Source organism: Macaca nemestrina, chromosome 14, assembly GCF_043159975.1.
Source record: "Macaca nemestrina isolate mMacNem1 chromosome 14, mMacNem.hap1, whole genome shotgun sequence".
NCBI classification, from domain to species: domain Eukaryota; kingdom Metazoa; phylum Chordata; class Mammalia; order Primates; family Cercopithecidae; genus Macaca; species Macaca nemestrina.
This window is the reverse complement of record NC_092138.1, coordinates 69,963,532-70,465,566: the sequence shown is the minus strand read 5'-3', so window position 1 is coordinate 70,465,566 and position 502,035 is coordinate 69,963,532. Positions and strand designations below refer to the sequence as shown.

Here is a 502,035-nt window from a genome sequence, read left to right as displayed (position 1 = left end):
TCCATCAACTTCCCCTGGGATTCACATTTTCTTGTGATGAGTGGTGGTGGGAATTTCACTTCTGAAGAGACTCCAACCTATGCACAGCAGTGCAGCCTCACCTTCTGGTTTCAACAAGACAGTTATATCATTGATGACCCAATATCAACTTCAAGATAATAATAATATCTAAAATTTATTAAGATATTACTATATATCAAGCACTGTGCTAAACTTTTTCCATACCCTTTTTAATCCTTAATCCTTTTAACAACCTCATAAAGTAAGAACTATCCTCCTTCCCATTTTAAAATAAAAACAGTGAGGCAACACACCCTGTAAGTGGTAGAGGGAAATTTGGATGGCAGCAGTGTATCTCCAGAGCCTGTGTTCTTTTTTTTTTTTCTCTTTTTTTTTTCCAGAGGTGGGGTCTTTCAATATTGTCAAGGCTGGTCTTGAACTCCTAGCCTCAAGTGATTCTTCTCCCTCAGTCTCTCAAAGCACTGGAATTACAGACTTTAGCCACCATGCCCAGCCAGAGCCCATGCTCTTAACCACATGTCTCATTTCTAGGACATTAAACAAAAGCATGCATTGAGCCAAGCCTAGTCATTTAAAAGACTATTGGGTAAGGTGAAGATCTTACTTAAATGTCTCTCCTGCCTTTCTCTTCCTCACAACTTCCCATTTCTGCACATAAGGGCATATACATCTGTAGATGCATAATTCTGGTTGCTAAAACCTAGCCAGGACAATTTATATTCTAGCACAGTCACTTTACTTTTAGGCTGAAATATCTGCATTTAGGTTGCATCACAGATCTTCCCAAGAACAATAGGTGAAGCTTGTTTTATATTTGTATGACTTAAAGGGCCAGTTCAGAGTATTGTCCCCCTGAAATAAAGGATAATCTGCCTCAAAGTGTCTTTTTATAGGACAGAAATGGCTTACTACTCTTTAATAACAGGATTTCGCACTGTTTTATTCAGCAATGTAACTGAGCTGTAGCTGACTTCCTGGGAACAGCCATAGTTCTAGCTCCAGGCCTACTATTGCGACTGCATTCAGCACTTTGACTTGTCTCCAGTATAAGTCCACCTCTTCCATGCATGATGAGAAGTGGATATTTTACTGAAGATTCCATGCAGCTAGTGGAAGAGGTTCTATATTACAATATCATATTTTAAAACGTAATAAAATTCCACATAAGTATGCTCTTTCCCCAGTTTTTCATTATGGATAGCAGCTTTCTTGTCTCTTCAAAAATTCTCCCTGTTCTGCCACAGTCATTCTCCAGACTCACATTTTTCTTCAGCCTCCCATCCCAAGTCGTCATCATTACCTCACCCCCATCTCATAGTTCTCTCTACAGTTTGCATTCTCAGACCCATCTCAGCACTCAGAAAAGGAGTCCCCTCTTTAGAAGAGGGAAGAGTGGTATGCATAAAACATACTTTTTTGTCATTCACAAATAATTTTGTTACACATGTCTCTATTGCGGGAGCTTCTAAACATCAACTTTTATGTTGGTCTTAAAATCTTCTTTTTAAATTATGAACTAAATTGTACATGCAAAACATAAACACAATCTATATGTATGAATGAATAAAAAATAGTAATGCACAAAACCAGTGTACCGTATAGTGCTGGGTCAACTTGGTTAAGCTGGGAACAATGTTTTCCAGTATTCCATTTACTCTGTGACTCAGGGTTAGGGTTGGCCCAAAAGAGAAACTTGCACATATGGAAGATGGAAGTGGGCAGCAGCCATTATTCTCTGAAGGTAACTGTAGTAAAATGTGGTAATGGATGGACACAGAGTTTCTAAATGGGTTCCTACTTGTCCTGCTTTCCTCCACTTTGTTAATATGTCGTCTTCCTGACTGCTTGCCCTGCTGCAATTCCAAATGTGGTTTCTTGGCTGAAGCAAAACAGCATACCCTCTGGCAGCTATCGATGTAGCAAATGCTTTTTTCTCAGTGCCCATTAGTAAAGACCACCAGAAGCAGTTGTCTGACCCAGCAGATCCAATAGTTCTTGGAGCATCTTGACAGAGATGCATTACAGAGCACGTGGCAAACCTTTGTGAGTGAATCATAGTTTAGACTTTTTGGAATTTTGAAGCAAAATTATGTTATCCTCTCCCAGTTGCTATTCTTCTTTTGAGAAACATCTTCTGACTTGCTACTGGGCCCTAGGAGAGACTAAATACTTCACCATGAACCAAGAAGTTAGCATACAACCTGAGCTGCCCATTGCAAAGTGGTTGATCTCTGACTCAAGAAACTATAATGTTGAGTGTGCACAGCAGCATTTCATCATTAAGTGGGAGTGACATGCACGAGATCAGGCTCAACCAGGTCCTGAAGACACAAGTCAGTTGCATCAACAAATGGCTCAGATTTCTATGAATCCTTCTTCTGCTACCTTGCCTCTCCTTTCTCAAGGAGAAGTCATTCTGCACAAATGACTTCATGGGGTGGTCCCTATGAACAGTTTGATTAAAGAAGAAAAACGGTGAATGTTTTACAAATATATCTACCAAAATTGAAGAAGCTCCATTGAATGCCCTTAGCACCATAGCCCTATTTGGGTGTGGCCATGAAGGACAGTGTTGAAAGGAAAGATTTCCAGTGGGTAGTGCACCTAATTGGTTAACTTGCCTGGAAGGAGAGATGGCTAAAAGGTATGGATCTATTAATTCATGAGCAGTGATTAATGGTTTGGTTGATTGGTCATGAACTTGGATGAAAGATGATTAGAAAAATGGAGGCAATGAGGTCTGGAAAACGGGTATGGGGATAGACCTCTCTAAATGACTACAGAATATGACAATATTTGTATCTGAGGTGAAGGCTCACCAAAATGCAGCCTTACAATAGAAGTATCTTACTAATAAGGTAGACAAGATGACTTGTTTTGTGGATGTCAGTCATCCTCTTTCCCCAGTCATTCCTGTCCTTGCCCAATAAATAAAAAGGCCGTGGCTGCAGGGACAGAGGTTATCCAGCAACATAGACTTTCTCTCACCAAAGCCAGTCTGGTTACCTTCAGGCTGAGTCTCCAACTACCATCAGCAAAGACCAACACCAACTGGAGATATGGCACTACTTTTCAGGCCAGCTAGTTCAGGCTGATTATTTTGGACCATTTCTACTTGGAAGGGGAAATGTGTTGTTCTTATTGAATGCCTTATTTGTCATCATGATATCCTATACAGCATTGCTTCTGCACTCATTTTACAGAGAATAAGCCCAGTACTAGTTTTTATGTAACCTGGAAGAATTGTCTTACCCCTACCTAGAGGAAGCTGACCTGATAGATTTGTTTTTCTTTTTTAGATATGGGGGAGGGGTCTCCCTTTGTTGCCCAGGTTGGAATCAAATCTGGACTCAAGCAATCCCCCGACTTCAGCGACACCTGGAATTACATGTGTACTCCAGTATACTCAGGTCTGATAGATTTTTGCAATGCCTTTAAAAGACTTAATTGAGTCCCAGATGAGTGACAAAACTCATTTATTGAATCAATTTATCTAGAGGCATGATTTTATAATTGTTTTTATTTGGAAATTAAATATGGTTAAAGAAGTGTATGTGGATACAAAATTGACAAGTGGTGGATTGTGCGGGATTGTGTTATGTCAACATGGATAAACTGAGAACTAAATTTCCTAGAATCCCATTTTTTGTATGATTGTCCAAGAGAGAAACTTGCGTTAGATTTGAAAGGCAGAAGTGAAGCCATTGTCATTACTGTCTTAAGGCTGCTGTAGTCAGATGTGGTGATGGACAGATTCAGAGGTGTCCAGTGGGTCTATCTTGTTGCTCCTCTCCCATTTACATTTAAACGTGTCTTTTCCATCTTTAAAAATCTCTCCTTTAACCTCATGTCTCCTTCCATACTACTTTCTTTTCTTTCATGCTAGCTGTGTCCGTTTTCATTTTGCTACTCCATCCTCTGCTACAGATCTCTGCTACCTGCTTCCCCCTAAAACTGTTCTCACCATTCTTCCCCCATACTCATTATTTCTAGATATCTATTACTATCATATGCTGATGGCTCTCAAGACTATATCTACTGGCAGGACGCAGTGTCTCATACATGTTATCTCAGCACTTTGGGAGACCAAGGCGGGCAGATGGCTTGAACTCAGAAATTCGAGACCAGCCTGGGCCACACAATGAAACCTCGTCTTTACAAAAAATTCAAAAATTAGCCAGGCGGTGGTGACATGCGCCTGTGGTCCCAGCTACTCAGAAGGCTGAGGCAGGAGGATTGCTTGAACCCAGGAGGTTGAGACTGCAGTGAGCTCTGATTGTGCCACTGCACTCCAGCCTGGGCAACAGAGTGAGACCCTGTCTTAAAAAGAGAGAGAGAGAGAGAGAGAGAGAGAGAGAGAGAGAGACTACATCTACCCAGATGTCTCCTCTGAGTTTCATACTTTGATATCTAATGAGCTCTACCTCTACCCGGGTGGCAGACAAGCACTTAAACTCAGAATGTTAATAATTAAGCTCATCATATTTCCCATCAAAACTGTACCTTCTTCATATCTCAGCGAATTGCACCATCATCCACTCAGGTTTCCAAACCAGAAATCAAGTTCGAAAACTCCCATGTGTCTCCCTCCCACTGTCACTTTCCTAGTTTAGGTTTCCTTTATCTCTGGCCTGGAAGAATGCAGTAGTCGTTCCTCCTGAAGTGAAGATCCAATTGTATAATACATTGTGAAGATACCATACAAACATTATGGTTTATCTTCATTATAGACCCATATTATATGGATTATTGCCTACTCTGAGAATGTGGGCAATAAATCAATTTTATGGGAGTAGTTGCAACCAATAATGGGCTAAGATGAACAAAAGGAAAATACATTTGCACAACAGTGGATATTTTCAGTGTGTTAGACCTGGTGGCAATGCTGTCCATTTCACAAATATTTATAATTTCCTACCGTGCGCTAGTAACTGTGCCTGCAGGAGAGGCTTTCAAGGCACTGATTCACTGTGTACTTTTTTCTGGACCCAGCACTATGTGACATGCAGAGGATACAAAACTGAAAAATTCGTGGTCTCTATTCCTAAGGGACACTCAAGTTCCTTCAGTCACTACCCATGTTGAATGATGTCCCAGATGTTCCCACCTAATGCTGAGGTCCTTCTACAGACAGTGTGGTAGTGAAGTTCCCTTTGTGGACTTAATTTTTGAGAGTAAATTAAGTTCTGAAGGGGAAAAAGGTTCCCATTTCAAAGTCAATCTAGAGACACGTGGAGACTGTTGTCTAGATGCGCGGATTCTTTTCCGGTGACACACAGGAACCACCTCCTTGAGACCTGAATTAAATTGCAAGCAATTTCAGTAATGAATTCAGCCTTGGGCTCAGCCCATTCCCAGAACCTCTGGCTTAATTATGAGAAGAAAACCTATTTATTCTGGGACATCACCACTTTGGGATAAATTCCTGGAAGCCCTGAGAAAAGCAAAGGGAAGATCTTTCTCAGAGTCTCTTCTCTGAATTTCTGAGAAAGAAGCGCTTCATGTTTGGTCTGTCAAGTTGCTTTTAGTTTCAGCCCATGGATTTGCCCCTTATTTAATTATCTCTGAACTTAGGTCTCTCTGTCCATCCAAAGGCCTAGGTCACCTGTGGGAGACTAAGTCAACCTTTCTTGGGCCTTCCTCAGAAACCATCTTCCCCTGAGCACATTCTTCATATCCTTAGTTACAAAATACAGTAAGAAAAATAATAATACGTATATAGTACTTTACATTTTACTAAACTCTTTTCGGGTGTTTTAGTTCACTTAATTCTAATAGCAACCAAGAGAGGTGCAGCTATGAGGAATCTGAGCCTCAGAGAAAAGTAACTTGTCCATTACATCATGCTACTGAGAATGAAAAAAGAAAGAAAGAATGAAAGAAGGAAAGAAAGAAAGAGAGAGAGAGAGAAAGAAAGAAAAGTAACCTGTTCATGATCACACAGCTATTGCATGACAGACCTCAGTAAGAACCCAGACAGTCTAACTCCTATCCTCTTTCCATCTTTTCTCATATATCTGTCCAGGGGCCAAAGTAATTTCTATATCTGATCTACTTCAAAATTATTATGAAAACTGAGTAAACTATGTTGATACTGGGAGTCAAGGAATACTGATGTCTGTCCTGGGACTAGCTCGGTTGTGGGGACCCATTGAAGACCCCTATAAGCCAGGGTCCCAAGGGGATCTATGAAGAGCAAGGAAAGGCAAGGAAAGCTCTCCTGAGACGGTGGTTTGCAAACTTGGTCACATGTTGAAAACATCCCAGGAGCTTTAAAAAAATACTAAAGCTTTGGTTTCAGCCCCAGAGATTCTGAATCAGTTCAAAAGTCTTGGGGGCAGCCTTTCCATTTAGATATTTTTAAATCTCCCCAGGTGATACTATAATAATATGCAGCCAAGATTCACTAACTTTGCCTGAGGGCACCCACAGTTTCTTTGTAGGGCTTGTGGACTCATTCTTTCTCTTTTCTATATGCTTATTATACCAGTTATATTTAGTCATTGAATAAAATCTAGAAAATACTGATTAATTTTTGGAGGGTAGTCATAATTATTCCACAGAGAAATAAATTTTGTTAACAATTGGCTGTATATCTTTCTGGGATTTGTCTACATACATACACACAAATAAATGATCCTATGCTGCTTCTTTAATCAAAAATGATATACATGCTGTGTATCTTTTATCTTTGACTTTTTTTTCCATGCCAACAAATTCAAATAAGCCTATTTTCAAAGATGTTATAGTATTCCATTGTGTGGCTGTACCTCACTGCACCTCTAATAACAAAGAGGAGTTTTCTTTTTATCCCCATATCTGTTTCCCTTCCAAGGAGATGCTTGAAATCCTAGAATCTAGTGGGGAGGATCAGATTTTGTCAATCCTCTTGGCTTCTGTGCCATTTCAAATTCATCTGAAAGATTTACGATTAATCAAACAATATACTAATTTGGGAAAACTGGTTTTTGGAGGAAAGTTTGGAAACTACTATTAAATCCCAAGCCCTAATAATCTTAGAGAATGAAAGAAACTGAGGGTTCTACAACTCTCAGAATTCCAACTTGTCTTCAGTTGCTTGAGGTCCTTTCTCAAAATTGTTTAAGTCTAGTCAGTTACCTGGGTAAGTTCATTAAGGGAGTCTATGACATAATGCTAAAGATAATAACAACAATTAGCACTTGCATAGCACTTTAAAGTGAATAATTCTAACATAAAAACAATACGAACTAACTACCATTCATTAAGTATTCTTCTAGAGAATCAGTGTGCTAGGCACTGAACTAGGCACTTGACATAGTCTTCTATTTGATATCTGTCGTAAAGTCTATACACGGTGGTATTAGTATCTCAGTTTTACAGATAAGACAGCTGAGGCTCAGTGAATTGCCTGAGCTCACTTAAAACTAGACTGTAAACATGGATTGTGTCATGGTTTTACTCAGCATTGTATCTCAGAATCTGGTTCAGTGCTTTGCACTGTGCCTAGGAGAAGGTAGGGACTCAATACATAATTGATGAATAAAGGAATAATTAAATCACTAGCTGTTTCTTTAATTCATATTGCCTCTGGGTGATGCAGAGATGCTCTACCCAGAGCAGTCTTGCTTCCTGTTTCCATCCTCCAGCAATAATTCACATAGTAATGATATGGGCCTTCATCCTCCAGCAATAATTCATATAGTAATGATTTGGTGGCTGATATAGTTTGGCTCTGTGTCCCCATGCAAATCACATCTTGAATTGTAATCCCTACATGTTGGGGGAGGAGCCTGGTGGGAGGTGATTGAATCATGGGATGAGCTTCCTCCTTGCTGTTCTCATGATAGTGAGTGAGTCCTCACGAGATCTGGTTGTTTGAAAGTGTGTGGCACTTACCCCTTTGCACGCTCTCTTCTTCTCTGCCATCGTAAAGATATGCTTGCTTCCCCTTTGCCTTCCGCCATGATTGTAAGTTTCCTGAGGCTTAACCATGGTTCCTGTGAAGCCTGCAGAACTGTAAGTCAATTAAACCTCCTTTTTTCATAAATTACCCAGTCTCAGTTCATTCTTTTTAGCAGTGTGAAAACAGACTAATACAGTGGTTTATGGAAATGTGCCTTCATTCTTTATATTCTCTAGGGTAATGGTTCTCCAAATGTGATCCCTTTCCCAACAAATTCATGGACCCCACTTCAGATCACCAAATCAGAATATCTGGTCTCGGATATCAAGAAACTGTTTTAATCAGCTTTTCATCTGTAATCCCAGCACTTTGGGAGACCAAGGTGGGCAGATCACGAGGTCAAGAGATCAAGACCATCCTGGCCAACATGGCGAAACCCCATCTCTACTAAAAATACAAAAATCAGCTGGACGTGGTGGCACATGCCTGTAGTCCCAGCTACTCAGGAGGCTGAGGCAGGAGAATTGCTTGAACCCAGGAGGTGTAGGTTGCAGTAGCTGATTGTGGCATTGCACCCCAACCTGGCAATGGAGCGAGACTCCGTCTCAAAATAATGATAATAATAACAAGCTTTTCAGATGAGTCCAGTGAACATTAAAGATAAACATTGAAGTTTGAGGACTTAATAAATAAATGGCCTTTCTGTCCTGAGACTCATAGTAGTAGTTTGGCCTGGATGATTGGATGGAGGTGCCATTTATAGAGATTGGGGAAACAAATGGTGAAGCAAGTTTGGAAGGAGGTCATGAATTTGGGTCTGGTGTGTTTTTGAAGTACCTTTGGAATATCCAGGTGAAGGTATCTGGAGGCATCTGGAGCCTGGAGGTCTGGAGCTCAGAAGACAGGACTGAGTTGGAGATACAGATTTGGGAGTGGTAATTGGAGTCATGAATAAGACTGCTTAGGAGAACGGGAAGCATTAGTTTACCCTAAGTAATAGCATTATTTTAAGAGAGTTGGGGAGGGGTACTGAGAGAATGAAGAATCTGAGGACAGTCATTCTTCCTTGTGAGTGACTTGCATTGGAATGTTTGTCTCATCTTCTCCTCTGGATTATAAGCTCCTTAAAGGCAGGGACTGTGTAAACTTTAATAAGTCCCTCAAACAAAAGTACATTGCTGCACAGGCTGTGAATAATCAGTGAATTCCTTCCAGGATTCTGCTTTGCAGAAATCCAATGTGATCAGAGCCACCAGCAAGATATTTTCCCAAAAATCACTTCTATCATTTCCCAGTGGACAGTATGGCAGATTAAAAATAAGTGAATAAATAAAGGGTATCATTGTAATCCACTGATATCTATGCTAATCACATTAATCAGAGTGAATTAATTACACCTGAAAACAGATGCAAAGTTAAATTCCTCAGATAATCAATTCATTAAACTCATATTGGAATGCACAGTCAACAACCCCCATGTTTAGAAACTATCAGCATGATTTGTGGCAACTTCTGATTTACTAACGAAACTGCTTAAAACATTTTTAAAGGCAATTACAATTACTGTCTGGCATTTGATGGAAAGAAATCTTGTCAGCATTGTCCCTTGTGTGTCAACTGTCACAATTTTCTAAAAATTTTGCGGCAAAAAATAGGCAGGCTCTACTATTTGCTAGCCTCGATTAGGGTTAATTCAATATGTGTCTGCAAATAATAGTGTTTAATGTAATCTCTCTAATTACAGATAAAACGCATTTTCAGTCATGCTCATCACTGACAGTATTTTGGGATAAGTTAAACTGACAGCTGCTTTCTGAAGGAAAGGAAAAAACAAACCTTCCTTGGGGTTGTGTTGATTTTCTCTCTCTCTCCGCCCCCCACCCCTTTCTTTTACATTAAAGTTGAGAAAAAGATGAAACTTGACACTTTGGCTCTGGATACCAATTTTGGAAATCATGACATCATCTATCTCTTAGGAATTTGACATGTTTTCCAGCTCCTACTCCCATCAATGGATATCTAACTTGAATTCACTCAACAAGCATTTTCTGAGGGTTTCCAGTGAACCAGGTATTGTGCTAGGCAGTAAGGAAATCAAGAAGGAATGATTCTACCAAACCTGCCCCCCTGCAATTGGCCCCATGAGTCAAGTCAAGCTTCCTACTATACCAGACTTTATAGTCATACAGCCCTTATATTCTCAGTCCCTCCAGAGTGAAACTATTCAAGTCACAATGTTTTCTGAAGGACCACAGATTACTGGATCAGGGACTACCCAAGGACACCTACTCCTCAGATTGTCCAGGCATCTGTAATGTGGCCTCACATGACAAGTTGAGCCAGATCAGTCAGATTTTCTTTCTCAGGAATAGAAATTGGAAAATACTAGATGAGGTCGTTAGGGATAAAGGTGAAATTAGAAGGCAGTAAGAGAAAAAACACAAGATAGAAAGAATTAAGACCTTGAGAGGGCAGGCATCATCGGGTCTATGAGACTATGAGGAAGCCGAAACACAGGGCCTAGTTCAAGGTTGAATGAATCAAAGGATGAATAAATAAACAAATAATTGTGACCTACGATGTCTTTGGCTTTTTTTTGGTAGCCTCAAAACATGAGTGATTCACGCTGAGTCACTATCCTTGATACTCCTGACTCTTTTTTCACCTATTCTGTAGATAAACCATGTTTCTTGCATCCTGTGTGTCTCAGTTGGAATATAATTCAGGTTTGAGGAATGGAAAAACTCAAAATAACAGTGGTTTAACAAGGAGTTTAATTTTTTTCTCATGAAAAGTCTACTTATATGCAATCCAGCTTGGATAGGGTTGCTCTGCTCCATAAAATCCTCAGGGCTGATTCCTTCCAACTTCCTTTGCTACAGTTCTTAGGAGATACCCTTATCTCCATAGTCTAAAGTGGTATCCATGTTCCAGATGAAAGGATGGAGAGACAGTTGAACAATAAGGGTCAGAAGTCACCAGCCATTGCTTAAGATAAGTTTCTAGAACCTGGGAAAGTCTTATTCATGATGTTTGGGTGGAAATTTTGGAAAAGATGTGAATTCTACTTCTAGAGCAACACGAGAAACAGAGATGATACCAGCGGTACAGCAAAAAAAAAAAAAAAAGAAATCATTAACAGAGCTAATATCAAACACACGTGGGAGCCTGAAGCCAGAGCTAACATAAAAGTTGGCAGAATTTACAGATATCTTGAGGAGGACTTTCAGGCTCCCTGTTTGTGGAACAAAGTGTTTAAAACAATCCCTTCTGGATCCTAAGGATAAGAGGCCCCAGCAACCTATGGGTTGCAATACAAATGAGACATATTCCAAGACTAAGCCTACACCTAAGCCATCCTAAAATATCACCTATCATGATACCACCCATGACTTTCTCCATGTTGAAATTTTCATACATAGAGCCACTCTCTGGAGCCAGACAGTACTGATGTTGTCACTAGAAGGCTACTGTCCATTGCCTTCTGGAAGACAGAGAAGCAGAGTGCCCAGATTTCTAGCCCTCAAGATGGTAGAAATTACACCATCTCAGAAGTGGGGGAGCTGGAAAAGGAAGGAAAGGATAGCTAGTTCTGAAAAGTAAGGATGTTGTTTTGAGTATATTGACTTTGTTCTGTAAAAAGTGAGATACAAAGCACAGTAAGATGCCATTTTATAACCACTGGATTCACAATAATAAAAAATCCTGGGCCAGGCATGGTGGCTCATGCCTGTAATCCCAGCACTTTGGGAGGCTGAGGTGGGTGGATCACCTGAGGTTGAGAGTTCAAGACCAGCCTGACCAACATAGTGAAACCCCATCTCTACTAAAAATACAAAATTAGCCGGACATGGTGTTGCATGCCTGTAATCCCAGCTACTTGGGAGGCTGAGGCAAGAGAATCACTTGACCCTGGGAGGTGGAAGTTGTGGTGAGCCGAGATTGTGCCATTGCACTCTAGCCTAGGCAACAATTGTGAAACTCCGTCTCAAAAAAAAAAAAAAAAAAAAAAAAAAAAAAAAAAAAAAAATTCTGATGAATCTAGGTCTTGGAGAAGAGGTAAAACAGTAGGAATTCTCATTGTTGGTGAGAATGTAAATTGGTGCACTGCTTTTGAAGAAAACTAATATATCTAGTAAAGGAAACAACATGTATGCCACATATCCTACCGACTCTACTTCTTGGTTGGCCTACAGCTGTGGGTCTCAAACTTTGGTATGCATTGTAATTACCTGGAGGGCTTCTAAAACACAGATTGCTGGGCCCTTCCTCAGAGTTTCTGATTCAGTAACTCTGGAGTGGGGCCTGAGAATCTGCATTTAGTAAGGTCCCAGGTGATGCTGATGCTGCTGATCCTAGGACTACACTTTGAAAACCCCCAGCCTAGAGAAATTATTTCCTGTGTTTATTAGGAGATGTGTACAAAAATTTCATAACATCATAGCTAGTAATAGCAAGAGCCTGGAAACAACTTAAATATCCCTTGACAGGAAAATGAATAGAGAAATTATCATGTATTAATTATCGTGTATTAATAGAGAGGTACTACAGAGCAGAGAAAATTAAATTAGAGCTATACAACATCATAGATAAAACAAGTTGCAAAATAATATATGCTTTATGATACTAAATACAAAACTCAAAGACATGTACATTTAAACAAGAAATTACTTAGGAATATATACATATATAATGATAAACCAAAATTCAGAATGGTGGAGGGAAGAGGGAAATGGGATTGGGGAGGCACAGGGATTCCAATAGTTCTTGAGTTGGGTGGTAAGCTCAAATATGTTTGTTCTATTATTCTTTCACATGTATAAAATATTTAACAATTATTTTGTGCTTTAAAATCAGTTTCATCAAGTGTGGTAGCTCATGCCTGTAATCTCAACACTTTTGGAGGCCAAGACAGGTGAATCACTTGAGCCCAGGAGTTTGAGACCAACCTGGGCAACATGGTAAAACCCCTTCTCTAAAATAAATAAATAAATAAATAAATAAATATACAAAAATGGGATGGGCATGGTTGCTTGTGCCTGTAGTCCTACCTGCTTGAGAGGTTGAGGTGTGAGGATTACTTGAGCTCAGAAGGTCAAGGCTGCAATGAGCCATGACTGCCCCATTGCTCTCTAGCCTGGGTGACAGACTGTGACCCTGTCTCAAAAATATAAAATAGAATCAATTTCACTTTTGTATGTATGAAATATTTCACTTTTTTCTTTTTAATCAGTTTTATATTTTCAACTTCATATTCTTTTAGTTTCCCATAGAATCTTGACAATGTGAAAAGCAAAAATAAAAATATAAAGATGTATCCTTTTTTTAAAATAAGGAAAAATCCCCTGAATATGTATATATGGACGAGGAAGCATGTAAGCAGCTATGTTAGGATAGTGTGTGTGTGTGCATGTGTGTGTATGTGTATTTATACTTAAAATACCTTTATGTAGTTCTGAGCAATTGATTAAAAACTGGCAGGAGAAAATGAGCAAGGGAAGAAAGGGCTGGGGGGAAGAAACTATGGTTTTAGGAACAAAAGGTAAAGTGTATTTGTGGACACGTAAATTCAAAGGGTAAGGTGGAGGCCAGGCTGCCAGGAAGGAAATGGCTCTGAGATGAGCAAGGATTGCCTGCTTCTCTGCGTTTGTTCTGGTATCTTTTCTCAGGGATAAAAAAGGCAGATCTGGCGGGTGATGGCTTTGTGGGGTTTATGAAAGTAACCGGAAGGGGACAGAGAGGTGGTTGCAGAGTCCAAAGGAGAACAACTTGGAAGATGTGGACTACAGAGCCTGAGTGGGAGTTTTAAATCACCTGGAAATTGGGAGGTTGGCTGGAAGCAGACAAGAGTCATGAGGGGTTGAATGACTGAAGCCCACTCTGAGGATAGGGAATGTTTGTGTTTAGAGATGAAAGGACTAGAAAGGGATTCCAAAAGTGGAGCAGGGCCTCGTTATTAAAGGCTCAGTGGGACTGAGGCTGGTGAGGGACAAGCTTTGAGTACTGTGGGGACAATGGTGGGGACCTGTTGAGGCAAGAAGTCTAAAGAATTCACAAGACAGTTGATACCTCTGACAGGCAGGAATGATGAAGTTGAGTCAGAGTATTGGATAGTAGCTGCGTTGCTCAGGTAGAGTTCTTACCATTGTTGATGAGCAAGGAACTGAGAATAGAGGACCCCTGTGTCCTGGGAAGGAACGGGGGTCTAATCACAGCTCCATGAATGCAGCCGGGGGCAGTAGAGTCATATTGACCTGTGTTCAAATTAACTTACTAGCTGTGAGGTCCTGCTGCTAGGTACTTAACCTCTCCTGGCCTCTTTCCTCATTTTCAGAGGATATCACCTCCTTCCTAGAAGTAGTAACCATTAAACTAGAGTATAGATGAAAGGGTTTACTAGAATATCTGGCACACACCATAGATTATTAATAAATGTTAGTGAGACAAAGCAGGGGTCCTTCTTAGGGGCCTAATGGGCCCCCCAAGAGTGGAAATAAAGGAAAAATTTTGAATCTCTTCAAGGGAAAGTCCAGGTACCCAGCTATCCCTGAGAAATAAAAAAGCAATCCCATAAGAAAAAAAAAAAAAAAAGGAATAGCATAAACAATAATCTTGAGCAAGTTAGAGTCACAAGGTGTTTTAGTTCCCTCTAGAAACTAAAATATAACACCTTAACATATGTTCTTGAGTTGTTTATTAGAAACCAAGACTCCCACTGATGAAAAATGCTGGCCATTGTCAGGGAAACCTTAGGTAAAGGGGACCTGAAGATTGAACACTGACCACCATCCTTTGTTCTAAGTTTCTTCCTGTGGGACCTGGATAAGAGTTACACCCACAGGCCAAACATTAACCTTCCTTTCTGCTGAACCCAAGTTTTTAGACAAAACCTTGTTTCCTTAACCAATTGCAAATCAAAAATTTTCTGAATCCACCTCATGACCTGTAAGCCCCCACTTTAAGATAGCTCATCTTTTCAGGCCAAACCAATGTATAATCTCCATGTTTGACTTACAATTTTACCTGTAACTTCTGCTGTCCTGAAATGTACCCCTCCCTTTAAAAACCTTTTTTTGTAAGCCATCAGGGAATTTGGGTCTTAAGTGTTAATTGCCCAATCCCCTTGCTTGGCACCCTGCAATAAATGCCTCACTTTCTATCACTGCAAATCCCAGTGTCAGTGTTTGGCTTTTTCTGTGCACTGAGTGAGCGGATCCGAGTTTGGTTTAGTAACATTAGGTCTGTCTTCTCTTCCCCTCAAATCAAGCACCCTTAGAGGCCCAGCATGGGGTATGGCCAGCACCACAGGAGGTAATCAGAGAAGGGGCTGATGATCCCTGGGCTCAGTGATGGAGCCATGAAATGAGTCAGACAGAGACAGAAAAACTAAAACAGGAAGGACAGCGCACTTGCAACGAAAGCCAAACAAAACAAGCGTTGCCCATGTCAGTGTCACAGTGCAACTCAGAGACAACTCTGAGGAAGACTTTGCTGATGCATTTCATGAAGAATTTTGTTCATGGTGAGGGATGGCAAATAATAGAAGGTGCAAAAACCTTCTTTGAAACTGATGGGATTTTCAACTGGTCGGGCAAAGGATGGGCCTTCTTAGAAGAGCGTTCAGAAAAGGTGATAAAGTACTTAAGCTTCTTAGATTTTAGTCCTTTCAGTTTTCAGCCTAGCCCTGGAACAAAGGTTTATAAACAGCTTTGTTCATGGAGCAACCTCAGATGCCTCCTGAGATAAAGAAATGGGGAGGCTCTGAAATCAGTGCCTAAGGCAAAAAAACCCCACATAAAACCAAGATTATTCTTGAAAAGCACTTACATCACACTTAAGCTCAAAAGTCAACAATCAAAATAATGGAAAGCAGGATTTGAAGAGATATTTGCACATCCATTTCACCGCAATATTATTCATAATAGTCTAGAGACGGAAGCAACCCAAATGCCCATTGATGGATTAATGGATAAACAAAATGTAGTATGTAAATACCATGGAATATTATTTAGCCTTAAAAAGGAAGGGAATTCTGGCACATGATACAACATGGATGGACCTGAGGACATTATGCTAAGTGAAATAAGCCAGTTATAAAAATGCAAATACTGTATGGTTTTACTTACATGAGTAGTCAAATGTATAGAGACAGAAGGTAGAATGGTGGTTGCCAGGGGCTGCAGAAGGAGGAATGGGGGGTTGTTTAATGGGTATAGAGTTTCAGTTTTACAAGACGAAAAAAGAGTTCTGGAAATTGCTTGCTCAACAATGTAGATGTACTTAACACTCCTGAACTGTACACTTAAAAACAGTTAGGATGGTAGATTTTATGTTATGTGTATTTTACCACAATTTAAAGTCAGAAATTAGTTGCTTGTGTTTCTCTTTGCATTTAACCTATAGGAATTCATCCACAGGCAAGTGCCCCTTTATTTAGCCCTGTTCTTCCTGGACCCTCCCCATTCAAACCACACCTTTGTCCTTATTGTCCCTAGAAGAGGGGCTTAACCCTCTCATTTATTTTTTATAACCAAGCACTTATATTTGTTTTGTTTTTTATTGATAAAAGCACCTACATTTGAATTTATGTCAGATGGCACTCCACTATAGCTGTCTTTCTTTTCTTACTAATCATAGTTTATGGTTGAGTAGTGAAGGTCCTGTTGAGAAGCAGGAGGAAGTGTTTGGCTCCTAAACCAAACACTTGCATAAGGTATTGTCTGTGACATCTAAGTACTGTGTCTGCACAGTACACAAATAATATATTTATAATTTAATGCTGAATAATATTCTGCTGTATTTATATACCACATTTTGTTTATCCATTCATCTGTACTTAGATGTCACAGACAATACTTTATGCATGAACTGATGAAGTAAGTCATGAGAACTCCCACACTTTTGAGTCGTCAACACACAAAAAGCACATTTGCACTAACTCAGAACACATGATGTTTTGGGTAGAGTTGAAGAAGTATTACCCACAAAGAAGGGGTTTCTAAGTAATGTAGTAGTGATGGCTCAAACAAAAAGGCAGAGAGCACTCATCCATCTTGGAGAACTATAACGCTGATTCTTGGGAACGTTGGTTCACAAACTGTATCATATTTTCTTGATATAAAAATGAATCTTTCTTACCTTTAAAGAACACTTTTAGCCAACAAATTTTAGCTCCATTTACATTATATACAGTTGAAAGAAAAATGGGAGTTTCACACACTGTGCATGTTTGTATCTCCTCAAAGCACTCAGCAGTGGTTTGCCCCTAGGAAGTAGTCAATAAATGGTTATTGAATTTAGAATGTCCTTCTTTTCAATCAGTAAGGTTTAATATATATCCAATTCAGAAATCCTATTAATTTTTCAGCATTACTAAGCCTTTAAAAATCAATTTTGGGGATGTGCTTAAGAGTTCACAGCAAATACTATTACATAATAATTTAGAGAAAACTGTTAAATGAATCATGCTTATTCAATACACCAGTAGCCATTGATAAAATGTAATTTAATTTAATCATTTAAATTTACATTGTTAATGTACAAGAGCATTTCTTTCAAACCACAGGTTAACACACACTAAAGAGCAATGCTGTTAGAGGAGCAGAGAAACTTTGGAAAACTCTGCTGTCTGAAATAAAAGCAAGGCACTCTCCATTAACAGCTGGTGGCTTCCTGATTTCCGCCCACAGAAGGCATGTTCACACTGAGAGAGCTCTCCCACAAGGGGAGGAATCACCTGCTTTAATACATGTTGTCCTCTTCTGTGCTAGTGTGGTCATCCACTCTGTATAAACTTATGTGCAACATTCAGACAAAAAAAAAGGGGGGGAGTTGAGTTGATAGATGACTTGGGAGGCTCTCATAGTTGTAATAACTATGGAAGACAGAAGAACATGCTATCATCTTTATTTTTAGCACTCATATCTGGACCTAGTACTAAAAAAGCTTCTTCATTCCTTCCAACCACTAGATTATAATGGCTAAAAAGTCTTTTCCTTAAATCTGATGGGTGTAAAAATAAAAAGTAACGGCATTTCTCTAGGGCTCTGTTTTTGTTTTGTTTTGTTCTTCCTTTATAGACATGACAAAAACAAGGATTAACTTTCCAAATATTCATGGTGCACAAGAAGGTTATGTATGGTACAGTATTTCTAATTTATTCAAATTCAATTTGAATTTGGTCTGAAGCTATCTTGTATGAAATGTTAGCTTTCCTGATACTTAATAATATTTATTATGTTTGCATATAAGCTCAAAAAATTAATGCAAAAGTATACTTTACTCATGGTTATCTTCTGGTAAATATTAGTGGTTATGTTTAAAAGCCTGATTTTATATAGATGGAGTAAGTTGAGAAAAAAAAAGACTATGGAAAGGTAAATTAGGTCTTAGTCTTGATTCTGTTACTAGCTGTTTGACTTTGATTAACTCTTCACCCTTCAATGGGCCCCAGTTTGCTCCTCTATGAATTTTAGGGGTTGGACTAGTTGACAGGCCAGGCCCCTTCCAAGTCTAACATTTCAAAATTCTAACATTCCAGGTTCTATCATCTTGATATATAAAAATAACAATCTTTCATAAAAGCACACATAAACATAACACATAATCAAATATTAGAATGACTCCTGGAAAAAAAACATATGATTTCCTATCTGGGTTATACTTTGCAGCAGTTAGGCAATTCATTTGGCATTTGTTTGATTGTATAATTTAATGACAATATAAACAGCATAGTTTTGTTATCTTTCCTTTAAAAAGACTAAAGCAAAAATGATTTAAAGCTAACAAAAACTACATCAGTTTGACATTCAAAGTTTGTTTCTTAGCAAAATGGCCAAAGATATTTTGACTTGATACAGAGTATATAATATAAAGATTTTTAGACCTAAAAATCTTCAAACATTATTCGAATTTAGCAAAACATAAGCAAAATTTTAATATCAAAGTGCTAAACAGTACTGCCTTAAAAGTCACTGCAAATGAACCATAAAATAACGGCATGGGAAGTGACATTTATTGTACAAATGGTTAATAAAAAGACACATTATAAATATATATATGTAACCTGCTATATTTATATATATATATATATATTTGCTTATTTAATTTCTAATTGGTGTATCCAAGTCACTGTGAACACCCCATTTAATTACTTTGTAACTCAGCTTCCAGGAGCTGGTGGTCTTGCAATAAATACAGGCAAAGCTATTACAATATAACGTGCATACAAATGTTTATACAAATAAGGACACTATGCAACAATTATCTCATAGTAATATGGCATTAACAGTAGAAACATACAAAAGGGAGTACGAACACGGAATGTTGAAACGCAGCCCACTAATCCTTCCTAGTACTCACACTCATACTATTTTTAAAATCTTTTCTAGTATTCACATTCATACTATTTTTTAAAAAGAAGATTTGCTTGCTCTCCAAAATTGTCTCCTTAACAAATAACAAAAATTAAATTATATCTATAAAAATCCTTATTGTCCCTGGTGCTTACCCTGTATGACCCAGTTCCTGCTGATTTGAATGTTCTTATCTAGGGATCAAATACTCGACTGACTTATGGAGCTTCTGAATGAATATACTAGTCAGTTGCTATAACTGAAACAAGTTTAGGGAACTCTGGTGGGGTTGATAGAACACAACCAAAACAGTTACATGTAATCCAGTTTATAATCTGATCCGCTTTCAGGATAGCTGGACAGTCAGGGCAGGGATCTGGTTCCATCAGGAATGGCCTAAAAATCTTGGATAGGCCATACCTCAGAAGGGATCTACAGGAAAGGTGAACCCAGCCTCTGCTAGGAATATTAGCATGCGTTATTTGCTAATGTGACTGCCTCCTTTTTATTTCCATATAGAATAAAGGAGAGTTAATAAACAAGACTTAGTAAGACAGCACTTTAAAAAATTGCACTTGTTTATGGAAGCAAACAGCCATTATTGTTTTGCTATGTCTGATTTGTAGGTAATCCTCCATCTTTCACCATTTGTTAAAATAAAGGAAGAAGGAAATTAAAAGGAAGTTTCTGCCTTGTTTGCACCACATACGTACCTTTGATACAGGAAGCGTATTTTCAAGGGACCAATCTTTAAGACACATCCTACCCTGGCAAACAACCCTTGGCTGTTCTTGTTTTTAAATACAAAGCAACTATAATTGTAGTCCCCAGAAAGAGTTTTAAAACAGTTATATTATCCTTTTTTTTTTTTTTCCTGCTGGGATAGCATTGTCCAAAAGTGCTTTGTTAGCAATTTCTTAGAAAACCCTCATGAACTATACCCCCCTCCCACCCTATCCCCCAATGCCTAAATATAAAACACAACCCCAACACAATACTCTGCAAGTTTTCTGGCTTTAGGTTGTAAGGAAAAGAGCCAGAAAAAAAAGTCTGCTTTCTACAGGAGCTGTTTTTCCTCTTAAGGAAGGACAGGAAATGATAGGTTTCCAGACCTATTCCTTTGCTGCGTAGCAAGCAGGTGCTAGGAGAAGAGGCGGCTCACTGCTCAGGCTGCTCCTGATTAGAAAGGTAGGGTGTCCAGGAAGAGCTTGTCGATGACGGAAGGTGGAGACACCAAGTCTTCCAGCTTCAGGTAGAAGATGCGCTGGAGGCCCAGGGTGCAGATCTTCCTCAGTTCTACCAGGGCACCCAGGACCTTGGACTCGGTGGGCTCCAGAGCCTGTCCCTTACTCTGATGGTCTTTTAAACTGCTTGTGATCTTGTTGCATAGCTCCTCGACTCTCTTTGGTTCTTTTAACCCATGTCTTTCTGCAGAGGGATAGAGAAAAGCAAGAAGTTTAGGAGGCAAATACATCTTAAGACACTTTGAATGCCTAATTGAGGTCTGTGTCTCATTCTGCCAGTTTAGGTGGCTTCTTAACAATCAAAGTGCCCTCCCTGTTAGAGGTAGCTCATGGCCTTTGGTATTAAACAACACCAAGGTTTGAATCCCAGTCCCAACACTTACTTGCTGTGCGCCCTAGAGTAAGTCTCTTTACTTCTGAGCACCCATTTCCTTATGAGATGAAGAAAATGATCATACCCAATTCGGGGTTTCTGGGATAGCCAGCTTAGGTAAGTAACACAAGGGAAGCACAGTTCCTGGCACACAGCCACATGGAATGAATGGCAGGGTGTTTATTATTTTTGCATACATTGTCCTACTAAGGACTCACAAAGCCCTGTCAGTAGGCAACTATTTTTCAGAGTGACACAGAAACACATCCAGGCAAATGAATTAATGTTTCTATCTTGACAGACTCACTTAAGGGAGGTGGGGAGGCTGTAACTTCCATTTGCTAATGCAAGGGCTGCTCGAAAAGACCCAACATAGCAAAGTGCATTCCTGTGTTTTCATGCTAACCAGCACTGAGAATAATTCAGCTTTTCTTTTCCTTGTTTTGTTCCCCCCAACTTGAAACCCCTATTGACATACACCTGGCACTCTGTACAAAATACACATGTCCTCCTGCTGTGGAGATGGAAAAGTCATAGAGAAGGGGAGGAAGCCCAGAAGGATGTGGTGCAGGCACTTTATAATGTATCAAGACACAAATACCAGTATCTTATATTTTACAAAACAATATATAAAATGATCTCCATGTTAAATACTATGATCTATTTTATGTATAAGGTTAAATGAATTTCCCAAAGTCACTCAGCTGCTAAAAGCTGGGATGAGAACCCAGTTTACTGAGGCAAATATTGGCCTCTTGTGCGATCTTGGCTCACTGCTCCCCTACTTCCCCCCACCCCCCTCCCCACAGTTCAAGCAATTCTCCTGCCTCACCCTCCTGAGTAGCTGGGACTACAGGTGGGCACCATCATGCCCAGCTAATTTTTTGTATTTTCCGTAGAGATCGGGTTTTGCCATATTGGCCAGGCTGGCCTCGAACTCCTGACCTCAAGTGAGCCTCCCAGCTTGGCCTCCCAAAGTGTTGGGATTACAGGAATGAGCCACTGTGCTTGGCCTCAGAGCCTCATTTCCAAGGGAAGAGCTTGTCCTCTGTTATCTCAAACTTTTCTTCTCTCAGTACATTTACATGTAAAATCATAATCCTTGAGATATCGAAGACATCCTTCTAATGGGAAATCAAGCAATAGTTTCTAATTTTTACGAAATTTTTTTTTTTTTTTGAGTCACGGTCTTGCTCTGTTGCCTGGGCTGCAGTGCAGTGGTGCAATCATGGTTCACTGTAGTCTGGAACTCCTGGGCTTAAGTGATCCTCCTGCCTCAGCCTCCCAAGTAGCTAGGACTATAGGCATGCACCACCATACCTGATTGATTTTTAAATTAATTTTTGTAGAGGTAGGGCCTCACTATATTGCCTAGGCTGGTCTTAAACTCCTGGACTCAAGTGATCCTCCTGCCTCAGCTTCCCAAAGTGCTGAAATTACAGGCATGAGCTACTGTGGCTAGCTCTAAATTAATTTTTTTAAGTTGGAGACATTTTTGTTAGAAAAGTTATTTCCTGCTGGGCGCGGTGGCTCACGCCTGTAATCCCAGCACTTTGGGAGGCCGAGGTGGGTGAATCACGAGGTCAGGAGAGTGAGACCATACTGGCTAACACGGTGAAACTCCGTCTCTATGAAAAATACAAAAAATTAGGTGGGCTGTGGTGGCGGGCGCCTGTAGTCCCAGCTACTCGGGAGGCTGAGGCAGGAGAATGGCATGAACCCAGGAGGCGGAGCTTGCAGTGAGCCAAGATCGCACCACTGCACTCCAGCCTGGGCGACAGAGCGAGACTCTGTCTCAAGAAAAAAAAAAAAAAAGAAAGAAAAGTTATTTCCTTGAAGCAAAAGTTGCAGTGAGCCGAGATCGCACCACTGCACTCCAGCCTGGGCGACAGAACAAGACTTGTCCCAAATAAGAGGCCTGGGAACCAGAAAATTTGCATTATCCTCAGTTTGGCTAGTTGTGTATGATTTGGGGAAGTTCCTCCCTCTTTGGGGCCCTGTAAAAGGAGAAGGTTGAACTTAATTATCTGTAAGGCCCCAAAGCTCTGAGTTCTGATGTGTGTCTGTCCTTCCTTCCTTCCTTCCTTCCTTCCTTCCTTCCTTCCTTCCTTCCTTCCTTCCTTCCTTCCTTCCTCCCTCCCTCCCTCCCTCCCTCCCTCCCTCCCTCCCTCCCTTCCTTCCTCCCTCCCTCCCTCCCTCCTTCCCTTCCTCCCCTCTCTCTCTTTCTTTCTTTACTTCTCAACAGAGTCTCACTCTGTCACTCAGACTGTAGTGCAGTGGTGAAATCTCAGCTCACTACAACATCCACCTTCTGGGTTCAAAAGATCCTCCTGCCTCAGCGTCCCAATTAGCTGGGATTACAAGTGTGTGCACCACACCTGGCTAATTTTTGTATTTTTAGTGGAGACAGGGTTTCACCATATCAGCCAGACTGGTCTCAAACTCCTGGCCTCAAGTGATCCACCCACCTCGGCCTCCCAAAGTGCTGGGATTACAGGCATGCACTCCTGCACCTGGCCTGATATGTTATAATATCAAAATTCAGGCACACACTCCTGCACCTGGCCTGATATGTTATAATATCAAAATACTACCATGAAGATTGCCAGCGGCATCTCCGTGGATTGTAAGTTGCAGGCATCTTGTCTCAATGCAATATGCTATAAAGAGAAGGGCACTGGCCCTGGAGTTAGACAGACCTGGGTTCTAGTTCTGGTTCTGTCACTTACTAGCTGGGTGACCTAATTTCTCTAAGGCTCAATGTCTTCACAGGAAAATCAGAATTATTGGGTGGCAGATACACAGTCTTTGCCGTATCCTTCCTGTGTGTCTTCAATGTTATGTAATAAATTAAAAGAAAAAGTAAAATGATAATAAAACCCAACTGCATGGACTGTTGTGGCTCAATTAAGATAATGTTATGGAAAAGTGGTCTGTCAACTGTAGAGAGCTATACACTGGAATAACTGGTTCTGGAATAATCAGAACCAAAGACAATGCTTGCCAGTGGGCAAGTGGCTGGCAACTACAAGGTCTAACAAAAGGCAATTAGTGGCCTAATTTCCAAGCTTTGCAGTGCATCATTTTGCTTTCCCTGAGAAACTATTAGCTAATCAGCCCAGGTGCAGACCTGTCTCCTACGGCTTATCTTTACTAAATACATAGGCTCCATGTTTCAGTCTCAGAAGAAGCACCTGAGAGTGAATTTTAAGAGAATCCTGCATGTAGTGCAGTGGTGTTCTGCCTAAAGTTTTATTTTTCTCCCCAAAACAAAAGAACACGCTGTAAATTTGGCAGTAAATTTCAAGAGCTATAAATCGTCCATAGCCTCTGACTATGTAATCCCACCCTTGGGAATTTATCCAAAGGAAACATTTAACAGAAGAATAAAACTGTATACATGCAGACATTTGATTCACTATTATCTATTACCAAGACAAAACAAAACAAAAGCAAACAAAAAAAAACTGGAAAAAGGCAAAGGGCTGAAGAATAGGGGAACTGTTAAGTAAATAATGGTATATAGAAGGGAAGATTCTGGAGACATCAAACAGAACAAATATGAAGGCTGTGAAGCAAAATAAAAAAATGTTTACAACATTAAATAAAGAGTAGAATATTAAATACTAAAGCTGATTCCATCTACGCAAATATTATTTCTTCATATAAAGAAGGGTGAAAGAAAATATAAACATGAAAATACCTATGGGGTTTGGGGATAACTTTTTTGTTTCTTTTAAAATGTCCAGGTTGTGCTCTTTGTGTAATAATGTTAAAACAGAACAAGATGGATTTCATCCTTTGTGAAGTCCTTGAGTAGTTATAACATGATCAAACATCACCTTGCTGATACTAAATTCAATTAATAGTGAGAAATATCCAATTAGATTCATAACCTAGGAAGAGTCGCCTTTCTCAGAATAAATACCAGTCCATTGACTTAAGCTTTCCCTTCCTTTCAGTGTCTCATGTCTTACATAACATTCAAGATCTCATATTCATCATCAGGATACAGGAACTGAGCAATATGTTGGCTAGATTTGGGGAGGGGCTAATTGTGGAACCTTGTAACCAGACTTTCTCATGGCCAGACTCCCAGAAGGTACTGCAGAGTTTTCCCTGCTCTCCAACCAGTTGCCACTGCTCAATAACTATGGCAACCATTATTTATTCAGTGAATTCAAGTGGAGATCGATACCTCCTGCCAGCTGGATCAACTCTAGGCCTGGAATTCCTTGAGGAATTCAGAGACACTCCTGTTAGAAGCCAAAGGCACCTCAACCCTTCTTTGTTGTTTTGAACAGCCACTGGATTTGTAGCTTCTTTACTTTTTCAAAAGGGCTGAGATAATATTCAGTCTCCATGCAAACTACTGCCAGCAGCCAAGAAGATTTTCAAATCACTAGGGAGTCACTAAGTGTCTGGGTCCTTCCCTAGTAATCTGAAATCCCTTAAAACCTAATCACTGACATTTTAGTTAAAGGGATCTCCTTTCTTCTTGTAGCTTGGTAAACATGGCTACGGAGCTGATATACAGAGTTCATAAATTCGGGGAGAAATAAGGCATTTGAACTATCCCCCTTCCTAGAGAATTATACACGGAAGATTTTAGTTTAAGGTCTTTGTCCACCATTAAACAAAACAAGCTTCTTAATATTTCTTGCATTTTGGTCTATATAATTTTCATAGAATGCTTCAGTATTTTAACTCTGGCATTATATATTCAAAACTTTAAAACATAACATACAGAAATGGTTAAGTAATTGACTTATATGTCATAATCATTGTATATATAGATTGGAAAGGGTTTGAGTTATTTAGTTCAAATTCCCATCTAAGACAAGAATCTCTACTACAAGTTACCATAAAGAGAGTGTCAGGTAGTGGCTGGACTGGGAGTTAACTATAATATTATGCCTTAACAATACAAATATATTTAATAGCACTTTATATAACACTCTTCTACTTAGATTATTTAGATTATTTTATCTCACTCTCACAACAATCCTGTGAATTAGGCAGGACAAAGATTATCTTTAACTAACAGGTATGGAGAGTAAGGCTCAATTAAGTAGCTTGCTCATAGTCAAAATTAGCGAGGGGCTATTTTCTTTCACTCCAAGTCCAGAGATATTTCTCTTATAACAGGATGCCTTCCATCTCTGGACGTCTCTAATTGTTAGAAAGTTTCTCCTCGTCCTGAGATGAGCTAGCCTTTCTATAACTCTCTCCTATTTTCTGTGCACCAAATTAACCAATTACTTCTTTCAACAACTATTTATTGAGCACCTATTCTGTGGCAAGGAATGTTATAACTACTGGGGTTAGAGATGCGACAGACAGATCACACTCCTAATCCTTGTGTGGTATGAACATCTAAAGACACTGTTGGATTCCTGTGCATTTTAGCTATCCAGGCATAGACATCTCTGCTTAGAGCAAGAGGGAGGGGTTGGGAGGTAGGGGGAACCAGGGAAGAAGGAGTCAGGGAGAGAAAGTGATGGAATGAAATAATAGAGCTACATTTAGGTCTGTGCTCATGTTTTCTCATCTTCACCTGGTTAAGATCTACTCATTCTTTGGATCTCAGATCAAATATTTCTTGAAGGAAGCTTCCCTTTTTACCCCCATTCTAGATCATGTTCTCCTCTGGCATTCTAATCTTTCCCTTTGCAGGACACAACAGTCTGAAATCAGATAGTTACATGATTTTTCTCCTCCCATTAATTGTAAGTACCATGGGGGCATGAACTGTATTTGCCTAACATTGTATCTCCAGCACCAAGCCTAGTACATAGGAGACACCCAATAAATATCTGTTAAATGGATACACAGAGGATCAAGGATCTGTGAAAAATGATTATATAAGTACTAAAAGGGTAAGCTGCTAAGAATAAATATACAGGTTGGGAGTTATTAAGAAGCTAACAACAGTAAAGAACTTTACAAAATCTAAAACCTACCATATCAAAGCTTTGGAATTATATTTCCTGGCTGTAAACCTGAGCTCTACCACTTATTTATTTATTTATTTATTTTTGAGATGGAGTCTCACTGTGTTGCCAGGCTGGAGTTCAGTGGTGCAATCTCAGCTCACTGCAACCTCTGCCTCCCGGGTTCAAGCGATTCTCCCGTTTAGCCTCCCAAGTAGCTGGGACTACAGGTGCATGCCAGCATGCCCAGCTAATTTTTGTACTTTTAGTAGCGATGGGGTTTCACCATGTTGGCCAGGATGGTCTCCATCTCTTGACCTTGTGATCCGCCCGCCTCAGCCTCCCAAAGTGCTGGGATTACAGGCGTAAGCCATCACGCTTGGCCTTGACCACTTATTAACTGGGTGACTTTGGGTCTGTTTCCACATTTGTAAAATGGTGCTAATAATGGTACCTGCCTTATGGGTTGTTATGAGAAGTAAACGAGTTAGTACATGTCAAGTATTTGGAACCATGCCTAGCATATAGTGAGCACTTAGTGAATTTTTGCAAGTATCCTCTCTATCTAAAACTCAAGTCATTACCTTCCCCTTCAAATCAGCCACTTCTTTAAGCTTGTCTATTATGATATTACAGCCTTTCACATCACTCTCATAATCATCTCTAACAATTCCTTCCCTCCGAGCCATCATATTTAATCCATTGCAAGAACTTCCGTTATTATCTCTGTGATGTTCCTTGCATTTATATCTCCCTCTCAATACTCATGGCCTCTGGACCAGGATCTTCAATATCTTTGCTATCTAGATCATTTTAATAGCTCTTGACTGATCTCCATGCTTCCTGTATCTGCTGTTAGCCATTCCAGGTACTTCCAAGTTTATTTATTAAGCAACATTAAACAAAATAACACATGTAAAGCCCTTGGCACAGTGCCTGGCACCGAGTATTTTAAAATGGTAGTTATTAATTTCATAGATTGCTAATTACCAATAGGTTCCCTTGTTCCTTGCTACTTAAGGTGTGGGCCCCAGACCAGCAGCATCAGCATCACCTGGGAGCTTGCTGGAAATGCAGAATCTGTTTAGGTAGGTCCTGCCCCAGACCTACCTAACCAGAATCTGCAATGCAACAAGATGCCCAGTGATGTGAACGCTGGAGAAGCTCTGCTCTAGTCAATCCTAGTACCCAGGATTGACTCAGTCCACACCTAGTGTTCATCTAGTCTCTGTAAACCTCATTCCCCAAAGTGGGAACTCACTCCTCAAGGCAGCTTATTCCAATTTCAAATGGTTCTTTCTATGAGAAAGTTTATCTTATATTGAGCTAAAATTTGCCATCCTATGTATCAGGGATCCCCAAATGGTATTGGTCCATGGCCTGTTAGGAACTGGGCCACACAACAGGAGGTGAGTGGCGGGCAAGCAAGTGAAGCTTCATCTGTATTTACAGCCACTCCCCATTATTTGCATTACCACCTGAGCTCCGCCTCCTGTCAGATGAGTGGCGGCATTAGATTCTCATAGGAGTGTGAACCCTATTGTGAACTGTGCATGTGAGGGATCTAGGTTGCACGCTCCTTATGAGAATCTAACGTGTGGTGATCTGTCACTGTCTCCCGTCACTCCCAGATGAGACCATCTAGTTGCAGGAAAATGAGCTCAGGGTTCCCACTGATTCTACATTATGGTGAGTTATAAAATTATTTAATTATATACTACAATGTAATGATAATAGAAATAAAGTGCCCAATAAATGTAATACACTTGAATCATCCCGAAACCATTCCCCAATCCCAGTCCAAGGAAAAATTGTCTTCCATGAAACCAGTCCCTAGTGCCAAAAAAGTTGGGGACTGCTGTTATATGTAGTTCCCAGTTCTGCCTCTTGGGCTTATATGAGAAATGTCAAATTCTCTTCCTCATGGCAGGGAGTAGGGGATAAAGAAAGGGATGATAGTAACCATCAGGAGCCCCACCAAGGGGAAAAGTAACTCCCCTTTCTGAGCAGGTGTTAGGGCAAAGGTTAACTTGGTGACAACAATGCAGTTCCAGCCAAAGGGGAAGGAAAGGTGGGCCCCTGGAGAGAGAGGTGTGTGTAGTTCAAACACCAACAAACAGGACTCCCCACTCTCAGCTCTACCCCTTTTTCTGGGAATTCACCTTATTGCTACCACTCATGCCATATACAACATCCTTTACTGATGGACAGTCCCAGAGACATTGAGCCCACGCTGGTCAGGAAGCCACAAGTCAGTCAGCAGTCTGTGGTGAGGCTGATTTAAATGGTACTTTTCAGTCTGACTGTCTTTGATTTGGTAGAGTATGTGTCTGTCTCTCTCTCCAGTGAGACCACAGACTCTTTAAGGGTAAGGGAATGTGTGTCTGGTGAACAGTAGATGCTCAATAAGTATTTACTGAATTAATCTGAATCAAAAGAAGGCAATTTTCAAGAATTCATAGTTTTCTCATGACTGTGGTAGGCTAAAAATTAATTCAGATTTTTCTAATTTGGGAGACTTCCTGATACTCACAATTGGCCCATTCATTCAATGAATATTTGTCATATGCCAGATACTTGTAAATGGTAAAGTAATTTTAAAGATACTAATAAGACTCTCCCTGTCCTTAGGAACCTCACAGTCTAGCTGGTAAAGAAAGACACAAAGAAATTCCTTAATACAATGTGTATATTCAATTGCAGGGATGCATGAACACTTTTATGGATTCCTAGAGAGCAAGACAGCTGGCTCTTCATAGAAGTGTGTAAAACAAATAATATAATCATAATAACAATGAAGGTTTGTCTAATTTTTTTTCTGCAAAGTACACATTAGTTCGTTCAATCTTTATAAGAAACCTGCAAGTAGACATCTTTATCCCTGTGAGAAAGAAGGAAACTGAGATTCAGAGAGGGTAACGAACTTGTCCAAGATTGCCAAGACAGCACATTTCAGGGTGAAGACCTGAACTCAGATCTCCGGTCTCTAAATCCTGTGGCCTCTCCCCTCTCCCACCTTTTTTAACTATTTTGCCCTGCTAAGTTTTACATTTAGTTTTCCTTGCAATGTAGCTGACGGCTTTATTTGATGCAAAAGCAGGGGTAACCAGGTAACCATATACAGTGAGCAGTGGAGCTCTGGAAAGACAGATGGTGGAGGGTGTGGCATGGTCAGCCACCTGTCTAGTCCTGCTGTGTCACTGTTTCACTACTTTCTGCCCTGGTTCTGCCCTCCTTCTACCTTCTCAGTCTTAGAGGTCATGTTTCAATAAGACCATGAAAAAGACTACAGTCAGAAGAGAAAGGAGTCATTTTCTCACCTGACAGATGACCTGAGTAGGGAAAAGAAAGTCATGGGGAACAACAAAATGGCATTTGAGCACTTGAGATTCCCTCTGCCATCTGCTTCAAAACTACCTTTCCAATCTTATTTCCCCTATTTCTCTACAGGAAAAGCATTGTGCTCTGAGGTTAGGTCATCACATCAGGCCAGAAGGTAAATAATCCATACAATGACTTTTATCCCTGAAAATCCTTTAACTTTCCCAAAAGCACAAGACATGCTCTCAGCACTCATCACCAGAGGCAGAGAAACCATGACTTCCAGTGGATTCATATCTTCTCTGTCATGCTCACTCCAGGACATACAGTCATCCAATGCAATAGCCTGCACTCTTAATTTTTCTCCTCTTTCTACTTGGATCATATATGTGATTTTAATATATGCACAATGCAACTCCACTGTAATTGTTTTAACCTTAAACTGTACTAAGGCATTCAACTGCCATGCCCTTGCGGTTCTCTTTCCTTCATCTGGAATGTTCTTTATGTCTTCTCATGTCTAGATACTACCTCTTTGGGAAGTCATTCATGACCAACACTTCTACCTTCCTTCACCTCAAAAAAGTTAGCAGTAATCTGGACTTACCCTGGACTGCCTCTGTGCCTTTTCAGGACCTGAGCACTAATCGCTATACATCAAGTTCATATATCATAATCTATGACTTCCTAGTAGACTACCCACTTCTTGACAGCAGAATGCATGCCTGGCTCATCTTTACATCCCTAGAGACTGTCACAATGCTTGGTACATAGTAGGCCCTTATGCTTATTTAATGAGTGGATATTTATAAAATGGTAATTCCACACTAACTTTGTTTGGCGGGGGGGCTTTCTATTTATGAAACATTATTAACTGCAACCAGATATCAACTCATTGGTATCCCATCAGATTCAAACCACTCGCATTACTTCAGAGATGCAGCACTGGCAAAGGGTAATGGTTGGGGTAGATAAACAGGGAACATGAAAAACGTTTGAAAACCAAACCACTGTGGGGAACCCCCTATTTACTGCAGGAAAGGAGAGTGATCTGAATGAAACCATTTCCTGCCCCACTTTACCGCCTAGTTTTTCATGAGGGGGTACAGAGAGAGGAGGAGGACAAAGAAAAAAAGAATCAGAAAAAAAAAAAAAAAGCCATGTTTGTGCAAACCACCAATACTGTCCAGATTCTTAATACTTTTCCTGGAAGCAAGCCTAGTTAAACTTCTAAGATGCCATTTCCTTTTCATGAGCTCTCCTCTGTGGTTTAAGAAAAGACAATTTTGGGATGAATTCTGTAATGTAAATAGCCCAGCTGTTACTCCACAATCACCCTTTATGATCAACGAAGCTTATTCAGAAGTCAAGATCCATGGCAGCTCATATTCAAATGAAAATTAATATCCACAGCAATGCACACTGTTTCCCAAGCATCGCCTTTTCTGCCATTTCCTGATATTTTCACACTTATCAAACCCACTTTCAACCAGTAAGTCACAAAGAGTGTTGTAAGGTACAGAAATGAGAGAAGAGGGCTTATTTTTGTTGTAGGCTAAAACCACAGCAGGAATGAGGCAGGAAAGGGAGCTACCCACTCGGGAAGGCCCAAAGACACCACTGTAGTTCACTTGGCTTATTGTAAGTGCTCATTATGTGCAGCTTAATTAGTTTAATATCACTGTCCTCCTTTAAGCCTCTCTCTCAAGCATCCAAGGAGACTGTCACCAAACATACTGCCTTCTAAAGCCACCACCTGTTTCCTCATGCCACTGAGTTTGATGCTTCCAAGGGGCAGGGGAAGGCATATGCCTAACTTGGACTCTGTCACTATCACTCCAAGGGGGACCATAGGTGAATTCAGAGTTGCCTATCCTGAATCCAGTTTGGTTACATCACCAACTGAATTTTCTATAATTCTCACTGCTGCCCTATGAAATAGGCATGGTTATCCCCATTTTACAAATGACAAAACTGAATTTCAGAGAACTGAAATGTGTTCCCCAAGAGCACCTATTTATTAAACACAGGACTGAAGATTAAAATCTGGGCGTGCTCAATTCCAAAGTCCAGGCTATTTCTGCCATGCCAAACTGCCTCCTCCCCCGGCCAATCTCCACATAAATGGGCAGCGGGCTGAGCAGCTGTAACTGCAGGGCACAGAACAAATGGAATGCAGAAAGAGGACCAGCACCACCCTTCTCCTAATTTCTACTCTATATTCTCTGTACTGAACTGCCCAGTCTCTCCAGGTTGGGTCTTCCTGGCACCCACACATCCTGGCCTCTTAGATATTTGTCAATTTCCATTTAAAAAGTGAAACAAAGATATGGCCTTTCAGGGATGGGCCATCCTCTTGAATCATGGCTTTCAGACCTGGACTGACCTTTTTCCTCTTAGATTCTTTCTCACTCTAATCTGTGCCCAAAATGCAGTGACAGGGTAAATCTTTCTAAAATGCACACCTGACCATCAGGCTCCTTTGGACAAAACCTGTGGATCCTTGTTGTGCTCAAGATAAACTCTGCTCCCCTCACCTAGGCGTGGAAGGTTCTTCATGTCCCGCCTCACCCCGACCTATCAGAACAGTCACATCTCCTGCCACTCCAATTTTCAGTTGTTTCCTTTCTGAAACTTAGCCATATTTTCAATGGCTTTTGGCAAATGTTTATTTATGCCTGGATTCTCACTTGTTCCATTTTAGCTTGGAGACATCCTCTCCATTTACAAAGGACCAGCTCCTGTGATCTCTTCTGAGAAGACCACCCGCACCTGCTATCTCTGGGCACTTGAAACTCACTCCCTTGTCTCCATAGTGGCACTCAACACCCTGCATCAACTGTAGTACTTTGCATGCCTATCTCCTCTAGGGATGTGTGTTATCATCTCTGAAAACCCAATGACATGCAGCACAGTGCCTAGGTCAGTGAATATTTGTTGATTAACTAGACTCAACACTTGTTCCCATAGAGATGAAGCAATGTACTGCTTTTACTTGTGGGAATCCAAAGCTGGATCTAGACTTTTGTTTTTGTCTTTTTAAAATGAACTAAACTCCATACTTTCTAGTTTTGAATGTTTAACTGACTTAGGAATTGCTGAATGGTTTTGAAATTGAACTAAAGAGCTTCAGTTCAAAGGCAGCCTTGAACCAGTTTCCTTCCAGTCCTGATGAAGTAATATACTTGTGCCTTAAATCTGTTTATTTTCTTCAGATGCTCCAGTATGCCATTTGAAAGCCCTCCAAATGGAATCCATACTCTTTGAGACTGCCTTGGTTTTTGTTTCGTTAATGGCTCTCTTGGAAGTCTAGCAGCCTCATTTAAAAAAAAAAAAAAAGTGAGTTTCTCATCCTGGACCAAAGACCAAGAGGAAGTCAGTTTCCATTTGGAATACTGAAGGAACGGCTAGTGTCTGAGTCCTCACTGCAGCCATACCATTTGCTTGTCTTTGCCTGCATGTCAACCATCAAATGACGAACCAGCCTAGCCTCTTAAGGCACAGATGCATCTAACTTTAGCTAATAGGAGATATCCCAAGAAATACAAGTGAACAATGCTTGGGCAAACCAATGTACATTTCCAGTGAAACAGAAAGAAGGGGCCATCTGTACCAGAGGATGCATTTGATGCTCTGGAAACTCACCACCTGCCTGAGAAACATGTTTTCTATAGCCAAGAGCATATTATTCTGAACTTGAACTCTCAGTTCAACAGCCAAGCCTGTGCTTGTGTCTGACCAAAAGGACAAGGATGAGCCCCTCATTTGGCCACTTCTGGAGCCCCCACCCTCTGTCACCACCTCTCCAGGCCCCAGTCTGACCGGAAAGAATGAGGTCTAACAGGAAACTCTCCCCCAGGGCAAAGGGAGCTGGGGCAAGGGCCTCCATGGCCACGGGGAGATGATATTCTTTCCCTTGCCCAACATGCGCCTTTCTCCATCCCACCCCACCTTGGGATCCTTTATCTCCCAAAAGATAGAAAGAGAGAGATCTATAGAGGGAGACAGGCATAAATCAAATGTGTTTTATGCTTGTGGTTAAAAAACTGCTCAGTTGGCCGGGTGTGGTGGCTCATGCCAGGAATCCCAGCACTTTGGGGGGCCAAGACGGGTGGATCATTTGAGGTCAGAAGTTCGAGACCAGCTTGGCCTGCATGATGAAACCCCATCTCTACTAAAGATACAAAAATTAGCCAGGTGTGGTGGCAGGTACCTGTAATCCCAGCTACTCAGGAGGGTGAGACAGGAGAATTGCGTGGACCCAGGAGGCAGAGGCTGCAGTAAACCAAGATCACATCATTGCACTCCAGCCTGGGCGACAGAGCTAAACTCCATCTCAAAAATAATGATAATAAAATTTTAAAAATAAAAATAAAAACTGCTGTGTTGAGCCATTTTTGCTTTCTCTCAGTCCTTTGCCAATCGAAGTTATTAAATCAAGTTGTATTTGATATGTCTATAGTGTTTTGGTTTTACTTTAGGTCACTAGCCAAGAATTGGGGACGCGGGAAACCTCATCACCTCTGCTCCACAGGAATGGGCTGGGTAAGGTAATCTTCCTGGGAAAGGCTTTGTAAAAAGAACTCTGAACCAGTCTGGGCAATAGGGTGAAACAGGGCTACAAAACAGCCAAATGTGTAGTGGCGTGTGCCTATGGTCCCAGCTACTCAGGAGGCTGAGGTGAGAGGATCACTTGAGCCCAGGAGCGAGGCTACACTAGGCCATGATCACACCACTGCTCTCCAGCCTGGGTGACAGAGCAAGACCCTGTCTCAAAACAAACAAACCCTGAAGCAGCTAGTCCCACTGTCCACAGATCTCTGGTAGGAAGTTAGATTTTCATATATTGGGCTTATTGACAATGACAATTCAATAGACTATGGATTCTCTTTCCTAGAAGTTTATGACAACAAATTATAGATGCATGTTTCTTTGCTTAAACTAGGTTAAACTTAACAGATTTCAGAAAAAATGGTAGTTATTTTCCCACTTTTCTGGTGTATGTGGTGGTCAAGGCCTACCATAACAAAGGGAAGGAGAGAAATGAGGATGTGGTTTTGGCAAGGTGGTGCTTACCTGTGATCATGCTCAGTGCTGACAGGCAGGCTAAGGCTTGGATATCAAGGTTCAGGCTCTGCAAATTTAAGGAAAAGTCTTTAATAGAGTCGAGCCACTCCCCAAATCCACGAAGGCACTGAAGTCGATGCAGGACAAGTCCATTGCAGAACACAAACTTATCTTCAGCAGTGTTTGACCTGGGAGGTGAGAGGAAGAGAAACATTAAACAGGTCTGTCCAGTCTGTCCAACATGATAACATTATGACACACAGGCACCCAGACAGCCATGGGGCAGCATTGGGACCCCAGTGTGGTGCTATGAAGCATGCCCAGATACTCAAAATGAATAAGACTATGTTCTCCGGGATAAACAACTAGCACCCCTTGTCTATGCTAATGTCTTTAGTGAACATCAGCCCAGGGGAAGATATGGGCTGTGGCACCTGCTGTCTTATTAGTAGACTCAATTACTGGCTTTCCTTGGAACAGGACATGGGGGAGCAGGCACTCATGGGTTACAGAGGTGAAGCCCAGTACACCCCTCTCTCAGCAATGAACATGAGACTGTTCCCTCCAGGGCTCCTGAGACAGGGCTTGTCCTTGATTTTCTTAAATGTTAAAAAACTGCCAAGGCCTGAGGCTAGACACTACAATTCCATTGTGTAAACTTTAAAAACACCAAGTCCCTGGCCAGGTGCGATGCCTCACACCTGTAATCCCAGCCCTTTGGGAGGCCAAGGTGGGTGGACCATCTGAGGTCAGGAGTTTGAGACCAGCCTGGGCAACATAGTGGCAACATTTTGTGTCTCTACTAAAAACACAAAAATTAGCCAGGCTTGGTGGCATGCACCTGTAGTCCCAGCTACTCGGGAGCCTGAGGCAGGAGGATCGCTTGAACCCGGGAGGTGGAGGTTGCAGTGAGCCAAGATCGTGCCACTGCACTCCAGCCTGGGTGACAGAGTGGGACTTTGTCTCAACACAAAACAAAACAAAACAAAACAAAAACCAAGTCCCTGTAAGTGCCAGAAGTCTATCACAAATTAAAGGGTGGCCTAACATAAAACAAGTCCTTATTTTGTATTACCTTCTCTGCTTTTAACATTGGGGCTGTGGAGGGCTATTTTTAAATCTGTCCTGATAGTTTACGTTATGTCCATCATCATCTCATTTTTCTTTCATGAAAGGTGCCTTGGAACTTTCCACGTGGACATTACAACTTAGGGGTGTGGCTTTGGGTGCTCCTTAAATCTCTCTGGACTTCTTTTTCCTTGTTTATAAAACAAAAATTCTAATTGCTACCTCCTAAGAATGTTGAGGGAATTAAATAAAAGAAAGGATTTGAAAGCCCATGCATGGTGCCCAGTACACAGGACGGTTCGACAAGTATTGGGTATAACAAGTAATGGGCTGAATTATATGTTGGTTCTTCCTTTAATTTTAGATTTCCTTTAACTTTCAAATCTCTTGCCACATATTTATCTATCTTGACCTGTTGTATTCACAAGTCAAATAATCTCGTGTTGCTTCTTGGATGAACAGCTTCATTCATTCCTTCACTCAGCCAAGTGTCTACTGAGCATGAAGCACATGTTATTCCTGGAGCCAGACACTGGGAGAAAACATGGTGAATAGGACATACATGGCACCTGCCTGCATGGAGTTTACAGTCTACTTAATCCTTTGTTGCATGTCTTATAGATGACAGCCACCTTGCTGGCTCAGCTCTGGTGTACACTAGATTGGCTACAAATTAAGCTATTACTGGCACTCTAGTTGTAACTCCACCCCATCTCTCCTACTGATCCCGTCACAGAAGGCATACACAGGACAGAATGATTCAGTCTCAGAATATAAAACATGGACCCTGATGACATCAGAATCTGATGACATCAGAATCTGATGGCATCAGAATCATTAAAGCATGAGTTAAAAATGCAGACTTCTGGACTTCTCCCACAGTCTACCAAACCAAAATAGATGGCAATGAGGCCTGGCAATTTGCACCGTAAAAATTAAACAGGAGTTTCTGGTAATGATATGAAATTGGGGAGGGGATGGCAGGAAAGAGAAAGAGGGGAAAGATGGATTTTTCTGATATTTGGTATAAAGTCGGTATCTCCTAAAAATATATAACTGAAAGGAAGCAAGGAAGATGGAGTTAAACAGGCTATTTGTGAATAAAAACAATAATAAAATAAAGTTTAAAAAATTTACACGTGGAACTTACTAGAGGAGCTTCCAAGGTTCTATGTTTTTGAAAAATCACTTTTCCTTTTTGTGTTTGGTGTCACTGACTATGATAGGATGGACTAAATCTTTCTATCTAAGAGTGTTCTCTTGGGATAAAACTGGGGGTTGAGAACGTGTGGGAACTCTTTAGGGCCCCATCAGGTGTGCTAGAATAGTAACTTGTTAAACAGAAACCCACGAGGTAAATACAATGTTCCAAAGCAAACACTTGCTCCCAGGAAATAGCTTACGCACCATGAGGATCTTTCCAGAATCACAGAGTGTTGGAGCTGCGAGGGACCTCAAGAGATCATCAAATCCAACCTCTTCCTTTTAAAAAGGAGGGATTTGAACTTCCGGTCAGGCAAGTGACCTGCTCAGGGTGTGACAGCAAGTTCACATTAGAACTGGGACCAGAACCCAGGGGTTCTGGCAGCAAGCCTAGTGCTCCCTCCATGACTTGTTGCTCAGTTTTTTTAGTGCCTGATCATATTTCACATTTGCTTCTTGAGAAAACGTTTCACCAATGATTCAGTTACAAACACAGAAGGTTTCAGGCTTCTTCTAAGGAAGTAGACTGAAGATAAAATAGTAGTAATTACCTGATGGAAAGTCTGAGGACAAACAGCTCCAAAAAGGCTGATTCAATAAGTAATGTCTGATCTTCTTTGGGGAGATCAGTAAATCCCGGAATCTTTTCTGCCCAGCTTCTGGATACATCAATGGAGGCTGTCAGGAGGTTGTAGAATTGTTGCACATGCTCAGCATCTGTGCCTGCAGCAGCCTGGTCAGTGGGACAGTACTAGAATGCAAACCAGAGAGAGCAGCATTATCTTGCTTCAGTGGGGATAATAGTATCATTTGCAACCAGGCCCTTCCAAGACCATCAATGCCTAAATTCTTACTTTTAGGTGTCACAGTTTATAAAACCCCTTCACATTCATAGTCTCATGTGATTTTCACAATGGCCCTCTGATACAAATACAGCAAATTTTATTGTTATCACTTAATAGACAAGGAAATTTGCTTAAGTCGAATTAGCAAAGTGGTTTTCACCCTTGACTGTGCAGTGCAATCACCTGGGGAGCTTGAAGGAAACAACTCTTGTCTGGGTCCTGCGCCTAGAGATTCTCATTTAATTGGTCTGGGGTGGAGCCTAGGGGTCAAGAATTTTTAAAGCTCCCCAGGTGACTCCAAAGTGGAGTAGCTCAGTTGAGAACTACTGCCCCAGCCAGGCGCGGTGGCTCAAGCCTGTAATCCCAGCACTTTGGGAGGCCGAGACGGGTGGATCACGAGGTCAGGAGATCGAGACCATCCTGGCTAACCCAGTGAAACCCCGTCTCTACTAAAAAAAAATACAAAAAACTAGCCGGGCGAGGTGGCGGGCGCCTGTAGTCCCAGCTACTGGGGAGGCTGAGGCAGGAGAATGGCGTGAACCCGGGAGGCGGAGCTTGCAGTGAGCTGAGATCGGGCCACTGCACTCCAGCCTGGGCGACAGAGTGAGACTCCGTCTCAAAAAAAAAAAAAAAAAAAACAAAAACAAACAAAAAAAAAAACTACTGCCCCAGGAGTTTGTGTCCAAGTAGATCTCCAGGGTCTGCTCATTTCACTATGGCACAGCTGTCTCCCCATGAGATACTAAGTTAACCCAGTGGTTCTCAAAGTGTGGTCTCCAGACTGGCAGCATCAGCAACACCCAGGAATGTGTTAGAAATGACAATTTCGGCCTGGTGCGGTGGCTCATGCCTGTAATTCTACCACTTTGGGAGGCTGGGGGGTGGCGGGGGGGGTGAATCACCTGAGGTCAGGAGTTCAAGACCAGCCTGGCCAACATGGTGAAACCCCATCTCCACTAAAAATATGAAAATTAGCTGGGTGTAGTGGCATGTCCCTGTAATCCCAGCTACTCAGGAGGCTGAGGCACGAGAATTGCTTGAACCTGGAAGGTGGAGGTTGCAGTGAGCCAAGATCATGCCATTGCACTCCAGCATGGGTGACAGGGCGAGACTCTGTCTCAAAACAAACAAACAAACAAAAAAGTGACAATCTCAGGCCCTACCACAGACCTACTGAATTAGAAACTCTGGGGGTAGACACAGCAAACATTAAAAAAATTTTTTTTTGTAGAAATGGTGGCGTGGGTTGGGGATGAGTATCACTGTGTTGCTCAGGTTGGTCTTGATTTCCTAGACTCAAGCAATTCTTCTGTCTCAGCCTCCCGAAGTACTGGGATTACAGGCATGAGGCACCATGCCTGGCCCACCAAACTGTCTAATCAAGATCTCCAGGTGATTCTCATATACAATGAAGTTTGGGAATTGCAGAAATAATCAACAAGACAAAGAATGATTTTTGCTTGCTGTTGATGGATTTCTGTGAGATAAAACCAACCAGGAAGTGGTGGAAGGAAAGGTCTCTTTGGCAGAACCCAGGCAGCTGTGTGCCATTAGACTCAGGACTGTGGCTATTTAAGTTAATACAAATTAAATGAAATTAAAAATTCAGTTCCTCAGTCATGTTAGCCATACTTCAAGTGTTCAGTGGCCAAATTTGGGATAGAACATTTCCATCACTGAGGGGAGGTCTATTGGACAGCATGGATCTAGAGAGTCCAAAGAGCAGAAAGATATAAGTAGGAATAAAGTCTTCACCCAGCTTTCAGAAATTCTGGTAGAACCAGAGTTTTTCTTGAATCACGGGAGGAAAGACTTTTCTGCTGCAGAGAGGAAGACTGATACAGCAAGATACTAATCAAGGGACAGCCAACAACACAGAGATTTAAGAGATACACAGAAACACGTAAATAGGCACATCATTTCCTACACATTAACATGGCTGTGCATCATTGTGCATTCCTTTTCTGAACTGATCTTCATGGGGTAAGGATTTTAATCTTTATTTTACAGATGAAAAAACTGAGGCTCAGAGAAGCTAAGAGATTTTCTCAAGTTACACAACCAACAGTGGTACAGCCAGGACTTATGCTGACCCTGTGATTTCAAGTTTTACCCCTCCTAGCTGTTAAGTATGTCTGATGTTACTAGATGGTGGGATCGTTTATGAAACCTTTTTTTTTTTTTTTTTTCCCCGAGATGGTATCTTGCTTTGTTGCCCAGGCTGGAGTACAGTGGTGCGATCTTGGCTCACTGAAACCTCCACCTCCTGGGTTCAAGCGATTCAGTGCCTCAGCCTCCCAAGTAGCTGGGACTATAGGCATGTCCTAACATGCCTGGCTAATTTTTGTATTTTTAGTAGAGACAGGGCTTCACCATGTTGGCCAAGCTGGTCTCAAACGCCTGACCTCAAGTGATCCACCTGCCTTGGCCTCCTGACATGTTGGGATTACAGGCATGAGCCACCGCATCTGGCCTATGAAATCTTTAAAAAGCATTTTGCTTTATTCTCACTGGAGCTCTCCAGGTACATATTCATTGGTCCTATGTTTCTGTCAACAGTACAGTGACTGGCACATAATTATACCTCAATAAATAATTGCTGAATGTTTTTCCAATGAAAGAATAGTCAGAAGAGTGCTTAGGTTTGCTGTAATACCCTAACCTGGTTGGAGAAGAAACAGCTAATAAGCAACTAGGTGCTTACTGTGGAGCTACCTAGGTGAGAGGAAATGAGACACTTATTTAATTGGGTCTTTTTTTCTTTGTGTTTTCCCAAGAAGCAGTATTAAATAACTAACTAAAAAAAAAAAAAAAAATCAGAGTCCACCTACTTTAATCTCAATTTTGTTCTGGCCCCTAATATGTGAAATAATGTAGCATCATTTAACTTTTTTGAACCTCAGTTTTCTACTCTGTAAAATGGGGATACCTTCCTCAAAAAAAATTTTTTTTTGAGACAGGGTCTTGCTCTGTTGCCCAGGCTGGAGTGCAGTGGTGTGATCGCGGCTCACTACAGCCTTGACTTCCCCAGCTCGAGCAATCCTCCCACCTCAGCCTCTTGAGTAGCTGGGACCACAGGCAGGAACCACCATGCCCATCTAACTTTTAAAAAACTTTTTGTAAAGGCAGTGTCTCACTATATTGCCTAAGCTGGTCTTGAACTCCTGGGCTTAAGCGATCCACCTGGCTGGGTTTCCCTACAATCTCTACTGGGATTACCAGGTATACCATGCCTGGCCTTCCTCAAAATTTTGTTGTGATGATTCAATGTGATAACATATGTGAAGAGCCTGATATATAGTACATGATTAACAAATGACAGTGATGATATTGATAGCAGTTATGATATCTGAAATAATCACCATCCCTCAGCTTCCATATTTATGAAATGGAATGGGTAGAAGTAGAAAGTTTTTGATTTTCAGCCCTGATGTTCTAAGATCCTATAACATCTGGTCCAGTTCAGAATCGTGGCGCCTCTGTTCCCAACAATCCTACACAGTGCCTGGGATTCCATGAAGTCCTGAATATTCTGTTGTGCTAGACCATGGGAGCAAAGTCCAGGAGAAGGAAGCATGGCGGCACGATCCTATGTCATAGACACTTCCCACTACCTCCTGGCACACAGACTCTTTTTTTTTTTTTTGAGAGAGAATCTTGCTCTGTTGCCAGGCTGGAGTACAGTGGCATGATTTTGGCTCCACGCAACCTCTACCTCCTGGGTTCAAGCGATTCTCCTGCCTCAGCCTCCCAAGTAGCTGAGACTACAGGTGCGCGCCACCACGCCCAGCTAAGTTTTGTATTTTTAGTAGAGACAGGGTTTCACCATGTTGGACAGGATGGTCTCGATCTCTTGACCTTGTGATCCACCTGCCTCGGCCTCCCAAAGTGCTGGGATTACAGGCGTGAGCCACCGTGCCCAGCCGGCACACAGACTCTTAACTGGAAGAGATTGGGGAAAAGGGAATTAACTTTTCTTTTTTATTTTCTCCTTATTTATAAATCTATTTAATAATTCCACAGGCTCTCCAAGAGCAGAATGAAATTCAGGGCAGATCCTCCCTTTCAAAAGCTGAGGGAGCTACTTGTGAAACTCCCAAATGAGTGGGAGTAAAGGAAAGTATGTTGGACTAAGCAGCATGTCATGGGGTCCTCGTCCAGGCTCTGCACTGACTTGCTGTGCAATTCTAGACAAGTCACTTAACTGCTCTGAGTCAGTTTCAGCCTCTGGAACAGGAATAAGTGGACTAGCTGATCCCTAAGATTCCGTCTGGCTCTTGCACTAAATGATTCTAAATATTGCTAAATCACACCAGGTATGATGTTATTGCCCAGAACGTGACACTGATTCAGCATTATTTTGTTTAAAAACAGTGGGTTAAATGGAGAGAAAAATACTAAAGAATGAATAGTTTCCCCTGAGAATGGATCTGACAGCTACCTCCTGCGCTGACTCCCCTGAATCCGTGGCTCACAACTCAACAATCTCTCTGCTTCCAATATTTGCTTAGAATCCACCAGAGCATGTAGCTTTCACCCAGGGTCCTCTGCAGGCTTCTGCCCCTGCTGGGCTCACACTTCATGTCTCCTGCACACAGGGAAGTGAAGTCCCTGCCCACCCTGTGTGTGTACTTTTCTCCGATGGAGCCCAGCAAGCAGGAAAGCCAGCCGGCCTGGCCTGCCAGACTCCAGCCAGATCCTCTGGGCTTCACCTGCAGTGGTTTTGATCCAAGCCTCAGAATTTTAGAGCCAAAGTGAATTCAGCCTGAGCCACCAGTAACTTGGGGCTGACTGGAGGGTCAGCATCCAATGCTGGAGGAAAAGAAAAATCTCCTCTGTTGGACATAAGGTTTAAAGGAATGGAACAAAACATTTTAGATTTTTTCTCTGCCTGGCCTACCAGTTTAGAAAAACCTCAACCAATGAATACTGGTCCTAGAGTTGGAAGGACTGGACCCCCAGCTCTGCATCTCTGCTGCCCTACATTGATTGCTCTGTCTCTGGGCTAAGTAGGTTTGGGGTTTGACAAAGAAAATCTAGAAATATTTGCTTACTGATCATGCCAATCGAACATAGGTCAAATGCAAAAAGATTTTTTGTAATGAACTTTTTTCCTGTTTATACTAATTTTTTTTTCATCTTATAGGTGTTATTTTGATCTGTCAGAACTCTGGCTTTCTCACTAGTTAAAGACACGGTATTACATTTACTGACAGCCAAGGCCTAAGGAAGGTTTCTCTGAAGCACCTAGAATGAGAGTCTAGAGCTGCAAACAACAGCAATGGATATTATTTAAGCTAAAATGGGTCTGCATGTTTCATATGGCAGTAATGCAGCTATACAAGCCAGACTTCAGCAATAGCCCAGGCCCCAAATGAGATATTTGTGTGGAAATTAAGTGAGACTCATGGAAAACACCACCCCTCAAAAATTAGTGATGTGAGGCTTTAACAGCAGAGTGGAATCTAATATTTACTCGATCTCAACTTTCAGCCCTGGCTAAGTATGTAGACTATGCTAAGGACACGTTTTTCTCCCCTTAAAATGCTGCTTTTCTCAACTATAGCTCTGAAAATTTTAGATATGATCATTGTATAAGTCAAACTATGTATACATATTCTTAGGTTCTTACACTTTAAAAAGTGACATTTTAAAAATTGGCAATGAAAACAATTGGCAATGAATATATTTCCCCCCAAATTTTTCTTTGCTGATCTAACTCTATGCCCCCCACTCCAAAAAGCAAAAAGCGAAAGACACCTCTCCTCCCACAATGACATCACTGCAATTGTATATTTGTTTACTCTTTTTCTCCTTTACTAGTATGTAAGGTTCATGTGGATAAGGGCTTTGCCTTACTCAGCAATGTGTCCATTGCCCTGGAACAGTGCCTACTACCTAGCAGCCATTCAATAAATATTTGTCAAATGAATTAATTGCTTTTAGGAAAATTTATATCTCTATTGCTCATCCCTTCTCAATCCCATGAAAAGCTGGAAAATTCAAGGTAAAATGGAGTTGTTATTATAAACTATATCGATGGTTCTCAAACCTTAGTGTGCCAAAGAATCATCCAATGGCACTTTTTAAAATACAGATTTTTGCCTGCCTCTCCTTCTTCCCAGTCCTAATTCAGTATGTCTGAGAGGGTGTGGCCTGGGAATCTGCATTTTAAAGCAAACACTCCAGCTCTTTCTGGTAGGAGCAGTCTGGGCACCATGTTTTAGGAAATGCAGACTTGTACTCATAGTGGAACTACAGCAGGTATTAATATTATGGTCAGAATATCAGGGAATGAGAAGGCTGGAGGAGATAATGGGAATGGATTTAGCTTAATCTCTTTACCATTTGGATCAGGTAACTATGGCCCACAGAGGAGCAGGAACTGGCCTGAAATCATCTAGTGAATTGGTAACAATTTGAGAGGGTCTTCTGAGATGCTTCATGAAACCACTCTTTTTGCAGCTTCATTCTGTTTACCCTGTAGATCTAATGTGTCTTAAGCCACATTGTTTCATAGGCTATCTTATGAACACATTTAAATGCCATTTGCTGGTGCCTGGTTTTATCTGAGCAGTATCTCTTGTATTTGCAAGTCTGTTACTCCATTAAGTGGCACTGATTACCAGAAAACCATCCTAGCATGCTGAAAAATACTTGAAATGATCAACTAATGAGGACACTAAGTATGTTTTCTCATTAGTAATTATGCAGGCTCTGAAGCCAAGCCCAGTATCTATACATACTTGTATGGCTAAATTAAAAGCAACTGTGGTGCAGAGAATAGCAACATTTTGAGGAAAGACAAATCAAACGTGACATGTTTTGACTGCACTGATGTACCATGATCTGAGCTCACTTTTGAGGGAGAGAAGTTTGGCCCAAAGGAGAACTGAAGGTCCCAGAGCCAGGAACGCTTCACAGAACTCAGGAGCTCTTTCTGGCCTCTAAAACATTCATTTCCTCTGTGACTTGGAACAAAACCCCTCCACCTCCCATTCCCACAAATGGAGAAAACTGCTCACTTACTACCTTAAAGGAACACATGCTAGTACATGAAGATTAAAACATACTGGGCTGGCAACACATTTCCTCCTTTCTCTATTGACCTGACTCATTGGGGGAATCTAGCATCTTTAATAAATTGTAGGGCTCAAATAAACTCTCAAAGTTGGCAGCGAAAATTCTTATTTATAATGTAATAAATTATGGATACACACTAAAATACTGCTAAGGAGTGGGATCAGGCAGCTATAAATGAAGCAGAGACTTTCGTTTTTCATTTTATCCACTTGTAAATGGTTTGCCTTTAAAAAAAAACCCTATGGAAATATATTACCATTATTGTAATTTTAAAATATTTAATAAAGTTTATATGTTCAAAAATATAATACATTGTCATTAAATAGAAGTGACAGTATGATAAAATAGAAACACACTACTCTGAATGATGAGATCTGGATTTGGTCTTCTACTCTGTCACCGACAATAGGCAAGCCAGTTAACCCCTTTAAGCCTTAATTTACTTTTCTGAAAATATGGGACTTGGATTAGATGATCCCAAGGTCACTCCAGTTCTATGAATTTGTATATGTAAAACTTTAAGAAGGAAGGTATTATGAAAATTGAATTTCAGTGAATGACAGTATTAAGAAAATTACTCAAGCCATAAATAATACCACACAGACCTAGAGCCTTAGTGAAATTATGTAAGAATATATGTGATGGTCAGCAAAGGAAACAATTTAAAAAGTGAAATACTACAGAACGGGAGAAAATATCTGCAAGCTATCCATCTGACAAGGGATTAATAACCAGAAGATATAAGGAATTCAACTCAATAGCAGAAAAAAATAATCTATTTAAAATATAGGTAAAAAACCTAAATAGACATTTTTCAAAACAAGACATAGAAATAGCCAACAGGCATGTTTAAAAATGCTCAACATCACAAATCAACAGGAAGATGCAAATCCAAACCACAAGGACATATCATCTCATCCCAGTTAGAATGATTATTATTAAAAAGACAAAAAATAAATGCTGGTGAGGATGTAGAGAAAGGGGAGCACTCATATACTGCTGATGAGAATGTAAATTAGTATAGCCATTATGGAAAACAGTATGGGGGTTCCCCAAAAAGCTAAAACTAAAACTACCTTAATTACTCCTTGTGTTGATGAACTCACACTTCCACAGCAGCTAGTATGGTCAATACTTGTTATTAGACAAGTGAGTGGGAAGAGGCCCCCCTCCTTCTCTCTCCAGATCTGTCTTTGGGAGAATAGTTCTTTTTGCCACAGGGCAAAAGAGTGACCCAATTTCACCAAATCTTTTCCCTTCCTGCCTACATATTTCCATTTCCCCCAGTCATTCATTACAAGTTCCCAGAAACAGTAAATCCCAGCTTAGAACTCAATCTGTGAAGTACAGTCTGACAGGACAGAGTCCATGCAACCATCATCAACTTGGGTCTGGTCCCATACTTCTACTACTGCAGCTGAAGGTAATGTGGCATCCCTCCCTTCTACCACACACGTTCTTTGTTGGTTCATTTTGAGTGTATATGGAATAAACTTCCCAGATCTTCTTAACATGAACCACTGACAAGCCAAGGCTCTCCCATTTGTTTAAATTCTAAATGCCGAGCTTCACATTTATTTTTGTTAACTTTCTTTGTGATGGTTTCAGCCCTTCCTGTTCCAACCTGTCGAGATCACTCTGAATGTTGATACTGACATCCATCATATTAGCGATCCCTCCCAGCTTTCTGTCATTTGCAAATGTGATCAGCATGCTCCTATGCTTTCATCCAAGTTTTTGATGAAAACTCACTGTATTTTTAAAAAGTCTTTTAATTTAGTTGATTTGGGTCCAATTTTTGATAATTGTGTAATGCTATCTAAAAGCAGGGGAATCCAAGTTATGAGGTTCAACCTGATTCCAAAATAATGCAATTAAAATAAATATGCTTTGCAAAATTGAGCCAGGCCCCAAAGGTAGTACCAATGTGACCTAGACTCTGGCATGGTCAATCTGCTATTTTGGACAAAGCTAACAATTAAATTGGATAAATGTTTGTTGATGAGGATGATGACTCTAGACTAACAGACTGAATGGTGCAGAGGCAAGCAAACATACTAGATTGATTTTTCAGTGTGGAGACAGTTCCCAGCTGGGACAACTCAAAGTGCTGGGAAAGGTTTGCCATTGAATGACTAATTATGCCATGTAGACTCATAATTGGATAATTGGGGGCCAAAAAATCACTTTTGAGGCCTAAATTATCTGAAGTGACCATCTATTGTGCTTTCAAATGCCCTGGAACAATGTCAGATTGCGTGCTATAGCCTTAGCCTAGGCAGTGCTAAGAAGCTTCACTAATTCAGATGAACTGCATATGGAGAGGCCAGGGTGCTTCTGGGAGGAGAACTCTTCATTTCTGCATACTTTTCTAGCACCTACTCTCACTGGAAGTAGAGAGGCAGTGAAGGCTGGTATTTAGGAGCACAGATTTTAGGTTCAATACACTTGGCTCCTAATATACTTGGCTCCTAATTCTGTCTTTGCTGCATGTTAGTTCAGTGACCTTGGGCAAGTCAGCGCTTTAGATTCTCCCAGTTTAAATTTCCTTATCTGTGAAATAGAGATCATAATACTTACCTCAAGAGTGTTCTGCCTGACACCTAATGTGTAGTGTTCGTGCTCATTAGGACATTCAACAAATGGCAGAGTAAGAAAGTTTGGCCAAGGAAATAACATACAGGGCACTGCGCTAAAGCTTTGACAAGTATAATTGTAATTAATCTTCACAAACAACCCCAGGAAGTAGATGTTGCTATTACCCCACAACACAGAAGAGAAAACTGAGCAATCAAAAGGTGTAATCAGTTGCTCAAGGTCACTTAGCTAGTAAATGACAGTGTTGGGATTTTCATCTAGGCCCGTGTGATTCCAAAGAAGCCTAAACTGTTAACTTAGTTTTATTATTCTGCTTTATTCTCTTACACTATTATTTGAGACTTGATTGTAGTCAAGAGCCACTACTTATAATCAGAGTAAGAGTCCTCAGCCTTTGATGCTAAGGATCTACCATGCTTCTCATATGATGTTTTGTGATCAGGTGCAGAGAGGAGGCTTTGCAGCCTATAATGAGGGTGGGGAAGAGGGAAAGAGGATCACAGCAGGTACACTAATCATTTCTATCAACACTGCAACCTAAGAGAAGGGCACATAGCAGGGACACACACTGTTTGCCAGCCATTCAGCCAGAAGCTTGAAACACTGATTAGACCTGGGGAGGGCAGTTTGGTAGTAGCTACCAAGACAGATCAACCGACTGGGGGCCTCTGGACTGGTATTTCTTTATCTGAGTGCAAGCTGTATTTCTAAGGTGTTGTTTTTTGTTTTGTTTTGTTTTTTCTTCAAGTAGGAGGGATAATGATGCCTACAGTTCATGGTGGTTTAAAGGATTAAATGAGATAATGTACCACAATGTCTAGCATATAGAAACTGCTCGATAATTGTGATATTTTTTTCCTTCCCTTCCCTAGTCATTGAGACCCTGTTTTGCTAGAAGTTTGCTTTTCTAAGTCCTTTAAAGAAATTGCCTTACAGAGCTGTTTATTCATTTGCTCAGAAAACCCTTTCTCATGGTTCTTCTCTGTGGTATCCAAATTTTGAGGAATTTGCAGGGTTCAGACTGATGGGATTTTACTATATCCCATAGGAAATAAAAATGTTGATATGTTTTGGTTGACTTAACTATAACAACACCAATCATTTATGGTCTTAAAAACGTTTTCACAACCATCATTCTTGTGCGACTGGTGTTCAGAACACCCCTCCGAGGTTAAATATTGTAATCATCTCCACCGTAGGCAGGAGAGAGCCAAAAGCAGGAACCAGGTGACACAGGCAGGAAGCAGCAGAGGTGGCTTTCCGTCCGAGTCCTCCTGACATCTGATGTCACAGCCAGAGCTCGCTCCTCTCCACCAATGGTCTAATCCCTCTGAATAAGCACCAGGTCAATCAATGCTGATGCAATTGGATAAACTGCTTAAGAATAACTTGAGGCTCACCCAGATGGTTTGAACACAATATGAAAAAAAACAGTAGTCACTTTGTCTAGATCATGAGAGAAATCTACAAATTGTAGTTCGCCTGTGCAGATTTTCATTGGCACAACCACCAGGAATCCTGCAACAATGTGTATGACAGGTGCAGCACTGTCAGGGTCATTTGTTAAGGCATTTAGAGATTCAATAAGGCAAAAATTATTTGGTGCAATGGATGCATTGAATTGCTAAATGAAGCGAGAAATATAGAAAAAGTATGGAAAGTGTCTAACATGATGCCAGACACAAAATCATTCAATCAACTCTTATTACTAGTAGCCATAAATAAGAGACCCTGATCATTCATTTGAAAGAAGGAAATCATAAAACTTACTCTGGAATAATCAAGATCTCTGGGTGTTGAGTCTGTTAAAGCTCGGACAAGGGCATTCATCATGCAGACTGGAGGAGAAGGTGGAGAGGGCTGAGAAGGTTCCTGTTGTAATGGGCTCTTTGGTTTGGAAGGCAGACGACCTCTCCTCCCTTTCAGACTATCTGTACGGACAACTGATGCCAAAAGAGACAAAGAAAACAATCTTCAAAGATTATGGACTGAATGACCATAAATCACAAAAAGGAATAAAAACACATTACAGTTGAGCAATCATTAATGAGACCAACCGTTTAAAAGTGGTAATAAGTTTGGAATAATATTCACACAATGATTTCATGAGAGTTGAAACAAGCAGCATAAAAGCCACCCATATTTACATTTGGTAATGAATTAGCCCTAAAAGTCTCCTTCTTAAATAGAGCAAAGATGTATGTATACAAGTCCTCTATTAATTTTGAGAAATTAGAATAAATAGTCCTAAGTTATTTTAAAATGTAGATATATATGATAAAAATAAAATGTTGAAAGGAAAAAGGAACTAGTAAAATTCACCATCCCAATGTAAATATTAACTTTTTTCAGTGATTTCTGAGAATACGTATAAGCAAACTGCGTAAAAAGCATTATATCCATACCTTCTTTTACCATTCCAACACTGAGACACTTCTGAAATCGACAGTACTGACATCGGTTTCGACGTCTCTTGTCTACTGGGCAGTTTTTATTTGCCAGGCAAACATATTTTGCATTTTTCTGTACTGTTCTCTGAGAAAATATAATACAAGATAGTCAACTGATAGTTTCTGGAAAGAGGTAGGACCTGACAATATGTATTTTAATTACAATGTGAAAAGCGACAGTGCAATTCGTATAATTCGATAAATTTAATTTCCTAACACGCTAGCCTGCAGGAAAAACAATTTTATTAGTGTTAGCCGCTGACAATGAAAATCATCTCAGATTGTTCTAAAGCAAGTCTCAGGAGACACCCAACTCTGAATGATAAAATCATATCTGAAATTACCAGGTCAACATATCATACCTTGGAGAATTAGATTATCTCCACTTTTAATATCCCTTTGGGAACAATTTTCTACTTGTTCCACTCCCCTGATTATTGCTGACCTTATTAAAATAAAATCAAAATTATCTGGGATACACTTTGTTTGCTATCACTATTGTAAGTCAAATATCACAGTAACTGGCTTTGTTACCCAACAGAGATGAAATCATAAAAAGCAAAATCAGGATTTTTCTAATTAAAACATATAGGAAATAATGTGTTAATGCAAAATAATTCACTTAATCAACCTGTATAGCTTATTTTATCTTTAAAGACCATATATGATAAACAGTCCATTCCTGATTTTTCAAAGCAAAATCTTAAAAGCAGTTATTACAAAGCATTATTATATCCAAGGAAGAAAACAAAAAACCTCAAGGGACAAAAGAAAAAGAGACAAAGAAAGAGATATGAGAGCCATATATTTTCAGTGAAAATTCCTATTAATAGGTCATTTCATAAATGTCTATTGACATAGACTCAATAACCATATTGTAAAAAACATAATAAAACTTAAGCTTGGATAGAAAAATGATGTTGGATTTTTCAGAATCCATATAATTTAGAAATGACACATGGAGAAATAAACATATTTCATCCTCCAAATTTAAACAAATGCTTGCTTTTTAAATTGAAAACATATGTGCAAATGAATGTATTTTTACCACTTAGGGTGAAACTATTCAGAAATTACCTGGATCTATACAACTCCAAATAGAGCAGAAAGTTGAAATTTATTTTGGAAGCCTGGGCTGCATTAAAAAAAAAAAAGAAAATAAATCCAGGTAACTTGGGCTTCGTGATCTATTTTGTGTTCAAATATCTAGATTCGTTTTCAACCTTTACTTTTAGTCATTCTCAACCCCCATGTTTCAGTTTTACCCTGTTACCTTTTAATTTCATTTTAGGGGATAGTTTCTAGATTGCTTATATAAAAATATAACAAAGCCAACCTATCTCAAGTCTAAGACATGTCTCCCCTGCCATAGTAGGTGACTTTAGTTTAAAATGCAAAATTCTGAAACACAGGCATACTTCTGAGGTTCCAGCATTTAAATTCTTAGCAGTCTGTAAGGGTAGGATACGTGTATTTCCTGAATAAAGCTTTCATTGAACATGCAGTAATTTCTAACACTCTATTTCTTGCCATCATCCTCAAGGCTGTATGCCAATTTGAGTGCTGATGGCATTTTGCTTCAGGTATACATTTTCCCAATAACCTGAAGCCTTTCATACATTTGTGTGTGTGCACAGTTTAAGGACAGGGAGAGATCGTTATGGTTCAATCACCGAATTCCTATCATTAACTGCACTTCATGTCACATTTTTAAAGAACTCAATTTAATGGTAGAAAGCCACTGGGTAAAACCTGCTCCGGTTCCCTTAATTAACAGATCTGTGGGGTGGTTCTCCCCCATCTTGCCCCCACCCTTTCAAGTATAGATTTGTTTTCAAGGGATTGCTGCAGAAAAGGGAAGCTGTTGGGGAACACTTAATTGACATTTCTAGACTCAGAATGTATTACCACTCTGGTATTTTGGTCAACTCTCAATTATTTAGGGATAATTATATTTGTAGATTATTCATAATTCTTGTTTTTTTCTTTTCCCCCTTCTGCTGCCAGTTTCACTGTCCTTCAGCATTTTCCACTGAAATCCTGTAAAAATCAAATCTGCTAAAGGAATGCAGTTACTTGAAAGTAGCTCTGATAAAGCTTGAGTAATTAAGACAAAAAATGGCTAAACTCAATGGCTAAAAAATAAAATAAAATAACCAAGATTCTGCATTTAAAACATCATAATCCCGAATATCTGTATGGCACTTAACATACTGCAGTTTTTCCACAAACATTTTCTTGTTTATCTGCAGAACTCAAGTAGTGATATGATTAGTATCTGAAGATCAAAAATAACTGTTGCTTGTTGCTATGTATATCCCTCCACAAATGTGTATTTTTACAAATACTTTATAGCTTTTGTTTAATAATGAACTATTTGTATAGCCCTTTAAAGATTATAAAGCGCTTTCATATATATTTCATCTCATTGAATACACAGCCCTTCTTTGAGTTTTATTCATTGATACGGAAACAGGCCTAGAATGAAGGGTCATGCCCAACATGATACAACTGGAAGGTGGAAGATTAAGGTCTTCTATTTGAATCTTCTCTCTCCAATTCTGGTGTGCTCACAGATATATCCTATTGGCCTCCCAAATCCAAGTTACCCAATCAGCATCCCGCTTCCTCTTTCTCTCTACCCTGTCCAGCACTAGAGGATAGGGAATAATTTGTGTGGGTTTGTAAATGACTGAAATAATGGCCAGTGGGGTGGGGAGTGAGAAGGATGGCACAGAAGTAAGTGTCTGATAAAGTCTGGGAGTCAATAGCAAAAGGTAGCACAGCAAAAGAGCAAGGTCTTTTCCCTAAGTGGCAGAAATAACACTGAACTCAGGAGTCAGGGGAAATCAGCTGGAAACATCTCATGGGCAGCTAAATCACTGCTTACAGCCTGCATAAGGCTTCACCGCTCCAGGCCTCAGCTTCCTCGTCGGTAAAATATGGGGCGGGCTGATGGCCCTCCCACTGGAAAATTTCTCCGTTAGGCCTGTGAGGGAATGAACTATGTCTACACCTGGCACCGTATATGGTACAGAGATAGGGAAAGGTTCCTAGAGGACACAAGACCCCAAGTTCTATCTTCTATGGAAAGAGCTGCCTCTTTCCACAGAAGAAGACAGTTGTCCCGTCTCCCAGAGCTGCAGAACTGTGAAAAGGGAGTGGACTTTGGGGTCACACAAACATGGGTTGGTACCCTGCCTCCATCTCCCTTCTCTGAAGGTGTGTCCTGAGGCAGCTGATTAACTTCTTCAAACCTCAACATCCTCATCTACAAAACAAGGATAATTAATATCTACCTTTAAAACAGTTACTAAAAATAGCTAGTGAGTGGCCAGAATTCAATCTTGGATGTGTCTGACTCTAGAGCCCCAGCTCTTACTGTAAGGATTAAATGAGACACAAATGTCCAGGGCTTGGTATGCACACCCTATCCCCTCAGACACCCTGGATGGACAGACAAAGCAATGAGGTTTTTGCATTTTCGAAGTCACAGGTCCTTTTAAGACTCTGCTGAAAGCTCTCCAGAAAAATGTTCATAGGGCAGTGTCCGGCCAGGAGGTTCACGGACCCCTCGGAGTCCGTCTCGGGTGGCCTGCTGTACCTGGACCTCAGTAGAAAGTCCCTGAGAAAATGGATGTGAAGGTGCTAGGAAGGGCTGCAATAAAGCACGATGCACCGATTACAGCTCTCAAACAGGGAAGAACAAGGATGCTCCTACACCCACTTAGAAGCTCCCTTCAGTGAGGGGTCTGGGTGCGGAGGGGAGGGGACGCCGAGCGCTCACCTTGAAGAAGCCCTTGCAGCCCTCGCAGGTGCGCACGCCGTAGTGCTGGCAGGCGGCATTGTCCCCGCACACTGCACACGTGCCCTCGCCGGACGACGAGCTCCTGTTGGGCGGCGACGGCAGGCTGGGACTCTCGCCCAGCAGGCTGGACGCGGTAGGAGAGGGCGTGAGGCCGAGAGGCGGGAAGGCCAGCGGGGCCGCCCTCTTGGCCAGCGGCAGCCCGTACGGGTGGCCCTCCAGCGCGGCGACCTGGCTGCCCGCGGCAGCTGCGGCTCCCAGAGGCAGGCTGAGCGCGGCAGCGGCCGTCGGGTCGTAGCCGAGGTGGTGGCCGCCGGCCGGGCTGGGCGCGGGGGGGTGCGGCGGCGAGGGCTTGAAGTGGAAGAGCGGGAAGCGCCCGCCGGCCACCGTAGGCACCGCCTTCATCGGCGGGTCCAGCAGCGAGCCGGGCGCAATGCAGCCGGGCGCCGAGGGCAGCGCGTCGTCCCATAGCGCCCCCGCCTGCGGGGGGAAGGCCGGCGTGGTGGGGGTGGACGGTGGGGACTGTTTGAAGTACATGGAGGTGCTGGGGAGCACCTCGTCCTCTGGGCTGGAGGCGGGAGGAATGGATGGCTGTTGATGCTGCTGCTGGTGATGGTGGTGGTGGTGGTGGTGGTGGTGGTGATGGTGGTGGTAGCTGGGCGCCCGCCCCTCCTCCACTTTGATCAAGGGCCGCTGCATTTGGTACACGCAGGAGGGCTTGAGTTCGTAGTTGCTCGAGTAGCCCTCGACGAAGGTACTGATGCTGGGCAGGGACGTGGTGGCTGTAGCCGTGATCTCAGTGCTGCCGAGGTCCATGGTCAGCTTGGTGTAGTCAGGGTTCATGATCTCCGTGGCGTATTCCGAGCTGTATGTCTGCGCAGCATAACTGGAACCTGGAGGCGAAGGGCTATATTGGGCTTGGACGCAGGGCATATCTGCAGGGACCGAGAAAAGGGTCTCTCAGAAGCAAGTTAACACTTGTTTTCTAGCCAACAGGCAGCACTGAGTTCACTGTTCTCTAATCTGGGAAATAGAGAGGAAGTGTCATCCTGTCCTCCTCCTGGTAGCACAGACACAAAGCCCCACACTTATTTACTTCATCCCTAGTAAGGAAGCTGAATTCTTGACAAAGGGGTGCCAAAACCTGACCTGTGGACCTCTGTGCCTATCTTCCCTCCCTTGCCCTGTCCTCCACCAGATTTGGGAAACTTGAAGTCTTTCCTCATAAGCTCACAGATGTTTTTAAAAAGAGGCGTTGAGTCCTGTAAACTAATTGGAGTGGCCTCCTCAGCTATAACCTAGGAGGACAAAGAGAAAGCCAGCGGTTTATTTGGGGGGAAAGAGGCCATTGGTCCCCCAAGGCACACACATTGATTTGTAAACCTGAGTTAGTCAAAAAAAAGCTACCCTGTGAGAGATTTAGTGGCCAAGGGAGAGAGTTGACATTCTAACATTTTATGAGTGCCAATTGAGGCTGCCCACACACGTTGTGGTTGCTTTCTCCCACCCCCTCCCCACTCCTCCAATAGGGCTAGCAGCCTGCACAAACTGGACCCCTGTTGATAACTTCAGTCAGCTAGGTGGGGACATAGGCCCAGGAAATGGACTCGGGGGAGTTTATACCATCTGCAAAGAAAAAGATCAGCAGCTGCAACAAAACACCCACCCATATATATATATATATATACACACACACACATATATATCCCAATTCTAACTAATAAAACAAATCAGTGGCTGTTTTGTGATAACAGTTTATAACTATTATAATAGGCAAGTTAGTATTGGTATTTCCTTATGACACTAGAATTAGTACCCCGATAAAGAAAAAAGCAGTTTCTGAATAGACTTGATTTCTCTGCCAGTTTGACTATGTTGCCCCCAAAGTGGCTGGTATCCAGGGTGCTTACTATTGTTCAGAGAGGCTGAACTGAGTGAGAAGGCTCTGAGAATTATTAGATGTTGTGGATGATTTATCTAATTGTTTTCCTTTCTTTATGGCTAAATATAAATGGTAAAAAAACGGTGGTTTCTGGTGGTTGGTTTTTCTGAGCCAAAGGAAAACCAGGTGCTTAACGCCTCTTTGGAGTCTATAGTGTAAAAGGTGTGACTAATAGAGAAGTGAATACTTCACATTTCCTTTGACATCTTTCTCTTACCCACATTTCCAAATCTGATTGAGTCATGCATGTATGGGATGAAATCTTGACTTGAAAAAAGGTGATGAGGGCCTGTTGGAAGAAGCAGTGATGAGGAGAGGCCAGTTCAAGCTTTTCTTTAACAAGCAGGGCCTTAAAAATACACTCACTAGTTTGAAGTCCAGTAACTTATCTTGCTGTCCAGTTGCTGGGATGAAATGAAAGGCTAATCATTTAAAAGAAAGAACACTGCCTGATCTTTCATCTATTCTCCTTCTCCCTTCAGCACCTCTAGGATTTCTCCCTTAGTCTTTTCTGTCATTCTTTCCGGCCAGTCCCTTCCTATTGCTCTTATTTGTGTCTTTCTGAGGTTTCTCTCTAGAAGATGAGCTTGCTGGGATTGTATTCTATTTATCTGCATTATCTATTGTGCCCACACAGGCTTGGCACCTAGTATTCCTTTAACAAATTTGTAAAGAGGTGGTACAAACCAAACGTGCAATCTGTTCTTTCGCCAAACTCAAATTTACTCTTTGGTTTTCAGCTCAAATGCTTTTCTCCTTCCCTCGCAGCTTCAATCATCCAAACTTCTGCACCCAAATGATTTGAGTTGTATATAAATGAAAATGCTCAGTATTGCTCTAAGTGATTCCATAACTCTTACATGTGTACACTGACTACAAAAGAAGAGCAAAAATGAAATAAAAATGTGTAATATACCCTAATCTATTGGTGTATTTGTATTTCTCTTAGGAAAATTAATTTTGAGCAATGCAAGCTTAATTTAATTTGGCTGCTCCACTCAGTAGCAACAGGGTGTGGTATACAGAGGAGCTTCCCATGAGGAAGCCACCTGTGTTGTGAAATTCGCGGCCAGCCGTCACTGTCCTGGCACTGGGCAGATCGACCACGCTGCCCGCTGAGTGTGTGGTTCCCCCACCCACTTCCCTCGGCCAGGGAGGAGAAAAGGGTCGTGCCTTCGTACCTACCTGGAGGGTATCTTGCGCGCTGAATGGTGGGGCTGGGGGTCTCTCCAGCGGAGGCTGAGAGTGTAGGAGCAGCGGACGTCCGGTGAGGCGAAGTGCCGGCAGTGCTCCCTGGCACCGCTGAGGGTCCAGGCTCAGGGCCCGGGCTTGCCGGGCTGCGCTCTTCCACAGTGGGCTCTACAGGCACGGGGAGAGAGGACATAGGTCACAGTGAGACCAGGATGGGTCACTACGACCCGGGCTGGGCGCATTGGGGACTGGGGGAATTGGTTGGCGACCTCTAGAAATGCTACATTAATTACAAAGAATTATCATAAAATTAAGGGTGATTAATGGTACAGGAGTCCCCTGGGCAAAAAGCATCACGCAGCCTTGGGGAAGCCGAGGAAAGGTTGTACGAACCCACTGCGCCTACCACTGTTTTGTGGCACTGGAACCGAGGCTAAAAAACGCGCAGCCTGTTATCGCCCAGAAATTGATCTCTCTGCCCCCACAATTGATTCCGAGCTTGCGAAGTCAGGAAAACCGAAGAAAGCAGAACACTTGAAGAACGAGCTCCGCCGGAATACGGGGGTCAGTGAGTGTTCACTAGCGGAAAAAAGCCATTTTCCAACTCCGCCCGCCCCCATCCCTCAAATACAAATTTTACACGTTGCATAGGAAATGCACAAGGTCCGGAACGAATGCATGAATGCCCCAAGGAATTAAGAAAGTCTGCGCTTTTCATTCTAAATGCTAATGGAGCTTCGCTTCTATTAGCCGCGAGTTTCAAGGGCCAGGGGTCAAGCAAACAAAAGAGCACAGCAAAGGAAGCCTGGCGCTGGAAGCAAGGGGACGAAGCGGACGGCGTTCGCGGCCGATGGGGCGGGCGAAGGCAGGTCCCCTGTACCCAGAGGGCGGTGTCTTCGAGGGTGGGCCGCTTAGAGACTCCCGGCCACCCAGCGGCCTAGAGGGGGCACATTCCTGAGGGCGCCCACCGCGGCTCCGGGACCAGCGTCTCAGCGCACAGCCTCAGCGAAACTTTGTAGCTGAAAGCGCAGCTCAGCAGGCCTCAGGGAAGGAACTGGGTGCCCCAAACTCTGGCCTATAGCGCCCCCTTTGCCCGGGGTGGGCACAGCTCGAAGAGTGGGAACATGCATCGAAAAACCCCCAAATCAAACCAAGCCAAAAACCTCTGAGGTGCGCGGGGCCACGAGGGTCGTCTGCTGGCGCCCCTGAGCCCGGGGCTTGCCTGCAGAAAGACAGAAAGGGACTCGGAGCCCCCAGGCCCAGGTAACCCTCAACGGTCAGGAAATGGGGGATTCCCTTGCCACCCCCAGCCCCAGCCAGAGCTGCTCCGACGGAAACCTTTCGCTCGCTGTAGAGCAGGTAGAAGCGGATCTTCCCATGGCTGTAGCGCGTGCTTCCCGTCTCCCCGCATCTTCAATGGGGGTCTCCAGCAATCCCCCACCCGCCCCTTCAGTGGGTGCCCGCAATCCCGTCCCGCATTCCCCGAGGGCCTTTCAAGCGGAGTCGTTCTCTGAGGGGAGGCCTCTGAACTCGGGTGGGCGGGGACCGCCTCTCCCCAACGAAGGAGTTCCCCTCGAGAGCCCAGCGTTCGCGGGAGGGACCCACACTACCTTTCCTCCAGCCCAGCCCAGCGCCCCGCCGCTCTCTCCGCCCCACAAACGACCGGTTACCTAGGCAAAGCCTCAGCGCCTGGAAACACGTTCTGCCGCTCCGGTTTGCGGCCGCCGGGGCCAGGAGCACAGAGCCTTGGGGTTGTAAATTAGTAAGAAATAACTACCTCTGTCAAAGCCCCTTTCTTTCTCGTGGGCAGACGAAAGGAACACCCCCGTGTTCCCCTCCCCGTGGTGAAGTGTGTGGAGGAAACCGTGAAACGCACCATTGTGACCGGGGCTCCTCTGCGGAGTTTCCAACCCTGGGGAGCGGGGGCGGAGGTTGGGCGGGGGCAAGAGCAGCGAAGGAGAGACTGACAGAAAGGGAAAGACTGAGATTCTCAGAAAGACCGAGGGAGACGAGACAAACCGCGGGGAAGAATTTCTGTGAGCGCACGGTCCCAGGGAACGGGGTGGGTGTGTGCCGGGCGTGGGGGCGGAGCGGGAGTGGAGGTTGCTGTGGCCTAAGGAGCCTTTGATACTAACTCTGCGAGCATCTTGTTCAGCGAAAATAACTCGAATAAAGTAACTTCATTCATTGTGCCCATTAGCCACGTTGGGCAGCTTTTTCTTTCCCCAGCTCGGTTCTATAAAATATTTCCCCGTCGTGGGAAAAGGAGATCCGGCATTGGACTCGTGATGGAATGACTGACGGCTCCCTGTACTTCTCTCCCGGCACTGCAAGGCCCTGGGATCACAGCCCGACATTTCTGATTACTAACTCCTCGCAGCTCTTCGCTCTGGAGAATCCGGACGCATAAATAAATAAAAGACAATCTCCAAGAACGTTTTTGGAAATTAAGGGACAAATGCGTTCTTCCTCGCCTCTGCCCCGAGGCTTCCAACAGTTTGGATAAGTGCCTTTGGAAGTGAGTCTCCGCAGACCGCGCTCGCATGACCGCTTTCGTCTCACCACCGAGAACTTTCCTTTCTACTAATAGTAAAACACTCGGAGCAACTTCTCCAAAAGCGCGAGTTCTGTCAGTGAAAAAGTAAAGCATGCCTTTCCCATACCGAACCAAGGTCCGGAGGAGAGGGACACCGTCCCCACACGTGTCAGCGCGCGGGAGTCGCCAATTACACCCGATTTACCTCCTAAGGGAAAAGTGTAAACCGGCATGTCAGCGACGCCAGGCAGACGTGCCTAGTGGAACCCCAGGCTCATTTCAATACAATAAGCCACATTCCTACAATTACGCCCTCTTTCCTGAGGTCCTCCGAGTGCCTCTGCAAACTCTGACCACGGCTGCCTAGGCCTTTCCCTCCCAAGCTTCCTTCCAGAGAACCAGCTCGGTGCCACCATTAGGAACATTTTCTTGGACCCACCAGAGCTCCTATGTTCAATCCTACTTAAAAGGCAGGAAAATTACTGCCGTTCATCACCGGAGCTGCAACTCCCTGCCGCTGCCGCCGCCGCCGCCGAGAGCATCATTACCATGACAACTAGAGCCGAAATACCCTGAATTACATCGCTGGAGCCGCTATAGCACAAATCCCGGTCCTCCTCTTTGTTAGAGGCTTTTCGCCTCTTCGAGTGGGGGAGGAATCCCACGAGCTCCAGAGATCCCCGCGGGCCCACTACAGGGGAAAAGTTTCAGATCAGAACCTATGGGCCGCTGGGCTAGCAAAGCCGGAGCCGGGCGGCAAGGTCGGGGAGGAAACCCCACACTCAAAGTTGTCAATTTCAGGAGCGACGCTTCCCAGCAAGCCAACTTTTTTAGCAAGTCCCCTTATTAACTGGGCGAATCTCATACGTACTTGAGTGCTGTGGCGGTTCCGTCTTTAGAGCGAGTTTCTAGAGAGCTGTCCCGAAATCTGCACTGGTGGGGAGTCACAGCTGCTGTCCCGGAAGGGCTGCGGTGTACAAGCCCAGCGGCTCCCGGAGGCGGTGAGCGGCTGGTAGGGGATGCTGCGATCCCGACTCATGGGAGAGCACAGCCGAGAGGTTCCGCGGGCGTCCTGGCTCGGGCTGTGACCAGGGGGGAGGATGCCGCCGCTGTTCCCACCTCCACGGCCACTGCCGGCACCGTCAGCGTTGCAAAGTGAGCCCGGGAGGGGCGTCCGGCTGCGGCGCCGCGCTGCACCAGCAAGGGCTCAGGTCAAGAGGGGTGTGAGCGCGCGGGAGAGCGAAGTGTGTGTGCGGAGCGTGTGTGCGCGCTTGTGTCTGTGTGTGCGAGTGAGGGAGCGGGTGTGAGCGCGTCTGTGTATGGGGAGCGGAGGAGGAGCAGGAGCTGGAGGGGTGGGGGGCGGGAGGCAGGAGACTCCGCTCTCCCGGCTGCGCGTTCGCTCGCTCTCTCGGCACGTCATTTATGCCACAGGAGCCCTAGCGGCCTCTCCATAGAGTGCCTGGAATGCGAGACGTCAATGTGACGCCATGGGACGCTACGTCACCCTCCTCCTCCCTCCCCTGGCCCAGCCGGTTCCGCGTGTGCGAGGGAGGGTGTGTGTGTTCGTGTGCGCGCGCGCGCGTTTCTCGGCCAGTCGCACGGCCGCACAATGGAAACTCCGCCGCACGGCCGACCGGGGGCTTCTCGGACCCGCGGTGCCAGCCCTTTTGCAGCGGAACCGCTCGCCAGGGCGTGCGTCTGCGGGAGGGTGCAGCGGCCTGCCCATGGGTCAGGCGGGACCGCCCAGCTGTCAGGCTCGGGTGGAGTAGAGTTGGAGGAGTGCTGCTGGCGCGCCTCCGAGGCTGCCCCGAGGCACGGAGCCAGGGCGAGGGGGGTAAGGGAGAGGACAGCTCTTCCGAAAGGGAAGGCTCCGCCAGCCAGCTTCTGACCAGCTTCAGTGACCTGGCAGCCGGTGCAGAAGGCGTCTGGCACCAGCCCGAAGACGCCCTGAGGTGCAGCTGCACTTTCCTTATGCAAAGGCTCTAAAGCTGTTTACGTCTCTCCGGTCCTCTGCGCCCAGGCTAATCCTCCCTCCCCGCATCATTTACTGGGTGCGTGTTTCACACAGGGATGCAGATAGTTCCGGGGATAAGATTTGATTTCTTTACACGTACGGCGTGGGTTTCTTAACTGGACACGTTATAACCCAGCGAAGTGCACATCCATCATCCACACGCGCGCTGCAGCAGAAACTACTCAATGTGTATAAAACAAACACACACGTGTTGAACAGCTGAGCGGGTCTGACTACTGCAAATCATTCCTCCTCCCCAGCACCGGGTCAGAAATGGAACTCTCAACTAGCACTTTCACTTTTTGATGGTTGTAGATGCCCTCCGCCCACATCTTCCAAATTAAACATTTCGAAATCAATCAACAGGATTTATTAGTCAGTCCCTCGCTAGGGGATTTGCTTTGGTCTCCTGGGACACATTTGTCATGAAATGGTGTGCCGATAGCCTGGGTGACTGTATGAGGGAAAGCAATTTCTTCCTGGAAATGATAGATTTTAAGTGTAAATTTCTTGATGAAAACAAAATTTATCAGAGTTACAGACCCCTAGTCCCAAAGGTTGCTGCTGAGTGAACGCAACCTCTTTCAGAAATGAATTTTTGGAGAGGAGAAAATATTTCAGTGAAACAATGCAGATAGAGTGGTCCCCATGTGGTCCGCTTGAATCACAAATACCATTTTATATATTTGACCTGTCCCAATTTGTGTGTGTGTGGCGGGGGCGGTGGCGGGGGGGGGGTGCGCCGAGGGGAGATAAAGGATTCCTTCGTAGACAGCGCACGTTTCAGAATCGAAGGTTCGAGCTAGGACCAGAAACTTGAAAACAAACTACATATAGGTAAATATGGCATGTATATCTTTCTCCGCCTCCACTTCCAATTCATACAGGGTGGTGCGGAGTGGATCGTGGGAGGATGCCCCGAAAGTTGACCCAGCCGAGAGCAACCGAGTTTCTGCACTGCCGCGGGTTCCAATCCAGCCTCGGAAGGAAGGAGGGCGCTGCTACATTGTATCCACTCAAAGGCTGGAGGGGGGAGCAGGACCTGGAGCCGCGCTGCGCTGACGCACGCGAGGCGCGTGATTGACGCAGGCGATGTTACTAAATTCGGCGGTTGGCCGGGACCCGCCGCCGGCGCGCGCCGCAGATAGCGGAGTAGGTTCCCCTCGGTCACCCCCGCCCCTTCTCCATTCAACGCCTCGCGGGGCGGGGCAGGGCGCGCGGGGCGGGGCGGGGCGGGGTGCGCGCGGCCGCGCCGGGATCCGGCCGAACCAAATATAGTCGGGCCTGGCTATTTTTAGCAGGGTCTCGGGCGCGAGCCCGCCGCGTGAGGGGGCGCCCTGACCCCGCCGGGAGTGCGGAGGGGGCGGGGGCGGAGTCGCCATGTTGGACTCGGTTCGACCCTGTGTGGTGACCGGCGACGCGGGGCCGGGCTCGGCGCCAGGGGTCGGGGTGAGTGGGTGCGAGCCGTGAGAGAGAGGACGCCGACGGCTCTCTGCGTCCAGCGCAGGCTGTGAGGAGTGAGCAGGGCCAGGCGCGGGCATGTGTGTGCGCGCGGAGGTGGGTAGACGGTGATCCCCGCCCGCCCTGCGGAAGGCCCGGCGGTCTTGCCACCCGGCAGCCCGGCCAGCCCCGAGTCGAGTGGGGGCGGAGCTGCCCGCGGCCACCACTTCCTGAGTGCCGGGGATACCCTTCCCGGACGTCACGGAGGAGCCGAGGCGGCGGTGGCGGCCCGGGGCTCATCCTGCACTTGCATCACGGGTGCAGCAGCAGCTGCTCTGCTCCTTTGTGGCTTTTTCCCCTGTTGAGTAACTGCTTTGTTAACTGAAAATACCATGACGGGCCAGTGTGATCACCAGCTCCAGATCTCAAAGAAAGTGAAGCTGTCAGGCAAGAAGAGGGAGACTCCCCCAGCCGGCTGCGATGGTATCTGGTGGGTGGATGTGTAGAGAAGCACTTGACAGTTTCCACGTATTACTTCTTGCCTAACTCTTCACCCCCAAGAAGATTTAAAAATACTTTTATTTCCATGCTGTAAAAATTTCATTTGTGTTCTGCACCTCCCTCACCCCCCTAATCCCCTTTCAATTAAAACTCTCATGCAGAACTGGAATCACTGTAAGCAGGAACCCTAAAATTAGGTACAGTTTTTAGGAAACATGGCATCTTTCAATGAATTTATTGAATAAACTACATTTTCTAAATGTTAATATAGATGAAAGGTCCTTGTCCACTCAGGGTTGTTATAAAGCTACTAAATTGTTCATAGGAGTTGGGCTCCAGTGACCGTTTCAAACCAGTATCCTTGTTTACTTAAATTAAAAAAAAAAAATCTCGTCTCTCTGGCTGAGAACCTCCAAGTAAAGTTTTCTCTCTTTGAGTGGGTGTGTCTTCTGGACCTCTGTCTTGGTTACTTACGTGGATCCTCCTCCCTTCTTCCCTCCACCTTCCTTTACATCCTTACTCCTTTACAGCCTTTTCTTCCTATCAAGTGGCCAATATCTGTTCTTGGACTGCTCTGTGAGACTGAGGGCTGTTGTCTGACCTCCCTGAGCCAATCCACTGTTCCTGGCTCAGTGCTTCTCTGGGTAGGATGCGGGACTGACTGCTGGAGAGGTCACTGAGTGGCAGCCTTTTAAAACTCAAATAGAAATTCATGGAAGCAGAGACACAGCTCTCTCACAGACGGAGACACCGTCCTCTGCTTAATCCTATGTCCCTAAACGTATGCTGTTCCTTAGATGACCCAAACAGAATTAGTTTTTCTCGAGTCTTTTTTTTTTTTTTTAGAATTAGTGTCTACTGCTCTATATCTTTTCAAAAGTCGGATTTATTAGAAACCAGGCATAATATTATGTAAGGCATATGTAATGTGACTATTTCAGTAATCTCAATTTCCTTTTTAAGATTTTTATTAACTTTTTTATCTCTTCTTTGGGGAAATCAAATAAGACTACCTTAATCTGTCAAACGTTGAAAACTTTTTTGGCTCAGTCCTTTTTCTATAACAGAAGAGAGACATTTATATGTCACCAGTTTACATACACAAAGTTAAGTTTCTGCTTTCATGATGCTTATAGCAGCCAGCCTGTTAAAGAACTCTCTAAATTAACCATTACAGATTCACTGGATAGTTACCTTTCATTTTGTTTTGGATTTGTAGGCCTAATCTGCCTGCAAGAAAGAACTATGTCTCTTAGAAAATAAAATATGAAATTTTGGGGAAACGTGTGGTATAAAGCAATTGTTTTAAATTGCTTTAAACGCTGTTCTGATGAAGTAATGATGTATAATCTTGTTGCTTTTGCTAATATATAAAGATGATGATTTCTTATTAATGCAAAGATTGGGTGAGGAATGGTGAAATAAAAATTCTGAGCCAGAAGTTATTACCTAGGGTGAAAACAGGAAAGAAAACTAAAAAATTGTAAGTTCAAGTTTTCTGGAATCAATGTAGAAGTTCTATACTATATTTAAGGTACATATATAAAATTTAATAACTTCAGCTGACATTGATGTATACACTTAAGATGTACCTGGCTCAGTAACCTGCAATCATTATAGTAAGTTTCTATCTCACCTACATGCTTATCATTCCTTATCAATTCCATCATTGCCAGATTCGTCTTCCTAAAATTTAGATTTTGTTATATAACTTTTGGCCTCAAAAGTCTTCAGCAGCTGGATATTTTCTCCAAAATCAAACCTAGAGCCTCTTTTATTTCCACAGAATTTCCCTGTCCTAGTCAAACTGGTGTTCTCACTGTTCTTCAAATGTCCTTTCAACCTCCCACATTTGTTCATAGTTTTCCTTTTTATGGCATCCCCTCCTTCCTCTTCTTCTCCACTAATTGAAATTTACCCTTCCTCTAAAACTAGCTCAAGAAGTGAACTCAGATTGTACTTTACAAAGTCTTTCACAGAGTCTTTCACAGAGTTCTTATTTTTCTGTCTTCTTTTTGTGCTCTTGTGTCCACGGTCTATTCCCTTGTCAAACTGTAAGCTTCAAAAACATGCCCCACACATCTTTGAAATCCCTGTGGCACCTAAGAATGTTCAATATAGGTAGTAAATGTCCATAAAATATTGCCTCATTTAATTTGGATATGAATAGAGAGAATAGCCGTATTGTAAGTAACAAATTATATGGATTAGGGTGTTTTTGTTTTGTTTGTTTTGAGATGGAGTCTTGCTCTGTCACACAGGCTGAAGTACAGTGGGATGATCTTTGCTCACTGCGACCTCCGCCTCCCTGGGTTAAGTGATTCTCCTACCTCAGCCTCTGGAGTAGCTGGGATTTCAGGCGCCCGCCACTGCACCTGGCTAATTTTTGCATTTTTAGAGACAGGGTTTTCGCCATCTTGGCCAGGCTGGTCTCCAGCTCCTGACCTCAAGTGATCTGCCCGCCTCTGCCTCCCAAAGTGCTGGGATTACAGGCATGTGCCACCATGCCTGGCTGGATTAGGGTATTTTTGGCATGAGTGGGCATGTATGTTTATTCATTAGTTGCTTTCTTTACTTCAACTTGATGCTCCAGATAGAACATACCTTACCAAGGTGCCTGCCACAAGCCCAGGCAGCTCCGTGGTGATAACAAGAAAATGGCAGTTTGGTTTGTATCTATTGTATCTGCATAGGAAGATTTGCTATGATTTTTTTGTTTCCCTGATAGACTTTTGGTTTGACTCTTATTCTAACCTCTTTCCCCTCTATTTGTGCTTTCTTTTATGCTGCTTTCTCTCCCTTACGGACTAGAAGCTATAGGCTAGGAAATGTTAATACCAGTTTCTTTTGGAAAAAAATTTTTAAGGTTTGGAAAATTGAGAACCGTGACATTTTTGTATAACCAATTAAATATGAAAATTCTTGAATCTCTTATCTTTTCCAAAATATATTGAAATAGGTTTGCATGCTACTATATGCAGAAGTAAAATGAGCAAAACAATTTTGGATTACGATTTTTTAGAATTTTAAGATAGAAGCTCAATAAGACTGAATATTAATATAAATGACTGAATATTAAAATTTACTTTAACAAGGAGAAAGTAATATAGTAGATCAGGAAAGACTTTCTAATTGTAGAAAATTTTAGGAAAAAGTAGAAACCTGAGATGGAAAGATTACTTAATAGTATAAGTGCCAATAATACTTTAAAATCTCATTAAATAATGTATTTTCACCCATTAGAAATAATAAGAGTCAGGACAGGCTTGCAGTCTGGTTAAAAAGATAGTTTATTTCTTAGTCATATTTTCCTCAATCATTGGTAAACTCTGGAAGACCTCAATAATTTGGGGGAGAAAAGTTATTACTCGTGTGATAAACCAATTCAGGATATTATTTTTGCCTATGAAATAAGATCTGCCTTTTAACTAGAGTTGATGGATGAAGTAAATACGTCTTTCCAAATATAACTGTATAACCCTTTCCCATCATTTCAACTCTGAAAAAAACAAAAAGATTTCCTCACATACAAGTTCAGTTCCTTCAGCATATTCTCCAACAGTGAGATGGTGTATGCCACAAAAAGCACTAGACTGCTTCTCAGAGGACTGGGTCTGGTTTTGCTGCAATGAAGGTGCCTAGCCTTGGGTAAGTTCATCTTTTCGGGGGGCCTAAATATTATTTGTAAAATGACAGTGTTGGGTTCACTTTATGATCTTTAAGGAAACTTCAAGTTCTAAAGTTGAATGCTTTTTTAGACACATTAAATATTGTGAATCATGAGTCAGCTGTGCCCTGGTCTCCTAAAGTGATTGCTATGGCCAGGAGACTTATGAACTGTCTTGTATACAACACGTGTGCTTTTAGTAGTAATGTTATATTAAACTGCTTTGGCCTGCATGGTAATGAACTATAGCCACTGAGTGGGATCTTGGTGGCCTGAGAGTTAATGCTGCCAGCATCACAGCCTTCTGTCCATGAAGTAGAAACGAACAGAAACCTGGATAGTCCAAAAGTCATTTTATATTTAGCTTTGGAATTTGTTTTTGTGCCTTCATTTGAATATGGATGAGTCACAAATTGACTTCATACAAATTAGCAAACTTTCATTGGAATGGATTCTGTTGTTTGCTCCTCTTCAGTTCCTTTCTGATCCTCACTGCATGCAAAGCACAAACCATTTCTTAAGTGTAGCAGTGGAGGCAGAACTGTCCTTTTTCTGCTTCTTCCTAGAAAAGGCTTGATGATGATGGAGTTTCAAGTCTACATCTCCCTTCAGAGTGTAAATAAATAGTGAATTAGTGAGAAGGCAGGTCACAAGGAAAGTACCAAGTAGGTGTTAAGTTGAAAAAAATATTGGCAAAACAACCAGGATGAATACAGTAGGCTGTATTTGCAAACTTGTTAAGTTTGTGGATGGATAGACCTTTATAGATAAGTAAGAGCTGACTTTGTAGGCATTGGGAAGTATCTGAATTTTAGCAGATTGCAGGTTGAGGTATCATTTTAGTTAGGTTTAGATAGTAAAAACATGGTTTATTCTTTAAATGCCTATTCTACATATTTAGGTATCTGGTTTCCTCCTTAGATCATGTAATTAGTAACCAATTCTGATTTTTTTTTTTTTACCATAATACATTTTCCAGTATTTATTCTGCATGTTTATAGTTCACTACTGGAAAAATTCCTCCCTGACATCTGTTCTGAATTAGTTCCCTTTTCCAGTTATGTTTTCCTGTTTTATCAATTGTGGTGAGGAGAATAGAAAGCCATATTTTAAAGATTTCTGCTACTTATGTTTAGTAAAATTGAAATAAACTACCTAACTTTTTCTAATTTCTAGAAATTTGCATGTTAAATTACTGGTTTCATTTTTTTAAAACAACAGCATAAACTGGACAAAATTTGAAACCCAATCACCGTAGTCTTTCATAGTTGTCAAATTGACTTTTCTATAGTTAAAAAAGTTTTTTGAGAACAGCTTCTGTTGTCTCAATGTCTTTAAAAACGTCTTTTTGTTTCAATTATCTTGGACTTGTGTATTCTTTGGGATGAATCTTCTTTGGGATGAACTTATCGAGTACTTAACAGTTCTTGGCATGCTAAGAGTAGGTGTTAAGAGGAAGAGTGGTGCTTCTTAAACATTTGATGAATGAATGAAAGCAATTTTCAGGAAGCTTTATTCAAAATATTCTATTTTCTTTATCTTAATGATCCTCACGGCCTTAGAACTTTTCTGGGATAGTTTCACTCAGGGGTTAGGCATAAGGGAGAAGCAGAGAAGGCATAAGAGAGGAGCATACATCACTGTGCTGCTGCTCCTGCTTCTACACTACCCTCTTCCACCATTGCACCGAGTCTACAGACACTTCTGGTTGCCCATATTGAGGGAGGTACCCCTGAGTTATAGCACTCTGGGACATCTGTGTTTGAACTGAGAACCAGTTCAGGTGTCCTAAGGAATTGTTATGCCTCACCTTTTGACCCCAGACACCCCCAGGAATTAATCTCTGGCTTCTCTCTTTATTTTGATATGCCACTTCTGCTGCAGTACTTTCACAAGATTGTGTTCTTTTCTCTTTTCTTCACTGTCTGTGCCTGGGTGGCATATATAACCTATTCATCAGTGAGTTCCTGAAGTCTAATTGATTTCCAACTGTAATCTTCACTTTGCTTTCCAGTTCTAGACATTACTATTCAAGGCCTCAAAGTGCATAGTTACTTGTCTACTATATCACCCATAGACTGAGGGACTCACATGTAGGGTATTAACTAGGAACTCATATCTACTTAACATATTTAAACATTTTAAGATTTCATTTTTGAAAAGATAATACATTTACATGATTCAAATGACAAAACATTTAGAAATGAGAAATTTACTTTCCACTCCTGTCCCCTACTAAATGACCCTCCTTCCAGAGTTGTTGTTGTTTTTGAGACAGAGTCCTTCTCTGTTGCCCAGGCTGGAGTGCAGTGGTGCAATCTTGGCTCACTGCAACCTCTGCCTCCTGAGTTCAAGAGATTCTCCTACCTCAGCCTCCTGAGTAGCTGGGAGCTGGGACTATAGGCGCACGCCACCAGACTCGGCTAATTTTTGTCTTTTTAGTGGAGACGGGGTCTTACCATGTTGGCCAGGGTGGTCTGAAACTCCTGACTTCAAGCAATCTGCCTGCCTCAGCCTGCCAGAGTGCCAAGATCCTTCCAGAGTGTTTTAATGCATTTCCAAGACAGTACAAATATAAATTCTGTTTCCCTTTCCTTTTTTATACACATGGAAGCTTACACGTATTGTTCTGCCTTTTTCACTTAACAGTGTATCTTGGAGTTCTTTCCATACAGTGGAAAAATATCTGGGATATATCTGAGATATATTTCATGTATAATGTACCTTGGAGATCTCTTCATGTCATTGTGTGAATATATCATTATTTAGCCAGCCCCATATTGATGGACATTTGGGAAGTTTTCAATCTTTTGCTGTTTCAAGTAATGCTACAATAAATACTTTTGTTATATAGATTACTTTGTACTTGTGCAAATATATTTGTAGGATAAATTCCTAGAAATTGAGGGATACAAATTACAAATAATGCTATAATAAATACTTTTGTTATATAGATTATTTTATACTTGTGCAAATATATTTGTAGGGTAAATTCCTAGAAATTGAATTACTGTGCCAAAGGGTATATATCATAGTAGTTTGATAGGTACTACCAAATTGCTCTCCATAGAGATTGCACAGTTAACACTCCACTAGAAATATAGGCAAGTGCCTGATTACCCATATTCTTGCCAACAGTGTATTATTTAACCTTAGGTTTTTTCCAGTCTGGTCGGTGAAAATGTTATCTTAGTGTAACTTTAATTTCTTTCTCTCATGAGTAAGTTTGAACATCTTTTCATATGCTTAACAGCCATTTATATTTCCTTTTGGTGAAGTGTCTCTTATATCCTTTGCCTATTTTGGGAGGCGGGGGTGGTTTAAAAATCACTGTGTAGTTGCTGTTTATAATATGGAGATTTGCCCTTTGTTATATGAGTTGCAGCATATTTCCCTGTAGTTTGTCATTTGTCTTTCAACTTTGCTTATGATGTTTTTGCTATGTAGATTTTTTTAAAAATGTACTTGAATTTGTCAGTCTTTTATGACTTCTGGATTTAGTCATAGTTAGAAAAACCTGTACTACTCCAAGGTTATGAAAGAATTCCCTCATGTTGGCTTTTACTACTTTCATGGTTTCTGTTTTACATTTAAATTTTTGATCCATTTTTCCTGATGTATGGTACGAGAGGTAGGTCCAACTTTATTTTTTTCCAAATGGCTATGCAGTTGTCTCAACACCATTTGTGAATAGTCTACCTCTACGCTGTTTTGCTTCTTACTCAAAACAAGACTGATTCATCTCCTTTTTTTTTCACACCTACTCTGCTGTGACTGAATATGAATACAATTCTCTGCTTTCCTTCCTGTAGAACACCTTCTTCAGTGGCAGAGATGTCTTTCTCCCTGCTGCCTCCCCGCTTTCATCAGAAACACCACATGCAGCCTGGCAGCCAGTTAATATTGGAATCAATACGGGGTACTCAGAAGGCTCTCCAGGATTTTTCATTGAGCAATGACTGGTTAAAAAGAAATTCTAACTGTGATCAGGTTCCTTAGAAGACTGTTCAAACTGGAGATGTCTTCGGGCTCTCTCTAGTCATGGTGATCAGTTATTCCGGAAGCTAAAGGTGTACTACCTGGGTCCTTTACTCTAGAGGCAGTCCAATTTGGGTTGCTTCCCTCCATGCAAATTACTCTCATCTGTTACCTCTGCTTTGTCTGACAGCATGGAATAGTACCTTCTGTAATTTGAAATGGGAACCATAAAATGCCAACAAGGTGGTGTTGGATTCTCCATGATGCAATGACCAACTGCAGAACCTCCTTTACTTGGAAAATGAGGCTGTGGATAAATGATTTTGGAAACATTCTTCCTCAGTTTGAGCCCCAAGCAGATGTTGTTTCATCTGTGGAACCTAGGGAAAACCCTAGCTTTGTTCTACTAGGTGAGAGTGTCCAAGCAGGCAGATGAAACTGAATTTACTTGATACCTTTCCTTACTATCATTCTCTAAGCTATGTGGGCTAGTTTTATAGCTACCTGATAAAAGACTTCCTTCCACTTTGAACCATTGCCCTAGGCTATCTTTCCTTTCTAAACTTGTTCAGGCCATCTTGCCTGTTCTTTATTATTGAGCCTTACCTTTTGATCCTGTTTCTTATCTCTGCCTTCCGACTTACCCCGTGATGCTGGTAGTACCCTCTTTGTCCAGTACCAATTTTACTTAAAAGTTATTTTGGCCAAAAGCAATTTGGTCAAGTACAATTTAGTTGAAAGCAAGCTGGTTAACTGATTTGTTGTAATCAGCTATTAATTGAAACAATGATTTGGTCAAAACAATTAGTTGGTCAAAATGAATATCCTGTTAATAGTTTTTGAGAAGTGGTAATTTCAGTGTAAAATGATTAGATAATTTTGGTCCATTTTCTAGGGACTTTTCCAGTATTTTTCTTTTACAGTTCAAGTTAGCTTTCAGCTATGGCAGCATTTTATTGCTTGTGATTTCAAAAAGTTAAAGCAACCTAGCTACCTAGTAATAGGAGAATAGTTGGACGAGTAATCTTAACTAAAAGGCAATAAGAGGTTAATTGGAACAAACACTCAGCGATAAGATAAAACCATGTTTCCTGTATTATTTTTCTTTTCCCCTCATAAAAAAGGCAGTGCATGTGCAGTACAGGACATTCAGAAAAATGTAGATAAAGAATAGAAGGAAAAAAGAAAATAGCTGTAAATTAATTCACCCAGGAATAACCGCTGTTGTCCTTCCCTATCCTTCTAAGTGCATTTTATACACATAAACTCTACCTACAGTTTGCAATTTGCCATAATGTATTTAAGCATTCTCCAGTTAGTCACTTTTGTTCAGAATCAGATTTTGGTTCCTTTTTGCAACTGTGGGCCAGGCTACCTTTAGTTGGGAATAGATTGCCTTTCTCTTTTCCCTTCTGTCCCTCAATCCTGCCTAGGCCTGCATCCAGCCTGGGCTCTCAAGGCCCCCCTGCCTGCTTTAAGTGAGACACTTTGTAAATGAAACCATTCTGCCAAGCCTTTCTATGGTTACTAAAGAGGCCTGGTTCCAGAATTCCTGTGGAAGTCTCTGGTTATATATAAAAATTTTTTTGGAGTTCATGCTTGATATATGTTATATGTATATGTATGCAAATTAGATAGGGAGAATGAAGAGATGGGAGGGATTATATTGGGTCTCCATTAAAATAAGAATAAAGAGGCATTGCAGCAGAGAACTCCATTATCAGTGGAGGGAAATTACTTAAGAGATTTTCTCTGAAACAGGGTTGGCAAATATGTGCTATATGTTGTTGTGCCTGAACCTGAGTCATGGTAGACTCACTAATCAGTCATGGCACCATTTCTCACTAGATTGAGACTCAGCTTTAAGTCTTTCTCAAGGTTGGGTTCTAGGTGGCTGTATCCACTGTAGCTGCTGTGGGAGACAAACATTACTACTCTTGCTTCTAAAATGTTACATTAAAGTTATTTTGTCTTACAGTGGATTGACCAAGAAAGTTTTTGTTTGTTTGTTCGTTTTTCTTTGAGACAAGGTCTCCATCTGTTGTTCAGGCTGGAGTGCAGTGTCTAGACCATGGCCCATTGCATCCTTGACCTCCCGGCTCAAGCGATCCTCCCTGCTTCAGGTAGCTGGGACTATAGGTATACACCATGCCACCACACCTGGCTTTTTTTTTTTTTTTTTTTGTAGAGATAGGGGTTTCCCTATGTTGTCCAGGCTGGTCTTGAACTCTTGGGCTCAAGGGATCCTCCCACCTCGGCCTCCCAAAGTGCTGGGTATTTATAGGTGTGAGCCACCATGCTTGGCCTGACTGAGAAAGTTTTAATAAAATGTTTTCTATCTGATAAATAAGTTCATGTTGAAAAATATGGGATGTGAGCAAAGAGTAATTATCTGGATCTCAGGCAAAGCACATGCCTCGTAGTTAAGATCATGGAAGCAGCATAATCACATTATGGATTTATTATGGAGTGAAAACAATGTCATAATAATACTCATCATTATAAATTGCCCATGGTGTGGTCATGGTGATTGACTCCTCAGTATTCATTCCACCACAGGTGATTAGTCTAAGCGGTCATGGTTAATCCCACTTCCCTTGCCAATGAAGAGTTAGGAATGGCCTGTAACCTATTCTGGCCAATGAAATACGAAGGAAAAGTCTGCAGAGGACTTGAGTGCTTCGGGAAAGGATTTATTGATCCTAAGCAGAGAGAAATGAAAGAGATGATGCCTTGTCTCCCTATAATTTTATGTTTGAGTATGGTGGCTAGAACTGCTCTATCCACCTTGGGACCATGAGGGAAACTAGCTTTGAGGGGTGCAGCTGATCTAGATGATGACAGAACAGAGATAGAAGAAACCTGAGCCCTCGATGACCTTCCTGAATTGCTGATTGTATTGTACTTGGTCTGCCTTACCTCTGAACTTCCAGTTCTGTGAGATAATACAGTTCCTCATTGTGTAAGTAGGCATGATCTGCGAATTTGTCATTTGCAGCCAGAAACATCCTGATGTTATACCCACTTTGTCCCAAGCAGATTCACGTCAGGTGGATTTGATATTATTTGGATAGGTTTCTTTTTGTTGGGGCTCTTCCCTCCCCATGTCTTCCGCCTTCATAAAGTCCATGCAGATTCTAACTGGCCAGGTCTTGTCTCCATCTTTTCTAAGGGGCTCTGCCTTAGACCAGGGATCTTCACAGGAAGCAGCAAGGAATCAAACAGCACTCATTATCTCTTCCAGAGTCTTTTGGGTTGTTCGAATATCTGATGGTGTGACTGCTACCATTTGTTCTTCATTCCTTCTTTTTCTGATTCTGATTTCTTGCTTAGATCTTGGTCCTCACTTTTGTATATTTTGTGTCTCATGCCTAACCTCAAGATTGTTTGATAGATTTATTTTCTTCTCTTCCTTCTCTCTGCAGCAACTCTTTCCCTTTATCTCCGTCATCCACTCCTTCCTCACCTTGTGACTTTACTTTGTGGCCAGTGGAGACTATTCTAAGCAGATGTAGTATTTATTGTTTGCCAGGAGCAATAGTGAGTTACATGAGTAATCATACATCTATTTGCTCTAGACTGGTAGGGTAAAAAGGAAGAGTAGTTCAGCCCTTGGTCTTCTCATCTAGTACCTTTCACTCATGGCATAGAATAATACAACTGGAAATGGTCTAGGAGTCAGAGCATTTGAGTCTTCATTATGGCTTAACCATTTGCTACCTGAAATTTTGGGCAAGTCTCTTAAGTATATTTTTTTCCTTTAAGTTTGTTACTAATGTCTGTCTAATTTTTAAAATAGTATTATAGTGATTCAAATGAAATAATGAACCTGGCAAATGAAAAAAATTAAAAAAAAAAAACTCAAACTTGGTTGGATTTTCTGATCATTTTCAGTGAACTAATGTCAAAGTCTCTAAATTGTGTAGCTTGTTCATCTCTTTGTAGAAAGGCAATGGAGTATGATATGGGGCATAATAATACAAGTAATTAGGGATTGAAATTTATATTTTAGTGTTAACTAAGGCCCGAAAAAAAGGAAAAGGCCACATGATATTAAAAATAAAGGTCAGGATGTTGATCTTGAGGCTTATTTCTAGTTCAACCAGAAATTCTGGTCAGCCGAATTAGGGGGAAAGAGAAACCAATAGAAGAAACACCCCCTCTAGTGGCGAGGGGCCAGATTCTGCACTTGGTTGCTAAGATGGATGAGGGGAATGGATGACTTCTTAGGATGTTTTTTAAGTTTCTTAAGAATTCTGAGGTTGTAGAGTTAGACTACTTAAGGAAGATCTTAGTTCAGGCTTTACTTGTCAGGAAACTTAACACATTTCTCAGGATAATTCATATCTTGTCAGTCTCATGTGAAATTGATTGAAAATGTAGAGGCTACTTGGAAGAGGTTCACAGCTTACTTTTATATAGGCCACGTGGAGATCATGAAAATTAGGAGACATTTGTTGCTAAACTTCTTATTGGTGTGAGATGATATAGTAGGTACCTTTATAATCCCGTTCACAGGGGGATAAATCTTTAAAGTTGTGGGTTATGCCATAGAGTAGTATTAATCTATGTTTATACAAAATAATGGCTGTGGATTTCCTCAGTTTTGATTTGAAATTTTTACTGGTGATCCTGAGAACGAAATGTTTAACTTGCATCTTGAGAATGATTTAATTGCTACCTATGGAAAGGCAGTGAAGTTAAATATATTAAAATAACATCACCCATACTTTAGTGACTCAGGAGGAGCACCTAATGCTTTTTTTTTTGAGACAAGGCCTCACTCTATTGCCCAGGTTGGAGTGACGTGGTGCAGTTTCGGTTCACTGCAGCCTTTACCTCCTGGGCCCAAGCAATCCTCCCACTTCAGCCTCCCAAGTAGCTGGGACTACAGGTGTGCACCACCACACCAGGCTAATTTTATTCACTTTTTGTAGAGATGAGGTCTCCCTGTATTGCCCAGGCTGGTCTTGAACTCCTGGGCTCAAGGGATCCTCCTACTTTGGACTCTCAAAGTGTTGGGATTACAGGCATTAGCCACTGCACCTGGTGCACCTAATGCATTCTTGAAGGACGTTTCATCTTAAGGCTAAATCGTTAATGATAATGATTGTAAGTGATTGTTACATTTGCAAATCTCAGAGTCCACTGAAGTTTTTACTGTTTCAACTTCTGTTTGGGAAAGATTCTTTTACGTTTGTGTAAAGATTTGTGAAGAGGCAGAATTTCAGAAAATAATATTTTTATGATACTCTGTTAGATGTAAGATTTGAATGCCATTCAAATTCATTATAGAAAAGAGTGGTTAAAAGGCATAAGAAAATAAATTCTCATATCAGACTGCATTATCAACATGTCATTTCTTTATTTTTAATGTCAAACTTCCTTGCCCTGAAGGAAAAAAATTGAAGCTTGCAGTTGACCAGCTATTCCATAACTTGGAGTATGTTTGGTGACCTTTCTTATGAAATGGTAATGGAAAAATTCTATAGAAAATATAAACTTCTGTGTGAATGAAGTGAGATTATAGAGTTACAAAATTAACTTTTGTGCATAACTTGTGGAGCTAATAGCCTTAATTTATTATTGTATTTCATAAATATACTTTATTTCAGGGAAGAAGAACTAGGTCTGGCATGGATCAGAATCTACCTGTTGGGGAAAACCAGAAATAGGAAAGAGAGTTATTAATGGTTCATTCTTAGCTGAGAAAAATTCAGTGTGGAATAATTAAGGTTAGTTAGAGAAATAATTATGATTATGTTAAGGAGTTCACAGATATTATTGAAAGTAAATTGGTTAAAACTGATTTGTTAATGTAAATGGGGCCAATAAACCAATTAGATAATCTCTCTACTAAATTGATGTGATAATAGATGATATCTGGAGGGAAGTAAAATAGATGACAAGGTTAGTGATAATGAGACTTCATTAAATCCTAGTACTAAAGAGATACTGTGTACATTAGTGACAGCTTAATTCTAGAAATAAAAGTTGATGTTAAGAATTGATATGGGGCCTGTGGTGACTCACACCTGTAATCCCAGAGACTTGGGAGTCTGAGGCGGGAGGATTATTTGAGGCCAGGAGTTCCAGACCAGTCTGGGCAACATAGTGAGACCCCATCTCATTCACTCATAAATAAATAAATACATAAATAGCAAGCCCAATGTGGTGGTGAGTGCCTGTATTCTCAGCTACTTAGAAGGCTGAGCCAGGAGGATCCCTGGAGCCCAGGAGTTCGAGGCTGCAGTGAGCTATGATTGCCCACTGTACTCTAGCCTGGGGGACAGAGCAAGACCCCATCTCTAAAATAATAATAACTGATATAATGTTGGCACTGCTGAAATTAGGCAGGTATTAATTTGTGTGAAGGGCTGTAACAAAGGACTTGAATAAAGAGCCCAGGTTGAAAACTGATTTGAAATTCCAGGTAAAGTGTAAGAATAATAATTCATATTTGTATGGGACTTTATAATACTCTGAATGTTTTCATATACAAGATCTCCTTTGATTCTTATAAGAACTCAGGGTAATAGTGCAGGTTTGGAGGTTCTGAGAGGCTAACAGACTTACTGAAGCAAATAGGGACTAAATGACAGGAGTGGTACTTGAACCCAGGGCTCCCTACCAAAATGTTTTTGCTTACTGCATTGCTTTTTTATGGTTGCTGTAACAAATTACTACAAACTAGGTGGCTTAAAGCAATAGAAATTTATTCTCTAACTCTTTTGGAGGCCAGAAGTCCAAAATCAAGATGTTGGCTGAGCCACATTCCCTCTGGAGGCTCTTTGGGAGAGAAATCTGTTCCTTGCCTCTTCCAGCTTCTGTTGTGTATGGGCATTCCTTGACTTGTGGCTGCCTCACTCCAGTCTCTGCCTCTGTGGTCGTTATAGCCTTCTTTTATATTCTGCGTCTTCTCTTCTGTGTGTCTCAAATCTCTCTCTCTGCCTTTTTCTTCTAAGGACTGACTTTAAGAGAATCTGCTTCTCACTGGATTTAGGGTACACCTGGATAATCCAAGATGATCTCACCTGAAAATCCTTAATTACATCTGCAAAGATCTTTTCTTCAAATAAAGTAATACTCACAGGTTCTGGGGATTGGGACATGGACGTGTCTTTTCAGGAGCCACCATTCAACCCACTAAATTTGTTATATGCCATTTAATGCTTTATCTTCCTTTTGGATCGAAGAGATACTCTTCTGTTTGAAGATGGGCAAGTGGGCTGGGGAATTTTTGGCTAGTAGGTAGAAAGAAATTTTAAAAATATTTCTGGTTGGTGCTGTTTAGTAAGTGCTTATTAAACTTTCAGAGGTCAAATATCTCGAACACAAACTGGAGGAGTAAATCAGTATAAAGTGAAAAATATGCGGCCGGGTGCAGTGGCTCAAGCCTGTAATCCCAGCACTCTGGGAGGCCGAGGCGGGCGGATCACGAGGTCAGGAGATCGAGACCATCCTGGCTAACATGGTGAAACCCTGTCTCTACTAAAAAAAAATACAAAAAATTAGCCGGGCGAGGTGGCGGGCGCCTGTAGTCCCAGCTACTCCCAGCTACTCGGGAGGCTGAGGCAGGAGAATGGTGTGAACCCGGGAGGCGGAGCTTGCAGTGAGCTGAGATCCGGCCACTGCACTCCAGCCTGGGCGACAGAGCGAGACTCCGTCTCAAAAAAAAAAAAAAAAAAAAAAAAAGTGAAAAATATGATATTTTCTCCAAAAGGCAGTCACTGACTACTTTGGCAGAAAGAAAAATTGAAGTGATTACTCAAGAGTTCCACCAAATTGTTGTGCTAGCTTTTACATTTGCAAACTATAGAAAACGGGACTAAATTAAGTAGCAACTGACTTTTCATTATTAACAATATTACAAGTTGACTTTTTCATTTCTTGTGTAATTGAGATAAAAGGGCGGTGGGTGTGTATGAGAGAGAGAGAGAGAGAGATTTTGTTAATGGTTTTAGTATGATTGATTTCTTATGTCATATGGGCATTCTAACTTGAATCATATTAATTAAGGTGATCTATGTATGTAAACTCTTTGAGGGAGGGACTTGGCATGTCTTATATACAGCTATATCCCCAATGTAGTTCCTCACATGTGGTAGATGTGCTCAGACAACATTAGCTGTATTAATGAAAGGACTTCTTATGATACCCAAATCTCACAGCCACAAGTCTCATTACAATTTACTTTATGGAGCGTCCCTGATGGTAATAAGGTCTATTAATTGTAGAATTGTCCCTGCTGACTTTAAGAAACTTCACTGTGTGTCCTTTTACCCTGACAGAGCCTACAACTTTTTTCATCTCCAATAATCTTCAGCTCCAGGCCAAAAAACTATTGTTCTTGCCCTGCTCACATTAATTGAAATAAGTCAATGAGATTCCTTCTGCCCACCAGTTCACTTCTCACTAGCATGGGGCTCAGCTACCATTAGAGATGTTAGGGTGGGGCCGTTGTGCAGTTCTTCAGACTATTAGTGCTGTACGCTATGTTCTGAGGAGTGTTCAGGCTTTTGTCTTCTCAAAAGTGTGTAAAATTTTGACTCACTGATACAGCTTTTGATGTTAACAGATAGAAGTATACTGACTGTATGTGCTAGGCTCTTCCATGTATTATATCAGATGTTGCTTCCAGCCAACCTGAAAAGCTAAGTAGTAATATTGTCCCTATTTTACAGAAGCATAAAGAAGTTAAGCAAACCAACCCAAGTTCACACCAAAATTTGAACCCAGGTAGCCTTACTTCAGCGCCTGTGTTCTTAACCATGTCCAATGACAGCCTCATGCTCATTTGTTCATAAGTAACCTGTTCTTTCCTTCTAAAAGCTTTTCTGTTTTGGTTTGAAGCTCAGAAATTAGAAATTTGACTAGGATATATACAGGCATATGCCCTTTTCCATTTATCCTGTCTGGCACTGAATGAGCCCTTTTGATTTCATAATTCTAGTCTCCTCCTGAGGGAAGTTTTCTTGTATTATCTTTTGATTATTACTTTTTCCGTTATGGTCCTTGTTCTCTCTCTGAACTTGCCTTTTATTTCCAATTAGACCTCCTGGACCTGCTGCTTAGTTCTCTTATCTTTTTATTCAAGAATTCCATTTCATTTCATTTTTTTTTTTTTCACTCCAAGTAATGTCATACACATTCACCTGCTTTTCCAGATAACAGATTTGTTCTTTGGAGGGTCTCCTATACTTTTTACTTCCTCAATTGAAATTTAAAATTTATAAATCATGTTTAAAGAATTACCTAATCTATTATTTTCTTCCAGTTATTCCCTTGCATTCAACAGCATATACAAAATAAAATATATAAGTAAACATGGTTTATTTTAGAAATATGAGACTATTTCAACATTAGGAAATATTAATGTAAGATATCACTCTAATAGATCTAAGGAAAAAAATTTAGAATCATTTTCACAGATATTGCAAAGGTATTTGATAAATCACTACTCATTCTTGATAAAAACCAAAGAAACAAAAAACAACTCTTATTAATCCAGGAAATGAAGGCTATTTTCTTAATGGCACACCAATATCATAGTTAACATTGAAAGTTAACTTTGAAATACTTGAGCAATATTCCCTAAGAGTATCTTCAGAACTGTAGATCTGATGTTTATATAAAAAAGGGTATCTTGGTGTATTAGGGTAAAGCAAGATGTTACAACAGACATCAACATTTCAGTGTCTTAGTAAAATAGAAATTTATTCTTCCCTCATGTAATAGTCCACTGCAGATGTTTCTGGTTGGCAGACAGTTGTTTTTTTCTGTGTGGTAACTCAGGGACTTAGGCTCCTTCCATCATAGGGATCCACCATTCCCTAGGGTCTTGAATTCTTCTGTTTCCAGTTGACAGAATTGCAGAGATAGGGTGGAGAATGCATACTTTCTTCTCAGTTACCTTGGCCTGGATACGACATTACATCAGTTCTGTTCACATTCCCACATTCCGTTGGCCAGAACTAGGCACGTTACCTCACCTGTCTGCAAGGTGTGTGTTCCAGGAGAGGGAAACGGAAAACATTATCTGACTGGGGAGCCACAGGTGTGGAAATAGTCTCGTTTGTAGTTGGAAGGAGTAGAAATTAGGAACGCCTTAATGGAGGGCACTGTGTGATATCTGTCAAATTTTAAGACATACATGTTCTTTGACCTCAAAATTCCACTTCTAGCAATTTTTCCTACAGATATATCCACAAACATATGCATGTTTACATTTGGAGGGTATACCTAGCAATATTGTAATAGTAAAAGATTGGAAGCATTCTGAATGTCCATCAAAGGGGACTGAGTTGGAAACATTCTGAATGTCCATCAAAGGAGACTGAGTAAATTATTGTATATCCATACATTGAAACACTGCTGCCACTGAGAGGCAGTGATATATGTACCGACTGGGGAGAGAAATGCAAGGTATAAAACTTTGTTCACAGCTACCATTTACTTAAAAAGAGAAATATATACATGTATGCTCATATATTCATAGAATATTTGTGGAGGGATCACAATAAACTGTGGAAGGATCACAAAAAATGTAACAGTGGCTGCTTCTGGTTAAAATTATAAGGTCATGGGGCATGGGATGAGAGAGTCAAGCTTTTACTGTGTACTCTTTAATACCTTTTGATGTGCGTCTATTTAAATATAAAAGTCAGTTGTAGAAGTATAATAAATAACATGGAAAGATGGCTATCATATATTGTTGCCTAAAAACCAGCTTACTGAAAATTAGGTACAATATGTTCTCACTTTTATAAATAAATAAATGGGATATACAGAAATGTATGGTTTGTGGGTTTTTTGTTTTGTTTTTTTGCTTATCTGTATTTTTGGATTTTTTGTAGTAAACATGTATTACCTTTACAATTAAAACAATTATAAAATGAAGAAACACAATAAAAACTTTATTTTCTTAGGAGTCCTTTTTGGCCCTGCCATGAAACCTGGGCTCAAGCTATCCTCATGCTTCTGCCTACCTAAGTGCTGGGATTACAGGTGTGAGCCACCGTGCCTGGCCAAATGAGTGAAGTTGTTGTGCACTTTTTGCCCTTGTGTTACGTAGCCTGTATTCAATACTATACCCCAAATATCACTGACTTGTTAGCAATGCCATTGGCTTATTAGGTGCAGTTCGAAATCCCATGGGCCAAAGGTTTCCTTTCTAAAATGATATTGGTTGCCTCCAGGAATCTGTCTTTGCATCCTAAGTTAGCATGGGTCTGTTATATATGTAGTCAGAAATGAAAAAGTTAAAAAAAGAAAGAATAATCAACCTGCTGATGACATGGTCTCTGCTCTTATACAGGTGAATACACTCCTATCTGCTTGGTATTATAATTTAGAATAGTTTCTTCCTATTTTTCTTTCTCTACTATTTTCCTTTCTTCATTTCTATCCTTTTGCTATGATCCTTCCTTGTACACACATAGTTGTAATTTTGCTGTAGGTTATCAAGGGTCATTTATGAATAAATGAGAAGAAATACAAATAAAAGAATTGGGAGCTGAACAAATTATTTGCAGCAGTAAGATTTTTAATTGGAAATTGCCTGAGAATAGATTCTCTGTACTTCCATTTTATTGCTACTATGTCCTTATCATTCATGTTTCTTCCCTGTGCTCTAGTCACAGGGGTCTGCTTATACCTCAGGAGTTTTTTCCCGGGGCTTTTTTATTTGGAGGTCCTTTTTTGTTGGAGGTCCTCTGCATGTATCCATTGATTCAAATTCTGTGATGGTAATTTTTTTTTTTTGAGATGGAGTTTTGCTCTGTTGCCAAGGCTGGAGTGCAGTGGCATGATCTCAGCTCACTGCAACCTCTGCCTCCCGAGTTCAAGCAATTATCCTGCCTCAGCCTTCCAAGTAGCTGGGATTACACGCACCTGCCACCACGCCTGGCTAATTTTTGTAATTTTATTAGAGATGGGGTTTCACCATATTGGCCAGGTTGGTCTCGAACTCCTGACCTTGTGATCGGCCCACATTGGCCTCCCAAAGTGCTGGGATTACAGGCATGAGCCACCATGCCTGGACTGTCATGGTAAATTTTATGTGTCAACTTGCCTGGGCCACAGGATGTTCAGATACCTGGTTAAACATTATTCCTGTGTGTGTCTGTGAGGGTGTTTCCAGAAGAGGTTTGAACCGGTAGATGGAGTAAAACACATTGCTGTCCCCAATGTGGATAGGCATTAGCCAATCGGTTGAGGGCCTGAATAGAACAAAAAGATGCAGAAAAGAAGAATTCCGCCTTTCTGCCTGAATGCTTAAGTCTTCTCCTGCCCATGGGTCTTCTCCTGCCCTTGGATTGGGACATATGCCTTATGCCTTTCAGTTCTGAGGTTTTTGAAGTTGAACTAGAACTTATGCTATCAGTTCTGGTTCTTATGCCTTTGGACTCAGACAAATTACACCACCACCACCTTTCCTGGGTCTTCAGCTTGCAGACGGCAGATTATGGGACTCCTTAACCTTCATAGCCATGTAAGACAGTTCCTCCTCATCAATCTGTATCTCTGTCTATCTCGATCTCTCTTCTATTGGTTCTGTTTCCCTAGAAAACAACGATCTTCCTATAAAAAACCAATTCAGATACTACCTTTGTCAAGTCATCATAGACATTCAATTTTTTTCTCTTCTCATTATTCCATTAAATTATACTTGCCTGGCATGTTGGCCCATGCCTGTAATCCCAGCACTTTGAGAGGCCGAGGCAGGAGGATAACTTGAGGCTAGGAGTTTACAATCAGCCTGGGCAACAAAGCGAGACCCTGTCTCTACAAAAAGAAAAGTTAGTAAATTAGCCAGATGCGGTGGTGTGCCTGTAGTCCCAGCTACTCAGGAGGCTGAGGTGGGAGGATTGCTTGAGCCCAGGAGTTTGAGGCTGCAGTGAGCTGTGATTGCACCACTGTACTCCAGCCTAGTCAACAGCAAGACCCTGCCTCTACAAAAAAAGAAAAAACAAAATTGTGTACTCTATTAGAGCACTAATTACAGTTTGTTCATCTGTTCTATACATTCATTGAGTGTCTACTGTACATACATTGTTCTGGGAGCTAGGATGAGACCACTAAGACAGTCTGCCATTGAGCAACTCAAGAGAGTAATGGAGGAGGCAGATAAGCAGTTTCAGTGTAATGTAATAAGGGCAACATATGTGCAGAGGATTATTTGGGAATACAGAGAAGGAACAGCTAATCTAGAAGGAGGTGAGGAATAATCTAGAAGGAAGTGAGGAATTCCGGAAAGAGTTGAGTTGAATACTGAAGGTGGAGAAATGGAGGTAGGGAAGGGAGTTTTTCAGATTGATGGAACAGCACATAGGACATGGAAATGTGAAATATATGGCATGTCTGAAGAATGGTAAGTCTCAAGCTGGACTGTGAACAAGGAAGTGGCAGGAGATGAAGCCAGAGAGTAAGAAAACTTGCAATTGTGTTGGGCCATTTGTGCCAACCTAGAGATGTGAGCTTTCTGAAAGCAATGTAGAACTGTTAGGATTTTGTGTAGTGGAGCAATGTAATCAAGCCTTGAATTCTGTGAGCTTCTTGAGGGCGGGAATCAAGTCTTACTACTGTATCACCTTAGCACCTAATAAAGTTGAATTGGATTTTCTGGGTTCTCCTCCAATATTTAAAAGAATTCATTTATCTGAAATAACAGTAATCGTGTTGCAGACTTTTTTCACTCCATCAAATCCATAAGCATTATCTTAAACATAGTTAAACAATCCTATGAGGTAGGTACTGTGGCTTAGAAGGTTTAAATGAGGGGACTGTGGTGTAGTAGTTAAGTCCGCTTAGATTTGAATTTCACTTTCCCCAATTCCCAGTTTTGGATCTGAAAGTTAGATATATGCCTCAATTCCCTCCTCTGTAAAATGATAAGGATAATAATGATACCTACCTCAAAGGGAGTTGAGAGGACTGATGATAACATGTTAAATGCATGTAAAGTGCTTGACCCCATCCTTGCTACATGATTACATGTTCAGTCAATGTAATTCTTAGTAATTATGAAGACACATGCCCCAAAGTCACATGAGCAATTTGTGGTAAAGTCCAGGGTGAACAAGGCAATCTGATTTCAGAATTCACACTAATTACTATACTATGCTATGCTTCTGCAGTTACAGTGAGATGATTACAGATTGATCGGTTCTGAAGCAGTGAAACAAAATGAAGAATTTCAGTCAACATGGGAAATACTATTTGGAGTAGGGAGTTCTTAAGGGCTCTTCAGATTATCCCCACTTAAAGAACTCTTTCCTTGCTACCCTGCTGCACACAGGGAGCTATGTGAGAAATATATCTCTGTAATTTACGCAAATGTCATTAATTTCAGATTCATAAGGCACATGACTGATGCACCAGGAGAATATCTGAAAAAGCTCCCCCTTTGGAAGTCAGTCTGTAGTGCTGACATCTGGCATACTGTGTCAAGTCTTGTTGCTCTGTTCCCCTTCTTTATACTCCCCAGATTTTTCCAACTTTAGGACCCAAGTGGGAGTCTTATGTTGGAGGATGTTGTGCAAACCACATGCGTAAAGAAAATAATTTACATTTTTCCTTTCTTAGCTTCTGGAACATCAGTGATTCCATCCTCCCACTTCTATTGGGCAGAAATTGAGGTATTCTCCTTATGCTCCCTCATCTTCTCCAAAACCTGCCACACACACACACAAACACAAACGCGCGCACACACGCGTGCACACACACACACACCCCACTCCCTGCCATTCATGTCAGCAGAGATCCAACATAACTACTTTTTTTTTTTTTTTCCTGATTCAAGGGTCCAAGAACATGCAGTCTTTGGTAATAAAGGAACTCACTAACAATTCAGGTTTTCTCCTCCATTCCCACCTTTTCCATTCACAACTGTCTTTAAGCTTTCTTTTCTCTGTTTCATTGCTTACCATTTAATCTTTTTATTCCTCGCACAATGCCTGGTACATAGTGGACATTCAGTAAATCGTTTTGAAAGGATAAAAGACAAGATGCATTGTATATTTGATACCTTAATATTCAGTTACAGAAAAATATCCAAAAATATTATCTTTCTTTTTTTTTTTTTTTTTTTTTTTGAGACGGAGTCTTGCTCTGTAGCCCGGGCTGGAGTGCAGTGGCCGGATCTCAGCTCACTGCAAGCTCCGCCTCCCGGGTTTGCGCCATTCTCCTGCCTCAGCCTCCTGAGTAGCTGGGACTACAGGCGCCCGCCACCTCGCCCGGCTAGTTTTTTGTATTTTTAGTAGAGACGGGGTTTCACCGTGTTAGCCAGGATGGTCTCGATCTCCTGACCTCGTGATCCGCCCGTCTCGGCCTCCCAAAGTGCTGGGATTACAGGCTTGAGCCACCGCGCCTGGCTACCTTTCTTTAAATGTCTTATGAGAGCAGATTGTTCTTAGCAAGCAGGCTTCACCTTCACCTTCATTGCTGCATTAGAACTCCCGCAACCTCTATGTTTGTTTGATTGTCCTGGTGAAGCTCTGAGTAGTAAAGAAACTGGAGGGAGGCCTCACAAATACTGAAAGAGATGTCTGGTTTGGAGGCAGGTCTGTCTCATGGTATGTTATTCCTCTAGATTCTTTTTCAATTTTCATGACTTCACAATGGATGAGTTTCCACAGATTTAAGGCCATAATGGAAATTAATAAACTGTAGAAGACATACTGCTGAAAGGAGATGTGGAGAAAATCTGAGGGAAATAGAAGATATTCAGAAAACCCAAGTTAACTGCTTTGGCTTACTTTCTAGGTTTAAAATCTCCTTGGAAATCATTGGCTTCTACAGACTTCCAACTAGGAGGGCAACAGACCTAATTCTTTAATTCTCCAATTTGTTTTTCGTTTTTTTTTTTTTTTTTTAAAGATGGGTTCTCACTGTGTTTCCCAGGTTGTCCTTGAAGTACTGGGCTCAGGTAGTCCTTCTGCCTCAGCCTTTTGAGTAGCTCTTACTTTCCAATTTTTGAACCCCTTGCTTACATCATCAGTTGTGTTTGAAATCATCAGTTGTGTTTGAAACTGTAGTAGTCTTCTTCCCTTATTTTCCTCCTGTCCCAACCTGCCCACACACCTTTTCTCCCACCAACTCAAATTTTAGAATTTTTAATTAGCTCAGATTGGTTGGCAGCACTTGTTGATCAGGATGCTAAAACCTAAAAAATTATAGCTATAGGTATCCATGGTTCATGGTCCAGAATAAGTAACCTTTATATCTAAAGAGCTCAAATTTATGTAGACAGTGATGCAGAGACAACCCTCTCCCTGCTGGTTTCCTAGGAAAGCCTTTAGAAATGTGAAAAAGAGATTTAAACTTTAGGACCTTATCTTTGCCTGAAAGTCCAGACTCATGTTTAGTCTGGGCCATGATGATGCATTAGTGGACTTTATCTAGACATGTTCAAAACAGTGAACCTGGTCCATCAGAACTTTGGCCCTGGGTCTTGTACAATGTACTGCAATATGCAGCAGAAACAGTCAACGTGGGAAAGATGAACATTTGCTCCTGAGCTCAGGCAAAGCGTGTGTGTGTGTGTGTGTGTGTGTGCGCGCGCGCGTGCGCGTGTGTCTACAACTTGGAGGTAGTAGTCTCCAAGACTTCCAGTGAAAGTGATACCAAAGCTTGAATTTGGGATGCTTCACATACAAATCTTGCTCTGTCTCTAAACTTCCTTAAGAAGTTAGAAAAAGAAGACCAAACTGAACCCAAAATAAGTAAAGGGCAGAAAGCAGCCAAATAGAGACAACAGAGAAAATTAACAAAGCCAAAAGTTTGTTCTTTGAAAAGTATAATGAACTTGATGAACCCCCAACAAAACTGATAAGGAAAATCATCCATTTGTCATGACTTTCAGATCCATTAATTAAAGATAAGTGTTATGTTCATATGCAATTTCTTATTTCCCTTGTATCTGTGGTTTCATGCCCATTTCCAGTCTTATTTTTGTGTCTGTTTTTCTTCTTTGATTTGCCTTATTTGATTTATCTCAACATACAAAATAGACTTATATTCCATTCTGTGTGTTTACCAATTCTGTAACTTACGCATTTAATTTTTTTAGTTTTCACATCCTACATTCTCAGTTATATTCACTGTTATATTTTTTTCTTTTTTTTTTCTTCAACTCTTAAGTTCCAGGCTACATGTGCCGGATATGCAGGTTTGTTACACAGGTGTACTGTGGTATTTTGCTGCACAGATCAACCCATCACCTAGGTATTAAGCCCAGCATCCATTAGCTATTCTTCCTGATGCTCTCCCTCCCCCGACCCCACCCCTGATAGGCTGCAGTGTGTGTTGTTCCCCACCATGTGTACATGTGTTCTCATCGTTCAGCTCCCACTTATAATTGAGAACATTCGGTGTTTCGTTTTCTGTTCCTGCTTTAGTTTGCTGAGGACAACGGCTTCCAGTGCTGTTCATGTCTCTGCAAAGGACATGATCTCATTCCTTTTTATGGCTGCATAGTATTCCATGGTGTATATATACCACATTGATCCTAATTTCTTTATTCATTCTTGTCATTTCTCATCTTTAATATCAAAATATGTTTAAGGCTACAAATATGCTCTGAATACTATTTTGGCCATACTTATAAGGTATTTTAATAGGCTTTCTTAGAATTGTATTTGTATTGATATATAATAGTTGTACATATTTTGGGAGTACCTGTGATATTTTTATACCAGTATAGCATGTGTGGTGATCAAATCAGGGTAATTGGGATATCAATCATTGCAAACATTTATTTTTTCTTTGTGTTGGGAACATTACAATTCTTTTCTTATTTTGAAATATACAAGTTGTTGTTAACTGTAGTAATCCTATTGCGCAATCAAACACCAGAACTTATTCCTCCTATCCAACTACATTTTTGCACCCCTTAACCAACTTCTCTTTATCTCCCTACCCCTCAGTCTCTGGTAATCACCATTCTACTCTCTACCTCAATGAACATACTCTTACATTTTTAGTAGTAATTTTCATGTCATTAATCTATACATTTTCTCTTGGCCCCAAAAAGTGATTTAGGAGAGTGTCTGTTAAAATATTCAAGAATTTATGTTTTTTTGCTCTTGTTTGTTAACCATTAATCATCAATTTCAAATTTTCATAACATTGTCAGAAACTGTGGCCTCTATATTTTCTGCTTTTGGAAATTACAGTTTTCTATCTGGACTACCATATAATCACATTTTGTAAATGTTTAAAGTGCACACTGGGAAAGAATGTATATTGTCTCTTTGTAGTTTAATATTTATCACTGATTTTTATATATCCTCATTTCTTTATATCCTTATTTTCTTTATATCTTCATTCTGTCAATTACCGAGAGTTGTGTCAGAAATTTCTTGCAGTTACTGTGGTCATTGCAAATCCCTCCTGTATTTATAATAGTTTTGTTTATATATTTCAGATATAAACATTTCTTATGAAGTATATCTTTATCAATACAAAATGCATTACCGTTTCATTTAATGTTTCATGTAATGCTTTTGCCTTGAAATCTACTATGTCTGATAATATTGCTACCCATCTGTTTGTTCTTTACTACAATTTTTGCCCAAATTTTATTTTTAACCTACCTAGGTCATTGTTATAATGGCATATATAAAGCTGTTAGTTTTTTTTTTTATAGAGGTAAAATCTACATACTATGAAATGCCCAATCTTGAGTATACAATTCAAGTTTTGATAAATGTATATACCCATGTAACCACTATCCTGATCAAGAAATCAAAAATATCCACCACTCCAAAGTTACCACATACTCCCATAGGCAACCACTGTTCTTACTTCTATCAACATAAATTTTGCCTGTTCTGGAAGTTTATATAAATACAATTGTTCAGTATGTACTCTTTTGTGTCTGGCTTCTTTCGCTCAATGTTTTCATGATTTGCTCTTGTTGTTTCACATATCAGTATTTCATACTTTTTTCTTCCTGAGTAGTAGTCTTTTTTATGAATTATACCACAATTTATCTTCCTGCTTACAGACACTTCTTCCAGTTTGAGGCTAGTATGAATAAAGTTGCAGTGAACATTCTTATACATGTCTTTTTGTGGGTATACATCTTCATTTCTTTTGGACAAATACCTAGAAGTAGAATTTCTGGGCCACAGCATAGGTATATGATTAATTTTAAGAGAAACTGCAAAAAATGCTTTCCAAAGTGAGGTACAATTTTATACCCTCATCACAAACTTCTCCAATTTTAGCCTTTCTAGTGGGTGTAAAATGGTATCTCATAATTTTAATTGGCATTTTCCCAAAGACTAATGGTATTGAGCAATTTCACAGATAGTGTATTTGCTATTTGTACATCTTCCTTGATGAGCTACATGCTCAAGCATTTTGCTCATTTTCTATTAAGTTGTTACTATTACTGATTTGTAGGAGTCTTTATTTATTCTGGACAAAAATCCTTTGTCTCTAATATATGTGTTGCAAATATTTTCTCCCACTCTCTTTTCCTTTTCCATTTATGGTAACTTTTGATGAGCAAAAGTTTGTAATTCCAACTCATCACTTTTTTCATTTGTTTAGTACTATTTATGCCCTAAGAAATCTTTGCCTAACACAAATTTGTGAAGATACCCTCTTGCATTTTCTTCTAGAAGCTTTATAGTTTTAATTTCACATTTGGGCCTATAATTCATCTCTAAGTACTTTGTGGGTTTTGGTGTTGTCTTATAGAATTGTGTTATTCATTCCATTTTCCAATTGCTTGCTGCTGATTTATAAAAATACACTTTTTATATTGACCCTGTATCCTTCAGTCTTTTTACATTCATTTATTAGTTCTAGTAGTTGTTTTGTAGATTCCTGAAGATTTTCTATGTAAAAAAATCATGTCTGTGAGAAAGAGGTGGTTGTACTTTCTTTCCAAGCTTTATAGCTTTTATTAGTTTAGTGCAAAGTAATTGTAGTTTTTGCTAATATTTATTTTTCTTGCCTCATTAGAACAGGTAGGACCTCCAGTACAATATAGAATAGAAGTAGTAAGAAAGGATATCCAAGCCTGTAATCCTACCACTTTGGGAGGCCGAGATGGACAGATCACGAGGTCAGGAGATCGAGACCATCCTGGTTAACACGGTGAAACCCCGTCTCTACTAAAAAAATACAAAAAACTAGCCCGGCGTGGTGGCAGGCGCCTGTAGTCCCAGCTACTTGGGAGGCTGAGGCGGGAGAATGACATAAACCCGGGAGGCGGAGCTTGCAGTGAGCGAGATCCGGCTGCTGCACTCCAGCCTGGGCGACAGAGTGAGACTCCGTCTCCAAAAAAAAAAAAAAAAAAAAAGGATATCCATGTTTTGCTCTCAGTCATGAGGGAAGGCTTTTAATATTTCAATGTTAAATATGATGCCACTATAGGTGTTTTATAGATGTTTTCATCAGGTTAAAAAATTTCATCCTTTTTTTTTTTCTGCCTAGAGACAGGATCTCACTCTGTCACCCATGCTTACAAGCAGTCAACCTGACTCAGCTTCCCGACTAGCTAAGACTACAGGCATGCACACCACCATGCCTAGCAAACTTTTGTTTGTCTGTAGAGACAGGGTATTGCTATGTTGCCTAGACTGGTCTCTAACTCCTGGCCTCAAGTGATCTTCCTGCCTTAGCCTCCCAAAGTACTAGGTGATATCGTTAGGTTTTGTGTCCCCATCCAAATCTCATCTTGAATTGCAATCTCCAGATGTTGAGGGAGAGACCTGGTGGGAGGTGGTTGGAGCTTGAGGGTGTTTCCCCCTCATGCTGTTCTCATGATAGTGAATTCTTATGAGATCTGATGGTTTTATGGGTGGTTGATAGTTCTTCTCTTGCTCACTCTTCTCACCTGCCACCATGTAAGACGTGCCTGCTTCCCCTCCACCATGACTGTAAGTTTCCTGAGGCCTCTCCAGTCATGCAGAACTGAGTCAATTAAACCTCCTTCCTTTATAAATTACCCAGTCTCAGATATTCGTTTATAGCAGCGTGAAAGCAGACTAATACACTAGGATGATAGGCATAAACCATGCACGTGGCCTCTTCGTGTTCTTCATTTGCTGGATCAGGAATATTTGAACTATTTCTGAACTTTTCTGAACTTATTAAGAGGACTATATCATTGTCCTCCTTTATTATGTTAATACATGAAATATATTAATTGATATTTGGATTAAACAATCTTATACTCCTGGGATAAACCCCACTTGGTCGTGATGTATTAACCTTTTTATATATTGCTGTATTCAATGTAATATTTCATTAAGGGTTTTTGTGTCTATGATCATAAGGAATATTGATTAGTTTTCTTTGCTTGAAATATTTTTGCTTTTTTTTAAAATTTATTATTATTATACTTTAAGTTCTAGGGTACATGTGCATAACGTGCAGGTTTGTTACATATGTATACTTGTGCCATGTTGGTGTGCTGCACCCATCAACTTTTGCTATATTTTGCTATATTTTGAAATATTTGCTTTACTTATTTTGGGTTCAGTTTGGTCTTCTTTTTCTAACTTCTTAAGGAAGTTTAGAGACAGAGCAAGATTTGTGTGTGAAGCATCCCAAATTCAAGCTTTGGTATCACTTTCACTGAAAATCTTGGAGACTACCTCCAGGTTGTAGACACACACACACACACACACACACACACACACACACACAGACAATCAAATTTCTAAAATTAATTAAAGAAGATCTGCTTACACCAGCAATTATACAAGAAATTGTAAAGATTGTTGAAGATCTATTCTACCCAGAAAAAGTTAGACTGATAATTTTTGTGGATAATTCCTAAAAATGTTCAAGGAGCAGATATCTCTTTTATTAAGTAGATATTTTGAATATTAGAAATATACAGAAATTTTCTCAATTCAGTTTTTTTTGAAGCAGGCATAATTCTGATATCCAAATCTGATCACACTAGCATGCCCACACAAACACACATATGCAACTGTATCAATCTCACCTATGAAAATAGATATAAATATTCCATAGAAATATAAAAGTTGATTTCTATACAATATTAAATATATTATATCATAACTGTACAATGTAGGGTTTAGTTCAGGATTTTTTGATAAACATGAAATTCATTAATGTAATTATCAACGTTTAATGAGCTAAAAGAGGAACAAACATGATGCCTGAAAGGCATTTAATAAAATACATTTTCTATTAATTAATTCAAACTGCCAGTAAGGTAGGACCAGAAGTAGATTTTTTTAAACATACTATTTATAGGAAACTAAGAATAAACATCTTGCTTAATGATGAAACCTTAGGAGCATTCCATTAGAGGTGCCAAATATCACTGAAAATATTTAACGCTATTATGGTGGTGGTTCCTAGCTATTATCTTAAACTAAGAATAAGTATAAATATTGGAAAGAAGGGATGCAATTATTATAACCTAGAAAATATTTAAAATATATAAGGTAATCAAATGAAGAGGTTTTAGGGCTAATATGAATTTTTGGTAGGCTATCTAGTTAGTTATGTATGTATGTACACACATATACATACATATGTACATATGCATATACACATGTACGTGTGTGTGCGCGTGCGCATAGTAGCATTGTTAGAAACAAACAAAAACCAGCTAGAGAATATAATGGAAAAAATATCCCTTTCACAATCGCAATTAAAAATACAGAAACCTGGGAATTAGCAGAAAATGTACTGAACTATACGAAAAAAGCAACAAAACTTTCTGAGGGATAAGAGAAGACTTGAATAAGTGGAGAGACCGTATTTCAGGATGAAAAGACTCAAAATTATGAAAGTGTAAATTTTCTCTAAATTCCTCTACAAATTAAATTGTAACCAAATTAATTGTAACCAATGACAGATGTTGAAAATTTGGCAACATGATTCTAAAGTTTAGATGGAGTTACAAACATTCAAAAAAATAAAATATATCTAACAAAAATATTTTAAAAAGTGATGAAAGGAGACTTGTCCTATAAGTTATTAAAATGTTATAAAGCTGTAATAATTTGTTCTACTTAGAACTGGTTTAGAAGTAGATAGGTAGATCACAGCAATAGAATTAAAAGTCTAAAAAGAGTCACAAGTGTATATAACATTAACATACAACAAGTTATGTTATAAATTCATTTTAAATCAGCAGGAAAAATGCTGCATTATAAAAACTTGAATTGAGTGAGCACTAGTTAACACTTACCTTAGAGAAAGCATTGTATAGCCAACAGATACATGAAAAAAATGCTCAGATCAGAGAAATGAAAATTAAAACCACAATGAGCTATTACATTACACTTGCTAAAGTGGCTGTTATCAAAAAGATGAAAGATAAGTGTTGGCAAAGATGTGGAGAAAAGGGAACCCCTGGGTGCTGTTGGAAGAAATGTAAATTAATATCACCATTATGGAAAATGTTATGGAGGTTCCTCAAAAAACTAAAAATAGAATTACTATGTGATCCAGCCGTCCTCTTCTGGATATATATCCAAAGGAACTGAAATCAGTATGCTGAAGAGATGTCTGCACTCCCCTTTTATTGCAGCATTATTCACAATAGCCAAGATATGAAAGCAACCTACACGTCCATCATCAGATGAGTGGATAATGAAAATAAGCTATTGTACATATGCAATGGAGTACTGTTCAGCCTTAAAAAAGAAAATTCTGTCATTTGTGGTAACATGGATGAAGCTGGAGGACATTATGCTAAGTGAAATAAGCCAGGTACAGAAAGGTAAACACTGTATTATCACATGTGGAATCTAAAAAAATTGAACTCATAGGAGTAGAATGCTGGTTACCAAGGGCCTGGGAGACAGAGGTGAATGGGGAAAGGGGAGATGTTGATCAAAGGGTACAAAGTTTTAGTTAGGAGGAATGAGCTTTAGTGATCTATAGCACAGAATAGTGACTATAATAATTAATAATGCCATGTGTATTTCAAAATTGCTAAAAGAGTAGATTTTAAATGTTCTCACCACAAAAATGGTAAATATATGAGTGATGGATTTATTAATTACCTTGATTTAATCCTGCCACAATGTATACATATATAGAAACATCACATTGTACCCCATGTATACAATTATCATTTGTTAATTAAGAATAAAATTAAAAAATTTTCAATCATGGAAATGCAATCAGATTCAAGCAATGATACAAAATATACTTCTTCATAAATTAATAAAGAAGAATTGATTTTGGGTGGATAAAAAAGAGGAGAAACATTTTGGAGCTTTCCTTATCCAACTGTATTTCACAATGTCAAATTCCTCTAACTCCCTGTATCTTTCCTGTTCTTTGCAGCTGCTTCTGATTCTCTCCATTACTTTTGTCAAAAATTTATATCAAATTCTTTCTTGGACCCAGCATTATCTTCTTCTTCTTCAACTTTCCATTTCCTGTGTCTGTTTTCTAGCTGCTAATTCTTTCCCTTTCTAGTGTAAGACCTCATAAAGTCTCTTTGGCTTCATGTCAAAAAGACTACCTAAAACACTTCTTATTACATTTTTTATTACTGGATTGGACAAAACAATCCCTTTTGAGGGATATTTGGGGTGAACTGGGTGAATGGAGTCATTTCTGATCAGACAACTGCAGGATTTCCTTCCAGAGCGGAAAATAAAGAAGAGGCTGTGAATACTCAAGATGTTGACATTTTTGTTACTCTCAGAGTTAAATTGTGGGTCACTCATGAACTGGAATCCAGTCATTAAAAATGAAAAATGAAACTGAGACGTGATTTTCAGACTACTTGGTACCATTATGATGGCTCAGAGACTGCCAGAGGAGGACAAAGAAGAGGATGAGCAGGAAGGCATGACTTCCTAAATATGTTCTCACTGGAGCAATATCTGTATGCTGGGGGCTCACATAAAATTTTGTTTCAGGAAAGATTTCTGCTGCTAGAAAGTTTGAGGATCACTTCTTATAAAATAATTAAATGATAATGATGTTAAATATAAAAGCTGATTTAGAAAGCAATATGATTTATAAAATTAAGAAACTAATGTAACTACAAAAATTAGTAGTTATATCTGAACAGTAGGAAGTGAATGATTTTATTCACTCCTTTTACTTATGTCTATCTAAAACATATTGATAACATATTGATGTTATTTGCTTTTGTTTTATGACTTTGGGGCACAATTTAGATACAGTAAAACACACAAATTGTAAGTGTACAATCTGATGACTTTTCACACATGTATAAGACCAATTGGCCACCACCCAGATACAAATATAGAATATTTTTTATCACTCCAGAAAGTTCCCTTATGTCCTATTCCAGTCATAAGCCCCACTCTCCACATCCTGCCAGAGTGAACCACTACTTTGATTAGTTTTGCCTGTTCTTAAATGGAATCACACAGTATGTACATTTTGAGTCTTATGTTTTTTGCTCAACATAATATTTCTGAGAGCCATTTATATTATTGTGTATATTCGTAAGTTTTTTTTTAAATGCTGGGTAATATTCTATTTTATAACTACACCACAGTTTGTTTATACATTCTTCTGTTGAATATTTGGGTTATTTAAAATTTTTGCTATTAAGAATAAAATGGCTATGAACAATCTTGTATTTATTTATTGTGACCATATCATTTATTTCTCTGGGGACATACACCTAGGAGTAGGATTACAGGATACATGCATCTTTAACTTCTCAAGATTTTGCTAAATTTCTCTTCAGAGTGGATGCATGCATTTACATTTCAATTAGCAGTACTTGAGAGTTTCCCATTCTCTTTTTCCTTTATCATTTTAAGTAAACAAACCAGGCTGACTTTCCCTTATGGGAGGACCAAAACTAAGCCTAGGGGAATGTGGCAAAACTAACTCTCATCTGGTTCAGTATCCAATCCAAGAGAAGCACACAGAGAGCAAAAAAGGGTCTTGGGTCAGCAGTGGTTCTAGGTGTCAATGTGTGTCTGGGTTGCCAGCCTGGGAGGAGTATGGGAGACAAAGTGAGAGGTGTGGAAAGTCAGTCTCAGGACAAGGCTACAGATACTAGACAAGAGGTCAGATTCCCCTGGCTGATAGGTTAGGTTTTCAGGGTTGGATTCTAGTTCCTTCAGGGAACTGGAGGATCTTGGGTAGCAGGGGTAGATCCATGAACCAGCCTAGATAATTCCATATTTACACTAGTAGCAGGGCTGCTGCTGGTGTAACACAGGGAGGGAAACATCACACACTGAGACCTGTTGGGGAGTTGGGGGCTAGGGGAGGGATAACATCAGGAGAAATACCTAATGTAGATGACAAGTTGATGGGTGCAGCAAACCACCACAGCATGTGTATACATATGTAACAAACCTGCACGTTCTGCACATATATCCCAGAACTTAAAGTATAAACACAGGGTAATAAGCTTTTAAAGTATAAACACAGGGTAATAAGCTTATAATGTGCAACTAAACCTGGGATGGCTTGAACTTGTGAGTAGATCTAACAGAAAGATAGGGCAGAGTGGATATAGACGGAGACGGGCAATACTCCAATGCCAAGTGCTCAATTGAGCCTAATCCTGGGGCACAGTATGTATGCCAATTTTTTAGGTAGGAAGCTGTCTAAGTGCATGGGAGAAGCTAAGTCTATAAATGTGTGAAAGAAGTAGGTGTTTTTTGCCAAGACAAGTGGAACAGTCTGAACTAAGCAGTGTTGGTGGGTCCTAATAATGACAATGACAATGAGGGTAAATTTTCTTACTCACCTTTGGTCTATTGCATGGTCATAGACTGAAAGTCATAGACTTTCCCGGAAGATTCAGAAATTCATAACTGATGATCCAGATGACAGAGTTGAGCTGATTTTGATTCTACTTCCAAAATATGTCTTGAATTCTTTTGCTTCTTTTCAATTGTATTGCCATCACTTGAGTTGAAGCCACCATGATATATATTCTTGGGTATATTTCAATAGTCTCTTTACCAGTCTCCTAACAATTTCTGCTCCACTCAAATTCATTGCACATGACATTGTGCATCTTATAGTGTTATTCCCTTTCTTAGCTGTCTTCAAATGTATGCTCTTGAAATCCAACAAAAATCATGTTAAAATTTCAGGAGTATGTATTTGAAGATAGATAATACGGATACTGTAACTGCCCAACAGGTTAATCTTGCCCACTGCCTAGACAGAGCTGATTTACCAAGATGGGAAAACTGCAATGGAGAAAGAGTAATTTATGCAGAGCTGGCTCTGCAGGAGACTGGAGTTTTATTATTACTCAAATCAGTCTCCCTGAGCATTCAGGGGATCAGAGGTTTTAAGGAGAACTTCGTGGCTAGGTGCTTGGGAAGTGGGTAGTGCTGATTGGTCAGGTTGGAGATGGAATCATAGGGGGTCGAAGTGACTCCTTGCTGTCTTCTGTTTCTAAGTGGGATTGCAGAACTGGATGAGCCAGATTACCATTCTGGGTGGTGTCAGCTGGTGCACTGAGTGCAGGGTCTGCAAAATACCTTAAGCACTGATCTTAGGTTTTACAATAGTGATGTTATTTCCAGGAGCAATTTGGAGAGGTTCAGACTTGCAGCTGGAGGCTGCATGACTCCTAAACCATAACTTTTAATCTTGTAGCTAATTTGTTAGTTCTATAATGGCAGGCTGATCCCCAGGCAAGAAGGGTTTTTTGGGGGAGGGGAAAGGGCTGTTATCAATTTTCCCAAGATTAGTTCGGCCTCTGCCCAGGAATGAACAAGGACAGCTTAAAGGTTAGAAGCAAGATGAAGTTGGTTAGATCTGATCTCTTCCATTGTCATAATTTCCTCAGTTATAATTTTTGCGAAGGCGGTTTCAATACTAAGAAATGTGCTAACTTGGGGATTAGAAGACTCAGGTTCTAATTCTAGAACAACCACTAGCTAGCTTATGACTAAGTGATTAGTGATCTCTCTACTCCCCGGATTTCAGTTTCCTCATCTGTAAATAAAAGGATTCAACCAAACTAGAAAGTCTCTAAGGGCGATTGTGGGTCTAACATTTTCTGATATTTTGTGGGGCTGATTCAGAGGATTTTTCTTGAATTCATGCCTGTGATGGAGAGAAATGAAGTCCTGAGATGGTATTTCAGTCTGCTGTCTCCTATCTCTCTTCTCTGAGATGGCTGGCCTCTTTGAAGTTTAAAGAGTTCCCATACACTGAGGAAAACCATATGAAAATATTTGAAGAGCATTTCCTCATTTGAGCAGGTGTGCCATGAGGACTGAGCTCCCAGCAGGGTAGGGGAAGTGTCTGTGGTGGTGGTTTCACAATTCTGGTGTAGGTTCTTGTCAAGTTCTCTGTGCTTTACTGTATACTTGACTACTTGACCTTAAGGTTGTGTCACTCCTTAAAAGTCACCCAATCTAGACCTCTTGGTAGGAGCTGAGTCCACAAGTTGAATGGAGTGTTGCTACCATCTTTGTAGGATTCTGACTGACTGCTGGATATCAGAACATACATTTGTCCAGTTATATTTTTAAAAATGTAAGTCTTATGGCCTAGAGTTATACACACATGTTGTGCAAATGTCAGTTTCCTAATTTTGAGATTGTACTTTAGTTATGTAGGATATAATCATTGGTGAACTGGGCAAAGGGCATGGGGGACCTTTCTGATCTATCTCTGTAACTCCCCTTTAAATCTTTATTTAGAAGTTTAAACTATTTGACCCAGCAATCCCATAACTGGGTAAATACCCAAAGGATTATAAATCATTCCACTATAAAGACACATGCACATGTATGTTTATTGCAGCACTATTCACAATAACAAAGACTTGGAACCGACCCAAATGCCCATCAGTGATAGACTGGATAAAGAAAATGTGGCACATACGTACCATGGAATACTACGCATCTATAAAAAAGGATGAGTTCATGTCCTTTGCAGGGACACGGATAAAACTGGAAACCATCATTCTCAGCAAACTAATATAGGAACAGAAAACTAAACACCACATGTTCTCACTCATAACTGGGAGTTGAACAATGAGAACACATGGACACAGGAAGGGAAACATCACACACCGAGATCTTTTGGGGAGTGGGGGGCTAGGGGAGGGATAGCATTAGGAGAAATACCTAATATAGATGACAGGTTGATGGGTGCAGCAAACCACCATGGCATGTGTATACCTATGTAACAAACCTGCATGTTCTGCACATGTATCCCAGAACTTAAAGTATAATAATAAAAAACAAGGAAGTCTTTCACGGTGGTGACTAGGACTCTCTAGGGCTGATTCCATAACATGTTTCACAGCTGTCTGAGTTGGGCTTTTTTTTTTTCCTAAAGCAAAATGTAGATGATCTGACAATGCAATTGATTTTTATAATTTTGCCTATGAAGGCTGTTCCTAAGGAATTTCCTGTTGAAGTCTCAACACACATGCTTAGTGGCCTGTGTGTTCATGTTGTATTTGATCACGACCAGGACCAGCCTCAGCAATAGCATTGTGTGTACTGGTCTTTCTGGGTCCTTGAATTTTACATCGTGTCCCAACTTCCTTTTATTTATTCTAGTGTCTTCTGTCCTACCAGTTTCTAGGAAGTTCAGGCAGATAGACCATGGGGTGGCCTGGCCGGTGGCCCTCCTAGACCTTTGAGGAGAGTAGGTGGGACAAGATGGGCCCCAGCGATCATTTGGGGATTCAGTCAATCCAGAATGCATTCTTCTCTAGATTAGGGATGGGGGGTATGTAGGGATGAGCAGAGTGTGCTGAAGGGAAGAGGAAAGATTGAGAAGTGACACTTGTGTAAACAGAATAACGGCTCCCCAAAAATATTCATTCCCTCATCTCCAGAGCCTGCAAATATATTAGTTTACATGGCAACGGGAATTAAGGTTGCTAATCAGCTGACCTTAAACTAAGGAGATTGTCATGGGTTATTCTGGGGGGCCTAGTGTAATCATAAGAGGCCTTAAAAGCAGAAGAGGGAGGAGAAGAAGACAGTCAAAGAGATGTGATAATAAAGCAGGGTTGGAGAGATGTTATGTTGCTGATTTTGAAGATGGAGAAAAAGAATGTGGGTGGCCGCTACAAGATGGACAAGGCAAGTCAGTGACTCTCTCCAAAGCTTCCAGAACGGAATGCAGCCCTACCAACACCTTGATTTTAGTCCAGTGAGACCCATGTTGGGTTTCTGAGCTACAGAACTCTAAAATAATAGATTTGTGTTGTTTTAAGCTACTGGATTTGTAGTAATTTATTACAGTACAATAGAATAGAAATACAACAAAAAGTGAATATAATACTGCAGTACACAAGGTTTCAGAATAAGTATTGATTGAAGGAGCTGGGGCTCAGGAATCAAGAGAATGGGATGCTGGGGTTGGGTGGAGTGAAATTCTAGACTGGGGTAGCAGTTAGGAAGGAGAAGAAACCCAAGCTTTAAGGGGAAGGGACTTAAACACTACCATCGCTACTATCAAAATAACGAACATTTCCATTCCTCTGAGTTTCCTGGTGCCCTTTGTAATCCATTTCTCCCTTCACTCCTTTCCACAGACACTGATATGCTTTCTATTACAATAGAGCAGTTTGCATTTTCTAGAATTTTATAGAAATTTAATCATACTAGCCGGGCGCGGTGGCTCAAGCCTGTAATCCCAGCACTTTGGGAGGCCGAGACGGGTGGATCACAAGGTCAGGAGATCGAGACCATCCTGGCTAACATGGTGAAACCCCGTCTCTACTAAAACATACAAAAAAAAAAAAAAAAAAAAAACTAGCCGGGCGCGGTGGCGGGCGCCTGTAGTCCCAGCTACTCGGGAGGCTGAGGTAGGAGAATGGCGTGAACCCGGGAGGCGGAGCTTGCAGTGAGCTGAGATCCAGCCACTGCACTCCAGCCTGGGCGACAGAGCGAGACTCCGTCTCAAAAAAAAAAAAAAAAAAAGAAATTTAATCATACTACTAAAAGTAGAACTACCATTTGATCCAGCAATCCCACTACTGGGTATCTACCCAGAGGAAAAAAAGTCATCATTTGAAAAAGATACTTGCACACGCATGTTTATAGCAGCACAATTCACAATTGCAAAATCGTGGAACCAGCCCAAATACCCATTAATTGATGAATGGATAAAGAAATTGTGAGATATATGTATATGTATGTGATGGAATACTACGCAGCCATAAAAGGAATGAATTAACAGCATTTGCAGTGACCTGGATGAGATTGGAGACTATAAGAGATGTAACTCAGGAATGAAAAACCAAACATTGTATGTTCTCGCTGATATGTGGGGGCTAAACTATGAAGACACAAAGGCATAAGAATGATACAATGGACTCTGAGGACTTGGGGAGAAGAGGGGGAGGAGGCGAGGGATAGAAGACTACAAATATGGTGCAGTGCATACTGCTCGGGTGGTGGGTGCACCAAAATCTCACAAATCACCACTAAAGAACTTACTCATGTAACCAAATACCACCTGTACCCCAATAACTTATGGAAAAATAAAAGAACTGAATCATTCAGCATGTACTATTTTTTAAAATCTGAGACTTTGATTTACCATAATGATTTTGAGATAAGTCCTTATAGTTGTATATATCAATAGGTAATTCCTTTTTTTAAATGTTGATAGCACTTTAGTGAAACTAATTAAACAAAACTATTGTTTTTGGTTGATTTTTTGCATAAAAGACACCTATTCATTTATTTATTTTACAAATATTAATTGAGTGCCAACCATATGCCAGGTACTTTTTTTAAGAGTCTATTTTTTCAGAGCAGTTTTAGGTTCACATAAAAATTAAGAGAAGGCAGTGCTGTGCCAGCAAGGATTGTGCTAGGAATTGGAAAAAGAGATTTTCATTCAGCTCAAGCAATCAGAGGCAGCTTTGATGATTTGAGGTATATGAGAGAGTAGTAGCACAGAGGTGAGACTTGGATGGGAAAAGTGTCTGTGAAAACAGTGGGTTTGTATTACACTAAGAAACAGAGAAAGGGGGTGAAGAGAGTGCAAGGCTAGGAATTTAAAAGTCTAGATTTTAGGTAATCTTGCTATCTGATTACTTGATGCAGGTAAATCTTTAAAATTCCTGGGCCTTAGTTTTCCCATATGTAAGATGAGGGGCTCAGAATATCAGGATTGCTTTTCAGCATGAAATAAAAATTACATGATTTGGTGAAGGACCTTAGTGAGTTCTTTAGGAATAATATGGCTATGGTCATGGCATTTCAGCGCGCTATGTCACTAAGCCACCTTGAGCACAGCTCGATCTATTATGCATGATGACAGTGGAATATGGCTTCCCCCTAGGCAGAATGACATCACTCTACTTATGAGTATTCACTGCACTGCTTAAATGTAGAATAATGACCATGGCAGATGCAAGCCTCCCAGTGACCAAAATTATTTAATATTTACAGAATTGTATGTATATGATGCTTTTCATGGGGCAAGTTCAAAGTCTTCACAAATTGCCATCTCTCATTCCTTTTGGGGTAACCAGGTAGTAACTATTTTGCAATCACCAAACACAGAAACATAGGGCTATGGATCCTCAAATCTTTCAATTCTTAAACATTAAGTATTCTAGAATCCCGAAATACAAAATTCAGTAAAAATGTCTCTGCATTCTGTTTGATTTTGTACACTTTTCAGTTTCTCACAAACCTTTTACTGACAGAGCATCGTAGCATCTGCCAGTGATAGGGCAACCAGAGGGTTTGGCAGCTTGTGGGTGGGAGTTTCAGGGTTTGGGGACTTGGCGGCAGTTAGATTGGGCTGTTGGTGTGGGAGGATGAAACTGTGTATTGATGATGGTCTTTGCTTTTCCTAAATCACAATTGCATCATATGAGATAGCTGAATTTATGTTGAGCTTTACAAAAGCCTCCTGGGAAAAGGGCAAAACTGGTTTTAGTGCGTAAGAAATTTATTTATGGCAATTATGGTATCAAACTGAGACTGGAGACTGTTGGGAATCTGGACCGTTTTCTGGTGGAGGAAAAAAATCCATTTTACTTTTATAAGTAGGAAACATAGTTGAATCACTTTGTAGTTACAGTAATTTTTGAAAGTTCTTATTGTCCTTTTCTTAGGATAGTAGGTAGGATATTCTTGTTATACTAATTCGTAATTCAAATAAGAATGAATCCTGGAAAGAAATATGAGGAAAAAAAAAAGAATAAGGATGAACAGAAAGAAAATGGCCAGCTTCATGGGAGGTGGTTTGAAGCTGTCAGGCATCCTTGGCCAGGTTTCTCATGACTCATCTGCACAGCAGAGTGATGGTTCTCCTGGAAACACCGGGTCACAGCTTTCTGTAGTTATTAAGATGACTCACAAGGAAGGGGGTTGTAGGTCCCATTTCAGGTTTATCTGCCATGCATAAATATGACTTATTTCTTTGATTTGATTTCAGACAGAATATCATAGAAGGGAAATTTTATTAACTAATTTATTTTTCAAACAAGGAGACGAGAAAACTAGAGTGCACCCCAGCCATCCTTGCACACTGTCCTCTAAATTGGGTTACTTTTGGTAAGGTCCTGAAATGAGCCCTTCCAGTAGAGTGTGTTAGAATGTAACCTATCTAATGACAATTTAGTTGGGATGTAGTAAGAACTTAATTTTTTCCCCCATCACTTCCTTCTGCTAAGCTCTGTAGACTCTCCTTTTCCCAGCATCTTAAGTAGGTACCCAAACATTCTGATCATTAAATTTTTAAACTTTTAATTGAGGTATAATTGACTTATAGTAAACGGCACATATTTAAAGGATACAATTTGATAGAGTTTGAATAGGTCTACATCTGTGAAACCAACACTACTGTCAAAATAATGAACATTTCCATTCCTGCGAGTTTCCTGGTGCCCTTTTGTAATCCATTTCTCCCTTCACGCCTTCCCACAGACACTGATATGCTTTCTATTACAATAGAACAGTTTGCCTTTTCTAGAATTTTATGGAAATGAAATCATACATTGTGTACTATTTTTTAAAATCTGAGAGAGACTTTGATTTACTAGAATGATTTTGAGGTCAGTCCTTATCGTTGTATATATCAACTGTTAATTCCTTTTTTTAAAGTCAATAATACTTTATTGACACTAACTAAAGAAAAGTATTGTTTTGGGTTAAATTTTGTGTAAAAAACATCCATTCATTGATTTATTATACAAATATTAATTGAGTGCCAACCACGTGCCAGGCACATTTTAAAAGACTTTATTTTTTTATTTTTTATTTTTATTTTTGAGACTAAGTCTTGCTCTATCACCCAGGCTGGGTGGCACAATCTCAGCTCACTGCAACCCCCGCCTCCAGGTTCAAGTGATTCTCGTGCCTCAGTCTCCCGAGTAGCTGGGATTACAGGTGCCCCCCACCATACCTGGCTAATTTTTGTGTCTTTAGTAGAGATAGGGTTTCACCGTGTTGGCTAGGCTGGTCTCAAACTCCTGACCTCAAGTAATCCGCCTGCCTTGGCCTCCCAAAGTGCTGGGATTACAGGTGTGAGCCACCGCGCCCGGCCAAGACTTTATTTTTTTAGAGCAGTTTTAGATTCACATTAAAACTGAGAGGCAGATACAGTGATTTCCCACATGCCTCCTGCCCTGACACACGTATAGCTTCCTCCTTATCAACATTTCCCACCAAAGTGGTACATTTGTTACAATCAGTGAACCTACATTGACACATCATCAACCAAAGTCCATAGTTTACATTAAGGTTTACTCTTGTTGTACATTCTATGGGTTTGGACAAATATAAAATGACATTTATCTACCAATATAGTATCATACAGAGTATTTTCACAGCCCCACACATCCTGCGTACTCTACCTGTTCATCCCTCCCTCCTCTGTAACTCCCAGCAACCACTGACATTCCAGTCATTTTTGATGAGCAAAGTTCCATCCAATACAGTTTAAAATTCTAAAATCATATCCAATTTAAAACTCTTCTCTTAACCTATTGCTCGAGGGACCCAAAGAGTGGATTGGAGGGGGTATGGAGAAAGAGAGGGGGAGAGAGACAGACTGCATCCAGGATATCTCTCCTCCCTGTCTCTCTGTACACATAGGTTGTCCAGGATTGGGGCAGGGTAGGGAGTGCTTAGAGGAGACAACAAACTCTTAGACACTTGGCCACCTGCCAGTTGTGGGAAAGTACCCTGGGTCCTACTCCAGTCACTCTGGTTCTCTCTGCTTCTGGTGGACTCTGCTGATATAATGGTCTTCTTATGATGGTTTCTTGTTCAGGTCAACCTGATCCCCTCTGTCAGTGAGGACTTTCTTAGAGCAGGGCAGCACTGCTGTGGTCCCTACCTTCAGTCCCCCCTTTGGTAGAATGCCACCTTGTTTGTCCTGTCTGTCTGGGTACTCCTTTTTGTCCCTCCTCTGCTCTGTAGTCCTTGCTGTAGTCTGATGGAAACCACTGAGATTTTCTTCCATACTTTCTGTCGTGAAGCCAGGGTAGAGATGCCACACACCCTTTTCTTCCCAGGATTAGTATGCTATACCTTTTCCTTGATGTGCTGCTGCAGGACTACTCCAATAAGCCTCTTGCCTTCAGGAATCTGCAGTGAAAGTAGGCACAAGTCTCTGTGTTCAAGTGTATGCCTCCATCTTCAGGCCAAGGCCTCCCTAGAACTCTCTCACTGGGCTTCACTCTGCCTACTCACTGGGGCAGTGAGATGCTGGTGGGCTTCCTGTCTTGTAGCCACCCCCAAATCTGCAGGGCATTCTCCTGGAGCAGGGCATTCCCATCCCCTGAACACACTTGGCTTTATGGGACAGGAGAAAGATTTCCTTATTGCCAACACTATACTCTACCCAAGGCTGGGGACTCTCACCACTCTCCTCTGCCTCCTCAGGTTTCTTACACAGACTGTGAGGGTAGGGTTAATGGCTGTCAGTAATAGGGTTGGTTTTGCCTACTAGTAATCCCTGTGGGAATACGACTGTCCCTTTGGATGTGGATACTCAGTGCCTGTAGACCTCATCTATAACTCCTGTGCCAGTTCTGGAGGCATAGAAAAAGCTTCACTCGACATGCAGGCATACTACAATCTGGTTTCATAGGTGACTATACTCTCCCACCGGTCGGTAGCCTTTCAGTATTATGGGATAATACAGCATTTTTTGTTTGTTTTTGTTTTAATCTGTTATTATTTTTAGAAAAGCCATAGAAAATAATAGGGTTTATAAAAAATAATGTAAGATTCTGTTTATTTCAGTACAGACGTGTTTTCCAGGAAATACTTGATTTCCCTACAGATAGATGCTGTAAATAGAGTAGGGCTTTATATGTACATTGTTTGCTGTAATAGAGATTTATTCTGTGACTTAAATTGTGGCCTTCAGCTATGTTCTATGTAGTAAAAGCCTCTGGTTCCCAGGAAGGCTGTAGGGAGCACTGTGAAGTCAAATGGATTTGGGTTGCAATCAGCAGCTGTATGAGACTGGGCAAGTCTCTTATCGTAGCCCTCATAGATAAAACAAAAATATTTGTACCTAATCATCTCAGAGGCTTATAAAAATTCAATTGAATAATGTATGTAAAGCATTTAACATGATGCCTGGGTCACAGAAAGTATACAATAGAGTTAGCTACTTTTATTATCGCTATGGTATAGATAATGCCATGCTACAATTTGAATAGGAACATATCAGGTTGGGCAGAGGAGGTCAAGACTGGGCATTCTACTAGATAGAAGGAGCATATATCACGTAAGCAGGAAAAGGAATCAAGTTCAGAACAGCCGGCAGAGGTTAGGACTCCATCGAAATGACTGGGAGATACTACGTCAGGTATTAAGGTCAAAGAGCATGGAAAACTAATTAGGCATAGCATGGATAAAGCTTGATGGTTATGGATTTGAAAGGCAAGGTCCAGAACATACTTCTGAGGGAAGGAGACCTAGGATTGTAGATGGAAACAAAATAGGACCTCTGACATCAGCACTGCTTAGAGTGTGAGAGAAGGCAGTTAATTCCCTGTGGTGTTTCTCCTTTTGCCAGAGGAGATCCGTAAATATGATCAGCATGTCTCATTTTCTCTGTTGGTTTCTTTTCTACTAATTCTAATAGGGGTGAAATAGAATTGAATATTCTTTTTAAAAATTATTGTTAATTGGGTAGGTAAAAAATAATCATTCAAATTTTTAGTTTTTGATAAGTGGGATTTAACATTTTTCAATGTGTTTGTTAGCTGTTTGCCTTTTTCCCTTTGTGAATTACCTACTTCTGTCACTTAAATTTTATTTATTGAAATTTTAGGGGTTTTCTTACTAATGTGTGTACTCTATGGATATATCAACTCCTTTTCAGTTATATTTGCTGTGTATTTTCCCACTTATATTTGCCTTTTATTTTTTGATTTTGCACTTTTAGGGAATATGGAAATTTAACAGTTTTACGGAGTTAAATGTATTAATATTTAAAAATTTCAAAAACTCTTCCAAGACTTTTAAGACTAGTTTCGCAACCTTTTCCCACGGCACATTTTTTACATATAATTCTTTATATATTCCTATAGGCATTATCAAGTTTGATTTCTACATATAACTATTATCCATCTGAAATCTATTTATGAGATACAGATATAGTGCACATTTATAACAGCATTGTTTATTGTGTACTACTTCTTTTCTGCACTAATTGGTGATCTTTATTTATCATATATTAAACTCATGTATAATAAGCACTGTTTATGTGTAACTTCTGTTGTTGATTAGCAATGGGATTTTTTTTTTTTTTTTTTTTTTTTTTTTTTGCCTCATAGTGTGGAGATGTGAACAGACAGCTGCTGGGTTGTATATTTACCTAAGGCATCTCTTTGGGTATCATGGTTATCCCACGTTAGCATAAACTCAGTTTTCAGAATGTAATTATCATGTGGTGCTACAGCTCATCCAACATTATTTATAAATATTAGTCTTTCCACATATGGCCAAAGCTCAACACCACGGGTGTTGACAAGAAATAATGCATATCATGTTCAGTTTCATTAGCAAGGAGAGGTGATTTAAAAAGGAAAATCTGTTTCTATAGCATTTGTAGAGCCAATAGTTGTGATTATGTCATATCTGTTCTTAATGAGTAATGTCCTTCTACACTACCCTCCCAACAGGCTGGTGGCTGCTAATTTAGATAATTTAATTTTTCAAGTGAGTAAAGTTGCTCTTGCATCAGGCTCATAATACAATGCTTGTTGGTGGATATAATTCTTCCATTATAAGCTCTATCCATCATGCCAAGGCAAGTGGCCAGAACTATGAGATTGGACATGGCAAAGACTGGTAATAATTTCACTAATAGATTTTATTTCTTCATTTTAACAATCACATGTATATCTACATATAGGACTATATTTAGATGGCATGAATTTTCAATTTTAAGCAATTTCAGACCTGTTTGAGAAGAAACACTTTAGTTGGCATCATTCTCTAGATATTATTTATCAACTGACCTTGTTCATTTGAGCACGCTAGTCTGTGGGCAAAGGTCCTGCTTGCCTAGTGATACTCAAGCAGAGTTTTCCAACTATTAGATCATGCCAGGGGTTCAGGCTTATAGAGGTGTGCTCTAAGACTATCATGACTTTCTTGAGATTTGACCATCCTATCCCATTTCTGCCTCCATTTGAATTCTTGGTCTCTCACATGTAAGGGATCCAAAGAAACATAGTCATTGTATTTATAGCTACAGAGTTGATTGTTTCTTAAATTTCTCTGAGCAAAGTGGTACTGAATTTTCTACAAGCTCCTTACCTTCCTGGTGTGACATGCACTAATTTTTCCAGACTTGACCAATTCACCAAACCATTGTGCCTCCTCTTTCATTCCACAGAAGCAGGAACACCAAATGGGTTAGGAAATCTGGCTGAGACTTGATTCATGGGCTCTGTGGATAAATGATATTTATTGAAGTCAGTGCCTGCAGATTTGGTGAGTTATGGTAACAGCAACAGAGTGCTTCTGTGCAAAACAGGCAAAATGAAATTTAGGAATCAGACAGAATTGGTAACTGAAGGGACAGAGCTGTTTAAACCTACAGGGATTTAAGGAAAAATAGGTACATATATTTGGAGATTTGGCATTTTATAGAATTCATAGGGAAGAGAGGTTTTTATACTCTTATCTATGTATCCGAGGTTTTTTCAGTGGGTTTAGAACAGAATGGAGGAAATGGATAGAACCCGTTTCAAAGCCTAGTAACGTGGGGGTTGTAGGCTGAGCAGTAGCAACCAAGCAACCCAAGAAGAAGGGTTCTCACCCCTTGGAGATGTAACTGTGATTGGGCTCCTAGGCCATGGTAACAAAGTGATCAGAAGGGAGGGTGAGTAAGAAGAGGGTGGGACACACCTGAAGCATCCCTTGGTAAATTCAAATCTTGCAATTACAGGTGATTCTGGTAAGGGAGAGTTTTGTTTTGTTTTATTGTGTTCCTTTGGTCTAAGGTAAGTGCTTACCTGCACTTTAGTCCATTGGAGGAGTGATCACATGAAGCTGAGCATATTAGGTCTTAATCACGTCAGGTCTCAAGAGAAAAGCCGTAGGGATGGGAACCCAGGATTAGAGCCTGAGGAATAGAGGGTTGAAGTAGTAAGAAATTTCAGTGTTTAGATTAGAGAGGAACAGCCAGATATTGGAATCAAGCAAGGTTGTGCCTAATAGGTATAGGGTACTAGCAATAAGCAGCCAGGATTTTGGGAAATGGTAGTTCCGTTTGATTTTCATTTTTTAGAATAAAAGAGTAGTATGTATCAAATAACATATAACCCCAAAGATTCTTCTACTAGATAATTTTAAATGAAATTTGGTCCCCAGAAAGTTTAAGTATTAGTAATACAGTTAAAAACTGGTCTGGCGCAGTGGCTCATGCCTGTAATCTCAACACTTTGGGAGGCCAAGGCGGGCAGATTGCTTGAGGTCAGGAGTTTGAAACCAGCCTGGCCAACGTAGTGAAACCCCTCTCTACTAAAAATACAAAAATTAGCCGGGCATGGTGGCACATGCCTGTAATCTCAGATACTTGGAGGCTGAGGCAGGAGAATCGCTTAAACCCAGGAGGCGGAGGTTGCAGTGAGCCAAGATCATGCCACTGCACTCCAGACTGGGAGCCTGGGTGACAGAGCGAGACTCCATCTCAGAAAAGAAACAAACAAACACACACAAACAAAAAAACCTAAATACATTATCACTGCATATTTATGAATATTCCCTATAAACTTTGCTCAAATTACACGTATGTATGCATTATATACTTAATATATGTATAAGTATATATATTAAGATTCTATGTATATATATAAAGAGAGGGAGAAAGAGAGTGACAGAGAATGGACTTCTGCTACTCTGGAAATAAGGAGTTTAGTGTGTGTGTGTGTGTGTGTGTGTATATATATATAACCAAATTAGCTTGATTCCTTTCCTGATTGTGTGCTTTTATTTTTGGCTTGCTATTTTCAATAAGTGACTCAGAATCGGAAGTGAAAAATCATTTTACAGTCGACTAGAGTTTTTTTTTCCTGTTAGGATAGTTGTAATCCTTACATAATATGAGTACAAACTCTGAATGTTTATTAAATATCTGGTGCTAGGTTTCTGGGTAAAACAGCAATACCAGCCCCCTAACTTCCATGTCTCTCTAATTATATGTAAACTTGTTTAAGATCATCAAGTACAATGATTCATCACTTCAAGGTGCTCTGCTAAAGGCTACATTGTTATAAGACTATTGTTCTCTTCTGAATATATTTATTTTGAGCTTTGCTTATTTTTTTATTTTTAAAATAAGCTCCAGATCTCTATCTGTACTTATTATGTAAGAAATAATAAACACTTGAATGTATTTATCTACTTTTACAAAGTTACTTATAAAAATAGAAGGCTCTTGCATTCTTAGAAATATCTGCTTAGATTTATTGCTGTCATTATCAGCATCATCATCATCATCATCATCACCATTCCTTAGGATTGATTAGTACTAGTTGCTAACCATTGAGTTCAGAGATTATTGTAAATTCCAGTAGCATTTATAAATAGTATATATTAAATAACAGACCCTTTGCCCTTAGAAAAAAGAGAGAAAGTTGAAGAATGGTCAAAATTATAGGCAGTTCCTAAATTTCAAATGAATTGGTTGCTAAAATTTAGTTTGTAAGGTAGTTTGTTTGAACTTGGAACCCCTTTTATTGATTGATTGGTAAACACTATTATATATGGTGTATATCTACCTAGATTTTCTATCAAAAGTCTGCTCAAGAGCTGAAACTGTGTGTGTGACTCTGTGGTAAGAGTATTTAAATTAGAGTCTATTGGTAAAAAATGTATCAAGGTTAAACATGGAGACTTCCACTAGAGTTACTGGAGAGCGATCTTTCTCTTTCTGCCATCCTCACCTGTACACTCAAGGAAGACATGAGGACATTTATACACACTGTTGTGGGTGGAATTGTGCACCGTCCCCCAAATATATGTAGAAATCCTAACCCTAGATACCTCTAAATGTGACCTTATTTGGAAATAGGGTCTCTGACCTGCAATCAATTTAAAATGAGGTCATATTTGATTGATTAAGGTGGGCCCTAGTTTAGTGACTGATGTCCTTATAAGAAGAGAGACATTAGACATAGAGATAAGAAGAATGCTATGTGACAACAGAGGCAGAGATGGGGTGATGCGTCTACAAGCCAAAGAATGCCAAGGATGGCTGGCAACAACCAGACGCTAGGAAGAGGCAAGGAAAGACCCTCCCCTAGAGCCTTCACAAAGGGCATCGTCCTGCTGATACCTTGATTTTAAGCCTCTAGCCTCTAGAACTGTGAGATAATAAATTTCTATTTCTCATGTGCCTGTCTGCTCTATGATTACTCCAGGAATGGACTTACTACTAAAACAAAACTTGACAAGTATACGTTTGATGTGGTTTAGTTTGCCATCTTATAACACAGTTGTGGTGGTAATAGTTAAACTACTTTATTACTAGTGTTTTTTTTTTTTTTTTTTTTTTTGAGACAGAGTCTTGCTTTGTCACTCAGACTGGAGTGAGGTGGCGCAATCTCGGCTCACTGCAACTGCTGCCATTTGGGTTCAAGCAATTCTCACGGTTCAGCCTTCCGAGTAGCTGGGATTACAGCCATGCACCACCATGCCCAGCTATGTTTTGCATTTTTAGTAGAGATGGAGTTTCGTCATGTTGGCCAGACTGGTCTCAAACTCCTGGGCTCAAGTGATCTGCCTGCCTTGAAAATGCTGGGATTATAGGTGTGAGCCACCACACCCAACCAACTAGTGTTTTTACTATAAATCCTTTAGTTCAATATGAATTTTAAGATATATGATAACACACAGTGAGTCCTACAATTTATAGAGTTATGATGACAAGATATGAATATGTAAAAAGTACTAAAGCTTGTATACAATAGAAACCTGTACATTAATCCTTACTTTAAGTAGAGAACACATACCAAATATAGAATCGCTATAGTTAAGTTTTAAAAAGAAGATCCCTCTGTTTACTATTCTTCTGGATTTTTTTTTCCAATTGAAACCTGGCTTAACTCCAAATTTCCGGAGTAGTAGGAGTCCATTGTATTTCTAGGATTCTCCTTCTCTCCAAGATGATCCAAGAATCCAGCTGTCTTCACAAAGCCAAAGAGGCCAGTTATCTTTCTAAACACCTCACAGAAAAAGAGAGAAAAAGAATTAGAACATTTGATCAGCCTTTTATTGGTTTCAATGCCATTGTTTCTATTGTCCACATGTTACTGGCAATATTACATGTCCTTTGGGTTTGATGCATCCTTTTTTACTCCAGTGATGCACTTTCTGATCAGTAACCTACTGCAGTGGTGGTGTGTCTCACACTTGGACCACAGTTCTTTAGTTCATCTTCATATAGGCTAAGAGGATGGGCTTTGAAGTCTGATAACCCTGAGTCCCACATCCGCCACTTAATGGCTTAAGCTCACTAAGCCTCTGTTTTCAGGACTGTAAATGGGTATACTATTATATTTTCCTCATAAACTAGTTGCAGGAATTAAATAAGAAAATGCACATAAAATACTTAGGAAAAGCCTGAAGTGATGACTTTGAAACAGAGGCTTTTATATGTATGTTTATGAAGAGATGGAATGGCATGGGGAAAAGCCTATGATATATCATATATAACACAATTTTAAGGGCAAAGAGAGGAATAAAATTGTATATTAGTGTGATTTTTAGTGTGATAAAGAGAGTGGTGCTCACAAATGTCGCATTTTAGCTCCTTGAGATTTTCTAACCTCCTCCCCCTTACAGTTGCCTGTAATTATGTAACTAGTTCTAGACAATGGACTGTGGTGAAAGTGATGTGTGTCATTTCTGGGCTGAAGCATAGAATAGCCATTGTGAGACTCTTAAGCTGTTGCCTTATCTCTTAAAGTGACTTTTTTAGGTCAAATGTTCCAGATGGAGCTACGAGGTGGTGGAGTTTCCATCAACCTACAGCTCGGGCTGGAGCACAGTGGTACGATCTAGACTCACTGCAACCTCCGCCTCCTGGGTTCAAGAGATTCTCTTGCCTCAGCCTCTCAAGTAGCTGGGACTACAGGCACGCGCCACCATGCCCAACTAATTTTCGTATTTTTAGTAGAGACAGGATTTCACCATGTTGGCCAGGCTGGTCTCGAACTCCTGACCTCAGGTGATCCACCTGCCTTCGCCTCCCAAAGTGCTGAGATTACAGGCGTGAACCACCGTGCCCTGGCAACAGCCTATTTTTATAATAAAGTTTTATTGAAACACATCATACTCTTTCATTTCAGTATTGTCTATGGTATTTTAGTGCTACAATAGCTATTAAAGAGTTGCAATGGAGACCACAAGGCCCACAAAGCCTAAAATATTTACTATCTGGCCTTTTTCAGAAGAACTTTTCCAACCCCTGTTGTAGATTATAAACTCTGAGCAGAGTTTGATTAAAAACCTGCCCTTTTCAGGAGTATTTTTTCCCACAATCATACTATCCAACAATAACCACTATTACAATTTTGGTAATAATAAATTCACCCCCAAATCCCAGTAGGATTAGACAAAAGTTTTTTTCTCTCTCATGCCACCTGTCCGTCATGGGTTAGCAGGGCGCTTGGTACATCAAGGACCCAGGCCAATGGAAACTCCACCATCTCATAGCTGCATCTGGAACATGTGACCTAAAGAAATCACTTTGAGACTAGGAATAGGAGAGTGGGCCACTTGTCTAGTATAGTAGTTAGGGTTCTCCAGAAAATAGAACCAACAGGATTTATTTATTTACTTACTATTTAAAGGACTTGACTCATGCAATTATGGAGGTTGAGGAGTCCCAAGATCTGCAGTCAGCAAGCTGGGGACCCAGGAGAGCCGATGGTAGACAGTTCCAGTCCAAGTCTGAAGGCTTAGGAAGCAGGAGTGCCCATGGTGTAGGTTTCAGTCCAAGCTCGAGTCTGAAGGCAGGAGACCAGTGCGCCAGCTTCAAGGCAGACAAAGAGAGAATTCTCCCTTACTTGGCGTTTTGTTTTATTCAGGCCCTCAGTGGATTAGATGAGGCCCATCCACATTAGGAAGGACAATTTGCTTTACTCAGTCTACCGATTTAAATGCTCATCTCTTCCAGAAACACCCTCTCACATACACCCAGAAATAATGTTTAAACAGGTATCTGGGCACCCCATGGCCCAGTTGAGTTGACACATAAACTTAACTGTCAAACCTAGAGTGTAAAATTTAAAGGGAAACTGAAAAACTCAGTAATCAAGGTTAAATAACATTTTAATGCAGTATTTAAAAAATCAATGCAAAGATGCATGATGAACAAAATTTTGACATTTTAAATAAAGATAGAATCAGTAATAGTACCTTGCCAAGCCATATTGGAGCCTGGGGCAATACTAATTTTGTCTTTACTTAGAATTTTGATATTTTGTTCATCATGTAAGGCACAAAAGTGCCCTAAGTTCACTAACCCAATGATTAACATATAGTGGACCTGTTAAAGTTTTAAGAAATCGATGATGGGCCGGGCGCAGTGGCTCACGCCTGTAATCTCATCACTTTGGGAGGCCGAGGCAGGCAGATCACGAGGTCAGGAGATCGAGACCATCCTGGCTAACACGGTGAAACCCCGTCTCTACTAAAAATACAAAAAATTAGCCGGGCGCCGCGGCGGGCGCCTGTAGTCCCAGCTACTCGGGAGGCTGAGGCAGGAGAGTGGCGTGGGCCCGGGAGGCGGAGCTTGCAGTGAGCCAAGATCACACCACTGCACTTCAGCCTGGGTGACAGAGCAAGACTCCGTCTCGGGAAAAAAAAAAAAAATTCGATTATGAATTGATTAGCCCATGATACTGCAAAAGAGGAATGGAAAATCTGTTAGTGGGAACAGTTTGATCTAGTTGTTCTGGTAGAAGGTAGAACTTTCTAATCCTAAATTTATGTACTAACTCTATTCAGCAGTTTGTCTCTTCACCGACAAATATTGGCTATGGGTTCTGCCTTAGTCCTAGACCCGTGGGCGCCATCCTAATTTATATGACTGTTTTAAGGTGGTATTTTGGGATTTATTATATTTCAAGCATAATTTCGAATATAATTTTTTGAAATTTAGATTTTCTGCAAAGGTTTGCTTGTACAATCTAAATACTTGCCGTATTACTTTTTAGCCAACTATTTCTGGCATCCTCTCCCATTTCTTAGTTGATGTATTCGTCAAATAGAATAATCTCATCCTCCTCTTCCAGGTTCTTCTTGTAATATCTCCATTATGACCAGAAGATGGAATGTCCATTCCAAAAGTCAGATTTGTTGGGATTCTAAATCACATTTTTCAGAGTTCAAAGTTTCATGTTATACAGGAACTTGAACTTTTCTCCATATAATATTTGGATGTAGCTGTTCCCAAGGACTGAACATAATGTTGTTTACTTCTTGGCACGGAGACCCATGTTGATCAGTACAGAGACTTGGATGAGAATAAGGAACATTCACCTTTCTCTTCCAAATGCCCATTATTTGGTAGAGAGAGAGAGAGATTTTGGTAAAGGCTGGTGAAAGAAGCATTATGTGAGTGGATGCTAAAGTAACATAATAGTCATTAGACAAAACATTTTAAAGGGAGTATAATAAATGTAGAAGTAGAAAACACAATTATACATTTAGTTTACCATTGAAAATAAAAATAAATGTACCCAAATGGTAGTTACTCAAAGGCAAAGATAAAAGTGTTCACGAAGTTCCAATAAACTTACACATAGTTTAGTCTGAGATATACTTAAAATGTCAGCTCGTTTTTTGTTAGATGCCTTCATTAGCAGACTTCTATTACCCAGAGGTAAAGTTTACAGTTATTCTTCATGTAGGGAAACAGAGGAAGAGCGAGAAACGTTCTCCTACCTCACCCACCTCAGTTCTTTGATGTGGATGGAGTGGGGGTGAGGTCGTAGGAGAGAAAGCGGGAAAACCCAGAAATGAGGTTTGAGGAAAGAAAGAAGTGGAAAATGAGAGGAAGATATTAAGGGGAAAATGTGGAGTGGTGAGGAGGAAAAGGACAGAAAGAGACTGTGAGGAAGGAACAAGAGACAGGAAGGAGTCTGGCTCTAAAAGCTACATTTTGTGTCCTACTTGGAGACAAGGTGAAGGAGACAAAAACAACAATTTTGGGTAGTGGAGACTCACCTGATTCATTATTTACTATACAGGTGCCCTCCAAGTTGTGGGGAATAATTTGGGTCTGGTGCCACTATGAGGATTTTTTTTCTGAAGGTACTGATATTCTGAGGTGTGATAGAATTTCTTCTCTTTTCCTGGGACAGGAATAAAGCGAACTAAGAAGAAATAAACATTTATCAAGTACAAATGGCAAGATCTGTGACAAAGTTGCCTGAGAATTAAGGTCTCTAAATCTTCATTTATTCCCACCATGCTAGTTTTCCTGTTATTTTTCCAATTTTTTATTTTGGTAAGGACTGCCTGTAGCATGTTCTCTAGTAGGTGAAAAAATGAAAGCGTTTTTCTGAAGAAAAATTTACTACTTTCTTAAACTTTGCTTTGAATAGCTGGTATGTTAACTTGCCTCTGTTTTTATATATTTTTAAGAGAAAACTTCAAGGTTTTCTGCATAGGCAATTTTTAAATATTACTTAGCTGAGCCATGTGGAGAGACTATTTCTACTGTTGATAATAATTGTTTTATCTCTGGAAAGCATAAAAAAATAGAATATTTATTTGTATCTCTCACAGCACCTAGGCACATGCTTTGTTTGCAGAGGATTCTTTGTAAAAATTCACAGAATTATCAATTCAAGATCTTTTAGGCATATATATATATTTTTCCTCCATAATTATGAGAATTGTGGGCACTTAAACTAATTTGTATATCTGCTATATTTTACATCTAAATGGTACTGATGGTTTTTATTTTTAATTTGATTTGTATCTTAATCAAACCAACATAAATGCATAGTTTAAAAAGTCAAAACGAATAAGACTTATAATGAATACAGCAGTGTCCTGTGCCATATTTTCCCACACCTGATTTCTGTTCACTATTCTACTTTATTAAGTTTTTCACCTCCTTATTTCTAAACAACAGATTTATACTAACTTTAAAACTCCTTCATTTTATGCACCAATGACTTTCTGCTATGGATAGTGGGGCTTTAGTTTTCTTACACTATCTATTTCTCCTTCCCACACTTCTTATTCTACTGTCAGGTCACAGTTTTGGTTAAATTGACATTTAGAAGTACTTTTTAAAAATTCTTTTAAATATTTGTACTCTGAGAATTTATTTTAAGAGAATAATCAGAGGTATGCATAAAAGATTTATATACAGGGATGGTCATTACAGTATTTCAGTAATAATGATAAAGAAGACAAAATCTGAAGTCTAGCATTAGGAATTTTTTGTTAAAATCTGTCATCACCTATTCATATAATAGATTACTATGCAACCATTAAAAACAATGTTTTTTTAAGACTGTTAATGGCATAGGCAAAGGTTCATGATATTCAGAGTTAACAGTATACCTAGTTTGATGCAAATTTTGTTAAAAAAAGAAAAAGAAGAAAAAATGTATATAATGTGAGACTATGGAATGCTGTGTACCAGAATGTTAAAAGTGGTTTTCTCTAGATGATCAAATTGGAAAGGAATTTTGTTTTCCTGTTTAGTTTTTTCTGTATTTTCCAAAATGAATCATGTTGGTAAATTGCTTTCTAAAAGTGTTCTACTATTTTGCAGTATCATCAGCCATACTGTATTCTCAATACTACTTGATATGGTGCTATTATTTTCAAGGTTCTTGATATTAGATGTGGTCATCTTCTTTTTATTTATATTTGGACATTTTTGTGGAATTTTGACATGAGTTAAATGCATTTACCTTTAGCTATATTTTATAGGAAGAAATAAAACTCTCATCATAATGTACATTAATCATTCTAAATTTATTTTTGCTATTTTAATTAACAATATCCCACATTATTTTTAGTTTTGTTTCTTTGTGCTCAAATAATTTTTTATAACTTTCTTTTCTGTTGTACATTGACTGTTTTCTGAATTACTTTTATATCCACTCATATCCTTTGGCTAGTACATTTTGAGATGATAAAACAGGGGTAGAAATTATTCAAAGCAGAGAGAACAGTGTGAGCAAAGGCATGGGATAATGAATTGTGGAATGGGTTTGGGAGATAGCAATTCCACTTCAAAAGGAGTGTGGTGTGCATGTAGGAGAATAGGCAGGAAATTGTAATGCCCTGGAGGTGTTGAACATTGCTTGCTCTTCCTCACCTCCTTCTCAAAGAATCTCTTCTGCTCACAGCCCTGCTTCCAATGAGTCTATTCTCTAAACCTGTTGTCCTGCCCATTCCCCATGTGATTGGATCACAGCTGATTGGAATAGAGCGGGCTTCTGATCCAAGTACCCATCATCCATAGGCTATTCTGTGACATTTCTATGGTCTAGCATGAAAAGATGGGCCATTTGGAATTGGTAAATTAAGAGACTGAACCAATTAGTGGGGGCAGAAACTACAAGGAAGTGCTGAGAGTTATCAAGGTTTAAAAGGTATTGGGAGTGACCACATTGTGCTGTGTTAGCCGAAACTATGAGAGAATGGAAACTGCATAAACAGAGGAAGCAGAGTAATAGAGAGAAGGGAAACCGAAAGGAGAAGAAGCAACACGGATGGAAAGAGAGTGGTTGAGTTTTAGAACTTTCTTGTTTTCTGACAGTTATCAGTTGAACAATGAGTATGCTTTAAAACATTTTCTTACCTGGCTGTGGTGGTGCACGCCTGTAGTTCCAGCTATTGGGGAGGCTAAGGCAGGCGAATCACTTGAGTACAAGAGTTTGAGGCTAATCTGGGCAACATAGCAAGACAATGTCTCTTAAAAATAAAATTCCAAGCATGGTGGCTCACACCTGTAATCCCCAGCACTTTGGGAGTCTGAGGTGTGTAGATCACCTGAGGTCAGGAGTTCAAGACCAGCCTGGCCAACATGGCAAAACCCCATCTCTACTAAAAATACAAAACTTAGCCAGGCATGGTGGTGCGTGCCTGTAGTCCCAGCTACTCGGGAGGCTGAGGCAAGAGAATTGCTTAACCCAGGAGGCAGATTTTGCTGTGAGCTGAAATTGTACTGCTGTGCTCCAGCCTGGGTGTCAGAGCAAGACTCCGTCTCAAAAAAAAAAAAAAAAACATTTTTTTTTTGAGGTAACTTGAGTAGATCTCTAGTCCTTCCAAGCATATAGGCATTTTGGGGGCAATATTATGAAGAACTTTGGATGCTAGGGAAAGACATTTGTAATTGCTAGGCAAGGGATATATATTAAGAATTTTTGAGATGTAGAGTAATATATGAGAAGTATATTACATGAAGATTAATCTAGTAGTAGTATGTAGGAGAGACGGAGGAACTGATTATGGAAGCTAGTACAAGAAAATATGTGGGAGGTAATTAAAGCTTTGAGGATATGATGTAAGGAAGGTAAGTGAGTGGATAGACGTAAAACATATAACAAAGGCAGGATCAACAACATATGATAATTTATTAGATACAAGAGACTGGGAAAAGAACAAGTCAAAGTTGAAGCTCAGATTTTAAATTCTGGAGATTAAAAGTTGGTAAGAGAAATAGGAAAGTCCTAGTAAGAGAAATAGAAAAGTCAGGAGGACCAGACCGCTGTTAATTTTGTGTTGGTTGAGTTTCATGTGCTGGTGGGAGGTACTGTTTTGTTCTGCTTAAATAATGTTTATTGAGTTCCTAAACCTTGTTTTAGGCTCTGGATGGTGGAGGTGAGAGGTTGAAGTACAAAAATGAATAAAATAAGGTTTATGCCTTTGAGGAAACTCTAGGGTTATGGGTGAAGTTATCTTTCAGGTAGAGATGTACGTGTTGAGCTTGGGAGAGAACTTTTGGACAGGAGATTCAGGTGTCAGTAGAGTCCCAAAGAAGTGGATTATAAATGGATAGACAGAGGGGGTGCAGAGAGGAGGACTAAGGCTAAAACCATAGTGAAGAGCTTGTGTCACATGGCAGGAAAGTCAAGAATAATCAGAGAAGGCATGGCCAGGACAGTCTCAGGAGAAGCAGGATAATACAGGGTCAAAAGAAAAACCATAGGAATGGAGGGTTTCAGGAGGCATAAGGCCATCAATAGTTTCAAATGTTGTAGGAAGCTTGAGAGAATGAAGTTGGTTTGGTGTGTAGGAGGTCATTTGTGATCCTAGATGGAATTTGTGAGTAAGGGGCAAGTGAAGAAATATAGAAAGCAAAGGTAGACCACTCTTCTAATAGTTTGAGTTTTGAAGGGATGATAAGAGGAGGAAACTTGTGGGAGGGGGCAGAGTCCAGAGAAGGTTTGGTTTGTTTGTTTATTTTTAAAGACTTCATCTACCTGAGGAGGCAGAAGAAGAGATCACTGGTCTGGAGAAATCAAAGATTCAAGAAGGAATGGAAGGAACAAGGAAGTAAGGATTTGGAAGGGTTCATGATCAAGAGTAAAGGTGAAGGATATGACCTTGCCAGAAGGAGAGACATTCATTTCATCCTGGAGCCAAAGATTGAAAGGTAAAATACAATATACAGTACGAAGGAATTCAGAGGGGAAGAGAAAGGAAGTACAAAGAAAAACACTTCAAATGGCTCCAGTTTTCTCAGAAAAGTGGCTAACTAGAAGTGGAGTCTTGTGATTGGGGATTTTAAGAACCTAGAGGAAGAGAAAGTTTTGAAAGGCCACTGAAGAGAATGGAAAAGGGAATTAACAAGGTAAATGAGAGGATTTTGAGTGTAATCAAGAGACAAATAGGGATGAAAAGTTGAGAGACAAATCAAGAAAATGAAAATGATTTCAAATTCTAGCAGTTCTCATAGAATTTTACAGAATTCCTCCCTCCCCCACCTACACGATTTTACAAATGAAGAAGTTAATTCCAGAGTGGCTAAGCAACTTACTTAGTTTTTTGGAGTTCTAACTTCTGCCCTCCTTCTTTCTGAATGAAAAGAGATGTGACAGTTGATTATAAAGTTAACTTAGGGAATTGATTAAATTTGAAATTTAGGAAATTGATTAAATTTGAAATCTGGCTAAACCTGGAAAACATGAAATTGACCCAAACAAAAGATCAGAGCTATAGATATTAAACAGATGTAATAGTTGGTCAGTGAGTCAGAAGAAATGATTCAGGAATATTCTCTTCAGTGTGTATTCTGGGTTAGAATATTTTGTCAAATGTTTACATAATTATGATTTTGCATATAAATATTTAAATGTCTGGTTGATACAAAATAACTGTCAATTCATTTACTGTCTAAAGAAAACTCAGTTGTCACAGTGCCATTCTATAATAAAAGTCCAGTTTCCAGCGTAAAAGTTACAGTTGTGGAAGATAATCTGGAAAATTATTACATATTCAGAAGTAGTCAATCATTTCTGATAATGGAATGAGAACACTATTTAAACTGTTTTTAAAAGTATTCAGTTTATTCCCAGATCTCAAGACTCTGTTCCTTAAATTTCTATAAATCATCTTACAGATGAGGCTTTGACTTTCTGAGGACTAGTTTTTTCAGCAGAGGTCCACGAAAGGCTGAATTTCCTCATAGGTGGTAGGAGTGAAATAATATTCTTATTTCCTTGTGGACAGGATCAAATAATAACTTCATATTGAATCTCAGGAGTGACCGTTAGGGAACAAATGATATAATCACAACTTTTCTGTGCCATTTCCATGTGCAATTTTAGTAGTTACAATGAATAGACACTTCTCAAAAGAAGACATATATGTGGCCACCAAGCATATGAAAAAATGCTCAACATCACTAATCATTAGAGAAATGCAAATCAAAACCACAATGAGATACCATCTCACACCAGTCAGAATGGCTATTATTAAAACATCAAAAAATAACAGATGTTGGTGAGGTTGTAGAGAAAAGGGAATGCTTACTGCTGGTGGGAATGTAAATTAGTTCAGCCATTGTGGAAAGCAGTTTGGAGTTTTTTCAAAGAACTTGAAACAGAATTACCATTTGATCCAGCAATCCCATTACTGGATCTATAACCAAAGAAATCATACACTCATATGTTCATCACAACACTATCCACAATAGCAAAGACATGGAATCAACCTAGATGCCCATCAACAGTGGGCTGGATAAAGAAAATGTGGTGCATATACACTATGGAATACTATGCAGCCATAAAAATGAAAGAAATCATGTCCTTTGCAGCAACAGGGATGCAGCTGGAGGCCATTATCCTAAAGAACTTAATGCGGGAACAGAAAACCAAATACAGCAAAAAAACAAAAAACAAAAAACAAAAAAAAACAAAACAAAACTTAATGCAGGAATAGAAAACCAAATCTCACTTATAAGTGGAAGCTAAACATTGAGTACACATGGACACAAAGAGGGGAACAATAGATACTGGGGCTTACCAGAAAGTGGAGAGTGGGAGAAGGATGAGGATAAAAAAACTACCTATCAGGTACTATGCTTACTACCTAGGTGATGAAATCATTTGTACACCAAACCCCAGTGACACACAATTTACCCGTGTAACAAACTGCACATGTACCTCCTGAGCCTAAACTAAAAGTAGGAAGAAAAAAATTTTTAGTAGTCGTAGAACAGACAATGGCCACAGTATTAGGAAGAATATTATTATTACCCTTAGCTATATATATAGAATGTGTGTGTATATATATATTTGTTTGTTGAAACTAAATAGAAAGTGATTCCAGAAAAAAAGAAGAAAATTTTATTAGATATTTTGTGTTTTCAAAGCACATTGTAATTTGTTGGTATTCTTTATCCCCTGTGACAGCAGATGGGAATGCCATCAGTGATATCCATAGGCTTCAGCATGAGTTGGGGGTCAGTGATTGTTCTGGCCTCTTGCCCTGGAGGTAAAATGGAATAACTCAGGTTTTTTGGGGGGCTGAATTCCAAGGAAGCCTCAGGAGAGTTCTTCGCACTGAACTGGTACTGAAATCTTTAACACTTTCCTGAATTGGTAGACTTTGTCCTCAGAGCGGAGACAATACTAGTGGTATACCCATCTCTGTTGGTGTGTGTATGTGGGCACACATAGTGTGTGTAAGTATAAATGTATGTATATCCACTGCTGCTGGCAGTCCAGACTTATAATTCCACCGGGAACAATGGGTCTCCCACTCTTACTATCTTTTAAGTCCCAGTTTAAGAATTGGTGTTCTGCATTTCAGAGGTATTCCTAGCCAAGGACTCTAGCTTCCGTGATGAAGTATTGGGCAGCTCTGTGGATGAAGCCTTGTTTTAGCAGGCCAGGCTCTCTATCTGACTCAAGAGCTCAGACATGGTTCATGGGTGTCCTTATTTGTGAGGCCACATTCTGAAGAGAAGGTCCTCCTTAACATGTATCTAAAGAGTTAGTCAAGAATGCTTGTGTCTACTTTTCACTGGATGTTCAAGCTACTTTAACTTCCCCCTGAGTATGCTCCAGACATGTTTTAAGTCACTTCACATTTCTGCCACCAACATTTGCTTGTTCCCAGCTATGTGCCATTCCATTTGCCTCCTCTCTGCCAGGAATTCCGAACAACTCTACTGCAAACGGTTGAGAATTCTCATGTGGGAAGTCGAAAGACTTGGCCTTCACTTTCTGTGCCCATCACTGCAATGGGATGTGATAGAGCTCGAGCCTTCCCTCCCCCTCCCCTCCCCTCCCCTCCCCTCCCCTCCCCTCCCCTCCCCTCCCCTCCCTCTCCTCTCCTCTCCTCTCCTCTCCTTTCCTTTCCTTTCCTTTTCTTTATCTCAAACAGAGTTTCAATCTTGTTGCCCAGACTGGAGTGCAATGGCATGATCTCGACTCACCACAACCTCCTGGGTTCAAGAGATTCTCCTGTCTCAGCCTCCTGTGTAGCTGGGATTACAGGCATGCGCCACCATGCCTGGCTAATTTTGTATTTTTTAGTAGAGACAGGGTTTCTTCATGTTGGTCAGTCTGGTCTCGAACTCCCGACCTCAGCTGATTTGCTCTCCTCGGCCTCCCAAAGTGCTGGGATTACAGGTGTGAGCCACTGCACCTGGCCAAGCCTGGCATTTCTGCTGCCACAGAACCAACACTGTTCTTTCTTTTCAACTTAAGACTGAAGTTGTTTTCAAGTATGACAACACTTACAGTGGAAGATTTATCATCTCCTGCGGGGCTATTTTGGTTCTCTTTTATAATAAAAAGAATGGTGGAATGGTGTTCACCATTTCTGGCAAGACAACTGTTACTTCAACATGCTCATCATATACAACACTTACTGGCTCTCAGTAGAACAGGCAATATATAATATAAAGTGAATAACACAGACATTGGAGCCAGGAGGATCAGGCTCTGATTTCTGACTCTACTACTTTCTAACTATGTGACCTTGTGGAAGTTGCTATAAGTCTTGTTTATCTACCACAGGGCTGTTGTGAAAATTAAATTAACTAATACATGCACAGTTCTCAGCACAGGGTTTGGCACATGATAGGTCCTCAATAAATGGTAGCTCTTATCATCATTATCACTATTTTCTCGAAAGTGGGGAGTAAGTATGAAATTTGACAACCAGGACAGTTTTATCATTGTTCCTAGAAAGGTGGCATGTAGATGCCATCTTTGCAGGTGTATTTTGATGAGTCCTAATACGTGGTAAGACTATTTGGCATATGAACTACACGGCCATCTTCTGACACCCAGTGAATTACATCTTGGATGAATGTTGAAGCATTATGGTCTTCTTGGGTAACATGGTCTACTTCTCTGACTTACTGTCACATAGATCCCAGCTTTGGATAGGTTTTATAAGCCTCCTGCAGTATGTCTGGATCAACTCTGAAAAATGTTTGTTTGAGAACCCAAGGGGGCAGGCTCATTTTTCCCTTCAGAGATTTGCCATGTCAGAGAAGTGTATCACGCTAGTAAAAGGTAGTTAGCTTCATGTCCATGCCCATGTTTCAATAATATAATTCTGCCTATCATTCAAGTCATTGTGAGCATGCTACAGAAAATTTTGAGATCCACCTTTCTTACTGGCTCATAAGAAACTCATGCCCCAACTTGCTGCTTTCTCATGGCATTTCATCCCATGGCAACTATTGTTTGCAGCCCTGCTACTTACCTTTAACTTAGTGCATCTCTTACATCATGGATGCCTTTCATGACCTGGACAAATGGCCCATAGGCCATTCAGAACTGCCTTCAGGACACTCTGTAGCTATCTAAGCATCAGTACAAAAAGTTCTGTGGTTAGCACTTGGCCTTCAGGGAGAATATGTATGTGAAAGATGCCATCTGTGTCTTCTCATATCCACTACCCACTTGAGCTGAGAGTAGAGGGTTTTCACTCAAGATCCTTTGAGGGGGTTGCGCTGTTGAACCCCATTCCAAGTGAATTAACCACACCTTCTATGTGTGTACTGTATTGTATTTTTCATGTAACAAATTATCCCTTTATGTCCTATGCTAATTTTTCAGTTGAAGTGCATTTTTTCATATTTTTAATTTTTATAAATAGGTACCTTATTGAGAAACAGGCTAAAGAAAAAACAAATTGGACATAATCAGGCCCCTGTCCTAGGGCATCTTCTTTTTAATTTCTTATGCTCCCCTAGATTGCCTCATGCAAATTCATAGCTTTAATTATCACCTTTCTGCTTGTAGTTCCAAATCTTTTTCTCTAACTCAGTTCTTTCTCTCAAATGATAGACACACAATTCCAACTGCCTCCTGGGCACATGATTCACATGGATGTATCCCAGGGAACATACTATGTCCTAATTGAGCTAATTACTGTCCTCTTGTAAACTTTCTCCTTCCCTATTCTTGATCTTGGATAGTGGCACCAACATAGGCTAGCTCCCAGACTAGAAGCTGGGAACTTCTAGTCTCTTCATCTCCCTCATTTCCAAGATTCAAATCCTATCATTTATTCTGACAAAATACTTCATAATCTCTCAATTTAGGCCTTTCATCATTTAACTCATAAATTAATATAATACTCACCTATAATTACTCTCCTGAACTTCTGGCCTAGAACTGTTCAATTTGTTTTCTCATGACTCAAAGTCAAAATTCAACATCCGGCATGATTTTTATAAAATGTGAAAACTGGCAAATACTATTTTTTCCTCTCTCTCACCTGCTCTCAGCTTAAACATCTTTAGAGGCTCCTCATCATTTTTAGAATGAAGATTTAATTTGTTAACATGACTTATAAAACCTTTTATGATTTGACCTCTGCCAATTTTTCTTAATGCATCTCTCACCACTCTCCCATTTGTCCTCTCCATTCTTATTATAGTGAACTAATTGGCATTTCCAAGCTTGTTCAGACCAGTGTTTTTGCACATAGTCTTTAGTTATCTACAAATTTTTTAACCACCTTTTTCCCTTAATGAACTCACGAAGCTTTTCTTGACCTCCTTCCTAAAGGAAGAGGTATGTTTTTCTTTCTTTCTGTTTCCATGGACCCTGCATCACTTATTTAACAAGCATCTACTGAGGATGTACCACACAGTAGAAATACTGCATTAAAAATCAAATATTAAACCATTATTGGATTCAGCACATAAATATATTTATTTTGGTTAAAAAATTAACCTAGTCACTTAGAGTGGGGTAAGTTATTGTTTTAGCCAACTGTCAGCCTAATTAATTAATTTCTGTTTGATTCAACTATTTCTGCATTTTCTTCTCCAGATCATTTAGGCTACATCAGTGTTGTTGAAAAATAAATTCAATCCACCTCAAAGGTGGTTATCTTTGTTTTAAGGAAATAGTGTGTCTTAAAGTTGTGACTGGCTTCCTTCGTTTTTGTTTGTTTACTTATAATTATGTCAGAAAGTGGAAGGTTGGGCTTATTGGGCTACATAAAATCTTATGTGGTATTTTGGCATATTAGTTGAGGAGAAACAGCAGAAAAATGGACTGGAGATGGTTGAATAAAGGGGGGTTAGGATTTTCCCTGTGTTACAGAGTGTTTTTGTTAGGTGTGGGGAGTGAGGAGATAGAACATTTTAGGACTATTATTACATATTTCTTAAAAGATCTTATCTAAAGGAAGCAACAGAGAGAGCTCTGTCTCCACAGAAATAGGCTTTTGCTCTTATCCTCCTACATTAAGCTTTTCCCTCAATCCTTCTCTACCTTTGTAGCTTCATTCTCCGTCATGTGCCTGAGTCATTTTGGGGCTCTGGTTATACTATCTGTAGCGAATCTCCATTATGTTGTCTGCTTCACGGGTTTGACTCTTCTTCCATTCCTTCTGGGAAATGCTCCTTCTAGCACTCCAGTCAGTTGGTTTGAATGTGACTACCATGTTTCCACAGACATTACACCTGGTTCCAGCTGATGGCTAAAAGGTGGTCAGAACTCATCATTTGGATTTTTAAACTAGGAACCAGTGAAAGAATGATCTGTTCTTCTTTGGAGGTAATGATGGCTCTAGGCAGCCATTTTCTTCATCATCTGCTTGCAGCTAATTTAAAAGAATAAAATAAACTTGCAGAGAAAAGCAATGATGAGACAGGGAAGTCCTGGCAGAATCCAGGTTTCTGGTTGTGAAGTAGCTTATATTCAAGTGTCTGTCTTGAGGTCCAGTTGTAGCCTTGCCCTTCTTGTAGCACTCAAACTAATACATTTCCCTTTTTGACTAATCTAATTCCATCTGGGTTTCTGTTATCTTGCAACTTAAAGCATCCCAACCATTCTACTTTACTCATCTCTTCTTCTGTATAACCTGTTCTGTGCATATTATTAATATTATTTTATTCATGTCCTTATAATATTAAGGATTTGCATTGACAACACTTTTGCTGAGTTATATACTGAGTGTCCAAAATGACCAATATTATTAGGAAGTCAGGTGGAACAAGTGAGGTGATTTACAAATACCTAAAAGATTAGTCAGGAGAACTAATTCACATATAAGGTCAGTCAAGACTTGTTCTTTAGAAGATGAGATCAGGGTCTTGTCTGGAAGAAAATGAAAAGATATGGAATTTTAACTCTGAAGTTCAGAGATCCTAGAAAACACAATAGATCATCAGAAGATTATAATCACTGATGTAGGATGGGAGGAAGTGATCTATCTATCTATATATAGAAATACATAGATACATATTCTTATAGAAATGTGTACATAGACCAGGAAGTTTAACATTTGCCTAGGAGTTCAATATCTATATATACCAGCTGTATATGCAGGTTCATCATAAGGAGGAGGCTTAAATGTATTTGTCTTAAAAAGAATTCAGTGAAAAATTGGGTTTGAATTTCTTTAATGAGAAATTAAAATTTGTATTAATATAGGTACTAATATAAAGACAAAATGTGACCTGGGGCAGCCCAGTTCATGTATTTTGCATTATGGACTTGAAAGCATTCTTTCACTTAGATCTTATAAAAGATATTATGATAATAAAAAGGAAAACAACCTAAAAATATGAGTAAAATATTTGAACAGACTTTTCACAAAGGAAGATATATGAATGGCCAATAATAAGGACATGAAAATGTGCTCAACCTCATCAGTCATCAGAGGAATGCAAGTTAAAACCACATGGGCCAACATTTAATATCCAATAGAATGGGCAAAATTTGAAAGTCTGGTATTACCTAATGTTGGATAGGATGTGGAGCAACCAGCACACTTAGTCATTGTTGGTGCATGTGTAAAATGGTTTAGCCACTCTGGAAAATGGTCGGAAAGTTCTTACATCGTTAGGCATACAACTTATTTGTGACCCAGAAATTCCACTCCTACGTATTTACCCAAGAGAAATGAAAAATATGTCCACAGAAAAAACACTTGTGCAAAAATGTTCATAACAGCTTTATTCATAATAAATAAAAACTGGAAACAACCCAGATGTCCATCTATCAGAGCATGAATAAAACAAGTATGGGATATTCAAACAACAAATATTGCCTAGCAATAAAAATGACAAATCACTCATACATGTAACAACATGAAAAAAAACATAAACCCCAAACTCAAAAGCTATAGTGAGTGAAAAAAGTGTACAAAAGAGTAAATATTTTATGATTCTACTTATATGAAGTTCTAGAACAAGCAAAGCTAATCTATGGTGAAAATAATCAGAACAGTGGTTGTCTCCGTGGTAGTGTGGGCTGGGATCAGCTGGGAAGGAACACAAAGGACCTTTCTGGGATGAATGTAATGTTCTATAAATTGATAGGGGTTGGGTCATACAGATGCACATTTGTCAGACTCATCAACTATTGCATTTCATATTTTTGCTTTTCACTAAACGTACATTTTGCCTTAAAAAGGAACTATAAACAAATGTTAAACTCTAGTTAATGATATGCATGTCAAGGCATTTGGAGAGAAATGTTCTGGTATTGCAAGTTACTTTGAAATGCATTAGAAAATAAGATGGATTGATGGATGGATAGAAGGATGAATAGATGGACAGGTACATGATAAAAGCAAATATGGCAAAATGTTAATTGCAAAAATCCACGTGGTAGGTGTATGGATGTTCGCTACAGAGTTCTTTCAACTTTTTCTCTATGTTTGAAAATTTTCATAATAAAATATTCTAAAAATAGCAAAAATGGAAAAAAGAACATTAAGTATAATGAGAATTGATTATATATTACTGAATGCATTTCATTAAACAACCAGCTTAAACATAACTATATTACCACCACATGATAAATTACAAATAATATGTAGGCACACTTCATTTAGGGCTGCCTCAGACAGTGCTGATTTGATATAGTGATGATTATCTCAGAAATGTTTTTATGTCAAAAATACATATGCATGAACATACATTACAGTGCTGAGGACAATGGTAATACAGAGACTTCTGAGGGTCCGTCAGTAAGTGCAGCAGATTGAGATCCATCAAATGCTTAGACAGCCAGAGGTGGCGAATGGGACTTGCCACCCATTTCTCTGGTTTGATCCATATAAGGGCTGATAAAGGTGTGCATGTGGGAGTGCCGGAGGAGCCACAGATGTACTAGGCTGGATGTGTAAAATGCTAATTTTCTGTAATGGGTGATCTGATCAAGGAAATAAATGAAAAAAAAAGCCATCAGCCCATTAAGGCTTGCTGGAAATCCTCTCAAAAGAGAGGCAGTGGAGAGTATAGTTCTGCAGGCCGACTCTCTGGTTCCAGTCTGGGCACTGTTGTGTGTCCTTTGGCAAGTTAAGTATCCTCTTTGCCTCACTTTCCCCATCCATAAAATGAGTGTGATCATAGGGTTATTGTGAGAATAAAATAATTTAGTACATGTAAAGCCCATAGCACAGCTTCTGATACTTAGTAAGAACTCAATATCTGTACCATCATAATCTTTTTTTTTTCTTTTCTTTCTTTTCTTTTTTTTTTTTTTTTTTTGAGACAGGGCCTCTCTCTGTTGCTCAGGCTGGAATGTAGTGGCACGATCATAGCCCACTTCAGCCTTGGCTTGTTGGGCTCAAACAATAGTCCTGCCTCAGCCTTCCAAGTAGCTGGGATTATAGGCATGCACCACCATGAATGGCTAATTAGCTAATTAAATTATATTATTATTATTTTTTGTAGCGACAAAGTCTCACTAGCTTGAAATCCTCAAGCGATCATCCTACCTTGACTTCCCAAGGTGCTGGGATTACAGGCCATGGCGCCTGGCTCCATCCTCATCACTGTGGTTTTTTTTTTTTTTTTTTTAGGTTCAATTTCTTTTTTTAAAATTATTATTATTTTTTTATTATAATTATACTTTAAGTTCTACGGTACATGTGCATAATGTGCAGGTTTGTTACATATGTATACTTGTGCCATGTTGGTGTGCTGCACCCATCAACTCGTCAGCACCCATCAACTCGTCCTTTACATCAGGTATAACTCCCAATGTAATCCCCCCTCCCCCCTCACCGTAATAGGCCCTGGTGTATGATGTTCCCCTTCCTGAGCCCAAGTGATCTCATTGTTCAGTTCCCACCTATGAGTGAGAACATGCGGTGTTTGGTTTTCTGTTCTTGCGATAGTTTGCTGAGAATGATGGTTTTCAGCTACATCCATGTCCCTACAAAGGACACGAACTCATCCTTTTTGATGGCTGCATAGTATTCCATGGTGTATATGTGCCACATTTTCTTAATCCAGTCTGTCACTAATGGACATTTGGGTTGATTCCAAGTCTTTGCTATTGTGAATAGTGCTGCAATGAACATACGTGTGCATGTGTCTTTATAGCAGCATGATTTATAATCCTTTGGGTATATACCCAGTAATGGGATGGCTGGGTCATATGGTACTTCTAGTTCTAGATCCTTGAGGAATCACCATACTGTTTTCCATAATGGTTGAACTAGTTTACAATCCCACCAACAGTGTAAAAGTGTTCCTATTTCTCCACATCCTCTCCAGCACCTGTTGTTTCTTGACTTTTTAATGATCGCCATTCTAACTGGTGTGAGATGGTATCTCATTGTGGTTTTGATTTGCATTTCTCTGATGGCCAGTGATGACGAGCATTTTTTCATGTGTCTGTTGGCTGTATGCATATCTTCTTTTAATAAATGTCTGTTCATATCCCTTGCCCACTTTTTGATGGGGTTGTTTGTTTTTTTCTTGTAAATTTGTTTGAGTTCTTTGTAGGTTCTGGATATTAGCCCTTTGTCAGATGAGTAGATTGCAAAAATTTTCTCTCATTCTGTAGGTTGCCTGTTCACTCTGATGGTAGTTTCTTTTGCTGTGCAGAAGCTCTTTAGTTTAATTAGATTCTATTTGTCACTTTTGGCTTTTGTTGCCATTGCTTTTGGTGTTTTAGACATGAGGTCCTTGCCCATGCCTATGTCCTGAATGGTATTACCTAGGTTTTCTTCTAGGGTTTTTATGGTATTAGGTGTAACATTTAAGTCTCTAATCCATCTTGAATTAATTTTCGTATAAGGAGTAAGGAAAGGATCCAGTTTCAGCTTTCTACTTATGGCTAGCCAATTTTCCCAGCACCATTTATTAAATAGGGAATCCTTTCCCCATTTCTTGTTTTTCTCAGGTTTGTCAAAGATCAGATGGCTGTAGATGTGTGGTATTATTTCTGAGGACTCTGTTCTTTTCCATTGGTCTATATCTCTGTTTTGGTACCAGTACCATGCTGTTTTGGTTACTGTAGCCTTGTAGTATAGTTTGAAGTCAGGTAGCGTGATGCCTCCAGCTTTGTTCTTTTGACTTAGGATTGTCTTGGAGATGCGGGCTCTTTTTTGGTTCCATATGAACTTTAAAGCAGTTTTTTCCAATTCTGTGAAGAAACTCATTGGTAGCTTGATGGGGATGGCATTGAATCTATAAATTACCTTGGGCAGCATGGCCATTTTCATGATATTGAATCTTCCTATCCATGAGCATGGTATGTTCTTCCATTTGTTTGTGTCCTCTTTTATTTCACTGAGCAGTGGTTTGTAGTTCTCCTTGAAGAGGTCCTTTACATCCCTTGTAAGTTGGATTCCTAGGTATTTCATTCTCTTTGAAGCAATTGTGAATGGAAGTTCATTCGTGGTTTGGCTCTCTGTTTGTCTCTTACTGGTGTATAAGAATGCTTGTGAGTTTTGCACATTAATTATGTATCCCGAGACTTTGCTGAAGTTGTTTATCAGCTTAAGGAGATTTTGGGCTGAGATGATGGGGTTTTCTAAATATACAATCATGTCATCTGCAAACAGGGACAATTTGACGACTTATTTTCCTAACTGAATACCCTATATTTCTTTCTCTTGCCTGATTGCCCTAGCCAGAACTTCCAACACTATGTTGAATAGGAGTGGTGAGAGAGGGCATCCCTATCTTGTGCCAGTTTTCAAAGGGAATGCTTCCAGTTTTTGCCCATTCAGTATGATATTGGCTGTGGGTTTGTCATAAATAGCCCTTATTATTTTGAGATACGTTCCATCAATACCGAATTTATTGAGAGTTTTTGCCATGAAGGGCTGTTGAATTTTGTCAAAAGCCTTTTCTGCATCTATGGAGATAATCATGTGGTTTTTGTCTTTGGTTCTGTTTATATACTGGATTACGTTTATTGATTTGCGTATGTTGAACCAGCCTTGCATCCCAGGGATGAAGCCCACTTGATCATAGTGGATAAGCTTTTTAATGTGCTGCTGGATTCGGTTTGCCAGTATTTTATTGAGGATTTTTGCATCGATGTTCATCAGGGATATTGGTCTAAAATTCTCTTTTTTTGTTGTGTCTCTGCCAGGCTTTGGTATCAGGATGATGTTGGCCTCATAAAAGGAGTTAGGGAGGATTCCCTCTTTTTCTATTGATTGGAATAGTTTCAGAAGGAATGGTACCAGCTCCTCCTTGTACTTCTGGTAGAATTCAGCTGTGAATCCATCTGGTCCTGGACTTTTTTTGGTTGGTAGGCTATTTAGTATTGCCTCAATTTCAGAGCCTGCTATTGGTCTATTCAGGGATTCAACTTCTTCCTGGTTTAGTCTTGGATGAGTGTAAGTGTCCAGGAAATTATCCATTTCTTCTAGATTTTCTAGTTTATTTGCATAGAGGTGTTTATAGTATTCTCTGATGGTAGTTTGTGTTTCTGTGGGGTAGGTGGTGATATCCCCTTTATCATTTTTTATTGCGTCTATTTGATTCTTCTCTCTTTTCTTCTTTATTAGTCTTGCTAGCAGTCTGTCAATTTTGTTGATCTTTTCAAAAAACCAACTCCTGGATTCATTGATTTTTTGGAGGGTTTTTTGTGTCTCTATCTCCTTCAGTTCTGCTCTGATCTTAGTTATTTCTTGCCTTCTGCTAGCTTTTGAATGTGTTTGCTCTTGCTTCTCTAGTTCTTTTAATTGTGATGTTAGAGTGTCAATTTTAGATCTTTCCAGCTTTCTCTTGTGGGCATTTAGTGCTATAAATTTCCCTCTACACACTGCTTTAAATGTGTCCCAGAGATTCTGGTATGTTGTATCTTTGTTCTCATTGGTTTCAAAGAACATCTTTATCTGCCTTCATTTCGTTATGTACCCAGTAGTCATTCAGGAGCAGGTTATTCAGTTTCCATGTAGTTGAGTGGTTTTGATTGAGTTTCTTAGTCCTGAGTTCTAGTTTGATTGCACTGTGGTCTGAGAGACAGTTTGTTATAATTTCTGTTCTTGTACATTTGCTGAGGAGTGCTTTACTTCCAATTATGTGGTCAATTTTGGAATAAGTGCGATGTGGTGCTGAGAAGAATGTATATTCTGTTGATTTGGGGTGGAGAGTTCTGTAGATGTCTATTAGGTCCGCTTGGTGCAGAGATGAGTTCAATTCCTGGATATCCTTGTTAACTTTCTGTCTCGTTGATCTGTCTAATGTTGACTGTGGGGTGTTGAAGTCTCCCATTATTATTGTATGGGAGTCTAAGTCTCTTTGTAAGTCTCTAAGGACTTGCTTTATGAATCTGGGTGCTCCTGTATTGGGTGCATATATATTTAGGATAGTTAGCTCTTCCTGTTGAATTGATCCCTTTACCATTATGTAATGGCTTTCTTTGTCTCTCTTGATCTTTGATGGTTTAAAGTCTGTTTTATCAGAGACTAGTATTGCAACCCCTGCTTTATTTTGCTCTCCATTTGCTTGGTAGATCTTCCTCCATCCCTTAATTTTGAGCCTATGTGTGTCTCTGCATGTGAGATGGGGTCTCCTGAATACAGCAAACTGATGGGTCTTGACTCTTTATCCAATTTGCCAGTCTGTGTCTTTTAATTGGACCTTTTAGTCCATTTAGATTTAAGGTTAATATTGCTATGTGTGAACTTGATCCTGTCATTTTGATATTAACTGGTTATTTTGCTCATTGGTTGATGCAGTTTCTTCCTAGCATCGACATTCTTTACATTTTGGCATGTTTTTGCAATGGCTGGTACCGGTTGTTCCTTTCCATGTTTAGTGCTTCCTTCAGGGTCTCTTGTAAGGCAGGCCTGGTGGTGCCAAAATCTCTAAGCATTTGCTTATCTGTAAAGGATTTTATTTCTCCTTCAATTATGAAACTTAGTTTGGCTGGATATGAAATTCTGGGTTGAAAATTCTTTGCTTTCAGATGTTGAATATTGGCCCCCACTCTCTTCTGGCTTGTAGAGTTTCTGCCGAGAGATCTGCTGTTAATCTGATGGGCTTCCCTTTGTGGGTAACCCGACCTTTCTCTCTGGCTGCCCTTAACAGTTTTTCCTTCATTTCAACTTTGGTGAATCTGACAATTATGTGTCTTGGAGTTGCATTTCTCGAGGAGTATCTTTGTGGTGTTCTCTGTATTTCCTGGATTTGAATGTTGGCCTGCCTTACTAGGTTGGGGAAGTTCTCCTGGATGATATCCTGAAGAGTGTTTTCCAACTTGGTTCCATTTTCCCCCTCACTTTCAGGCACCCCAATTAGACGTAGATTTTGTCTTTTCACACAATCCCATACTTCTTGAAGGCTTTGTTTATTTCTTTTTCCTCTTTTTTCTTTACACTTCTCTTCTTGCTTCATTTCATTCATTTGATCCTCAGTCACTGATACTCTTTCTTCCAGTTGATCGAGTTGGTTACTGAAGCTTGTGCATTTGTCACGTATTTCTTGTGTCATGGTTTTTATCTCTGTCAGTTCGTTTATGGCCTTCTCTGCATTGATTATTCTAGTTATCCATTCTTCCATTCTTTTTTCAAGATTTTTAGTTTCTCTGCGCTGGGTACGTAGTTCCTCCTTTAGCTCTGAGAAGTTTGATGGACTGAAGCCTTCTTCTCTCAACTCATCAAAGTCATTCTCCGTCCAGCTTTGATCCGTTGCTGGCAATGAGCTGCGTTCCTTTGGAGGGGGAGATGTGCTCTTATTTTTTGAATTTCCAGCTTTTCTGCCCTGCTTTTTCCCCATCTTTGTGGTTTTATCTGCCTCTGGTCTTTTATGATGGTGACGTACTGATGGGGTTTTGGTGTGGGTGTCTTTCCTGTTTGTTAGTTTTCCTTCCAACAGTCAGGACCCTCAGCTGTAGGTCTGTTGGAGATTGCTTGAGGTCCACTCCAGACCCTGTTTGCCTGGGAATCAGCGACAGAGGCTGCAGAAGATAGAATATTGCTGAACAGTGCGTGTACCTGTCTGATTCTTGCTTTGGAAGCTTTGTGTCAGGGGTGTACCCCGCTGTGTGAGGTGTGGGGTGTCAGTCTGCCCCTAGTGGGGGATGTCTCCCATTTAGGCTACTCAGGGGTCAGGGACCCACTTTAGCAGGCAGTCTGTCTGTTCTCAGATCTCAACCTCTGTGTTGGGAAATCCACTGCTCTCTTCAAAGCTGTCAGACAGGGTCGTTTGCATCTGCAGAGGTTTCTGCTGCTTTTTTTTTTTGTTTGTTTAGCTGTGCCCTGTCCCCAGAGGTGGAGTCTACAGAGACAGGCAGGCCTCCTTGAGCTACTGTTTGCTCCACCCAGTTCGAGCTTCCCAGTGGCTTTGTTTACCTACTTAAGCCTCAGCAATGGTGGGCACCCCTCTCCCAGCCTCACTGCTGCCTTGCTGTTAGATTGCAGATTGCTGTGCTAGCCATGAGGGAGGCTCCGTGTGTGTGGGACCCTCCTGGGCAGGTGTGGGATATAATCTCCTGGTGTGCCTTTGCTAAGACCCTTGGTAAAGCACAGTATTGGAGTGAGAGTTACCCGATTTTCCAGGTGTTGTGTGTCTCAGTTCCCCTGGCTAGGAAAAGGGATTCTCTTCCCCCTTGCGCTTCCTAGGTGAGGCGATGCCTCGCCCTGCTTCATCTTTTGCTGGTCTGGCTGCAGCAGCTGACCAGCACCGATTGTCTGGCACTACCTAGTGAGATGAACCTGGTACCTCAGTTGAAAATGCAGAAATCACCCGTATTCTGTGTCGCTGGCGCTGGGAGCTGGAGACTGGAGGTGTTCCTATTTGGCCATCTTGCTCCGCCCACCTCATCACTATTATGAAGGGCATTTGATGCATCAATTATTGCAGCCTGGGAGGAAGTAATTGATAAACCTCTTAACTGTGTGGTAAAAAATAATGTCCATAGGCGTGTCGTAACTTCAGGGCCTCTGAAGGGAATGAAACTATAATCGCCAATTTGCAATGTAGGAAATATACCTTCTTGGGACCCCTGTGGTAATCTCCTTCTACAGTACTGATTTGGTGCATCCTACCTTTTCCAGTAATGCATCCCTCCTGCTAAACAGACTAAATCTGGAGGTGTAGCTTCCCATACTAGATTTTTGGAGTCTTCCTTCACTGGGAGGCCAATCCTAATCTAGTTCTAGATCTTTTCCTTAGATCATGATTTTGTAATAAATACATATCTTTCTATTGTGGTCTCCTAGCATCTGCATTCACTTTCTATTTCTGGGGAATCTTGAATGCATCTTGGGGAGAAGCAGGGCCCACCTCATTACAGAGCAAAAAAAATCAGGTGTTTGTTCTCCCTCACAGCTTAAGTTTAGGTTTGCTAACCTCAGCCATAGATTCTCCTGCCCAAGAATTTAAATCCTCTGGGAGTTAACCTAAAGAAGCAGGGATGGTTCAGACTTTCTTAAGGTGATGGTGGTAGCTGTGGCATCCAGCATCCACAGGTGGTTGTGTCAGCAGTTTTAGCAGGATTCCCCAAGTCGCAAGTGGCGGCAGTGTCAGGGGTGGCACCCAAAGTTCAGTGGTGACAGCTCAGCACCTAACCGTGCATTCCTGGCATGTGGCCTTGGCATGTGGCCTTTCCAGGGGTTCTGGTTACCTGTATTTTCCTGCTTATATTTTGAGCCTGGTTCGTCAGCCTGTGTGTTGATTCTGAATTATCCAGTAGCTTTCAATGAATTCATTTTTCTCAGTAATTAGCCAGATTTGGTCACTATTATATGTCACATGGAACCCTCCTTAATACACTGGTTTTCTGTGATCCACTGATCCTGTTCTATACCTACTAGTACTACACTGGCCATTCCTTTATGTCACAGGAAATGTGTTGATTGTAGAAAATCTAACCTTTGTCTGTGGCAGTCCTTGAAATTCAATTTTTAAAGTACAGGCTCCGTGTATCCAGCCACAAGCAACTGTGTTCCTTTTCACAAGTTTACTGTGTTCTACAGTATGCATTGTATTTATTCAATTCATGTCTATTGAACGTTTGAACATTCACCTTGTGCTAGGGAATGGCTAGGCTTTGGGTACACAAAGTTGAATAAAACAGTCCCTCTTGCACATATTTAGAATTATAGTTGTTTAATTTGTTATATCATGGTAAGATGCAGACAAACCAATTTAGCCTCGCTCAAGGGATGGTGGGAAAGCAAAGAGTCCAATTAATGGGTAGGATTGAGGGTGGGGAAGGCAGTGTAACATGTATAAAATCTTTACCTAGAAGTTTTGTTAGCATTAAGTCATATTCAGGCTTTTAGTTGCTTTGTGAAATAGGACAAACTACTTAACCTATCTACAGCCGCAGTGTCTTTATCTGTAAAGGGGTGATAATAATACCTACATCCTCATATTATTTTAAAGTTTAAATGAGATAATGAATATAAAGTGATTAGCACAATGCTTGGTCCATGATTAAGTACTTAGTAAAATGGTAGCCATCTTCACATACTGAAATGGGCTGCCTAGAGGGATTGTGTAACTTCTAGCTCAAGCACAACTTTCAAGCACATAAACTGTGTCTTGAGTTCCATAATCTACTTGGCTATTTTAGGCCTTCCTTTTTTTTTCTCTTTTTCCCATGTCTAGTCCAGTTCTATTATATTATTCTTAACATCAGTAGTCAGAAGTGTATGTTTTCTTCCAGCATGGATCAACCACAGTTTTAAATAGAAGAAGGCAATATTTCTGCCTGTTTTTCAATATTCTACTTGATGCTACTTAGTAGCATTTTCGTTGATTTTTTTTTTTTTTTTTTTTTTTTGGCTGTAGTTTGTTGAGACAGTGTCCTTCACGGAATATCTATGTCCTTTCCTTGCATTGGCACAGTGTCTTAATATGAACTTGAGGATATTTTTTCCCTCAATTGCATAAATATGTGCTTTACACACATTAAAACCTCTTTGCCTCTTTCCTGCTTACTCATGGGCATTTACCATTACTTAATATAGAAGGCCTGACTTGTATGTTTCAAAAGAAACTCATGATGCATGAATCGCCCCTGTAGTAATTTTTTTCCCCATGAAGACCAACAGAAATTATTAATTTACCCAATTTGCTATCTGATCTCCCTGAACGTACCTCTTGTAGATCCTTATCATTTAATTGTTATTCAGATTCTTTGGCCCACTTTGTTTTTAAAAAATGTGTTATAAAAAGTGATTTATTGCTTTTGGGGTCCTTTTCAAAGTATTTCTCAAATGATATTTGGTCTAGTTTTCAATTTATGACTAACCTGCTATGTTTTGTGGACCTCATTGTTTTCCTTATATGGGCTAATTTTCTATTATTAAAAACTGATTTTTTTTCTCCTGTAATTGTTGTTTTGGGCATCAAACAGGTGAAGTTTTTGTTTATTCTTAGAAGAGTTTTTACTTAAAAAAATTTTTTTTGAGGTACTTGCTTCTCAATCTTATATACAACTTTTTTTTTGTTGTTATGTGATTTCTGATGGGTTGTTTGAAAACAGTCTCCAGGTTTCTATCCTATTTTCCCTTTTCATTCACTCCTCTTCCCACCCCAACACCTGCATTTGCTTATGTTGAAATCAGCAGAAATGACACCAAGTAAGAGATAGTAGACTGAAGTTCTAGTGCCAGGATGGCTACAAAGTCACTGCATGGCTTTGGTTAGGTCATTCTGTTACAGGAAAGGGGTCCCAATCCAGACCCCCAGAGAGGGTTCTTGGATCTTGCTCAAGAAAGAATTCAGGGCGAGTCCACAGAGTAAAGTGAAAGCAAGTTTATTAGGAAAGTAAAACAATAAAAGAATGGCTACTCCATAGAGAGAGCAGCCCCAAGGGCTGCTGGTGGCCCATTTTTATGGTTATTTCTTGATGATACGCTAAACAAGGGGTGGATTATTCATGCCTCCCCGTTTTAGATCATATAGGGTAACTTTCTGACATTGCTGTGGCATTTGTAAACTGTCATGGCGCTGGTGTGAATGTAGCAGTGAGGATGACTGTAGGTCACTCTCGTGGCCATATTGGTTTTGGTGTGTTTTGGCCGGGCTTCTTTACTGCAACCTGTTTCATCAGTAAGGTTTTTATGACGTGTATCTTGTGCTGACCTGTCTCATCCTGTGACTTAGAATGCCTTAACCATCTGGGAATGCAGCCCATTAGGTCTCAGACTTATTTTACCCAGTTCCTGTTCAAGATGGAGTTGTTCTGGTTTACACACCTCTGACAATTCAACTACTTTGGCTTGCAGTTTTTGCATCTGTGAAATTAGGGGAGTTTATTTATTTATTCAGCAAGAATTTATTAGGCACATATTGTATGCTAGAGACTGTGCCATGTGCTGGAAAATCTACAGTGAACAAAAGAGTGAAGGTGCTTCCCCCCATGAGATGTATATTCTAGTATTGTTAAATTATATAAACTCCAAGGCCCTTTTGAGTTTACAGTGCTATATGTATATTTCTACTTAATTCCAATTCTCTTTGGAACAAAATAGAAAACAAACAAACAAACAAAAAACAAGCAAACCCTGTAATATATCTAAAGTTTGGTTTTGGCTTTTTGGGTACTCCTTTGACTTAAAATAAAGATATTATATTTTGTCCTAAAGGGAATTCCGTGGAAACCAGTGTGAGATGCCCTATCTAGAAAGGATTCAGGTTGAAAGCTGCATCCCATATCCCCCTCTTAAAGTGAATCTTAAAATGCTTTTGGAAATATACTCCAGAACTCTGCTTTTTTGAAGCACATTTAAAAAAGAAAAGAATTACTGGAATAATCTGACCTTTATTTAGATGTGGGAGTCAGCATCAATGAAAGAGGAAATGAAAGCCTTTTTGGTTGAGGCCAATAAGACAATATTTATTGAGTTATAAGATTGTTTTCAGTTATAGAATATAAAGCTCTTTACCGGGATTACTAGTAATTCATAGATGATGAAGAGCAAAAAGTATATATTTTATTATTTGGTTGATAATATAATATGTAAACATATGCCTTGGAGAAATAATGCTGCTGTTACACATCTAAACACATGTGCCAGAGGGTTATTAATGTTACAGAAATTATCACAATAGGAGTCCTCAAAAGGATATTTAAGCCAAGTCTTCTTCTCTCCCTGTATTTTCCATTTAATATAAGGTGGGCTATTTGTGGGGATGGTATATGCCAGGTAGTAAAAAAGACTGGACTTATATCAAGGTAATTTTGGAACTATTATCAGAATGGAGCCATCTAAAAGGAATGTTTATAATAGATAATGGTTGTCAGGAAAAATAAAATAGAATGAAATACGTAAATAAAGTGACAGAAAATAACTGATGAACTAGTAGAAAACTCAGAAAGCATCGTGCATGGAAATCAACTTATAACAGGGTTTTGCTTGATTTTGTGGGAAAAATTTAAATAGTAAATGTTAGTTTTTATTGTTTCTCAGATTCTTTCTTATCAAGGATAATTCTTCAACTCTCAATTACACTTCTATTTTTTCTGTTCATGAGTTCATATTACATTTTCTTAATACGATGGCTCTAATTTTACTTTTCTTTTTAGAATAATTTTTTAAAAATTTCTAAAAATTCGAGAACAATAACCACTGTTACTGAGAGGAAATAGGATCCAGTATTCCAAAATTTTTCATAGATGTACATATGTGTACATATGTAAAAGTAGCTACAAAAATATAAAGTAGTGCCAAAAGAAAAATGGGGGCAAGAGCTATGAATATTTCAGAGGTGGGAAAGATTACTTCTAAATTGGAGGAAAAGGTAAAATTTTGTGCATTAGACTTGTACTGGTCTTAAAAGATAGTAAAATTAGGGCATTCAGAGATGAAGCAGGCACTTCCTAAGTGGGAGGAACAGTAGGGCTATACAGTAGAAAGTATATTGTCTTGAAGTTAACTGAACTTTGGTTCAGTTTTCTCTAAGTCTTAGTTTTATCTATGAAAATGGGAGCGGTAACATCAAAACGTTGCTGCAGGCTTGGTGTAAGACGAAAATGGTATACTCAAGTGGAATTGCTTAGCAAAATTCCTGGCAAAAAGTGGGGTGGGGGCTTTGACTAAGACCTCCTCTTCCTTTTTCATGTAAATATGGAGATCAGCCTCCTGCCCCCTCCTCCACCCCTGCCCCCACAAAGAGTTTGCTGGAGACTTAATCCTGGTTCCAGCATTTACTGCCTAAAGAACCTTAGACAACTTATTTAACCTCCTCCAGTTTCAGTTTTTTCATCTTTAAAATGGAGGCTGTGCAGGGTGGCTCACACCTGTAATCCCAGTACTTTGGGACGCTGAGAGAGGCAGGAAGATTGCTTGAGCCAGGAATTCAAGACCAGCTTGGCAACATGATGAAACCCCATCTCTATAAAAAATATAAAAATTAGCCAGGCATGGTGGCACGTGCCTGTAGTCCCAGCTACTTGAGAGGCTGAGGTGGGAGGATTGCATGAGCCTCAGAAGTCAAGGCTGCAGTGAGCTGGGATCATGACACTGCACTCCAGCCTGGGCAAGAAGGCAAGACCCTGTCTCCAATAAAATAAAATAAAAATAAAATGAAGATAATAATGGTACTAATTTCATAAGGTTGATGTGAGGAGTAAATGAGGTGCTTATAAAATATGTGGCATAAAGTATGTACTTGTTAACTATTATGATTTTTTTTTCCATAGGCACTGAGGAGCCAGTGGAGGGTTTTGAGATGGGTGTGAGGAGTGGGGTGGGTGGTGGGATGGGGTTGGGGGTTGCAGAGAGTGGCTTTATCTTTTCTTTCGAGGAATTGATCTGTTGGTGGTTTATAAATGGGAATTTTACGAATAGGAATTGGATGGTGAAGGATTGAGGAGAGAATAAAAGTGGGGCAGACTAGTTAGGGGATTAGTAAACACTTCTGTTCAGAGACATTGGGAGCCTGATGAATAATTGTGGCAGCAGCGATGGAGAGGGCTTAGACTAGAGATGTGCTTTTCAACCTTCCATGTACCCATAATCACCTAAGGATCTTGTGAAAATGCAGATTCAGGTTCAGTAGGTCCGGGTAGGGCCTGAGATGCTGGCTTTATAAGAAGATGCAGGCGATACCAATGATGCTGGACCACACATCACACTGGCAAGGGTTTTGAGGGTACGATTGATAGGATTTGACAATTGCTTGGTCATGAGGGGAGAAGACCGAGGGTTTGTAGGTTTTCAATAGAAGGAGCCAAATTGAGAAGGAAAATAGTGAACTCAGATTGACCTGCTAAGCTTGATTTCCTGAAACTGGAGTTGTAGGAGATAGAACAGTATAATGACAAAAAGATAGATTTATTGTAATGGATTAAATCTGGTCTCTAACAATTATTAGAAAGATGACTCTGGACTCTTGCTGTTCTTCCTCTGTAAAGGAGAGACTACAACAACTATTTAAAAGGACTGTTTATATTACAGATTAATGGAAATACATTGTGAAAACCTCTCACATGTTGGCCGGCACACAGGTGGCACTTCCTGAGTGAATACAAATCACATCTATAGACTTTATAGAATTTATAGATGAATCCAGCTCTTGGCAAAGCTGATCTGGGCTTTAACATATACATTTTTCCTACCACATGCATACTGATCCTTCAAATTGTACGATAATTTGACAGCCTTCTGAACTTTATGTTTTCTAAGTATTCATTAGCTGACATAATTTCAGGGGACTTGAATGCCTGGATTGGCAGCGGTTCCACCAGAGCTACATCCATCAGAAACCTGCAATTGTCAGATTCTTCCTTTTAAGGCACTTTTCCAGGAATAACTGTCTGAATCAAAGAGGAAAATATCTGGTCAAACTCATTTATAATCATAGTCCAATAATGGTAAATGGCAGGCTGCGGGATAAATCTATGGCCTTTCACTTACATTTCCAACCAGAGGCAGCATTATTGATGATTGAAGAATTAGCTCTTCGGAGCTTATCTACCTCCTTAAGTTGGACATTTTAGACTGGTTGAAAGTAAATATTTTCCCCTTAAACTTAATCTGAACTTTCAAAATGGTCCTTATGTCTGTCCCTATACATTACTCAATCAGTGAGATTTTAGAGATAAGGTTAAAGTGAAATGAACAAATAAATTTATGACATACAAAGAGCGTATTTAGCCTACTAACAGGATAAGAGTCAAAAAAAAAAAAAAAGGAACGTATAACACATATTTTACTTTGGAAGGCTGGCTAATAACTATTTGTAATATTAACAAATTGTAGTTACACTACTTTGTCATGGGACTATTCAAGAACTACCTCTTTTATTTCTTGTTCATAAAAGAGATCAGAAGTCAAAAAATAAAAAGTTAAAAAAATTACAGGCCGTATTATCAAGCTATCACCTCAAGTGTAATTGAGCTCAAGTCATCTAAAGTCTCATTAAGTTGTAATTGTTTAAAAACAGCATATCCTTTCCAAAAATTAAATTGTATCAAAAGATCCTGGTATGTTTTGGGCTCCACTGCAGGGACACTAACAGTGCAGATTTGGGGACTTATCTTCCTTGGTATCTGTTCAGTACATGGAAATTCAGAATCACATGTATGGATTGATTACTAAACAAATTATCTCAATTTCTACTCCTCTGCATTTTGTTGTTTCCAGTAGTCTCCATAGCTGGAACCCAATATTTTCATCAACTTCTCCCCCAAAAATCCAATCATTCAAGGCTGACAAGAGCTCCAGAAGAAAATCTCTGTTGCCAGAATATTTTAATTTTGCTTGAGTGGTTGGCTGAAGTCCTTGCCAACCTATTTACCTTAATTAATGCCACAGGTATGTTTCTCTCAAGATGAACTCTAAGTGTGGTTGACTCCAGATTCAAAAAGGGAAACCCTCCATCTCCTGAAATTATAGAACCATTAAGGCTCTTGGATACCCCCCTCAAAATAATACCAAATTTCTTCTTAAATTGAAAGGTGAAGTCTCAGTCTAATAGTTTGCTTGCATATGGAGCTCATTAGCTTTAAGTGTAAACAATTCCCTGCTGACAATTGCTATTAAAATGTTTGTTGAATGAGCGAATTCTCTTACCTATCTTATCTCCCCCGAAGAATAGCTAAGACCTTTGTGCACTGTTATCTAGATATGTTATGTTTTTTCCATACATCGCTTCCTGTATTAAGTAACTCCAACCATCATCTATCCAATAATCTGAGAGAGAAACCTGGGAGTTATCTTGCAATCCTCCCTGCCCTTCCCATAGCCAGGCAATTGCCAACACCTGCTGACTTTTACATGCTAAATATATATTGGCTTTGTTCTCTCCCTTGATCTCTTCTTGTACTATTTTAGCTTAGGCCCTCACATTTCTTTTGGGCTTTTATAACAGTATCCCAAGGGCTTTTTCTGCCTCCAGTCATGGCCTCCTCTGATGTGCCCTTCAGAGTACCGTCAGAGTGAAAATGTATCTTTAAAACCCAAATTTTATCATGTAATTTCCTTTCTGTGGCTCTTCATCATCCACAGTAAAAAAAAGTCCAAGCTTCTTGGTATAAAATCCAAGGCCTCCCATGATTTGGCTTTTACAAGCCTCCCAGGTTCATCAGGTTAGCTCCTATCTGCTGCTCACTGTTTCATGTTGCAGTGGGGTGCCTCAGCCTTGACACTATTGCCCTTTTGGGTCTGATAATTCTTTGTTGTGTGGACTGTCTTGTGCATCGTAGGATGTTTAGCAGCATCCTTGGCCTCTGCCCACCAGATACCAATGGTATTCTCTTCTTCCAGTTACGTCAACCAAAAGGACAAAACCCCCAAACAAAAAACTTCTGACACTTCAAAATGGCAATTGTTTTTGTTTGACATAACTGGAAGAAGAGAATACTATTAGTATGTAGTGGGCAGAGGCCAAGGATGCTGCTAAACATCCTACAGTGCACAGGACAGTCCACATAACAAAGAATTATCGGACCCAAAATGGCAATACCCTTATACACATAAGGGTAAAACCCACTCTTCAATTTTTTAAAAAAATTACCCAATTTATACATGAATCCATGCTTGTAAAAATCCAAATATAGAACATTTTAAGAGCATCACTTTTAATAAGAATTAAAAGTGAAAGCTTTCAAGAGTCAAAGCTTTACGATTAAAAAGTTTTTTTGATACATACTACTCCAACATTATCACCATCAGACATCCTCTTCCTTTGTGGCCATGGCCCCTTGGGTTTCCAGGGTTGTGTATAGAGGACTGAGGCTAGGTTGGTCAGCTCATTGAGACATAGGAGCTTATTGACTTCATGAGGCTTGCCAGGATTATTGGAACAGGTGATTTACGTTTCAGGCCTACCTAGCTCAAAAAATTTTCAACAAAGTTTATATAGGCCACTTGCTTCTTCCATGTTACTGTCCCTTCTCCAATCCTTTCCCCTTCCCTCCCTGTAAAAATCCACAACCCATACAAATCAGAGCTTTTATGAAGAAAGAGAGACCTCTGACATTTTGTGATGTACGATGGTTACCAAACATTAGTCTCTAGATGAACTCCAGAGATTCTGCTTCACAAGGCCAAGGATGGGTCCTGGGATCTGTGTTTTTTTAACCAGCTCCCCTCCAGAGGAGTCTGCTGTGCAGTCTGGTATGGAAGCCAGTGACTAAAGAAGTCCAAACTAAAATGTAAAATGATGCATCCAGGTACCCAACATTTTGACAGCTGAGCATGCCACTTCGCAATCATATGGATTCGGCATCTAGTATCCACACTTTGTAAATTCCAAGTTATACAAATCTTTTATAGCAGATGGAGGAAAAGATGTCTCTATATGCTTATGTCCTAAATACTAAGCAGGCCTTCAAAACAAACCAGGTAAAGTGGAAATACCTGCAAAGACTCTTTCTTAAGATAACAGAAACATGCCTGATGGTGGGGAAATTGACTATTTTCATAAAGGTTTCAGTTAGGGGAGCAAAGGGTGAGAGAAATCCTTCCCACACAAATTTAAATCTAGAGCCCCTGTCCCTTAAAGAGGGAATTTAAAAATAACCCTGCTTTCTAGTTATGTTGATTATTATTCTTTATAAACCTTCCTCACCACTTTGGATTCCATGGAAGGTCACTAAGGACGATGGGGTAAAGCGTGTAGAGTGTAAAAACGCTTTAAAAACTCTAATTGAGACAAACCTGAATACAAAATTGTATCTGTGCTATGATTGCAACTATAAAAATTCTGTCTGCATATGGACAGGGACTGAAAGGGAGCATGAAAAAATGTAAACAGTTTGGTTTGTAGGATGGCAGAATTTTGGGTGGATTTTCTTTATTTTATTTTGAATTTTGCTAATGTTTTTATAATGTTTTGTAATAAACAATACTATAAAAGGAGCAGCTGAACCTGCTGACTAATTATTGTTAGAGTAGCTTAGCATCAACTGTATCAGAGTAAAATTGCTGCTTTTGGCAAATGCTCTCCAACATTTAAGTTGATAATATCAGGTAACCTTAACCAAGAAGTCAACTCATTCTGGTCCATAGAAGCATTTTTTTTCGCCCCAGCTAACTCATTCTGACAGGCATACCGGGTATTACTTCAGCTGGGGTCATAATCAGGGTGGTTTTTTTTTTGAGACGGTTCTCATTTTGTTGCTCAGCCGGAGTACATTGATCATGGTTCACTGCAGCCTCGACCTCCTGGGCTTGAGTACTCCTACTTCATTCAGCCTCCCAAGTAGCTGGGGCTACAGGCATGTACCACCATGCCTGGCTACATTTAATTTTTTTTGTAGAGATGGGTCTCACCATGTTGCCCAGGCTGGTTGAGGGTGTTTTGTTTTGTTGTTTGTATTTTAAAAAATAATTGAAAATGTTGACTGGTATACCTGCCCTAAGAAAGGTCTCAGACCAAATCATCTTCTGTAATATAGCAAAAAATTCAGGATCCTCAAAAGAGCGTTTGTCTAAGTATGTGAGTGGATTCAAACTCCATTTTGGAGGAAATACTGAATCACCTGCAGGAACCCCTGCAGCTTATCTTTGTGCAGAAATAGAATGGCAAGAATACAAGTCAGGTTCTTAAAAATTTGACAACAGAATGTCAGCTTCACTTCCTGCACATCCGGTGTTTAAAGCATATGGATAATCAACAGCATAGACTATTGGCACTTCAGACCACTTGTCAGCGAATTCATTCCTGAAGTGACTCGTAACCATGTGCTTGACAAAGGCTCACCTAAGACATATAATATCAGAGAGAGACAATTTAATGGACTCTCTCTTTCCATTTTTCTTCTCTAATCTCTATTCAAGAAATTTGTGATTGTATCAGGAAGCAACATATCTGTACTGGATTACCTCTGTTCCTGATAAAAATGCTCTCACTGAGTTAAAAATTTAGTATTATGCTTTGAGCCTTTATCAGAATCAATACAGGAATTGTCCATTGGAACAATGATTTTGCATTTTTTGCAGATATTGTTGCTGAGGATGTTGTGCCTTACGTCACCTGAAATCTATTATGAAAAATTACATGATAAATTTCTTCTGGATTTAGTACATTAGCTTCTCTTTGCTTGTAACATAGACATACTGTGTGGTTTTCTTTGTGCCTTAGCTACTGGGAAACTTGTGCTTAACTCTCCCTGATACTCCTCTCTGGCAGTTTCATACATATCAGAGAAATTGACATGCTCAGATAGAGTTGGGCACAGGGAGAAAGATGCCATTTGGTGCCCATTCATTTGCTATGCCTGTTATGGCTATGTAGGTACAATGCTTCCAACTTTAATGATCTCATCAAAAATTTTTTCTCCAAGAATTTGTTGTTCCTAAAGTGCTAGATTTTCATAAAGGAAAAAAATGCATTTCATTTTCTATAAATATCAAAATTAATTACTCATCGTTATAACTATTCATTAAAATTCAAAATTAGATAAGAATGTTCTTCGTAGACTTTTTTTAAGCCTTGAAGAGATCCATTTTATTATAGCATCGACAGCTCCACTATTTAAGGAAATCATGACATAAGGTTCCTAATTGAATTAAGCCAATCCCTTTGCCCAAATCCTGAGAAGAAATTAGTGAAAGATGGTAGGTAAAATTATGGTGGTTTGTTAGGTGGAAAGAAAAGTGTGAGCAACTGATAGAATTGTTTTTGTAGATCTCACCCCTATAGACATATTGGGAACAGATTCGTTCACTAGTTGGGAACATATTTGTTCATTCACTCATTTATTCTCTCAGTCATTTAATATGTGAGCCTAATGTCTTCCAAGGACCACTTTAGATGTCAAGCATACATCAGTAAACAGAACAGACAGACTCTCTGCCCGTACAGAGTTTATGTCTAGTAGGGGAGACAGTCAATAATAAATAAATAAATAATACATGGTGTGACAGTTGGTGTTCAGTGCTATGGAGAAAAGTCAGGTAGGTAAGGGAGAGAGAGGTTGCACTGGGTGTGGGTGTGGAATTTGCTATTTTAAACAGTGTGATCAGGTGGCATCTGAGCAGAGATCGGAAGGAGGGAGCTATGTGAGTCTCTCCGGGAAGAGTTTCCATGCGGAGGGAACAGTTTGTGCAGAAACCCCAAAGCAGGTGTGTGCTTGGTGTGTTTGAGGAAAGCGAGGAGACAGGTGTGGCAGGAAGAGAGTATGAGAGCAGAGTAGTGGGAGGCCATGGAGGTAGCCAGATCACATAGGCCTTTGTAAAGGGCTTTCTAAACGAGATGGGGAATAATTAGAGAGTTGGAGCAGAGGAGTAATATGATCTGACTTACATTTTAAAAGCATCATTCTGGCTGCTTTGTGGAGAATAAGTGTGGTAAGAGAATGGAGGAAGAGTGGAAGCAGCAAACCTAGGCAGGAGGCTACTTTAATAATCCAGGCAAAAGGTGATGGCCATCTGGGTAGTGGTGGTAGTGATGAAGGTGGGAAGAAGTGGTAAGATTTCGGATGTAATCTGAAGGTACAGCCAGTAAGATACCTGATTGTTAGGACAGGAGATATGAAAGAAAGCTTTTGGTCTGAGCAAGAGCTTCAAAGAAAGCAAAAGGAGGAGTTACCATTTACTAGATGAGGAAGGCTGTGAGAGGAAGCTCAAGAGCTTGGTTTTGAACAGATTAAGTTAGAGATGTCTAAGTGGTGATATCTAGCAGGTAGTTTGATAAATATAGACATTAGCTCAAAATTAATTTACATTTAATATTAACATTATCATACATATATTACATTTTTAATGTATAGATAGTATATTAATAGTAATGTAGTTAGATATGAATAATATTTGTGGTACTACATTGTAAAAGGGTCACTGACAAGTTAAATGTATTCTAAAGAGGATGACTGAGATAGCAAGGGCTGGAAACTATATTGGACAAAGAATCATTGAAGGAACTGGAGATGTTTAGCATGGAGAAGAGAAATCCTAGGGTAGATGTATCTCTTTTTATGCTGAAAAGGCTAGTGAATTTCACCTGTACTTCTCTGGAATTAAAAGAGGTTACAGGAAGCCAGGTTTCAGGTCAATGTAAGACATCTAGAAATGCGCATGTATGTGTATATAAAAATATATATAGTGTGCACACACACATATGTTTACAAACAGAATTTTCATTTTCACCTATAGCAGGGAAGATTCTCTTCTAAAGTAGTGGATTTCTTATTGCTGAAAGTATTCGACTAGAGAGTTGCTGAGAATATTGTAGAGAGAATTGGATGGAATTTAGACTTGAAGACCTCTAAGTTTTGTTCTTTTTGTTTCTGTGTATTTTTCTTAGGGACCGAGACACTCCACGTACCAATACATCATCAGGAATATTCTTTCTTGTATTGTATTTTAAGATTTCGCGGTCTATGACTTCCTCCTAAATTAGACTATAAACCCCTTGAGGACTGGAACATGTTTTATCCTCTTTGTAATCCCTGAAGCACTTGGCACAAACTTTTCTGTAACAAGTACTCAGAAAAATATTTGCTGGTTGAATAATTTTGTTTCCAAGGCATCCCTCCTTCTCTAAAGCATAAACACTACTGGAATGAGAAACTTGTACCCAGCTTAACATTTTAGTGTGGCTGAAATAACAGAACCAGTTAAATCCTTGGAATTCTGAGGGTCTGGAGTTGGAGAGGTTGTTAAATGAGGAGGAGAAGAAAATTTACCGACATCACACCTTTGCTGATGGCTGAGTCTGCTTGTGTATAATGTCTCCCTGACAAGTATAAAGTCTACTTGTCAAATACTGTGGTACTGAAGTATTAAGAATATATTTTAGAATGCTAAATGTCTGAATGATACATTAGTGGCTTCAAAGAATTAGACAACATCCAAGATAGTTACTTTTTCTGCTTTTAGAGGGTACTTCCAATAGTGAGAGAATCTCATTAATTCAGGTCTATAGACTTCAGAGAAAATTGTTCAATGAGTTCCTTGTCACAGAAAGTGTTAAAACATTAACAATCAGTCTCCATACATCCACCCTCCTGCCCATCCATCCATGCATCCATCCATCCATGCATCCATCCATGCATCCATCCATCCATCCATCCATCCATCCATCCATCCATCCAACAAACATTTATTGAACACATACTATGGACTAAACACAGAATTTCAATGAAGGACTATGACCTTGAGAAGTTTAGTTAAATATCTAACATGGTACACTGTGCTACATTCTTTACAATTACAAAACAAAGTTCCATGAGATTAGAGAGGAAAGAGCAGTTAATTTCTTGGGAGAGCTGGGAAGGCTTTCTGAGGCAAGTGCCATTTGAACTGTTAAAGCTTTTTTTGTGATCCTCACCCCGACCCAGCTGGGCAGTTTATTTTCCTCTGCTGTTTTCCCATATCACTTGCTACCTGATTCTAATTACAGTAGTACTCTGTTTATTATAATTATCAATGCATTGTTTGCCCTCTCTGCTTTGACATAGACTTTTCCAGGGCAGAGATTGTGTTTTATGCATCTCCGTCCCTACATGGTATCCAACACCAGTTAAAAGGTGCTGGTTACAGACTCAAAATGAATGAATCTTGAAGAATAAGTTTAAATTTTCCAGGTCCTGGAGGAAGGAGAAAGGCATTTAAGACAGAGATATGAGCAAGAGAAATTATGGAGGCATGTAAGGGTGTAGTGTCTTAGGAAAATAGTGAATAGGCTTGGAAGACTGGCAAGGGGGGAACATTCAGGGAAGGGATGGGCAGTGACTTGGGAAGGAAGCAGAACATTTTGATGGGTCCACTGGATGCAGCCATATAAATGACTTAGTCCGAATGTAAAAGCACTTGAAAAACTACCAAACAATATGTGCTGCACCTGTTCCCTGATCCCGAGTCCATCCTCAGGACCTGGGCCTCACTCCACCCCTCACCCTGTCTCTGAGTCTTACTCCACCTTGAGTTTCACTCATCCCATTTGAGGTCATGCTTGCTGTCTTTTGAAGGGTCACAAAGCAAATATGAATTTTGGTTGTAGGTTTAACTACATTCTACTTATATCTTTCTTATTCCATGGGTGTGGTGATACCTTTGTTCCTTATTGAAAGAACATAATTTTATCTCCTTTGTAAATTATTCTATGGACAATTGAGCACTTTTTTTTTTTTCAATCACTCACTCTTCCTAGTGTTTGGTTTCATCACCATTCACCTAGTTTCTGGTGAGAAATCTGGACTTTATCCTAATTCCTTCTTCTCCCACAGAGCTGGCTTCTAATTGCTGCTAAGTCTTCCTGTGCTACTGCCCAAATGAATCATACACACACACTCACACACACATACACACACACACACTCAATATACAATGATGCACAAGGAAGGCATTGAGATTTATATTCCCCAGCCCTCAAACACCTGCAGGAGTTTTGGTATTTCCAGCACGATTTTAATCTTTCTCTCTTTTGGTAAGTAATGCTTACACCCTTCCTGCCTCTATTCTCCACCAATTCTCCCCACTCTTCTCCTGCTACTCTAAACTTGGAAATAAATTTGTATGTAAAATTATATATATATATATATATATATATATAATTTTAAAGTGTACAGTTTAGTAGCATTAAATACATTCCCATTGTTTTGCAACCATCACCACCATCCAGCTCCAGAACATTTTTCGTCATTCCAAACTGAAACTCTGAACCCATTAAATAACAAACCCCTATTTTACCCTCTCCTAGCCCCGGCAACCACCATTCAACTTTCTGCCTGTATGAATTTGACTGCCATAGGTACCTCATATAAGTGGAATCATACAGTATTTGTCCTTTTATGTCTGGCTTATTTCGCTTAGCATAACATCCTCAAGGTTCATCCATGTTGGAGCATGTGTCAGAATTTCCTTCTGTTTTAAGACGGAATAACATTCCACTGTATGTATGTATCACATTTTGTTTATCCATTCATACATCGATGGAACTACAGTGATATTTCTGAAATATTATCACTCTTAGAAATGTATAGTAACTTATCCCCATGATCAGAATAAACCTAAAAGTCTTTACCATGCTTTCCAAAGCTCCTACCTACCACTACAATTTTAATTTTATTTATTCTCCTCTTATACTCTCAGGCTACTTGATCTAGCCACACTCTTTTTCATATCTGGGTCTCAGCTCCAGCTTCTTCCTTGACTTACAAGGATAAGCCCAGCTTGTACCTCAGACTTGACTTGAGACATCACCTCCTCCAGGAAGCTGTCCCCCATCCCTTCCAGGATGGGTTAGGTATCCCCTTTTCTGTGCTTCTAGAACCCCCTGAAATTCTTTCTATCATACTCGTTACACTTAGAACAAAGATATCTTATTTACCATTTCATTCCCAGAGTCACATGTTTTGGGTGCTCAGTAAATTTTTGTTGAATGAATGAATGAATAATGCAGGAGGTGGACATTGAGGTGGTGGTCTGTATGAATGACTACCTCCGCCACAGCAAATGTGAAGAGTGATCCTTTGCAGCTCACTGGACACTAGACTCCCTTCACTCCCATGAAACAGCTGACTTAGGCACTTTTTGCACACGGCGGAATGGCACACAAGGAAGGCACTGAGATTTATATTCTCTAGCCCTCAAATGCCTGTAGGAGTTTTGGTACTTTCAGCGCAATTCTAATCTTTCTCTCTTTTGGTAAATAATGCTTACACCCTTCCTGCCTCTATTCTCCATCAATTCTCCCCACTCTCCTCCTGCTACTCTGAACTTGGAAATAAATTTGTACGTTTAGGTCACTTAAACAAAAATGGGACTCTGTTCTTTGAAGTAAGTGTTTAGTTTTTAAAAGGATCAATGGGCTATTTTAGATCAAATAACTGTGTTTTCTTTAGCCGTTTAAAATGGTCTATTTTCATTTTTTAAGCCATTGCCTTGTGAAGGGACCTAAGAATATCCCCGACTTAGTGTTAGATCCCGTAATTACATTTTCCCATTTTGAAAGCAGTTATGCCGTCCTTACAATAGAGTCAACGCAGCTAAAAATAAACTCCAGGCAGTTCATATTAACTGGTAATAATAACAGGCAACAAGGAGGCTCGGTGTCCAAGTATGATGAAAACAGGAAGTTCATTACACAAGCTGTTCTTTCCTGATAGATCTGAATTCTTAAAGCCTTAACTCAAAAATAATCCCTTCAGGTTATAAATAAAAGCAGAGAATTGTCTCTTCCATGCGGCTTAATGGAGATGATAAGATTGTAGCTAAATAAATCCACATCGTTAGGGATAGAATGTAATACCAGAACGTCTATTTTGGAGGAGGAAGGAGTAAGTCTGGAGACCCCTCTCCTCACAGACAGCCAGGGTGTATTCTCTTCTTACTCTGGGCACAAGTTGCCAGGGAGATGCTGCTTTACTAGGGTATGGTGGCAGGGAAAGAGAAAGCCTTCAGGTGTAAAAAGGATTTTCATTTTTCCCTGCGGAGAAAATGGATGGACAAAACAATCCCAACTCCAAGTGTCTGCCAAATATTGTAAATTTCAATCCCGCTTTTTCAGGGTCATGAGAATGAGGCCCAAAGAAAGAGGGTAAACCCCTTTCCTTATAGAACTTTTCTCTAATGAGTGTCACTGAATGTAAAGATTCAGATTATTGATTAAAACATGATGAGCATGACGGAAATTTTTAATTTAGGTAGGAGACCAGGGCTTGACTGTAGGACTGGGGTTGTGTATATAGGATGGGGGTAAAAAAAGAGGCATCAACTGCAGAGAGTAATGGGTACAACCTGATCTGGTTTGGTACGTACCGTTTTCTCTCCCTAGGCTGGATCAGCCTCATCTGCAGGCTTTGCCTTGAATAGTTAAGGTACGATTAAAGAGTGCTGGCCTTTTGAATTGCCCTCCCTATGCCCTCCACCAGTTATTCTTATTCTATTTGCATGTTGGGTGCACTTCCCCTTCACTACACAACTCTAATAATACGTTCAGGGAAGTTATTCTTGTTACCTTCCAAGTGATGGCAGATAGGCCAGTCACAATGGTCATCAGGACAGTGGCACTGGCAAGGTCTCACATTTGAGAACGGCCTCAAGTTTAGATATTTGATGTTATTTCTGAGTGAGGCTAAACATATAGCCACAGACATATCCTGCTCTGAAAAGAAAAGATGTTCATATGTGACCTAAAAAATTTTAAACATTTTAATATTGTGGGTACATAGTAGATACATATATATTTATGGGGTCTGGGGTATGGAGCCTGACACAAACCTCTCCCCCCAGTCACTGCACACACACTAGAATGAATACTGCCTGCAGGCCTCTTTGCTAACAGATGCACAGTGCAGACTGACTTTTAATGATGCTTTGCTTTAATTATTATTATTTTTTTTTGGTAAAAAATAAGGGAATATTAAGAGTATTTGGGATAGGCTCAGGTGATGTCCTAAGCTATGGGGTAAGGAGTGTTTTACTAGATTTTTGAGTTGTGATTTGAGCTGAGTGAAGTGTGACATTCCTTCCTGGATCAACCCCTGCCTCTCACGCCATCAGTACTTCTGTCACAAGGCTCAATTTTGTACATTAAAAAATTATAAGGTAGACATTAGTTTCATTTCCATGGTCCACTTATAACTCATAGTGCCACGAATCCAAAATTCTTCTGTTACTTTTTGTCCATTTCAAGAACCTACCACAAAACCCTTCCTGTGAGTAAAAAGGACTTTTTATCTAATTAAATAAGTGTTGGCCTTTCTTTGATTTTAAATATTGATAGTCTTTGTTACACAAGTTTTTCTTAACTTTAAATTTAATTTCTTTCATTTTCTCTAATGGTAGCAACTATGCCTTGTATTTTGGAGTTATCTGCCTAGCAACTTGACCATGAGCCATTTGAGCTAACAGTGCAATTCTCAAGCTTTCTGGATTGCAACGCTCTATTGTTTCTTGACTTCCACATATTATCCATATTTCTCTTTCTTTCTTTTTTAAAGGTTTTCATTAATAGATTACAGAAAAATGTTGTAAGAACTCAACTTCTGTTTTGCTTCTGTTGTCTCTGTCACAGGTAATTGTTCCCAAGCTATAAAAAAATATAATGAATATTGTTAACAGGACTTTGAAATCAAAGATAGTTGTTGGGTGTGTGTGTTTTTGGGGTTCATGTGTGGGAAGTCAAAAGAAAGTCTACTTAAATAATTCAACAAATATATTTAGTGCCTAATATATACCAGAAACTGTTGTAAGTTCTGGGAAAACAAGAGTGTACAAGGCAGTGCTCCTGTTTTCAGGGAACGTATACTCTCATGGTAGGATCATGAGCATGGAGGGAACAGGGTCATGAACAGAGAGACAGATCATGAAGAGGGAGTGATAGGATGTGAGACGTGTGTGCTGCTTTTTGCTAGAGTGGTTAGAGAAGGCTCTGTAATAAGTGACATTTGAACAAAGACTTGAAAAAAGTGAGGAAGCCTAGTGGCTATCTGGGGGAAGAGCTTTCTAGGTGGAGAACACTTGGGTACAGAGGCTTTGAGGCAGGAGTTTGCATAGCATTTTGAGGAATATCAAGGAGACCAATTAGAGTGGAGTGGCATAGAGGAAGGGGAGAGTGAAAGGAGATGAAGTTAAAAAGTTAGCTGGGGAAGAAATTGTAGGTTCTTTTAGGCCATGGCAAAGACTTTGGATTTTTTTTCCTTAGTGAGATGGGAAGCCAATGGGGAATTAGGAACAAAGGAATGATGTGAACATTTTGACAGGATCACGCTGGCTGCTGTAAGGAAAATGAATTAGGCTTAGTTCCTTAGAGGTCGAACCTAAGATGGGGATGTGCATGATTTCTGGAAGGAAAAGGGTAGAGGATGGGCAAGAATGTGATTTCAGGTAATGAATAGCTTCAGCCTGATTTTTTCTGGAGTATAAGTTATTCTGTGGAGTTTTTCCCACATTGAGACAAGCAAGAGGGGCTTTTACCCTCATCCTGCTTATTGGGTAAAGACTCTGGGGAAGGGGATAGACAATGTAAATCCCAAGCACCTGCAGGTGGGGTGGTTTCCATTGCCCAAGGGCAACAGTTCTCTTTGAGGTATTCACAGCAGCTGGGAAAGGGGCGCATCAACCAAATTAATAAAAGGGTGTCCAGGAAACCTGACTGAGGGTGCCAATAGCATCTCTACACAGAATAAGAGTGGAAGTAGAGATACCAATTAGGAGGCTACTGTAATAGTCCTCAAGAGAGACGAAGTTGGCTTGGACTAGAATGTAGCAGTGGAGGTGTTGAGAAGTGGTTGGATTCTGGATATATCTTGAAGGCAGAGCCCACAGGATTTTGCTAGTGGATTGCCTACAGAATGTAAGAGAGAAGAATCAAGAACAACTCCATTGGCTTAGTTGTCTATTGAGATTAGGAAGACTGTGGGAGGAGCAGGTTTTGGAATGGGGTAAAATTAGAAGCTCTGGTTAAGACATTTTAAATTGAAAATGCCTCATAGATATCTAAATGAAGATATCAAGCAGGCAATTGGATTTAAGTGTCTAAAGTTATGAAAATATGTTTCAGTTCCTAGGTTCAGATGATCAACCACCTATGGCACTGAAAGAATGTGCATGTGGGTTTAAGTAAGAAAGACCTATTAGTTCCAATAAACTTTAAAAAGGATTAAAGGTGAATATTGGACACTAAAGGTCAGTAAGCTTGATGGCAACTTCAGGCACCATTTCTAAAATGGATCATTAAACAAATGACTTTTGGGTAATTTAATACAAGTTGTAATAATTTGGAGGTAGCATAGATTTCCAAAGAACGAATCAGACCATACTAAATTTATTTCCATTTTTGAAAGGTATTCTAGGCACATAGGTTGGGTAAATCCTGCAGCCTTAGTATGTCCTGATTTTCATGCAGTGTTGAAGTTTCTTTATCATATCCTTCTGATAAAATGAAGAGTTATGGGCCAGACAAAACAGTTATGTAGGTTTTTAGTTGGCCAAACAAGAAGAGCAAAAAGGGGTCAACCCTTACACTATTGTTTGCTACCAATCAAGTTGTTATGTCACCAGGCCCTTTGTTAGTCATGTATATATATATATATTTTTTTTTGTCGACAACTTAAAGAGGAACAGCTAGAAAGCATATTATTAGCTTGGAAGATGATGCAGCCTGGAGAGAAATAGCCAATATATTGAAGTATAGAATATAAGTTTGAAAGGAGAAGGAGGAGAAACCCAAATGCAAATCTGAATAGGGATGCATGCAAAAGAAAGTAAAACACCTCCATTTACAGATCGTGAAAGATCTTCCTTCAGCCAGGAACAGAGTCAATAATTTTTTTAAAAAAAGAAGTTTATTTTTCATTAAGTCAGCTGTAGCATTAAATTCAGATTGTGGGCTTTGGGGCCATCGGCCTTGGTTGGAACCCTGGCTCTGCCATTTACAAGTTGTATGATCTTGGGTATGCTTCTTAAAATCTGTTTCACTTTCCTTACCTGTAAAATGAAGATGATAATATTAGTTGCAACTGATATTGTTGGATTTGTAAGAATTAAGTGAGTTAAGACATGTAAAGTACTTAGAGCAATACTTGGCACGTAGTAAGTGTTAGGTAGGTCATTATCACAGCAGGTTTAGCAGTATGATGTGGTTGCTAAAAAGGTAAAGCAATCTTTGGGTATAATGTTAGAAGTGAGGGGTCAAGATCAAGGGAAGCTCAGGGCCCACCGTATTTTTCATCGCCAAGATTTTGTGTTCAATTCCGGGTGTCTCTAATTTAAAAAGTGTCTATACTTTGTGGGAGAGGGTGCTGGAAGTGGTAAAGGCTGCAGACTCATGCCAAGTAAAGAAAATGGAAAGGACTGGGATGGAGAGTATGACTTCTCTTGGAGACACATTCAGAAGCTGAAATAAAGCTTTCTTGAAAAATCTGAAAGGCTGTCATGAGAAGAGGAATTAGACAAAGTTTCTGTTGCTCTGGAGACAGATCCCGGAGCAAAGGGAAGGAGTAAAAGATGAAATGGGGTTGCAAAAGTGTCGTAGCTTTCTGTTATGGGTGACAGAGGCCTGTTCTAGCTCTGCCTCTATGTTACTGTATGATTCAAGACTCTTAACTCTTCAGGCCTCAGTTTCATAATCTGAAATCAGGGTTTGGATTAGATGCATTCTAAACTGAAAATTACGGTTGGTCTATCAATGAACTGTCTTCATAGACAGTGAGTTTTCTATCATTGGAAATGTCTAAGTAAAGGACACAAGATATTTTAAGAGTAGATATTGAATTTGATTGTATTGAATTTGGCCTAAATGACACCAAAAGTCTTTTAATTCTAAGATTTTAGGGAATTTTTTGGTATATTTTCGATGCTTTTTCCATCCCCCATCCTTACCCCCAGCCCTGCTCTGTTGATGATGATATACACTCCCAAATGATTACTTAAGAACTCCTGACATTCCCCATTGGTTAGACTAAGGTGTGATTTCCACCCTATTCACCTTCTGTGGGGCATAAAACTCACAGATAATTGGATGACCTCCTGAGAGAACTCATGGTACTAATTCCCATAGTGCCTAACGTGGCACACAGAAACTCTAGTTCTAGCATGTTATCATTGCTCCTATTCTGTACTTCAAGTGAAAAAAGTGAAAAGTACCCAGAAGCTACTGACTCCATATTACATAGCTTCTAGACTCATGGCTGCATATTGAATATGTGGTGCCTGTGCAGGCCTGGAATCTGCAGACTGGGGGATGGGTACAGCAGGAAAAGGAGGCATTAAACACAGCAACGGCAGACTGGATGGCAGCCATGAGCAGCAGAGCTGTGGTCATCTGTTGTCTGCAGCTGCCAGGAAGTCATTCTTTACACAGAAAATATTTGCTGACCACTTATCATGTGTAGGACACTGTGCTAGGCACTCTGAGAGACACGTAGGGGTGTGACACACTGCCCCTTTCAGGCAAGGAGCTTCTAGTCTGATTGGAAGACAATTATGAACTAGCAGCAAACACTTTGTATAGTTCTGGTGTTAGGGTTCTCTGGAGAAACAGAACCAATAGGTCATAATTGGTTATGTTACATATATCATACTCATATGAGATTTATTATAAGGAATTGGCTTATGCAATTATGGAGTCCAAGACATCCCACAGTCTGTTGTGTGCAAACTGGAGACCCAGGTAAACTAGTGGTATAGTTCAAAGGCCTTACAGCAAGAGAGCTAAAGAGCTGTTAGTGTGGCTCCCAGTCTAAACCTGAAGGTCTGAGATCCAGGAACCCAAGGGCAGAAGATACATGGCCCAGCCCCAGCAGTCAGGGAGAGAGCAAATTGAACTTTCCTCAGCCTTTTCATTTTATTCAGGCCCTTAATGGATTGGATGTTGTCCACTAGCACTGGGGAGGCCATCTGCTTTACTCAGTTCACCAATTAAAATGCTAATATCTTCTGGAAACAACGTCACAGACACACCCCAAAATAAAGTTTAACCAGGTATCTGGGCATTCCATGGCTCAGTCAAGTTGACACATAAGATTAGCCATCACAGTGCTTCATTATTTGCAAAATGCCTGCAAGCAAATTATTCTTCTCTCAATAGGCTGTGGATTAAACCCTTTGAGTATCCTCACAACAACCTGTGAGGTACTGTTACTCCCACTTTCCAGTCAGGAAATGATGGCTCTGACAAGCTAAGCAGCTTACCGGAGATCACCCATTTGTGCTGTCTAAAGTGCGCTTGCTGCAACTGAAGTAGACCTAGGCCTGACTGCTGACTCCAATTCCAGTGTTCTTTCTACTACTGTACACTAAAATGCACAAGGAAAGTCAAAAAACAGTGTATATAGACTATAGTATATATAAAGAGAATGGCACAGGTTTGATGTGTTATAGGAATTCAGTAATGGAGATCACTGTTGTTGAAGGAAGGACTGTGGAGACAGGTTAAAGTTTGATGGATTGAGACCCAAGGAAGGCATTCCAGACACAGCAAAATTTTATCAAAGATGGGAAACAAGAAAGAACAAATTTAAGATGTTCACAGGGCTGCTAAGTTTGGTTGCATCATTTGTGCCTTGCATAACTGTGGGGGTGTAATTCACACAGGCACTGATACAAATGGCATCCCAGCGGCCGTTCACGGAATGGCATCATTCCGTGAACAGCCTGTACAGTGGTCTGGGGAAAGCCCTGAATGTGTACATCAATGAAAATGAGTTGGAGAATTTTGTAGAGAAGAGAGATAGAAACCTGGAAAGATGGTCCAGGAACTGATCAAGGAAAGATAGGAAGGTTAGGGTAAAGATTTTCGACTTCAATCTATAGGCAATGCATGATTCTTAATCAGAAAAGGGTCACAATATAAACGTTTTGAGATGATTGATCTAGAGATATGCAAATTAAATTTGAAAGGGGAGAGGTTGGCAACAGAAGACCAGATAGTACTTTGGTCTCCAAAACATGAGCTTAAAAAGGATCAGAGCAATGGTGGTGACAATGAGAAGACAAAAAAAGAGACAAATATAAAAATCTTCTTTCACTAATTCAAAGATGTTCTTTGAATGTTTAGTAAGTACAAGGCATTGTGCTATATATGATTTTTTTTTTTTTTTTTTTTTTTTGAGACGGAGTCTCGCTTTGTCGCCCAGGCTGGAGTGCAGTGGCCGGATCTCAGCTCACTGCAAGCTCCGCCTCCCGGGTTTACGCCATTCTCCTGCCTCAGCCTCCCGAGTAGCTGGGGCTACAGGCGCCCACCACCTCGCCCGGCTAGTTTTTTGTATTTTTAGTAGAGACGGGGTTTCACCATATTAGCCAGGATGGTCTCGATCTCCTGACCTCGTGATCCGCCCGTCTCGGCCTCCCAAAGTGCTGGGATTACAGGCTTGAGCCACCGCGCCCGGCCTATATGATTTAATAGTGAACCAAATAGGCATGATTCTTGCCATTTTAGAGTTCTTAGACCAGTAAGGGAGTCAGACATTCATCAGACAAATACATATGATGATGCTGTGAAGGAAAAGAACAAGAAGATATGAGAATGTATAACAGAATTGAATTTGATCTAGTTTGTGCAGATAAAGATCAGGGATGTCTTCTTTGGGGGAAAAAAACAACAACAGATGTTTGAATTGAGAATGGGAGGGTGAATAGGAGTAAACTATGCAAAGGGAGGTAAGGAAAGGGACAACAGCATTCCAGACAGTGGAAGCAGTGTGTGCAAAGGAACTGTGGCAGGAAGCATGGATTTAAAATGTGAAAGATGATCGGGAGATTTAGTATACGGCAAGAAAGGTAGAGAGTGCCTGACATGAGGCTGGAAAGAAAGGCAGGAGCCAGATAATATGGGGTTCTTTGTTTTCATTTCAGAAGCAACAAGAAGGTGTTGGACATTTAAATCAGGAGCTAATGTGTTCAATTTTGCATTTTGAAATGGATCTTCTTGATGCTATGTGGAGAATAGAGGGGAATTGACACTCAGGAAAACTGGTACAAGCTTGTTACAGTAGTCCAAGAGAGAGATCATGTCGGATTGGACAACAGAGATGGTGGTGAGGAGAGAACATTATGAAAGAGGACTTACCAGGACTTGATGACTGATAGGATGCACATAAAGAAAGGAGAAAAATGAATCAGCAAGTGAAGTTTTTCATTTGGGAGTCTTCCTACCCAGTGTTACTATTAGGGCAATATTATGGAAAATGGGAGGTGGTGCTGGTTTGATATGCAGATTTGGGGGCATGTGTTGGGTTATCCAAGTGAAAATGCATCTAGAAAGCAGTTGGATTGGGATTTATAAAAACAACAAAAGGATTGAAGTTGTAAGATTGAGAACTGTCAGTAAAGTTGGTGGTGGTTAAAATAATGTGATGGGAGGAATCTATAAGTAGAGGGGATAGTGAGGAAACCTACTAGTGGACTCAGAGCTGAATTGTGTAGAACAACTGGGTAAGGTGAACTGATGTAGTAGATGAACATGCCGAGAAGTGGCCGCAGAAGAAAAAAGGTATTAGTCCACCAAGAAAAATCAGAAAATTGGCCACTAAACATAGTTTAAAAAATTATAACCTCATATATACTTCCCTTAATTAAATAACAGTATATCTATCAGGATATATACTTTCAGAAAGGAGATTACTATGTGGACTGCAGTGTACCATAAGTGTACCAAAGTCATCATACCATGGTTGCTCTAAGAATATAAATTTGTTTAGGGATGGACAAAAATTAAGCTTATGGCCAATTCTAGCCAGAAGACTAGAAGATTCTTATCTCTGCATACACTAGCCTCAACTGGAGAAAGTATACTTAGCTTATAGCTTTTACTAGTGATCTAGTATTGTGGTCTAGAATCAGATTCTGTAAGACCCATCCATTTGTAAATAAATAGACCAAGGACCTAGTGTATCATCAAGATGCTTTTTTTTTTTCCTAAAAAATTAATAAGTAATTTGTTTCTAGGTCTGAGAAGTCACAGTGTGTTCCTGTGACCAAGTACACCAAACTTCCATTCTTATTCCAAATGTCTCTAAAATCCAGTAACACTTGTCTCAGCATTGAATATGCACATTAAAAAGGAAGTTATTGACTTCCTCTGCTGAAAGGTTTTTCTTCCCTTTACAGGTATGCCCAGAGACTTCAGTTCTAAGATGGTAGTGGCATGCTCAGTTTGTGCCAGCTGCTGTCAGGGATTATGGGCCAAATTGGTTCTTTTTGGATGTAAAACCAATTTGAGGTGGGCACCAATGACTTAATGCACTTGCAAAACAAGGCATTTAAGTGAAAGTCTTTGTGTTCCTCTCTTTGTAAAGTCTTTTGTGAAAGCAAAACTCAGGTGGCTTCATCCAGCCAGGATTAAATTCAAAGTTGACTACTGTAAAGACAAAACAAAAAAGTTCAAGTCAACGAATTGGGTAACTTGTTCAGTTTATGGTTAGTTGAAAACATAAGGCAAGACTTTTTCACTACCCCTCCACATCTCTGCACAGAGTGCGTGCATGTGAGGAATCATCCTCTGATAGCTGCCTTTTGTGGTTTCACACTTGGAGAGCTAGCTCTGAACCACAGTCCCATAGTAGGGTGGGTCTGTTCTTTTTGTAGTATTCCTGATTTATCCCACTGTTTTCACAGTTTCTTCTGACATGCTACTTCCCCCTGCCCCAAGTATTTGAGGTGAACATTTCAGATGGGTAGGATGACCACTCTTCCAACCTAAGCATAGATAGTTCGCTGAAATAAAAGGAGAGTTAAGTTTCATGTATGACAAAAGTAAGTGCAGATCCAGGACTTTAGGAAAAGTTTACATTTTTAGGAATTATATCTAGGGAAGTACTACTTGAAGTCTAATCCTTTAGCAACAACATTTATTAACCTTTAAAAAAATCAAAGTATAATTTATATACAGTGGATTGCTCAAATCTTCAAGTTTAATCACTTTTGATAACTGCATATCAAGACACAAAATATTTTTATCAGCCCAGAATGATGTCCCCTCATGCTTTTTCCCACTCAATTTCCAAACTCACCCCCAATCAACTGCTGATCTGCTTTCTATTGCATAGGTTAGTTTAGTTTATTCTAGAATTTCTTATGACTGGAATCATACAATGTATGTTCTTTTGTGTTTTGTTTCTTTCACCAGACATAATACTTTTGAGATTCATTCATGTTGTATATATCAGTAGTTCATTTCTTTCTATTGCTGAGTAATATTCTATTCTTTGAATATGCCACAGTTTTAAAAAAACACTTTTGCCTGTTGACGTACATCTGGGTTTTTTCTAGTTTTTGGCTATTATGAATAAAGCTGCTATGAACATTTTTATATAGGGCTTTATGTAAGCATAGGTTTTCATTTCTCTTGGGAAAATATCTAGCAGTAGAATTGCCTGGCCACAGGGTAGACATATGTTTAACTCTTTAAGAAACTACTAAACAGTTTTCCAAAGTTATCGCATCATTTTATACTCCCACCAGCAATACATGAAAATTTGGATTGCTCCACATTCTTTCCAACATTCGATGTTGTTAATCCTTTCTTTTAAAAAAAATTTCAGTCATGTATGTGTGTATGTGTGTATATGTGTGTGTTGTTTTACTTTGCATGAACCTGATAACTCATAATGTTGAGTGTCTTTATATGTGCTTGTTGGCCATTTGTATGTCTTCCTTTGTGAGCTGTCTGTTCAAGTCTTATTTAAAAAATTGATTTGTCTTTTTATTATTGATTTATGGAATTTCTTTGTATGTTCTGTATGCAATATATTCGTCAGAGAGATACATATTATATATTTATATATGTAATATTCACTATATATGGATATATATTTATATAATATATAAATATCTATATATAGTGAATATTTTATATAAAGATTATATATTTATATTTTATATACAAATTTTATATTTATATAATATAAATATAGTTTTTATATGAAATATATAAATTATATAAAATATAATTTTTATATAAAATATAAATATATAAATATATAATTTATGTATATTTTATATTTTTATATATAAAATATTCACTATATATAGATCTAGCTATCTATCTAATGAATCTTTTTCTCAACATGTGATTTGTGATTTATTTTCTTGATGGGTCTTGATGAGCAAATGTTTTACAGTTTGAGGTAGTACAGTTTATCAGTGTTTTTCTTTTATGGTTTATGCTTTGTATGTTCTTGAAAAATGTTTGCCCATTGCAAGGTTGCAAACATTTTCTTCCACTATTTTTTCCTTTGTAACTATATTATTTTATATTTGCATTTAACTCTAGAACCCATCTCATATGGATTTTTTTGGATGTGGTGTGAGGTAGGGGTCAAGGTTCTTTCTCACTCGTTTTTTGTTTCTGTTTTTGTTATGGATATCCAGTTATTCCAACCCAGTCATTGAAGATATTTTTCTTTTGCCATTGAATTGCTTTGGTGGCTTTGTCAAGAGTCACTTGACTGTATGTGTGTATATATATATATATGGTTGTATTTCTGTACTCTCTATTTTGTTTCTAGTCCTGTTTTGTTTTCTGTTAGTAATGATTTTGAAATAGGAATAGATTGGGATTCTTAGATATATAGAAGTTAATGAATTAGTATAGTCCCACAATAAGCATTTTTTTTTTAACCACTTGAAGACTTTTTCTTGTGTTCAATGAACACAAGATCACTTATTTGATCCTTATGTGAGTACTTGAGGGGAAGTGGTTACAAAGAGCCGGAGTGCTAGTGTGTTTTGGCTTTTACTCACTGTTTTAAGCAACATCTTCCAAGAATAAGCTGAAATCCAGCAAGAATTAGCTGGTTTGGGAGGAAAAACAGAGGAATAGAGAGAGTCTAGAAATGCAGGGGCTGATGGGGTTGGAAAAACCAGCCACTCCTGAACTGAAATAAGCTGCTGCCTTTCGATCCAAACCTATTATTTCAAATGGTTGCAGTGTAGTTGCCATGAGTTGAGAGAGGTAAAAGCTAGGTCACATTTGACCTTTTGCAATTAGTTAAATGTTTTTGCTGAATTCTTACCCACTTTTATTCCACCCAGTGTCTCTTCCTCTGGTGCTTTGGCTCAGGTAAACCAGAGGTCATGTCCTGGCTTTCCTTGGAGGGCCCATCTTTCCTTAGAATTCAGGTTACTTGTCCTATGATTGCAACTCTCTAATAGTTCAAGAAAAGCTCTGATTTGTACTCTATCCGGCTTTATTGTTGTGAATGTTGAACAGATGTTTTTCCAGCTTTTTACATCCCATGTGGAAATAGAACTCCCAAGAGAGTGATTTAGAAAGATATTATTCATCTCGTAAGATAACTTCCTGTAGTATTCCTTTGAATTGCAATATCCATTACCATTCCCTCCAATCTGTTTCTTTATGGGATCTTACTCACCTGCCTCTAAACTGCTAGACTACATCTCCTGGAATGTGCAGTTTGGCATGTATTTCTATTCTAAGTAACATGTACAGATCCTGGCAAAATCTAAAAGACCCTGTTTGTTGATTAATTGATGAATGGAATGCATTTACCAATCTTCTCACCTGACAAATGCTTATCTATCTTTCAAGACCAAAAGCAAATGTCACTTCTTCTGAGAAAACTCTATGAGTTCCTTTAGGAAGAGTTAGTTATTTTTTCTCTATGCCTTCATAATACTTTGTACATTCCTCCACTAGATGATTTTTATATCTTTTAGTTTAGATTGTGAATAAGATTGGAGCATGACCAATTCTTCTTATTTTGTATCTTTAGGTGCCTAGAACAATGTGTGGTACATATAATTATGACTCAGTTTGTCAAATGGATGCATAAAAATTGATTTTCTAAATGAGCTGCTGAATGTCTTTGTTGAATGATTATACACATTGGGTTTTGCATTTATGTAACTTTTATGTACATGAAGAAATGTACTTGTAAAGGTATGTGTATATGTGTGTGAATGTGTTTCATCTCCTAATGATGCAGGTAATTGCAGAATTTGCTTAGGACAAAGATATGGCACCTCTGCCACCATTTTCTCCTTGTATGCCAATGCCGTGAGATAAACCACCTCAGTTCTTTTTCCTATTGATCCCGGGCATGAATTCAGAATCTGATCTTTCAATAATAATTCCACCAATGAACCAGATAGTTCTCCTTCCCTAATCTAAGAGGCTCCTAACACAATAAGCCGGGGGGTCACCTTTGATTGATGCCCTTGCTGAATGGTACCTACAGGGAAGATTCTAATAAGCTGCAGACACTTTGCAATTCCTGTCTTTCAGAACTTAATCGCATTTGCATTTTGGCTATGATCAGATGGTGGAAACACAAACTCCAAACTGTCAATCAACTTAGGCTTCTTTTCCAACTTTTCATAAATAAATTTCTTTAAAAATCTTTGAACATTCTTTTAAACACCAAAATTTTGCAACTAGTTTTTAAACAATTACAATATATTCTACCTATATGTTACATTATAGTTGGTAACCTGGAATTGTTCATTACTGAAAATCTAACTTAGGAGGTATGCATCTAAATGTGTGTGTGTGCATATGTGTGTGAACTGAGGTATTCATGAGATTTGAGGGAGAAAAGAGGGAAAATATTTACTGAAAATATATTTTTTTATATTGTCCAGTTTTTACCTTTAAATATCAGTAGAAAAAATGGAAGCATATAGATTTCTGGCATGTAATTTATCTTCAAAACAGAAATTAAACCTAACCAGTTATAAATTTGAGTTTCTTTCTGAATTAACCATGTTGGCATTACCCCAGCTACCTCCTTATGTTCACATGGTTGCTTCCAGACTCTATGTAGAATTTTATGCCTCTGTAGTATCAAATTTGTTAAATGGCATATTTTTATATCAGTAATTTTTATAGCATATTGTTATTCCAGACTTTTACATGCCTCTAATTTATTCTTAACTTCAATATAGCAGTATTGATTTTTTTTTCTTCCAAGTTTGATGGTATGAACACTTCAGTTGTGATTTAAAGTCATTTCAACACCATCAATAATTTGCACTTCATTTTCTATTCTTTTGCAAACTTAAATATTTGGGCAGGTACAACTGGAAGTAATAATAATACTCCTCACTAATTTTTGTATCACTTTTAAAAACATTTAGATTATTTCTTAATGTGATTGAGATTTTGTGTCTCTAATGACTTTGAATTATCCATGACACTTAAATGCAGAATAGTAAGAACAGTTTTGGTTGCAAATCAGATAGAACCTGATACAGCTTCCTTAAGTTATATTTTCTCTCTTTGTCTGCTAGTAACAAAGAATAAATTGATCATAATCTTTCTCTTTTGTGGAACTACTATCAATGCCTCTTACAAAATGAGGTCATTGGATTGCAGATTTGGCCTTCAAGAAGATTTTGTGGCCTTTCTCAGCTGTCTAGGTGCTGTGTTTCTATGGCTGCAAGAATGATGGTTAAAGGTAACATGGATGAGGGAGGCTTATGAGGCATGTTTTGTTTGTTATATAAAACAAGGCTCACAAATGCAGCAATAAGGGCATTGATTTTTTTCCCTTGGCTACTTTGCAGTGGAGATAAATTGCCGCCAGGTGAATGGTGGTACCTTGGTTATTTGGCCCATAGTGTAAATAGCTTTAGTAGGAGACCTGTTTAGAGCATCAATTTTCTGTTTTAAATATATCGCTTTATTATTGGCACAGAATTATGATCACATTAATGGAGACAGAAATAAAGAAGAAAAAATAAAAATCATGTCTTTATTTTCCCTTGCTTCATGTCCATTTATAACTATAATTTATGTGTTGTTGTAATCATATTTTTGATACATAATTTTCTTTTCTAATTTTTAAATAACATAACATATCAAAAGCATGTTTCCATGCCACTACGTTGTATTATTTATAATGATCATTTCAACAGAATATCACGTATTTTTACGTGTCAGCAGATGTTCTTTTTAAAAAACTGTGTATTAAATGTTGAATATATATACAAAAATTTATAAAAGTTACACGAAATCACCATAAATCAACACCCATATGCCTATCATTCAATGTAAGTTAAAGAACATTGCTATTATCTTTGGAGGCCTCTGTGTTCTTTTTTCCCACCTCATCCTCTTCATTACCCCTCCAGAGGTCATGTGATCACCCTCCTAAATCTTGTGTTTATTGTATGTTAGTTCTCTTTATAATTTTACCATATTTGTTTGTATTCCTAAACAGCATACAATTTAGTGGATATTTTAATCTATATTTAAATGGACTAAAAAATATGAACACATTTATCTGTAAGTTGTTTTTTCACCCAATATTAAACTCCTATGTGTTTTCTATGTCATTGCGTTATATTGTATTCATTTACATGGTTGTCAAGTATTTCATTATATGAATGCACCACAACTTATTGTCCATGATAAACATTTGGGCAAATTCTAGTTTTTTTCCTACTGTAAATAGTAATGTAAAGAATATTTTAATAACACAATTTCTATTACAAATGTCTAAGAGTTTCTTTATAATGTATGAGTAATTCTGTCGGGTCGTTGGTGTGTATCTCTTCAAATATATAGGTAATGCCAAATTGTTTTCCAAAGTGGTTGTACCAAATTATACTTCTACTAGCAATGTGTAAGAATGCTGGTTGCATCATATCCTTGCCAGTGCTCACTTGATATTATCAGATATCCTTTTTGCTAATCTGGTGGGTTTGAGAATCTTTCTTATTTGGTTTTAATATAAATTTTTCCAACTAGTAATGAGGCAGAACATCTTTTCATATGGGTTCTTTTCTGTGATGTGCTTGTTCAAATCCTTTGCTCATAGTTCTCTTGGATTTTCTTTTCTTATTGGTTTGTGGGAGATTTTTAAATATATTCTGGATATCAATTTTCTGAGTTACGTGGGTTCAAATATCTTCTCCCATTCTGTTTTCCACTACCTTTATAGTGCCTAGTAGTAAATAGATAATTTTAATTTTGATATAGTCAACTTTATCAAACTTTTCTTTGAATAATTATGCCCTTTGAGTCTTGTTAAGAAAAATTTCTCTCCTCAAGGTGTTAAGGATGTTCTTCTACACTGTCTTCTTTAATGTTATAGTTCTCTCTTCCATTGTTATGTTTTTAACCCTCATAGAATTGATATTGTGTACACTGTGATGTAAAAGTACATTTTCTTTCTTTATCTCTCTCTTTTTTTAAGACAGGGTCTCACTCTTTCATGATCTATAGCTCACTGCAGCCTTGAACTCCTGGGCTCAAGCCATCCTCCCACCTCAGCCTTCTAAGTAGCAGGGACTATAGGCATGTGGCACCATGCCCAGCTAATTTTTCTGGTTTTTTTTTTTTTGAGAGATGGGATCTTGCTATGTTGCCCAGGTTGGTCTTGAACTCCTGGGCTCAGGGAATCCTCCTGCCTCAGCCTCCCAAAGTGCTGGGATTATAGGCATGAGCCACCATGCCTAGCCTCTCTCTCTCTTTTTTTTCTTTTCAATAAGTATATTCGTTCATTTTGCACTGCTGTAACAAAATACCACAGATTGGCTATTTTATAATAAATAGAAAATTATTGGCTCACAGTTCTGGAGGATGGGAAGTCAAGGATCTGGCAAAGACTGTCTTGCTCTGTCATCCCATGGCCAAAAGGCAAAGAGAGCGTGAGGGTGAAAGAGAGAGAGAGAGAGAGAGAGAGAGAGAGAGGCAAAAGGGAGCCGAGCTTGCCCTTTTATAAGGAACCCACTCCCATGATAATGCCATGAATCCATTCATGAGGGCAGAGCAGTCAGGGCCTAATCACCTATTAAAGGTCCTATCTCTTAATACTGTTACAATGGCAATTAAATTGTAACATGAGTCTAGGAGGGGACAAATATTCAAACCCTAACAATAAGGATAACCAATTATCCAAGAACAATTTGTTAAATATTTATTCTTTTCCCACTGATTTGCAATGCTAGCTGTGTCATAAACCAAGTTGCCATATATGTGTGGGTTGATTTCTGGGTTCTTAACTTTAAAAAAAATGCTGAGTCGGCTGGGCACAGTGGCTCACACCTGTAATTCCAGCACTTTGGGAGGCTGAAGTGGGCGGATTACCTGAGGTCAGGGGTTCAAGACCAGCCTGGCCAACATGGTGAAACCCCGTCTCTATTAAAAAGTACAAAAAATTAGCCAGGTGCAGTGGCACACACCTGTAATCCCAGCTACTCAGGAGGCTGAGGCAGGAGAATCGCTTGAACCCGGGAGGCAGAGGTTGCAGGTGAGCCGAGATTGTCCCGCTGCACTCCAGCCTGGGTGACAGAGTGAGACTTCATTTTGAAAAACAAACAAACAACAACAACAACAACAACTGCTGAGTCGGCCGGGCATGGTGGCTCACGCCTATAATCCCAGCACTTCAGGAGGCTGAGACAGGTGAATCACTTGAGGCCAGGAGTTCAAGACCGATTGGCCAACATAGTGAAACCCTGTCTCTACTAAATATACAAAAATTAGCGGGACGTGGTGGCACACTCCTGTAGTCTCAGCTACTTGGGAGGCTGAAGCAGGAGAACCTAGGAGGTGGAGGTTGCAGTGAGCTGAGATCATGCCACTGCACTCCAGTCTGGGCTACAGAGTGAGACTCTGTCTCAAAAACAAACACAAACTTATCAAATAATGTAAATTGTGGGTATAAACCCACATAAAGGCTGGCTGTCACTACCAGTTCTTTGAAGGTGGAGTCAGTTTGTTTCTGGTTAATTCTTACTGCAGGGGCATAGCCCTTTGAGATCTTAACTTTATGGGAGGAGTTGCCCATTGATTTATCACACTGGGACAATCTCCAGAAAATTTTGAAAACTTAAACTCAAATTGAGCTGATTTGGCAAGTATTCTAATGGAGACAGCCAGCTGCAGTGCTGTCTTTTCTAAAGTTTGGCTTCAGTATCTTTTATATTCTTGCTATAGCATTAATTTAAAATGTATAAACATTTTTACCTTTCGGTTTTAGTATTTTAGTTTTAGTTGTTTTTTATCTTAACAGAGATGGTAGTTGTTTTTTATCTTAACAGAGATGGTCACTTTTGGCACTTAGCCCATCATAAAAATGGAAATAAAAGTCTTTGTAAACTATTTTTCAACCTGATTTTAAATGACTGCATAATATAATAAAATACCACATAAATAAACTGACATTTATTTTTACAATTAATATTTTAACATTTTAAGAGAGTCCACTCATCAAATTGATATAAAACAAGTTACTTGACCATGTTTTCATTGTGCATTTATGTTGTTTTCAGTGTTTTTCTATTATCAAAATACTATCATGAAATTTTAAAAAGGCTTTATACATCTAAGGGACTTGTATAACATGATGAGACATTTCTGTTTTATCTTGTAGGCTATGGTGACACATCTAATTGTTTTGAGCTGGGAAGTGACGTGGTCAGATTTACATTTTAGAAAAAGTGAGCCATGAATTGCAGGTGGTTAAGGTTAAAGACAAAGAGACTGATAACAAAACCATTTTAATAGTCAAGGTAAGATTTGATGGGGGTATGAACAAGGCCAGAGGCAGAGGAGATTAAGAAGAGGGCCTATACAAAACCAAAACCAAAAAAAAGCTCCCCAACACCACCCCTCTCAACTAGAATACATCTAATCAAGGAAGTTAAAAAATGAGCAAAAGACATAAACAGACACTTTTCAAAAGAAGACATACAAGTGACCAAGGAACATGAAAAAATGCTCAACATCACTAATCATCAGAGAAATGCTAATCAAAACCACAGCGCAATACCGTCTCACACCAGTTAGAGTGGCTATTATTAAAAAGTCGAAAAATAAGAACCGATGCTGGTGAGGTTGCACAGAAAAGGAAATGCTTATATACTCTTGGAGGGAATGTAAATTAGTTCAACTACCATGAAAATCAGTTTGGAGATTTCTCAAAGAACTTAACACAGAACTACCATTTGACCCAGCAATCCCATTACTGGGTATATATCCAAAACAAAATAAATTGTTCTACCAAAAAGGCACATGCATTCATATGTTCATCATAGCACTATTCATAATAGCAAAGACATGGAATCAATCTAAGTGCCCATCAATCATGGATTAGATAAAGAAAATATAGTACATATACACCATGGAATACTATGCAGCCATAAAAAGAATGAAATCATGTTCTTTGTAGCAACATGGATGTAGGCAGAGGCCATTATCCTAAACAAATTAACACAGAAACAGAAAACCAAGTCCCTTAGATGTATAAAGCCTTTTTAAAATCTCACTTGTAAGTTAGAGATAAACAATGGGTACCCATGGACATAAAGTTGGCAAAAGTAGACATGATAGACACAGGACTACTTAGAGCGGGCAATATGGGAGGTAGGGGCGAGTATTGAATAACTATTGGGTACTATGCTCAGTACCTGGGTAACAGGATTAAACATATCCCAAACCTTAGCATCATGCAATCTCCCCAGGGTAACAAACTGCACATATGCACCCTGAATCTAAAATAAAAGTTGAAATTATTTAAATAATAATAATTTCACATAAAAAAGAAGAAGGCCTAGATTGGAAGACGCTTGCGTTTTAGAATTTATAGGATTTACAGAGTAGTTGGATGAAAGGAGGCAGGAAGAAATAACAGGAGGACTCCAGTGTTTCTGGTTTTAGCAATTTAGTGGATGGTAATGTCCTTCAACAAAATGAAAAATGTAGAGAAGGAGCAGCTTATGAGTACAAGTTCACATACATTGAGTTTGAAGTATCTTTTGAACTATTCACTGGATATATACCTTTGGATATTTGTATGTGAGGTGGTCTGGGCTGGAGATAAAATTTGGGAGTCATGAGGGAACATGTTGTAGCTTGGATAAGTCTGCCTGGAGAAATTGTGGGAAAAAAAAAAAAGGCTCAGGCAAAACCATGGAAAATACCAGTATTTAAGAGATCAGAGGCAGAGCTAATATAAATAAAATATGAAACCATTGTTCAAAGTGCAGGGAAAAAAAGCACTGTTAAAGGTGAATTGCAAAGTATTTTCATTTCTTCCATGATCTCTCTCTTGCCATCATGGTGGTTTTGCTTGCTACTTAATATCATTCCAAATAAGGAAAAACTGAAACTTTAAATTATTAGCTGAATTTTATCATTCATCTTTATATTGTGCAATGCCAATTTTAACAGCTTTATTGACATAAATTTACATACAATAAGTTCATCCATTTAAAATGCTTGGTTCAGTGGTTTTTAGTATGTTCACAGTGTTGTGCAACCATCACCACAATATAATTTTAGAACATTTTCATCATCTCAGAAAAAACACCCCTACACCCATTAGCAATCTCAATTATCCTCTTCCCCAGTCCTAGGCAACCATTAATCTACTTTCTGTCTCTGTAGTTTTGTCTATTCTGGACATGTAATGTAAATTGAATCATACAATATGTGGTCTTTGTGACTGGCTTCCTTTAGCAATGCCAAGTTTTAATGCAAATATCAGAATATTTATATTTCATGGCTCATCGCTGGAGGGTGCCTCGAGCTATACAGAAGAGACAAATTCAAGCCAGACTCAGGAAGGTTGGTGGAAAAAGGAAAGATCTCCTCCTATTCCTCCAACAATGGGGCTGGCCAAAGAAATGCTTGTGGGACAAGTGCAGACCCTCATAAGTACCTGGGAGCCCTGCGTGTTTGCTTGGGCCTGAAGGCTGCTACTTCTTCCCTTCTGTCATGCCCATACCCTGGCCAACAGTAAAGTTTGAGGAAATCAAGCTGGGCATCTCCTCTATCCATGATCTGCTGCCCTAACTTATGGCATATGGATGATCCCTAAGGATCTTTAAACCTCTGTGTCACAACATGCTCAGTACCTGCATGGGGATAGCTAAGAGGTTTATGTGCCAACACGCAGCCCCATCTCATTACCAGCCACATGTGCCAGAACGTTGCCAGTGTTATGCAGGAATAAAATGTGCACTCAACTCCTTGAACACTACGCAGGCCCTTTCCAGGGGCAGAGGGTGGCAGCACTCATGAGGTGGAAGGGGAGAGGGGAAGACCAGGCAGGACCAGGGATGCAAAGGGGGAATACCAGTAGGTACTGAGAACCCAGGGAAATGGTAGGAGACAGGAGGAACATGAGCTGAGGCTCCAAGCCCAGCACATGTTTTCATTGTCCCATTGGACTTCACTTATAAAACAGAAATTCAAAGATAAAATTAGGAATTTCAAGATAGTGACTACAAAACATTAAATGCCAGGCAGGTGCCCTTCTGAGCACTGGATCTTGTGCCACTGCACTGGTTTCACTTCTGTGAAGCTGGTCCTGGTCAGAGAAATGGAAAACTCCACAGCAGCAGAAAGAAAAGTATGCTGGGAGCTATGAGAAAGTCATGTCAAATAAGCCAACAGAGGAAACTGAAAAAGATGAGAGTGGTCAACATAGCCATTGCAAGAGAAAAGTGTAGGTAAGAAAAGGACTGAAAACTCTCATATGGTAGTACTGGTGACTGCTGAGAGCAATTTCAGTGGAATAGAAGGTGCACAAGCCAGATTATGGGGGTTGCAGAAAGAATGAGAAGTATAGAAGAGGAGACAATGAGCATTGACTTGTTCAAGAAACTTGGGCATAAAGGGAAGGGATGAGAGTAGAACTCTGAACAGCAAGGGTCTGGTGCAGAGTTTGGTAAATGACAGCCCACATGCTGGTCCATGGCCTATTTTTTTGTGACTAAAGTTTTATTGGAACACAGTGAATATCTACTCATGTATGTATTGTGTCTATCTGTTTTCACACGACAATGGCAGAGTTGAGTAGTTGCAACTGAGAATATATGGCCTTCAAAGTCTGAACTGTTTATTGTCTGGCCCTCTATAGAAGGTTTTTGACCTCTAATATAGAGTGGTGGTTCTTAGAGTGTGGCTCCTGGACTAGCAGCATCAGCATCACCTGCGAGCTTAGAAACACAAATTTTTGAGCCACATCCAAGACCTAGTGAATCAGCAATTTTGGAATGGTAACTCCTAATTTGTGTTTTATTAAGCTCTCCAGGCAATTCTGATACATCTTAAAGTATGAGAACCACTGGGATAGAGTGCACATGGAAAGAGGAACTTTTGATAGAGGGGAGACCCTCTTCCTCTGAGCCAGAGGGGAGGAAGAAAGGATGGGCGGGGACACATTAAAAGGACACTCACAGGATTCCATTCATTCTTTATACTGTCACACTCAGATTAGCAACATTACCTGGTCCAATATTAGATGGAAGCAACCAGGACAGATTTCCAAGTGATGTGTGCAATACCACCTAGGTCTAAAGTTAAACAGGGAAGAAGATTTCAAGTTAGTATATGACATGGAAGAAAGTTCTATTCAACAATTGTAAGGTGATGTACTCCCAGGAGAACTGCATGTTCATCCATTCATGCATTACATAGGCACTTTAGATGTTAGGTCTTCTCCTATCAAAAATTCTATGATTCCTGCCTAGAATGAACACTTCTTTCTAACCTGATTATTCTATCTAGAGTTGAAGTTTCTTCTTAGGATACATTCTGGTCTGTGGAGTTCTTTCCTTATTTCTAGGGGTCAGATCTCAGCTGCTTGGGGTTTAATTAAACCAACTAGTCAGAGAATCCACTGACCTGCTAAGACACCCATCAAAGGGCAGGGACAAATCTGTCTCTTCTCTCTGTTCTATTCTAAGAATTCTTGTCAGTATTTAGTGAATGATTCTTGTGTTCTGAAAAGCTGTGAAAGTGTGAAAGCCAGGGTGCTAGGTCAGTAGTATATTTTCTACACTCTTCAATGATTGTTGCTTACATTTTGTGAATTCATAATTCAAGTTCAATTGTATCCTTAGCAAACCAGTTCACATCATCCCAATTTCACACATTTGCTTTATGCTCTACAGTTAGAATTGCTTTTCTTTATGAAAAAGCAAATATATATTTTCAGGTATGAGGTACCTGATTTCCAGATTTGTTTTCCCTTTCCTGTGTTCCTTATGAAAAAATACCAGAGAAAGAGACAGGGGGCATTCAGAGAAGAAATGAAGCTGATATACCTGGTCTATCACATTGGGACCTATGGGCTCTGAGGGGCTCATGTGAACTCACACCTAGGGCTGGGGAAGGACTGGTGGTAAAAGAGGTAGTGGTCTAGGCCTAATTTAAAAATCATTAAAAACATTTTGTTAGGAAACCAAATAATAAGAGAAATGTACATTCTTTGAAATAAAATTTTTGATGGCCTCTCTGTGTGTGTATATTTTATAATAGTTGTATTTTCTCTTTGATTCATTGTCTTTTATGACTTTGTGCTTTTTTTCTAACCAATTAGTTTCTCAAACAACAAATATATGAACTGTTTCTCTTTCATATTTGCTGTAAATACTTTTTCTAGTTGGTTGTTTGCATTTTAATTTTGGCTATGATTTTATTTATGGCATCTAAAAATATGAAGTAGTCAAAGGTGTTAGTGTTTTTTAAAATGAGAATGTGGAGAAATGTCATGTTTACCTGCAGGCCAAAGAAATTTCCTGTATGGGAAAATGTTTTATGCTTTAGGAGTGCTGCAATGAGTGTACCTCATTTTGGCATGGATGGATTTGCTATTTCTGGCTGGGGAGACTGGAGTAGAAAGATGAGAGAGGATCACTATTAGCTGCTATTACTTGGATGATAGTGTCTTAGGTGCCTAGCTACTGGAGGGCTTTGTCAGATTCTTCTTAAATAAGCTAGCATGGGTGTGTGTCCAAGCTTTATTCCTGTGTACAGATACTAGCATGAAGGTAGCATGACTACTACTCACATCTGTCTATCAGACCTGCTGGGGCCTTGGCACAGTCTGTGCCCATATATGAGGAAGAATCTAGGCAGGTGAGATGTCCTTTCCTACTTGAATGACCAATGATGGGCAACTAGAGTGATGTTCTGTCTATGAAACAGTGGTCCTAAGCTTCTTGACCACTCACCCATAGTTGCTGGATGATTTCTTCTTTCAATTTATTCATTAACTTTTCTGTAGAGATGGGGCTCTCTCTTTGTCGCCCAGCCTGGAGTGCAGGGGTGCGATCATGGCCCACTTCAGCCTTGAACTCTTGAGCTCAAGCAATCCTCCTGCCTCAGCCTCCTGAGACGCTGGGACTATAGGCATGAGCCACCATGCCCAGCCGATGTTAGGTAATTTCTGAAATGTTTCCTAAAGTGTGAACAGACCTGGTCTAGTTTTGTGCCCCTACTTCCTTTATGGTCAACAATCTACTCTTGAGACTTTCATTGGCTTTGAAACTCTGAGATTGTGAAACTTGCTGGCTGAATATGGCTATGATGGGCTATAGGGTATTGGACAGATTTAAAAGATTAGATTCTGTTCTTATAAATGTAGCTTTGAACATGGCTGAAATATTACTGGGCTAAGTGAACTCATCAAAGGACAGCTACTACTTGGGGAGTAGAATTGAATTACAGCCTGAAGGGGTATACTTCTACTTAAAACCAGGGCCCAAGGCCTCTGAAAAAACACTGACAAAAAATTTGTGGCTAAGGTTCATTTGTCCTGCAATATCTCTGGGAGTTCTGTGGTACTATTTGTAATAAGAAGTATGATGAGTACAATTCTGCTGTGGCTAACATCCCTTGAATGTGGTAAACATTTAAGACTAGAATTCACTTCCACTCATCCTTCATTTTCTGGACTTAGCTGGGAAGATATGGGGTATAAATAAACCCAGACCCTCGTCCCCTGCTGTGAGTTGGAGTAGGGTGGATACAATTCCATGTCTATCCAGATACCTACAAGAGAGATGGATGAGAGACTGTCTTCAAATGATATCCAGACTATCTTGATATCTGGCTCAGGCTATTTGGTTTGTAGAAATTCCAGTTTTCGTGTTTTAACACATAATAAATGGCAGTTCGTACTTTGTTTCCTACATGGGCTCCTATATCAAGAGCAGCTCTTTAAGTGTCTATAGTTTATAATCACGTCTGACCAGAGGCCTCTTTTTCTCAGACTACACAAGACTTTCCTTCTACTCTTCTTTATGTGCCATGAATATCCCAATAGAAAAAATGGGTAAAGAATAAAACAATCACACATACAAAAAGTAAAAGTGTTTGGTAAGCATATACGAAAGTTTTTAACTCATTTATAAATAAAGAACTCCAAGTTAAACAGATATACCTATCAATTTGGCAAAAGTTAAGATGATTACACCAAGTATTAGTGGAAGCTATGGGAAATAGCGGGTCCAGATGAGGCTGGTAAAAGAGTGAGATGTACTTCTGGAGACAGTTTGGCAAAAGTCAATACAAGCCTTAAATATAGGCTGGCCAACAATTTCACTTCTAGGAATTCAGCCTGAAGAAATAATCAGGCAAGCTGTATGTACACAGATTTTTACCTCTCCACTGTTTATAACAGAAAAATAGTAACAAACGACATCTAATGCCAGGCAATTTGTTAAATAAATTATGATACAACCACATAAAAGGATGATATGGCTCTATATTGAAATGGAAAGATATTCACAGTATGTTTTTGGGACTAAATTGGTTATGAAATTGAAAGAAAAACATAAAGTTGTTTTGGAAAGATGTGCATTAAAATATTAGTGGTAATTATTTTTGACTGTTAGGAATAGGGGTGATTTTCCTTCTCTGCATCTTTATTTTTAATTCTTCCCCAGTAAACATTATTTGGAAATGAAATACATGTTAAAAGTTAAAAATATTTGCTAATTTGATAGGCAAACATACTTCTTGATTTGTCTTTTTGGTTACTGGTGAGTTTAAACAAATTTTCATATGTACTGATTACTTAATAAAACGTAGTTAAAGTCCTGCAGTTTTGGAAGAAATGTTATAGTTGGAAGGGAAGCCAGCACGTTCTCAGTTGAATAAGTTTAGAGCTTTCATTTTATAGATAAAGACCAGTAAGTCCAGGGAGGCTGTATAATTGACCAAACTTGAGATGCTATGAGAACTCACAATCCACGAGTCCTCTATGAGAACCGTGGTGCATGTCTGACCCCCTTGAGTTTTCTGTTAATTTGTTGTCTCCCTCAGATCAGGATGTTGGTACCTCGTATATGCTTCCTGGTAATATCAAGTTTTCTATTGCATCAATTCAGAGATTAATTTGTGATGCATGATTACTAGTGATTAATTTAGGTGGTAATTTTAAGATAGATGTGGATTTACACAAGTTTTTTGTGAGGGAAGTTTAAGAGGAACACTGATTGTATATTTGAGTCTGTACAAGGGAAGGAAGAACTTGGGGTTTGGATTGGAGGCCTTGGATGTGACTCCAGCTGCACCATCTAGTGACCTAGCTGTGAGTCCCTGGGGAGGTTACTGAAACCCTTTTGAACTTTGTATATAAATGGTCACGAATGTGTACTTTACAAAATTGTAAAGATAATGTATGAAAAAGGCCAGCAAAGTGCTAAGCTGAATTTTACATATTTATTTATCCTCGTTTGCTTTTTTACGTCTCAGTAAAAAAAGATATTTGAGAAGGCCATACGTCACGTGTTTGTTGTTGTGGTCAATGTGATTTCTACTATTATGCCAACTCTGGGGGAAGGTCGGTTATCATGGTGGACTGCAGAAAGAAGGCATAAGTATTTACATATAACCTGTTTCAGAGAATTGGGGCAAGGAAGACCCTCCTTGAGGAGGAAAGTTAGGTTTCTGCCAGCCTCCCAGGATGAAGAGTGAGGCTGTCAGTTATGATGGTGCAGAACAATCATCTGGATCAGGCTTATGATTTACTAAGAGCCAAACACTTCTTAGTCTGGGGTAAAATGTGTCTTTTAGTGAAGAGAGTCTCTGGGGGATACATGAAGCAGGTTGACCCACCATTAGCCTCTAGCTTTCTCAAAGTCAGGGATTGTGTCTTTCCTATGTGTTGTTGAACCACCAGTGCCTGGCCCCAGTCAATAAATATTGGTTGTATGAGTAACTCCATACTTCAACCAACCACTTGCGCTATGACTGCTGAAGGTGCTGTGTGTGTTGTGCTGAGCAATTATGGGCCATTTCAATCCAGAGTCTAATTTCCTTCAGTTCTAGAAAATTCCCCTGCTTTATTTCTTTGATAATGTCCTCTCTTCTGTTTTCTCTATTCTTTCATTTTGGAATTCCTATTATTAACTAAATGTTAGATCTTCTGTACTGATACTCTCACTTTTTCTTTTTATTCTATTTTCTAGATGACTTTCCCAACTTTATCTTCCCGGTTTTATATTTAATTTTTCGATTGTCATATTTTTAAATACTAATGTTTTTCATATTCTCTGAATATCTGAATGTCACTTTCCTCCATAGCATCCTACTAATTGTTTAATTAATCTAATAGGTATAAAAACTTTTCTCAGAAAATATTAGTTATAGCTTTTTGGTAATAGGAATATTTTTTTAAAATCCTCATATTGTTTCTAGTTATTTGGGCTGCTGCTTCTTTTTTTCATGTTTATATTGGTCTCTATTAAAAAATTGGAGGTTTTGCTGAAATGCCTGGTGATCCCTGGCTATCTGATCATGTTTAAAAATGAGGCACTAAAAAAGCTAATTGAAAGCTGTGTATTTACAGGCAGGGCTTGACAACTGATAGGATAAACTTCACTGTCCACCCCAAAAAGAGCTCAGCTTTTTAGCTGGGGATTTGTAAATGCCAGTATCTTTTTGTAAAGCCTGTTTTCCTAGGGTGGAATCCTTTAATCTCTTGCCCTGGTTAGGGGGATGGCAGGGGGTTGGTGCAGGTAGTAGATTTAAGTCTGCCTTTCAGAATTTTGAAAGCTGATTTGAAGAAAGGGGGTTGGAGGTTTCTCATTTTTTAGAATGCTAACTTTGATTTAATAAGATACTTCATCTTTACTCTCAGGAATCAGGATTTCTAGATGACCTCAAAATTAATATAAGCCAACAATGGGATGCAGCAAATAAAATAAAATGGGATCATATCCTTGAATGCACCTTTAAACTAAAAGTAAATTAATGTAAATACTCTTGTTACTTTAAAAGATAACCATCATGAGCTATAGCAATTGGCTTATAGTATCCTACTCATGGTATTCATAACACTATTGTATTTTATACTGATCCTGCCATCTTTAGGGCAGACCCTAAAGGTATGTATCTTTCCACTTTAGAAAGCCATTGTCAAACTGAATGAGGGTGGTGGAGACAGTGAAGCATCTAAAGCAGAGGTTGGCACACTATGGCCTGTGGGTCAAATGCAGCCAGTTGCCTGTTTTGATAAATAAAGTTTTATTGGAACACAGCCACAGCCATCTTTTACATATTCTCTATGGCTTCTTTCATGCTAGAAATACAGGATTGAGTAGTTGTGGCAGAAACCATATGACTTACAAAAGCTGAAGTATGTACCATCTGGCCCTTTAAAGAAAAAGTTTGCCAACCCCTGATCTAGAGGTCACATTCTATGTTGCATGCTTAAGCAAAGTGGAGATTTAGGTTGGACACGAAATGATGAAATAGCTATATAATAGTTAATGAGAATAATGTCTAGTATTTATTGAGTATTTACATGTGCCTGGCAATTATATGCATGTATTATCATATTTAATAGCAATTAAGGATCATCTTCCTGACTAGATTTTGTATTCTGCAATGTCAGGTTTATAGTTCCAAAATACAGAATGCAACCTAGCAAGTACAGGCTTTGCGTGAATATTTGTTGAATTAAATGTGCAGTACTATCACGTGGAAGAGAAGAAGGTGCCTTCTTGGAGGTCAGAATAAAAATTTCAGGGAAGCAGATTTCAGGTCATCAAGAAAAGCTGCTGCCGAGTCATATCAGCTCTCTCTGAGGCAGTGAGAGGTCCATCCCTGAGAGGGGTTTACAAGAGCCTAGCTGCCCACATAGTTGTTCATTGCTACTATTATTTTGGGGATTCTTGCTTAGGGTAGCAGATGGAACTAAATGAAGTCCTGGCTTCTAAGATTCTATCACTCAAACTAGGACGGAGAAGACTAGAACTCAAAAATTAAGGTTGAAATAGTTCTTGTTTTGGCTGTGTCGTGCTGCCTCCCTTAGAATTTTCATAAAAGGAGCAAGAAGAACATCAAAATGAGCAACAGGAGATTTTGAGTTGTAATTTCACTTCTGCAACTAATTTACCACGTGAGCCCAGCAAGCCTTTTAATCTCTCAGGGCCCAAGTGTCCTCAAGCAAGGGGGCTAGACTAGATAATCTCTAAATTCTCTTTTAGTTCTAAAATAATTTTATCCAAGGATTAGCAGAGCCCCTCCTATTGAAAGGGCAAAGCCGGCTAGTTCAGACAAGATGCTTCCCTGTTATGTGCTGCCAGAGTACTGAGGTTTTGCTATTAAAAACATTTTGCCCACCTCTTGATCCTATCCCAGTCTTACCCTCTTGATCCTATCCCAGTCTTAGTCACTTAGTTCCCATCCCCTTTTAGTATCCCTATCCTGCTTTATGATACATCTTATTTGGGAAAATAGGTTAAATCAGGCTGTAGTTTTAGCCATGTTGAAGGCAAGCTCTTTCTTGTTAAGTTTTTGCTCATTTGGCTGGAGAAGAACTTGGAGTTGTTAAACTCTCTTGGAAGGCTGAGGATATTAACATTGACCTCAGAAAGGTGACTGGACCTCCTTTATTTAGGGCTCTAAACATGGAGAGCTCATATTTCTCATGGGAGAACATTTTATTCTTGGTAGAAGCAGTTTCAGCTTCCAGAATGAGCTATCTACCCATTTCTCTACATTCTCGAACTAAAGAACTTAGACCTAAATCCTTTTCAAAAATAATGGCCAAATTCAGCCTTAAATGGACCCTCCTCTAGCAGTATTTTTCCTATTCTCCATCCAAATAGACATCAACTGTGATCTTCAGTTACCTCTGGGCTTTTATTTGAACTATTCCAAATTTTGAAGATTTCATTTGACTTAAGTACTTAGTATTCAACCATTTGATAGTCACCCATGTTCCACACTATATTTGACCATGTCTCTCATATTAATTCTGAGTAGCCCTAAAAACTGCAGTGTCATGTTAAGAACTCCTTTTAGTCCAAGGCATGTTAATATGTGTTGCCAACTTCCAACTGATTCTCATCCAGAAGATTAGCAAGGCTGCCACATGGTGTTCTTTTTTACAAAACGTTATTGCCTGCTTTATAGCTAGGACTCGATCTGGTGACATTAATCCCAAATCTGCAGAATGGTACTCTTAATTCTGCTTGGGTGGAGAGCAACTTGAGCTCTCTGCATAAGCCTTTTATTTTAGGAATACCATCCTTTGTCATCATTTCTATTAGGGACCTTAGTCAGTTGTTAGGCATTTTATTTCTCTCTTGAAAAATACTTTCTCTCTTTTCACATTTAGGTGGCCAGATTATACTTCTTTAGCAAATAATCTCTAGCATTGATTTAGTTGTTGCATATCCTCCCCAGACATGTTTTAATTATTCATTAAGAAGCTATAGGAGTTCCAGCTAAAAATGGAGCCTGCCTAGCAGCCCCTGGTGAAGTGTTTCTCAGTTTTCCTAATAAAATGCTTATGAAGATAAAGAAAAAAGATAATAATTGAAATACAATAATAAAAGCAATGACCAGCATAATTTCAACACTGGGGAAGAATCTATACTAATTATAAAAGGAAAAATTGAGACAAACCTACCCAGGTCTCTTTCTATGGCATAACAGACGACTTTACATGACATAGAAACCCTTTGAAATGAGGAGGGAGGGTATGTGGAGTCCTCTGTGTTGTCTGTCCATTATCAGACTCAGAGACTCAGGATTGGCTCCAATAAAAATGTGGGCAGGTGGGCTTTTACCCATGTGGATTGATTTGTGAATCTGAGAATGTTGTGATATAATTCTATATCCAGAGAAATTAAAATGCCCAGGAAACAACTTGGGTGGTACGTCAGTTTTGGTCACCAGTGGGAAGGCAGGTGGAAGCCTATTGCATTTCAGAAGAAAATTTCTTGCAGGTAAAGCTCTTATAGGTTGGGTTGGCAACCAAAACACTGCTACTACTACACCACCACCACCACAACAACAAAACAATAAACGCTGGTAACAGCATGCTTGGAATTGTAGATTCTTATGTACACTGCAAATCAGACTGTTTGTGGAGCCTGATGGAACCTCAGTGGTAGAGAGGTACATTAGATGAAGTCATGTAGACCAGGGGTCCTCAACCCCCTGGGCCATGGACCGGTGTCCATCTGTGACCTGTTATGAATTGGGCCGCACAGCAAGAGGTGAGCAGCTGGCAAGTGAGCATTACCACCTGAGCTCTGCCTCCTGCCAGATAAGTGGTAGCATTAGATTCTCATAGGAGCACAAACCCTATTGTGAACTGTGCATGCAAGGGATCTAGGTTGCGTGCTTCTTATGAGAATCTAAAGCCTGATGATCTGAGGTGGAACAGTTTCATCCTGAAGCCATCCTGCCACTGACCCCCATACCCCGCCCCATCCATGCAAAAACTGTCGTCCATAAAACTGGTCCCTGGTGCCAAAAAGTCTGGGGACCACTGATGTAGACCATTGAGGCTTGGACCAGATGCTGTGCACATCGGATAATAAAGTAGAGTGAAAGGTACTTCAACACTCCTGCCCTGATAAACACTGAATCAGAATAAATTTCACATCGTTCAAGTTACATAAGAAGGGGAGAAAGCCACATGAAGTCTTTGAAAAATACTTTACCACAGGGGAACAGAGTATTTAGAAGTCACAGAGGGAGAACACTTTTTCTCTGAAAGGATTTAGTGGAGGATCCATAAACTGGAGGACTTTAGGGAACTGTCTGGCTTTCTCCATAGAATACAAAAAATATGAATATCAAAGAGCCAAGAGTAAATATATGGATAATTGGCATTCCTGAAAAAATATTTAAATGAATAAAAGCAATAATTAAAGATATAACAGGAAAAAAAATCATGAGCAGAAGACCCAGATTGAAAAAAATCATTGTGTTCCAGACAAATCAATGAACAAAGGCACATACAATGATGTATCCTGGCAACAATTTTAATTCATAATGATAAGAAAAACTTTCATAAGCATCTAAGCAGAAGAAACAGACTACCTAAAAATATAACAAAAATCTGGCTATTCTCTGGCTTTTACTGTGAAAGCTTAAATTTAGAAGAAAATGGAGTATTGTATAGAGTTTTGAGAACCAAAGTTATAACTTACTGCTTTTATACCCAGCCTAGTCATCTGTAACTTGTGAAATAACAAAAAAATTTTAAATACACAAGTACTCAGAGATATATGCCCTCCTCGAAAACAATTGCTTGAAGAAATGGAGAACTTATGCTAGAAAAAGATTGGCCTTAGTCTGAAACCAATTAAAATAGGGATATGTCCAAATATGTGCTAGTCAAGTGTTTTTCAGTCACAGAATCTTTTATCTAGATGAAATCGTCTTTGAAAATAAAAATATAAATAGCTACAATTAAAAAAAGAACTAGTCCATCTAAAAACAAGCTACAAAACAAAGGGAACACTAAGAAAGTTTGAAAACAGAAAACAAGAGGAAAGAATAAAGATCTCCTATGCCAGTCTTAGCTGTAAAAAATGGACATAAATTACATATTAAAAGATCTGAATTATCAGATTATTTTTTAAAACGCTGTGAAATTCAACTAAGTTCTGTTTGTAGGAAATATACTTAAAGCAATGCAATACAAGGAACTTAAAAATATTTTATTTTAATAAGGGTACAGTTCCAAATGAAAATATATTTAAGCAGACCAAATAATATTCCTTTGAGATATGTAGTAGAAAATTTATTTGAAATATAAAGAAAAGTTAATTGTTGACAGATTACATTAAAAATATGAAAACCAATATTTTCTAATTTCATTTCTACTCTTACATCTTTCCATTTTCTATATCTATTATCTCTATTTGGATATTTCAGGCTTCCTTATTTTAAACTGATAATCGGATCTTTATGGAAATTTATTAGCTTTGGAAGAAAAATATTTATAGAGATCAAGAGCAGAAATTATGCAAATTACATTCTTGACCACTATACACTAAAACTAATAATTCACAATTACATGTAAACAAGATACTCTCCTAAATAATTCCTGTGGCAAACAAGAAATTAAAAATGTAACTTTAGATGGAAGACTGGTTAGAATAATTTTTCCAAATTTTCTAAACTCAGGCCTTTTCAGTTATAAAGATTTAGCTAAGTATTACTTGAAAAAATTTTTGTATTGAGGTAGGCTATACATGCAATACAACATTCAGATATTAAGTATAATTTGATAAACTTTGGTATATACTTTGACAGGTATATACTTTGACAATGTATATACCTGTGGTATATATTTAACTTTATAAAGAATGGACAAAGTCTTCAAAAGTTGTTGTTAAATTGCTATTTACTTAAAAAAAATTAATCCTAGTAAATGTGATATGGTATTCCATCATGGTTATAACTTACATTTTTCTTGATGACTAATGATGTTGAACACCTTTCCATGTGCTTATTGACTATTCATATACTTTTAAATTCCAATTTTTATTTACAGGCGCAAGCCAGAGACATTGTGAGTTTGGTTCTAGATCCCACAATAAAGTGAGATGCACACTCTTTTTGGATTTTTCAATGCATGTAAAAGTTGCAGTGATACTGTGGCCTATTAAATGTGCCAAAACATTATATCTAAAAATGTACATACATTAATTTAAAATACTTTATTGTTAAAAATGCTAACAATCATCTGAGCCTTCACTGAGTCATAATTTTTTTATTGATGGAGGATCTTGCCTTGATGTTAATCGTTGCTGACTGATCAGGGTGGTGGCTGCTGAAGCCTAGGTGGCTGCGACAATTTCTTAAAGTAAGACAATAAAGTTGGCTGCATTGATTGACTCTTCCTTTTACAAGATTTCTCTGTAGGATGTGGTACTATTTGATAGTATTTTACCCGCAGTAAAACTTCTTTCAAAACTGAAGTTAATCCTCCCAAAATCTGCTGCTGCTTTATCAACTAAGTTTATGTAACATTCTAAATCCTTTATTGTCATTTCAACAGCGTTCACAGTATCTTTATTTATTTATTTATTTTTTTTAGTATTATTGTTTATTTTATTTTTATTATCTAAACAGGGATAGCCCAAACCAGACAGTGCTATAATTCTGCTTTCTCCTGGTACGAGACTGGGAAAGAAGATATAATGATAACAAAGAAATGCAGCCAATTATTTTAGTAAATAACACTGCAGAAGTCATATATCATTTCTCATTTGCCAATTGCTCCAACTCTTATCAAGTTACTAGAGACAGCAAGTCAATGTGCCTGGTGCTGGAGAAAAACCATTCAGGTAAGCTGAGGCTGCTCCTACTGTTTCTCCATCTGCTAAGCTGTTAACACAAAGACATATTGACAAAAGCTCAAGGAAAACACGGAATATTTCATCAGTAAGATTATGCTGCCCTGGAGACAGATGTTAGAAGGTTGTAATATTTAAAAATAAAGAGATAAACACATGGTTGAGAGGAAAGAATAAAATAATTTAGCATGGAGATAGAAAATTAAAAAGAAAAAGGAAAAGATGGAAAGATAGACTGTATCATACTGTATTAGCACAAGAAATGGTAAATCCTTTCATGTAGGGAAAAACTTTTATATCTGCCTCAGGCAATCATTTACCATTAGGTAGACATTCTTAGAGTGCAGTGGGGGAGATCTGTAAGAAGTGCTTAGCAGGGCTAATGATGATTACACAGAAAAAACTTACCTCTTGTCACCAGATAAAGTCCAGGCTTTGACTTAAATCCATACACAACAGTTTTCATAAAAGTTTAAACATGAAAAATGTTATATACTTTGGTAATTCACATTCAGTGAACGTAAAAACAACATTAAGTAATGATAACTCTGGATTTATCTGGTGACTTTTATTGCAGAGGTCAAAGTACTTTGTCTTCACTTATTTTTACTAGAGAAAAATAATAAAAGTAGATTATAATTGTAGGTTATATATTCACAATTGACATACAGTAGGCATGTATTAAGCAAACACATTTTTAAACAGCAGATTCTCCATTTTTGCTAAAATTTTAACACATTTATAAATAAAATTCAAAGAGTAGGAACAGGAAAGTAGAAGGAACTTTGGCTTTGAATTCAAACAGAATTGGGTTCAGATCCTGGATATTTAATTCACTTCTCTGAGCTTCAGTTCCCTCATATGTAAAACAGGGATAATAATATCTACTTTACAGGGTTGCTGAGAGGGTTAAAGGGTTAAATATATTACTAATGAAGGCCCTGGCATTGTGTGTGAACACTGCAGGTACTCAATAAATGCCAAGTGACATCATCCCAAAAAAACTAACACAAACAAGCATATTAGAGATTCCAATTTAATTACCGTTTGTCCTTCTCTTAAAATCTCCAAGTTCTGATTGTACAGTAGAAGCCCCTAACTTAACACCTTTTCCCACTGGGAAAGTGATGCCCTCCTCAAAAAAAAAAAAAAAAAGGTTGTGGGGGAATAGTATAAAGGAGGAGTTCCCAGAGAAAGGAAAAAGAAACAGAATACTTCTTCCAGGAAAGAGGAGGAAGGGGGCATAAGGTCTGACTTCATGGTCCTGACTAGCTCACCTCCTCAAGGATGAAAACTCAGGTAAAATAATGGCAAAAAAATATGGATGAAAACCCAGGTAAATAATGGTTTAAAAAAAACAAAAACAAAAAACTGAAAGCTGGAAAGCTTTAAGAGTTTGCCCTGCTTCCTGTTCATCATTCTAAAAGGAGAAAAACTTGCAGGATAACCACACCCAACAGAGGACTACTACAAACAGAACAAAACGGCAGCACCGTGTGAGTAGGCCAAGAAAGGTTCTGTAATGGCAGGTCTCAAACTTCGTTGGCTGTTGTGCAGCAGCTCTTGTGTCCAGGTATTCCTTCATGATCCCAGCAGGATACGTGAAAGGTGGTTGTTTAGAGTTGAGAGTAAGAAGCCATTTTGGTCACTGTGAGATGATCCCCACAGCAGATGCTGCAGAGCAGACAGACTAAGCCAGGGTTCACAGGGTAGATGTGGTTGAGACATGAGGACCTGCAATGCTTAAGCATGCTCTAGGAGGTGGAATCCGAGCCTTCTGAGCTGTCTTGGACGTTGGTGCTCTCCACAGACTCCTTAGATTCTTTGCTGTCACTGCCACTTTCTTCGGTATCCGGGTTCTTTTGCTGACAGGCCTCTTCAGAACCACAAAGTGTGCTGCCCTGGGTCTCCTGGTTCTCCCTGGAGCCCAGGACCACATACCCGCCCTTCTTCAGGTCCACTTGTCCTCTCAGCTCATCTGCCATCTGCGAGAGATCCCGCTTCATAGCATAAGCATCTTCCCCATCTGCATAGTATTTAGGTTCCACCTCACTAATCTGAAAGTTGAGGGTGTTAGAATAGAGGTGCAAGGCTGCCCGGTTACTCTTCCTGACATGCAGAGACACGTATTTGGCGTTAAAGTTCTCTATCATGGCCCTAGAGGCCTGGTCCATCAGCTTCTGGGCCAGGCCGAGGCGCCGGTGTGAACGCTTCACGGCAAGTGAGGTGATATGGCCATGCGGGACATCATCTGGGTCCTCCTCCATCTTGGCTAGGACATAGCCCACAATCTTCCCGTCCTCATCCTCAGCGATGTAAGAAAGCTGGGGCCAGGAAAGGCCATGATATAAATAGTATTTCATCTGGTAGTTCTCAGGAAGGCAAAGGAGGTTGCAGTGCTGCATATTCATCAGGTCGTCTGGCCGAGCGTTGCGGATGTTCATAATGGCGGCGGGTAGGGAGCCGGTTGGACTGCAGTGAACCCAGAAGAGGCTGTTGCCGACCTTAAGGGACACTGTTTGCCTCAGGAATCAAGTCCAGGGGGCTAACACCACCGGGCTGAATCTCGTGGAGGCCAGATGGCGGGAAGGCAGACCCACAGTATCTTTATTAGGAGTAGCTTTAATCTCAAGAAACCACTTTGTATGTTCATCCATAAGATGCAACTCCTTATTTGTTAGTTTTATAATAAGATTGCTGCAATTCAGTCACATATTTGGGCTCCACTTCTAATTCTAATTGTCTTGCTACTTCCACCACATCTGCAGTGACTTCCTCCACTGAAGTTTTGAAGCCCTCCAGGTCATCCATAAAGGTTGGAATCAACTTCTTCCACATTCTTATGCATGTTTGACCTTCTCTCATGAATGACAAATATTCTTAATAATATTTGGACCTTCTCTCATGAATGACAAATATTCTTAATGACACCTAAATTGGTGATCCTTTCCAGAAAGTTTTCAATTTATGTTGCCCAGCTCCACTAGAGGAATAACTATCTATGGCCACTATAGCCTTATAGAATGTATTTCTTAATTAATAAGACTTGTAAGCCAAAATTACTGCTCGATCTATGGGCTGCAGAATGGATGTTGTGTTAGAAGTCATGAAGAAAACATTAATTATCAGAGCTCTTAAGTGAACAGGTGCATTGCCAATGAGCAGTAATATTTTGAAAGAATAATTTTTTTTTCCTAAGCAGTAGGTCTCAACAGTGGGCTTAAAATATTCAGTAAATCATACTGTAAACAGATGTGTTGTCATCCAGGCTCTGTTGTTCCATATATAGAGCACAGGCAGAGCAGATTTAGTACAAGTCTTAAGAGACCTAGGACTTTCAGAATGGTAAATGAGCATTGGCTACAGCTTAAATTCAGCAGTTGCACTGGCCCCTAACAATAGAGTCAAGCTGTCCTTTGAGGCTTTGGAGCCAGGCATTGACTTCTCTTCTCTAGCTATGGAAGTCCTAGATGTCATCTGCTTCCAATAGGAGGATGTTTTGTCTACAATGAAAATCTGTTGTTTAGTGTAGCCCGTTTCATCAATTATCTTGACTGAATCTTCCAGATAACTTGCTGCAGCTTCAATATCAGCACTTGCTGCTTCACCTTGCACTTCTGCATTATAGAGATGGCTTCTTTCCTTAAACCTCATGAACAAATCTCTAATAGCTTCAAACTTTTCTTCTGCCACTACTTTCCCTTTCTCAGCCTTCATAGAATTGAAGAGAATTAGGGCCTTGCCCTGGATTAGGCTTTGACTTAATGTTGTGGCTGGTTTAATCTTCTATCCAGACCACCAACACTTTCTCCATATCAGCAATAAGACTGTTTTGCTTTCCTATCATTTGAGTGTTCACTGGAATAGCACTTTAAATATACTTCAGTAACTTTTCCTTTGCTTTCACAACTTGGCTAACTGTTTGGATCAAGAAGCCTAGCTTTTGGCCTGTCTTGACTTTTGGCATCCTTTACTCATTAAGTTTAATGATTTCTAGTTTTTGATTTAAAGTGAGAGATCTGTGACTCTTTCTTTTACTTCAACACTTAGAGACCAGTGTAGGGTTTTTATTTGGCCTAATTTCAATACTGCTGTTTTGGGGAACAAGAAGGGAACAAGATGGGGTTGGTGGAGCACTGGTTGGTGGAGCAGTGAAAGTACACAAAACCTTTACTGATTAAGTTCACTGTCTTATATGGGTGTGGCTCATAGTGCTCTAAAACAATTACAATAGTAAAACCAAAAATCAATGGTCACATATCATCATAATAAATATAATAAGAATGAAAAAATTTGAAATACTGTGAGAATTCTCAAAATGTGACACAGAGATGAGCACATGCTGTTGGAAATATGGTGCTGATAGATGTGCTCCATGCAGGGTTGCCACAAATCTTCAATTTGTAAAAAATGCAATATCTGCAAAATGTAATAAGACAAAGTACAATACAATAAGGTATGCCTGTATTTATTTTATTACTGATTTACAAATGTTCTTTACACATTCTGTCTGTATCTACAATACTACAGTATATATGAAACATAATACATTTTGGATATATCTATACTATTAAAATACATGTGAAATAGAATACATTCTGAATATGTCTATAATATTATAACACATGAACAATATTTACAACCCACACATATGAATATATATAAAACATATTCTAAAATATATAATATATAAAAAATACATGTTGTAAATATATATAACATAAATATGTATATTATATAATATATAAATATTTATAAAATATAACATATATAATTATAACATGTTTATAAAATATATATTTAGATATTTATATATTTTAATGTATAATATATTTATATATTTATATATGTGTGTTATAAATATTTACAAGACACAATATTTGTAACACACATATATACGTGTGTGTGTGCTGTAAATATTTTCTCCCAGTCTACAGCTTACATTTTTATTTAATAGTGTCTTCTGATAAGCAGAAATTTTTGTTTTGATAAAGTTCAACTGAGTAATATTATATGATTAGTGCTTTTTGCGTACTGTATATTTGCCCATGCCAAAGTTGCAAACATATTGTATATTTTATTCTAGAAGCTTTATTTTGCTTTTCACTTCTAGATGTATTATCTAGTTCGTAATAATTTTTATATTTGGTGTGAGATAGGGATTGAAGTTCAATTTGTTCATTGTAGTCATCTAGTTATTTATTTATTTTTTTTACCACGTGTTGGAAAGGTTTTCTTTTACCCAGTTATTTACTTTGGCACCTTTGTTTAAAATCAACTGACCACACATATATACATCTATTTATGAATTGTCTTTCCTGTTTAATTGATCTTTTTTCCTATTCTTATACCAACACCACAAACAGTGTTGATTACTGTAGCTTTATAGTGAGTCTTGATATTAGTTATTATAACTTTTCTGTCTTGGTTCTCCCTTTTCAAGTTTTTTTTGGCTATTCTAGGTGTATTGTAATTCCATATAAATTTTAGAATCACCTTATTAATTTCCTGGGGGAAAAAACCTATGGGGTTTTGATTGGAAGTGCATTAAACCTATGTATCAATTTGGAGATAACTGACATCTTAAAATTGAGTCTTCTAAAGCATGATCATGATTTATTTTTTCATATATTTAACAATTTCAACATTTCTCTTTGATATATTTTTCAGTATACTGTGTAGCGAGAAGTCTTACACCTATTTTGTTAACATTATATGTTTTTGATCCTATAAATTTATTGTTTTATTTTTCCCAATTGCTAGTATGTAAAACTATAATTGATTTTGCATGTTTACTATGTGTCTTGTTTTTATAAAATACAATTTCCCAATCGTGAATGTATGGAAATGCAATCAATCTCTAGTAGGTTTTTTTTTTTTTGGTAAATTCCTTAGAACTTTCTATATACCACCATGTCATCTGCAAATAAATATACTGTGTTATATACTTATCAATGCAATTACATACTACTTTCTTCTTTTTGAATATTGCAATCAAATTTTTAGTTTCCGTCTCTTCGCATTCAAAGTCTGAAAACCTTTCTGCATGTCTTTTTGGAATCATCAATTTTGTGTTACATCGTCGTGACACACTGTTCTTCATTCCTGTTCTTCTGGCCATAACTACTATTCATCTTTAGAATTGACAGTTTAATTTGAAAGCATATTTAAAGAGGTTTAGTTGCTTTTTCTACTGGGTTGAACTAATAATTTTTTTCTTTAATTGAAGTACATATAGCTGGATTACAATTAGCATCTCTAGAAAGTCAGCCAGAATTGGTCATACCCCCATTCCTAGCTTTGGAAGCTCTATTATCTATGTGAGAAATCTGTTAACTTTGACCATCTTTAATTGTATTGCCTTGTATGAGATGGAAAATCATCTGCATAAACAAAAAATTTCATTTCAATGCAGCCACATGGTATGATATTTTAGGTCATTTTAAAAAATTAAATTGAAGAAATTATTTTAAAGCTAAAATTTAACCCCATGTTGGGCTATCAATGCAAATAAATCATCTGAGGTGTCAACTGAATGAACACATCTTCCATGCATAGCTACTATCACATGTATGTGTCAACTACAACTATGACTCAGTTCACATCTTTACATGTCCACTGACAAATTTCTTCAGCATTTATTGAAAGATACATTCAAATTTCAGAACAATCAAGATTTGACAATAGCACTAATAAATTATAAAATGGAAAAGTTGTAGAATTGCTTAATAAATTAAAGAGCTATCTGTTTAGAAACAATAAAGGCATGAACTTTTGGCAAGCGTATTCAAGGAAAAGAAAAAATTAGATATACAGATTATTAAAATAATTATTGAATAATATTATGTCAAGTTTTAAAAAAATCTGCATAAAAAGGAATGATTCTTAAGGAAAAACTCTATTACCAAAATTACCTAAAATGAGAAAATTTAAAATATCTAGTAACACTAAAAAAAATTACAAAAATTGTCAGATAACTAGCTCCCAGAAATGCCCTTGGCTAGATGGATTTATAGGTAATATTTTAATAACTTTTAATGAATGGTTAATTCCTGTGTGTAAACTGTTGTACAATAAATGGTAGTTAACTTTCCAACTAACTTGACCAAGCTAATAGAGCAATTATACCAAAACCTTAGAAATACTATAATGGATACAAAGTAATTTTATATTAAAAATTAAAGAAAATTAAAGCTGCTGGAGGCAGGCAGACAGTTATTTGTTTGTTTCTCTAAACAGAATAAGAATCATATTCCTTACAAGGTAGAATAAAGCTGAACACAAAATGGATTGGTAGTAGAATCAGACTTAGAACTTGCAACTTTTTAAAAATCTACATTTTTTCCATAGTTACATGTCAAGATCATGTGTAACTAGATCTCTACTATGTATGTATGTATGTATGTATGCATGTATGTATGTATTTATCTTAATGGTTAAGAACTACTGTATTTAAAAATATGAGTAAAAAATCCTTGAGAATTGTTCCTTTTAAAAGGGGTGAAACTTTACAAAGTTGGAGCCATTGTGTTGAGAGAGAGCTTATGGGCCATTGACTTCATTCTGTTGCAGATTAGACTCATTCCCTTCTTTTCTTTTTTTTTTTTTTTTCTGTTCTAGCACATACGGATCAGTCTTTTGCATTATTTATTTTTAAAACTTTTAGGGGCTGGACGTGGTGGTTCATGCCTGTAATCCTAGCACTTTGGGAGGCCGCAGCAGGCGGATCACTAAGGGTCACGAAGATCGAGACCAGTCTGACCAATATGGCAAAACCCCGTCTCTACTAAAAAGACAAAAATTAGCCAGGCATGGTGGTGTGCACCTGTAGTTCCAGCTACTCAGGAGGCTGAGACAGGAGAATTGATTGAACCTGGGAGGTAGAGGTTGCAGTGAGCCGAGATCGTGCCACTGCACTCCAGCCTGGGCAACAGAGTGAGACTCCATCTCAAAACAAACAAACAAACAAACAAACTTTTAGGTTCAGGGGTACACGTACAGGTTTGTTATATAGGTAAACTTATGTCACGGGGGTTTGATGCACAGATTATTTCATCGCTCAGGTACTCAGTTTCTTCTATGTCATTCTCTTACACGATTCCAACCTTGGCTCGACCATCTACAATGGTAAGGAATTAATTATTTTGAGTCTGCTCATGACATTTAAAGAGAGTGACAATTTTATTTATTCTTGGTCAGTGGCAATCCATGTTTTCGTGGTTTCAAAGTGTTTATAAACTTGGAGTCTTCCTTAAGAAAAACAATAAAAAATCATAAATACAAAATTAAGTTGAAAATTAAGTTGAACTTCTGGAGGATTTCATGCAATGGAAGGGTCTTGAAACTTCAGCTTCATCAGCTTCACAGAAATTTTGCCTCTGTTTTCAACTGTGTCCACAGTTTTCCAAACTTAGTCATTTTGAGGCTTCTTACTTCTTGTGAATCTTGCTAGGACTATAAACCCCCAAAGGGTGAGAAATCACTTGATTTAACTAATTTCCATAGTGCCTGCCTGTTGTTAAAAGGAAAATCCTTTTCTTCACCAAATCTCCATTTAAGATGCTATCTTCCGTTCATCTCACTTGCTGATAAAGAGGAGCTCCCAACATCATCCCCCATATCCCTTTCATTTCTTGATCCAATGTGGGATCTACACTTTGGATCCAGTCAGGCATCCACACTTACTGTTTCATTGAAACTACTCTTAGGAAGGCTGAGAATGGCTTTTAAATGTCAAATCCTGTGGCCTCTCCTCAGTCTTGATCCTACCTGATATATTGTTGGCATGCTGACAGTTTACTGTTCTCCCTGACAACTGCTCTTAGCTCATGTTAATGTCTCCACTTTTGTCTCTGCCTTACACTCAGGTGTTCCCTAAGATTCCTTACTCAGGCTTCTCTTCCATTTCTCCAGGTGTATTCTATCTACCCCATGACTTTGCTCGTCGTCATAGGCTTCCATGTCTGTACTCACAGTCCGGAACTGCTAACTACCTTCTGGATGTCTTCATACAGATTCCCTGAAAATATTACAACTTGAGTATTTATTTTACTTTTTATTCATATCACACCTTATTTCTAAGGGAATCACAGAGGATTCAAGTGACCATTTTCTTTTCTTGTTGAAGTCTTACTCCTCAAGGCCAAGCTGAGAGTTGCCTCCTCTAGGAAACCTCCCTGCAATCTATTCATCACTTGAGATCTTATGTCATTTTCATTACACTGTGGTCATAAATTTCTATGATATAAAGCTGTGTTTGTATCCCCAAAGATTTGAGAGCTACTTGAAGGGAAGGAGCAGCCTTTTAATTATTTTCCCTTCATCTGTCCAACTCTGAGCATTAAGATCTTGCAGATAGGGGAGCACTCAGAAGTTGTTCTAATTCTGACCTCTGAATTGAACTAGAATAGAAGGGCAAGGCTTGATGCATCAAATAGTTTTAAAACATATAAAAGGGAAGTCTTTGACAGAGCAGGGAATAGACTTGTTAGTTATCTAGGTAGAAAAATATAAAAGATGAAAATACACTTAGTTCCTGTAAGAAATGTAACCAAACTTAAACAAGTTTAGAGAGATGCATAATGTGTTTCCAAGGGAAAATGGAGACATGCCATACCTTTCAAGTGTAGGCCACGGTTGACAATGACCATGATTTCTCAGGATTGTCCTGGCTTACACAGGACATCTAGTCACCCACAGATTTGGCAACAGTTCAATTATTCTGTTCAGTTCAGATGACCAAGCTGGCTAATAGATGCTTTCCACTTCACTGCAGTCTCTGGAGACACAAACGCTTGTCCACACCCCAGAATGAATCCAAGCTGAGGTTCAGCACAATTAGTTATTTGTTTCCTCTAACATCTGAACCTTGTGAGATTCAGCCACCTCCTGGGAACCAGCCGTCTGCCAACGAGGCATGAATAAAACAGAGAAGGTTCCAGCTGGCATCACCTGCTGTGTTTTGCCTTATTTCTCTACACACATTTCTAGACTTCTGAAAACCAGGGGCCTCTCTCAAGAGGACGCATGCCACATGGGCTGGGTCTCTGAGATCATGATTCTGTTTTTGACTTTTTTATTTTTTGAGCCTCAGCCTTACTCAGGCATTAGACAATGGATGGGGGACCACAATCCTCAGATTCTTGCCTGGCTGTGACCCCTGGCCACCCTCACATTCAAACCCTTTCATGATCAGCCCATTACATGTTATTAATCTTCAGATCATAAAAATATCTCGTTTAAGAGCCCATTTTTTATGAGAACCTATACTCTGCCAAGGTTTCTCTCTCATCCTGTAATATGGCAGTTTGGGTTCATTTTCATTATACAGCTATAAGCTATGATATTGTTGAGGTTTCACTGTTTGCCTTTCCTTTATGATACCTCTCTGTAAATACATGGATGACCTTTTCTCCTCATTCCCACTGCCGCTGTCATAGCCCAGCCTATTGTCACAGCTTATTTGCTCTTTTTCTGCCTGTCAAGGTTGTAATGGTTAAGTGCCTGGATTCTGAAGTCATATAACAAGCTTAAATCCTGGGCTTGCAACTTACTAGCTGTGTGGCTTTGGATAAGTCACATAGTCTCCTTGTGCCTCAGTTTTTCCATCTGGGAAACTAAGGGTAACAAACATAACCATTTCCTAAGGTCATTGCAGTTAGTATGTTATGCTGCAACCTGTTAATATGTAACACATAAAGTGCCATATTATAGGACAGGAGAGAAGTTGCTTGCTTTTACAGGAGCTGAAAAAGTGTCGGTTGTTATTATGGTGTTATTATTATCCTTCATGTGATCCAAGATACTTTGCATAGAGCGTTAGTTCAATTTTTGAATGAAAATAAGGTTATTTTATAGCCATTCTTGATGGTGGGGAAAAAAGCAGCTTCTTGTAGGTAGAATGCGTTTGAGAAGAATTCAGTAAAGATGAGGTATTCTGAGTGCAGGTAATCCTCAGGGATGGCACTGGAGAAGCAGATAAAGGATAAACTGTGGCTGACTTTTAACACAGGGTGAAGAAGCTGGAGGTTATGAAGCAGGCAGGGGAGAATCCCTGAGAGTTTTGAGCCAAGAGTGACAGTGGACACTGAGAGGTTAATCTGAAGAAGATGTCTGTCTCATTTAAAGGGGAATGGGACTTGCTTGCAAAGCCAGCCTTATAGAGTCTGCAAATCATTCATTCATTAAAAAGTTTCAATGGATATTTACTATTACATCCAGGTACTTGCTAGGCGCAATAGTGAGTAGACCTGACACACTTTATATTTTCATGAAGTTTATGGTGTAGTGGGGAAGAGGCCATTTTAAAACAAGGCATGGTAAATGCTGCAGAGGCATTGAGCCCTCCTGCATCCATCCCACCCATTCCACTTCACCCCGGAGGAGTGCATGCAGAGTGAGTGGGATTGATCCCGCTCTCAACTCCAGGAATGTGATCTGATAAGTGTAAGCCAGTTGTTTCTAACTCTGATGCACATTCCAATTACTTGTGGAGTTTAACAAAATTATAAACACCAGGATGCCAGCTCTAGAGATGAAATGATCTGGGATGTGGCCTGGGAGTTGTTAGTGTACGTACAGATCACCAGGTGATGATAATACGCAGAACCACTGTTCTAGTCCAACCAGGTAATCTTACTCCTCTTGCTAGAATGTTTTGTTCAGGAACTATTCCAGAGATGGAGAACATAGTCCTAAGGCAGCCATAGCATATTACTGGTGTTGGCCATTGTGACTTGCTTGGAGTGGTCATCAGAGGGAACCCTAGTAGTTTTGTCAGATGGTTCTCTGAAGTGGGACTTTTTTTCCCTTTAACTATCTTCTGAAGGCAACTTAAGGAGTCAAGCATAGGCAGCAGAACAGCAGAGAAATGGGGCTGGAGCCCTGAGCAAAGCATGCTTAATGCTTTCCTACCTCTTAACTTTCTAGTTACTTGAACCAAATAAAGCTGCTTCAGTGTTGAAGCCAGTTTGAGATAGGTTTACTGCTACTTGGAACTGCAGAGTGACAGTAAAAGTCTCCTAATTGACTCAAGACATAATGTTATGGTGTAAGGTGCTTAACTCAGAAAAGATCAGGGAAAGAAGGAGTGGGTACTGAGGAGGAAGAGGACACTCTGTTCGTAATTAGAGGGGCAATGTGACTTATTGGAAAGGCAAAGTTTTAGAGTTGGATGTGCCTGGTTTTCAATTCTGGTTTGGCCACTTATTGGCTTTCTGACCTTGCTTCCTAAACTTTAAAATGGGGTATTATTAGAACTTGTAGGATTGTGATGAGGTTTGAGATTAATTATGAAATGAGATCAGCTCAGTGTCTGCTAGTATGTTGTAGATACTAAAAATAGGAGGACTATTGCTTTTCTAGTGGCAGCTGCTACCAGATAAATGGAGATGACAGGTACTAGGTTCTAGGGTTAGGGACTAAAAGGCACATGGTAGGATTCCATAGGCTGGAGCTCCTGAAATCTCAACAGGTTTAGATCTGATTGAGTGCAGACATGATTATGAGTAGCTGGAATAGAAAGTAAGAGGCAAAAATAGAACAAAATGTTGTATGCTTTTAAGGTCTCTTTCTGTTATGGAGAATTATCTGTATGGGTTGCCCTTTTTGGTGTAGGTATGCTTCTATGTAAGGAATCAATGTTTATCATATATAACAGAAACACCCTCTTTCTTGTATACTGTTGGATAAAAAATGATAAATGTTTGCTAGTGAATTCATTCTTTTATCAGTTAGCAGAAGTAACCTTGTGCCAGGTAAGTAACAATACAATTGGATCTTTACCTGTATTGCATTGTAGTTATGTCTCCCTAGAAGTGTATGCTAGTCACCTTGAATGAATTTGGGAAATATTCTGGCGTCTGATGGAAATTTGAGAACCACACTTTTTTTTTGTTTTGACTTTTGAGTTCAGGGGTACATGTACAGGTTTGTTACATAGGTAAACGTGTGTCGTGGGAGTTTGTTGGACAGATTATTTCATCACCCAGGTATTAAGCCTAGTACTCATAAGTTATTTTTCCTGATCCTCTCCTTCTGCCTCCTCCCACTTTCCACCCTCCAATAGGCCCCAGTGTGGGTTGTTTCCCTCTATGTGTCCATGTGTTCTCATCATTTAGCTCCCACTTATAAGTGAGAACAAGTGGTATTCGGTTTTCTGTTCCTGTGTTAGTTTGCTAAGGATAATGGCCTCCAGCTCCATCCATGTCCTTGCAAAGGACATGATCTCATCCTTTTTAATGGCTGCATAGTATTCCTTGGTGTATACGTACCACATTTTCTTTATTCAGTCCATCATTGTTGGGCATTTAGGTTGATTCCATGTCTTTGCTATTTTGAATAGTGCTGCAATAAACATATGCGTGCATGTGTCTTTATAATAGAATGATTTACATTCCTTTGGGTACATACCCAATAATGGGATTGCCAGGTCAAATGGTATTTCTGTCTTTAGGACTCTGAGGAATTGCCACACTGTCTTCCACAGTGGTTGAACAAATTTACACTCCTGAGAAACACATTGTTTTATTTAAAATCAGCAACATATTTATAAACTCTTTCTTATGAATTACTTCTTCAAAAGATTATATGTTCTATTATATACTAATTATTTAATAATCTCAAATTTAGAAGACTTTTTTTTCCTTTGTTCCTAGATGCTGGGGCAGTATAATGTGTACATTCAGTGGCTCCAACTTCTCACTTGGAATTAAGCACTACAGTCAGCAGATTATTATCAAAGGAGAGATAACAGGAGCCTACCCCAACCCCCTGGATCAGTCTCTTCTATACATGCTACTACTATGGCTTCAACTGCAATTAAAGCAAATTTAAAGAAATGTAAGTAACTAGATATAGATATCTTTTTCTTAACTAAACTGTAATTATAATCTTCCATTGCCTGATAATGTTCTGTCACTGCCTGATCTAACTTTTCTTTTTTCTTTTCTTCACTTTGCTCTAAGGATATTGTCTTATTTTTTCATAATGATATATCTCATTCTCCTTTTTTAAGTTTTTCTGAGACAGGGTCTCACTCTGTCACCGAGGTTGGAATGCAATGGCACCATCTTGGCTCACTGCAACCGCTGCCTCCCAGGCACAAGTGATTGTCCCACCTCAGCCTCCTCAGTAGCTGGTACCACAGGTGCGCACCACTACGCCTAGCTAACTTTTTGTTTCTTTTCTTTTTGGGGGAGTGAGGGGTAGAGATGAGGTTTTGCCATGTTGCCCAGGCTGGTCTTGAACTCCTGAGCTCAAGAAAGCCACCTGCCTTGGCCTCCCAAAGTGCTGGGACTACAGATGTGAGCCACTGCACCCAGCCATATCTCATTCTTACTATTAGAATTTTCCCTTCGACCTTTGGTATGGCAGCCTTACTATCTCTTAGTACTCTGGTAAAGTGTATTTTCTTTGCAATTTATTTTTCTTAGGGATTCAAAACTCTTCTTTCATGAAGGTTTTCTTAGCTCCAAGTTGACTTTTGTGTTGAAGGAATAAGATTACTAAGACAGGCATAAACCTCATGACTGTCATTTTCCAATCAGATAAAAGTATAAATGGCTAACCGTTTTATGTTACTTCACGTGTCTGATATGGGGGAAAAAGCATGAGCTATAGGTTCAAGACCCAGCTGTATAGTTTATCTTTGTGATCTAAGGCAGCTATTTAACCTCCTGGAAACTTAACTTTTTTTCATCTGTAAGATAACACAATCACTTAGATTGTAAGGTTTTTTTTTTGTTTTTTTTTTAACTTTTATTTAGGTTCAGGAATACATGTGCAGGTTTGTTACAGGTAAAACTTGTTCCACGGGGGTTTGTTGTACAGATTATTTTGTCACCCAGGTACTAAGCCTAGTACCCAATGGCTATTTTTTTTATCCTTATAGGATTATTACAAATGTGAAATTAGGTGTGTAAACCACCTAGTGTGGTACCCACACACAGTGAGTGCACAATGAATTTTAATTTCCTGAACTCTCTTACTTCTCTCTCTAGAGGCTTATATTTGGGATAAAATTATTTGCACAGAATACTAATTATTCTAGTTTAACCACTTGAACAGCTTGTAACATACTTTAAACCTTATTCTCAAAAGAATGATGCCTAATTTTTCTTGGGCTTAAATATAAAGTTCACTGCATTTCTTAATTGCTCCAGAATACTGAGAGAACTGACAGTTAATCATTCAAAGCTATTATCAGTGATCTTTAAATAAGACATGAAGGATAGGAGGAATTCCAGAATACTTGGAATGAGCAAATATCCCCGATTTCGAAAGAAAAAAACAAAATATGTATGCCGCCCTCCACAAACAGAGTGGATAGCTTTATATTAACTCCTGAATTTCTAGCTTGATATTAATCCCTGGAAAAATTCTAAAAATGGCAACTATACTTATAATTTGTAAACAATTAGAAAAGTAGTAATTGTCAGGAACTGGTATGGTTCTACTAGGACAAGGACATTTCCTTATTTTCCTTGTTCTTTTAAATAATTGAGACTGGGGAACATAGTGGGACCCCATCTCTACAAAAAATAAAAATAATTAACCAGATGTGGTGGTGAGTGCCTGTAGTCCTATAGTCCCAGCTACTCAGGAGGCTGAGGCAGGAGGATTGCTTGACCCTGGGAGATTGAGGCTGCAGCAAGCTGTGATTGCACCACTGCACTCCAGCTTGGGTGACCGGGTGAGACCCTGTTTCAAAAAGAAAAAAAAAAGTTAAATAAATAAATAATCATAAGTCCTGTGGATCATGTTAAAGCTATAAACATAGTGTATGTATTTTGATGCAGCAAACCTTCTAGCAAAATTCTCATGATATTGTTGTTGATAAAATCCTTAGAAAGATGTGGCCTGGATTGTTTATCTATCTTCTATTTTTATCTTTATTCTAAAAAGATTTTTGATGGCTTTAACAATACATAAAGTTTAATAAGATGATGCAAAAGAGTGAGAAAATTAGGGTAAAGGAAAAACAACATTAAAGGAAATAAGAGGGAACGGAGTGTGTTGTTGCTTCATAAAATGTGTGCCATGACATTCTGTTATTCCATACTTTGTACACTTCCTAGAGGTAGTTTACAAATGTTGCTGTGGGCTTCCTAACAGTCAAAGTAAAGAGGAAACATCATAAATACAAGTGTCTATAGGAAAGAGAAACAGCACTGAGAGCACTGAAGCTTCTGTTGGGTCCTTGCAAAGAGGACATATGTCATGTAGTAAACCATCTGCTCAATAAATCCTTACATGAAATGCAATGGTGAGTTTTGAGGGCTGCTTCTTATGAAGTACCTTTATGTAGGCCAAAATATTTTATTGGGTAAAAAAACTTCTATAGGCAATTGTGGTTTAGGGGTCTTGCGAATGTCATCAAGATATGTAACTCTCTGATAGTTGGGAAGTGTTTTTACCATTAGGCTCTAGTTCAGCAGCCTGCTTATAAAACTTCTCCAAACATCATTCATTACAGGGTTGATGTCTTTACTGCTTTGCTTTTTCCTTCGGTAGTAAGAATTATCATCAAATATAAAGTATTTGAAAACACTCCTCACGTTTTGGAATGATGAAAATTTGGAAGAGACAGTAAATAATAGTTAAGTGGTCTTGATATCTGGCATATTGGGTTAAAGCTTACAAGATAAAATTTAGTAGCTATAAATATATAAAATAGTGAATTTGAGTTAAAAAGTAAATCCTTGAGTGACAGAACCAGGGACACCCTGAAAGTAAGGCACACTATTTGAGAAGGACACCAGGAGCTTCCACACCTGCAAACTCAGATGAGACAATAATGTGGCATGGCTTCTAAGAAAGCCAGAGTTGCATGTGTGGAAGCATTGTGCTCACAGAGGCTCTACAGAGACCTGGCCCAGGCCAGGTCACATCATGAGCCTTCTGTTAAAATTTCCTGCCATTTCCCAAGAGAGCTATTCATTCAAAGGAGAGTGTCTGGGATGCTGAGGAGTCTAAAGGAAAATTTAGAGAAGCTATAGATTCTTATCCTAGAAATGAGAAGATAAAACAAACATAAAATCTGCCTTAGTTGAAGAGATACTATGTGATCAGGAAAATAATTTCCTCCCTTATATGGTTGGGTCTTTGTCCCTGACAAAATCTCATGTCAAATTTTAATCCCCAATGTTGGAGGTGTGGTCTGGTGGGAAGTGATTGGATCAAGGCAGCAAATTTCCCCTTTGGTGCTGTTCTCATGATAGTGAGTGAGTAATCATGAGATCTGGTGTTTAAAAGTGTGCAGCACCTTCCACCCTCTCTCTTCCTCTTGCTCTGGCCATGTAAGACATGTCTCCTTCCTCTTTGCCTTCTGTCATGATTGTAAGTTTCCTCAGGCCTGCCCAGCCATGCTTCCTTTATAGCCTGCAGAATCGTGAGCCAATTAAACCTCTTTTTTTTTTTTTTTTTTTAAATAAATTACCCAGTCTCAGGTAGTTCTTTATAGCAATGCAAGAATGGACTAATACAGAAAATTGGTGCTGGAAAGTGGGGCATTGCTATAAAAATACTTAAAAATGTGGAAGTGACTTTGGAAGTGAGTAATGGACACAGGTTGGAACAGTTTGGAGGACTCAAGAAGACAGGAAGATGAGGGAAAGTTTGAAACTTTCTAGAGACTTGTTGAATGGTTTTGACCAAAATGCTGATAGCGATATGGACAGAGATGGCCAGGCTGATGAGGTCTCAAATGGAGATGAGGAAATTACTGGGAATTGGAGCAAAGGTCACTTTTCTTATGCATTAGCGAAGACGTTGGAGGCATTGTGCCCTGCCCTAGAGATCTGTGGAAGTTTGGACTTGAGAGAGATGATTTAGAGTATCTGGTAGAAGAAATTGCTAAGCAGCAAGGTGTTGAAAGTGTGACCTGGCTGCTTCTAACAGCGTATGCTCATTTGCATAAGCAAAGAGATTATCTGAAACTGGAATTTACATTTAAAAGGAAAGCAGAGTGTAAAAATTTGGAAAATTTGCAGCCTGGCCATGTGGTAGAAAACAAAAACCCATTTTCTGTGGAAAAACTCAATCCTGCTGCAGAAATTTGCATAAGTAAAGAGAAGCCAAATATTAATAGCCAAGATAACGAGGCAAATGCCTCCAAGGCATTTCAAAGACATTCATGGCCTTTCCCATCATTGGCCTGGAGGCCTAGGTGGGAAGAATGGTTTTGTGAACTGGGTCCCCAGGGCCCCGGTGCCCTACACAACCTTGGGACACTGCTCCCTGTGTCCCAGCCACTCCAGGTCCAGCCATAGCTAAAAGGGCCCCCGATACATCTCAGGTCACTGCTCCAGAGTGAGCAAGCTCTAAGCCCTAGTGGCTTCCATGTTGTGTTAAGCCTGCAGGTGTGCAGAGTGCAAGAGTTGAGACTTGGGAGCCTCCACCTAGGTTTCAGAAGATGTAAAGCCTGGATGTCCAAGGAGAAGCCTGCTTTGAAATTGGGGCCCTCATTGAGAACCTCTACTAGGGAAGTGCAGAGGGGAAATGTGGGGCTGAAGCCCCCAAACAGAGTGCCCACTGGAGCACTACCCAGTGGAGCTGTGAGAAGAGAGCCACCATCCTCCAGACCCAAAAATGGTAGATTCACTGACAGCTTATACCATGCACCTGGAAAACTCACAGACACTCAATGCTAGGCTTTGAGAGCAGCTGTGTGGGATGGGCCCTGCAGAGCTACAGTGGAGAAGCTGCTCAAGGCCTTGGGAGCCCACCCTTTGCATTAGTGTGGCCTGGATGTGAGACATGGAGTCAAAGGAGATTATTTTAGAGCTTTAAGATTTAATGACTGCCCTGCTGGGTTTTGGATTTGCTTGGCACCTGTAGTCCCTTGCTTTTGGTGGATTTTTTGCTTTTGGAAATGGATTGTTTACCTAATGCCTATAGCCCCATATTATCTTGGAAGTAACTAACTTGTTTTTTATTTTACAGGCTTATAGGTGAAAGGGACTAGCCTTGTCTCAGACGAGACAATGGACTTTAGACTTTTTAGCTAATGCTGGCATGAGTTAAGACTTTGGCGTACTGTTGGAAAGACATGATTGTATTTGGAAATGTGAGAATGACATGAGATTTGGGAGGGGTTGGTGTGGAATAATATGGTTTGGGTCTTTATTCTTGCTCAAATCTCATGTCAAATTTTAATTCACACTGTTGGAAATGGGGTCAGGTTGGAAGTGATTGGATCAAGGGGGAAAATTTCCCCTTTGGTGCTGTTCTCATGATAGCGAGTGAGTAATCATGAGATCTGGTTGTTTAAAAGTATGTAGTATCTTCTCTATCTCTCTATTCCTCCTGCTCTGGCCATGTAAGATGTGCCTCTGTCGTCTTTGCTTTCTGTCATGATTGTGAGTTTCCTGAGGCCTCCCCAGCCATGCTTCCTGCACAGCCTGTGGAACCGTGGGCCAATTAAACCTCTTTTCATTATAAATTACCCAGTCCTGGGTTGTTCCTTATAGCAATGTGAGAACAGACTATTACACTCCTGGATAAAGCTAAAAGAAAAAATTTTAACAAACTACTGATTGATTACATAGGAATATATAAAAGAAAAACATAATAATTAGAGCTATCTGAAAAATCAAAATGGTCTTTCTTTTGAGTGGTGAACTTCTCATTGCTGGAAGAACTCAAAGTGAGTCTGCATAGCTTCCAGCAATGCTGTAGAAGATAGTTTGATGAGGATGAGAGATTGTTCTAGGTGACCTCCAAGTTCCCTTCTCACTGAAAGATTTTATGCATCTTTACCTGAAATGGCAGAAATTTCAAGAGTTAAAAAATCCACAAGTTATTTAAAGAAAAAAATCAATTTAGTCTCAGACTATTGTTAGTGTCTCAGAAGATCTGCCTCCAAATGACTAAGTTAAAGTAACACAAACAGAAGATGATGAATCATGCTGCTTTTCCTAATGGTCTCCAATATGCAAAGCCCAAGTTCACAGCTGCTACTCTGAGTGACTACATGGGGAGGGAGAAGTAAATTATGGTAGGTATAACACTGTAATGTTCCTAGTTGGTAGCTTGTGTGTATGTGATTACCTAGTATTCCTTACCAGCTGTTTTTTTTTTTTTTTTTTTTTTTAACATTAGTCATACTGATTTAAAACAACCATCCTTTTTTCATTTATTTCAATAAGCAGTGTTCTTTTTGGAAGAGTAAGACATTTGATTTAAAAGTGGAAGCTTTTCTTAGCTCTTGTATTAGTCCGTTCTCACACTGCTATGAAGAAATACCCGAGACTGGGTAATTTAAAAAGAAAGAGGTTTAATTAACTCATAGTTTTGCAAGGCTGGGGAGGCCTCAAGAAACTTACAATTGTGGTGGCAGCAAGGAGAAGTGTTGAGCAAAAGGGAGAAAAACCCCTTATAAAACCATCAGATCTCTTGAAAACTCACTCACTATCACAAGAACAGCATGGAGGTAACCACCCCTATGATTCAATTACCTCCCTCTGGGTCTCTCCCATGACACATGGGGATTATGGAAACTACAATTCAAGATGAGATTTGGGTGGGGACATGGCCAAACCATATCAGCTCTTAAGTGTATATGATGTGATTGTACATATATATGTATTTGACAGGGTGATTGTGAGTCTCAGGTGAGGTAATTATTCAGGCACTACTCTCTCTTCTTATTCTTGACCCAGGTCACTGAGGTGGAGACAGGGTCATGGGAGTGGGGAAAATCACTTACTCACTTCTCCGCCACCAGAATAAAGGAAGTCTTTAGTGGTGGGTGGATAGGATTTTGGAAAGGGTCTCTAGAGGGTGAGCAAGCAGGACAGATGGTCCCCAACTACATCTCCCAATTCCTAGTGCGAGGGCACTTAGTTGGCTGGGTTTTCTTTCTTGGTACTCTTGGGGCTTGAATGAGGGAAAATTCTGAGGTGTGCTAGACTGATAACAGAAAGGTGATTGAACCTAGTCTGGAATGGGGATTGGGTCACCAAAGATAAGGAAGTTCAGGGACTGGAAAGAACAGGAGGGGGCTCGAGCTATTTAATCAGGGGTAGAGTTGAGGAGAAGACTCTGAAAGTTCAAGTCCAAGGTCTAAAGCCAGAGTAGGAACCAATGAAGTGTCTAAATATTAGAAGAAAGAAAAGAATCAGATGAAGGCTGCCCATACAGATTCTGCTAAAAGCGCTGTGGTCTTCACAGGATAGCTTTTATTTTATCTCCCTCAGGGACAGCTCAGAGGCTTGTGACACTAGCTAAGGCCAGAGGTTCCCTAGAAGCTTGTCTTACCAATAAGCATGCAATTCCTTGATAAACAAAAGTCTACTGTTTCTCTCCAAGAAATCTCCAGGACAGATGGGCCAACTGATTAAAAGGATCTGGTTCCTTTAGGGCTAAGAAATGAATTTGGCAAATCATATTGCTAATCTCAGTGCAAATTCCTCAGCTGAGAGACCTATGGAAACTTTGGTCAGTCGTCTCTCTGGTTTCAATAAGTGAATTCCATTGCAAAACGGCCACGTAAGTTTGTCCCCTCCCCCTCCTTTCCTTGGCAGCTCTGTTTAGCATGCACCCAGGTGGCTTCTGGGTAAGGCATGCAGAGGTAGCTAAGGATGGTTTATTGCCTCTGGTGTGTCCTTGCACGGTTTTTGCCCTCAGATATAAACTGAGCCCTTAGCATATCTTTTCTATACTAGTAAAGTCTGTGTACCTTTATTATATCCTGTAAAATCTACATATCTTTCCTATACTTGAAAGCTATGCCATCAACTTAATCATAATATAATTCTGATTGGATACTGTCTTTTTTTTTATTTTTTTATTTTTATTTTTTATTTTTTTAAAATTTATTTATTATTATTATACTTTAAGTTGTAGGGTACATGTGCATAATGTGCAGGTTTGTTACATATGTATACTTGTGCCATGTTGGTGTGCTGCACCCATCAACTCGTCATTTACATCAGGTATAACTCCCAGTGCAATCCCTCCCCCCTCCCCCCTCCCCATGATAGGCCCCGGTGTGTGATGTTCCCCTTCCTGAGTCCAAGTGATCTCATTGTTCAGTTCCCACCTATGAGTGAGAACATGCGGTGTTTGGTTTTCTGTTCTTGTGATAGTTTGCTAAGAATGATGGTTTCCAGCTGCATCCATGTCCCTACAAAGGACACAAACTCATCCTTTTTGATGGCTGCATAGTATTCCATGGTGTATATGTGCCACATTTTCTTAATCCAATCTGTCACTGATGGACATTTGGGTTGATTCCAAGTCTTTGCTATTGTGAATAGTGCTGCAATAAACATACGTGTGCATGTGTCTTTATAGCAGCATAATTTATAATCCTTTGGGTATATACCCAGTAATGGGATGGCTGGGTCATATGGTACATCTAGTTCTAGATCCTTGAGGAATCGCCATACTGTTTTCCATAATGGTTGAACTAGTTTACAATCCCACCAACAGTGTAAAAGCGTTCCTATTTCTCCACATCCTCTCCAGCACCTGTTGTTTCCTGACTTTTTAATGATCGCCATTCTAACTGGTGTGAGATGGTATCTCATTGTGGTTTTGATTTGCATTTCTCTGATAGCCAGTGATGATGAGCATTTTTTCATGTGTCTGTTGGCTGTATGAATGTCTTCTTTTGAGAAATGTCTGTTCATATCCTTTGCCCACTTTTTGATGGGGTTGTTTGTTTTTTTCTTGTAAATTTGTTTGAGTTCTTTGTAGGTTCTGGATATTAGCCCTTTGTCAGATGAGTAGATTGCAAAAATTTTCTCCCATTCTGTAGGTTGCCTGTTCACTCTGATGGTAGTTTCTTTTGCTGTGCAGAAGCTCTTTAGTTTAATGAGATCCCATTTGTCAATTTTGGCTTTTGCTGCTGTTGCTTTTGGTGTTTTAGACATGAAGTCTTTGCCCATGCCTATGTCCTGAATGGTACTACCTAGGTTTTCCTCTAGGATTTTTATGGTATTAGGTCTAACATTTAAGTCTCTAATCCATCTTGAATTAATTTTCGTATAAGGAGTAAGGAAAGGATCCAGTTTCAGCTTTCTACTTATGGCTAGCCAATTTTCCCAGCACCATTTATTAAATAGGGAATCCTTTCCCCATTTCTTGTTTTTCTCAGGTTTGTCAAAGATCAGATGGCTGTAGATGTGTGGTATTATTTCTGAGGACTCTGTTCTTTTCCATTGGTCTGTATCTCTGTTTTGGTACCAGTACCATGCTGTTTTGGTTACTGTAGCCTTGTAGTATAGTTTGAAGTCAGGTAGCGTGATGCCTCCAGCTTTGTTCTTTTGACTTAGGATTGTCTTGGAGATGCGGGCTCTTTTTTGGTTCCATATGAACTTTAAAGCAGTTCTTTCCAATTCTGTGAAGAAACTCATTGGTAGCTTGATGGGGATGGCATTGAATCTATAAATTACCTTGGGCAGTATGGCAATTTTCACGATATTGATTCTTCCTATCCATGAGCATGGTATGTTCTTCCATTTGTTTGTGTCCTCTTTTATTTCACTGAGCAGTGGTTTGTAGTTCTCCTTGAAGAGGTCCTTTACATCCCTTGTAAGTTGGATTCCTAGGTATTTTATTCTCTTTGAAGCAATTGTGAATGGAAGTTCATTCCTGATTTGGCTCTCTGTTTGTCTGTTACTGGTGTATATGAATGCTTGTGATTTTTGCACATTAATTTTGTATCCTGAGACTTTGCTGAAGTTGCTTATCAGCTTAAGGAGATTTTGGGCTGAGACAATGGGGTTTTCTAAATATACAATCATGTCATCTGCAAACAGGGACAATTTGACTTCTTCTTTTCCTAACTGAATACCCTTGATTTCTTTCTCTTGCCTAATTGCCCTAGCCAGAACTTCCAACACTATGTTGAATAGGAGTGGTGAGAGAGGGCATCCCTGTCTTGTGCCAGTTTTCAAAGGGAATTTTTCCAGTTTTTGCCCATTCAGTATAATATTGGCTGTGGGTTTGTCATAAATAGCTCTTATTATTTTGAGGTACATTCCATCAATACCGAATTTATTGAGCGTTTTTAGCATGAAGGGCTGTTGAATTTTGTCAAAAGCCTTTTCTGCATCTATTGAGATAATCATGTGGTTCTTGTCTTTGGTTCTGTTTATATGCTGGATTATGTTTATTGATTTGCGAATGTTGAACCAGCCTTGCATCCCAGGGATGAAGCCCACTTGATCATGGTGGATAAGCTTTTTGATGTGTTGCTGAATCCGGTTTGCCAGTATTTTATTGAGGATTTTTGCATCGATGTTCATCAGGGATATTGGTCTAAAATTCTCTTTTTTTGTTGTGTCTCTGCCAGGCTTTGGTATCAGGATGATGTTGGCCTCATAAAATGAGTTAGGGAGGATTCCCTCTTTTTCTATTGATTGGAATAGTTTCAGAAGGGATGGTACCAACTCCTCCTTGTACCTCTGGTAGAATTCAGCTGTGAATCCATCTGGTCCTGGACTTTTTTTGGTTGGTAGGCTATTTAGTATTGCCTCAATTTCAGAGCCTGCTATTGGTCTATTCAGGGATTCAACTTCTTCCTTGTTTAGTCTTGGAAGAGTGTAAGTGTCCAGGAAATTATCCATTTCTTCTAGATTTTCCAGTTTATTTGCGTAGAGGTGTTTATAGTATTCTCTGATGGTAGTTTGTATTTCTGTGGGGTTGGTGGTGATATCCCCTTTATCATTTTTAATTGCGTCAATTTGATTCTTCTCTCTTTTCTTCTTTATTAGTCTTGCTAGTGGTCTGTCAATTTTGTTGATCTTTTCAAAAAACCAACTCCTGGATTCATTGATTTTTTGGAGGGTTTTTTGTGTCTCTATCTCCTTCAGTTCTGCTCTGATCTTAGTTATTTCTTGCCTTCTGCTAGCTTTCGAATGTGTTTGCTCTTGCTTCTCTAGTTCTTTTAATTGCGATGTTAGAGTGTCAATTTTAGATCTTTCCAGCTTTCTCTTGTGGGCATTTAGTGCTATAAATTTCCCTCTACACACTGCTTTAAATTTGTCCCAGAGATTCTGGTATGTTGTATCTTTGTTCTCATTGGTTTCAAAGAACATCTTTATTTCTGCCTTCATTTCGTTATGTACCCAGTAGTCATTCAGGAGCAGGTTGTTCAGTTTCCATGTAGTTGAGCGGTTTGGATTGAGTTTCTTAGTCCTGAGTTCTAGTTTGATTGCACTGTGGTCTGAGAGACAGTTTGTTATAATTTCTGTTCTTGTACATTTGCTGAGGAGTGATTTACTTCCAATTACGTGGTCAATTTTGGAGTAAGTACGATGTGGTGCTGAGAAGAATGTATATTCTGTTGATGTGGGGTGGAGAGTCTATAGATGTCTATTAGGTCTGCTTGCTGCAGAGATGAGTTCAATTCCTGGATATCCTTGTTAACTTTCTGTCTCGTTGATCTGTCTAATGTTGACAGTGGAGTGTTGAAGTCTCCCATTATTATTGTATGGGAGTCTAAGTCTGTTTGTAAGTCTCTAAGGACTTGCTTTATGAATCTGGGTGCTGCTGTATTGGGTGCATATATATTTAGGATAGTTAGCTCTTCCTGTTGAATTGATCCCTTTACCATTATGTAATGGCCTTCTTTGTCTCTTTTGATCTTTGATGGTTTAAAGTCTGTTTTATCAGAGACTAGTATTGCAACCCCCCCTTTTTTTTGTTCTCCATTTGCTTGGTAAATCTTCCTCCATCCCTTTATTTTGAGCCTATGTATGTCTCTGCGTGTGAGATGGGTATCCTGAATACAGCAGACTGATGGGTCTTGACTCTTTATCCAGTTTGCCAGTCTGTGTCTTTTAATTGGAGCATTTAGTCCATTTACATTTAAGGTTAAGATTGTTATGTGTGAACTTGATCCTGCCATTATGATATTAACTGGTTATTTTGCTCGTTAGTTGATGCAGTTTCTTCCTAGCATCGATGGTCTTTACATTTTGGCATGTTTTTGCAATGGCTGGTACCGGTTGTTCCTTTCCATGTTTAGTGCTTCCTTCAGGGTCTCTTGTAAGGCAGGCCTAGTGGTGACAAAATCTCTAAGCATTTGCTTATCTGTAAAGGATTTTATTTCTCCTTCACTTATGAAACTTAGTTTGGCTGGATATGAAATTCTGGGTTTAAAATTCTTTTCTTTAAGAATGCTGAATATTGGCCCCCACTCTCTTCTGGCTTATAGAGTTTCTGCCGAGAGATCTGCTGTTAGTCTGATGGGCTTCCCTTTGTGGGTAACCCGACCTTTCTCTCTGGCTGCCCTTAAGATTTTTTCCTTCATTTCAACTTTGGTGAATCTGGCAATTATGTGTCTTGGAGTTGCTCTTCTCGAGGAGTATCTTTGTGGCATTCTCTGTATTTCCTGATTTGAATGTTGGCCTCCCCTACTAGGTTGGGGAAGTTCTCCTGGATGATATCCTGAAGAGTGTTTTCCAACTTGGTTCCATTTTCCCCCTCACTTTCAGGCACCCCAATCAGACGGAGATTTGGTCTTTTTACATTATCCCATACTTCTTGCAGGCTTTGTTCATTTCTTTTTCTTCTTTTTTCTTTTGGTTTCTCTTCTCGCTTCATTTCATTCATTTGATCCTCAATCGCTGATACTCTTTCTTCCAGTTGATCGAGTCGGTTACTGAAACTTGTGCATTTGTCACGTATTTCTCGTGTCATGGTTTTCATCTCTTTCATTTCGTTTATGACCTTCTCTGCATTAATTACTCTAGCCATCAATTCTTCCACTTTTTTTCAAGATTTTTAGTTTCTTTACGCTGGGTATGTAATTCCTCCTTTAGCTCTGAGAAATTTGATGGACTGAAGCCTTCTTCTCTCATCTCATCAAAGTCATTCTCCGTCCAGCTTTGATCCGTTGCTGGCGATGAGCTGCGCTCCTTTGCCGGGGGAGATGCACTCTTATTTTTTGAATTTCCAGCTTTTCTGCCCTGCCTTTTCCCCATCTTTGTGGTTTTATCTGCCTCTGGTCTTTGATGATGGTGATGTACTGATGGGGTTTTGGTGTAGGTGTCCTTCCTGTTTGATAGTTTTCCTTCTAACAGTCAGGACCCTCAGCTGTAGGTCTGTTGGAGATTGCTTGAGGTCCACTCCAGACCCTGTTTGCCTGGGTATCAGCAGCAGAGGCTGCAGAAGATAGAATATTTCTGAACAGCAAGTTTACCTGTCTGATTCTTGCTTTGGAAGCTTCCTCTCAGGGGTGTACTCCACCCTGTGAGGTGTGGGGTGTCAGACTGCCCCTAGTTGGGGATGTCTCCCAGTTAGGCTACTCAGGGGTCAGGGACCCACTTGAGCAGGGAGTCTGTCCCTTCTCAGATCTCAACCTCCGTGTTGGGAGATCCACTGCTCTCTTCAAAGCTGTCAGACAGAGTCGTTTGCGTCTGCAGAGGCTTCTGCTGTGTTTGTTATTGTTTACTGTGCCCTGTCCCCAGAGGTGGAGTCTACAGAGACAGGCAGGTTTCCTTGAGCTGCTGTGAGCTCCACCCAGTTCGAGCTTCCCAGCAGCTTTGTTTACCTACTTAAGCCTCAGCAATGGCGGGCGCCCCTCCCCCAGCCTCGCTGCTGCCTTGCCGGTAGATCACAGACTGCTGTGCTAGCAATGAGGGAGGCTCCGTGGGCGTGGGACCCTCCCGGCCAGGTGTGGGATATGATCTCCTGGTGTGCCTGTTTGCTTAAAGCGCAGTATTGGGGTGGGAGTTACCCGATTTTCCAGGTGTTGTGTGTCTCAGTTCCCCTGGCTAGGAAAAGGGATTCCCTTCCCCCTTGCGCTTCCCAGGTGAGGCGATGCCTCGCCCTGCTTCAGCTCTCGCTGGTCGGGCTGCAGCAGCTGACCAGCACCGATCGTCCGGCACTCCCCAGTGAGATGAACCCAGTACCTCAGTTGAAAATGCAGAAATCACCAGTCTTCTGTGTCGCTCGCGCTGGGAGTTGGAGACTGGAGCTGTTCCTATTCGGCCATCTTGCTCCGCCCTCCTGGATACTGTCTTAAATTATACTTATGCATTAATTTCTAACAATTTACAGTTGCATTTTACTATTTTTATTAGTCCAGTGAATGCTCTTAATCTTGTATACCATCATAAATGAACTATTTGAATTCTTGAGGATTCCTTTAAAGGCTCCTTTATGTATGTGCACCTTTTTTAATAGATTGAGACTTCCTTGAGATTCTTTTTTGATTCCTTTGTCTATAAAGGGATAACACTCAAGACCTTAGGATGACCTCATGTGTATATATCTTATTTATTATATGCACATGCATATGCACATATAAAATAAATGTATTTTAAATAATATATATTAAATAATAAAGATATTTACAGTTGACCCTTGAGCAACATAAGTTTTAACTACACTAATCCACTTATATATGAATTTTTTTCAATAAGTGGATTGGAAAATTTTTTTGAGATTTGTGACAATTTGAAAAAAGTTACAAACAGCATAGCTTAGAAATATTAAATAAGTTAAGAAAAATTAGGTATGTCATGATGCATAAAATATATGTAGTACTAGTCTATTTTATCATTTACTACCATAAAATACACACAAGTCTATAATAAGAAGTTAAGATTTATCAAAACTTAGGCATACAGACTGTACATGTTACCATTCACAGTCCAGAGAAATGTAAACAAATGTGAAGATGCAGTATAAAATCATAACTGCATAAAATTCACTGCAGCACGTACTGTACTACTGTAATAATTTTGTAGATGCCTCCTGTTACTACTGTGGTGAGCTCAGATGTTATGAATATCCACTTAAAGCACTTTGTGACAATAATCATCTCTGTGAGGGCAGATTCTCTCTTCAGTAAATTGTGAATTGCAGCAAAAAGTGATCTCTTGCGGTTCTCATGTATTTTTCACCATGTTTAGAGCAATACTGAGAACCTGAAATAACACTGTGGGACCCATACTAAGAGCCACTAGTGATGCTGGAAGTGCTTTCAGGAAGCAGAGAAAAGTCATGGATTATAAGAAAAAAGTGGAATAGTTTGTTATGTACTCTAGATTGAGGTCTGCAACTGCAGTTGCTCACCATTTCAGACAGATGATTCATCTTATAAACAGATGACATAAACTTACGGTATGGATAAATACAGTACAGTATTGTAAATGTTTTTTCTCTTCCTTATGATTTTCCTAATTGCATTTTCTCTTTTCTAGGTTACTTTATTGTCAGAATACAGCATGTAATACATGTAACAAACCAAACATGATTTAATGAACTGCTTATGGTACTAGTAAGGTTTTGGTCAACAGAAAGCTGTTAGTAGTTAAGTTGTTGAGGAGTCAAAAGTTATATGGGATTTTAGACTGTACAAAGATCCTGTAACCCCTTTGTTGCTTAAGGGTCAACTGTATGCAAATTAAATACATACATACTGTTGCTCTTCTGAGCCTATTTTTCAATTAGACTGAAATTTTTTCTTCTCATAACTCCCCACATAGTAATACCCAATAATAAGTATTATATTGCTTTGATTTATAAGTGATCTACTCAGGTATGAAATTATTCCAATTTTTTCTTCAACAAAACTTGAGCATCTATATTATGTGCTGTCTGTCTAGGTCATCTGGCATATTATTTCATTTAATCTGTAAACCAACTTTGAAAGTAGGAATTATTACTCTAACTTAATGGATAATTAAACTTACACTGAGGCTTAGGGAAAGTTAGAACCTTGTATAAGTCCAACCGGTAAGCCAAAATTTGAACCCAGGTATTTTGATTTCAGACCAAATGCTGACTTTTTGTGGACATCACTGAGTTCATCAATAAGGAATGTATGTAAATTGCTCAGATTGTTATTGTGTAGAAATTGTATCTCTTTTTCCCCTAATCTTGTAAATTGTGTTAAAATACATGACTTAAAATTACCATCTTAACTGTATTAAGTCTTCCAAACCATGAGTATGTTTTTATTTATTTATGTCTTCTTGAATTTCTTTCACCAATGTTTTGTAGTTTTCACTGTACAAGTCTTTCCTTCCTTGCTTAAGTTAATTTATAAGGATTTTATACATTTTGATGCTATTGTAAATGGGGTTGTTTTTGTAATTTCCTTTTGAGATTGTTCATTGTCAGTATAAAAATGCAACTGATTTTTGTGTTTTCACTTTGTATCTTACCACGTTGCTTAATTTATTTACTAGTTGTAACAGATTTTTTTTTTTTTTTTTTTTTTGGTGTAGTCTTCAGGGTTTTCTGTATATAAAATCGTATCCTTCCACAAACAGAGTTAATTTTACTTCTTTCTTTCTAATTTCTATGCCTTTAATTTCTTTTTCTTACCTAATTGCTTTGGCTAGAACTTCTAATACCATGTTGAATAGAAGTGGTAAAAGTGGGCATCTTTGTCTTATTCCTGATCTTAAAGGAAGAGCTTTCAGCCTTTCACCACTGAGTATGATATTAGCTATGGGCTTTTCATATATGGCCTTTATTATGTTAAGGCAATTTCTTTCTATTTTTATTTTGTCAAGTGTTTTTATCATGAAAGGGTGTTGAATTTTGTGAGATCACTTTTTTCTGCATCAATTGAGATGATCACATGTTTTTCCCCCTTCATTTTGTTATTGTAATATATTACATTGATTGGTTTTCATATATCGAAATAACCTTACATTCCAGGAATAAATCCCACTTGTCATGGTGTGTAATCTTTTTAACTGCTGAATTTAGCTTGCTATATTTCATTGAAGATTTTTTGATCAGTGTTCATGGAATTGTCTCTTACTTAACTTTTTCTGCTTGATTATACAACTCAGATTTTTATGTCGTAAGTGCTAAGTAAGTTTGTGTTGAGTCTGTGGTGTCAATAGCATTGACAATCTTGAGCTTATATGAATCAGAAAGGTACTGTGGTGGTGAAAGAGTCCAAGTTGTCTTTTGACAAGAACATCTTCCACCAGATGCATATAATATCTGCGGCAGAAGGAAGAGGAACCAAATTTTATGTTTAACACTGACAGCAGTGTAGGATCCAAGATGCCAAATTGGGTAAAAGGCAGCACCAAACAATCAGAATTTAGATATAAATATTCCCCATCCAGAGAGCAAGTAATTCATCCTTCTTATTGGGAGTGGAATGCCCTGAGTATATTAATAAATTGTGGCTATTTTCTGGTTCTTGCATCAATCTGTAAACCAAAAGCAAAGTTCTAGGCCCCCCAACCAATTGGCCAAGAGGTCCTCCTCTTGGCCAATGGGCCCCCAAAGAAACCTGAAAAGCTAATTCAGGCCATGACAGGATGTAAGGGTCAGACGTGCCTCATTATACTTTCCTTCTTTTGGAGTTTAGACATAACTAGGCAGTGTTAACATTAAAACAGAGATGTTAAGACTGACAAAACAGACTCTTAGTTGCAATAAGATACTGAAAGGTGACAATGTGCTGGCGGCCCTCGCTCGCTCTCAGCGCCTCCTTGGCCTTGGCGTCCACTCTGGCCACACTTGAGGAGCCCTTCAGCCCACCACTGCACCCTGGGAGCCCTTCTCTGGGCTGGCTGAGGCCGGAGCCAGCACCCTCTGTTTGTGGGAAGGTGTGGAAGGAGAGGCGCAGGCAGGAACTGGGGCCGCGCTCAGGGCTCTCAAGGGCCAGCATGAGCTCCGGGTGGGCGCCAGCTCAGCAGGCCCCGCACTCGGAGTGGCCAGCCACTGGGCAGTGAGGAGCTTAGCACCTGGGCCAGCAGCTGCGGAGGGTGCGCCTGGTTCCCCAGCACTGCCGGGCTGCCCGCACAGAGCTTGAATTCTCGCCAGGCCTCAGCTGCCTCCCCATGGGGCAGGGCTCAGGACCTGCAGCACACCATGCCTGAGTCCCGACCCCACACGCCGCCTCTCCCCTCCCCCCTCCCCCTGTCTCTCCCCTCCCCCCTCACCTCCCCCCTCCCCCCACCTCGCCTCTCCCCTCCCCCTCCCGGCATCTCTCCCCTCCCTCTCCCCTCTTCTCCCCCCCCCCCCGCCTCCCCCCTCCCCTCCTCCCCCCACCCGCCTCTCCCCCACCCGTCTCCCACCCCGCCCACGGTGGGCTCCTGGGTGGCCCGAGCCTTCCCAATGGGCACCTGAGCCCTCCCTACGGGTGCTGCTGCCTGCTCCATGGCACCCAGTCCCATTGACCACCCAAGGACTGAGGAGTGCAGGTGCCTGTGGTGTGGGGCTGGCAGGCTCCTCTGCCCGTGGCCCTGGCACGGGATCCACTAGGCAAGTCAGCTGGGCTCCTGAGTCAGGTGGGGACTGGGAGAACTTATATGTGGAGCTAGAGGATTGTAAAAGCACCAATCAGTGCTCTGTGTCTAGCTAATCTAGTGGGGACTTGGAGAACTTTTATGTCTAGCTAGAGGATTGTAAATGCACCAATCAGCACTCTGTGTCTAGCTCAGGGATTGTAAACGCACCAATCAGCACCATGTCAAAACAGACCAATCAGCTCTCTGTAAAATGGACCAATCAGCAGGTTGTGGGTGGGGCTGAGCCAGCAGCTGCAACTCACTGGGGTCCCCTTCCACACTGTGTAAGTTTTGTTTTTTCGCTCTTTGCAATAAATCTTGCTGCTGCTCATTCCTTGGGTCCACACTGCCTTTGTCAGCTGTAACACTCACTGTGAAGGTCTGCAGCTTCACTCCTGAGGCCAGCGAGACCATGAACCCACTAGGAGGAATGAACAACTCCGGACAGGAGGAACAAACACCTCCAGATGCACCACCTTAAGGGCTGTAATGCTCACCGTGAAGGTCTGCAGCTTCGCTTCTGAAGCCAGTGAGATCACGAACCCACCAGAAGGAAGAAACTCCGAACATGTCCGAACATCAGAAGGAACAAACTCCAGACACACCATCTTTAAGAACTGTAACACTTACCGTGAGGGTCCGCGGCTTCATTCTTGAAGTCAGTGAGACCCAGAACCCACCAATTCCGGACACAATACCAAATTCCAACATTACTCTGGTGTAGCATCATATGAAAGATAACAGGCCCTGAAAGATATCAAAGTATTTTATCCTCAAATATGTTTATTTGACATATTCTAAAACAGCCCTGTAAACTGTCTCTTGTGGGAGAAATTTGCATTCTGTAGAAAATCTCCTTTCCTTATTAAGTTTTTTTTTCTGGAGAGTCTGACACCTTTTAAGGTCTGTTAAGAGACATTCACCATTTATACTCTCTGAAACCTGCTACCTGGAGTCTTCATCTACATAACAAGAGCCTGGGCTTCCACAACCCTGTTATCTAAACTCAAGCATTTCTTTATGCTGAATTCAACTCTTCAGGCAGGGCTTAACTCTTTCAATGAATCACCAATCAGGAAATCTCTGAATCCACCTATGAGCTGGAACCCCTGCCCCATCCCCTCCTATCCCTCTCCCCCACTTGGAGATGTCCTGCCTTTCTGAGCCAAACCAATGTATACCTTACATATATTGATTTATGTCTTTGCCTGTAACTTCTGTCTTGCTAAAATGTGTAAACCAAGCTATAACTCAAGCAACTTGGGCACATGTTCTCAAGACCTCCTGAAGCTTTGTGACAGGCCATGGCCCTTAACCTTGGCAAAATAAACCTTTAAATTGATTGAGACATGTTTCAGATACTTTTAGAAGTCTAATGAACTTCTACCCTACCTAAAATAAATTTCTGGCTGGGTGCGGTGGCTTAAGCCTGTAATCCCAACACTTTGGGAGGCCAAGGCGGGCATATCACGAGGTCAGGAGATTGAGACCACCCTGGCTAACACAGTGAAACCCTGTCTCTACTAAAAAAAAAAAAAAAAAAAACACAAAAAATTAGCCGAGTGTGATGGTGGGCACCTGTAGTCCCAGCTACTCGGAAGGCTAAGGCAGGAGAATGGTGTGAACCCGGGAGGCAGAGCTTGCAGTGAGCCTAGATTGCACCACTGCACTCTAGCCTGGGTGACAGAGCAAGACTCTGTCTCAAAAAAAATAAATAAAATAAAAAAATAAAAATAAATAAAATTTCTGAGAGGTAATGATTACAATGAAAAACAGTGCCATCATAATGGTATGGCAGAAAATTTGGGTGAATATTTATACAATGCTGGATGTGAGAAAGTCTTCTTAACCATGATGCCAAGAATAAAAATAGAAATCATAAAGGAAAAATTGGCTACACTCAACTAAATAAAAATTAGCAATCTCTATCCTACCCAAAGTGATGTTAACAAAATAAAAAAGCAAAAGGTAAAATGGGAAAAAAAATTGCAACGTATATGATAGTCAAAATGATAAAATCATTAATTTATAAAAAAATCTCATAAATCAAAATGGGCAAGTTATTAAAGAAGAAATATAAAGACCAATAATCATATGAAAAATAAAATCTAATTCAATAATTAAGAAATTCAAAGAGAAAGAAAGATGTGATTTTCTAACAATTACAAATGAAGAAAATAATCTAGTGTTGGAGACAGTGTGGAAAGACACTTATACCCCATGAATAGGAATGTAAATTGGTACTATCTTTATGAAGGCCAATCCAGAAATACATATTAGAAGCTTTTTAAAAAAGTGTACCACCTTTATTCTAGTAATTATACTTAACAAAATGTATTTAAAAGAAATAATAATATCTGCAAAGAAGTGGTTAGAAGAATGTTCATTAAAAATATTTAAAATAGCCAAGAGATTTAGAAACGTAAATGTCCAGAATTAGGAAGTTATTTAAATAAATTATTTAATACTCATATAATGGGATATAATGTGATGATTAAATCTAAATTATAGTTGAATATTGTTGGAAGTGGCTTTAGCTGGAATTAATGGTGGTGTTCTGAAGTCACTGTTACATGGCAAGGATCAAATCTGCTCTGGTTAATACTTCTGACCTTTCATTCTCCAGAATCAGACACTGTTATGGTCTTGTATCATCTTTCACATCCTAAGATCACCAAACTGCTGATGTTTACTTTCCTTTTTCTTAGAACTTTTGACTTCCACCTTTCCTGAAGTTTGCATAAAGATTTTATGCGTGTTAGTATTTGTTTGATGTTTTTTCATGCTTTCTGTTTTTTCCACATGGGCTCTGACGTCTAAATATTGACAGGCTTCCAAGTTCAGTTCTTGGACCTATTTGTTTTTTTTTAAATCTACACTTACTATCTGAGTTATCTCTTCTAGTCTACAGCTGTCAATACCATCTATATCAAGCTTGTCCAAGCCATAGCCCATGGGCTACATGTGGCCCAGGACATCTTTGAATGTGGCCCAACACAAATTAATAGACTCTCTAAAAACATTATGAGATTTTTGGCCGGGCGCAGTGGCTCACACCTGTAATCTCAGCACTTTCGGAGACTAAGGCAGGCTGATCACGAGGTCAAGAGATCGAGACCATCCTAGCCAACATGGCAAAACCCCATCTTGACTGAAAATACAAAAGTTAGCTGGGTGTGGTGGCGCGCACCTGTAGTCCCAGCTACTAAGGAGGCTGAGGCGGGAGAATTGCTTGAACGCAGGAGGCGGAGGTTGCAGTGAGCCAAGATCACACCATTAAACTCCAGCCTGGGCAACAGAGCGAGACTCCGTCTAAAAAAATATTAAATAAAAAAATGAAACACAAACATTATGGATTTTTTTTGGTGATTTTTTTGTTAGCTCAATTAGCTATCATTAGTGTTAGTGTATTTTATATGTGGCACAAGACAATTTTTCTTCTTCTAATGTGACCCAGGGAAGCTAAAAGATTGGACACTCCTGATCTATTTGCTGATAACTCTCAACTTTCTAACCTAAACACCCCAAGACTCAGACTAAACAGATCTATCTATTTATTCAACAGCTCCCGTTTGATGGCTAATCAACTCTAACGTCCAAAGCTGAATTCCTAATTTCCTCCACTGCAAACCTACTCTTTTCACAGTGCTCCCCTTTCAGTACATGATAACTCTATTCTTTCAGTTTCCAGGGCCAAACATTTTGGTAACATCCTTAACTCTTCTCTTTCTTACAACACATATCAAAACTGTCACCATATCCTGAGGCTGCTTTTTCGAAATCTATGTAGAATCTGGCTGCCTCTTACCCCCTACATGGCTCCAAGCCACCATTTCCTGGATTTTTCCAGCCTCCTAATTGGTCTTCATGCTTCTACTTTTGCCCTCTATGATCTACTCTCAACAAAGGGGTCCTTCAAAAACCCGTCATATGATGTCACTCTCATGCTGAATACTCACCAATAGTTTCCACCTCCCTCAGAGAAAAATTCAAGACTTTCAATGATATGCAAGGTCCTATGTGATCTTGCTTCCAGCTACCTTTATGACCTCATCTTCTATTACCCTTTTCTTTACTCTGTTCCACCCACATTGGCCTCCATACTGGATCAGCATGTCACTCCATACTGTGTCCGGAACATGCCCAAGTACTTTCCTGCCTTGGGGTTACTGCCTGGGATGCTCTTCCCTTAATACACATGAAACTCCCTCCTTCCCTACTTCAGGTCTTTGCTCTAAAGTCATCCTTTTTATTTAGGACATTCCTGACCATGCTATTTAAAATTAAAATCCCCTTTCCTCCTTTATGTCTTTACTTATACTCTTTTCTTACTTTCATTCCTGCCACAGCATCTATCACCATATAACCAACTTAGTTTTTATTGTCTGTGTCCTACAACAAGAATGAAGGCTTCATGAAGACAGATGTTTTTCATCTTTTGCTTACTACTTTATCCCAATTGTTGAGTATGGTGCCTGGCACATAGTAGATACTCAATAAGTATTTGTTGTTAAATGAATCTACAGATGCTACATCTAAGGACCTACTGAGATGTTCTCCTTGGTGCTAAGATGATGAATAAACCTGAGACACTTGGAAACTTCTAAGCTCTTACGGGATGAATGATGGTTATTATATCATAAGATGCCCAGGCATTACAAGGGAAAGGTAAGATGAGACCTCTGAGGCTCAATTAGGATAACAGATATTTCTTCACTCTCTTTTGATTATGTTCCTGTCACTTGACATGGGATGTAGCTTGTTATGATGATGGAGGGAAGACTGCTGAAACTGGGAGAGGACTGTGAAATATTATAATGGGAGACAGTTCAAATATCCCACTTAGAACTAGTGGGTGGCATTTGTGGAGTAACGATATTATCTCATTATCTAAATCTCCTAAGACTGTGAGTATCCTGCCAGTTTCTATTTTATTTATATAACTCATTACTTCAAGGCTGTTATAGGAAGTTTCTGACTCTAGCAAGAAATATAAATTGACAGGGGAATATATTCATTATATATTGAATTTTAAAAGAAGATTATAAAATACCATAAAGATGGAAATTTTGTTTAGTTAGGAAAAGACCCATGCTTTCTATCATGTGTCTAATGATACATCTGACAAGATAATGTAATAGAAGGGAACACACACACACACACACACACACACACACAAACGTACACACGTACTTAGGTCCTAATCATAACTATATCTGGATGTTGGGACTGTATTTTTATTTCTTTTCTTTTTGCTTACCTAATATCTCCAACTTCTGATCTTCTATGGCGATTTTACCGTGCTTGTATAATAAAAATAAAGAGTTTGTGGGGTTATTAAGCTGTTGAGGGCATGATGTACTCTAGGCAACGATCATGGAGTCTTAATGTTGGAAATGACTTTTAGGTTATAAGGCCAACCTTGTCCATGTCCTTGCCAAGTGGTTCTCTATTTGTGCACCTCCAGTCGCAGAAAGCTCACTGCCTCCTGAGGCGGCCCATTCCATATGTCTACTACCTATGACTTCTACACATGAATTTCTGTTCTTGGAAGTAATAGATTCTGGATTTTTGCAATAGCCTCCTAATTGGTCTTCCTGTTTCCATTCTTGCCCCTCTGTAATCTCTCTTCAACAAAGTTGTCCTCCAAAAAAAGATCATGAAGGTTGTAGTTTCTGATTTATACATATGTATATACAGTTTCAGTCTACTGTAAAGGGAAGGGAAAGAAAGAAAACAGAGGAGGTGAGTCTAGGGACTATGCTTTGGGAAAACATATAAAGGCTTTATTGGTGCTAGAAGCATCACCAGTATAAATAAAACATATTCTGCGCTTTGAATTTTTATAGATATATCTTTAATGTAATGAGATTAAATTATTTTCTGTGGAAGGAACATTATGGTAGGCACTGTTGATGAAGATAGAAAGCAAAAGATAGAAGAGGAATTCAAGGTATGAATTACTTTCTCTCATGACACACGCTGTCTAGTTAGGGAGAGCCTGAAACAGATTATATAAAACATCCTGAGAGCCGATGCAATGTACCATAAAATGAACCTTAGGCAAGGGGCATCAGATGACTGGTAAATTAAGGGAAGATGAGAGTACACTGGTGCTGCAATTCCATTCAACAATTTTTTTGAATATCTCTGTTCTGAAAATGACTGTGCTGATTTCTATGGAAATATACAAAAATAATAAAGCATTGAGCTTACCCTCAATGTCTATGGTTCAGTGGCATTCAAGGTTAGTGATAGGAGTTTTTAAAGACTTGGGCAAATGTTCTAGACAATGTTAAACTAAAAAATAGCATACAAAATTACACAGTCAGTATGATTTTAACTGTGTAAAAAGTTCCCAGAAGAACTTTAGGAGAAAATATGCTGAAATGTTAAAAATGTTTTAAAAAGTCAATCATGTCAGGGTGGAATCATGGTGATTTTACCTCCCCCCACCTTTAAACAATTAACTCTTGAACAACACAGTTCTGAATCACGTGGGTCCACTTATATGCGCATTTTTTCCCACTTCTGCCACCCATGAAACAGCAAGACTGACCTCTCTTCTTCCTCCTCCTTTTCAAACTACTTAACAAGAAGATGATGAGGATGAAGACCTTTATGAATATCCTCTTCCACTTAATGAATAGTACATATTAGTACATATATTCTTTCCCTTATGATTTTCTTCATAATGTGTTCTCTCTAGCTTACTTTATTACAATAATTCAGTATATAATACACACAAAATGAAAAATATATGTTAATTAACTTTTTATGTTATCAGTAAGGCTCTGGTCAACGTAGTTAACCTAGTTAAATTTTGGGGGAGTCCAAAGTTATATGTGGCTTTTTGACTAAATGGGGATGTCAGCACCCCTAACCCCCACATTGCTCAAGGGTATTTTTATGTGCTTCCCCATTTTCCATCATAAAATGAATTGTCATGTTTTATAATCATTAAAAAGTTAATTCCACCAATTTTACCGATATTCTGGTCTTGCAGGATAATAGAGACTTTATCCTAAAACCTGAGGTCAATTTTTAGCCTTTATTCTACTGACTATCATAGCTTTTGACCACCTGCTTTTCTTAAGACATCCTTGACTGCCATGGATTTGCACTTTTGTTGTTCTTTCACATCTCATATTTCTCTTTCTCCCTCTATATGTCCTAATTTTGTGTTTCTAAGGCTTCATCTTTACACTTTCCTCTCTTGGGGACTACTCTGTACATAGGCTAGGGGATCTCAAGTGTACCATCTGTGACCTTGGAGTAAGTCCAATCCCTGAATCATGACACACAAGTCCTGGCCTCTCTGAGGAGCATCAGGAGCCAAGGTGCTCCTCTATAACGCACGTGTGCTCTGGCCTTTCTGCATCAGAGTATTTTGATGTAGGGCCAAGTGAAGAGATGAGACTGGTCTTAACTTTTCTGAGCCTCTGTTTCCTCATCTGTAAAATTGTACGTAGGGTTAGGATGAAACTGCAAAGAGTTAAAATATGTAAAGTGCCCAATGTGGTACCCACATGCAACAGCTGCTCCAGGAATGTTTTTTCCCTTCCTTTTCCCCTTCCTCCATTTCTACCATCTGCCAGAATATGAGATTGATCATCTTCAGGGCATATTGTCTGTGCCTCTTATAATGTGCATCTATTAAAGATCCAGTTAATCTATTTTGGTTGCCATCAAAGCAAAGAATTGCCATCAAAATGTCTATTTACGCAAACAGAATGGAATACTTTATTGATCCGCCAATTAGTAGTGTTCTACTATTTCAGTCTAGTCTTCGCTTTTGGGAGTTTCTCCTGCAATTAGCAGAATGTCAGTGAATAAACAAATAAAATGAATGTATTGTATGGGATTAAAACAGTAGCAAAAGGGATTATTGAAATTACTCAGCCCCACTTTTATGGCTTTTCTAATGCTTGTTTTAGCTATTTTTATCTAAACAGCTGTTTTAGCTGTTTGAGGGCAGTGTGGTCCTGGAATCTCTCTGTCTCAACAATGTATACTAGAGTATGGAAAATAATTATGATTTATCTTGCCAGAAGATACTTTTCTTTTCCCACCTTGATAACCCTTGGTGTTAAAGTGAGAGACAATATGGTATAGTGGAGAGTGTATTAGACTCAGATTTGCATTTAGGCTTCATAAGCATGGGAAATCATTCCTATTTCATACAGCTAGTATGATAATTAAGTCAGTTAACATCTATGGTAGCTTTTTTTAAAGTACTAGCAATATAAGTCATTATTATTTCTTCGGCTGATGCAACAAATAATCCAGAAATATCTGACTCTAGTCTTTCTTGATGTAGTTAAATATTTATTTTGTTTTCCATGGTGTTTGTCCTTTAAGCAATAACAATAAAAGAAAAAGAGATAATTATCTTTAAGAAAAATTAGCATCCAAAGAGCCTCAGCTACTATATCTTTTGTCACGTAGCTAGTGCATGGCTTACAGTAGATGCTTAATACATGTTTGTTGAATGAGGAATGAATGGAATAGATTTATCCCACCATTAAGATAGAAGAATAGTCATGATGACTTTTTAGCAGAGAGAACCACAATTCACTGACCACTCTTAAAAAGGATCTGTGAAGCCATGATCAACTAGGGCTAGGGGTCTCCATACACTGTGTATGATATATGCTATTAGGTTTCAGATTGGCTTGCATTAGTTCTAACCAATCAGTACATTGTAATTAATGAAGTTTAACATTTGTTGAGTACTTTGTAGTTCATGAAGCTCTTTCATGTCAATATGTCCTAGAACATTATGGAGGCTTACTGATCTTATATAGCACAGATGAGGAAATAAAATTTAAAAAATTAAGTAACTTGTTTAAGGTAACATAGAAAGCGACAAGCAGAATCTTGCTGTGAACTCAGGCCATCTGGGTCCAAGCTCAGGGCACCATGACCTGAGACTCCTGCCCTGGCCGCTGCTACTGTGGTGCTTGAGCATTTTGCCTCTGAGTTTCTCCAGTGCCTAGGATCAGATACTGGGAGGCAATTTGGTTTTGGAGGTGCGGAGGGGGAAGCTGGCTGTTCCACAATTGCTTGCTGAGCCATCTGCTCTCTCTTCCTCTTCAGAAATGATGCATTTGTTACTGTGGGCTGCTTTTGCTGAATACTTGGATTATGTCACTTTCTCTGTTTGTCACATGTGGGGCATTTGGTGACATGCAACTCAGCCTACATTGGTTTTCCTACGTAATGTGATAGGTACAGGCACATTTGCTTTCATTTCAATGTCTGAACAATTTTAATGCCATTTAGACAAGAGTCACATGTCTGTGCAACAATAGAAGCCTTCACATTTTCAACTTCCTTTTTTTGGTATAATGCTTATAGAAATCGGGGGGAAAATCATATACACACATGTGCACACATATATGACACAAACAAACTAAAGGATCCTGTTGATTAAGTTGGACACTGGTCAACTGTGTCATGGAGTTTTGTACTAGTGGCAATACTTGTGTGTGCAGGTTTATCTGTTATTTTACAATTTAGTATCCAAATCTGTTCATGTTTAGTAATAATTATTAACAATTATCCTGGAATAATTTGTAAGTGAACCGGTGGTTGCAAGACTTATGTGTGGGTGGGAGAATTAATTTTTATCTCTGTAGGAATATTTGGTAAGATGATTAGGAAGCAACAGACTTAGGTTAGTGTGGCTGCTGCTGATTTGCTTTATGGCCTTGGGGAAGTGATTTCACCTGTTTAGGCCTGGTTATTCTGTCTATAAAATGATAAGTACAAAAGGTCTCTTATAATTCAGCTCTGTGGATCTATGATTAATTGACGTTGTAATATATAGGAATTAGAGAAGACATGCATGGGGTATATTCTCTGAGAGTAGAGAAATGGTTTCAAACATTCTGTTTTTTCTTTGGGAGAGGTGTCAGGTTGTGCAGATATCTCTGAGCGTGGTTAGAGTATGGAGTTTATTGTTTAGAGATAATGTCTATGTAAGCAACATTTTGTCAAACAAAAGACTGAAAAATTCTATTTTTTTTCATTCATGTTCATTTCTGAGAATGTTGAGTGCCTTCATGGTTTATTAGGGTATTTAGAATCCCCCTAAACTTGATGGGTGGTAACTTATCTCAAGTTGGATTTATTAAGTTCCTTGCTGTTCAAACATATAGTGAGTGCTTACTATGTACCAAAAATTGTGCCTGATGCTGGAAGTTCAAGGGTGGATTTAATTCATTATCTGACCTCAAGGGATTCCTAATTTGATGACAAAGGCAGGTCTGTAAACAGTATAAGTGCAATAACAAGAAGAATGTACAAATTAACATGGTTGACAAGGAAGAAAGAGAAAGCAATCTGCTGGGAAAGACTGATGAAGATAACACAAAGTAGATCTTAAATGATGGGAAGATTATTTCCAGGTGGAAGTAGTATATGAAGGACAGGCTACACCAAAGGAACAAGAGGTAGGAAGATATAGAGGTGTGAAATGCATGCAATATTGGGCAGTAATAAATAGTGTAGTGTAGTGTACTGGAGTATGCATGAGATGTAGGTTGATGAGGCTGGAGAGGGAGTTTAGAGTCCAAGTGTGAACAACTTTGATGCCAGTCTAAAGAGTCTGAGTTTTGTTCTATTCTGGCAAAGGGCTTTAAACAGTAGAGTGGCATGAGTGGCTTTTAATCTACCAGTACTGCTTCATTACATACAAGGTCTTGGCATGTTCACTGAAGAAGTCTAGGTCAAATGAATTACACCCAGAAGTTTGCTTTAGGTTCTGAATTTATTTTTTAATGGTCTCCTTTTAGGGAAACTGTCTAGCTGTTTTTGATATGCTCTTGCCAGTAAGCAGGGAGGGTCTTATTGGTGGTATCTGTCTGATGTGTCTGGGCAGGAAAGGGGAATATTGTTTTAACTAATGTAGTGAGAATAAAAGAAATATGGTGAGATAAAAAAGGTTCAAAGTCAAGGCAGATCCTGCAGGAATTTCCTAAGCCAAACAACAGGCAGGGAGATAACAGCTTAGAAGAGGGCTACTGTAAGTAGTAGGTTAAGGAATAATAATTTTAGCCTCATAGTGAATAGTATTTTGAATAGGATTCATTTGGAAGTCCAAAAAATATGGTTCTCTCCGGCTGGTCATAGGTGAGAGAATAGGGAATCAGTTCTCAGTACTTTCAAGAGTATTGGGAGGTCTTCTGATGACCTGTTCATTAGATCCATGGCAGTTGCGTATGCCTTCTGGGTTGTGATCTTTTCATAGATGGTATGTGCAATTCACCACTGGGAGGGTTGGCTTCTGCCTTGAGTGAGCATAATTACTGTCATAGAAAATGTGATAGGTATTTGTTGCTTCTGTCTACCCAGTACATCTTTCCCCTTCTAGTAAAGTTATCCCTTTTCCTTTGAGAAGTTGCCCCATATCTATTAAATAGTGAAGCTCAAAAGCATTGTTTCTCTGCTTTTCTGGTCAAGGGATGAACACAGAAATCAACATACGCCAATCAGACTCCTTATGGAGTTCTGAATCTTGAGAGAAGTCTTCCAAGGATGGAATGCTGTTGGAACTCAGTCAGCACATTTGCAATGAATGCCCTGCCAATGCGATGTTTGGAACTGTTTGGTTCTAATTCTCCCTGGTGGCCTGTGTGTTACTTGGTTCATTGAACCTATGATGCTTAACCAATTAATTACGTTTTCTTGCATGCCTAAGATGCTGGAAGTTGCTTTCTGAGCTTCTGACAAGAGTCCCAGCTATTGTAGAAGTTGGTACCAGGAGTCCTTCAAGTCTTATACATTTTCCTTATAATTTCTCCTACTCTTTTTAAAATAACTTTTGTAAGAAAACATAATAAAGGTATAAATTCAGCAGAAATTTTAATTCAGCAATGCACAAATCAGTCTCTCTCTCTTTTTTTAAATGAGCTCTTATCTCCATACTACATTAACAAAGAAATTTCCATCTTCCCTTCCTTTTCTTTCCCTCCTCTTCCTTTCCTTTCAGATAAACAGAAATTTGGGGGTTTCAAGTTTGGGGTCAAGAAAGTAGTTGTGGCTGAGAAGGCAGCCACAGCTGGTAGAACCTTTGGGGTTGGGATGAAAAAGGAGGTCAGCATTGAGGAGGTGGTCAAGACCCATGAGGCCCTTGTAGTCTGTGGAGCCTGTGGGGCACTGATCAGAGGTAATTGGGTGTAAGAAGGCCTTTTAGATTTTGTTGTTGTTGTTGTTGCTAACTATGTATTATTTTAAAGTAAATTTTCTATTTGGTGCTGGAATGCTATTATTTTCATAGGATGGTCCTGTTTCTGACAACCTTGCTGAGTACTATTTTTTGTTCTAATAGTTTATCTATTTCATTCTGTTGTGGTAAGAGAACATACTTCATATTATTTCAATAATTTTAAGTTTATTGAGACTTTTTTGTGGCCTTAAATATGGCCTGTTCTGGAGAATGTTCCATATGGACTTGAGAAGAATGTGTATTCTGCTATTGTTGGGTGGAGTATTCTGTTGATATCTGTTAGGTCTAGTTGTTTAATAGTGTTGTTCAAGGCTTTTTTCCTCCAATTTTTATAATTTTGGCAAAATACACATAAGGTAAAATTTACCATTATCCTCTCTTTCCTTTTCGTTCTTATGTCTAGATGTTGTATCCATTATTGAAAGTGAAATACTTAATTCTTCAACGAATAATGTTGAATTACCTATTTCTTCCTTCAATTTTCTCAGTTATTGCTTCATGTATTTCGTTGTTTGGTACATCTCTGTTTATAATTACTATATTTACCTGATGAATTGACCCTTTTCTCATTTAAAAACGTTTTATCTTGTCTCTATTATTTTGTACTTAAATCCTTTTTTTTTTGGGATTAGAATAGTCACTTCAGCTCCATTTTGGTTACTGTTTGTATGGCATATCATTTTCTATCCTTTTCCTTTTAATCTATCTGTGTCTTTGAATCTATTCTGTATCTCTTATGGAGAGCATATAGTTGGCTTCTTTTGTTAAACCATTTTAACAATCTCTGCCTTTTAATTGGACTATTTAATCTATTTACTATTAATGTAATTGCTCATAAAGTAGGAGTTACATCTGGTATTTTGTTATTTGTTTTCCATATAACTTGTCTTTTTGTTTCTCTGTTATTCTATTACTTCCTTCTTTTGTGTTAAATAGGTATTTTCTAGTATACTATTTTAATTCCCTTGTCGTGTCTTTTGCTATATATTTTTGAGTTATTTTCTTAGTCGTCTGAGAATTATAATTAACTTTTTTATTTAAAAATTTTTGATTAATGCATGATAACCATATGTATTTATGGGGCACAGTGGTATTCTGATACATGCATACAATATGTAATGATTAAATCAAGGTATTTAGGATATCCATCACCTCAACCTTTACCATTTCTTTGTGCTGGGGACATTTAAAATTTCCCCTTCTAGCTATTTTGAAATATATAATAAATTGTTGTTAACTGTAGTCACTTTACTATACATATATAACTTATTTTGTCTATCTAAGTGTATGTTTGCACCCATTAACCAACCTCTCTTCATCCCTCGCCTCTACACTTCTCAGCCTCTGGTAACTATAATTCTACTCTCTATCTCTACAAGATCAACTTTTTTAGCTTCCACATATTAGTGAGAACATGCAATATTTGTCTTTCTGTGCCTGGCTTATTCCACTAACATAATGGCCTCGAATTCCATCCATGTTGCACAAATGACACAATTTTATTCTTTTTATGACTGAATTATGTTCCATTGTGTATATATACCACATTTTCCTTTTCTGTTTATTCATTGATGGACATTTTATTTTGTTCTATAGCTTGGTTATTGTGAATAGCACTGCAATAAACATGGAGAAGAACATTTTAATTTATAACAATCTACTTTTGATTAATATCACTTTAATTTCAATTGCATACAATAATTTTTTGTTATATAGCTTTTTTCTCTCCTCCCTCCTTTGTACTATTATCATCATACAAATTACATCTTTATACTTCATAAGCCAGTCAACAGAGTTTTTAAATTACTACTTTATGTAATTTTCTTTTAAATTAGAAGAAACGAGTTACAAATGAAGTGCATTTATACTATCTTTTATACTTACCTGTGCTCTTATTTCTTCTTGCAGGTACAGTCTAGTGTCCTATTTAGTCTGAAGGACGGAATCCCTTTAGTATTTGTTGTAGGGTAATTCTGCTAGTGACAAGTTCTTTGTTTTTGTTTGTCTGGGAATGTCTTAATGTCTCCTTCACTTTTGAAAGATAGTTTTGCTGCATATAGAATTATCGAGTTACAGTATTTTTTCTTGTAAATAATTAGGACCTTCATAAGTATAAAATTAAACCTATGAGTCATTTAGGATAAGAATGTTAGTTCAAATGTGTTATTTTTTTCAGAATACTTAACAGAAACAAAGTCAAAATCAATTAGAGTCTAGAAAATAATTGTAATTAATGGGGTAAAAGGATAATTCATTTTACTTATTTATTTTTTAAAATTTATTTTAGTGAACTGTGTGCAGTTTTGAACCTATGTGCAGGGTTACATGTACAGGTTTGTAACATAGGTGCACTCATGTTACGGGGTTTTGTTGTACAGATTGTTTCATCACCCAGGTACAATGCCTAGTACCCAATAGATATTTTCCTCTTCTCCTTTCCCTTCTTCTGCCCTGCACCCTCTAGTAGGCCCCAGTGTCTGTTGTTCCCATCTTTGTATTCGTGTGTTCTCAAAATTTAGCTCCCACTTATAAATGAGAATATGTGGTATTTGGTTTTCTGTTCCTGCAGTAGTTTGCTAAGGATAATGGCCTCCAGCTCTATCCATGTTCCTGCAAGGGACATGTTTTTGTTCTTTTTTACAGCTGTAGTATTCCATGGTGTATATGTACCACATTTTCTTTATCCAGTCTACAACTGATGGGCATTTAGGTGGATTCTATGTCTTTGCTGTTGTGAATAGTGCTGTAAAGAACATACATGTGCATATGTATTTATGGTAGGATGATTTATAATTTTTTGGGTGTATAATCAGTAATGGGATTGCTGGGTTGAATGGTAGTTCTGTTTTTAGCTCCTTGAGAAATCACCGTACTGCTTTCAACAATGGTTGAACTTTCATTTCTACCAACAATGTATAAGAGTGCCCTTTTCTCCACAACCTCAACAACATCTGTTATTCTTTGACTTTTTAGTAATAGTCATTCTTACTGGTGTGAGATGGTATCTCATTGTGGTTTTGATTTTTAGCATTTTTTTCATATGCTCGTTGGCCACATTTATGTCTCCTTTTTGAAAAGTGTCTGTTCATGTCCTTTGCTCACTTTTTAATGGGATTGTTTTTTTTTCTCGTAAATTTGCTTAAGATTCTTGTAGATGCTGGATATTAGATCTCTGCCAGGTGCATAGTTTGCAAATATTTTCTCCCATTGAGTAGGTTGTCTGTTTACTTGGTTGATAGTTTCTTTTTGCTGTGCAGAAGCTCTTTAGTTTAATTATATCCCATTTGTCAATTTTTGCTTTCCTTATGATTGCTTTTAGCATCTTTGTCATTAAATCTTTGCCCGTTCTCCAGGGTTTTTATAGTTTTCAATTTTACATTTAATTCTTTAATCTATTTTGAGTTGATTTTTGTACATGGTTTATGGAAGGGATCTGGTTTTAGTCTTCTGTGTATGTCTAGCCAGTTATCCCAGCACCATATATTGAATGGGTAGTTCTTTCCTTATTGCTTGTTTTTGTCAGTTTTGCTGAGGATCAGAGACTGTAGGTGTATGACCTTATTTCTGGGCTCTCTATTCTGTTCCATTGGTCTATGTGTCTGTTTTTGTACCAGTACCACGCTGTGTTGGTTATTATAGCCCTGCAGTATAGTTTGAAGTCAGATAACATGATGCCTTCAGCTTTGTTCTTTTTGCTTAGGATTGCCTTGGCAGTTCAGTTTTGGAGCTCATTATTCGTCTGTTCAGGGATTTAATTTATTTCTGGCTCAATTTTGGGATGGTGTTTGTGTCTAGGAATTTATCCATCTCTTCTGTGTTTTGTAGTTTGTGTGCACAGAGGTGTTCATAGGAGTCTCTGATGGTTATTTGTATTTCTGTGGGGTCACTGGTAATATTCCCTTTGTCATTTCTAATTGTGTTTATTATCTGTATCTTCTCTCTTCTCTAATATATTCTAGGGAGTGGTCTACCTATCTTATCATTTGTTTCAAAAAACCAGCTCCTGGATTCATTGATCTTGTGAATGATTTTTTGTGTCTCAGTCTCTTTCACTTCAGCTCTGATTTTGGTTATTTCTTGCCTCTGTTAGCTTTGGGGTTGGTCTGCTGTTGCTTCTCTAGCTCTTTTAGTTGTGATGTTAGGTTGTTGATTTGACATCTTTCTAACTTTTCGGCATGAGCATTTAGTGCTATAAATTTCCCTCTTACCACTACCTTAGCTGTGTCCCAGAAATGATATATTGTATCTTTGTTTTCATTAGTTTCAAATAACTTCTTGATTTCTGTCTTAATTTCATTTATTTACCCCAAAGTCATTCCAGAGCCCATTGTTTAATTTCCATGTAATTGTACGGTTTTGAGTGACTTTTTTAGTCTTGATTTCTATTTTTATTGCACTGTGGTCTGAGAGAGTGGTATAATTTTAGTTCTTTTGCATTTGCTGAGGAGTGTTTTATGTCCCAGCGTGTGGTCAATTTTAGAGTATGTGCCATATGCAGATGAGAAAAATGTATATTCTGCTGTTTTGGGGTGGGGAGTTCTGTAAAGATCTATCAGATTCATTTGGTCCAATGTTGAGTTCAGGTCCTGAATGTCTTTGTTAATTTTCTGTCTCAATGATCTGTCTAATACTGTCAGTGGAGCAGTGGTCTCCCACTATCATTGTGTGGGAGTCTAGGTCTCTTAGAAGGTCTCTAAGGACTTGCTTTATGAATCTGAATGCTCCTGGGTTGGGTGCATGTATATTGAAATAGTTAAGGCTTCTCGTTGAATTGAACCCTTTACCATTATGTAATATCCTTCTTTGTCTTTTTTGATCTTTGTTGGTTTGAATTCTGTTTTGTCTGCAAAAGAAGAATTGCAAACCCTCCTTTTTCTGTTTTCCATTTGCTTGGTAGATTTTTCTCTGTCTATTTGTTTTGAGCCTATGGGTGTCATTGCATGTGAGATGGGTTTCTCAAAGACACATACCAATGGGCCTTGGTTCCTTATCCAGCTTGTTACTATGTGCCTTTTAACTGGGGCATTTAGCCTCTTTACACTCAAGGTTAGTATTGATATGTGTGGATTTGATCCTGCCATCATGATGTTAGCTAGTTATTATGCAGACTTGTTTGTGTGGTTGCTTTATAGTGTCACTAGTCTATGTACGTAAGTGTGTTTTTGTAGTGGCTGGTAACAATCTTTCCTTTCCATGTTTAGCACTTCCTTCAAAAGCTCTTGTAAGGCAGATCTGATGGTAATGAAATTCCTCAGCATTTGCTTGTCTGAAAAGGGTCTTATTTCTCCTTCATTTCTGAAGCTTAGTTTGGCCAGATATGAAATTCTGGCTTGGAATTTCTTTTCTTTAAGAATGTTGAATATTGGCTCCCAATCCCTTCTGGCTTGTAGGGTTTCTGCTGAGAAGTCTGCTGTTAGTCTGATGGGCTTCCCTTTGTATGTGACCTGACCTTTATCTCTAGCTGCCTTTAACATTTTGTCTTCATTTTAACCTTGGAGAATCTGATGCGTCTTGGGAATGATATTTTTGTGGAGTATCTTACTGGGGTTCTCTGGATTTCTTGAATTTGAATGTTGGCCTCTCTAGCTAAGTTGGGGAAGTTCTCCTGGGTAATATCCTGGAGTATGTTTTCCAGGTTGTTTACACTCTCTCCAGCTCTTTCAGGGACACCAATATGACCCCATATTTCTCAGAGGTTTTGTTTATTCCTTTTCATTCTTTTTTTTCTATTCTTGCCTGACTTTCTTATTTCAGAAAGCCTGTCTTAAAGCTCTGAGATTCTTTCCTCAACTTGGTCTAGTCTGCTGTTAATACTGTGGTTACATTATGAAATTCTTGTAGTGTGTTTTCAGCTCTATAAAGTCAGTTATCTTCTTTTCTATACTGGTTGTTTTGTATGTCAGCTCCTGTGTTGTTTTATTGTGATTCTTAACTTCCTTGGATTAAGCTTCAACATATTCCTGCATCTCAGTGATTTTCATCCCTATCCATATTTTGAATTCTATTTTTGTCATTTCAGTCATCTCAACCCAGTTCAGAGTCCTTGCTGGAGATGTAGTGCAGTCATTTTGAGGAAAGAAGATACTCTGACTTTTTGAGTTGTCAGAGTTCTTGCCTGGTTCTTTCTCACCTTTATGGGTTGATATTCCTTCAATCTTTGAAGTTGCTGTCCTTTGGATGGAGTGGTGTTTTTGTTTTTTTTTGTTTTTTTTGTTTTTTTTTTCCTTGAGACGGAGTCTCGCTCTGTCGCCCAGGCTGGAGTGCAGTGGCCGGATCTCAGCTCACTGCAAGCTCCGCCTCCCGGGTTCACGCCATTCTCCGGCCTCAGCCTCCCGAGTAGCTGGGACAACAGGCGCCCGCCACCGCGCCCGGCTAGTTTTTTTTTTTTTTGTATTTTTTGGTAGAGACGGGGTTTCACCGTGTTCGCCAGGATGGTCTCAATCTCCTGACCTCGTGATCCGCCCGTCTCGGCCTCCCAAAGTGCTGGGATTACAGGCTTGAGCCACCGCGCCCGGCCTTTTTTTTTTTTTTTTTTTTTTCTTTCTTGTATCCTATTTGATAACCTTGGGGTTTGATTGTGGTATAAGATGGGTTCAATTGACTGGCTTTGTTTCTGAAAGATTTTAGGGGGCCAAGGTTGAGCTCAAGACTTCTAGACTGCATGCTGTAACTCTTGGGGACTTGTATCTGACCCTGGCTTTGTTCTGTAGCTACTTGAGGTTAGGAACTACTGCACTGGGGAAGCGGAGGTACTCCTAGCCTGCTGCTCACAACACTCCCATAGGTGGTGCCAGCCAAGTGCTTTGTAGGGCAGCAGAAGCAGGATTCATCCTCCTTCACATGTGCTAGCAGTGGTGCAGCAGGGTGCATGCTTGTCAGCTGTGGCAGGGTGCTAGTAGGTGTCAGGGTGCCAGCTTCTACATAGGCATTTGTAGCAGTGGCAGTGGTAGTCTGGATTGAGCGGGAGAGGGACCCCACCAGTGACTGTGTGCGTGTTTGCACTGGTGGTGGTGATAGCTCCGGGACAGGGTGCTGGTGGGTTCAAGACTGTATGTGCCTTCTGTGCACATTCCCATGGGTGCTGGTGGCTGCTCAGGGTGGGAGCTGATCCATTGTTTTCTTTGCCTTGTTTCATGCTGGCAGCCAGTGCCAATGGCCAGGGGTGCTGGTGGAGGCGGGGCTGGTGGGCTCCATGCCTGCCAACACCCCGACAACCATGGTGGTATGGGGGCGGGGCACAAGATGAGGTGCACTCATGCTGGCAGCAATGGCATGGGGCAGGGTGCATGTGTACATGTTGTCTGGTGGGGCTGGTGCAGAAGGTAAGGCAAGGTCTGCCTGTGTACGTAGGTGCCAGCAAAGCGCTGTGGGGAGTGGCTGTAGGTGAGTGCGTGCAGGTCAAGAGGCAAGGAGGAGGCTACAGTGGGAGGAGGGCATGGGTGGGCTGGTAATATGTACATGCAGGGCTGCTCTGTTGGAGGTCTCTGCCCATCAGACCCAGTCTTCCAGTGCAGGAACTATGATGTGGGCCCCCAGGAGGTACCTGGAGGCTGTACTGCAAGAGGCATGGCTGGGCTGGGACCCCAGGAGAGGCCAGCAGACTGGGGGATTCACCAGTTGGATTGGTCCATCTCATTGGCAAGAGTGCCCTGCAGAGTTTAGGTCCAACAGCTCGCCTAGGGCTAAAGTCTCCTATGGGAGAAAGTCAAGCCTAGGGGGATGAGTGTCCCTTGCTGTGTTCCACTACAGACTCCTGCACCAAACCCTCTGAGCTCTGTACAGGCTGGAGTTCTGCCTTTGCCACTTCTCTAAGAAGTTCTTCTTGCCAACTCAAGTGTCTGCAATGGACAAGAGGTCCCCTCCTGCCAGGATTCCAGAGGCCTATGGTTAGAGAGTGTTGCTCCTTGCCTGTTCAACTCACACTTTCTGCAGTTGTGGAGGGACAGGAATGAGTTCCAGGGCATGTTAACCTTATGCAGGGTTCCCAGCTTCCTCTCGCTTTAGCCTAGTATCTGTGCCCTTTCTCCATTCTCTCTCAATGCCTTCGGTCTGAAGATCTGCTAGGAGTACATCAGTCTTCCTGATGTCACAGTCCTGCAGTGGAAGATGTTCCTCCTGGCTGCATCTAGTTAGCCATCTTGGACCAGCAATCAGTTTACAGTCTTTCTTTCAGCACTTTAAATATGTCATTTCATTGCCTTCTGTTCTCCTTAGTTTTTGAAGGTAAATCAATTGTTAATTTTATTGAGGATATCTTGAATGTGATAAATATCTTCCCTCTTGCTGTTTTAAAGATGCTCTCTTTGTCTTTGACTTTTGACAATTTGATTATGCTATGTCGGTGTGGATATCTTTGAGTGGATCATATTTGGAGTTTGCTGAGTTTCTTGGATGTTTAGATTGTTGTTTTTGACCATTATTTCTCCAAATATTCTTTCTACTTCTTTTTCTCTTTCTTTTTCTAAGACTAATTTTGTGTGTGTTGCTATGCTTGATGGTGTTCCACATGTCTCTGAAGATTTACTTATTTTTCTTCGTTCTTTTTTCTTTCATTTTCTTAGATTAGATAATCTCAGTTGATGAAACTTCAAATTCACTGATTATTTGTTCTGCTAACTCAAATGTATTGTTAAGACCCTTTAATGAAATTTTTGTAAGTTATTTTATTTTCCAATGCCAAAATTTCTTTTTTTTTTTAATGAAATTAACTTTTTAGAGTGGTTTTAGGTTCACAGAAAAATTGAGTTGAAGACTTGGAGATTACTCATATACCCCATATGCCACATCTATTTGTTTTTAAAAATAATTCATCATATTTCTTTATTGATATTCTGTCTTTGGGGAGACATTTTCTCATACTTTCCTTTAGTTCTTTAGACATGGCTTTAAATTCTTTAAACAGATTTACAACAAACAATGTAAAGTCTTCATCTAGAAAGTTCAGTCCCTGAGCTTCCTCAGGATAGTTTCTATTAACTGCTCTTTTATTCTGTCTTTGTGTAGGCCATACTTTCTTTGAATGTCTCATAATTTTTTCTTGAGAACAGTTCATGGATTTAAAATAATTTAACTCTGGGAATCAAATCCCACTCCCAAGTTTGTTGTTGCTCTCTGTTGTTATTTTTGCTGTTTGGTTGTTTATTGGCTTTCCTAAACTAGTTCTGTAAAGTCTTTATTCTGTCTTGTGTGTGGCTACTGAAGTCTCTGCTTAGATAGCTTAATAATTAGCTATTATTTGGACAGTACTTAAATAGCTTGTCAGTAATTTTTCCAGCCTTTGCTGAGGGACTCTGTGTGCTGTGCATCCCTATAACATTCAGCCAGGCAATTTACAGCTCCACCTTGGCCTTTACTTCCTGCTTATACAGAACCTCATGTTCAGGTCTGGAGGTGATAGGTCAGGTCATTTTTAGGTCTTTCCTGGGCATTGCTCTGTACATGCCTGTAGCTTTCTGGATTTTCAAGCATCCAGTTGGAGCTTTTCAAAGCCTTTATGGACATTTCATTCCTCAGATTTTACTTTTACGTTGTTTGGTCAGCTTTTTGTTTGCTCCGCTTTTTGTTTGCTCCAACTCTTCTCAATACTACAGGCAGCTGCAATGTTAAATGATGAATACTAAATGCTTCAGGAAAAGATTGTTCTCACTTACCAAATTCTGAATCATGTCAGATAAATATGAGTTCAGCAAATGAAGTTTACCAAGCAAAGTGCTAGACACATCAAATAACAATTCCCTGGAGTTGGGCTTTTGGGCAGCTCCAAACCTGTTGGCACCCTCCAGTGTTGCTAGGATACTGATTTTCAGTTACCATGATTGCCAGGCTATTGGTTTTCAAGACTACCATGGGAGAGGAAGATGTAAACAGGGCAAGGGAAACAGCACAAAGCATACTGTTCATATTGATGTTCAGCCATTTTTCTTTTCTTTCTTCTTTTCGAGACAGGATCTTGCTCTGTCTAGGAGGCTGGAGTGCAGTGGCACAATCATAGCTCACTGCAGCCTTGACCTCCCAGGCTCAAACAATTTTCCATACTCAGCCTCTTGAGTAGCTGGGACCACAGGTGAGGACCACCATGCCTGGTGAACTTTTTAATTTTAGGTAGAAACGGTGACTCTCTATGTTGCCCAGGCTTGTCTCGCACTCCTGGCTTCAAATGGTCCTCCTACCTCAGCCTCTCAAAGTGATGGGATTAGAGGTGTGAGCCACTGCACCCAGCCCAGCCATTTTTCTTGAATAAATGATCCTTGGATTGTTGTAAGTCTTTGGTTACTCTCCAAAGTTCTAAAAAGTTTGATTTTTCACATTTTTTTCTGTGTTTTTGTTGTTGTTGTTGTTGTTGTTATTGCCTTTTTGAAGGAGCAAATTTTCAGACATCTTTACTCAGTCATTCTTGAGGTCAGTCTCTTCCAAATGCTTTAAAAAAATTCATTGATAGATCCATATGATTTTTCTAATTGAGTTACTTGGTATGGTGAATTACAATGACAAATTTTATTTGAATTCCTGTGGAAAAATCCATATGATCATGATATAATTTTTAACTATATATTTTGAATTCAGTTAATATTTCATTTAGAATTTTGCATCTGTATTTTTAGAGGAAGCGGGACCAACAGTTTAATTTTTTGTTCTGATCTTATCCAGTTGTGAAAATTAGATTTATATTAGTTTTAGAAAATGATTTAGGACAGCTTTATCTCATTTTCTATATTTTTGAAACAACCTGTATAAGTTAGAAATTATCTACTCCTTGAAATTTTGGCAAAATGCACCCATAAAACCAACTGGGCCAGGCAACATTTGTGGGAAGGGGATATGGCAATTTCATAATTGTTTTGATAAGATCTAAATTTATCCCCCATTATTTTGTCATGTCTCCTTTTTCCCCCTCTTTTTTACAGCTCTCTGATCATCTTGTGTGGAAATCTAATTTTTGCACCTGAACAAAAATATCACACAAAATTTTCTAACAATGGCTTCTGTCTCTTGTGAAGATTATCTACAGAAAATTGTTGCTTCTTTTAATTTTTAGAATAACAAACTTCCTCACTTCTTCTGCATTCTTTTTTATAGGGCTTGCGTTGTGTATGTTTGTGTGTGTGTTTTATTTACTCATTTTCAAATAAGAGAGTTATCTATAAGAGAACTTACAAAATTGAAATGCATGGCTTCTCCCTCTTCTGTCTTCTATAACAAATCCCTTCTTACATCTACAATTGGTAGCATTCAATTCTGAGCCCAATTCTAGTGTTTTTCCAGCATCCATACATTATGATTCTGCTCACCCAGAGGTGCTATCTTCTGTTCCCTTTTTCTGGTTTTCTGGTACTCTGAACCAATGGAGTAAATGACAGACTCTATTCCTCCAAATGAATTTGCTGTACCAGGGCTTTTTCTTTTTTTTCCACTTGCCTACCATCCTTTTCTGAAGGAGAATTTCCATTCCAGCCACTTATGGGTTTTTTTTTTTTTTTTTTTTTTAAATTTGAGATAGAGTCTTGCTTTGTCACCCAGGCTGGAGTGCAGTGGTGTGATCTTGGCTCACTGCAACCTCCGTGTCCTGAGTTCAAGCGATTCTCCCACCTCAGCCTCCCTGGTAGTTGGGACAACAGGCGCATGCCACCGCGCCCAGCCGATTTTTGTATTTTTAGTAGAGATGGGGCTTCTCCATGTTGGCCAGGCTGGTCTTGAACTCCTGACCTCAAATGATCTGCCTGCCTTGGCTCCCCAAAGTGCTGGGATTACAGGTGTGAGCCACCGCACTCGGCCTAGTTTGCTTTTTTATTATAGTAAAACACCCTTCCCCTTTGTAACAATATTTTCCTAGAAGTGCCTTCTCTGAATGACTGTAGATAGAAGAGAAGGTTGAAAGAAAAGTCATAAAAAAGGAATATCATAATAACAAAAGGATGGCTACTCAACAATCTGGTTGGTTTTCTGAGCCAGGGATAATATTGTGAATGAGAGACAAGTGTCCTTATATTTTATTTTAATTGTTGTTTGGGCTTCTAAAAAATTTATTATTGTTGTTAAGCAGAAGGAAGCCACCAGTTGTATCTCTCAATTCAGCTCCATAGGACTTGTAGATAGCGAAAATTCCGTTTGGATTCTGGCAACCAGCTTGTCTACATGTCTCAGTCTTGTGAGTTGTTTTTAATTTTGGGCTTCTCCTCTTTCTTGATAATTTTGTTGGGCTTTTGGAAGTAACTGCATCAGGGATTGCTAATTTGATTCAATTTAAAAAAGAAGTTCCACTGCAAATGAATTTAAAAATAATTTTTTTCAAGTTATATAAGGAATAGTTAAGATTCACTTTTGAATTGCTTTAATTTATAGATTAACCTGTGAAGGATTTTTATCTTTATAATATTTATTCTTTCCTTTCCAGAATTTTTATTCACAGTTTAACATAAATTTTACATTCCTTTAAAACATCTCTATTTTACATTTTTCTTGTTGGTATAAATTGTTTTTATTTTAATTTCTGGCTACATTTAATGATATAGAAATGGAATGGAGAAATACTACGGATTTGTATAAGTATCTTATCACTGATTACTTTGTTGAACTCTTTTAATAGCTTTGATAATTTTATAGGTGATTTAAAATATTTTTCTAGGTATACAATAATATTGCCTGAAATTAACATTTTATTTTTCCTCCCTGATATCTAAAATTATTCAGATGTCATTGCATTTGTAAGTCTGAAATGCAGTATTAATTAGTAAACAGTGAAAACGGGCATTTAAATTTTGTTTCTGTTCTTAATGGGACACCTCTAGTGTTTTCTCAATTACTTAGAATGTTAGTTCAGGATTTTAAGTAGAAAACTCATTTGTATTGAGTATTCTTCCACATTGTAAGGATTTAATAACGTTTTTGTGAAGTTAAATGAAATGTCTTTCCATTTTTATATTTTCTGTTGAAAACTGTTAAATAAGTTCTGGTGTTTTCTTGGAAAACCTTTAGGTGCCTATTGAAATATTGTTTTTATTATTTGTACTATTAATGTGATATATTGTTTTGACAAATTTTCTTATGTTGAATATTCCTTAAATTCCTGTGACAAATTCCATTTGTCCATGGTGTGTGTTTTTTTTGTAAATATCTGAATTGCTTGCATTTTGTTTAACGTTTTGGCATGTATATTAATAAATAAAATTGGCCAGTAGCTTTTAAAATAGTGTGGTTATCAGGTTATTTAGATCCTAGATAATATTTTACTTATTGTTTTACCATTTTTTAAAATGTTCAAAGTGGTTTATATAATATTGATATCATTCCCTGATCATTTTAGATAACTTATCTATAAATGTATATAATCCCTCGGCTTTCTTTGATTTTCTAATTTGTTTTTCAGTTTTTATAATATTTTATAAAAAGAAATTATTCATCACATGAAATTCATTTTCATACAACTGTGTATTCACTCACTTTAGTTTCTATTTTGATTATGTATTTTTTCTCACCTTTATTTTATTTATTTGTATTTTACTTGATTAAATTTTTGGTGTTTATCTGTTTTTAGCAACTTAGATCTTGGTTTTATTTTTAAATTATATTCCTATTCCATTTTCTGATATCCTGATTTAATTTAATTTTTTCCTTTTCTTATTTTTGTTGAGGTTGTCTTTTTTTCTCATAGAAACGAATTAACTTCTGTAAAAATGTTTCCAATTGTCTCTCATATACCAGGCACTCTTCTACATCCTGGGGATATGAATAATGGTGACCAAAGTTCTTGTTCTTATGGGACTATATCTGTATCTATATCTATGTCCACACACATTCCATAAGTATATGTAATATCATATAAAAATAGTATATAATAAATTATATGTATATTATTGTGGCAAGAATACTTAACATGAGTCCTACCCTCTTAAATTTTAAGTGTATGGAACAATATTGTTAGCTATGGGCACAATGTTGTACAACAGATCTCTAGATATTAATATATTTGTACCTGCCTCTAGAAATTATTTATCTTGTGTAACTGAAAACTTATTCCCATTTAACAGGAACTTCCCATTTGCCCCCTCCCTCAGCTCCTGGCAATCACTATTCTACTTTCTACTTCTATGAGTTTGACTAATTTAGATACTGCATATATTAATAAGTGTCATCATGCAGTATTCGTCCTTCTGTGACTGGCTTATTTCACTTAACATAATATCCTTAAGGTTCATCCATGATGTTGCTTATGGCAGGATTTTCTTCTTTTATAAGGCTGAACAATATTCCATTGTGTGCATATACTACATTTTCTTTATTCATTCATCTGTCAATAGACATTTAGTTTGTTTTCACTTCTTGACTATTGTGAACAATACTGCAATGAACATGAGAATACAAATATCTTCTCAACATCATGATTTCAGTTTTTTTGGATAAATATTGGAAAGTAGGATTACTAGATCAAATGGCAGTTCTATTATATTTTTAATGTTTTGAGGAAACTCCAAAGTGTTTTCTATAATAGCTGCACAATTTTATCCTTGCTAACACTTGGTATCTTTTGTTTTTTGACAATAGCCATCCTAATGTCTATGAAGTAATCTCTCACTGTGGTTTTGATTTGCATTTTCCAGATGATTAAGTGATATTGAGCATGTTTTCATATGTCTGTTGGCCATTTATGTTTTCTTTGGAGAAATGTCTATTCAACTCCTTTGGCCATTTTCAAATTGAGTTATCTGGTTTTTTTTGTTTTGTTTTGTTTTGTTTTTGCTACTGAGTTGCATGAGTTTCTTATCAGATATATGATTTGCAAATATTTTCTTCCATCCTGTAGCTTGTCTTTTTGCTCTGTTGATTATTTTCTTTGCTGTGGAGAAGATTTTTAGTTTGATATAGTTTCACTTTTCTTTTTTTGCTTTTTTCTTTTTTTTTTTTTGAGACGAAGTCTCGCTCTGTCGCCCAGGCTGGAGTGCAGTGGCGTGATCTCGGCTCACTGCAAGCTCTGCCTTCCAGGTTCATGCCATTCTCCTGCCTCAGCCTCCTGAGCAACTGGGACTACAGGCTCCCACCACCATGTCCGGCTAATTTATTTTTGTATTTTTAGGAGAGATGGGGTTTCACTGTGTTAGCCAGGATCGTCTCTATCTCCTGACCTTGTGATCCGCCTGCCTCAGCCTCCCAAAATGCTGGGATTACAGGCATGAGCCACCGCGCTTATGTTCCCAATGCTTTTGGTGTTATACCAAGACCAATGTGATGAAGCTTTTCCCTGTTTTTTCTAAAAGTTTTGCCATTTCAGTTCTTACATTTAAATCTTTAATCCATTTTGAGTTGATTTTCGTGGATCATGCAACACAAAGGTCCAACCTCATTTTTTTCACATGTGGATATCCAGTTTTTCCAGGATCATTTGTTGAAAGACTATCTTTTCATTGTGTTTTCTTGGCTTCTTTGTCAAAGGTCAATTGGCCATAGATTCATGGAATTATTTCTGGGCTCTTTATTGGGTTCCATTGGCCTATGTCTTTAACTTTATGTCACTGCTATATTGTTTTGCTTACGTAGCTTTGGAATATATTTTGAATCAAAAAGTGTGATGCCTCTAGCTTTGTTCTTGTACCTCAAGATTGTTTTGGCTATTTGGAGTCCTTTGTGGTTCCAATGCCTCTCTGTCTTCCTCTCTTCCTTCTCTTTTCCCTTCTGCCATGTGACGATGCAGCATGAAGATAAGGCCCTTGCCAAATGCCAACACTTTGATATTGAACTTCCCAGACTCCGGAACTGTAAGCGTATGCATTTCTGTTTTTTATAAATTGCCCAGTCTCAAATACTCTGTTATAGCAGCACAAAAGAAACTAAGACAGGCTTTTTTTTTTTTTCAATCCCTTAAAATATTCAGCTATTTTTGGCTGGGTGTGGTGTGCCTGTAGTCCCAGCACTTTGGGAGGCCGAGGCAGGTGTGTCACAAGGTCAGGAGATCGAGACCATCCTGGCTAACATGGTGAAACCCTGTCTCTGCTAATATATATATATACAAAAAATTAGCTGGGTGTGGTGGCGGGTGTCTGTAGTCCCAGCTACTCAGGAGACTGAGGCAGGAGAATGGCATGAACCTAAGAGGTGGAGCTTGCAGTGAGCCGAAATCGTGCCGCTGCACTCCAGCCTGGGAGACAGAGCGAGGCTCCATCTCACAGAAAAAAAAAAAAAAAAAAAAAAAAATTCAGCAATTTTTTTCTCTAATTTTTTATGATGAAATGCATGACATTATGACTTTGCTTCTAAGGGTTACTTTTGCTGCATTTAACAAACACATTGAGTTTTCAAGGCCATTTTCTATATTGTCTGCTCTTGTATTCTTAATTATAGCCCTGTAAGTTGATTGTGTTTGAGGAATTTTTAACGTTGAAAATTTTTGTTCATATTCTTTTTATTACTATCTACTAATTTTATAGTTAGAGGATGAAACATTAATACTTTTTAATTTAGATTTTCTTTCTTCCTTAGTATATGAGCAATATTGGTGACTTTCTCTAAATATAGCTTTGTAAGAGCACCCAAAGTTTGTATGATTTGGGGAAGCTGAGCTCTCTTCAAAAACCATGGTGAGGAATAACATGAAAAGCATATTTGATTCTCCTTTATCTGGCTTATTATTAAGGTCAAGGTTATTATTATCTTATCATTAAGATAGTTGTATGAAAAACAGAATTACCAACATGTCTCCATGGGTTACACATACGGTAAAGAAACTGTGGAAAATAGCTGTATTATGAACTTGCATGTAAAGCTCATTTAAGAACATTTTCTTAATTCGTTATTTCTGTATCTCATATTATAGTTGACACAGCTCTTTTTTAGAGATTTTTTTTTTAAAACTTCAAGCCTCATGAGGACCTAATGAAATAAGCAATTAGGCATTTGGTGTTAATCTATTTTACACATGAGAAAATTAAGGCTCATGGAAGTAAATGCCTTATTCATGTCCCCAGTTTAGTTAGTAAAATATCTGGAAGTAGAACTCAAGTCTTTTGCCTCCTAGCCCTATGCTTTTAGCACAATGTCACAATACTCCAAATTAATCCTGAACTGAAACACTTCAGTGTGGAGTCTTTTCTAGTAGTTGGCTACAAATGATATATAATTTTAATAGCATATGCTTATTTCCAGAGAAAGGATTTTACCCCCACTCTATGCCAATGTTATTTTAATGTGTGACATTACATAGCAGGCTGCGTACTCTTACATGAAAAAAATTTAGGAAAAAACTGCTTGCATGTATCTATTTTTGCAGATACATTCTAATTTAAGGAATCATGATGATTGAAAACTCATATTTCAGAACAAATTAGAATAAAAATTTCTGTTACATCTTGAGTTTTACCTCCTTTGAAGCCAATATATTTCTAATGGGAAATCTAAGAAAATATTTTAAATTTCCATCATGAATTTCATGAATGAAGTACGTCATGGTACAGGTGGGTGTTGGAATCTTATATTTTTCCTTCCTTGCCTCACTGTACCAAAGAACTCATCACTGGAGCTGCTTCTTAATCATGAGACATGCTTAAGAAGAATGCTTAACAATTTTAGCCATAATAACAGCTATTCATTCCTCTACTTAGTACTTCAAAGTTTATAAAGCCCATTCTCAGATGCCCTTTCTAAACTCTTGTGAGAAAAACAGGTCAAGGGTTATTAACCCTATTTTACAGATAAGGAAATAGGCTCAGGGGTGTGACAGGTCTTGCCTAAATTTACAATTAGTAGAGTTCTGGCTTAAAATCACATTATTTGACTCATTGTTAGGACCCTTTCTTACCATGCCATCCTGCCTTGAATGTGGTCACTAGGAAGGTTGCTTTGAGAACCAGGAATGCTAAAGGTTCAAATTGTTCCACATGATAACAGCAAAACCCTTGACTACTTTGCAAGGCTGAAGAACAGAAGAAAACATTTTTTTTTTTGTAAGATGTAGTGATCTACCTTGGGATGAGAATATATGAGGTAATACCCACCACTAGAAATTATACAGTTCAATGTAGGAACTTAAATAACAAAAAAGAAAAACAAAATACATTCGTCTACTTAACCTTATTGGCATTATTTTGATAGTGAATTGTCCATTTTGATTTTTTTGTGCAATATTTTTAAGTATTTATTGAATGATATATATTAATATGCCTACACACATAAATACGTGTGCACACATAAGATAGTTATGGACATAAACTCAGATATGTGTATGCCTATATGTACTAACACTTCTTCTGTTGAGATTACCCAGCAGCACAAGAGAATTAGAGCTGCCTCTAAAACAGATTCAGAATGCTTGTCTCCCAGGCCATGTCCATAGGCAACATGAACACAAAGATTGCCCTCCAGGGTTTTAGAAAAAAATCTGGCCAGTTCCTTAGATAGGCAATAAATCAGGGCATACTTTGTATGGGGGCGAGACAATTTGCAAAGACATCTTTTTCTCTTCTGTATACAGTCCCAATGCTGCAACATTATTTCTTTTTTTCTTTTTAAACTCACTGTCATCCTTAACTGTTCAGTTGTGTGCTACTTTTTTTAAGTGTATACTTGGTAACACTACACTTTGGAATAATAAATGACAGGGAGGAGGCCCTTCATCCTTGAAGTTTTAGTTAAAACAGTGGATGAAGACTGGCTCAGGGATGTGCATGGGCTCTCCTTGTCATTACTCTACCATTTGATTAGGTGCTGTTGTGTTCCTCTGGTCTTTCTCCATGAGATCATTGTTTCAATTCTGACAGCTGTCCACTCAGTTGATATCGTTGACATCGTTGTTCACTCAGTTGATATCGTTCAGCTGTCCACTCAATCAGTTGATGTCATCATTCTCTTGAAGGTCAGTGATGATTCCATAATCACCAAATTTGATATTCTATTCTTGGTCTTCATCCTCTTGGCAGTCTCTTTCTCTAGATGAAGAAGACAGTCAATATCATGAAAGCATAGTTTGGGGAAGGCTGGAATCTGCAAGGGAAGGCAAATCAATGGAGCTAGCAAGTTGAGCCTTAAACATTATAGGGCAAAAATCAAGAAAATCAGACCATGTCCCAAGATGATGAAAGAAAAATGTGACAAATGTCCTGTTTAAGATCAGACAGCCAGTCAGAGAAATGTGAGTCCCAAAGGATAGGGCTCGTACATGGGGTGGTTTAACCCTCCGGTCTCATGTTAGGATTGATCTAGACTGGAGCACTGCTATCCAGATGAAAAGTATAATGTGAGCCACAGATGTCTGCTGCATATATAGTTTTAGATTTTCTAGTAACTAAATTTAAAGAAGTTTGGAACAAGTGAAATTATTTTTAATATATTTTATTTAATCCAGTATATACCAAACATTATCATTTCAACACATAATTAATAAAATCTTATTGATGAGGTATTTTACATTCTTTTTCTCTGACTGTCTTTTAAATCTGAGTTTTACACTTCCAGCACATCTCAATTTGGACTAGCCACATTAAGTGCTCAATAGCCACATGTGGCCAGTGGCTACCATATTCCACAGTGCAGGCCTAGAGCCAAAGGGATAAGGCAGAGCTTGTGGAGGGGAGCCCAGCAGCCTCTGCTGTGGGGAGAAATGACTTGGGTTATGGAAAATACAAGCAGTAAGCCTGCTATCTGCCATATTAGTTTGTAAAACATGCTGTTTAATACTTTAATTGCTAAGCATGCCAGTTGATATGCTCAAAACCTTTCCTATCAAATAACAAAAACAGCAACCTTTACTGTTTCCTTATTGCCTATTGCAATATTCACCTTCCTCACTGTGACACTTGAGGTCCTTCTCCATGTCGACTTAATGTATATTGACATGTATTCTTCCACTCTCCCACTTCTATGATCGCATTTTCTCTGATTTTTAAATATAACAGAAGCCCTGTTTTGTGACATGTTTGTTGATCAAGTTATTGAAAAAGTCATTGAAAGAAGGAAATTATTAAAATGTATAGAAATGATACATATATACACCTTAAACATTCATTAACTGAAAACATATGACTGCACATTCATATGCAGAAAGGATAAGGGTGACTTTTAAAACATGGATCATCTGATTGAAGTTCTTATAACACTTCTTGCATAAACTTAACCTATAATGCATAGTATACATGAAACATATTTGAGAGACAATCTGATTATAGAGCCTTTTAGATTTCTGTTTTCTCCAAAATCACTTTAGTTGTCTTGTCCACATCTAAATTGTCAGCAAAAATTTTTTGTACCTTACATTTAATGAGTCCTTCTAAACCATTCAATTTAATTTGCATGAAAACATTAATTCCTTTTTTCATAGTCCTACCAGTTTTTAGACTATTTAATTAAATTATGCATTACAGTAACAAATAAAATTAGCCTAAATAGGTTTAGCAAGAAACACAGCTGGCTCTTGGTAAGCATACAGTTCATCTGGCAGAAGTGAGTGTGAACAGGTATCCTAGAGTAGCCTACCAGCCCTGAGTATCCAGCACGCATCATAGTATGTCTTATGGAGAGAGCAGAAGGCACTGGCTAATCAGGTGAGCTAATAATAGTTAACAGTTTCTAGTTTGCCTTGCTCTTGGCCTGCACCTCCTGCTACAATCCCTTCCTTTTCATTTCCTACCCCTTGCTGTTGAAACTCTTTGGTGGGCAGAATAATGATCCCCAAAGATGTCTACATCCTAATCCCTGAAACCTTCACATGTTACCTTACATGGCAAAAGGAACTTTGCCTGTATGCTTAGGTTAGAGATCTTGAGATGGAAAGATTTTTTAAAATTATCTGGTGGGCCAATCACATGGGTTTTTAAAAGCAGAGAACCTTTGCTGGATGTGATCAGAGGGACATGTGTCTGGAGAAGAAAGGCACAAACAGATGGAAGGCTGCTGACATTAAAATTAGAGGGCACACCAACATGGCACGTGTATACATATGTAACCTGCACATTGTGCACATGTACCCTAGAACTTAAAGTACAATTAAAAAATAAATAAATACAGTTGGAGGAAGGGGGTCATAAGCCAAGGAATGTGGGTGGCCTCTAGAAACTGGAAAAGGTGAGGAAATGGATATTCCCCTAGAGCCTTCAGAAAGAAATACAGTCCTACTGGCACCTTGATTTTAGCCCATTGAGGCTCATGTTGGACTTCGAACATATAGAATTTTAAGAAAATAAATAATAAATATATGTGCTTTTAAATAATAAATGCATGCGCTTTTAAGCCACTAAGTGGATGGTAATTTGTTAATAGAAATAGAAAACTAATACAAAATCTATTTGATCTTCCAGATTCACCTCAAAATAAAAATCCTCTGCAAAGATTTTCTTGATTCCTGTGATTTGGCATGCACTTTCCCTCTTTTGGATTTGAATCCTTTGTATTGTACTTACCTTAATTTTCCCTGTACTATTTCGGGTAGTGCCTTTCCTTAACCCTCTAGTAGACTATCCACTCTTTCACTTGTTTTTATTTTTTTAAATTTATGGGGTACAAGTGTGATTTTGTTATCCAGATAGAATGCATAATAAAGTCAGGACTTTCAAAGTATCCATCACCTGAATAATGTATATTGTACCCATTAAGTAATTTCTCATCATCAAACTCCCTCTCTGACCTCCCGACCCTTCCTAGTCTCTTAGTCTCATTTCACACTCTATGTTCATGTGTACACAATGTTTAGCTCCCACTTATAAGAGAGAACATGCGGTGTCTGTATTTCTGTATCTGAGTTGTTACACTTAAAATTTTTGTACTATATATTCAGATAGTCTCTAGATTTTGTCCTTGGATTAATATAGACCTGCATTGTGCAGTAGGGTAGGCACTAGCCACATGTGGCTACTTAAATGTAAATGTAAATTAATCATAATTAAATAAAATTAAAAATTTAATTTCTTAATCCCACTATCATGTTTCAGGAGCTTAATAGCCACACATTGTTTATGGCTAATATATTGGGCAACACAGATATCCATTATCTCAGAAAGTTCTATTGAATAGTGCTGTCCTAGATGGCCAGTTTTTGTATACTTGGAAAATATTTTCTTGGCTCTTCTGGAGGTATTTTCATTGAGATACGTGTGAAGGCTATTGTTATGTTCTTTCCTTTCTTTTGAGAAGTAGGCTTTTAAAATATACTTTGCTGTGGGAACTCATGTGTATCAATCAGGGTCCTGGAAAGAAAACAAATTCACACCATTTATTCAAAAAAAGAGTTTTTAATGATGGCAGGTGTGAACAGAGTTATGAGAATCAACAAAAAATGTAGAGGCAGTTAGAGTTTAGTAAAGTGGTAAGGGATTACAATTTAGAGCTGAAGGGCTATTGGAGTCGTGGGAAGTGCCACCCCACATAGCTGTGGTCCTGAAGGAATGTAGCCTCTAACAGAAGTGGGGCCCAAAGCAGAGATGAAGCAAGGAAGGAATTCTCCAGCCTGCCTCTTGTCCTGACCTTCAGTCTCCAGCCAAACGCAACCTGAAGCCAACCAGCAAGGGAGCCTGGGAAAGCTGGTCTGCAGGATACGCCTCTTATGGCACAAAACGGAGAGAAAGACAGAGAGTAAAGTCAGGGTGGAGAAACAAACGGAAAATAACCACTACCATGGTTAAGGGAATTATACCACATTACCCAATCCCATTTTGAGATATTTATATTAGAGGTAAGTAATAAAGTTTTCCTTCCCCGGACAGATAACAGCATTTCAGCATCATGAATAATAACAAAGTGCTTTCCTTTTGCTGTGGCATTCTGGAAGATCAGATTGAACTCTGTAGTCCATAACTGTAAGAGGGCATTGGAGTTGCCTATTTGTGCTTATTTTCTTCCTGGCCTGTACTTCTCATTCTAATTTACATTTTACTTTGTCCTATCGTTTTACTTTCAACTTATATTTTTCAATTTTACTATAAGCATTTCTTTGTGCTTACATTGTGAAATGAGGCAAGAATAAAACAGACAAATAGATAAATGCCTGTTTTTAATTCTCAAAATCATTCTGCAGTGTGTCTTGCCCATAGTTGACTTGTTAAGTGCAAACAAATTCAACCATGCAGATAAATAATTTATATGGTAATTTCCATTTCTACCCATAGCTAATACTGATCATTCCATTCAATACATATTTCTTTTGCCTGAAATCACTGTATAGCTTCTAAGTTTCCATATCCTCAGAGGAGACAATAAAGGGAACTTAAACTGAAACTGATGCTGCAAGTGAAGTTACAACTGTATGAGTCACAAATTCAAAAAAGGAGTTCTTCCATTATGTCTGAGAGCATGGTGGGAATTAGGGACATTTATGATAGACACGGTGAGCACTGGGGACTTTTATGGAGCATTTCACAGAACTAGGCAAGATGAAAAATACCTGCCGAAAACAAATATGTGATTGGAGGCTAAAGATGTAATAATCTCAACTGTTTTCACCTTCATTTTTTCAATGAACTGGTCTCCTTACGTCATAGGGTCATAGGTTCTTTTTTTTTCCTTTTTTTTTTTTTTTTGAGATGGAGTCTCACTTTGTTGCCAAGCTGGAGTGCAGTGGTGCAATCTCGGCTCACTGCAACCTCCGCCTTCTGGGTTCAAGTGATTCTCCTGCCTGAGCCTCCCGAGTAGCTGGGACTACAGGTGCCTGCCACCACACTCGGCTAATTTTTGTATTTTTAGTAGAGACGGGGTTTCGCCGTGTTGGCCAGGATGGTCACAATCTCTTGGCCTCCTGATCCACCCGCCTTGGCCTCCCAAAGTGCTGCGATTACAGGTGTGAGCCACTGCGCCTGGCCATGTCATAGAGTCTTAGATATGAAGATGAGAAAAAACAGTAGAAACAGAATTCAAGCTTAGAGGAATTCTCATTGGTTTCTGTGTTCAGGATTTTTAAGTCTCTTGCTTCTAATGTTTATGTAAAATATTTTACTGTTTTAAAGCATGAAACTATGAAAATAGAGTACTCTAAGAAGAAAGTGGATATTCACTTACCTCCCTCTCGTCTTTTCACTCTTAGGTTTTCTACAGATTCATTAAATTGTGCTTTCATAATTTCTTTTCAATGTTTAGAAACCTAATGAAAACCATCCAATTCAGAAACTTAGTAAAAATTATCAAAATCTCCCTTTAGTCACTTTTCTTTTTGGCAACATGTTCTCAGTTCCCCTTTCCCATCTTTCTTACTGGTCATATATTATAAATAGGTTAGCATTTTGGATATTTATATGCTATTCCATCTGGTCACAATTCTTTCTTTTTTGAAGAAATTAAGGGCAAATTGTACTTGATATTTTTAATGGCAAGACACATTCTATAATTTTATAAACTATAATCAAGTGTTTTGGAAGTCTTTGTGGATTGTTAGGGATTATAATTTAGATTTGTGAGAGAATATTTATAATACCTTGAATCTAGACCTAAGATACATATATTTCTAAATTACAGAAATACTTTGAGAAAAAGAGCATTTTTAAGAAAATGGAACTAGATAAATAAAATAGTCTTTCCAAATTGTGAAGTTACTTTCGCTTGCAAATATGCAATATTTTATGCATAGTGTCACTTATATTATTTGATGTGTTCCATGTAACATTTTTATTAACAATTTAAAATGCAATCATTAATTTTACTTTTATATGTTTTCAGTTCTAAGAAAGAGACTATTTCTTTGTTTTACCCTGTTGATAGGAAGCCTTAAAGAAGGAAGGACAGAGAAAATCATCCACATTAGTGTACAGCACAGTACATTGTTGTTTGATGAAAGTAGTGACCTCAACAGTGTGAAACAGAAAGAATATCTTCATCTTAAGGGGTAGAACTGTGAAGTGAAGGAGAAAAATGTGCTTGAAGCTCATTGAACTTTGTCCAATTAATGTTTTTTCATAGCTAACATTATTAGTAATATCTACTTCAAATGCTTTTCTTTATTGCCTTCATAAACTTCTAGAAACTAATTATTTCCCTCAGATTGTGATGATTTCTAGTGAATTCCTAGCAGAAGACATTTGGATGTGGTTTTTTGTAGAACTGTAAAATTGCTAATGTGTGGCCTTTACCTTTTTAACTTACAAAAGTGATTCAAATTAATGTTACTGAGAATCTCTCATAAAGACCAGGAGGAAATGTGTATATTTATATGTATACACATACACACACACGTAGTGGTGCGATCTCAGCTCACTGCAGCCTCCGTCTCCCAGGTTCAAGCGATTCTCCTGCCTCAGCCTCCTGAGTAGCTGGAACCATAGGCACACACAACCACACCAGGCTAACTTTTGTACTTTTAGTAGAGATGAGGTTTCACCATACTTGGCCAGGCTGGTCTCAAACTCGTGACCTCAAGTGATCCACCCACCTCGGCCTCCCAAAGTGCTGGGATTATAGGTGTGAGCCACCGTGCCCGGCCTAGCTAAGAGGGATTTTAACTGAAGGTTGAAAGGGAGAGTCGATATGCTAATTGTAAAAACAACGTGGACTCCAGTAGGTAGGACCTTGAAGAAGACAGTGGGAAAGTACTCAGAAATTCCCAGGGGAACAGGCTAGGTGAACAAAGCACAGAAAATGTATACCTACCATAGTAACCTTGAAAGATAAGACATAATGATTCTGTCCCTGTCTTTCCATGTAGTATTCCATGTTAATACTATGTTTGTAAGGCCTGAGAGAGCCATTAGGAGTTGAAGCTAAACAATCTTTTACATCAATGGAGATCTCCTTCTAATTGACCTTGGTACTTTAAAGAAGACTTATTGGGCAACTACATAATCATCCAATCTATATTTCTCCTTCTGGTACATAAATATATTACAAGACACTTGGCCAGATATAATACTGAGTGAGGATACTTTACATCTGTGGCATTCTTCTGTATCAGAAAAGTCTATGAGATTTCTTCTGTCTTCTTGTTAGTGAAATTATGCATGTTTGTGTTCCATGGAGGGAACTCCATTCAAAAGTATGATTGCCATCTTCTGACTCCTTCCTGGCTATTAAAGGATTAAGTTGCAGTTTTTGTATTAAAATATTTGACCATTTTATTCTCCATTGGACCTGTTAGGTTGACTTTTGTTCTTTGAGCTTTGCAAGATCAAAAATATTTATAAAATAAATAAACCAAGGAAGATGTAGTACTTTCAATCAGAAGGTTGAGAAACGGTATATGAAGTAAAGATAAAGTCTCAGCAAGGTCTCAACAGAAGCGTAGACCTTCTTGAAGACTCCATCTTCCCTTCTTGTAGTACCACAAACACAGGACTGGTATCCAGAGTGTAGTTGAAAAAGGGTACCAGGATGGTGCTGTGCTTTGTTGATGAAGTAATTTGTGGATCTATACTTCCCAGTTCAGGAAGAGCCAGCAAATTTCTTTATGTCAGTGAGTTTTATAGTTTCTTCAGAACTGAAGGGTTGTCATTCCAAATGACTTGAAATACAATGGTTCCTTTTGTTGTTCGAAATGAAAAGCAAGGAGTACATGCAGCTGTAGATTGGCTTCACACAGCAGAAAAGGTGGCCACAAGCCACTGCCAATGCAAGGTTTGCTGGAGTCACACTAGGTGCAGAAAGTAAGAGGGAATAACAATTGTCAATGAATAAAAGGTTTAAGGAAGCAAGGCAGGCTTTTTCTTTTTTTCTGAGACTCCCTCTTCTCCACCTAATTACATGGTTTTTCTGGTTACAGAGGCCCATTTACTAGGGAAAAAGTCAGGGTGGACATGTCATCCCAGGCATTCAAAATGGCAAGTTGTCATGAGTGTATGTGTGTGTATGTGTGTGTGTGTGTGTGTGCGCGCGCATATAAGGTATGTATGTATGTGCTAACATTTTAAACATGTCTTCTGAATCTCTATGGAACTTATATTTGTTCTTGGTGATTACACCTTTCTTTTCTAGTACTTTCAAATGAAAATACATGTTGTTGTCCTTTGCTGGTCAGCTTTATTTGGTTTCTTTTTTTTTTTTTTTTTTTTTTTCACTTCAACCAGTTCATATGATAAAAGGGGCCTATTTTCCATCTCCATTTCCTTGCAGAAGGGTAGATGTCAATGCATGTAAACTTGTATGGTCTTGCATAGCCTTATTCAATGCTTTCCTCCAAACAAATTATCTGTTTTCTTGTCTACCCTTCTTCATTAGAGAAGTTGAATTAGTGGGACAGAGGCCAGAGAAAAGTCCTACGGGCTCAGGCCTGCCTTGCAGCCTCTAGGGAAGGGTAACTTGGACCACTCCTATTTAGCTGTGTTGATTTCAACAGGGATCACCAATATTTCCCAGGTAGAACCATTTCGTCAGAAATGGTCTGGTTGCTGAGTGGATATATAACTCTGTTTTTTTAGCAGCCAAGTCTATTTTACTGAAGGTGACTTATTTTTGTGAGACCTCTTGATCCGTATTTCTTATTAAGTTATGCTGCATTTTAGATATTCACCAAATTTACCCAAGTTCAAGATATTAGCTGTTTATTCTTAATTCTGACTCCAAATAAATGTTTTCTTTCCCTTTTGTGCTTACAGAGTTGCAAGAGGTGAAGAAAGGATCCAGTATCTTGCCAAAAAGAAGCTCCTTCTGCAAATAAAGAACATACAAAAAAGGCATCTTAACCAACCAAACAAAAAATGCCATTGCACAGTTGTGATTCTCCCAGGGAAGCTTGTATTTGTTAGGTGTATTCTCTTGAAAATGACATAAGGAGAGTTCACCCATCTCCAATACTTCAAGTGGGGCTCAGCTCTTGGCATGATTAGCAAAATGGGTTTCCCAACACATTTATTTTGGGGACTTTTTATCCCCTGTGAGTCTTTAATCTGGTTGCCAGACTCTTCCCTAATTTCATTGTTCTGTGTTTTTTCTCTTTTTGAGAATGCTATTGGGTGAAACTTACAGGCACACTAAGTTTAGCAAGAGTGGGGGGAAATGACTATTTTTTGATATTTGCTTTTTAAGGAGGGTTGCTTGTTTTCCTGTCTGATTGACTGTACTGACATTCCCCCTATGTGTGGCTACCTAGTATAAGATCTAAGAAAGACTTCATTCTAGAAGATAATGTTTCATCTAAACACTCTCTTAATGTAGCTACATAAATAAAACCATAAGGACTCTGCCATGGTGTTGCTCTTAATATATGAGCAAACCTTTTCCCCTCTTGCTCCCTTATGGTAACTGGCCCTCCACCCTTTATTTGGTAGCAACTTCCTCTTCTAGGTCGAAGATTAAAACCTATAAGTATCTTCCTCCTGAATCCAGGTCCGGTTGACTGTTGATAGACAGAAAAATGCTTGTGGGCTAGGGCAGAATCTATGCTGAGTATGACTAGAAACTGTTTCTTCTCTCTCTCTCTCGCTTTCTGTGTCTCTCCTGTGAATATGCAGATATCATGAATACGCTACCTTTCACTGGCTCTATTTTTCCCTCATATACTCCCTCAGACACTCTAGTCTGGTCTTCTCTGTCTTTTGGCCCAAGGAGTTGGCCATTTTTGCTCCTCTCCAAATCCACACATTCACCTTCTTATCTTTCCATGCCTAGCCGAAGTGCCATTTTGTCCACAAAATCTCTCATTAACTTCCTTTACCCCCATATGAAAGTAACCTTTTCCTTTTTAAATTCTTTAGCACTTTATATATACTTCTCTGTTACACCTCTGAGCACTTTCTCTCTTTTCCCATAGTTATTTTACTGCATGGTTTCCATATTAGAATGTAAAGTGCTGGAATAGGAACTGTGTCTAATTCCCCTTGAATCTACCCAATCTCTGGCATAGACTCTGACACACAGGAAGTGCTCTGAAATGTTGGCCACTGATGAAGACATGGATAAAGAGAGCAGATCAGACCCTCCCTGGAGCATAGCATGACTTGAGGGGTAGAGACTTTAGGGTTGATTCCTCATTAAGAGATGGATTGGCATCAGATATCTTATTGAAACCTTGTAAAGGGGGAATGAGCTCAAATCATGATGGAGGGATTCTGGATCAATAAAATTCAAGTTATGGAAGCCTCATTAATCAAGGTCTGAGACCCTTACTAGAAAGGCTTGGGATTTATTTTGTTAGTCTTTAGGTAGATGGAGCAGGGGTGAGAGGATTAGGGGAATTCGCCTCTGAATTTGCTGTTGTTTCCAGAAAAGCAGTCCAATCTAGAGCAGGGATTCCCACAAATCAGATATTATGGCCCAAAGAGTCCTAGGAGGCTCCCCAAAATGAATGTGAAGCTTTATTCTGCTTTGAAGAGACAGTTGCATGGTTGCATGGGGTGCTCTCTTAAACATTGAATAAAATGAATAGTAAAAATTATCAACAACACCTGAAGAGCAACCCAGTTATAGTAAAATGCTTAAGGCTCCAGCTCCTGAAACGTCCCAGAATATAACTTGAAAAATCACCTATCCAAGGAAATATATTTTGCTGGTAGGACACTCAACTCTGGGCTAGGTTCATAACATTTCTATTAATTATTGGCTCTCTGTTTTCAGGAATCTCATTTTCTACCAAGCCCACTGTCTTTTTCCTGAAACCTATTATGTTGGTGAAATTGCTGTTTTCCCCCAACAACAAGCCCAAATCCTGGGTTTCTTTGAGTCCTTCTCACACTTGCCTCCCAACCAAATGTTTCCAGGTCTTGGTCATGCTCCTCCACTACTTTCAATGAGGTCCTATATGCCAGGACTGCACATCTAAACACTGTATTTATAGCCTCCCTAGCTGGTTTCCCTCTCTCTTCTCACCATTTTCCAACCCACCATTCCTAAGTCTTATGTTCATGATTCCATTCCTGTGTTCAATAACTTTCAGTGATTTTCCGTTGCTTACAATATAAATTCTCAACTTGTTAGAACTCTACAATTTCTCCTTTTGATCTTGTCCTTTCCTATCAAAATTTTGTCTATTTTTATCTATAATAACATTTGTCAATATTTATGGGGCACATGTGATATTTTGTTGCATGCATAGACTGGTGTCATGATCAAGTCAGGGTATTTGTGGTGTCCATCACTTTGAGTATCATTTCTATGTCTTGGGAACATTTCAAGTCCTCTTTCTAGCTGTTTTAAAATATACAATGCATTGTTGTTCATTATAGTCACCTTTATCCATTCTTCAGGATCCCACATCTCTATGTAAATGTAAGTTTAATTGTTTATATGTTTACCTCCCTCATTAGGTAATATCTCCTTGAGGATAGGAATTGATCTGACTTATCTTTGCATTTGCAAAAAAGCTAAGATTGTGCCCAGCACAGATAAATTCTTGAACTCTAGCTTTATGAGGGGAAAGATGATATCTCATTCACCTTTGTTTTTCTGCACTTACACAGTGTCTAGCTCCGATGAACATGCATTAAAAGATAAATGAATAAAAACGATGTTTTTCCATGAATGAAGGTATAGCCCATTCTACTTCCAGTTCCTTTTTAAAAGAAGAGTCAGTATGGAACCAAACAGATGGTTAAAATGTTAATTCTTGTATTGTCTAGTTAGGTTTTGGGCCTATTACTATTCTCTGGATCTGTTTTTTGCCTGTATAAGAAGAGGAAGTTTAGGCTTAAATCTAACTGTGTGTGTGTGTGTGTGTGTGTGTGTGTGTGTCAGAGAGAGAGAGACAGAGAGAGAGAGAGAGAGAGATGAGAGAACGCCACTGGTATTTTCTTAAGGAACAGGGACACAGTCTTCATCACATTTAGGCTTTATTTATATCAATCAGCACTAGGTGATATCAAGGCCAAGAGAAGTTGAAGTTTAGAGTTCAAAGAGGTCTTTTATCTCCTGATGCTGGAAGATGCACTGATTTATGTTTACGGCCTTGACTTGGCTCTGTAGTCTTGGAACCTTGTAATGATAAATCATATGAACAACTAAAATCATCCTCTATAGTTACAGAGCACCTTTGTTTGCTAGCTTCTCTCTCTCGTTCTGGCTTTCTGTGTTTATTTCTTGTTTTAGCTGCAGATATTTTTCAAGCACTTTCAAATCTCTTATTTCAGTGGAGCTTCATAACACACCATGAAGTAGCTTGAGTAGATACGGTTATGATCGTTTTAAATTTTGATTTGACTTTAGAATTAAATAGTCTTTTAATTAAAAACATATTTTTATTATGAAAAATCCCAACCAGCCTTTGTTTGGAATCCTGGCTTATTTCTTACTAGCTGTATGACTTATGGTGGGTTACTTAATCTATCTGAAACTTTGTCCCTTTTCTATAAAATGGGGTTAACAGCAATACCTGCTACATGGGTTTCTTGTGAGAATTAAATAATACTTTTGGAGCACTTATTGTTCCTGGGTAACAGTAAATGCTGAAATAAAATGGCTATTAATATTTGGTGATTTCTTGACAAAGGAGGGGGGACTATAACCCCCATATGCTTTCCTAAACTCTTTTAAGTTGAAGAGCAATCAGCATAATTGGTTTGTTAACATTGGCGGTAAAAGTTTTCAAGTTTTCAGTTCTATGAACTTCAGTTTGATGATGTTGGTGTTGAGTTTGGAGGTTTTAACTCAACTGCCTGCCTACTATTGCTCCTGAAATTTTTTTCTTCTTATGTTGCTTTGTACTTGGAGTTGCTCTTAAGCAGAGACTTGGAGCCATGCCACTTGAAAGAGTTAAATTTCAAATGCCGTTTTCAAGATTCATGTGGGCACTGTCTTTGGCCATCTTTATATCACTGTACTCCAGGTTACTCCTGAAACATGAGGGAGTGCAGAGGGCTCCTTCTACTTTTTCTGGTAGACCATGACCTACTTGAAGACACAGAATGTTTCTTGCCTAACAGATATCTTTGTACTTGTCCAAGTACAGGCTTAGCAGATTCTTTACTATGTATGATTCTTAAAGAGTGTTGATTGAAAGAATTGTTTTAAAAGCTATTAGGGTTATGTGGAGCAAAGATAAGAGTAACAAAATGCATTTCCACTGTCGTCATCCTTGATTTATGACAAGATTCTGCCCTGTAATTCCTTGCTACTCAAAATGTAGCCCTTAGACGGGCAGCATCCACATCACCTGGGAGGTCATCGGAAATGCAGAATCTCCACCTGACATCCAACCTACCAAGTTAGAAGAATCAGATTCTACCCTTTAATGAGATCTCCAGGGGAATCTCTGACCAGTAAAGTTTGAGAAATGCTGCACTAAAAGACATGCCCTCAGCCCAGCAGGTGTTAAGCTATGTCTGAAGGACAGACTGGCTGTGCTCACCAGTTGAGTTCCCATATTGGTTTTTAACTCACCTGGTTCTAGATCTAGTCTCATTTCATTCTGTTTTGAGACCTGCGTATCCCTTTGGCTTTCCATTTATGCTATTATGGCAACCCACTGAAATTTAACTTTTGGGGTGCTTGACTCATCTGTTTTGCATCCCTTTAACAGAATCATTCCTCCTTTGGGCACAGTTTTCCTAAGGTTGCTAGTCTCGAACCCTCCATATCTATCTGTTCTCATAGGCTGCTCTCATTGGACAATCCTTCACTGCCTCCTTGCTCAGGCGTGAGTCAGCAAAAACTTTCAAAAGGCATATCTTAAGAATTGTGTATATGTGTGTGTGTGTGCATAGTGCAAATGCAGCCAGATACCCTGATCCCCAAAGGAAAAGTACAGATATTATTGAGACAATGTAATCATGTAGTGAAAACTCTTTTAAAAAATGGTGATTATACTGTACTGACTAGACTTGCTTCTTAAATGTGGGTGCTACATTTGCCATATATGATTTCTATTCAAGAGCAGTTATGTAGCTAATGCTCTCACACTAAATTTTTAATATTTGATTCTGTTTTCATTAAAACAAATCGAGCCACGGGGGGAAATGTATGATTTTAAAGATTTTTGTCTTTTGGGGAGAGGGGATCTTTTAAATCTCTGGTTCATTGAAAATTTTTTTGTGTGCACAGCAAAATACCAAAAGAAAATAAATTCAGTTCAACAAGATGAGGAGCAGAATGACCTTGGATGTTTTCATCATATTTTTTGAAATATTCTTCTTCCCTTTTGTAAGGGTGCCTGCTGAAATAACACCCTTGTCAAAATGTCTAAGCACTCCAATAATAGGTGATGAAGAACTGGTGACAGAAAGAAAACAGGTATTTTTTAGCTCACTAATATAGCAGCCAGGCAGTGATTTCCACTCTTACCTGCTCTGTGAGAGCAAATACTTCAGAACCACAGTTTTGATGAAACTAAATATGAGTGTAAACAATGTTGGCCACTTTTCCTAAAGGAGAATTTTAAACTTAATATTATTAAAAATAAGATTTTGGCCGGGTGCGGTGGCTCACGCTTGTAATCCCAGCACTTTTGGGAGGCCGAGGCGGGTGTATCACAAGGTTAGGAAATCGAGACCAGCCTGGCCAACATGGTGAAACCCCATCTTACTAAAAATACAAAAAAAAAAATTAGCTGGACATGGCGGCATGCACCTGTAATCCCAGCTACTCGGGAGGCTGAAGCAGGAGAATCACTTGAACCCAGGAGGCAGAGGTTGCAGTGAGCTGAGATCACGTCACTGCACTCCAGCCTGGCCACAGAACAAGACTCTGTCGCAAAAAAAAAAAAAAAAAAAAAAAAAGAGATTTTACCGATTTTTAACTTTCTCTTTGGTTACCAAAGCTGTTGTTTGAGCACTGGCAGGAAGGAATAACTATTAATGACTCTTCTATGTTAACACGCGCTAATGAGCTAACAAATGTTTTCCTCCCTCTAACTTAGAAACTTCAGTGTGTGTATGTGTGTGTGTGTGTGTATGGTCTATATTAATGAGAGTTCATATCTCAGTAATTTAATTAGTACTAAGTGATGGCAGATCATTTGGTGCACTCATTAAAACCTACTGATTTTTTGTCCCTTTCTCCAGTGCAATGATATGTAGTTATATTAGGATTAAGTAAGATAATGACAGAAAAATATGTGAAACTCTATATTGCCACACAATGCCGTTCCACTCTGTACTATCTAATGAAGAAAATTTAAACAAATGCGTTATTAGCTTATGATGGTTTAACATATAAACAGTATGGGTGAAAGTTACTTTTGACTGCTTCTTACAAGGTATTATCCTAAAAAAGGTGAGTAATGTGGAGTTTTATCTGCAGCAAGGCACTGTGTATAGGGGTCACTTTTTGCTCAGGGCAACCTGTCTTAATCCTAATCCCTGAAGTCAGGACTGCCATGGTTGCATGGCTCCGCCACATTAGTGGTGTCTCCTGTTGTTGTCCAGTGTGGTGGCACTGCCTGAAGCCACACCAGGTAGCAGGGAACTTTCTTTGCCCTGGTGGGAGGGTCCACCTTTTCCTATGAACCTGACCTTTTCTATGAACTGAGTCTTCCTATGAAGATTCCATTTTATATTTTTCTTGAAATGTTCTGCTACACCTGACATCTGTTGTTTTCTAGAATAGAAAAGTAAGTTACAGTTTAGAACTGGGCTGTCCAGTATGGTAGCCTCTAGCCACAGGTGGCTACGGAGCATTTGAGATGCAGCTTATCCCAACTGAGATGTGCTGTTAGTGTGATAAACACACTATATTTTGGCAACTTAGAAGTAAAAAAAGATTGCAACATATTTCATTAATAGTTTTTTATATTAATTAATGTTTAAATGATATTTTGGATATTTTGAGTTAAATAAAAATACTATTAAAATTAATTCCACTTTTTTAAACATGTGATTACTAGAAGACTTAAAATTATATATGGCTTGCATTATATTTCTATTGAGCTGTACTGGTTAAGAAATTTTTTAATATATAATAATATGGTATATATAATATATATATGAATATATAGTAAGTGGGATTAGTTAGGATTTACCAGAGAAACTGAACCAATAGGAGATTTTATAGATGCTAATTTCAAATATATTTTATATTATATATGTGTAATATATAACATATGTAATATGTATTACATAATTTTAAATATATATTTTTAAATTATGTGTTGTGAGAGTGTGTGTGTGTATATATATATGTGCAGAGAGAGAGAGATTTATTATAAGGAATTTGTTCATGTAATCATGGAGGCTGGCAAGTCTCAAAATCTGCAAGATAAATTGGCAAGCTAGAGACCCAGGAAAGGTGGTGGTGTAGTTTTAGTCTGAATCCGAAGGCCTAAGAACAAGAGGAGCTGAGGGTGACAGTTCTAGTCTAGAGCAGGAGAAGACCATGTCCCCACTTAAGCAGTCAGGCAGAGACAGACAGTGAATTCTCCCTTCCTCTGCCATTTTGTTCTATTCAGGTCATCAGTGGAGTGGGGGAAGCCCACCCACATTGGGGAGGGCAATATGCTTTGCTCAGGGTCCTGATTCAAGTGCTAATCTTATTCAGAAACACCCTCACAGACACACCTGCAAATAATGTTTAACCATTATTTGACTGGGCATCCCGTGGCCCAGTCACACTGACATGTAAAATTAACCATCATATATATCAGGGGTCCCCGACCCCCGGGCTGCAGATCAGTACCAGTCCGTGGCCTGTTAGGAGCCGGGCTGCACAGGAGGATGAGAGTGGCCAGTGTTGGAGCATTCTTGCCTGAGCTGCGCCTCCCGCCAGATCAGCATTAGATTTTCATAGCAGCCCTAACCCTGTTGCGAACTTTGCATGTGGGGGATCTAGGTTGAACATTCCTTATGAGAATCTAACTAATGCCTGATGATCTGAGGTGGAACAGTCTCATCCTGACACCATCTCCTGTCCCCCACCATCCATGGAAAAATTGTCTTCCACAAAACCGGTCCCTGGTGCCAAAAAGGTTGCGGACTGCTGCTATATATAACAGAGACGGCAAAAGCTGTAAGGAAGTGAAAGAACCTATAGGTTGAAAGATCATTATGCAGTTCTAACTCAGGCCAACAGGAATTATACCACCATATGGTTTTTTTTTTTTTTTTTTTTTTTTCCCCCTTTCTACCTTTCCAGGAGGTAAGCGAGGATGTAAGTCATGGCTGCAACATGGCAGAATGTTTCTGGTGGAAACAGGGTCCTTAGAGAGCAATTACACTGTTCCTTCCATAAGCATAGATTTGAAAATCCTTTAGCCAGAGAGAAGACACAGGCAACAAATGGAAGGTGCAATAATTTTTTTATGCGGAATTGTTTTTGAGTATCTAAACATACCAAACTCATCAGCAAATATTAGGAGACAAATCCCTTATCTCTACTTAAGAGACTCAGAGTGAGCTGGTGGACTTCGGCAGAAGGCAGGGGTAGGTGCCAGCATGAGCTTCCTTCCTAAGATTTGTTCTTTGTGAACTGACTGGTAAAGCCACTTTGTTTTCTCATGCTCATAGCTTTTTGTTTTTGGTCTGTAGTTTCCAGCATCCACATTTCCTCCACTTTTTGGAAAGGGTATATTTTCCATCTCCCACCTTTTCATATTCTTTGTGTGTGTTTCAGGCATGCTGACTGTATTTCTGCAGTCACACCTGTGTGTCCTTTTAGTCCCTCACATAGTTGCCTGGGTTAGATGACATGCATAGAAGTGAATATTGCTTCTCAAGAGCAACTTTCCTAGACACCCCCAACTTCACCTCTAATCTAAAGTGAGTCCTCAGTACAATCTCAGGTCATCTCTTCCTTTTTTCACTCCTCTTAACACAATTTGTGCTGATATAATCATGTGATTATTTGTAACGCCATGTCTCCCACTGAGCTACAACCTGCATGAAGATGGGACCTTGGCATTTTTGTTCTTGTTCTCTGTGGTGTTTGCAGTGCCTGGCACATATTAGGCACTAATATTTGTTGACTGAGTGAATGAATGCATTGATTTAATGTAACTAGAAACTCTTAATGTCACTTTACTTATCATGACATAAAGTCCATCTTTTTTTCCTTGTTTTAGTTGACACATAATAACTATACATACTTATGAGACAGTAATATTTTGATACATGTATACAATGTGTAATGATCAAAGGAGGATAAGATAATTAGCATATTAATCACCTTGAACATTTCTCATTTCTTTGTGTTATGAACATTCAAAATCCTCTCCAAGCTTTTTGAAAAGGTACACTAAATTATTTTAGCCATATTCACCCCACAGTGCTATAGAACACTAAAATGTATTCCTCCCATCTAGCTGTAACTTTGCCTACTGTGTTTGAGTGATGAGACTGTTTCCCTTGGTAGGTTCTCAGACACTCTCTAGGATGTTTGGGTTCTCAGGGTCACGTGCTCCTCGGCTGGGCACCATGGTCTTGGCTCACTGCCCAGTCTTCAGGGTTTAGGCAGCAGAGATACACCCTTAAGTAACCTGGTGGGGGATCCATCACACTACGTAGGGGAACACACCTTTTGTGGCGGTAGGGTAGGGGGATGTTTTGCAGTTTGCTTTTTTTAATGTACAAGACCAATATCTAATTGTACAGTATTGCTCCTGAGTTGTTTATTAATCAAAAATGAGTTCATGAGTGTATTGGTTTTCTATTGCTGCTGTAACAAGTTACTGCAAGCTTGGTGACTTAAAACCACATACACGCATTCTCTTATAGCTCTGGAGGTCAGAAATCTGAAAATCAGTTGCACTGGACCAACACCAAGGTGTCAGCAGGGCTCTGCTCCCTCTGAAGTGTCTTGGGGAGAATCTATTTCCTTGCCTTCTCCAGCTCCTAGTGTCAGATTGTATTCCTTGGCTTTTAACTTTTCCAAAGCCAAAAGCGTAATTTCAGCTTTGGTTGGGTCACATCTTGCTTCGGTTGACACATTGTTATATTGCCGTCTTCTGTGTCATCTTCTCTGTGTCATCATCTTAGAGGGACATCTTTGATCATACTTAGAGCCCATCTGGATAAGCCAAGATAGTCTTTCCATTATAACACCCTTAACTTAATCACATCTGCAAAGTCCCTTTTGCCATATAAACTAACATTCACAGTGTCCAGGGATTAGGGCCTTGATATCTTTGGGAACTATTATTCAACCTACTGCAATAAGAAAACTGAGTTTTAACTTTTATGTGGTAAGGAAGTTTAGGCAAGAGAATAATTATATAACATCGATAAATAAGGCTGGGCGTAGTGGCTCATGCCTGTAATCCTAGCACTTTGGGAGGCCGAGGCGAGTGGATCACCTGAGGTCAGGAGTTCAAGACCAGCCTGGCCAACATGGTGAAACTCTACTAAAAACACAAAAAATTAGCTGGGTGTGGTGGCATGTCTGAATCCCAGCTACTTGGGAGGCTGAGGCAGGAGAATCACTTGAACCCAGCAGGTGGAGTTTGTAGTGAGCCGAGATCGTGTCATTGCACTCCAGCCTGGGTGACAAGAGTGAGACTCTGTCTCATGCACACACACAAAAGATAAATAAACCAGATAAGTGGTTTATATATTTTAGAATATTAATAGTGGTTTTCTGTGGTTGGATAGTGATCTTTACTTGCTTCTCAATTCTTCTCACCTGTATTTTCTTTTTCCCCCCAGTCTTTAGAACCTGTGAATCTCATCTGTATTTTTCTAAAATTTATATGATAAACAGGTAGTTTTATTTATAATGCGAAAAAAAGGAAAACTTTTACTTTTTAAAACAGAGTCAGAGTCAAAAGATCAATCTCCCTTTAATTAAAATATGACCTAGAGCTAAGACAAAACTTAATCTATGTATGTTAGAGAAGGAAGGGATAGAGGTTATTTATGGAGTACATTTTTTTGTTTTTAAATGTAATTACACCACTTATAAGCACATTTTGTTTTCTTTTGTCTATTTAATTAGGAAAACACTTTGGAGGAGATAATTGTCTCTAATTATTATTATTTTTAATTTTTAAGGTTTTTTAGGAAGATAATGTCAACATTAGGAAATAATATTTTTTCCTTCCAATATTTATAACTCTTTTTTTCCTTTTCTTTACTTATTACATGGGGGAGCAGTTCCAGAATAATTTTGAATAATAGTGGCAATACTGGGAAGATTTATCTTACTTTTTTATTTACTGAGAATATTTCTAGTATTTCATCATAATATCTGAAATTGTATATATTAGAAAGATAAATAGTATTTTAAAGTTGAATAATTTTTTTAATTTACAAGAAATCTTTAAAATCAGGAATAAATATGTAATTTTATTAATTACTTATCATCATCTATTAAGCTGATCTTATGGGTATTTTTTTCTCTCTTGGCCTGTTGGTAGAATAAATTACCTTACTAGATTTCCTAGGTTAAATCTTACTTGGGCATAGATTATTGTTCTTTCTTTTTTTTTATTTACATAAATGTATAGAATACCAGTGTAAATTTGTTACATGGATATATTGCATAGTGGTGAAGTCAGGGCTTTTAGTGTATCCATCACTGGAATAATATACATTGTACACCTTAAGTAAATTCTCATCATCCACTCCCCTTTCATTCCCTACCCTTCTGAGTCTCCAGAGTCTTTTATTCCTTATTCTGTGTCCATATGTTCATGTCATTTAGCTCCAGCTTGTAGGTGAGAATATGCAGTACTTGTTTTTCTGTGTCTAAGTTGTTTCACTTATGATATTGGCCTCTAGCTACCTTCACGTTGCTACAAAAGACATTATTTCATTCTTTTTTATGACTGAATAGTATTCCATGTTCTATCTATCCATCTCACATTTTCTTTATCCAATCATCTGTTAAGGGACATTTAGGGTGACTCCATATCTTTGCTATTGTGAATAGTGCTGTGATAAACATATGAGTGCAGGTATCTTTTTGATATAATTATTCCTATAATATTGTATTTTGTTTATAAGTATGTTCTTTAGAATCTTTTAAATCCATGTTCATAAATACTTTTGTTCCACAGGCTTTTTAAAATGTATGCATCCTTCTGCTCCCTCTTGCATGGGGGCCAGTGATACACAGTCTTGACTTTTGCTGATTTGTGCCACTCAATTGTATTTAGGGGCTCCTGGAGATAACTTGTCACCTAGTTTTGTTGTAAATGTGTTTTATAAATTTTGGTTTTGCCATCTAGTTACTCTGTTTTTATGTGGCAATTCGGGAGTACCTAAAAACCATCTTACCACTGTTGTTTCCATCTTCCCAGAATTCCCCCCTCACTTACTTACACATTAGAAACTTGGACATTTAATCTTTTTATTCCTTTATCTTTACCATACTATTTTATATTTATTTATTTATTTATTAAAGTTTATTCTATTCTTTTTCTAGATTTTATTTTTATTTATTTATTTATTTATTTATTTTTGAAATGGCGTTTCATTCTTGTCACCCAGGCTGGAGTGCAGTGGTGCGATCTTGGCTAACTGCAACCTCCAATTCCTGGATTCAAGTGATTCTCTTACCTCTGCCTCCCGAGTAGCTGTGATTACAGGCATGCACCACTATGCCCAGCTAATTTTTGTATGTTTGGTAGAGATGGGTTTCACCATGTTGGCCAGGCTGGTCTCAGACTCCTGACCTGAGGTGATCCACCAAACTCGGCCTCCCAAAGTGCTGGGATTACAGGCGTGAGCCACTGTGCCAGGCCCTTTTCTAGATTTTAGATAACAGATTCATTCATTGATATCTTTCTTATTTAATATTGAAATATTTATGACTATACACTTTTCTGAAAATAGTTTGGGTATTTTTTATGTATTTTAATGTAGACATTAAAATTTTTTATTTAAAATTATTTGCAATTATAATTTAGAGCTCTGTAACAATTGTTTTTTAGAGTAATTTTTTAAAATTTCTAAGTGGTTGGACTTTTCTTTCTAACTTTGGTTATTAATTTATAATTTTGTTACATTACATTCAGGGATATAGCTTGTGAAACTTTGGTTTTAGGACTTTGAATTTTTCTCTGTATCCTACTCTATAATAAATTATTGTAAATAGCTTATAGGTCTTGGAAAAGAAGTATATTTTCTGATTGTTCATATTAAATTGTACAATTTTATGAGTTTGTACATTAAATCAATGTTAATAAATTAATCACCTTTATATCTTTCTTTCTCTTTCTTTCTTCTTTCTTCCTTCTTTCTTTCTTTCTTTTCTTCCTTCCTTCCTTTCTTTCTTTCTTTCTTTCTTTCTTTCTTTCTTTCTTTCTTTCTTTCTTTCTTTCTTTCTTTCTTTCTTTCTTTCTTTCTTCTTCTTCTTCTTCCTTCCTTCCTTCCTTCCTTCCTTCCTTCCTTCCTTCCTTCCTTCCTTCCTTCCTTCCTTCCTTTTTTTTTGATGGGGCCTCACTATGTTTCCCAGGCTGGAATACAGTGGCTGCTCAGAGGTGTGATCCTAGCTTACTGTGCTCTCCAACTCCTGGCCTCAAGCAATCCTCCTGCCTCAGCTTCCTGAGTAGCTGGGACTACAGGTGCATGCCACTGTATCCAGCTTCTTTAAAAAAAAATTTTAAATAAATTTTATATATTTAATGTATACAACAAGATGTTATGGAATACGTATAGATAGTAAAAAGGTTAGTACAGTGAAGCAAATGAACATATTTATCAATCATCTCACATAGCTACTCATTGTTATACGTTTTTGTGGCAAGAGCAGCTAAAATATACTCTTTTGGCATGAATCTGAAATACAGTACAATTTTGTTACCTATAGTCTTCATGTTGCATATTAGATTTCTAGACTTGTTCATCCTATGTATCTGCTACTTTGTATCCTCTGACCTACATCTTTCCATTTCCTCCTACCACCCCACCCCTTGTAACCACTGTTTTGTCTTCTATCTCTGTATATTTGATTTTTTTTTTAAGATTCCACATATAACTGAGATCTTGCAAATTATTTTTCTTTCTGTGTCTGGCTTATTTCACTTAGCATAATATCTTCCAGACTCATCTATCTTATGGCAAATGGCAAGATCTCATTATTTTTTTATGCCTGAATAATATTCAATTGTATATATACAGGTTGAATATCCCTCATCTGAAATGCTTGGGACAAGAAATGTTTTGGATTTCAGATTTTTTTCACATTTTGGAACATTTGCCTATACATGAACAAGATATCTTGAGTATGGGACTCAAGTCTAAATACACATTCATTTATGTTTCATATACACTGTATATACCTAGGTGTGTTAGTCCATTCTTGCATTGCTATAAAGAAATACCTGAGACTGAGTAACGTGTAAGAAAAGAGGTTTAATTGGCTCATGGTTCTGCAAGCTGTGTAATGACATCTGCTTCTGGGGAGGCCTCGAGAAGCTTCCAATTACAGTGAAAGGTGAAGCAGGAGCAGGCACTTCACATGGCAAAAGCAGGAATGACAGAGAGAGAGTGAGAGAGAGAATGAGATAGAGAGAGAGAGTGAGTGAGAGAGAGAGAGAGAGAGAGAACGTGCCACGCACTTTTAAATGACCAAATCTTGCGAGAACTCACTATCATGAAGACAGCACCAGGCTGTGAGGAATCTGCTCCCATGATCCAAACACCTCCTGCTAGGTCCCACCTCCAGCACTGGGGATTACAATTCAGCATGAGATTTGGGCAGGGACAAATATCCAAACTCTATCATTAGACTAAAAGTAATTTTATACAATATTTAAACTAATATATGTGATCCATCACATGAGGTCAGGTGTGGAATTTTCCACTTATGGTGTCAGGTCAGTGCTCAAAAAGTTTTGAATTTTGGAGCATTTTTTATTTCGGATTTTGAATTAGGGATGCTTAACCATATACTACAGTTTCTTTATTCATTTGTTCATTGTTGGACACTTAGGTTGTTTCTATATCTTGGCTACTGTGGATAATCCTACAATAAACATGGAGAAAGAAATTATATTTTCTGTTTGTTAATATCAAATGCATTTTATAAATTTGTTCATTAAATCAATTATTAATCAGCATCTTTACATCTTTGCTTACTTTTTTATCTGTCAAAGACAGATTTGTTAGCATTTTTGAATATGATCACATTTCTGTTATTTTTCTCTTTGTATTTCTGACAATTTTTGCTTTACATGTGTTAATGCAATATTGACATATAAATGTTCATTAAAATGATATTTTCATTGTAAATTACACCTTTTGCCAATATAAACGATGAACTTGTGCATTTGCCTGGTAATCGGTATTATCTGGAAATAATATTGATATTTTGCTTTACGTTTATATACACTTATTCTATGTTCTGTCACTTATGTATATTTTTGTGTTGATTTGTTTTAAGGTGTATGTATTTGGTAAACAAAGCAAAACAAAATAAAACAAACAAAAAAAAACCAAATAGAAGACAGTAAAACATTATCTTTCCTTCCCTTCCTGAAGTCAAGGAATTTCATACCCCCAAACCCATCTTTTATTTCTGGGTTCTATTCTTCAATCTTATTATGGATGTCACTTTTGGTTTTAATCCAGATTTTTATTATAAGATATTTTTATACTACATGAGTCTCCTAAATAATGATGAATAATAATTAATCAAATTACTGTTGATTAATTAATTAAACAACTACTCGGACACTGTATAAAGGACTGGGCAAGTATCTATGAAGTAGATACACACTGTCCCTGATCATATTCTGAACTTGATAATTCAGTAGGTGATAGAGACAAGTAAGCAGACAATGATAGTATTTCATCCAGTAGCCTGAGTGCTGTGATTGAGAGATGTTATGAAGGTGCTGTAGGGGGGACCTAGGAGGGATTCTACCCTGCTTTTGGTGAGTCAAAAAAGACATTTTTAATACTCATAACTTTTAATTAGAAGACAAGATGACTTCACATGTTTTTTCATTTCCTTTACTTAGAAACCAAGAAATCCTCTAGATTTCTTCTGAATTCTTTCTTCATGAGTAAATCTATAGAAACGGTGGAAGGTTTGGAACATTTTTATGAGGCCCTACTATTTTATAGCCATTGTGCCCAGTGTTTTACATTAGTCATTATCTTTCAAATCCCCTAACAGCCCTATCTGCCCATTTCACAGATGAAAAAATGGAGACTCAGAAAGGCTTGGTAATTTGCCTCTGGTTGCATGACTTGACAATGGTTCCCATCCAAGCCTGGCCAGCCTGAGTGCCCTTGATCTTTCCATCCTAAAATGCTCAGACTGAGAGTTTGAGTCTTGGGGGGTTCCCATTTTTGGAAGAGAGCACCCCCTACTTGGCTGCATCGATTATGGTATAGAAGGTCGTCTGTCTTCCTGGGAGGTGTATGCATGTGAAGGGGAATGGTAACAAGATTCTTCCTCTTTTCTTTTCTTTCTCTTTCTCTCTTTCTCTCTCCTTCCTTCCTTCCTTCCTTCTTTCTTTCTTTCTTTCTTTCTTTCTTTCTTTCTTTCTTTCTTTCTTTCTTTCTTTCTTTCTTTCTTCTCACTCTGTCACCCAGGCTACAGTGGAGTGTAGTGGCGCGATCTCGGCTCACTGCAACCTCTGCCTCCCGGGTTCAAGCCATTCTCCTGTGTCAGCCTCCCAAGTAGCTGGGACTACAGGCATGCACCACCATGCCCACCTAATTTTTGTATTTTTAGTAGAGACGGGGTTTCATCATCTTGGCTAGGCTGGTCTTGAACTGACCTCAAGTGATCCGCCCACCTCAGCCTCCCAAAGTGCTGGGATTATAGGCATGAACCACCGCACCCGGCCAGTTCTTCCTATTTTCTATTGCCTGGGTCTCACTGAATTCATTACAAGAAAAATAGATTGTTGCGTTTTTTAAAAACTGAATTTCCCATTATTCTGAGAATTGGTGGGAGAGTTTCATTCCTTTCTTCCCCACTTTTCAGACTACTGACATTGGTTTGAAGTCATTCCTCTTTGGAATAATTTTCTTATCTGTTTCATTCTCAGATGCATTTTTGAGTCTCAAGGAAAAAGTATTTTTTCACTGTGACTTCCGGGTGGGTTGGGGGAGACCCTTTACATCATGTACTATTGCTCCCCACCTCCAGTAGGAAGGAAAACAGGACCACAACAGAAATCTTCCCTTCTGGTTGCACAATGGCCTGGCTGACTTCTGTACATCTGCTCTCCTCCTCGGCCCCCACCACCCCACCAGAAATTTTCCTTTGTGTTGCCGCAGAAAATTTCCTGTTCGTTCATTTCTTTGTCTTAAGAAAAGCTGGTTTTTAACCCTGCCTGGATTCTACTCTTTCTTTTTCTTTCTTTCTTTCTTTTTCCTTTTGGAGACGGAGTCTCGCTCTGTCGCCCAGGCTGAGTGTAGTGGCACGATCTTGGCTCACTGCAAGCTCCGCCTCCTGGGTTCACGCCGTTCTCCTGCCTCAGCCTCCAGAATAGCTGGGACTACAGGCGCCCGCCACCACACCCAGCTAATTTTTTTTTTTTTTTTTTTTTAAGTGGAGATGAGATTTCACCGTGTTAACCAGGATGGTCCTGATCTCCTGACCTCGTGATCCATCCGCCTCAGCCTCCCAAAGTGCTGAGATTACAGGTGTGAGCCACCCCGCCCGGCCAGATACTACTCTTTCTTTGCTATTATTCATGTTAACCTAACCTGAGGGCTTACTAGTAATTATAATGAGTCCAACAGGGATTTCACCTTCCCTCCTTTGGTAAACATTACCCTGGGGATAAATATTGCACCTCTCTCTCTCCCTGTGTCTCTCTTTCTCTCTCCACTATAGACCAGTACCTTTGCCATGAGTTGATAGGCAGCGGTAGTGTCTTAGGAAGAATATGAGCATCCTCCTTCCCGGGGCCATTGTTCAAAAAGTCTTTCTAGGATAATTGACCTTTGAGTTCAGGTCAGAGTTGAAGGGTGAATTGTGAAGACAAAAGGGATAGGGAGTTGGGTGAGCAGCACAGGGCGGCAGGCAGGGAGCAATGGAGTGTATGTCAGACCAAGGCTGTTTTTGCCCCCACGGGGTTGTTGTTGGGACTTGTGAGGAATAGGGAACATTCATCTCCGCAATGAGTAACCCTGTGCCTGGCATCTTTGTGTCCATGGGATAATAGTAATTTGTGTGAAATTTTACTCCTAGAATTTCTGAAATGAAACACTCTCTTTTCAGAGGAATCGTCCATTCACTCGTTTAACAAACCTTCATCAGATCTCTGTCACAGACCCTCCAGAGTCAGGCTTGGCTATGACAGGAGGCCTGGCTTTTGTCGTCTGGGGCTGAGAGTCCACTGTGTAGCAATTTGCTCCTCATATACTGACAGCCTTGCCTACATGGCAGGGGAGGCTTGTTGATCAGAAGCAAGAATCTTCAATTCCTTTTACCAAAGACCCTGTGGTTGAAACAATCGCTGGGTCAGTCCCGAAGGAGTAGGCTGCCCAGCAGGATCATGCCTTGGCCTGGTTGGGTAGATTCCATTGCTGCCCCTGGAGGAGAGTGAACCCAAAGGGCTGTTTCTTCAGAGGCTGTACTCTCAGGCGGCGTGGGGAACAGGTGACAACTAACAAATGCACTAAAGGGTCGCAGGTGCTACAATGAAGGCTGTGGAGAGTGAGTGAGGCACAAAGAGAGGAGGGCAGGTCTGTCTGGAATGACCAGGAAGGTAGCACCTTTTAGGCACTTAAACTTTACCCCAATCTAATGTCATGTCACTATCATGTCTCTATTCACGTAGAGTAGAGATCGTATCTTTGTACATTAGTTCATCACGTGCAGGCACCTTTCGGATCCATTTTTCTCATTTGAATGTGCAGCAGACACTGAGATGTCAGGTAATGTGCTGAGATCTGCACAGCCAGAACACAGCAGAGATGGGACTGAAGTGCAAGGCTTCTGACTGCCAGCCTTATCTTTTTGACCACTTGAAGGATGAAGTGCTTTTGATTTGGGGGCTTGCTCTGCCTGTGATGGTTCTTTCATTTATCCCTGCCTTCTGCAATCTAGGCACCGTGCTTGGCTCTGCAGACACAGCTAGACTTCATTCATGTGGTTGGGGCCTCAAGGGGTTGGCACACTCATCAACAACCACCCCGTACAGAGGGTTCCATGCCGTGAGAAGGGTATGCAGGCTGCTGGAGGACTGCAGCAGGCAAGGAGCAAAGGGGACAGCTTCCAGCTATATGATGGCGGGGCTGAGCTCTTCCCCTGGGCTCCGTGAATCACTGGGCAGAAGCACAGTATCTTCTGGGTATCAGATCTCCCCTCAGCTTCAGTCCTTCCTCAAACCCATCCTATTCCCACTGGGCAGTAGGTGTCCGTGCTGCTCACAGCCACTCTCTGCCCAGGTCCTCTGAGGCTGCCCTTTGAGTCTCTATTCTGGTGGAAAACACTGTCTAAAGAGTATCTAAAATTTCAGAATCTGACCCTGGGCAAGGTACTCAACCACTCTACGCCTCTGTGTCCTCTCTATAAGGAAATATTACCAGCATCTCATGTGCCTAAATGCACGAAAACACATAAAAGGCATAGCCCAGAGGCTAGCATATAGCTATCCCCAGAAAGAAGATAAAGCGTTAATGAGAGGTCCCGAGAATCACTTAAGGAACCTGTTAAATATGCGAGTTTCCAGGCCCACTCTTAAGGACTCTAAGTTGTAATAGTTAATAATTACCTGGGTCTTACTACGTCCCTGGAGGGCATTGTTTCTAAGTAGTTTTCACAATTTAACTCAGTCACTCTTCCCAACAACCCTACAAGGTAGGTAGGATAATGAGGCTCATTTTACATGCCAGAAAACAGAGGCTCAACTAGATGAGGCAATCTGTCTGAGTCCACACAGCTAGAAAGAGGTGGTATCAGGATTTGAAGCCAGTTGGTCTGACTCTAGGGCCTATGTGCTGACCCTCCGCACTGCACTACTTATGAGGGCCCAGTGATCTGCGGCTGAGGGGTCTGCATTTGTCCCCACAAGTGCCTGACAACAGTTAACGCAGAGGCTTCTGGAGTGGAAGTTGAGAGCTCCATTTGGCCTTGCCTGGAGCTTGCAGACATCTTTTCTTCCTACACCCTTTCCTGTGCTTCTGCCCCATTTTGTGGTGTAGTCTTTGGGGTTTCTAGCTGATCACTTCCATCCTGGTATTTCCCTTTGGAGTGAAATCCTTTCTGTTTACCTGTGGAAGGATCCTACCTTGTACACCTGAGCGAGAAGTCAGGAGGGAGGGTGGAGGGCCCCCTAAAGTCTCTCCATCCCAGAGAACTGCTTCTTGATGGAAGAAGCTGGACTTTCTTCTGAGAGTGACTCTTGCAGGATTGTGACCAAAGTGTTATTTGTGGATTTATTTTCCTGGGATACACTAGGATACCCTTTGCTCTTGGGGCTTGGCTTATATACATATACAACCCAGGTAGGGAATGAAAGAGGGTTTCAGAGTGCTGCCAAGTCCCTTGGAAACCTGAATTTAGACACAACTGAGAAAGGTTGATCAAAGTCCTCTGTCTGATTATATCTCTGCCCCATTTAAAGTCTATTAATAGTTTCTGATTGCCTTGGGGGTAGAGTCCAAAAGTCTTAAGGAGACCTCTAGAGTTCTACATAAATTGGCTGTACCTACTTCTTCAGCTTCCATTTGTTCATTCTCTGCTTATTCAAGGTCCTCTGGTCACACTCACCTTCTTTCTAGTCCTGGGATGTGCTGGGCTCCTTCTTACTGCTGGGTCTTTGTGTACAAGCTTACTTCCCCTCTAGGTATTGGTGCAAACATCACTCAGGACAGTGTCTCCTAACCCTCCAGGACAGGGTGGTCCCCCTGTCACAGCATCCCACACTTTTGCTACACAGCACTTAGCACACTGTTATGTGGGTAATTATTTGTTTGACATCTGACTTTCCACATTAGATAGTCAGTTCTATGAAGGCATGACCTACATCTGCCTTGCAGAATTCTGTATTTCCAGTGCTTAGCTTGGTGCTGTGTACAGCATGGGTGCTCAGAGAATATCTGTGGAATGTATGAGTCACCAGGAGGTCAGGGGGCCTGGAGGTTCTACAGAGCTTGGTGAAAGGGACTGAGAGGGCAGCTGGAGGCATGTGATGTTCTGATGCTGCTGTGGAGGCTTGCATCCAGGGCTCTTCAATAATTTCCTCAAAAAGAACTACACAGAAGCATAACAGTGAGGGCAGGGGAAAACCTGGGAACTAGGAAGCCAGCCCCCTTCCAAGAATGTGTTTTTATAAGAAGGTTTCAGAACAGCAAATGTCTATCCCAAGAAAGAGAAATTTACTTCTCAGTAGAACTAGGTAGCCTGCTGGTACTTGTTATACTGTGATGGCCAGGGCTGCAAGAAAACTTAGACATGTCTAATTTCCATAGATGTTGAGCCCAAAATTCAGAGAGGCAAAGCAGTTTATCCAAGGGTACACAGCTAGCTGTGAACCACAATCAGATCTCCCAGACCAATTCTCATTTCATTACAACACGCTGCACTTTGATTTAGGGCCACTGTTGGAGATGAAAAGAAATCATTAGAAAATGAATGTTTCCTGAAATATCACCTGCAATTTATTGCACTCAGAATTTCACACTGATAAATAACCTCTTTCTCATTAACATGCAGGCTTCCTACAATTAGCACTCTCATTTGCACTATGTAAACAGCTTCTAACTGTGCCTTTTACCTCTTTGTTCAAACAAAGATTTCTGTTAGCAAAGAAACAAGAAGGAAATTAGTAGCAGGTGAGAGCTTATTTTTAATTATATTGAGATTGACTGTTGTTCTCCAAATCTTCTCTAATTCTCCCAAGATATTTATTTGCAGACCCGAGTTTTCAATCTATTAAAGCAGCAGTCATTTCTGATCTTTATTTACTAAATGAAAATACAAATGGCAGCAGTGGATTTCTGGCTTGGTGCCAAGGGAAGCGGTGTTGGGGGATGGTGCTGGATCAAGTGTGGATCTGAGAAGCCTAGTAATCAAGGTGAAGTATTAAACTTAGAAGATGTTGAAGAGCAACGATGTTGGCATATGATGAGCTTAGAGTCTCCAAATCAAAGCTTTCTCAGTGATAACTACCAACTTCTACCTGTAGTGAAGTTTAGGTTCTTTAGCAGAAAGATTTTAGTTTGTCTCCAAGGATGAGAAACTTTTTGCCTGTCAGTGGTGAAGGGACTGGCTTGGAGCATCTTTTGGTCAGAACATTTCTAAGATTATCTATTGCAACGTCTCACCAAGGGCAAGGATCCATTTCGAAAAATCTGACAACTGATATTCTAGCAGCTCACCGTTTTGCTTGTTAATGTCCTCCTTTCTGAAATTCCTGTACCCCTGAATTGACATCTTGTCTCCAGCAATGTTGGTTCACATACTGGGAAATGCACATTGAAGGAAACCTTTCCCCCTTTTACATGACAATCCTATGTCATTATCTGCATCGGAAGACAGGGCTATGTCCCTTGAGTCTGCTCTAGTCTATGTGTGCAAAGTTCCTTTAACTACTTTTAATGTGACATGGTTTCCAGGCCCCTATGACTCTACTTGGCTTCTTTTGGACACACTACAGGTCTGAAAGCCCTCCTGCAGTGAGCTGTCAAGAATCGAATACAATGCTTCAAGTACTGTCTGATCAGTACAAAATCAAGGTAAACCTAAACACTATCTTCTTCCCAGCTGGGGACCCCACCCTGCCCACTGTTTTCCTGTAAGATTTCCCCTATTTAGGGAACAAAATATAATACTCTAGACTCAGTAAAAAAAATCTACCTCTTTTCCCTAGGAACAGGAAAGCCAACTCACATGATGGATTGGTTATCACATTTGAATGTATTTTATTTAGTTTTTCTGAGCTATTTCCATTAGTTGTTAAACGATTTGCATTTTAGAAAATGTTTCATTCTACAAAGCACTTTCACAGTAACTGCAAAAGAAAGACAAGGTTAAGGTTGTCACTCTCATTTCACAAATGAGAAAACTAGACCTCAGAAGGTAATGACTTATCTAATGCCATAGAGAGTTAGGGTTCAAACCCTAGTTCTCTGGCTGAAGGTCCAGGCCTGTTTTCACTATACCAGAGAGATATACCATTATGTCTCTCCTTAACAGATAATTGAATTGAGAGGGAAACACTTCATTTCTGGGTTAGCTGAACAAGGCCCCAATTCTTCTACTCTGTCAAGTTTAGCATCCCTTCTGGGTTCTTCATCCTATGCCATTTGTCCAATGAGGCAGGTTGATGGGAGCCCCATCATTGGTGTGGAGCTGTGAAATGCAAGATTCAGCCACATTTGTAAGTTGAATAGAGAAGGTGATCTTCTGAGGTTTAAGGTAGAGCTTGAATTTGAATTATTCACATTGCACTAATTTGGAATTTGTGCTCTGGCTACTTCTAGTGACTTAATCAGAGGTTACATTTTTTTAAAATGCTTAATGAAAGGACCCAATAATAGAAAGAGAAACAAGTATACTTAGAAATCTAAGCCAGGAAAAGTTACTATTAGCTTTTGGTTTCCTGGTGTTCAAGGCAAGAATGGAAACATAATGGGTTACCTATCTCTCTTTTTCTTATAAAAGGAAGCAAACAATTAGTGAGAAGTGACACCAACACCAACTGGAATCTATCACTTTCATGATTATTTTGTTTTTCACTTTCATGATTATATAAACAATTCTGAACAGCATAATGATCCATGACTTCCATCACATTTTCCAAACTGTTGGATATTTCATTCAGAAGGTCTGGACTGTGTTCTGAGAACCTGCACTTTGAAACTGCTCCCTGGATGCTTTTAGTGATCAACCAGATGAGGGAACTACTGTGTTAGAACAACACCTAGGGACGCTTGTTAAAAATGCAGATTTCTGGCTCTTCCCCAGAGGTCCATGTGCCTGGGATTCTTAGCCTGGCTGGGAGTTTGATCAGAGCAGTGGCTTGTTAGCTAATAATTGGAGCTCTCAGGTAAGGGCTAGGAGGCAGTAGATGTTCTTCATAAAGGCAAGGAGCAGTAATGATATTTTCATCTGACATTTAGAGATGTGGATTTGTAATCTCACCAAGACAGAGGATCACTCCTCCTTTACATGGGCCAGCCAGGATTACCAATAGGCATGGCCCAAACATCCCTTATTTAGGTAAGAGTTTTGATTCTGATCAGTTGCTCAAGGCATTTGCAGCCCAAGGGTTTGACAGCACAAGGCAAAAAGAAACACTTTTGTCCAGGAAGATTTTGAAGGAGGGTCTTGTCAATCATCTGACTGCTGACAAAAAAAGTTGAACATGGCTTCAGTGCAGTGTCTGATTCTGTGTAATACTGCAGTTACAAGGTCCCTCTGTACAGCTCAATGTACCTCCACATAACTCAATAAATTCACTCTTTAAGAGTTATTTAATATTGTGCATCTGAATGCTGAAGAGTGTCTGCACATTAGAATTAATGTCAGTCTTAGACATGATAAATATGATTCTAGTGGCTCCTCTGAGAAGCTTCACTAGGGTACCATTTTATTGTCTGCTGTCTCAAAGGCTTAAATCTCTTTTTCTGCCTTCAGTTCATAGGATGAAAACATGTGAAATCACTAGCATTTATATAGGCAGATTTGGCAGCTCTTTCATTTTTTACTTGGACTGTCAGATATAAATCAACGTTACAGCACTCTTTCCAAGAATGTGTTAGAATGTGCATGTGTTTGGGGAGCAGACATGGTATTTCTATTATAATTTTGTTTGTTAGGTGTGATCTGAATTGTTTGGCTTTGTTTTATAACATTCACAATTTGTGGTTATTTAATTGGTTCTCCTCCGTTATCCCTACAAGTGACTGTCAGGTTCTTTTTTTGCCTCCATGACTTTACTCCTGCCCAGAATGTCACCCATCCCTCACTTGTCTTTAGAGACCTAACTCCAGTACCACTTTCTCGATAAAACCTTTGCTGATAGCTCTACTCCATATCCATCTTTCCTTAAACGACTTCAAAATTTGTTGCCAGGACTTTATACTTAACATTTTACTGTGGATTTTCTAGTTATTAACATCTGTACCATTCAATCTCTTTATTTTAAGAGTCAGATTGTTCTGTTGGCCAACAGTTTCCCATGTGTATCTTATTTTCCAATGAGATTTGTAACTAAAATTCCCATCTGTATCTTATTTTTCCAGTGAGATTTGCAGCTCAGAGTCCACATTTTATGTGTCTTGTTTACACCACTCCCTCCTGATAGTGGGTACCCAGGGCTTGGTGCATGTAAATGTTCAGTGTATTTTACTCCCTCGCTACATTTTATAGAGACATCTCTTTGCAAAATCAATTTAAGGAGCTACAAAGATCATTTGATTATAAACTCTATGAAGGCAAGAACCATGTCCTAGTTATCACTACATCTCCAGTGCCTTGAACAGTTGTCGAATTAACTTGCTGCATAACTTCTTTTACCTAAACCCAATCTTATTGGAACACATGTCACGTAAATCATATCTGTAGAGATGGAAAGCAAGGTATTTATTTCTGGAAAAGGAAAAGATTCTGGAGTTAGGGCTTATTCTTTCCACTCTTAAGCCCATCCCTCCTCCCTGTCACATCTCAAAATGAACACAACAAAAGAATCCAAAGGGAAAGCTCTGCTTCTGTACTTTTCTGGGGGCAGTATCTTCTTTCTTGAAGAAATTCTCAACAAGTTATTTGATTTTTAAGATATCTGCAATCATTCAGGCTTGCCTGAACCTCAAATAATTTTAAATCCTTTTATGTCCTCCCTATATCTAGAGCCCACATGAAACATTCCAACCTACATAGATTTCATTTACCAGAATCAAATCCCTGTTATGAATATCCTAAATATGGAGGAAGAATTATGTAAACATCTTGCCCTTCAACTTTTGGTGGGAGAGGGGGAGTAGGGACAAAAACTTAAAAACCTTCCACTCTTGAGTTTCCATATTAGACATGCAGGTTTATTATAAGAAATATTGGAATGTCCCTTCATCAAGCACTCAGTCACCCAGCTTCCATTTCTTCAATACACATTTCCTGTCCAGTCATAAGAAGCAGTTCAAGAGAACTGCTAAGGTCTGATGACCCCACTTATCTGTTTATTTGGCTCATTTTGTTTTCCAACAAAGATTTGGTTGGGTCAGCTTGCCAATTTCCCTCAGTAAAGAGCTGTCTGTTGGGTAGTTGGTCTTTATGAGTCCAGCTCATGGAAGATCCTTAGCAATAACTGGTTTTCATTCCAATCAACTGTGTGAGGGTAGAAGTATTGGTTTCACTTCAAGTGTATTGGGAGGGGAATAGCAAGAGAAAGCAGGAATAGGGTAGAAGTATTGGTTTCACTTCAAGTGTATTGGGAGGAGAATAGCAAGAGAAAGGTTGGGGTTGTTTTCCTTGGAAGGAGTTTGGCAGATGCTTAAAGCCTCATGGATTGTCATTACAACCATTCAGTCCAAGACCTACTGGAGAATTGAGGACAAAAGTGGCAGGGCTGAGATGGCAAGAGGCAGGCAGAGCAATGGCCAGTGTGCAGGTAGGAAGCCAGGGAAGACTTGCTCAGGGCTTTCTGCAATAGGCCTAGGAGTTACTCAGTGAAGGAATGAAGGATTCTCTTTATCAGTAAGCAACCCCATTCCACCTGTCCCACCATTTAGGGGTGATTCACAGATGATTTCATTCCAAATCAAAGGGCCAAAGTTTATTTGTTAGAATGTTATATTTCTGTTTGTTGACGTGTCATTGACCCACTCTCTGAGGTTTAAAACCAGTTGACGTTAATGACAAGGATGAATACAGAGCTGAAACCATGACCTGTGAGATACTGTTAAAAGTCCTCTTCATCTTAAAATATATGAAGGCCATTATGGAGAAGAGGAGTTGGATTTATTCCACAATAGTTAAGAACTGAGTGGTGGAAGATGCGGGGAGGCAGATTTGGATTCAATTAAAAAAAAAAAAAAACCCTGCAATTAAATTTGTTCAAAGATGACTTAGCTGCCCCAAGAAACAGAGAGTTCCTTTTTCCTAGAAGTGTTTGGACAAAGACTAGTGGCTGCTCATTAGGGACGCTGGGGAGGAAATTCTCTTTAAAAAGTAACAATATAGAAGACTGAAGCATTTAACTTTGTCTTTGGTTTGTACTGCAAAGGCTTAATGAATGATGATGACAAGAGCAGGGATAGACCTTTCCCCTTTCTTGGCCTCAATTTCCTTCCTTTCAAAACAAGAAGGCTGGGCCAGGAACTCTGGAAGGTCAGGTGGGCTCTGCCACTCTGTGCAATCACTAGCAATCCAGGTAATTTACCATTCCTAGTTTTATGCTCATGTTGCTAAGAGCATATCCAGGTGCTGTGTCAGGTACTTTGGGTACCTTAATTCGTGTCCTTAGGGAGAAGGGAGGGAGAAAGTTCAGCCTTGGTTCCCATGACCTCATATGCCATATATCAAAGGCTTTGGAGGTTTTCTTGGCTGCCTGACAATTTTCTTGGCCGTTTCACATCCCAGCCTTGTCTGTTTGCACGAGGGGCCTCAGCAAAGCCCCAAGAGACTTGGTTGCCCAGCACAAGGAAATTTAAGGCTTTCAAGAAGCAGTTGATGTTCTAATAGCACTGGGATTTTAGCTCTGATCATGTGAACATGTTCCTAAATTGGAACTTACAAGAACTCCCTTACCTAGTTCTAGAATCAAGAGTTAGGAATGGATGAAAAAGAAGATATAATCTCTTATCTTCAAATTTCAGAACTGGTGGATAACTAGAGCACATATACTTCTTCTTATTATTATTATTGCTATTATTATTATTATTTTAGTTTCTGTAGTAGGGATCCCAAAAAGTCAACTACAAAAATTGAAGATGAGGGAAAGATACGTTTCTTAATCATTCATTCATTTAATCAATATTTGAGTGCTGAACATGGAGTAGTCATTGAGATAATGTGTTAGTTTGCTAGGGCTGCCATAGAAAATAACAAAGATCAGATAGCTTAAACAATAGAAGTGTATTTTCTCACAGTTTTAGAGGCTAGAAGTCCAAGATCCAGATGTCAGTAGGTCTGGTTTCTTCTAAGCCTCTTCACTTGGCTTTGCAGATAATAACTTCTTTCTGTGTCCTCACAAGGTCACCCCAGTCTACATGTGTGTGTGCTGTAATCTCTTCTTCTTACAAAAACACCAGTCATATTGGATCAGGGCCAACTCTTGTGACCCTATTTTATCTTAATTACCTCTTTAAAGGCCATATCTCCAAATACAGTCATATTCTGAGGTGCTAGGGGTTAAGCACTTCAACATACATTTTGGGAGGCAGATAGTTCAACCCAAAACAAGTACTAAATTGTGACTTAGAGGTAGATATAATAATGATGAAATAATGTTTCAGCTGATAGGGAACTCAATATGATTTCACTGCCTAATGTTATGGCAGTCTCAAGTTGTGTGACCAGAAATATGGCACAGTATATGTTCCTTTAATCAGTTTCTATTTACTTGACTTATTAGATTGACATATATTCTTACTTATTTAAGTTATGCCAACCAATGCCCATGGCACGCTGAATGCTGGCAGCCAGTGGGTTTGGGGATCTGTGCCCACCCTGGTGAGTCCCTGCTCACCAAGAATCGCTTGTGTTCATTCACAAATATGGAAATGCCAATTATACTTGTTATCGTTAACTGTAGAATTTATATACTATCCAAATAAATGAAATACGAGTGCAAAAGAGAATCATTTCTATGAAAACTAAGTTGAATGTCTTAGAAACACTTGATAATGGTGAGTCACCAAAAGAATTGGTGTCAATTGGGTATGGAACAGACATGATCCAAATCCTGGCTCTGCTCCTTTCTAGGTGGTAACTTTGGGCACATTACTTTATCCCTACAGAACAGTAACATAATGACTGAAAGCAAGGACTCAGCCAACTATAAAAGACTAAAAGGATTCTGGACTTAGGCTGTTTCTCAAGTATAATATCTTTAAATTCTTATCTTAGGCTTAGTCCCTAAACCGTAAACTCTATGAGGGCAGCAACTAGGTCCATTTTTTCTCACCGTATCTAATGAATTACACAATGCTTGGTATATTGTAGGTGCTCAATAAATAATCAATTAGTGAAAGACCTATGTTAATATTGTGGTACATTTCCTCTAGTGTTTATTCTATGTGTCATATATATGTATACATGAATATATGTATACATATAGTATATATTGTATATTTATGTATATGCAGTCATGCATGGCTTAACAATAGGGACATGTTCTGAGAAATGTGTCCTTGGGCAATTCTGTCATTGTGTGACCATCATAGAGTATACTTACACAAGATGGTGTAGCCTATTACATACCTACCATTGCTCCTAGGCTACAAACCTGGATAGCATGTTACTGAACGGAATACTGTAGGCAACTGCAGCGCCATAGTAAGTATTTGTATTCTAAACATAGAAAAGGTATGGTAAAAATACTGTATAAAAGATAAAAAATGGTACACTTCTACAGGGCACTTACCATGAACGGAGCTTGCATGAATGGTGACTGAATGTGAAGGCCTAGGACATCACCATACACTAGTGTACACTTTATAAACACTGTACATTTAGGCTAAGTACGCTTACACTAAATTTATTTTTTTAAATAGTCTTTCTTCAATAATAAATTAACCTTAGCTTAGTGTAATTTTTTACTTTATAAGCTTTGTAATTTGCTTAAACTTGTGACTCTTTTGAAATAACAGCTTAAAACACAAACACATGTACAGTTGTACAAAAATTTCCTTTCTTTGTATCCTTATTCTGTAAGCTTTTTTATTTAAAATATTTTTTGGTTTTTATTTTTTATACTCTTTTGTTAAAAACGAAGACACAAGTACTCACATTAGCTTAGATCTACACAGGGTCAGGATAATTGAGACATGACTGGGCGATAGAAATTTTTAAGCTCCGCCGGGCGCAGTGGCTCAAGCCTGTAATCCCAGCACTTTGGGAGGCCGAGGCGGGTGGATCACGAGGTCAGGAGATCGAGACCATCCCTGGCTAACATGGTGAAACCCCGTCTCTACTAAAAATACAAAAAAAACTAGCCCGGCGAGGTGGCGGGTGCCTGTAGTCCCAGCTACTCAGAGGCTGAGGCAGGAGAATGGCGTGAACCCAGGAGGCAGAGCTTGCAGTGAGCCGAGATCGCGCCACTGCACTCCAGCCTGGATGACAGAGCGAGACTCCGTCTCAAAAAAAAAAAAAAAAAAAAAAAAAAGAAATTTTTAAGCTCCATTATAATCTTGTGGGACTACTGTTGTATATGCGATCCATTGTTGACCAAAACATTTTTATGCAATGCATGACTGTGTATTCATGTACGTATATGTTAACTTTTTTAGAAAACATTAATTTTTTCTCCTCTGCTTTTTTCACTTAACCTGACTACATCCCAAACATTTTCCCATCAGTAGAAACTTTTTTTTTTTTTCGAGATGGAGTTTCACTCTTGTTGCCCAGGCTGGAGTGCAATGGCGCGATCTCTACTCACTGCAACCTCCACCTCCCAGGTTCAAGCGATTCTCCTGCCTTAGCCTCCTGAATAGCTGGGATTACAGGCATGCGCTACCATGCCTGGCTAAATTTTTTTGTATTTTTAGTAGAGATGGGGTTTCACCATGTTGGCCAGGCTGGTCTTGAACTCCTGACCTCAGGTGATCCACCTCCCTCAGCCTCCCAGAGTGCTGGGATTACAGGCATGAGCCACTGCACCCGGCCAGAAATTCTTAAGAAAAGATTTTATTTTGGAATTATAGCTGGTACTCGGGGAAGTGTGCACAATTTACCACCTGTTTCCTTTAACTTGAAGATTCTAAGACATCTTGGTGTGGCTAAGGAGACGCTGTGCCTGTTAATGACATCTTTTGTATGTGTTGTTGCAGAACACAGGTTGTAACGGCTGCTTCATTAGCTAAAACAGCTTCCAAAGATCAGATTCATTTCTTCAACCCCGAAGGTTTCTTAGGAAGCCAGAAACTGGAAAGCTAAATAATTCCTACTAAATTCTTACTAGATTCTTACTAGGATATTAAATAATTCTTAATTCTTGTAATGTCTATCTTCTGGTTTTCTTCACTAAGAGGTTTACACGCGCCAGAAACTCAACATGACTAAAATTTCCTCTCCTGCCGTGTTACCCAAATCATTTAAGAGCATCGTCTTTGCCTTAATCACTCAAGTTAGAAACTTTGGGGTTTTCTTGGGCTTGTCCCTCTGCTGCACGTTGGATAAATCCTGCTAATGCCATCTCTAAAAATTGTCTTGAATACCCCTCACCCTCCATTATCAGTTTACTGTGACCCTTTTCTTACTCAGACCTTCCTCATGCCTCCTGGGACTATTGCAGCATCCTCCTAATAGGTTTCGTTATTTTCTGCCTCGCTCCATCTGATTTGTTCTGTACATTCTAGTTAGCTTTTTTCTCCTCAGTGCAGACTTAAACATATTGCATTTTGATTTCCTGCTGAAAATGCTTTTGAGGGCGTCCCTTGACATAGACTGAGTTCTCACTCATTACTATGGCATTTAGAGCACTTTACTCCAACCTACATTTCCAGTCTCTTTTTGCGGTATAAAATATTTTATAATAAATTTTTAGAAAGAGTATTGTCTTTATTACAGACAGACAGACAGACAGGGACCAAACCCTGGCTCTGCGCCTTTCAGCTGATAACTTCGAGCATGTTACTCTGCCTCAGCAGCAATAACATAATGGTTGAGAGCAAGGACCCAAGAGTCCCTCCACCTGATGTCACCTCCGATTGGTGATAAAACCCTGGGGAAATGACTTAAGCACTCTGGGCCTCAGGTTCCTCATCTTAAAAATGGTCTTTGCATCTGTATAGTGAACTGTTATGCAGATTAAATGAATCAATTCATGTAGAATGTTTACAACAGTGCCTAATATATAGTACATGCTAAATAGGTGTTTGCTCTTATTATATGAGAACTGCTTATGAGACCTGCTTTCCACATCTGTAAAATGGGGGTAATATTACCCACTTATCACATAGAGGTATTTTGTAGTTAAGTAAAATGATATGAGATCATCCACGTGAAAGCACCTAGAATAACTTCTGGTGCAGATTATATATTCAGTTCTTTCTGTTACCCAGATTTCAACTTAAAACTTATTTCTGCCTCTTGGGAGCTTCTGTAGCCATTTGTTTGTAGCATAAATATAGCATCAAGTCACTCTATATTATAATTATATATACACACACATTCTCTATATATAGAATGCATATGTACACGTGTGTACATATATATATATATATGTTTGTATATGCATGTACTTTTAAAAAATTGTTAGCTTCTTCTTGAGGGAGGGGGATATGAATTATTTACTTCCAGATCACTAACTCATGACTCAGTGACTTTGAGTGTGTTACTCTGCCCCAGTAGCAGTAACATAATGGTTGAGAGCATTCTGTTACTGCAACAGGTGCAGATGGGTGAGGCAGTAGGTAATTATTATGAATGCAGCCTCTTGAGACAGACAAACACAGGTCTAAACCTCAGCCGTGCCCCTTACTAGTCACAGGATCTTGGGCAGATTACTACCCTCCATATAGGGCTTGATGAGGAGTGAACAAGATACTCAAAACGTAAAGCACAGTGACTTGATCATAATAAAATCTCCATAAATGTTGCCTGGTAATAATACTTTACAGATATTTGTTAACCTTAATTGTTTTCTTGGGAATGCATAAGCTTCGATACCCTGACTCTGTTAAAAAAAATTTTACAGTTCTTTTATTCCTTTAGATTATGATATGGATGGATGATGGAAGGAAGGATCTATGAATTTAATATTTGAGTTTCAGTTACTGGACTTTACTTCTTCCAGAAAGTCAGGCCAAAAGGTAAGGACTGAAATGGGAAGCTCTATAATGAAGGGCAGGGTGAAGGGGAACCTTCCTTATTTTCACTAATAAATAAGACAGAGAGGCCACCCTGTGATAAGGGAACAACCTTTTCTATCATGTCTTCGTTGAAATTGAAGAAACGAAATGAGCACTGACGGAGAAGGGTGACATCACCCTGTCATCTGCTGTCCCTGAAATACCACTTCCTCTTGGTGGGAGCATGATGAGACAGCACAGAAACACAGTTTGGTCCCTCTCGGAGGGACTCTCAGCTCTTCAGATGCTCACATACAATGAAAGGGTGTCACTGACGAACCTAGCTACCTAATCCTAGAGGAAAAATGGAAGACATAACATACAGAAATACATAAAACAACAGAAGAGGGCTGTTATTTGCAGACAAATACTCTAAAAGGTATTTAATAGTATGCCCTCAACCCCATCACCAACACACACAGACACTACAATCCAATTTTACAAAAATAAACTTTGTGTGTCAGATTTGTGCTAGGCATTGTTTTAGATGCTGTAGGAAATCATGGTGGGGCAAAGGCAAAGATTTGTCTGACCTAGTAATGCCCTCAAGAAAGTTTATATTCTAGTGGGAAGATAGAATTGTTCTAAGGTCATTGATAATCTATGAAATGATGCATAATAAACACATGAAGAGTAAGCAAAGAGCCATAGGACCCTGAGGAGGAAGACGTCTCCCGGGTGAAGGGAATTAACTTTGTTAATTTATATATAAAGTCTACGAAATCAGTATGTTGAAGAGATATCTGCACTTCCATGTTCACTGCAGCACTCTTTACAATAGCCAAGCCATGGAGTCAACCTAAGTGTCCATCAACAGATGAATGGATAAAGAAAATGCGCTGTATATGCACAGTAGAATACTATTCAGCCTTTAAAAAGAAGGAAATGCTGTCATTTGTAAAATGAAATGAACCTGGAGGACATTATGTTGAGTGAAATAAGCCAGGCACAGGAAGACAAATACAATATGATCTCACTTATATGTGGAATCTACGAACGTTGAACTAAATAGAAACCAAGAGTAAAATGGTGGTTACCAGAGACTGGGGTTAGAGAGATTGAGGAGATGTTGGTCAAAGGGCACAAAATTTCAGTTAGACAGGAGGAATAAGTGTAAGAGATCTGTTGTGCATCATGGTGACTATATTGTATACTGGAACATTGCTAACAGAGTAGATTTTGAGTATTCTCACCATAAAAGTAGATGAGGCAATATGTACATTGATTAGTTTAATTTAGCCATTCCACAGTGTATACATATATCAAAACATGTTGTACACCATAAATATATGTATTTTTTACTTGTTAATTAAAAACTTCTTTAAAAACAGAAGCTACTATGTGGCACATGCTATGCTGGGAATTTTACCCATTTTTTTTTCAACAGAAAAATTGAATGAGGTCAGTATTATTAACTGTTTTACAATGGGTTATTTGGAACCTCAAAGAGTTTAAGTAACTTGCCTGCGTCATGCATTACCAGTAGTCAAGGTAGCACCCAGCTCCAAGGCTGTCTGATGTCAGAGTCTTGGCAGTTTCCTCTCCACTAGAGATAATAGAAGGCAGCTTTTGATTGGGGCTTGAAAAATTTCAACAGGTAGAAAAAAGGACTGTAAAGTGGACATGAAGAGAAGTCTTGACACTCCAAGGAAAAGATGGTGTGTCACAGGATAACCCAACACGGTCTCATCCATATCATCCATGTTGCCATTAAACAGATCACACACTCTTTCTACAAGACAGGCCCTGTACTTGTCCTTAAGAGATATGGGTGCATAGGACAAAAACCCATAACCTTGCACATATGAGTCAAAATATAACCAAGGAATCATGCAGAATATGTAGTATATTCAATGCCTAATGTGGCATTGATGTGTTATGAATCATGGTTATTTTATCTAAAAGAGAATGACTGAGAATGTGAAGAGGTATGAGAAGGCACTGGCCTGGAATTTAGAGGATCTCAGGCTGGCCTTGACTACTATATCCTGACTTTGTGACTCTGGGCAAGTCACATCCATTCTCTGGCCTGAGTTTCTTCATGGGGGCAGTGAAGGTTTAATTTACATGATTTTGAACATCTTCCTTCCAGCTCAAAGCAGACACTGAGGAGCTTTGTTAAATTAATTTTGTTCTAACAGGTCTTCTTTTGAGTATTCTCCCGCATTTCTCCTCCAAGATGGCTAATGCTGTTTCTTAGAAACATTGATTGCACACCTCCACCCTACTTCAGAGGGGAGGGGAGCCAAGCAAAAGGGTCTCTCTGAGGAGGAAGGTGGAGTTGCCCACCTGCCCAGGGCAGTAAACATTCCTCCCTGGCTGTCAGTTGACTGTGGTTGGGGAAACCCAGCCTGGAAGATCTCTAAGGCTGTGACTCTGTGCATGAAAATGACACTACAGCCCTGCATTATTCACTCAGCTACCAACTGTGTTTACAAAATAGGACTGGCAAGTTCTGGATAATTGGCCACTCCTGGCTAAAATTATAAAGTCACTACGTCATTGTGCTTCAGCACAGTGGAAACAACAAAAGGTAGAAAATGGATTCATTTGAGGCCAATTTTAAACATTTAGGTCACTTATTACCACTGAATCCCTAATTCTTTCTGTGTTCACAATAAATGTGGGCTTATTCTTGGATGGCTAAATACACAAACTAAATGATCTCTTCTGAGGTACTCCGTTGGAAGGCTGGCTACCTTGGGCTTTTATTGAGCATTTAAAAGCCTTGAGTTTCATTCTTACTTCTGAAACTAACTCTCTGTGTCATCTCAGATAAGCCACTAACCTCTTTGTGCCAATTTTTCTCATTGGTAAGATGAGGAACTTAGACAAGATCTTAGTGTTGTTCACTAGCTTTAAAGACTTTTTTTTTTTTTAACCATTGATCCCACATTTGGAAACATTCTCATTCTCAAAAATTTACATTTATTAAGTAATAATTAATACTAGGAAAAACACTGCTTAAGTAATAATTGACATTAGAAAAATGCGGCTTTTCCTAGTATTTTCATTGACCATAGATGTCTATAATTTCTAATCGGAAGTTCTGATCACAGTAAGGTACCCAGTATGACCACATTGAGATGATGTCATTCTAGACATAAGAGAAGACACGTGACATTTTTTCTCACCTGGGTTGGGAGGCTGACCACAGGAACACTTGTGATTTCTGGAAAGATGTGAAAGGTTGAGAAGAGCTGGAAGAACCAAATTGTCAAAAGCGCAGGCAGACCTGGGTTTACAGTCTCATTTTACCATTTGGTAGCTATGTGACTTTGGGAAAATGACTTAACTTCTCTGAACCTCATCATTCTAATTTTTAAAGTAGAGATAATCATGAAATTGTATCTACCCTGACTATCTCACAAGTTTTTTCTAACAGCTAAATTAAATAATGCATTTGGAAAGTTGTTCAAAACTGCAAAACCTGAAACAAATGAAAGTTGTTACCCCTAGTGTTATAAATATTCTCATTCCAAATATTATTAGAATATTAGATTGTAACTGACAACTTCTCAGACTCATATTCCACCATCCATCCTGTTAGATGTATGAAATAATTTGACTCTGCTTCTTTCCTTTATTCATAAAGTAATTTTTTTCTTATTATTATTACCATTGTGGTAAAATTCACGCTAAACTTACCATTTTAAGATGTAAAATGCAGGGCCATTAGTATAGTCACAGTGTTATGCAACCATTACCACTATCTAGTTCCAGAATATTTTCATCACCCCAAACAAAATCCCATACCTATTAAGCAATTGCTCCTCATTCTACCCTCTCCTCCCGCTCCAGGCTCTGGCAAACCACCAATCGACTTTGTGTGTCTATGGATTTTCCTTTTCTGAGCATTTCATATAAATGGAATCATACAGAATGTAGGCCTTTTGTGTCTGGCTTCTTTCCCTTAGCATAATGTTTCCAACCTTCATCCATGTTGTAGCGTGTATAGAACTTTATTTCTTTTTAGAGCTGAATAATATCCCATTGTATGAATATGCCACACAGAGTGGTTTTAACTTTTGTGGATTATTGCCTTGTTTGAAAATCTGATGACGCGCACAAATACATTCTTCTCCCCACAAAACTGCATGTAATTTCAAGGCATTAAAAGATACCCCCAAGTCCATTAATGTACCCCAGATTAAGATCTCCTGCTCAAGTAAGAGAACTTTTCCTGAATTCTCCTATTCATTCATTCACTCACTCATTCATCCATTCTAACTATTCATTTATAATTACTAATTGTATGTAAAGTGCTTTTCTATGGTGGAAGGCATGAGAATAAAAGTGAGAAAAAAGTGGACACTCATGGAGCTTACTTTCTAGTGGTGAGAGACAGGAAGCAAATAAATTCAATCTGATTATTATTCCAGAAGAGGAATAACACTAAATAATAATTATTAATTATAGTAATAATTATTATTATTCCAGAAGAGGAATAATCTAGCAAAGAGGTCTAGATAATGTTTCTTCTTCCTGTGATAGGGGCAATTCTATCTTTAAATTATGAAACAATTCAGGTGAACATATAGATTTTCTCAAATTTTTCTTTCAGAAAGTCTACAGTTTGCTACGTTTCATAGTAATCAAGAGCACAAGCTTGGGAGCCAGAGTCTACCTTTTTTATGAAATATCTGTTTCATCCCCACCCCAGAAAGTTAGTTACCCCTCTATATAGATTGTCACCTGTAAAATGGTAATAATAATCCTATATAATTTATCCTTCTTACAACAACCCTACTCAATGAAATAAAGTATGTAAAACACCTAAGACACCTGAAATACAGATTTTGCATAAATGAGGGATCATTTGTTTACCAAACAATTGCCAATTGCCATTCTCTCCTGAAGTAAAGCTCTTTTGCATGCTGCTTAACCATGGGGAAAAAGGAAGTGTTCTGTCACATGTGTTGTTTTAGTCAGAAAAAGAAGGAAGTGGGACGTGTCTTACAAGGCTGGAAGAGAAGGAGCTGGGCTGTTTCAGCCCCACCAATACTTACTGGTTGATGTTTCACCTCTCTGTCCCTATTTTGAGAATCATCTGGATTTTCCTGAGATTTGGGTTCATGATGTCGTGTTTCTGCCTTAAAGACAGAATCTCCCTTACCCAGCCTCTTCCTTCTGTTTTCTTTTGGGTCTCTGCTTTGGAGAGTCCTTCCCTGGCCTTGTTTTCTCCTCTCCCTCCTCAGCCCTGTCACTCAATTCCCCTTATCCTACTTTCTTTCTCTTCATAGCATTGAACACAATTTTTAATCTCTAGTGCATAGAACAGGGCTGGGCACTAGCAGACACTCAAGGAAATATTTATTGGACAGGTCAATTTATTGAAAATCTCAGTATTCATGAATTTTGGACTTCCTGCCCACTTGCTGTTAGGTGTGGCTCAATTACTCATTTTGACCAATGAGCTGTATTGAGTGGAAGTGACAGTGTATCACTCTTAGGCAGATCCTTAATGAGCCAGGGCAAGCTATTGCTTCTCTTTCCTTCTGTTGTGTAGCAAACCATGTGTGAGATTGTGGCTGCACTGTCATCCCAAGTCCCAGAGTGACTGCAGTGAGTGGAGCCTCCCCTAATTTCTCGTGATGGGCATGTTACATAAAAAAGAAATAAATCTTTACTGTTTTAAGCCACAGAGCCTTGTGAGTTATTTGTTACTGCAGCATAACCTAGATTTTCTTGACTGATACAAGTGCCAACCTTATAATTTAGTGTTCTTACTCTCTCTCCACCAAAGAGATCTGGTAACACTCAACCTCAAATAAAAAACCTATGATTAGAAAAAAATAGTTGTGGCATTACAGTACTATCTTAGGTCACATCTACATCTAATTTATTCACAAGACATCTATGGAATGATCAGTGGTCAGTTCCTACTTCATGTACCACACTTTAGCACTGGAGAATGAGATGAAGTTTTGGAAATCATTTCCTTCAGGTAGCAGAGGTTTCTCCACATGAGACCTCCCTACCCCACCCCCATCCCCAGGCCCTGTGCTATTCGTTCTTCCTCAGCTTCCGCTGCAATGACTAAATCTGCACAGTCTCTGACCAACTTTAGCTCTTTTATGTTCATAAGACAGACAATTATCTCAATGCTCAATTTCAGATTAATGGAAGTGTTGGTGTAGTAGAAAAAAAATAAAAGATTTTGCATCAGAGAACTTTGGTTCAATCCATGAACCAAAAACCTCCATGATCTTGAGTAAATTGTTTAGTTTTTCTGAACCAAAAGACCCCAATTACAAAATTGGGATGACAATGTGAGTCTAACCAAAACCCTTGCAGATAGATGGGTTTTGGAACTCAGAATTTTTTTTGATTTTAGAAAGGTAATATGTTGCATATGATGCATAAATTGAAACAAAGCAAGCAAGACCTGGAAAGCCCTCCAAAAGGAAACACATTACTGTTTCTGCAGCAAAATGTATCATATTCAAGTAAATGGGATAAAGATTATGAAGAGGCTTTGTCATTACATGAGTTTTCCCAGAACTTTTGGTTTTCAGAGTTTTAGAAAAAGATTATGAACAAGGTATTGCGGGCCTGTAGCTGTATTTTAGGTTGTTACTATTTCATTATTATGTTATTATTTCAAATAATATGATATTATCTCATTTTTGATGTATATAAAATGAAATAAAATAATGTACATAAAAATAAAATCATGTATATAAAAAGGATATTGTGTAGAATGTATATAAAAGGGACATTTGAACAATGTCACCATAAAAATGAGAATTGTTATATTCTCACAGCACAGAATTAGTAGTTCATTCAATAACATTCCACATAACATTCAAAAATAACAATAATATGCAGTCAGCATCTACAACATGTTAGTCATTTCTCTAGGTGCTGGCACTTACGTTACCAATAAATCAAGGCTGTATTTCTTCTCATCAATCTCTTTCCCAGAAGATGCATGTGCTTCTGTGTAATCCTTTTGTCTTAGTCTGCTTGAGCGCTGTAACAAAATACTTTAGACTGAGTAATTTGTAAGTAACAGAAATTTATTGCTCACAGTTCTAGAGGTTAGGAAGTCCAAAATCAAGGTGTCAGCAGATTTGGTAGTGGTGAGGGCTCAGATAGTGCCTTCTGGTTGCATCCTCACATGGTGGAAGGCATGAACAATCTCCCTCAAACGTCTTTTCTAAGAGCACCTATCCCATTCATGAGGACTCCATCCTCATGGCCTAATGACTTCCCAAAAGCCCCAGCTCTTAATACTATTGCATTGTGAATTAGGTTTCAACATATGAATTTGGAGAGAAACACAAACATTCAGACCACAGTAACTTTCCTACATGTGCGCACACGCAGAGCCAGACTTTTGATAGTTTCTTATGCTTATTAAGATACTTCATTATTTGGGGCTTTAAAAAATATGTCAGATAAATTAAATTCTCTACTTTTCAGAACAAAGTCCTAGAAGGTCTTCTGGTGAGTCACATTCTGAGCAGGAAATCTGGCATTGAGGCATAATTAACATTCAGGTTGCCCCCAGTTTCTATGGAGATGAGTCTAGCCCCTCAGGGGAGTAGTGATGGATGTGTAATCTCCAAGATAAGTAACTGACAGGTAAGAAATTTTTCTTTCTCAGATGCATTAATTATTCACATTCATTATTCATCAAACACTGCGAATTTCTATTTGGAAATTGGACCAAATAGAGATATTCTCCCTGGTCCACCTCCAGTAATCAAATTCTTCCAGGGACTGCTGAGAGTTTGAATAGGTCTGCTGTTTGGTCTAGTTTAGTGGCAGGTGTTTGTTTAATGTCACCAGATGATGGAATAAAGACTACAGAAGCAAAGACTTTCATGGGCTTCATCCTCTCCAGGCAATAAGTATTTCCTTCTTATTGTTTTCTCCCTCTAGCATGTAAGCTTAGTAAGAACTCATACCTTGCCTGTCTTGTTCACCAATGCATCTCCAAGCTCCTATAACAGAGTATAGACACGTGATAAATATTTTTTTGAATGAATGAATGAGATTTGGGTCAGGGGATGGCGAAGTCCATCAGAGTGAATGCATATATGAACTGTCATATGGGAGATCCAGCCCTGGTTCTTTAATGGGAATTGCTGTCCACACCCTTCCCTGGCTAAGAGAAAACATACGAGGAGGCATAGAGAGAAGTAAATGGGGCAAGACCCTTAGTCCTTTCCATGATAGGCACCTCTTGGCACATCCTTTAAGTCAATTCTTATTGCAAACACTGCCTTTTTATCAGTGTATCTGAACGTAGACCTGTACTTTGCCTGATATATATCCCGGGACCACGGTCAGTCAAGAACTACTGATGGCCTCAACAGGCCAGGCTGTGAAACCACACACAGTGCCTAGTCTCAATATAGTTCCATGGCCCAAGGTTAATTCTCTAAGAACTAATTTGAAGAACCAAATTCACTGAATGCCTATTTGCCTAATGACCAATTTTCCAAAAACATGCTTTCTATAATAGGATTGACTTAAAAAGTGGGCAGCCATTGGGGTTCTATGGGATGGTTTCAAGGGCCTTTGAGTTTTCCAATAGTGTCTTTTTTGCTCCATTAGTCTTAGCTTCATTAGAACCACCTCTTCATGGCAAGTCAAAGCTTCATGTTTTATAGGTTTTTGGATCTGCACCTTTTTGGCATGAAGATTTTTCTTTTTTTTTTTTTGTATTTCAAATAAGGTATTGTGTATGTCTTAAATGTTGAGAATATTATAAAAGATAGAGCAGATTTCTCTTGTCTAACACATTCTAAATCTATTTTACTACCTAAATACACGTTAACTGGTTCAAACAAATTAATATTTTGTTTTTGCTTTGAGCAAACCCAAAAGTATTTTAGGATCTAAATTATTAAATACAAAAGAAATGAATGTTCAGTCCCCCTGGACTAATAGGGCTAAGTGGCTAAAGTGATATAGTTGCAAGAAAGCTAAAAACTAATTGTGTTTCTTAATAACACATCCTTTCATTCATTAATTAATTCAACATGTTGAGTCTCTTTCTGTTGCCAGGCTGTATTCTAGGTACTCAAAATGAAAGAAAAATAGGATATGTTTCTTACTTTAGAGACCATAGAAACTATTCTCCTATATTGAACCTTCTTGGTAAGAGGTAGGATTTATTCTCTTGAATTCATTTACTTTTTTTGGTGCTCATTCTTTTATCCCATTCTACTTTCTACTTTACAAGTATAACTTAAATGTCTTAACCATACTGATTTTTACCTTCATGGCCTATCCTAATTCTCATGAAAATGTCCTTTCTCATCTTGCATATGCTCACGGTATCACTGGAGACCTCAGTTTTAGCCTCTCAGCCTCTTTCTGTCCATTCTTGCTCTGGCAGCCCCATCCCTTCAAAGGCCATATTAATCTGAAGGCCAATATTGAAGTTCTATGCTGTTACTTGTCAACTTGGATGCAGCGAGTCATCTGACCTGACCTGTGTACGCAGCCTCTGCATCTGTTGAAAGGACTAAAGAAGTCTAATTCACAGAGTTACTGCAAGGATAATAGAACTGAGAGGACTGTGTGAGCAATAGCACCAATGTAAGAGTTATCATAGATTTACACACTACTGGTTCTGATGCAGCACATAAGACAACTACCATGAGAATGCAGAAGAGAAAGCAATTAGGGAGATCAACAAGGTTTCACAAAGCAGCTATGGTGAACTTGGCCTTGAGAGTAGGGTTTTCCTGGTGAAGAAAAACATTCTAGGCAGAAGAAATAGCATACACAAAGACTCAGAGGCACCTAAGAGTCCTGTGTGTTTAGTGAATAATGAACAGAAATTGCCATAGATTAGGTGATAAGTCATTGGTGTTAATTGATAGGTTCGGTAGAAGCCAATTCTTGAAGGGTTTTGTATGCCATAGTAAAGGATTGAGCTTTATTTAAGGAGCCACTGAAAAGCTTCATTCATTCTACAGATAACTTTTTTGGTGAGCCAATGTGTGCCAAGCATGGTTGTAAGTACCTGTAATGCATCAGAATAATAATAAAAAAGAATATTCATGTACCCATCACCCAATTTAAAAACTAAGAAGTTTTCAATCCTTATGTAAGTCTCTGTGTTTCCCTTGTCAATGAAATCCTTCTCCTTGCTCCCCAAAAGTAACCCAAACGCTAAGTTTTGTGTTTGTCATTTTCTTGTTTTTCATTTCGGTTTTACTCATATGTGAGGAAAGGAGCTTAAGAAATATTTGCTCAGCTGATAAATAAAAATAAAAATATATGCCCCTGTGTGGGTGGTCTCCAGTGCCCTTTCTCACAGATATTGCTTCTACTTCTGTCGTCATTATAATTCCAGTGCTCTCAACCAGTCTTCCATCCTCAGTTTTCTTGACTTATATGCTGGTGTCTATTTGTATGAAATTGTTCTATCTACTGTTGAAGTAACTTTATACAAATTACTCTCAGAATCCCTATTCTTTGACATAGCACCTATTTATAATTTTTATCTCCTCTTTCTATCTTTATCCACACGTAAGTGGAATAATCACAGTTGTAGATATTTTATGTTTTGTGCTTCAGTTTTTCACTTTGTACTGTTCTGTAGTTTTTGTATTTCTAGATAGTCTTTGTATTAATTATTTTTATGACTGCACAGTATTCTATTAAGCAAACATATTATAATTTGTTTGATCATAATTAAACTACTGGATAGTCAGGCTGCTTCCCATTTTAAATGATTGTAAGTAACATTGCTGCAAAAACCTTTTCACTTACAAGATTTTTTTGCCTTTTATTTCCTTAGGATATATTTTCATGAATGAGATTATTCAGTCAAAGGCTTGTTGAATTTTGTGGCTCTTGTTACCTGAGGGGCTTGCTTTATTTTTAACATAATTGTTTCTTTTTCTGATTATAAAAGTAATTCATGCTCATTTCTGAAAGATACAGAAATGTGTAAGGAAACAAAGAAACTCCCATAATGTTTCCCTACAAAGGTAACCATCATTACCTTTTTAAGAAATTACCTTAAATTTTTATTTCATCATTAACATTCTCATATATTTATTTCAACATTTATAAAATTGGAATTATGTATTATTTTGTAACCTGTTTTTTAAACTTGATCATTAGCTTTTCCCATGCTATTAAATATTTTTCAAAGAAAGTATTTTTTAATGGCTACATAGTACTGGGTTGTGTGGCTGGGTATTAATCCCTTGTTATTTAACTTTTTAATGTTGTAAATGAAAATTCTTATATAAACCTTCATGAGAATTCTGATTGTTTTCTTAGTGCAAATGTTTGGAAGTAAAACACAAAATGAAGGATACGAAAACCGTCAGTTTTTGATCCATGCAGGAATCATGCTTCTTGAATCAGAGTAGTCCTTTGCTACCTTATACTTCGCTACTTCTATTGCTGCTGTAACAGATTACCACAAATTGAGTGGTTTACACCAGGAATCCCCAACCACCAGACCCCACAGCAGGAGGTGAGCAGTGGGCTGGTGAGCATTACAGTCTGAGCTCCACCTCCTGTCAGATCAGCAGTGGTATTAGATTCTCATGGGAGCGCAAACCTTGTTGTGAACTGCACATGCGAGGGATCTAGGTTGCGTCCTCCTTATAAGAATCTAATGTCTGATGATATGTCGCTGTCTCCCATCACCCTCAGATGGGACTGTCTAGTTGCAGGAAAACAAGCTCAGGGTTCCCACTGATTCTACATTATAATGAGTTGTGTAATTATTTCATTATATATTACAATGTAATAATAGAAATAGAGTGCACAATAAATGTAATGTGCTTGAATTATCCCCAAACCATCCCCTACACCCTGGTCTGTGGAAAAATCGTCTTCCATGAAACCGGTCCCTGGTGCCAAAAAGGTTGGGGACCACTGACTTAAGCAATACAATAATATCTTACAGTTGTGCAGGTCAGAAGTCCAAAATGGGTTCCACTGGGTTACAGTCTAAGTGCCTGCAGGGTGGTGTTCTTTCCGAAGGCAGTAGGACAAATCCATTTCCTTGCCTTTTCTAACTTTCTGGAGGCTGCCTGCATTCTTTGATTCATGGCTCCTTCCTCCAATTTCAAAACTAGCAATGATGAGCCAAGTCCTCCTCACACTGTGATCTCTCTGGCTCTCTCTTCCACCTACTTCTTCCACGGATCTTCATGATTACATGCAGCCCACCTGGACTTCCAGTGTTTTTTACATGCCCAGGCACAAAACAGGCACATGGTAAGCATTAGACCGATGTTGTGACAGCACATCAGGTAGGAATGAACACAGGGCTGTGAGTTCTGTTGCTGTGACTTTTGGGCTTGGGCAGGTCACTCAGTTCCATTCCATCCAATTCAGTTGGCATTTGTAGCATCCTGTGACAGGTCAGGCCCTAGGAAACAAGCTGAAGACACAACGAAAAGGGATACAAAATCTCTGCCCTCAAGTAACCTTCAAAATGTACCTCTCTTAAACATTAGGCTTTTATCTATAGAATAGCAACAACAATTGTATTGATCCTAGTGGGCTGTCGTGGAGGTAAGATCCAATTAAGTACATGCAAGCAAACTGTAAAGAGCAATTCAAATGTGGGGAGTTCTTACTATTTTAAATGTTTGACAGTTGTTTTCCTGAAAAGATAAGGCAGCTTAAGAAGACGATGCATCTTGATAAACTTTTTCTCCATCTTCTGTAAGTGTAATCCGTGATATGATAACCACATCATTGTCAGAGGACTCCTGCATTTCTTTTTCTAGATGTTTATTGAGAGGGCTGGGTTGTAACTCTACCTCTGTCTGTATCTGGAGTGATACAATTTCCAAAGCCTGTCTAAAGGATTTCTAGTCCTGTGAACTGGCCAATACGATTTCTTGAATCATCGCCCAGTGCGGACCCAATTTATATTTGGAATTTCATGCCATCTTGAAGCAATATCATCCAGTGCCAGGGTCTTCTCTGAACTAATTGGGCTTTGGCAGTGATGTCATTCCATGGTGGGCGTTTGTGGAGATTATGGCAGCAACAACTCAAATCTCATTTTCGGCAGTGTGTGCCCATGTGTGCAAAGAGGCTGCTCTCTTCCCTCACGTGCAGTCACTCCGCCTGCTGAAGTTTCACTTCTGTCCCGTTTTGAAGACAGGAGATCAGTTAGCTATTTATACTCCATGGCTAGAAGTATTCCTCTCTTTCCACGCTATGTACAATGATGTTTTCTGTTGTTAATGTGGCTTAAAATAATATTAGGCAAAGACATCATCAAACTTACCTAGCTTTTGATAAGTAGAAAGCAGTCATAGAATCATAGAGGGAAATACCTTCTAGGGTTAAAATTATAGGCTTTGGAAACAAGCAAACCTGTCTGAATGGCTGCCCAGCCATTCCAGCTGTGTGTGTTGGACAACAGACTTATCCAAGCCTTGATTTCCTTACCTGTAAAATTAAGGTAATATCTTTTGCCTCCTTGGGTTGTGAATTAAATGTCACCCAGATTTATGGTTGTCTCCTATGTCTGCTGACTTTGCTGACCTCAGATTTTCTTTCTATCTTGCCAACAAATCTTCATGTTCCCAAGAGAATTAGGGAATAAGAAAGAGTTTTCTGGTGATTTCCTAGGGGAGATGGAGAAGGTTTTGTCACATGTCCTTCAGTGGGACTTTCACAACCCCCAATATCCCTTCTGAACACTGTCCTCAGCCTCTCTTCTATTATTTATGAACAATTCAGTCCTGCTCCAAACTTTCACACCAATGCACAGCCCATGGTCATGTTGCTGCTCAGCAGTTCAGAAGCCCTGCCATTAAATGGGCATCCACTTGTCTATCAGAAAATTTTTTTTAGCAGTCATCTGATGTTACTTCACTATGATTTTTGGAGTCTCATCTCTCACTCCAAATTCTCTATCAAAATATTGCTTGCAATCACATTTGTTTTCTTCCCAAGAGGTATTCCAAGGGGGAATATAAAAACAGCTCCCCCCATTTTGCTACATTTGTTTTAAATTATACAATACATGCAAAACGTTTAGCACAATGCCTGCACCAACACAGCACATACTCACCAAACAAAGGCTTATTTAAAAACAAACAAACAAACAAAAGCAAAAGCAATACCGCAAGATACATAAGTTTGATATATCTGGAACAACCACACTACTTAGGATGGATGTCTTTGTTCCTTAATTATTAACATTCTATTAGAAAAAGTATTAGCATCCCTGAGCTAGAGATGCCCAAGGCACAAAAGTCCTCAAGGGTGTGTCATTTGAGGCTCAAACTTCTATCTGAAGACCTGGGCACATCTCTGCATAGACAGTTCAGTAAGACATCATCTACCTCTAACTTACAAAGATATGGGGTATAATATAATTTTATTAAAGAAAATAAATAATTGACCACCCTTCTGTCTTCTACAAGCAAGTTCCATTGACTCAAACCCCTACCTCCCACCCCCAAGGCCCCCTGGTCTCTCAGTGTCCCTCAGTGAGTAGTTACTGATATTCTTAGCTAGCTTAGTTGACAGGTGTCTTTTTCTGAGTCACAGTAAGTCTGTTCAGACTTCCTTCCACCACAGTGTCACTTGTCAGCTATTCTGCTGGCCTGGTGACTTTTTATCCATTTAACTACAGAGAATATATTCTGGGCCAGACACTCAGCCAAAGACTGGGGAGACAGAGGGAAGAAAACATGCTACTCAGAAGAACCCACCTTCCAGTCACACAGAGAAGTCAGCTGCACAACAACTTGATGAGCTGAGTGTTCAAAGTGGGGCAGATGGGAGGGATTTATTTTGCTAAGGTAGTAGGGAGTCAATGGAGGTTTCAAGAGCTCTGACATTTAATGTGGGCCCTAGGGAACAAGTAGAGATTTTGCTAGGCCATGAAGCAGATTATAGAAACCATTCCAGACTCTTCGGGTGTGCCAGAGGAATCCAAGTGGGAACTCTATGAGGAAAAGGAAACTCAAGGAGACAGAATTTAGGCCTTTTACTCTATCACACCTCTCCATCTGGAAACCCAGATATCTGAACAAAGTATGGAGGGCTTTGTCTTTTCCTTTAATGGGGAAGACCACTCCCTTATACATGAGGATTCTTTTCCTCCTTATACAGCAATGGTAAATGCGTTGCCCAAGTTTGCATACTTAGTAAGTAACAAACAGAACCTAAATCCAGTGCCTGTCATAGGACCTGGCCCCCACCATGCGGTCAGTAATCAATTTTGTTGCATGAATAATGATTGAATAAATTAATAAATGGATGAACAAACTCAGATCTCCAGACTCTTGTATGGCATAATCTCTGCTACTTGGCACTTGTTGTTGTTGTTTAATCATACTACTAGCAATCGTTGACTGTTATCACCATACTTTGCAGCATTACTCAGACCTTGGTAAATCCCTAAATTCATGAAATCCTCTATAACACATGCATTTCTCCCTAATATGAAAATTTTACACAGGAAAGGAAGTCTATCAAACAGCTTTAAATATTGCTTTCTATTCTTTCTGCCTCCAGTCTCAATTCCTTTCCATTTCTCTTGCCCATGGTTATTAGGGGCTGGGCAGAATCATACCCTGAACTGCACCCTTAATATGCTTTCCATGTGGCCACTCTATGGTCTGCAGGCCAGAGTTGCTTCTCTACCCCAGGGTTAGAGGCTCCACCTTGACTTTTCATCTTTATCTTTCATTTATTTTCATGTACATTCAATACATATTTTTTGAGCACCTCTTAAAAATCAGACCCTGTACTGGATACTGAAGATACAGGCATAAAGGGGACAGCCACACTGTCTCACCTCATGGAGCTCACTATCTAGTGGAAGAAACAGTGAGAAATGAAAGTTACGCATATGATTGTGTCATGTTCCTTTTGGTAAGTGCTATAAAAGGGAAGTAAAGACACTTCCCTAAGAGGAGTAGGCAATGGCCCAGTAAAGAGTGGGGGAAAGACATGCCTGCCAGAGGCACAGCATGGGTAAAAGCCCTGTAGTAGGACAGAACTTCAGTTTCCCAGGAGATTTAGAAACACTCACGTGGCTGTAATGTTTGGATCACCAACAGTGTTCCAGCAGCTTCCTACTGCACTGAGAGCACACTCCAAAGTTCTTACTCCAGTAAACAGGACCCCACATGCCCCAGAGCCCTACAGCAGCTTGGATCTCATTTCCTCACCACCTTTTCGCCACCCTCATTTGCTATTCCTCAAAAGCGAGAAACAGCGTTCATTTTCCAGGCATCTATACTTTTCTCTCTCTGCCTATGACAACTTCATACCAGATATCTTCATAGCTCACCCGCCATTCCATTCAGATATGTGCTAAAAGCTTACCTTATCAAAGAGCCTTCTCTGATAGCTCTACCTACAAAAGCAACCTTCCCCCAGTCTCTGTCCCATTACTCTGTATGTTGTCCTTCATTGCACTTACCACCACCTGACATATTTTTATTTTATTTAATGAACTACAAGTAGCCTTCCATTACCTTGGAAGGGCCATGAATGAGGGTAGCTTGTTGACTGCTGTATCCCTAGCACTCAAAACAGTGCCTGACTCCTAAGGGGCACGCAACAACTATGTATTTATTAACAGTTGAATGGAAAGGTTGATATAAGACCAGTTCAAAGAGAAAGCCAGGAGTCATACCCTGTGATGCTATGTAGCCATGTCACCATTTTCAAAACCTCATATCCTTCCTGAATATGCCATGCACTGTCATACCTCTGGGCTTGGCTCAGATCTTTCCACCTGCCTGCAATGCTCTTCCCACCCCTTTGCATTTCCATCTCTGTCAAGGCAAGTCCCATTGGCATAGACCATTGAACTTTCACACAGCATGTATTTAATTTCCCGTTGGATTCTAGTGAATGGGGTACATGTTTGACTCCTGTACCCAAATAGACAGCTCGTAATATAATGGGTGGGATAATGTGGATTCATGCCTGGTTCCTGTCCCAGCACAGAGTTTGACCCCAAGTAGCACTCAGGAAAATCTTTATTTAATTGGATGGCAGGAAGGCAATAATACAGGAGAGTGAATAATCCAAGTAAGGTCTGGGAGCTGAGTCAAAGTCTTGGTTGGATTTGAGGGAACATATAGTTAAAAGCACAAACTAGAGCCTGATTGCCTAGATTTTGAATCTGGCTCTGTCACTTACTAGTGATTTACTTAACCTCTAAAGGCCTCAGTTTTCTAATCTGTAAAATGGGCATAATAATAGTATCTCTCTCTTAAGATTATTATGAGGTTTACATGAATTACTACAAGGAAGTATTCAGAACAGTACAAGAAACACAATAAATATATAGAAGCATGTTGTTTAAATATATATTTATATAAAATCAAGGATGTCATCTATAGGTAGGAGAACTTAAAGTCCAGGAGAGGCCTGAACTTGGTAGAGGGGCAGTATCTGGAGATGTACTTGGGAACTTGAGCAGAACAACCAAAGGCAAGGAAATCTTGAGGGCCAAAGCTTGATCTAGGCTGGGGCTCCAGACATTATTTTGTGGAAGAGGAGACTGAGTCCACAGGTGGAGAGGAGTGCCATCATGGCAGAGGAGTGCTGACTACTCGAGTCTATGGCCCTTAGTCTAATGCGCCCCTGATAATTTCCTCACAGTTTACCACTGAAAGCCAATAATTCATTTCCTTGATGGTGGTTTATCATTTATTTTCTTGTTTCTTTCCTCCTCATTTCCCAGATCAGTTCAGGTAGCTTATAGGAAACATACATATTAGGTAAACTATAGATTAAAAACAAAATTAGGACCAGAAAATGTATTAAAAACAAAATTAGGACTAGAAAATGTATACATTAAAATAAGAGGCCAGAAGGGTGGCCAGGTGGGAGAGGGGGAGGCACTGATGACAAACAGAACCCAAGCATCTGCAGGATTGTTATTTCCGTGTGCAAGTTAAGTTCTGAGCTTTCTGATGGCCAGAGTGAAAAGAGACACATGTCAGTTGTATAGAAGAGAAAATAAGTGTTTTCCTAGTTCTTATCCCTAAAAAGTTTCTCATTTGTGCGAGGGTCATCAAGATGATGATGAAAGCAAAGCTCTTCTTCTTTTCTTTTGAGACAAGGTTTTGCTCTGTCACCCAGGCTGGAGTGCAGTGGCACGATCTCAGCTCACTGCAAACTTGAGCCTCCTGGGCTCAAGTGATCCTCCCCATCGGCCACCCTAGTAACTGGGACTACAGGTGCATTCCACCACACCTGGCTAATTTTTTGTAGAGACAGAGTTTTTCCATGTTGCCCAGGTTTGTCTTGAACTCATGTGCTCACAGGATCCGTCCACTTCGGCCTCCCAAAGTGCTGGGATTACAGGCTTGAGCCACTGCACCCAGCCAGAGCTTTTCTTCTGATGATCTCTATTCTCATGTCCTTGAGCCATCTTGGCTGATGGGTTATCCAGATTTTTTTCCCTGAGGTGGTTATAACTTCTGGATTTGCTTGAAGAATCTTAGATCCTCATTCTGATCTGCTGTAATTATGGGGTTTCCCTGATCAACCGAGAACTACCCTTCTGATTCAACCTCTTAGAATTTCATGGTTTTGGAAGCTCTTAAAGGTCATCAAGACCAACATCCCTATCCCACTCACCTTCTGATGTTTGAATATTCACTGCAACAACTCCATCAAGTGGCTGTCTAGCTTTTTCTTGCATGCCTTCAGTGACAAGGAACTCAGTATCTTCCAAGGCATCTAATTTCATATGTCCATGACGTTGCTTGTCTTATTTCATTGATATCTGAATCCTGGTCATACCTATCGAAAGAGGCATTTCATCACCAAGGAAAGAAATCAAGTCAAATTGGCCAGCAGGAAGAAACTCTTCGGGAATCCTTAGCTTCATTAGAAGTAGACTTTTGTTCAAATGAAGTGTTAAAATTAAAGCAGTATATATCTGAGTGGGGCCAATTGGCATTAACTCATCATAGCATATGGTGTGCTTCCTTTTATATGCATGTTTAGCAGCTAGTGGGTACCAAACCTCACACAGCTCTCAATTGCTAGCACTAATGAAGGATCTGTTTGCCTTTGGGGATAAAGATGGTATCACTGATTCACAGTTGTTTTTCCAGGAGTGAAGAACAGATTTTACTTCCTCATCCATACTCTCTTGCCTGGCCCTTTCTCATCCCTACTACCACTACCCTAATTCAGGCCTCATTGTTTCCTGCCAGGACAGTTCACCTGCCTCCAACTGGCCTCCTTGCTTTTGGTTCTGGCCCTGCCTGGTTCAAGATCACATTGCCAGAGGGATCTTCATAAGCACAGATTTGCTGTATCACTTCCAGCTTAAAATCCGTCAGTGACTCCTGTTAGTGCCAGTGTGGAATCCAAACTTCTTCGCATGTAAGAAAGGCAGGGCGGCATCACAGGGTCACTTGGGCCATGAAATGGGACAAAACTAACAGTCCTCATTAGGAATATTTGAGCCCCTAAAGGCATGCAAGTTCTTCTGGAACAATAGCTCACATTCATATAACTACAAATCTCTTAGTTTATTCGCCGAAAAAGTTAATTTAATCTCCACGTAGAAGAAAAAACAGAGCTCCTCTCAATACTGCTACTACTAGTGCAACTATTATTAAAAACAATAACAGATACTTTTATAGCACCTAAGCACTTTATATACAGTATTTTATTCAGTCTTCACAAGAAAGCAATGGCATTTGCACAACCCTGAGTGTGAGCACCTCCTTGAGTTTTGTACCCTGATGGCTCACTCCCTTCACCCTAGTCCCAGCCCTGGAAAGCCTTAGGTGACAGTGAAACGTGGATTAGGCTTTGCGGGCAGCTGGTGGGAAATCTTAAATGGAGAGTCTTGTCTGAGCAGAGCTCTAGACACATGGCTGGCAGTAGGATCAGAAGGGCCAGCCCAGAGTTCTGCAGTCAGCAACAGGGAGCCAGGGGGCCATCTCTGCTAGGGGCAGCATGGTGAAGACTGCAGGGCTGGGATCAGGGTTCCCATCTGTGTATATCACGGGTGGGGGCCATATGCAGTTTTCTGGGCCTCAGATTTGTACTCTGCACAATCAGAGTATTAATGACCCTCTCTGCCTCCTTTCCAGGTCCAGTTTGATGCCGTGTAGGGGTCTGATGCTCAGTAACGTGAGGTGAACCTGCAGCAAGAGGTGGTGGAGAGGGTATCTGAGAAGGTATGGGATCCTGGGGTCAGGCCCATGTTCACTTGCTCAGGAGCTTGGAGCACAACTTCCCCATTTCTGGGGGAAGGCTTTATATATCATTAAGATGGATGAAACCTCTCAGCTGGACAAACACAGCTGCACATTATGTTCACAATGAAGAGACTTGGTGTGAGATGGCTCCTGAACAGCTCACCTCCCACCATCCCAGCCATGGGCAGACCACAGCCAGAAGTAGCACGGCCTTCAAATTCCAGCCCATCTCTCTCCTCTTGATGAATACCTCTTCCAGCTCAGTGCAATGAAATGTCTCCTTCTTCCATATAAACCCAGGGCTGTGCCCAAGCCTGCTTATCCCATCACCCACACTTCCCCCAAGTCTTAAAACATGTCACTTCCTTGAGAGTAGGAGGCCCACCTTAGGAAGTATAAGATTAATGTTGATAACTAGCTAGGAGGCTCATTGAAAATATTTTGGGGTTTGCATGTTAGCTCTGTCAAATCAAGTAAAAAATCATTCTTATCTGCCATAACCAGCAGTTATGCAAATCTGCCAATGGCACTAATTAAGTGACTTCTAAAAGCATTTATCATAAACAAGGAACAGAAACATTCAGGGGCTTATTTTATTCTCTCCAGCAACCATAGCCCCATCTGATTAATGCCATATGGGGACAGTCTATTCTGGAGGGCAGGCTGGAGTTTGGTTCATTATTGGCAGATATTTGAGTTATGTGTTTTGCAACACTGTATGCTTACCAGGTAGCAGCTACGGTGAGATAGGCCATCTTCACACTTACCCCATCATCACTTGAGATTTCAAGCCTCAACTTGACCTCATGTGGCAAGAAGAGTGTATGCCATGTACAGAAAAACTTTACATCTGTTATCATTTATGATCTTCCCAACAGCTCTGTGCTGTTTGTTATTATCCCTGCATTGCAGATAAAGAAACCTATACTTCCTTGCTATAACATTGAGTTGACCAAAATTTTTGCAAAGAGCCAGAGAGTAAATATTTCTGGCTTTGCAACCTATAATGTAAGATCTCCATCATGACTGTTCAACTCTGCCATTGTAGTATACAAAATCAGAGATGCATGCTGAATAAATGAATGTGCATGGCTGTGTTCAAGTCAAGCTTTATTTACAAAAACAGGTGATGGGCCATAACTTTCTGACCTCTACTGTAAAGCACTGAAATTGTTGGAGGCAGCGGGGTGAAGTTCCTTTGGTAAATAGAAAGCCTTAATGAAGGGATTTGTTATAGACTCAATAAATATTTTTGAGCATCCACTCTGTGTCCGGCACTGTAAGGAATACACAGGTAAATCAAAGTGCTCATGGGAGTTGTAGAAATATCTATATGAATTCACATCACTATAATGTAAATAAAGCCCAAAGTGCTCACGGCTATTAGAAGAGGCAGATGAGACCCAGAATTCAGAGCATCTGAGGCATCACGAAGACTCCCTGGAGCAGGTTATGCTTGGCTGGGCTTTGAAGAATAATGAGGAACGAAAAGGAAGCCTTGCACATGGGGCTGGGGGAGCCATATTATTGGAGGGTCAGTGTAATCACGTTTCTCCTCCTCACTCTGCTTCACCAACCAGTAGAGACCAGGGGCTTTTGCCAAGCCAAAGCCCGCGTTGGACTGGTATGGTTGTGAAAGGCTACGGAAGGCCTGAGCTTAGGACAAGGCCTGTGTAAAGAACAGATCCAAATTAGGTCATGCAAGAACCAGTTGGAATGAGACAGGTGGTTATGGGCAGTAGAAAAAGAGAAATTGGGGTAAAAGACGTCCCACAACACTGAGTCATAAGAAGTGGATAGTCCCAAGGGCTGTTGCTGTGTGAAACCTTAGGTTGCAAATCATAATTCTGTGGTCACAACCCCTAGGTTCTGGTGCCTCGGCCAGAAGGTTTTCCCCACACCAATTGCAATAAGGATGATCTGACTTTGTGGGGCAGTGCATGTGGTGCTTTGAGATCACAAGGCACCTTCACAACCATTATCTGTTAATCTTCACAATAAATCCTATGAGGTTAGTACTATCACTCCTATTTTACAAGTAGAGAAATTGAAGCTCAGAATAGTGTACTACTGTGCCAAAGAATTTGAAGCTAGGTCTGTGTGATCTCAAAGCCAGTGCTTTTCTCACTATTCAATATTGCCCATAGGATATGTGCTAGGGTTAAAGACAGAAGAATAAAAGAATAAGAAAATATAGGTTAGAACCCTAATCAGGAAGGGTCACGATAGCAGACTCAAGGCTCAAACTAATGCTGTGGGAAGGAGACAAATTCCCACCTGATTGGAAGCCCTGGGTTCCTATAAAATGTGCTTTTCTTCTTGCCCAATTGGCTAAAGGGCCTGGGAATGAGTCTGTTCCAGGCTATCTTCTTAAACTCCCAGAGCGTCTCCCTACCCATGTGGCTGACAGTTGGTGGGCTTGGGAATACTTCATGGCTCTTCCCCTTTGCCTCCAGCTTTTACTCTCAGCCTGGTCTCTCTGGCTTCTAGCTCTTCCCAGCCAGCCCCTTGAGACTAACTATTTCTTTGGGCACTTTTTCAGGGTTCGACTCTCAGAGCATGCACAGCTAGCCTCAGTGTCTATCACAGAGGACCACATGCCCAGGCCTCGTATTCACGGCCAGCCTCCAATGTCTATTTTTAACTTCATCTCCAATTGGGGTTATGCACACTGTCTCAGGGAGGCACTGCCAAGCCTGGGCGAAGACTCTCATCACACGACTGAAAATTGTGTCTCTTTATGGGACTAGAGCCCTGATGGTATAATTGATGAATTGATGCTTTAAAAAGTGGGGGTGGAGGGGCTTCTATGGTTGTCTTTGAAGAGTAAACAGACATACAGTGCATTATGCATGTGATTTAAAAGCCATAATTTAAAAAAAGCAAATATTTAAGAGATACCACTGTTTATTTGGCCCTGTTTTTGATTTTTTTTTTTCTTCTTATTTAAAATTCTGAAAGCCTCAAACATGGAAATGTCCAGGATTTTCTTCAGCTGTAAGAAGCCCTGGTGCCCCAGCATCCCAGGTTGCTGGGAACAGGGATGGGACAGAGAATTCTGCCACTTGTCTTCTGTCCAGATCTTGGTTTAACAGAACAGCTCTCTGCTCAGTGTCCCAAGTTAGAACCCCCTCTCCAGTCGGTGCTCTGCCCACACTGCCTCCGCCTTCGTCTGGTCTTCATCTTTCTCTTGGACTGTTATTTAAACATTCTGGAACGTGATCCTTCTGTTACCAGTTTCTTCCCAGCCACTCCATTTTCCACACTGCTCTTAGAGTGATCTCTATAAAAAGCAAATCTAATCATGCCCTTCCTGGCTGAAAACACTCAGTGCCTTGATTTTACTCCTAGCTTGGTTCCAGTGGGGTCTTCTTGCTGTCATTGCCCAAGGTGACTTCTCTTGCATAGGAACACCCACAGGAGGCAGCACCTATCCAGTCCTAGAGAATAGAGGCTCCTAAGGCCAGTTCTTTCCCTGTGGGTGTTCCCCTCCCCCATGTCGTCCCATCAGCTGTCACCAGACTCATCAGGTGGACAATGGTGCTGTTCTGGGAGATTCTTTTCCAGATCTAGGAAGGGTCATACAGCAGCAAGATCCAAAACCTGGAACACATGCTCAGTGTTCTTTTATGTCACACAAGAAAAAGTCTTAGACCTAAGGAAAGTATTAGGCACCTGAAGAAGGTGTTTGCCTTTCTGCTGGTGGTTCTTTTCCTTACTGAGTCCAGTTGCCCCAAACTGTTTCCTCTTCACTGTGGGCTCCTCATTTCAAACCTTTGCCCAAGAGGCAGTTCTGCCCTTGCTGTCTCTCAGCTCTTGCAAACTCAAGTTACCAGCTTTAGTGCTTCAGGCATCGCAGGGCCCAGAGACTGAGAGGTGAGGGTTGGCTCTTGTCCTCTGGGTGAATCTGCAGTACCAGTCAGATTCCCTCCAGAGAGAGCTGGGATGATTTCTTTATATGTTTACCTAAGAGGTGAGGACCCCTCACCAAGGCAAGCAGTGAGTTTTTTGTCTTTTTTTTTTTTTTTTAAAGAGTCGAGATCTGGCTCTGTTGCCCAGGCTGGAGTGCCATGGTGTGATCACAGCTGTCTGTAGCTTTGAACTCCTGGGCTCAAGTGATCCTCCCATTTCAGCCTCCTGGGTAACTGGGACTACAGGTAGGTGCCACCATGCCTGGGTAATTTTTTTTTTAAGAGATGGGGCCTTGCTATGTTGTCCAGGCTGGTCTTGAACCCTTGGCCTCAAGGAATCCTCCCATCTCACCCTTGTGAGTTGCTGGGATTGTAGCTGTGAGCCATTGCGCTGGCTCTGGTCTCTTTTTAAAATGAGTCAATCTCATCTCAAGTCCTACTGAGGATAGAGCTTTTCCTCCCATTAGCATATTTTGACTATGCGCCTTTGAGGAACCTCATGATTATGCCTGGGTTTTGCTAAGCCTGGCTTTGCTTGTAAAGGAAGGACAGCATGGCTCTGATCTACACCTGATAGAAGGGGGGAATAGAGGGGTTGCTGGTGTACCCAGCAATGCATCCTGAAATCCTGCCACAATGTACCTCTGGCCATGTGCATGAGTTTCCTGAGGCTACTGTAACAAATTTCCACAAACTTTCAGTGGCTTAAACAGAGGTTTTTTCCCTTTCAGTTTTGGATGCTAGAATTTGAAATCAGGGTCAAGGGGCTATATTCTCTATGGAGGCTCTGGGAAAGAATCCTTCCTTGGCTCTTCCAGCTTCCAGCAGCTCCAGGCATTCCTTGGCATGGCAGCATTGCAGCATCGCTCTAATCTCTGCTTCCTTCTTCATGGGGCCTTTCCTTTTGTGTGTCAGTCCTTTCTCTTTTGTCTCAAGTCTTCCTCTTTCTTTCTCTTGTAGGGATACCTGTCATTGGATGTAAGGCCACCGGCATTGTCCTGGATGAGCTCATTTCAAGTTCCTTAACTTAATTACATCAGCAAAGATCCTTTTCCAAAGTAAAGTCACATTCACATATTTCAGATGTTGGTACATGGATATATCACTGGGGAGGGGGCTGGCACCAGTCAACCCACTATATCATTCCAAGACGCATCAAATCCTTTGACAAGTATGCCTTTGTATAGGTTCTCTTTGATGTCCTTCGCTCTCTCCCGACCTGCCCATCATTCTCACATTTCCCTCACTTGGCAAAGTTATTTATCCTTAAAGCATGAGTGAAAAAAAATCACCTGTGCGTAAAGCCTTCCCTGACTCCGGGGGTGCGATCCCATGTTCCCTGCTCTAGGACCCTGTAGCAGTAATCATTTGCCGGAAGGCAACGGCTGGCCAGAGTTTGGAATGCAAAGCCAGTCAGAAGGGCGCATAGTGCTGAGCAGGAGAGAGCCAGAGTCTGAGGGAGGGGGCCAAGGGCAGCTGAGGAATTCACTCAGTGGGTCAGCCTTGACCCACTGTTCCTAAATCCAGACAGTGGCTGCTCTGAAAGGGATTAAATGTTCCAGAGGAGGAGTCTGAAGGTTTAGAGGCCATGAGAAAATCCTCCTACCTTTTCTGAATCCCTCCTCCTTTTCATACAAACTCAGAAATTCCTTTGAGAGGAGTAAGGTCTCTCACTCTCTGACAAAGGTAAGATGAGAGAGACAATTGTCCTCTATGTATTTATAAATAGTTTCCATCAGTAGCTTCTCCAGTTGACTGTGAGGGAGGCAAAAGGCAGGAGGACTCTTAAAAGATGGGAGTGGAAAGGAGTGGGCCACACGCGCCAAAGATGCCCAGGGTGATGCTCAGTGATGGTCAGTCCTGCTTACCCTTAACTCTCAGGGCCGATAAGAAAGAGGCAACTTACCGCTGTAGAATGGACACTGAAGTAGGAAATGTGGGTCTCAAGACTGAGCTTCACTCTTAACTTTCCACAACTTCACCTTCTCTGGTCTTTGCTTTCTTTTCTTTGTAAAACGAAATGGTAGATTAGATGAACTGTAAGGACTCGGTGATTTTAAGAGTAGCTGTCATCAAAGATGACTTTGTTCTTTGGGGATTGACTAGAAAATCTGTACAAGCCTGTCTCACCATGTGAATTTGCAATACCGCACCAGAGGAAATCACTACTGTCCACACATGTCTGGGAATCACTGAAGAATTAGCAAACTCTTGATGACTGCAAAGACACTGCCATATACTCTGTGAAAGGCATCTAGGATAGAGGGACAGTCCTGACTCTCAAAGGGCTTATGATCTAATGTAGGGGGCACATACTGTAATGCAGGTTAGACATCAATGTATGCTATGATAGAGCAAGGGCAGGGGAATATGGGAGTCCTTCAGGGAGGAGGTGACATTGTAGCTGGGTCTTAAGGTTGAGTAGGAAGTAGGCAGGCAGCAAGGGAGGAAAGCAAGGAGAGGCATTCAGGCAGCAGGAACAGTCTTAACAGAATGCTTGGAGATTTAAAGTGAATGACATCGTATGAATGATGCTAAAAAAAATGAGCCCAGATAGGTAGATTGGGGCTTGACTCAGTTACAGTGTTTCATTGCTGTTAACCAAAATGAGTTCAAAGTTGCTTAAACAAGAAGAGCATTTAGTAGGTTAGGAAACTGGAAAGGCTAGAGGTAGGGAAAGATTTCAGAATTGGTTTATTTCAGTGGCCTAGCAATGTCCTTGAAGTCTTCATTCAGTCTTTCTCCCCTGCCTTCAGCAGGGTCAGCAACATTTTAGGGTGGTGGCCCTCCAGCCCAAAGCTGGTTGTAACTAATCCCTCCCGGGGCTATGTTCTTTCTTGGGGGACAAGGCTTCAGTCCAGGAACAGAGAGTGAAGATGGCTTCCGGGAGCTCTCTTGGAAGATTAAGGTAGTTTCTCTCACAGAAATTTCTCACGTAAATGTCTCTTATTTTACTAACCAGAACTAGGTTGTATGCTTGTCTCTAAATCTATCTCTGTGGCTAGAAGTGGGTAGTATGCTCATTGCTTTGGGCCACATTGCAAGTACTATCCATGGGTTGAGTCTAGAGTCAGCTTCCTCCAAAACCAGTGGACTGCTAGGCTAACACAAATCAAGATAGTTACCAAAAAAAAAGGGGAAAGAGCTGTTGGGAGGTGAAATAGATAACATAGATTCCAGACTCTTTCGCAGTAAGGGTTCCTCATGTGGCCAAGGATCTACCAACAGGAAGATAGAATGAGCAAAGGGAGATGCTGACTGTGTGGACAGATTGGTCTTCTGACAGAGATGGTGGTGGAGGCATCTGCTTCTTCTGGGGCAACCGTGTGGGATTTTCTAGGTCCAATTAAGCTGGAACTGTCCCATGGAATGGATGAGGTTTCTCCTGGCAGTATGGCTCCTGTTTGTGTTGTTTCTGGTCATGGTAACATCCAAGCATGGCTCTTGGACTCTCCCTTAGGGAGATCTTGTGAGATTCCTAGTATCTTTTCATAAGCCCAGTTCTGCTTTCATAAATTAAAGTGAATTCTGTTTTTTGTTTTGTTTTGTTTTGCAATTAAGAACCCTGAAAATTACTGATTTCCCTAATAGTGTTAGATGGTATAGTAAGGAGTGTAGTTTTTATCTTTTTATATGATGGAGAACCATTGATGAGTTTTAAATGGGAAAGTGGTTATGATGGGAATCTTATTCCCTTTTTCAACCTACCATTCTACTGACACTGCTCCTGTCAATATCACCAGTGGTTCCATTTACCAAACTCGCTGGTCATTTCTCTTCCCCCCACTCCCCACTCCTTTTTGCTTGAGACAGAGTCTCACTCTGTTGGCCCAGGCTGGAGTGCAGTGGTGTGATCTCAGCTCACTGCAACCTCTGCCTTCCGGGTTCAAGCAATTCTTCTGCCTCAGTCTCCCAAGTAGCTGGGATGATAGGTGCCCACAACCACACCTGGTTAATTTTTTGTATTTTTAGTAGAGACCGGGGGTGGGGGGTTTCACCATATTGGCCAGGCTGGTCTCGAACTCCTGATCTCAGGTGATCTGCCTGCCTCAGCCCCCCAAAGTGCTGGGATTACATGCTTGAGCCACTGTGCCCAGCCCTCTTCCCCCTTTTAAACTCAACTCTTTAGCAACGTTTGGCACAGTTAATATCTCCCTCCTTGATTGCTTTCTTCACCTGGTTCATTAGGTGGCACTGCCCTTATTTTCCTCCCACCTCACCAGCAACTCTTTCCTGTTATCCTTTGCTGGTTCCTCCTCCACTCTAACCATCTGGATCCCGGAGTGCCCCACGGCTCTTCTCTTCCCCTTTTGCCCTTTCCCCTAAGTGGTCCAGGGCTTCAAGTAATTGGTATATAAACCAATGACTTATAAATAAGTATCTTTAGCTCAAAACTTCTGTTTACCTCTGGAGTTGTGTATCCAGTCACCTGCTTGACATTTTCCCTTGAGCGTCTAATGGATACTTTATGTGGAACATATTCGAAGCAAAACACTTGCTTTTCTCCCAACACAGTTCCCTTCACTGCTCCCACTCAAAATGGTACTACCCGCCACTCAGTTGCAGAAGTCAAAACCCGGAGTCATCCTTGATTGTTTTTTTCCTAACTCTGTCTTAATCCATGTTGTGTGGCTATAAAGAAATACCCGGGGCTGGGTAATTTACAAAGAAAAATGGTTTATTTGGCTCATGATGTCTGGAAAAGTTCAAGATTGGGCATCTGCATCTGGCAACGGCCGCAGGCTGCTTCCACTCCTGGCAGAAGGGGAAGGGGAGCCGGTGTGAGAGATCACATGGTGAGAGAGGAAGCAAGGGAGAGCGGGAGGTGCCAGGCTCTTTGTAACAAGCAGCTCTCCTGGGAACTAATACAGTGAGAACTCACTCCCTCCAGCAAAGGGAGAGCATTCATCTGTTCAGGAGGGCTCTGCCTCCATGACCCAAACACCTCCCACTAGGCACCCCACCAACACAGCCACACTGGGGATTATGTTTCAACGTGAGATTCGGAGGGGACAGACATCGAAACTGTAGCACTCCCCATGCCAACTCATTCAGAACATGCTGCCAGCTCTACCTCCCAAATACGTCTGGAGTCTACCTATTTATTTCCTTTTCTACCACAGCCACTCCAGCTTTTGCTTCAATCTCCAGCCCCAACTCCTACCACTCTCCCTCTGCTCACCATCTTTCAGCCTCCTGGGACTTCTTTATGTTCTTCCAACTGCCAAGTTTATTTCTATCTTCTGAATCTCCTCTTTCCTTTGTCTAGAATGCTTAGTTCTTGGCACAGCCAATTTCCTTCTTGTCCCTGAGGCCTGGGTTCAAATGACGCTTACCATCTAAGGTATCACCCCACTCAAGTCACTTTCTGCCCCACAACCACTACTACCCTATTTTGGTTTCTTTCTGTTACAATTACTTATCAGAAATAAAATATGTTAGTTTGTTTAACATCTTCTCCTCCCTCTAGATAAACGCAGGTATTTCCTGCCTTGATTACTGTGGCACTTGCCACAGCAATCAAGAAAAGTACCTAGAAAAGTACCCAGCACCTAATAGTAACTGATTATATATGCGTAGAATGAATAAATGTATGTTTTGGGAAAATTGCTTTGATGGTAATTTAGGAAACAGACTAGAAGGGAAGAAATCTATGCTTTCAAACATTCTCTCTGGCTAGAGTTGCAGTATAGATTGACCTCTTGGAACACCAGACCTTGTAGGATGTTTGATGAGGTGAAGAATCCAGGATGAGCATAGCTGAGAAGTGACTTAGGAGATTTTTTCATTGATACCAACAAGTGGGCTTCTTTTCCTGTGCTGATGCCTTTAAGTGGAGTAGTTAAAATGTGGCCAAAATAGATTTCTGTATTTGGATTGCTGACACCACAAGTGTGTGAAAGTGGAATTAGATACTTTTCCTATGGTGGCTCCTGACCCTCAAATCATGGACAATCACAGAGGGGACAGTCATGTTCTGAGAGCACCATCTGGCAGGGAAGGCATGAGGAAAATTAGCCTGCGTTGGGGTGACTTTGCTCCCCTAGTCAGAGGTCCTTTTGGCTGGCCTAGTGGTGGATAATGTGGGGACAATTCTTTTCTTTCCATCTCTTCATTATTGCACAAAAGAGCACACAGATCGTCACAGAAAAGAGGTTAGCCAGGCTCCGTAACTCGAGGATTCTTCTTTCTCTCTTTATCCCAGAGCCCGAGTTCTCATCCATTCTTTTCAAAGCATGGAAATAGAAAGGATGCTTAGAAAAGTAGATAAAAAGCAGAATAGAAATCTCCTACACCTGCCAACTTCTTCCCCTGAATTCTATGTTATGTGGAAATTTTATTCAGTGAAAATATTTTTTTTTCCAGGACAAATAAACATCCATTCCAGTGGCAATTATCCCCTCTCCTTTTTTAGACTTTACAGAGTGATTTTAATTCTTAGGGTTTTCTTTCATTTTGCAGACTGAGAAATTGTAAACCTCACAATCAAGAGAGCTGCGTGATCCGAACGAGTAGGCAAACCAGGCTCGGGGAACTGGCACGGTCCCCACGGATCCACATGGAAGCTGAGCCTTGCCAGTCTGCATGGACATTCCCCTCTCTAAAAGCCATAAGACGTTCTACTTGGCAGCACTACATAGTAGAAAAATGTGGATATAGAAGTCGGGAAACCTGGAATGTGGTTCTCACTAGCTTGGTGACCTTGGGTAAACTATTTAGGTTTTCTGAGCCAAGCTTTTTCTATCATAAAATGGGAGTAATAATATATCCCTCCCCTAAGTACAATGTTGTTTTGAGAATCAAGTGTATTTGTGAGAGTGCTTAGGAAACTGTGAAGACCTCTGGATATCTTAGTCACTATTTTTTAGTTTGTCAAATCAAACTCTTACTCTAGAATGGATAAGTCTATTCACAGTGAATGTTCACTCATTAGACAGACTGATTGATAATGACTTGGGATTCTGGATTCAGACCAGGAGACAGAAATAAATCCACTCTTGATGATGTTTTAGAGCCTCTCCAATTTAATATGACTTAATCTGCACATTTATAGTATAGAACTTGAGTATTAGATAGGGCTAAAAATGTAGCTGTTGGGATTTAGTGAGAAAAGCTGGTTTTTTCCACTCAACATTTACTCAATACATTTTCTGGGTGCAGGTAAAGTGTTTATATCTGCACTTGGCACATGTTAAGTACTCAACAAATTCCTACTACTACTATTATTATTGCTACTTGCCATGCCTTGGGCTGGGCTTTGGGGTTGTAAACATGCAAAGCCATGGTCTCTCTCCTCTAGGAGCTCTGAGTCTAGTCAAGGAGGCAGATTTGTAAGCTGAGAACACAGAAAAATGAAACAAGTGGGGACAGTCAGAAACTGTCTTGAATTGGCCTATCTGTTTGAGTTTTGCTCTGCTATTTATTAGCTAGGTTAACTTGGGCTAGTGACTTAACCTTTCAAGTTTCATTTCGCTCATAAAATGAAAGAATAATTACATTGATTCTAAGGGATTACTTGATGAGTGAAATTAAATAATAATTCACTCATTTATTTATCAAATACTCATTGAATGTTGTTGTTGGCAGAATAATACATTTCCCAGAGATGTCTATGTCCTAATCCTCAGAATCTGTAGTGATGTTAGGTTACATGACAAAGGGGAGAAACAAGGCCATGAACCAAAGAATGCAGGCTGCCTCTAGAAGCTGCAAAAGGCAAGGAAACTTTTTCCCCCTGCAACTTCCAGAAAAAAAATGAAGCCCGACCTGCACCTTGATTCTAGCCCACTGAGACTCATTTTGAATTTTTGACCTCCAGGGCTGTATGATCATCAATTTATGTTGTTTAACCCAGTAAGTTTGTAGTGATTATTATAGCAGCATCAGGAAACTGACACAAGTGTCCACCATGTGCCACCAGCCTCTGTTCTAGGTGCTGGGGCTAAGCAGTTGGACACACACATACTCTCTCTCTCTCTCTCTCTCTCTCTCTCTCTCTGTCTCTCAAAAGAGCAAAGAGAGCACTTCAATTTCAGAAAAATAAGTAAATGGATGAATATGAGTCAGAGGCTGATAAATACTATGAAGAAAATATTAAAGCAAGGTAAGGGAGCTATGGAATAAGAGATTATGATTTTTCATAGCGGTGGTCAAGGATAACCTTCATAATGCAATGACATTTGAACAGAGAAAGCTGAATTAAATGAGGTCTTGCCCCATGTGGATATCTATGGGAAGCACAGCCTTAGATGACGCAGTTCCTTTCCAAGGGCCATTCCCTAATACGGATGCAACTGTGAGCTTTCAGCAGCCAAAACTCCCAGCAGCTAGTGGAATGAATAGTGTGGTCCTGAAGGGAAATCTGATTAGTGCATCACAGCATCCACTACAGGAGGCTATTACCATAGTCTGGCCAAGAGGCGATGTTAATTTGTACTAGGCTGGCTTCAGGGGAGACGGTGAGAAATGATCAGACTCAGGCTATATTTTTCAAGTAGAGCTCATAGGATGATTTTCAAATGGATTTGATAGAATGGTTGTGATGGAAAGAGAGGTGTCAAAGCTGACTCCAAGTAACAGAAATACAGTTGTTATTTACTGAGACAGAGAATACTGAATGATGGGCAAGTTTGGGGGAGATAAATCAAGAGTTTAGTTTGAGATATATTAAATTTGAGATGCTTTAGTATTTCTAATTGAGGAGATGTTGAGTTCAGAGGAGAGATCAGAAGTGGAGATGTAATTTAGGGAGAAAGCTATGGAACTGACCTAAATCACTTTAAGGAGTGGATTTGGCAAACAAGAGATCCAATATTGAGTCCTGGGGCACTCCATCAGCTAAAGATTAGATCAATGAAAGAAGGTTCCCGCAAAAGCCCATGGCCTGGTATATGGTAAGTGTTTAGTATAGGGTAGCTAGCCATGGAGGTTTTGTAAAGAGAAGAGGGATTAAGGCTAGAAAGCACTAACAGTGCCTGGGAATACACTTGCTGGGTCTTACTCTTCCTAATTTTCTAACTGACCCACATTCATCCCTGACCCTCTCTGGCCCTCAGTTTCCTCTTCTGTAAACTAAGACCTTATTTTTTTTTAACACTCTAAAAACTATGAGTTACAAATGGAATTGTTAGAAAACATGTATCACTGCATTCATGTAAATTTACTTTTTTAAAATTTTATTTTTTACTGTGGTAAGATACACATAACATAAAAGTCACCATTTTAACCATTTATTAGTGTACATACAGTTCAGTAGCATTAAGTACATTCACATTTTTGTACAACTGTCACCACCATCCGTTTCCAGAACTTTTTCATCGTCTCATACTGAAACTCTGTTATATTGCTATTAAGCAATAACTCCCCTATTCCTTCTTCCCCCAGTCCCTGGTAACCACTGTCCCACTTTCTGTCTGTATGAATTTGACTAATTTAGGTATCTCATACAAGTGAAATCATACAGTATTTTGTCCTTTGGTGTCTGACTTATTTCACTTAGCATAATATCTAAAAGGTCCATTGAAGTTGTAGCATGTGTCAGAATTTCATTCCTGTTTAAGGCTGAATAACTTTAGTCATGTGGATCTGAAATCACCAGACCTATGCCCCAGTTCCAACTCTTCTACTTATGAGCTCTTGTGACCTTGGATGTGCCCTCTGCATCTCATTTCCTCATCTTTAAATAGTGAAAATAATACTTACCTCACAGACATGTTGGATGGAGAATTTGATATAATGGATGTGAAACCTCTTTAGAAATATTATGATGCTATGGCTATTTTTAACTCTAAAAGGCCACTAGGTTGGCTGCCAGGCATTGATTTTCTTCTCTTGGCCACCCTAATGATATCTTTCCAAATGATTCCTTGGCCAGGCTGCATAGCTGTTCCAATTCACTTATCGTGGCAGTCAAGTAAATGGACTTGGTTGTCTTCCTGTCAGCTTCTCTATGTGTCAAAACAACATAGCCCAAGATAAGGAGCCTCTGTCTCTGACCCAGTCACTTTGGACTTGGATGCCTCCATTGAATGCCAGGGAAAGTACAATTTCTGAGGACTGGAAAAAAACCCCTCTTCCTCTTTTCTTTTTGCTACATTCTAAAGAAACATCCAGCTCCCCGTTTCTGGGCCTGATTCCTTGAAGTCATCCACCCTGGGGAGGGTGGGAGGATGGATTAGTTGGAAGTAATTTGAGACAGCATGGCTTGGGAGTCCGGGGCCCTGAGGGCTAGCTTGATCTCCTGCAGGCTTGATGAACTAGTATGACTAGGCGCTTCACCTCTTTGAATTAGTTACCTTTCTCGATGTCATAAGGTGTGGGACTTGATGACCTCTAAAGTCATTTCTGGCTCTGGCCTTCTATGAATTATGAATTATTTATAAATTACCCATCCACTTCCTGTCAACGACTCTACAGCTTTCCTTTACTCCCATTCTTCATGTACTTTCCTTGCCCCCAAGAGCTACTCAGTTCAGGTTCAGACATAAACTTGATCCTTACTCCTAGCTCTGAGCCTGACTCTTCCCTTCTACCTCTTTACTTTGATTCCTTTCTGGTCCAATTTTCTGTCTACAGCTGACTCTAGAAACATCTGCTTTCCTGATGCATGCTAAAAGATTAATGGTAGATTGTGGCTTCAATTCACATTTCACTTGCATTTTAGGAGAAGATTGACACTCCAACTTCAAAAGAATGGCCCTCTCACAATAGGGCCTAGACTCAGAGTGAAAACATTGGCTCAAAAAGTAGACGGGGAACCAGATTACTTAGGGTTCCAAAGAGAGGCTAAGGAATTCGGACTTCATCCAATAGCAACAGGGAACCATTGATGATTTTTGAGCTGTATCTGAGTTGTATCTTCAAGAGATCATTCAGGCAGCTTTTTGAAGATGAGATTAAAGTGGGAAGAAAGCAGAGGCAGGCAGGAGAGTGAATCCAGGATCTAGGTGAGAGAGACCAAGAAGAGTGGCCTTAGGGGTGAAAAGGAAGTGACTGATCTGAGAGGTTTCAGAAGGATCAACAGGACTTGGGTCCCAGTGAGTCTTGGGATGAGAGAGAGGAAAGAGTTGGGATTGACACATTTCTAACCTGTAAGGTCGATGCACAGTATCAACATTATTTTACAGGCATATAACCTTATGCCTGTAGCTAATGTATGAAACGCATGCTCTTCCATTCTTCCCAGCTCATTATGCTGCAGCCATATCCAATCCAAATCCAAATTGCTCCTGCCTCAGGAGTTTTGCACTTGTGGGAAGTGTATGAGGAGAGAGAGAGAGAGAGAGAGAGAGAGAGAGAGAGAGAGAGATGTGATCCAGGAAAGAAGAAACATGGGGTGAAGAAGTATCTATGGAACTTTCTGTCCCTATCACCATATTTCCTTTAGCAAAAGATTTAAAAGGTGTGGGGGCATTGTTAAACTGACAACATTAAGCAAAGGATAATTTATTAGATGAGAGAAAATATCAGTGAGTTATCAGTATCAGCGTCTCTGACTTTTGGAGCACCAGATGAAGCAACCTTGCACAAAGACTTGAGGGTAGGGCCCTGTGAGGGGCCTGATTCCTCATTGGTCCTCGGCGTAATCACAGTTTTGACCCAGAAATTTGCAAAAAGTAAATACATTGATAAAAGAAAAGCATGAAAAGACCTGCAGAAACAAGTCATATTCTGAGCTATCATGGAACAGTGGAAATCACATGATTGCAAGATGAGACAGCAGCTTCTTTTGTGAGCAACTTATAGATTACTAAATGACGGTTGTAGAAGATCAGTTGAATTCTGCCAAAAGGCAGACATGGAATAAAGTTTCATTTCATTTTCTGGAGGGACCAAAATTGCTTTGCGTAAGTGATGGTGGAATGATGTAGAATGTGACAAAATAGTCTTCAAATAGTATTATTTTTCCTGGGTGAATGAAGATGCTAATTGCTAGTCTAGAATGACCCTGTCCCCCCCAAAAATCTGCAGCAGATTAAATTTATTTTACTTATTTGGGATTGAGAGAAGAATTCATGCAAAATAAATTTTTGACTGTGTTCACACCAAATCCAAGGAAGAATACCAAATAAAAACTGATTGCTATCTTGTCAAAACTCTGTCTCATACCTATAAAACATCTCACATCCCATCTACAAAATTAACTACAAGTACATCTTTCTACATCTCTTCTCTATGGCTTTCATGCAATTAACACAGAACAATAAATCAGGCATGGCATGATTTAGCCTAGGAAATAATTTAGATATCTAAAAAATGTGTAGAGTTATAAATTGCTATTATTTATGTTAATTTTTTGTACATACAAAGTACTTTAATTTAGGACCAAAATTTGGAAATTACTTGTAAAAGTGTAGAAAATAATAGTGACTAATGTATTGTGAAAACTGGAGCATATGGAACCAATTCTATATGGTAATGTAAATGTATGAACTACTGAAATAGGAGCTATTAAATTGTTTTAATTGAGTCTTTGGGGTAAAAGTTTAGAATTTGGTTGAAGTTTCTGGCATTGGTAATTAGTTGTTTTTAGAAGGACAGATGCAATTCTAGGATGATTGACTGTCTTTTCATCTTAAGAACTCAAAATAATGGGCACTTAATACCAAATCTACCTTGGATAAAAGATAAGTTAGGACACCAGGACTCATGAACACACAGAATTTAAGAAAATTTTGGATGAAACATTAACATTACACATTGATTTATTTATATTGTCCCTTTCATTGCTTTTTTTAATTTCTCAAAAATATAATATATTATTGGCCAGGTGCAGTAGATCACACCTGTAATCCGAGCAATTTGGGAGGCCGAGGAGGGTGGATCACCTGAGGTCAGGAGTTCTTGAGACCAGCCTGGCCAACATGGTGAAACGTTGTCTCTACTAAAAATACAAAAATTAGCTGGAGTAGTGGTGGGTGCCTGTAATCCCAGCTACTTGGAAGGCTGAGGCAAGAGAATCTCTTGAATCTGGGAGGCAGAGGTTGCAGTGAGCTAAGATTGTGCCACTGCACTCCAACCTGGGTGACAGAGCGAGACCCTACATCAAAGAAAAAAAAAGAATACAATATATTATTAACTAGAGTCACCATGCTTTATGATAGATCTCTTGAGCTTTTTCTCCTGTCTAACTGAAACTTTTATATTCTTTGACCAACATCTCTCTGATACTAGTTCCCAGTCCTCACCCACCCACTCCACCCACTCCTCTGGGACCACCATGCTACTCTCTATTTCCATGAGATCAGCTTCTTTAGAGTCCACATAGCCGTGAAATCATGTAGTATTTGTCTTTTGGTGCCTGACTTATTTCACTTTGCAAGATTTCCCACGTCTGGGGAAGGAAATAGAAATCCAGATCTAGAAAGGACAAAGAGCATCAAATAAGATGAATCCAAAGAACCCCATAAGGAGATACATTATAATCAAATTGCTGACAGTTAAAGACAAAATGAGACTTAACTGTTTAAGCTCCTGCCCAATATTACATTGGGGATCTGGAGTTTAAAAGAAGTCTAATTTCAAAAGTATATTCTCTTTTTGTCTTAACTTTGTGCTTTCTGGATCTGGATTTCTATTTCCTTCCTCAGACTTGAAAAATCTTCAGCCATTATGTCTTTGAATAGGGTCTTTGTTCCTGTCTCTCTCTCTTCCTTTTGAGACTCTGATAATGAGTATATTGTTTCAGTGACTGTGTCCCACAAATTTCTTATCTTCACTTTTTAAATCATTATTATTATTATTTGGTTCCTCAGATTGGATAACTTCCAATTACTTGTCTTTGAGTTTACTGTTTCTTTTTCCTGCTGACTCTAGTCTACTGTTGAACTCTTCTATTGAATTTTTCAGTTTAATTATTGCATTCTTTAGCTCTGATTTGACACTTTTTAGCGGTTTCTATAACTTTGTTAAAATTCTCAGTTTGTTCATGCATTGCTCTACTGACTTTGCTGAGCATCTTTATTATCGTTCTTTTAAATTTTCTGTTGGGTAAATCATATATCTCCATTCATTAGGGTCTGGTTTCTTGTCCATTTATTTGGAAGTATTTTCCTGTTTATTCATTTTCCTTGACTCTCTGTTAGTTTTTGTACATGAAAGACAGTTTCGTCTCCCAGTTTTGTCAGACTAGCCTCACATAGAAGATGGACCTCATCAATCAGTTCAGTCAGAGATTCTAGGTGCCTCTCAAACCTTCATGCTTATCCAAACCCCTTTCTTCATTCTTAGTGGCCCCCAGAAGATTTGGGTGTGCCAAATCCTATCAGTTTCCCAAGGCAGATGAGATAAAAGCCAGTACTTTGAGATGCAGTTGGAGAAGTTAAATGTTAGATATATATTCCAGTTCTTTCTATACTCAGGAAGAAACTGAGAGCTGGAGTTCATCTCCCACTCACTGCATTAAGCTGGGGAGAGAATCTGTGACGAATGCCTGTGCTGTCATTCAAACCACACCCTCTGATACTAGGGGTATAACCACTGCACGTGTGCCCACTGAAAAACCACCTCTTTGTTCTTTGCAGTCTAGGAAGGTTCAGGAATGCAGAGTCCCACCAACTCCCAGAGCTCAGTGATTAAAAAGACATTTCCTGAGATGGGAGCTGTAAAAGTTGGTGCACTTGATGCATGCACAAACTTCTTACAGGGGGAATATGCAGACCTGGATTTATCTCTGAAATGAGCCAGAGAAGAAGACACAGGAAGTGCCGACACTCCCATTCAAGATCCCAGAGGTCTATTGTTTATCTGCCCCATCAGCTCCCAGATGCAGACTAGTTAGAGGTCCAACCCTCAGGCAGCAACTGGAAAAGTGTGCCAACTCCTTTCAGGGAAAAACTAAGAACTGGGCATTTTAGTCTATTCTCTGCACTGAGCCCAGGGAATATAGCTACTGGAAGTGCTCACATGTCCATTAAAATCATCTCTTTGTTCTCTATGATCCACGGAGACTCACAAATCCAGAGCCCTGTCAATTCTCAGAGCTAGGTATTTAAAAAGCCAGTCCCTTGGGTTAGGGCTGTAAAGTTGGGGTAGCATTTATGTGTTCCAAATACTTCAATCCTTAGTAAGAACCTGGGAATTGGGGATTCCTTCCCAATTGTAAGATGTGGTATCTGAGGTGGGGTTTATACCTAAGCGTGCCTCAGTGTTTCCTATCCATTTTGATGCAGATATTTTCTTAGTTACCTTGTGAGTAGGAGTCTCTCAACCAGTTTCTGGCTCTCTCTCAGAGAAAATTTAACTGTGTGCAGTCATTTATTTGGTGCATACAAGACAGAAAGGAAAGCCAGGAGCCTCCTATTCTGCCATCTCACTGACATCACTCCCAGCAGTGTGATTTGAAAAACATTAAGGACCCTGCCTGCCCCACTACATCCTGCCTACCCAACTTCACTTTTCTGCCGTTATCCTTATTCCTATTGCCTGTAACTGGGTAGCAGATGTAGAATCATCTGTTCCAGGATACTCTAGTGATGAGTAACGTGTATCTAGTGTTTTTCATTTTACAAAGCGATTTTTTTTCCATCATTATCTCATTTAATCCTCATAGCAATTTCATGGCCTAAGTTCTTTTTTTTTTTTTTTAAACAGAGAAACAGAAGATCAAACTTAAAGTCACAGCAAGTAGGTGGCAGAGTGAAGAGCAGATCCAGCAGATTCTCTGAACTCCCGGGTGAGCATGCTTTCAGCACCACCACACACCACAATGGAACAGCCTATCAACTTCTTGGAAACTAAATAATAAAGAGAATGACCTTTGTCTTGAGCCATTCATTGTCTGTCACAGGAGACATGAGATATCATCTTTGGGCAAGGTCTTCGCCCCATTTTATAATTTAAGTAAAACTTTAATGCTGATTTTCTCTGCCTCCTAGTGTTAGTCCTGGCTGCTGGGAAAGGAAAGGAAATGCTTTCACACTTTATAGACAACCTTGGCTACAACCACATCATTTGCTCCATTTTTTTCTGCTAAAAAATAGGAAAAAGCAGATGTAAAGACTTTTCTGTTTCTCTTTAAAGGAAGAAGATAATAGTTGTTTTGCACATTTTAATTTAGCATATTTTAAAGGCTTGAGAATTGATTTTTTTTAATTGGAAGATTCATCTTGGATAAAAAATTGATGTGGGTTGAGCTAAGAATACTTTTTTTGAATATCAGGAGGCAAGGGAGAGGCTCTGGAGAGCTGTTTGTAGACCTCCAGCAACCCTCATAGTCTCTTTGAGACCAGCTGGACACTAAGACCTGGGCCCATTCTGGCATCACAAGCACATGGGCCACAGTCAGACTATGTAATGGAGTGGGATGTGGGTGCAGGGTGTCTTTTAACCAGGCCCCCATCTCTACAAAATGAAAGGTCGCATCTGATTTCTCTTAGTCTCCCATTCTCATTTCTTATTTTTTTTTTTGAGAGAGGGTCTCGCTTTGTCATCCAGGGTGGAGTGTAGTGGTGTGGTCATGGCTCACTGAAGCCTCAACTTCATGGCCTCAAGTGATCCTCCCACCTCAGACTCCCAAGTAGCTAGGTCCACATATGTATGCCACTACACTCAGAGAATTTTTTAATTTTTTTGAGAGATGAAGTATCATTATGTTCTTCTCAGTATTTACCTCTTTTTTTTAAATTTAATTTAATTTAATTTTTTTTCTTTTCTTCTCTTTTTTTTTTTTTTTGAGACAGGGTCTCACTCTGTCTCCCAGACTGGAGTGTAGTGGCATGATCTCTGCTCACAACAACCTCCGTCTCCCAGACTCAAGCGATTCTCCTGCCTCAGCCTCCTTAGTAGCTGGGATTACAGGCTCGTGCCACCACACCTGGCTAATTTTTTTATTTTTGGTAGAGACGGGGTTTCACCATGTTGGCCAGGCTGGTCTTGGACTCCTGACCTCAAATGATCCACTTGCCTTGGCCTCCCAAAGTGTTGGGATTACAGGCGTGAGCCACCGTGCCTGGCCAGTACTGACTTCTCTGCCTCTTTCCATTGTGTCCCTGAGTCCTTGCTCCCTGGTGGATAACTCTGTATTCACCTCCTTCTTTCACTGAGATCTGGATGCCCATGTGAACTTCCTGAGTGGAGGCTACTCATTCTCTCTTTCCATGCACCATGGGGCTGGAAAGAGTTTGACGTTAACCCAGATCCTTTTGAATGTTTCTAGGCATTACACTTTCACCTTGTGAAAATTGCTATTTATTTTGAGTTTGATTATATTTGTTTGTATAACCCACAATATCTTCTATATCACTGCCATTGACTTGCATCCCAGTTACTGTTATTCATTTTTTGAAGACTCTGGCAGCTGATTTGTAATCTTTCTCTGTAAGTCCTGCCATCATCGTAGGAAATTTTGATGGCAAGAATTGAAACATCCAATATCCTACTGTCATAATTCTGAAACTTCTTATTTCTGGAGACAATCATCTTGCCTCAATTTAAGTCATATACTCAAGGGCCATTTCCTAAGAGTTGTCCTCTACTCTGGTTTGAATGCACCCCCATACCCCCAAAAAAGCGTGTGCTGGAAACTTAATCCCCAATGCCACAGTGTTAAAAGGTGGGGCCTAATGAGAAATGATTAGGCCATGAGGGCTCTGCCCTCATGAATTGATTAATGCATTCTGCATCAGTGTAGAAGTGGGTTTATTGTCACATGAGTGAGTTCATCATAAAAGGACAAGCTCAGCCCCCTTCTCTCCCTCCCTCTTGCCCTCTCTTTGCTCTACTTTCGTGGGACGATGCAGCAAGAAGGCCCTTATCAGACGTTGCCCCTTGCTTTCCAGCCTCCAGAATGGTAAGCCAATACATTTCTGTTCATTATGAAATTATCTAATCTGGGGTATTGTGTTGTAGCAGCACAAAGTACACCAAGATACCTCTGAAGTCTTCAACTTCCCTCTACCTTCTAGTTTTCTCATGCACGTGCTTCCTCTAGGCATTTGGCATTTTCTCAGCCTTTATTCCTTTCCCTCTTTAGACCCCATGATTGAGCATTCTTTTCTTCTTAGCAACTCTGGACCTCTATCACTCTCCTTTAGTTCCACATTCAACTCCCACACCCCACATTACTAGCAGAAGATTGTGTCTCTTACCCCACTGAGAAGATTATGCCTCTGGTATCATATTTCTCAACTTTCAGCAGCCTAACATTTATTGCCTCTTCTTTTCTCAGTCTCAGAGGATGTGTTTCCTTGATGCCACTTTCTTCTCCCACACCCACACTTATTCTCACAGTCATCACCTCCTTTTTCTTACATAAAACCTTCTCCCCCATGGCATAAAAATAGTAATTTTTCCCATCCTAAAAAAAAACTTTCAAAATACATAACTGCCTTTATGCCATGTTCATCTCTAACAAGGTAACATCCTATCCATATATTTCAGAAGAGTTGCCTACACTCACTGCCTCCACTTTTTCACCTCCCATACACTCCTCAATTGGCTGCAGTTTAGCTTCTTGTCCCAATCATTTCATTAAAACAGATATCACTAAAATCGATAACAGCTTCTGAAGTGCCAATTTCAATTAGTGTTTTTCAGTTTGTATCTTACTGAATCTCTTTGACATTGTTAATTTCTTTCCCTTCTTGAAACTCTGGATTTTCCTGGCACCTGGGACACTAATTCTTCTGATTCTCATAATATCTCACAATTCTATCTCTGGTCCTTTCCAGGCTTCTTTTCCTCTTACAGATTGGAAGTCTCCAAAGTTGCCAACAGTTTCATGTTCTCCTTAAGCGAGCTGTTCCACCTCCATGACTTCTATTAACACCGATAAGTCACTAACTTGAGAGAATCTCTCTTTCATCCACACCTCTTTCTAAGTTTTAGAATTGGGAGTTTTAGAGTTGGGTATTTGCCTTCTAAACCACTCTAGCTCACCCCTCAAACACAACATGGCCCCAGACTAACTAACTCATTCTCCTGAATTTGGTAATTTATTCTTGCCTAAGCACCAGGTTAAAACTTGGAGGATGCTTTATTCTCAACTTCTGTTTTTCCCTTGTCAGCCATATCATATCAACGGCCAGTCATTCCAAATTAAGTCAAGACTCATCTCTCCCTCTCCTGGATTGTTGTAATGACCTTCACACAAGTCTCCCTGCTTTCATTCCTGTTTACTTGCAGTCTATCCTTATAGGATAGTCAGTACAATCTAATAAAATATCAATCTAACCACGCCAAGCTCATTCTTAAAGGATTTAAATAATTGAGTGGTATCTATAGAAAAATGTCTAGACTCTTCACATATAAGGGCTTCTATGATCTAATATCTGTAGATGTCTTTGGCCTCATCTGTCAGTCCTCCCTCTCTTTCTGCTTTGGCAACAAGGAACTGCATGTAGTTCACATTACCCACCACCCCAACCAGACAGGACTGACTACAGATATTTGCTCATGTTCTTCCCCTGCCTGGAATTCATCACCATTTTTCTCTATCTTTTATGTGGCCCAATCGCAGTCATTCTTTAAGACTCAGTTTATAAGCCCTCCTCATGTTCCTTAGCTGATATTTGAGCCTTTCCTCAGAGCTTCCATAACATCCTGTATATTCCTCTGTCAAATTACTTTACACTGTCTTCTCTGTTTATCTTCCCACCACATTGTATGCTTCTTGATATCTCATTCAACTTTCTATTCCTCTTGCCCTTCCTAGTGCCAGATATCTAGAAGGTGCTTTGGACTTGGAATTATAGTAGAGTTCAAATCCTTTTCTTCCATGCATTGTTCTATGACATACATAAGTCACCTTACCTGTCTGAGCCATGCTTCCTTATCTATAATTAATCTTTTGTTTTTCAAGAAAAAATCTCAAGATCAAATGAGAAAACATATAAATATTCCTTATAAATTATAAAGTACTATGAAAATATTTTATTATATAGAATATGCAGAAAGATATAGATAAAAACATCTCTCATGAATCCTGTACAAATTTTAACAAAACTTCTTATTTATTAAAAAATCTACATAAGCATTTTTATATCAGTGTGTGCTATAGTTTGGATGTTTGTGTCCCTCCAAAATTTATGTTCCTCTAATATAATACTATTACAAGATGGGGCCTTTTGGGAAGTGATGAAGTCATGAGGGTTCCACCTTCATGAATGAGATGAATGAGAGCTGTCTAGTCTTTTGCTCTTCCACTCTTTCACCATGTGAGGACAACTAATTCTTCAATGCAAAACACCAATAAACATCCACAAGCATTAAGAATATTCAGAAAACATGACCTCACAAAATGAACTGAATAAGACACCAGGGACCAGTCTCAGAGAGACAGAGATATGTGACCTTTCAGACAAATAACTGTTTTGAGGAAACTCAAAGAAATTTAAGATAACACAGAGAAATAATTTAAAATACTATCAGATAAATTTAACAAAGAGATTGAAATAAAGAGAATCTGGCAGAAATTCTGGAGTTGAAAAATGCAATTGATAAACTGAAGAATGCATCAGAGTTTCCTAATAGCAGAATTTATTCTGCAGAAGAAAGAATCAGTAAGCTTGAAGACAGGCTATTTGAAAACATACAGTGAGAGGACACAAAAGAAAAAGAATAAAAAAGAATGAAGCATGCTTACAAGATCTAGAATATAGTCTCAAAAGTCTCAAAATCTAAGAGTTGTTGACCTTAAAGAGAAGGCAGAGAGAGAGATTGGGGTAGAAAGTTTATTCAAAGGGATAATAACGGAGAACTTCCCAAGAGAAGAAAGATATCAATATGAAGTTCTATTAGATTATAGAATACTAAGCAGATTTAACCTAAAGAAGAGTACCTCAAGTCATTTAATAATTAGACTCCCAAAGGTCAAGGATAAAGAGAGGATCCTAAAAGCAGCAAGAAAGAAGAAACAAATAACATACAATGGAACTCCAATATACTTGGCCGCAGACTTTTCAGTGGAAACCTAACAGGCCTGGAGAGAGTGGCATGATGTATTTAAAGTGCAAAGAAAAAACATCTTATGCTAGAGTAGTGTATCTGGTGAAAATATCCTTCAAACATGAGAGAGAAATACTTTTCCAGACAAACCAAATCCAAGGGTTTTCATCAACACCAGACCTGTCCTACACGAAATGCTAAAAGGAGTTCTTCAACCTGAAAGGAAAAGATGTTAATGATGAATAAGAAATCATCTGAAGGTACAAAACTCACTGGTAATAGTAAGTACAAAGAAAAGCAGAGAATGTTATAACACTAATTGTGGTTTGCAAGCTACTCATATCCTAGGTAGAAAAATGAAAAGATGAACTGGATCAAAATAATAACTACAACAACTTTTCAAGACATAGCCAGTACAACAAAATATAAATAGAAGCAACAAAAAGTTAAAAAGTGGGGGAAGGAAGTTAAAGTGTAGAGTTTTCTCTTTGTTTGTTTGTTTATGCAATCAGTGTTAACTTGTCATCGGTTTAAAATAATGGGTTATAAGAAATCATTTGCAAGCCACATGAAGAGACATAAAATGGATACATGAAAACTAAAAAGCAAGAAATTAAAACATACCACCAGAGAAAATCACCTTCACTAAAAGGAATACAGGAAGGAAGGAAGAGAAGACCACAAAACAACCAGAAAACAAGTCAAAAAATGGCAGGAGTAAGGCCTTACTTATTAATAATAATATTGAATGTAAATGGACTAAACTCTGCAATTAAAAAGACATACAGTGGCTTAATGAATAAAAAATAAGACCCAATGATCTGTTGCCTACAAGAAATATGCTTCACCTATAAAGACACACATAGACTGAAAATAAAGGGATGGAAAAATATATTCCATGCCAAAAGAAACAAAAAAATGAGCAGGAGTAACTTTACTGTATCAGACAAAATAAATTTCAAGACAAAAACTATAAAGAGAAACAAAGAAGGTCATTATACAATGATAAACAGGTAAATTTAGCAAGAAGATAGAACAATTATAAATATATATATATGCGCTCAAAACTGGATCACTCCGCTAGATAAAGCAAATATTATTAGAGATAAGTAGATAGACCCTGAATGCAATAATAGCTAGATGCTTCAACACTCCACTTTCAGTACTGGACAGATCATCCAGAGAGAAAATCAACAAAGAAACATCGAACTTAATATGCACCGTAGACCAAATGGACCTAGTAGATATTTACAGAATATTTCATCCAATGGCTACTAAATACACATACTTTTACTCAGCACATGAATCTTTCTCAAGTATAGACCATATATTATGCCACAAAACAAGTCTTAAAATATTTTTAAAAATTTGAAGTAATATCAAGTATCTTCTCTGATCACAATGGAATAAAACTAGAAATTAATAAAAAGAGGAATTTTAGAAACTACATAAACACATGGAAATGAAACAACATGCTTCTGAATGACAAGTTGGTAAATGAATAAATTAATTAAGCAATTAAGAAATTTTAAAAATTAACACAACATACTAAAACCTATGGGATACAGTGAAAGCATTACTAAGAGGGAAGCTTATAGGTATAAATGCCTACATCAAAAAAACAGAAAACTTCAAATAAACAACCCAATGATATGTCTTAAAGAATTAGAAAAGCAAGAGCAAACCAATCCCAAAATTAGTCAAAGAAATGAAATAATAAAAATAGGAGCAAAAATAAATAAAATTAAAATGAATAAAACAATATAAAAGATTGACAAAATGAAAAGTTGTTTCTTGAAAAGATAAACAAAATCATCAAACCTTTAGCCAGACTAAGAAAAAAAAAGAGAAGACCAAAATCAGTAAGATCAGAGATGCAGAGATGAAAGAGAAGACATTACAACCAATACCACAGAAATTCAGAGGATTATTAGAGGCTGCTGTGAGCAACTATATGCCAATAAATTGGAAAATCTAGAAGAAATGGATAAATTCCTACCAAGATTGAACTATGAAGAAATCTAAAACCTGAATAGACCAATAACAAGTAATGAGAGCAAAGCTGTAATAAAATGTCTCCCAGCAAAGAAAGCCCAGGACCTGATGATTTCACTGTTGAATTTTACCAAACATTTACAGAAGAACTAATACTGATTCATTCAAACTATTCTGAAAAATAGAGGAGGAGGAAATACTTCCAAATGTATTCTACAAGGCTGATATTACACTGATACTAAAGCTAGATGAAGACACATTAAAAAAAGAAAAGAAAACTACAGGCCAATATCCCTGGATGAACACTGATGCAAAAAATCCTCAACAAAATACTAGCAAACAAAATTCAACAATTCATTAGAAAGATCATTCATCATAACCAAATGGGATTTATCCCAGGGATGTAAGGATGATTCAACAAATGCAAGTCAATCAATATGATACATCTTATCAACAGAATGAAGGACAAAACCCATGTGATAATTTCAATTGATGCTGAGAAAGCATTTGATAAATTTTAACATCCCTTCATGATAAAAACCCTAAAAAAATGGGGAATAGAAGGAACATACCTTACCATAATAAAAGCCATATGTGACAGACCCACAGCTAGAATTATACTGAATGGGGAAAAATTGAAAGCCTTTCCTCTAAGATCTGGGACAAGACAAAGATACCCTCACTTTCACCAGTTATTCAATGTAGTACTGTAAGTCCTCGCTAGAGCAATCAAACAAGAGAAAGAAATAAAGGGCATCCAAACCGGAAAGGAAGAAGTCAGATTATTCTTGTTTGCAGATGATATGATCTTGTATTTGGAAAAAACTAATGACTACACCAAAATGCTATTAGAAATGATAAACAAATTCAATAAAGTTGCAGAATAAAAAATCAATGTACAAAAATCAGTAGCATTTCTATATGCCAACAGTGGGAAATCTGAAAAAGAAATCAAGAAATTAATCCCAGTTACAATAGCTACAAATAAAATAAAATACTTAGCAATTAATCAAAGAAGGGAAGGATTTCTACAATGAAAACTATAAAATATATTGAGAGAAATCGAAGAGGACATAATAAAGTGGAAAAATATTCCATGTTCATAGATTAGACAGGTTAATATTGTTTAAATATCCAAAATACCTAAAGCAATCTATAGATTCAAAATAATTCCTATCAAAATATCAATGACATCCTTCATAGAAATGGAAAAAACAATCCTAAAATTTATATGGCCACAAAAGACCCAGAATGGACAAAGCTATCCTGAGTAAAAAGAACAGAATTGGAGGAATCATGTTGCCTGACTTCAAATTATATTACAGAGCTATAGTAACCAAAATGTCATGCTACTGGCATACAAATAGACACATAGACTAATGGAACAGAGTAGAGAACCAAAAAATAAATCAATTCATCTACAGTGAACTCATTTCCAACAAAGGTGCTAAGAAAATGCATTGAGGAAATGACAGTTTCTTTAATAAATGGTGCTGGAAAAACTGTATATCCATATGCAGAAGAATGAAACTAGAATATCTCTTGCTATATAAAAAATCAAATCAAAATGGATTAAAAACTTAAATCTAAGTCTTCAAACTATGAAACCACTAACAGAAAACTTTGGGGAGACTCTCCAGGAAAGTGGTCTGGGTAAAGACTTCTTGAGTAATACCCCACAAGCACAGGCAACCAAAGCAAAAATGGACAAATGGGATTACCTCAAGTTAAAAAGCTTCTGCACAGCAAAGGAAACCATCAACAAAGTGAAGAGACAACCCATAGAATGGGAGAAAACATTTGCAAATTACCCATCTGAGAAGGGATTAATAATCAGAGTATATAAAGAGCTCAAACAACTCTATAGGAAAAAAATATAATAGTCTGATTGAAAATGGGCAAAAGATCTGAATAGACCCTTCTCAAACAAAAACATACAAATGGCAAACAGATATACAAAAAGGTGCTCAACACCATTGATCATCAGAGAAATGCAAATCTGAACTACAATGAGATATCATCTTACCCCGGTTGAAATGGCTTTTATCCAAAAGACAGGTAATAACAAATGATGCTAAGAATGTGGAGAAAAGGGAACCCACATACACTGTTGGTAGGAATGCAAATTAGTACAACCACTCTAGAGAACAGTTTGGAGGTTCCTCAAAAAACTAAAAATAAAACTACCATACAATCCAGCAACCCCACTGCTAGATATATACCCCCCAAAAAAAGGGAATTAGTAAATATCAAAGTGGTATCTGCACTACTATGTTTATTGCAGGACTATTCACAATAGCCAAGATTTGGAAGCATCCTAAGTGTCTATCAGCAGATGAATGGATGAAGAAAATGTGGTACATATTCACAATGGAGTACTATTCAGCCATAAAAAAGAATGAGATCCTGTCATTTGCAACAACATGGATGGAACTGGAGGTCATTATGTTACGTGAAATGAGTCAGGCACGGAAAGACAAACTTTGTATGTTCTGACTTATTTGTGGGAGCTAAAAATTAAAACAGTTGAACTCATGGAGATAGTATAATAATGGTTACCAGAGGCTGGGAAGGGTAGTGGAGGAGTGGGGGGAAAGTGGGGCTGGTCAATGAGTCCAAAAACAAAATAGAAAGAATAAATAAGTTATAGTGTTTGATGGCACAACAGGATGGCTATAGTCAATAATAGTTGTATTTTAAAGTAACTTAAAGAGTATTATTGGATTGTTTGTAACACAAAGGTTACGCTTGAGGTGATGGGTGCCCCACTTACCCTGATATGATTATTATTCATTGTATACCTGTATCAAAATATCTCATGTGCCACATAAATGTATACACCTACTATGTAACCACAAAAATTAGAAATTAAAAAAGAAGAGAAATACTATTAATCAATAAATAAGATTCAGTAACAGATAAGTATACCATTTTCCTTAAACCTTGCTTTACAAAAAGGCAATAGGAAGTCACTGAAGGTTTTGGAGTAGGAAATTGACATAATTAAAGTGGCGTTTAAAATTTTTTAAAGAAGAAAGAAAAAGAAAAGAAAAAGTGCTTTCAGGATAGAATATTAAGAGTGCAGCCAAGAGACCCTTTTGTTAAGAATATTAATATGGCTAGAAGGAAGTCAGATGCTGTTCATCAAAATAATAGAAGAATGACCCTGAAGATATTTTAGAAATCTTTTTTTTTTTTTTTTTTTTTTGAGACGGAGTCTCACTCTGTAGCCCAGGCTGGAGTGCAGTGGCCGGATCTCAGCTCACTGCAAGCTCCGCCTCCCGGGTTCACGCCATTCTCCGGCCTCAGCCTCCCAAGTAGCTGGGACTACAGGCGCCCGCCACCTCGCCCGGCTAGTTTTTTGTATTTCTTAGTAGAGACGGGGTTTCACCGTGTTAGCCAGGATGGTCTCGATCTCCTGACCTCGTGATCCACCCGTCTCGGCCTCCCAAAGTGCTGGGATTACAGGCTTGAGCCACCGCGCCCGGCCTTAGAAATCTTTAAGGCTGGTATTCTTATCATAGGTCCAGAGTGCCAGGGATTTGAGGTCAGTTTCAAGGGAAGGACTGAGGATGCCCACGGGACCTAAAGGCTCACTGTCCAAGGATGCTTCATGTTTCTTTCCATGCATTCCAGCACAGGGGTCCTCAGCCAGCCCAGATATGTTTGCAATGATACAGTGTGATGTGCCATCTTATCCCCACCCCACCCCAAGAAGGACACAGGCCGTAAACCTTGGTGTTGTCCATATGGTGCAAACTCTGCAGGCACATGGAATGTAGGAGCTGTGGGGACAGGGCCACCACAGAATCTTCACTGAGGCAATGTCTACTGGAGCCATGGGGTAAGGCTACCCCTGCCACTCCAGACTTAGAGCTGCCAGCATGCAATTCCAGACGGGGAGAGGTGTAGCAGGGACTGCTCCCAGCAAAGCTACAGGGGCAGGTTGCTTGGAGCTTCCAGAGCCCAACCCCTGCCCCAGTGTGTTTGGAAGATGGAATATGAAGTCAAAGAAAGTTATTCTCCAGCCTTAAAATTTTAATATCGTTTGTCTTGTTGGGTTTTGGACTTTCTTGGAACTTGCTACCCATTTCTTCTTCGCTGTTTTTCCCTTTTGCAATGGGAATGTCTATTCTATGCCATTCCACCACGTATTTCAGAAGCACATAACTTGGTTGATTTCACAGGCTCACAGCTGGAGGGTGAATTTGCCTCGGGATGAATTGTGTCTTGAGTTGCACCCATATCAGATTTAGAAGGGTTTGGACTTCAACTTTAAAGTTGATGCTGAAATAAGTTAAGACTTTGGGGGCTATTTGGTTGGAATGAATGTGTTTTATCTGTGAGAAGGACATGAATTTTTTGAAGGAGGCAGGGGCAGAATGCTATGATTTGAATGTTTGTTTCCTTCCAAAATTAATGTTGAAACTTAATCCCTAATGCAATAGTATTAAGATATGGGGCCTTTTAGGAAATGACTAAGTTGTGAGAGCTCTGCCCTCATGAATGTGATTAATGGTCTTATAAAAGAGGCTTTGGAGAGCTGCCTGTTTTTATTCTTCAACCCCTCCCCATGTGAGGATATCTATACGTCACCATCTATGAGGAATGGGCCTCATCAAACACCAAATCTGCCAGTGCCTTGATCTTGGGCTTCCCAGCTCCAGAACTCTGAGGAAATATATTTCTTTTTTTTTATACTTTATGTTCTAGGGTACATGTGCACAACGTGCAGGTTTGTTTCATATGTATACATGTGCTATGTTGGTGTGCTGCACCCATTAACTCATCATTTACATTAGGTATATCTCCTAATGCTATCCCTCCTGACTCCCCCGACCCCACAACAGGCCCTGGTGTGTGATGTTCCCCTTCCTGTGTCCAAGTGTTCTCATTGTTCAATTTCCACCTATGAGTGAGAACATGCGGTGTTTGGTTTTTTGTTCTTGCGATAGTTTGCTGAGAATGATGGTTTCCAGCTGCATCCGTGTCCCTACAAGGGACATGAACTCATCCTTTTTTATGGTCGCATAGTATTCCATGGTGTATACAGACACTTCTCAAAAGAAGACATTTATGCAGCCAACAGACACATGAAAAAATGCTCATCATCACTGGCCATCAGAGAAATGCAAATCAAAACCACAATGAGATACCATCTCACACCAGTTAGAATGGAGATCATTAAAAAGTCAGGAAATAACAGGTGCTTGAGAGAAGGTGGAGAAATAGGGACACTTTTACACTGTTGGTGGGACTGTAAACTAGTTCAACCATTGTGGAAGACAGTATGACGATTCCTCAAGGATCTAGAACTAGAAATCCCATTTGACACAGCCATCCCATTACTAGGTATATACCCAAAGGATTATAAATCATGCTGCTATAAAGACACATGCACATGTATGTTTATTGTGGCACTATTTACAATAACAAAGACTTGGAACCAACCCAAATGTCCATCAATGAAAGACTGGATTGAGGAAATATATTTCTATTATTGATGCATTACCCAGTCTCAGGCATTTTGTTATAGCAGCATGAACAAACTGAGATAGTATGGTAGTTTGCAAAGTATAGCAAGAGGATGATCTCTTTGTTCAGAAGCCTAGTCAATACTCATAGAGGCACTAGAATTAAACCTGTGAAAATAATCAGCTAATATCATTTAATAGCTATGACAAGAACATGATTTTAGCTTTAACATCATCAGGACATGCACCTTGAGAGAATCTTAAAAAAATCCATAGCATCACATCATTTTTCCTGTGCCTCCAGATTGCTCCTTCTACTCAACTCCTTCAGCAAGCACATTTTATACATTTCTCAATTCCATGTGAAAATCAGGCTGTGGAGAAGAGATTCAGATGAGATTTCACAAACCATCCTGATTTTCCTTAAGTGGATACATGTCACTTATCCAATTCTTCCTCTATTACTTGTCAAGAGAGTAGGAAAAACAGTTCCATTCTATAAGGATAATTCCTGATTCAGATAAATGGAAATTAGAAGCAAATAATTACATGATCACCAGAAGTGATCACTTCTGATGATTTAAATCTTACAGAAAATTGGAGTTAGAAAATTCCTCATTCCAGATTGTGCAACAAAGAGCCTCAAGGAACTAAAAGCACTAAGGCAAGAGTAACATAATCATTTGCTCTTCATGGTGGAGGGGGTAGTGAAGGAGCTTCCAGAACAGGGAAAATTATTTAGGGTGGAGATGCAAGGCCTGGGCTTTGGAGATGAAGACCTGGCTCTGTCATCTACTGAATGGGTAAGCTGTGGCAGGTTATTTAATCTTTCTGGGCCTCAGTTTCCTCACTTGTCATATGGGGATCAATCACAAGATATATCTCATGGAGATGTGTTTTTTATATGTGTGTGTGTGTGTGTGTGTGAGTGATATGTATCTATGTTTCTATATATGTTACATATATTGCTATATATAAAAAACATAGAAAGAGAGAGAGCTAGTGAGCTAGTGCACCTGCATGCTTGGCCTGTATTCAATAAATCATAGATATTGATTTATTGAATCAATAAATCAAGAAGTTGAATTCATTTGAAGAGAAATGAAAGTGCAGGGGAATAAAGGAAGACTGTAAAGTTATGTTGGAACCAGATTATGCAGCTCTTGACTTCTAGGTTACAATGTTAAGGTTTTGTTTAGACAATGGGAAGCCTTCAAAGATTTTTGAGTGGGAGCATGACACAATTGCAGATGTGGTTTTTGAAGATTGATCTGGAAGCAGTGTATGGAGCGAGCTTTCAGGGAAATATCAGGAGGTAGAAAAACCAGATAGGAAGCTAGTGTTTTGGTTCATAAGACCTGATGAAGTCTCACCTGCAGCAGTGTTAACTGGGTTGAAGAAGAGGGATATTGTTGAAATACAACTGGCAAGAAGGAGTTAAAGATAGTTCCTGCATTTCACACCTTTGTGACTGGGAGCATGATGGTGATCTTTATTTTAGCAATGGGAAGCATAGTCAGGGAAGTGAGTTTAAGAGGGTCTATAATTTAACATTGCATCTAGGTATTTCAGAGGGTACAGAGATAGAAATATCTGAAAAGCATTTGGGTATAACTCTCTAGTGCTCTGACCATGATCAATATTTTGGTATACTTCTTCAGATTATTGGTTCCTATTTCAGAACACTCTGCTTTATTTGTTTAAAAATGCAATCAGTAGGCATGTAGGATTCACCCACAGAAACACTCTTTATAGCAAACCTGGCTGGAATGCATTTCTTCTATTAAGTGACTCTTTAAGAATTCTCAGTTCACTGCTATGCTACCCAAGTTAATCACATTTGTTTCCTGCTAGAAAGATGTTTGAATTCAACCAAGAGCCCGTGCAAACTCCTGTTTTCCTAGAGTTCCTGTGTTCTACTTCCCACCCAAACTGGCTGAAAACATGAACAAATCTAATTCTCGTACAACTGTGTTGAACAGTCTGCTCCTTCATTCTCCTTATCAAAGAACTCACCCTGGCTGCAGAGGCCAAGCCTCCCCAGGGAAAGCCATGCTGAGACCTAGTGTCACATCCACCTTATCTGCATTGTACGCTTCTTTTCTTCTGTAAACTCCCTTTCTGTTGTCCTGATAGACATCAAGGTGGAGTTTAAATGGTCTATAATCCCCAAGTTCCCAGTGGTGCCTCTGGAAAAGATTGGGCCTACATCAGCAATTTTCCAAGTTTTGGCAATGGTGCCTTCTGCAGCCCCGGCCTCTGTTGTCCAGTTCACACTTCCCATTCATCCAAACTCCAGACAAGGGGTCCTGCTGTTTTCTGGTCATATCCAGTTCTCAGAGATCTATATTTTTGAGAGAGGCTTTAGTATGTTGATCAATTTCTTTTAAACTGTGTATTGGGATTTAGTGTGTGCAAAACATTGAACTAGACAATGCCAGAAACCTCCTTAAGATGAAAGAGACATATAGTTTTTGTTTTCAAATGAAATTACGATCTAGTGAGGCAAGTTGACATATACACAAATGAGACAAGGGAGGCTGGGTAGGGGTGACCATGAAGAAGAGGAGGGTGAAAAGCTAAGCATGAGTTAAATCTTCAACTTTGCAACTACAAGACTTAAATTTTATGTTGAAGACAGGGTACTTTGAAACTCTTTCTCTGCAGAATGGCTAATGGTAGAGCCCAAGAAGACTCTGGGGACAAGTGGAAGTCCCATTTCAGTGCCATCTCTGAGGCCTATTATGTATAGAGTGACTGTACTGTTTGGCTAGAAGAGTGGCTGAGAGGTTGGGTTAAAGGGGCCATTTTGTTTAAGTGAAAACAGCAAACAAACACATTTTAAAAAGTAGCTCAGGTGCTATCCTTAATGGTAAATAAAGGAGATCAAGATAGCACACTGCTTAAGTAATTATGTTTTTGGTATAAATCTAGAATTCAAGTAAGGCTTCTGCTAATTAGTTTTGTTGTTGTTGTTGTTTTTTTTTGTACTTTGGTTGTTTTCAGACTGAGGATCTCATTAATACAGCCTCTCGTGGAAGACACATTTGATGTACTGTTCCTTGTGTGTAGAATATACATGAATTCATTGTGCGTGGAGTTTGCATTTTCCCATTTGATTCTCATACCAGCCCTGTAAACAGGTCTTAGCTCAAAAAATTATGAGACTTGCCCCAGTTTCTCTCTAACCAAAGGGTAATTTTTTTGTGGTCAAGGGCCATCTTTGTGTCTCCAAGGTTCAGAAAAGAAATGAACTGAAGAATTTATGACAGAGCTGCAGAAAAACTTCAAAAGCTTTCCTCAGTTCTGTGCTTTTTTAAAAGAATGTAATAGCAATCAATTTCTTTTAGATAAAGCAAGTCAGCTGGGACTACATCCAAAGGAATATATTAGGTTGGTGCAAAAGTAATTGCGGTTTTTGCCACAATTACATTAAAAGTAATGGCAAAAACAGCAATTATTTTTGCACCTATCTAATATCTGATGCTAGAGACATTACTAAACCCTAAGGTGCTAAGGGGAGGTTTCAGCATGATATTTCAGAAATTAAGACATTGCTGGATTCATGCAGAAGAATAAAGACTCAAGTCCACAAATCAAGGGCTAGCAAAGGATGAGACCAGAAATAGGTCAATAGATTCATTGTGTATGACACCACTGATGTATGCTCTTCCTTTGAAGCGTTTCAGCCTCAATTACTTTTATTCTTAGGTTTCTGTGGCCCATTTCATTGTCCTGACCCTAAGGACAGGGATTTGGGCAGCATAAGCGTTTTTCAAGTGGTTAAGATATCTTGGAGTCATTTCAGGAGAGACACATCTTTATCAATGTCCATGTCTTTAGTTGAGCCACGTGGGTCCTTTGGTGGGACTTGAGGTTCAATAATCGGAAAAATATCCATGGTGATCAAGGTAAACTGTATTCTAAGGGTGGTAGGGCAGATTAGGGTAGAAGTGTTCTCTTGGGAAGAGTTTTCTTTCTCCAGGGAGGAGGCCAATTAACTACGTTTAAGGATTCTAATTTAATGCTTAGAGGACACTGCTTCTTAGAGCCACGGAATGAGGCAAAGCACGGAATCAGTGCAGGAAGCCTGCGCAAGCTTAATCATAAGGTGTTGACAATGTTGGATATTATTATGGCCTGAGACCCAGAAAAGAATAAGTTCTGAGTTGGCTCAATCTCTTCTTTTTATGTATTACAAAGAAAAAGTAAGAGAACCACAAATTCACATTTTATTCTTAGCTGGGATTGAGACACAGTCCTGTGCAGAGAAATTGAACAGATTTGACTGGAGCACTTTCCTCAAACTATGGTAGAACTCAAGAGCTTCAGCTGAGGGATAATTCAACATGTTTGTTAGCATAAGAACAAACGTAAGAAGAGGAAAAGTGACTCATCTACATAACAAGCTGACCTAAACTGGCCCTAGACAGTAGCCTCAGGACCATTACTGCTACTTAAAAGAAGTCCAACTTGTCAGTTTTTGTTTTATGTTCCATGCTTTTTGCGTCCTGAATAAAAATCTTCAAGGTCTCAAAGATCTTCTCCTATGTTTTCTTCTAGAAGTTTATGGTTTTAGCTTTTATGTTTTGTCCTATGATTTACTTCAAGTTAATTTTTATGGATGACCTGAGTTAAGGGTTGAAGTTCATATTTTGTGCATACAGGTATCCAGTCATTCCTGCCCAATTGGTTGAAGACTGTCTTTTTCTTATTGAATAATCCTGGCCCCTTTGTTGAAAATTGGTTGACCACACATGTGTGAGCTCTACATCCCATTGATCCATTTGTCTGTCGTACACCAGTTCTGCATTGTCTTGATTGCTAAAGTTGTGTGTGTGTGTGTTTGAGATGGAGTCTTGCTCTGTCACCCAGGCTGGAGTGCAATGGCGCTATCTCAGCTTGCTGCAACCTCTGTCTCCCGGGTTCAAGTGATTCTCCTGCCTCGGCCTCCTGAGTAGTTAGGATTACAGGCACCCACAAATTTTTTTATTTTTAGCAGAGATGGGGTTTCGCCATATTGGTCAATGAATCTTGAAGTCAGGTAAGGTAAGTTCTCCAACTTTGTGCTTCTTTTTCAAAATTGTTTTGAATATTCTGTGTCATTTACAATTCCACATACATTTTAGAGTCAGTGTGTCAACTTCTACACAAAAAAAGGTTACTGGGGTTTTATAGGTATAACACTGAATCTGAAATCATTTTGGAGAGAATTAATATCTTAATGCTGAGACTTGCAGTTCATAAACATACATGTATCTGTTAATTTATTCAGGTGTTCTGAACTTATCACAGCAACATTTTGTAGTTTTCAGTGTATCAATCTTACATATATGTGTCAAATATATTCTTGTGTTTATTTTTAAATGTTATTAAAATCCATATTATTTCTTTGACTTTATTTCTAACTTTTCCTTTTTTTTGAGTTGGAGTCTTGCACTGTTGCCCAGGCTGGAGTGCAGTGGCTCTATCTCAGCTCACTGCAAGCTCCGCCTGCCAGGCTCAGGCCATTCTCCTGCCTCAGCCTCTTGAGTAGCTGGGACTACAGGTGCCTGCCACCGCGCCCAGCTAAATTTTTTGTATTTTTAGTAGAGATGGGGTTTCACCATGTAAGCCAGGATGGTCTGAATCTCCTGACCTCATGATCTGCCGGCCTCAGCCTCCCAAAGTGTTGGGATTACAGGCGTGAGCCACTGCACCTGGCCTTTGTAATTTTTCATTGCTAGTATATAAAATTATAATTGATATTAAATATTGACCTTGTAACCTGTGACCTTGCTAATTCACTGTTTCTAGAAACTTTGTTATAGATTTCTTAGGTTTTTCTACATACATAATTGTGTTTTATTTCACATGACTTTGTAATGCAATAAAACTGCCTGCCTGAAAAAAATGACCCACTTATTATCTTGAGAACTGACCAATACAATTACTATTTTTGAGAAAAAAATATTCATCTTTGAGAGAGTCATGGAAGATATCCTTCATAGATGGGGGTATGTTGGTCACGCAGTTAACCAGTAATCAGTAGTCACTGAAGGTCTTAACAGATTTCCATGATTCAGAAGAATACGAAAGAGACTGAAGAATGCTTCTTGGTATTCCTGCTTAAAATAGAGGTAGATAGGGTATGGGTAGGAGAATAAAGGCCAAAGAGAAAATCAAGGTGTAAAGGATTTAAAGGAACTGTGGATTTGGCCAGTCATCTTATCAGGAGGAGGACTGACTTCTTGAAGCAAATGTATATGGGCTGTGGCAGAGTCTGCTGAGCTATTCCACTCTTAATGAATCATTTGTGTGGGCAAATATTGTCATCAAGCACTCTTCTGAGCTGATCAGGACACTGTAGAACTTATGGGCATCAGTGTGGCTTTCTTCCCTGCTTCTTCAGGTCATTATTTGGAAAAATAGCTTGAAAGAAATAGGTTTATCTGGGAACTGAATGACAATCTAAGAAACATGACTGAGAATGGAATTTGGATTTGGAGATCAGGGTGTTAGATCTCCAAAATGAAGAGCTCTTAGCTTAAGGTAAATGTGTCATGGTGTTTTAGAAAGAAAAGACCTCCAGATGTATTTCCCATCCTTTTCCACCTTGCTGTTTGCACTGGGAGCCTGGGAAGCTAGGAGACTTTGGTCTCTTGCCTCCTGTTGGGTTTAGCCAACAGGAGGTACTGGAAAGTAATCGGAGGGTGGGAAGTAAGATCAGGGTATTCATTTTCCCAGCTCCTTCTCTGCTGGGCTGCAGTTTGGCCATGGCTGTTCCTGACAGCTGGCCCTCTCCTATGACTCTCTTTCTCCAGATTCCAGTAACCACTCACCCTTCTTGCCTTGTAATGCCCTAGGATGGTAAAAGTCTTTTGCTATTTTTAACCATGAGTTGCTTTACCATTCCTTGTGAGTTTCTTATATCTCTGCTCACACCTTAAGATGGTCTCTCCATTAATTTGTCTTCAGTCACCTCTTTTGTGGATGTCATATGGACTCTGTTAGATCAGCCCATCCACTTTAATAGCTTTGGAAATTTGACTAAGTTATTTAACCTCCTGAGTTTTAGTTTTTCCTCTGTAATGTGGAGATGAAAATATCCCTTGCAAAGATAAGAGGCAACATATGTAAAAAGCACATAGTTGCTACACAGTAAGTGGTATCTGTTGTCATCATTATTAGTAACTATTATCACGTAAGGACTGGAAGATCATGGTGCTCTCAAGGACTATTTGGATTAAATTGTAGAACTGGTTGTTACCTATCCAAAAGCATAAGACTGAGGAGGAAAAGTTCAGGAAATAAAAGGTGAGAATGTAGCAAGACGCTGGAAAGACTTACTAGTACATGAGAAAGAGAATATTTTGGTATTTTAATATGAGAAGGGAGATATAGCTTTAGGAGTCTCAGACACTTGATGGGAGAATCCTTATACCTAAATATGGCAATGGAGGTGTTCACCTTGTTAGAAAGGAGCAGGCTTTCAGAAGAGAGAGAGTAGTGCCACATATCACAAGACACATATTTGAATGGAAATGCATTGAACTGTGAGTTAAATCTTGAGAAAGACAAAATTATAAAAGAAAAGAAGTTATTATTGACATACATGAGAGTATCCTGGAGATCCTCTGGCCAGATGGAAGAAATCAACTCTTGACTCAGATTTTGGGTCTGGAAAGGAAGCAAGGTATATAGCTCCTTGAATCTTGACTGTCTTCAGATTGCTTTTATATCATCCGTTGATATCCACTGCTGTTCTGGCTGGGTGGTCCTTCCTTCTCCCATGTTTCAGTTTCTTAGAGGAGCCCACAGCCATTTAGTGGGAAAGTTCTTTTAGTTGATCCTCTACTTTTTTCTCTCTAGGGCACGCATGTCTGCCTGAATGGGGAGAGGGGTTGGGGAGACAGAATGGGTTCAAATAAAATCTCCCCATCTGTCTTGGAATCTTTTCCTCCAGAGAACCTTTTTCCCCAGAACCAACTCCCCATGGTACTGAGCCTGACTCATCATGCAAAACCCCTCTTCTTTTGGAGGAAATTATCTCCAAGAGATCTGCAAATCCTTTTGCAATTTACTTTTGATTGGGTGCCCCTGCCTTGCCAGTTACTCTAACATGTGACATACATCTGAGATTTTTTCCCCCAAAGAAGGTGCCTCAACTCCCATATAATTCAAAAGGGTAAAGCTAGAAACTAGAGGGTGTCAGATTCCACCCAACTTCACTTGCCCTACAGATTTTTCTCTCAGCGGGTAGGTAAAGTACCCTCTCCTGTACATATTTAAGATCAAAGAGGAGAAAAACTTTGCGAGACAGAGCTTGTGTTAGTCAGAGGAAAAGAAAAGTAATTAGAGAAAAGATACAGCTAGTTCGAAATTCTAAAGTGGTAGATGTCTCAGAAGGGTTGGGAAGGTCCCGGGGTTGGGCATTTCGTTTATGAAATTGCCTACAATCCTGATATAGAAGCAACGGAGGCAATATCTAAATAGAATCCTGTGGCTTCACAGGGAGCTCTATGTGAGCTCAGATCTTCAAAGAACATGGCCATAAATCAAGTAATGAATTAATAAAGGATGATAAATATGTGTGCAAGTGACATTAGAAAAGCAAAAGCTCAGGATAAACTGTGACTCGTGGACAATGCTCAGGACATCATCAGAAGACACACATTTTTTTGTTTGGAGCAAACTGAAGCATAAAAATGCAAAAGTAAATGCCTTAGGTAAATGCTTTCAAAGCCATTCCAAAACTCTTGGCCTTCCATTCACTCTGCCAAGGAGAAAGACCTTATGAATGAAAAGGGTAGAACAATCAAGAGCATAGGAAAGATCATTGAAGACCAACTGGTGAAGAGACTGTGAGTGAGCACCAAGTTTCATGCCTCCTGGGCCAGGAACTGCCAAGATCTTAAAAATGAGATTCTCTGCCACTTTTGGTTATCTTGGAAGAGGTGTGAAATTGAACATGTGTCAGAAGACTGGACTCAGCTAAGCGCAGTCATGATTTTCTAAAAGGGAAGAAGGTGGATTGTGTAGAGAGATAGTAAATTTAAATGTTTATAGAGACCAACTTAAAAAGAATCAGGTAAAGCTAGTGGAGGCCCTATGAGCTTGAAAGGTTAAGCTCTCTTTAAAAAAAGGCAGCTGTCACTGAGCTCCAGCTGGTTGTAGAAATGTCCAGAATTGCTAGAACTTCAACTTTTTAACGTTAAATTGTATTACTTTCAAATGTGGATAATTATTTAAATTAAGAAATATATATTGTGCAGGCTGAATTAAACAGATCTGTAGAGAGATAGGGCCAACAACCTACCAGTTTGTGCCTTCTGCCTGTGGATTTGCCATCTTGTAGCTAAGAAGCTAGCACAGTCTACTGAAAGATCACCTGGTAAGCATTTTAAAGAAACTGATCCTTAGGAACTGCATGAGTTCACTAAGGACCAACATGCCACATACTCACCTCCTCTCCTTTGATTAGCAGAGGGCTGTAGTAGACTTGAGTGGACTGACTCCAGCAAGGTTCCCACAGGGATGGCCATGTTCTCCATGGGGACTAGATAGAGAAGCTCAAATGAAATGTCAGTAGTTCTAGGAAGAGTCTTAACTGACTGAAAAACTGTTCCAGGTTAATGTATTAATGACCAATAGGGAAGTCTCTATTCTTGTCTTAGGCCAATTAAAGTTTTGGAGCCCAGAAATGAACTCAAGAATCGGCTTATGGCTTGTTGTCTACAGGGTATAATGAGAATAATAATCCCTTTCATTTTTCTGTATTTTGATTGATGTAGCCAGGATTTGGCACACTATAGCCCATGAGCCAAATCTGCCTGCATGAGCACAGCCACACCCGTTCTTTTACACATTATCTCTGGCTGCTTTCAATAGACAATGGCAGAATTGAGTATTGTGACAGAGATTGTATTGCCTGTAAATTTAAAACTATTTACAGTTTGGACCTTTACAGAAAAAGTTTACTGACTTTCTCATGTAGCTAAACATCGCATTAGTCATCTTAAAGGCCTTGTTAAACTATTAATTAATATTGGACTTGTCAACATTGGTCAGTAAAAGCCTACAGTCTATATTACATTACTTGCTGTCAGGACACAGCTACTTGAACCCCAGATTGAAACAATTTATTTAGGAAATCAAGGAGCAGGGTGTTACATTTATTCTTGAGAACATTTACCTTGTTGTTTCATAATTCTTTTGTCCAGTGTGCTGATAATGTCTTTCAACTTCATATCCAATGCATTCTGCTTTTGAAGTGAGCAAACATGGGCCCTCGCGTTGGGGTAGAATTCAGAGACTTGGGCCCAGAGGAAACTCAGCATGATCAAAAGTAGATGTAACCTGAGGGCAAATTCAACATGGGGCCTCAAGAGGAGAGTTAAAACTCTAGATCAAAGAAGTCATGGCCATGATGATGGCACAGTCCAAAGTAAGAGGGAGTGACTGAATATAGAAGCAGATTGGGAGTGAGGTCAACATGAGAGCAAGGCAAGAGGGTCCTGAGTTTTGTCTGTGAAGGGGACAAAAGTGTCTGAAACTCTTTCTTTCTGGATATCTCCTACTGGAGTATGGGATGGACTAGCTAGAGATAAAGGGTTAGGCTTGGAGGACAAGACAAAGTGTAGTTATACAAATACATAATTTGAGGTTTCACTTAGGATCTCTCCTAGGTAGTATTTGATGAGACTAGGATGTCATCAATTTCACTTTAAAAATTGTGGTAAAAATAACATAATATAAAATTTCCCATCTTAACCATTTTTAAGTGTACAGTTCAATAGCTACATTATGTGGCATAAGGTATATTCACATTGTTGTGCAATAGAGCTCCAGAACTTTATGTCACAAAACAGAAACTCTGCATGCATTAGCCCCTCAAGTCCCCTCAGTTTTTTTAAAAAAATGATCAGACCAAAAAAAAAGAAAGAAAGAAAGAAAGAAAAATGATCAGAGTAGCTAAACAGAAATACCAGCAGATATTAAGAAAAATGCACTTCAAAAGCAAAATAATAAGGAAAAGTAGATGCAATTTGATATATTTTTCATTGCTTACTAATTAGTATCCTCTTTTCCATTTATCTTCAAAGAGAAAAAGATTAATTCCTTCTTCCATTTGCTTACTTTAGCATTGAAAACTTCAGGAGCTGGGACCCAGATTTTTGGCTCTTGGTGGAAGTATCCAAGTTAGTGTCCTTCACAGTTGTGACCGGCATGTGGAAGAAACCTGGAAAGAGGACATGTCTCTTCTCTGAGGACATGCCCCAAAGACTTACTTCTAAAGAACCAATTCCTACTGTTGCCTGCCTTCCTTCCTGCTACTAAAGAAATTCCCCGGGTTTTTAGAATTTCTTCTCCCTAAATTCTCTTTTTTTTTTCTTATTTCTTTCATACAGCTTGACCAAAAACCAAAGAGGAAATTATTACCACAGGCATTTTATATTTTCTGGAATGATAATTTTCTTTGCCCTGATGAGAAAGGGCTTTCCAGTATCTAAAAATTATCTGTGATTCTTAAACTTATTTTTCTAAACAATTCTCTCTATATAAAACTCTCCTGTAAATTTTAGTGATTGATTTTGGATATAGATTGCTAAATAAAGTGTCAAGAGTAATTAATCTGTACACAGCCCAACTTTTTTGATGGAAATGTATTTATGATTTCCGAAGCTAAATAATGTAAAAAATATTTCAAAGGTTAGAGCAAAAATGAATGTCCTCCTGCAATTGGACTCTAAGAGATAATCCCTTAGCTCTTAAAAAAAGAAAGCAGCAAGCATTTAAACAGAATTCAACTAGGGCTTTCGTGTATCAATTCAACAGAATGTGTCTTTAATGTATCAATCATCTGTTACACAATGTGGCGTTAATGCTGAAGTTGTAGGTTAAGGGCCAAGATTCCAGGACTTGCTTGACTGGGGTCTCTACCACTTAACTAATGGCATACCCTTGAGCAAGTTACTTTATTTGTGTAAGCCTCAGTTTCCTCATCTTCAATGTAGAGATAAAAATAACCTTCAAGGTAGAGATAATTGTTCATAGACTTGTGGAATGATATGACATAGAACATCTGAAGCACTAGCACAGTGCCTGGGATACAGCAGATGCTCAATAATAGTTATATCACAATTATAACTACATTAATTTTAAAAAATTTTAAATTGTGGTACAAAATCATAACACAGAATGTACTATCTTAACTAATTTTAGTTGTACAGTTCAGTGCTATTAAAAAATTCTCATTGTTGTGCAACTGTCTTAGTCCTGTTGTGCTGCCATAACAAAATACTTTAGACTGTAATTTACAAATAATAGAAATTTATTTCTCACAGTTCTGGAGGCTGGGAAGTCCAAACTGAGGCACCAGTCAATTCAGTATCTGGTGAAGGCTTGCTCTGGGCTTCACAGATGATGCCTCTTGCTGTGCCCTCACATGGTGGAAGTGGGAAAGGCTATGTCCTCACATGGTGGAAGAGGCAGAATGGGTGAACAGCTCCCTCACATCTTTCTTAAGGTCACTAATCCCATTTACAGGGGCTCTGTCCTGGTGACTTAATCACCTCCTAAGGAGCCCAGTTCTTAATATTATCACATTGATGATTAAATTTCAACATATGAATTTTGGCGGGACACATTCAAACCATAGCAGCAACTGTAAACACCATCCATCACTGTATTAATTATTAATGTGGCTTCAATCTACTATCCTGAAAAAAATAACACAAATTTACCTCTATCCTATGTGAGGCTTTGTCAGAATAGATTCCTCCTAGTTTCTCAAAATTTTTTGAAATCTGATCATATCTGTTTGTGGCTAGATTTTGAAAAACCCTTCATGTGAAGTGTTCAAGGCATCAGACTGATTCCAGTGTTATCGAATGTTCAAAACTGTAGAGGTGAGTGCTAAACAGACCTGTGCAGCTACTCTAGGGTAAAATTAATTCTCAAATGCCCTCACTGACACTTTGCAGTGTCTTCTCCAGCAGACGTTTCTGACTGGTGCCGGCCTAAGCTCTGCTAATGGAGGTTTATAAAGGCCTTCACAATTCCTATGGTAACCCAGGAGAAAGGCTGTTGCCATGGGGACTAGTGAAGCCTATATAAACCTTCCATCTCCATCAGACAGACGAGAACGATGTAAGAATGAATCCTTTGCTAGTTCACCTCCAGAAATTGCTAATAATTATCTCTGTTTTTGGAAAAAGATTCTTCATTTCTTTCAGGTGAAAATTCATTCACGTTTTTAGCTTCAAATAAGAATTATGCAAAATCTTGCTTGATGATCTTGGTGTTAACTAAAATCATCCAGAGAATGAAATGGCCAGTGACTGAACCATTTCCAAATTTCTATAGTGTTACCAGCCACTGAATAACATTTATCACAAGCGTATTAACTTTTAAAACAAAAGAATAGTATTTCTTTGAAAAGAATGAAACATAAACATATGTCTATTAATGCACCTCTCCATTGTTTTACAATTGGATCCAGGAGAATCTGAGCTCTATGAAGGCAGGATCTGTTTTATTTACTTTCATATCCCCAGCATCTAGCCCATTGTGTTGCAATATTAGGGATTCAGTAAATGAATGAATAAATGAACCAAGCAATCAATATACAACTTCATGTTGACAATGGCAGAGATAGTGAGTATTGATGTTCAAGTGTGTAACAAATGAAAGCTACCTCAAAAAACAGTATCTTCATTAATTCATTTATTAAAGGACAATTTGTTAATGTCCACCACATTTATTCATTCAATGATGGCACAGTTCTTGCTTTGGTTCATTCCAAAAATATTTAATAAAGCTCGTCTTTAGGGATATCATCCTAAACAGGGCAACATTCCCATCTTCCTTGAGCTCCTGATCTGCAGGCAGAGGCAGACATATATTGCTGTCAGAGTAAAATGGGATTGGTGTGAAAAGAAGCACAACCACCAAAATCTACTTAATCCTGATGGAGCTCAGGGACAGAGAAGACACAGTCTGAGGTAGGCCTTGATGGATGAGTAGGAATTTCACAGGCAGACAAGGCAATGAGAGGAGGTTGTTTGTTGAGAGGAGGAGATGAGGCATTTAATGCAGAAGGAAGAGCATATGTTAAAGAACTTGACCTGTTGAGGGAGTGGCAAGCATTCTCCAGTGGCTAAAGTGCAGGTTTTTTGAGGACTGTGGCAGGAGGCTGATTTATGACAGATTATGATGAGCCTAACATGCTATTCTTATCCAAATTCTTTTCCTGAGTGAGTGGAACATTCACAGCTTGAGCCTGTAGTGAATTTTCAGGAGTTAGGACGGGGTGAGACACGGTCCCCAGATGTGCGTTGTAGAGGAAGAGGATCATAGAGTGCATCCAGGATATGACAGCATGGCCAAGTTCAGGGCTCTAGCATGAGGAACCCCACCATTCAAAGGGTCAGGTAGTGGGGCAGGCCCAGAGCTTCCCTTGGGGACAGCCACCGGGAGGAGTTGGGGAAAGTGGCCAGGAGGTCCATCTCTTTTAGAGGGTATCTGTGCCCCTCCTGGGTGAAGGCAGGCTTGGGTTGGAACAACACCATGGAATATAGACCTTTTTCAGCAAAAGTAAGACATATTCAGATCTGTGTTTTACAGACATCCTTCTAAGGCAGACAATGAGTAGGATGAGCAGAGCTGGGAAAGCATGAAGGCAACTGCAGGGATTGGAGAAAAAAGGACCATGTGAGAGTTAAGTACCTATAGCATGAAGCAGGCTGATGAGTTCCCTCTTTTCCCTTCATATATTTACTTAACACTTGTTATTTGCTTGTAGGTTGTCCTGGGTCCAGAGACTACATCTTTCTCAAGTAATGTATAAAACAGACACTCTGAATCTTTCCTTATCCTAAGCTGACACCCTTGAAGAGTTGATGATGGTGTAAGGGTTCAAGATGGAGCAAATATATCTGTGGACTCCTTTGCACATTACTTCCCTCCCCCACGCCCCATTTAGGGTAGAAATAGGGCTGATGAATGGAAGCTACCAAAAAATATTTTAATCAATATTAATAAAAACTTTCTAAAAATGAGGGTAACGAAGAAGATGGGAGATGCTTCCTGGGGTGGCATTGAGTGGTTCCTGACATACTGTAGAGTTCTCAATAAATTATTAACTATTATATCTTACAGTTGTTTCACAAACTTCCAGAGTAAGAAAGTATCAAGGTTATACTGGCCTCACCAAAGTGATTTAGAAAACGTTATCTCTTTTTTTATACTCAGGAAGAGAGTGCATAATATTACCTTTATTTCTTTCTTAAATGTTTAAGATAATTCACCTGCGAAGCCATCAGGGCCTAGAGTTTTTTATGTGGGATGGATTTTGATAGTAGATTTAGCTTATTTTATAGAAATAAGAATGTCCACATTTCAGATCTCTTTTAGTGTCTGTTTCAGAAAGTTGTTCTCTAGACATCTATTTCATCTAAGTTTCAGATTTATTTTCACAACATTTTTCATAATATCTTCTTCTTTCTTTCAATTTCTGTAGGTTCTGTAGTGATGCTTTCTTTTTCATCCTGATACTTCAAATTTGTCCATCTCTCTTTTTTATTCATGAGTCTTGACAGGAGTTTATTAATTTTATCCATTTTTTCAAGGAACCAACATTTGGTTTGACTGACTATTGTAGATTTGTTTTCTATTTCATTAATTTTTCTTCTTTATTATACTCTTTCTTCTACCTTTTTGGACTTTATTTTGCTTTTGTCCCTAAGTTCTTGCAGTAGATATTTAGGTAATTGATTATATTACTTTCTTATATATACTTATATTACTTTCTAATATAAGCTTTTAAATCTATTTTTCTCTCAGCACATTTTTAACTTCTCCCATGGTTTCATAAGCTGTAGAATCATTACCATTCAATTTAAAATATGTCATAATTTCTATTATCATTACTTCTTTGACCTAGAGGTTTTTCAGAATGATATTATTTAATTTCCAAACTTATGGGAGTTTTAGAGTCATCTTTTTGTAACTGATATAGCTTAATTCCACTGTGGTCAGAAAACATATTTTAAAAGATTTCAGGCCTTTGAAATTTGTTAAGGTTTGCTTTGCGGTCTAGTATATGTCAATTTAATAACTGCTCCTTATGCACTGAAAAGGACATTTATTCCTTCTTTGCAGTGTTCTATAAATATCAATTAGATTAGTTTTGTTTATTGCATTGCTTAGGTATTCTTTGTTCTTACTGATTTCCCTCATGCTTATTCTACTCATTATTATGAGAAGTATGTTAAAGTTTTTCACACTGATGTGCATTCAACTATTTCTTTTAGTTCTATAAAATTTTACCTTATGTATTTTGAAACTGTGTTATCAGATGCATACAAATTTAGAGATCGTTATATCTTTTTGGTGAGTGAAACCTTGTATTATTATCAAAGGTGTCTCTATTTCAGGCAATAATTTTTATCTTAAAAGTTACTTTACTGATATTTGTAAACCTGTATCAATTTTATTTTAGTTAATGTTTATATGATATATCTTGACTATCTTTTTACTTTCAATATTTCTGTGTCTCTAAGAAATGACTCATATGTAGCTTGCCTAGGTTTTATATTTTTATTCAGTTTGACAATCTTTGTATTTTAATAGCATTTAGTATTCATAGAAATAAGTATATTAGTTTATACAACTATTTGAAAATTCATTTTGTATTTGTCCTACCTGTTCTGTTTGTTTTTCATTCTTGTTTTCTCTTTTTGGATTAATGAAGTTCTATTATTATTATTATTATCATAACATTTTCCTCTTTATCATTTTTTAGTTACATATTTTTTACTATGTCTTTAATAGCTAGCCTAACAATTAGAACATGCAAACTTGACTTATAGTATAATGTAAATGAGTACTTTTATCACTTCACTGACAATGCTAGGGTTTTAGAACATGTTAATTATTCTTTCCATTGTTCTTTATTCTTCTTGCATTTCAATGTTTTGGAGGAATTATTTTTCTTTTTGTGTGAGGAATTTCCTTTAGTAAGTCTTTTAGTGCAGGTTTGCTAGTGATGAATTCTCTTGTGATCCTTTTGGTCTAAAAATACTGCAGAGCAAAAAGATTTGTCTTCACTAATTAGAAATAAAAACACTTTTTAATTGAAAGAATTTAATATGTATGGAAATTTTTAACAATATCACAAGAAATCCTGTACGCTTTCACCTAGATTTCCCAGTCTTTAGCATTTTGTCACATTTGCCTCTCTCTACTTGTACATATTATTTTGAACCATTTGAGAGTAAATTGCAGACAAGATGCCTGAGTACTCCTAATATTTCAAAGTGTATTTCTAGAAACAAGGACATTGTCCTACATACCCACAGTACAACCATCAAAATCCATAGACTCCATTAGAAATCTGCCAACTGTCTTATGAATATCTTTTACGGATCCAGGATACTACCCAGGATCATGGGTTGCATTTAGTTATTGAGTCATTTTATTCTGAAGCAGTTCTTTACTCTTTCCTTATCTTTCATGACATTGATGTTTCTGAAGAGTATAGCCCCATTACTTTATAAAATGTCTCTCAATTTGGACTAATCTCATGTTTCCTAATGGTTGAATTCAAGCTATACATATTTGTCAGGAAAATCACATAAATGATTATTTATTCTCACTGCATCATATCAGGAGTCACATTGTGTTGATTTGTCCCATTATTGACGATGTCAAGTTTTTTCACTTGGTTAAGATGATGCTTGCTAAGTTTATCCACGCTAAGATTAACTAATAACCATTTTGTACTTATCAAGAAATAAGTATTTTATATTTACTAATTAATATGTGTTTTATAGGACAATATTTTGAGACAATGTAAATATTGTTTCCTATCAAATTTTAATCCATTAAATTTAGCATCTGTTGATGATTTTGCCCAAATCGATTATTATTATTATTATTATTATTATTATTATTTTGAGATGGAGTTTCACTCTTGTTGCCCAGGCTGGAGTGCGGTGGCGTGATCCTGGCTCACCGCAACTTCCACCTCCCGGGTTCAAGGGATTCTCCTGCTTCAGCCTCCCGAGTAGCTGGGATTACAGGCATGTGCCACCATGCCCGGCTAATTTTGTACTTTTAGTAGAGATGGGGTTTCTCCATGTTGGTCAGTCTGGTCTCAAACTCCCGATCTCAGGTGATCTGCCCACCTTAGCCTCCCAAAGTGCTGGGATTACAGGTGTGAGCCACCATGCCTGGCCCCAAATCGATTATTACCAAGATATTACCAAATGATGATTTTCTAATTTCATCATTCAGTCTGCATTTATTAGTTTGTATTCTACTTTAAGGTAGAAAAATTGCCTTCTCTCCAATTTATGTTTTAATTCATTTGTTTCAGTATGTATTCATGGATTCTAATTTGATTCAATGGGTTATAATCTATGACTTTCTTTACTTATTTTGATGTACAAATTTTCTCTGATTTGGCCCAACATAAGTACAGGTGCTTGGAAGACCAGTGGCAGTTGAAAATAGGAAGCTCTCTCAAGCTGGCTTTATGTCCCCAAGATTTGATATGTCCCCAAGATTTTTGAGCACTTTCTTAATTTTTGGATCTTCATGATGCTTCTGGCTCGTCTTTTACTTTCATTTTCTCGGCCCTAGAATCCTCCATGTTTCCAGTGGGCTCTGGTTCCTGTTAGTGGAGAATCATGTTTTAGAAACCAAGACCTAAGTATTAGGTATGATTATGGTTATGGGCATCACAGATTCTAGGTCCTCTTCGTGGAAAGAAATAGAAAATATATCCACGTACACACTGACACATTCATGTCAATCTACATCTATCAATATTAAAAGCCAAGAGTTCACACTGATATATCCAATTGTAATCCAGGAACCCTTTTCATATTTAGAACTCCTTTCTCTGAAAATGAGAAATCGGGGCCCCACTATCCTTAATATACTTACTTATTTACTCAATCCCCCTGTATGTAAGCACTATAGCCCATATGGCATCATTGTAGGAAATAGAAAAATGTGCCTCTTCTGAGTAGATTTGAGGCCCCACTCACCCCTCAGCTGATTGCTTCTGTGCAGTGAATAATATGCATCACCTACTGCAGCCCTGTCAATTTTAGAGTCTGTGCACTTGACAGTTATCCCATAATTCTTCTCTTAGTATAATTACAATTAATGTGTGAAACTGACAGAAATTGCACAAAAATAAAGCAGTTTGGGTCCAATAAACCACTTCATTTTATTTTCGGCTGAATAAAGTCTTGTGTGTGGTTTCTGTAGAGCTAATTATATTTTTAGGAATAGAGAGCTCAAGGAAAATTTGGATGTGTTACCCTGTTCTGCTAAGCCCTGGTGCTACTGCAGCTGGCACATGGCATGCCTTTGGGCTCAGAAAGTTCAGAAAAGATAAAGTTAGGGGAAAATCTCTGAAGGATAAAAGGCATAACACCAAGGTTGGGAAGATGTAACATAAAAGGAAGGGAAAGAGAGCGCTAAATATATCAGTGTGATAATATACAGAAGGAAGCTGAGGGGGCTCTAATTATCCTGTAAAGAATTTCAAGGGGATTATGCAATTTCTTAATTTCCTAATTTTCTGAAAAGCACTCAAATAAGGAGCAAGACATCTTTTGTGGTTCAGCTTGAATGTCATCACCTTCACGAAATCTTCCCTAATGTCTACTACTGTATTCCATAGCCCCAGCCCCAAATCATGACAGAAATTTGGGTGGAAGGGGGCATGAACCTGAGAAACAGTGGACAGAAGGAAAGACGCACTCAGAATGAAGAAAATACAGTGGCAAAAATAATAATGGCTCATACCTACTGGGTGCTTCTATATGCCAAGCATTGTCCTTCAAGCTTTCCAGGTGTTCACTCATTGTCCCTCAAAACTGCACTACAAGTAAGGCACTATTACTATTACCCTTGTTTATAGATGAGGTAGCAGACACAGAAAAGTTGGGAAACTTACCTAGAGTGACATGATTATCAAATGGTCACATGGTTATTTCAGGGCCAGAAAATGAACCCAGAAAACTTGACCTTGGGTTCCTAATCAGCATACTATGCTGCCCCTGACAGTGCGGAGGGGAACTGAAATCTCCCAATAACCACCTTTCCTTCAGAAATTCCTAATTGTCTAGGAGCAAAGTTGGCTTTCAGAAGGTAGCCAAGTATGAGTATAAGTGTTTGGGGGACCAGAGGCAGGGGACAGGAGCCTGTTTACAATAACAGAACCAGTGCTAAACGGAGACACGTGGTGCTTTTGAAAAGGAGAATCTTTAAATATTTATTTAATATTTATTTAATAGGTTCTGTGAGACACTAATTTTATAGTTATAAAAATGACGTGCCTCTTTCTTTATTGTAAAAAAATTAAAGATTTATTATGTCTACTCAATGCAGTGTAACCCTTTAACTTATTTGGAATCACCTAGAAATTTTTATTTTCAGAATCAGATAGCTTTGAGGGAAGTATAATAAAGGGTTTAAGATATAGATATTAAATGGATCACTCATTCCTAATGAGCAACACTACACTATGTATTATTATATTTTTGAAAATTATTTATGGATTCTGCAAATGGAGTAGACTATTCAATTTTAGAATATTAGCTAGCTGACCCCAGAGTTGGTGGCTCATCCAGTAGTTGTACTGTACACTTTGCACGTGGAAAGAACTAACACTCACCTTGTATTGGCTAGTGCCAGCTAAGAATATTTTTAAAATTTTTACTCCAATGTGCTGTCTGTATGGTTTCAGCAGTTCCAATTCATATTTTGCTAGTTATTTAAAGAAGTCATGTGGAAACCTGAGTAGGCTGGCACCATATTCTTGTTTATTCCAGTGATGTTTTATCATCCCTTATAGATTGGTATCCCAAGAACCTAGAGCTACAATAGGTTACTGCAGGCTGTAAGGAGACAGAACATTAACCTCTTCTACCAGACTTGTGAAAGTGGATGCTTTCCTTAGAAAGACTTGGTAGGCTGAGCAACCTTTGTGGTTATGGTGAGCAGTTACATGAACCATTGGGTGGGAGTCTGACTTGTTGACATAGTATGTTTCTTCTACACATTAGATTCTGAGTCTCTGATTTTGTGTATAAGTGCTCCAGAACAAGAAGATAGTGCCTCAGCAATTCCCGAACCTGGTTCAGTTTACTGATTGCAATGATCATTACACGAACCTGAACAGCTGAGATGGAGTGATAAGATAGGTAGTTCCAACTTCAGGGAGGCCAAGATCTATCTGGTAACTATGGGAGTGCCATAAGCAAAACAGATAAAAGAATGACTTCTTAAACAATTATTCTGGGAACACTGTTCTTATCTGAAGGTGCCCTGTAATTCTTCTTGAGACTTATCTTCATCCAGCCATTATCTTCATCATCATCATCCCCATCATGAAGCGTTACCATGATCCTCACTACCACCATCACCACCACCACTATTACAATAATCAGCATTTCCTGAGACTTCTAATGTGTCAGCTTCCACTTAAACCTCTGCCTGTGATTTCTTCCTTTGATTTTGAAGTATCTGGAGATTTATCTTTCTTTGGAGCCCAGATACGTATTTTGTAAGTGTTCATTTCTATATCGCCTAACATATATGTGTTGGAAGCATAGAGAATAATCAGTTAATTCCAGCTTAGCCTGCCATGTTGCTGGCAAATCTCCCACAGAAATTCATTTAGCCATTGGACAAATACTTAGCCGCAAAAGTCCTTGCCTACATGACACTTAGAATTCTGCAGAAACCTACTCTGGACTTGCTATATGCCAGGAGACTATTCTAGGCTTTACACATATGAACTCACTGAGTCATCACAATCACCGAGGGAGGGTAGTGGCATTATTATCTCCATTTTACAAATGAGAAAACTGTAGCACACAGAGGTTAAGTCAGTTGTCCAAGGTCACACGGGTAGTGAGCAGTGGAGCTAGGGTGTAAATTCAGGCAGCATGGGCACTGAGTTTATGGTTTGACCATTATTCTGTACAACCTTTCTGTATGTGGATCTATGCCTAGAATACATGGGTCTCTCAAAAGTTTTTAATTGAATCATTAAATGATCACACAGTACTACATCATCTGCTGCTTGTGTATCTTCCAGTAGATTCTAAGCTCCTTGATGTTCAGAGGAATATCTTCCTTGACTTTTTAGGTATGGAGCCACGCACAAAGCCTGCACAGAGTATATGCTCAGTAAGATGTCAAACACTGGAATGAATAAATTGCTAAATGGTCCCTAGAATGACAATGCTTCTGGACTTTGGCATACATATGAGTGAGAATCTGGGAAAGTGACTCTGAGATTGCAGGTGGCCTGCCCAGCCCTCACAGGTGGTCTGTACCCCTACTTCTGGCCACACTTCATACGGGCTGTCAGTACATAACTGAAAGCCACAGGGCTGTTGGTAGGTCACTGAGGTCTTAAAGTTTGGAAACTTTTCTGGAGCTTCATTTTAGGGAAAACTCTTGACAATTAGCAAGGAGTGATTTACTCTCCAGGGAACCCCCGGAAATTGTCATCAATACCTAGAGTAGCTCAGACCTGTGGAGTCTCAAGGTCATCATCTCAGATTTGATGTCCCACAGAGTGTTATAAAGAGCTACATTCTGCCATCTGACATGAATGAGCGAGGCACTTGCAGGATTATTTGAATATATCCTAATTCCTGTTATAAGTGAACAGCAGCATCAATTTTTAGAAGTCTCACTGTAAGTATTTACACTAAAACATTTCAGATACCCAAAGTTAAGAATGTGGAAGGCTATCACATATGATAAAATGGATGCTGGGCAAAAAGTTGTTCTCCTAATTGGTCTAAATGAGAAGGTTGCTAAATGAGAAGGTTGAATTAGATGATCTCTAAAGGTCTTTCCACATTGTTTGTGGAATGATGTATCTATCATTTTTTGTATGCCTACTCTATACCAGCACTATTTTGGGACTCTACCTTTATTGTTTCTAGTAGATAAATATCAAAATAAAGTGACCATGTATTAACTACATTCCTACAAAGACATGCTATTTATTCATTCATTTATTACCTATTGATAGTTTACTGTATGCTAGGCATCAGGCTGGACACCAAGTACCGTGACAGGTGTTGGGACATAAGTTGCCCAGTGTCACAAAGATAAAGAGGGTAGGATAGGAATCAACCTCAGGTACATTAAACTAAAGTTTGAGCTCTTTCTCTAGCTCTCATACCTTTCTTCTAAGGTTCTTTGTCCTTAAAATATATGTGAATAGCAAAGACATGGAATCAACCTAGATGCCCATCAACAGTGGATTGGATAAAGAAAATGTGGTACATATACACCATGAATTACTACATAGCCATAAAAAAGAACAAATCGTATTCTCCATATTAATATGAAGGCCATTATCCTAAGCAAATTAATGCAGGAACAGAAAGCCAAATAATGCATGTTCTCGCTTATAAGTAGGAACTAAACAATGGGTACTCATGGACAAAAAGGTGGCAAGAATAGACACCAGAGACTACTGAATGGGGGAGGGAAGAAGGGAGATGAGGGTTGAAAAACTACTAGGTACTATGCTCACTATCTGGGTGATGAAAGCAATCATACCCCAAACCTCAGCATCACACAATATTCTTATGCAACAAACCTACACATGTAACACTGAATCTAAAATAAAAGTTGAAATTATAAAAATAAAATAAAATATATGTGAATTACTGACACTTTTTCTAATTCCTACTCCAGTGATTCTCCTGGCCATGTATTAGAATCATTCAAACCAATTAGATAAATATTTCTCAGGGAGGGGGAGGGAGAATCAATGTTTTGTTTTCAAAATTCCCCAGGTGATGGAAATGTGCTGCCAGAGTTGAAAACCAAATCCTTTTAGAGTCTAACTTTATGAAATTTTTTTTGTTTAGAATTGTGGTAAAATACACATAACATAAAATTTACTACCGTAATCACTTCGAGTGTACAGTTCAATAATATTAAGTACACTCACATTGTTGTATAACTAATCTCCAGAATTATTTTCATTTTGCAAATCTGAAGCTCTGGTACCCATTAAGCAACTCCCTCTGCCCCCTCCCTTCTTCAGTCCCTGACAACCACTTTTTTATTTTGACCTTATGAATTTGCTTATTCTAGGTACTTCATAAGCGGAATTGTATGGTATTTATCTTTTTGTGACTGGTTTACTTCATTTAGTATAATGTCCTCAGATTTATCCATGTTGTAGCATGTGTCAGAATTTCCTTCCTTTTTGTCTTTGTGTTTGCAACTATAATAGAATACCAGAGGTGAGGTAATGATAATGAATGCAAATTTATCATATTATAGTTCTGGAGACCAGGAAGCCCAAGACTGAGAGGCCAGCATTTGGCTAGGGTCTTCTTGCTGTGTCATCCCATTCCAAAAGTCTGAAAGACAAGAGAGGGCAAGAGGGAGCTGACTTTGTCCTTTTATAACAGCACCAATCCCACCTATGGCAGTGGGACCTCATGGTCCAACTACATCTTACAGGTCCCACCTCTTAATATGGTGTATGATGGTGATTAAATCTCAACATGAGTTTCGGAGGGGACAAACATTCAAACCGTAACACTTTTTAAGGCTGAATAATATTCCATTGTATGTATATACAATGTTTTCTTTACCCATTCACCCATCAATAGATGACTGGGTTGCTCTCAACTCTTGGCTATAGCAAATGACGTTGCTATGAACATAGGTGTACAAATACCTTGTTGAGATCCTGCTTTCAATTCTTTTGTGCATATACACAGAAGTGGAATTTCTGGATCATACAGTAATTCTATGTTTAGTATTTTCAGGAACTCCTATACTGTTTCACACTGGCTGCACAATTTTGCATTCACATTAACAGTGCACAAGGATTCCACTTTCTCCACATTTTCACCAATGCTTGTTATTCTCTCTCTCTCTCTCTCTCTCTCTCTCTTTGTGTGTGTGTGTGTGTGTGTGTGTGTGTGTGTGTGTGGTAGCTATCCTAAAGAGTGTGGTTTTCTAATTTAATTTTTAAATCCATTTGTATTTATGTGTGGGGATCTATTTTATCACATAGTTTTAGTTATTTGTGAATTTTTCAACGATTTTACATCATTTTTCTACTCTCATTTGAAGAATCTCTTAAGAGTCAGTATTGATCACCCTTCTTAGAACTTGGGAGTGGGTTGATGCTGAGGAGTCATTCGACAGGATCTCTGTTTTCAAGTTGCTTACAGTCTAGCTGGGAGCTTGCTTACAGCCTTGCTGGATTTTTGTCTTGGCTCAACTCATATCTGCTGCTATCTGGTGGCTCAAGTCCTTGAAAGATAGAGATGGCTGAAAATGCACGGTAGCCAAGTGGAGGGTGAGACGGTATTCCATATGGAGAGAATACGTGGAGTGAATTATGGAGCTGGGAATGGGCATGCTATTTTGGAACAAATACTGGCCTGATTAGAACTCAAATTTATGTTGGAAAAAGGTGGGGAAAACTATCAGATCAGTCCAAGCAGGTATGGGATAATCTTGGAAGTCAGGTGGGGCATTGAGAATCATTGGGGCAGGTTGCAGGGTTCTCCAGCAGGGGAGTGCACACCAGGCTCCAAGAAGTGTTTGTGTTGATGGGAATAGAGGAGAGATGCCACAATGAGTGAGTGGTCGCCCAGGCAAGAGCATCATCAAAGGCACTAGACTTATCTTTAAGGGAGAAACTGTAAGTGTTGGAGACAGATTGAATATGGGAACCAGAGAAGAGGTATCTTTCAGAACTGTGGAATATTCTGGGAGATGAAGTAGTTATTTCTTCAAAGATGATTGTAAGCTGGTTGTGGTAGCTCCCAGCTGTAACCTCAATAACTTCAACTACTCAGGAGGCCAAGACAGGAGGATTCCTTGAGGTCAGGAGTTCAGGGCCAACCTAGGCAACATAGAGAGATCTCATCTTAAAAAATAAACAAATAAATTAGCTGGGTATGGTCATGTGAACCTATAGTCCTAGCTACTTGGGAGTCTGTGGCAAGAAGATTGCTGGGGTCCAGGAATTCAAGGCTACAGTGAGCTGTGAGGCTGCCTGGGTGGCAGTATGAGACCCCATCTCTACAAAAAACAAACAAAGGAAATTGTAGTTGTGAGGAAGATGGAGGGCCCCAGTAATGGTATTCATTATGTTTGAGTGCAAGGGAGAGAAAACCAAAATATCAGCAACTTAAACAAGATGCAAGTTTATATTTCTGACACTAAAACCAAGTCCAAAACTGAGCAGACTAGTATTCATATAAGTGGTCGGGATTCCCATGGTCACATCAACCCCAGTGTGGCCACTGTCCTGCTGACCTCTGCCCTTCTCTTCCTTCCACTTTCTTCTGACTGTTAAAATCCAAGCCTTCTTCCTTCTTGATTCCCCACAGCCAGCCAGGAGCAAATGCCACTGTCCATCTATAATGCATCTTTGCCTGTTCACTCGACTCCACCTGCCCCAGTGCTGGTCTCAGCTCTCTCCTTGCGATTTTCCCCCAGCCGCCTTGAATGTTCTTCCAGTCTCTTCTCTAATCCATCTTTCTCATGGCTGTCAGGTTAGCCCTTCTAAAGAGCACATCACTCCTGACCCACAGTCTTTTGATGATGTCCTATAGCTTCTAAAATAGTCAGAACTCTTGAGCTTGACATTCAAGGCTCTAGGTCAATTAGGTAAAATCTTTTCTTTTTTAGGGGGGAAGGGGGAATGGAGTCTCACTCTGTCACCCAGGTTGGAGTGCAGTGGCACGATCTCGGCTCACTGCAACTTCCGCCTCCTGGTTTCAAGTGATTTTCCTGCCTCAGCCTCCCAAGTAGCTGGGAATACAGGCTCGTGCCACCACGCCTGGCTAATTTTTTGTATTTTTAGTAGAGATGGGGTTTCACTGTATTAGCCAGGAGGGTCTCAATCTCCTGGCCCCATGATCCACCCACCTTGACCTCCCAAAGTGCTGGGATTACAGGCATGAACCACCACGCCCGGCCAATTAGCTAAAATCTTAAAGACAATTGCTTAATTTCATTTTAACATTCTTATTTTAATTTCATCTAATTTTTAAAACACTTTAAAGGAGATAACTTTTAGGTAAATTTCTTTTTAGGAGAATTAATGACTAGGAGAAATCACTTAAATTGAAGTGTTTTCACATTCAAAGCCAATAACAAGATGACTGCACTCCACCTTTTCAAATGTAGTCCAATTTTGTCTTAATGGATCAAGACCATTTATCCAAGTTACCAAAAATCTATGAGTTTTCTAGATTATCTTTGAGTCTCCACGAGTCAGTTAGGAAGTTGGATCTGAGAAGGGTTGACTTAAAACCCAGGAGTAGGCCTGGCTGAGGTCTAGATGTGCCTAAGGGCTTGTGGTTTTGTGAGCTCTGCCCTGCTCTGATGCTTTCTTGACAGCAAAGAAACCCGACTCCACCCCGTGTGTCTCCAGGAAGTGAAGGGTGCACACTGGAAGGGGGTTGTTATGGTCCTTGGCAGCATCTATCTGGAACTGGCTTAGGATGGATACAGATCTGAATCTCAGCCCCATGCTTACTCTCTTGTGATCTCGACATTTTGCCTTTTATTTCTGGCCTCGGTTGCCTCGCCATAAAAAGGGACTGATCACAGGATTTCACACCCTCCTCATGTTGTTGTTAAAAAGATTAAAGATGCCAGGACACTTTTCAATTATAACTATCTTATGGGAATTTTAATACTTCCTCTATTTGTTTTCTAGGACTGCTGTAACAAATTAGGGTGTCTTAAGATGACAGAAATGTATATTTTCACAGTTCTGGAGGCTTGAAATCTAAAATCAAGGTGTCTGCAGACCCACACTCCCTCCAGGGGCTCTAGGGAAGAATTCTTTTCTGTCTCTAGGGAAGAATTCCTTTTTGTCTCTTCCTAGCTTTTGTGTTCTGGCAATCCTGGGCAGCCCTTGGTTTGTAGAGGCATTACTCTTTTGCTGTGGGAGGTGGATTGGAGGAAAGAGCACCAGATACCCAGGTTCTAGTCCCAGTTCTGTGGGATTTTAAGTAGGTCCTTTCACCATCTAGCTCTCAGTTTCTGCATGCATGAAACAGGGCATTAGGCCATGAGAGCTGTAAGACCACAGGCCTGTGAAGGGGCTTGGAGAAGAGGGAGGGCTAAGGACTGCTTAAGAAAAGAGGGCTTAAGAAAAATTGCCTGCCTTTTATCCTGCTTATAAAAATTGTACATTCAGTTGCGATGGTGGTGATGGTTACACAACAATGGGAATGTACTAAAGCCACAAAACTGTACAATTAAAAATGGTTACAGACCGGGCGTGGTGGCTCACGCCTATAATTCCAACACTTTGGAGGCCGAGGTGGGTGAATCATGAGGTCAGGAGTTCGAGACCAGCCTGGCCAACATGGTGAAACTCCATCTCTACTAAAAATACAAAAACTAGCCGGGCGTGGTGGCACACGCCTGTAATTCTAGCTAGTCAGGAGGCTGAGACAGGAGAATCGCTTGAACCCGGGAAGTGGAGGTTGCAGTGAGCTGAGATCACACCACTACACTCCAGGCTGAGGGACAGAGAGAGACTCCATCTCAGAAAAAAAGAAGAAGAAAAAAAGAGGTTACAGTGGTACATTTTATGTTATGTACATTTTACCACAACAAAAAACAACAATGAAAGTCGTCATTTGTGATACAGGGTTTCGCAGTTTATAAATTTCTTTCACCTCTCTATGTGATCTTCAGAACAGCTCCATGAGGTAGGCATGATAAGTGTTGGTATTCCTATTTTACAGATGGGGAAACTGAGATTCAAAGCAGAATGCCCTGCTACAGTTTCCTCATCACAAGTGTGCTGTTTTTTTCCAGCATGCCACTGTGGCTGCCTCTGGGCTTAGCACCGGCTCACTCTAGAATTGAAGACGTGTTCCTGGGCTCTGTTTCACCCAATGCAATGCCACACACTGTGGGTGTTCTGTGAACAGCTCTTGGTGTTGATGACTCAGATGTTGGGGAGAGGAAGGAGAAACTAACAAACAGGGGGATTTGACCAACACATATGCCAGGCACTGACCTAGGCTCTGTGAGCTCAGCAGTGAACCAAGCAGATACAGCCACTGCCTTCGTGCAGCTCAGCATCTCATGGGAAGGCAGGCACTTAGTCAATAAGTGCAGAGCCAAAGTTTAATTGAACATGCACAAGCATGTGATGTGTTGCAGAGGGGAAGCTGCAGTGCTTTGGATGGAAGGAGTGGAGAAACTCACTGACATTGTGGTGGTAGTCAGGGAAGGCTTCCCAGAGGAGGCGAGGCAGTCACAGAGACCTGTCAGAGGAGTGGGGGTTGGGGCAGGGCTGGCACTGAGGGTGGACCCAAAGGTTACAGGAAAGCTGGAAAGAAGATCATAACAAAGGTTCTGTTTTACTTCCTTTGTTGTAAAGTGAACTTCCTCAAAAAGCACCTTGAAAAAGAGAGAAAATGGTTTCAGGAGCTGTTATTTTTTGCCTCCTTGGCCTCAAAACTGAGCTGAATGGAGGAAGTTTAATGTGAAACTTTTGATGCACTGTGCATTAATTAATTAATTAACCCATAGTGCATCGAATGTCAAAGGCATTTAATGAAAAAGCAAAGGCGCCACTGAATGGACGCCAGGCCTTTGGTTCTGCTCAAGAGGCATGCCCACTTGCAGAAGCCCTCGGGGGTTTAGGAACCTGCCTTTCTGTCCCCTTAGATGCTATTAGGGTGAATCCGAGGGATGTGAGAGTGAGTGAGTTAAATAGCTAAGCAGTACTCCAGTGCCATTCTCTTCCCTCTCTACTCACACCCCTGCCTGGGCTTCTCACAGCTCTGAGAAGCTCTGGAGTACTCCTTTTCCTCCTCACTTGAGACTATCTCAAGAAATCATGGTGTAGAGACACTGGCAGCATAATCTGTGGACTCTTACATTGTCTTTTTTTTTTTTTTCCTTATTAATTGCATGACCACAGTTTTCTCACCTGTAGCATGGGGGATGATACTGCCTTCTTCATAAGATTAGTCCTTTGAATTTTTTAGAATTTGTATTTTATAGATGCAGCAACAGGACCCAAAAAAATTAAGTGATTTGTGCAAAGTTACACAGCTGGTAACAGTGATGAGAAATGGAGCTCAGGTTTTCTGTTTCTAAACCCAGTGTTCTTTCCACTAGCAAAGCTTGCCAGCCATGGCATATTGATGGGTCCTCAGTATCCAAAATGTCAGTGTCCTGGGATGACCAGGTAAGGCCTGGGGCTCCAAGGAAAAAGGTTGAGAAGCCCTGAATATAGGACCCTGTAGTTAAAAAAAAAAAATGGATGTGCTAATGTTGCTATAATGTCATTGAGCATAGGTTTAACTTTTTTGTTATTATTTTTGTGCCAGGTTATTTGTTGGAAGCAGAATTATCTACTAGAATTGGCCTAGGAGTGTCACATCTTTGTGTGTTAAATGACACAGCTGTGGTATCATTAGAGCTCTACTTCCCTTCCTGCTGGGCAGCTCAGCATCATGTGTTCCCGATCTCAGCCCTAGACTCCTGGGGTCACTGTCTAGTCATGCTGCCTTTCTTAGTATCAGAGTCAGCTTATGACACAGTCTCAAGGAGTCACTGCCACCTCTCTTATTTCCATGTCCCCGATTTCAAATTTATTTTATTTTTATATTCATTTATTTATTTTGAGATGGAGTCTCGCTCTTGTTGCCCAGGAAGGAGTGCAGTGGCACGACTTCAGCTCACTGCAACCTCCGCCTCCCGGATTCAAGCAATTCTCCTGCCTCAGCCTCCTGAGTAGCTGGGATTACAGGCATGCACCACCACACCTGGCTGATTTTGTATTTTTAGTAGAGACGAGGTTTCACCATGTTGGTGAGGCTGATCTCAAACTCCCGACCTCAGGTGATCCACCCGCCTCGGCTTCCCAAAGTGCTGGGATTACAGGCATGAGCCACTGCACCCAGCCCCAATTTCAAATTTATCAGAAAGAGCTGCTTAGCTTTCAATGTCCTCGCATGGACCCTGTTACATATAATGGTCTTTAGGCCACACTCCTTTTAGTCAGAAAACGTGAGTGAGTGAGTTGGTATATTCTTCCTCTTCTACTTTTTTTTTTTCTTATTCACTGTTAATTCCCCTTAAAAAATCAAAGGGTAGGAGAACTTTAAGCATTTTGAAAGAGACAGTTAATCAATACACATTATTCTCCAAACATTCTAGGAAATTCAAGGAAATTATAAAGTGCCTCCTAAAGACCTCTTCAGATATCTGTGTGCCTGCCCTTCAGAGAGAAAGTTTCCTCTTGGCACATAAAGAAGTCAAATTAGGCCCAGAAGAGACTATCCTTGTTGGAGCGTGAATGTCAAAGAAACAATCTTCAGTAAAAGAGCTTTCTCTCTCAGCACGCTCTGAGAGAAGAATAACTTTGGTTATTGGTGATGCCTGTGAAAAGAGTAGTGAACGAGTTTTGGGGATCACAAGAACGGATATTTGTATGAAGTCTGAATGTCTTGATTAGTAGGAATTTTAGCTTCTAGCATCCTTGGTAAAGAAACTTTTTACTTCAGAGTGCACTGGGATTTGGGAGCTGCAAAAGGGATAGTACCCAGCCTCTCCCAAGAGAGGTGCTAAGTGCCTTTATCAGGCTCAGTGGTACCTGCTTGGGAACAATCTCTTTAGATGTATGGAGTAAACACTTGCCCATCTCCTCTGCCAACTTCAGAGCGAGGACCTGGTATGACTTTGGGGCCAGGACATTGTCCCCAGCCCAGAGGACAGTCCTGCTTGGAGGATATTTACAAATACTTTCCTGGTGACCAGGTTTCATAGCTTAGAGATTTCAAGAGAATTGGCTTACAGCAAAAGGCAGTCCCTAGGAACTGAAACTTAAAGAGTTTCACAATCGTTAATCAAGCTAAAGTTCACCTTTTCTGTGGGTGGGTGAGTCCCATGATTCCAGCTCAGCCTGGTCCAACTGGCTGGAGTCTTCTTTTGGGAGACAAACCACAGCTGAGCACCCTCCCAGGCCCTGAGAGGAGGTCACATCTCTCACAGCCTCCTGGGTGTCAGAGGCTGTGGCCACCAGTGGTCCCTACACCAGTCAATGTGGTCCAAGCTCAATGCCCCTGCTTATCAGTTTACAGAAATTATTCAGTATCTGTTTATACTGCAAGAACTAGCTCAGAAGCCCCAGTCACCTATCTCTGGGGGAATAGTGCAGGAGCAATCTACTCAGCTGAAACACATTAGGAAGTAGCATTGTTTAGAGTATAATTCAAATCTCAATTTTTCCATTTTCCATCTGTATAACTTTGGGCAAATACTTAACATCTGTGAGCTTCAGTTCTCTTACCTATAAAATAGAAATAATATTGTATTTCTTAAATAATATAAATGATATGAAGCATGCACAATGTTTAGCCCAAACCCTGGCAAGGAGTAGGCCCTCAATAAATGATGGATGTAAACTATGCCAGCAATACAAGAAATGGAAGTGGAGGCTTCTCCTGCATTGACTTAGGGCAAGTCCTTCCTTCTTGGGCTTATGTCAACTGAGAGATGGTATTAGATCAGGGAACACCTTGGTGAAATCAGATCCAAGAGAACTAGGCTTGAGTTCAGAGGCCCTCTGGCTCTGAGGAGGTTTCTGTCAGGCCCCAAGGCTGTGCCAGATTCTGCTGGAAACGTTGTACTCTTTATTCATTCTTCGTAGCCCACCTCTCAGGCCAACCACCTTTTGGTTGATACACAATACATCTCTAAACCCTTGATTATACCAATAATCCGACTGAAAGACAGCTTGGGTCTCCTTGTGGGCTCAAGGATACTTCACAGAGCCTCTTAAAGCATCTAAAATGTACCAGACATTAATCTAAATGCTGGGAATAAGGAGATAAATAAAATAAACTAAATACCTGCCCTCATGGGGCTTACATTCTCATGGGGAGACAGACAATAAACAAGAATATAATTAATGCAATATAATATAATATATAATACAAAAATTTAATATAATATGGTGTTATGAAAATAAAAAAAACAAGCAGCTGAGGAGATCAGAAAAGGCCTTTCTGGCAAAGTAATGTTTGAGCAGAATCTTGGATTAAGTAATGAAGAAAAGCATTGAATGTCTGGGATAAAACTGTCCTGTGCAAGTGGAATGACAAGCACCAATTTCCTGAACCAAGAGGGTGGTTGTTAGATTAGAGAACACAAGGGGCTGAAGTGGGGTCAAACAAGGGGACAGAAGAAAATGAAGTTAAGGGATCAGGGTAAGCCAGATCTGCAGGGGTCTCACAGATCATGATAATATCTTTGGAGTTTATTTGGAATGAGACAGGAAATCATGAGGGGTCTTTGTGAGTGATCTGATTTATGTCTTTAAACGATCACTCTGGTTGCCATAGGAAGAATAGACAATTAGGTGGTGAAGGTAGAAAAAGGAAGACTGGTGAAAACCCTTTTGCCGTTTTCCAGACAGGGGGTGTTTGTGGGTTGGGGGAAGGTGGTATTGGTGGAGATAAGAAGTGGCTGTATTCAGGATATATTTTGAAAATGAAAGTGATGGTCCTTGTGGGATAGATTGGATATAGATGTGGGGGCTATGGAACATAAGAGTCAAAGATGAGTCCCACTTTTTGACCTGAGAACCTTGATGAATGAAGTTGCTATTTATTGGGATGAGAAGAGCTGCTGAAGGAATAGACTGGAGGAGTTAGAAATGCTGAGTCCATCCGCAGATGGCTTTCAGACATCTGAGTGCAGTCACTGAGGTCCTTTTGAGGGTCAGAGTGCTGGGAAGACGAATCAGAGGCCTTGCTTTCCCAAAGGAGGCAGCAAGCACTCCCTGTCTGTGATCACAGAACTGAAGCTGTAAAGAGCACCCACAGGAGGTGCTCCTTGGATGCTCAGTCTTAGAAAAGAGGCAGGGTGACTGTGACTGAGGCTGGGGGCAGCTAAAAGTTAGACTAGTGATGGATAATATTTGAACATAGAGAGCTGCTCAACACTGCATTTGGACTTGAATCTTTTTGTGTAAATAAGAAAGAAAAACCTGGGTTCGTAGAATGTCTTACAATTTAGTATGTGCTTTCAAATCCATCGTCATATTTATCCTATGAGGTAGTGACTGCTATCTTCAGTTTGGAGATGAGGAAATGGAAGTTCAGAGACGTTCAATGACTTGCCTAAGGTCACAGAACTAACAGGTAAGGGAATCCTCAAATCTAGAAGTTTTGTAACCCCTAAAATATCAATTTTGTTGTTTTGTTTTCATTTTATCCTGGTTATTATGGAATAGTCACATTGATTCTGCCAATTAAAAAATCAAATCTATAGTATCTAAGATGGCTGTAAAATGTCCTCGTTGTCCCCTGTTGACTGCACATGACCTGTGTGGCCTCCCAGGCATTCCTTTGCAATCCAAGGCTTTTCTGGAAGCTTTTTGTGAGTATCACCCCAATTCCTGTCCCTCTTAACAAATTCTCTTTTTAATCAATGGTTTATTTGCATTGAAAGAGGTTTTCATGCTGAGCAATATTTTGGGAACATTTTACAATTCCTGTTGCTAAAGTTCCGAGAGAAGACATTCCAAAAAAGGCCCTTTCTCTATCGGATTATTTCAAAACAATGGGAAGAGAATAGTTTTTCAATGAGCATTTCAGAAATTCCTGCGAGGTATCATTTAGTTCTGATTGAGACCACGACTGTGTCTACTTGGTGCTAAACACTTGAATGAAAAATGAAAATGACAAGAAATGAGATGTTAGGACTGGGTAAAAGTCCAGCTCTGATGTCCCTTAGACACTGTAAGTCATTGCCCTTGGGTCACCCAAATACCCTTAGGCTCTCCTCTCAATCATAGCAGCCTATGAAGGAGTGGACAGAGCCCTGGGCCTGAAGAATGACGTTGGAGTGTCACTCTTAACTCCGGTACTTCCTGGTGTGTGATCTTGTCCAGACTCAGCTTCATCATCTGTGAAATGAATATGAGAATGCTCACACAACTTCCTTTAAAAAGTTTATAGGAACAAATTAAGCAAATTTTGAACTAGGCAGGAGTCATGTTGTACTTATCTTTGCATCTGCAGATCCAAATACAGGCATGTAATAGGGACTGAATACGATTTTGTTGAATATTTTATAAATGGGTATAGTACAGGCAATGCTCTAGCACCTATTATTTACATAACTCTATTCATACTTGCCAAGTACCTCTGGTATGTAAGCAAAGTTGCCATTTCTAGAATATGAGGACACATAATCAGAAAAATAATATTTACTAAAAGCATAAAATGTGCTATGCTAGATGTGAAAATGTTTTTTCAGTTAGTCCAAGCAGTGAATAATCCCAGCTTTTGTTCTACTTGGAGCACCTGTTTGTAATCCATGTCATAAATATTTTCATGACTATTGCTTAGTAGTCAATGAGTTTCTTTGTTGGCATAGAATTTAAGATATTTCCCTAATAAGGACACCCAGTGTTAAAGCAATGAATTTCTATAGCTATGCAGTTCAGAGAGTTACCTAGGAGATGAAAAGCTAATCTGTCTGGAATTTCTGCCCTTGAGACCAAAGATACTATAAATTTGCTCTGGAAGAAAATAATCATGGTAAGCATCTTAATTTCTTCCATCTCGTTTCCAAGCAGATGTCGCCGTGTTTTAGCCTGGAATTCATCATCTCTCTGATACATCAACATTGACATATTACATCTTCATCTCTTATTATAGAAAATGGAAATGAAACCAGAATGTGAGCATGTTGAATGAATTGGACTCCCCAGAGATTTGGGGGAGAAGAAAACCTCCCACTCGCCTTTGACTTTTGGATTTCTTGTTTCCTTCATGTTTAGATTGCACTTTGAGAGGTCCATCTGGAAGTTCACTTTGTATATTTTGCAAATGCAAGCAGAGCTTATTATCAAAAGACAAAGCTCCAGAGGAAGCAAAACATTTGGGGAGGTGGGAGAGAAGCACCTAAAAAATCTAGTGACAGTATGAAGGTTAAACTCCAGAGATTAAACTCAATTTATTTCTGGGCTTGACTTTGTCAGTCTGCTAGTGTGGGTGAATGCTTAGATATGTTTAGCCGTTTGCTTTCTATCCATTAAGCTCTCCGTTTAGAGGATGAATTTGGATAGGTGTCAATACCTGCAAATGTCATCAATCCTGTAACACCTTTTTGGTGCTGAGTTATCATAGGAGCACTGCACAGCCTGCCTGGGACTCCAGTCCTCCCACAGTGGGCATCACTACACTTCTTTCATTTTTCTGGCCTCAGGAAAACATTCTTCGGATTTCAGGATCCTATTATATGTTGAGTGAATTGCGTTCTTCTTGAATTCCTTACAAAGTCACTCTGGTCCTTTGAGATTAGAAGTTTAAACTTGGAAGGCCATACCTCATCGAGTTCTCTTCACTGTGGCTCCCCAGGCATTTCTGTCACAGCCAGACTTAATCCCCTTCAGACATATCAAGTCAACCATCAGTGAAGGTGGTCTTTATTTCCTTCCACATGCTGCAGAGATTAAGGCCGCCTGATTTTCTCATATATTCCCTGGCACACTGACCACAGACTCTGCTGTGGTCCAAGATGGATAGAAATAATGTTTACAACTTGGCCCAAACTTGTTGGCCATTTGTGGGAAAAATCCATTTTATCCTAGAGTCACAAGGGCTAATGCCATCTTGGCCATAATAGGCTAATTGGAATGAACATTAACACCCCAGGACCTCTTTGTTAATTTATGGACCAGGGAAGAGAAAAAGCTGTTTGTTTTAGTAGTTCTGGGGAAAACTGTCAGCATTAGGCATTGGGGGATAGGAGGCTGGGGGCATGAGAATGGCATTGAATTTAGAGTTGGAACCCAAGTTCAAATCCTAGCTACAGTATCCTCTAGATCTCTAGATATGTGACCTTGGACCAGTAGCTTAATCTTCCTTGGCCCATGTTCTCACCTGGAAGATGAGAATGCTGTTATCTGTTCTACACAATCACTAAATGGTTGTTATAAGGGATAGGGGGTGTCTTGAAAACAATCGTGCTAATGGAGTTAAGAGCTACTGCCATTGTCACCCACATCACATTATGAGTGGTCTAATAACCATTTATTGCAAGTTTTATGACAAATTCTATATAACAAAAGTTTCTTATGTGCCTCTCTGAGCCCTGGTTCTCTTACTATAAAACGATATGAAAATGATTCTACATAGCTCACAGATTCAATGAGACAATGAGTATGAGTAGGCCTGGACCGCACAAGGTGGGTTTTATCTCTCTCTCTCTTGACACTAGCCAGGGACCTGGTAGAGTAGCTGTTCAATATGTATTTTTTTGATCTAAGTTTCCCACAAATACTTTCCTGAAAGCTTTCTGGCAATAGGGTCTTGGAATGCCACTGCTGAACGCATTGGAAAACTTAGCAAACAAGGAGGCAAGGAAAACTGCTGCCTATCTCCTTGCCCCCAGTTGTGATATTGTCCCCATTTCTCCCAGTCCTGTCCTGGCTGGGGGATGCTGTGATTCCACTTAAAGAGGAAAGTTCAAGATAGCACAGTCCAAGAAGAGAGACCAGGGTAGGGAAGGGACTGGAAACAAAGTCAAATGAAATGAGGCATTTTCATGAGCACTGGGATACTGAATCTGGAGAACAGAACCCATGGAGTTCCACGACAGTCATCAAAGATCTGAAGGAATTGGTGTTTTCCAAATTTTCCAATGAAAACCAAAAGTAAGAAAGATATTTTTATAACACAATCTAGAACATATTTATATAAATAACCAAAATTATAATACCAGTTACTATTACAAGCTCTAAATGCTGATATTTTCTACTCTGAATATTCAATTCAATTAGATTTTATTCAATTCTTTCCTCTTCTATCCTATCTTGGCCTTTTCTAATTTCATTCAATATCATGCTAGATGTAATTCCAAAATTGATTTAATGGCATATTAATGAAAAATATTGATGTAGAAGACATGGATAGTCCCAAAAGATGAAATTAGGACTTTGGGTTGAAAATTGGAGTAAATTTCAGCCCAAAACAAAGAAAAAAATTACTACCAATTAAACACACTATAATATAGAATGACTCTCTAGGTTAGTGAGACCCTCATTCTTGGATATTTTCAAGATTAGACCTAATTGATATGCTGTATCTATGGATTAAGGGCCCACCAATTTCTAAGACTTCAAGAGTCTACAATTCATAATGAACTAAAAGAGAAAGTCTAGAATATAAAGGGAAGATTTTTGTCCAAAAAAAAACTAAAAAGAAAGAGGCAAGGATGAAGGTGGTAAAATCTGGGAGATTGTCTCTCCTTAGCTTCTGTCCAGTTAAAGATAAAACATTGCTATATTTTTATTTCTTATTGAATGATCTCCCTTCTCTCCTTTCTTAAGGAAAAAACAAAATTGTTTCTATTGATAGTAGCACATTTTAAAGCTGTTGCTCCAAAGCTGTTGGGACACCCCTTTTTCAAATGTTATAGTGACTTTAAACCATCACAGGTTAAGTAGTTACCTTTTGGATATTTTACAGAGTTCGTGTTTCACTATGCCCTGGGCTTAGCACAATGTCAGGTATAGAGTCATCGCAAATAATTGCCTATTACACAAATGAATGAACGCATGCATGCAGGAGGACTCCACTAATTTTCTTAGAAAGGAGTATCCTTTGAGTGACTGGTCTAGATCTTGATGGGAAATAGTGTGTTTACGAATGAGAAAGATTAGTAATGATAGTTGAAATGTTGACCAGCAGATGATATCTAAGCATTCTGGACATTTTTAGAGACAAAAACTCTGAGAATTTCATGAAAATAAAGGATTCCATCTTTAGAAAAACAAACATATGCATATTTATATAAAATTATGCATGCAATTTCAGGAGTGCAGTTATCCACTCTCTAGCCTAAAGTTAAGCTTAGCAACTGGATCTGACTCAAACAGAAATTTCTTGTATTTGCTTAAGCAGGTAAAATTTTGGAGACAGTGGAATGAAGCTAACAGGAATGCATCCTTACTATGCACCAGGTACATTGTTCAGTATTTTATTTACATTAGTTCATAATAACCATGTGAGGTAGGTACAATTATTGTCTCCTATATAGCCACACATATATTTTATATATACTATATATAATATACATATACCCAAAAATAATATACATATACACACACAAATACATATGCAAACAATGTCACATTCATGCCACCCAATTCTCTTCCTTGTTCTTTTTGTCCCTCAATCAATAGCTTTTATCCCCTGTTCCCCCTCAGGCTCAGAATTTAAAACATAAAAATATTGTTTAGCACTCATCTTTGCAGAAGTCCACTCTCAGCTGGTGACCTCTCTAAAACAAAGATGTAGCTCATTCTCTGGGAAGGGAGCACGGGTTTCTGTTTCTTTCAAGCTGGGCTGCATCCTTGGGTCTGTGGAGTGTTGTGTGCTAACGAGTGCTACTGGTGTTGGGGAGTGAGGTCTCCTAGACAGGGTTTCAAGTCATCGACATAGACTAGTTAAAGCAGGAGTACGGGGGAATTTGCTCAGGGGTTCCTTGGAGAGTGAGAAGCAATGACTGAGACTGGTGCGCTGAGCAACCCCATTGTTTATCAAGTGGGAAAGGAAGAGGGTCAGCAGTAGGACACTGAGAGGGAGTAACCAGACTGAAGGCAGGAGCAGGACTCAAAGGGAATGCTTTCAAAAGCCGAAGGAGGAGAATTTCAAGAAGCAGGACATGGTCAGCAGTGTCATGCCACGAAGGAGAAAGTGAAATGAAGTTGGAAGTAATCCATGGAGTCAGCTATCAGTTCATTGATGTTAACAAGACCAATCTCTGTGAAGCAGTGAGGGCAGAAAGCATTGCTGTGGGGTATGGAGTAAACGAGAGATGAAGAAGTTGAGAACTGAAATATGGACCACTGTTTCTCAAATGCTGGACATAAACTTAGCTATTATCAGTCATCTGCAGGGCTTTAAAAGTGAATAAATCTGGAGTGGATCCCAAGGATCTATATTTCTAGAAAGCTAGGTGTGGGAATTGTAAGAATGTAAAATATATGACAGCAAAGATCCTGTCTCATTCACCACTGAATCCCCAGAAGCTGGAGTAGTTTCTGCCCATAGCAGTTTCTCAGTAACTGTGTAGGACAGCAGTTCCCTGAACTGAACCATTGATATCAGCTACTACTTTACTAGTATTCATAGTAAGAGCATTAACTGAAAATCAGTGAGGATGCAGCAGACTGATGGCCCAAGCACTGTCTCTCAAAAGTTAGGAGACTAAAATGATAAATTAGCTTTTTTTTTTTTTTTCCTTTTTTGAGACAATGTCTCACTCTGTCACCCAGGCTGGAGTGCAGTGGCACAATAATGGCTCTCTGCAGACTCAACCTCTCTGGCCAAGTGATCCTCCCACCTTTGCCTCCCAAGTAGCTAGGACTACTGGTGCACACCACCACTTTTGGCTAATTTTTGTATTTTTTTGGTAGGGGTGGGGTTTCGCCATGTTGCCCAGGCCAGTCTTGAACTCCTGAGCTCAAGCAATCTGCCCATCTCGGCATCCCAAATTGCTGGGATTGCAGGCATGAGGCACCACACCATGTGATAAATGATACAATTCCTTCCAGTTTATTGCTTCGGGTCTGAGAATTATAACAAAAAGCCTCTGATTGATCTGGGGCAGCTATTAGCAAATCAGAACTGACTCATTAGAATTGTTCATTTTAACAGAACGGGCTGTTACTTGTCTGATAAAGACACCTACTGGAAGGCAGTACGTTGTCATAGAAAGGACATTTGGCATCTACTAGAGTTAGTTGTATCTTACATCCAGCTTGTGCAATGATTAAGTCTTTGGGTTGTGGACCCCTAGGGGCCTATGCAGTTAATTCTAGAGAGGTGAGGAGAAGTCATAAACCCATTTCTCACCAGTTGCTGTCTGAAGACTGAATAAATAACATACCTCCAACTATAAATATTAACATTTTTCCCTAAGAACACACATGCTATTGCAATTAATGAAGTACAGCATCATCAAAAAGTGTTCATGAATACCTGAGAGCTTCAAGAGATGATAAATTAGCTTGAATCATATGAAATTGCCATTTTTGTGGGTCACAAACAGGTAAACCTGGGCAATTTCATATAGATTAATCTACTTTGTTTTTCAGTCAAACAGATGATATAAAAATTATGATCTTGGCTGGGTGTGGTGGCTCACGCCTATAATCCCAGCACTTTAGGAGGCTGAGGTGGGTGGATCACCTGAGGTCAGGAGTTCGATACCAGCCTGGTCAACATGGTGAAACCCCATCTCTACTAAAAATGCAAAAATTAGCCAGACGTGGTGGCAGGCGTCTGTAATCACAGCCACTTGAGAGGCTGAGGAAGGAGAATTGCTTAAACCTGGGGGGCAGAGGTTGCAGTGAGCCAAGATCATGCCACTGTACTCCAGCCTGCATGACAGGAGCGAGACTCTGTTAGAAAAAAAAAATGATCTTGATCTTGTGGGAGTCAGCAAAGATTTTAGAATGATGAAGGGGTCTTACGGTAGCCAGCCTCCAGGATGGCCCCCGTGATCCTCATTTCCTGCCATTCATATCATTGTGTAATGCTCTCCCTTTCCGTGTGGGCTGGACTTAGTGACATGTTTCCGATGAATAGAGTACTGCAGAAGTGATGGTATATCACCCTTGATATTAGGTTATAAAAAGACTGTGGCTTCCATCTTGGGTAGTCTCTCTCTCTCTCTCTCACTCTCTGTCTCTCTCTCTTTCTTTCTCTCTCTGTATCTCTTTCTTTGATCCCTTAATCTAAAGAAAGCCAGCTGCCACATCAAAAAGACACTCAGACAGCCTATGGAGAGGATTGGGGGTCTCGCTCCAAAGTCCAACATCCAGTGAAGAACTGAGGCCTGCTGCCAACCACGAGAGAGAGTCTAGAAGAGGATTCCAGCCCCAGGTAAGTCTTGAGATGACTGCAGCCCTGATGGCCTGACTGCATTTTTGTGAGTGACTTTGAGTCAGAATCTCACAGGTAAGCTGTTTCCATGTCCCTGACTCTGAACCTGTATGAGGGTATAAATGTTTGCTGTTATAAGCTGCTAAGTTTTGGGGTGGTTTATTCTCCATAAATAGATAACCAATACACTTCCCTATTTTCAAAATGTTGGGAACCAGTGATCAAGTGTACTTTTACATATATCCTTCAGGCCTTACAAGACAAGTTTTAAATGTTTTATTACTGAGGAAATTAAACAGTATTCATTGATGGAGAAAACACAATATTTGGAGCCAGAAGGTAGGTGTAAGTTTCCCCTTATTAGCTGTGAAAACCTGAAAATCACTTTGCTTCTTTGAGCTTCTCTTTCTTCTTAGAGAAAATGCAGATTCCTACAATGCCTGCTCTGTCTTAATGTTTATGGTAAGTATTAGATTGTGAATACAGTTGATGAACCCTCAAGTCCTATCAAAATGCTAGTTTTTATTGATGATAGAGTTAGTCATCTTTCAATGAGGATAATCTGACCAAGTTTACATAGCTAGTTGGTTGCAGAACAAAAACTTATACCAAAGTCTTCTAATGCTAAGGCTTCTATAACTTGAGCAAGTCACTTTTACTATATGAGCCTCAGTTTCCCCATAAGTGAAATGAAATAGATTAGACCAGGTAATGCAGGATCTCTTTTAGCTCTGAATAGGCTGTGATCAGAACCCAAGGCAAGGATTCTTGTATAGGTGACTGAGTTCCTATAAAGGCTGGGTAGGGTGTGTATCTGACATCCCTGGGATTTCAGAGCCCTATCAGCATGAGTGCTGATACTGGGGGAGGATTTGTGATGTGCTCTTTGTAGGTGGCGGCCTTGGTGCCACACAGAGGCTGCCGGTGCCACTGCCTGGGACAATGGAGTTCACTCCTCTGCTGGTGCTGCCCGCCCCCACACAAGCCCCTGAAACAGCATCCTATCATTTGTCACTTCAAACCGCATACACCCTGGATTTGTGCTCATGCCAGAGGAATTCATAATGAATTCAGTTCCCATTCATGTAGGAAAGAAAGTAAGCCTTGGGGTAAAAAAAAAAAATCTCCTGGAAACATTGCCTTTGAATTTCTATAGAAGCTGACAAGGATTACATCTTGAATAGAGCTGACAAAGTCGTAATTCAAGTTAAAGTGTTAGTTTGAAATTGTACAAGCCTTATCACAGCATCATTACCTAGTATTTGTATATAGGTCTACAGTTTACAAAAGACACTTACAAGTATCTTTTCATTTAAAGCTAATTGTGTTCATTTTCAGCTGAGAAACTAAACCTCAGGGAAGTCAGGTCATTAGTGGCAGAACCACCTCTTGAACTCTGGTTACCATTTGCAAAAGCCTTTTCTTGTTCCACCAGACGACGTGGGCTCTTGTTGTTGTAGGATTTCCTGTTTGCAAGGTAGTGATTTTTCTACTGATGCTGGTCTTGTCCTCGAAGAGTATGGGACTCATCAAAAGGAAACAAAACAGAAAAATGTGATTGTGGTCACATGTCATAGGGACAAGACTGATAATCAGAGCTGATTGGTCAAGTGAATGTTTGCGGAGTGTTTGTGACAGACAGATTTGAGTCCTGTCTATATACTACTAAACATCTCCATGAATGTGGAAATTTGGTGCTTGATTCTACAAATACGTGACTTTGTGGTTGGAGGATAAAGAGGCTTTTTGTAGAAAGTAGAAAGACTGGGTCTGTTTTTTTCTGATGTGGGGCCATGTTAGTCTCTGGCCTTGGTTGGGGTCAGTGTGGAACAGGTTGAGGAAGGAGGCCCTCAACCATGGGTCAGGAAACTCAGGGATCTGGGAATAGATACTGACACAAGGGAGTTGGCCCAGGACTGGGACCAATGACTGGGGAGGAAGCTGGCCACAACCACATTGCTTGGGATTTGGAGTTAGCCAGATCTGATCCCAATTCCAGCCCTTCCTTATACTGGCTGTGCGATCTTGGACAAGTCATTTAACTTTCTTTGTCCCTTGTTTTCTCTACTAAAAATCAGGGGCAGTACTATTGCCTGTCCTGAGTATTGATTTGTTTTGACTATCCCATGAGATCTCAAGCTGGTTAGGACTTGAGAGAAGTGGCTGGCCGAGCTAGAGTTCATGGGTCAAATCCAGCCTGCTCCCTGTTTTTGTCCAGCCTATGAGCAAAAAATGGGTTTTGCAATTTTAAATAGTCAGAAAAAAATCAAAACAACAGTATTCTGTGACACATTGTATATAATGGAAATTATACAAAATTTAAAAAATATAATCATATGTAATTATAACATTTACATATAAGTACAAAATATACTACACATAATTATACATGTCCTTATTATGTTGTAATATGCAATGTTATATATTATATTTTTAAAATGTCAGTATAAAGTATAAATTATGCATTTATAGGTAAAATAAATTAATTTTGGTGTCTATAAAGAAAACTTTATTGAACAATAGCCATGTTAGTTTATTTTTACTATTGTTTGCACTACTTTCATGTTTCAGTGGCAGAATATAGTAGTGTGACAAGGACCAGATGACCTGCTAACCTAAAATATTTCCTATCTGCCCTTTACAGAAAAATTTGGCTGACCCTTGTTTTATAAGGCTCAAAGTGCTCAGACAACACTATAGGGTAAGTGGGTAAGTGGTATTACTCTTTTCTGCAGGTGAGAAAAGAGAAGCCCCAGAGAGAAAAAGTGAAGTTAATGTCGCATAGTTTAAAAAATGAACAAACAAGAAAATACCAGAGTTTGCTCTGGAACCTAAACTTGTTATTAACTGCATCTGACATTCTCTTAATCCATGATTATAAATCCCTACCCAAGTTTTTAGACTTTGGTAAAATGGTTGACAAATGTGAGATCAAGTTGTGTCAAAGAGATGAGCAACTAGGGGAAAAAGCCAGAGTGAAGGAGCATAGGTTATAAATGCAAGAACCAAAACACTGGGTGTCTTCACCACCAGAGCAGAAATTCTAGCACTGTCAAGATCTCCAAGAGGAGATGTGAGCATAAGAGAAACATAAGAGAAATCTGCCAGCCTCACCAGTGATTAAAGAAGGGCAAATTTTTTTCAAAATGAGATATCACTTATACATTCTAAATTAGCAAAAATGTTAAATAATCATGACACCCAATATAGGTGACATTGTGATGAAACCGAAATACTTATATATTGCTCATGGCAACATAAATTAGTTAAAAATACCCCCACTAACTTTAATTTGGCACTATATATTAGGAGTTTTAAGAACACTCATATTCTTTAATTCATTGATTCCTTTTCTGAAAATCTATCCTTAGAAAATAATTCTAACTTCAGAAAAATAATATCCACCAAGATCATCATTGCAATGTAATTTTAGCACCAAATTGGAAGTCACCAAAAACTAGTGAGCTGGTTAAGTAAACTGTGCTACATTGACCCAATGCAAATATTATGCAACTATCAAGGACTAAACAACAGCATAGGGGAAAAAAATGATTATATTATGAAGCAAAAAAAAAAAATCAGAATGCAAATTGTAATTCTAAGGTTTTGTGCCATACAAAAGTTATGTTTGTACTGGAACAAGCAGAAATAAAAACAGGCGATTTATTAAGGTGATTGTCCTCTAAAATCTTTTTTTTTTTTTTTTTTTTTTTTTTTTTTTTTTTTGAGATGGAGTCTCACTCTGTTGCTGAGACTGGAGTGCAATGGCGCGATCTCGGCTGACTGCAACCTCTGCCTCCTGGGTTCAAGCGATTCTCCTGCCTCGGCCTCCTGAGTAGCTGGGATTACAGGCATGCGCCACCACGCTCGGCTAATTTTTTGTATTTTTAGTAGAGATGGGGTTTTACCATGTTGACCAGGCTAGTCTTGAACTCCTGACCTCGTAATTCGCCTGCCTTGGCCTCCCAAAGTGCTGGGATTACAGGCATGAGCCACCTCACCCAGCCTTAAATCCATTTTTATAACATGGACTAGATAGTGAAAAATCTCCTGGATATGAAGTCAGAATTGAGTGAGTTGCTATGTTGGTTGATGCCTACACCAAGATCTTGTTCTTCCCTCTACCTTGGGCCAGGATAGGATTCAGAGCTGGAGGACAGGTGGGGTTGAGGAGGTGTTCCTGCCAGAGTTTGACAGGTAAGTTAAGAGGAGATCAGGGGTGTGCGAGATCTCTGTCAACAGATATTCACTGAGACCTCTCAGCCAGCATGATGGTTGAGCTGCCATGAAAAGAGACTGGCTTCAGAGTCAAAGCCCAGAGACTGCAGACTAGGCCTTCAATGCAGGAAGGCTCACTCAGGTGTGAGGGAACATGAGCAGGAGGCATGGTCTAGCACCCGGTTATGGAGACGGGCTCTGTGGCTGGCCCTGTGTGAGACATCAAGAAGACAAGCAGGAAACAGACTCAGCTCTGTCCCCAAGGAACCTGTAAGAGTACAATCTTGATACACGGGATACTGCAGGGATAAAGAAACATTAAACACACAGAAATCACCCGGAGGAGGAGAGGCCCCCAGCAGTGTGAATGTCTCTGCTGTTCTCTGAGCCCCTCCTGTTGGCCTTATTGATTATTGTTTCTGCACGGATCGAACACTAATGTTATTCTGGGTTGTCAACTAGCTTCTCCTCATTTATGAATTTTAATAATGGCCTTGTAGAACATTGCACATGGGAAGCCCTGTGAAGATATTTTGCATCTATTCTGGGTAAAGACTCCCCATAGCGCTTCTCTTGTTTGATTTCTTATACTAAACTGAATTTTCCCTTCATGAAAATCCTGTCCTAACACAGAGTGACCCTCTGATGCAAATTTTCCCTGGCTTCAGTCATTCATCTTTCTGCTTCCTGGTTCTCTTCTTCCTGCATCAGTTTTTGGTACCACCTTCCACAGCCCCTCCTCCCCTTGAGCCCCACTCTGATTTCTCCCCGGGAGATGGTAGCAGGGCCTCTGGCCTCCTGGAGGCATCAGGGCAGAGAGAGAGAGAAGACATGTTTGCCAAGAACTCTGCGTACTAGGCGAGGCTGAGCTGATGAGACAGGAAAGATGGGTATGAAAGATTGGCATATGCCTATTGGCACTGCAAGGGGGACAGGCTGTCCTGGTGGAGGGGATTGTGTGAACATGCACCCAGAGGCAAGACTATGAGGGGCTTATTTGGGGAACAGTGAGTGTCTCAGTTTGGAATTATTCCAAGAGTTTTACTTGTATTAATTCAATTTTCTGGAGATATGGAGCATGGTATGAGAAATGGGATTTATCTTGGATGAGACCCTAGGAAAAAAGCAGGTCATCTAGGGGGACTGTGCAGGGTTTCTCTCCCCAGACCTTCAAATGGTACACTGGTCCCAGGAAATCTTGAACTTGCCTAATGAGTTATTAGGAAGTATAAACAGTCCCAATAAAAGCAGCAGTAAACTAAACGCTGTCTAACAAGCTCCCCGCGTTTCTGTCATATTATTATCATCATCATAATGATCATCACCTACCGAGTGCCCTGCGACGTATTATTATTTCATTTTATAGATGAGAAAACTGAGGCTCACAGAAGTTAAGAGACTTGCCTAAGATCACACTGCTGGTAATGGTTGAGGGCAGGATTCAAACCTGGGCCCATCACACCTCAAAGCTTAAGCCCTGTTAGCATCATTTTGTTGTCCCCAAATATGTGTGATGGTGCTGTGGTGAGGGTGGCTTGGGTTAACCACTTGCCAGCTGCTTGTGTTTTGCTTCAGGAACTGAGAGGAAGTTGGGCATGCTTTAACGGCATTTTAAGAAGTTATCTGAGGGGCAGGCTTCTGGCAAACTGAGTGCTTCAGCTGCAGAGAACAAGGACCCAGCTGCACCTTCTGTGAAACTGAAACTGGGGTCACTGGGATGGGCCCTCCTGGAGTAGGATGAGAGAAGAGATGGGAACGCTGGGACCTGGCGGGGGAAGAATAATGCCGCTGCTAACAGCTGCCCAGATGAAAGCAGTGATGTTGCTAGGAGAATAAATAACATCTGTTCACCTCTGGACAGCTCTTTGTGGTTTACAGAACTCCTTTGCTTTTGTCATTTCACGACCATCTTGCTCCAACAGAGGGGAGTTGGGGTGAGAATCTCCCTTTTACAGAACACCAAATTAAAGATTCAGAGATGCTGTGTGATTTTCCTCGGGTCACACAGCTTGTTAGCGGCATCATTTGCATATCATTTGCATTCAAGTTTTCTAAAACCATCCTTCCCACCCAATTCCACTTTCTATCATATCTCCGGAAGCAGCTGGGCCCAAGGAGGTCTTTCTGAGGATAGGCTGCCAGAACAGCCTCAGAGGTGTCATCTGAATGCGAAGTCCACAGAAGAAATGAGGAGGCGGATGAGAGATACACGGAGAACTCACCAAAAGAACAGGGCAGTAAATCTACTTCAGGTGGCACCCAGTTTCAGAGGACTAAGGAAGGGAATGGCAGGGTTGAGCCCAGCTAGGAGGTAAAAGGAGAGGCTGCCTAGAGAACAGGGACTCACTTCTTTATTAATGAGGAAAGCAAATTTTGAAAGACAGACACCATTGCCAAAATGTGGGCAAAGCCCAACTATGTAATGGAGATTATATGAAAACAGAAGGCCGGTATGTAATATTTTTAAGTACACAGGAGAGCATCAAAACTGGATGCACTCTTAATACTTATTAAACTGACTTTTTTAAGGGAACCATTGGGAATGAAGAAATTGAATTTCCAGATTTCATGAGCCAGATGACCATCTTTGGCATGTTTTGGGAAGCGTACTCCCAGGCCCCTTTGAGTCCCGTTCCAGTCTCCAGTTGGAGCGTTGAGGCTGCTGACCAAACAGCCCGGTCTGGCTATTTCCTGCATATCAACCATGCCTTGGGCTCTTGGCTGTGCTTTTGTTTGGGTTCCATAAGCTGCGGTGAGTAATATTCATGAATCCTATTCTGAAGATGTTAATTACTCTTTAAGAGTACCATTATTGGATACCACAAACTTTTAATAAAAGTAGCCACGTAAGAGTTGCAATCAGTCCCCTAAGCTCCATAACCTGGAAGAGTATGTTTTAAAAGTAATTTTCTTTTTATATTCTATGAGAAGTTTAGCAATGTCAGTATTAAGAAGCATTGCTTTGTTCATCTTCAAATTTGTTTTCTGAGACATCCCAAAATAAATTTATTACAATTAGTGAATGAAATCATTTAAGGACCAGTAATTCCTAACAGTATTTAGAAAGAGGATGATAATGATACAGATATTTTTTAAAATTCAGCTTAATTGATGACTTCTACCAAAGGGCCAGTTTTACTCAATGGGGATTTGATGTATTGTGGACTTCACTAGAAAAATGGATGACATTATTCTTTATTTTTATTTTATTTTATTTCTATTTTATTTATTTTTTAGACGGAGTCTTGCTCTGACATTATTCTTTATTTTTAAAGTGTTTATTTGGGGTTGAGGTATTGCAAACTGTGGGCATCAGGAAAGCTGGGAAATGTCAGGGTCAGATTATAGGGAGTATGTGGTAGGGGGTCCAGTCTTGGTTGGAGAAGCCAAAGAGGAACCACAGTGGACCCCAGCCCAAGAGATAACAGATCTGAGAACTTAGGGCTCAATGTGGGAGTTGTAGTCACTGCGCAAATCCACCCTTAAAGCTGGCAGGTACTGGTGAGTGGGGAGCAGGAGAGAGGGCAGGAGAATACTTTGTGTGGACAGTGAGCTGGGCAGGGCTTTGTGGCCTCTTGGGCTTCTTTGAAGACTCAGGGCCTGGATGGTGATGGTCTGGACCCAAAGCTGTAGTTACATGTGGCCACGAGCTGATATCTACCTGCATGGAGGAAGCCGTGAAGTACAATTACATTATGTTTAGGAGCCCACGGGAAGTGTCCTTAAAAATAGGTTTAATTACAGACAAGAATTCAAAATCTGCTCTGTGTTAATCTCATGTGTTACACTTTTTGGTTATATTTAATGGAAGTCATAATTATCTTGAGACTTTTTTAATCCAAGGAAACCAATTTTAGGACAAAATATTTAGCAGATGTATGTTAATGTGCTGAGGCACAGAAAACATGGAACAGAGTCTGTGTTCCAACCCCAGACCCACTGATGGCCAGTTGTGGACAAGGCGCAGGTCACTCAACCACTGTGGAGCTCACATTCCTCGCCTGTATCCTGAGGACTGGGCAAAGCACAAAATCAGTGAAAGTAATCGTTAATGAGCTGCAAAGGGCCCTGCATGGGTGAGGTAATGGTTTTGATAACAAATGACAGACCTGGGTTCAAAATCCTGGCTATATAACTTACCATGTCTGCAACCTCTCTGAGCCTCAGTTTTCTCATCTGTTAAGTGGGAATGATAATCTAACATAACTCCTGGAGTTCCTATGATGGTTAAATGGAATAAAGCACATGACATGTTTGGCACATAATATGCGATCTGTAAACATAAGCTAACATAAGCTATGATCATATTTTAAAGAAAATAAAAATAAGAGAAACCACCCATGGCCAGGCTGAGTTCCCGAAGCTTCTGGAAGGCTCTTGACCAAAGTGAATCACAGTGAACTTGGTAGGAAGGGAAAAGAGGCTGGAGCCACCCAGAGAGGGGAAGATGTTTGATGGGGTAAGCAGGCCAGCTGCCAAGCAGACTCACAGCCTCATCCGTATATGCCTTCAAGCCACAGAAGGCTTGTTCTAGGCAGGGGGAGGGAAAGTGAGCTCTGCCACTCAAGAGACACAATGAGGACCAGCCGCAGGAGCTGCAGAGGACACAGTCCAGCACAGTATGAGGAGACACTTTCCAGTAGGACTTTACAAAGACAGGAGGCTCCTTAGGGAAGCCAGGAGGTGCCACAGTGGAGAGGGTGTGTAGACACAGCACCAAGTAGGGCACAAAGGCAGCCACAGATCCGATCCCCTGAAATGGCCCCAGCGATTTCAATCAGATAATCCCCTCTTGCAAACTTGCTGTTCTTTTTTCTTTTCCAGGTAGCTTCATAAATTCATAAACTTTTATCCCTTCTGTGGCAGCAAATGATATTAGAAAGCTAATTAGCCACAGAGCTAATTTTCATGTCAGAGGGAAATTATAGGTTTCATGGTATAGAACAAAATTATCTTTCTGTCCCTCCTCATCCTCCACCCCACAACCCATCCCATTTTCTTCTCCCGGAACATGTATACACTCCCCTTTTCTGTCTGGTCACAAATGTCAGCAGAGAGGGGTGGCTGCTCAGGAGTCCCTTTCTCTCTGGTGTCAGGCATATTTGCATTTGCAAACAGCTTTAATTGAGTAGAGTTTTTATCGCTCTTTTTCATTCTCTTGTTTTTAAATGCAAATGTTAATGTTTGGTTAGCATGGGTTCAGAATTAAGCTCCTGCTACCTGTGGCTGCCTCCTTCCCTGGGTTCTAAATAAGCACTGGTGGAGTAGCACAACCTGCTGAGAGCTTGTAAGTCCTGGAAGGCTGGAGTCCAGCTAATTGCCAAGCATGCTGAGAGGGCTGGGCAGAGCCTTGTCTCACTTACCAGCGCTCATGGAGTCTTGCTTCCCACCGGCACCGAAGGACGGAAAATTAGTGTGCTAGTGATGGAAAGGGAGGCAGGGGAAAGGATGCCCTTTAGAATTAGGTTCTGGACTCTCTTTTGGCATCAAATTCAGAAATTGAGAAGGCTTTCAGAAGTCATCAGGTTTGGGCCCCGGCAGTTGGAATCTCTTAGGCCAACCTCTTAACGGTTTGTCATCGGACCTCTGCTTGAATGCTCCTACTGGTGTATGTGTGTAGGGGGGTCTTTGCTTCATGAAGCAGCCCCATCCACTGAGAGGAGCCAGTTCTATTTTTTAGAGAAGGTGCACTTAATTTTGAGCCAAAATTAACTTCCTATTATCTCTAGGCATTGGTTTTAGTTTTCACATAGAATGTAATTGATCTAATTTCCAAATGACCACCTTTCAGATAAATGGAGGCAGCTCTTATGGAACCTCGAATGGCTTTTCTCCTACAAGCCACAAATTCCCAGTTTCTTCACATTGGTTACACGTCTGACCCTTCATCCGCCCTGTTTCTCTTTCCGTTGTGGACTCAGGCTATCTGTCTTCCATAAAGCAGAGACTTGTAATTGTGGGTGTGATGATCCAACGGATGGGCTGACTGGCACAAGGTGGAATGGGGCTACCCAGGCCCTCCCACTCATTAGAGCTCTTCCCTTTTAGCAAGGCCGACCAAGATGCTGCAGACTTACTAAGCAGCCACATCACACTGTCCTTCTTTGCTGAGCCTGCAGCCTCAGTCCCAACCTCTGTCTCACGCAGGTGAATTCATGTGGAACTCAACAGCTAGCTAGGGACCATTGAGCTCCTCATTTAGTGACAAAGAAAGTATATTCTTCTAAAGTATCAGACTGAGCTCTAATCCAATGAGAGAATTTTACAGAAGAGGATATGTTTATAAGGTGTCCAGCTTTCTCTTTTGGAAATTAGAGATCCAAATGCTCAGAAGTCCTAGCAGGGTTAGTATCCCAGAAACCTGGGTGCCTCCTTTGCCTTAGGCCTGCAGTACAGGATTTTCAAGGGGAGAGAAGTCAAATCTGAAATCTGGAGGTGATCCTAAGATGCTCTCACCCTGAAAGGGACCAATCAAAAAAGGAGCAACTGGAAGTGACTACTAGGTAGAAATGTGCAGAGAAGAGGTTGCAGTGGCTTTAAGGTAGAAGGTAGAAAGCTTGAGAGGCTGTGTGGCTGAGAAGGGATGAGGTGAAGGAGGCATGGCAGGAGAGTAGAGAAGCTATAGCCTATAGTAACATTTCCTATTACCCTCTAGGTTCAGTGATCACCCTACCTCCATCACCATAGCAACTCACATCCCATGAGAAGTGGTATTTATAGGAAAGCTGGGAGGAGTAACCTGTCACTGTAATATTTGCCTCCAATCCACATGTGTTTTTGTCTTCTAAGTCCTCACCTAATAACCTTGTCTTCTGGACTGTGGGCATTTTGCATTGTATAAGAGCTCCAGAAAAGCCTCACATGGGTTTGACCCTCCCAGCATTCTGGCAACAAGCATATTTTTCTTTGACTCATTTATGAGCTCCCCTATATCTAGAATAAAGAGTTAATATGAATACCCACATTACATAAATTCTGCATATCAAATAGTGGAAAGATGAAGAATCCATGCTGTATTTATATAACATGTGCACACACACACACACACACACACAGACACACACACACACACACACACGCTGTAGAAGTACTCTGAATTCCCCAAGTGGCCTTAGCCATAGAGAAGAGATATAGAATGCTGGTGTGCTACAAGCCTTGTCAACAAAGAGAGACAAACACTGGATCTTTACAGAGTAAATACAGTACAATTTGCACTAATTCCATCTGTATGCACCTGTTTGTTGTTACCATATAGATGTTCCTACTGCAAACATGAATCTCTCCAGGAATATTGACTCTCTTCAGTAATAGAGGGGCTGTTTGGCTTTTATCACTGTTTCTGAACCCTCGCTGTAGATGTCAGACTTAGACCTGACCCTGGTATTCTTGAATGACTCCATTGACAGCTATAAAATTTACACTTCTGGAGGCCGCTGTTTGCTATAGGCAAGAACATCATGTGCTGAGGTGAGTTTTGTAAGTAGTAATGTGAATGGGTCAGATATGGATGGAAAGAAACAAAAAAATTGTGGTGCCTACAAGTGGAATAGGAAAAAGGAGCATAAAGTTGCCTTTTTGGGTTCTACCTGTCTCCAAGATTTCAGGAGTGCACTACTTCACTGAATCCTTAAAACGACTTGTGTAGTGCAACAACAACCATTGTGCAGTTGAAAAAACTATTTTTGGGAGACATACAATGACTCATTCAATGAGTAATAGACAGATATTAGATTGAACCCAGGACTCTTACCTACTAGTCCTATACTTTTTCTGCTTTCCCTTGTGCTGAAGGCCTAGAAGAGAGACTTGATCCAAAAGATCTGTGGGTGAGAGGTGGGAGCTCTGGGTTAATTGGGAGAAAATGGTGGCTCAAATTCTAAAGTAAAGCTGCCCTAAATTGTTGGATGATCTTACAGATTCAACAAAAATTTGCAGAGTGCTTACTGAGAGCAAGTCTCTGAGGACATGGAGATGAGTCAGACACGGTCTGTGACTTCAGAAAGTCCACAGATTGGGGAAATGTAGTGGGCTTACATGAAAAAATAAACCAATACCTAAGGTTAGATATGGGACATATTAAAAAAGTGGCATATGTACATAGGCCATGAACTATCAGTTCTGAGGCACGTGAGACCAGAGAAAGCCAGGACGATCAGGAAGGCTTTCTGGAGGAGGTAGAACCATTGGGCATGGAGGTGAGAAGAGAGAATCCAAAGGTCAGAAGATGTCTGTAAAGATGCTGAGCTAGGCTTGCTCATGTTCTATTCAGACTATGCTGAGGAGTCTAATACCCAGAGCAGTGGGGACAAGGGAGAGGTGTGCATAATCAAGATGGAACAATTCTCCTTGTATTTGTTTGATCTCAAAGTCTTTTAAAACATGACTTGCACCTCTGTGCCCTCTTCATGACTGTGTAACCAAGGGGTTAAGAGCCTAGTGAAAAAAGGAATAAACTCAGATTTATTTTTAAAAATCATCACAAAATGGCCTCCATAATCATGTCGAGAAAGAGCAAAACATTTGGCAGCCTTGCCTTCTTTTGATGAGCTTTGCCAGGGGCCTCTTCCTGGAAAAGCTGCAGACAAATGCCCTTGTCTTAGGATGCTGCAATGTGGCGGCATCTGCAATGGGCTACTAGGACTGATTTCATCATTTATTTCCAATATGCTGGCCAAGGCACCAAATTGAGCCATGCACACAGCGGGATGCATTGTTTCTGAACTGGCGGTTCATCGTGACTGAAAATGAGAACAATTGAAATTAAAAAGTATCAATCAAAGGCATTCTCTAAAGAATAAAACCAAGCCTGATACATCCAGAGGCACAGCCAATCAGTAACTAATAAACAAACTAATAAACAAACTCAGTGAAGTCATAGAACACAATGGCGACATACAAAAATCAGTTATGTTTCTACACACAAACAACAAACTATCCAAAAAGGAAATTAAGAAAACAATTTTATTCACAATAGCATCAAAAGAAAAACAAAACTTAGGAATAAACTCAACCAAGGAGGTCAAAGATTTGTACACAGAAAACTATAAAACATTGATCAAAGATTTTAAAGACACAAATAAATAGGAAATCATCCTGTGCTCATGGTTTGGAAGACTTAATATTTTTTAAGTGTCCACATTATTCAAAGTGATCTACAGATTCAACGCAACCCTTATTAAAATGCCATTTTTAAACAAAAATAGAAAAAGTATTCCTAACATGCGTATTGAACTACAAAATACTCTAAATAGCCAAAGCTATCTTGAGAGAGATAAACAAAGCTGAAGGCATCACACTTCTTGATTTCAAAACATATTACAAAGCTACACTAATTAAAACAGTATAATATTGATATAAAAACAGGCATGTAGAACAATGAGCAGAATTGAGAGCCCAGAAATAAACCCACAGCATACACAGTCAACTGATCTTTGGGTGCCAATAATACACAATGGAGAAAAGATAGTCTCTTTAACTAATGGTGTTGGGAAAATTGGATCTTCACATGCAAAAGAATGAAACTGGACCCTTATCTTACACTGTACACAAAAATTAACCTAAAATAGTTAATCAACAAAAATTTAAGCATGAGACCTGAATCTTTAAAACTCCTAGAAGAAAATATAGAGAAAAAACTGTGTAACATTGGTCTAGGCAATGATTTCTTGGATATTACACCAAAAGCATAAACCACATAAGCAAAAATAAATGAGTGAGATTACATCAAACTAAAAAACTTTTGCACAGCAAAATAAACAACCAACAGAGTGAAAAGGCAACCTACAGAATGGGAAAAAAATATTTGCAAATTATATAAGTGATAAAAGGTTAACATCCAAAAATATAAAAAGCTCCTAAAACTCAATAGCAAAACAGACAATCAAAACCACACACACACACACACACACACACACACACACACACAAACCCCAAATGGCAAAAAGACTTAATAGACGTTTCTCCAAAGAAGACATACAAGTGGCCAAAAAGTTTATGAAAAATGTTCAATATCACTATTCATTAGGAAATGCAAACCAAAATCACAATGAGATACCATTTCATACCTATCAGGATGTCTATTGTCAAAAAAAAAAAAAGGATAACAAAGGACGTGGAGCATTTAGAGCCCTTGTACAGTGTTAGTGGGAATATAAAATGGTGCGGCTGCTATGGAAAACTGTATGAAGTTTCCTTAAAGAATTAAAAATAGAATTACAATACGATCCAGCAATCCCACTTCAGAGTATATATCCAAAAGAACTGAAATCAGCATCTCAAATAAATATTAATGCTGTCATGTTCATTGTAGTGTTATTGCCAATAGCAAAGATATGGAAACAAGTGCTCATTGACAGATGAATAAAGAAAATGTGATACCCACATGTGCGCGCTGTGTGTGTGTGTGATTTTGATTGGTTGTTTTGCTATTGAGTTGTAGGAGCTTTTTATATATTTTGGATATTAACATTTTATCATTTATATAAGAGAGAGAGAGAGAGAGAGAGAAAGAGACAGAGGAGTATTAGCCTTAAAGAAGGAGAAAATCCTGCCATATACGACAGCATAGATACACCTGAAGGACATTATGCTAAGTGAAGTTAGGTAGTCACAGAAGGACAAACACCACGTGATTCCACTTATATGAGGTTTCTAAAATAGTCAAACTCATAGAAACAATATAATGGTGGTTGCCAGGGGCTGAGGAGAAAGAGAAAATGGGGAATTGCTATTCAACAAATATAAAGTTTTACGAGACTGTCAAGTTCTATAGATCTTCTGTACAACATTGTGCCTGTAATTAGCAACCCTCTACCATGCACATACAATTTTGTTAAGAGGGTAGATCTCATGCTAAGTGTTCTTATCACAATAAAAACGACCATATTTATGGAGGCCCCTTCTTCTCTCTGGACCTAGTTTTCTCACCTATGAAATGGCCAGTCTGGAGTGGGTGACCTCTTCCTCTAAATGTTCACTTTGAAATAAATCATTCCAAGTTGGCTCTGTGGTGTTTTGAAAGAGCAATGGCTCAAAGACAACATAATTGTGAATTCCTTAGTGAAACTTTTAAAGAGCTTGATATAAATTAAAACCAACAAAATTTCCTTCCTTCTTTTTAATATTATTTTCCCCCAAATTAAAATAATAGTGCTAGAATCAGAGAGAAACCACCCATAATCTCATGGCCTATAAGCAACCTCTATTAACATTTTGATATTCTTCTACTTGGAACTCTTTTTATATTTGTTTGTTTGCTTTTTGTGTTTTTTTCATAGCTAAGTTCATACTGTGTGTACAATTTGAGGTCCTATTCTTACTAAAATTTTAAAAATTAATTCAACCCACAAACATGTATTGATAACCTATTGTGCATGAGGCACTATGCTAGGCACTCAGGAAACAAAGGTGAGCACGATGCAGTTCCAGCTCTAAAGAATCTCATAGTCTGGATGAGAAAGCAGATAAGTAATCAAGCAATTCAAATCTAGTGTAAGCATTTTGGGAGGGGAAGCACAACATCCTCTAGGAGCAGAAAGGGTTCTCAACACAGTTAAGAATTCCTAGGTTGAAACAAGCATGAGTTAGCACACAGTCACTCAGCAAAATGCGACATTTCATAGCCACCCTTGAAGCCAAGGGTGGACAAATAACTTAATTACAGCAAACAGGGTGTGGGTGTATGTAATACGTTTTTTTTTTTTTTAATCTCATCTGGATCCTTTCATTGTCCCTTTGGCCCTTTACTATTGGCTGGAATGGAAAGTGAAGGTAGGAACAATCACCTTAGACCACCTTATTTGGAAGTGGCACATTGAGGATAATGGAGCAACAGGAGAGAAGGAATTGGGATTCCTATGTCAGACCTGACTATTTACACTTGGTTTTCTGTGTAAGAGAGGAAAAGCCATCTACCCTGTTCAAAAGCCACTCTTATATCTGTGTCTTTGTTATAGCAGCTGGAACCTCAATCCTAACTAATACAGATGGCAGGAAGATACCTGGAAAAATGGGCAGGGGTCAGAGACAGAGGAACTGATAAGACATCCCCAGGTATTTGAACCTTATCCTAAAGGCCTTGGTAACCATTGAAGAGTTTTAGATATGAGAGTGACATAATCTAGTTTGCATCTTGGGAAAATCACTCTGACTGCTGCATGAAGAACAGATTGAAGCACTCAAGAATAGAGCAAAGAGATCTGTTGCAAGACTGTTGCTATTGTCCAGATAAGTGAAATTAGTAGAGTAACCAAGGTATTTGATGGTTATTGAAGGTACTGGAGAAGAAGCAACAGGCTTAGGATCACTGGATGTGGCAGTGGGAAATAAGTCAAACATCCATGGTTTTGGCTTGCATTTACTAATAGGAGGCACAAGAGGAAGATTATAACTGACTCTGAGTCATCCTGGTCAAAGTCAAGGGTTGACCCTGGGAATAATAAGTTTAGCTTCTGACATGTTGAGTTTGAATACTGGTGGGACATTCAAATGGAGGTGTCCTGTAGGAGGTTGGCTTTGTAAACCTGGAATTCTTTTAAGATGTCTGAGCTAAAGATACAAATTTGGGGATCGTCAGCGTAGATCCTCAGATAGATACTGAAGTCAGGGAAGCAAATGAAGTCATCAGAGAGATAGCCTGAAAACAAGCCTATGGATGGAGCCAATATCTAGGGGGAGGAAAGAAGAGGGAACTGTATAAGAGGCAGAGAGCCAGGGAAGTGTGTGTCACCAAGACCAAGGTAAAGTGGTGGCGTAGCAGAAGACAGTGGCTAGCATGTTCAATGCTGCAGAGAGGCCAATTAAACTAAGAACACTATGCATGGTGTTCTGTGAGCTCAGCATTTATTCAATACATGTTGGAGTGAATTGCTAATTGGTAAATCACTAAATTGATGCTGTTGTTTTTAATTTAATTATTTGTTCTGTTTTTGCTTTCATTAGAAACAGCACATCTAAATTGCATTTGCTGAGACAAAGTGGGAAACCCTGCTTATGTTACATAAACTTTTGTTTCTTGAGTTAAATAATGGACTTAAAGGTTTAAAAAAAAAACTTTGCTGTTTTGAGTGACTGTGAAGATACTCTTTATTTATTAAAGAAAAGTTGACAAATAGAAGAAAAGAAGGAAATAAACGTGACATCAGGCAAGGTAGACGGAACATGGTGTCTATTTCCTTTGGTCACGGTCATCCTCTCTAGAAGCCACTTCTGTAGAACAGGACTTGTAAGAGGGTGACTTCGAGTGCAGAAGTCAATGTGGCATTCTTACAGAAACTGCTCTTTCCCTTTTGTGGGTCAGAAATGCTTCAGAGAATCAGGCAAAACCTATAGCCTTTCTACCCAGAAAAATACCATAATATTTATCCATGCAATTTTATATTCCATTTCTGTGGGACCCTGTGAAGTCTGAGGACTTTCAAACTCAGTGGGAACGGTTTCCATTCAGAGCCTCTCCCTACTTCTCCCTGACTCATAAATGCTCCTAAATGCCATAAATTATCCTCAAGGACCTGTAGTTGCCTGAGCCTTTCCCTCTATTCATAGAATAGCCACAGAGACTCTGGATTCACCCCAGGTCTCTGGCTTTCACCCACCGTTAACAAAACCAATAGACTCACCAGTTTTGTTCTAGGCCAATGTGGCAGCTTTGAGGAGTTGACTCTGGCCATTACCAGTGACTCTGCAGCTTCTTAGAAGGGAACGAGCACTAGGCTTGAAGGAGGAAGAGTTGGGTTTAGGTTTCATCTCTACCTCTTATTCATGACATGACCTTGAGTAAGCCACTCCACAATTCTGAGCCTCCATTTGTCAAAAAATTAATAATTCTTGCCATATCTTCCGTATAGAGTATAAATCTAATGAGTTAACACTGTGAAAGTGCTTCACAAAGTGAAAAAATGTGACACAAATATGAGGGTTTATACATAATCAGTAAAGCAACTAATATGGAGAATTTACTACCTGGTAGCCATTGCACTAAGTGCTTTGTCTTTATCATTTTGTTCCTGCAACAACTCTCAGAAGTCATTATTCATTATTTTACCCAAGAAAAATAGTGAGGCTCAGAGTGGTTAGGTAACTTGCCCAAGACTACAGAGCTGGTAAGTAGTGAAGCTGGGATTCACAAAGGATAAAATATCACCTGCACTAGGGCAGCTGGGTCTGGGGGACATAAAGATAAAGGGTACATACAGGGAGGAAGCTCATTCTCACTGAGTGCCTGTTAGCCTACCAGATACTTCACCAAGTAGTTTCAGAAGAATCCTGAGAAGTTGATTACATGGATTACACTAGCAGAGGACATGAAACAGTGACTGGTACATAATACGCCTCCAGCAGATGTTAGTTGTTAGAATTACATTACTGTTGCAATACTCATGGTACAATGAGAAAACCAAGGCTCAGAGATGTTAAGTGACCTGCTAAAGAATACATAGAAAGTAAATAGCAGAGCTGGGCTTGGTATTCAGGTGTGTGAGGCCCCTGAGTTCATATACTTTTCCCTGCCACACACTGCCTCCTGCGTATAAAATGCTAGAGTGTTGTTTTTTCCAGATCCTCTACCCTTCCATAACATTCCATGGCCTTGAAGTGCCAAGGTTTGTGGCCTCCCAGACCTCTAGCTTTTAGTATTGCCTCCAACCCCTTTGGATTCGCTACACAGAACTGCCATGTTTGAGAATTGGTACCATCCCAATTAGACATGTATTGGCCAGATCCTGTGTCTGTCAACATGCCAGCTGATAGGCTCACAGCCACAAGCCTCCAGCCCTGGGGACTGTCTGGTTCGAGCAGTGAGCCGTCCTGTTAGTGGCTGGCTGGCCCCACTGCCAAGCCCGGAAGGCTGGAGGGGAGGGTTGGGGGGATCGCCAGATGACAGAAAGGAGACAGTGAGTCTGCACAGGGCCAAGCGAGGCTTTCTCTCCAGCTCTGGTTTTGTTTATGCATCATTTAGACCCCAATGACTTCCCAAAATAATTTGACGTGGCTAATGGCTTAGGTTTGTCTAGTGTTTCTGTTTACAGAGCACGGCAATTTAGTGATCTAATTTGAATCATGAAAACATCTCTGGAGATGGGTGTTATAATTTCCATTTTACAGATGAAGAACACTGAGGTAGAGGTGGCAAAAATAATTTACTCAAGATTACTTGTTGCATAACAGTCGAGGCTGCTAAGACTCACATTCAGGGTTTCAGACTCTAAAGTCGCTGTATTCCTGCCATGCCATGTTGCTTTCTAATGAAATATACATTGGAGTTCGGAGCGAATAAAGAGAGGGGGTTTGAAAGAAGTCAGAGGGGCTATGCCAAGGCTGGGGCCAGTGTGGGGGCCAGCTGGACTGAGAAATGTCAGTCCTGCCCCTGGGACTCCTGCCTGGGATACTGGATCCTAATAGATTGTCCATGTACTACTCCATTGGCCTCTGAAGGCTACTTAGCAGCCCCTTCTTTTCAAATATTCTCTAAGCATATAGCTTGTTAAATGGTCTCATGGACAGCTTCCCTAATGTCTTATTGGAGCAGGAAACCTCAGGAGCCATCCAGGAATCCCCATAAGGTTGCGCTTACTTTTTGTTCTTCTCTAGCTCAGCATGAACTTTGAGCTTCCTTGCTCTCTGCTCCTGCCTGGCCTTGTTTCTGACCGTTCTGTTTTACCCAAGCTGCAGTTGTGAAGGGAGCCTTAGAAATCATTAGTTTTAATCCTCTCTCTTTGACAGATGGGGAAACTGAGGATTAGCAGGATAACAGCATATGTTCCCTATGCCACTCTTCTAAGGTGCTGTACTTGTGAATGTTGTTGCCAAGACCCCAGGGCCATGTTCTGAAGCCCTTGGTCCTGCCATTAGTCGCACCTTATCCAGACCTGTAATGGACTGGTCATATCCCCAGCTCCAGCCAGATCTGCCTTGATTCGAGCAAGTGTGAAAACAAAGATGGCAGCTCTCCCTGAAGACTGAGCCTACTGCAGTCTCCTTGAAGGCAAGGATCCATCCTAGCCATTGTCAATATACCAGCCTGAAACAGCCAGATGGCTTTGAACCTGTCTCATCACTGGAGTCAGGGAATGAGATCAGCTTTGGTGAATAGAGAATTCAGGATGGGAAATCCTTTCCTCCAATCTTTTCAGATCCCTTAGTATTTGAGTAAGGCACAGGGGTTTTACCATAAGCAATAGTCTGAGATTCTTACAGCAATGCATCACAGTCCTTTCCAAGGAGTCTGTGTGGTCTGCTGATATTTCTCCATTTGCTTTTTGGATGCATCACAATAAGCCCCAGCTGAAATCAAATGCACTTTAGTCCTCTTATCTTAAGTATAAGGGACTGCAGGGAAGAATTAGGAATCACGCACACTGCACAAAAGCATTGCAAGCTTATTTACACCAGTGCCTGAAAACCAGAAGAAAATTGACTAAAGTAAGATATGAGACTATATCTTGCAAAACATGCTATAAAATGGATTACTGCTGACCGCACCCTCTTAATATGTGAAATTGCCCCCAAGTACTAACAAAATGCTAGAAAAGGAAAAACCGATTACAGTGTTAAGAATTTTGTTTGAGAAATGCCCCTTCTTCAAACACAACTAGTGATTTAGCTTGCCTAATCAGAAAAAAAAAAAAAAAAATTAGTGACCTAAAATTGTTTAAAGTCTACAAATACTTATTTGAGTGTGGCATTTTGTATCCAACCGAGTGCTGGGTTCTGAGGACCCAGAGGTGAACAAGAAGACCTAGCGTCTATCCTCCAGGAGCTCAATTTAACTCCAGGAGCCAAGTGAAAGATGGCGCAACGAGGAGTCAGGGAAGCTTTTCTAAGAAGCTGTTGGCTGAGCTGGGTTTTGAAGGTTGAAGAGTTTTCATGGTTAGTGCAGGGAAATGGTGAGGCAAAGGTATTACTAGTTAAGAGACCTGTGTGCAAAGGCACAGGGGCAGGAAACAACTTGGTATATTTAGGACCGAGAATGTGGAGTGGGAAGAAAAAGTAATGACTGGAGACAAAATTGGGGAGGCAGGCAGGGGCCACCTGAGGATATGATGGGTATGTGCAGCCAGATATCTTAACACCAACTCTGAAGAAACTAGGGGAATTTTGCCTTTGCAATTGTAAGCTGTTGAAGTGAGGACCTAGCATTCATTTTTATATCCATTTATTATTATTATAATAAATAATAAGATCTCAATATGACAAAGCACTTTTTTCTATTTAGTTTTAAATTTACATACAGCAAAATTCACATTTTTATAGCGTATGGTTCTATGGGTTTTGACAAATGCATAGAGTCAGGTATCCATCTCTGGAATCATGACACAGGATAGTTTCACCTTCCAAAAAATTCCCTCGTGCTTCCCCATTGTAGCCAATCCCTACTCCCACTCTAACACCTACTTTCTATCTCTCTAGTTTGCCTTTTCCAGAATGTCATATAAATGGAGCCATACAGTATGTAGACAGGGCAAGTTTTTATCATAGAAAAAAAATGGTCCCATCTGTATCTTTTCAAGTTCAGAGATTGGAATGTTTTAATAAAGTGGGAGGGAGAAGACAATCAGTGTGATAAGGCCCAACGCTGGACCCTTTTGCAGACCTTTAGATCCTCTCTCTAGTTGCCATCATTAGTACCTTATGCTTTATGGACATGTTTGTTAAATATATGGCTATGCTCCACGAAGTCGTCCAGCCCACTCTTCTCTAAGTGGTTCTACAAATATGTTGCAGAGACGTGGACAAACTTCTTGCTGCATTTCACCAGCACTGGCTGAGGGAATTCCCTGATCTATCTTTAGCCAAAAAGGGGGATAAAGATGATTTGGTTGAACTTGTTGGGACATCTGGGCCAATTCTTTGTGCTCCTAGCTTTCTGAGCTATGACCAGAGAAAGGAAGTTCCAAGTTCGAACTCTAGGCATCATAATGAGGTCCTACTGTAGCCAAAAGGCTAGTAGCAGATGTAGAATAAGTCTGAGGTCTGTGAATCACAGGGGCAAGGAAGCATGTGATTGAGGAATTCTACATGGTGTCAGCCTTCATAGTTACAAAGGATGATGGCAAGGATGGGGAAGATACATTTTATCCAGAGAATGAAGTCTTCAGGGAGGAAGAAAGTGTGTTTGGTGAAAACCTCTTGGGTATTTTTTCTGCATTCATTATTACTTTTTAATGTTGTATACAATTTATTAATACATTAAAATATATGGGAAACATCAGTGCTGGATGATTTTTGTGTTTTGAAAATATTAGAAATAATATATCCCTCATGGTAAAACCTTCACATCTGAAGGATGAAAGGCAGCAGATCAAAGTATCTCATTCTCTTTCTCTCATTTTATTAGCATTTCCCAGCAATTAATTTTCTTGCATGTTCTTCTAGAAATTTTCTATGTATGTATAAATATGTCCATTTTCTGTTATATATAATCAGATTATGTTACATAGTATTGTGACTTCCTTTTTATCTCTTTGTATCTTAATGTATGTTGAACATCATTCTGTATCTGAACATACAGTTCAACCTTGTGTTTTTAAAGAGCTGCATGCTATTCCATAGTATAGATGCACCATAATTTATTCTAACCAGTCCCTATGGAAGGAGATTAAGATTATTTCCATTTTTTCTATTACAAATAATGCTGCAATGAGCATCCTTGTACATATGTCTCCATATACTCTTTTCAGTATTCTGCCAAGTATCAGCATGAAGAAAAACAGCTTCTTGAATTCAACTTCTTGCTATGTTTGAATACCCTTGTCTTTTATATTTCTACAATGCTTCTCTCACAGCGTCCAGCAACCATTTGAAATCAATCTTTTAATATGCTCAACCTTTCCTTTTTTGTTTCTCTCTTTATTAACTTCTCATCCCAATAGAAAGACCCCATGCAGCCACATAGGTTTCTCTTGAAGCCTCCATGTTTTTCTTCTTAATTGGCCTGGATCTTTTATTTAAATATAAATATTCACAATTGTCTCATATATTTTTTATTGTACAGACTCTAAAATAGAGGATTCTGTTTATCTAATAAGCGATCTGAATTTTCCTTTCTGGATAGAGGCTCCTGAGTGGCTTTGAACTTGGTTGTGCAGTGGGATTTAGATATAAGGAAGAATAAAAGAGAAATAATTGTCACATTTCTAGCAAGAGTGTTATGGAGCTTCAACTTCCCATCAGCTGGGGGAGGAGGAGAGAGAGGCTGGGAAGTCTGCCACAATATTTGGCATGGCTGGGCTTCCAGATTGCATCTATTTTTGTAGCTGCACAAGTTGGGAGGAGATTAGAAGGATAGTCAAATTTCCTGCTCCAGGTTGTAAATTGATCAAGAGGTGGAAGGAGCACTAGAATGAGAGTCAGAAGGCCTGGTTCCTGGTCCCAGATTTCTCAGATATTAATAATGGAACTTGGGAAGAACCATTTTCCTTCTCCGAACTCCCTTTACCTCAGCTCCAAAAAAAAGGATGTTGAGTTAGTTGATGCTAATGTCCCCCTCCATCTCCAATATTTTATTATTTTGAGGTTCTAGGAATGTTTGCCCCATTTTTTAAAACTTTATGTAATATAAGAATGTTTACCCATGTATCAAAATGATTAACTAGGAGTATCTTTGTTAGTAAATAAATACAGAGTTGAATTGGGAATCCCATTTTTATCCACATGTCCTCTGTTTCAAAGCTTTGCCTCCACCAATAAAGATAGGCCTGATGTGACATGCAAACTTACTGCAGAAGACCCTGGAACCATGCAGAAGCCTCCAAATGAAACTGTTCAGATGTCTCAGAAGCAGAGAAACCTTGTTGGGCCCCAAAGAAGAGCTGGTGAGATGGGAGGGACTCTGCAAGGCTGCACATGAGAGTGTCCGATTCCACCACTTTGAGAGGTCCCTTTCAGGGCAGACATTCTGGAGATGGCCAACACAACTTACGTGTACTCCGTGCTACTGGGGGGCTTCTCAGCCACATGTGCCTAAGGGCACTTCTGGGCTTTCTGCCGCCTAAGCATGTCCATCCAACTCTCTCTGGAGGCCACAGCCATGGTACTCCTTCTCAGAGGGCCCCATATCCCTCCCTAGGCTGCTTTCCGGATCCTTTCTCACTCAAGACGTTCCCTGTGTGCTCAATAATGAAGGTGTTTTCTTCAGGGATTGTTCTCAGAAGATTGTATATCTCTCTAGGATTATTTGACCTCTTGGCAAATTGCCAGGCTTAGCCTGCATAGTAAAATAATTTTTTAATCTATAAGGCAATTCATAAACTATGACTTTTAGCAACACTAAAAAAAATGAAAAAAAGCATGAAAAAGGAAATGATTTCTATTGAAATAATAAGTTCTTTTCTAAGAACAAATTGGTATGGAAAAAGAAAGGGCCAAATTAACAAAAAATAATAACAGTAATTATATTTTATTATTATAAACAATGTATTGAGTACATCTACGATATAAGCTTCATAAGATTAGGAGCCTTGTTTATCTTGTTATCTGCTATATCTCAGCTTTAGAACAGTCTCTGGTTATTAAATTGTCCAAATAATGCTCACTATGATCCTGTTTGTGTTGCTGTGTTCCCATTTTACAGATAAAGTAACTGAGGCTTATAGTTTAAAGAGATTGTCTTACCCAAAATCAGAGCTGAGAAGTGTATTCCAAAATGGTTTCTATAATTATTACATGTCTTTTGGTGTCCCTAGGTCATCCCAAGCCATTCAAGGAAAAAGATCACATCTTGCTTTTTTAGATATCTATGGTGAATGATGTTATTGATTTGACTAAGCAGTTACCTTTAGTAAGTTTCCATCCTTGCAAAAATTCCACTGGTGAAACCTTTAGATATTTCTTTAGAAATCAACATCATCCCACATATGACCACTGTGGGGTATGTGAAATTGAAAAAGAAGGAAGTAGAATTTACTACTTTCTTCAGAATTGTTATTGTTACAATTTCTAAACAGAGATGCTGACTACCTGGGAGAGTTTGAAGATTGCTAACTTCCTTGTGTGAAAATCCTAGGAATGTTGAATGTTAGAAATATCTAAAACAAATCTCTGAACGTTGGTGTATATTTTGGAGAGAGACTTATTAGAAATCTTAGTCTCTGCCTTGCTTCTGAAATGCTAATTTGATGTGTGCACTTACTCAGAAGATGACTGATGTGCTCGTCGGCTGATTGATATTTGCATCACCCCCTCAATGCTGCCGCTCGCTGAAAATGCAGGAACAATAATCAAATGTTAAGTTTCTCAAGAACTGTCTTCCAAAGAAAATCAAACCCTTTGCCCTTTGTTATCTCAGTCATCTCCAGAGCTTCTTGGGAAGAGCCTGTGTTTACCTTTCTTCTCAGAGAGGTGCATGTTTCTGGAAGAGCACCAGACTTAAGAGTGAGAAGACCCAGGTATGAGTCCTGCTCTGCTAGTGTGAAGATTCACACAAAATCAGTTTACTGCTCCTTTTCAGTTTAATGGAACTTCCTGCCTCACAGGGGTGTTGGGATGGTTAAATAAGATAGCATGTGTAAAATAAAATGAAATTGACACTATGAGGAAACTGCTGAGAACCGGGTTACCTCAAAATAAAGAGATGGTTTCTGAAGCCAATCATCCTGGGAGTGTATCCCAACACTGACACTTACTGTGTGAACTTGAGGAAGTTCCCTGACCTCTCTGTGCTTCAGTATCCCCATCTGGAATAAGGAGATAATTATAGTACACCTGCCTCATAGAACTGTTGTGATGATTAGGTGAGATGATGCACATAAAGGTGCTGACAGCAGTGCTTGGCCCATAGAGCTCTCTTGAAAGGGTTATTATAAACATTGGATTGTTATGAGGAATAAACAAAATGGTTTACAATGAAAATATGCATAGACAGTAAAATACCGTACAGTCACTCGATTAAGATTCAATGAGCTGATGGGGATATAACGATGGTCCGAAAAAGCTCCTACCTTCTGGTGCTGCTGATGGTAGCTAGAATTGGAGGTGAGAGAGCAGGGAGTCACCTGGGACAGTGAGGGAGTGGAGGCAAGAATTCAGCTTCCGGGAGATGGCCACATAGCCTTCCTTCTGCCTAAAATAATCTTCAAAGAATGCTTTATCGTTTGCTAAGCACTTTCAAAAGCAGTCTTTGTACTAATGCTTACCTTAGCTCTCTAAGATGGCAGGCAGATGGGGATGATTTTGCATTTAAGGGCTGGAGGGAGGTTAGGAGGTGAAGTGGCATTGATAAGGGCTCTCTGCTTGTAAGTAGTGAAACCTGGGCTTCCTCTTTCTCCTCCTCCCCAAGCTGTGCCTGGTGATCATATGTCCCAGGCCAGATTTTGTCAGTCTTCTGGGGGTACTGTTTTCTCTAGTTCTTTGCAGTACAATAGTGGTTATCAGATCCAGAAGGTCTGCTCACAGAAAGCTGTGTGTACGATAGGAGAAGAAGGGAGCTGGCAGATGGGTATGTGTGGCGGGGACTAGGGGGTTGGGATCAGTATCTCATTGCATTGTGAGTTGCCCAGGCGGAGGTGATGCTTTATAGAGAAGTCAGGGATCCCTGGACATCATTGGTACTTACCTCTGTAACCCTCTATTTCCTCATCAGTGAAATGGGTTAATAAATATTTTCTTGCCACTTTGGTCTAGAGTAAGGATTCAAGGAGATAAACTATAAAAGGGCCTTCATGCTTGAGGTCCCCAAAATGATGGAGTCCTTCTGCCATCTCATCCTTCATGGTGTTCAGGACCCCATAGAAGCTTCACTGCTATCCCCACAGTCGCAGCTTGGCTCTTTCTGTGGGTTCTGCTGAGGGGAGGGGATGGAAGCACCTGTCTGCTTTCTCTTACCCCCACTAAACCCCCACCTAGGTTTATCTCTGGGCTTTGGTGAAGGAAGAGAAACTGGCCTTTCTTGCTTTTTCTTGACCTCTGGTTCCTTGTGGCTTTCTGTTCCTGCCCTAACCCATGGAAATTGGCCTGAACTGTCATAGAATCATGCATTTTAGCAAGAAATATGTGTCAAAGTTCATCTGGACCAGCTGCCCTCACATCTACCTTCTACACAGTCAGGTTACCTTTCCACCTTTCCAAGAGCTCAGGATGCAAGTGGCTTCTAAAATACCTCTGGGGTCAGATAGCAGGATGAATAAATCTTTTTTAAATCATCTTGGTTAAAGTTGATGCTTTAACAACTCAAAAGACAGGAAGGTATATGTAAGTTTTGGTACTGTTATTTTGCATCATGTGTGTATGTGTGTGTGTGTGTGTGTGTGTTTAACATTGTTGAGGTAAGATATAAGTGGTTTTCCTCTTTAGGAATTTGGACTTGTTGAGATAAGTGCTTGTGCTGAGTTCCACTCACAGCCTTTTCAGGAAGAAACAGTCTGACCCCCACCTCCCTCTGCTGTGGTCCTAACCAGTTCCTTATGCATTGGTGACCAAGCAACCTGGCTACTCTGGCCATAGCTGATTGGATCAGAGTGGGCACTTGACTCACAGGAAACCAATCTCTAGGATGGTCAAAGACAAATGAGATATGATGGTGAAGATTTGGACCAATTGGATTTTTTTTCTCTTGCGGAGTTTAATGCAAAAGTTTAATGTAGTGATTCCTTGGCATTTGGAGCAAAGACAGAAACACACCTGAGGAGAAGCGGAGGCAGAGATAGGAGTCGGCTTAATGGGAAGGCTTAGGCTGAGATGCCCCATTTCCAGTGCTGTTAATGTCAGGCCTGCTGTGGATCCTGGGTAACTTTCTATTTCTGAAAAACTCTGTGCCTACAAGGTAGTACCTCATCTTTCTGGGAGTCTGGTTGGGCAGCTGCTTTCCTTCCATTTCCTTGGGACTCAGCCCTGGATGATAATCTTAGTTTCTTTGTTTTCACGTGTATCATTTTAATAAACTGTTCATCCCTCGAAGGAAGCTGAGTCCCTGTTCTTTGTACCAACAGTATCAAAGAGTCAACTGCCAATGAGCCCCCTTTCCCTGCTGGAGGGAACGAGGTAACAGAGAGGCTGGGGAGCGCTGTCTTGAGTGTCACTGTCAACTAACGCCTCTTTAGAGTGACCTTCCCTGACCACAGGTTGGAAGCCTGTCCCCGCCCGATCAGTCACCATCACATCCCCTTTTATTTTCTCCAAAGGTCTTCTCATCAGCTAATATGGATCTTAGTATTAGTTTCCTGTTGCTACTGTAACAAATTGCCATGAACCTAGTGACTTTAAAAGCAACATAAATTTATCATTTTACAGTTCTGGAGATCCACAGTCTGAAAGGAATCTCATGGAGCTAAAATCAAGGTGTTAGTGGGGCTGGTTCCATCTGGGGCTCTGTGGGAGAATCCCATGGCTGCCTTTCCCTGCCTTCTAGGGGCTGCCCACATTCCTTGGTTTTGTGGCCCCACATCAGATCATGTTTTCCCTCTCTGCTTCCATCATCACACTGCCTTCTCTGCCTGATCATCCTGTGTGTCCTTATTATTATTTTTTTTTAAACAGGGTCTCACTCTGTTACCCAGGCTGGAGTGCAGTGGCCCAGCTAATTTTTGTATTTTTTTTGTACAGATTGAGTTTCTCCGTGTTGTCCAGGCTGGTCTTGAACTTCTGGGCTCAAGCGATCTGCCTCAGCCTCCCAAATTGCTGGGATTACAGGCATGCTCTTCTTATAAGGGCCGTTGTGATTTTTATTTAGGGCCCATCCAGATAACCTTGGATAATCTCCCCATCTCCTGATGCTTAATTCAATCACATCTGCAAAATCCCCTTTGCTGTATAAGGTAACATTCATATATTCTAGGAAGTAAAACATGGACATTTTGGGGGGGTTATTTTTCAGCCCACCATAATCTTCTTCATATATTTGTTCACATATTCACATTTTTCCCCACAAAATAAAACTCCTGTGGGAGCAAAGGCCTCATCTGTCTTGTTCAATACTGTATTCCCAGAGCATGAGATAGGGCCTACTATATAGTAAGTGCTGATAAATGTTTGTTGAATGAATAAATAAATAAATTAATGGAAAGGCCAGAATTTCTAATGTTCCAGAGGCTCCTTTAGTCTGAAACCATATTCTCTTTAAACCAGTGTTTTGTTGTTGTTGTTTTTGTTCGTTTATTTGTTTGTTTGTTTTGAGACAGAGTCTGGCTCTTGTTGACCAAGCTGGAGTACAGTGGTGTGACCTCAGCTCACTGCAACTTCTGCCTCCCAGGTTCAAGCAATTCTCCTGCCTCAGCCTCCCCAGTGGCTGGGATTACAGGTACCTGCCACCACACCCAGCTCATTTCTGTATTTTCAGTAGAGACGGGGTTTTATCACGTTGGCCAGGCTGGTCTCAAACTCCTGATCTCAAGTGATCTGCCCACCTCGGCCTCCCAAAGTGCTGGAATTACAGGTGTGAGCCACTGTGACTGGCCACCAGTGTTCTTTAAGCCCAACGGTTCTGTGAAGTACTGTTTCTGCAAGATACCTTATAAAACAAAACACAAAAAACTCCTGCGGTCAAATAAATCTGAGAAATATACAAACTTATCTTCTTGTTCTTAAAGATGTTCAGTACACATTAGCATATTAAAGTCTCTGAAACGTTCCACAATAAAGAAACTTTATTGATTGTATAATCCAACAATTCTGAAACTTATTTGACCAGAGTTGTTCTTTTCCTTGTTACAGCCCTTAATAAGATTTCACAGAATTCACGTTCAAGGATCTCACGTCGGGAATACTGCTGTCCAGCTTGTTGGAATCTTTTTTTCTCCCTCTTCTTTTTATTCTTCTTCTCCTTCCTGTCCTCTGCCCCATCTTCCTCCTCTTCCTTCTCTTCTTTCTCCATTCTTTCCCCTCCTCTTCTTCTTTCTGTTTTTTTTTTCTCTGAGCTTATTTTAGTCCTTAGCTTTCTTAACTCTGTTCTTGCAAGTTTCTACCCCCATCCACTTTCCTGTCCTTCCTTATGGGTCCTTATTGGAGAACTCTATATACCCCTCTGCACTCTGGCCTATTTGTCAACACTGTTCTAAGTGCCCCCACCACATTTTTGTATTCATCTTTGGTTATGTGTCCCCCACGCTTCTATCTTTTGGACTTTTTTTTAAGTCCAAATTCTTCACATAGAAAAGGGAGGCTTATTCTATGACCTTCAATTATTTCACAGCTAAAGAGTTAAAAAAAAAAAAAAAGTCAATCCATTATAGTTTACTTACAAAATGCCTTTGTTACCTAAGCCCTGGAGGAATTACATTCTATGGTTTTAAATATGCTTTTATCTTCTGGAATGGATGATCCTGGAGACCTGGACACCCAACCTGGTCTTCTAGCGATGTGGTAGCCTGAGCTGGACTCCGTCACCTGAATGGAGTCAGAGAAACTATTGCTTACATGGGAACTCATTCTGTTGAACCTCATGTCCATTGAGGTGCTCGTTCTCCCTAAATTAAGCTGCAGGCTTTGAATACATTTTTAATTCCTGGCATATCTCCAGGATCCAACAAGTATAATTTGGGACCCATAGTGTGCATGTTCTGGTGTAATCATATTTCTCTTTTATTTTTCATAGTGCTTTCACATTTGTTATCTCACCAACTTCTCTCAACAAGTCTATGAGGCAATGCTATACATATTTTACAGATGAGGAAACAAAGGTCAAGTTCATGTAGCCAGTGAATGAGTGGCATTGAAGACTCAACTTCAGATCTTCAGGCTCTTCCATGGCTACATTTGTACTATAATTTCACAAACAGCAAATATTTGTAAAGTGCCTTCATGTTTGCAGGACACTTTTATATACACGATCTTAGTGAATCCTTAGAAGTACTCTATGGTATAGGCAGAGCAAGTATTTTAATCTTCATTTTATAAGTGACAAAAACTGAAAACCTCAGGTCCTATAACTAGGTCTCAGGTCAACGGCAGGGACTGGACTTAAAAACAGAACTTCCAAATGCATGTGTCAAACATTTACAAGGACCCCAGAATCCCTTGTATCCCAGGGCTCTCAGAGATCTCACTATGGGGAAAAAGATCTCACTATTTTTTTATTTTTCACGTTAAAAATATGTGGAAAATACAATCTAAGGTTAAAAAATCCAGACACTAGCTTGGGGTAACTACTGGGTGAAGTGTGGCTGAGGTGTTTAAGGTAATAAAATTAGATGGTAGGGACCTTTGTTTTGCTACCTGAGGGCAACTAGCTTTTGGAGATGGGATACAGTGTATCCGAGATTAGAGTCAATACGTGAAGGAGATTTTACCCCTTATCTCTGTTCCCTATTCACTGTGGTTCCTCATTGTCAGGAAGTTCTTTTTTGTCTGTAAATGAATTCCCTTTTGCTGCAATTTGAATCCTTCTCCTCTTGTTCTGCCCCAGGGGAGAGGAACCTGGTTTGCCATCAAACCTTTCCTTTCTGTGTATTTATTCTGCCCTGGCTAGAATATAGTTGCTAGTTGTCTGGGTTTTCGTTTCCTGTATTGCCTGTACACTTGCTCTGAATGATTTTGTAGAGAAAGCCCTTTCCTTTTTGAGAATCACAGTGGTTACTATGAAAGCCATCTTTTAGAAAAAAAAAAAAAAACACACAGATTAATTACCACCCAGGTTTAGGTAGGACAAATTCCAGTTTGGGTCAGCGTATAGGTCTGAGATGATGCGAAGACACAGAGCAGGGCTGGATGCCTTTTGTAACCCAAAGCTGGATGTGGGGAAGGTCTCAGACAAGGCCTTGTGGATATGTCTGGTAGTGTGGAGTGTGAGCCAGGACCTGGATGACGGTGCCTGGGTCTCAGCCTGCAGGGGTTCGCCCTCTCCGTGAGGACTGTGTTCCTGAAGGGAAGTCACCCGGCAACTCCTGATTTGGAATTTTCTCTCCTCCCCACGTGGAATAATTTATGGCAAGCCCTAAAATAAGCTCCTTAAAATATCCAAACAATGTTATTGGTGTGTGTGTGTTTTTGTTTTGTGTTTTTTTTTTTTTTTTTTTTCCTTCCCCCTAAGCATTTTACATCCAGGCCTCCATCAAGCAAATTTCGGATAAAAGGTGATTAGTGTTTTGGCAGGATTTTCATGAGGCTTTCTCTTGTATTCCTGCCAAAGAGCTTGCCAGGCCCAGATTTGATTAAAATGGCAGTGGGCTCTGCTACTTGAATGTAATTAGAACCATTCATTAAAGCTTTTGCTGACAGTTTGGCAACCTGTGCATTTTTCAGAGTATGGCCAGCAGCCCATGGAAACAGCTCAGGGGAGGAGTACCGGCCCACCAGCCCAGGCCGGGCTGAAGAATGGGACATGCTCTATGGCCAGGAGGTTTTTGCATGGCCAGACTGGCATTCACAGCTAGGGAGAGCTCTTTTAATTGGATTAAGGGGAATGGGAGTGCTGCCTTCTCATCAAAACCAAAGCTTAAGTGGGAGGTTTTGTGGTGCCTTTCATAGCGAGTACCGTGTGCTTAAGTTCCAATGACAAGCACCCTTGAACACACCCATCACGTGCACAGAGCTGTGCAAGGTGGTCAGGCATGCCATAGCAAGGCCAATGTCCTATTCTTTCTACCTCTAGTCCCTACTCCAGGGCCTGACACTGAGTGGATACTCAGTAAATGTTAATGAATAAATAACAGCCAGATGAGAAGCAGAAAAAGAAAATCTTGTTTATTTTGAAATTGGTTTATTAATTTTCAGAGGTGAGGTCTTCCTGCCCCCAGCCTTGCCCCCTCCAAGCCATTTGCCATGGTGATCTTTGTAAAAGGTGAGTCTGGCCATCTTTCTGCCTAAAACATTTCGGTGGCTCTTGTTATCTTCTAGATGAGATCCACTGCCCTGAGCATGGACTTGGCTGCCTCTTGAGCTTCAGCTCTCACTGCCTGCCCCCTTACCACCCCCCACCTCCCCCTCCGTTGCTCTGGCCTCTCTGAATTCCAAGCAGTTCTTGGCGTAGTCTAGGAAACTCTCACTTTTGGACAAGCTGCCCCCTCTACCAGAACACTCCCATGCCACTTTATCTTCATCTGGCTCACTTGTGCATGTTTGGAATTATTGGGTTGGTGCAAAAGTGACTGTATTTTTTGTCACTGAAAGCCATTTCTTCCACGAAGTCTTGCGTGTGATACTCAGAAGTCTTCCAGAATAATTTTTCAGGCCCTTATCGCTGTAACTAACACAGTCTGTTGATGTGGTCTGAGTCCATGTGTCTCAATCCCACTGAAATGTTCCCTCCCTGAGGGGACATTTACCTCTGAATGAGGTATGCCTTATTTACCCCTGAATCCTCGGAGCCTAGCACAGGACTTGAATATGGCCAATGCTCAACAAGTATTTTTAAATGAGCAAATGGATGTGGCTGAACAGAATGACTATATTAGGTACCCAGTAATTTGATTTCTAGGTCTTACCTTTGTGCAGAGTGACTTCAATGCCATGGTTTGGCCCACAGGTGGTTCATTGACTCAATCCCTTAGCAGGTGGTGAGTGGTGCCTTTAAGACAGCCCACAGAAGGATCAGGAAGGCATGTGCTTAGCTCCAAAAGGGACCTCATGCTGGGGAATCACAACGTGGTGGGATGGTTTGGTTTGCCCTGCAAGTCCCTGCCCTGGCACTGCCTTGCTATTGACTCTAGTTTTTGCTTGACTCAGCTCATGGCATTGTTCACCCTGACTCCAGAAAACAGCTTTGGCTTCAGTCTGCCACTCCGTCTTGGCCTCTTTGAATGCTGTTTGTCCATTGTTATTCTGGAACTGAAACTCCAAATTATAGTCACACTATACTATGCCCATTTCATAGGTTGCATGATGAACTAATGGAGAGGCTGGAAAACATCATGGAGAAAGTCAGTGACACAGACATGTCTCGGATGCTGTGTGTGTACTTTGTGTACCATAGCAACAAGCAAAAGGGTGGAGGTGTCACTTTTAAGGTTTGTCACCCAAAAGGTTTTAAAGAGCGACTCACAATGGAATTGAAGTGAACTATAAGGTGTTTGAAGTCAGCTGCATTTGGCAATAATTTTAATTACCTATTGTTTCCCCTTTTTGCTAACTTTATTCCTGGTCTTTTTAATCTATGGATGAGGGTTTCTGGGATAGCCAGCCTTTGACTTTATCTTCTCTTATTTGATATTTAATATTTTATTTTTAAAAATGGTATTTGCCCAATTCATTGAAGCTAGACAAGGGGGAGGACATGTCTTAGACCAAATGTCTTTGGCTTCAAGACAGTGGAGGCACCCGGGTCCATCAGGAGCTGCTCTGGTTCTTGCAGACACGTGGTCTTTGTTGCAGAGTTCCCAGTTGAGATCACTGAGTGAGATTTCCAAGGAGGAACAGCTCCAATAGAGCAAAGGTCTTTTGGTCACTTACTCTGGTTTCTCCAGCTAACGCTCTTGCTGATTATCAGATGAAATGGATTGTCTTGTTGATTGGAGGTCGGGAATAAACTGTGAAGATCCTGCTATGCAAAGGAGGTTCTAGCCTTTAACATACTCCTTTCAGATAGGGCCTGAGATGTCCCTTTGCCTGCTCCCTAATGCTGGCAAGCATCATGAGGTCAGTGTCTTTCTCTGTGTTTTTGCAGTGTTCCAGGAAGTCATGGCGATTGAGAAGGGGTAGGAGGAAGTGAGTATGGTGCTTAAGCATCCAAATTCTGGATCCACTTCTTGCTGGCCGTGTGACCCTGGGGTTCCTTATAGCCTATGTGGCTCAAATCCCTACATGGGGATTTTTAATAGTACCTACCTCCTATAGGTAGACTTTCCCCTAAAATTTGCAGTGTGAGGCCCAGGGCAAGGACTCCGATTTACCCAGCACTGCTCATCAGGTCATAATGAGTATCGAGATACTGATGCTTAGAATAATGCCTGGTCTACAGGAAGCATTCAGGAAGCATTAACTGGTAGCAATATTATTATTTATCTCTTGAGTATCACAGAAACTGTTGGTGGTGGAGGAATGGAGCTCATGACTGATATAGACCTTTACATCCCAGAGAAGCAGATAGAAGAAGGATTAGAGAAAGGCCAATTGAAAAGATAATTTTCCTCTCACCCATGGCCACAAATATGAGTGTGCAAACCCACTTGAGAGCCCTGGGTCTATGACAAGAAAAAAAGAAATGATATGAGAATATAGGACAGAACATCTAGTTGGATTGCAAATAGCATGGCTCTGGCAAAAAGAAACTCAGAATGGTAACTGGATCCTCTCCTAACCTGAGTCTTAAGGGCAGGTCCTGGCTCTGTGGCTATATTAGTTCGTTTTCACATAGCTACAGAGAAATAGTTGAGACTTGGCAATTTATAAATAAAAGAGATTTAATTGGGTCATGGTTCTGCAGGCTGTACAGGAAGCACAGCAACTTGTACTTCTGGGGAGGCCTCAGGAAGCTTCCAATCACGGCAGAAGGTGAAAGGGGAGCAGAGTCTCATGGCAGGAGTAGGAGCAACAGAGAGTGAGGTGGGAAGGTACTGCACACTTATAAACAACCAGATCTTGCTATCATGAGAACAACACCAAGGGTATGGTGCTAAACTGTTCATGAGAAATCCATACCCATGATCCAATCACCTCCCACCAGGCTCCACCTCCAACATGAAGGATTACAATTTGACATGAGATTTGGTGGGACACAGATCCAAACCATATCAGTGGCAAACAGCTCTACAACTTTGAGTGAATCAGTTCACCTCTTTGAGCTTCAGTCTCTTCACCTACAAATTGGGGAGGGGGATGCCTATTGTACCTACCTCACTGGGCAGTTGGGAGGATCAGCTGAGATGATGGAGTCTCAGGGCACCTTCGGAACATGCTGAATGGATATCGGCTGCTGTTGTCTGCATCATTCTTGAAGGCCTTGGTCCTGATGCACTCATGATCCAGAGGAAGCAATAAGGAGAGCCTCTGGGATGTGAATCATCTGGTGGAAGAGGCTGGGGATGCTAGGTCTCTGTTGTGTCCTAGGGTGAGACTGCACATAGGTAGAGTTCATGACAGTGGAGGATCAGAGGAGACTCTACAAGCTCGAAAACTTCTTCCCTGACAGCAGACCACCTCTCCAGGGCCCCAGGGTAGGAGAGGAGACAAGGCAGGCCCCACATCCAGTCCATGGCTTGGTTCGTAAGGATGTTTCTGGACCTTCTAAAAAAGCCACCCAATTCCCAAGTCAGGGAAGACCCTATAAATCCTCTCACATCTTGAACATGACTTGATTCTCTTTATGCCTGGGTGATCTTGTTGATCGCAGTTGGCTCAGTAGCTCTTTTTTGAAAACCTAGTCCCATTCAATTTTAGGAGGAAGATGTGTGTGGTAGGAGGGCAAGATGACATATACTTCTTCTGAATTTTCAGATGAGCACAACAGTTCTATTGTTCTTATGAAGAACAAATCATATATATATATATTCTATATATATTCTAAATATATACTTATATTTAAGTTATAAATATAAATTATCTAGATATTTATATATTTGTATATATAGATATATATTGAATTATCTAGACATTTATCTATCTAAGCTTGGAAAAATGTACATTGGAGAACCATATAATTCATTAAAAAGAGAATTTGAATATTTTTAACTTTATTTTTTATGTTATTTTGCCTTTGTTTAGCAATTTTACTTCTGGAGTTCTATTCTAAAATGATAACTGGACAAAGCATGCAAACTATGTGTATGTATAAGGCTACTGATTGCAATATCATTTATGTGTATAATAGCGAACACTAGAAATAGTATCAATATTCAACCATGGACAGTGGTTGAGTAAATCATGATATTTTATTAGAATGAAATTCACAGAGTCATTAAGGATAATGTGGAAAATGTTAATTGATATAAGAAGTCACTCACAATACATTGTTCAGTGAAAAAAAAGACTATAGGTTACGATATCGTTTTTGTCTACTCAATGTATATCCAGAGAGAGAGACCAAGTCTGGAATGGATTCAACAAAGTGTTTGGGGGCTAGATTAAAAACTGTTTTATTTTTCTTTTTATTATATGTATTTTCCAATTTTTCTACAATGAAAAGAAATCACATTTATAATAATTTAAAAAGTTATAAATCAGAACTGTGCCGCCTGGAGTTTAGCACAAACACGGGGCTCCAACTGGGGCTTTGCCATTGCCAAGGAAAGCGGAGAAACCAACTGTTTGGTTTCACACATGACGCTGGTGAGGCTGCAGCCAAGGGCAGCATTTGTGTATGAGTGTGACCATTGAGACCAATGCCCGGGAACCTGATCGTCACTCACGCCCACGTCCTTTCCATACTGTTCCCAGTCTGGTTAAGATGCTGCTCGAAAGATGCAGTTTTTCTCTCAGCAGAGAGAAGTCTGAATGTAATTGGGTCCTTTGCTAGCTACACCACGCATTTGCACCAATATTTATCCCATCTGTTCCGAGAGTCTGCTCCCCATTACTTACCAAAACTGTCAATGGCTCCCCATTATTTACAGATTCTTTGGCCTGGCATGCAGGGGCTTGTGAGGTCTGCTCCCAGCCTACCTTCCCAACCACCTCTCCTTTCAGCTGCTTTCAGGTACTTTCTGCTCTAGCCAACTTGGACCACTTACCATTTTCTAGTGACTCATTTAGGAGGCTTTCAACCACCATGATCAGAAACCCAAACTAACTTCTACAGAAAGGAAATGTATTTTTGCATTCTCTCATGTTCCAGGGATTCCAGAGGATAGGTGGGCTACAGGGATGATTGAATCAACCGCTCAGGGGTGTCAGCAAGGACCCCCATTTCTCTGCTCTGCCATTCCTGGTGTTAAATTCAACCTCAGGCCAAATGCAATTGGCTGCAGCAGTTCCAAGCATCCCGTTCAAGCATGGAGATGCCTTGAAGAGAAAGACATTGTCTTTCCTGTGGTCTTCTCCTGGGATAAGAAAACTTTTCCAAAAAGCCCTTCTAAAAACCTCTCCCACACAGCTCCTTGGCCAGAATCAGAACACATGGTATTCCCAAACTGCTCAGTGATGTACTGAATGGCATTACCTTTAGTCTAGGGAAGAACGCATCCCTAAACAAATCATTCAAAAGCAAGGCATGAGGCGATGAGTGCCATAGAGAGGCACTCACAGTGAGCTGTGTAAACGTGGGGCATCAGGGAAGACTTCTTGGAGAAGGGAGCTCTCCAATTATTTTGTATTCACTACAAACACTTTACTTAACCAACCTCCTGCTATGGGACATGCAGGTTGTTTCTAATTGTTCCATATGACAAAACATCCAAGCAGTCAAACTTTTATTTATTTTCAATCATTTGTATGGGATAAAATTCTAGAAGTAGAATATAGCTAAGACGTAGTGTATGTATATCTGTATGTGTGTGTGTATATATATATATATATATATTTTTTTTTTTTTTTTTTTTGAGACAGAGTCTCGCCCTGTCACCCAGGCTGGAGTGCAATGGCACAATCTCAGCTCACTGAAAGCTCCGCATCCCGGGTTCACGCCATTCTCCTGCCTCAGCCTCCCCAGCAGCTGGGGACTACAGGCGCCCGCCACCACGCCCACCTAATTTTTTGTATTTTCAATAGAGACGGGGTTTCACCGTGTTAGCCAGGATGGTCTAGATCTCCTGACCTTATGATCCGCCCGCCTCGGCCTCTCGAAGTGCTGGGATTACAGGCATGAGCCACCGCGCCCGGCCAAGTGTATGTATATTTTAGGAAACACACACACACACAGAGACACATACATATTCATCCCTTTTTAGGTCTCAACTATGTAAAGGCATCATAGTTTATTCAGTCAATTATTGCACAAAAGGATATAGAAAATTATACTGCGTGAGTAGCCCTGTGCATATCTCTTCTGGTATTTTTGCCACTGTGTCTTTGGGATAGATTCCTAGAAGTGGGATAGCTGGGTCAAAGGGTAAATGCATATATGATTTTGATAGATATTGCCAAATTCCCTTTTGTAGTGATTATATTATGTCATTTTATATTCCCACCAGCAATGCATGACAGTGCCTGTTTCACTAATCTTGTCAGTCGTCAAACTTTTGGAATGCTATCTCAGTGTCCTATTCATTTGTGTTTCCCTTATTGTAAGTTATATTGAGCATCTTTTCATATGATCAAGAGCTATTTGCATTTCTTTTTCTATGCCAGTCTGTACATAGCTCTTGCTCATTTTTCTATAGGTTGTTGCTCTTTTTAGTCTCTGTTTTTAGAAGTTCTTTATATATTAGGATTGCCCTGTTGTCTGTGATACAAGTTGTTAATGTTTCTTTTTCTTCAGCTTGTCATTTGCCTTTCACTATTTTTTGGTGTGTTCTGCTTTGCAAATTTTAATGATTTTTAATTTTTGTATAGTCAAATCTATCAATCTTTTTCTTATGGCTTTTGAATTTTGAGTCATAGTGTAAAACCTTTCCCCACTCCTAAGTTATGGAAGGACTGACCCATACTTTAATACCAATATGGTTTCTTTTTTCCCTCCTTCCTTCCTTTCTCCCTTCCCTTCTCTCTCCCTCCTTTCCTTCCTCCCTCCCTCCCTCCCTCCCTTCCTTCCTCCCTCCCTCCCTCCCTTCCTTCCTCCCTCCCTCCCTCCCTTCCTTCCTTCCTCCCTCCCTCCCTTCCTTCCTTCCTTCCCTCCCTTCCTTCCTCCCTCCCTCCCTCCCTCCCTCCCTTCCTTCCTTCCTTCCCTCCCTTCCTTCCTCCCTCCCTCCCTCCCTCTCTTCACATTTAAATCTCTGATCCAATTAGAAATTATCCCAGTGCATGATGTGAGGGATGGTTCAAATTTTATCTTTTTCCATCTGGCTATCCATTTATTCCAAATCATTTTTGCACTACTGATTTGTTTCATCATACATTAAATTTTCTTATGAAACTGGTTTGATTTCTGGAGTTTCTATTCAGTTCTATTGCTTTATTTGTATGTCACTACACATTTAATGATAGAACCTTTAAAATATGTTTTAATATCTGTTAGGGCTAGCCCCATTCTCCACTTGTGCTTCTTTCCCAGAGATTTCCTAATTACTTTTGCTTACTTGCTTTTGAAATGAACCATATAATCAACTTGTCAAGTTTCAGAAGAAAAAAATATATTTTTATTAAGATCACAATAAATTTGTAATTTAACTTATGGAGAATTGACATCTTTCTGAATTTGAGGCTATCTAACCAAGAACATTATTTTGTTTATAAATTTTTTTGTGTGTGTCTTTGGAGAATGTTTTCACTTTTCTCGTAAGGTTTTAGACATTTGTTAGATTTATGTTAGGTGTTGGTATAAATAGGCCTTATCTTCCATTTTATTTTCTAACTGGTTTATGTTTGTAAACATGAGATTACAACTTTTCTATAAAACATTTTATTTTTATATAATTCCTGACATGTAGAAAATCCAAAAAATAGTGCAAGGCATGTACATATATGCCCTTTACCCAGGTTCACTCATTGTTTACATTTTGACCCACTTGTTTTTATCATTTTTTTCTCTCTCTCTCTCTATATATATATATATTTCCCTCAAACCATTTGAAAGTTAGAGATATTGTGTTCTTTTACCCCTAAATACTTTAATGTGTATTTCCTAAGCACAAGAACATTTCTTTTATAATCACAATATGGTTTTCAAGTTATTAAAATTTAACATCATACTACTACTATTTAACCTACAACTGATATTTAACTTTAATCCGTTGAACCAATAATGTTCTTTATCCTTTTTGCCTCCTCTTCCCCAGCACAGGATCTATTTCAGGATCATGCAATGTATTCGGTTGTCATGTCTCTTTACTTTCTTTATTCTGGAACAGTTCCTTGGCCTTTCTTTGCCTTTCTTGACTTTGACATTTTTGAAGAGTATGGACCAGTTATTCTGTAAAATATGCCTTGCTTTGGATTGAGATGCAGTTTATTCATGTTTAGATTCAGGAAAAGCTATTGATTTCCATATGTTGAATTTTTTAAAAATAAATGCTGTTTATTTGGTAGACATTTGCTTTCTAAAAATGGCATCCAAATCCCCCTATAAAATCAACAAAGGATTTCTTGGTTGTAACAAGGTTGATACCCCTCAATAGAGTGTAGTCTCCTCATTTTTTGGGTCTGATATTCTGAAAAAAAGACTATGAAGAGGAAAGAATGTATCGCGTTTTATAATGTGCTACTAAACTACATTATTATCTGTGGTAGGTTTTTTTCTAAATTCCCTTGGGTTTTCTACATATAGAATCAGACCATCTGCATATAGGGGTTGTCTTACCTCTTCCTTTCCAATTCTCATATCTCTGTTTGTTGTCAGAGATCTAGAGGGGCATCTGGATTTTGGCCTCTAGTTAATGCTTAATTATTTTCTGATGGACTCTGACTGCTGATGTACTACTTGAGAAGGACTGAATATTTCCAGGAGAAATTTGCTTGTCCTGTAGAGTGTAGATAGGTAGGCAGTGGTGGTGGTTAGTAAGATGGTGAACACTGTGCTTATCCAAATCCCTAACTAAAACAGAGTTCAATGGGAGAAGAGGATGATTATTTGTTAAAAAGTACAGAGATGTGTTCTGTAATTGTGGAAACACTCAGTGAGAGCGCACTGTGTGCCACAGCTTGTGCTAGGCAATAGATTGCCATTTGGGGGAAAATTCATTTAGACTCCATTTCATATCAGAGATGAATTATTCCAGATGTAGTAAATGGCCAAATATAAAAGAATTCAGTCAAACACAAACATATAAGCAAAAACATAAAATTTCTGGTGTTTAGGGGAAAGCAAGGAAGGTTACAAATGATTGCAGGAATCACAAAGAACAAAGACTGGCAGATTTTACCACATAAAAATTGAAATTGTTTTTGTATAACCAAAATGGACAGGCAAACTATCAGACAGAGTAAGAATAAAGAGTTAATATTTATTTGGAAGAAATGCAAATTAGAGCCTTAATGAGGTATAGTATTTTGCTTATTAACACTAATTCGTGTGTGTGTGTGAAAAAGAGAGAGAGAGAGGGAGAAATGTTACTTATAAATGTAAAACTACATGGCTATATTGAAAACCAAAAGGAAAAGTTCAAACGAGCAAGAATGAGAAAGAACCTTGAGTGGTCAGGAAGGGTTGAAGCCATTTGGCCAATGAAAGCTGGTACAAGGGCTGGGGTGTGAAAGCCTGCAGAGAAACTAGAGTTGAGCTTGCCTCAGGCTTGGTGGGGAGGTACCCACTGTCAGACCACATTGCCACATAGTTCAAACCAGTGGTTCTCAAAGTGTGGTCCCCGAAGCAGTGGCATCTGCATAGCCCAGAAATTTTTTACAAATGCAAATTCTTGGGTCCCATCCCAGACCTACTGATTCAGACACTCTGGGGATGGAGTCCCACAGTCTGTTTTTTAATGAGGTGATTTCACTGCATGCTAGAGTTTGAGAACTGCCAATTTAAACTTAGCTCAGAGAGGAGATTTTAATAATTACTATTCATTTGTTCATGAGTTTATTCAACAAGTATTTATTGAGTGCCTGTTGTGTGCCAGGCATTGTTCCAGGCTCTAGGGATACAGAAGGGAACAAGACCGATAAAGTCCTCATTGTAGTAGTGTATCATAAGCTTTTAGCATCTTCTTCCAGCAGTTCCCATGTGTCTTGTATTATGTTATTTATTAAATCTGTCCAGTTGGTCAAGGCCCATATCTTGAGCATTCTCCTTTTCTTCTCACAAGCCACCCCAGGAAATCTTGTTGCCTCTTCCCTCAAAATACATCCAGAACTTGTCCTCTTCTTATCACCTCCACTGCCCTGACCTTGGCCCAAGCTTCTATTATCCACAATAATTGAAGTCAGTGATGGTGGAGGTAGGAGCCAGAGTAGGAGGGGAGGGGAGGGTGGCAGTGGAGATATGCTTCAACACAGCCACTAGAATGATCTGTTTAGAGTCCAAGTCCTATTGTGACACTCCTCTGCTAAATACCTGTGTGACTCTGTATTTCCCTCAGAAAAAAGCCTGAGTTCTTCAAGCACTCAGAGTAAAGCCCAAGTCCTTCCTATCATACAAGGGTCTCCAAGACTGTGTGTGATATTCCTTCGCCTCCACCCCAACATCTACACAGCAGCCACTGGACTCTCCCTGCCTTGATGTTTCTCTAACCCCGCAGGGAAGCTCCCACCTGACAGCCTTTGCACTAGCCAATTCCTCTGTCTTTTGAACACTTTTTTCTCAAATATCCATAAGGCGAATTCACTGACCTTTAGGCCTTGACTCAGATGCGACCTTCTCAATGGCCTGGACAGTCTTATTTAAAAGTATAATCCCATGCTTATTGCTTGCAGTCCTTATTCCCTTTACCCTGTTCATTGTTGTTCCTACAGCACTGAGCTTCAAAGATGTGACACAATTTACTTACGCTTTGCCTGTCTCCCTCCCTTAGAAAGAAAGCTTCCTGAGGACAGAGATTTGTGTACTTTGTTCTTGGCTCTAACCCCAGTGCTGAGAACATGGTTTGGCATGTAGTAGCCTCTTCATAAACATTTGTTGAATTAATACATTGATGTTGTATGTTGCTATTTTGTGATATTTTCTGGCAATTTATCTCAGGTTCACAGGAATCATTTATTATATATCAACTTGACATCTGCAAGTGTTTACCTAAATTTGGGATTGATTCCCTTAGATTTTTAGAAGGTGATATTCTTCTCTTTTCCTTTTCTATAGGAATATCTTTCCATGAGCATCTCTAATTATAGAGTATCTCTAATCTCTATTAAAAACTACAATATCCTGTTTTTTTTAGAGGGGACATGCCCTTCTATGGTTTCTCCATTGAGACTAATATTACATTGTTTACATATGTGTTTTTCTGTGTGTGTGTGTGTGTGTGTGTGTGTATACCCATTCTGAGTCTTCAGAAATCTAAAAAGACAGAAGTATAAAAAGACCAAGCCATGGCTTTCTGTGTCTTCTGAGAAGCGCTGTGGTCTGCTAGATATATCTGAGCTACTCAGGTTCCAGCTGTCTCCATCTCACTGGAAGTTTGAGCTGTTTCCCATCTCTGGAACAGGTTTCCCTCATTTGCAAAATGTGAACCAGGACAAGCTCATCCAAAGAAAGCTGTTTCCACTGCTCCAATACAGCCACAAAACCCAATTTTTGCTGCTTTGTCTATTAATGTGATAGATTAGGCTAATAATTTTCCTCTGTTGAACCAGTTTTGTGCATTTGATGGAATCACTCCTTACCAGTCTGTGGCACATCAGTAGTGTTCCATGAATGTGTGTTGAAGGACGGGGAAGAAAGAAATGACGATGGAAAGATCATGAGATTTTTGAATAGAAAGGAGCTGGATTAAAATCTAATTTCTCCCAGATAAGCTATGAGATTTAGAGTCTCAATGTCATCTTTCGAAAAGGGAGATACTTATCTAAAATACTGATCATGACAATTAAATGAGATTGTAAATACGAAAGAGCTTTGCAAACCATAAGATGCCATGAAAACTATTATTGTTATTATTATAACCAAAAATATAAAGGCTTACTAAATTCATTGTATCAGTATTACTAATTGAAAAGAGAACATCACGTTTTTTCTGTTTTTTTGTTGTTTTGTTTTGTTTTGTTTTGTTTTGAGACAGGGTCTTACTCTGTTGCTCAGGCTGGAGTGCAGTGGTATGATCATAGCTCACTGCAGCCTCTATCTCCTGGGTTCAAGCAATCCTCCTGCCTCAGCCTCCCAAGTAACTGGGGCTACAGGTGCACACCACCATGCCTAGCCAACTTTTGAAAAAAAAATCTGTAGAGACAGAGTCTCTCCCATCTTCCATGTTGTCCAGGCTGGTCTCAAACTCCTAGGCTCAAGTGATCCTGAATTGGGTTTCCCAAAGTGCTCAGATTACAGGTGTGAGCCACTGCACCCAGCTTTTTCTGCTATTTAACCCATCGTGTGTCATTTGAAAATGTCTGGATGCCAAGAAACTCCCTCAATATCCACTGCTGAAATCTAGATAATCAATATTATCAATAAGCTTACTAAAATGTTATACTTCCTGATATCTCCTGCGACCCTATCATAAGAAATGAGGGCATCTACATTTTGGCAGTTGCTGTACCCAACACATAGAAACACTTAGTACTGGTTAACCACTGATTGACTTTTTGACATGGCTATTGGCATTTCTTGGTACTTGGGTGAGGAAGTGACAAAATTATATTGACTGTTCCTATTATTCACTGCATTTTTCTTTTCCATGCAAGTTGGCAGATGTATTTTATAAAGGTGGTGGTGGTGACTCTCAGGCACAATCTGTGAAAATATCTTTAAAAGATAAGCAGCTATAGTGGAAATATCTTTGAAATGAGCACCAGAGAACCTGATTTTCCTAATCCCAACTTCACCACTAGTTGAAAGAAACTGAGCAAGTCTCTCAACACATTTACCTCAGTTGCTTCACTTCTAAAAGAAGAGATTTAGAAAATATGTCAGGAGCCTTCCTAGCTCTGAAAGTCTATGATTCTAGGTAATGGAATGAAATCTTAACACTTAGAAAACCCCTAAAGCCACCCAAATAATAGTTAATACAATTTAAAAGACAACACAGCAATATCACTCTAAGGCAGATTAAAGCAAAAAAGAGCTCTTACTACATTTAAAAAGTAATAGTTGGAAAAAGGCACTACATGCAAAAACTAAGACCCAGCTACAACCTGAGAGCTATTAAAACTGTTGACTTTCAATACTATTAAGGGCTAAAAAGAAAACAAAAAAGCTAATTAAATTTCTGAGCTTTCTAAAGGTAAAACAAATTCAGCATCACAGTGAACCACATTTTGAACAGCGCACAGACATTAGAATCAATCTAGTGCCAACCCATGTAATGCAGGCAGCACAGGCTACTGGTGCTATCTATGCCTGCCCTTGGAATCCCACGTGACATTTCAAAAAATACTGGGCACTGGGAGCTAAGTGCATCTGGGAAGCTGAGTGCTGCTTGGCAGAAGTCCCCAGGCTGAGTGCCTTGGGCAGAAATTGCCCAGTTTAGCAGGAGCCCAAAGCTTACACAAACTCCTGCTGGTCACTGGTCAGAGGGGAGGGGTATCAGACACAGTTGACCCCAACACAATGTCTCCTCTCCTGGGTGATCAGAAGGGGACATGCTGACCACTCCACATACCTGTTAGGTTTGGAACTCACAGCTGCTCATTTCCTGGCAGTTGTTAAAAGCCTGGAGCAAATATGTCTGAGAAGAGCTTAGGCAACGTGTAAGAATGCTTGATCTAAGCCCTTTGACAGCCTGGAGAGATGCTGAGAATGTCTCACACAGCTCGTTAGCATGGAATCTGCAGGCTTTCCATTTTGCATCTAGGTTTACAAAATGGTTACCTATGAATAAGAAGCAGGAAAACAAAGTGAGGTAAGCTGACAAAACAATATGAGTCAACACCCTGATTTATCTTGAGGAACTATTCTCTCTTCCACCCCAGTAGTGCTTCCTACCTCCTAGTTACCTTTTATTTGGATGTAGATTGGACTATGTATTGGGTAGAGACATAAATCTCAAGGATATAGCAATCATTCACTTGTTTAACAAATATTTATTGAGCATCTTCTATGTGCCAGGCAGTAGCCTAGGCCCTGGTGAACTTTATGATACAGGTTTTTGGAACACCCATTATTATTAAACACCCTCATTAAATTATGCTTGTTCTAGTGTGAATATCTGTAACAGACACAACATGCAACACTTCAAATGAATTCACAGTGCATTTGTACTTTGCTGCAAACATGTCCAGTGTAGATTAGAGAAACTTCCTTTGACTATTACAATTTAAAGTTTGAATTCAGTATTTGTTGTTCAAACCACATGATTACAACATTAAGAGAAATCAAGATGTTCTTATGGGACTTTCTAACAGATGTTGAAGGGAGATTTGACATAGTAAGTGGGGGAACACGTATGGATATTTGCTTAGAGTGTTCAGAAAAAGCATCCTTGATAAGTGATGCTTAAACTGAGCTTGAAGTAGAAATGGAATTGGCCAAGAAATGGCGTGAAGGAGAGAGCCTTCCAGGGAGAGGGAACAAGAAGCACAAGGGCACAGCTTTCAGAGGGAGAGCAACAGAACAAGTGTCACATGAAGCAGAAGAGTGAAGGAGAAAAAGGGGAGATGTGGGTGGAAAGCAGATGATGGAGGCAGCAGAATGAAGGGGTAATAGATTTTTACTTTTAAAAGACTACATTGAACTTCTGGTAAAAAGCCTGTTTACTACAGTCTCCAGTGTGTAACCTATTAAAATAATCCAAGGAACATAAAGCAGAAAAGAAAAATGCGTCTAGAAGAAATGTAGCTAGAGCTACAAGTATCAATCAGACTAGGGAGAATATCTGCCAAATTGGTGAATTTGGAATCAATTTGAAGAAGAATGCTGAGAGATGATACATAACCCTCCAGATTTCAGGCATGGTCCAGATTTCTCTAAAAGTAAATGAGATGGGTCTCAGTTGTGAGTTAGGATTTTCTGTGAGACAGACCTACCTCCTGTGTGGGTGATCTGCTTATCTGAAATGGGGCAAACAATGAAAATTAGAAAAAAGACTATCTCTGAATATATTCAGAAAGAATCACCCAGGACAGACATTGCCAGCATTTTAGATCATTCCTTTGCCCCAGCCATGCAGACCACTCTTGAGCAAATAGCAGCCTCTGGTAGAATGACCCCATTGTCAAGGGAGGGGTAAATTTAGAAGACCCACTATGGTACCTATGCATAGAGAATATGAAAAGAAAAAGAATGAAGGAAGTTAAAAAGTGAAAACCAGATGAGGAATTTATAGCTGACATGGAATTATTGCAAGCTATGAAGAAAAATTACTGCAGAGTAGAGAAGAAAATTCCAGCTAAATATTTATTAAGGCTAGACATGGTGGCTCACACTTGTAATCCCAGCACTTTGGGAGAATGAGGTGAGGCCAGAAGTGTGAGACAAGACTGAGCAACATGCAAGACCTCATCTCTACAAAAAAATATAAAAAATTAGCCAGGCATGGTGATGTACACCTGTAGCCCCAGCTATTTAGGAGGCTGCAGTGGGAGGATGGCTTAAGCCCAGGAGTTCGAGGTTGCAGTGAGCTATGATTGTGCCACTGCACCCCAGCCTGCATGACAGAGAGAGACTCTGTCTCTCTAAAAAATAAAAATGAAAATACTTGTTCCACCCTTTAAGAAGTTAAAAAGAACATGGCCCCTTTGAAAAAAGAACAGAGCGATAAAGACTCAAGGAAGAGATTCTAAAATGGCCAAAGGAGAAAAAGTGAGCTGGCAATGTTCAGGAAAAAAACCAAAAACTACAATAAAACCACTATAGAAAAAGAAGTCACTTTAGAAGTTGCAATAATGAGATTCAAGAGCTCAAGGAGAGGCTTGAGTAAATTAAAGAAGCTGTAAAGACGTTTATAAATTGTTAGAAAGAAAAATGATGGTCATGGAAGATAAAGGCCAGCCAACATAAGCATAGCAATGTTTCTGGAAAAGAACAAACACATAAGACATAAATGCATTGAAGGATATCATAGAAGAAAACTTTCCTATAATAAAGCAAAAGCTGAACCTGCAGGTTAAGAGAACTCAATCCAGAAAGGAAAAAAAAAAAAAAAGAACCAAATAACCCTTAGATATATGTTGAGTTCCTAAGCTTCAAGTATCTTGTAAAATTGTAGTATTTGCAATTTTTATTCCATATAAAGAATTCTGTATAAGAACCTCAAGCTTGTCTCTGATTTCTGCCTTGTAACATTTAATCTCAGAAGACAATGGGACACTGTATGCAAAATTCTTATAGGAAGTTTTACCTAAACATTTTGTATTCATTAAATTTTAACTTATGTACAAAAATAAAGGCAGACACTCTTTAAAAAAATCCAGGAACTATAGCAGCTATGAGCCCTTCTTAAAAAAAAAATCTACTTGCTGACAAAATCTAATTGATAGTCTCAGGAAAATGACCACAGTCAATGGTATTGATTTTTTCTCGATATGACCCTGTGCTCATTTATTTAATAATAATAATAGGAATAATGGTAGTAGTAATAGTAATAACAACTACCATTTATTTGATACTTTCTAAATGCTAGGGACTTTCTAATTTACTTATTTTCTTAATCAACCCTTAGAGCACCCCACAGAGTAGTATTCCTAATCACCCCATTTTACAGTTGAAGAAACAGTTTCAGAGCTAGTATGCAGCCAACTCACGTGTTGATTTCTTCGTTTTCTGGCCTCCACTTATGTCTGTTTTATCACTTTAATCTGTGTCTTTTTGCTATGCATTCTGAGATTGCCTCAGGCTTATCCTCCACATTACAGATCTAATTTTCTGCAAAATTAGTGCTGTCCTTTACTGCTTCTGCCAATTATCAAATTATTCTGTGGCATTATCTTTACATATATCCTTTCATTAACCACCTTATTATATATTAACAATTGTCTTACCATCTCATCTTTCATTTCTTGTTTCTTAGAAGATTTACTCTTATTTCATCAAGGGTATAAGGCAGATGCTCTCCAAAATGTACTTCTATGGCTGGAGAAAAATGTGTGTTTTAGGAACAAACTTTTTCTATCTCTGAGTGTTACATTTATTCTCTAAGTTGTAGGAGATATTTTATAGCCCTTCTGTGGAATATGTGTGTGTGTGTGTGTGTGTGTGTGTGTGTGTGTGTGTGTGTGTGTGTGTGTTTATATCTGAATATTTGGTCTTATATTTGCCCAAAATTAATGTGAGTGAATTCTCCTTAGGTCTTACTTGGATGAACCTAGAATCTTTAAGTCTTCAACTGGAGGAATGGTTGATTGTAGTCCTCATTCAAGGATGCAGCAGCCTATGGATAGGAGGGATCTTGTACAAGGTGAAGTTTATGTTAACAAAACCTGCACCCAAATCTCTGTCTGCCTTAGCCTTCAATCCATGAAGGCAGAGTGTCTGTGACTGACAGCCTTCTTGTATTTCTGTCTCCCACATCAGGGAAAGCTGGCCGTGTCAGAAAAGAGCAGAGCCTTTTAAGAGAGACCCCTGCTCAGATTGAAACTCTGCTGTCTTGGGTTTTCTGCTGAGTGCAGCAGGTTTCTCCTGGGCTTCCAATACAGCTGATTCCCAAAGATTTTTCTGTGGCACCAAGTGCATTTTCAAAGTGAAGTGGTCCCTGTTCTCTGATGGCCATGTCTGGCCTCCAGCCTGCACCCTTCACAAATTGGGGCTGTCCTTTGCATTGGAGACTTTCTTCAATCAGGTGCCCAATTATTCTATTTGAAGATTAGAAATTACTCAATATTCATAATGTGGCCAGGGTGCAGTGGTTCACACCTGTAATCCCTGCACTTTGGGAGGCCAAGGTGGGTGGATCACCTGAAGTTAGGAGTTCGAGACCAGCCTGGCCAACATGGTGAAACCTCGTCTCTACTAAAATGCAAAAATTAGCTGGGCGTGGTGGCAGGCACCTGTAATCCCAGCTACTCAAGAGGCTGAGGAAGCAGAATCCCTTGAACCGTGGAGGTGGGCGTTGCAGTAAGCAGAGATTTCACCATTGCACTCCAGTCTGGGTGACAAGAGCGAAACTCCATTAAAAAAAAAAATTCATAACATGTGATTGAGACCTTCTCTAGTATTGACAAGTGATGTTACGTACCCCATTTAAATTTTTTTCATGTGATAATTTCACTTGTTTTTTTAGGGGAACCTAATGTTTCTATGCATTGCAATATTTTCCCTCCACCCCTAATGCCCATATTTCAGCTTTTGACACCTGCTCCTGGTCCCTCAGTTGTGGTGGCCTCATCAGATGTTCTTCTGTGGCTCATTGGATTCAAATCCACATGTGGCTTCTGGTCCAACCCAGCTTCCTAATGCCAGGATGAGCTGCCCTTGACGGGAAAGTCCTCAGCCAACCCCAGTTCAGTGACCCCTTTAACTGGATATTTCTGTCTTGGCTTCCATTCAGGGTTGGAAAATTTGGACAGATCTCAATAATTTATTGGGATCTTCATTTTTCTTACATTTTGGATAAAACCTTTATTTGACATAGATCTTAATCCTTTATTGGCTTCAATTATTTCTCCCTTATCTGTTCTCTTTTTCCTTTTTTTAAATGAAAGTGTTCAACTGAGTTTTCAGATGCTTTGTGACCTAAAAGGGACTGGGATCTGGTAGGAATCAAAGTTAATTTAGAATCTGAAAGCTCATGCCTATATTTCCTTGGCAGAATTGAAAGTGACTAAAAGATTGTCAGTGTGATTCAACCCAGCTATTTTGTAAAGCCCCAGGCATGGGTAATGATGGGGGAGGACACCCAGAAATAGCAGCCTCGTCTATCATGGGTGCAACTTATCAAAAGCCACAGTCAATGAACAAACCTGCTCTACTTATGTCTACTTCTGCTAGAGTCAAGACATGCCCACAGATAAGGAGGGAGTTTTCTCAGGATAAGGTCAGAGTGAAACAACCTCCATCAGAGGAAAAGCTGATTCCTAAGAAGGGGGAAAAACAGGCTAATGTTTTATGTAAAAGACAAAACTGGAAGGTATTGGGCCCTATATATAGCTGCTTCTCTGTTAGGATTGCTCCAGAGTTATGCTGGGATTCCAAGAAGAAGTGATTCACCCATTCCGGTAGCCTCAGGGCTCTGGACCAATGGTCAAGGCGGGAATGTGATGAGTGATCAAGCACTCTGTAGCTCCCTGCTTCTCTCTCAGGGCTTTGGCTGCATTCCTAACATAGGCATCTGAATATATGATAGAGAAAGATGTCTTCTGAACACCAAGGGCTGCTCTGTTCAGCTGGCCGGGAGAAACAGCTATGTGGAGTGTAAGGAGGACAGTGATGGGGGAGCTGGGGCGGCTGAGGTGACATCAGCTTTGGCAGGGGAGGTGCTGACAGCAATGGTTGGGACATGGAATTGTGTTGACAGAAGTTGAATCAGCAGACACCAGAGCAGCAGGCAGGAGCTTGCATGAGTTGTCCCAGATACAACACTCCTCTTCTTGTGAACGTCCAACATGCATAACGTCTAGCTAGTACTGGAGTAAAGACGAATCGATGCCACCCACTACCATTGGAGGAAACCTGGCTCTCTTGCTTTGCTGCTTGCAAATTGCCTTTCAGATCCCAGCCATTCATAAGTAGTAGAATTTCTGTGATCAGGCACACACACACACACACACACACACACACACAAGTAACTACTGGCGTTTTCATTACAGGTAGTCATTCATTTGGCAACCATCATATTTCTTTAAATGTAAGATACTTCTGATTGTAAGATACACAATTATTTCACCCACACTAGGAAAGAAAAACGCTGCCAAATGAAACATAACATATGAATGATTGAAAGCATCCTGATTTCAAATTTGTAAAAATAGGAAAACATATGCATCTTTGAGCTGGTAAAACACAGTGTGCGTCAGGCACTGGGCTAGGCATTGAACATAGGGCTGCAGACCAGATAGACTTCAAGTCTGGCCTCAAGCAACGTATAGTCTGGTGGGAAGATGGATGTTGACAAAGCAATTACAAAGGTGTTGTAGGACCTGGAAGAGCATGGGGGTCTTCTCTGAGGAAGTGACATGACAGCTGAGACCTGATGGGGAGCAGGAGTTAGCTAGGTCGAGGATAAAGGTAGAACTTTCCAGGCAGAGGAATTAGAATGCGCAAAGGTTCTGAGATGGGAAAGGGTTAGTGTGAGCAAGGACAAAAGTGACTGGAAGCAGAGTTAAGCAGGGCCAAATCCTGCGAAGCCTCTGGCCCATGTTAAAGAATTGGGTTTATCTAAGAGCATGAGAAGCCACAGAGAGGGTTTAAGCAAGAGTGAAACAAGATCAGATCATGTTTTTTAAAAAATCACTTTGCTTGCAGTGTTGACGTGAGAGGAGCATAAGAACAGGTGCATGGAGATCAGCTAGGAGGTTGTTGAGACAATTCAGAGAAGAGAGGATAATAATTTGTAATAGGGTGCTGGCAGTAAGAATGGAAAGAAATGAGGTTGTGGCATACTTCAAAAGGGCCAACAATTAGTCCATATATATATATATGGACTAAAGAAAATTCTAGCTGCAGACTGGAGCCAGCTTTTGATCTTCCAGTGTTAATTGTGACTTGTTTGGAAAATGAAATCCCCATAATTTGGATTTTTCTTTAATCAAGATACACTGCTATATTAGGGCAAAAGTGAGTCCAGTGTTTCAATAATAAATCATCTCCTTCAAATTTATTTACTTATTTCTCTAGATATTATTGGAGTGATTTTAGATAGCTTCATGTTCATAAATGTAAATCGTGAATTTTATATATTAAATTATATTAAATTTTTTTACAGGCATCCTAACAATAAGCAATCACTTAAGGAAGACTTTAGTGATGAAGTATTTTGAATGTGTCTGGTGGTATTAAGTGCATGTTTACAAAACAAGAGACAATTGCGGTGTGCTAGAAGATGCACTGCCCTAGAAATAAGAAGCCTTGGTTGAATCACAGCTCTCTTAACTCACTAACTGTGTGACGTTGGACAAGCTATCCAAATACATTTCATCTGTGAAAATGAAGAAAGAGGATCTCTCTAGCTACCTTACAGGAGCATGTGAATGTTAAATAAGATTCACAAAAATGTTAATTGACCTCCTATCATGTACTAGGAGGTCAGTACATGAAGGTCAGTAAATGAGGCCAGACGGAAGGAATACAGTGGTACACAAGACAGCCAGAGTAATCATTTTCAAGGAGATTCTCATTGCAGAACGGGAGTTGCTTACGACAAATTTCTGTAGACATGTAAAGTAGTGTTATCATCAAGTAGTAGGGAGTATTGTACTTTCATCTTATGAGAGAATGATTTTCAAAAATATAAAATTACTGCTTTCTCTTAAATATGAAATGAACATATGTCAAAGATTTTTTAACTTTTATTTTAAATTTGGGGATATATGTGCAGGTTTGTTACATAGGTAAACTTGTGTCACAGGAGGTTTGTTGTACAGATTATTTCATCACCCAGGTATTAAGCCTAGTGCCCTTTAGTTATGTTTCCTGACCCTCTCTCTCCTCCCGCCTTCCATCTTCTGGTAGGTCCCAGTGTATGTTGTTCCCCTCTATGTGTCCATGTGCGCTGTCATTTAGCTCCCACTTATAAGTGAGAACACGTGGTATTTGGTTTTCAATTCCTGCATTAGTTTGCTAAGGTTAATGGCCCCCAGCTCCATCTATGTCCCTGCAAAGTATATGATCTAGTTCTTTTTAATGGCTACGTATTATTTCATGATGTATAAGTACAATATTTTCTTTATCCAGTCTAACATTGATAGGCATTTGGGCTGATTCGATGTCTTGTGAATTTGTGAATAATGCTACAATAAATATACACATGCTTGTATCTTCATAACAGAATGATTTGTATTCCTTTGGGTATATACGCAGTAATGGGATTGCTGGGTTGAATAGTATTTCTGTCTTTAAGTCTTTGTGGAATCACTGCACTGTCTTCCACAATGGTTGAGCTAATTTGCACCTCCACCAATAGAGTATAAGTGTTCCGTTTTCTCCACAACATCACCAGCATCTGTTATTTTTTGACTTTTTAGTAATAGCCATTCTGACTGGTGTGAGATGGTATCTTACTGTGGTTTTGATTTGCATTTCTCTAATGATCAGTGATGTTGAACTTTATTTCATATGATCCTTGGTCGCATATATGTCTTCCTTTGAAAAGTGTCTGTTCGTGTCTGTTGCCTACTTTTTAATGGAGTTGGTTTTTTCTTGTACATTTGTTTAAGTTCCTTACAGATGCTGGATATTAGACCTTTGTCAAATGCATAGTTTGCAAAAATTTTCTCCCATTCTGTAGGTTGTCTGTTTACTCTGTTGATAATTTCTTTTGCTGTGCAGAAGCTCTTTAGTTTAAATAGATTCCATTTGTCAGTTTTTGCTTGCAATTGCTTTTGGCATCATTGTCATGAAATCTTTGACTGTGCCTGTGTTCTAAATGGTATTGCCTAGGTTTCCTTCCAGGGTTTTTATTGTTTTGGGTTTTACATTTAAGTCTTTAATCCATTTTTGGTTAATTTTTGTATGTGGTGTAAGGAAGGGGTCCAGTTTCAATCTTCTGCATATGGCTAGCCAGTTATCCCAACACTGTTTGTTGAATAGGGAATCCTTTCTCCATTGCTTGTTTTTGTCAGGTCTGTCAAAGTTCAGGTAGTTGTAGGGATATAGTCTTATTTCTGGGTTCTCTGTTCTGTTCCATTGGTTTATGGGTCTTGTTTTGTACCAGTACCATGCTGTTCTGGTTACATGTCAAAGATTTTATTCAACTCATTAATTAATGAGGGAACCACTAAGATGTTAAAACCATTCCAAAGATATTTTTAGAAGCAGAGTATTATATTTATGGGCAATATTAGAATAAGATTGCTAGGTTAGATATCAAGCCTATTAGTGTCTAACAGGGCCATAGACCATAACTCACTGGGATTATCTGTTCTACCAGACAAAAATCATTTTTATCTCTACAGACAAAAATCTATAAGCTGGTCACTGGCCCTACAGAGTTGTAAAATAACCTAGTTAATAGAAAGTTAGGCCCCAATCAGCATTGAAAGAACACTCTAACTAACCTTATTTGCCCATTTTCAAGTTTCAAATTATTTCTCTCACAATCTCAAGTTCTCTTTGTTTTATTCCTCCCAAAGGTCATGTGAATATTTTGGAATATTAACATACGTTTACAAAATTTTTTATCTTAAAATATCACTCGGATTGTGGTGGACATTCCAGTGAGCAAAAGTGAATAAACTGGGGCAGAGGATAGTAAATGAAATGGAAAATGGGGACCTGGGAGAAATATAGTAAAAAATCAAGTAACTCAAGAATATTCAGAGTTTCCCAAGTTTCAGAGCGTCTCAGTAGATTGCTACTTTATAATAAGGATTTCTCAAAGCTCCACAGGAGCCTGCCACCAAAATTCCTGGCACATTTCCAACATTTCAACAAGTAATAATAGTAATATTCCCAGATGTCAGTGAAGTTATTCTATTCTTTAAGACTTAAAAAGAGACATCAGTAAGAAGGTGGAACGGGAGTTCCCTAGCTTCTCTCCCTGTCCCAGAAATTCGACTAGCAATTATCCATAGGCAAGAATATCATTGTGAAGATCCCAGAACTTGGGAGTGAGGCTGAAACACCCCCTTAGACCACAGAATTGAGAAAAGCTGCAACTAAACAGAGGACTGATTCTGTTTTGACTACACTGCCCCTCCCCCAGACTGGCACCATGCCACATGCAGAGTTCCCCTGGGTCCATGGTTTCTGCAGTGGGAGGGATGAATGAGAAGCAGTCATTGGGCTTCCCCATCATTCTAGGACCCTTTGTGGGAGGTTCACTCCTGTCTTGTCCTAGAATATTGAGAATGCTGGCAGGGCTAGACCAGTTGGAGACAAAAAATGGAGGTGGGGCTCACAGCGACCAGCAGAGGGATCTTGATGGTTGCTCCGCATTCCAGCCAATTAAATGACACACCAGAGAAACTAGTCAACAACATCACACCACAGGAAATATGGTACAGATTTCCAAAGCTGTACTACACAACCAGAGGAGACAACCTGGAATGCTCTCCAGTCAGAAACAACCACAGAGCCTAGCCAGAAGCCCCTCTTAATGACAGAGTCTAGCCAGTGGTCTCACCAAACTACAGAGCACAGCCAGTAATGCCATTTGACCTTAGAACACAGGAAGTGATCCAGCCCAACTAGAGAGCCTGACAACAATGTCTACCCATATGGAGTTGCAACCAGATAGCCCATCCAGGATCCCAGGCTAGAATCCCCAGCCCTAAATAGTAAAAGTCTGTCACCATCAAAGAACACCTGCAAAGGCTAAAAGAGGTGACCATCTTCTCAAATGCACAAGCAGCAATGTAAGGACACAAGGATTTTAAAAAGTCGGAAAAATATAATATCACCAAAAGAAACTAATAAATCTCCAGTAATAGGCCCAGAAGAAAAGAAGATACATAAAATGACTGACAGAGAATTCAGAATAGAATAATGTTGGCTTGAGTCCTTTCCTTTCTTCCTTTCTTTCCTTCCTTCCTTCCTTCCTTCCTTCCTTCCTTCCTTCCTTCCTTCTTTTCTTTCTCTGTTATCCAGGCTGAAGTGCAGTGGTGTGATCACAGTTCACTGCAGCCTCAAATTCCTAGGTTTAAAGGATCCTCCTGCCTCAGTCTCTCAAGTAGCTAGGACTACAGGCACATGCCACCACTCCTGGCTATTTTTATTGTTGGTAGAGGCAGAGTCATGTTATGTTGCCCAGACTGGTCTCAAACTCCTGTCCTCAAGTGATCCTCCCACCTTGGCCTCCCAAAGTCCTGGGATTACAGGTATGAGCCACCACACATGGCCTGACACTTTGACCATATTCTATGGGAAGTTCAATGTCCTCTCCTCCTCCTAAGATATCTGTGAATTCTGGATGGATTATGTTTCAGGGCTATCTCTAGCTCTAATTCCTTCCCTCATTGATGTATTATTCTCAAACACATCTCATCTTCACTTATTAATACCAAGTGTAGTAGACTCTTCATTCTACTTATTAATACCAAGTGTAGTAGACTTTACTAAAGTAAGGCGAGATGAGGGAATGTCTTCACATCCTAGCAATTGATAACAGGATGTTAAAACAAGGCTCTTTCTGTCTCTGTTTTGTTTCAGGTCACAATGGCTGGCTAAGAACAAAGTAATAGTCTCAAATATCTCTACATCCTTAAGCAAACTGTTGGAACAGATTGTGTAGGTCTCAAAAAGAGGTGTTTTTTTTAAAAAAACAACAGTTTGCTGATTCTAGCCCATCACCCAGCCTGAAGGCATAAGAAGGTTGAAGCTGGAGGGGCAAAGAGAGAACCTCTTTGGAGAAAATTGGTTATGTAATGTAGTTTTTTCCCCTTACATTCACAAGGAGAGGGGTTGGGTTTTTTCCCCTGCTGAGAGAGGGAGCCTTAAGAGAACCATTCAGGCAATTTGATCTGTGATTCTTGAAGTTCTGGAGCACAGAATTTAATTCCAGGCCCAGGCCTAAAAAAAGAAAAAAATAACAAAACACATAGGCAAGAGCCTGCTTGAAAGAATCTATGGCAATAAATGGAAACTGTGTTGGGAGCAAGCCACACCTCCATGAGTAGTGGGGTGCTGGGTGGATGAGAGTATCTCAGGGATCAGATCCAGACATGGTCACATGGGAGGGAGTCAGCTTGGAGTCATCTTGGATTCCCTCAAAAAGGATTTCCCAGAAGGGCAATAGGAACATCCTTCGGATACACAGCGGTTGAGGGGAAGCTTCACTCACATTAGGCGGGATGCAGTCAGAAGCTGCAAAGGAGAATGTCTCAGGGACATCATGAAAGCACCCTTTGGGGACAGAATCAGCACTGGGACTCTGCTCTGCTCAAAGGGCACCAGCGCCTGACTGTGCCTGTGCTAGCCAAGGAGCACATTTCCTGTTTCTTCTCTCTGCACTCCCTCTCCACTTTGCCACATCTTATTTCCAGCCCTAAGTGGGCAAGAGACAGCCCAGTGAGGGGGTAAGAAATAGAAGACCAAGGTGGGGAAATAATAGGGAAGAAGCTGACCCACCATGGGTGTCCAAGTTTGAGGCAGGCCAGAGATGGTGGGTGAGGAAGAGAAACAGAGAGCTTTAACTTTGAATGCAGTAAAGTTTCAACAGTTGCATTTCAATTGTCCATTTTATTTACTGAAAGGAGAATGTCTTCATGATTGGAAGCATTGAGATTTTTGTTATCTGTGAATTCCTAGAAAGATTAATGGACTTGCCTAGACTTGCATCCAGGGACAGAGAAGGAATGGGCCCTCATAGCAGCAAGCGCCTTGATCCTATATGTTTGGGAGGGGATGAAGGGAGGCTGGATGTGGTTTCAGACACCACCTTCCCTTCCATCCTCTGGGTGCTGAGGCTTTTGGTTTGGACGAGGGAGGAAGGGAAAGGAAAGAGAAGATATCTCTTTATTTACTGGGTAAGGTTGTAGCCTCCGGGATGGCTGACAGCAAGCCAAATTCGTCTTCTACAGTTTTGATAGGGACAGTGGTGGCTTCAACATGTCCAGTTGATAAGGGACTTGTGTCCAGGAAACTCCTTTGGCCATTAGAGGTCCCTTGAAAAGTTTGATAGAACGTTTCAACTGAACCCCAGCTAGTGGACTTCTCACCATGTTCCTCTGATATGAATGCCTCATTGTTCTCTACATGAGGGTAGTCAGGGACCTACACATATGAGGAGGCTGGGGAGACTATCTCTCTTTCTCATTCAAGTTACACAGCCTGAGCAGTGATAAAGAAATGAAATGCTGGCTCTTCTCCTTGCAGGCACCTCCTTTCTTTGTGAATACTTAGAGAAGGAAAATACACAACCTCAAGAGAGTCTAAGAGCAGGAAGACCCCCCTTAACCTTACAGGAAGGGAATAGCCTCTCTCCACAAATGCAGCACTGCCACAAGGCTGATAATCTCCCAAGCTTCAGGTCTTTTCTTCCTATGGAGTTTGGGTATGGGTGGTGGATCGGGCAGGTGATTCCGGAATTAGCACTCTCAGTAAGTCTGTGTTGCTGAACATCCAAAGTGGAGCCCGAACATCCAAAGTGGAGCACCAAGTGCCTTTTGCTTTCTCCATTCAGGGTCTTAGCTGCAGTCCTGGGGCAACAGGAAAATCCCCAGTTGACACACCTGTTACCAGACAGCTGTGGAAAGCCTGCCTTAATAGTCAGGTCTATCTCACCTTCTGCCACTGGAACCTATCATCCGTTAAACTATCCAAACAATTTAAAAGTCCATTTATGTTTCTTGTCAGTAGCCACTCTTGAGTTAACATTAACATGCACCATGCATATGTTATTTACCAGGTGAGATACAGCTACTGAGAAATAGGCCCAGGATATAATAAAAAGAAGATATGTTGGAGAGAATCCTCCTCTGGACAGTCCTTTTTATAAAGGTCAGTGGACTGTCTTGTACACCCTCCCTTTGCAGGCAGGAACTGATTGTTTTGAAGGCAGTAGTTTTCATGTTTGTGTGTAAGCAACTCAAGCAATAATGATTCCTTGGATTAGTTTAAATGTGCCTATTCCTCCTCTGTGACTAATTAAGACTGAATTCCGTGCATACAAGAAGCTGTTGGCATTTGCTGGTATCTGTGCAGACCTGCTGTGTTTGATTAGCCACTATTGGTTCATAGCTGTTGGACAGACCAGCTGACTTCCAGGATTGTCTCAATTATCAAGATACCTTGTCATCTTTCTGGTGAAATTTTGACATCTTCACATAATCCCAGTAGAGACTGTATGTTTTAAACTTGGTCTTATCTGGAAGACTAGTAAAAACATTGGGCACTTCCTCCTTAGGTAGTTAATGAAGTCCCTGCCAATTACAATAGAACAAATTACTTACAAATAGTTCCTATTTTTGTCAGTGCTAAAAATACTTTTTCATTTATATTTTCTTCCAGACTAATGTCCCTTTCCAAAGTGAAGAATTGAAAAAGAAAAGATCTGAATACCAACCTTATTAGACTAACAATGCAGCATTTAGGAGGATAAATTGAAAATGCATCTCTGAATTATAAATAATGTATAACCTCGCCATATAATATGGTGCATCCCACAATAATGTTGCTCTTTTTTTTCTTAGGGTGTAATTTTTTTTTACTTGTGGATTTGTATTAAAGTCCCAAGTCCTGGCAGTGGGATCAATGGGTAGAGTTTTTAATTGGAGCTCTCTGGTGATTATCTAGATTGGCACCTGCTGTCAATCAGCTTCTAAAGAAATTACTGAGCCAATGATTAGGCTGCTGCTCCTGGAGATGTTAGGCCCCTTGGGGGCAATGTTAAGGCTCCCAACCACAGGGGAACCCTTAAGAACAGTGGAGCCATAATTTTCCAAGTTGCCGGCTTACCCGGCAACATACATGTCTCAACTTTCTGGCTGAGTGAACTCAGAAGGATGATATCCCAGTATACGTTGGGTCCACATGATTTTATAAGCAAAACAATGCTGCAAGTCCCCTAACAGCTTCCATTAGAGTAAAATGATAATACCTCATGCACGTGTGTGGAGCCCTTCACAGTTGTGCATTATATAATTGAATCCCATTGATAAAATAACAAGGCTGTGCTGGTCATTTCTGGAGAAAATATACCAAGTTCACAAAATTTTTCCCCCCTTGGTGTACATCATACTTTTTTAAAAACACTTTTTATATAAATTAAAAATACAAATCTTTTTTAGACTAACATTTTATAATTACTTAACGTTGTTAATTCAGGACCCATTAATTTAATTCAGGTAGGATTGAGCTAAATTTATTTTTTCCTCATCCTTGAATTGTGGCAAATTATGATAAAAAGTGTTCTATTGGTTACAAAATGAGCTGCCGCTTTCTTATAAAGTTAAATGTACACCTAACATGTGACCTAACAATTCCACTCAGATTTTTCCCCAAGAGAATGGAAATATGTGGAAATACACCCAAAGAAGTATATGCAAACATTCATAGCAGTTTTATTTGTAATAGCTAAAAACTAGAAGTAGCCCAAACATCCATCAGTAGGTGAGTGGATAAACAAACAGTGATATAGCCAAACAGTGGAATATTAGCAGCAAAACGAAATGAACTGCTGATACATGGGAATGAATCTCAAAAACAATGCTGAGTGAAAGATGCCAGACACAACAGATTATATGCTGTATGGTTCTACTTCTGTGACATTCTAGAACACACAAAATTAATTCATAGTGACAGAAAGCAGATCGATGGCTGCCTGGGGATGGGGGTGCGGTTATTGACTGCGCAGTATATTTTGAATATTTTGAGGTGAGGTGATGGAAATGTTTTATTTCTGGATTGAGGTGATAATTATACAGGTATATACATTTGTCAAAACTCACAATTTGTACACTTAAAATGTAGGCATTTTATACTATGTAAGTTATAACAACAAATTAGGTTTTTCAAAAAGTGACATCCTGTTACATATATCTTTATTAATAACAAAATTTCTCTATCTCTTGTATCTCTCTGTGCTTCTCTTCTTTCTGGTGTTAATTTGTTTGTTAGCAATACTATTTCCAACATCCAAATGGTATTGGGAATCCCAGCTTGAGTTTGACAGATAACTTATAAAACAAGAAAAAAGAGACTCAGCCTTTCCACTCCAGGTCTAACAGGTCCCCAGATTCTATCTATTCCAACTCCTAAATGTTTCTGTGTCTTTATGCTGCTGCCTCGCTCCACCTGCACTGCTTTAATTTGGCATTCAATTATCTCTTCACTGGTCTTCCCTCCTCTGATTTGGTTTGAACAAGGGGATCCTTCATACTATCTTCCAAGTTCCAGAAAACAAAATGCTACCCAGAAGCCTTATGGCTGAGGGAAGGGCAGGGATGTTGGAGAAGAAGCAAGACAGAGGGTGGAACTGAATAGGGGCTTTGGGGAAAGCTTGGTGAAGGTCTCCTATGCTTGCTTTGGGGTTCTTAGGCCCGAGATGTGGTTGTAAGTAAACTGGATTTTTCTCAATGCCATTGGTGTTTTTCTGTGTTCATTTCTTCAGTGTGTTAGTAAAGCCTTTTAGAAAGTATTGGCCCATTTCAATTATGTTCAGGAGAAACAGGGACAAATGTGCTGGTAGCCACAGAAATCAAAGGCAGAGAACTTCAAGGAGGACAGGAGACTTGGAAGGGTAGAGCCAAAGCTCAAAGATGCAGCCCACTTCAGCTCCTAGCATCCAACCACCCTTCACAATTTTCTCCCAAGTCACTGCTTTTCTGCCTGCCCCTAAGAGGATGCTACCCTGTGTGTATTATGGGAGTGATTTTCTTTGTGTCTGTTCCCTCACATTTTTCTCTGCCAAAGAGTTGGTGATAGTGAATGGTCACCTGGGAGGATAAAGGTGACGATTTTAGGCCAGCTTAGTTCATTGTAAAAGGCCTCTAAGAGCCTTTCACCTCTCTGAAAGTGCCTTTTATCAAGACTCCAGATAGGATAGCCTCCAGTGAGAGATTTCCCATCGATTACACACTTGTCAGGAGAAGCACAGGCCCAGCTTAGAGATTTCTGTCTTAAACTTTCAAAGGAAGCTGCTTGCTAAAAGTTCTGGAGCTGGAGGAGCCACGAAAAATCAAACAAGTAAGCAGAAACCAAGTTTGACTTCTGGCCCTAGGGGTTGGAGAGATGGAGATGAAAGCTGACAGGCTCCTGCGTGACAAGGCCTCTGTGGAGCCCAAGTGGGTGACTCACAGATCTGAGTGGCACTTCCTCTCCATGAGTCATCCTGTGAGCAAGGCCTGAACACTCCTGCCCAGCCCCTCAGTGTGAACGCTCCTGGCCTGCTGACCTGCATATTTGCAGGCAGGCCCTGCTACCCTCAACACAGGACACATCCTTGGGGGGGTACAGCCTCACTCTGCCTCAGCCCAGCAGATACTTGCTATGGCTAAAAATGCAGGGGACATTTTATCATGGGGGGCCCATGGGGATGAGCTCTGTTCGTAGGTTATTTTGTAGTCCTGGTTCTGCTGTTGACAAACTGAGTGAACTTGAACTTCAGTATGTCACTTAGTCTTAGTCTTGGGGGCCAGAGTTTCCCAAACTATAAAACAAAAAGAGTACATTGTTTTGTGGAAGAGAGGATACATACACAGCCATGGTGTTAGATGTTGACAATAATTTGTGGGGAGTGCAGATCAAAGGTAGGTTAATAACACAGAGAGGAAGTGATATTTGAACTGGGTCTTGAAAGAGCAAAGAGTTTTCCAGTCAGGCAAGAGAGAAGAATATTCCATGCTACGCAATATATTCGTAAAGCACTGAAGGCAGAAGAGGCAGGGGAGAGATGATGAGGCCAGCATGTGGGAGGAGCAGTGGATTCAAGAGCACAGGAGCGGGAGAGGAGCATGGAGGTGGTTTAGATGCAGGATCAGTAGGTGATGTCCACTGCAGGAACATGCTTCCCACATGCTACAGAGGATGGCCTGCTGGTTCCTGGGTTGGGTGACTGAGCATCTGATGATTTAATTAAATAAAACACCCAAAGAAGAAGAGGGGGGGAAATGATGAATCGAATTTCTGACCTATTAAAATGGAAGCATCAGTGTTCAACATACTGACGTGTCCATGAGCTGGATAAACCAGTCTCATACCCAGGGGAGTTCTTGAAGCTAGAAGCACAGATCTGGTGTCATCAGCTGACGTTGCTCTAGATTGTTTCGAAGTTCTTTTTTAATTCAAAGACAAAGGATTTGTGATTCTACATTTTGTAAAAGGAAAAATTCAAAAATAAATCTTTTTTTCCTCTCATTCTAGTGAGACACTTGGTATGTTACCCCCTGCTTCTCTTTCAGTAGTGTTTATGTGTCACCATAGGGTGTTTGCAGTATTTATGCTACCAAATTTTGTTTTATTGAGTTTCCGTTGGCTGTTCATTGTGGTATTTTAGTCAACATAGAATGGTCTCAGCCCAGAGAATTAAACAGTAGACTGACATCAATGAATCCTTAAAAAAGGGTTTGGAAAAGATTTTTAGCTATTCTCATCAATGATCAATGGCTCGCCATTTTATGTAGAATAAAGTTCAAGCTCTTCAGTTTGACATTTGTTTCTGATCTTTTTCGCCATGCCATGAGCAGCCCTATGGAAAGGCCCATGTGGTGAGAAACTGAGGCCTCCAGCCATCAGGCACATGAGTGAGCATGGATACAGGTTCTGCAGCCAGGTCAAGCCTTAGATGATGCAGCCCTGGCCAACACCTTATCTTCAGCCCCATGAGAGGCCTAGAGCCAGAAGCACCTAGCTAAGCCACTCCTGGATTCCTGACCCTCAGAAACTATTAGATAAATGTTTGTTGTTTTAAATTTCTAAGAGTTTTTGGGTCATTTGCTAAGGTAAAATCAGGAGAAGGAGAAAATTGCTTTTCTGATAATACTGTATGTGGAAAATGGGCCAGGAAAGGCCGAATGTGATTTCAGTACTTTGGAGCTCTGCAAGGTGCTGAAAGGAGGGGACAGGGGGTCTGGTTCTGACTCTTCTGCCTGTTCACTGAGTGGCCTTGAAAACATCATATCTCCTGTTTTTTCTGTTTGGGCCTTCGTTTCCTTACTTGTAAATGGCAATGGGAGTGTTAGTGCCAGGCTCCAGTCTAAAATCTTTACTTATGTGCAATACTTAATAGTGGGCAAAATGTTTTACATATTGTGGTCAGGATTTGGAGACAACAAAAAATAGTTCCCCAAATTTCAAACTAAGGAAAATAAAATTGGCTTTTGGGAGTCAAACTTCAAAGTCAGTACGTATGGCTTAGGACAGAGACACACCAAATTACCTTAAAGCAGTATTTAAGGGGGCTTCTGACAGGCTACAAACTAAACCAAAAATATAATTACTTTCTTCTTACCAATGAATGACTGGAAATACCACGAATGCTCATTTTTTAATGCACAAAAAGCTCTTCAGAGACTTTCTGGAACAAAGTAAATACTTGAGAGATGTTACTTATTACGTTTATTTATAGCTAAGGGAAACAGAAAATGAATAAGTTGGTCATTGAAAGATATTATGATCTGATATTTATAAATAAGGGAGTCAGGGTTTATTAAGAACTCTAACTTGGTGTTCTAATAAGAAGTCTAGCTGCTACACACAATACTGGATAGCATGGCAAATGTCCAACCCTGCACAGAAAACAAAAAGTTGGAATTCCTGAGATGCTCAGGCAGGATGTGTTGTTATCAGTGCATCATCATAGATGTCATGAATTGGATCTGACTTTCAATTGCTGTTATTCTTGAATTAATTAAAGCACTTAGCAAAATTATATACAGGCCTTATCCTTATAGATACCTTCTGGGGGTAATGCTGATTTGTTATGATTTGAATATTATGTTGTTCCTCTCTCATTTGGATCACAATATTCTTTATCTGCTGGGAAGTGGAAAGGGGTAGAGTGGGTGATTTTGTGTGATTTTTACTGTATTCAATGAGCCATGGTAAAACTTTTGAAAATGAGTGACTTAACGGCCCTGTGGGGCCAGGCTTGACCATTGTGCAATTGAATATATGAACCTAGCTGAAGCAAAAAATGTGCCAATCAGCAGCCATGCGAGCAGCAGCAATGGGAGCCAGTGGGATTAGGAGAATCAGGGACTCACACTATTATTGGCCATCTATTGCTCTCCAGGGACAAGAGAGCCTTGGCCAACAGCCCTAATGGGAAGGGTATATTGAATATGAAGATGCACACAAGGGATTGTGTCCAACAGACTTCGAACATCCCTGTTTTCTTGGCAAATTCATCCTTATTGTTGAAAAATGTATCCTCTCATGTGGAGAAATAGGAACACTTTTACACTGTTGGTCAGACTGTAAACTAGTTCAACCATTATGGAAAACAGTATGGCGATTCCTCAAGGATCTAGAACTAGAAGTACCATGTGACCCAGCCATCCCATTACTGGGTATATACCCAAAGGATTATAAATCATGCTGCTATAAAGACACATGCACACGTATGTTTATTGCGGCACTATTCACAATAGCAAAGACTTGGAATCAACCCAAATGTCCATCAGTGACAGACTGGATTAAGACAATGTGGCATATATACACCATGGAATACTATGCAGCCATCAAAAAGGATGAGTTTGTGTCCTTTGTAGGGACATGGATGCAGCTGGAAACCATCATTCTCAGCAAACTATCGCAAGAACAGAAAACCAAACACCACATGTTCTCACTCATAGGTGGGAACTGAACAATGAGATCACTTGGACTCGGGAAGGGGAACATCATACACCGGGGCCTATCGTGGGGAGGGGGGAGGGGGGAGGGATTGCATTGGGAGTTATACCTGATGTAAATGACGAGTTGATAGGTGCTGACGAGTTGATGGGTGCAGCACGCCAACATGGCACAAGTATACATATGTAACAAACCTGCACGTTATGCACATGTACCCTAGAGCTTAAAGTATAATAATTTTAAAAAAAGAAAAAAAAAAGAAAAATGTATCTTCTCAACACTTGATCACTAAATATTAGATCCTTCTGGCTAAATCCCTGCTGTGGTCTGAATGTTTGTATTCTCTCAAAATTTATATACTAAAACTCAGTCCTCAGTGTGATGGTATTAAGGGGTGGAGCCTTTGGGAGATGATTAAGTCGTATGAGTGGAGAGCTCATGAATGGCATTTGTGCCCTTACAAGAGGCTAAAGAGACCAGAGTTCTCCACTTCTGCCTTATGAGGACACAGTGAAAACACAGCCAACTATGAACCACAAAGAAGGTCCTCACCAGACTGAATCTGCCAGTGCCCAGTGACTCGATCTTGGACTTCCCAACCTCCAGAACTGTGAGAAATAAATTTCTGTGTTTTAGAAACCAGCCAGTCTATGGTATTTTGTCATAGCAGCCTCAGTGGACTGACATTCCTCCTTGGCCTGATTCCACATTCATCACGTGATATTCTAATTATGATATGACTTTTCATATAACTCTATATGACGCTGGTCACAGAGGTGTCAAGTATTTTGATCAATCTGTCCAGATAATTAACATGTTGGCTTTCTAAGTTAATATCCTTGTCCAAAGTCAACATTGCCATTCTCCTTGATATAACCCTACCCTTCTAATTGGTCTCCCAGTTTCCACTCTTGCTCCCTCCATTTCAGTACTGTATTGGCCTCTAAAAAGATTATTTCTCTATGGACATTTATTAAAACACTATCTCATTTGACCATCACAGCAAATGCAAAAGTTCTTATTATCTCCATAAACATATGAAGGAGTTGAGAATTATAAATAGTAAATGACTAAAACAATTAATAAGCTGTAGAATTGGGACTCACACGCAAGTGGAGTAGGTTGTTATTGTTACTGGCTTGGGCCTTTTCATGATCACCTACTACATAGGTTTGTTTGTCCTAAACAAATAGTAACAACATACTCATGTACTTAATCTTTATTCTATTCTTGCTACAGATGAGAAAATTGAGGCCCAGAGTTGTCAGGTGAATTCTTCAAATTTACCCTGCAAGTAACAGGGTTTAAATTTATACACTAGGTTTTTTACCAGTACATTTTTGGAAGAGATTATTATTCATATATACATTTATATATATATATATATATATATAATATATATATATATATATATTTTTTTTTTTTTTTTGAGACAGAGTCTTGCTCTGTCACCCAGGCTGGAGTACAATGGTGTGATCTTGGCTCACTGCAACCTCCACCTCCCAGGGTCAAGCAATTGTCCTGCCTCAGCCTCCTGAGTACCTGGGACTACAGGCACGTGCCACTACACCTGGCTCATTTTTTTTTTTTTTTTTAGTAGAGACAGGGTATCACCATGCTGGCCAGGCTGGTCTCAAACTCCTGACCTTGTGATCGGCCTCCCAAAGTGTTGGGACTCCAGGCGTGAGCCACCACCCCCAGCCCACATATTTTTATTTTTAAGGCCTACTATAAACATTCCATTTCAATTTGTAAGCATGTTTACAATTTTTAAAAATTTAATTTTATGTTTAACTTTTCGAAATCCCAATTTTGTTTCTATTAAAATTTGTGTATGTGTGTGCATATATGTGGGCGTGGATATTTTCTATTGTTGACATAACAAATTACCACAAACTTAGAGGCTTAAAAATGCAAATTTAGTATTTTAGAATTCCTTAGGTCAGAAGTCCAACACCAGTCTCATGAGGTTGAAATTAAGGTGTTGTCAAGGCTACATTTCTTTCTGGAGACTGTAGTGGGAAATCCATTTATTTGACTTTTTCAGATCTAGCCATCAATTGCTTCCCTTGGCTTGTGGCCCCTTCTATCTTCAAAGCCAGCAGCAGGAAACAGAGTCCATCTCACACGACCATCTCTTTGGCTTTCTGCAGGCAGGAATGGTTCTCTGTTTTTAAGGATGCATGTAATTAGATTAGGCCCACATGAATAATCCAGTATAATCCCCCATCTCAAGGTCCTTCACCTTAATCATACCTGTCAAGGTCTCTTTTGCCATGTAAGGTACCATATTTCTAAGTTAGGAAGTGGATATCTTCGAGGGCCATTATTCTGCCTACATACATAGGCAGAATTATGTATATTTTATATATATATAAAATAATAGATTATATAGTACATAATCTAGATAATATGATAATCTAGATAATCTGATTATATAGTACATAATCTAGTAACATAATTTAATGTTATCTTATGCTAACATAACTTAATGTTACTAGATTATGTACTATATAATCTACATGTTTTGTGTGTATATATATAAAATTCATGTTATCTATTTATAATATATGTTATAAAAACACTATGTAATTTATGCATTTTGAAATTTTTGTTTATGTGTATATATACTATGTGCATGTGTGTATATATGATATGTGAAATACCTAGAAGTCTTTTTCACAGTTGTTTTTTATAACTCTTATTTCTCCACCCTTTGCTCCACACTCAGTGACTTAGGTAGAATTGGCTATTTTCATCTTTTCACTTTTTCACTTGGGTCTACTTTTATTGAAGTGATTATAGCAGTCAGAGAGGCTAAGTTATAAGCGTTTTAAGCAACATCCGTCTGCCATGCCTTAAAACTACAAAAGCTGTAATTTTACCCATACTCCATGTCAGTCATAGGGTGACTGCAGGGCTCTGCTCTGTGCTGTCCTTACATAGGGACCCCAGGGCAGGGAAAATCCAGCTCCATGATCCAAAAACACCAGGATAGAAGGAATGTGGTGGATTGTGTGCTCATTCTTGAAGCCCCACTTCCAGGCCCATTTCATTGACCAAAGCACAGCACTTGGCCTCACCTAAGTACAACAGCACATTGAATATTTATGAACAGTCCTAGTGACTCCCTTTAAAATGCACAAACACCCTTTAAAAAGTCCACATCCTTTGACATAGAACTACAAGATTTATTATTAAAAAAAAAAAGTCTCTACCCCAGAGAGCTCCTTCTCTACCTCAAGTAAAAAGCACTTTAAATTGTATAGTGATTTCTTCTGAATTTACACTACAATTTTGAAATGAAAGGTATGGTTCTTTTCTTCCATTTTAGATACCATCTATTGGATTCCTGTTAAGGAAGATTTGACTTGCTTCTCTTCCTCACTACCTCTCCATTCACACCCTTCTTCTCTCATCTTCTTAATGTAATCACATTAAAATATTTGGTTAGATCACTATTTAGTGTTTACAATGTCATGATCTTGTAAACAACACTTACAGCTGAGCTATAGGGTACACTATGGCTTCATTTCCTTTCTCATACATTTTTTCTTATAGTTGGTAAGTGCCTCTTTTTAGAAATTTGCATAGTTCTCTGTGTATTTACCTTTAATTTTTCCCCAAGTTTTCTGATCAAGCTGTAAAACTCCTCTTAAAACATTCAGACACACTGAATCCTTCATTAGCTCCATTCTATTCTTCAAAACATCCCTGCTCAGCCCTCAGTCCCCCTGCTCCAACTAGGATGGGTCATCCTCTAGGCCTATTTACATCTAGAATTCCTATGCCTTGAAAACTGTGGGTTACCAATCAAGAAGAGAAGAAAAGACCAGATAACTTCTGAAGTCCCTGGTCACTGCTCTGGAATTTGAGGACAAAGATGAAATGTTATGAGAAACCCACATAGGCTCCAAGAATTAGCTCTGGACCAGTGTCCTATGGCCAACACTGCCCATCACTGCAGCCTGATCACTGGATTCTGGGCCCTCCCCTATCCAGCTTAGGTTTACATTGCTTACCTTGACTTTTGTCTCTGCTGCTTTTTACATCTTGATCATCCTCTGATCTCCATTGTCCAGGAGCCAATAATAAGAGACAAGGGGAAAGGGCCAGCCTGTGTTGTGGGGGTTCCTAAACTCCTGAACCCCAGCCCTAGAAGCATCCTCATGGTTTTGTTCTTCCTGTGTCCCATCAGAAAGGAAATTATTAGACTACTCAATAAGTGGAAAATCCAAGTCATAGAGAAAAGCAGTGTGAAAGATAATATCTTGTTATGCTCTTACCTAGGAACTGATTGAATTCCTGAAAGCTCTTGAGGTGCCCCTGCTGGCAGTTGTGGCTGAGGGTTCAAAGCAGAGAAACAGAGCATGTGGGGAAATTTTTTTACTGCATGATTTTCTTCTCACACCTGGTGATGGAAAGAAAATTGCAAGGGGAGTGGAATGGGAATATACATATTGCAATGATGATGGTAATGCTTTTATACCTGGTGTGGAGATGAGATTTGGTTTGGTTGTAGAAGGATAAGGCAGAGAGGACAATCAAAATGATTTTGAGAAACTGATGAAATCCAGACTGGTGCAGTTCTGTGTGTGTGAAGAGTGTGTTAAATAAACCTAAGTGATGCCTGCTTCACTTTATGCCTGCTTAGTCTAACACCAAGAAAATGATCTTATTCTTTTTCTCCTCTCTTTTTGTGTTATGTGGTAACGTAACTGGAGATTGGACTAGAAAAGACATTCCTGGGGCTTTCTCTGAAAATAATGACCCCACCCAGTGACAGGACAAGGATTGATGCTAGGAATTAACCACTTGTAAATGGAAATTAATACTCTAATTAGCAAGATAGGAAAATCAATCTTATTGTAAATAGTGCTACTTATAGATTGTGATATTCCTCCAGGGATTACCAGGTTATTTAAAAGGAATAAATCAAGAACTACATTCAGACCCATGAAGAAAGAGCAGCAGAAATATTCATAGCAGGCATATGCTAAAAACTGGCAATATTTTCACCAAGATTGTAAAACAATGGATAAAGTCAATTTTTAAAAAGATACACATTTGTGATTTTTGACACTTCTTAGATGGAAAGAGTTTTCAGATTGGCTTTTGAATATTAACATTGTCACCTAGACAGCTTTCTAGCAAACAGACTCAAGACATTGGATAAAAAGATTAGTCTCACCAAAAAATGAGCAAATAAATACTGCGTTTCAAATAAAAGCAAGGGTCTCCAAGGATAATATAAACATTCGATAAACCTGCAGCTCTGGTGAAAACCTATTTAATAGCCTGGCATTTCTATAGCTGTTTAAAATGTGGAACCTGCTTTCATATCCATTAACTCATTTGTTTCTCAAAAGAGAACAGATGAGGAAATGGAGTCCAGAAAGATTAAAACTCACACAGCCTCCCAGGTATTAAGGGGCTGTGAGTATTTAATGTTAACCTCTCTTAAACTGGAGTTAAAATTCAGCCATACTTCTCTAGACAGCCCCATGAATGAACATAGAGATGACATTCCAGCCACAGTAGGGTTGTGACTTCTTTTTGAGTTCAAGAATGAATCCATGTAAGCTAATTAGAAAAATGCCTCCCATTCCCTTCATGTATATGAATGTAAGGATAACAGAATTTCATCCTGTTATTCCCATTATAACACTCATGTGTGACAGATTGATTAGGGTTCTGGTAGTGACAGTGCACATCACAATTTGCCTTGAATCAAGACTCTTCATGTAAACATCTTCCCTCTGGGCCATAGAAGCCAAAGACCAGCAACAAGGTCTTTTTATTATTATTATTATACTTTATGTTCTAGGGTACATGTGCATAATGTGCAGGTTTGTTACATATGTATACATGTGCCCTGTTGGTGTGCTGCACCCATTAACTCATCATTTACATTATGTATGTCTCCTAACGCTATCCTTCTCCCCTTCCCCCACCCCACAACAGGCCCCAGTGTGTGATGTACCCTTCCTGTGTCCAAGTGTTCTCATTATTCAATTCCCCATCAAAAAGTGGGCAAAGGACATTAACAAACACTTCTCAAAAGAAGACATTTATGCAGCCAACAGACACATGAAAAAATGCTCATCGTCACTGGCCATCAGAGAAATGCAAATCAAAACCGCAGTGAGATACCATCTCACACCAGTTAGAATGGTGATCATTAAAAAGTCAGGAAACAACAGGTGCTGGAGAGGATGTGGAGAAATATGAACACTTTTACACTGTTGGTGGGAGTGTAAACTAGTTCAACCATTGTGGAAGACAGTGTGGTGATTCCTCAAGGATCTAGAACTGGAAATCCCGTTTGACCCAGCCATCCCATTACTGGGTATATACCCAAAGGACTATAAATCATGCTGCTATAAGGACACATGCACTCGTATGTTTATTGCAGCACTATTTACAAAAACAAGGTCTTTAATATTTTGTCTCCATCCTGTGCCCTTCCCAGTGCCTAGCACAAAGGAGTTGCTTCATTAACATGTGTGGTGATTGAAATAAGCCACAGAACAGACACTTTGCAGTGTGCCAATTGAGTTACATTGTGGACCTGCAGACTGGAAGTAGTCACAGCCCCTTAGAGGGTTAGCAATGTCACATTGTTCCCTTTTCAATCACATAAGTCGGTTCTTGTTTTTTGCATAGTTTCATCCCATTTTGGGGGATGAAGTCAATTATGAGTGAACCCCTACTTTCACACAGAGTGAAAATGTGTGTGAAAACCAAGTCATAAACTCATACTATAAAAGGAGTTGTTTCCAGGTTTCTGTTTTCCAACACTTTAAATCCCCTATCAGAAATACCAGGTCCTCTGGCTGGGCTAGAGGAATTCTGAAAATCCCAATAAGTGATTATCCATGGATGTTATGGTCCCTACCCCAGCTCTGGACCACACCCCAGCTCACACCCCTACCCAGGCTCTCATGGAGGGCCTGAGAGGTGGCTGGAAAATCAGAGATTGGGGCACAGTGAGAGGTGGCTGGGAAATCGGAGATTGGTGAGCTACAGGAGCATCCATGGAAAAAACCTGTGCCAAGGGAAAAAACAATATGTAATAATTTCTATTTTGTATAAAATTGGGGGAAAAGGTTAAAATAAATGTATATGCAAGCATAGACAAAATACAGGAAAGAAATAGACAAAAATGTAAAGAATTTATTTTTCTAGGTGGTATTTTATATTTTTTTCTATATTTGTATTGCTTTCATGTCCTATTTTTTTATAGATCTATAAATTCTTTTTAATTTTATGTTTATCTACCTGTAAGACATTAAAAATTTTACCGATGAGGCTAAAATCTGACCCCCATCCTCAAATCCAGCTAGTCTCCTGACTACCCAGAGATAACCATGTGTCATGTTGGCATCATCTCTCTATATGTTTTGGACATACAGTGGTTCCCTCTAACCCCCCTTATCCTTGGGGGATATGTTCCAAGACCCCCAGTGGATCCCTGAAACAGCAGATAGCACCAAACCCTAAATACACTGTGCTTTTTCCTACATAATAATGGGTGGGTAGTGTATGCAGGATGGATACGCCGGACAAAGGGATGATTTGCGCCCTGGGTGGGATGGAACTGGAGGGCACACAATTTAAAACTTGTGAATGGTTATTTCTGGAATTTTTAATTTAAGATTTGCTACTTGCTATACTTGTCTATTGTTCATTTAGACCTAGTGTTTGGTGAGAGTCAGGGATGGCAAGGAAACAGATCCCAATATTAATATGTATGTGAGAAATCATGAAAAAAAGTTTTAATTTTACTAAATTAAGGTAAAAAGTAAGAAAAATTAAGTTTTGCTATTTTAGACATGATAAGGATACAAAAATATTTTTATACTGTAACAGGACTGACTTCTTAGCCTTAGGACAATTTCCTAAGTATTATATAACCTAGAAAATGTTTTCATGCCATAGGATAATTTATTTAGGTAAGAGACCCAACAAATCCAACCAATTCAACATTAAAGTATTTGAATAAAAGCATATACAAGAGACAAATATGGAAAGCATTATGATTTAAATAACCTGCAAATATTTGGGATCCCAATGTGATTTTTCAAAAAACTCATTCTGACCCAAAGATGACAGAATTTGAAAAATTTGTAAGTCCTTAAAACAAATTTTTTTAAAGTCTAAATTTCTGGAAAAGCAATTAATTTTATAAAAAGTTCACCCTTAACAAAGAATTATATCTCCATCTCTGGTTTTGAAGAAAAGCACAGATAAACAAGAAATATGAGGCGTATCATTTTGTTCAATATGATTAATTGTGTAAAATACTGGTAAGCTATGATCCATAATGCTTTTCTGGTAACATGAAAGCAGGTTAAAAAAAATGCTGATTATCTTTTCTCCTCTAAAGTAAAGCCTTCAATTAGTGTATGCAAAAGTCTTCAAGGGGATTCAGAAGGCTCAGGGTGAAATGTTAACGAGAGAAGCTGACCATTCTGGATGCTAATATAAGGCAATGAGGTCTCGGGGGTGTCACTGTGAAGCACACCATCCTGAATCCTATATACAGGGGTGGGGAAACAGGGTGGGTTCAAACCCTCCGGATTTAATTTCTGGAACTTGAGATTTCACATCTTCTGTTAGTGACAACTTACCCGTGCTGGGTTGATTCTGCTACGTTTCACTTGCAGGAGAAATCAAGGGGAGATGTCAAGTGACTTATACAAAATAAAGGAGAAATGCAGTAACCTAAAAAACAGGTTTTTATATGAAAATAATACCTAAGATAGACAAAGAAATAGCACTTTACAGCCATTCCCTCATTTCCTTCTGTATCTGGAATCTAATGCTCTGAAACAACTTGCTCCAGAACTTAGTAGTTTAAAACAACAACAAACATTGATTTCCCCACTGTCTATGGATCAGGAACTCCAGAGACGTCTAGCTGGGTGGCTTTGGTTCAAGGTCTCTCATGGGGTCACTGTCAAGATATCGGCTGGAGCTGTTGTCATCTGAAGGCTTGTCTTGGGCTGGAAGATCTGCTTTCAAAGTGGCTCACCCACACGGATGACAAATCAGTGCCGGTTGGTGGCAAGAAGCCTCAGTTCCATGATACATGGACTTTCCTTCGGGACTTTTTGAGTGTCACAACATGGCACTGGCTTCCCGCAAAGCAAGTGATTCAAGAAGGAACAAGGTGAAATGCAATATATTTTATAAGTGACAGTGCCCTGTTCTGAAAAATGAATGAGTTGGACTAGATTAGGGAGGGCAAACAGGTTTGCATATATCCAGTCTGTCATGAAAAGGCTGCGTGGAGGTATCCTCAGAAGAATTCTAAGGTTAAATCTCAGATAGAAGCTTACCTTAATGAGTTAGTGATGTTGCTGACATCTAGGAGCAGAGAGTGGTGACATCCGTGGCATTTATTTGCCATCCTTGGACTAGATAATCAATTAACTTCACTGAAAGATGGAGGCTGACATTCTATAACCCACCCAAGCCTTCTCATCAACGGGAGAATGTTCTGAAACTAAATTTGGATTATCCAGTTTTCTATACCCAGCTCAGTCATAATCAGTGTTGCCTTTACAATTTTTGTAAATAGCCAGCTGGTTACTTAATTAAATTCACCCAGTTGTTTTCAAAACAAGCAGGAGTATGACCAAATTCAGTCTTTTCTTCAAACTAGTTTTGCATAGCTCTGTGAGGTGCTACATGACGATATATGTTATTTTAAACTCTCCTTATTTTTAATGATATAAACAATGAAAGCCTAAGTAAGAGAAAGGAGCTAACACATTTATTCCCATTCTGCCATCTGTTTAAAGCTGCTGATGTAATTCCAGTTTGAAATTGCATTAGCGTTTGCCTCCTGGACTTCTTCCTTATTTCCTTTTGTATTTCAGGCCTTCTGTACTTAAGAGAAAGCACTGCCTCTAGGATGTTGGTCAATTAATACGAAGCTACAGTATAGCTCTGGCCATTTTCAAACTGGTCTCCGATTTGGATTTCCTTCAAGATGAGCTAGAATGACTGTAACTGGAGTGTTATTTGCTTAAATGTATTTGGTATTTAAGGTTTGATTAGTGATGTTTTCAGCAATATCATCAACAATCAGCAGATTTGTTTACACTGCGGAGGATGGCAGAGATTAAGGGTTGTGGTCGTGCATACTCAATCATTGCATACTGGCTTTTTTGACTTTTATCTCTGGATTATGCCTCGGAATTCAATTTTAATCTTTTTTAAAAAAAAAATCCAGCTGCTTTACAGTGATTCAGATAATATTGTGATAGAGAGTTTTGTTAAATTGTGTGATATTTTGTGTGTGTTGGGGGCTGTCTTTTATGAGGCTAGATTTCATTTAAAACTAAATTTTGGTTGGATGGCCAGGGTATGGTTTCTTTTCTTGGATATAAACTGGGGACACAGGTCAAGCCCTCCTTCTCTTCATTTCCAAATATCCCCAGTGGGGACCTGGTGGCAGGGGGGTGTGAACAAGGTGTTTGAAGACACAAGTGGGGCTGCAGCAGAAAAACCAGAAATGTGGGAAGCTTCCTCCAGTTTTCTGAGCCTCAGTTTCCCCACCTGAGATTATACTAACCAATTCTGAAGTATTTCTCTTCTAAACAAATTCTATTGATACCTGAAACAAACATCTTTACCTTTCCTTGCTCTCACTGTAGTTAGTGGCACTGCTTTGGGGGAGTGACATTGAATTTCATCTCAGAAAATCTCATCAGGATAACAGAAGGTTGGACTTGGAAGGGACCTTAAGGATTCTCCTCCTAAAACTCTTTTTATTTATTTTTGAGACGAAGTCCTTCTCTGTTGCCCAGGCTGGAATGCAGTGGAGCAATTATGGCTCTCTGCAGCCTTGAACTCCTGGGCTCCAGCAATCCTCCTGCCTCAGCCTCCTGAGTAGCTGGGACTACAGGTGTATACCACCATGCCCAGTTAATTTTTAAAAATTTATTTTGTAGAGACTGGGTCTTGCTATGTTGCCCAGGCTGGTCTCAAACTCCTGAGCTCAACTGATCCTCCTGCCTCAGCTTCCCAAAGTTCTGTGATTACAGGCATGAACCATGTGCCTGGCCTCCCAAAAATATCTTTTAGGCTCTCAGTTACACTCACCCTCAGAACGTAAGGGCATGGCCAGTGGAGAGAAATGTGTCTTACCAGGTACCAAGAACACAGCTCGACTTCAGCAAGCTGACCTGGAATATCTCTTGCTACTCAGAACTATGGCTCTGAACTGTGGCTCAGAACCACCTGTGGATTTTTTCCTTAATATCAAAGTTTGGGTCTTATATCCAACTTGCTAAATCAGAATTTTGGGCAGTGGGGACCAATTACTTGTATATTACAAAGCTCCATGGCTGATTTCGAGTCTAGTGAATCAAAATCTCTTGGTCAAGGTGAAGAACCTCAGAGTCCCTTCCAGCGAGGATGGAGCTCCCTAGCCTTTCTGGAGGGGAATTCCCACAGGTAGGGGTAGCAGCTTCACCCTGAGAAATCTTCAGGGAAGTTGGTGTTGGGACCTGAAGGCTGAAAAGGATTTTGACAGGTGAAAAAAAGCATATGGTGTTGCATTCTAGGAAATAGCATGCTCCGAGGACAGAGGAACAGGAGTGTGCCTGGGAACCTTTGAGGAGACAAGGGTGGGTGGGGTAGTGTGTGTGTGTGTGTGTGTGTGTGTGTGTGTGTGTGTGTGTGTATCTGCAGGGGTTTGTTGGGACTCAAGAGGACACATGGTCAGGGAAGTGTTTGGGGCCAGGAGTTTAAGAGTTTGAGAAATTATATTGAATGAGTTATAACCTAGTAACTGAATGAGTTACTACCCAGTTCCTGAATTAGTCATTTTGCTTCCTTTCTTAATGGGTTTCAGACGTGTTTCCCTAAGCATTGCCATTATTTTTTCTTATTATGATTTGTTTGTTTGTTTGTTTGTTTATTCATTTTACAATTCTTCTATGTTCAGTTAGTGAAAGGTTGTAAGATGGATAGGAACAGCAAGACTCAATGATTATTTAACAAGTAATAAACTGACAGTACAGTCAAACAAGCTTGTCATTGGAAGTCTTACTCTGCTATGTGAAGTTAACACAGCAGAGCTCATTTATTTAATTAGAAGCTGTTTTTACTGGAAGACTTCCAGGAGGACAGTGGGTGTATTCTATGGCATTTGGGGGCTCCTTCGATTTCAGAGGTCTCACAGATAGAAATTAAATTGAAGAGGACAATTAAAATAAAACCCTGTGAACTGTTACTTCCTTCAGGAGTGTCTGTTGACTGCATCCTCCCCCTTCAGCTGTTTGGGGATGGAGACCTTTATCCTCAGAACTAGGCAGATATAAATTACATTAAAATGTACCAAGCTCTTTTGGTGTTTTTCCCAGATTTAGAAGACACACATCTTGCCATTTCTTGATTAATTACTACATGAAAGTTGCAGAGAAGCAAGCTTGGCTTCACATAACGAAGGATTCGCATGTGACCTGGAAATGCTGTCAGGCTGGGTAAGGAGGAGCTGGGTTCTAGTCTCAGGTGCAGCAATAATTCTTTGTGTGACCCTGGGCAGGTTGTTTCTCTTCCCTGGGCTTCAACGCTTCATTTGTAGAATGAGAAGGGAAACTTTATGGTTGTTTTTAGCTGCTCCATTCTGAAATTCTGGGTCACAAGAAGGCTGCCAAAGGGGAGAACCCAGCCAAGGCAGAACATCAAGGAAAGATCTTTAGAATGACAGAGGCTGAGTGGAGCCTTAAAGGAAGAACAAGCATCAATGACAGGAGTGAATCCTATAAATGTCTCTAAACAAATAATCACTATTATAGATGTATGCAAAGACTTACCTAGAAGAAAGAGAGAATGCTAGAAGGTTCTTTGAATATTATTATTTTGAGAATCTTAAATGAGTTAATGAGTATGAAGTGCTTAGCATAGATCTTTTTTCTAGGAACAGCTAAGTAGGTTATTTAGATCAATCCTCCTGCCAGAAGCAACAGAAAATATACATTTTTTTAAAAATCTTCTTAAAAGCATTGAAGAGATGACAAAAGAAATGTTAGAAATACCAAATCAAAAATAAAGGGAAAATGAAAACTTAGCAAATAAGCAAACACAGAAAGTTTATTGCTCTGAGCACACATGTGCCGATTTCTCAAAATCAGAAATTTTTTTCTGGCAGCCTTGAGAAGTGAGGGGAACAGAAATAAAATCAAAGCCTAGGCCCACAGCAGAGAGGCAACTCCCAGAAAACCCTTCCCACAACAAGCTAGAATCCCAGAGACTTCACTCCCAGGGTGAGAGAGAACCAGAAATGGCACAGCCCTCATAGAATTGCAGCCTGGTTCCAGTCTTCTGGGTTTTTTTTCTAGTCCCTTACTACTCAAAGTGTGACCCACAGATCCCCAACATCAGCATCACCAGAGAGCTCATCTGCAACATAAATTCTTGGGCACCACTCCAGACCAATTGTATCAGAATCTGTACTTTAACAAGATCCCACGTAGAAGCAAGCCCAAATCCATTTGTGAGGAACTCACTTTCATTACGGGTCTCAAATTACTGCTGGAAGTAATCTCTCTAATGCAATTTCTGGTCAATACAAGAGATAACAAAACACAGAAGAAAAGCAGGCAAGAAAGTCAGCAAAAACAACGGACAACAGAAACAGATGTACAGGGTCTTTGGAGATTGGAATTATCAGGTGCAGTCTCTCAATTAATAAATTATATTCACAATAGCTATGTGTGAAAGGAAACATAAAAAGTAAAAACTCGAAGTTCTCTTCAGTGAATAGGAATCTATTAAAAAATTATAATGGATTTGAAAAAGAAATTCTAGACACGAAGTGTTTAGTACATTGGAGTAGTGAGTTCCCTGTCATTGAAGGCACATGAACAAGGCTAGACAACTGAGTATCAGACTAGTTGAAGAGGGGAGTCTAGCCCTGGCTAACAGTTAGCCTGGTCATCTTCAAGTCTCCTTATGGTACAAATGCTGTAAGATATTTTATCTAAGAACAAGACATCCTCCAATTGACCAGGGCCCTCAGATCACGTCTAGCTTGACTTCTCCAGGTGTGGGCTTGAGAATCCTGCTCAAGCCTGTTGCATTGCTCACTGCCCCAGGGTAGCTAACAGTTACCATGGCTATGTTGCAGAGAGATAGGGATCATCCATAGAAGCTCCAGATGAAACACAGGGAGCCAATCTGGGGGACATATCACATACCATGGATCCAGGAGAAGTTTTATAACATGTAGTTCAAATTGATCATTTGCAGACATCTGCATGAGTTTGCACAAACTCTCTTCACTTTTATTCTCAGAACTTTATAATATTCAAAAATAAAATAAAAAACCATCAACTTTTGACCCTCTGTCTTTCTTGGTTCTATTTATGTTCTCACCTTGTTCTACTCTATCAAACTCTCCAAATGGGGGGGCCTATGGCCATATTTTCTGTCCATGCTCACTCTTCAGAATCCCCAGCCCAAATTTCTTTGCATGCAGTCAGTTTATTCAAGTTACACTTTTTCTTAAGTTCATCCTTTCCAACATATCTGATCATCTTCTCCTTCCTGGGGCTCTCTTTGGAAATCACAGTTACCATTCAAGGGGCATTCTTAAACCACTTTCTGTTACATCATTTACTCCTTACATGAATCATGAGTAATCACTTTTGTTATGGCTATTATATGGTAATATTCATTGCTTATAGGAAAAATAGAAAATACCTGTAAACAAAAGCAAATTGACATCTCTTCTAATTTTACCAACAAGAAAAAAACGTGTTGCTAATGTTTGTTAACATTTGGTATGTTTTCTCCAGGTATTTTTTTCTGTGAAATTTTGTAAAACATGAGATTTTATATGCTGAGCATACATTTTAGTCTGCCTTTATTTATTAACAGTAGATTATGAACCCTTTTCCATGTTAATAAATATACAGCTACAACATAATTCTTAATGTTTGCACAGTATGTTTCTATATGGATATATGACAACTTGCTTACAAATCTTCTATTGTCAAACATTTGAATTAATTCCAATCTTCACTATTAAAATAGCATCTTACAGCTGTATCTTTGTGTACATCCTTAATTATTTCTCCAAAATAAATTCCTAAATGTGGAAATGAATTCGTACTTCTGCTTTTGACAAATTTCCTCTCCAAAAAGTTTGTACTAATTTAGACTCCCAACAGCCATGTGTGAACAGGAATATTTCCCTGCACTCTAACCAAGATTTGGGTACTAATGTTTTTATTGTACTGGCTAATTTCATAAGTAGCATTTTATTATTGTTTTAATTAGCTTTTCTACAGTTATAAGTCAAATAGAATATGTTCTTCTATGTTTATTTACCAATTGATTTTTTTCTTTTGTGAATTAAATTGTTAGTATTCTTCATATAGTAACACTGGTACATAGAAATCAATGTTAACCAATATTATTATCATCATCATGATTATCACCATAGCTAGCAGCCCTTGTACATTGTAAATAGAATCCCAAATTTTTCATTTCCTTTTAATTTAATCTAATTATATTGTATTAATCTAGGCCATACAGAGGTCTACAGTTTCGATATGAATAAATTCATAAACTTTGATTTTCATGGTTTCTGCCTTTGATGACATGCTTGGGAAGACCTTTCCCATACTAACATTATATAAATGTCGTTTAAATGTTCCCCTTACAGTATTTAAATGGTTTCATATTTTATATTTAAATTATTAATACATCTGGAATTTAGTTTCATATAAGGGTGGGATAGAGACTAGTGGGCCTTCACAAAAAGCCAAATGGTTTTTCTACTTAACATTTTAAGTATTTTTCAAACAGAACAGAACAGGAACATTTTTGAATCAAGACCTGTGAATGGCTACATCTCTGAGTGGAAAGGAATTAATTACCGCATGTCAGAAATCAGCATGGGGCCAGAGCTGTTAAACATACTAATGGCTTGGATAGAATGAGAGCTGCAAAGCAGGCTGCTAGCTTTTCCTTGTCCAATGGTGATTTAAGAGGGTTACTTACAGCCCAAGATGACAGTGAGGAAAGCCAGACGGCCTTCGGTGTCAGGGAAGGGAGCAGCCGTAGTGTCAGCAGACAAAATTGGATCTGGTTGTGATCTGTCTGCAAGGCTCTTCTAGGCCCTCGTTGTGCAGACTAGAAAGGGATAAGAATGGCCAGGACCTTCCCTTCCTGACCAGGCCCGGAAGGACCACACCCAGAGCCTTCTCTAGGTAACAGCTCAGCAGCCAACTGTGCTGGGGGTTCCTCTCCAACAAGGCCATCTTCCTTGGTTTTGCTCTATGGACTTCTGGCACACTTCTACTCTCCTACATCCCCTTCTCTACTGTTTTCTTCAGAGCACACATTTGATATTAAAATCATTCTTCCCCAGACTTTGTTTCCATGCTGTATGGCTGTCCTATCATTGCATGTCTTTTCCACCTTTAAACTGTTTTTCATAAGGCTGTGTTTTCTGCACATAGCTTTTGGTTATTCTACCAGTGAGAAACATAATGCTATTACTTGACAATTATAACTTGCTTTTAATAACTTGCTTCACATGTCTTTTAATACAAACCTCTGAGTATTCCTGACAGGTAGTTGGGGAAGATCGTGTGGACAAAGCCAAGATCTGAGAAGTCGTTTGTCTCAGGGGCACGGTGACTCAGGAGCAGATCTGGAACTTGACACCAGAGATCTGGCCCAGCTTTAGAGCTCATCCTACCAGCCTCTGTGATCCCTTTCCTACTTAACTTGGTGGTTCTTGGAAGTCCTGTGGTTCAACACAACTCTAAGAATTTTTTCTGTCAAAATTCCACGCTAGGTTGTAAGGGTACCAAGATAACAGAGTCATACTCAGTGTCTGAGCAGGTTCACACCAGGAGTAACTTTTGGGTATTTTGTGCATACAAAATCAGAGGTGGACAGAAGAAACTGCTAACCATTGTCAGGCTATTGGTTGGGGAAGGCATCACAGAATACCACATTTTGGCATGTGGGTTAGGGCCTGTCACACTAGATGACTTTGGCATCTTTAAAGGCCATCTGTTGTACCATCCTGCCCATTCCCCATCCACACTACAATTTTCCTTCCCCTACTCTCAGTTCATGCAATATCACCTCCTGGCCGTAGGTATAGATTCAGGTCTGGTACCCATGTTATTTCAATGGCATGAGACTCTGGACTTTTGTTAATTCCATTGGGGAAAAAAAAAAAGATGCTGACTTTCTGCAGGGGTATCTGAAGCTGGTGACCATCTTGTCTTTGAAAACAGAGAACTTACCTGAGAACGGAGCCCACACAGGAGCAGGTAGAACTGAGAGAGGCAAGGGATAAGATTGAGCCTGTGGGACATTGTCTGGGCTCTGAATGCAGCCACCCCTGAAAGCAAATACTTTGAATTTTACAGTCTTGTGAGCCAATAGATTCCTTTTCTTATGCAGGTACATCAATTTGAGTCAGGTTTCTGTCACTTGCAACTCAAAGATCTTTGACTAATATAGAGTCCCATTCCAAATCCAAGGCCCTGTGAGTCTTTGGCAGACTGGAGGACAGACATGGTGTCCAGCTGCCTCAGCACCTAGCTCCTCTGCCTGTGGTCCAGCTGCCCAGCATTCATGAAATTATTGGGCCAAAATTGTGCTGCTGTCAAAGATGTAGATTTTTATTCCTTGGTGGTATGAGGTTTTAGACCAGCAGGACTTTAACTCTCCTTGCTTGGGGCAACTACTGAAGCATTTCTGCAGAGTGGTCCAGCTGCTGATATCCTAGGTGGCAGCCACAGATGGTGGTCGCATTCGGCCATTCTTGCATTGTTATAAAAGAATTCCAGAGACTGGGTAATTTATAACGAAAAGTGGTTTATTGGGGCTCATAGTTCTGCAGACTGTACAGGAAGCATGGCACCAGCATCTGCTTCTGGTGAGAGCTTCCGGAAATTTCCAATCATGGCAGAAGGTGAAGGAGGATAAGGCATATCAGATGGTGAGCGTGGGAGCAAGAGAGAGAGGGAAAGGTGCCACAGTCTTTTAAACAACTAGATCTTGCATGAACTCAGAGTGAGAACTCACTCATTATTGTGAGGACAGCACCAAGACATTCATGAAGGATCCACTGTCTTCACGCAAATACCTCACCAGGCCCCACCTCCAACAACGGGGATTACATTTCAACATGAGATTTGCAGGGAACAAACATCCAACTATATCAATGGCTATCCCATGAGGGTTCTATTGTTTGTCTTGGTAGAACAGCACCCCCTTTCTGTAAAATGATCCGTTCCCTCACTCTAGCCTTGTAGTTTGAGTGGGGCTGCCATAATCTTAGTCACATGTGACCAAAGTGATTGGCCTGGAATAGGTACCTGGTCAAGAATGAGATGAAGAAGAAGTCTCAGATCTTCTCCAACAGTGGAGATCTCTGGAGCTTTGGTGAGCAGGTCCCTTGTAATATGGAAGAAATAGCATGAGGAATGAATGAAGTGGCTACAAAGAGAGAACATGGGATGAGGGCTGTGGATATGGGGCAGGCAAGATCAAGTGGTTTTCTACTACTGGAGTAGAAAACTCCTTGAAATTTGTCCTTGAGATTCCACTCTATCCCCTACACACCTCTTGGTGAAATTAGTCTCCTAATAAATCCCTCTGCAAATAACCAAGCTAATGTAGCTGAATTAAATACCCGGCATTTGCCATCCAAAGGGTGTCACACAACTCCTGAATTCTCCAAGGCCATCTTGGCTCCATTTACCTAACAAGCCACCCACCCATTAAATCAGTGGCTCACAGCCCTGCCTCACATTAGAATTACATAGGGTCCTTTTAAAATACTGTGGTATCCAGACCCAGCTCCAAGGACTTTTACTTAACTGATCTAGGGGAGGGCCCAAGCATAGTGCGTGTTTTCTTTAGTTTCTTTTTGGTTTTTTTTGTTTTTATTTTTTGGAGACAGAATCTCACTCTGTCGCTCAGGCTTGAGGGCCGTGGTGCGATCTCGGCTCACTGCAACCTCCGCCTCCCAGGTTTAAGCAATTCTCTGCCTCAGCCTCCACAGTAGCTGAAATTACAGGCGCCCACCACCATGCCCCGCTAATTTTTGTATTTTTGGCAGACACATGGTCTCACCATTTTGGCCAGGCTGGTCTTGAACTCCTGACCTCGTGATCCAACCGTGTCCACCTCCCAAAGTGCTGGGATTACAGGCGTGAACCACCATGCCTGGCCTCAGAGGGCATGTTTTTGAGCTACTTTGTTAATACAAGACTTGTAAACCACTGCAGAGATGATCCACTCCCCTGACTTGCCTCTAAAATGGGACACGGGGCACCAAGGTGTGAGGAAATGATCTTGCTGTCTGAAGGGCTCCGTCCAAGCCCATCTTGGTTGTTAATTATGTGACTATAGACAAGTCTACTGATCAAGTCTCTGGGTCCCCACCTGTAAAATGGAAATAATAACTATTATGCTGTCTTCCTCACAGAGGTCTTTTCGGACAAATGGGAAGAACCTAGAACTTTGAGAATCTGGAACCTCATGCTCCTCACACAGGGGAAGAGGATACCAAGGCTTCTCCACATCATTTCTTTGGAGTCAGAACTGAAATGTTCACAAGGAGAAAAGGGCAACTCTACCTCAGCAGAGGAACACAGCAGAAAATGGGTTTCTGACTGGCTGTTCTCTAGAAATGCTTATTTTGTCATCCTCGTTCCCTGCTCCACTCACGTGCCCTCCCCACCCTGATCGAAGTTCCTGTAGGAATACCTCAAAGATCCCTCGCCAACAGCCAGCTACCCATCAAGGCTACTTCATGATCAAATCAGCCTTTCTAGGCCTTTTCCTAAAGGATTTTAATCTCTGTCCTTGTTCTCCCCAGGATTTTTTTCCACCACTCTTTGGCTTAATAAATGCCTTTCCAGAAGGCTTCAGCGCGGCTGGAAGTATACTTGAACAGCAATTCTAAGTCCTTATTAGCTCTATAGTGATCAGGTGAAGGAATAATTGATCTCAATCAGGAACACCTGGTTTTATAATTGCACAAATGATTATAATTCAATAATAAAAGTCAATTTAACTAACTTAATTCAGATTGCTTTAACCTCTCGCAGACAGTTAAAAAATGAACAAGCAAACAGGAAAGGGAAAAGAAAAGAAAAAAGAAAAACAAAGCTCTATCTAAACTAACTGACCAAATACGGCCAGAATGTAATTGATTCATTTTTCCCCTACCGTAGGTAACATGAATTCTCGCTTCTGGGGCTATGTTCATTAAAGTCTTTCTGTGTCAAATGTCCTTCTCTTCTCTCTGTACTTCCAAACTGTATTCATTTTTTCAGATCAGGCTCAAATACAACCTCCTTTACCTTCCCTAGAAAGGTTCTGGGATGGTAGGAGTTGGAAAGACATTCACTTCCCCTATAGGGCTTGAGTGAGATGGGGCCTAAGAAGAAGAAAGTGATAGCCATTGAGCAGCTATTATGAGTCAATCAGACATTATTTCTGGCATTTCAATCAGTCTTCACAGAGAAAATGGGAAACTGAGGCTAGACAAGCTTAAGGATCTGCTCAAAGTTTCATAGCCAGATAATAGCAGAGATAGGACTTGAACCCAGGTCTTCCTGAATTCAGAGCCTATGCTCTTTGCTCCCCACCATGACAGACAATCAGGACCCCCCCAGGCCTTTCCAGGCTCTTGGACTTTGTCACGACTTCAGCCGCCCTTTTGAGTTTCAGCTGCTGCCCCTTGAGTCTGAACCAGGAATAATTTGGCCAAGAGTTTGCCAGTCAGATAAGGCTTTCTCTGTTGGCTTCCACCTCATGGCTATTTGCAGGGGGGTTGTTAGGAGCCTCAAGAGGTGTGCAGAGGGTAGAGGAGGATCTCAAGGATCTACCCCAGAGGTAGCTCTCCACTGTCTCTCCAACCAAACATTCATTCATGGAGATCAAAGGAGGACATGAAATGCTGGTCTGTATATCTCTTCAACTTCAAGTCCTAGAGATTGAACTTCAAGGAGTATGGTCTTGAGATCATAAATGCCTGAGGCTGAGCCTGAGAGATGGAGTAATGCCCCCAAACCAGTTGCTGCCTCTGTCTGCTTTCTGGGCGGGAAGGGAGAGAGGAAGACAGTGAGGGACCTCATTATTCCACCCTTCCATTTACTAAACATTCATGGAGTGCCTGGAAGCCCCTGTGCTGGGGATTCTCAGCTGACTGCTGCTGCTGCTGCTGCTGCTACTGCTGCTACTACTACTACGGTTTATTATGAACGATAATAATACCACCTGCCATTCATTGAGTATCAGATACTCTGATAGGGAGATATATGCATTAACCTATTTTCCTTTACAGCCTTCTAAAGTAGGTACTAGCAGTAACCCATTTTACAGATGGACAAATTGAGATTAAGAAGATTTAAGTAATTTACCCAGAGTTGCAGAATTTGATAGTGGTAGACAGAGTTAAGGTTTCAACCCATGAATATGGCTTTAAAGTCTGTGCTCTTAACTTTTCCTCTGCAGAACATCTCTAGTTTGTCTCAAGGTATGCTCCCTGCTCTCAAGTGCTCATAGCCTAGTGGGGGATATGAGTGTGCACAAGAATCAAAAGAATTCTGTATGAAAGGGCCAGTGGAGGCGTATGTGATCAATGATGGCAGAAATAGGGAGAAACATAATTCACATAATTCTACTGAGACTGGAGTTGGGAGTTCATCCAACTGGGAAGACTTCCTGTAAGAGGTGATGTTTGAGCTCACCCTTGAACATTCTAGGAAAGATGACAAACACACATAGTCACAGGCCCAGACTGGGAGAAAGTCTGCGATGTTCAGAAGCTCCCAGAAGTCTGGTACACTTGACGTGTAGAGCACTGGTGTATGTGCTAGGTGAAGTTGAGACGGGCTGGAGAGATGGGCAGTATGTTGTCTTGGACAGTATTCTGCAAAACCAAGAATCCTGGGGAGTAATGAGTAAGGGATTAAAATAATGGACAATGTTTTATCTATGGCTGGAAACGAGACTGGGCAGACCAGAGGCGAGGGGCTCGTCCAGGGACAAGAAAGGCCAGAGGGGAAAGGGTGCAGGCAGAGGGTCTCATTCCTTATCCCTGGGCAGCTGGTCTGTCTCCATGTAGATGTCCCCTCCCTGTCCTTTAAAGGCTGAGTTCTCAGACAGACCCTGTGCAGACACTCTGATACACTTTGACATGAGCTTATTGGCCAGTTTCTGAATACGATTTCTCTTTCTAGAACACATTGGCCCTCATGGATAGTGTTTCTCTTCAGAAGCTGTCACTATAAGCTGTGAAATCTCCTCCACTCCCTAGCTCTTCACTATCCTCCTTATTAAGAAGTAATTTGGTTCCTCAAAAAACTAAAAATAGAACTACCATATGATATAGCAATCCCACTGCTGGGTATATATCTGAAAGAAAAGAAATCAGTATGTTGAAGTGATATCTGCATGCCCATGTTTATTGCAGCACTATTCACAATAGCCAAGATATGGAATCAACCTAAGTGTCCATCAATGAATGAATGAATAAAAAAATGTGGTTTAAATATACAATGAGATACTATTCAGCCATAAAAAAGTATGAAATCCTGTCATTTGCAGCAATGTGGATGGAGCTGGAGAACATTATGTTAAGTGAAAGCAGCCAGGCACAGAAAGACAAATATCTTATGTTCTCACTCATGTGTGGGAGCTAATAAAGTGGATTTCAAGGAGGTAGAGAGTAGAATGGTGGTTACCAGAGGCTGGGAAGGGTAGGGGAAGAAGCGGATGAGAAGAGGTTTGTTGATGGCTACAAAAATACAGTTAGAGGGAGTAATTTCTGATTTCGACAGTACAATAGGGAGACCATAGTTAACAATGATTTATTGCATATTTCTAAATAGCTACGAGAATTGGAATATTCCCAACCCAAGAAAAGATAAATGTTTGAGGTGATAGATATCCTGATTACCCTGATTTCATCATTAAACATTGTGTACATGTATCGAAATATCACCTCTACCCCATAAATTTGTACAACTACTATGTCAATAAAAAATAAAACATATACAGAAAAAGAAATAACACATTAATTAATAACAATTAATATATTAATTATAAAGCAGTAATTTATGTCAATATATAATTATTAATTAAAGTAATTTATATTAATTCATTGAAAATACAGGCAAGGGGCCAGGCGCTGTGGCTCACACCTGTAGTCCTAGCACTTTGGCAGGCCAAGGCGGGCAGATCACAAGGTCAGGAGATCGAGACCATCCTGGCCAACATGGTGAAACCCTGTCTCTACTAAAAAACACAAAAATTAGTTGGGTGTGGTGATGCATGCCTGTAATTCCAGCTACTCAGGGAGGCAGGAGAATCGCTTGAACCAGGGAGTCGGAGGTTGCAGTGAGCCAAGATCGCGCCACAGCAGTCCAGCCTGGCAACACAGTGAGACTCCATCTAAGAGAGAGAGAGAGAGAGAGAGAGAGAGCTAGAGAGAGAGAGAGAGAAAGAAAGAAAGAAAGAAAGAAAGAAAGAAAGAAAGAAAGAAAGAAAGAAAGAAAGAAAGAAAGAAAGAAAGAAAGAAAGAAAGAAAGAAAGAATAAAAAAAGAAAATGCCAGTAAGGAATAATTTTTTTAAATTTCCTGGAAATTCCATCTTCCAGAAACAACCATAGCCATCATTTTGATGTTTGTTCACTCAAAAGTTGTCCAATGGTCATGTGAAGAGTGTGTATGGGTGTACTTTTCTTTCACAAAAACGCAATAGTATTGCAATTCAGTTTGCAGCCTGCCTTTTTCACATGGCAATATATGATGAGCACCTTCCCATGGGATCACATATAGAATGAATGGTTTCTAAACTTTTGCAAACCTTGAAATCTGCAGCATGGCAGTGCATAGGTGATAAAGCATAGGAGATGGCAAGGATCATGAGAAGCAAGCCATAGCATTTGAGTCCTGGTTTTTCCTCCCATAGCTGGGTGACCCCTCTGAACCTTACCATTTTTATCTATCAGCTAGGGATGATACCACACTCCTACCCAGCAGACCTCGCAGGTCTGGGGTGAGTGTCTATGCAGTGACAGGCATAAAGTTGTAGACTCTTAATGTATTATTCAAACAGAAGAGATCTATAAAGACTCTGTGCCCCGAATTCCCCTCCTTTTGCTACTGAGAGCTCTAAGATGACATCCCCAAAATCTGAAGATTCCAGGCTTATCCCTGGGGTACCTGCCAGCCAGTCTTCCTGGTTGGTAGTAATGAAGTTCTAACATTGGAATGGGGAGGAATTAAATCAGCCTGTCTGACTTGTCTGGCTTGTTTTACCACCATATTTTCCAGTCTTTTGGCTACTATGAGGCCCATGTTCCAAGCAGGCTGGGCATCTTTCACAGCTCCCTCCTCACAGTGGATCTCATCACCCCAAGTCTCTGCCAGCTAACCCTACCAACTTGCTCTTACCTCTGTTGCCTCTTAGAGTTGGATGCTGTCTCCTCTTGCAACAGATCCCTAGAACTTCCTCAATCCTCTGCCCCACCTTCCTGGACTAAGACGACACCACACTTTGCCAGGAGAGGAGGTGGTGTGGCTTTCCAGGGCTTCTGATGGTGACTTTCCAGAAGTGCCACCCCAATGTCCCAGGGCACTCTCTGGTTCTACCCTGCCTCCTGGGGCAGCTGTGTCTTTTTAGCCCAAAGTGGCAGATGGACCCTTCATCCCCAGCAGTGAGGCCCTGAGTGGTGGCGCCCTCGCTTCCCAGGATCCCATCACAGCTGAAGGAGCTGTGAATTGAATTCCAGACTGTTCCTTCTCTCCTCCAATCCATTCATTCGCAGTTCCCTCTTCCTGAATCATTCTTCCCCCACCCGCCACCCACACCCACTTCCCCATTCCCCAGCCTTCCCCTTCCTCATCCTTCAGAACTGAGCTCAGACCGTGGGGCCCTTCTCCTCCTGCAGGGCTACTTTAGGTGCTAATAGCCTCAAAGCATCTAGTACTTCTAATTACCACAGCACATTCTGATTTTCTATTAACTTATGTCTAAATTATGAGTTCCTTGAGAAGGGGACTGCGTCTTATTGTCTATTATTGCCCAGAGCTGAACACATAATGGTGCTTAGTAAATATTTGTGGAATTAATGACTAAACAAACTTAGTATTCCTTAGTCTCACAAGGGTCACTTCAACCCCCTTTTGTTCTTCTGGATAATTTTTTTGGTGACCTAGAAATCCGTCCATCCTTTCTCCTGCAGCTGAGCTATGAGCAAAAGAAATCGAGGTGGGCAGACCTAACACTAACCTGCTCCTACCCCTTTGCCCCTGTGGCCTTCCCCAGAGGGAAAGTCTGACTTGTGAGTGTGACTCACAAGGCCTTGGGCACCTTCTCTCTCTGTTGCCTTCCTGACCTATCCTCTCAAAAGCTGCCTGGCCCCGGATTAGTTTCCAAATGAAAATTAATTTTGTTAATGTCCTAAGAAGTTGCTAATATCCCTACCTGTAAATAGAGATTTCTGCCCAGATTCTGCTTGGATATCATCAAAGCTGAGATAGAAGTCACTGAGCTTACCTCATTCATGCATGCATTCTTTGATGCAGTACACATTTTCTGAGTTTCTATAATGCTCCAGGTACTGAGCTAGGTGCCAAGGATCCACATTCCACTGTAGATAGGCTCTCTGCTTTAACAGATCTCACTGTTAAAACAACTTCACCTAAAGCCATTTCTTCCATTGGTGGATTTCTGTAATGGGCAGTTGGCCTAATATTCAGCCCATTTGTAAGTTTTTGAACCTGTTTAGATGTCCTGTTCTCTTTGTGCTATCTTTTGGAGGTGGGGGGATTGAAATATTTATTTTTGTAATGATTTGTCTTACAACTCTTCTTATATCAATTAAGATATACAATCTTTTAAAAATAAAGTATGCAAATGTGTGGTAGATGCTCCTGACAGCAATGACTTAAGCATATCCTGAGAATGGCCTTATGGTCCACGAAGAATATGTGTTCAAAGCTCCAAGCTAAGGAATCTGGGAGTGGCCAACCTGTAGATTAATTTCTTATCTATGAGGAATATCTGAACCGCCGGCCCATCCCATGGAACACAGACCATACAGGGGACTGAAGCCCTTTGTTCTGGGTTAAATGAAGTTGTCAGGTGGAGGTTGTTAGCGGGAGGATGCTCAGAGAAAAATGCTGTGTAAATGACATGCTTTTTACAAGCAGTAATGGTTCTCTTGTCCACCCTGCCACCATTGGCAGGGGACCACCCTGTATGTAAGTCCCTTTAATAAACATTGTGTCTCATTGGCTGGCTCCCTGTCTCTTCTTCAGCCTCTCGAACATGGTGTCATCCCTATTGAAGTCAATAGGGGTTCAGCACAACAGCAAATCATACTGATGTTCGAAGATTGGAGTTTGTGGAACCAATGGGCTTTCAATGCCTTTTTAATCCAGTTGCTGGATTCTACTGGCACGAGGAATTCATTTTTGGTTGAAGGGAGGGGTGGTTTTGGAGGGAGTATGCAAAGATGAGAAATGGTGGGATAGGACATGGTTTCTGTCCTCTGCAGACCTGAGAGATGGATCCTGAAGGGAAGGTGCAGAATAAAAGTTAACGGACCACGTTCATAAAAAACTGGAAGGCTCTCGTCTCGCACAGAGCCCACCCTGGAGCTGGGATGAGCCACCTCCCTTTCTGTACCAGACGCCGAGTGTGGTTTTAGCCACACTTTAGGGGGACACGTGTCCTTCAAAGGAACTACGTGGAAGGAGAATGTGAGGGGAAGCCTGGGGGAAAGGCTGAAAGTGATGCGTTACAGAGCACAGCTGAGACAACCCTGCGGACAAGTTGAAACAGCTGGGGGAAGGGCTGCCAAGGTCCTCCGGTTATCCAGGTTGAGGCTGAAGATTGGCAAGACTTGGACATTACTGTCACTGGAACTTTACTTGTGTTCCCAAGATGCTAAGGCCTGAGCACGTTTGAGTTACAAGACACCCCCAAGCATATAAGACAATCCTATGCACATCAAAATGAATCTTATTGGAAATATAAAATTAAGTTTTAAGCTTCCATTTTTAAATTAAGGAAAAGATCATCTTTACAATGTCAAGAAGAAAAAAAAGTGAGGCAACGGATGGATTAATAGGCAAATTGATTGTTAAGCGAACTGGTTTTAGGCAACAGATATTTAGGTGAAGTGATGGAGCTGCTGTTTGCCCTTGATTGCAGTCCTGAGACCACAGCTCCCCCTCTTGAACAGGGCTGACTTGTTGCTCCCATGTGATCTCTGCATTGCCAAGGAGAGGAGGCCCAGCCACTTCTGGCAACACTCTGGGCTGGGGAAGGGCAGCCTCCCCCATGACGGCAGAGAGCAAACAAAGGTAGTCAGGCTAAGGCTGGGGCACAAAGGGCTCTGTTCCCAATGTGGCCCCTGGACACTGGCCAACCCTCCTTGTCCACTGGGACTCAGGGCAGAGGCACAGTATCGCAGGCTGGGAGAGAATCTCTCTGCTCCTAGGAACCTTGGCCTCGGGATCATCAAAACCTCAAGCTGTAAATACCCTTAGGAATTATCTAGTCCAACTCCCTCATTTCCCAGAGCAGTTGCTGGGGCCCAGAGAGTGGAAGGAATTTGTTCACTGTCACCGGGAATGCTAGTGACGCAGGCTTCCCCGGCTGGGTTCAGTGTGGTACACTGAACCCTGACAAGGGACCCTGGGTTTCCATTGGGTTTATCACAAAAATCAAAATAATTGCATCACTCAGTATTTTCCAGTTACTGGAAAAGTCTAACTTTGTTAAATTCACGAAGCATAAACATTTGCTAATCAAAGTACTTACCCAAATGATACTCAATTAAAGCAATATTAAGGGAAACAAAATGTGTACATGCTACTGACCACCTACGCAGGATTTATATCACATTTCCTTAAATGAGCGTTAAATCAATGGCAGTTCTCACTGGCTGGGACTTGAACAGCAGGGAATTAGCTGGAGCCTTTAGGAGGATTTGACAGACAGAGGGAAAGGCGCACCACTGTCAGGAGCCAGGAACTCCAGCTCCTCCCTTAGCTCTGCCACTCCAGGGCCCAATGACCTGAGGCAAGTCCCCAGCCTCTCTGAGCTTCAATATCTTCAGCCTTGAAATGATGCTTGAAATGATGCTCCCTGCCCAGCCTGCCCACCAGGGTTGTTGCAAGGACAACATGAGGTGGTCCCTTGAAAACTGTGATGTCTGATGCAAATCAATGTTTTCCAGATGCTCTCAAGCTGGGCCAGTGGCCAAATGCAGAAAGGAGAGAGGCTGGGCAGGGTAGGTCAGAGAAAGCGCAGGGAGGGGAAGGAGATTGGAGACCAGGTTCCTGTAGGGAAAGTTGTAATCACTGGAAGTGTTGATCCTGGAGAAGGTGAGATCTTTCCGAAGGGAACAGCAAATGGAGCCAGTTGGATCTGGGATATCTGGGTCTTCCTGGCCATGTGGCCTTGGGCAACTCATGTGAGTTCTCTGAGCATATAAAATGAAGATGAAAATATACACTTTGCGGGCTATCATAAATACTAATAGTAATAATAACAGGCAGATACTGAGTGCTTGTATCTTAGATACTATTCTAGGTGCTAAGTCTGTACTAACTCATCTAAACCTCACAACAGCCCTCTGAGTCAGATGCCATCACTATCCGCATTTTACTGATGAGGAAATGTAGGTAAAAAGAGGTTCAATAATTTGCTCAAGGTCACACAGCTACAACGTGTTAGAACTAGACTTGGCATTTAGGACTCTGACCCCAGAACCTATATACTTAACCTCTCTGCAGGCCATATTAATGCCCTATGGCTGTTGTAACAAATTACCACAAACTTTGTGGCTTAAAACAACACAGATTTACAAGCTTACAATTCTGGAGATTGGAAGTCCTAAATCTAAGGTGCTGGCAGGACTGCATTCCTTTTGGAGCCTCCAGGGACAATCTGTTTCCTTGTCTATTCCAGCTTCCAGAGGCCACCTGCATTTGTTGGTTGATAGCCTCTTCCTCGCATCACCCTGATCCTCCCCTTCTGTGGCCACATTTTCTTCTCTCCAAATCTGAGTCTTCTGCCTCTCTCCTCTAGGGACCCTGGAGATGACTTTGGGCCCATCCAGATCATCCAAGATAATCTCCCCTTCTCAGTTTCTTAATCACATCGGCAAGGTCTTTTTTGCCACATAAAGTAATATTTCCACTGGGTTCAGGAATCAGGATGTGAGCATCTTTGTAGGGGGAGTCACTATTCCACCTACCACACAGGGTCTCTTGAACAAGTGAGATTAGATGAGAAAATGTTGGTGAAGCACTGAACCCAGAGCTGGAGCACAGTAGGTGTGGATGCCGGTGATAGTGAAGGGATGAGTAGCTGACAAAGACCAGCCAGCTGATTTCACAGCTGTGAGAAATTAGCCTCCAGTGATACCCAAGGAGATTTGCCACACGCTTAGTCAGATAAGCTCTCTGACTTTGTTTTGCCCCAGAAGCAAACCTCCAGAAGAGGACTTCAGTGCAAGTTGTTTATTTAGAAAGCAAGTCCACAAAACGGAAGTGCGAACGCAAGACAGGCAAGGCAAGGAAACCAATGGAGAATGCCAGGAAGCTAGTTACCACTGTAGGCAGGTGGAGCTTAATCCCACTGGGGAATTGTGGAAAACAGTGTGGAACCTGCACCTCAGAGTTATCCTACTTGAGGGGTGACAGGGCTGGGGTATGGATGCACCAATTCCCTTCAGTCTGTTGCAAGTTGTTCCAGGGAGGGGGAGAGTGGAGTTAATTCACCTGCATGCCCATCTGCACACACACGTATAAAGCAGGCTCTGCTATTTGCAATAGCAAAGACTTGGAACCAATCCAATTGCCCATCAATGATAGACTGGATAAAGAAAATGTGGCACATATACACCATGGAATACTATGCAGCCATAAAAAAGAATGGGTTCATGTCCTTTGCAGGGACATGGACGAAGCTGGAAACCATCATTCTCAGCAAACTAACACAGGAACAGAAAACCAAACACTGCATGTTCTCACTCATAAGTGGGAACTGAACAATGAAAACACATGGACATGGGGAGGGGAATAGCACACACTGGAGCCTGTCAGGGAGTGGGAGGAAAGGGAAGGGAGAGCATTAGGACAAATACCTAATGCATGCGGGCCTCAAAACCTAGATGATGGGTTGATAGGTGCAGCAAACCACCATGGCACGTGTATACCTATGTAACAAACCTGCACGTTCAGCACATGTATCCCAGAACTTAAAGTAAAATAAAATAAATAAATAAATAAATGATAGAAAAAATCTAAAAAAGTAAAGAAGGCTCTGATGGCCAGAGAATGCCTACCTGCAAATATCCATAGGTGCCAGTAACTGGAAGTCCAGCTGTGTGCACTGAAATGGCAAAGATGCGAGTGCTACAGCCAGGTACTGGTAGTGTCTGCTACCCCACCTTGAGCCTATAGTCTTCATTTCCTGTGGACACTATCCACAGGCCAAGCTAATGCAGAAAGATGAGAAAATCAAGAAGTCAGCATCTGCCCAAAGTGAAGGTAAGAGGATTGCTTGGAATCCACAGCTGGCAGCTGAAGCTGATGAAAGACATCACCTTAATGTTGCTCTCCAGCGCTTGCAGCCCTTAGAACAGGCTGCCCTTAGGATAGGGCGGCCTGGTGGTGACAGTGGTTGTCCCGCTGAATCTCCGAACCACTGAATTCCCGATGCTGTCTCGTATTGCCACTTTCCTGGGAGGCTGTCGTCCACCTCTGATTTAGGCTACCCCATGGTCTTATGGTTAAGCTTTTGAGTAGTTTTTGTCATTTTGTATTATTTTCCTTCGTTCTTGTTGTTGAGGAAGGTTCTTGGCTGTCTTTGGCATAGTTTGTATCATATCTTCCAATGAAATAAACACATCTCTCCGTAAACTGCCAGCCATGTGTTGTCACCCATTTTCCCTTCCTCACTCCAGTGCAATCTGGCTTTTCCCCTGCCTCTCTGGGGAAATGGTTCTCCCTAAGGTCACCAACAGATTCCAAATTCCCAAACCTAATGGAATGTCTTAGTCAAGCTCCAGTCTGCTTTTGATGCTGTCAAATGCTGCAGTGCTGGTTGGTGTTTCCCCCCCTTCTCCCTCCTTGAGACTCTGTATTTCCTGGGTTTCCATGCATGACACTTCACTGGTTTGCCAGCTGCTAGACTATTTCTGTCCTCTTCACTGAGTTCTCTTCCTTTGGTTGTCACTTAATGTCAGTTCCCGTAGGGTTTCAGCGTTGTCTCTCCTCTCTTCTCCCACTTCACACTCTCCTGGGGTGATCTCAGCCAAATGCACAGATTCAGTGGCTATTCACCTACAATGCCCAGATCCCCAGCTGTCCCCCAAGCCACCCTCCTGACCCCTAGATCCAAATGGTCCTCCCCTCCTTGCAGGTCAGTTCCACATAAATGTCACATTTAACAGGCCCAAATCTGACCTCATCTTCGTGGGAAAACCAGCTCTTCCTCCAGCATGGCCCATCTGGGTGAACAGTACCCTCCCATCCCCATCGTTGTCAAGCCATATTGAGGCCTCATCCTAAGTCCTACCTCTCCTTCACCTGCCACATCAAATCCCTTATCAGTCATATCTTTGTTATTTCCCCTTAACCAGCTCCCACCTGTCCTCTGCTGCCCAGCTCTCTCATCTGTGGTTCAGGCCTCCACTGTCCAGGGCAAGAGCTCCCCAGTGTGTTCTTCCGTAGCTGGGATCAGCCAGGATCATCTAATCACAATCCTGTCATTTTACAGAGCCAGAAATTTGCCTGCTGAGGGGAAGGTGCAGGCCGGGTACCCAGGCCTCCTGGCCCATGGTGGAATGAGGTTGAAGCCAGACAGGCCTGCGCACAAAGCCTCCCTCCACTCTGTGCCAACTTGTGTTAGTTTCCAGTTGTTGCTATAACAAATTACCACCACCTGGCCTAACATAACACACATGTATTAGCTTACAGCTCTGGAGCTCAAAAGTCCAAAATGGGTCTTACAGGATTAAAATCAAGCTGCAAGTGGGGCTGGTTCCCTGGCAGGGCTTGAGGGGTAAACGTGCTTTCTTGCCTTTTCCAGCTCCTAGAGGCTGCCTGCATTCCTTGGCTAGTGGCCCCTCCTGCTCCAGTATCACCCCAACCTCTGCTTCCACTGTTGTGTCTCTTTCTCTGACTCTCACCCTCCTGCCTTTCTCTTGAAAGGATTCTTGGATTACACCGGACCCACCCAAACAATCCAAGAAAACCTCCTCGTCTGAGGGTCCTTAACTCAATCACACCTGCAAAGTCCCTTTTTAAGTACGTTTTGGGGATTAGAATGTGGACATTTTGGGGAGATCATTATTCAGCCTACTCTCCTAGCTGTGCCCCCTAAGAAAGCTGCTTAACCTCTCTGAGGTTCTGGTCTCTCATCTATAGAATGGGCGTAATTTTTCCCACCCACGGAGATAGAGTGAGGAACAAAGAAAAGAATACATCTCATGTCCCAGCCTCTTCCTCCCAGTCCTCACTGGTGCTGGCTAGGATTGGAGCAGGATCCAGCTATCCTCCCTGTGACTTTCCAGTTTCAGGAATCTTCTCTAGAACTTGAACTGTCATTTGTCGTAAGAAAGAGATGCCATGCTAGTCTGAATCTACTAGGACAACTCTGCCTCTGAGGCCTGGATTCAAGGCAACTTGGCTGCTGACTTGGGGCAGAGGTAGAAGAATAAGAATGGTCTGTCTTATTTTTTTAAGTTGTAAGAACGTATTTAATGAAATAATGAAAAATGATATTTTGACTCAAGAAAATTTAAACTTTGATTATGCATAGCAAATAAATCCTTTTATTTATCCATTTTGTAAGAACAATTTTTTTCAGGTAAAAATATTTTAATTTTTAACTATAACAGAACATTAAAAATTATCAATAAACTTGAAACCTGGATGAAATGGATAATTTTCTTTTCTTTCTTTTTTTTTTTTTTTTTTTTTTTTTTTTTTTGAGAGATGGAGTCTTGCTCTGTTGCCTAGGTTGGAGGGCAGTGGTACAATCTTGGCTCAAGGCAACGTCTACCTCCCAGGTTCAAGCAATTCTCCTGCCTCACCTTCCCAAATAGCTGGAGCTACAGGCATGCACCACCACGCCCAGATAATTTTGTTTTTTTGTTTTTTTTTGTTTTTTTTTTTTTAGTAGAGATGGGGTTTCACTATACGTTGGCCAGGCTGGTCTCCAACTCCTGACCTCAGGTAATCCACCCGCCTTGGCCTCCCAAAGTGCTGGGATTATAGGCCTTAGCCACCATGCCTGGCCGATGAAATGGATAATTTTATTTAAAGAAATACAAGCCACCAAGGAGAAGTAGGAAGCCTAACTAGACTAATTTTCACAGAACAAATTGAAAAAAATTTGCCAGTGTTCTACTGTTGCAGTGTTGCTGGTATATCAAAATCACATCAAACAAGGTTTTATCTACTTTCATTTAACCTAGCACTGCAATAATTTTAACTTAGCACTGCATTAATTTTTTGATTTTGTAAATTGCACTGCACTAATTTTAACCTAGCACTTCATTAATTTTTTTATTTTTTAATTGAAAAATAAAAATGGGATACATGTATTATGTATATCATTGTAGTGTCCCTCAATGGCTTTCTAACTATCCAGAGAAACCCAGTGGGAGATGGTCTCTCTTTTCCTCCTGCCATGATTATGTCTGGATGACAAGTCTGGCACTCCTGTAGCTGTCTTGTCACGAGCCTGAGTATAAAGCCAGCCTGAGGATAGCAGAGAGGTGGAAAGAGTGCAGGCTCTTACTGATCCCCATGAGCTATGAAGTCAGCTAAACTTGATGGCTGCTTTACCCTAGAATTCTGATTTTTAGAGAATAAATTATTGGAGAATAAATCTTTATTGGTTAAGCCTGCTTCCCAACATTTGCCACCCAAAGCATTAAACTGATGTGGTAGCTGTGTGACCTTGGATAAGCCTCCTAACCTCTCTGAGCTTTATCATAATCCACCTTTCACACTCACTATGAGGATTAAGTGGAAAAGCACACACAAAAGCATATTTCAAACAAACTATACAGTGCTGGACAATTTAGGCTATTATTATCATTTTAAGCTTTGGTAAATGTCCATTGCTCAAATTGAGTCTATTTAACAAAATTCTTTATATCATGGATTTATTCAAATTTGCTTTTTTCTAATCTGTTTTTTAATTGACAAAATTTGGGTATATTTGTCATGTGCAACATGTTTTGCCCCTTGATGGTTTACATCGTGGATTTGTTCACATCTCTGCTCTACTTTGACCCAGCAACTTCAGCTGCATTATTGCAGAGCCATGCTAGCATGAGGACAGTGCACAGGTCTTTCCCCTCCCTCTGCCTTGCCCAACTCCAAATGGGTCTCCTACAAGGAAAGGGAAGCGGCCAAAGTTTGTGTCATGAGAAAAAAAAAATCCCCCAGGAAGAAGAAACAGGGCAGTCTTCCAGATCTCCCTTGGAAAATAAGAGCCCAGGAACACCTGAGAAGAAGTCTAAACGGCCCAAACCCCACGGGCTGCCCCACGGCTCCCAGGTGCCGAGGCTTGCTCCGCAGTTTCATGTCATCCGTGCCTCTCAGTCAACACATTCCTCTGGGGGAAAATTGTAGTTCTGAGGATTTCCAAATAGCGCCTGGGCCATCTGTTCTTTCTGAGTATCTCCTCTCCTTCAGCATAAGGAAACTCTAATTGGGGGAACCTTTGCCCTTCTCCTTTTCACTTTTTCTATGAACATGTGAAGATGAAGACAGACCGCAGCATCTCTGTTCATCTGTAGTCAGATCTCTCGACACGATGCACAGATCAGGCAGGAAGGGCTCAGGGACTTGAAGAGGCACGGGCAGTGATACCAGAGGGAGCATACCCTGCTTTGGGATTGGCTCTGGCAGGGTGACTTCAGACTGCTCCTTGAAAGATGGAGAAATTGGGATATAGGGAGACTGAGGGGAGGAAGATCTTGCAGGTAAAGGGACCAGTATGAGGGTGAGGAGGTGAGGCCACACAGGTGGGCTGTAGTTCAGCATTGATTAACAAATGCTGCTCTGTGGACCAAAATCAACCTGCGATAGCTTTTTTCCGATCCACAGTCAAAGTGAGAAAAATAAGGACAAAGAGTATGTTTTAAACAAAGATAATTCATTCAACTTGAAGTTTTCTTTTTTATTGTTTTGAACATTAAAATGCCTTTCCTTTTACAAAACGATTGTTATCATCAAACATAACTGCGGGAGCCATGGGTATTTTCCTAACTGTTCCTCTTCTCTCACCTTCCAGGCATGTGGGAGGATTACTCTTCCTGGCCCCGTTTGAGTGAGGTCTAGCCAAGTGATTTGTTTTCACCAATGAAAGAAAAGTAAAAAGAACATGTCACTTCCAGGCAGAATGTCTGAAAGTTGGTGGACAGTCTGCCTTGATCCATTTTCCTGCCTCAGAGGTCATGGAAACATGTGTCAAGACTCAGTCTCTGTCAGCCTGGATTCCCCAGTGACCACAACCCTGCCAACCTCCCTGGGCATGTAGTGGGAGTGAAAAATAAGCTTCTATTGTATGAAGCTAAGAGATCTGGAGGGTTATTTGTTCCTGTAGCACACTCTGACTAATAGAGTAGCTAGTAGCTAGGAGGTTTTTTTATATCTTTATTTAGCAAAATGAAACGGTGCCAATCTTAGGTTGATATGATTTTTTTCTTTTGATATTTAATTGCCCCGGGAAGTACAATGCCTTGGACATTCTGACACTGATAACTGGAGTGTGGGGAGGTATCCGGTTTAACACAGGTAACAGTTCTCAGGACAGGGGCCACAATACGGGACCCCTCAGCCCCAATTCAGCCAGAGTCACACCTGTTTTATCTGTATAATGAATAAATAAACAAGCACACTGGGCTTCTGCACGAGATGTCAGCATCAGGAAAGGGTTTTATAGCTGAAAAAGAAAAAGTTAAAAGTTGTGCGGCAAAGACTATGTGAGGCCCTGGGGATGTTGTGAAGAGCGAGACTGACACAGGCTGCATATTGGCTATGACTTTCAGCTTTGCGGGGCATGGAGAGGCCGGACGGGCAGACCAAAGACAAGCCAACTAACTAATTAAATAACTGAAAGTAGAAATACTCTACATAGGTAAGATGTGGGGACTGAGAGATTAACAGGAGGGGGCGGGCTGGTAAGATCTCTTCTCAGAAGATAGTATTTTAGTTGCAACCTGGAGGATAGCAGGGCTAGCAGGCAAAAAGGTGTGTGACCTGTTCAACAGGCTGAAGGCCTGTGTAGCAGGAGGCAGGGCCGAGAAGGAGGGAAGCAGGAGGCAGGGCTGCGAAAGAGAGAAGGGGGAAATAAGTTGGAGGGTCCACAGGAGCCTAATAAGCAGGCCCTCGCAAGCCACAAGGAGGTAAGCGAAAGAGAGCAGCAGTGGATGACGCTGCCTTGTCCGTGTCTACTTAATAAACACTCGGACTTGAAGCCTTCGAAGCAGAAATCCTGATGTCCACTCGCTGGCTCTCCCACTCTGCCTCTCCTCCTACCTTTCCCATCTCATAAATGGCAGTTTCACTTTTCAACTGACTCAGGCCCCAAACCTTGAGATCTCTTTCACCTCCATGCCTAATCCATTAGGGAATCCTACTGGCTCTGCCTTCCAGATGTACCCTGAATTGGACCACCTTTCATCACCTCAGGGCTATTATCCTTGTCCAAGTTGCTAGTATCTCTTATCTGGACTTTTGCAGTAGCCTCTTCACTGGCCATGCTGCTTTCACTCTTTATCCTGAATCCTTTGCCTTACACAACAGTCTAAGAGATCCCTCAAAACACATAGTCAGACCATTGTCTACTCCAAACCTGTGATGGCTTTACACCCCACTCACAATAAAACCAAGGTCAGTTGGTACCTGTACCTTCGAGTCCTCCATGGTCTGGCCCTTGGGCAGGTTTCTATATCATCTTTTTTCTCCTCCCCTTGCTCACTCAGCTGCAATCCCATGTACCTTCTTGATGTTTTTGTTTGTTTATTTTTGTTTTGTTTTGTTTTTTGAAACAGGGTCTCTCACTCTGGCACCTAGGCTGGAATGCAGTGGTGCAATCATGGCTCACTGCAATCTTAACCTCCTGGGCTCAAGCAATCCTCCAACCTCAGCCTCCTGAGTAGCTGGACTACAGGTGAGTGCCACCATGCCCAGCTAATTTTTTGTATTTTTGTAGAGACAGGGTTTTGCCACATTGCCCAGGCTTGTCTAGAACTCCTAGGCTCAAGCAATCCATCCACCTTGGCCTCCCAAAGTGCTGGGATTACAGGCCTGAGCCACTGTGCCCAGCCCTTCTTGATGTTTTTAAACATGCCAGGTGACATGGTTTTGTGGTGTGGTCTTTGCATTTGCTGTTTTCTCTCCCTGAACCCACTTTCCTCAGTTATCTGTTTCTTGTGATTTGCTCTCTCCTTTCATTTGGCTCTTTTATTCATGGTCATGTTATTGGCGTGCAAATCTCTAGACACACCTTTCATCATTTTTATCTCCACACCTGTTTATTTTTCTTCATGACATGAATCGTCACCTGACATATTTTATGCTTATTTTTTCTAGGCCATAGGTTGGCAAACTTGTCTTATAAAGGGCCAGATGGTAAATATTTTAGGCTTTGCAGGCCATACGGTTGCCGTCACAACTACTAACTCTACCATTGTGGTGTAAAAACAGCTATAGACAGTAAGTAAAATAAATGAGCATGGCTGTGTTCCAATAAAACTTTATTTACAAAAGTAGGCAGCAAGATGGATTTGACCTATAGGCCATAATCTGACAACCCCTAGTTTAATCATTTGTTGTCCACTTCCTAAAATGCCAGCTCTAGGAGAGTAAGGATTTTGTCTTTTTTGTTCACTACTCTCTGGGGCACCTACTAATGTGCCTGGCACGTGGTAGGCAATCCATAAATATTTATTGAATTAATTAATTGATTAATGAATAAGCTCTTGGGAGACCTCGATTATAAGGGCTTGGCTAAGGAGTTTGGATTTTCTTCTTTAAAGAAGTTTGAAAAGAGTCTTCACCAGTTTTAACAATGTTCATGACTGCTGATTGACAGCTCTTATCTGCAGTCTGCAATTCTCAGAATGAAGACATTTTGAGACAAATAACAGCCGCTTGCTCGTCTCACTGTTTACTCCTCTTGTAAGAGCACTGTATGATGCACATCGCACATTGAGTTGGATGTGTGATGATGCATCAGACTGCTGCCAACAAAAACACATCGAAATAAAATAATCATCTCTGCAGAGGCCCGGGAATGACACTCCAGACATTCCGTGGAAATCAAGGAGCCTACTGCAGCTCTGCGGGAGACAGGATCGAGGACCCATTGTAATGCTGGGTGTGGGGAAGCACACAGGTCAGGGCGGGATTAAATGAGTGGCAAGACTCAAAAAGTTGTAAGGAGACAGGTTAGCTTGGGCTGGCTGGAGGGAGTAGGTGGAGACAGATAAAAGCATGAGTCATTTTCTGGGACTTGGTGAGCCAAGGTGTGGGATTGGCCAAGAGTGGGATGTGCTCCTGAATTCTGAAGAACCCAGTTAGAGGAAGTATTTTCCTTAAGGAGCAGTAGGTTGGATATGCAAGTCTGGACTGTGGACAGCCTCGAAAGCCAGTTTGGGGCCAGGCGTGGGTGGTGGCTCACACCTGTAATTTCAGCTCTTTGGGAAGATGAGCCAGGAAGATCAATTGAACCCAGGAGTTCAAGAGTAGCCTAGGCAATGTGGCAAGACCTCATCTCTACAAAAAAATTTAAAAGTTAGTCAGATGTGGTGGTGTGCACCTTGTAGTCCCAACTACTCAGGAGGCTGAGGCAGGAGGATCACTTGAGCCCAGGAACTGGAGGCTGTAGAGAGCTATGATTGCACCACTGCACCCCAGCCTGGGTGACATAGAGAGACTCTGTTTCCACAATAAGTAAATAATAAATAAATAAACAAAAGAAAAACTTTAAAAAAATTTTACAAAAAAGAAAGCCAGTTTGGAAAACCAGTACCATCTGGGCAATGGGAAAGCACTGAAGGTTTTTAAGGAATCGGTTGTTATGGTGATGGAAGTTTATCTGCAACAAGATTGAGAAATGAAACAAATGACCAAAGGGATGTGAGTGAATGAGGGAGAGGTGAATCTTAGGTGGAGTCAGCGCTGAGTCCTGAGGGCACTGCAGAGCCAATGAAAGGTTTTAAGTAGAGAGTGGCATGACCATATTTCTCTTTCCAGATGAGACGGGTGGGTGCTCAGAGGGAGTAAAAGAATCTTAAGCCTAACAAGACCACTTGGACTGCGGTTTGTAATGATGTCCCTTTTGCACATGTAGCCACATTGTGTGGCATTTGGGTCACCGAGGGTCACCAAGTTGATACACCATTTATTTGCTAAATCTGGCAACCGCACTCAGGCGCAACCCTCTCCGTGAAATCTTCCCTGATTTTCCCACCTGGAAGGGACCTGCCTCCTCGGGGCCCTCACATCTCTTCGAATGTCTCCCTCTAATTACAATGATTACTTTTTATCTTAGCACCGGACTGCCTGGAATTGAATCACAGCTCTGCCACTTGCTAGTTCTGTGGCCTTGGACAAGTCCCTTAGCCTTCTTGGGCCTCTGTTCCTCATTAGTAAAATGGAGGATAATAATAATACCTTTCCCCTAAGGTCATTGTAAGGATTTAATATATTAAAATATGTGATATGTTTAAAACACTGCCTGTAATATAGTGAGCTCTATATAAGCAATGGCTATTATCATCATTGTCAATTTTACTGTTACTACTATGTTTATGTTATTTGTGCCCTTATCTTATCTCCTGTAATAGATTTGAGGCTTTGAAGGCAAGAACTATACCTGATTCATTTTGTGTTTTCCCCAGTGAGTAGTAAAATGCATTCACATAGTACATGCTCAATAACTATTTGTGAAGTTAATGAATAAATGATCAAATTAATGAATAAATGTAATCTTTGGAATGGGATTTACCTATGGTGCTGTAAATATGATATTATTTGTATTCAAGGATACTCTGATTTTTAGAAATAAAAACAAATGATGTGGGTAATGGCAGGATCCTAAGAACTTGAGTCAGAAACATGGGACAAGGCCGGGCATGATGGCCCATGCCTGGAATTCCAGCACTTTGGGAGACCGAGGTGGATGGATCACTTGAGCCCAGAGTTTGAGACCAGCCTAGGCAACATGGTGAAACTCTGTCTCTACAAAAAATACAAAAATTAGCCAGGGGTGGTGGCATGTGCCTGTGGTACCAGCTACTCGGGAGACTGGGGTGGGAGGATCTCTTGAGCCCAGGAGGTGGAGGCTGTAGTAAGCCACGATTGCACCCCTGCACCCAAGCAAGACTCTATCTTAAAAAAGGGAAGGAAGGAAGGAAGGAAGGAAGGAAGGAAGGAAGGAAGGAAGGAAGGAAGGAAGGAAGGAAGGAAGGAAGGAAGGAAGGAAGGGAGGAAGGAAGGAAGGGTAAATCTTATAGAGTGTATTTTTTTTTTTTTTTTTTTTTTTGTAGATGGATTCTCGCTCTGTTGCCCAGGCTGGAGTGTAGGGGCACAATCTCGGCTCATTGCAACCTCTGCCTCCCGGGTTCAAGCAATTCTCTGCCTCAGACTTCCTAGTAGCTGGGATTACAGGTGCTCGCCACCATGCCCATATAATTTTTTTGTATTTTTAGTAGAGATGGGGTTTCACCATCTTGGCCAGGCTGGTCTTGAACTCCTGACCTCATGATCCACCTGCCTTGGCCTCCAAAAGTGCTGGGATTACAGGTGTGAGCCACCGTGCCCAGCCAGCATGTATTTTCAAAACCCAACTCTGTGCCTTCATTTTTCCATTGGCAAAATAAGGAGGTTTGATTAAATTATTTTAAAGGTCCTATATGGTCCTAAAGTTCTATTATTGGGAATCACTAGATTCTCAAAAGTCTTGTTTTTTGGTGACTACATCATTTGGAATTTCCTAGAAAAATGAGTGGAAGAATTTTTTTAATTGAAAAAATACTTCCAAAGGACTCCTAGTACTAGGATGTAGAGAAAGATCTTATCAAACGTAGTGAGAGCTTGAGTTAGAGGTGGATTCTTTGTTTCCTCATTTTAATTAGTACTAACATATCAAGGACAAAAATACTTCTATCTACATCAGCCACATGTGCCCCAAAGACAGGAAGCTTGCAAAGAGGGACCAGACCTGTTCAGAAGTCCCTGGGAAAAAGGACAATGAGAAGCACCAGCAAAATGAATCCAAATTCACTTGGGAGTCACTGACGCTGCTGAATAAGTGGTTTGGCAGACTGAGCTGTGCCACTGCAAATCTTTTTGGGGCTCAATGTAAAGGGTGGAGACTCTGACTTTTTTTTTTTTTTTTTTTTTTTTGAGACGGAGTCTCACTGTGTCACCCAAGCTGGAGTGCAGCAGCACCATCTCAGCTCACTGCAGCCTCCGCCTCCCAGGTTCAAACAATTCTCCTGCCTCAGCCTCCCAAGTAGCTGGGACTACAGGCATGTGCCACCACGCCTGGCTAATGTTTTGTATTTTAAGTAGAGACAGAGTTTCACCGCCTTAGCCAGGATGGTCTTGATCTCCTGACCTCGTGATCTGCCCCCCTTGGCCTCCCAAAGTGCTGGGATTACAGGCATGAGCCACCACCCCTTGCCGACTTTGGTTTTTAAAGATGCCCTGAGACGATGGCAGAGGGAGATCTAGACCAGATGGCCTTGTCTTCTAGGTCTCACTCAGCATCCTCTCCAACTGCCCGTGTGACTATCATTTGTGTCATTGGATGTTAAATTCTCCAAAGATTGGGCTTATTTGTCTGAAGACCCACTAGCGTCTAGTAAGTGCAAAACAATTATTTGTTGAATGAGTGAATAAATGTTGGTTAAGCCTTAATGTCTAGCTTTGGGGAATGGTGAGGTGAGAGAGGAGGTGTTGTGGATCCTTTAATTTCCAGGTTGTGTGGTGGAAACCGATGAACATTTATTTCTGGATTAAAAGAAATTTTATGTGTAGTTACCAGATAAAGGCAAAGCAACCAGCACATGTTCTTCCTTCTTCTCTCTCAACTCCTTTTCAATCACCCTGGGCTGAGAGTAGAGTCCTGAGGGCAAGGAGCCTATAGCTCTAACATTGGCACAGTCTGTGGGTTTGCCCGTCTCTGAAGGAAGTGCCTGGGATATCGGGTGGCTGGTAGCTGGGGATAACAAAAGCCACGAGGCAGACACGGCTGATTTCTGTTGGGGTTCTGCCTCTCCTACACAAACCCCGCAGCGTGTGATCTCCCCCAAAAGAGCCCTGTGCTGGGTTGCTGGGTTCTGGGCAGGGAGAGGGAAGCTAGATTCCTCCTCAACAGATGTCACCATAATTAGATAACTCATTATATCAAGGAATAAGGAAGGGAGATCGACATGGATACAAATGCGAACATATTGATAGCTTTTCTGCATGTGAGTTTGTGCAATCTGGGAAACTGATTTCCTGGACAAGGCTCAAGGGATGATTCAGCGGTTGGAGCCTGGGGAGATTTTCCACAATGAAATTCTAGTCCCAGGAAAGTATCCTAAGAGCTTTCCACCCTGTAAGATCATTCTTAGGGGCGGCCACGGCTGGAAGCCAGTGTGGGTGTGTGCCTACGTGTGGGAGAAGATCAGCAGGGAGCCAGAGCCTGGGGGTGGAGGAGGGCAGGGGACACAGGCATGCTATGGGTGAGGCAGGCTGCATGGGCGATGGCTGAAGTTGATGCAGTGTACCCCATCCACGAGGGCTGCAGCAGCCTGCAGTGACAGCCCTGGGAACTGGCTAACAGCAGGAACCGGGCTCCTGCCATCTGAGTTTGAAGCCTCCCTGGGGAGGTCACCAGGGTCCCCAGGCTGGGATTAAGTGTCCTTCACAAGTGTTCCCATATGACCCTGCTCATTCTGTTGGAGCACCCATTGTTCTATCATGGATGTGCCTCTTTTCCCTGTGGCAAAATTGTGCCATGGACTACATGATCTTTTCCAGTTCAAACATTCTAAAGATGGAAACGCCTAAAAAATAGGAAAAAAAAAAAAAAAGAAGAAGAAGAAGAAAGAAAAGAAACTGAATTAACATCGAACACATGGCCCCTCCTTGGCTGAGCATTTCACATCTATCATTTCCAACAACCTCCTGCGGTGGACCTTGCAGTTTTCAGGGGGCAGTGATGACTTAAACCACTTATGCCTTCTGAGGATCCCAGAGCAACCTGGTCTCTTTCCCTGTGGTCTGGTTGGCAATGCGTACTTAGCACTTTTCTCCTTCAGGAGACTTAGGGAAGTGGAGGGTGCGAACAGGGAGAGCTGCTCCTGCAAGAGTTCCTAATGCATGCTTCTCTCATGCCATCATCCTCCATCCCCGCACCCCAGGCATTTCATCTGGGGCTCTCAGACATCATCCATTCCTTTCTCCCTACCTCTACCCCAGCATCTAACACCTAGTGAATGACCTCTCCTATTTTACAGAGAAAATAGAATCAACAAGAGGGAACTCCCTCATCTTACTACCGTGGAAGAAGTGCCCCACCTCCTCCTTAAGAATTTCCCTAGCGGCTGGAACCCACCCCACACTTGGAGAGTCGTGGTCTATCCTTAATTGCATTTCTTGAATCTCTCCTCTCCTCTGCCCACAGCCTAACCTAGTCCCTCTAGACTTTCCTCCAGGCAGTTACGATATACTCCACCCTCTCCACAGTGGTCTTTCTGCCACTACTGTCTTCCTCATTCTGGGCCTTAGATTTCCCACCCACATCTCACACATCTCCTGAACCTACAGAAAGACCTTTCAGCTGCTTGAACCTGGCACTCATAGATCTTGGTATGAGTCCTGGGGAAAATCCTTTTTTGGTGCCCGAAGTCCATAAGAAGATAACACTATCCCAAAGTGCTTGAAGCAGATAGGCTTTAAATATAAAGGCAGAAGTCCTTAGTTGTTCATGTTTAGAAGCCAGCACTATGTGTGAGACATTAAAGATAGGACAGGCTTTTAGCTATACATTTTTTAAGAACTGGTGATCACTATAGCCCAGAGAGTCCAGGGCTCAATGATAGATGACTGTCAATAAAAGGTAGGTCTATGCTCAGTTAATCACATAAAAGAAAAGAGCCAGTGACCACCGCTCCTGAACAGCCTGAGGCAATGACACCTGGTCCTGCTACTGTTACTCCTGCTGACATAAGGCCACCTGGACTGGGAGAGGATGCAGAGGGCCCCTTTTCCTCAGGGACTAGGTACAGTCAGACTGTCTCCACTTTCCACTGGAGTCATTGGCCTCAAACCTGCTTGAAG

The 502,035-nt window shown here is 39.9% G+C and overlaps 2 protein-coding genes and 2 long non-coding RNA genes across 10 annotated transcripts; 1 reads left to right on the top strand and 3 right to left on the bottom strand.

The window, feature by feature from the left end:
- Positions 1 to 17,211: 17,211 nt before the first annotated feature.
- LOC105480963 (nuclear receptor subfamily 4 group A member 3) lies at positions 17,212 to 61,314 on the bottom strand. 2 transcript variants are annotated; one of them, XM_011740180.3, is made up of 8 exons: positions 60,791 to 61,314; positions 57,378 to 57,551; positions 54,233 to 55,185; positions 50,401 to 50,530; positions 49,766 to 49,938; positions 38,021 to 38,220; positions 35,208 to 35,386; positions 17,212 to 20,688 (listed from the first exon to the last, which is right to left on the bottom strand). In XM_011740180.3, the coding sequence occupies exons 3-8, from the start codon at positions 55,181 to 55,183 to the stop codon at positions 20,441 to 20,443; spliced, it is 1,881 nt and encodes a 626-aa protein (XP_011738482.1). In that variant the 5' UTR covers positions 55,184 to 55,185; positions 57,378 to 57,551; positions 60,791 to 61,314; the 3' UTR covers positions 17,212 to 20,440. The 2 variants fall into 2 exon arrangements, with proteins under 2 accessions (XP_011738482.1, XP_024648368.2); XM_024792600.2 differs by lacking the exons at positions 57,378 to 57,551; positions 60,791 to 61,314 and adding an exon at positions 56,410 to 57,358 and having other exon boundaries at positions 18,023 to 20,688.
- A 1,923-nt stretch (positions 61,315 to 63,237) lies between these two features.
- Positions 63,238 to 396,765, top strand: LOC105477224 (uncharacterized). 6 transcript variants are annotated; one of them, XR_011612734.1, is made up of 11 exons: positions 63,238 to 63,490; positions 204,904 to 205,087; positions 228,000 to 228,141; positions 296,171 to 296,268; positions 315,465 to 315,636; positions 316,356 to 316,442; positions 335,966 to 336,047; positions 338,113 to 338,162; positions 390,548 to 392,166; positions 393,334 to 393,390; positions 394,419 to 396,765. It is a non-coding gene; the product is annotated as an uncharacterized lncRNA (long non-coding RNA). The 6 variants fall into 6 exon arrangements; XR_011612731.1 differs by lacking the exons at positions 63,238 to 63,490; positions 204,904 to 205,087 and adding an exon at positions 227,590 to 227,698 and having other exon boundaries at positions 390,548 to 391,151; positions 392,028 to 392,166; XR_011612729.1 differs by lacking the exons at positions 63,238 to 63,490; positions 204,904 to 205,087 and adding an exon at positions 227,590 to 227,698.
- On the bottom strand, positions 192,982 to 193,708 carry LOC105480962 (N-alpha-acetyltransferase 11-like). The gene has a single exon (XM_011740177.3). The coding sequence runs from the start codon at positions 193,690 to 193,692 to the stop codon at positions 193,003 to 193,005; it is 690 nt and encodes a 229-aa protein (XP_011738479.2). The 5' UTR covers positions 193,693 to 193,708; the 3' UTR covers positions 192,982 to 193,002.
- LOC105477221 (uncharacterized) lies at positions 297,329 to 309,996 on the bottom strand. Its single transcript, XR_984559.3, has 4 exons — positions 309,709 to 309,996; positions 303,186 to 303,283; positions 299,442 to 299,479; positions 297,329 to 297,853 (listed from the first exon to the last, which is right to left on the bottom strand). It is a non-coding gene; the product is annotated as an uncharacterized lncRNA (long non-coding RNA).
- Positions 396,766 to 502,035: the final 105,270 nt, after the last annotated feature.

What these genes read in the sequence shown, in the direction of transcription:
- LOC105480962 (XM_011740177.3), bottom strand. Translation starts at nt 193,692, where the DNA reads ATGAACATCCGCAACGCTCGGCCAGACGACCTGATGAATATGCAGCAC.
- LOC105480963 (XM_024792600.2), bottom strand. Translation starts at nt 56,440, where the DNA reads ATGCATGACTCAATCAGATTTGGAAATGTGG. An exon ending in GCTGCAAGGGCTTCTTCAAG is followed by an intron (nt 50,531 to 54,232) that starts GTGAGCGCTCGG and finishes ATATTTTCTCAG; the next exon opens with AGAACAGTACAGAAAAATGC. An exon ending in AGCACTGAGCATGATCACAG is followed by an intron (nt 20,689 to 35,207) that starts GTAAGCACCACC and finishes ATCCCTCTGCAG; the next exon opens with AAAGACATGGGTTAAAAGAA.